The sequence below is a fragment of the Chiroxiphia lanceolata genome, chromosome 3 (assembly GCF_009829145.1).
Source record: "Chiroxiphia lanceolata isolate bChiLan1 chromosome 3, bChiLan1.pri, whole genome shotgun sequence".
Taxonomy (NCBI): domain Eukaryota; kingdom Metazoa; phylum Chordata; class Aves; order Passeriformes; family Pipridae; genus Chiroxiphia; species Chiroxiphia lanceolata.
The window spans coordinates 8,601,210-9,153,569 of NC_045639.1; the positions used below are offsets into that span (position 1 = coordinate 8,601,210).

At 48.2% G+C, this 552,360-nt stretch overlaps 24 protein-coding genes and 3 long non-coding RNA genes across 55 annotated transcripts; 10 read left to right on the top strand and 17 right to left on the bottom strand.

The window, feature by feature from the left end:
• Positions 1-222: 222 nt before the first annotated feature.
• Positions 223-37,542, bottom strand: PTK7 (protein tyrosine kinase 7 (inactive)). The gene is made up of 20 exons (XM_032683606.1): positions 37,487-37,542; positions 13,499-13,792; positions 12,856-12,958; positions 12,160-12,350; positions 11,350-11,497; positions 10,257-10,387; positions 9,730-9,996; positions 9,374-9,507; positions 8,848-8,983; positions 8,594-8,713; positions 8,280-8,429; positions 7,852-8,002; positions 7,371-7,498; positions 6,863-7,066; positions 2,832-2,987; positions 2,407-2,639; positions 1,778-1,858; positions 1,546-1,697; positions 1,290-1,468; positions 223-1,068 (listed from the first exon to the last, which is right to left on the bottom strand). Exons 1-20 carry the CDS (start codon positions 37,515-37,517, stop codon positions 908-910), a joined length of 3,150 nt encoding a protein of 1,049 aa, XP_032539497.1. The 5' UTR covers positions 37,518-37,542; the 3' UTR covers positions 223-907.
• Positions 37,543-39,721: 2,179 nt separating this feature from the next.
• Positions 39,722-44,340, bottom strand: LOC116784973 (heme-binding protein 1-like). Its single transcript, XM_032684059.1, has 5 exons — positions 44,166-44,340; positions 43,964-44,049; positions 41,234-41,375; positions 40,918-41,101; positions 39,722-40,753 (listed from the first exon to the last, which is right to left on the bottom strand). Exons 1-5 carry the CDS (start codon positions 44,323-44,325, stop codon positions 40,579-40,581), a joined length of 747 nt encoding a protein of 248 aa, XP_032539950.1. The 5' UTR covers positions 44,326-44,340; the 3' UTR covers positions 39,722-40,578.
• LOC116784974 lies at positions 41,083-42,746 on the top strand. The gene is made up of 3 exons (XR_004356328.1): positions 41,083-41,131; positions 41,724-42,108; positions 42,253-42,746. It is a non-coding gene; the product is annotated as an uncharacterized LOC116784974 (long non-coding RNA).
• Positions 44,341-44,494: 154 nt separating the features above from the next.
• KLC4 (kinesin light chain 4) lies at positions 44,495-70,199 on the bottom strand. 6 transcript variants are annotated; one of them, XM_032682198.1, is made up of 16 exons: positions 70,057-70,199; positions 59,527-59,793; positions 59,120-59,350; positions 58,668-58,746; positions 58,354-58,579; positions 57,949-58,036; positions 57,544-57,645; positions 57,089-57,262; positions 56,830-56,929; positions 56,252-56,304; positions 53,559-53,626; positions 53,368-53,476; positions 52,441-52,563; positions 45,593-45,717; positions 45,422-45,479; positions 44,495-44,977 (listed from the first exon to the last, which is right to left on the bottom strand). In XM_032682198.1, exons 2-16 carry the CDS (start codon positions 59,773-59,775, stop codon positions 44,888-44,890), a joined length of 1,875 nt encoding a protein of 624 aa, XP_032538089.1. In that variant the 5' UTR covers positions 59,776-59,793; positions 70,057-70,199; the 3' UTR covers positions 44,495-44,887. The 6 variants fall into 6 exon arrangements, with proteins under 6 accessions (XP_032538089.1, XP_032538085.1, XP_032538087.1 ...); XM_032682194.1 differs by having other exon boundaries at positions 52,414-52,563; positions 70,057-70,195; XM_032682196.1 differs by having other exon boundaries at positions 52,414-52,563; positions 70,145-70,166.
• Positions 70,200-70,266: 67 nt separating this feature from the next.
• Positions 70,267-71,888, top strand: MRPL2 (mitochondrial ribosomal protein L2). Its single transcript, XM_032682200.1, has 6 exons — positions 70,267-70,525; positions 70,611-70,752; positions 70,841-70,956; positions 71,046-71,156; positions 71,479-71,552; positions 71,640-71,888. Exons 1-6 carry the CDS (start codon positions 70,282-70,284, stop codon positions 71,850-71,852), a joined length of 900 nt encoding a protein of 299 aa, XP_032538091.1. The 5' UTR covers positions 70,267-70,281; the 3' UTR covers positions 71,853-71,888.
• A 487-nt stretch (positions 71,889-72,375) lies between these two features.
• On the top strand, positions 72,376-87,798 carry LOC116783954 (cullin-9-like). 7 transcript variants are annotated; one of them, XM_032682026.1, is made up of 29 exons: positions 72,376-72,432; positions 73,224-73,832; positions 76,096-76,250; positions 76,615-77,133; positions 77,274-77,409; positions 77,602-77,792; positions 78,259-78,634; positions 78,835-79,036; positions 79,345-79,552; positions 79,656-79,843; positions 79,989-80,206; positions 80,353-80,584; positions 80,967-81,072; positions 81,387-81,614; positions 81,778-82,112; positions 82,301-82,406; positions 82,568-82,663; positions 82,751-82,926; positions 83,439-83,572; positions 83,652-83,828; positions 84,071-84,186; positions 84,651-84,833; positions 85,161-85,321; positions 85,625-85,835; positions 85,930-86,095; positions 86,247-86,392; positions 86,575-86,692; positions 87,147-87,343; positions 87,425-87,798. In XM_032682026.1, the coding sequence occupies exons 2-29, from the start codon at positions 73,238-73,240 to the stop codon at positions 87,707-87,709; spliced, it is 5,961 nt and encodes a 1,986-aa protein (XP_032537917.1). In that variant the 5' UTR covers positions 72,376-72,432; positions 73,224-73,237; the 3' UTR covers positions 87,710-87,798. The 7 variants fall into 7 exon arrangements, with proteins under 7 accessions (XP_032537917.1, XP_032537916.1, XP_032537918.1 ...); XM_032682023.1 differs by lacking the exon at positions 72,376-72,432 and having other exon boundaries at positions 73,059-73,832; positions 81,778-81,868; positions 81,941-82,112; XM_032682025.1 differs by lacking the exon at positions 72,376-72,432 and having other exon boundaries at positions 73,012-73,832; positions 87,614-87,798.
• A 200-nt stretch (positions 87,799-87,998) lies between these two features.
• Positions 87,999-149,392, bottom strand: LOC116783955 (phosphofurin acidic cluster sorting protein 1-like). Of its 2 annotated transcripts, XM_032682028.1 has the most exons (25): positions 149,274-149,392; positions 107,878-107,965; positions 102,809-102,898; positions 102,336-102,461; positions 101,988-102,150; positions 101,744-101,835; positions 99,581-99,661; positions 98,726-98,785; positions 97,929-98,080; positions 94,389-94,482; positions 94,000-94,071; positions 93,585-93,706; positions 93,329-93,461; positions 93,100-93,204; positions 91,649-91,755; positions 91,179-91,333; positions 90,975-91,085; positions 90,785-90,887; positions 90,395-90,427; positions 89,994-90,036; positions 89,849-89,891; positions 89,616-89,757; positions 89,241-89,464; positions 88,937-89,050; positions 87,999-88,836 (listed from the first exon to the last, which is right to left on the bottom strand). In XM_032682028.1, exons 1-25 carry the CDS (start codon positions 149,363-149,365, stop codon positions 88,721-88,723), a joined length of 2,661 nt encoding a protein of 886 aa, XP_032537919.1. In that variant the 5' UTR covers positions 149,366-149,392; the 3' UTR covers positions 87,999-88,720. The 2 variants fall into 2 exon arrangements, with proteins under 2 accessions (XP_032537919.1, XP_032537920.1); XM_032682029.1 differs by lacking the exon at positions 90,395-90,427.
• Positions 149,393-158,350: 8,958 nt separating this feature from the next.
• On the top strand, positions 158,351-161,174 carry LOC116785138 (transmembrane protein 121-like). The gene is given in 3 exon segments (XM_032684380.1): positions 158,351-158,383; positions 158,386-158,420; positions 159,638-161,174. Coding segments are annotated over 3 exon segments (1,005 nt in total). The 3' UTR covers positions 160,575-161,174.
• Positions 161,175-163,586: 2,412 nt separating this feature from the next.
• On the bottom strand, positions 163,587-174,831 carry RRP36 (ribosomal RNA processing 36). The gene is made up of 7 exons (XM_032684382.1): positions 174,615-174,831; positions 169,659-169,797; positions 166,296-166,362; positions 165,402-165,506; positions 165,207-165,281; positions 164,991-165,108; positions 163,587-164,752 (listed from the first exon to the last, which is right to left on the bottom strand). Exons 1-7 carry the CDS (start codon positions 174,802-174,804, stop codon positions 164,613-164,615), a joined length of 834 nt encoding a protein of 277 aa, XP_032540273.1. The 5' UTR covers positions 174,805-174,831; the 3' UTR covers positions 163,587-164,612.
• Positions 174,832-174,859: 28 nt separating this feature from the next.
• Positions 174,860-180,085, bottom strand: NPAS4 (neuronal PAS domain protein 4). Its single transcript, XM_032684371.1, has 8 exons — positions 178,141-180,085; positions 177,419-177,585; positions 177,185-177,321; positions 176,905-177,010; positions 176,513-176,759; positions 176,134-176,243; positions 175,589-175,730; positions 174,860-175,518 (listed from the first exon to the last, which is right to left on the bottom strand). Exons 1-8 carry the CDS (start codon positions 178,239-178,241, stop codon positions 175,152-175,154), a joined length of 1,377 nt encoding a protein of 458 aa, XP_032540262.1. The 5' UTR covers positions 178,242-180,085; the 3' UTR covers positions 174,860-175,151.
• A 107-nt stretch (positions 180,086-180,192) lies between these two features.
• On the bottom strand, positions 180,193-202,834 carry KLHDC3 (kelch domain containing 3). 7 transcript variants are annotated; one of them, XM_032684375.1, is made up of 12 exons: positions 202,400-202,414; positions 197,606-197,723; positions 194,465-194,700; positions 192,041-192,217; positions 189,772-189,887; positions 188,334-188,405; positions 187,895-188,108; positions 187,529-187,615; positions 186,115-186,223; positions 181,508-181,581; positions 181,048-181,126; positions 180,193-180,828 (listed from the first exon to the last, which is right to left on the bottom strand). In XM_032684375.1, the coding sequence occupies exons 3-12, from the start codon at positions 194,616-194,618 to the stop codon at positions 180,762-180,764; spliced, it is 1,149 nt and encodes a 382-aa protein (XP_032540266.1). In that variant the 5' UTR covers positions 194,619-194,700; positions 197,606-197,723; positions 202,400-202,414; the 3' UTR covers positions 180,193-180,761. The 7 variants fall into 7 exon arrangements, with proteins under 7 accessions (XP_032540266.1, XP_032540264.1, XP_032540268.1 ...); XM_032684373.1 differs by lacking the exons at positions 197,606-197,723; positions 202,400-202,414 and adding an exon at positions 202,676-202,834; XM_032684377.1 differs by lacking the exons at positions 197,606-197,723; positions 202,400-202,414 and adding an exon at positions 202,682-202,791.
• Positions 202,835-202,978: 144 nt separating this feature from the next.
• Positions 202,979-204,191, top strand: MEA1 (male-enhanced antigen 1). The gene is made up of 3 exons (XM_032684383.1): positions 202,979-203,238; positions 203,318-203,429; positions 203,496-204,191. Exons 1-3 carry the CDS (start codon positions 203,023-203,025, stop codon positions 203,657-203,659), a joined length of 492 nt encoding a protein of 163 aa, XP_032540274.1. The 5' UTR covers positions 202,979-203,022; the 3' UTR covers positions 203,660-204,191.
• PPP2R5D (protein phosphatase 2 regulatory subunit B'delta) lies at positions 204,064-231,709 on the bottom strand. Its single transcript, XM_032684370.1, is given in 18 exon segments — positions 204,064-206,919; positions 207,271-207,387; positions 208,635-208,672; positions 208,675-208,706; positions 210,893-210,994; positions 213,029-213,156; positions 215,152-215,322; positions 218,115-218,168; positions 219,018-219,126; positions 219,811-219,870; positions 219,982-220,112; positions 220,606-220,698; positions 222,461-222,571; positions 222,971-223,170; positions 224,328-224,535; positions 230,782-230,802; positions 230,804-230,866; positions 231,668-231,709. Coding segments are annotated over 18 exon segments (1,803 nt in total). The 5' UTR covers positions 231,695-231,709; the 3' UTR covers positions 204,064-206,781.
• A 10,798-nt stretch (positions 231,710-242,507) lies between these two features.
• Positions 242,508-277,502, top strand: ABHD12 (abhydrolase domain containing 12, lysophospholipase). Its single transcript, XM_032682502.1, is given in 14 exon segments — positions 242,508-242,713; positions 261,266-261,390; positions 264,545-264,650; positions 266,006-266,009; positions 266,807-266,940; positions 269,552-269,576; positions 272,153-272,198; positions 273,456-273,553; positions 273,555-273,586; positions 275,122-275,159; positions 275,344-275,423; positions 276,235-276,317; positions 277,019-277,097; positions 277,371-277,502. Coding segments are annotated over 14 exon segments (1,137 nt in total). The 5' UTR covers positions 242,508-242,558.
• Positions 277,503-280,557: 3,055 nt separating this feature from the next.
• On the bottom strand, positions 280,558-298,313 carry LOC116784183 (glycogen phosphorylase, brain form). Its single transcript, XM_032682500.1, has 20 exons — positions 297,992-298,313; positions 295,743-295,844; positions 294,130-294,208; positions 293,202-293,305; positions 291,810-291,941; positions 289,294-289,405; positions 288,220-288,302; positions 287,188-287,331; positions 286,751-286,843; positions 286,494-286,640; positions 286,208-286,371; positions 285,772-285,886; positions 284,972-285,073; positions 284,690-284,837; positions 284,046-284,104; positions 283,194-283,335; positions 282,657-282,864; positions 282,102-282,236; positions 281,867-281,933; positions 280,558-281,624 (listed from the first exon to the last, which is right to left on the bottom strand). The coding sequence occupies exons 1-20, from the start codon at positions 298,232-298,234 to the stop codon at positions 281,472-281,474; spliced, it is 2,532 nt and encodes an 843-aa protein (XP_032538391.1). The 5' UTR covers positions 298,235-298,313; the 3' UTR covers positions 280,558-281,471.
• A 268-nt stretch (positions 298,314-298,581) lies between these two features.
• On the bottom strand, positions 298,582-313,297 carry ENTPD6 (ectonucleoside triphosphate diphosphohydrolase 6). Of its 3 annotated transcripts, none has more exons than XM_032682513.1 (14): positions 313,223-313,297; positions 311,493-311,810; positions 310,044-310,120; positions 309,479-309,622; positions 308,294-308,369; positions 307,017-307,052; positions 305,758-305,846; positions 304,322-304,401; positions 303,314-303,378; positions 302,893-302,991; positions 302,258-302,398; positions 301,315-301,371; positions 300,215-300,327; positions 298,582-299,966 (listed from the first exon to the last, which is right to left on the bottom strand). In XM_032682513.1, exons 2-14 carry the CDS (start codon positions 311,749-311,751, stop codon positions 299,877-299,879), a joined length of 1,326 nt encoding a protein of 441 aa, XP_032538404.1. In that variant the 5' UTR covers positions 311,752-311,810; positions 313,223-313,297; the 3' UTR covers positions 298,582-299,876. The 3 variants fall into 3 exon arrangements, with proteins under 3 accessions (XP_032538404.1, XP_032538403.1, XP_032538405.1); XM_032682512.1 differs by lacking the exon at positions 313,223-313,297 and adding an exon at positions 312,071-312,359; XM_032682514.1 differs by lacking the exons at positions 298,582-299,966; positions 300,215-300,327 and adding an exon at positions 300,334-300,448 and having other exon boundaries at positions 313,223-313,280.
• A 16-nt stretch (positions 313,298-313,313) lies between these two features.
• LOC116784194 lies at positions 313,314-338,541 on the top strand. 2 transcript variants are annotated; one of them, XR_004355992.1, is made up of 3 exons: positions 313,314-313,423; positions 315,263-315,412; positions 336,963-338,541. It is a non-coding gene; the product is annotated as an uncharacterized LOC116784194 (long non-coding RNA). The 2 variants fall into 2 exon arrangements; XR_004355991.1 differs by lacking the exon at positions 336,963-338,541 and adding an exon at positions 320,928-321,015.
• A 5,067-nt stretch (positions 338,542-343,608) lies between these two features.
• Positions 343,609-347,677, top strand: VSX1 (visual system homeobox 1). Its single transcript, XM_032682515.1, has 5 exons — positions 343,609-343,978; positions 344,331-344,409; positions 344,645-344,768; positions 345,678-345,858; positions 346,467-347,677. The coding sequence occupies exons 1-5, from the start codon at positions 343,609-343,611 to the stop codon at positions 346,730-346,732; spliced, it is 1,020 nt and encodes a 339-aa protein (XP_032538406.1). The 3' UTR covers positions 346,733-347,677.
• Positions 347,678-351,022: 3,345 nt separating this feature from the next.
• On the top strand, positions 351,023-366,645 carry PEX6 (peroxisomal biogenesis factor 6). Its single transcript, XM_032681311.1, has 17 exons — positions 351,023-351,883; positions 351,960-352,120; positions 352,843-352,926; positions 353,985-354,087; positions 354,283-354,419; positions 354,504-354,615; positions 357,042-357,250; positions 357,837-358,029; positions 358,412-358,488; positions 358,595-358,727; positions 361,050-361,255; positions 361,352-361,413; positions 361,858-361,966; positions 363,286-363,402; positions 364,016-364,093; positions 365,560-365,699; positions 366,016-366,645. The coding sequence occupies exons 1-17, from the start codon at positions 351,023-351,025 to the stop codon at positions 366,150-366,152; spliced, it is 2,919 nt and encodes a 972-aa protein (XP_032537202.1). The 3' UTR covers positions 366,153-366,645.
• Positions 366,646-367,980: 1,335 nt separating this feature from the next.
• On the bottom strand, positions 367,981-370,318 carry GNMT (glycine N-methyltransferase). Its single transcript, XM_032681314.1, has 6 exons — positions 370,002-370,318; positions 369,714-369,841; positions 369,246-369,359; positions 368,627-368,769; positions 368,381-368,502; positions 367,981-368,287 (listed from the first exon to the last, which is right to left on the bottom strand). Exons 1-6 carry the CDS (start codon positions 370,205-370,207, stop codon positions 368,116-368,118), a joined length of 885 nt encoding a protein of 294 aa, XP_032537205.1. The 5' UTR covers positions 370,208-370,318; the 3' UTR covers positions 367,981-368,115.
• A 311-nt stretch (positions 370,319-370,629) lies between these two features.
• CNPY3 (canopy FGF signaling regulator 3) lies at positions 370,630-374,231 on the bottom strand. The gene is made up of 6 exons (XM_032681312.1): positions 374,088-374,231; positions 372,265-372,388; positions 372,047-372,143; positions 371,498-371,620; positions 371,209-371,326; positions 370,630-371,118 (listed from the first exon to the last, which is right to left on the bottom strand). Exons 1-6 carry the CDS (start codon positions 374,191-374,193, stop codon positions 370,910-370,912), a joined length of 777 nt encoding a protein of 258 aa, XP_032537203.1. The 5' UTR covers positions 374,194-374,231; the 3' UTR covers positions 370,630-370,909.
• PTCRA (pre T cell antigen receptor alpha) lies at positions 373,631-375,959 on the bottom strand. 4 transcript variants are annotated; one of them, XM_032681318.1, is made up of 5 exons: positions 375,833-375,959; positions 375,366-375,677; positions 375,090-375,131; positions 374,633-374,770; positions 373,631-373,868 (listed from the first exon to the last, which is right to left on the bottom strand). In XM_032681318.1, exons 1-4 carry the CDS (start codon positions 375,882-375,884, stop codon positions 374,661-374,663), a joined length of 516 nt encoding a protein of 171 aa, XP_032537209.1. In that variant the 5' UTR covers positions 375,885-375,959; the 3' UTR covers positions 373,631-373,868; positions 374,633-374,660. The 4 variants fall into 4 exon arrangements, with proteins under 4 accessions (XP_032537209.1, XP_032537208.1, XP_032537207.1 ...); XM_032681317.1 differs by having other exon boundaries at positions 374,633-374,746; positions 375,366-375,938; XM_032681316.1 differs by lacking the exon at positions 373,631-373,868 and having other exon boundaries at positions 374,675-375,131.
• Positions 375,960-376,726: 767 nt separating this feature from the next.
• POLR1B (RNA polymerase I subunit B) lies at positions 376,727-395,685 on the bottom strand. Its single transcript, XM_032681310.1, has 15 exons — positions 395,576-395,685; positions 395,333-395,501; positions 393,160-393,306; positions 392,191-392,323; positions 391,011-391,147; positions 389,217-389,440; positions 387,448-387,619; positions 385,684-385,855; positions 384,598-384,879; positions 383,894-384,027; positions 383,293-383,463; positions 382,523-382,679; positions 380,962-381,158; positions 380,309-380,562; positions 376,727-378,066 (listed from the first exon to the last, which is right to left on the bottom strand). Exons 3-15 carry the CDS (start codon positions 393,277-393,279, stop codon positions 377,187-377,189), a joined length of 3,033 nt encoding a protein of 1,010 aa, XP_032537201.1. The 5' UTR covers positions 393,280-393,306; positions 395,333-395,501; positions 395,576-395,685; the 3' UTR covers positions 376,727-377,186.
• A 595-nt stretch (positions 395,686-396,280) lies between these two features.
• Positions 396,281-412,273, bottom strand: TTL (tubulin tyrosine ligase). Its single transcript, XM_032682032.1, has 7 exons — positions 411,914-412,273; positions 407,816-407,894; positions 405,890-406,122; positions 403,464-403,599; positions 403,102-403,371; positions 402,016-402,159; positions 396,281-400,172 (listed from the first exon to the last, which is right to left on the bottom strand). Exons 1-7 carry the CDS (start codon positions 412,068-412,070, stop codon positions 400,055-400,057), a joined length of 1,137 nt encoding a protein of 378 aa, XP_032537923.1. The 5' UTR covers positions 412,071-412,273; the 3' UTR covers positions 396,281-400,054.
• A 669-nt stretch (positions 412,274-412,942) lies between these two features.
• SLC22A7 (solute carrier family 22 member 7) lies at positions 412,943-430,130 on the bottom strand. The gene is made up of 10 exons (XM_032682030.1): positions 429,672-430,130; positions 427,100-427,203; positions 422,534-422,688; positions 420,949-421,117; positions 417,854-417,971; positions 415,773-415,882; positions 415,471-415,685; positions 414,886-414,994; positions 413,304-413,510; positions 412,943-413,119 (listed from the first exon to the last, which is right to left on the bottom strand). Exons 1-10 carry the CDS (start codon positions 430,047-430,049, stop codon positions 413,056-413,058), a joined length of 1,629 nt encoding a protein of 542 aa, XP_032537921.1. The 5' UTR covers positions 430,050-430,130; the 3' UTR covers positions 412,943-413,055.
• Positions 430,131-432,142: 2,012 nt separating this feature from the next.
• LOC116784736 lies at positions 432,143-435,568 on the top strand. The gene is made up of 3 exons (XR_004356223.1): positions 432,143-432,188; positions 432,358-432,502; positions 435,467-435,568. It is a non-coding gene; the product is annotated as an uncharacterized LOC116784736 (long non-coding RNA).
• A 4,588-nt stretch (positions 435,569-440,156) lies between these two features.
• Positions 440,157-546,323, bottom strand: TTBK1 (tau tubulin kinase 1). Of its 5 annotated transcripts, none has more exons than XM_032682085.1 (15): positions 546,173-546,323; positions 530,839-530,997; positions 523,159-523,306; positions 510,512-510,585; positions 507,717-507,857; positions 506,351-506,455; positions 492,897-492,962; positions 491,152-491,244; positions 490,307-490,432; positions 485,679-485,833; positions 484,543-484,762; positions 479,749-479,924; positions 476,330-476,888; positions 444,681-446,272; positions 440,157-444,377 (listed from the first exon to the last, which is right to left on the bottom strand). In XM_032682085.1, the coding sequence occupies exons 2-15, from the start codon at positions 530,944-530,946 to the stop codon at positions 443,951-443,953; spliced, it is 3,990 nt and encodes a 1,329-aa protein (XP_032537976.1). In that variant the 5' UTR covers positions 530,947-530,997; positions 546,173-546,323; the 3' UTR covers positions 440,157-443,950. The 5 variants fall into 5 exon arrangements, with proteins under 5 accessions (XP_032537976.1, XP_032537977.1, XP_032537975.1 ...); XM_032682086.1 differs by lacking the exon at positions 546,173-546,323 and adding an exon at positions 545,785-545,870; XM_032682084.1 differs by lacking the exon at positions 546,173-546,323 and adding an exon at positions 531,132-532,782.
• Positions 546,324-552,360: the final 6,037 nt, after the last annotated feature.

The following is a 552,360-nucleotide window of genomic DNA, read 5'->3' on the forward strand; positions in this document are numbered from 1 at the left end:
TTCCTGTTGGAAGGCAACCCACGACTGCCCAGAGAGACAGTAAGCACTGAGGCAAAGTGCTCCCTCAGGGAACACAAAGCTCAAATTCATCTGAGAAGGGGGCTAAAGGGCTAAACACAGGAGACAGATGCCATGCCTGAAGAACTGGCCCCCAACCCTTCCCAGGAGCTATGTGGAAGAAAACAGCTATCTGACAGCATCTTACAAAGACAAAAAAAACCCCCAAAAAAAAGCGCCTTCTTTATTGAGAGCAGCACATAAAAACCCAACAAAACCCAACCCTTCTTGGCTGCAGTACCCTCCACTCAAGCAAACAAACTAACCCACTCTAGGCTGCATTCCAGTAACAGAAATACTATGGTAGGGAGGAGTCAGCGCTCTGGAAGAGGGAGAGGGAGAGAGGGGGCTCTGCCCAGAGTCATAGTACAAAAAAAGGCACAGGGTAACTGGGAAAGGTAGTGAGCTCCTTCATATGCCAGGCACTTTGTGCTCCTGTTGGCTGGCCTGTACCCATAGGGGTGTGGGGAAGTCAGGCATGCCTAGCACAGATGGACGGAGAGAGAGGCCGGGCCAGGCCGGCAGGTATGGACGTGGTGAGCAGGGACACCCCAGCTCTCACTGGATGAGGGGGAGCTGCGCTCCATCCACACCAGCAGCCTAAGGACACTGGGCTGAGCAGGTGGAGAGCAGGAGGCAGCAAGGGCTGTCTTTTGGGACCTGTGGAGGAAGGAGGTGGGGCTGGGGTACACTGGCTTGTGCTTTGAGTCCAGCAGCTGCTGGCACTGAGCTGCTTGCTGGCACATTGGGGTCGGGCTCAGCAAGGGACTGCAGGAGTGCCAGGGGCTCCCCAGGCACATAGAGACCCCCTTCCACCCCGCCACGTCCTTCACCAGCAAGGGCCGGATGCTCAGGCTTTGCTGTCAGCTGAGCTGTCTCCAAGGGTGGTGGCGAGCTCACTGAAGGAGGGCCGATCCTTAGGGCTGGGGGCCCAGCAGCGCTGCATCAGCTTGGCCAGGCGGGAAGGGCAGCCCTCGGGGTGCGGGAGCTTCATCTTTCCTGACTGCAGACCTGGCATGAAAGAAAAGTTCAAAGGGCAATAGGGAAGGGCTGTGATCCTCTCTGTAGAGTTCAAGGAGGGCAGCAATTCTCCATGCAGGCTGGGACAGCCTCCTCAGACAGATTAGCACCATGTCAAGAGGAGGGACATCACACAGCTTGTCTGGCCACCTTTACCATATGAAAAGAAATTAGGCTACAATTTCAGAGACAGCACAAGGTACTCCACATACCTGCTAAGACCTCATCATCTGCCAGTGGAGTGTAGGGCATCTCCCCATGCGTGAAGACCTCCCACATGAGCACCCCAAAGGACCACACGTCTGACTTAGTGGAGAACTCATCTTCCAGCACAGCTTCAGGTGGCATCCAGCGCAGCGGGATCCAGGCCTGGCGGAAGTGGTAGTACTCACTGTGGGCAAGACAGGCAGGCAATGAGATTGGCGCCATTCCACCCCCATTCATTCCCCTGTCAGGCTCCCACTTGACCTGTTGTACACGTCCTTGCTGAGGCTCAGGGATGAGACCTTGACCTGCCGCTGGGCACTGACCAGGCAGTTCCTGGCTGCCAAGTCCCGGTGCACAAACCTGCCATTGGAGAGATGCTCCATCCCCAGGGCCACCTGTGTGCAGAGAGACACCTGACCCCAGAGAGGTGTCAGCACTGGCTGTCCTCCTTTAGGTCCCCAACCCCACAGCACTTCAAAAGCTGCACTGTCACCTTATGTTTGGTAGTGAGAGGCTGTGGCTTCAGAGACTCATCTTTGCTCTTCGAGATCCTCAGGAACTGCTTCAGGTCCCCCTGGGAGACAGAAAGCAATTAAGACACAGCACCTCTACATGCGACCAGTCTCATCAGTCCTTGCAGTGCCTGGATTTGGCAGACCCACAGATCCTCATCTCCTGATCTATGGTCCCTGCCTTGCAGGGCAAGCCAGTATCTTGCTTCTGGGCCTCAACTGGCTACGATCAGGGCAAGCAGGCCTTAAGTCTCCAGGAGGTTTTTCATGCCCCAGATTGATTTCCCTCCTACAAACTCCAGACTGCCTATAGCCCTTAGCATTCACAGCCATTCTGCAGCATGCAGCCCCACAGCTTAGCTTACACAGCTGAGTCCAGGACATAAACCAGGAATCAGGAGGATGTAAAGAACAAAGTCACCTCCAGGTCTTGCAGAAGAACTTCATTCCCCTTGAGACTCCTCCACAGGTTGGGAACAGCAGTAAGCTCAGCCTCATATCCCTACACCTTGCCTGCCCTGTGCTGCCAGCCTGTTGTCACACTTGCAAGCCCCATGCCACTGTTGTCATCCCCCTGCTCCACTGCAGGCACTGCTGATAGGGCCCTTACCAAGTCCACATACTCCAGGACCATGTAGTGTGGCTCTGCCTCACGGCACAGCCCCAACAGCCGCACCACGTTGGAGTGGTTCAGCTTGCCAAACATCTCCGCCTCTCGACGGAAGTCCAGCTGCAGCTGCTCATCCCTTGTCTGCAGGCTCTTCACCAGGACCAGCACTTCCCCCTCACCATCTTCTGCACCTTTGGCCTTGGCCAGGAACACTTCGCCAAACTCACCCCTGCCTGAAAGTGCAGAGAAGCACATGGGAAGAGACCGTGTGTTAGGACAGCATGTGTATTTGACAGTCCAGTACTGTACTGGGGTACTGCAGAGCCCTCAGTACCCCAGTACATTCCATTTTTTGGCTAGGACAGCTGGGGTTTCAGTCAGGTTTCCTGCTGGAGAGGGGTCAGGGCCAGGGTGGCCCAGCGTACCCAGGGTTGTGATCGTCTGCAGGTTGGAACGTGGAAAGTGCATCTTGTCAGTAGCACTGTGCCGCTTGCTGGCCCCGGAGCTGCTGCCCAGGTTGGTCAAGGCTACTTCTTCCTGAATCTCTGCTGTCATCTGCCCATTCTGCAGCAAAGCACCACCTGTGAGGGAAGCACAAACGGCTTCAGCATCCTGCCAGGCTGTGCAGAGAATGTTATATTGGGGCTTAGCCCCTTCTGAGCCTCTGACACTCCAAGCACTCACAACTGGCTCCAAGCACCCCAGCTTGATGTCTAGCCCCAGGCAACAGAGTGGCCTCCATGCAGTTGTTCCCTCTGGGCTCAGTTCCGGCCTCATCTCTGGCAGTCCTGCAGCCACCCTTGAAATCAGATGCTGAGCAATGGCTTTGGTCCCAGAACCAGCCAGCCCCATCTGGCCTTGTCCATCCCATGCCACTCAGTCATTCCAAAGCGGTGGCTACATCCAAACTACCACTGACAAAACTCCGCAGATCAACAGCAGAGGATGAGGCATGACGGAGAGATGGAGCAGAGTGAACCCTGCTCACTATAAGCACAGTCTCGTGATGCCAAAGAGCATCTCAAGTCTATCTGGCCTCAGCTGTTGCAGTCTTGATGTCCCTGCTCCTTACTCACTTCCCAGCAAGCCAGCAATGCTCATGTCTTCGGAAATCTTGAACCTGTAAGACCAGATCAGTCTGGACTTTAACTGGCTTCGTTAAAGCAGTGCTGGGAAGCGCTGTCCTTGCAATCAATCCCAGCAAATTTTCTGCACAGGAACTCCACTAGAAATTTCCTTAGCATAAACAGAAGCCAAAGAACAGGACAAAACATTATTGCCTTGAGAAAGTAGAGAACTCTGCATTTTACAGGCAGCTTGTAGAGGAACAACTGCATAGATAGGAAACCTTGATTTTAAAGGCATTTTGGATCAGTTTGGATCAGACCTGGTACTTTGGAAATGGTACTTTCCATAAGCTGGAGGCAGGAGTTGGAATGTAAAGGAGGGCACAGCTTTGAGCTAAGGTGGCTGACACACCCTCAAGCATCACTCTGTGTACTACTGTGCACACTGCATTTCAGCTAGTCCTGGAACAAGCATTAGGCAAACACTTAGCCATGCAAAAGGAAATCACAAAATTAAGACTTAACCCAACAAAAAATTAACTCCAACAGGAATCCCACTGCCTGTAATTTCCATCAAAGGTTATTGTATAGCAGTGCGTGTACATGCATGCTTACAATGAAGGTGTACAAGAGAGGTACCAGCACATCCTGAGCAGGTTTGGCCACCCTGACAGGGACCATGGCTTTTTCACAGGTAGGACTGCAGCTGTGAACACTGAGTTATGTTGACTTAAGAGCCATGGCTACTGACAGCCGTACACTCTCACATGCTGGAGTAATATTTGCAGAAGACAATAGTGAAAAAACACCACCTATCCTATAAATCAAAGCTTGATGCTCCTTAAACTCTCTCTGTTTTTACACTAATTATCAGCAGGACTGTTTGACTCTGTGCTGTCTGCACTCATGACTGATCATGTCTTAAGACTACAAGCTTCACGCCAAGAAGATAACACAAGAAGACCACTGCAACTGTGCCAAGAAAATCCCAAAGGCTGTAGAGTGAGTGTGCTGCCACTGAGAGACAGCACCAGCAGGCAGCAAGAACAGATGCTTTTGAGAACAGACTGTTTTACAGAGCTTGGAAAAGGCAGTTAATAACAAGGGGACTGCAAAAATAACAGGAATTTAATCTGTGTATCCAGCAGTCCAGAGGCAAACCAAGTGTAAAGAAATGGCCTACTTTGCCCACCTGCCTGCAGCACCTGAAGAAAGAGACAATGCCATCCTGCCCCAGAGACATTAGCACATGCCACCTCAGAAATCAGTCCCCACAGCCATTAGCCTCCCCAGAAGCTATGTCTGTATTCATCAAAAAAAAAAAAGCAGCACAGTCAGACAGAGGGATACTGAGAGCAAGCACCCTTTTTATAGAGGATGTGGCACAACAAGGACATGATCTTGGAAGGTAAACTGACTGGTTAGGAGTGGACTGAGCCATAGGAAATCCATAGGAAGGATCTACTGCACATCCATAGGAAGGTCAAATCTTTCTGGATTCTGAGGGCACTGGACAAGTCAGCTAGTAGTCAGCCAGGGAATACTTGTAGTTACTGAGGTAGGTGCTGAGATACTTCAGCTAAAGAGACCACATCAAAAAGAGGCATAGAGTCAGATCTTTGAAGAGTATGGTGAGTGGGATGACTCCAATGGAGCTGAGAGCAAACACAAACCACTTCTCCAGACAGGCTATGGAGAGGAATGTAGACATCTGGGCAGCTGGATCTGCTTGTAGCAGTGAGGAAGCATCTGTCTGATAACTAAACTGGTTACAGATGAAGGCAATAAGAATAGGCAAACTCTGGCAGAATAAAAATATAATAAAGAGAGGCCAAGATAAAAATCTGAGACCACCTCAAAAAAGATTTTAAAAAAATCCTGTCCCAGGAAGAAGATGTTGGCCAGTGCCCGCTGACACAGGTGAGCTGCCTGTGACCTGTCCACAGAAAGAGTTCACAGTAGTGACAGCAGCAGACCACAAAGCTGCAGAGATGCTCCCACATCCCTGCTCCCAGGGAGTTCCCCACAGCCAGACTTCTCTTCTGGAGGTTTGGCTCTGTTCAAAGTACCAATGCAAGAGGAAAACCAGGAGACAAACCCAGCAGTTATGTTTTGCCAGGCCCTCACAGCAATTCGCATGTGATCAGGTCATGGCTATGTGCTAGAGAATTGGGAGGGGAAACATCTGTACTTATGGGGAGGTATCGGGAGATTCAGGGGATTAAGGACAGCAAATTTGACTGTGCCCCATCACTTACAAGTCCTCACTAGTATCAGTGATGCAAGGACAACCACGTTGTCAGGAGAAAGCTGAAACAGCTTTTGGAAATGAAAATTATGCCCCAGAGATCTCTTGGGTTCATTGAAGGAGTCCTGTAGCTCATGCACAATGGGAACCCAGTTTAATCTATTTGCTGGGTCTCATGGAAACAGCTGTTAAAGAGCAGCTCAGCTGCTACAGGACATGAGGAAACATCCTCCAACGGACACACAGAAGGTAGGAATCATGGCAGTACAACACATTGCCAACATGGATGGGGTACTGCTGGCAGCTGTTTGCCAAAGCTGCCAGTGCAGCTAGCAGCAAAGACAGAGGCCAGCTGTGGCCAGCTGCAGTGACACTGAGAACTGGGAGGTGCAGCCAAAGATGCAATGTGAGGCTCGAGGAAAGCAATGTCTTATCCACAGTGGTGGGCTCAGCCAGCTCTGTCAACAGGGAACGGAAGCCAGGGGCGCAGCTGGGAAGAAGACATAGCACAGCTGTGTCACTCTGCAAGGTGGACGCACCAAATCATGTCTGGGGCTCCCCATCTCAGGAAGGTGACAGCACAACCAGAAAAGGCACACGCAGGAACAACCAGACATACAAAAAAGTTGTGTGTTCCAGTGCAGAGCTGGTAAGCGACAAGCTTGAAAAGCAAAGAGAGAATTTTTAGATAATCTCTTATGCTCCAGAAGTCCTTGTCGGAGAATGCTGTAGATGCTCAAAGCTTGTAAGGGTTTCAGGGATAACAGAGTGAGTTCAGTGAAACAACTTCTCTCCAGCACCAGAAGCTGCTGAGCTGTGATTTGAAGAGGCCAGCAGAGTACTAGTATTTCATTACATTGCAATAGGGATCCTTTCCTCCTCTGGTGTATATGATGCCATGTACAGGTGCTGGGATGCAGGAGCAATACATAACTCAGCAGAAAGAGATGGCCACAATGTCGGGCTGGGACGCAGGTTTCACACCAACTTTCCTATTTCTCACCTGGTAGCAGGTCTCTGCCACCAGCCATAGACAGAACTAAGAGCAAGAGACCAAGGGCAAGGAATGCCCCTCAGACCCTCCAGCAAAGGCATAGGGGGCCAGCAGTGAAATCCCCACCCTCAGGGGTGTCAGCCTCACCATTCAGACACTCCATTTCGGGCTCCTCGCCCTCTGGCTGCTTCTTCAGCCTCTTGGCTTTTCTCCGCTTCTTACAGTAGAACATCAGCCCCAGCACAATAATAATATAGGCAACAGCTGCCCCCACCGAAAGCCCAATGGTCTGGATCATCTTGTAGGGTGTGTGGCTGCCAAGTCCCTCATCCTCTTCTGCTGCTGGCTTATCTGTGGAGCAGAGAGCACCAACCACATGAGGGTGTGGAGAGATCTCCCAAATCCTGCTCAGGAATGTGCTGTAGGAATGAGAAAAGCCCCACCCCCCACCTGCTGCTGTGGCCACCTCCTCATCCAGGCACAGCAAGCTGGGCATATCCCACAGCACACTGTGCTGCATCCCTATGGGGATGATGTTGTGACTACCTGGCAGGCATGACCTGACATGCAGCACCCACATATAAGGCCAGAAGCAAGGCCTAGAATTGCCAGGGATCGCAGGAGGCCACGTCCCAACACTGGGCATCTCCCTTACCTACAACATATAGGAAGGCCTCACGGTGCTTGATGTTGCAGCTGTTGCCAGCGATACAGGTGTATTTTCCAGAGTCCTCGGTGGTAACGTCGTAAATCACCAGAGAGCCATTGGGCATGATCTGAATCCTGCCAATCACACACATAGAGCTCTTTGCAAACACCAGAAGGCAGAGGCAGGCTTGGGGCACCTGAAGCCCCATCTGTCCAGAATGCCTCAGCCCCATGTCCCTAGTGCAATCATCTTCAATCTCAGGCTGTGCAACACTCAAGAACAAATGACTGCAGCTCAATCACAGCTTGGCAGGCTGTGGCAGAAAGAGTAACCCTGGGACCAGGGGAGTCCAGCTCCTGGCACATGGAGACAACTATGTGCCCACCAAGCTGGGAACCCGAGATTGCACTGTTGGCACCCACATACTGAGTAGGCACGGGGAATGTCAGGCTGCACCATATTTCAGCTTGGAATGGAGGCTGTATACCTGGGCAGCAGCTTGCCAGGATCTAAAATCTTGTCCTTTCCTTTCCACTGGATGTGCGGTATGGGGTCCCCCTCTGCCTGGCACTGGAACATGGCTGTGTGCCCCTGGTACACCGTTGTGGGCTCTGGCTCTAGCTTGAAGGTGACGTAAACTGAAGGCAGAGAGACCAACACGAATGCTATCAGTTCCTGGGAATGGTGCTGAGCTCCCACAAGGGCGCAGGGCCAGCACTGGCACAGTGGCACATGCCCTCTGAGGCTGCATGCAAAGCACTGACAAACCAGACACTTGAGTGCCACAGGGCACAGCTTGGGGTCAGGCCAGACATTGCTTTCTCTGCAGGGGCATGCCAGTTGGGTGCCGCCCAGGCAAACCCACTGCAAGGCCAGCTCAGTAGGAAACCCACTTGCCTGCTGCAGAGCCCTCACCTGCTACCACAAGCTGTACGGTGGCACGGATCTCGCCCTGTGGCCTGTTGGAGGCGATGCATGTGTAGTTCCCTGAATCGCTCCTGCTCACCTTATGGAAGGACAAGACGCCAGCATTGTGGCTGACATGGGACGGCAGGCTGCTCCCATCTGCAGGACACAAGAAGATGGATGCACCAGTCATGCATGAAGCAGTGTGCCACATGGCGGCTTCCCAGGCATCTGGCACCACTGCTTCGCCCACACTGGAGGTGGGACAAAGTTCCTGGGGCCCCAGGTCAGAAACAGACATATCACATCCAAGTCTCTCTTACCTGTTTTAGTCCACTGGATGGTGGGTTTTTCCCGGCCAGTGGCTGAGCAGGATACTGTAACCTCTTTATCAAACTCCATGCACTGCAGTGGCTGGGGTGGCGGGGTGAACTTCAGCTTCTCTGCAATAGACAGATGTGCTGTTTTACACCCCCTACAACCACAGGAGGCACTGGAGCCACAGGTATCACACCTGCACCCTGCCAGGCAAAAGAGGTCCCCACAAGGGAAGGAGGTGAGGTGACTGTCAGCATACCTAGCACGTGCACTCGTGCGTACCCCTCGATGCTGCCTGCTGGTGTGCTGCTCACGCACTTGTACGTGGTCCCATCATACACCTCCACATTGTTGATGCGCAGCGTCCCATTGTCGGAAATCTCAAACCGTGAGTCCTGCCCAGAGGGAGGGAAGGAAAGGGGCAGAAATGACACTGTCACCAGCCCTGGGCTCAGCCCTTGCTTGTGGCACTTCTGACACTCCACATGCCCACACCATGCTTCAGACAGACATATCTCTGCTGAGACCCACATGATAACTAAGACAAGCTGCAGTGACCTTTCTCTTGTCACTGCCCCAAAAGCACAGGGTTGACTGGCAGCCAAGTGGTGAGAGACAGCCAGTTGTGTATCAATACATCAGAAGGATGAAGATAGTGCCAGGAACGTGGTCAAAGTGGGGGTGACAGGGATGCTGGGCCTAGGAAAAGGTGAAAAACAACAGCAGCAGGGCAGATGCCCAGCAGAAGTGCCCACAAGCAGCAGGGGCTTGCCCCATCACCTCACCTCAGAAATGGAGACACCGTTGCGGTACCAGGTGACGGTAGGTTTCAGGGAGGCCTTGCTGAGGCAGTGCAGGTATCCTGGCTTACTCTCCTCCAGCTGGCTGTCCTTGGGCATCTCCACCCACTTGGGTACCGCTGGGCACGAAGGCAAGGGGTTACACAGGGCCACTCACTATCCCCCTGACCAGCACCAGTGCAGACCAGACAGGCAGTGTGCAGCCAGACAGGGGGCCCAGCAGCTCAACCATGAGAGAAGTGCCTGTCTGTATCAGAGAGGTGATGCACCATGCTGTCCCAGCTCACTCTAACCCCCATCCAGCCCCTTTTCTGCTCCCCCCTTCTCAGAAAGTTGCCTACTAGCCACAGTGATGCTCAGCTCCTGTTTTTTCTCTCCAGCCTTGTTGGCAGCATGGCACGTGTAGATCCCTGCATCCATCTCAGTGATACTGGTAAAAACAAGCTGCTCTGCCTCTTGGTACACCCTGCCAGCAGTGGGAATTCGTTCCTGGTTCCTCTCCCACCAGACCTGGGGGGTGGGTACACCTCGCGGGGCAGTGCAGGACACGCGATGCCCCTGGTTCGCTGTCAACACCTTCGGGGAGAAGGGTGCCATTTCTTCAATATCTGAGAGGAGCAATAGACAGCAGAGCTCAAACACGGCAGGAAACATGTAGGAAACTCACCAGCATCATCATTCAAATGGAAGGCATCATTCGAGGTAGAGAGTGCACAAGCTATGTTTGCTCCCCTCATCCAGGCAGCAAGGATGGACCATTTCACAGATAAACCAAGCAGTTTTCCATGTACCATCATCACACAGCTCCAGAGTGACACTGGAACTCTGGGACCCGCTGCCCACCCTGTCACCAGCCCCAGGACCTCACCTGCTAGCCGCAGAGTCGCCTTCAATACAAGAGGTTTCCCCCTCTGCCCGTGGCCAACACACTTATAGACACCGGTGCTGCGAGCCCTCACCTGGGTGATCAGCAGGGAACCGTTGGTGAACACGGTGGTCCTGGGCACGTGGGGAGAGAAGGGCTCAGTAGGCATCTCTGCAGGGCATGGGCCAGAGCTACAGCCCTGCAATGTCCCACACGAGCCCATGAAACCAAGAGGGAGACTGCACTGAGCCAAAGCTTCCCAGTGTGGGAGGAGCAGCAGACATATACAAGGAGATGGCGGGATACATTCTTCATGGAGGAAATGAGCTCACAGAAGTCTTTTTCCTAGTGAAGAGCTGGCTCCCATCAAAAGATGCATCACGAAACTGGGCCAGTACCAAGAGAAGGAACAGCCAGGAGAGGGGGCAGGGGGCACAAGGTGGCGCCCGGGAGCTGCCGGGCCAAGGGCATCTGGCACCCGGACAGCACTGCTTGCTTTGCACAGTCCGGTTGAGAGACAGCCGGGCTCCAGGATCACCGTTCCCAGCTCTGCGGACTGACTAGGTGTCTGGGGCTCAGAAAGGTTCCTGGCTCTGGGGATCACCATGCACTTGTATCTGGCAGTGCAAGAGAGCCATGCACCCAGTGATTGCTGTGCAGATGTTGGGGGTTGGGGGTTTGGGGATCACCACGTGTGGGCATCTGGTACTGGGACACGTTCCTGACTGTGAATTGTCCCAGGTCAGTGACTGGAGCTTGAGCAGTCCCTGGCTCCATGAAATCACCACACTCAGACATTTGGGGCTGGGAGACGTCCCCAGCTGTAGGGGCCATCATTCAGGGGCGTCAAGAACTGACAGCCCCATGGACTCATTTGAGGACAAACTACAAAGAGTCCTTTGCAGATAAAGCCATGCGCAAGGACCAAGCCCCTACTAAACCCAAGCCAGCGAAGCTGAGAAACCAATCCCCATGGCCAGCCTGATGCTGCATGCTTGCCTTCATGCACAGACAGGCTTTGGCCTCTTTCTGTCGCTTCCGGAACACAGTGCCCCTCTCCTCCCAGCCCTGCCCACATCACTGAGGTCCCTGTTACTTGGATCTGTTGGTGATGGGGTTGTCTTCAAAGAGCCATTCCTGGGTGGGAGGGGGCACGGCTGCAAACTGGCAGTCAAACATGGCCTCTTCATTCTTGGTCACAATGAGGTCCTGTGGGACGATCACCGCCTGAGGAAAGCTCTCATCTGCAATGGCAGAGACCACGGGAGGGTGAAAGGAACAAAATGGCCTGTGTCCCCTCATCAGTGCTCTGGGGGAAGCTCAAAGAAGAGGTGGATGCACCCTGCAAGCCCAAAGGAGACCGACATGCCAGCAGGGCTGGAGTTATGGAATCAGAGCCCAGGACTGCATGTGGAAGCTGCTCTGGGGAAAACCCCTTCTGCTTCCAGCAAGGCCCTGAGCACCCTGGCTCCTAGCAAACAGATCAAAGTTGTCACTGGACTGCAAATTCCCTTGTCCAGTTCCAAATACCTCTCTAAGGTCAACATTTCCTGCCCTCCTTGGGTCTTGCCTCCAAAGGCCAATGGGCATCTACCCATGTGGCACTAATATTAGCAAAACTAGCAGTACCTACAGCCTCCAGGGTCCAAACCTGGTGCTCCACTACCAGAGACAACAGCATAAACCTGCTCCAGAAAAATACAATGGCAAATTAACACCTGTAGATAGGGCAGGATTCAAATCTGGCCAGGATTTTCCAGGCCCGTCTCTGGCCAGAAGCTTTGCACAGAGAAAGTCACACTAGCCTGACACTTCCTGGCTCCTGGTCCTGTGGGAGAGGGGAGGCTGTTATCAGGGAAGTAAAACAGCTGAGCCTCCAGTCCTAAACAGCTAGGTCACAACTCACCGATGACATTCAGTGTGAAGTTGTTCTGGCTGCAGATGAAGCCGACAGCACTGCGGGCGCAGCAGTAGTAGAGACCGTTGTCATCAGGGCTGGCACTCTGCAGGGTCAGCGTTCGCTCCTTGTTGCTGACAGAATAGGTGCTGCGGCCATCGGGGAGGGGGTTACCATCCCGAAACCACTGCCATGTGGGGCTGCAAAACAGGGACAAGAAGGTGACCAGCTGCATGGCACCGTCAGGGCTCCCCAGAGAGCAGGTGTGCGGAGGAGACAGCCCAGAGATGGCCCGTTTCCCTGGTTCTCCATCCCCGCTGCTGGCCCTGACATAGACACAAAGCCATGAGACGTGCAGCCAAGTGGATGGGACATGACTGGAAAGCAACGGAGAGTGACTGCAGCACACCAAGCAGCTCAGTGACGGAACTCTGACAGCCCATTCTTACTGTGCTCCTCGCTACGCGGCTCTGAGGAAGCCGTTTGCCTTCTCCCACGGTGCTCAGCCACAGGCTCAATCCTGCCTTTCGCCTTTCCTAGACTCTACTGAATTCTTGCAGGAGAGAGGAGGGGAGGTGGGGGAGAAGGAGAGAGAGAAAGGGCAGGGAAGGAAGAGAGAGAGAGAGAGAGAAAGAGGGGAAGAGCACATAGCTAAGGTGCAGGGGGACCCCTGGCAGGGTCCACTCCTCAGGAGGCAACCCTTACCGTGGGTGGCCATCAATGTGACACCGCAGCACCACTGTAGAGGAGGGCTGGATCTCAGCTATGCTGGCCGGCTGCTTCAGCACCACACTGCCTGTCTCAATCCCTGTAGGATCAAAGAATATCAACACAGCTGGCTCTCCAAACCTAATGAGCCCAGGTAATGATTATTGGTGACACACAAATAACCAGAGCAGGCAGCAAGAGCACAAGCATGCTTAGAGACGCATAAGCCCTCAAGCCAGCACAGAGTAAAGGGACACCCACACTGCAAAGGTCCAACTTTGCTCTGTGTAGCTGTTCTCTGAGGGATAAGAGGTGTTCTGAAAAGACCTGCAGTGCCCAGGACACACCTGGTGCAGTAATGTCTCCATTTCATGTAAACAAATGGGAATGACAGCATAAGAAAGCATCTCTAACAGTCTTGGTACACCAGAAGACACAAGAGGTCTAGAGGGTATGACGGACATGTTAGCTGGAGAGGAATCCTACTTGCACAGTCCAAGCTGTCCAACCCCCGCCTAACCCCTACCCCCACAAGCATCAGCAGTGTGGCAAAGCTGTTTCCAGCTTCAGGCCCTCCCCAGAGCGCTTCTCTCTGTCCACAGTGGGCAGCATCAGGCTGTTGCCTTCACCCCACACTCACACTTGATATTGAAAGATGCATTGGCTGTGTGGGCCTCCTCCCCAGTGAGCAAGTTTCTCACTAGACACTGGAAGACCCCAACATCCCGGTGCCGATCGACAGCAGCAAACTGAAGGTTGCTGCCTTCCTTGAAGCGCTGCTCCGTGTCCTGAACGGGAAGCCCATTCTGCAGCCATTCAAACTCCACATCCGCTGGTTCTTTCACCTCACAGCGGAGGATGGCGCTGCGGCCATGCAGGGCATCCTGGGAGTACGGCTCTTTGGTGAAAAGGATTGTTGCCTGAGTCCCCATGGCTGCAAGACAGAAAACGGGGGGGGGGGGGGGGGGGCATGTTCAGAGCAAGGGGAGGAGGAGAAGGGATCAGGTAAGCATGTACTGTTCTCAAGGGTCTCCAGACAGTCAAAACCACTGTGTTAGGAGAAACATATCCCAAAGCACATCTGTCAAAATCAATTCAGAGTTTAATAGACCTATGCTCAGATTCCAGCACAGCTGCTTTAAGCCTGCCTCTCCAGCCATCACTGGAACAGGGCTGCCCGAGCTTGCCAAGACAAGGAGAGCCCTCTGCTCTGGGGCCAGGGGAGTTAAGAGGGAGCTCCCATGATCCACTACTGAGTGTTAGTTACACTTTCAGCCTCAACAGAGAAGTGTCTTGCAGCTGGGAAGTCAGTCACCAAAACACTGGTCAGCAACCAGCTTCCTGGGCAGTTCAGATGTTTCTTTGACCTCTTTTTGGGTCTTCTGGGATGCATCCTAAGTCCCAGCCACGCATCGAGACTGCCCCTGATCAGAAACACCTACAGACTGTTTCTAGGCTTCCCTCAAAGTTTCTCTCCCTGGTATTACATCTCCGTCTCACCTAAACATCCTCAGAAATTACCCAGAAAAACATTTGTCTGGAACAGGGATTGTCTATGTGAATAAACACAGAAGCTGCTGGAGCACAGCTCAGGAGAATGCAGCAGTGACACCCCAAACTTATACTGGTGACTCAGCCCTCTTGCAAGTTGAAGTGGAAACAAGAAATCCAGTAGTTGACCTCAGGGTCTGATGGCAGTCTGAAGGGTTGGAAGCATCTTTCTACCACAATGGAAAACCCAAAGAACCCTCCTTGACACACTAAAGCCTACCCAAGATCTCAGGGTCCCGGGAACAGAGCAGCCAGTGCTTGCCTAGGCAATGACTGACACAGCTGCTGAGGGACGCTAGCACACTCCCAAAGCTGGCTGCTGCCTGCCCACAGCCAGCCCTGCAGGCACTCTGTACAGTTACCAGCTTGCCACAGCAAGGAAAGCAGACAAAGGGCAACTCAGCACATGCTGATGGGCTGCTGGACTCTGTTCCCAGCAGCATGCTCTGCAGGTAAAGGGGTGAAGCCAGGCAGATTTTGAGCATCTCAGAATGAAGATGAGCAAGAAAGTGGTCAAAACAGCACATTCCCAGTGCTGAAAGCAAAACATGGTTGCCTGGACAAGTTACATGAATAAGATCCAAGTCCAGCTGAAAGGCAGTTTCTCTTAGGACACTCAGCCAGATCCTCCTGCGTGGTGTTTGTATACAAGCCTGGTAAAGGGAGACAATTTGACAGGACATCTCAGTCACCCAGAGCTAAGGGTAAGGGATCCTATTCCAAAAGAGGTACTTTGAAGATCATCACATTCCAGAAAGCCTCAAGAGCCCTTCCCATGCTGGAAAGCCTTTGGAGCCTGCTACGCAGTGCAGTGCAAGCACCAAGCGAAGCTGCTCACTGGCATCCCAGTGCCAGCCACACATTTCCAACGTGGCTAGCCTGAGCTCTCCCATTCTCAGCAACAGCAAGGTATAGACGCAGGTGCTTATCCGGTGCTGCTGCTTCCCAGGATGCGGCTCCAATCTCCCAGCTCCAAACACATCAGCCAGGAGTAGGGGCACCTCAGCCCATATCTGCTAAAACCCTCTCCCCATAGTCCAGACAGAAAGAGCAACAAAGTCCTCCCATTGTGAAAATCATAGAAGCCTATTTCCAAAGACACTGGGGCAGAGGAAACAGTAGTCCAGAACTCAGAGGTCTTTCCTGCCTGCAGACTGTGCGAAGTGTGACTGCGAGTACAATTCTAATTTTCAGTCACCCCAAAGAAGCCATTGGGAAGGAGGCAGCAAGGAACTGGGAGGTCACAGGAACAGCAGCGTACAACAACATACTGCAGGGTCTAGATTATGGATCTCATTGCAGCCTGGCTTTCTACCTTCAGCATACAGCTGAGTCACTGACTTTGGTGCACAGGCAACATTCTCAAGGGACTGCCCTCAGTGAGGTTAAGTCCCACAGTTCCTGGGTGGACATCACTTGCCATCTGTCCTCACAGAATTAAAGGTCACCAGGAGTAGCCAAAGACTGACCCTTGTGGCCTGAATGGCAGAGCTGCAGACAAGTGATCGAAGTCCCATCTTTTGGGTCTCCTACTGAGCCAAGTCCCATCAACATGCTGTTCTCCAAAGTCAGCATGTCCAGCGAAGTTTCCATCGCCAGCTACCATGCACCTCCCCTAAAGGTAGGAACTATCCATCAGTCTGTGACACTTGTCCACTTGTCTCATGAACACCACAAGATGAACACATGCCCCAAGGTGACACAACATGTGAGAACATGTTCTTGCACAGGTACACACATCTAGTTCTCTGCACATCAGATCTGTCTCATCAAGAGTACTCAGCAGGGCAGCAACCACCCAACCTCACATAAACACAGCTATGTGCTCAATAGTCCAACAGCTCCAGAGCATCAGGAGCTGAGGTCATGCCAGAACAGGCTGCTTGGAGAGACAGAGAGGATGAAAGGGGAACAGAACAGTCAAATCCACTCGAGTTTGAACCTAGAGGAGCCGGGTCTGTCTGTTTCCACAGATATGCCTCAGGGCACCAAGCACATGACCATCAAACCATATCTGTATGGTACAAAGCATGTGCAAGGTGGCAGGGTGCATTAAGAGAGCTCATGAAGGAAACAGATTTGTTCTCCTCTTGGGGTCTCAGCCTACTGGTCATGTTAGTGATGGAGTTTGTGATGAGGTCCTGCTCTCTGAAAGTATATGCCATTAGGGTATTAAGACATGATATTTTAAATTATAGTGTTTCTAGCATTAAATTAGCAGCATTACCAATATAAGACTAAAGAGCAGCAGAACTGCTTTCACCCCATCAGTGACAGCACAATTGCATTTTCCTCAGTGCTGATCAGCCAAGAGTTTTAGCTGCCTCATTATGCCCCACGTCCAGGCAGGACACGGCTCTGTGGACAGAGGGCATGATGAAGGCTTGGCACAAGTCCCACATGGGAAGCAGGGATTTTACCAGGTGTCAGGAAGCACTAGGATCCAGTTTCCTGGTGAAACAGGAGAAACTATTTATGTCCTTGTTTTCCCTGCTGGAGAAATGGATACAAACATTTCAGCTCTAGCAAGATCCCTGTGATGAACATCTAATGAGCACAGGTGTCAAGGTAAATTGGGATAAATAAGTGTTAAAGTGCAGCAAGAGCCATAAACTTGTGTTTTGTTTTGACGATAGCATCTAAGGTGTCATTAATGAACTGGCTACACATGCTGGAAAACCATTGTCCCAACCATATATCAGGTTTGGACTGCAAGGAAAGACTGACAGCAGCTAGACGTAGTCCAGATGTTTTGGGTGGAAGACATCAGAAGTCCAGAGCTGGACACAGCTTTTCACAGTACTATAATCCAGAGCACCAGGGCCCACTGTTCAGAGATGAGAAGTGCTGCACTTGCCCATAAGAGCTGTACAACCCTGGCCCAGGAAAGGGCTGCAGTAAGCAGGGTTCATGCATCCCCCCTACATCTCACCTGGGCCTTTGGGACAGGGGCTCGAGAAAGCTGTCCAAGGAGAGGGCTACTGTGTGGGATGCCATTACGCCAGAGTTTGGGTAAAACCTGTATAAAGTCAACAATCTCCACCAGTGATGAATAAAGAAGAAAATTACTCTTCTTATTGTACTCACCAGGTGGAGGACCTCCCAGCTTCACTGTGTGGCAGTCAGGGCTGTACACGGCTCAGCCACTGGCAGCTGCAAGAACTGCCCCAGCTGGCAGATGAGAGAACTCTTGTAGCACTGATAGAGAGTAAAGACGACCCCAGCACAATCTGACTGGACACTTTCCCAACAGCATGTTTCTGCTGTGGTTTCATGAGCTCATCTGGGCTGCGGCGCATTGCTGGGAGCTGCTGAAAGAAGCAAAATGACTCTATTCCTTTAATGAGAGCCACCTCAAAAACTACCCAGCAACACCAAGCCAGCTTAGCAAGACCAAGCCAGTGCAGAGCTCTCCCCAGCAAGATGGCTGGGCCAGCCACAGTCCTTGGCCAAAGCCAAGCAGCAGTCCCAAATGTGTACTCTGGCAAACACTTGGCCTCTGCATATGCATGTGACACAAGCCACCTCTGGCTGGGAGAAAAAGAAACCCTCAGCACATGTTTCTGGCTTAAAACCATCTCAGCTGTGGCTACAGAAAGCTTTTCAGGAAAGCTTCAGCCAGATTAGACAAAAATTGTTGAAATGCAGCACACTTGAAAACACTCAGTAGTGTGTTACCCAAAGGATATTTAATTGAAATGCAAACCCCTCCTGTTGGAGCAATAGATAAAGGTTAAGTGAATAGTCCAGGGAAGCTGAACTAGTACCTACAGGTCCTGAGGGTATCATTCCCATACACAGAGCAAATCACCTGAAGGGGACGTGCACCAGTAGGATGCACATGGACAGAGAAATGAGCAGGCTCAGATCACATCCTGGCTCTGAGATCATATGGCAAAGATCTGAACGCAGGAACACAGCATTTTTCATGCAGAAGTATCCCCTGTTCAAAACTAATTTAATTTATTTAAGGAGGCAAATATCAGCTCCCCAGGAAAAACACTCCACTAGATCTGCATTGCCAGTCCAAATTTCTACCAAGCGTATCTCAATTCACTTCTTGGTCTTGGTATGTCGCCAGGACTCAGCCATTGCCAAGTTCCAGCCTGAGCATGTGCAGAGCATTTCAGGGTGACAAATTAAATCATCAAAGCCGTATTCAGGACAAACTTGTGAGGAACTCTATGAAATTAGTCACTGTTGTCTGAAGCTCTACAGAATTGCCAGGAAGCAAAAGGCTCTCCACACATCTGGCAAAGGAGACCCAGCCCCATGGTAGGCAACCCACTCAAAGGCTGCCACAGCATTAATGCAGTGATCTGGCAGCAGACTTTGCAGAGACTGGGAATGTCTTTGGTTTGGGACCATTCTCCAGAGCTAGAAGAGAGAGATATATCAGTACTGCTCTTTTCATCAGCCAGAGCTATAAGAAAACGCACCCAAAAAGTAATAAGGATCCGGGGGACCCATGGCAGAGCCGGGGCCTAGAACAGGGAAGCTGGAGCTGAAATTCTGGGGGATTCCACATCCCTGTTCCCACCTGGGAAGCACCACATTTGGTATATCCCAAACACAGAGACATTGTAGGGCTCTGGGGGAAGATGACAGCAAACTGCCCAGCCCTATGTCTCAATGCTCACCTCTCAGAATGGACACTGTCCTCCCACTCTGTGCCATGGAGATAGCTGGGCAACGGGCTCCAACCTCATGAACTGCAGACCTTTGTAGGATGCTGGTCTTTGTAAGTACAGAGATACAGCCAGAAAATGTGTGGAATGGCAGAACTCAGCCTTGGGAGATCAGCCCTCTCTAAGGCTATATTTAGGGCTGCAGCCAACAAGAGGGTCTATGGTCCTGGCACAACCTGGACAGGCCTGGCAGTAACAGTACCAACCCCACCTTCTGCAAGAGGCCTGAGAGCACCAGGAATGCTGACTGGTGAGTTCCAGCCATGAAACCAAGCCCAAACCTTCATGGTCATCTTACAGGCTGCAAGGGCATGGGGGGCAACATTACAAGCCAGGCCTCAGCCCAAGCTGGGTTTTCCATCCACTGCTTTAATGCATCAGAGTACCAGTCCCACATGAGCACTTGCCTGGGGACTACACTCCAGTAGTCCGACACCATCTGGACACTGCAGAGCAACTGTCTAAGGTTGAGGAGACCAGGCAGCACATCTCCTGCCCTGCTTGAAAGGCCAAGTCATCTACATCTTGAAACAATCCAAAAATCACTGTCTCCTTGCCTGACGACATCGCTTGGGAATGCAGCCTCAACCACAAAGCCCTCAGCTGCTTCACAGCCTCAGATTCCTGCTGAGTCCACAGCCGTCCCCCTCACCTAGAGTCACGGCTGGGGAAGCAACAGGCAAGTCAGCTGGCAGCTGGAAGCACAGTGCAATGCTCCACATCCCCAGCCCCATGGGAGACCCACGGCCTTCATCAATCCCAAGCCACGCACCCTCAGGCATGCCCTGGGCCCAGTTCCTGGGCACCTCCTCCTCACCAAACTAAAAGAGCTCTGAACAGAGGACAGAAAGGGAAAAGGAAAGGATCCATTTCACTTGGTACCCAAGAGCTCACCAATCTCTCGAGACACCACAGGATATGAGTAATCCCAAAGATGTTTGCAACCAAACAAGGAACTAAAAGCATGGGAATGGGATTTGGGAGAGGGCTTTGTGCAAGTTTAAGGTTTCCTGGTTTGGCAAGCAAGCCCAGCACTGTGGGGCTTCTGCAGCTTGTAGCCCAGCTTTACTCTCCAGCCAGGCACCAGGGGTGTTACTCTGCAGACTTGCTTCCAGAAGCACTTCAGCAAAATTCATCCTATGTCAGCTCAGCCAGATGTGCAAGCCTGTTCCTTTAATTCTCTGCATGTGGAATGGCAGATTAGAGGATCTGTAATTCATCTGCAGCACCCAGGACAGCAAAGCCCAGAACATCTAAACTGCATCCATCCTTTCTCCCCAGAGGGGAACCCTCCTCCTCCCCTGCTAGCAGGAGGTCTCAGAGCTGCCCCAGCTGTGGAAGGGGATACTTGGCTTACAGGAAACAAAGACCCAAAAGTACCAGGATGCAATGGAAGAAGCCAGCTGCAAATACTGGCACAGCCAGCTTCACCAAGGAGCTGTTCTGGCAGACAACACAGCTGGCCAACATTTGTCTGGCCTCTCAAAGTAGAGTCGATGTCATGTGCCCTCATGCCAAAGCAAGGGAGCTCACAGCTGTGGAGCCAGCTCTTCACAGGGCTGCACAATGAGCATGCAGGTCTCAGACCTGAGGTGGGAGCTGAATGTATTGACATCACCAGCTCAGCACCCAACAAGACAGAGAGCTTGGTAAAACACTGCTGAACATTTGTTCCCTGCCTGTTTTCAGTAACAGTTAGCAAGGATGTAATGATCCATTAGAAGGCACTGCTGCAGCACACAGGCGGGGAGCCTGCTCCCCCTGGCTCACCAAACTTGCAGGGCCCTTTGCAACACCCAAGGAGCAAAGAGTACAGCCACTCACTTAAGAAAGGCCCTGGGTACCTTGCAGCAACCACACAATGCAGGTTGCTGCAGAAAGGAGGCCAGGGATACAGCTGGGAGAAAGGAGGGTAACCTGGCCAGAGATGCCCTAGTCCTCACCACTAACTTGAGGTGGACAGCCGGAGTAGCCCAAATTCCATTCCCAGGCTGCAGCCCTTCAGCCTAAAACTGAAAGACCAAGATTAAGAGGCACTTTCACCACTTTTTAATCAAGCTACCAACTCTGGGTGTGTCAGCTAATTAACAAACCACAGCAAAGCAAGGTGGCAGCAATAGCTTTCAGCCACCTAGGAGTCCACTGCCAATGCATCGCTACCCCACCATATCCACAGTGACCTCTATGTTTCTGCCACTGCCATTACTCAGACCACTGAAGAAACAAAGCCTCTGCAATTCATCCAGCAGCAATACATGCTATTCCTCTTTGATGAGCAACCACTAAGGGAAACAGAAGATTTGGATGACCTAATGCACTCTGGACTCATATTGCACTGCAGCACTCACTCCCAGCTCCACAAACCCGTAACAAGGCAAGGAAGACACAGGCTCTGAAGCTGTCATTGTATCCCTCAGCAGCATGTTTAGCTGCTCATAAACCTGAGCAAAACCAACAAACCAGATCACAGCTTCAAAAATCACCTGGCTCTCTGCAAGCTCAGAGGCAGAGCTAAGGGTCACAAGAAAGGCAGACCTTGAAGAAAAAGAGAGAAGAGACTGAGAAGCTCACACTCAGGCCCCATGTCCCAAAGGAGCTCAACATGAGGGGGACACAGATAGTCCCAAGCACAGGACTGATTTATTACCATGTTCCCTGAGGAAGACATTGGGCCACAGAAGAAGTCTAGTGTCAAAGGCAACCATATGCACATTTTCAGAAAAGACCATGACCTGTGCTCCATCCCAAGACCACAAAAGGCACAGCAGGGATGGTATTAGGGTTTGCAATCCAGGACTCTTACAGGTTTCAATAATACGCTCCCCAAGAGCGTTATCAAACAAGTCTTTTCTTTAGGAGTAATTTATTAAACATCACTGTCTGCAGGCAGCAATTCCTTCAGTTGCCAAGTTCTCAGGAATGGCTCCAGTACTTAGGCTTTGCTTTTAGTCACTCTTAGATCAAAGAGCAGCAGACTCTGTGTTCAAAGCCCTGGCTTGCTTCCAAAGGCTGGGCAATGAAATCACTGAGCTGGAGCATCCTGAGCTTGCTGGTCCAGAGGACTCACCAAGCCCCCTGTCAGAACAAGGCTCCACTGCCTGCAGGCAGGTTTAACTCCTCATGTACTGGGTGTGCACTTCTCACCAGTAGCTAAGCTCATGCAGGCTTGACAGCAGTTCCTACAGGGGAGCACCAGTCCAGACACTGAAGAGCTGTTAACGCTCAGGACAGCAGCTCTCACCTGACAGCCTTTTCTTCCTGTGGCAGCCAGGCACAGGATGCACAGTCACACTGTCCATAGGATACCTAGGGCCCAATGGGTTTCACACATCTCTCCCGTTCTCTCTCATCCCCATCCACAATCATCATCCTAAGCTGTCAGCAGCACTTCTTTGCCTGCCTGCAGTGCTCAGGCTCCTTCCTACCCAGTCTCCACTCTAGACCAGGGGAGCCCCAAAGAGCAGCACATAGTAAAACCACTCACTCGGCCTCTTCTCCTGCCCTCTCTGCCACCACCGGACCAGCCAAGCACTCAGTATCTTGATCCCATCTCCTTCTCCCCATCCACCGGGGGCCACAGGATATAGACTGCTACAGAGCGAGCAATGCATGCCAGCATCTGCTCTTTGTCCCTGCGAGGCTCTCAGTGAGCACAGGGCCCCATACAGACCTCCCATTCATGGCTCAAGCAATCCATGTGTTTCCTGGCACAGTTCATTATGAACACGCTCCTATAAAAGCAGATTTTTGGCATGCCAGAACTGGAACAACACATGGGTCAGCTTTCCCTTCCCTCCTGATCACAAACACAGAGCCAGGAGGCTCATTTGCACCAGCTGAAGCTGTAGAAGCGGCAAGAGAAATCATGAATGCTTAATAACATGAGTAACCCCCCACCCTGTGGGCTGGTCCCTATAGCCACATAAAGCAGCTGCTCGGAGCATGCCTGCTCCACACACAGCTTATTCCACTGCTCAGCAGATACCGTGGAAACAGCAGCCAAGCCAAACACCCAGAGATATTAGCATCTCCAAATGATTTCCAACCAGCATGTTCCTTTCTGCAAGAGGTTCCAGTTGAGAAAGCCTCTCATATGGATAGAGTTGCAATAAAGCACTCTCTCCCAACAAGCCACATGGAAAGGGTTTCATTCAAGCAAGGAGCTCTGAACATGGCAGACTTGGTCTGACCAAGCCTAACATCTGGAAAGTCTTTGGGCACCCATCATATAAGCCTTTTAAATCTACATTGTTTCCCATTTCCAGTTAAAAGTAAAAACAAAAACTCACTGCACCCAGGAAAACAATCGTGGGTACAAAGCAGCATTTCCAAGAAATGCTCTGCAAGAGCCAAAGCTGACTTTGGCTTCGTGAGCCAGAAGGAACTGGCTCCAGGAGCTTAAGATGATGATGAAATTGGGAAAACATCATCTATATGCCCCAACAGTTGTACCACGCATCTGGATCCAACAGCTCTATTATGAGTGTGGGTCTGCTCAGATGACCACCAAACCTCTCCCTTTCGTGGCAGGTTGCTCCAGATTTGCAGGAGACACGATGCCTGCACACCACCGCTTCATGCCAGTTATCACACCACCACACAGGATGGGAAGAACCATCCTGTTCTTCCCACTTCCTCCACGGACGGCCACATCAAATCAGCCTGTAGCACAGCCATTTGCCTCTGCGAGCAAAATTTCAACTGCAAAGCACCCAGATACATAATCTTCCAGGTGGGATTTACTGATCCGGAGGAAAAACAACCCAGAATCAAAGCAAGCACAGAGACATCCACATCCTCTAACAGCTGCTCATCCCACAGTACTTGCCTGTTTTGCTTGGGTCCCAAATGGAAACTGAGACTGGTCCATTCTTTCCTCAGCTCCATTCCTGTGTGTCAGTTCAAGATTACATCTGCCCAGGCCCCGGACACCCTCATGGACCCCGCCAGGAGCCCTATGACTTATGGCACAAGTAAGCCTTTGTTTGGAAACAACTTGGCTGCTAGCCTACCAACAAGTGACAATTGCTCTGCTGCAGGACTGCAGCCTGAGCTCACTTCAGGTGGTCCACAACACCTCTCTCCACTGCTTTCTAGGTGGAGCACAACCAAGCAAACATTGAGAAGCCAATTCTGCCCTTCAAACCAAGCTTTAGAACTGGGGGGGAAGAAAAAAAGAAAATTAAAAAAAGCTGCAACCACTTAGCACAATTCCCACTAGCCTCCCCGGAACTGTTCAAAGAAGCTCCAAGCCATGGGGGAACCCTGCCATTCCAGGCCCAGGATCCCATACATGGGAATGGCCAGTCCAGCTTCTGAGCAATTATCACAAGAAACCAGAACAAAGCCACTGGGGTTTGAACACTGTAAATCAGTTGCTGGAGCAGACACTAAGGCGGAGCTCACAGTAATGCCTGGGGTACAGCTGGGCCATGGGAAGAGCTTGCTGCCACAGACAGCTCCAGTCCCAAAGCAGGCAGGTCCTACCTCACACACCTGCTGCAGGAGAAAAGACCAGTATAACTGAGAAAAAAAGCTCAGCACAAGGAAAGTGAGCCCAGGTAATCAGCTGCAGACTCCTCCTGATTGTTCCAGCACATGTCAGGATAGACAGAACCTGGTACTGACCTCACTGACCTCGCCCACTCAGTTACTCAAACTAGTTTGGGGCTTCCCTGCCTCTGTTCCTTACATTGCCCATTCTACTTCCTCAGCCCAGATCCTGTGAATCCCAGCCCCCTCCCCAGCCACACATCCCTCCAGCTTCCTTCTTGCAAGACCATTCCAAACCGAGCTTCCTAACTCTGCAGCCCTTAACTTTCATAGCTCCCTGCCTTCACACTCACCAGAAGTGAGCAGAGACCCTGCCTCCCTGTGTGCTCAAAGCCAGGCAGTGGCCACCCCAAAGCAACAGCACATGATGATACCCTCTGCAGTCAGGGACAGGGAGGTAGTGGGGAGCGAGGTCTGGGGCAAGAACTAGCTGCTGCTCTGGCAATGAGCAAGAACAGCAAATAAGGGTGGTACTCTGCAGCCACAGAGTGATGGGAATATTTCGGGAGGTTCCTACTCATTCTCAAGCAGAGCAGGGCTGCTGCCAAGCAATACTCCACTGCAGGCTTAACCAAGCTGGCAGGGCAGACACCATGTTGTGCAGTTTGTCTCCAAGGTTGCTGGATTCATTTGTGGTCTTTATGGAGGATGTGTCTGGGCTGAGCTGCACTTTGCCCTACAGTCTCTCCCAACATCATAGCACCTTGCTCAAACAGGAAAAAGCTGGAGCAAGAGAGGGGAGTCCCCATGGTAGCCAAGCTCCTTGGCTCCCTGAAACAGCTGGGGCTGCTGAACCAGAACAACTGGCCTTGGCACTGCAGGAGCTCCCTGTCTGCCCTAGGAGTAGGTTGGCACCGCTCCGAGCAACAGGGCTACCGCCCGTGCTCCTGGCAACCACTGCAAGAGGAGGCATGGGCATCTCCCCATGGAGACATGTCTGGACCCAGGAAAAGGATGTCATTCTGATGGGCCACTGAGGCCAATGTGTGGTCCCAAACCCCTAAGAAAAGCCCAGGTACCCCTCCTGAGCCCCCAGCCCAGAGAAGCAGCCCAAGCCATGAATGCAGTGCTGTGGTCATGCAGCTGGGAGAGGAACAGGGCAGAGTTGGTAGCTAGACTACCACTTCTCGTGCCCAAGCATTCGGGGCACAGCTGCTGGCAGCTGTCTGCACCACTTGGCTTCTGGCTCATGGAGAAGGAGGCTTGCTTTGGTCAGGCAAGTGGGCCTGTGCCCGCATGCTGAGCAGCACAGGCAGTGGTGGCCATGGGACTCCCAGAAATACCAGGACAACATCTTCATAGCAGATAAACAGAGAGAGAGCAATAAGTGAGACAGGAAGACCTCAAGCCCAGCGCAGGAGATGGGAATCCTGCTGGCTCAATGAAACCATCTTTAATGGTACATCAGCCAAAGGCTCCCTAGCAGACATCGCCAGCTGCATTGCCAAGCCCCAGTGAGAAACACGAATGTTTCAAGGGTGACTCAGCACCACTGCAGGCTTGCTGCACCCACCACTCTTGCCAGCTGACTCTCCCAGGCTTGCTCTGAGCCTTTGAGCAATTCTCTGGCTTCCTCATAAACAGCTGATGATTGCTTCTGGCAGCATGTGGCAGGCTGGAGACACAGTGATCTGAAGGCTAAGCTCTCTGGCCAGCACAGCAAAGGTATTGCACTTTTCTCCCACTACAGGAAACATGGTAGACAGATGCCAAGTGGAGCTAGGACGAACCACACGCTTCCTGAGCAGTGGCCCTGAACGATGATGCTTCCCCCACAATGGGGCATGTGAGAATGCAAAGGTCTTCACCAAGCAAAACTCCTCTGACGGTAGAGGAGAGCCTGGTGGTGTTGAACAGCCAGGCAGGTCCTGCCAGCAGGAAAGAGCTGCAACAGAGCTGGCTCAGCATTCCTTGCCCCAGAGCTGGAGGCGAGGTGAGGCCCTGTGGCAATGAGGCTGCATTGCTGCACCCACAAGGTCTGTGTGGCTCAGAGCTCGTCCCGTGGTAGCTGGGGCCAGCACCTCCTGATCCATCCTCACATCCCTTCCCTTGGGCTGAGGACCAAAGGCTGACGTTGTTCCTGCTATCCCAAGCCCAGCCAAGAGGGATTCCCCCATAACAGCACTGTGTGTGTGGATGGAGCTTCTGGCCAGGGCTTCACGTTTTTCCTGTTCCAGCTGAAACACCATTCCAGATGACAGGAAAAACCAGAAGAAGCTCCATAAAACTGTCTGGCACTTCCCTTCAGCAAACAGGAGCCCCAGCCAGCCACTCCAGAGAATGGAAACTCAGGCTGCAGAGACAAAAGGGCAGGGGGTGGGGGTGGGAAGAGGCCAGGGCAAGGAAAGCAGTGCAAAGAGAAGCAGCATGCACATGGGTCCTGCAAGCCAAGACAGCTGCTTCATCAACACATCATAGGAAAAGACAAAGCTGCTGTCAGAGCCAGGTCCTCTCCATAACAGCACGGTGCCTACTCAGCACCTGAGCCAAGGCTGGACTGGGCATGGCACACTCCTGCCAGCAAGGCCTCTTTGCTCTCCCAGGACTGTCTGTTGAAGAAAGAAGCATATTTGGCACTGAAAGTGTTTGAGTGAGCTGCTTCTTTGCGTGCTGCCACCAAACCCACTGGAAGGATCAAAACCTCCCCAGTACCACCCAAACCCGTGCTGGCCTTTGGATACACTTTGTCCAGATGTCTTGCAGATCATGCTTGCTCAGGGGGCCAAGTGAGAGGGTTACAACCCTACCCAGGCAGACCCCAAGAAACAGTTCACCAACAAACTCCACAAACACCCTGAGTGCAGGGACAGCAGCTGGGGAGGGAGGGGGCAACAAGGGGACAGAAAGCGCAGTGAAGAACTCACATCTACACTAGCGCAAATACCCTCTCCATTTTGCTGTCAGCTACATGTTTACACTATCCATATGGACATCCATGAGCAACTTGCCAGTCCCAAAGAGGACTCCCAGAGCTGGGGACAAAGGGACAGCTGCACTGAGCCTTGCGTGCAGGGAAACAGACAGGGAGCTTATTTATATCCCAAGCTCTGCTCTAGGATAAATATTTTAAATCTCTCTCCAGGTCATGGCAGTATATTTACAGCTAAGTTTCCCTTAGTTATCTGCCTGTAGAGACTCAGATGGATTTGCCATGAAGCCAAGATCCAACTGGCCAAGCTCTCCAGACAGCTTACAGCTCATGGGAGAAATGGTTCATCCAGTACCATAGTCTTGAAAATTACATCCATGCACTGGCAACTGCTGCAGGGATGTGTACCCCCTCATGCTGCTGCCTCTGTATAGCCCACTCACAAGCATGCTCTCAGCCACTCTGCCTTCCCAGGAGCAAGGAGAAGGCAGAGGTTGGGAAATGTAACATACAGCAGTAGATCAGGAGCAATCCTGCCACTGCACTGCCCACAGAGCACAGCTGTGCTGTGGGTCCCACTGGAGGTGAGTGGGTCTCTGGAGCATCCTGCTTTGCCACTTGGTTTACTGAAGGTTTAACCTGTTTGCTCCCCTCCCATAGGAAGAGAAGAAGCTCCCAGGAGAGGTATTCACAACAAATTCACTTGAGCTTTTCCTAGCAGCCACCACAGTGCTGCAAACTAAAAATTGCTACAAAAAGGCACTGAGGAGACACCTCAAATAGGCTTCACTCCACTAGCTGCATTCATGTCTCTCCTCCTGTTTACATGGGCTCTGTACTGTTGAGTTTTGACCTCTGGCTGCCTCTGAAGCTTGAAGAGGATGGACTGGTTGCCTAGGGCTTCCCACTGGGTTTATATGATTTCTGTGTCAACTCTCACGAGTGTTTCAGGAACACTAGTTCATAAATACTGCCGGCATCTATGTGGCACTGACTGCTTCCTGGCTACAAAATATCATCCACAACTCCCCATATCTGTCTCCCACTAAGTCCTAAGGTCTGCAGATTTCTCCTAGATCCTCCTCTTTTCATTCCTGGAAAGCTGAAGATCAGCCTTATTTCACAATCATCATTTACAGTTGTACAGGGAAGCACTGTTGTCCAGGACCTTTCTTCCTGGGAGAAGCATCACCAGGGAGGCTGAACCTGCAGTATCATCTCTGAAAGCAAAGAGGGCACAGAGAAGAACAGCTCCTTGTTTATTTTCATTAAAGCCATTTATAAATCTATATTAAAAGCCATAAATATGGGAAAGCAGACAGAGAAGCTAATATTTCCTCTGCTCATGCAATATTAATTAAAAGGTAGCTTCTCTATGAGACATTGCTACATTATCTCTGCTAAAAATAGAAAAAAGTCACTGAGTGGGAAGAATATGCAAGCAGGACACTTTCTGGAATATTTTACAAATCAATAACCAAGCAGAACACTTGCACTAAATAGATCTAATGCAAAGCTCCAGTGTCAAATTAAAGAAAAGCTTGGCTACAATAGACTCACTGAGACAGAAATTCACGCTAACCAGATCTCCTTGAAAAACAAGTGCTTTCCTCCATTGTGGCAAAAAAGCTAATTTCCAATATATCTGGAGAGCAAATAATTCTTACTGGACAGCTACTAATCTACCAGTGTGAAGAGTACCTGGACATTTGACTAAATGCCAAGGCAGCACACAAACTGTGGCAACAGACAACCAACAACAGGTCCTGGAGAGCAAGAAGTTGTGCTGAAATATCTGCAGGTGCCTGGCTGATCACTGTGGCCACTCAGCAACCCAGGTAAAATGGATTGCTCCATCAAACCCATGACAGGCCTTTGTCTGCAGGAAAGCATCTCCAGCCAGTGAGAGGCAGGGCCAAATCCCAGCAAGGCCAGAGAAACAAAATGTGATGCTGAATGATGCCCAATATGACACTTGTTATTTCCTTGCCAAAATGTTGACCATTCAAATTAGTGGTTTCTGCTTCAGGTCACATGGCTTTGAGATGTTTCTTCAGCTAAGAGAAAGAATTCTTGTCAGAAAAGACTTGATTTCCAAGATCCACCTGAACATCTCAGCAGCCCTGCGCCAGCTCTGCTCTGATTTCTTACTAGCCTGAGCGAACTGGGGGCCTGGCTCAAGGAGACAAAGGCAATCTCAGGATGGAATGAGAAAGTCACAGCCGCACCTGGCAAAACAGCAGTGCCCAGAGGCAGGCATTGGAGAGAAACTAGGCAACAGCAAAGACTGAGAAGGGAGCATGTGGCATGCTATGGTGGGTCTGGATAGAGGAGAGGAATCAGGAAGAAGGGGAGACAGGAGGCACAACTGGAAAAGGAACAGCTGCACTTGGGCCAGAACAAGGCAGCAAGACAGAGGCAGGACCCGGGCAGGAGGGTCAATGCTGGTGAGGGCCCAGCCAGCAGCTCTTCCACTTACACATCCGAAGGCTGTAAGCACACACACAAAACATCAGGGAGAGCCATCAGGAGTGAACTCAGCAGAGAAAAAAAAGCAACAGATGTGTTGCCTTTGGAGCTCAGTTTTAGCTTGGAATATGGTGGATACAGAACTGTTCAAACCTAGCTGGAGGAAAGAGTGATCACAAAACAAGATCTCACTGCCATCTCACTGCTACAGAAGGCGGCCCATCCCAGGAACTGGCCACTCCCACAGCACCTGCCAGGTGCCCAGATGTGTCCCAGGCTCACAGCGTTTACAACAGGCAGTACGGATGGATAGGAACAAAGAACACCAAGTAACTCACAAGAAGCTATCTTCTTTGGTCCAAGACAACTTGCAGAATTCCTGCAACTGCTGAAGGAGACTTCCAGTGTTGGCCCCTCTGCAGAGGTAACTAAATTACTTGTCCTCAGCAGCACAGACCCATCTATGCTCCCATGAAGAGTTAAGGAGCATTGGATGCACTGCCCTGTGTGGCACCCCACAAGACTGTCTGTCTTTATCTTCTCTAGTCCTGTCTGCTGGGAAAGACAAAAGCCACAACCTTTCCTCCCACAAAAGCTTCCCACAGATACAGGCACTGTAGCAACTTCAACAGAGCCAGCACCATGGAGCACCCATCAATCCGTGCCACGCAAGTGATGGGCTGGCCCAGCAGAGGCAGGACACACACCAAAGCACAATGCACGGAGAGCAATAAAGGAACTTGCAAGCCACAGCTTGTCCTGCCTTTAACCATTTGGAGAGCCACTGTATGGTTTGAATCAAAGGCTCCCTTTGTGCTCTTCAAGAAGCCAATGAGCAACCGTAGTGAGGAGAGCATTCATAGTTGGTCTTAAGCAATACCGTGCCTATCTTGTGCATCACTGGACAGCAAGGACAACCCCCTATAGAGCTGCCCAGAGGCATGTAAGCCACCCCTCTGCTGCCAGAACGGTACTCGGCCTTCACATGCCATGGCTCTGGGGACAGACTCCTCTGGCTTTCTGGGGGACGGAGGACAGAGCCAACTTGCCAGTGTGCTCAAATCGACAGCAGTAGGGCGCTGTCTTGGCTGCTCTTCAGGGTGGCCTGAGCTGCATTCAGGTGTAAAATTCTGATGCTGGGACAAACCTCATTTCACAACAGTATCACAGGAGAGGAAAAGTTATAAAGCCTGTCACCTTAGAGCTACTCTGGAAACAAACATCTGCCATTAGCACTGAGGTCCGAGTGCACAGCACTCATGGACTCTGCTGTCTCCTGGGAGATAAGTCACCCAGGAACTGAACAGAGGTTAACCAGGGGCTGAAATACAAGTAGACTTGTAATCCTCACTCACTTAAGCCCTAGCCCCTTTCTGCACTAGCTCCCAGCACACACAGCAACCCCGTGTCATCGCTTTCTCCCAGCATGCAACATCTTGCCTTCCAGAGAGGGAAGGTTCATGCCCTGATCAAATGCGTCACGCCACTTTCCAGACAGAAATCTGCTTGTATCAGTTTTCTTCATTCATCATCCTGCACAATACAAGCATCAATCCAAGACATCCCAACCTCACAGAGGTCCAGACCATCTGACAGTGGTGGATTGAATTCATGCACACTCAGGCGCCCTGTGCACACTGCAATCCACAAACGCTGAACTTCCTGCCTGCTCCCTTCAAATCACAGCTTAATTTGACAAGGAGAAGACAGACCATTGGTATCCCACTGGCAAGCACCATCTCACACAAGGAATCATCAGTTTAAAAACAGTCATGCCTCCTCTCCAGACACACAATCTGCGTGGACCTGCTGTGCAAGGGGACAGGAGTTCAAGAGTACTCCTCACTGCGCTGTTCCATCCTGACTTTTGCAGCTGGACCTGGCTAGCTTTCATTCTGCTCTCTGGGGCATCTGAACACCTCAGCATTCACCTGTTCACTACCAACAGAAATGTTTTAAGTAACGACATAGGCCTTTGCCTGGATGTCACCTATAATTTTTAAGGATTAGAATGGATTTTCAAGAGAAGCCTTTGGAAAACAATTGCAGAGGGTCAAAATCAGAGAATAGAGGATGGATTTTTGAAAGCTAATCAAATAAAATGAGCAGTCCCAGGCAGTAACAGTCTGCAAAGAGTATCAACAAAAGCACCTACCCATCAACTTTCCCAAACTACTCTAAGACAAGCAAGCTCAGGAATGGTCAGAGCTGGGCAGGCACACCCAAACTCCTCATCCCAGGCACACAGAACAGGCTTTCAGAAACTTGCAAACCACTCTGAAGTCCCCCCTTGCCTCTCTCTTTGTTGATCAGAGAGCATGTATTAGTTACTTCTCAGAGCAGAGGGAAGCAGTCTCTGTCTGGTCACAGAACAGACTGCTTCCCTGAAAATGGCAAGGCTTAAATTAAGACTAGAAGTACTGTACGGTTCAACCTTTTAAGATCAGGGAAAACATTTTTGTATTAAATTTAAAAAAGAGCTGGCAAGAGTGAGAAATGGAGCCGGAGCAGCAGTCAATGAAAAGCACATGCGCTGCAGACCCGGCTGCCAACACAAATTGATGCTTTGAAACAAAGACCACTTGTGTTTGGCTTGAAGATCTTCCACAGCTACTCGGCAAGGGCTGCACAGATTAAAAGGAGACGCAGGTAAACACAGAACAGCACTTGTTGCCAAGTATTTCCCTGGAACAAAGGAATAACCAGAAATGGAGTCCTTGCCTTGACGGGTTAGCATGGGTTCATCCTCACCGTGCTGCAACACACCAAAGCAGAGGTAAGAGGAAATACTGGACAAACCTATTCAACCTCTATTCAAGCAGCACCCATATCCACAGCCTGGACACGGAGAACTGCAGCTGCTAAAAACACTGAATGTGTCTCCATCCCTAAGAGCCCACAGGACTACAACCAGCCTTTGCCCACTTCCAGAAGAAACCCCAGACACCTATTCTTCCAGTACTTCACTTCTTGAGACTGCAGACACTCATGTGCCTCCTGCAAAGCTAGATTCTGGTCTAGTTCCCAAACTAACCTATATCCGTATAACAACATACCTTGCAAGCCTCTTTTGCTTTCTACTGCCTGCACAGTGATATATATGTTCAGAAAGCACAGGAAGAGTGAAACAGGAGATGGTTTCATCATTCTTCTCCAGAATGATGATCCTTCAGTCTAGTCCTTTTATAGGGACACCAGCTATAAACCAAACAGCAAGAGCAACAGTTCCCATTGTAGTGCAAAGGTGGACTTGCTGGCCCTGTATAACTTGAGAGGTGACTGGACACTGCTCCCTCACATAGCACCCAACAGCAGTGCAGAAAAGCAGTCTCTGGATCAGATCCCACAGTGTTAGGCGGGGAAAAGGAGAGAGCTGACACCTCATCAACACAACCAGCACAGCAGATCCTGACAGGGTCTGGTAGGATGAAGGAGGTAGAAGTACAGGACTCTGAACTGGCCACATCCTCCAAAATCAATGTGCTTGCTTCCTTGTGCTGTGGTTCAATTGCTTTGGCATTAGAAAGCAAGCAAACAGCCTGAAAATCTGCAGCATCCCTACCTCCTTCCTGTAAGGTCTCTCTCAGAGAACAAATTCTTCCATGTCCAGCAGTGGGATTGCTTATTTCAGGCAATCCAGCACATAAGGTATACTACATTCACAGTACAGCCTTTTAACCCCACTGTGCAATACAACATCTGCTCTTCTAACTAAAAAGCATTTACAAGTAGCTCTTAGATGACACCTCCCAACATCTTCCAAGCAAGGAGCCTGACGTGGAATCAGACCACTCACCTTGGCACCTCTGCCATGCTGAAATGTACACTGAGGACCAATTACCAATATGCTGGTCTTTCTTTCAGTCAGTTGTCAAATCATCATTTCTCCATCTCTCCTTCCTCTCTCCCCCAAGACACAGTTGATTTCTTATAAAGGTAAAAAACACTACAGTTGCCTTTCTCCCACATCAGGCACTATCAGCCTTCTCCAGGAGGTATTTGCCATGCCAAAGGCCCACCTGTGGGCCTGCCTCTTTCACTTACACAGCAAAATCCACTGTGCTGGTTCACAGCCTTCACAAACCCCACCAAACCCAAAGTTAACACCCTGTGCAACTTAAACCTCACCAAGAAGAATGTTCCTGTGCATCTGCCAAACATCTTGTTGGTCTTGCTGCCCTCCAGGCTTCCAAAGAGCTGCCTGTCCCAACCCACGAGACCACGTTAGGAGAACGAGAACTGCTCCTTGTGGTCTGGACAAACAATAACATGTCCCCCAGTCTCAAGGGAATTTCCCTGCAAACACCGCAGCAGCAACTGCCTTCACAAAGAGCACATTTGTACCTAAATTTGTCCGCTGCTAAATAAGCATTTGTTCCAAGTTCCCAAATATCGAAAGTAGTGGAAACACCCACTGCTAATGTGAAATATTTTGCATTCCAGGCATGAGAGGTATGCTTGAAAATGTTCAGAGAGGAAAGAGTGTTTATTCACTGGAAAGAGGTGTACTAGGTCCAGCTATTTACTTAAGTCCACGTTAGCTTGCTGGAATATAGCTTTGATCTTTGTAACTTAAATAGCAGATGAATTGAAATGAAGGCAAGAAAAATATCAGTGTAAAAATCCTCTAGCAAATACCTGTAACCAGGCCTCACAGCCTTCAGATCTTTTTGAAGTGCCTTATCGCTTACAGCCAAACTGGCCCTTGCACTCTTGTCCATTGCCCCAAAGCCAGGCTCTTCTCTTCCTACCCCTTTCCTACCTTCTTTTCTCCATTCCCCTTGAGCTCCATGGCCTTTAGAGAAAGTGCAGCTTGCCCTCCTAGGACACGTGCCTATCTGCTTGGATGCAACATGGACCAGCCCTTGGCCAAACATCTGACCTACTAGCAGATATGAGCTGCCATCCACTTGCCTCCCTTGAGCAAGAGGTATTCAGCAGACTGGGAGGAAATATATTCTCAATCGGCAAGTGTTCATTACCCAGCATGCAACTAAATACAGGGTGCTTGCTGCAGTTTAAACGGCAGCCCATCTGCCTTTAGAAGACGGCTTCATTCCAGATCAATTAAGAGCTCAGAGGACATCTTTAAAGGATGCAGAACATGACAACCCTCTGATCAGTGCCAGCTCACAGTGGTTCAGGACCCCACTGTGCAGACAAAGAAGTGCCTATGGCCACAACTATGGAGCTGCCATGCCTTTGAAGCTCCTGCCACATCAGGGTTCCAGCCCGCCTAGAGCCCCATCTGAACACAGCCAAGTCCCAAGGGGGATCAGATCATTACCGTCTTCAGAAAGTTTCTTCTTTAAGACCAGGCTCGCTAGCAAACATGAGAAAAGTACTGCCATACAGAAACACAGAGCTCACCACAGGACATGGAGGCATTTCCAGAACAAAATCGACCTTTTGGGGATTTTTTCACTTTAAAGAAAAGTTGACTCAGCAAATATTTCCTCTGCTAGCACTTCAACCAGATGTTCCAGCATAAGTCAGCACACATTTGGCATGCTACAGTGCCACTGCCAGAAAGATCACAGCTTCACTGAACAACGGAAATGGAGGAACAAGGACCAGCAGTCCAGGAACCGAGCACTTCTGAAACACATGGCAAAGGACCTGCATGAGCCTCCACACCTCACAGGTCTTTGCCCAGTGCTCTTTCCAAACAGCATCTACAGGCAAAGGGAGACGACGCCTTGCAGCCCACAAAACTTACCACTAGCCTGTAAAAACCTAGATGTCAAACAGTATGTTTCACCATCTGAGATTTTTTAGTGTCTGTGAGCCCAACAGCAGCGTGTTCCTCCCAGTGCTGCTGGACATGGTCTTGCTCAGCAAGAGAAACAAGGAGTAGCGTACACGCTTGGAGCCCCACAGACACTCCAGCAACTGTAGAGCGGAGTGTGCTGGTAGGAAAGGCGACCGACAGCCCTCACAGGCAGGTCTGCACCTCCCAGCTGCCGGTAGTGGCCTGCTGGCAGCTAGGTGAATGCTGTGGCAGGTTCACAGGGCCCTGTGGCTTCAATCCAGGGCCCAAACTAAGCATGCACTCCCTCTCCAGAAACAGCCTTCCCAGAAGGCTGCCAAGACGTTCTGCAATCACGGTGCTAATCAGCTAAGTAAGCGTTGCTTTTCATGCTTATCAGCTGTAAATTGGACAATACTTACCGCCTGGCAGCAGGGCTCAGCTACACCTCCAGATATGGAAGGGCAGAAGCACTATAGATATCTCTCCCTCAGAGGCAGTATCCTACCCAAGTGCTAAACTAAGATTCCTCTTGATTTTGCAGCAGAAACTGGAAAGCAAACTCTACAACTGTGCACAGTGAGACAGAAAGGACTGCAAACGGCTACTAGCAGCACGCAGGACCCTCCCCATCTGCAGGGCTCCAAAGAGAAGAAACAAGGTGCTCTGTTATGGGGCAGCCGTGGGACCTTTCAAAGCCAGGCTGAAAACCAGCTCATAGCCCCTGCGGCTCTCATGCCACAGCCAAGACGTTGGGCTCCTCAGACAAGGGAAACCATGCTAAGAGGCCAGGCCAGCGGGGGAGAAACACCATGGAGCAGAGCGAGGGAAGGTGGGTCTGGGCTTTGTAGTTGGAATTGGACAACGTGAAAAGCAAGCAGCCAGGCAAATGAACGGGCCGCAGAGCTAGGACAGGGCAGGGAGGCTGGCTCACACCCTACACGGTATGGAGGGTGGCACGGGGGGCACGGGAGAGGGCTCATCTAGATGCGCTCAGCAAGGGACAAAACCCCTCCAGTAGCCGGGAGGTCAATCTCCACGGGTGCAACTCCCCCGCGCGCCCACTGATTGTTCTCTAGTTTTGATCTGATCAGATTTCATAGGAAAACCACCTACCACTGCACACAAACAGCCTTCCCAGTCTCAGCTCTCTCCACGGAGCCCTGAGGGGCGCGGGTCGGGGCCAAGCCTCGCTAGAGGGGCCTCCGGGAGCCCTCCCCGGAGCGCGACTGCTCCGGGAGCGCCTGCTCGCCATCTCCCAGACGGCAAATGTCTGGCGCATTTGCATCCCTGTGGATTTAGGCACGACGCTCCCCCATAGGAGCGAGCGAGCGAGCGAGCGAGCGGGCGGGCGGGGCGAGCCGGCGCACGCCGGGGAAGGAGAGCCGGGCGAGGCGCCCCGGTGGCTCCCGGGGCTGCGCGGGGCGGGGGCGCGGCCGCCCCCGGGCTGGAACACACAGGGCCCCACGCAGCCCCTGCTCCGCGCCGGAGCCCCGAGGCCCCCCCCCACCGCCCCTCCCCAACCCGAGGGGGCGCGGACCACCGGAGGCTCGGCCCCGGGGACGGCCGCACCTCCTTCAGCCCCGGAGGCGGTGGCAGCCGCGGAGCCCCCCGCCCCGCCGCCGGCCTCATCGCGGCCCAGCTACGGACGCGAGAGGGGGCGCGAAGCCCCTCCGCCCCCACCCCGCCGCCGGGACCTGCATTCCCGGGGCGGGGGAAGCTGCGGCGGCTGCCCCGGCCCGCACTCACCCAGCACCAGCAGCGCCCGCACCGCCGCCATCCTCCGCACCCCTCGCCGCCGCCGCGCCAGTCAGCGTGCCCGCCAGCCCCCAGCCATGCCGCTGCCGCCCCGCCCGCCGCCGCCGGCGGGAGGGGTTCCGGGGGAGGGGCAGCCACCGGAAACCGGGCGGGGTCGGGAGGAACGGGGTCCCGCGGCCGGTGCCAGGCTCGGCCTCCCCGTGCCTCCATCGCGAGGTGAGGGGCTCGCCGGCGTCATCGTGCAGAGCCTCCCCGGTACCGGGGGCCGTGAGGGCCGCGCCAGGAGCCCCTGCGCTGCGCGACCCCTGCTCCTGCCGAACACGGCGTGCCCGGAGCAGCGAGGAGGCGACAGAGGTCCCTTCCGCCCAGGGGCTCCTCGTAGTCGGGCTGTTAAGTTGATGGCAGAAGCTCCCGGTCTGTACCGCTGTGAGAGACCCTATGAAGGCACTGGGGCAGCAGGGGCCAGGAGCTCCACACCCTGCTAGGGGCAGAGGGCTGGACACAGCACAAGAAGCACAAGAAGCCTGCCCCTTGCTGCTCCTCTGCAGGGCCCAAGCCGAGGCATCAGCTGGTCTGGCCATCTGCATGGCTCAGGCTACAGGCCTCTCTGCCCGACACAATGCCTCCGGTAGAATGTGCTGCAGTCCTGCAACAGGGGCTTTCACAGCTGTAGCTCTGAACGCCAGCTTTCCAGTCGGTTTGTTGAGCCTCCAAAATGCTAGCTGCTTTTGGTACTGCATGGAAATCTCGCCATCAGGCACACAACATCCCCGCAAGCGCTGCTGAATCCATCACAGAGGATGCTGAAGCCTGTGCTCAACAAAACCTGTGGCACAGGATTGGAGCGTGCTGCTGCCCTGTGTGGCAGTGCCACTCTGGTGCTGCACCAGAAGCCTCCATTACCACCTCCTGGAAGACCACGGAGCTGCTCCCACAGGGCATGCAGCCATGGAACTTTGCCAGTAACCACAGACCAGTCCCCTCGTGTAGGGAAGCCATCATCTCCTGCCACCAAAAGCTGTTCTGGTTGTGGTTGGGGACCAAGAAGCCTCAGAGGAAGTGGTACCCTACCCAAAAAGCTCTAGAAAGAAAGTTTTATTTCAACCTGCAAGCTCAAGACAAGCAAAGCAGCTACTGTGTAGTAAGAGAAAGTGTCTCTGTCCCACACACACTGGCAGACTTTCTCTCCCACTGATACTGAGCCACCTGACCTGAGCCTCACATAAGAGCATTGCTGCTTTTTCCCAGGAGTGAGTTCAGCACTGCTGACCCAGGTATCATGACTTGTCTGAGGAGCACTTACCACATCAGCCTCAGAGCTGCAGGCTGTAACTGCATCTCCCCAGTCCATATTGCCTTTAGTGCCCCAGGAACAAGAACTGCACCATAAGATACCCAGGAAACCACTGTCTGCCCTTGCTGTGCTTGCCCAGACTCTGCCTGAAGCTTCCTTGCTTCCTTGCTCCCTTGCAGAGAAGGGTGTAACATGCTCAGCCCCACTCTCCCCACAGCCACCAGCTAGGCAACCAGACTCCTTGCTGCCAGAGGGCAAGCCAGCCTGGAGAGGCCAGTGAACAGCATCTGACTGAAGAAAGGAGTGGCAGAAGCCACCTGTGCTGCTAAAGGCAGTGAGACCAAAGAGCTGGCCCTGGCTTTCCCCCCATTCCTATCCTCCAGCTGCAGTGTAGGGCCAAAGGGCCAGAGCCAGAGTTTGAGCAGCAGGCAGCAAGCCACACAGCACACATTCAGTCACAGCAGGAGGAAACCCCTTGGGAACTGGGTCAGAAGCAGTCACAAGTCCCTTGACACCAAGCCAGTTAAACACATCCCTACAGAAGTACGTGTTTCTGCAGCCAACCAGCATGACGTACAGTCACATTAGAATTCTCACCCCCAAAGATCAGGAGCCCATGTGCAGTACAGCCAAAGGATCCAAATTTTGCATGGAGAAAAATGAGGCTAGAGCAGACCCCATCCAACAGCAAAGCACCTTACCGGCAGGGGAGTGTGCCCACAGTTGTTTGCAGTAGCAACAAAAGCAGCATGTGCAGCAGTGCAGAGGCTGTGCTTGGCTTAACACAGGGTCATAACCTGGGCAAACATTAGAGCCCTTCAAATTAGCCACAGCTTTGCAGCCTGGAGCATCTTCAGGAAGGAGACAGCAAGCCTCCTCCCAAGCCAACCCACGCACCCCACATCCCCACCATCAGTGATCTGTAGCTGCAGTGGTTTGAGCTGGGTTTATTTACTGTTGGCATTGCCAGCTTCCCCCAGGAAAGCATGACGGTATTCATGGATGTGAAACTTACTGATCAATGCACAACACACAGTGGTGCCACGCCTGCTGCTGTCAGCACCTGTCCCTCTCAGCAGCAGGTCTGCAAAACAGCACCCACAATAGATGGACAAAGGCTGCCAGCGCCCCAGTCCTGGCTGACGACTGTTGAGTGACAGCCAGGGAGGCATCCAACAGTCCAAAGAGAGCCACCCCGGCAGGAAACATTCAGGATTCCCACCTGAATTCAAGCCCTTTCCCCCTTCAAACCCCACTGTCCCTGTAGCAGCATTTCAGTGGCTCTGTTTGGGACAGGCAGCCATTCTCACAGGAAGCAGGCCAGAGGCCACACAGAGCCCCACACTTTATACACAGTCATTTGCTTTCTAGACACCATCAGCTTGTGCTTCTGCCAACCACAAGCCCCACTAGCATACTTGGCACAGCTCTGCAAGCCCAGCTCAGAGCTGAGAGGAGCACAGGTCAGGCTAACACATTGCACAAGCCCACATGGTTACTGCCTTAATGACCCCCTACCACATACTTCCCACCAGGAGCTTGCTGCAGAGATTGTCCCTGGTGCCAGCTCCAGCCTCAGCTGGCCCCTGTGGGGGCAGGTGAAGTGCAGACCAGGCAGGATTTCCCCTGACAGGACGCTTGCAGGGGAGGCAGCAAACCCACCCTGCAGTCTCTTGGTCTGTCATTTCGTGGGTGAATAGCGGGTCAGGACGTGGTCCATCTCCTTTGGGTCAGAACTGCCATCTGCACCAGGTCCAGTCACAGGACGGTTTGCGGTCACAGAGGGGACTCACTCTGCTCGGCAGATGAACCAGATTTCATTGCGGCGCTGAGGGATGCTGGGATTTTCATAAGAAGCCACAATGTAGGTTTCCCGGAGCACAGTGTCTGTGGAGCCCAAGAGCTCCCAGAAGAGACTGATCTCCCGCAGAATTGTCTCTTCAGTGGTCATCCCATAGAAAACCCTGCAGCAAAGGAAGCAACATAAGCAACATAAGTAACAGAGCCAGCACATTCCCCCTTCCCACAGCCAGGGCTCCCATCCCTCTGCCCAAGGAACCACAGCAGCCATGCAGGGAGTTCGTACATCTCTGCTGAGCTGAGAAAACATCTCTGGTGCAGGAGTCACCTGGTTATAACCCGGAGCGGTGCCCTCTCAGTGATGTGGATTTCAGGGTCCATGGGAACAGGAGGATTTTGCTGGAACTCTCCTGGGAGATAATAGGCAGTTACGACCTCACGCTCCAGCTCGGTCTCATCGTTGGTCAGGTGGATTTCGTTGAGCACCGGGACTGTCATGCCCAGATAGCAACCTAGAAGGAGGTAGGAAGGCAGTTAGACACGTGGGTCAGAAGTGGCAGCGCTCCTCCCCACTCCATATGGACAGTGGCAAAGCCCTCCCTCTGTGCAGCCTGCCAGCCCCTCCAGCCGTTGCCTGCACACACCTACTGAGTTCTCTTTGCAGATGTAGCGCATGAGCTTCATGAAGCTCATGGAGATGCTCTGCTCATACATGGGCTCCCCCTTGGTGACACACGCCCACTTCCCAGCTGGGTAACGCCGCTCCTCATAGGCTGCTTCCTCGCACTGAAACAGGCCACAGAGAAGCCAAGTCAGAGTTAAGCACGCTGACAACACTGCAGCACTTGGGTGGAAAACCAACACCGACAGGCAAGAAGCGGGCAGACACAACCCTGCCAAAACAAGCCCCTCTGCTAATCAGTTGGCAGAGGAGGACAAAGAAGGCAAGGGGAGCTGGCATGACACACACTTCAGACAAGGATACTTATGAGCACTGGGCAAAAGTCAGCAAAAGGAAAGGCACAGACAAGGGACAGGGTGCAAGGGGGTCTGGAGGCTCCTGGTATGCACAAGGAATGCAGTACATCCTCTGGTCTCTGTCCTGCCTACTCACAAGGATGTTCCTGATTCCAGGCACCCAAAGGCCTCCAGTAAGGCTGATGTTATCCTCAGGTACAGTGCCTTTTCCTTGGAACACTGTATGCACGGAAGATAATGAGCAAAAAGACTCCCACCCAGCAGAGGGGAAAATATGGCAGAAGAGCTCTAGCATCCAGAAGAGCTGTGAAGACTGGAACAAAACTCCTTCTCCCATACCACAAAGTGATAGGAGGAAGAAGAGACATGAACTCAGCTGGTGCAGAGAGGACAACTTTGTGAGATGGGTCAGAATCTCTATTTCCAAGACAGAATGTCCAGTCTTCTGGAGAAAGTCAACACACAAGCAGGGCAAGGGGAGGAGGGAAAATTGCACCTGGATATGCTCATAGTTCAGCTCATGATACGTCTGTGATCACAGGTAACACATAAAGAGATGCTGGGAAGTTGTAACCAGCACCTATCTTCCTTCTGTTCTCTTGTTCTTCAGCCAGATTAAAGTGGTCATGAGACAACCTTGTTCCACAGAGCTTAGGGTATCTTTCCAAACTTTTTGCTTCCACAGCTGTGCTGGCAGTGACCGAGCCAGGAAGCTGTGACCAGACTCAACAGTGAATTGTTGTCCTCCCTGTGCCTCCACCCACATCAAATCTCTGAGAGCCAAACCAAAGGCAGAAGGAAGGCATCTGGCCTACTGTTGTGCATCAGTGGGATGCCAGTAAGACTGCCCCAAAACACTGCAGGCCAGCCTTCTAGCTGAGGCCATGCCAGCTATTGTCCCACCAAGCAAAGCAGAGCAGCGCAAGAGTCTTTTCCAAGCAAGAAACCCACCAGTTCCTCTACTATTTGCAACTCTAATCTGCCACACCATCTGCAAATAAACCTATCAACTCAGCAAGTCACAACAGCAGGGTATGCCACAGCCTGACCCTTATATTAAGCACTACCACTCCAGACAGGAGTTGGCCAAGAGAAATATTGAAGATGCTTCACACAGATCCAGTAGCAACAGGTCCCTGCAATGTGAGCTGGGGAATTTGGCTGAGTATCGACAGAGCACGGCACTGTAGGTGACACAGTAATTCACTTGCCTCTGAGAGAATGAGGTCTTGTAGCACTGATAGCTCAGGAGAAGCAACAAATACTAATGACCTGCCTGAACCTGGGAAATGTGTCCCTAAGAGCCCAGCTCCAAAGTCTCCTCAGCACTAATGCCAGGAAGTGGCTCTTCTCACCCAGCCTCAAACTCCAAGAATCTTCCTCAGGAACAGAGGATCTTCAGGCAACAAAAGATCTTCAGTTCCCACAAAGTCCTGGGCCCCCATTCCTGCCTGGGATCAACACAGGTGGAGAAGAAGCCAGATTAAGTCCCTGGGACCAGAAGAACAGGGAAAGAGAGAGTGTGGTGAAGCCCCAGTTCAGAGCTGCACAACCCACATGCTCAGACATGTTTTACAGGGAGTGCTGGACCTCAGCCCAGAAGAAATTGGTTAACCTCTCCTCATATAGAGGACAACTGACAGATGCCTTGGGTAGCAAGCCCAATGAGGCCTGCAGAGGTACAGGAACCAGTCTGACAAGCAGTTATTTCTCAAAGCTCAGAAGCACCCATATGTGCAAGAGATGAGAAGAAGTGTGCAACTTGACCAGCATGGAGAGGAGATCTTCAGGCAGAAGATACCATGTTTGGATTGGCAGTTGTGACAAGTAACAACACATGCTCAGGTCTGACGACAAGGGCCAGAGGCCCTGCATTCCCCACAGAAGCATATTTATCTTATGCCAGCTGAGATCTCCAGCTCAAACAGTAGCCACATAACCAGCATAAATACAAAGCCAGCAGGGCTTTGAGCTATACAATGAGGAGTTTCGAGCAAGGCAGGGAGCAGACTCTGAACTGAAAATTCACTCTCTCGGATGTGCCCACCCCAGCAGAGAACAGGTTGGTAAAGAAGGCAGCTAGAAGTCAGAAGACCAGAGAAAGCAGCAGGACTAGTCCAATTTTAAAATAAAGGCCGGGAAGTTGAGCACTGCCATTACTCTACAGAGGAGGAGATGCAGGAACACCAGAATACTGCACCGATCCAGAGGTGCCATCCTGGGATGCTTCTGCGGGAACCTCTGTGAGGCTTGTGCGCGCCTGCCGACACGGGGCCACCTTCCCCGCCAGGGAGAGGCTCTTCCTGCTCCCCGGGCTGGCAACAGCACCGGAGCCTGCCTCACCACGGGAGGGCAGCGGGTGAGAACCCGGGTGTGCGGAGAGGGTCCGGCCTCACCTTCCCGTGCTGCGAGAGGGACACGTACGGCACAGGCTCGCGAGCCTGGTTGTGCCGGGCCATCTGGGCGATCGGGCCTGCCATGTCTGCAAGGCAAAGCAACAGGAGAGACAAGGCTCGCCCCGGCCGCAGCGCAGGAGGAGTCCCGGTTCGTGCCGTCAGCTCCGGCGGGCCCGCGCCACCCCCGCGGCCCGGCGCTCACCTCGGGGCAGGCTCACTCGATGCGTGCTGGCCACGGCCTCCCAGTGCGCGAACAGCCGGCCCTGCTCCTCCTGGTCGTCCTCGCTGTCGCCGCCGTCCCCGCCGGCGGCCGCGGGCTCCTCGCCCAGCCGCTCCAGGTCCTCCAGCGTGATCCGCGCCATCGCGTCCGCCGGGAACGGCGCCGGGAGCGGCACCGCCTCGGGGCGGCGCGGCGGGAGCGCCCCCTGGCGCGCCGGCGGACCGCGCGCGGACCGTCGCCGCAATCCCCCCGCCAGGCGGCGCCCGCTCCCCTCCGCCCCTCCTTCCCCCCCGCCTCAGGCCGAGCCGCGGTCGCTTCTAGGGTCGGTTTTATTTAATAAAATAAAGTACAGCGATCACCCGGCGGGGGACCGACGTCCGGGGGCACGGGGCACTTCTGCCACTGCCCCGGCCGGGGGATAGCCCGCCCCCCCTCCCCGGGCTGGCGATTCTACCTGGTGAGCGTGTGCGACCGGTACCGAGCAAGCCGCCACTGGGGCTGCTGAGCCCGATGTGCGGCAGAGGAGCATGCGGGCGGGCTGCGGTGCCCAAACTAGCTAGGGACTCCCGGGGGAGGCCGGGCTGGGCAGGCAGACGGTGGCACGAGAGCCGGTGATGGGGAAAACAGAGCAGGTGGTGTGGGGAGGTGCCGGGTGCTGCCCTGTGCAGCGCGAAGCCAGGGTGCCCAGCAGCAGAGCAGCCAGGTCAGTTGGAGGAGAGCAGGGAGCTGTGGGAGGACAGGTCCATGCTGCTGGCGCTGAGGCCTCTGCTCTCTGCACGGAGGCCTTGGGTGCCCTAGAAAAAATACAGTGCCGGTGAGGTACTTGCAGTCCAACCCCATGCCCCAAAGCTGCTACCCCAACTCCTGCACCCCTTGCCTCACAAGCCAGAGACGCCCTGGTGTTGCTGCTGTCAGACCCATAAAGTGCTGCCTCTGCTCTCATTCTGTGGCTAGATGGGTTGCTGAGCAGGCAGGGAGGTGGGTACTTGGAGGCAACACCTTCAGGTTTGGAGCTATGACCTTGGAAGAGGTCTGCAGCTGCCCAGGGGTGCTATGGGACCACCAGCCTAGGCAGAGTGGCTCCAACACCGCACAGCTGCAGAGTGCACACACTGTGAGGTCTCAGGCACTGCACCTGTGGCCCGCTACTATGCCCCTCACGAGCTGTGACGCAGGCCACAAGGCCGCCACCCCACTGCCCACTCCTGTACCAGCCCCTCCACCCACCCTGTGCTTACCTCAAATGAAGCATCGCTAGACTTGTGCAAGTAATTTAATGATGCAGCTCGTTTCATGCTACAAGAAATCAGAGGAGAGCAGGTTTGACCATGCTGTGTCTGATCAGATCCAGATCCACAAGGTGTCAGGGCCCCCACCTGCCCTGTACCCAGCCTGATCCTTGTACCTACCTGGTGTTCCTGGGCTCCAGGGGACCATTGCCCTGCAGTTTCTTGACCAACATCTCACTGCTCCTCCGTATCACATCCCGGATTTTCCCCAGGGAGCTGCTGCGCTGCAGAGTGCCACTGCCATCCTGGACACAGAGACACAAGCCAGGATGATGGCTGAGTGGCACTGATAAGGTTCTGGCATGCTGCTGATGAGTGGCTGGAATTGGCTCCAAACATCCTCTTGTCTGCCTGCAACTGAGGATTTAGCTCTGGCCCAAAGCAGGCTTAGTGCTGACTACATGGCTCCCCCCCACCCTGGTCCTTCACAGGACATGATGACTATGGAGTCAGGGATCCCCCCATACCATCATCTGGCTCATCCAAACTGATGAGCCTATCTGGTGCAAGCCCAGCACCCAGACAGGTTGCTGACTTGCCCCAGGGCACCAGCACAAATGGTACTGGCGTCCCTGCTCAAACATGACACAGCTTCATCACCTGCAACAGCTCAGGCAGGAGCTGCCAAGGAGGTACCACTGCCCAGGGAAGCAACAAGCCCTGATGAGAGTCTCAAGTTTAGGGATACTTTTGTCAGGCCAGGACACACTGCCAGGACTCTCTCCTCATCTGCCACTGGCTGGAGACTATCTTCCCCCACCCCTTGCCCTTCTTCACCATACCATTACTAGTCCTCCTCTCCATCCAGCATTCATCCCAATGCACACCCTTGTCCTGCAGGCTCACTCACATCAGACAAGACCATTCTACAAGCACACACAACCTTGTCCCGCCTCTAACAGCCCCAAGACAATTAGCTTTGAGCCTCCTGAGCAACTCAGGCAGCTCCACTGGGGACACATTCATTTGGCTGCTGTGTTGCCAAGACTCCTATGCCCCCACTCTTAGCTGTGTCCGGCCACACTAGCTGCCCCAGGGGTGGTACTTAGCAGGGGTTTCTTTATGTCTGCCTGTTTTTTCTGAAGACCAAAACCAGGCAGAAATCTTGTTCCCCAGTCTGTTTCCTCCCATGTGCCTCCAAAAGTCCCCAATACTCAGAAAGGCACTTTCAGCCCTTGACAGGCTCTAGCCCACCTCCTGCACTTAGCTCCATATGCAGGCAAGGCACAGGTTGCCTGCTTGACACCACATCATGCCACTGCGTCATTACGGCACCAAGCTCTTCCCCTGTGGCCTGGCCTGCTCGTTACATAAGGTTATGGCACCACTGCTGATGTGGAATTACTTTTGCTCTGATGACCTGATAACAGCAGTCTTCCCTGCTCCCAATTCCAATAGGCCCTGGCACACACAGGCAGTAGAAACTGAGATAAGGTGATGGCAAAAGCCCTTTGCTCCTTAAGATGTGGGGGAGCCCCTCTGAACCACCCCGAATGACCAAAATGCATTGTGGCTCAGGCTAGCAGCAGCAATTACCCCAAGACTATCCATGCAGTTCTGCAGGTAAGCAGGGTCTCTGCTTTAGGCCAGTCACCCCCTTGTGCTGACCGCTACAGCTTGTGGTCCTAGGAAAGCCTTTTCCAGCACTTCTCCGCCCTGATTACCCAAAGCTGATTCAACCTCTCTAACAGCTGACCAGGACTATTCTTACCAGCAACCCTTTCTCATGGTATTCATTTCATCCCTTCTTGGATAAGCCAAGTGCATTGAATCTCTTCACTTTCTTATTGGAATGAGGGGTTTCCAAGCTGGGAGCCATGTGTTGCTGCTGCAAGGGACTCACTCACCAGAAATGCAGAGCACCAAAAGTAGCAAAGTAAACAATTCATTCCTGCCTGAAGCATCCTGGGCAGGTTTTGGAGGAGATGGACATCAAGCATGTGGCATTAGCAAAGATGGGGTAGGGTGTTTTTTGCCTCCCCAGTAGATTTGCACTGGTCACAATTCTTCCTGCCATGCTAGACACTGTTCCTTTTCCCAGGGCACACAAACCAGTGGTGGAAGAGGGCACACAGCTTGGGAAGGGGAGCAGGACTGTAGTACAAGGGCACCAGGATCTGGCCAGGAAGTATGCTCTTGTGTCAGGGCTGGAGAGGATGGAGCCACGTTTTCCCAGCTGCATTGATGCAGACTGACTGCAGACCAACACCAGAATCAAATGCTGCTGCATACTGGGTTAAAAATAGCCTCTCTTCTCTCCCCACTCCCTTTTCTGCAGGATTATTTTTAACCCAGAACATTTATGGGGTTTGGTTTGCCGCAGAGCCCCCACCCCATTGCACCCACCAGGATGAGAGCATTCAAAGAAAAAGCAGCAGCTCCACCACTGAGCTGCTCTCCCCTGCATGCTCCCACCCTGCCTAACACACAGACGCAGCAGACTTAGGCAGGATTTGGCAGCATGTGGAACTAACTCAGAACTGAGAGACACAAGGGGGTATTTCTTTGGCTAAATAGAAATGTCTCTTGGTGAAGCTTAGATTCCCCAGGGCAGCCTTGCCACACGTGGTTACAGAACTGAGGTTAGCAGCAATCCCAGACTGGAGGACAGGGAGAAGCACAGTGGAGCTGGGTCCTTCATCTCCACTTCTCAGCCTAAGAGAGGTGTCCTGGGGACAGCACATGCCCCTGAACACACACAGACAGACACCAAGCATCCCACACCTGCTGCAGCAGCATTTGCACCCACCACCCCAGGACTGACCGACGCTGGCCTACAGAGCATGGAAAGAAGCACAGGGCAGCAATTTGGGTCTATCTACCTTTAATTAGAGGTATGGTTGTTACAGTACCAGGTCCAAGACATGGCAGAGCACAGGGTCAGGTGGCCCCGATGTCCAAATGCACCCTGCCCTGGGGACTCACAACTATCCAGGAGCGTGGAGCAGCACTAGGAGAGGCAGGGAAGGCACAGCCCTGGAGCACTTGGTCTTGGGCTCCACAGCCCACGGTCCAGAGGACAAGCTTCCTTTCAGCAAGCACAAGCTCCCAGGGGAGCAGCATGCATGTACCCCAAGGCCTTTGCACCACCACAGGAAAGCCAGGCCCAGACAGACACAGGCACATTTAGCATTGTAACCTGCCAGAAGACTAGCACAAGAGAAACAAACTAGCTAAAAAAATAAGGAAGAGTCCTGCGCTGGCCTCTAGGCTCTATCCTGCTGGCTGCAGCCTCCTCAGCTTTCTTCCCAGATAGGAGGGCCAGGGAGGTTCACTTCCCATAGGAGGCAGGATGATTGTGTAAACCCAAGGGTGTGAGACTCAGAACAGTGGTAGTCTGGCTCTGGGAAACATTTCCTTTCCCAGTAGTGACCAGCAGCACCAGATCCTGTGAAGGCCTGAAGTACCAGTCAGAGGCACTGAGCCACCCCCACAGACCCTCAGGGTCAGTACTGTGTTCCTAGCAGTTAACTGGGTTACAGATTTCCCACCCACTTGGCTAGGGACAGACAGACTGCAGTCAGCCCCAGGGACCTATGAGCAATCCAGCCCCTTCCCCCATGGCAACCTCCCTCCAGCCATCCCACCTGCTCAGAGCATCCCCAGCCCCAGCTCCTCCCTTCCTCACATCCTTCTTTGCACCTCCTTTTTCTCCCAACCATTCTGCTCCAAACCAGTCCATTCCCCATCTCAGCCACTTCTAATGGCCTGGGATCTGACCCCTTGCAGGAAAGTTCTTTCCTCCTACCCTTCCTCTGCCTCCAAGGAACAGCGAACAACTTCAGCCCTGCTTCTCCCACCAGTCACACCTAGGAACCCCACAGCAATGGGGAGCTGATTCACCTCAACCCTTAATGCCATCAGGCGAGGAACATGGCTACAGCATCCAGTCAGGAGGTTGCAGCCAAACATGCCTGTGCTGGCAGGTCCCTGTTCCATGCATGGCCTTTGGCTTTCACCCTTTCACCTTGTCTTGGATGTCCAGTAGCTCTATGGGCCGTCCTATACTCCTGTGCCCTGCAGAGAGACCCACATACTGCCCCTGGGTTGCTGAGCTCAGCAGGGAGAAGGGTAGCAAGATAGGGACTGCCCTGTGCTGCAGGAAGAGCCCAGCTCACCATGGACCAGCGCAGGTTTGCTACAGAGCACTAACATCAGCTAAGCCTACAGGGAAGAAAGCAACTGGGCACATGACAGCCCTGCCTGGGCCAGGCCTTGCTGTCCCATAACAGCCACCCATCTTCGTGCTTCTGTAGAGATGGAAGGAATAAGCTAGGAGGGTTGAGGATGTCTAATGACAGCGGAGTCACCATGCCTGGACTGAAGACAAGCCCCTGCAGGCCTGATCCCCAGGGATGTACAAGGGCAGGCTGGGGGTGGGGGCATGCAAGGGGACGGTGGCCCGTCACCCTGGCCTGGGGGAGTGGGCAGCTCCTTGCAGATTCTTCCTGCTCTTGCTGGCCATGGGACTGGAGCTGGGCCACGTGGCCAGGCACTCCTCTGCAGGCATTGCGGTGCCCTCGCACGCCGGGAGGGTTGGGGGACTGGTGTGGAGTTCTCGTCGAGGAAGGAGGGATGGTGTGGAGGAAAAGTCGGAAGATACAACACAAACATCCAGGTGACTGCAGTGGAGGGGAAAGAGGGAGTCTCGGGAGGCATTTAAGCCTAGTGCACAGAGAGGAGAAAGACACAATTTACAAGGCTGTGAGACTGTAGGTCACCTAGGGAACAGGTGGGGCAGGGCCCAGGCTGCATGCAGAGACAATGGGCCACATCTGAGCAGGGAGAGATTCTTGTGAGACAAACCGCAGTCTCACTTCTTTGCCAATGTGTTTAGTAGGCTGGTAGGAACAGCTAGCTCAGGGAGGAACAGCCTGGGCCTCCTGCTCTGGGGGCTCCTTCTCCTGGGCCTTGGGCATGGGGTACCTGCCAAGGCCACTGCACCACTGGGCTGGTGCCATTCCTGCATTCACATCCCAGACCCTGGCTCTCCCAGCCCAACTGCCTGGGCAGCAAGCAGTTGGTTCAGGCCCTGAGGTGCTTCCAGAGCTGCCCATGGGCACAGAGGTTCCTGGCATCCTGGGGGCTCCCATGGCCCTACCTGCAGCACATGACAGCTAAGGGAGGGCAGCAGACACAACTTTAAGGGAGCTCATGTGAGGTCTCCAGACCAACACAGAGAACAACAGGCCGTGACAGACAGGAGCAGCAGGAGCTGCCGCAGTCTTCTTTTCGGGGGAGCTGCAGCACAGTGCAGGGCCGCTGGCTTGGGAGAGGAGACTGGTTATGTGTGCAGCAGGCTGGAAAAGGCATCATGCGGCAGCAACTGTCTCGCCTAGGCCCTCAAATCCTCTATCTACACCTGGCTGGGTCAGGGAAGCTCTGTGAAGACCCTTGTGGAAGGGTCATACGAGCAGGAACTATTCCCCTTGTCTAGGATGGGCTGTGGGAAAGGGTGGCATTGCCTACTTGTCTTGAAATGATCACCTCAGAGATCGTCAGAAAGGTCTTCCCAGACCATCACCAGTGCAAAGAGATGACCCAACACCAACTACAACCAGGAGGAACTGTAGAGATTGAGCAGCCAGCGTAGGTACCAGGCAATTCTAATCCAAACCTTCAGCCCTCCCTCTGTGCTTGTCTAGCCCCATTACTAATGAGGAGTGCAAGGGCCCAGGGTTGGTGCCTTGACAGGGCTAAAACCCTCTTTACACCTTATGCCAAGAGCTGGCACAGAGGAAGCCATGCATCTGGCAGAGGCTGCTGAGTCCTCTCAAAGGTCTGTTCTCCAGATCCACTTCAGCCACCTCCTGTGTACAATCCACAATCAAGAGAGCCAGCAGGCTTCAGGCTTCGGGTGTTGAAGGGCTGTCATGGCAACAGGGAAGAAAAAGGAGGAAGGAAGGGAGCTGATGCAGGTGAGGATAGAGCAGAGCCAGGTAGGGAAAGGTTAGTGACAGCAGATGTGAGGGAGCAGCAAAGGACTCTGTGCTCAGCGTCTTGCCTGTTCCAGGCTGCAACAACCCCTAGGTACCCAGCTACGCTACACTCTCAGCTAGAGTTTGCAGAAGTAACAGTAAGTGTTAAAAGCTCTAGCAACCCTCAAGCCAAGCACCCACCAGCACCATGCTCACTTGTCACCTCTTCTCCAACCTTCTCCTTGCAGGAGACAAAAGGTGTAGTGATCTAGGTCTGGAACAGGCCTTTCTCCAAACTCAGTGCTAGTAACCAAAGTGCCCCTCAGCCTCAGAGCAAACCTAGACAGCCTCAAGTTGGCCTGTCTGTGCCTCAGTTAACACCAGTCTCTTTCTACCATTAGTCAGCTCAGCCTAGCATCCCACAAAGACCTGCCTTTTATCACCTCTGCTTGGCCAGAGCCAGTTGAGGGCATGAGACCAGGAGATGGGGACAGCAAAGACACTGGCTGCACACTATTCCTGTGCCCTGCAGTCACTCACTCACACACACACCAGGCACATCACATGCACACAGCCCTCCCCAGGCTCAGCATTGTCTGTGGCGCAGTGCAGGACAGATAGCCAAATGGCTCTCAGAGGCTGTGTGAGCCTGAGATGGGGCCGATGCTCTCAGCCAGGACCTCAAGAGGGGAGCAGCAGGGAGAGATGTTAATAAGGTTGCAAGCCTAAGATTAAGGGCAGACCAGGACCAGCTCATGCTGTGCACTGCCAGGGCCCAGCAGCTCCCCCGAAGCAGGAGCCCTTAGTTGGGAATATCTGGCCTGTACACCTGAAGCCAGACCCAGACACGCACCTCTGCAGGCTGGTTGGCTCATGCCAAGAAAGAGGGGAAGGAAATGTGCAGGGAATGAATGGAGGCAGACAAGGATGCCACGACAGGCCACGCGGGGACAGCCCTCAGCCAGGTTGTCCCTTCTCTCTGGCAGCCGGCTGAGGCCATTCTTGATGGTGTCTTGTACTTACCCCGCTCCATTCCACGCCCATACTCACTTCCTCGCTACCGTCTGTGGCATTCTCGTACTTGACGCTGCCTCCCAGGCTCCGACGTCTCTCTGTGCCATCACCCTCCTTCAGGATCTCCACCACCTTCGTCTGGTTGATTGGGTCAATGCCCTGCAAGTAGAAAAGGATAAGGAAGAATCATGTTTTGCCCTTCTGTATTCCTTCCCTCTAGAGATCTGCCATGCATCACTGTGCTTGGTTCTATTCCCTCTCTTGGCCATTGCCCCATCACAGCCAAAACATTCCAGCACAAGCAGGATGCAGTCAAATGTCATTTCCTGCACTTAGCAATCTCTGTTTGGATTCCCAGCTCTGTGAGACCCCACAAAGCCATAAACCACCCTGGGGAACAAGGACTTGCTACCCCAAAGCTGACAGCCTTTTTTCTTCACATTCTGGAGTGGGAAGTATTCTGCTATCCTTCAGTCTTTGTGCTAGGTGCTTACAGCTCCTGCTTTATTATTTGAGGATTGAGAGGAGTCTAGGGAGAGAATTACTCTAACAAATTCCAGGTGTGTCCTCTGGACAAAAATTAGTGTGCGGAAAACATCCCAAGTGAGTGCAGTTCTCCTCAGTAGCTGACTAAAGTCCAGTAATCTGCCTTAACTCAGCTGCAGTATTTCTGCACTCAATGAGCCACGCCTTCTTCCTCACACATACACACACTGACATCTACTCCATCCCTGTACACAGGCACATGCACAACCCCATACATGTACACACGTGTGTACCTCTGCACAAATGCAATCCCAACCACCAAGGTGCTCTGGTGTCATGGGAATGTAAACCAAGAACATAAGAGACTGCAAGGCCCAGGAGAATCCCTCACCACACCCAAACCAAACGAAGTGCCACAACCTGCCACCTCAAGGCCTGCAATGCCCCCTCCGCCAGGGAAGGACTCTCTGGGGTTACCTGTCGCCGAGAGCGAACTGCGCACTCCTCCAAGGTCTCCGCTGCCTCCAGCTTGCCCTGGCGCCGGTACAGTGCACCCAGGTTCCTCAGAGTGGTGTTCACAGTCGGGCTGTGGTAACAGATGGAAGGTGAGTGGGAGCCCTGGGGCCACGCCCTTCAGCATCCACAGATGCCCACAGACCACCTCTTACCTGCTAACCTTACAGGCCTTGTACCAGCCACCGTACTCAGCGTAGGGAGCACTGTCTCTGTGCTTGCTCTACAGGAGAGATCAGAGCTGTTAGTCCCACACCTGCTGCCCTCCTCTAGCCTGTGCTCTCCCACTGGATTCCAGGGGCAGGCGCCAGGCTGCACCCCCACACCAGCCTAACCTTTGGAAACACAATATGCAAATACAGTGATGAGGCCCAGCAGGTTCCTGGAGCGAAAGTTAAAGGCCCATTTGCTGCAACACATTTTAGCCACAAGCAAAAGTGATAAGCCAGTACCAGGAAGGAGCATTATCCCATCTCCTTACCCCCTTCCATGGTACCAAAGGCAGCATGGACGACACAGCCTATTCTCATGGCATTCAGGAGGGCGTAACACCCCAACCAACATGCAAAAAGGAGATGAGAAACCCAACGAAACCCCAAAGGCATACCAGGCTGCATGGGCACTAAGCCCCTCAGCCATGGCTAGCAAAGGAATCAGCCAGCCATATCCCAGCCTTCTGCCTACAAGGTCAGGCCTGCCCCACAGAGCTCAGCCCAGTTAGTTGTCTCCTCTCCATGCCCAGCCTTTGCACCCCAAAAGGTGGCTGGCTGGCCCTGTCATACCCAGGTGCAAAGGAGCAGCTGGCCAGAGCAACAGGAGAGAGGGCAGAGCTTGACGCACAAGGAGGAAGATCTGGACAACCCACAATGCAGAGCAGTAGCTGCTAACTCTAACCCTGGGCCAGTAGGGACCGTGGCACCTGCAAGCAGGAATCCACCACTGCTGCAGGAGCAGGGCTGCCTGTCTGCATGCTGTACACCCTAGTGTATGGCAAGCACCTGGGGGTGTGCCACACCCCCGCTCTGCACCCACAGGACACATGGACTGGGCAGGAAGCACCCAGCTCAGCTCTCAGCCCAGGTTGCTCTCACCAAGCAGGTTCAGGGAGCCACTGCTCTACAGAAGGAGTTTCCCCTCTGGAAAGAGTTTTAGCCCAGAAGAAACTGTCTGCACGGGGGACTATTTTTCTTATTCAGTCCCACAGCACTTCTCAACTTTATCACACATGCCAGAGTCTACCTGAGCCACAGGCACATGTGGTTTTCTTTGCACCAGAGCCTCCACAGCCTGGGCAGGCACCAATGACAGAAGAGTTCAGGACTCAATACACCTCTGAAGCTTGAGGCAGCCCTAAAGGGTGTCCAAACCTGATAGGAAAGGTGTCAAATCCTCTAGAGCAGATAAAGCCAGGGCTGCCAGCTGTGCCCAAGGCTTTGCTGTTGGCATGAGCTGGCCTTCCTCTGCTGCCAGGAAAGAGGGGCAAGGGAAAAAAGTAGTGAAGCTCTGCAAGAGGGATTTCATGCATTTTAAAAGAAGATATGGAAACAGCACAAGGCAGAGCACAGCAGCCCCATCTCCTGGGCCAGCAGTACAAGCACGTCTGTGATTACTGCTGCCTGAACAGGAATGCCAACCGTGCTGTGCCATGGGGCACAGGCACAACTGCCCTAAGGACAGGAGCCCCAGGGGCAGGGAAAGAGGCTTGGCCCTTGCCTCAGACTCACATGGAAAATGAACCTCACTCCATCTGTGGGTCCCTGAGCCTGCTGTGGCAAAGCTTGCATTATCTGGAGCATAGCTCCATACTGCAGCTATCTACTTTTGACCTCTTAATTCTCCAAAGATACCATCAGAATAGTCTCAATCCCAGAGGCGGTATGGGGAGTCCGATCTCTACTCCAACTTGGATTTCTCCGGGATGGTGCTGCAGCAAGTACAGATTCCTTGCAGCAACTGGAGCACTGAAAAGCTGAGCACTGCCCTGCACTGCTCAAGAGGGGCAGCAGGGAGAGATGTTCAACAGGAAGACAAAGGATGCTGGTGGGAAGCACCTCCTAGTGCTCTGCTCCCAGGACTCACAGGATGGGACTGATCAGTCACTAAGTCAAGCCTGCCAGCTTGCTGCCTGAGCCCACGCAGGGTTGGGACCTGCTCTGAGGGCAAAGGAAAACGAAGACTGTCTGCTCCCACTGAAGCTAGAGGATTAGACTAAAGCCCTTCACTCTGCTGCTTCACCCACTTGTTAAAAAGCAAGCACTGTCTTAGACTTGGCAAAAGCAGAGACAGGACTTCACTGCATTTATTGGCTGACCATAGAGCAGGGCCTGGGCAACAGGAGCAACAGCAGCTTTGCCTTCCAGCCTAGTTCAAGGCAAGCACAACCCATTTCTATCCTCTTTAAGGGCCCACCCTGTTCAGAGATCTTTTTCAGGTTTGCCTCCATTTCCTACTGCAGTTTCTTCTTGATCTCCATTTTTCCCTAGACAGCCCTACAGGGCTGCTTCAGAAGCCGGTTATGCTCTGAGTACTGGCAGCTCTTTGGAACAGAGTGCCAAGGCGTTGCAGCACAACCCTCTGCCGTCTACCATCTTCTATCATCTGCATGCCCAAGAGGAATCACTAAAGCAAAAAGAGATAGCATGCAGCCATGGCTGAGAAGCTCAACAGTCCTAGGAAAAGCCTCATGCTCTCTGATGGGCCTTCCCTCCTTGTTGTCCTAGGGAGCAGCCATGCTGCATCTCCTCTCTCCAGACACTTCCTGGCCATGGCAGCTCTTTAGACTGCAGCTCCTCCAGGAAGGAGCATGTGGCTGTCACAAGAGAAGATTAAACCTCCTGGAATCACTCACCTTGCTCATCTCCTCTCTCTCCTCTGCATGCATCCAGATTGGCTTGTGTTCATCTGTGTGGGGAAGAATGCAGAACAGGTCCACTCACTACCTCATCCTGTTGCTCTGCCTCCTGCACAACCCAGCATTCTGTCCCCAGAGCCAGCAGCTCCTCAGAAGGAAATGACAAGGTTTCCAGATACTTCTGGTCCCTCAGCCAGAGCCCCAAGAAAGGAAACCAACATTGCAAGGGCAGGACAGGGGAAGGAAAGAACAAGTCCTCTCATGGGGAAGTACATGCGCCAAGTGCACAGGAGAAACTTCAGCCTAAGTCTGGGAATGACTGCGCCATTTGCTATTCCCCCTTTTAACCACAAGTATTTCCAACCCAGTAAAGACTGGGTTGAGACTTCTGAGAGAAGAGGAGGAACAGCTTAACACTACTGCCATAATTAGAATGGCAACATCTCAAGGGCTGCCCAAAGCAGGGACCCTGCAAGTCATCCCATCCCTCTTTCAGGGCAACACCAGAACCAGCTGAGTTTAGGCTGAGAGCCAGGAGACCCTTCCCCAGCCCCAGTGGCTTCTGCTGTACAAACCATCCACAGAGCCAAACTCCTTCACGTGAGCACGGGTAAGGATCTCCTTATACAGCACCTCTGCATCTTTGTATTTTCCTTGCTTCAGGTAACAGGAAGCCTGCAACCAAAACAAAACAGCTCCAGCCCCACTGGGAAACACAGCTGCAAGAGGGGGCAGAGTTAATCTATTTCTCTGCATCTTCTAAGCACCAGGCAATGTTCACCTTTCCCATGGCACCCCTCCCTAACCACACACAGCGTCTCCCCAGGGTCTCACCAGGTTGTTCTTGGTCTTGGCCACATTGGGGTCATCAGGACCCAGGCAGCTCTCATAGATCTCCAGGGCCCGGCAGTAATAGTACTCCACCTCATCATACTTGCCCTGGTTCTGGCACAACAGGGCCAGGTTGTTCAGCTGCTTGGCCACATCAGGATGGTCTTTGCCTAGAACCTGGGTGAACAAAAGAAAAGAAGCCACAAAGACTGCAGTGGACTCCTGGCACATGCCTATCTCAGACAAAAGCTAAGGACTAGGGAGGTAAAGGGTAGAAATTCCAGCTTTCACCTCCTGGCAGGCCTCTCTAAGGCTGCAAACACTGGAGAGACAGGAAAAGTGGTGGCAGAATCAGCAGCTAAAGAGACTAGGTAGGCCCTGAATCTTCCATGTGCATTGAGGTAATGGGAGAAAGGCTTAAGAGAGAGCTGAAAGGAGAAAGTGTGGGAGACTAGTACCTTCTCACGGATCTCCAGGGCTCGCTTACACAGTGGCTCTGCTTCTTTGTACTTCCCTCTCTTGCCATAGAGAACAGCCAGATTGTTCAAAGTTGCTGCCACCTACAGAGACATAAGCTTCTCTGTGAAACAAAGCAAATTCCAGACCAAACAAGGGGTGCAAGCAGCAGTAACAGTGACTGTCCCATTTCCTCCATGCTGCAGAACTGCTGCTTCTAAAGATAAGAAGGTCCAGAGACAGAAGGCTTCCCTGCCTATATGGCAGGATCCAAGAGAAGACAACTCCTGACAGGCCATATCAAACCAGACAGCAGGAAATATTGAAGCAGTAAAACACTGCCAGAACAGTGCCCCAGCAGCACCCAAAGGTGAAGGAAGGGACTGAAAGAGGAGGGAGACACTCACCGCTGGGTGGTCTTTGCCTAGAGTCTTCTCACGGATGGAAAGAGCATCATTCAAAAGGTGTGCTGCCTCTTTGTATTTATTCTGATCCCTGCAGTGCAAAGCCAACCAGTTACTTGGGATTTGGACAACATAGCCCACAGCAGGCAGAGCTACGAAAAATAGTCCTCCTTCCACACAGATCCAGCCCTCACAGCCCTTCCATTTCTCCACTCCTCTCTACTTTAGCCAGTCCCTAACTATATCCGGGAGTCTGGCAAACCAAATACCTCACCTATGCCAAAACCTTTCTGAAAGGGAAACCACTGGAAGCTGGGGGAGCTCCCTGTCACCAGGATGTGCCGTAAAGGTGAACAGGAGATGCAGAAGCCTGTCTTGGCCCAGTCTTGCCCTCCCCACCATGCTCACCTGTACACTAATGCTAGAATGTTGAGCATGGTAGCCACATCAGGGTGATCGTGGCCTGATGTCTTCTCCAGATCCTCCAGCGCCTGCTTGCAGAGCGGCACAGCCACCTCATAGCGCCCCTGTGACGCATACTGGATAACAAGGTTGTGGAGGGTGCGCAAGCGTGCAGGAATCTCATAACCTCCCTGCTGGGCAGCTGCCACGGCACTGCTGTGCTGGTGGGGCACTATGGGCACAGAGAAATAAACATGGCACAGTTGGCACAGCAGGCTTGAACAGAGATAGGCAGCAACCATGCATGAGCAAACACTTACATCCGGGACCATGCTCCTCCTCCTCATTTGGGAACAGATCATCCAGGGAGTCCTTGGTGGAGTCACCCTCCTTCTCCTCCTGAGAGGATGAGAATCACAATACTGTTGCTTCTCAAAGAAGACAACAGCGGCCTGAGCTAAGTCAGTTGCCAAACTCTCCACCTTTCTGCAGCCCACCAACACACTCAACTTCCCCTGTTGTCTCTGCCACCATATTCCCCCCAAAACAAAATGGATAAAAGACTGATTTCCCCAGCACCAGCATCCATGCTACTCTAAGTTCTTCCAGAGACACTGCCCCATGCAGGCCCCCTTTAGTTACAGGCATTGCTGTGCATGGTAGCTGGGAAGGGACAAAACCCAAGGCAATGCCTGGATTACACCCAGGCAGTACTGCTGGTCCAACCTCCCAGACCCACAAAAAGCAGCTGCTCAAAAGGACTCGGGCATACCGAAGGTGAGACATCCTCATCGTACTTCTTCAGCTGATTCATGAACTCAAGGTGTTTCTTCTCCTCCTCCAGCTGAGCCACAGTTTGTTCACTACGCTGCAGCTTCTGCTGGGTGTTGGCAAGCTCATCACGCAGCCACTGGTTCTCCTGGCACAGTCTCCGCACCTGAGCACGCAGCTTCTGCTTCTCTGACTCCACAGCATTCAGATGGTTGGACAACGCCATCATCACCTGGTAAAGAGTCTCAGTCAGTAACAACCACAATCCTGTGTCTCCCTCCACCCCAGGGTCAGGCTGGCCTTCCACACTTAGCCTCCTCCTGTCCCTGCAGCTTATGGGAAATGGCCACATGCCTACCTTCCCCCATCAGTCCTGGGTAACACACAGGGGATCCCCCACCACCTCACCTGAGCTTCTCCAAGCCCTAGTTCAATCATCTCCACTGATTTGCGGAGCAGGTTGGATTTCTCATGCACGAGATTGGCTTCTTCATCTTTCTTCAGGCACTTAATGGTCTCCAGCAAGCTGTGCAAGATGGAGTTGTGTTCATTCTTGAGTGCTTCCAGCCCTTGCATCACCAGCTTGGTGTTGGAAATGATCTCCTCTTGGCTCAGCTTGTCCAGTTTCTCCTCCCTTGGGTACACCATGGTGGACATAGTCCTACTCCTGCAGCCCTGCAGAGACCACAACAAAACCTGAGTGCCTCAGTGCTATTTCAGAGCACCACAACCAGACACAGGTATCATAACCTCCTTTAAGCAGTCAGAGATAGAGTTTAAGTGGTTGCCTACTCTAAGTCCTTTATCTTACCCTCTCCCTTTGGCAGCAGGCAGCTGTCAGGGCATATGCCTCTGCTTTTGTGGTCTGGCATGCTGGCAACCAGTGCAGGTGGCACACGTGGACAGGAGACAAAAAGGCTAGAATCAGTGCTGACCTCCCACACACCCAGCAGGAGGAAAGCTAATTTAGCTTCCATTTAAGAGCAGAGATTTGTGGTTGCAATCTGTACATCTCCTGCCCACAGACCACTGATGCAGAGAGGCTGTCAGAGCTCAACACCTCTTCTGACTGCAGAAGAAAGGGAACAGAAGGTGGAAGGATGCCAGCTCAAAGCTTTCTGCTTCCTCATGGAAAATCTCCTGGAAGAACATCTCATAGACAGGGGGGCAGCAGTGGCATTACTGTGCCAAAATATTGCCTGACCAGAAGAGCATATCCTGACGATCATGGCCCTGGCACAGAACGGCCATTGTGGTAACAAGGGACACAACACCGCCAGCAGGACTGACTCAGCGTGGGGAAGCTTACATACACCGACTGCTACAGTCACACTAGCATAACCCTTGTGTGGGCGTCTGCTTGAAACACTAAGAGCTTTTCCATCTTCATGCGCTCTGCTGCCAGCCCAAGGACTCCTCAGGATGCCATAAGGACTCTGTACTCCTTCCCTGTCCTCCTCCTAGATATACAATGGGAGAATACCAAGCTACTGCCTTGGCACAGGGACACCAACCACTACAACCCACAAGGTTAGTGTGGCTGCAAGATCCCTTCATAGAAAGTCCAGGAGCTAGGGAAACACAACAGGCCAAAGAGTGCAAGGCACAAGAGACAGGCAAGACCCCTTATAGCTGGTTGACAGTACCCTGGCTGCTCCATGAGTCAGTCATCTAACCCGGTCCCAGCCTCCCCCTCCAGCTGGGCCGCCCCAGCAGCCTCCTCGCATTACTCAATAATAAAGCCACCACCCACCTCACTATGGGTCACTCCAAAACAAGCCTCCTGTGATGCCCTGCACAGGCAGCACCTGCCCACCAGCACCTCCTTGCCATCTGGAGCTGGCAGAGGGCTCTGCAACCTGAATGCCCAGGGCCCTGCTGCCAAGAAGCTGGAAAACTGCCCCGGAACTATGCAGGAGGTGGTGAGAGAATTGCTGCCAATGGATTTGCCCTTGCCCTTCTGTAGAAGGCACCTCTGCATGGTTTGAGCTCTTTATTGGGCAGCTGCCTTATGCCTAGTTTACTGAGAGAACAGAAATCCTGCCTCAGGTACAAGAACAGAGAGAGCAGAGCTCCTGGCAGGGCTCCTTTTATCCTCACTTGTGCAGTCTGCCCAGGAAGGTTCAGGGCGATCCCACAGTCCAGCTACCAGGGAGCTACTAGGGAATTGACCCTGAGCAATTGAGGGGCCCAGTTTCTTCCTCATTGCAGCACTGAAAGTAAAGATGACGACCAACACTGGGACAGTTGTTTCAAGCAGCACATCTCATCGTATCCACTAATTTCCTCCTCTTTATCCTCACTCTTTCTTGAGTTATTTTATAGGCCTGAACTCTCCTCTCAACTCTTCTTTGGTTTCTGTTTCAGTGATACAAATCCATCCCTCAGAAAGGGGAGAAAACCCTCAACACACAATGGAGACCTTACTGAACCTCAGCAGGGCAGAAGCACTTCATATCTTTTGAAGACTGCATTCCTGTTCACACCTCTGAACAAAAACTGAGTTGTGCTCCCCCATCTACCCCACTCACAATGCTGACATCACATTTACTTCATGATCCAGCATCAGCAGCAACCATGAGTCAGACTTCACTGTATCCTCCACTTTTGGGTATCTGCCATGCTTCATATGCAGTTAACCCTGTGCACTGGGCACTTTACACCAAAATGGTCTCATCTGGACCACAACTTATGGCAGTTTGCTTTAGAGAAGACCATATGATAAGGATAGCATGAAAAACCTCATTATGGTTAAGATGGAGGGCACAGACTACTGTTTTGAAAGGAAAAATAGGTCTGTTGAGAGTTGGCTGCCACTCTCTTCCGAACTGATCTTCCAGAAACCAGCAGTTAAGTAGACCAGTTGACAGTTAGCCTGGTTATTCTTTTTCCCACCTTTATAACATATCTGGAGCGTGATCAAGTGCTAAAGCAATAAAGGAAGCCTTTCATAAGGCAGACTTCTGCAGGTGAGCACAACTCAGGAAGAAATGTGCAACAATTCCCAGCCTGAAAGAAAGAGGCTGGCAGCCCAAAGGACACTAGTGCTGCCTCATCTGGCCAAGCACTGTTGTCCTGCTCTGAAATAGGTCCAGACAGCTTCCCAGGAAGGCTCAGCAGGCACTTACCTGCTTTCACAGAACCCAAGGGTTCTGCTAAAGGGTTAAATGGCTCCATCACTAGTTTCAACTCATAAGGAAACACAGCCCCAGACTTAGAAACAGGGAAGTAGGAGTTCAGTGGAGCATAGGCAATGCTTGGGACGCAAGAATATACCCAGGAATGGCCTCCTACCCAACATACCACAAAACTAGAACTCTGCTCTAAAGCTGACACAGCTAGGCAGTCCCTCTGGGTACTGGGTCAGCTGTGCAATGATGAGTTTTCATGGCAGCACCACTTATGTCCATATTGAGATCTTGCTGCCATCTTTAAAAAGTACAATACATATGCATTGGGTAGAGGAACATGTTACAGGATAAAAAGCCACCAAAGCTTGCACCTTGCTAAGTAACAGTCAGACAAGACACAAATCCACAGAAAATCAGCCTCAATAGTTCTACTGTACACAGAATCACTCCCTAACTGTGAAATTGCTGTGTGTTAAACCACCAGTGCCTCTACAATAGCAACATTCTTTCTTCAGCCCTTCCAGCAGAAAACATTCAAGCATTTCATAGTCCCTACGATCAACTTGTTTTTTGAAACTGTAAAAATTTCAGACTGAGAAGTGAAAATAGTTAAGACGTCCTGACCCACAGCACATCAGACTCACCCTACCCTGCAACTACATCCTCAGATCCTTCAAGACATACCAATACAGGCTCTTCTCTCACTGGCTGTGCAAACATCTGTACACAACCTTGGCCTCTCTCCCCTAGGATGACATCCTAGAAACACAGCTCTGCTCGATACCAACACGTTTCCAGTGTTCAATGGCTGACAGGGGATTGTTCAGACTGGACAGACCTAAGAACAACACACAGCTGCTCAACAAGAAAACAAACGGGAGACTGCAGAGAAGTCACTCGAATGCTGCTACCTCTTGCACAGCAAAGAAAACCAACAAACACTGGTGGGAGCTGACTTATTATCCTTCTAAAGCAACAATTTTCCCCCACAGAGCCTTATTTCTAGTTCTCCCCAGTGCTGACAGGTCTACACTCAGTGCTCAGCCCTCCAAGGAGGAAACATGCTCTGTGGCATCAATGTCAAGGTCAGGCAGGCTGAGGCTGCTGTATACACGCTCTTCCTACTCCTTTGCATTCAGCATTCAGTGTCCTTTATCCAGGGACAAAACACTCAGAGGTTCCTGAAGAGAGGAGGGGAGACATCATCATTTGCCTTTTGCCGGGTGAGGTTAAACTGGAATAGGAAGAAAGAACGCTTCTCCAAGTAACTCCTTCAGAGATGGACTGCCCAGTTCCCACCTTATTCTTCTGCATTCCTCATGGCTCTGCAGGTGTCACAGCCCAAGTCTCCACCCGCACGTTTCCGCTCTAGTTGGTATGTCTTCCCTATTTACCATGAGCTGCTAGAATAGCCTGGCTTTCCGACAACACCCACCTCATCTCCCCTCTTCTGCTCCCACTTGCAGGAGCGCTGCTGGAAGACAGGGAAGGAATATGCGTGCACTGAGCTTTGTGGCAACTGCAGCAATCAGCCAGGAATCTACCAGCAAGCACATCCTGCCTGGCACAAACCTTCCTCCTGTATTCAAGTGCATAACCGGGAAATCACTGAAACTGCTGATGCAATTTCAGCAGCTCATTTTTCTGCCTCTGAAAACTGCTCCCACATGCAAGAGCTTTAAGAGGAAAGAGCTGGAAGCTTCACTGCTTTTATCTTCAACCCACAACAGCTACAAGGATGTCAGATTAAATGGGTCCAAATGAATCTTGAAGCTCAGGTTATGATGCCTAACGCTAAAAGACTATGGAGAGTGGAAAAAAAAGCACCAGGGAAATCAGGAATCAAATACAACAGGACAGAGATTCAGGTCTCTGTCACACCTCAACAAATTCAGTTCACTGCCTCTCTGCATGTTCCTGGACCTAAGTGAAATGCAGGGTACCATCCCAACTTGAACAAGCAATACTGTCAAGACAATAACTGCAGCTTCCTTCAAATTGCAGAAGGTCTGTCAGCACTTTCTGTATAGAAGTAGGCACAGATTTTTAGCAGCAAATTCCTCTGCAGAAGAAGGTGATCTAAGGATAAGGTAGTTGCAGGAAAACAGCTGGGTTGTGGAAAAAGATTCCTGTGAAGAGTAAGTCTGACCCATAGCAAGAATGAATGACCATTTGGGAGACAGATAGCAACAGTAGCATTTAGAAACAGGAACAGAGGGCTTAGTCTTACTTCACCATAATTATCCCAGTCTCATGCTGTGAGACACCCTTATGCTACCTGGTAAAACAGCAAGGTTATACATTTGGGAAGAAAAACGACTTGACAAAAGCAGGGAGGGGTGGCGCGTAGGGTGTTTTGGTTTTTTCGCTGTTGGACCTCTGCCAGCTCATTACTGCTGAACAACAAAGGGTCTCTGGAAAGACTGGTTGACCTCCAATGAAGCTAGAAGTGAGTTCGCAAATAAGACAGCTGAGTTTTCAACACTGCAACAAAACCATGACCTAATACTTTGGATGCTGAAAAATAAAATAAAAGCAGTAAAAAGCAATCAAAGTGCCAAAGTTGCAACCATCACAGAGGCCATGTCATAAGCACAAGCTTTCTCCTTATTTTGATACCATAGTGTCAGAAAGCAAACAGAGGCTGTAGGAGATTACAGTCAGCTGCACGGAGCCTCTGAGATTTCCACTGAACAGCCAGGACATATTAACACTGCCAGGAAACTTGCACACTGCACACTGCCACACTGCTACAAGAACCACTGCGCTCAGGGTCACCACCCTGGGCCACCTGTAACAGACCGATAGAAAAGGGATGACAAACTGGTGCTGCTGAGCTGTACATCCAACAGTCAGCACTTCCAGAGCTGCTCTAATATGGGTAAAACAAGAAATGCTGAGGTTCATGTGAGGCACGGAGCAGCAACAGTGCTCTGTGATGCTCGCTACCACTGCCAGAAATGCCTGTATGCTCCCCTAGAGCCACTAAGAACACGCAAAGAGAAGATCAGTGATGGGTCAGCACCCTGGGAGTTCATATCCAACAAATCTCTGAGCTGCAATCCCAAAGTCTTTCAGATATTACAAACTCCAACGTGCATGACATTCTCTGTCATCATTTGTTTCTGGCTCAGAAGTTTCTACCCTACTGCCAAAAAAGGGGGCACCTAGAGCTTCATCTGCCACCCAAAGTTCTTTCCCAACACATTTTCCAATAAATTCCTGAATTCCTTAGATAAACTCAATGCATTTGCCTTTGCTAAACACCTTTTCAGGACAAAGGAACAAGGCACAGCACTAGAAACTGATCCAAGGCCTAGAGAGAGGGAATGCAGTGCATGCCTCCTTTCAGCAGGGTCCCACAGGGATCCTTCTCCAAAGCAAGAGAAGCAATGCAATCTACCTCAAGTAACAGAGCAGGCAGTGGAGGCAACAAGCTCTCTCGCTCACATTCTCCTGTGTCCCAAAGCCAGGACTCTCTTTGGCATCCAGGCACCCTCCGCACATAGTTTTGAAGCCAACCTCCAAGACCAGAAAGGCTTCACCCAAGCAGCTTCCACAATCCTTAGAGTGGTGTAACTCAGTACAAGTTGACTGTGCTATTGGAAACAGCATAGCCCTCCCTATCCCCTGGACAGGGATCAAGGCTAGGATTGCTTCTTTTAGCAGCAGCTGACACATGCCAGCACTAGCTGACTGTGAGGGTTTTTTTCTAGATACTGTAAGGCTTGTGTTGGGAATGTCTGTGCTAACCAGCAGGCTGCAAGAGGCCCAGAGGACTAGGACTAAGGACTAGATTTGCGGCTCAAATAGAAGGGTTCTGCAAGGAGATAGGAGGCTCCCTTGATGCTCTTTCCCTTCAGCACCAAACGCTCCTCTCTGTCCCAGAAGCTTCAGCTTCCTACCACCTACCATCTCTAACAGAAAACATACCTTCACATAACCCTCCTGAAACCTAGGGCAACGTGGTGCTAAAGTAGCTTTAAAAGGACTTGGCCACAGTGAGTCAAGTTCAAACCACTACAGAAAGAACATGGAAGCTTCCCATCCCCCTCCCTCTTTCCAGCCTTCAGCTGGAAACGACAAGACAAAAGGTACTAGGGTTTGTTCTGATTGACCAGAGCAAGCAATTTTTGTGTTATCAAAGCATGATCCAATTCCAATATGCATACGTACTCTGAGGAAGACAGAGCAAGTGGTCTGGTTGGCTTTGTATCAGATCACTCATTTCTTTCAAGACCATGAAGGTCTTACTCCCTTCATTGATTACTACTAGAGAATACAGATATTGGAAGCAATAAGAGTTCAAAAACCCCAGCAAAACAACCATCCATAGCAAAAACAAACAAACAGCACCAACCTGTTAGCAGAAAACCACTTTGCTCTGTATTACACTTCATACTGCTTACAACACCAGCTGGCTGGGGTAACATGCACCTTCCAGCAGGCCATTGGAATGAGAACAGCAGTCTTCACCACCCCCACCAGCAAGCTTGTGCTGGCACCTCCAGATCAGCTGATAAGACCTTGTTTTTAAATTCTTGCTTATGTCTGCAGCAGCTCACCAAATCCATTCTGCATCTGCTGCGCCGGAGACTACAGTAGAACACCATCAAAATGTGTTTCCAGGCTAGTGGAGACAAGAGCTAAGCAGTTGGAATTAAGCCAGGACAAGCATCTCTTCCTAGTTTCAGAATCTGATTGGGAGTCTCACTCTATAAAAAACAGAGTGAGAGCCATTACCTTGCCCTGACAGCATGAAGTGGTATTAAAGCAGGCAGAATAATTCCCAGGAGCCAGTGCCTCTGCAGGCATCTGTCTAATGTGAATGCTATGCACTGGATTTGCCTGAGGAGTACAGGAGAAGGCCAGGATGCAGATGGGACCAGCAAGAGCCCTGAAGCCACTGTGTGTGCCCCGAAGGGCTCTGGAGTGCAGAACACTCTCTCCCATGGTGTACCTGGGGCAGCCGCAAACACCAGTCGACTGCAGACTGCAAGACTGCACTATTATTTCCAGAAGCAAACAGGTTTTGTAAACCATAACAAGGCAGCCAAATTCACAGAGACAAACCTCTACCTGCATAACAAGCAAAGGATCCGTTCTACCTCTGGCTCCCCTGTCTAGCTGGAGCTCTTTGAGGAGCTATGTGGCTCTTTCCCAGCAAATTAAGCCTTTATCCAGAAACTCTGCCAAGGTCAGAATCTGGCCATGTGTCCTTTGTGCCCCAAGAGCCATTTTGGAATTTAGGGTTAATATCGTTGTTCCAACCTGGACATTCCTCCAAAACAGCAGATGAAAGAACACATGCTTCCTGCTCCTTCTGCCAATTAAAAGCAAAGCGCAGCCATGTTTATTTACCCTGTGTCTGAGCTGGCTAGATCTTTGACCTATGTGTGCTGAACACCACCCTTTCCCCACACTAAGAGGCAGGGGCGGGTGCTTTCCATATCTCCAAGGTGGCATGGCAGAGAGGAGAGCAAGGGCACTAGGGAGCATGGAACCGCAACGGAATGCCAGATGTCCCTGTGCAAGACACAGGGAAGCCTGCGTTTTCTGGTAAGGTGCTGCTGTCTCCCACCATTGTGCAGATTTCTCCGGCTGCCTGGCCAGAGTGTTCTACTGCAACACCATCACCCAGCTCTTCTTCAGACACCACCTCCCGCATCCTCTCCTGCCCAGAAGCTTACCAGCGATTGCCCCCCCCGCCCACTGCTTTTGGTAGAGCGCACCTCCGCTTCAGAACAGCTTAGGAAGCAGTTAATTGATGGAAGGAAGGTTTGGGAGGAAACAAGGCTCTTTGAGAGCCATCGCTGTACGACCTGCCTCCGTCATCGTTTCTCCGGCTTTGTCTGGCAGGAGTCACGCCCGCTGCGTATCCTTGGAACACGCAAGCCAGAGAAACCCCTTCAACCCACAGAATCACCACAGAGAAATTTTGTGGTCACCTGGCTAAGTGCAAGCTTTGCGAGGAAAAAAAAAAAGTTTTCATCAGCTCTGCCCGACATTGCGCATCAAAGCGGTCCTTTGTTCCAGGGTGCCTGGGCACCCTGCCTGCCTCAGTCACCGGATGGGAATGTCCTCCGCCCCGTGCCGCAGAGGAGCGGTACCTGGTTGCCTGCAGCGGCTTGTCCAGCGCCGGTTCTCCCGGAGGAGGCGAAGGAGCGATGGCCGCGGCACTCCGCAGCTCCCTCTGCCGCGCTGCCCTCGGAGCGAGCAGCGGCGCAGGCACCCGACGCTCGGCAGCCAACCACACTGCGGCAGGGGGAGGGGAGGGATGCGGACAGGCTTCGGGAACAGGACGGTCGGACGCTCTCCTGGGGGCGCAGAAAGCGCCACGCGTGCCAAAGCCCACGGCTCCCTCCTCAGGGATCGACGGGAGCACCAAGGAGCAGGGCCAAGCCCCTGAGATGCCGACAAACTCTGCTCAAGGAGATCTACCCAGCATCGAGCTCCTACTCAGATCGCCAAAGCCCTCTTCCATCCCACCCTCCATCCTGTGGCAAAAGGTTTTACATCCTGTTTGGTATCACCCTCGCCTGCGTCCCACTGCTGACCCCATCCCAGCCCCTAAAGCCGAGCTGGTGTAGCTGCAGAGAACCATCCAGTTGTGTGGTTGCTATCGCTGTGCTCACAGCGATGGCCAGATACAGGAGATGTGGGATGGCTGGAGCCCTACTGTGTACACACTGCACAGGGTGGACTAGGCCAGGCAGTGCTGAGAAGCACTTGTTCAGTCTCTAGATGCTTTACACGGAGAGGGGACAATGACACAGTCTCCAGCTTGGATAGTTGCTACAGTCATTCCATCCACAGTAACACACAACTGTCATGGTGCTCCCTACGATGTTTTGTGAGCCTCATGCTGTCCCCAGTTACCTACATCTGTCTGTCCCAGTGCTTCACTGGTGTTCCTGTCCCTTCCCACAGATTCCCCTGAGGGGGAAGGGCTTCAGGTGTCCCAGGAGGCAGCCCAGCCATGTTGACACGCAGGTTCTCTCTTGCCTCATCTCACAACATATATTTCTTCTCTAAAGCTGTTCTCCCTTCCCTAATTCTGGAGGGCAAACCTGGCTTGCTATGGGGTACACACAGCAATGGCAGAGTTAAAAGTCGCACAAGCTACATAGCAGGAATGCAAACATACATTACATACGTTATTTGTCTTACAGTGAAGGCCATTCCTGGCAGTGAAGGCAAAGACTAATTATAGAGCAGTGAATCCCGCAGTCTGTGCCCGCAGCACCCTGGAAATAGCCATGGCTGGGACTTCGGGCTGACCCGCCGTTGTCACATGCATAGTCTGCTTCTCCCTCGGGGGCTCCTGGCCCCCGCCAGCCGACCCGACCCTGCCCGCGGCGGGGCCAGGACCACCGAGCCCGCGGACCCGGGTGCTGCCCGAGCAGGGCGGGCGCCGGCGAGGCTCCCGAGCCAGCGGCTCTCCCGGTGTCGGCAGGGGCCGGTCCCGCGGGCTGCACCTCCCCGGCTCCAAAGTCCGCAAGGCCGGCGCCCTTCACGCCGCCGACTCGCGGCGTTACCGCGGCCCGCGGGACCCGGGCACGGCGGCCCCAGCCCGAGCCCTGCCCTCGCTCCTCCCGCTGTCCCGGCGAACAGGGCGCGCTGCGGTCCCCGAGCCCCGCCGGTCCCGGGCCCGCCACAGGGACCTCCCCAGCTCCCGGCGGGGATCCCGCCGCGCCCCGCAGCCGGTGGGGTAGGGGCGCCGCCCGGGAAGGCCTGTGCCGCCGAGCCCCACTCATTCTCCCCCCGCTCGGGCCGCAACCGAGCCCCGTAACCCCTCCCGCCCCACCTGCTCGGCGCGACACCTCGATGGCGGTCCCGGTCGCTGCCCCGGTCCCGGCGGGGGCGGGGCGAAACGCACACCCAACACCACCCGCCCTCTCAGCGGCGCAGCCCCTTTAAATCCAAGATGGCCGCCACCTCCGCCCGGCGGCGCGCGCGCCCCCTGCCGGCGGCTCCCCCCACCCCTTAGGCGGCCCCGCCCCGCCCCGCCCGGCGGCCTCCGCGCGCGTCCATGGCGGCGCTGGGGCTGTGCCGCGCCTTCGGGGCGCTCCTGCTCTCGGCGGCCCCGCGTCGCGCCCGGCCCCCCGTGCTGCCGCCTGGGCCCCCGTCCTGGCTTTCGGGGCCGGTGGCTACCGCCTGCCGCGGGCTGGGCGGCTCGGCACCGCGCTGCACCACCGACCCGCTGTGGAAGTGCCGGGTCAAGTACACCGTGCGGCCCATCGGCATGAAGAAGACGGGTGGCCGCGATCACACAGGTGGGCGGGCAGGCGGGGACGGGCGAGCCCCCGGGGCCGGCGGGGCGGTGCGGGTCCCGCCTGCAGCCGCTCCCGTGTCCCGCAGGTCGCATCCGCGTGCGGGGGATCGGCGGAGGGCACAAGCGGCGGTACCGCATGATCGACTTCCAGCGGCTGCGCTACGAGGAGGGGGCCCCGCCGGAGCCCTTCACCGAGAAGGTCATCAAGGTCCGATACGACCCTTGCAGGTGAGTGCGGGGTGCGGGCTCGGCCCGGGGCCTGGGCAGCCGTGCCAGCGGTGACCCCCTGCTCAGCCACCACCGGCTCCCCGTGCAGGTCGGCTGACATCGCCCTGGTGGCTGGCGGCAACCGCAAGCGCTGGATCGTTGCCACGGAGAACATGCAGCCAGGGGACATCATCAAGAACTCCTCTCACATTGGCAGGATGGCAGGTGCATGCCAGGGCCAGGGGCAGCTGCACTGGCCTTGCCAAGGGCTCGTCAGTTGCTCCTTGCCCAACTTGTCAGCTTGTGTCTTCCAGTGTCTGCCAACGAAGGGGATGCGTACCCACTGGGGGCTCTGCCTGTCGGCACGCTAATCTGCAACCTGGAGAGCCACCCTGGGAAGGGAGCACAGTACATCCGGGCAGCTGGTGAGGAGGCCTTGCACTGTTTGTAGTGGTTTGGTTCTGCGCAGATGAAGAGGAGGGCAGGGGGGCACTGCTGTGGGTGGCCAGTGACAGGGAGTTGCTTTCTTCTGCTCTCCCCCTGTTAAGAGTGCAAAACAGCTCTCCAGAGAGGCAGGGACAGCTCTGTCCTGTTGATTTCTCAAGGCCCTGTCTTCAACAAGAAGTGCTGCATGAAGTACAATGGCAGGGTCTTTGGAGAGTTTCCAGCATGGGGTCGTGCTTGCCACAGGGTGGGATACTTTGACCTGCTGCTCAAGGCTGCTACCTCCTCTCTTGCCTGCTGCAGGGACTTGTGGGGTGCTGCTGAGGAAAGTGAACGGGACAGCCATCGTCCAGCTGCCCTCCAAAAGGCATATGCAGGTAAAGGAGCCGTGCTGCCCCTGGCTCGACTACCTTGGCATGCAACTGTGTTCGCAGGGAGGGCTGCAGCTCTTCTCTGTCCTCTAGGTGCTGGAGACCTGCGTGGCTACAGTGGGCCGCGTGTCCAACGTGGATCACAACAAGCGGGTGATTGGGAAAGCGGGCCGGAACCGCTGGCTGGGCAAGCGTCCACACACAGGCCTGTGGCACCGCAAGGGTGGCTGGGCCGGGCGCAAGATCAAGCCTCTCCCACCCATGAAGAGCTATGTCAACCTGCCACGGGTCAGAGCAGCAGAGTGATGCCAGCGGCCAATAAAGCATTCTTCATGCCACTGCTGTCACATTGCTGATGCCTTTTATGCACAAGGCCTTAGGGTCTGGTAGTGGGGTTGCCAGGAGAGATGAGTGTGGGGTTGTGGACTGCCTTGTCTTGAGTTTGAGGTGGGTGGGTCACTCAGTGGGGTCAATGGGCACAGTCGTGCCAAACACAGCTGTAGGACAACTAGGCTCTTCCCCCACCCTCAGCTTGTGGAGCAGTGAAGGGGAACGGGCAGGAAGGTGGCTTCCAGCAAGAGTGACACGCTGCACAGCTGGGAAGCACAGACCTCAATGCCTCCCAGCCCCGTTAACCCCTCACTGCTCCCCAGCCCCGCGCCGGTCGCTGCCGCTCCCTTCCCTCTCCACCTTCCCTGTCCTGCTGCCCTCCGAGTGCCGCACTGTGCCCCGGTGCCTCACACAGCCTCCAGCGCTGCCCCGATCCTGCAGTGTCCCGCCTCCGCCCGTTCCGAGCTCCCGGTGCCGCCCGCCCCGCGCAGCCGCGGTCGGTGCGGGGCCCGCGCAGGCGCCCGCGGGCCGGAGCGGCGCGGGAGCGGTGCCGGAGGTAACGGGGCCACCCCGGCCCGGCCCCGCGGCGGAGGGAGGGCGGCGGGCTGGGCACAGCACGGCCGGCGAGCGCCCCGAGCGGCGCTGTCCCGGGCCCTTTCGGGGAGGCCTCGGTAGCGGCCCCCGGCCAGCCGGGGAGGGGGTGCGACAACCGGAACGGGGCAGGCCGGACGCTGCTCGGTGCCCGGCGAGCTCTCTTTGGCCCGCGTCTGGAAGGAGCTTTGCTGCTGGCGCGGCCTGCCCGTGCGAGCGCTCTCCGCGGTGATGGTAGCGCCGTGCCGCCTGCCTTTAGCGTGTGTGTCCCGGGCACAGGCCTGTCCCTGCACCGTGCTCCCAGTCCCGACGGAGTGAAGTGCAGCGGAGCCCTCCAGTACAGACTTGCACAGGCCCCTGGGTCCAGTATGCATGTTCCAGCTGGCTCGGGGAGCTCCATCAGCACACAGCCAAGGTGTTGCAGCTGAACTCCTGGGGAAAGCTGCCGTTCCTGGGCACTGCTGTCCGTGTTCCTGCCATGCCCATAGCCCATTTGGCAGTCCAAAAATTACTGTGTTCTGCCCTATTGTCTTGTTTCCACACATATGCAGTTTTCCAAAGAGAAAGCAAGCTACATCTCATACTTTACTAGACTTGCTGTATTAGGAACTTGTAACACTGACCATGAGTACAGCCAGTACAAAAGCACATTTTATTGGTTGCACTGCCATGTCATGAGCACTAGATTACAGATCTGTAGCCATAGCATGCCTCAGCCACCTCTCCCCAACTCCTACTTCCCCTCTGTCTCTGCAGGCACATCTGCTGCCATGGTGAATGAGAAGCACAGTGGCAACCTGCTTGTGCAGCTGGGACCCAAACTGCAGGCCTACCCGGAGAAGCTGCTCCGGCAGCGTCGAGGCCACAACGGCCGGACTGAATACCTGATCCAGTGGAGTGTGATTAGCTTGGAAGAGAGAGCAGTGGGAGGCAGCAGTGCCTCCTGTGCAGAGACCAAGCCAGAAAACATCTCGATGTGGATGTCTGCAGAAGAGGTCTGTGCCAGCTGCCCAGCACTGCTGGGCAAGAGGAAGCTGGAAGGGCTGTGGGTGAAAGAGGAGAAGGCACCAAGTCCGTTGGCTGCAGATGTCCCACTGGACGAAGCCTCGCTGCTGGAGATGAAGGCTGATGTCAGGAGCCTGGTGCAGCGAGCCATGCGGCAGGTGGCCGAGGCCGGGACGCCCAAGTGCTCCATCCTGAACACTGTGCACGTGCTGAGCGCCTACGCCGGCATTGGCTCTCTGGCGGGTGCCTTCAGGGAGACGGGAGCCCTGGACGTGCTGACGAAGATGCTGTGCCACCGGGAGAAGCAGATCCGCCACAGTGCCGGCAAGATGCTGCGGACCCTGGCTTCGCAGGATGCAGGTGGGGGCTGCTGCTGCTCAGTGCCTCTGTGGAGGTGCTGCTGGGCAGCTGAGGGGTGACAGTCCTTTTGTGGGGGTGAGATGCCTGGGAAGCAGCATGCCTTGGGGCTTGTTGGCAAAAGGGGAAGAATCAGTCTGGATCTTCCAAACTTCCTCAGTTGTAGTTGTCTGGAGTGCTGTAAGAGTTAAAGACCCGTGACAGGTTTCTGAGCTGGGATGCTATTTAATTGTTAGGAGTGCTAAAGAATATTAGGGGTGGCTGTCTCCTCCAGCAGTCCCAGCACCTCTCCTGCTCTGCCACTAGAGCCTAGCCTGAGGAGTCTGGGGTTCCTCAGCCCGAGGGGTGCAGCTGCCACTTTCCCGTTTGCAGGTTCAACCAGTAGCAAAGCTATCCCAGAGCACAGGCACATGCAGGACACTGACAAGGCTGGGCACGGACAGTGGTGCCGTCTTCAACAGCACGTACTTACGAGACTCACATAAACACAAGCACAGACAGCCATGTCCCCTCCTGCTCTTTGTCCAGCCGAGACAGAAGGTCGCTCCTGCCAGCACACACTGCACTTTCCAGGTTCACAATTACACATACATTCATGGATCCCTTGGGTTCCAGCACGGCCCCTCTGTCTGTCCTGCACCTGTGCCTGGATCCAAGCCCGCCTACCAGCCTCAGGAGTCCCCCTGCTCATCCATTTGTCAAGCTCGATGCTTGCTGACAAACATATAGCACTCAGACACTTGTTCCTCCCACAGTCCACATTTCACAAGTCCCTTGGGACTTCCAGCGCAGACCACCACCTGCCTCATACCTTGGTCTGGACCCAGGACCTCCTACTTTCCAGCTAATCCAGCGTGAAGTTTTGCTAACAAATTAAATGCACACTCCGTGCCCAGCAGGATTGGGGAAGATAGAGATACTCGCCCTTTCCCGCTGGCACCAGGCACTGCAGTCCTGCTTCAGCTGCTGGTGCTGACCTTCCAGTAGCTTGCCTCCCTTCCAGTAGCTGTATTTTGGGACACACACTGTTCGGTCCCCAGTGGCTGATGGCCGAGGACCCTCCCTGCTCCAGTCACTAACACTGAGACCCTTGCACTTGCCCCAGTAGCTGGCACCTCAGACCAGGGACACCTACACCCTGATCAGACTTGAGTAGCTTGTACTGAGTCCACTGTATGCCAGTCTTCCCAGTAGCTGGCTTCAGGCTCAAATCCGTGAGACCCTCCCCAGATCCAGAGGGCAATGGCATTTCCAACTGTCAGTCTCTCCACTTGCTGACTCCACAGGGCTCCCACACCCCCAGTTAGGCTCCAGTTCCTAGTACCAAATGCAATTTGCACAGGTCTCACCAGTAGCTGGCACAGAGTGCTTGCAGTACACACACACACGGGGCAGAGAGAGTTAGAAAAGATTTAATAAGAGGACGTAAAAAAGTAGGACAAACTGTGTCAATGAAGTACAGGGCTGTCAAACAAGTGCGTTGGCTAGCCGTGCTTTAAACACAAACGGTGCCTTTTATATTCCTTTCTGTGCACCTTCTTTTGTGTTCCTTGCCAATTCCAATTACTCAGATAATCTTACTGAAAAATAATCATTCTTAAACTCCAGATGTCCTTACTAATTATTGTGACTGACCAGATTTGTTTCTCCTCACTGCCTCCATTAGCATTTGTCAGTCACGTTTGTGATTCTTTATGTTATCATTTATGGCTTCCTTCTTTCACTTTTTGCAGTGAAAAGGTCCTTGACTAGATACACTTAGAGGAACAGACAGTCTCCTTCCGTATACCCTTGCAATGAAGACTGGTACCAAAGGGCTTGGCCTGGAGGATAGAGGCTAGTTCTCTCATTTAAGAGGAGCTGCCACGACTTGGAAGTGCCTGATGAGGCTTGGGTGCACCTGGAAGGTTGCTGGTTGTGGTGTATCCCACAAGAGATCTGGCTTTCCGTGTCCTAGTGTCTGAGTTCATGCAGCTCTGAAGTGGGGCAGATGAGGGGCTGACTGAGGTTAAAACTTCTTTTCTTCCCTGGGACCCTGATCTGTAGTCAGTTATTTGGGTTGCTGCTTTGGGTGAATCTTGCAGCTTTAGGGGTAGAAAAAATACATTGTGGAGCAAAATGTTGCCACTCCAGATGGAAGGACAGAACATGGTTCAGGTGACAGGGAGCAGCAAAGCTGTTCCTTGCCTGTGGATCTGTCTCTCGCAGGGAGGCTGGGGTGCCGGTTGTCTTTATGGGGCCTGAAGAGTTTTTGTTGCTGTTGCAGAGAGCCGGGCCTATGTCCTGCTGTCCCTGAGCCAGCAGGATGGCATTGAGCAGCACGTGGACTTTGACAGTCGCTGCACCTTGCTGGAGCTGTTTGCTGAGATAACATCCTCTGAAGAGCAGTGCATGTCCTTTGAGGGGATTCACCTTCCACAGGTAGTGGCAGGCCCTGCCAGCCCTGAGCCTGTGGGGCTTTAGGGGCCAGGAGGGGTGGGAGTGGAGGGCCAGGGCGGTGTCCTTGTTTGGGACAAGAAGGTAGTTGGAGTTGGGCAGCTGAGCAGGACTGGCTATTGGGAGAGCTGGCACAGGATCTGGGCCTGGCATGAGGCTGGCAGTGGAGGAGGGGTACATGGAAGCCTTTCTGTGAGCAGGGAGACAAGGGTGGGCTGAGAGGTCTCTGCTGCTGCCAGCTGGTCCAGAGCTCTCCTGGGATCCTGACTGTGGATGAGCTGGTGGCTTGGAGAGAGCTGGGAGCTGGAGGTGCTCTGCAGGCTGAGTCTGACAGCTGTGCTTGTTGCAGATCCCTGGGAAGCTGCTGTTTGTCCTGGTGAAGCGCTACCTGTGTGTCACTTCTCTCCTGGACAAGCTGAGCAGTGGTGTGGAGCAGGGAGAGGAGCAGCAGGGGTGCGCTGTACCCAGCCTGCTCCCTGAGGAGAGGAGCCGTGTGAAGCAGGAGTTTGAGTTCAGCATGGCCATGGCAAACCTCATCTCGGAGCTGGTGCACACGATGGGCTGGAACCACAGCCACAAGCCAGAGCTGTCGCCCCGACAGGAGCTCCGGCCTCGCACCACCCGCTCTGTCTTCCAGCACAAGACTCCAGCCAGCACTGCTGCTGAAGCAGCCCCTGTTTCCCCACCAAAAGAGCCCATCACCTTCAAGACACGCTCAGCCTTCCCGAGCCGCAGCAGCTACGTGGAGTACGTGCAGGCGAACCTCACGTGCGGCATGCGAGTGCGCATGCTGGAGGACTATGAGCAGGTCAGCGCAGGTGACGAGGGCGAATTCCGCCGCAGCAACGATGGCATGCCACCCGTGCAGGTACCCTCTGCTGGGGGCCAGGGGCTGCCAAGGGGCCTGTCTGCTCTGTTGGCTACAGGCTGTTGTGCAGCCTTCCATGGGGACAGTGGGGTTAGGCTTGCCTTTCCTCAGCTGGGGCTCTGTTGGGCTTTCCTCTTCAGGTGTACTGGCAGGCCCTGGGCTGTACATACTGGGTTCACTGGCACATGGTTGAGATGATTGGCCCTTCAGAGCAAAAGGAACTTGAGGGCCAGGAGAAGGTGAACACCCTGACACAAAAACACAGATTGAGAGCAGGTGAGCAGCCTATCAGTCTCCTTCCAGCATGTTCCCCCTCTCCCACTTCCCCTCCCTTTCCCCCAGCAGGCTGGGGATCTCTTCTACCCAGACACTCCACGAATTCTTTCTTTGGGGAATGTAGAGTGTACAGCAGAGGACGGGGGAATTGGCAGAGCTGACAGTGCCCTTCCTTGCTCTGCTCTCCTGCAGTTGCACAGCCATTTTTGTGCAAGCCCTTGGGAGGTCTGTACTCCCTGCCTTACCTGGGGCAGCCACCGACCAAGGCTGCAGAGGCCCTGAGCCGTGCCGAGTGGTGGGAGCTGCTCTTCTTTGTGAAGAAGCTGGAAGCACAGGAGCAGAAAGAGATCACCTTTCTCATCCAGCATGACCAGGGAGAGCAGGTATGGGCCAGTGCCTGCAGTGGGGAAACAGGAGGGAGAGAGCGAGGGAGAGCATTAGGGAAAGGACCAGGACCAGTGGAGATGGCAAACATGAACTATGCAGGGACAGCCTGAATGGGGCGGAAATGGGACAGAAATGGGAGGGTGAGTGGGGATAGCAAAACCATGGGGAGCTTATCCCAGCAAAGCTATGAGGGGAGATGAGAGGAAATGCAGTCTCCCATGACTGGAAGAGTGACTGTCCAGTGAGGTTTGGGTAGGTGAGGCAAGGCCATGGGGTCATTCTGCCAGTTGCAGTTGGGTGGTGAGTGCAGGTGGGAGGTCTGGGCTGGTGGCAGTTGGACTGGGGACAGCCAGGGTGGCACTGGGAAATGGCTCCAGGGACCTCCAGCGGTGCAGCTCCAGGGGGCATGAGGGCTGTGGCGAGTCCAAGATTAACTTGGCCCCATTGGTCTGGCTGTTGGAGGTGGATGAAGAAGCCCTGATCCAGCTGTCGGTACCTGCGGAACTGGCCCAGAAGGTGCTGCAGGTCTTGGAGAAGCGGTGCCAGGGCAGCACTCTGCGTGACCTGCGTGGCTGCTGCGTCTATGCCAGATACTTCCTCAGTAGGGGGGCTGAGCAGGATGGTGCGGGGAGCACTGCAGTGTCCTCAGAGGGCAGTGGCTGCAGGAGCATTGGCCGTGAAGCCACGATGGCCAAGGCAGCAAAGGAAGACCTTTCTGCAGCCACAGTGCTGCCCCAAGCCCCCAGTGTGGCAGTGAAGTCCGATTCCCAGCTGTTCAGCGAGCTCCTTGGGAGTGAAGGGCTGTGCTTCCCAGAGGTGACAGAGGAGCAGATCAAAGGTAATGTCCTGCTACGTGCTGGGGCGCACATGCAGTGCTGGAAGTGGCACCGTTGCCTCAAGAGAGGAAGGTTCTGGGCAGGGCTTGGGGGGCCAGGCAGCTGGTGGGGTGCCTGTGGGTGCTGTTTTTGTGAGTGCATGGCATCCTGGGAACTGCTGGGGGTGTTACTGCCGCCCTGATGCCTCCCTCCCTCTGGCCAGTGTTGGGCAGCTCCAAAGGGGTGAGCGAGAGCGGCTCGCTGGCCGAGATTGCAGCCATGGTGGACGTGATCCAGAGCAGCAGCTCAGCGGTGGGGCTGCGCTTAGCTGGGCTCAAGCAAATCTTGAAGATCCTGGAGGAGGAGCCCAAGTCCGAGCAGCAAGTTGGCACAGCCCAGGGCAGGCTGGGGACCGGGAGCGCTGGGTGAGCCGTGGGGTGCTGCACACCCCTCCTGCTGCCTGGGGAGGGCTGTGTTGGCATGGTGGGGGACAGTACTGGAGCTGGGAGTACAGGAGGTGGCAGTGGGAGTGTGCAGACTGGTATGTCCCTGCATGCTTGGCAAGAGGAAAGTGGATTTTGTGTCCCTTTGTCTCAGGCAGGCTCATTCCTTGGGCTGACCCAGCTGCGGCAGAGCCGTGTGGGCAGAGAGGAGGTGGCTGGCAGGGCCCAAGGTGCTGGTGTGCCAGCGGCAGGGCCAGGAGGCTCCTCCTGAGGTATCCTTTCCCGAGCAGGGAGAAGCTGGTGCAAGTGGCAGTGGAGCTGCTGAGCACTGAGGTGGCAGAGAAGGCGCTGGTGGCAGTGACGCTGCGGCTGCTGGCCGTGCTGATGGCGCAGCACGACTGGCGTGTGCCGTTTGCCACGGAGGGTGGCGTGCGGGCCGTGCTGGCCTGCATGCAGCAGCACAGCTCCTCCGCCCTGGTGCAGCAGGCTGGCCTGGCGGTGAGTGGCAGAGGGGATGCTGTATGTGGGCAGGCAGTGTGCAGGCTCACTCTAGGTGTGGTGGAGATGCCCGCTGCCCTCTGGACCGCTGCTGACTTCGCAGGCCCTGAAGGTGCTGGTGGGAGCTGCAGATGGTGAGCCAGGAGGTGGGAAGTCCTTGTCCTGGAACCATGCTGACGTGCAGATGATGCGGGAGATCTTTGCCAGCATCGGCTCTGCCTCCAGCGAGGGCTCTGCCAGTCTGCTGAGTACTATCCCTGCTGCCCTGAGCATCATGCAGAGGGTCCCAGGGTAGGGGCAGAGTGCGGACAGCAGCTGGGGCTGGCGGGACCCTCCGCAGTGGGGAGGAATGGGCACGGCAGGCAGGCGGCTTGTGGGTTCAGGGGAGGCTCTGTGCCTGGGGGAGGAGAGCGCCCGCATGGCTTCGTCCCTGCAGGGGCTCCTCAGGAGTGCAGAATGGCTTGCTGGTGGTGAACATGCTGATGGATGGGCACCGGGGCCTTGCGGAGCAGCTGGCGAGTTGCGACCTCCCGGCGGTGCTGCAGAGCTGCTGGAGGGGTGGGCAGAGCAGCGGCTGCCCTCATGCGGTGCTGGCCCTCCGCGCCATCAACCGCCTCGCAGAGCACGGGCTGCCCCTGGGCCTGGAGGCAGCAGGTACCACGCTGCCCATCCTCCCCATGCCACGGCTCCATGGGTGCCACAGGCAGGGCTGCCTCGCCTGCCAGGGCAGAGCACCCCGAGAGGCTGCTGCCTCTCAAGCTGGTGCCTGAGCTGGGCCCACATGTCCTTGGTCATGGCAGGCAGAGAAGCCCCACTGGACCTGAAGGGTGTGCAGATGCTTCTGGGCAGCCTGGAGGATGGCGCTTTGTCCAAGGAGGTGGTGGTGGCCCTGGAACGGCAGCTCTGCGGTGAAGGCCCTGTCCCCTCTGGGCAGGTGGCCCAGCTGCTGCAGGACCACAGCTACTTCAGGCTGCTGCTGCGCAGCTTGGAGCTGCTGGGGGTGGAGAAGGCTGTGAGCCTGAGCATCCTCAGGTGGGTGCAGGGGGATTTGGTGGGGGTCTGGGGCCCCCTCAGCAGGCGTGTGAGTGCTGATGGTGATGTTGGGGAGACACGGCACATGTTTGTGGGTCCTGGTGGGGGTGTTCTTCAGCAGGGGCAGGGGCAGGAGCACCTCAACACATAAGCAGGGGCTGATTGGGTTGTCCTGGGTACAGGGCCATGTGGGGACAGAGCAGGATGTGTCTGGGTGCTGGTGGGGACATGCAGGGGCAGCACAGGACGTGCCTGGCTGCTGATGGGGTGTCCAAGGTACAAGGGGAGCCTTGGTTACCAGTTCCTGAGAGGTGCCTTCCAAGTGGGGCAGGGAAGCAGAGCTGCCTCTGGCACTGCTGTCCATGCGCCCTCTGTCGCTCAGGATCCTGAACAAGTTCCTGGACAGTTATCAGGAGGATGTGCTGCCCTGGCACGAGTGTGTGGAGCCCTGTGTGTCCTCCCTGAGCGCCCACAGCAGCAGCTGGGAGGTGAGGGGGCCCTGGGACTCCGGGCAGGCAAGGGCTGTGCTGGCTGTGCTGGCTGTGCCGGCTGTGCTGTGCATTGGCTGGGCTCAGTGTTGGTGAAGCAGGTCCCAGCCTGGCCTTGTTGTGTCTAACGTGCTGGGAGAGGTGGGGAGCAGCTGTCCTGGCCGTGTCCATGTCCTGATGGCCACGTGCCTGGCCAGACTCAGGTGGGCACTGGTGCAGTCGGGGTGGGAGGGATGGAGCTGCAGCACCCGCAGCTGGGGGGGCCAGGGGAGTTCCTGGCACCACCCCTGCTGCTCAGGGCTGTGGCTCAGCAGGTGCTGCAGGAGGTCGTTGGCTTCCTGCACCGCCTGGCCACTGCCAGCAAGGACTGTGTGGTGGTGATGTGCCACGTGGGCACCCACGAGGCTCTGTCCAAAGCCCTGGAAAAGCACAGTGTGGCTCCGTCGCTGGCACCAGCCCTGCTCAACCTGGTGACGGACTGTGAGAAGTACGCCAGCCTCTACAAGAAGCTGACGACCAGAATCTTGGCTGGCTGCATCCAGGTGGGCCTGGGGAGGCCCAGCTGTGCTGGGATTCTGAGTCTTAGGGCCATCAGGCTGTCCTCGGCGCTGAGGGACAGCCTTCTGCTCTCTGCCGGCCGCAGCTCTGCGGTGGGGGAGGGGAGAGGACCCAGGTGCTCCAGTAAGAGCCTCGCCCATCCTGTAGCTGGTCCTGGGGCAGATTGAGGAGCACCGCCGGAGTCACCAGCCCATCACCATACCCTTCTTTGATGTCTTCCTGCAAAACCTGTGCCGAGGTGAGTGCTGGGAGTGGGAACTGACCCCTGTGCTGGCTTGGTGGCTGAAGGCTCTGTGTTCTCTCCCCACAGGCTCCAGCCTGGAGGTGAAGGAAGACAAGTGTTGGGAGAAGGTGCAGGTCTCCTCCAACCCGCACCAGGCCAGCAAGCTCACGGACAGGAACCCCAAGACATACTGGGAGTCAAATGGCAGCACTGGCTCCCACTTCATCACTGTGCACATGCAGTGTGGTGTGGTGATCAGGTGGGGCTGGGCCAGGAAGGCTGAGAGGACTGTGTATGGAGGAGAGGGCTCTGGGGATCTGTGCAAGCCCTGCCACGGTGGCCCCTGTCCTGAGGGTAGCGGGACGTGGACAGCAGTACATGGGACTGTAAGGGGCCAGGGCAGGGAGGTGGGAACTGCTGGGCAGCCCTGTGTTTGCTGTGCTGCAGGGAGATGAGCATGCTGGTGGCCAGTGAGGACTCCAGCTATATGCCATCCCGCGTCGTGGTGCTGGGTGGGGACAGCCCTGCCACCATCAGAACGGAGCTCAACACGGTGAGTCCCCATGGGAGTGGCAGGCTGGTCCTTGCTGTGCCCTGTGGAGGTCTGGCCCTGGTATGAGAGGCTACTGGGGAGTACAGAGGCTGTGACTAAAATGGGGGGGTGGCCATGGGAGGGTGTGGCTGCCTGGCATGCTGAGGGCTCACTGCCTGCAGGTTACCATCCTGCCTTCGGACAGCAGAGTGATCCTGCTGGAGAACATGACCCGCTTCTGGCCCATCATCCAGATCCGGGTGAAGCGGTGCCAGCAGGTAGGGGAGCAGGGGCCACGCCAGTGAGCTGGCAGTGTGGGGTGTCAGGGCTGTGCCTGAGGAACTGAGGGTCATGCTCTCCTGTAGGGTGGCATTGACACACGTGTGCGTGGCATCGAGGTGCTGGGTCCCAAGCCCACTTTCTGGCCTGTCTTCAAGGAGCAGCTGTGCCGGCGGACATTTCTCTCCTGCACTGCTCAGGCTCATGCCTGGGGCCAGGAGATCTGCCGGGACCGGGGGCAACTGCTGCAACTCTTTAGCAAGTGAGTTGTCTCCTGGCTGTGCTATCACAGGTGTCCCAGGGCCCCAGGGGGTGTTGCTGGCAGCTCGTGAGGGGACTGCAGGGCTAGGAAGGGAGCAGCTGGCTGTCCTGCCTGGACAGGGAGGGGCCCTCACTCCTTTCTGGCCACCAGTGCTCCCAGAGGGCCAGGGCCACCTGAGGTCCCCCAGGTTTAAGCTGGGTGTGTGGACTCGGTTAACCCACCAGAGAGGGGTGCTGGTTCCCCACAGGAGCTGGCACATGCTGACATGGCAGAGGTTGGCCAAGCGCAGCAGGATCTCGTGGCCACAGGCACTGCAGAGCCCCCCTGCTTGGCCCAAGGGCCATTGCGAGCAGGTTCCAGGGGCAGCAAGGGGCCCTGGCTGCTGGGGGCGAGTGGGGCCATGAGCTGTCATGCCTGGCAAGGGGCAGAACAGGGAGCAACCACGGCACTCTGCTTTCCCACGGGAGTTCTCCCAGCCATTGGCACCGTGTGCTGCCTGGTTGCTGTTGCAGACTGAACCGGGCGCTGCAACACGAGCAGGGCTTCGCCGACCGCTTCCTTCCTGATGACGAGGCAGCCCGGGCATTGGGCAGGACGTGCTGGGAGGCCCTGGTGAACCCCTTGGTGCAGAGCATCACTAGCCCAGGTACCCTGCGCTCTCCGGGGCCCATCTGTGCTGTGCCCCAGGCAGAGGCAGATGGCTCTGAGTCTGGTTGGCCTTGCAGACCCTGATGGCGTCAGTCCCCTGGCCTGGCTGCTGAGGGAGTACCTGGAGCGTGTGGAGCCGCCCCGCCAGGCCAGGGGACACAGGGCTGCCTTTGGATCCTGTGTGCGGTGCCTGACCCAGCTCCTGGTGCACGTGGACCCTGGTGGCCCAGAGCCGGAGGAGACAAGAGCAGCTGGTGAGCGAGGCACTGCCCTCCCATGGGGCTGGGCTGATGGTGGTCTAGGATGTCAGGCTGTGGCCATGGGGCTCGTCTTGGGAGGGCTCTGTGGCACAGGAGGCTCCTGAGCCAGGAAAGGCTTGTGGTCATGGCCCGGCAGTGGCCATGCCTGCCCAGTGTCCCCTCTGACCTGCTGTGGTCGATCAGTGTGTGGGGCCTGTCCACAGAGCCACACTAACCCCAGGGTCGACCCTTGGCAGGTGGGAAGGCAGGGAAGAACAAGGAGGTGCTGGCCAGGTCTGTGAAGGCAGTGGTGGAGAAGTCGAGCGGCCTGTGGGGAATCTCTCAGTGCTGGCGTGGCGTGGTGCAGCAGCAGGTAGAGCTTGGAGAGGCAGCCGGGAGGGGCGTGTGGGACCCACACTGGGTGGGTGGAGCAGAGAGTGAGGCCTGGCAGTGCCCTGGGAGCATGGGGAGGGCACAGGGCTGTACCAGGCCTCCACAGAGCCCAGAGCAATGTGGGAACAGCTCCGCTGCACTTACCACCCTGGCATGGCTCAGGTGTCAGCCAGGCCCTGCACCCAGGCTGATGCTGCCAGGCCAAGAGAAAGGAACAGTGTCAGACCCCTGATTTCCTGCTGGGCTGCTGCTGTGCCTCTGTCATTCCCTCAGAGACCCTGCCCAGCCCTCTCCACAAGCTCTTGGCAGCCTGCAGCAGCAACAGGGCCCCGAGTTGGCCCCTGGCTGGGACCCAAGGAGTCAGTGTTGGCAGAGCAAGGCTCTGGACATTCCCATGGGCACATCCTGCTGTGGGGCTCACCCCTCTTGCTCTGTGTCCCACAGGTGCAGCAGTTCCTGGAGGCAGCAGGGCAGGTGCCAGACCTTGCGGAACAATACTGCGGGCTGTACCAGCACCTGCGCAGTGCCACAGAGGAGCTCTTTGGGCAGCAGGCCACCTTCATGCTGGCCCTGGGCCAGGGCTTTGCAGGGGCTTTGCTGCAGCTCTCCTTCCTGACTGCCCTGCATGTGAGTCGAGGGAGTGCGGCACCGGCACCGGTGGCCCCAGGCGGGCGCAGGCTGGGGAGCTGCCCTGGCCCATGGCCTTTGGGCGAGCTCTGGGTGGGTGGCGTGCTCGTCCTGCAGCAGCCTGGTCCCCAGCTGCGGGTATGTGGTGCTCATCATGGTGTGGGCCCGGCCCCGGCACACTCGTGCCTTGGGCTGGTGCCTGGGCACCCTCAGCCCCCGCCTGGAGAGTGCCAGAGCTTCCCAGCTGCTCCCCCAGGGGACATTCCCCCAGGCCTGCACTGTGGCCACCCTGTGAGTCCCCTCCACAGCCAGCCCTGTTCCTCACAGGTGAGTGAGCAGTTTGCCCGCTACCTCGATGTGCAGATCCAGGAGCTCCGCAGGGCAGCACAGGGCAGCACAGGGCCGCTGGAGCGGCTGCAGCAGTTCTTGGAGCCCTTTGTCGTCTTCAGTGGCCTGGAGCTCGCCCACAGCTTCGAGCACTTCTACAGGTGAGGGTGCTGTGTCTCCGTGGAACCAGGGGCCTGGTGCAGGGTGGCATGGCGTGGTGGGGGAGCCTGGCCCAGTGTGGCAGTGGTGTTCCCGCTTTGCTTTTCCCGACTCTGGTGTGTGGAGGACCCGTGGGTGCAGCCAGTCTGCAGAGGCACATTCCCTGCACACACATTCCCAGAATGTGTGTGCTGCCAGGCCTGTGTGGCATGGGGTGAGGCCGGGGCTGTGTCTGTCTCCTGGCGGGTGGCTGATGACCACAGGGCTGGGGCCCACCCCTGACCTAATGCTGGTGGCTGTGGCAGGCACTACCTGGGGGACCGGCTCCTGACACAAGGGCTGTCTTGGCTGGAAGGAGGCATCGTGGAGCAGATCGGGCTGTGCTTCCCCAGCCGCTTTCCCCAAGATATGCTGAGCAACTTGGCTGAGTCAGAGGAGCTCCAGCGGCAGTTCTGCCTCTTCCAGCTGCAGGAGCAGGATAAGCGGCTGCTGGAGCTGGACACGGGCCTGGATGAGGTGAGAGGGTGGGGTGGGAAGGTCAGAGACCACTGGCATTCCTCATGGGGATCCTGGAGCCTGAGCTGAGCCACCCTCATGTCCCCATGTCCAGGTGCTGGAGACAGCCTCCGTGGCAGATGTGCCGGAGGTGAAGGTGCTGGCCCTGTCCCCGCGCTGCTGGCCTGTTTCCCCACTCTGTTACATGGATAACCCTCGGAGGTTTTTCTCGGCAACACTGAGCTCCCCCCTAGATGAGTTTGCCCACTTCTGCCAGCAGAGTGAGTGCTGTGGCAGTGGGTGTGCGTGCGGGTCTTGCCAGGGCCCAGACCCTCCCCAGCAGCTCAGCCAGAAGTGGCGGCGTGCTGGCGTGGGCTGGGAGTGCTGGTCAGGGCTGGTCCCTGGCCCTTGTGCTGACACTGTCCCTGGCAGGCCAGAGCCGGCTGGGCTGGGAGTGCACGAAGCCCCAGCGATTGCAGTGGACGTGGCTGGGCCACGCTGAGCTGCAGTTTGGAGACTGTGTCCTCCACGTGTCCACGCTACAGATGTACATCCTGCTGTGCTTCAACAGTGCTGAGGTAGGAGCTGGGGCCACGGTGGGGGGAGGGAGGCAGTGGCTGCCAGAGCCTGGCAGGGCTGTGTCCTCCCTTCCCTTCCAGTGGGGTCTCCAGCAGCGTTTGGGGCACAGGACACCCTTGTTTAGCTGGGCCTGCAGCCAGTAGGTCTTGGCCAGTCATTCACCTCCCATGCCCTGCTGCAGGAGGTGGCTGTGGAGGCCCTGCTGCAGGCTACAGGGCTCCCTGCTGACCTGGTGCACCACGCGCTGACACCGCTGACCCACGGCCAGGGCGTCCTGGTGCAGAGCTGCACACTGGGAGGTGAATGTGGGGCTGGGGCACCCCTGGGGAGGTGCTGCTCTGAGCCCTGAGTAGGTGCTGGGGTTTGGGGTGCACAAACTCGTACGACAAGTGAGTGGGCTGGGGTGGGTCTGTCTGGTGGTTCTGGGGGTGCGAGTCTGTGTGCCAGGTTGGGGCCATTAGGCCAGGTGTAGAGTTGGGAGTGGTGTGTGGGGCTGGGGCTTGGGGCCATGCTTGGGGTGCGGGTCCGTGTGGATGGTTGTGTCTCGGGTCTGTGTGTGGGGTTGGGGACAGGGATGGGGTTGTGTGCATGGCTGTTGCTTGGGGCCACGCGTGGGGGACAGCCCTGTGGCGGCCAACTGTGGGGGCAGCAGGGGGAGGCCCAGGTTGGGTCCAGCAGCCACACATGTGTCCTGGGGCTCCTTCAAGGCCCTGCTGGAGGCTTGGCTGACCCTGGGTTGGGTGCTGGCTCCAGGTGCACTGCGGCTGAACCAGGCAGCCCTGGCCCAGGCCTCTGGCCGCCACCTGAGGCTGCTGCCCCAGCAGAGGTACCTGTGGACAGAGAGGGCTGAGGTGAGCACCCTGGAAAGGAAGAGGAACGTCCTCTGCTGCCTCATCACCCGCATCCTCAAGGTGGAGAAGCAGATCCATGTCGACAACCTGGTGTTCAGGGTATGGAGGTCCTGGGGGGGCAGAGAGGGGCTGCGTGGGTGCTGTGGCACACTGCAGTGTGGGGCTCCCTTTCTGCCATAGGTGATTGATGCCTGTCAAAAGGGTGAACTGGGGCCAGGTGTGCAGTTCCTGAGCTTCTGCTGCCACAGCGTGGACGTGCTGTCCTGTGTCCTGCACCTGTTGAACCAGGGCTATCTCCGGCGCCAGGAGGGGAGGCCTCATGTCTTGGAATACATCTCTGCTGAACCCACAACACCCCCCACTTCCCAGGTCCAGCCACAGGTTGCCTTCCAGACTGTAGAGATCAAGATGGCATCAAGCCTGGCCTCTGCCGAAAAGAGAAAGACGTTTTCCACATTCAGGTAGATGAGGACCTGGTTGGGAGGACTCAGGCTGGGTCTAGTCTGTTTCTTCCTTGTGGGTTCTATTTAAATAAATGAGCCAAGTGCCATCCAGTCCTGGTTCATAGTCTGTCAGAGAGCTCAGCTGGCTCATGGCTGGGAGTGTGGTGAGGCCACGTTTGCTGTGCTCAGGCAGCCCTGACTGCTGTGCTTGCTAGAGTGGGTGTAGTAGCTGCACCCTGCCCACATTTATTCTGCGCCAGCTGTGCTTGGTCATGCCCTCAGACATGGGGACACACACTCACCCCCTGCCATAATGGTACCAGCATTAATTTATTAAAATTAATCCTGAAAAGTAACCGTACAATAAATTTAAAAAAAATAGAATCTTGTAAAAAAAAAAACCCAGGTGCCCTCATGCCACACCTCCAGCTGGCAGCACCCTGGGGTAGGGCTGGTTGGGAAGGGATGGGGGAATGAAGAGGACAGCCTCAGCAGCAGGGTTGCAGGGGGACTGGAAAAGCTGCTGAGGCTCTGCTGCAGAGGGCATGGCCAGGCACAGCAGCATGAGGCTGGCAGTGGGGCTGGCAAGGGGCAGCACAGGGGTTGCGGGCCCTGCTCAGCACCTGCCCCCTGCAGAGCAGTCTGGGTGGCTGCAGCGCTGGGGAACCTGCCTGGGCCCAGCCCAGCTGGGGCCCTGGCTGGCTGCAGGGGTGGCCTGGCAGGTGCATCTGTGGAGAGTGAGGCCCAGAGCCCTTCCTGGGGCCCTGCTGGCTGGTGCCAACCCTTGTCCCAGGCTGCTGTTGGGGGTCATGGGAGGCAGATGGCATGGTGCCCTGGCTGGTGTTGGAGGATGCGTGGACCCAGTCTCACTGGCCTCACCTTCACGGGTCTTGGCCCACAGGGTGGGGGTGTGGTATCCCCCCTCCACAGAGCAGGCAGGGACTGGCCACAGAAGATGGGGACAAGAGCATGTCCATTTCTCTGTCTCTTCTTGCAACCCACTGCAGCTCCATTCCAGGGATGCCCCCATGTATCACACACTCTTCGAGTAGCCAAAGATACCCACAGGGAGGTACTTCACGTGTGTTGGCCACTGTGCTGCCAGCTGGAAAAACTTCACATCGTTCCACTCCACCCCATCTATGGAGACTGAGAGGAGAGGGTGCAGTGAGGCACAGCCCTGCCACAGCCAGCCTCTGCTGCTTGGTCTGCCCCCCTACAGCCCCAAATGGCTTATACCTTCCCTCACCTCGCAACATGGTGTTCTGGTGCTTGGCTGTGCAGATGAGGCGTGTGATCCCTTCGATGACTTGGCTTTTGGGTTCCAAGTCCTTTTCTTTAGGTTTCTTGCTCAGGAACATCACTAGGGGCCAAGGCCAGACAAGACCAATGTTAAGATGTCCCCACCTGGCACTGGATGGGAGCCCCTGCCCCAGGGCTGGCTTATTGACTGGCCCCTCCTGGGCCAGCTCTCAGCCCTGTCCTCCCTCCCACCCTTTTTGCAAGGGACTGTGGCCCCACAGCCAGAGAGCACCCAGAGTGGGCTTGGTTACCTTTCTTGTTTTTCTCCTTGGTGACCACAGTCATGGCCATGGTGCTGGGGGGCACCAGTTCCCCTGTACCAGGGATGCGGCTGACCTGGAGTGAGCGGAAGTTGCTCTTGAGTGTGTTCTTGATACCCGTCTCCCGCTTGTCACCCTCCTTCTTCCTGTCCTGCCCTTGTGTTGTCCAGTAGTCCACCTGCAGGCCCATTACCTCCACACCAGGGCTCAGAGACCTGGGCAAGATGGGCAGCACCATGTAGCACACAGGTGCTGCCCGTGCTCCTCTCCTTCCCAATTGCCCAGCTGCAGCCTGCCCGGGGAGCAGCAATAATACTCCTACCCCAGCCCCTGCTGCCTCAGGCTAAGCATGGCTTGCCTTCTTACCCAGCACCCGAGAGGCCGCTGCTGACGGACGGGGAGGGTGGCGGAGTGCTCACGGTCTCCTTGCCATAGGGAGCTGCTCCACTGGTGGCTGGCGCTGAGCTCAGCAGGGAGGGGGTACAGGCTGTGGCATCATCCGAGTCCACTGTGAAGGAAGAGTGTGGGTTGTGGAGGCTGGGGGACCCTAACAAGGGCCTCCCACAGTGGAGAAGAGAGCTGGGCTCCCAAGGACTCACCAGAGGCACTGAATGACTGCTCCACCAGGCCTACCTTCACCACCTGCAAGGACAGATGAGTCAGAGGACAGCCAGCATCGGTAGGGCTGCGTGCTGCCCCTCTCTCCTCAGCCCCAATGGCCTGCTGGCCCCTCAAAACACTCACCCCCACAAAGGGGACAAACTTCTGGCAGGAGTCCTCGTCGGGGCTGGAGAAGGAAGAGAGGTTGGTCAGGGTTTGGGTGTGCTGAGCACCGAGTGCCATGTGACTATCCTTGTGCCCAGGCACCCCCACACTGGCAGGGGTCAATGATGGCTCACAGCCACTGGCACAGTCTTCTCTGCCCTCCCTCCCATGGGACCCCCTGTCCCCAACATGGCAGCACAGGGCACACTACACAAGGAGGCAAGGAGTTGTCCCCTCCAGTGCTGGGAAAGGGCTTGCATGCGGGAGGGCAGCCCTGCCCCACTTTGGGGTCACGGCTCCTCTGCACAGCAAGAGGGATGGACGCACATGGGGGAAGGTGGGGGGGGCCAGGCAGCGGCACAGCAAGCACAAGCCAATACCTGATATAAAAATCAAAATAGAGACTTCTCTTCCTTGAGTGCCAGAAACCAAGAGAAGGGAGAGGTGAGAGTGCAGCTGGAACACGAGCATCAACCCCCGGGCAGCACAATACCAGCTTGCAGCCCCCACCCAGCCCATCCCAGTCCTGGCAGCTGGTCCCCACTACTGGGACTGTCACAGCCACAGCTGCTGGAGGGGCCGAGCACACCGGGAGGTGGCAGGGAATGGTGCTGCTCTCACTGTGGAACCCCAGCTCCCCTCAGCACCACGCTGCTCATCAGCAGAATGCTGAGCCTCACTCACTTGTCCCATGTCTCACATCCCTGTCCTGAGCACAGCCCAGACTGGGGCCACATGAGGGAGGACAAGTGCCCTGGGGATACACTCACCTCTTCTGCTTGTATGTCAGCATGGCCTCAGAGATGGGAAGCTGGTGAGAGAGGCTGGCTCCAGCGATGAACTGGGCAACACGGCCTGCAATGTCCACAGTGTCTGTGGGCACAAAGAGCCGTGAGGGCCTCAGTGGCAGCTGGGCTCACCATCAGGGCACTGCTAATGCCACCCTGCCCTGCTCCTCACCTGCGGTGGGTGGCTCAGCCCTGCTGAACAGCTCCCGCCATGCTGTGTCCAGGAAGAGAGTGCTGTATTTGTTATCCACTGAGGCCAGGTACTTGGCCAGAGGGTGAGAGCCTGTGGGTAAGAAGGGCAGCATTGGCTCCAGGCAGGGGAATCTGGGGAGGTAGAAGAGGACAGCCCTGGGAGCAGGCTCACAGTGGCTCTCACCCAGTGGCACAAGAAGAAAGCGAAGGTAGTTGAGCCAATCGGGTGTCTTGCTGGCCAGTTGCTCCACAAAGAAACGGAGGACAACACTCAGGTAGCTCTGGTCCCCTGCCACCACCACCTTCACCGGAGGAGGCATATGAGAGTTACAGTTACAGCTGCCAAAGGAAGAAAAAAGGAGACCATGAAGGATGTGTAGTGGCTCAGCAGGCGGGCCAGGGGACATGCCCTGCCAGGCCAGCTGACAGAATCCCATCGCTGAGAATTTCCAGCTTGCTGTGCGCTGCCAGAGGCAAAAGCAGCACTGGGATACTGGGATACCGGGATACCCCACTTTCCCCAGGTCTACACTTGTTTCTACAGTAATGTCCACAACCCCAAAAGGTCCTAATGAGCCCTGGGGAGCCAAGGCCATACTGAGCCCTTCTCTCAATTCATATGGTGCCACCAGGCTGAGCCCAAGCTGTACTCACTATCGCTGGATGCGGGAGACAGTGGTGTTGAAGGCTGCCTGGATGTCCGCCACGGAGCAGGTGGATACGACCAACTGCTTGTGCGCCTGGAGCTGCTCACTCACGTACTGCCAATGCAGAGAGCTCAGGTTAAGGCACCCTGGGGGCATGGCTGTGCTGGCCAGCAACAGTACGTGCCTGCCCTAGCCCCCCCTGCCCTCTGGGATAGAGCTGGGACCCCTGTCCCCACCCATGCCATGTGGGTAGGCTGAAACCATCAGGTCACTCATGACTGCATGCCTGAGCATCCTTGCTCCTCCCAGCTCTGCTCTAGAGGCTGCCTGCCCCAGCCCTCTGCTCTCACCTTTGAGCACAGCAGTCACCACTCTTGCCACGGCAAGGGCAAAACCGTCCCAAGAACCAGGCTGTGCTCCTTTAGATAAGTGGTTTGGTCCAGAGACCCTCTGATTTAAATTCTGCCATCCCACAGCAGGGCCCAGCTATAAGCTCAGTCCACCTCTGCTCATTCCCTCCTTTTGCTCTCCCCCACTGTGGCACTCCAAAATCCTTCTGTGTCTCTTCAGGTGTCTGCATGCAGTTCAACAATTGTAAAACAGGCAGTCATGCTAGACAAGGGGGCTTAGAAGATACCCGATGAGGTCTGGAAGTGGGCATTGATCCTTTTTTCCCTATCCAGGACAAGTGCTAGAGCAGGAATATGTCAAGAATGCACAGCCTGAGTCAAGACTTCACCACCCTTACCGAGAAGCCCTTCCTTCTGCCATAAAATTTTCCATCACTGTTTCTGGATATCAGATGTAGCTGCAGGATCCTGAAGGGGTCTCAGAGGTGTTTTGTCCAACTGTTTGTTCGCATGTTTGCACATACGTACATGTCCCTGCTCACCTTTAGCGGTCAACTCCTCCAGGTATGGGGGAGGCAAGTGCTCATCAGGGGCTGGGCCCAACCTCACATGGACAGTTGGCATGAGGCAGGAAGGCTTCACATGCCTCCATGTCTGGAGACCCCAGCTCTGACAATGAAGTTAATGCTCCCTGGGAATGGCAGACAATGTTCTTCCATCTCTCAGTGGGAAACACCTCTGCTGCTTCCCAGGGCCTGGTGCCCACAGAGGAAGGGAGCCTTTTGCCAGGGCATCCAGCAAAGCTCTGACCCGTGGGGTTCCTGGGAGCCAGGACCAAGCAGTGAGAGCCCAAGGTACCGTCCACTAGCCAGCCTTTCTGGGACTGTGCTGCTATGTGGCATGTGACAGAGGAGACACATGCGACTCTTCTGTATGTGGCTCAGCACTGTGTAAATGTATTGTCTCCCTGAAGGAAGGGCCACGCTGGGGGAGAGGAGGACACAGCTAGTACCATTTTCCCTAGGACACCCTGCCATGGTTGGGAGAATCCTTGAGGACCCTGCTTCCAGCTGCCCCTATGCATCCAGCTCCCATCACGCCTACTCACCTGCCCCTGCCACTCAGCGACATTCACCAGCACGATGCTCTCGGGGAGCTGCTCGTCTGAGACCAGGATCTGGTTCAGCTGATCGTAAACAGACTTTCGGGGCACCTATGACAGCATCACCATGAAGGTTAACCCCAGTCAGCCGCCTTGGACACTCTGCCCATGGCTGAAGACCTGGCAGAGCTCTCAAATGAGAAGCCTCCAGCTGAGACTGTTCCCAGGGCCTCACCTGGGTGCTGTGCCACGAGTCTGGAGAGCTCTCACTGTCCAGGCTGCTGGCACGGCCACCCTGTCCCTTTGAGCTCTGCCGGTCCTTCACAGAGGTGCTGCGGGGACGCCACAATTGCTTGCTCTCTGCCTTGCTGTGAGTGAGAAGCAGGAGAGGCAAAACTGTTGACGAAATCTCATCTCCACCAATCCCCACTCTCTCCAGGGAGTCAGCGTGGGCCCACGCAGCCCCAGCATGGGGCACAGCCCTGCCTTACCTGGGGGACACAGCACTGGGGAGCTCAGCTTTGGTCCCAGGGCCCAGTCTATCCACGCTGCCCTCCCTCGTGGCAGCCTCTGTGGGGGCCAGCCGTGGACATGGCTCCTCTGCAGCCAGCTCCTGAGGGCCACACACAGTCACTTCATACACACTCCTCTCTCTGCTCCTGCAGGGAGCAGCCCTGCACCCATGGATGCCCATCATCCAAGACAGGCCTGGAGAGCCAAGGCTGCAGGGCCTTGAGAGGAGTGGGCTGCATCTCCTGCAGACCCTAACATTCCCTCCACTCTTGTGCTCTCCAGCACAATCTACTTGTCTTCTCAAGCCCTGCTCCCAGGTTGGTGGGCACCCCTGGTACTCCAGAAAACAAGGCGGGGCCTGAGAGAGCTCCACATCTCATAGCCTGTACTCACCACTGCAGGGATCTCCACTCCTGGCTCTTCCTGTGGTCGCTGTGCTCCTGGCTTCCGCTTGTCTGCCTCACCCTAGGGGACAGGGAGTGGGGTCAGAGCAGGATGGAGCATGCTGAGCAGGGAAGGTGCCAGTGACCCATACCTGGCCTCACAGAACACATGCTCCCACAGGGGAGCCCGGCGTCCCCCTGGGACCAGCCCCAGAGGATGCCCCCCATCGCTACCTGTCTGCCTGCGCTGGGAAAAAGAGGAGGAAAGAAGGAAAGGAGCAGCCCTGGGCAGGTGCTGCCAGGAGCTGTGATCTCAGAGTGCAGGCACTGTGGGGGTACTGGGCTGGCTGGGGAGGGAAGGGGGCAAGTGGTGGTGGTGATGGTGGTGGTGTAACTCACAGGGCTGCCCGACTCTTGATCCTGCCCTTTCTGGCTGTGCAGACTGCCGATCTCAGTCTGGGAACCAGAATGAGAGACTCCCTCAAAGAAACGCCTGCAGAGAAACAGACAGACGAACGGACGGACAGACAGACAGACGGGAGAGAAAAAGGCAGGAATAAGAGAGGAACAAAGTCACCATGATCCCAGCACACCCCCACCGGCCTGTCCCAAGCACAGAGCACTGTGGAAAGGCCCCCAGTGGGACGCAGGGCCAGACACCCAAGTGCCTGGGCAACTTACAGCCTAGGAGCAGACCTGCCAGCAGTGCCACCTGCAACCCTGATGAGCTGAAGGAAGCATCCCTATCTCCCAGCCAGCAGTGCTTTCTCCCTCAAGTGATCCCCCACCCCTGCTCTGCAGGTGAGGAACTGCCACCATTTCACTGGAGTATAATCTGTAAAACCACAACTCCAAGATACTGCTGAACCTCTCTGCCTCCTCTGCACCACCACAGCTTCCACAGATTTCTGCTACCTTGCCTTCTGCTTCCCCATTTCCAGGAATGGCTCCTTGACTCTGCCTGCTGCTGCAGCACACTTCTAACCGCATCTTCCAACTTCTCTTTCTGCTTTCCCCTTTCCCAAGGCTCTGAAGATCACAGTATTGCACACAGAACCACACCTCAGCACAGTACTTAAATCTGCCTATTTTTAGTCTCTGAGCTGACCTTTTGGTGGAGCTGCAGGGTGCAACTCCAAGGTCCTGTTTCCAAATCACCATGGTCGACAGAGGAACTCTCTTGGGGCAGCCAGGACAGTCTTTGCTGCTACAGTGTGAGCTTCCACCTTTGCTTACCCTTTTTCCACACATTATTTATTTGCCAAGGACCCCCTTCATATCCTGTGGGCTGCTTGAAGACCAGTCTTTAGGAAACAAGCAGGCTCTATCACTGAATCTCACTTGCCAGTTTTCCCAGGACCCTTACAGCAACCACAGTCCATCTGCAACATGTGACTTTCCTGCAGGAGACTTGAGCTAGATTCCCTCTAAGCTGTGTGTATGTGCTCATTAACTCCCAGGAAATGTTTCTCCTGATTCGCCTAGTGCACAGATGGGGACGTCAAGTTGCAGGTTTGCAGGGATGGCCACAGAGGCATAGAGAAGTTCTTCTGTTAGGACTCTATCAGTTTCTTTCTATTGTTTTCTACTGTCCTCATCTGGACATATCTGCAGCTTTCTGCAGGATTCCTCCTCATTTTACTTTCCTTTTAGCATGCTTCCTCCTTTGTATACAGCATGCCGTAGTGCCAGGCACGACAGTGTTTGTCAGGTTTTACTGCTACTAAAAGGACATTCCATCTCTGTAAATACATGATGGTTCCCACTGCAAAGCAGCTCTTCAGCAGCAGTTTTTATACACTGGTTGGGACAAGTCAAGGCTCGATTTTCCCCTCACTGGCCCAGTGACCGGTTGCTCACGACATGTTTGTTTACCAAAGCTCCAGATTTACAGTCAGAATTGTACTCTGATGGGACATTTTCTCCAGGTCACACTGGGATAAATTATGTCTCCTGTTAATAAAATATATCTTCTCTCTCCTAGCCCTTCTGCACAGCCTCCTTCCATTTTCAGCAAATTTATTCCCCTTCTTCCCCATTCATTTTTTCAGTCATTTATGGAGACATTTGTTCCTTCACCTTTGATCTACAATCAGTTGGTCTGACTATTGAGGACTTACCTAACAGCCTCAGTTCCAGCTCCAGTTTTGCCCCAGTGCAGGAGCAGCCTACAGCTGCGTAGCCTCCCTGGCTGATCAAAAGGATGGCTATCAGCTCCCAACACCACTGGCCCAATCCAGGGCACCGGTAACTGCTCACCATTAAGGACTACCTTAATGCTCTTGCTCCACAGAGACCTTCACAGCGTCTAGCAAGGCTGTCTATGACAATAAATCCAATATGAGGATCACACCTCGAATTTACAGGTTGGGCTGGAAGGTCTCACCAGCTGACAAGGCTATGCAGGAACCATGGGAACCATGAAGTCTACACTAAACACCTTGGCAGTCAGCTTCCACATCTCCTTAGAAAAAGTACAGACACAGTAATGTGAATTCAAGGATACATACAGCACTGCCAGAAACTGAGGTACTAGAGACCAAACCAAGCCAGGGACACTTTGTGAACAGGCTGAAGAACACATCAAAGCCCAATAGGCTGTCCTTCCAGAGTCAGCACCAAACAGCCCAAGAAGACTGTAACAACAGGTACCAGCAGAAACCAGTGCTCACTTTGGGATGCTGTCCCAGTGACCAGATGTTTGCAAGTAGAACCAGGTTGGAGGTCTTACATTTAAATACACTCAACAGACTTCTTACAGTTTCACACAGTTCACATACATAAAGTGTTATCTGACCATCTTCCTTTTTCTCCCACAGCACCTTTGTTTCCTTTGATGAGAGACCATGTGAAACTCCTTTTGGAGTAAAGTAGATCATCTAAGCAGCTCCTTGTCCACGTGTTTGCTCTCTCCTTCACAATGACTTGTGGGTTTGTGAAAACATGACTTCTGTCATGTCCCTGTTTTTTCCCCAGTGCCCCATGGGTTCCAGAATCCAGCAGATTTAATTTCAAACAGTTTGCCTGCAGCAAACCAAGTCTGCTACTCCTGCTAAGTACCTTCAGCAAGGATACCAACTAAGCCAAATTATATTTAAATACTATATATACATATATATATATATAATATATATATTTACATGGCAGGGAGGTTGGAACTAGATGATTTTTAAGGTCTCTTCCAACCCAGGCCATTTTATGATTCTATATATAAAATCTATAGAAAAAACAATGTCAAGTGAGCTTGGCTTGGCTAGAAGAGACCCAATGCACTATGAGGCAGTCAAGTAGAAAGACAGTAAAAGGCGACCTTTTCACAAAAAGACGGCACAAAAGCAGAAGAGCCATGAGCAGAGAGGCCAGGTGATTGCAAATCACATGGGAGCAAAGCCTGGTTTCACTGCATGGTCCACTGGAGACTTCTGTGCCAAGTCAGCAGCACTTGGCAGAGCAAGTTAAGTCACCAGCGCCTGGGGAATGGGATGAGGAACATTGCTGATGGTTGCTAGTCACGTTTCCACAAAGGCTGGGAACACAGCATGCACATCTCACAGGGACATAAAGACTGGCCCAGGCAGTCACTAAGTGCTCATGCTTCAGTGCGGAGAGCCCAGAAAACACCAGGACTGTTGGCAGAAAGATATGAAAGCTGGGAGCAGCCAGGGCTTAGATCAAGTAGGTACTCTTCCAGCAGATCAGTGTCAGATGCTGGGCTGGCAGAAAAATGAGACTAAGTGTGAAAGAAGATGGATTTTATGGGCAGTTTTGAATTTATTAAACAGGATATGCAAGTGAGGAGCTAGAGGTGCCAACAGAAGATGGCAATAGGAGTGGAGACAAGACAATGCCTGCATTAGCCCAAGCAACAGAAAAGTGTCAGAGGGCATTTCTTCACATCCAATAGACTGCTGTTGGCCAGGGACTCCCTTCAACCCTTACCTCAGGGTGGGCTTGGGTGTGCTGTGCACACTCTCATTGTCCTCAATCTCTGGGCCGCTGTCACTGTTGTTGCACTCTTCCAGGCTGTCATAGAGCAAGCCCAGGTCTTCCTCCACCTCCTGGGTCTGGTCTACAGGGTCAGAGTCCAGGACCTGCGGGACCAAACCCAGAGGACAGTGAAGAGATACAGAGTTACCTGCACCCCAGAACAGGCACATAGAAACTGCCTGACAGTCACAAGGCACACCATGGCACCGTTCTCACCTGAGAGAGCCAAATCCAGGCTGTGGACAAATCCAGTGACATTGCCATTAGGCCAAAGGAGGGTGCCATGAGCATGACATCCAAAGGAGTCTCAGACATCCATCAAACTTACTGGCAGTTAAGACACTTAGGAGGACCTTCACTGACTGTGCTGCACACTTAGTGCAGACTCTCAGCCAAGGCAAGCTACCCCCAGGCTGATTTTAGCCTGCTCTCAGTCATGGACAGTATTGCCCCCACAATGCCAGCTCCTGGTGCAGAGTCAGTGTGTGACTGAAGCCTTCTTCCCTGGGCACCTCTCCCCAACAGAAAGGTGCTTTTTGATTTTAGCACAAGGCTCAGAGCTACGTTCTTGAGGCAGAAGGCTTTGGAAAAGCCAAGGCCCAGTCTATGCCATGTCTCACACCACCTTTGGCACACCCCTGAGCATCTACAGCTCATGCCTTGTGCTCCCAGTGAGTGGGAACCAGCACTCTGACATCTACACATCTGCCAGAGACGTTCCCAGGTGAGGCAGCCTTCTTGCTTCTTACCTCTTCTGTCACTTTAAACCTCTTCAGCAAAGCCACAAATTTCTGCTTGAAGTTTGGTTGCTAAAACAAAAGAAGATCAGAAAGAAGATCAGCAAAACTACTAAACCATGTTCCAAGATGACTAACATACAGGCCACAGTTACTGTCTCTAACATGCTGTCAGCTCCTTTCTAGCTCCATAGGTCCAAGGTCAGCTATGATCTCTCTCACTCTTTAAATTTGCTGTAGGATTTGGACTAATTCTGTACTCCACAAGAAGCCACTGTCTGGGCATGAGGGGGGATGAAAGGCTTCATACTTTTTCTGCTACAGGCTGGAATAGCACTCCATTTAAATCTCCTTTCTCCCCAGATCATCTGGCTGAGGAACACTGCCTTCAAGGAAGAAAAGATGGGGAATAAACTCAGGAAGAAGGTGGCCAGACACCTACAGGGCTGAAGTCAACAGGGATGAGAAGAAGCTTGGAGAGCAAGGGGCTGGCAGAGCAGCTCCTCCCTTCTGCGGACAGGGAGGGGAGCTGCTAATCGTTCACCTTTCTTTGTGCCTACCTCCCCTTCCTCAGAAAGGGAAAGAGACCATGTCACAGTAGCAAGTTAAAACTGTGTTGCATACAGATCATCACTGATATGAAGCCAGGCTAAACACAGTACAGACCATGAATTGAGGTACAGCCCTGAGCAACAAGCTAGTTAGCTCATTAACGGCAAGAGGTTTGTTCCTTCTCAGAGCCAAGGGGGCTCTCCCCTGCTTTGCACCAGGGCCATCATTCCCCCTCCCCAATGCCCCTCACTGCCTTCAGGGAGGGGACAAAGTGAATCCCTTCCATCCCTTTGATCACATAAATGCTGATGTTACTCTGGTCATTGATGTGGTTCGGATCATTTTCCTCCTAGCCTTCTTGGTTTTCCTCAAGTCATCCTCTTCATCAAACAGATCCTGCAGGTAAAAAAGTCACAGCACATCAGAGCAACTGAGTTCAGGGAGCAGCACCTCCTAGTTCTCCTGCCCCACACTTGCTCTCCATTTTGAAAAGCTTTGGTCCACTCTGCTCCCAGAGTCTTGCTTCTTATTTCCACTACCTCTCTCCATGGAGCTCCTTCTCCCTCCTTAGCACTGTACCCCAACAGACCTTCTTTCCCAGCACCTGTGCCACCAGGCCTCTCCAGAGATAAATGTACCAGCAAGATTAAGAGGAGAGACAGCAACTTTCTGCAACGGTCCTTATTGCAAGCTAAAACTCTGCTCTCTGCACTCATCAGCCTTCCCCATGAACCATGTCTTGTTCTCCCGCTCTCCCCTCTCCAGAGTTAGTTCAGAGGGTACAGCACACAGAGTCACAAAAAACCATTTTTTCCAGGGATCAGCCTTAACAAAACGCACAACTCCCTGGGACATGGGACCCTGATGTGTTAACTCAGCACACTGGGACGAGTAATCTGGAGGACCCTTGTGAGAGACTGAAATGTTAATCATTAATGATTCAAACAATCAGTCATTTGCAAAAGCAGCAGAGTGTTTTGCCCGGCCAGGTTTGCACCTGAAGGGGAGGACGAGAGTTCCTGGATGTGTGGTGGAGAAACTTCTGATCTGCATAAGAACAGCTCAGGAGCAGAGGGGGTGTAGCACCTGTCACCAGAGAATGACCATGACAAATCAAGCTTCGCTAAGCAACAAACTGGATTTTGAGCCAGATAAGGGAAGAGGCCACTAAAAAGCAAATCCTGCTAGGTGGGATAATGCCAATGTCCCCCCTTACACAACCAGCTCAGCTGTAAAACCCCACCACCCCCCCCACCAAACCCCAGGAAGGTATCAGGACATTCATAGGTAGGCCTGAAGGTATTGATCCTTCTGATGAGGCATCTCACTGATGTGAGAGGCAGCTGTCACGTCTTAGAAGGTATCATAAACCATCAAAGTCCCCCAAAGCCCACCAGACTCATTCCTGAGGCCTTCCACCAGAAGACTGATCCACAGTATTTCAACAGATCCACAGTGTTGCAACAGAGTGTAAAACTGTGTCACTCCCACCTCCCGCCCAGGGAGGTATCTGGGTGTTCACACCTAAACCTAAGCATATATTAACCCATTGAACTCTATGTTGTGGGGGCTTCCCCCACCTCTGACAGATCAAGACTGTGACCATCACTTTGACCAAGCAACAATCAAGTCTCATTGCTGGATCCACAGGTAGTGATATCTTTCCTCTCCACTATCTACTCTTATCCTTCCTTCTTTCCTTTCTTTCTTTTCCCTACATATTTTCTTAAGTGATATCTTTACACTTTTATATTGTTATATTACTATAGATAATAATAACCAAAATGGCTACATTCCTCCTTTCCATTGCAACCAAAGTGTTCTGAAATAAACCTGCCATATATATATATAAACACCAGTCATTCATTGTCACTTCACTCTAATCTGCCCCAAGGGACCTATTAACAAGAGCCTCAGTTACACCTGCCTTCAGGGGTGGGTCATAACAACCCTGAAAAGAGTTTGTCCCCATGCTTGATCAGCATGCTACCACAAGTCCTTCTTTGGCCCCAAATACAGGCAACCACAACAAGAGGACAGCAAACACAGTGACACAGATCATCACAGGGCTGGGATGAGTCAGCCATCTGTGACCATTTTCAGACCTAGACAGTACTTCTCCCTAAAATCTCTGTTCTCTCTCAGAGAGTGAGCAGTCTCTGGTCTGTTAGCACAGGGAGACAGGAGAAACTCATGGTGCCAGACTGAGGAGAGCTCAGCAGTGGTTTTCTGCTGCAGACCCGACACCTCTAAAGACAGATGGTTGAGACCTATGGCTCTCCAAAGTCCCTTGCCTCACCATGGACTTGACAGCAGCCCACAATTCTTTCTGCTGTCAGGTATTATGGCTCTCTGCTCTCTGCCAAATGTTTCATGAGGGAAATGAGAGGGCTCAGGGTGATCAAGATCTTCAACTCCCTAACTCTTGGCCCCAGAAACAGGACCAGGACATAAGCCATTTTGCCAGGCCTCCCTTACCTGACCCTGCACAGCATCATCACTGGCTTCCTGCTCTGAGGAGAAGCTGTCATCCTCTTCTTCAGAGTAGTTATCAATGTCCGGGGAGCGATCTGAAAGCAGACAGTGCAAATGCCCAGCTAAGCATGATGCCTGTCATGGCTCCAGCGAAATGACTGGTACTGCTGGCAGGCACAGGGGTACACACTCTGCTACCCATGTCCTGTCCCAAATGCTCGCCTTCAGGTCTGAGCGCTAAACACACCTGAAGCTTTGATTTTAGGACCTGAGGGGACGCTCCCGTCCTCGTGGTCAATGGGCTGACTAGACAAAGAGTAGATGCTGATTTCAGCCACTCGGATGTTCACATCTTTCATGTTGCTGTGGAGGCCCAGAAGTTGCCCACCATCCGTCGGGTGCTGCATCACCTAGACAGACAGACAAGCTCCCTGACAGGATGACACAGCTGGCAGCCCACCTCCTCTATATTATAACCCACCAACAAGCCAGAGCACTCCCAGCAATGAGGCCCTATCCATCAGCCCAGCTCTGTGCCCAGCGCTGGCACAGGGAAGGCCATGTGAGGCTCCCCTCTGTTCCCAGCTCCCTGTACCTCGGCCATGTTAATGATGCCCACTGCAAGAGTCTTGTAGCCCAGGATTGTGCGGTTCTTGTATCTCTTCCTCCGCTGCAGCATGATCTGTAGTTTGTTGCCATCTCTCTTGAGGAAATGTGGGTACTGGGGAAGGAATGGTAGCATGAGGGCAGGGCTCAGCATGACAAACAGGTAGAAAACTCTTCCTCAGTGCTGATGTACAGCAGGATCTGACCTGCCAAGCTTTGAGGTGCTCCTCAAAGGCCACCTGCACTTATCCATCATTCTCCATATCCCAGTGCCCAGCAAAACAACCCCTGGAGCAACGGAGTACTTGGCCTGTAGCAGGAATCTGTGCTGCTATGGTCTGAGCATGGGCAATCACAAGAGGCCCCTCCCCAGAGACTATGCCTTTCACAGTTAGACCCAGTGTTGTGGTTGCTGAAAAGTGCCAGGCAAGAAAGCCCAAGGGACCAGGCAACACCAAGTACCTGCAGTGAGAAGGTCAGCTCCAGCTCAGTCTCCATCAGGCCTCCAGGTGGGAGGACGTATTCATTTGATCTCAGGACTCGCTTTGAACCCTACAACAAGATTGGCAGACACACACTGTAAGCTAAGCTCAACCACAGACTCCACTGCACCACACACACAAGTCAATGGTGTTCACAGTCCATAAGGAAAGAAGACAGTGCCATGACTCTGTTCTGTTCCACCTCACAGAGCCACCTTACACACACCTATCAATGCTTTGCAAAAGCCTGCAGTTTCTCCTGAGCTGCCAGAGGTCCCTTCTCCTTGCCTGCCTGCCAGGGAGTACTTGCTCTTCACAAACCTGTTTTGCTTAATCTGGCTCTTTACATGGGGAGTGCAAGTCTAATATTGTGCAGGGGACACTACTCGAGCCAGAGGGAGCCATGTAGAGGGAAGGAAAGGGTCCCAACACACTGCCTGGCCAGGAAAGGGAGACATCTCTGCCCTGCAGTAGACAGATCCTGTGCAGACAGATCCCTGTCTAAGCACAGCTGGTAGAATGGCTCTTCTGGGACCAAGTCAGGATGTCCCAGGAGAACAGGGGTCCCCCTCTTCTTGCTCATCTTGTGTCTCAGAAAACTCCTCCTAGTCTTTTCCTCAGGCAACAGTCCTTATGTCTCCACATATAGATATGGGTTTTTTCCCCAGAAGGACAGTAAGAGAGGCACTCTAATTATGTACCCACTCCAACTCTTTCTTTTACTTCTGTCCTATCTTTACTGTCTCTATGTCTTGGCTTCTGACAGAGAAATTGAATGACTTGTGAGATGAAAAATGCTGTCTGCATGCAACAGCCTCTCTTGGCTGCAGGGTGGCACAACTTGCAGACCCTCCCAGAAGTTGTCTGCAATGCTGTTGCCCGAGTCTGTGCCAGGACCAAGGCTTTCCTGTGAAAGGTCTTCCTAAAACTGAAGAGAGGAGGTGGAGCACATCCCCTTCACCATCTGTGAGCATTCCTGGCCAAGAACACACTGACTCTTCCTTCCTGAACCCTTCTTTGATAACAGATGACAGGTAGTCATAACGAGAGTGACCATTTGCTATTTGATGCACAGAGATTATCCACCAAAGATTCATTCTTTCATCAAAACACAAATACTACTGCAATTACTCTTGAAGATGCTATTTTTAGGGAACGAGTTATGGCAAAGAAAAGGTGAGGATACCCTGGGTGGTGTGTCCAGCGAGTGAAGGTTTCATAAACGATGCTGTCCTATGCCTTACTGTCATTTACCACTACATCCAGCCTCAATCCTAGGTGAATCCAGTCCCTCAGTAAAATACCAGTGCACATCTATGTGGCGTTGCAAGGACTGGGACAAAGGCTGCTTCACTATCACAATGCAAGCACAAGAACACAGAAACACTGAGGATTCTCCATCTCTTGAGAAATTCAAACCTCTACTGGACATAGCACTGAGAACCTGATGTACCACAGCTGTTCTGCAATTTGAGTAATGTCAGGCAAGACCAACTTCTCAGCACAACAGTTGAGTATCCCTATGAGTACTACAGGAAAACTTAATATCAGACTGTTATAGTGAAAATCACAGATAACAAAGAGTGTCAAGGAAGTGAAAAGCAATAGAGAGAGGTCATGGCCACAGATCTTCACTACCTAAAAACTGAAAACATACAGGAGCTTTCACTACTATACACAGGCACATGATGCCCAAGTGTGGTCTGCAAGGTACAATTCCCAATTTCAGGTATAAATCTGTCCTGACTGGTCTGGTTTATAACACGGTCAAAACTAGAAGAGCATACCACACCTGGAAAAGGAGAGAGAACTAACATAATATTGGAGACCTGGCCTTAGGCATACAGCAAAGCACTAACCAGAATTCAAGCTAAAGGTGCATTTTGGGAGGGAAAAGACCATTAATATCATCAGCATACTTGGGGTGTAGCTGAAATTACTTGGGTAAGAGTGAAAAACAAGTGGTTGCAAAGAGAATACAAACAAAGCATAAACAGAAAACTCTGCATAGCAAGAAAGAGCAAAAAATCCAAGTTCCTGCAGGAAGCAGGGCTGGAGCAGCAGGCAGGCCTGTCAGAGGCAAATGAACTTCTTAGCCTGGCCTATGGTCTGCTATGTAGTGACTGCCACACTCTGGTCTGCTATGTAGTGACTGCCAATATCATCCCTCTACAGCAGTACCAAGGTTTGAACCTGAGTCACCAGCTGTATCCTGCAAGCAGCCGCAGGAGGATCTGCATTCGCAGCACCTGTCACAGGAGCTGAAAGTTCTAGGAGTGGTGAGGTTTGCTTTCTTCTTTCTTTGATTGTTTTCTCTATTCATGGCTCAATATAGGGTATTTCTGAACTATAGTCTCTCTGTCGAGAGACTGTTTCCCTTCATGACATAATCAGTTATGATACCAAGACAGGTATCTGCACCTTTATGGAGCTGAGCCAGGCACATCCAAATCTCTTAAGGCCATGCTGAACACCACACAGAAGGAAATGCTCTACGACATCTCCAGTCTGTTAAAACAAATAACAAGGGATAAAGGTTTAAAGACCACTCAAATGATACGAGAGTAAATCCCCTTTTTCACATAGTTCAGTTCTCACTCAAGGCCACTGAACATTATATATTGAAATAATCTGAGGGAAATGAGTAAGTCCTGTAGACGTAGAAAGCTCCCTTAGTCCTTTGACAGTGGTGTTTTCAGAAAAAGGAGCAGGTAACAGCACATGGCACAGCTGGAAGCTATCTTTTAAGACCAGAAGGGCATGATCACTGTGAGATCAGGTATTCCAGACAGGCTTATACTGTCCTTTGAGTAACATACATTTTTTGAGCAGACTGCCTCCAGCACTGGGGCTGTTTTCTTGGTGCCAGCACCATTCAGGCACAGTCAGAGTTTTGTTTCCATGCAATCTGCCCTTCAGAGCAGCAACTTCCCAACACGCAACTTTCTGAACCCAACAGAGCTGCTACTGAAATAAGAGAAAATATAGCTCTCCTTTCCTCTAGTCCCCAGCTGCCTCCTTGGGAATTTGCAGGTCCTCCATACATGCATCAGCTGTTTCCATCCAAAAGATGGAAGCAGCAGCATTCACTGGGCAGCCTTCAAACAGCTTCTTACTAGTGTGACTCATCTGTTACCTAGGAGAGGAGCAAAAGGGATGGATCCATCTGAGGCCACACTGTAGGCAGGCTATGCTGAGGCTGCCTACAGCCTCCATCTGCCTTCCAGCAGTCCCAAACCCCGCCAAGGCAGCTGGTCAGGCAGGTGAAAGCAGTCTAAGGAGGCACACAGATCCACCCCACTCCCACAATCAATGTTAAGCCATAGAGTAACGCGGGCAAAAGCATTCTCCTTCAGTTTTCTTCAGCTTTGCAGGGAGTCTACACCATGCAGTCATAGCTATGTGGCCCTGCAGAGAGGAGGTGACCATGTTTAAATCAAGTCCCTCAATTCAGCCTCCATTCCATGGCCTCCATTCATGAGTGAAGAGTCCCTGCGGCTTCAAATTGCTGAGGCCTATTAATTTCTTTTGCCATCAGGGTGCAAGATTGGCCTGTGGCAGGGATGGGGGTGATCTGTTTGAAAGAGCTGGAGTCTCACTGCACAGCCTCTTCCACAGTCTCACATTTGCAGTGCATGAGAGGGGGCAGCTGAGGACCTACACACTCAGCACATATCAGTCCAGGCATAAGGGATGCTGCACAGGAACTCAAAGATCCCCAGTCCCACAAAACACACACAGCTTGGGCCAACAGTGCAGGAGAGAAGTGAGACCAACCTAGCCTTCCCAGTCAGGAGGGACCCACAGCTCCCAGCTCGCTCCCAGCCCCCCAGTCCTGTGCTGCTGCCACCTGTGGCCCAGCCTTGATTGCTTCTGCATTTCCAGGGGCCAGGCACTCTCTGCTGCCCAGGTTGTTTCCTTGCCTGCACCAAAGGGGCACAGGTCTTAGAGGTCCCAGTGCTTTCGGCTCTCCTGAATGACATCATACACACAGTGATGGAAAGATCAGCAAAATGGGACACTGACCAATAATGCATAAACCCCAGTATCCTCCTGCTGTCCTCACTCCAGGCCCCAGGTTTCACGTATTTTGCTTTCTGTTTCTTCTGTGCAAGTGAATCAGGTCTGCCATGAAGACAAACTCCAGCTCCCAGAGCTCCACTAATGCTGCAGCTTCCAGCATTAATCCAGGATTTAGATCCTAATGTGTGCAGCACAAAGAGCTCTGTGGGAGCACAAAGCTGATGAGCTTCTGCCTCGCAGTGCTTTCAATGGGATCAGCAGCTTTCCTGCCAGCTGACAAGAACGAAGGAAGGACACCAGCACCCTAGTTGGGTCAAAGGGGCTGTGGTGAGAACATACACCCAAGACGCATCTTGCTTCCATGCTGTCTCCTTTGGCAGGTGGAAAGGATGTGACTGCACCCATAGGAACCCATCTCTTCTCCACCAGCTGCAGAGAGGGTGGGGGGATTGCACATACCAGCATAGTGGCAAATTCCCAGTCCTCTCTCCCCTCCACTCTGCCTGGTTCAGAGTAGAGGCATCAGGCCTAGCACGGATGCACAGAGAAAGGGAGAGGACAGCAGAGGGAACTGTGAGATCATGCAGGGTACAAATGTCAGCAGAAGTTATGCACAGAGATGATGCTGATCCCTTGCACCCTTCCCACCCTTCACTCCCCAGGGAGTGATCTGGATGGAGGGCATTGCCAGAAACCACCCAGTACTGATCCTTTCTAAAGGGTTGGGAACAGTGGGAAGCCAAAGTCTGAACAGCAGCTTGAGAGGAGGGCCTTGGCTGAGGCGGGCAGGAAGGCATGACACATTCTGTCCCAGTGCCTAACCAAATTCATCCCTGATATAAACCAGCACCATGCAGTTTGCTGCTGTCCCACCGGCCTGAGAGCCAAAATCTCCCCAGGGGTGCTAACCGAGACAGAAGGAGTTGAGTGGCACAAGGCAAGGGACATGCAGACCAGCACTTCACAGAGAGCAAAAGGACAGGCTTGGCCTGCTGCCATTAGGCAGCAACATGGAGAGGAGCCTACCTGAATCTTCACAGCAATAAGCACAGAGCTCAGCTCTTTGTCCAGCTCTTTCAGCACCGTGAGTTTCTTCAGGCGCAGACTGCAGAGCCTGTAAGATAGAGAGAATGGGACACATTCAGGCACCACCATCCCTGGGGCCCTGCCACATGGTACCCGGTGCTCGGAAGGCAGCCTGGATGCTTGGCCCACTTGCAGGCACAAGCTTGGCCGAGGAACACTGGCATTCAGGCACCCCTGAGACAGACCATTGGGAAAAAAGGAAAGAAGAGAAATTAACAGAGCTAAAGCAGGCTTAAGGGATTAGTTGGAGACAGGAAGTCCAGCAGCAGGCCATATGGTAAAGAGATCCCTTCCCAAGCAGGGCTGTTGCCAGCTCTGCTTAAATCTACCTTGGCCACAATGCTGTTTATTTATAAACCAAAGCACTTAAATCCACTCTTATCCTGGACTTAGTTAAGGCAAATGTTCCCATGCTCTTCTCTTGCACGGTACCACACAAAGCTGACTCGGGAAGCAGCCTCACAGGAAGCTTCATACAGCAGCCACCCTGACAACCACAAAAACCTGGGGACTCAGCATGGTAAGTGGCACTTGCAAGAAAAAGCTAGGAAGGAGCCTGAGGCTAAGTGAGAAGAGCGACTTCTGCTGCTCAAAGGATTAGTCAGTGCCTGTGAGATAGCCAGCCACCCCGATCTCCTGCCTAGGAGCCTGCAGCAGAACTCCCACAGAAAGTACCTGCAAGGAACTCTGTGTCAGGGAGCACAGGCCAAACACATCTTTACCAGCAACACCAGCACGCTGATGTTTTGCAAGCCAGCCCCTGTGCTCCATGCTCCACGGCTGCAGACACTGGTACCCAGGACTTTTGTGGATATCAGTATGCTGGACCTGAGATTTAGGCCACCCTTCCTGAAGAACAGATTTGGCTACTACCAAATACATTTCTGTTGACACATTGTGCTCCCTGAAGGACCGAATCTATTCTCTCCTGCTTTTTTTATTTTTAAAGGAAAAAAACCTGCTCTTGCTCTGCTAATGTACAGGAACAGTGTAGAACAGTCCAGAGGTGGAATGACAGTGGAAAGGGAAGGACAAACAGCCAAACTGCAGGACAGGTTTAGGACTTAGCAAGCACTCATTTCCTACCATGTCCCTGCCCTCTCTTCTAAAATAATTTTAGCTTGTGCAGAAGATTTTCTGGACTGTGGCTGCAACCCCGCTGCTCTGTCCTTCACATTTGGGTAGCAGGGCATGGTGGAGACTAGAATTCAGGAAGCTGGGAGTGCAGGTAAGCTCTTGTACACTTGTTTGCCCAATGGTCTGCATTCCTTCAGCCAAAACCCAGGGCTACAGACCCCTAAGCCCTTGTACTCTGTGCACCCCAATCACTCTGATCACTACAATACTCTGATCACTACAATAAGTGATCCCATCTCTGTCCACCCTTCCCCTCTGAGCTTCTGCTTGTAGGAAGGGAGAAACCTTATCATCTGGGGCAGGTTTCTTCCTCCCCAGAAATACTTCAGCAAAGTTAGGAGTGAGCTGAAGGGAGCAAGGCCAAAGACAAAGAGGATGCCTCTTGGGCAGGGAGGGGGGACTAAATGCTCACCAAAAAGATGGAGTACAGCAACTACACCAAATGTACTAAGGGAAAGCTTGCAAAGAGGCTAAGCTTAGCTAACACCATCACTAACCAGTGCTAGCTTTGACTGTCCTTAGTCCCTAGATAAGCCACAAAGAGAAATGAGGCTTGAACATGTCAGGCAAGGACAGGACATCTACTCAAATTTTCCTCACAGCACTGATCTAGTTACCTGCATGGAAAAGTTATCCCCAAAAGATTAAAACTTCCATACAGATATCCAATCTTAATTTGAGGATATCTACCTGGCAGTTGTTCTCACTGTAAAAACACACTCCTCATCCAAACTAATCAATTCATTAGCTCCTCATGCTCTTCTCTGAGGCACTCAGGAGTTCTGTCAGTACCTGGTATTTTTTCTCAGGGAAGAATAAGTGCACACCAATCAGCTTTACTCACTTGGGCAGCTCTTTCACCTCTGATAAGGCAGTCAACAGCTTCTTTCTTCTCTCTCTCCGAAAGCTTCTATCCCTCTCCAGCTTTTAAGATCTCTTACACACAGTGTGAGACACTGTACTCTGCACCTTGTCCTTCTCATACCACATGCAGGAAGGTGGTTACCCCCTCCCACCCTCTGCTTTTCCTCCCCTGCAGCACTCAGAGATCCAACTACCTCAGGTATAGCTTGCAGCCTGCAACTCAAACCCTTCTCAAAACAGTGCTTTCTAAAATACCATTACCCTTCCAATAGGGATTAACATGCATGTTCTGGAGTCTAAATATACTTATTTGCAGCACAAGAGCACATAATTTTTAAAAGGGTGCTCCTTTAGCAACTTGGCTGTCCCTGATGATCCTCTTTTGATCTGTTACCTAACCAACCCCTGCATCACCCAGATTTGTGTCACTGCTGGGTGTTCAGTGCCAGTACTGGGCAGCAGTGGGTCTCACACTAATCCCTGCAGATCTCTACAGGACAGGATCGATCCACAGTGATCAGAATGCTGCTCTGAACACTTCAGCCAAATCCCAGGGCAACTACCCCACGGTTTTGCCCAGAACTGATCAGTGTGTAATACCCCCAAGTGACTAACTTTTTGGTAGATAAATTATAAATCTGGATTTACTTGTTCCTATAATTAAAGACAATAACTAGCAAATGTTCTTGACCTGTGGAACTACTGCAAGGACTTCCTCTATATCCAGTTGTGGTAAACATGACTAACATTCTGACAGCAACAGTGACTGGCAGCAACAAGGAAAATGAGCTCCAACAGGACAGTCTGACAGCCTCCTGGACCTCCAGTACTCCTACACTCCACTACTGGTTGTTTACTGGTGAGGAGTATTTTTCCTGGTATTATCTTAAAAAATGCTGCCTTCTTTTCATCACTAACTTGGATGATCAGTCAGACAAAAATCCTCTTTCCTGATCATGGCTTTTCAAACATGCAACCAAAGAAAGCACCTCCTACTTTTCACTTGTTCCACTCTACCTCTTTATTCAACCCCGTACCCAGCAGGAGCACACATCCCTCCACCGCTACTGCCTGAGGAGGTAACAAGCAGGAGTATGTCTGCACATTCACACACCCAGCACTGCCACCACCCTCACCTAAGATGATGGTAACAAAAAGGAACACGTGCACATATAAACACACACGCATCCCAACAGCCTGGCTAAAGAGCATGTGTGTGTGTGCACCGACACACACACAGACAGACACACAGTGCCTGGATGCACCTCAGCTAAGCAAGCACTGACTTTCAAGTTGGGATTCTGAACTGCAAGCAATTACATCAAAATAAGAACATGGGGAGAGACAAGGGAAAAAAAAAGAGAAAGGGGCAAACAAGGAACTCAATGAGTTAACAACTCATTAAAACCACGAAGATGACATTTCCTGGAGTATGTTTTCAGACACTTAGGTCATACTTTGAAAACGGTCCCAAAAACATCACTCAGCACATTTCTTTTGCTTTTCTTTCACTTTTCTTTCCTGCTCCAGGTTGCAGCGTCCCAGCTGTTTCCTTCCTCTCTAGTTAAATGACAAATTTGGAGCTTTTGCTCTGAAGTCTGATTGAAACACTCATAACACTTTCTTCAAGCTGGCCTGTGAGTTCATCTTGAAAAGCAAAGCTCCTGTAACACATACATTTTGTGAAGTTCAGTGCCAGCAGCAAAGCACTGCCTCCAGCGGTTTTTTGCAAATGCCAAGAGGCGACTGCTGCTCTCAGTGGACACACACACACAGTGGCTAGTTTTTTTAAGGAAACCTTCCTGTCTGAGTGATCCATTCAGGACCACTCTGGGAGTCACACTCCTACCAACGCAGACTTTCATTGCTGGGACCAAAGCCCCTTCGCAGGGGGCAGTTCCATTGGACCCATGGGTGCCCCGACTGGATCCCACCACACACTACACTCATTTAATCACAGGGCAGTAAAACCATAACAGCTTGAGCTAATGCCTCCAGGGTGAATGTAGGAATCTTTGGGCTTTTTTACTCTGTTTTTAGCCTATTACTTACATGCTCTTCACGCCCCTTACATATGCCTCTTGATCCAATGGTGATATTTGGTCTGGGGTCTTCTGCTTCTTTATTTGGGTTCTACAGAGTCTCTGGGTGAACCAGCCACACAGTGCCACAGATGGCAGTGTCCTTTGTTAGGCAACAGGTCAGTGCCAGTTCATGGCTCCTTTCATGGGACACCAAGACATCTCCTGCCATCCAGGGCACAAACCTGCAGCTCACACTGCAGCTGCACACCCAGCTACCTGCACTAGGTGTACTCTTCAACAGCTTTATTGTTGCATTTTCAAGGTCAATGTTTCAGTGAATGCCATATATCCCTAAAGCCCCCGATGTCAGGGGAATATAAACCAGAGGTACGGTTCTTAAGGCTCATAGAAAGCAAAGGAAAACAGGATGAAAATACATCTATGCACAGTACAGGATGTGGTACATTTTTTCTGCTGGCATCCTGGGGCTGTTCAGTGCTTGGCTTACTGACCACTGGTGAGCAGCAGGTCATTCTCTGGAGAGGACTGTTTCGCTGGACATTTGAACTGATTTTTTCAAGTGGCAGCAGCCAGGTTCCTTGGGTTTTCCTGTAGCTCCTTTGCCACCTACAAATGTTAGAACACAGCCACTTCTCCCAGCACTGGCCCTCTGCACTTCCTTGTCAACGCTACAATCCTTATTGGATGCACAGCCATGGACTAAGCCTTCAATAGAGGCAATTTAGTAGCTCTTCAATATTTTTCCTGACTTTGACAGCTCAAGTTTCCCTTTCAAGGTGACATTAAACTCTGAGACTGGGCTTCTGGAGAGATGCCAGATGTTCCATAGGGCTCACAAGGTACGGGACGCTCCTGACAGTCCTGCACCCCTGCTGGAGCAGCACCTATTCCCAGTAAATGTTCCTGCTAGAAGACAGAACGCAGCTGGCCAGGACCAGACATCCTGGGCATGGGGACACCCTGCAGACTGGCTGGTCTTATGGAGTAGCTTGTAAAAGCAGTTTTACTCCCTCTGATCAGAGGGGTGTCCAGCCCTACAGCTCACCTCTGATAGTGGCCAAAGGGAAGGTGTCAAGGAAAGAGCACACCAACAGGGTGAGAGCAGTGAGATACCACCCGGAACGTGCCACAGCTTTCTGAAGTCAAGATACTCCCTGAGCCATAGTGGTATCTATGCATGAGACACCACTGATGCACACAGAGGGGAGGAGAGACCTACTCCACTTTCAGAAAGCAAGTCCCTGTTGCCAGCAAACAGGAGCAATGAACTGGGACAGCAGCAGGTTCATCAGGCTCTGCAGCTCAAGCATCAGGACAGGTAGGTGGGCCAATTACAGACATACTGGGATGAAAGCCAACATCAGCCTGCTTTGAGAGCCTCCCAAGGGAAAGAGAGACAGAACAGTCAGGGCTTGCTAGCACACTCTTGCCACTCTGCCTTCTAGCAACTGTTGCAGCCTGGGAAGGGCAAGTAAAGCGAGCTGCGCTGAAGTGGTGTAACACAATAGGATGCAGAGGCCAAAAGCCATGATAGCACCCTCTTGGGATCTCCGAGGAAAGAGCTAGGGCCAGAATCACCAAACACCTGCTGTGTATCAGGTCCTTTGGCCAAGTTATGCAAGGTGATGTGCAGCACAACAGCCCTAGTGCTGACCAGCAATCCTCTCCTTGCCATGAGAGAGGCATTTTGGCTCCCCTACACCCTGGCTGAGAGCAGCTTGCTACCAATAGCACATGTCTGCCCTGTTGCTGGATCCAGAGCAGAGTTCTATTACTGCAAATTGCAGTAGGTTTGACTTATCCCAATTACCAAGTGATCTTCCCAAAGGAAATCCTAAAGCATGAAAGACAGGAAGACAAAAACTCCCCACATTGTTACATCCTTTCATTTCCTGTAAAGCATTCACAGTTTATGGTTCTGCCTGCCTCACGAAATCCAAGATGTTTTCCCATGTGACTATTCCTCTCCTCTATCATCCCATCTCCTTCCAAGTGCCTCTAGACAGACGAAACCCAAGCCAATGCTCAGGCATCCCAGAGGACCAGCTGACACTCTTCTTCCTTTTGTCTCTGAGGCTTGTAACAGCAAAGGAATGTAAAGCCTGTGCTGAGAAGGGGTTCCTTCTCCTCACAGCAGCATCTTGGTTGCATTGCATGGGAGCAGGACAGGCAAAGGCATGCTGGGAAGGGCAAAGAATTACAGTATCAGTAGGATACACATTAGGAAGAGCAAGATGTCATCCTGAGTCAGGAAAAACGGGAGGCCAAGGGAAGAAAACAATGTCCTGAAAGCAGATACATCCACCTTTCCTTGTCTTCATGGCTGGCTGCCCAGTGTTCCTCACAGCTTTGTGTCCTGGTTAGCATGTGCCCCCTGGGATGGCCATTCAAGATAGACCAAAAAGAGGCCAGTGCAGGCCCTGACAGTGCAGCATATTAAATGGGACCTCAGCACCACTGTATTGAATTGGAGCACCTCTTTTTTTCATTTTCCTATTCTCATGGAAAAGAAAGTCCACACAATCAATGCTGTTATCATCTGACTGGGCAGTCCATTCTTAACTGCATTAAACATCACTGTGCATGCACATTTATCGGGCATGCCCTGCTGCAATCAGCTCTTGGAAGGGTGCCTAACTCTTTATTCTCTGGGTAGATGATTCTGGTTTGGTCAGCAACTTGCCCTTGAGCTTGCTGCACCGGGCTGCTCTATTAAACACTCTGAAGCGTCTTTCCCACTGTAGGGACCACACACAGGTCTGCCCAGGGGCTCTGACTGCCACCCAGAGGCCTCCCAGGAACCGCCTGCTCTCCCATCACAAGCTCTTAGCACTGCTGTGTTCTCAGATATGTATTTCATAGTACTGCAATACCACTGAGACAGCACACAGCCACTCCCAACAGATGCACAGGAAAAGAGCGGGTCACACCCCAAAGAGATGCAACAGTCACGACAAGGCATAACAGACATTCCAGGCTGGGTCAGGTGCACCAATGAGATAAGGAGGCTCAGATAAAAGACAAGAACATCAGACTATGTGCCTGTTTCAGCCAGCAGCAGTAGCTACTAGTGATCACTAGCAACAGCTACCAGAGCTGCTTGCTGCCAGTGTGAAAGCAGCCAGGTGGGAGAGAGGAAAGCACAGATAGGTACTGGATTCACTGATTTGTCTGGAGGATATAAGATTCACTCAGCATTACAGAAGAGATCTGTTGGATTTATTTAGGTGAATATAAAAATCTTTCTAAATACCTAATAAGATGTACAAAATCATCCTCTTCCTCGGGGTTTTCAAAACCGGTATCTGACATCTGTAGCCAAACTGTAGCCAAAACTGTTTCTGGATCAGCCACTGTTTCCTTCACAGGAAGGTTTTAACGGCTTATGGTTTTGAAACACCCTTTTTAAAGATCAGCCAATATGCATTACTGACTGTACACCAGCCCTACACACATGAGGAGAGGCAGACAGACCAGCAGCAGTGCTTGTGCTCAGGGTGCAGAGCACTTCCCTTTCCAAGAATCTACGTCTACTACAGGCTGCTTTTGTGCTGCCAAAATGTTACCATGCCGGCAGTGCACACCAAAAAAGATCTGAACTACTCATAACATTGCATTTCTAATTAAAGAATGGCTGCTTAGGACAAGACCTAACATCAAGATCCCTCTGCTTGTTTGCTGCCCATGGCATAGTGAGGAAGTGGGGGCTGTTGCAAGCAGGAGGGCACTGACGCAGAGATCACAGCATCCCAAACCAGGACAGAGCAGGCCTGGCTGCAATGAAAAAACAGCTCGCAAACAAATGCTTGGCCAAGGCCATACACGAGTATTCCCTGTTCTCCAGTATCCTCACTAAGCACAGACAGCAGTGACACTCTCAAAACAGCAAATTTCCCTGGGATTCTCTCTGGTCAGGCCTGCAGCCAACTGCTCCAGAGCACATGTGCTCTCCCTTCTTGAGGCTGCTGAGCCATCCTCTGGTGTTTGGATGTGCCTCGTCACATAGGCAAGTATATGACAACATCTCTGCAAGCAAATCACTTCTAAAAAAGACAAATGCTGCTTTCTCAGACCACTTCAAATGCAATAGCGGAGGCAAGTCAAAGATAAGCCTGTATTATGAAATGCTCCCTTCCTGTTCTGCGGCAGATTTCTTCAAGCAAACTGTCCTGTGCAGGCTCCATAGCTAGAGACAGGTCCACAGTTTCAGACTCAGTAATACAGGCAGCCTCGAAAAGAAGCAGACCACTTTGGTCTATTAGCTGTGTGTGTTGTGGACTTGTGTCTGTGACACTACACAGCAGACAAAAAGACTGCTAAATATATAACCTAAATGCCACTCCTGACTTGAGGACTGCTTTCTCCCGATCTGCCCTGCTGTGGACTGAGAGATCCCACACGTTTTGCCAGCCTGGAGAGCAAACCACATACATCCTTCCCCTGATCTCAGGGGACATTCCTGCTAATGCAGCTAGTCCCACTGTAGGAGGAAAGAGCAGCTCCTACCATGATGCCAGGCCTACCTAGCACCACAAAATCCCAAACAGGATTAGTACTGCCTGTGTATGCAGCCAGTGCAGAACTGGGCAACATGAAACAGACCACTACAACCTGTCAGCATTGGCAAGGCTATTCCTGCCTCTCCTTTCTAGCAAGTCTCTTCTCTCCAGACAGAATTCAATATAGAGCTCTGCTCAGCCAAGTTGTTTCCCAATAGGTTTATAACCTCTCTGATGCACAGGTCTCTTAATCTACTGATCCAGACCAGTGAGGCCACTGTGTGGACCACACACAACAGACCCTTGTCTGAAAAGTGGGGAAGCCACAAAAGGACAGTTGTTAAAACCATGGAAGAGCAATCATTCTGTATTCAGTGTCATAAACAAGATCGGAGGGTGGAGTGGAAACCCTGAGATCTGCCTAGAAAGACACTGTTGGTCTGCTCCAACCTGTCGCTGTCACAGACATGCCAGAGCTATCTCACATCCCACAGCGAGGAGCTGCAGCTTACCTGGCATTACAGAGCAGCTCTTCTTTTAGCACAGAAGTGCCTGCAAACACTCCAGTGTGCATTGTTTCTCCTCATCAGTCAGCTTCAAAAATAACCCCTCCTGGCAGAGACATCCATCTTGTCACACCACTGCAATCATAGTTTCTGAGCTGTTTCTACCCAACCATGCATGCTTTTTTGAGGCAGAGATGTCACACAACCCATGCAGCTGGAGAGGAAGTGAGAAGGCTGTACATGTTGCTATGGCTCACACTAAATTCCCTAGCTCAGGGGTACTATGGTATTTACCAGAAAATCTCAGCAATAGAAGAGTGCTTTGTGTCCAGGTCCACTATGCCTGTAATATCAAGCTCTCTGAGAGCAGGCATCGAAAATCATGAACCAGCTACACTGCAAAAATAGAGGAGCTGTGTCCAGGGAGCAGCCTGAGCTCCAGTGGGCCACAGTAGAGGCATTTTCTCCTTGGGGCCCTCTCCAGGTGAAGCATGCAGGCAGCTGCCATTCTCAGTCATTCCTGCTCGCTGGCACTCAACCAGCAGGCTGCCAGGCTGTCCAGCAGACTGTCCCTGCTCTCCAAGGTGCTGCAGCTTGGGCTCAGCAGTGTCAAACAGTTATTCGCAGGCCGGCAGAGCCCTGGGGGTCCCAGAAAGCAGCGCACGGACTAAGCAGATGACAGTCCATGCACCTGCAACTGCTCACTTCCAGCCACTGTCCCAGTGGAACAGGACATTCTTTCCAAGGATCACTGTGCCCACTCATCACCTCAGCAAGCTGCAAGCAGAGCCAGGAGCTATTGTGGCAGATGTTTCGTCTAGCTAAAGGGTCCATAAATAACTTGGTGTGACTCTTCACCACAGCCTGTATTGCAGCCACACTGGGCATAGGCAGGCATCCAAAGACACCCTGGCCAAGAAAATTTGAATTTGTAACATATATTAGAAGTTCAACATCCTAACAACCACTTTGTCTCTTTAAAGCACAGTTTTGTAGTGCTCACTGAAGCATCAGAGTGCCTATTGAAGAACTCAGGAAACAGAGGGACAGGTGGTTTATCATACAGTCCCTTCCCACCCACCCATGGGAATCTGTGGCTGAAGGGAAAGGATTTCCCGCACAATAGGTGCACACAAAACCACTTGGTGCAATGGAGGTGTTCCTTTATGCCCATTATATGGGCATATGCTGGCCTATATGTTCAGATGCATCGCCCTTGTTTTCTCTCTAAGTACTCTGAATTTTTATACAGGAGGTCGTTAAGCATTTCTGAAATGAGTCATCCCCAGCTCTTCTATATAGCCTTTTAGAAAAACATTTGCCAGTGCACATATCTTGGGACTGGCCCACAGGAAGCTCTGCACCAGCCAACTAAAGCAGAAGAGACAAAATGTGGCTTTTTTGGTTCACTGATCAAACTGTAAAAGAAGCCTATAAAAGAAATAAAAGCCAGTTCCAGCCCAGAATAATACTGAAAAGTTTTAAAAACAGCCATGAGGGGACAGCTTTGAATTTGACTCTATCTAACAGTGTTTAGTAAGGGCAGGAAATAAGACTGCAAGTGACTGAAATTCCAGCCAATTACAATTTTTAAGAGGACAAAAGTCAAGGGACAACAACATCAGAGAAGAAAAGTTAACTAAAAGCCCAGGATCTGAACATACCAAAAGTGTACCACTTAAGGCAAAAACCTAGTACAGAAATATCTGGCACTTCCTTAACAGAAACACTGCTTGCAGCTATAAATAGGCTGCCGGTTCAAAGGAGAATGCCCTCCTTGGGATAATCCTATACAGAGAAGAGGCAGAGGAAGCTGTTCTCCAGGGAAAGCCAGATACAAAACCACAGGATCTTTTGTTAGCACAATTCCTTGGATGCAATTGCCCTACTCCTCCCTCATGTATAAAAGATCAATCGGAGATTCTACAGATCGTCACCACTGCTCCTTATCATAAGAGGCAGGATCAGCCCAGATGTGGTAGGGAAGATGGAGGCACAGAGGTTGAGGTGAGAAGAGATACCAGTCCACAACACCTGGATATCCAGCAACTATCCAGAATCCTGGAAGCTGCACAGAGTATCTGACATGCTCAGAGCACCTAGCCTCACAATCACAAGCCAGTAGCACGGTCAGCAGTGGCAGAGCCAGGGATGTCCAGTCCAACAGCCTGCAAAGCCTGCACTAGTTTAGGTTTTTTAACATGCACTAAAATCGCATTGGCAAATTTAAATATAGTTTTACAAGAATAACCCTTACTTAAAATTAGAATGTAATTAGAGAAACGTACAGGTCAGTCAAAATTGGATGCACTGCACTTACTCTTGCCCTCATCAAGAACATACACAACCTGCCATCCTTCACACTGCAGCAGCCAAAGCACATGCCCCATACAGACAAGCTATGCCTTAGCTGTGGGATAACTTGCTCCTCAGAAGTAATTCCAACACTGTCACAAGGCACAAGTTGATGTGATCCCACCCTAGTCAAAAGTGAATACTCTGCATGACGAAACCATCCTTGTTCAGTGCTGGATTTTAGTGAGCTGCTTCTGAAGCTTGTTTGCATCTGCACCCAACAGTACCTAATAATCCCACATATCCCAAGTGATCCAACTCATGTTCAGTGTCAAAAGGGCTTTTAGGCAGCATCCAACCTGGTTTGTGTCATCAGAGGAGATAAAAGGACAGTATGGGAACAAACAAACAGCACAATCAAAGTGACCTATCTCAGTAAAATAAAGCAAACTGGCTTTTCCCATCTTGGAAGCAGACCAGCACTTACTGGAAGTAGCAAACTGAATAAATTTCTTTCACACTTGAGGCAGCTATACAACTTGGCACCCAGTTGGCTACTAGCTATGCACATTCACAAAGAAGAAGAGATAGGTTTAGACCTATCTAAATGCTGGTTGCCCTCAGCAATGCAAGGACAGGTTTATCTACTACAACAGAAGAGGCTGCTGTTGTTTAAAAGGTTTTTCCTCCATCAAGCCTTATGAACAGAGTTAGATGTACTTAGGTACAACCATTCTTAAAAGGAAAACATTTTTGTTCTATTGTACCATGGTCAAACAGTACAATGGGACAACAGGATACACTGTTGCCCTCCAAAACTTGTCAGTCCATACCCTACAAATCCAGAAGGCTGTTAAAAAGCTCATCTCTAACGTAGCAAAGCCTCAGACACACAAGAACTACGAAGCCACACTTGCCAATGTCTTCTGCAGGCTGCAAGTCACTGCTTCAGGCAGTGGCACAGGCTAAGCCCCTCCTCGTCCATGTCCACACTTCACTTCCTGCTGTGGCAAGCTCATGCAAAAACATCCTGCAAGCTGCTGCTTCGTATAGCGATGCACAAACACAGCCCATGCAAATGCAAGCATGCCCACAGCCGAGCTCTGCTCTTTCCCTGCCTTTGCCAGACCATCAGCAATGTACGTCCAAAGGCCCTTTGCCAGGCACCACTCTATCTCCAGTACAGTACATGCAGCTATGAGAGCAAGATGGATATGGGAGGGAAGGCCAACTCCCAGGCTGGCCTGGGATGTGCCATTGCTGAGAGAAGACAGATTAGGGTGCAGTGGAAAACATTCTTCCCATCAGAACACCCATCTGAGGGGAGTCCTGCAGCAGCAATTACACATTTTTAAAGACCTGTCAGGTAAGAGGAAAGAGAACCACTAGGAGTAGGCTCAAAACACTCCTACTGGGAGAATTAACTGTGCAAACAAGAGTTACTCAAGCTCACCAGGTTGACAGAACTTGGACAGCAATGCTGAGCTCACATTACACCTGGTCTGAACCAGACTCGGTGTTTCTTTGGCTGACCAAATTTCCTTTCCACTAGTGGAAGATGAGCAACAGCAATACTTACACACATACCACTCTGAGAAGTGTCTGAATCTATACAGCCCCCAGTTTCCTCCCTGGGAGGAAGTAACACTAACACAGAGACTTTTCAGCAGAGAGCTTCCCCAAAACATGCCCAGCTACACCAGACATCCTCTCCATTCCTCCAAGAATTCCTCCCAAGTTCCCACAGGCACATTCAGTTGCTGATGTGCAAAGAGACTGGCACAGCACACCACCCTTTGCAGGACAGCTGGATGAGCACAGGGTCACAGCAGGAGAAAGCCACAGTGCCACTGCTGCAACACTCAGAGTGCTCTGACATGCTGGCCTCTACTGTTGTCAAGAGTCCCCACATTCAGATCCCAGCAGTTTGAGATGGGAGGGGAGAGCCCAGAGTTTGCTTCCTGCAAACAGATTGACACAGCAGAGCCCGTGAGTGTTGCTCCCCTAGCAACCGAGAGGGCAGAGAGAAAGCCTTTTGCAGCTTTCTACCTACCAGTGTCTGCACCAGTAGCTGCATCCCCAGCACACAGGGGAGGCACCACACACAATCCTGGGGACAGAACACCTTTTCTGCAGCCATGCAGAGTGTGAGCAACACTGTTCTTCCTGAAAATTATACAATATACATATATATAATGTTGTTGGACAACTTTAACTGCCCCTCTGAAAACTAATGACTGCACAGTCTGTTTTTCTTTGATAGACAGGTCCTTAAGAGGTATCTGAGCAAGAGCAGCCTGCAGATTTACCCTAGGAGGTGATCTTAGTGAAGGACTCACAGATCAGACAATGGCTCAGAACGACCAGAAGAAGCCCCAAGGAGAACCTGCTCCAAATGACTATTCAGCTCTTGGACTGAAGACACACACAACATGCACAGTTGATGAATGGGTTCTTGGAAAAAGGGTAGGCAGAGTAGACAGTCAGCTGAGCTCAGCAGAAAGAGATGAACTTCCAAGACCTGTTTCCAATGTCCTCTCAAAATACTCTGGTGACCAGTGACCCAGGGGAATGGCGTGAAGCTGTGCCAGGTGAGGTTTAGGCTGCATATTAGGAAAAGGTTCTTCACCCGGAAAGTAGCTGGGCACTGGAACAGCCTCCCCAGGGAAGTGATCATGGCACCAAGCCTGCCAGAGTTCAAGAAGTTTATGGACAATGTTCTCAAGGCACATGGTGTGATTCTTGGGGTTGTCCTGTGCAGGGCCAGGAGGTGGACTCCATGATTCTTGTGGGTCTCTTCTAACTCAAGATATTCTATGATTCTGTGATACTGCGGACAGCTTGAAATCTCAGCATCCTCAGAATATTTAAAAAGCTGCTGGACAGAGATCCAAAGCATCAGAAAATTCACACCTGAGATCTAGCTGCAACTTAGCCAAGAGGCCAGGCACAACCAAACAGATCAGCGTGCTCGTGTCCAAGAAGCTTGAAGTCTGGAAATTCATATTTTGCTCTGGAATAAAAAGTCTTCAGCAGCTGTGAGATGCAGCCACTGTTTCCTTGGCAACAGAGATGGCAGGATATCTCTCCCCACGGCTGCTTTCTCCCTGGAGAGTCACAACCAGGGCAAAGTGCTAAAAGGGCACCCTTGGATCTGGTAATTCCTCAGAAGACACCCACAGCACCCCTCTTCAGTCTAGTACTCTGCTACTGGCAATCAATTGCTTTCAGAGGAGGTCAGCAGCACTGGACTCTTATAACACTTGACAGCTACAAGTCCAGATACCACCTGAAGCTCAAGAACACTGTCAAGATCTCAACATGCTTCTGGGCCTGTAGAAGACTTCCAGGGTCTGCATCCAAAGGGTGAGCAGTTAGAAATAAAAGCAATAATTAAGACTGCAGAATTAAAAAAAAAAACACATTATCCAAATCAGGAGCCACTATTCTTAAAATTAGATATAGGGATCCTTGCTCAAACTGGAACACTACATCCACAGCAAAAACATTCTAGGCAGCCCTAGTCTAGGTGCTGTTTGTCAAAGGGATCCCATCAGAACAGTTATCTTAAGACTTGGACCTTTAACTTAAGCTTTTCATTAGGATGCATGGATATCTTGGGGAGGGTTCAGCCACTCACTGGACCCCATGACTAGTACAGAAATAGCTCAGAGTTATCCCACCGCTGACATCTGTGATCTCTGATTTTCTGTGCCCTGATACATACAAGCAGTGGCAAACAAGTCCTACACTGTTCCCATCACATTAGCACAAACCCTCCACTGCCTCTCCTGCTTGGTTGAGGACCTCTCTGAGGAAAGTCTCAGCAGCACCAGACACCCTTTACCTGAGCCAGGCCATGGCCATACAAACCCCTGATGTTCAGCCTCAGAGACCATCTGTCCCAGATCAAAGAGTAAACATGATCACAGCCAACTGAGATACCAGAAAGAGATTTCTTGCACACAGTTTTGACTAACCACAGCTGGCTATGGAATTTGTTTTAATCCTTACCAGGTGAGGAAACCAGCCCAAACTATTTCTCCTTTTGTGGCTGAGCAAAAGACAGACCTGCTGCCAAAAGCCTACTGCTGCTGAAGATGCAGTTCCTCCAGCACCTCTCCATGCACTACCAGATGATCCTAAATTTGCACTGTGACACAGTAGAAAGGAGTCTTGGTCATGGGTGTCTGACCTACAGAGCTACAGCCAGGGAATTAGAAGGAAGGCTGGCATACACACTGAGGTTTGGCTATTGCATTCTAATGTAAAAAGTAATAAACTCTGAGCATGTAGCTCAAAATTTAAATGAAACCTAAACCAAAGACAGAGTGAGTTTCTTTTGCAGCAATACACCAGTCTAGACTGCTCTTTTCTCTGCAAGCAATAGGATCTGTTACTGAAGCATGAACTGATGTTTGCAAAAACACACTAGTGGCAGCCTTCCACAGCTATTAACCTTTCTTACCCTGCCCGTTTTCGCCTGCCACTTCAACAGTCTGTGTTCACAGAGGCCTAATAGGCTATGATTCTTCCTTCAAACGCTGCTGAAATCCTTATCCTGGGTTTGTCTGGAGGTTTAGACTTACTGGGGACAGGTGCTGATTTTGTCAAGATTGTTCAAAAGAGCCTATTAAGCTTGCACTGGATACCTACAAAGAACAGGCCTGTGGTTCCAGGGAATCCCTTGACTGTGCTCACTGTCGCTTCCTATCATGTTCAGCTAAAAGAAAACAAGCAGGGATGAGGAAAACAATGCGCAGAGCAGTGAGGAATACTAAGTAAGTGCTTTGCTATCAAATTCATGGAGCTGGGAGCTTTCCAGAGGAGATAACACAGCATTGATCTGTTACTGCAGAAAGGGCAGACACAAGGCACTGACACAGCAAGATGCAGCCATATGGGAGCTTACAAGAGCAACGTTTCAAAGGTGGAGTGGAAAATACAACTTCAACTGTCCCAAATCAAGATTTACATTTACCTGGTGAGATAGAAACAGCCTGCTCTCAAAGCAAAGCAAAACTGCATCAAAAGCTGACCTCGAACTATACCAACAGTGCAAAGAGCATCCTGAGGAATAAGAGACAGGACACCATTTATCATCTCCCAGACCCTCCTCTGTCCAACAGTGAGTAAATAAACCAACAAGTAGATAACTATTCCAAGAGAGGACATCTATGGAAGACTGACTTCATGGCAGACACCAGTTGCTTCCAGCACTGTAAGCCAGTCTCACCATCCCAGCAGACACACTGACCAATTCCTCCCACTCAGAATTTGCCTCCAGCCTAGTGATCGTTAAAGTGTTGGCCCCGAGCGCTGGCCTTAAGTGTCTCTTGCACTCTGCTCCAGCTCCAGCACAGGCTGCCATGCTGTAGGAAGGAGGTGGCCAGCAACATTCACATGTCCCTGACAGGCTTATTTCCAGTTGCCAGAGGGCACAGCCACAGCACAATTAGGGTGGTGCTGCCAGTAGGATTTCAGGATGTGCCAGGCAGTAAGGGTGAACAGATTGCTGACACAAGTCACCCACATGCATGATATTCATTCATACAAGCCAATTTCAGGAAGAGTTGAGAAAGTTATTACCATTATTTCTACCTTTGCCTGTTCAATCTCGTTGTCCTAGTTACCAAAGCCCTGGTGACTAAGGCAACCAGCCTGGGCAAGTAAGAGGCAGAATGGAATGAGATGGAATAAAAATATTTAAGATGACTCCCAAAGAGCAAAAGCAGAAACACGTAAAAGCAAATCTATGCCCCCAGAATCACTCCCAGTCCCTTGGTCTACTACATTTCCCATTACCTCCACAGGAGTTTGAGAATGGACACTCAGGTATGCTTGTGACATACCCAGGAGACACAAGGTGGGCTGCAAACCCAACTCAAATGTGCCAGAGCTCCCCTACACACTCCCTCTTCACACAATGAGTTAACTGTACAGACACTAACATGTACAGGATTGTACCCAGCCTGAAGATCAGAACTTGTACTGCCATTCAGGAAACATCTCTTCTCTACTGCTGCCTGTGCAGCATCCAGACTCCACGTTCATAATGTCCTGGAGCATTTCACACAGGCATTTCAAGGCACCTCCATCTAGGAACTGAGTAACATCACACTTCTGTGGTTCTGAGATCACTACCAGTTCTGCAAGAATCCCAGTCCTGATTACATATTTGCTTCTCTCTTATTTTTATCACAGACACACAATACCCAGAACATCTCAGGCTCAAGGCTATGTAAAGCTACGCCAAAAGTTACTTTAAGTGAACTGTGTGACTTGGAAAATATAAAGAGAATAATGACTGCAGTGATCACGTGCCACAAAATTCTCAGACAGGCATGTCCATTGGCAATCATCCAGGCTCAGAAAAATACCTGTATTATAAGAAAGCACCATTTACCAGCACACTTAAACCATGCAAGGGGTTGAGGTGATCTGGCACAAAAAACGTAGTTGAGAGTAAGGATGCTGAGATTAACCTTCTGCTAGAAAAAGATTAACCTGCCACTATTAATTTGAGGTTACGGAACCCTCAGAAGCTGCAGAAAGACTTTGTAATGTCTGTGACCAACACTGGGCTCTATCACCTTCATCTGCTAGGTAAACGGGAAAGTAACCCTGTGTGTCCAGCAGGCATTACACCCTGCTGACTAGCGAAGACATGGAACAAGTTCTGACATAACATCACTGAGAAGCGTGATGGGGAGTAAACAGGCTAAGTCCAAATACCTTCATGCTTCCAGCTTCCCTAAGCCACCAAAAGAAGCTGATATTTCTGCTGTCCACAGTCCAGAACCTTGAACTCTAAACTCTTATGATCCTGACCCAAGAGCATATAAAGCCCAAAGTATAAGCAACTCTTGCTGTCTTGAAACTTCCAAGCAGCATTTCACTAGGCTTAGGCTTCTCTCCACAATTGCTGCTAAACTTAATATATATATAAGAGAAAACTACATGCTTTATACTTTAATCAAAACATCAGTTATGCAGAACCTGTTGGACTGAAAAATAAAAAAAGGAACAGCTTTTGACAAACACTGCATGTTTGGCTAGCCCTGAACCCTAAGTAGTGCTGGGTACCTCACAAGAAACATGAAAACAAGACTATGCTGAAGAGAAGACAAGAAAATTTCAATCAAGATATGCATATAATAACCCGTGATGAATAAAAATAAGGCAGTGTTTAAAAATTGATTTAAAAGAAAAAAAAGATACTTTTATCCCTCTCCAACCCTTAACTTCCCTATATTACACCTGTCTACCATTTAATTAATCAGCTGCTTATCTTTTAAAAAACAGACACATAAAATGGGAAGTTTCATTTTCTCTTGCCACACTCAAAGAGATTTCCACCCAGGACCTTGTAGGCATCCTCATGAGAAGGCATGGAGCTTCAGAAGAAAAATTGCAAGCATGTAGAGCCAACAGGGGACAGTTCTGCACAGACTACACGTTTCAGCGAGGACCTCGGCTGAGAAGCATCAGGTCCTAAGTTACTTTGAAAGTTTGAAAAATTCTGCCTTCAAAGGGCTTAGCTCAAGGCCCTGCTTGAACTACGTTCCACTCAAACAAACTTCAGAGGAAGGAGCTCGCTTGCAGCAAGTACTGTTTTAAGAGCCATGTTTTTGCTTAAGTTATGAATATTTTTTCACCTAAAATGAAAACAGCACAGAGTTTTCAAATCAATCTGACCTAAATGCAATAGGGCCAGGACACAACAACTTTAACCACTTTTAAACTACAACTACTTCAACTATGGCAGGAAAAAGCAAGCAAAGGCAACAGGGAGGTTGCAGAGAGGCAGCAGCTCTCCCTCATCTGTCCAGATGGAGGGAAGGAAGGCAGGCACTGTACTGTAGCTCTGCATGCTGTCTGGGAAGATGGTGCTCTCTGCCCTCACCCTTTCAGAGGCTGCTTAGCTTGTCCAGCAGGCAAAGTGCCCCAAGGCCCAGCCCCCACTCCCCCTCTCCCAAGCAGGATGAATAACAAAGCTTATTGGGAAACCAGAGACCGGGCAGGGGCTTGAGGGAACCTATGCAGGTTGCCACAGCAACTCCACAAATACATGTCACCAGTGACCACCATACTCTGAAAACTCTGACAGCAAAGCCCTTCTAGCACCTGGATGACAGGCAGTTATCCTGCTTTCTGGCAAGAGGATTGCAAGTCTAAGTAAGATCAACCCAGTTCAGTCTTACGAATGGAAGATCTCCAAGGGACACCAGAGCAGCTGGCACATCCAGTGCAGGCCTGGCATCCAGCAAAGCCAAGCTGTGAAGGTATTATAAGGCAGATCGTTGAACTGCCACTATGATTGATTCCCCAAGTTTTTCCATTTCAGAGAATGACACACTGGAGATCTTTGAAGACTACACACAGGAGCTTCAGAGCAGCACATGTGTGATGTGCAACACAAACAGATTTTTCTCTGTTAAAAAGTAGCCTGAGCTGCTTCAGCACAACAGGCATTAAAAACATAAAACTAGACCTACTGGAGTGAGTAATCCTCAGAACTACTTTATAAGGGCTGACAATAATTCAGAGCACAGCAGTCTTCCAGCATTTTCCAAAATTATAGAAATAAAACAGGGCATTTTCCCTTTCTTGTTTACATCATCTCTCAAAGCCTGAACTCAAGTACCTGATATTAAACACCTGGCTTAAGCCTCAGTCAGACAACACTGCCATCCCTCTGGCACGCAGCACTAGCAAGAGTTATAGGCTTGATGCAATTGCTTCTGCCAACCCCTCTGACTGCCTGTAACGACCATGTAGAAAGAACAAATTATTCCAGCAATTGTAGAGATAACCTGAAACAAGAGACTCATCTACCACTTGCATTTCTGCTGCTGTGACTTTTGCCTCTCTCTGGAATATCCCAATTTGACGGCAAGCCCAGCCTCACTTTTGGTGATGCTGTGGAATGCCAAAACTCTACAACTGAACACAGGTGAAATATAATAAATCCAAGATGTGCACACATTTAATTGACAAAGAAAACATAAGATCTATGGCTCAATTCTTCCCGTAAGAAAAGAGATTTAACCCAGCAATGTGAACGGCTATGAAATACAAAGAAAAAATACAGGTGACAACCAAACTCTTAGAACAGAGATCAGGCACACAACTATGAGAAGCTCCTGCATCAGTTACAGCCATGTCTGTTTTCAGGTTTGCTAGCTACATAAAGCACACAGTACCTGTCCCTGGGTCTCCATGAACAGGCTCTGTGTACACACCCTGTGTATGAAACAGCACCCCATGTCTTCAGAGTAATGCTGCTTACTCCTCAAAAGGCAGGCTGGGACAGTCTCCCACAAGCTAGTATTATCTGTTCAAAGACCAGTTGCTCACAGACACCAAAGCACTGGTTTCAGACTCAAGGTCAATTTCCCCTCTGTAAAAAGAAACGTTTAAAGGAAAGATTTCAGTCATAGAACAAAGACTGGGGGGATGGGGTACTTGTTAGCTGCTTCTGGCACTTGTTTCTTGAATTTGCACTGCTTCTGATAAAGCTGCTGAGTGCTATTGACTATCTGTCCAGCACAAGCCCCTGACTGAGAGCTGCACTCCTGATTGAACTGTCTCCAAGCACAAGATTTCAAAGCCCTGTGAATATCCCTGCCACTCACCTGCTGAATGATGTTTGCTTGCAGCCCCAGGTGCACCATGGCAATTTGAGCTTAAAACACCTCTGTGCACAGGAAATTTTGTAACAGTTTCAAACATAACGAGAAAGGATGATTTCTTACGCAACACTACAGCAATGCCCTTGGGAATCCCTATGCTTCAGTGCAACTTCACTGTGCTTTGGTGCTATTGGAAGAGCCTTTCTTACAGTTAAGAGACATATTTCCATCTCTGCAGAGAATTTTTTTCAAGGAGTCACCTGAAAAAGGTGCTAGGGAAGAGAACACTTGATAACATACCCATTAGAACTGGCACTCAGTGAGAAATACCTTATTCATGTTATCCATGCCAAACACTGTTAATTGAAACCAGCACAAAACAAAATGTAAAGAGGACTACCTATTCATGTTAATCAAAGGGAAAAAACCGTATTTGTGAACAAATAAAGAGGAGGGTTTAATCTGTTTACACTAGGGCTAAATTAGAAAGACCTTTTCCTTACACTGCTGCTCTACACTCCTTCCTTCCCCCCCACAGACAAAACAGCACAGTTCCATTTTGTGGACCTTATGCTGCAGGTTGAGCCCATTTGAGAGGGCGCAAAGGGCAGCGTTGAGCAGGCAGATATCTGGGGTGACATCACTGCCCACAACCAGCTTCTCCCAGGATGCCCTCAGGAGTCCAGGCAGTTCACTGCCAGACTAATTTTCAGGTCCTTGTAAAAGATGCTCACAGAAATCAAATATCACCCCAGTTCTTCAGGAACACTGACATCCCTTTCAGAGGGTACAGGCAGAGAAGTTGGTGAACCAAGCCAGCAGTCCCCACCACCAGAAGCTAATGCCATATTCTCCACTCCCTGTCATTCCCCACCACCACTGTGTGTTTGAGTACACGACGAACTGACTCAACCTGTTAATCCAGCAAAGAACAAACCTGAAAAATAATGAGTTGCTTCCTTCCAGGCCAGCACTGAGATAGCTTGCCACATAATCAAGCATGTGCTGGAACTAGTGCCAAGCTGCAAGGCTGGGACTGCCAATTTGTACCATCCCTGGTGTCATGCTGAGTGTAGGTACACTCAGGCCCAGGATTTGGAACTGGACCTGAGAAAGGAATAAAGCTCTCCCACCTTCTTTTGAAATAACCCAATCAAAGCATGAATCACCCACAGGAAGCACTTGTAATGCCAACTATACCTAGCACCCCAGTAGAAAGGCATGTAACTCAGGGAGGCTTCCAGTTAAGACAACGGCAATTAGCCACTTTGGGGTGCCTATCATCTTTCTAGTTCTAAAGCAGCTTCATGAAGGCAGTATTGCTGGCTTTGAGTAGGGTTTTTTCACCTATTTTGTCCTGTGTCAAATCCTGCAACCCGCTCCACAGATTTCTATCGACAATGCTGGCTGTGCTGTGATGAGAGCTCACACAATAACTTTGGGCCATGCATGCCAGCCACTTGCACTGCAGCACACGAAAGATGACAAATCGTTTGAAAAGATACTTATGAGAAAACTATTCAGTGTTAAGAATTAACATGTAGCCCTCTAAAGAGCAGCACCTAAGACTTCCCATTGGGGTAGGGTTCCACATTTTTTAAGATTAGAAGGGCCATAAGTCTTTAGAGCCTGTCTGGCCTGAGCTCCTGTAGAGCATACACAAACAACATATTTGCTCAGGTAAACAGAAAATGGCAACACACCAAAAAGCCACAGCGGAATGGTCCATCTTTTATCAGTGAGTAACAAAACTTGGGCTGGTGTCAAGCCATCTCTGAAATTTATCACCCTTTTTGTGAAGTATGTCAAGAGGGAGATTGATGGACTGGAAGAGAAGCTGGTACACTGCAGAGAGAGGATGGAAGAAGTGGATCTTAAGCTGCGCAGGGAGAAGCTCAGTCCTGAAGGAAGGTATTGACGACCATCTCCTTTCACAGCTGTGGCTGTGCACTTCAGCTACTTGTTGCCCTGCTGTAGTACTGAGCAAGGGCTCTTGAAAGAGTCTAGGGTTCCCTATGATAAGACTCTCTTCCCTCAGCTTGGAGCTTACTTGGGGAATTTGCTGTGTGAGAAGTTCAGTCATACATGGAGACAGCTTTATCTTCTTAGCAGCCTGACTCCAACCTGCACCACAACCAGACAAGCAGTGCCCAAAACTTGCCACTTCATTTGCAGATCTGACTACTGGCCTACTAGGAGACAGCTCTATCAGTCTGGCAAGGTTTTGCTGCACACCGTTGCTGAAGCCTTGCCGAAACTGCATGAGTTCAGTCGGGAGATGTGCAGCAGCTACTACTGCGGGCCAAACCAGGCTGGGATGCAACTGCAGAAGGGGCTGAAGGAAATTATCTGTGCCTGTGTTGCACATGTATCTGGATGTAGGGATGCATTGACACACTGGCTTTTCTTGGGAAAGCTAAGAGGGACAATCCCCCTAAAATCTGCCACTGCCATAGAGGTGGCAACTGTTGGCTTCTAGAGCTGGGATTCAAGTAAGGACTTTGGCCTGGATTTTGTAGCAGACAGAGGCAGAACCTGCTTTCTCTTGAGTGTGAAGCAAGAGATCCTAAGTCTCCCAGATGATTCTCAAATCTCTCAGTTTGTGGACATCCTTTCAGTCACCTGAGATTAGCTCAGTTGGTTGGAGCTTGGTGCTGTTAACACCAAGGTAGCGGGTTCAATCCCCATAGAGACCATTCCCTTAAGAGTTGGACTTGATGATCCTTGTGGGTCCCTTCTAATTCAGAATATTCTGAGAATTAAAAAAGGCTACGCAGCTGAAAAAGTGCCTCTGACATTGGATGCAATTCCTTGTCACAGATAGACAAAGCAGCAGCCTGATCCCAGGAGTAATTCCTCCAGCAACACAGTGTTTAACATTCATTTACAGGAGCTGTAAATGAATTCAACATTTGCAAAGTTGAAATTCAACAACTTCAAAGTTATTGTTGCATTAAACAGCACCAAAATCCTTACACTTAGAAGCAACTTTTTGGAGAGCTCTGATTCCCATCCTGAACAGCTCTGTCTGGATCCAGAGATGGCTCCTCAAGTTGTTGCCTAGAAATCATTTTTCTTTCCCATAACAAAGTATTAAGCAGGAGAAAGTTTCCCTTCCCAACCATAAACTCCTGGTCGGTCTATAAGTCTCTGACACATAGCCAGGGAGTTTCAAGATGTTCTTCAGAAATGGGGACAATTATCACAGAATCATAGACTGGTTTGGGTTGGAAGGGACCCTAAAGATCATCTAAGTCCAACTCCCCTGCCATGGGCAGGGATACCTTCCACTAGACCAGATTGTTCAAATCCCCATCCAACCTGGCCTTGAACACTTCCGGGGATGGAGCATTCAGAACTTCTATGGGCAACCTGTTCCAGTGCATCCCCACCTTCAAAATAAAGAATTTCTCCCTAATATCTATTCTAAATCTACTCTCTTTCAGTTTAAAGCCATTGACCACAACTCTTTGAGTGTGACCATCCAGCCAATTCCTTATCCACCAAGTGGTCCATTGATCAAATCCATGTCTCTCTAGTTCCAAGACAAGGATGTCAAGCAGGACAGTGTCAAATGCCTTGCACAAGTCTGGGTAGATGACATCAGTCACTCTTTTCTCATCCACCAATGCTGTAACTCCATCATAAAAGACCACCACACTTGTTAGGCATGATTTGCCCTTAGTTGGGTATGTTGGCTGTCACCAATCACCTCATTTCTCTTGTGCCTTAGCAGAGTTTCCAGAAGGACTTGCTCCATGATCTTGCCAGGCACAGAGGTGAGACTGACCAGCCTGTATTTCCCTGGATCTTTCTTTTCTTCCTTTTTTAAAAATGGGGTTGTTTCCCCTTTTCAGGTCAATGGACGTTTCACCAGAATGCTACAATTTCTCAAATGTGATAGATAGTGGTTTAGCCAATTCATCCACCAGTTCCCCCAAGATCCGTGGATGCATCTCATCAGGTCCCTTGGACTGTGTACCTTCAGGTGCCTTAGATGGCCTTGAACCTGACCCTCTCCTACAATGGGTGATTCTTCAGTCTCCCAAGCCCTGCCTTTGCCTTCTGCAACTCGGGCAGTGCGGCTGGATCACTTGCTGGTGAAGACAGAGGCAAAAAAGTCACTGAGTACCTCAGCCATCTCCATGTCTCGGGTAACCAGGTCTCCCCTTTCCCTCTGGAGAGGGTCCTCATTTTTCCTTGTCTTCCTTTTATCACCAACGTACCTACAGAAGCTTTTCTTGTTGTCCTTGATGTCCCTGGCCACATTTAATTCTACCCGGGCTTTAGGTCCTTTAACCTGATCCCTGGCTGCTTGGACAACTTCTCTGTATTCCTCCCAGGCTTCTTGCCCCTGCTTCCACCCTCTGTAGGTTTCCTTTTAGTGTTTGAGCTTGTCCAGGAGCTCCTTGTTCATTCACACAGGCCTCCTGCCATTTTTGCCCAGCTTCCTCTCTGTTGGGATGCATCACTCCTGAGCTTGGAGGAGGCGACTCTTGAATATCAACCAGCTTTCTTGGGCCCTTCTTCCCTCAGGGCTTCATCTCATTGTACTCTACCAAGCAGATCCCTGAAGGGGCCAAAGTCTGCTTCAAAGTCTTCAGATCCCTGAAGGCCAGGGCAGCAAGCCTGCTCTGCGCCCTTCTCACTGCCCTAAGGATCTTAAATTCCACAATTTCATGGTCCCTGCACCCAAGGCTGCCCTTGAGCTTCACATTCTCCACCAGCCCCTCCTTGCTGGTGAGCAAAAGGTCTAGCATAGCACTTCTCCTCCTTGGCTCCTCTATCACTTGGAGAAGGAAGTTACTGTCAGCGCATTCCAGAAACCTGGATTGCTTTTGCCCTGCTGTGTTGTCCCTCCAACAGATGCCAGGGTGGTTGAAGTCTTCCATGAGGACCAGGAACTGTGAAGATGTGGCCGCTCCTATCTACAGAAGGTCTTATCAGTTCAGTCTTCCCAGTGGCGTGGCCTGTAGCAGATCCCTACTATAATGTCACCTATCCCTGACATCCCTTTAATCCTGACCCTTAAGCTCTTGGTTGGTTCCTCATCTATTCCCAGGCAGAGATTCATGGACTCTCTCTGGTCACTGACACAGAGGGCAACACTCCCTCCTTATCTCCCCTGCCTGTCTTTCCTCAAGGACCTTTCCTCAAGGACCTGCATCCTTCCAACACTCCAGTCATGAGCTACCTCTCTATGAGGTAAGTTACCATCATCCACCCTCACAACTTCACAGCAGGGCACAATTTCAAGCATCCTGAGTGTGTAACAACATAACCTGCCTGTTCTGCTGCATTTCAAGAAAACAGCAGAGCTTTACTGCACAAGAACATCTGCACAACCTGCCCACAGTCAGTTCACATGTCAAATGCTCAGCTGGTTGGTCATCTAGTGGGCTTTTCCATTCCCTGAGTTCTCCTCCCTGGCATGGGCCTCATCACTGTGTTAACTGAACCCACAGACTCAATACCACATTACATGCTGCAAGGTATTTCCAATTAAAGTTTGAGACTTTTAGGTTGTTCTATATGGAGTAAGGAGTTGGACTTGATGATCCCTGTGGATCCCTTCCAATTTGGGATTCTATGATATTTGAACTGTAAATGTCTCTTCTATCCTAACACACTGTCCTACACCTGAACCATGTGAACCAACAATCCTACAAAGGCCATCAGAGCATCTATAGGATTTGCTTCACACCATGGTCAGCCACGCTTTCAGGCAACTTCCAGAAGGGCTGCAGATAGCTTTTCTTTTCTCCATATACCCAGGCAAGAAGCAACTGAGAGGAAATCAAGGTACTCTGCTTGAGAAAACTTGCTTGTTTTCTAATAAATAAAATTTATAATTACCCAGCCCACTGTTTTTTCTAAAAGCAAACAATGGGAGATAATATGTCTAGTAGATACTTTACAGATAGTCTGCATGCCCCTTCCCATGTCTTCTGGAAAAAAAAGGAGGGAGAGAAGCTGCACTAGAAGATGTTTCTTAGCAGGAAGGAGTAAAGGCAAGGGGTATTGATCCCCAGCAGCCCCACTGTCTGTAAAGCTGGCATTTCTCCCCACCGACCCACCAACTGACAAGCTGCTTTAGAAAAGACTGGAAAGCTGGTAGATTGTCTCCTCACACTGACTAACCCCACCCAGATCCATATAAGAGAAGATGGAAGTCAGCAACCATGGATGAAGAAATCAAAAACATAGCATCCTTCCAGCAGCCAAGTCTGGATTTTCATCAGACACTCTTCTTGCCCTCCAGCAGAGTTGCTGCTACCTCTGAGGAGTTCCAAAAAGGCAATGCTCTTCTACAAAGGGGCAGCCTCTCAGCATGCATACCATATTACTCCATTCTCCTTTGTATTGGTGAGAAGACTAACTCACAAGAGAGAAAACAACTGCCAACTTATTCCCTGCTAGAGATGTCAGCTACTGGGAATTAGTTCTGGATTTGCACTCGAATTCATACTAACCAGGAACGCTGAAGACCATGTCCAGGCAGGCTTTTCATCTGCACTCCCAGGACACAACAGAGTATTTCACACACTGCAGTCATATCACCTTATGCTTGCTGTAATTCTCATGTGTTACTAAATGGCTCACACTACAGGTGATTTAGTAAGGCAGTAAGAGACTGGAAGTCTGCCAAAGGCCATTGAGAAACAGTTTGAAATTCATCTCAAAGGACAGGAGGGAAAATTCAGCCATACACCTCACAGCTCAGTTTTCTCAGTTCTGTAATAAAATAGGTGCCTGAAGAACAACCTAGCACTCAACACGCTTGTTACACTCTGGAGCTGTGGCCTTGGAAGCTGCCTGCAGTTAGGAGCAGGATTTTATATCCAGTTTTGTCACTGGATGCAGCCCAGTAATTCACAGCAGAGAGACAGATCTGATTCTAAAGCATATGCTTTAGGAGCATCTCACCCATTTCATGTAGTAGCTGCAGCCACAAAGAAACATATAGCTTGTCCTGACAGAACATTCCTTATTCAATTAGACACCTTCCTTCAGAGCAAAATCTGCACACATCTTCAAAATTAGATCCTTGCTCTTTAAGGGGAAGCAAGCTGCTAGATTTGCTATTCAGAAGATGACGTTCCCAAAAGCATAACCTCTGCAGGCAAAGTAAAAAGAAACTGAAGCCTGCCTTAAGAATCATAACGTTTTACAAGAAATCTCTTATTATCAATGCAACAGAAATCACATGCCAAATTCTGCTAGGGCAGAGAAGGAAGACAGACAAGGAAGAAATACCCCTGTGGGTCCCAGGCAACTCTAAATACTTTTGTTCTCAGGTGTGTCCACATGGAAAAGAAGGTTGTTTTCCTATTCCATAATATCTCAAGGCCTTCCACTAGAGAAGAAAAAAAAAAAATCATATTTACATCCTATTTGTTGTGTACCTGGATACATACTATACGAGAGCTTGAAAGGTTCACTCCTCAAAGAACAGCAAGTGTAAATCAGAGAAAAGGAAGCATTCAGTTTAGGTGAATTTGCTCTAAGTTTGTCTTCTGTTGAGGCAATTTAATGATAGTAAAAGAGTGGTGAAACTCAGCATAAGCAATAAATCCTTGTGTTTCAGGCTGTGAATCTTAAGACAGCATGTCAAAAACAAAGTCAGGAGATCCTAGATTGGCAGTGGCTGCTCATTCACAGCTTTAAGTGCAACACAGTACAAGACTGAAAAGCTCTTTTGAATCAGTCGTACACAACCTCATACAAATTCCTAAGCCTGAAAAATGTTTGCAATCTTTTTTCACTGGCCTGGTCATTTTACTATCAGGTCACTAGCAGTTGCCACTCCAAACCATCTGTCATTACAAGACCTACTCCAAGAGCAGTTTGTTCAGGATATGCTTTTCTTCCCGAATGTTGAAAGCTGTCCATGCACAAGAACAAGGTCACCAGGCATAAAACAGACTCCTTTCCTTCAACAACACTTCTATCTAATCCCAAACATTAAGGTTTAATCCTTCAAAATATTTGTATAATAGCTGAAATATGGGAAATCTCAAACACAAAACCTGAAAATATAAAGGGAAGAAAATTAACAAGTGCAAACCACTTGGCTTTCACCCAGCCCCACTTGTCCTTTATATAATCTAAATGTTGTAGGAAATAATGAAAAGATTGAGAACTATGGGAACCAGAGAGAGCATAAGCAAACAGCACAGGCTTGTGTTCCTACTGTGCTGACAGTTGTGATACAATTATACAATTAGTGACACAGTTGCACAGTGTCTTCGAGTTCAATAGGAGAAGAACAGAAATTCTCCATTTTTGCCCCCTTTCCCTAGACCTGCACCAGAGACATGGACAACAGCAGCCTGCAACTTGTTTGCTTTAAATGGATTTATTGCTTTTCTAAAAGGTTGAGCACTTCTGTTCCAGGAGAAGGGAGGATGACAAGCAACAGCAGAGCACAGTGCAGGTATAATGTCCAGGACAAGCATGCTGGTGGAGTCAAATATTCTGCACAGACGTGCTTCAAAGGTAGCATTTCAAATAATCTCCATCACCACCCCTCATCACCAGGTATCATTCAGAGGCAGCAACTGTCACTTGCAACCCAATGAGCATCCTACAGGTTGCACACAGCTGGCACTCCGAAAGAGTTCAGAGGCACGGGGAGAAGCGGGAAGGACTAACAGTCACATCACCTCAGCTCAAATTCATAGCGCATGTATTTCCAAAGTGTCCTTGATAAGGGAGATAACTTTTCAGAGAGGTCCAGTTTTTGTCTTTCAGGGGGGCAGCGGGGAGGGTGCGCACATGCACATGTTTCAGTTACATGCCCAAAGAGCAACAGATGTTCTACAGAACAAAGACCACATATTTCGTGGGGAGATTTCCTACTGGAAAATAAGGGAAGAAGAAGTTGTTCAAAAGTCTCCTTTTGGGTAGCCTGATACTTTGTCAACCCCAGAAAAAAACAAGTTACTTACAGCTTGATTTCTCATATCTAGTCAAGAAACAAGAGCCATGACACTCAAAAGGTACCTCTAAAAATCCCTATATTGACACCAAAAAATCTCTTTCTTTTCTTTTTTCTTCTCTTTTCTTTTTTTTCTTTCTTCCTTCCTTCTTTCTACAAGATTCCTGGTTTTTTAGCATTTGTTGTTCTATCTGATGCTTCTGAGAAAGTCCCCCATTTTGCTCTCTGTCCTACTGCTTAGACAGAGAAACCATATCAGATATGAATTCACCTGCACTGTTGACAGGGGATCAGGACTATCAACTCAGGGATACTTCTAGAGAGCTATCAGCAGCAAATGTTTGTTCTGGATAACAGGAACTGAATTCTGAAACTTCACATGCTTTACTTATACAATAAAATATAATTAGTGTTAAATTAGTGTAAAACAACATATAACCCTACACTTGATTTTCATAATCTCTTTTGGAATGCTGTGCTATCACGAGGAAGTTGTTCTGTAGAGCTGGACAGTTGAGGCTGTAACCACCCTGGAATAGATCAACACTGAACACTTCTAACCTCAACAGAAAGTTTGTTTGGCTTGAAATCACACCTACTCTGAAGGAAGAGACCATGGAGCTTCTCTCACACAAATCTTGCCTGCATTTTAAACCGTGATCTATTTAGTTTTACCTTCTTCCCGAAGAGAGTTCCGACATTGTGCATATCTCACAGTCAGCTCTCCTTGAAAAGTCATTTACTCTCATAGTATTAGAAAAAAATAGGCTGTAATTAAGCAGAGTTATTAATCTTTTGTCACCTGGGACCTGAAACCTATTCATATTCATGTCAGTAGAAGTGTTTGCCACTACAATCAGGACTGCACCCAAGTGCCTCATCATTTCTCAGAAGAGAATATAAGAACTTCTGGGGGCCAATAACTGTTCTGCCTTCTGTTCACAGCAGTGTTTAGCTGGGATTTGACCACTTCTGCCAGCCCATCACCAACCATTTTGCTTTTCTGCATCTTGCCCAAAGAACACCATTTCCCTGTCACATGCACAAGCTGCCACAGTCTACAGCCCAGTTTCTTCCATATCTCACAGGTCTGCTAGCTGAGAAATAGAGGAGAAATAACCATGGCTGAAGAGGTAGAGGTGGCGTTTGGAAAATGTTTTTCAAGATTCCTCTTCTCAAGAGCACAGAACTATCAGGATCTGTTCAACAGTCTCCAAAAGACACCTAAATCTTTGAAGGAAGTCTTTCCCTACCTACAGAAATAGACAGGACGCAAATTTTGGGGCCAGTTGTTCTCATGTTCCTTGGACAAACTCCAGGTGCTCATCACAGTTTCTTCAGCTAATGGTTAAGGCACAGGGAGGTTCAATGATTTCCTTTACAGATGCCACATCCCTGTCTGAAAAGGTACAAAACCAAGACTTCTCTCTTCTAAGTGGGGTCCAACAGTGTTAGGATTAAAGTATGGCTGTAATTGGATTGCTTACTGTAGTAACACACAATAATCAGGTTAAGAGATTTCCTTTCCCTCCTCTTGCCTAGGCTTTAAGTAAGCAGAAGTTACAAGGTAGGTGGGCGGCTGTTAAACCTTTCCTCCTCCAATTGCTTAAGAAAGGTGTTTAGGGTTGCTAATTTTGCCTCCTACTCATTGGTTTAAAGGCACATTTACCTAGGCAGGGAGTAAGTGCCCCTTGCTGCACAAACAATGAATGAAACAAACTCCTTCAAATCAATCTCCTAACTCTGCATCCTTTCACATCATATACCCCCATGGACCACTGGAAAGATCACAGCTGAAATGGCATAGCCTGAAAATGTACTGTTCTCTCCCACCCCCATTCCTGCACTTATATTGGCTCTTTCTAGGCTGCCCTCTCTCCTCCTTTCCCCCTCCTGATTCTCAGTACCACCCCACTAAAAAAAACACAACAAACCTTGAGGATGGTTGAGAGTTACCGCCACAGCCCACCCAGGTACACCAGCCAGTAAAGGGGGGATTGGAAGACAGCCAAGTTCTCCATTAAAGGTACCTAACTGGACCACCAATCTCCCTCTAACCATTGATTTCTATGAAACATGGTTCTTTGAGACAGTTGCCCTTGACAAGCCAGTACAAAACTGGGCAAATGGATCAGAAGTTGAGAGAGCTGGACAAACATTGTGTACTTTCCTGTGTAAAGCTACAACTCACTGGTTATGTTGCTCACAATACTCAAACATTGGGGAAGGGGCAACAAAAAAGAAAAAGGAAAAGCAACTGAGGACAAACCATACCAAACAACTGTTGCCCCACCATGTGCTCGGGAGAGTTGCAGTGACACAACTACATGACTTGGGTCCTGCTACAGAGAGACTTCATTGCTCTTGGCAGGAAGCAATTTAGATTCGAGATCCAGGCAGAGAAGCAAGATTTAATCTGTCTCTGCCACATTTGAACTGTTGCATGAATTGCTTCGCCTCTGCTTCCCCCTGACCCACCTTTTATCCAATACACGGAGTGAAACCCCCACCCAACACGCAGCGTTTCATTGTAGCACATCATGTAGCACCTTCCACACAAGGAGATGAGACTGCCATAGCCTCCTGGCACCTCCTATCACACAAGCTGAATTCCAGATAATAAGCCCGTTGTCAAGATGCAGCTCCTGAGGAAGCACTAGGATATACCCGTACAGCCTGTCCCAGCATGCACAGCATGCTACCCAGCCACACAGTCATCAGCCCCTCTCATGTTCCACTGCAAGCTATGCAGATATTAATTGCCTCTAAAAGGAGCAACATCTTTTCTCAGCGGAAAGAGCTCTTAAAACCTCAGCAGCAAGTCCAAATAATTTTCACATACTGTTCCCCAAACCTTAGTCCAGATTCCACCAGTTCCCAGAGGATTCCCAGCTGGCAGATGGGACAGCAAGGAAAACTCTGCTGGGGATCTCGCTCTTAAGTGGTGTCTCTCCAGTTGTCCCTTTACAACTGCACAGTCACCCTAGCACATTCAAGGAGAAGGGAAGACTGCAGCAGGGAAACATGCATGGAAAAAAAGTGGGGAGAGCAAGAACATGAGTCATAGCTGTGGCTTCAGGGAGAATAAGGGTTATTTGAACTAGAAGAGGAGCAAGTAATTTCAGATCCTGGATCTGAATCTAAGCCTCACTTTAGTATCTAAACCGCAAGGTCATCTTTCTGCTCTATTTTCGAACAAGTTACTTGTTTAACAAAGAGCATGTGACCAAATTCATTGCTGATGCATAACAGTCTGCCTAGAAACGTTAAAAAGAGCTTACTAACCAATCCACAGGTCAGTGGTAACATGCTGCAGTGAACTTTTAGAATCATTTTTCCTAGGCAAAGAAAGGGTACATTACTTGGGAAACATCCCATTTTACCTGGTCATGGCTTTACTTAAGATCACTGTGTTAAAACTTCCAGCTATTCACTTGGGATCTACCCAAAAGCCACCTAAGGGCAGAAAGAAAAGAAGTGGAAGTCTGCAGCAGCACATTGAACTTGCTCATTTTAGCCATGCTGAAATTAGGCATCAGCAACAGTATGGCTAATGTCACAGAACTTTCTTCACAAATGTAACAGACTGAAATTTTCGTCTCCATGTGCAGCAGAATTGCTGCACCAGCTGTCCCCAAATCCAAGCCTGCTTTAACAAAAGATGCTGCAGTGCCAGTTTCGCTGAGAGCAGCAGTCAATGGCTGCAAGGTGCAAATGCACCACACCTCCACGGATCCACAGCACTAGCAGTCTGCCATGATACCTGTTGCTAAACAGCTCACTCACTGTGTCTCCAGGCTACAGTAAAATGTGTTAATGAATTAACCACCACAAAAGTGATTACAAAAACACCACTTGCAGCCTTGTCTGCAGAAAGGAAAGCACAAGTGCTTAAGACACAGTGACAAGTACCTTTGAACCAAGTGTGAAAGTGCTAATAGGGATGCAGGACAGGCTACATTCTCACACTCATCACCTGGCAGAGTTTACTGGGTTACACCTCTAAGTCTGCTGGAGATGTGCCAATGTAGCCAAGCTGGGAAAGGCTGGTCAAGCTGGGAAATGAGGTTAAAGGTAGGTCACTGATACACACTAACTTCTTCCATTGTCCAGACTGTCCTGGTAAAGATCTCCACACACACTGACAAAAAGCAAACATGTGCCACACAGCAGCTTTGGTAAAGCACTGTCTAACAATTTTCCTACTAATGATGAACGCAGAGTTTATGTTTCATTACAGCTTGCTACTTCTGAAGTAGTATGGACACAGGACTCTGTCATCCCATCTACTTCCTCTGCTGTTATCTTAAGCTGGCAAGCACCCAGATCTGAATCCCTGCAGGCTCAAGAACATGGTACCATGGTATGTTACATCTGGGAAGAGAGTACAGAGGAGGGACTGAAGTGACACAATAACAGTGATACAGGCCCATGAAAGAGACAGTGCCAAACCAGCATAGGCATCCATTTTTGAGACTTCTTCATAAATGTAAGAAAAACATCAAAAAAAACCCCAACACAACAGTTTAATTCTAAAGAGTTGCACAATTAAGACTCTTCACTCAAAAGAATGATTCTAACCAAAGCTGGCAAATTTGTGCATAGGCTTTTCATCCACTTGCAATATAAGCTGTACAGTGCCTGTACAATGCAGTTCTCTGCTCAGATCCTTGTGGGTGGAGCAGGATCCTGAAACAAGGGTGACTTGTCCACACTTCCACAAATCAGTATGGCAACAGATAAAATTACCTCCAAATATGTATGAACATTTCAGCAATACACAGATGAGATGAACACTCTGTAAATGCACAGTAATGGGAATGTTGTCCTTTTGTCTGACTGGAGATTAGGGAGCACAATAAGCAGGAAAAAAGAGCTTGAAATGTCAAGGGACTTGACAAACTTCAAGGAAAAATTTAATAAATTATTCATACACACAGCATGCTGTGAAATCCAAATGGGACATCCAGAGTCTGTTTCCGACAAAGAAGCACACAAGAAAGGAAAGAATACTTGGAACAAGCAGCCTTGAGGATAAGGTATGAGAAGACTGAAAGAAATGTCAACTTATGCAACTGTATTTCAGGGGTGCACATACAAGACAGTTCAGAAAGTCTAAAAGAAGAAAAAGGCTGACATTCATTAAGAGTGAAAAAAATCTAAAAGCCATTAAAAACAAGCCAAGCACTTCAGAAATATAGTTTGTCTGAAAAATAAAAACTATAAAAGAACAAGATGTGGTCACTACAGCTTCACAAAGAATAGTCTCTAAATTTTGAGAAAAAAAGCAAACTACTTTGAAAAGAGAAAAATAAAGATTCCGAATGAAAAACTGCTCATTTACAGGTATGCAAGTCAAGACAGAAGCATGGAAAAAACCATGAGAACAGTGCCAAAAATATCCACAGGCATGTGCAGGACTTTTGAGGTAAAGGAACAATGAGAAAAAAGTGAATGTATTGATCAGGCAAAAAAAAATAAACACACTACTAGAAGACAGCTGAAAGAACATGGGGGAAAATGCTAAACAAATACAAAAATATAGAATATAAAAATAAATATATAAATAATGTAAATCTAAACAACACATCTAAATAATATGGATTCAGAGACACTACTTGAACTGTTACTGAAAAACGAGACAGCAGAAGAATCAATGAGAGGCACTGAACAGGCTCTTCTCCCTTGGTAGAGAAAAGGTATTAAAGAACAGGAAAAGAGTAGCAGAACCCTTTTCCAGGGAGTTACTCTTACTCTAGCCCTGTTACCATTGCAACAGTACAACACCTAATTGTTAGTGGTTTTCAGTTTTGGAAAGTGGAACTAAAGACATGAGTCCTGCTATCATCCTGAACCGTCTATACTGATGAGAATTTAGTTATCATATATGCAGAAAAACAGTTGAAATACATAGCTGGGCATGGAACCTGGACATTTTTTGTCCAGGAGGTGGTCCCATATGCACTGGCTTTGGATCTCATCCTACTTAAGATATGCTTGCTCTGAAGAATAAGAAACACGATAAGAAGGATCTACAGTGGAAGTTTAAAAACCAGCATGAGTAGGAAAACAAGGAGAACTCAGAAAAACTAGAATAGCAGCCAAAGGACAATAGGAGTTCTTATTTACTAAACAGAATCGCTCACTGAGTTAGACCACTTGATACAGAGCAACAGAAAGAGCATGAGAGATGGCAGTGGACAGCATTATAAAGAAGTGAGCATTGCAACAGGCCAGCAAAAAATGCCAGTGTAATTTTGGGCTGTGTGCACAGAGGCTGAATCACACTGCAGAGCAGGGAGTGGTCTGCCACAGAGCAACCACACGCAATATTTCAGGTGCTTGAACACATTGCATCTCTCCTCCCAGTCCACTGCAATGAGTATATTGAAGTATCCAAACAAAGCCTCATTTATCTAAGAGACTTCTAACTACAAAAGCAGTATCACTTAAGCTGTCTGCTTCACTGAAGGCAGACACGGTTTCCTGCTGCCACATCCCACACAGAGGAGTAAGACACTCTCACTTCTTGTTTCCCAAAACAGTATTCACCAGCTTTGATGTAGTTAAAAAAAAAAACAAAACAATCCAAAACAGAAGCACAGCTTCCCCATAAGCTGGGATGCTGAAAGCACAGATAATAACACAAGGTGTTTGGGAAATAACCTTGTCCATATGCTCATCTGGTATGCTATAAAATGCAGTATGTTTCTCACCTCTGGCTCTCTTTTGGAAATAACTTCTGAAGTTGACTGGAGACATACTTTCAATCCAGAATCATTACACCTTGCAAACAATTACACAAAAGCATCGGCACAGATTTCATCAAAGAACAGATCTGCTACAGGAACCCTGTAGGCTACTGGTGCTCAGCAATTTATTCTTTTGACAGAATAAAGGTCAGGGAATCTCAATCCCAGAGGAGGGTGCACTATACACATCCTATGTGGCTGCCAGTAATCAGTCACAAGTAACTGAGTATGCCAGAGGAAGCGGAATGCACTCATGCTGTACTAGCACAATAAGAACAATGCAAGATTTTTGATAAGCCATCAGACAACTGATGTAACACAGCCTAGCTAATGAATGAAACACTGGAAAGCAAGGCTAGGAGGCAGCATGACAGGTACTTCAAATAAAATTAAGCCCTCAGGGAAGCCACTACTAACATTCTGAAAGGAGCACATCCCCCATCAATCATACTGGCAGCGGACATTTGTCCGGAGTTCTACTAATGAGCAGAAAGGAGTAACAGACAGCCACTCCATTATTGTATGCTCAGAAGGGAAACATAACACTGCCAGAGAAGAAATCCCAAACGTGCTCTGCTGCCACAGAGAGCGACAGATAGCGGACAATACATCAGACTTATTATGGCTGCAGGCCTGTAAGCCAAGTCCACAATATTAAGAATAATAAGCAATCTGATGGCTGTTTAGGACATTTTGTTTTCTACATAGGACTAGAAGGAAATCATAATTCAAACATGGCAAATATCACCAGTTATAAGAGATTGTTTCCTTACAAGAAACTGTGGCCTCTCCCAAGCACTCCAGGTCTGAAGCTACTCTGGTTTGTCATGGCATCATAGTATTTTTTGAAGGAACAATCTGGAATCATTTAACTTTCCCAGAGGTGCAACTCTGTAGCTTATCCAAACAGAAGAGATTTTGCTGAGGTTGGAAGTTTACAATGAAAATGTCTGATTTACCCAGGAAACCACTCAAGAACATCTCAGGAAGATAAATATATGTTATTCCAGCTGGAGTAAGTGTTTCTTAAAGGGACACCCAGTTTAGAGGCTCTTCATCACCAAATCAGCTTCAGAAAAGGAAACTCTTACAGGTTATAGAAAAGACAGGCAATACTCTCTGCTGAGAGTAAACAGACCCCTGAGCCCACAGCAGCCCCTTTGTGAGGCTGCAAGATGCAGCCTCAGGTAGCTGCGCCAGAGAAGAGCATGTTCCTCCAGGCTTTATGGCACATACTGTCACTGCAAGGATTTCTGGACCTCAGGCAAAGGAAACCATGCAACCATCTGCACAAATGAAGTCTTAACCTACTCTCCATGAGTTGTCAGGGTAATGGACACTGCCCAAACAGGAAAATAGGGTTGCAGAGACAAGAACATTGACCTCATGGCACTTCAAAGGATCACCCTAGCTGGCACTTTTGGGATATTTCCAGTAATACTTGCAACAACTGCTCTCATTTCAAGAAGACTATTAGGCTATAACTTTCCAAAACACAAGTTTGCCAAGTTTTAATGATAGGGAATTCAGAGCATCTTCTGAAATTTAATATCCTGAAGGTACACATACAATGTCTCACAAAGTGAGCCCAAACCACATGCATTTCCCTCAGTCAATGCTTTTCTAAATATCATAAGCAGGAGACACTGTGTTCAAGCACAACGTGTGGGTGGCAGCAAGACTTGGAATGTTTGTTTGCTCATGCATTGTACTGAGATATGAAGTACTGCGGATGAAATGGAGTGTATTTGAATCCTTGCAACGCCATTCATAGCATAATCTGTACAGGTACAATCTGCCTGAGCTCAAAATACAGTAGCCAAAATACAACTCTTATCTCTCACCTCTCACTAGAAATACGGCTACTTATCACTGAAATAACATCCACATAACACTGAACACAACAGCTGTGTCATGGAAGAAGTGAACACAATCACACAGTCTTATCTTGTTTCCTAATTAAGAACTCACATTTATGGATGCTCAGATGTTAAAAAAAAAAAAAAAAAAGAGCAGTCCATTATAAGAGGTTGAAAATACCACTGTGGAACTAACAAGACCTCAAGCATGTTGGCTTAAATCCTTTCACACATTTTTTCAAAACATACTGCCTGATCAACACACAAAACAATGAAAACACAGTTAAGACATTACCTTGATGCAGATGGACATTTTACTTTGGCAAACCTCTAGTTCATTTCTTGCAGTCTTCATACAGTGCTACTGTATGAAGTGCTACTACCTTAATACCCTTAATTTTATAGTATTTATTTGCAAGGCATCACAATAAAGACACTCCCACCTCAGAAAACCGCTATGAAGACTTCTGCTAAGAAGTGAGTGGAAGTTAAGGCTAATTGATTGACTATTTTAACCAAAGCATGCTTCACACCCTGCAGCATGAATTAATCAGGCTTACTTTCCTCAAAAGGCATTGTGATGGGAAGCCAATAATCCCTACCCCAATGGGCAGCCTAACTGAAGATGCAAAGTGCATTTTGTTTGGTTTCCAGGTGTTTACTTCCTTCTGCCTCTGCCCAGAAAATTCAGCTCTGCCTTCCCTGAAAACCACTTGAGCCAAAGGCATCTGTATCTAGGCTATGCTCAGTCAGTTCATAGGAAGGTCGTTAATACGTCACAGATCTCTCTCAACTTGAATCTGAAATGAGAAAGACCCTGCAGAAGGGATGATACTTTCATTCTCCAGGTCATTAGCAAAAATAAATGTGGACTTAGTTCAGGGGCATATTCCTGATTCAGCAGGAAAAAACTTCCATTATGGACAACAGTTGATCTTAGAAAGCCAAGACATCAGACATCTTACAGTCATACTACTGGTCTGTTCCATGCACTGGGACTTTTACTTCACAGTGCCTGTTTTTACTGGCCCAGACTGTCTCTGGTATCCTGAAGGCCTGGACACAACCTCTGAACTGTCCCGCATTAACAGCCAAGCACAGAGCAACCCCACAAAAGTTAATCCAGCCTAGTCTCACTCCTGCAACAGCCAGAGCTGCATCTGCAGAAAATGAAACACCTAAGAAGGAGCACAGGGACAGCCAAGAATTGCAATAGAGGGCTCAGAAAAAGAAGTCATGTTCTATAGCATTAAAACCACTGAAAAGTTCTCCTTTCCCCAGATATGCATAAGGATGTAAAAATTGAGACTACCCATGGATAAGAAACAGAGAAGCCCGAGGGAGAAGCATGACTGCCCTTGAATGGATATCATTTTGCCACTGCTACCACCCCCAAAGCACAGTAAGACCAGAGACCACCTGTGCTGGGCACTGAGACAGTACAGCAGAATTTCTGCCTTGAAAAAACAAATGTCAAGACTAAAACATTATACAAGCACATCAGTAGAGGAAGAACATAGACAAACAGTAAGTAAGCACAGTGCACAGACACACCATTAACCCAGCTCAGGTTTGGGGCTTGACCTCCCTTTAGTTTCAGTGACCACAAATATCTGCCTGACAGGTGCCCATCTGTGACCCATTCACTAAGGAAAGCTTGGGCTAGCTCAAGACTGGAAAACACAGAAGCACCAGTCCCACACTGGCCACTGTGGACTGGGACTACAGGCAGAACTTCTCCAGACCTGCTGACTCTACAGACATGGCAGCACAACATGTTAGAGCCACGGTCTCTGAAGGAAGAATCAGCATCAGCTTCTTTCCATTTTAGCAAATGTTGCATTTGAAGATATTCCAGAGACTAGATTTCAGATTAATTTAACAGAAGTTTCCTGCAAGCTGCTGTGTTAGATGGCTGCCCCTCTAGCTACCAGCACACAAAGAAGCTCGTGCATTAGAACAAGCACCTACACAATGCTAATGGAAACTGTCCTTGTGGAAAGATACAGGATTCACTGGCCAAAAACCAGTTCTTCAAACTTTCAGACGGATTACACACCACTTCTTCTCACCCACTGACTTCCTGAATCTGCCCCATAGCTCTCATGAGAAGACCTTCTGATCAGTATTTGATAAGATGAGTGGGTCAAAAGACACCCAGTTTATTAACACATCAGGTACCTCCTGGCTCCAAGAGAGGTGTTTACAGGCACATCTAGCCTGGACTATACCCTTAACCACAGAGTCAGTGATGACATCTATACCACTCAGCTTGTCTCCCAGCTCTGCCAGAGATACAACTCTGAGTTCAGCTGGCAGCAAAATGAATCCTTCTTGCTGTTCCCTGTGGTCTGGAGTGCAGGTGACACACTCCCACAGGCTCAGGGATGCCTGGTGGCCACTGCCTGCCTTCAAGGATCCGGCTGTAAGGCCAACCCGTTCACTTAGGGGGCAAAGAGGCAGCTTCCCAAAGCAGCACGGCCACGATGACACACCCCGTTCTGGGATCCGTGGCCATCGCGGCACAGTCGCCAGAGGCTGCAACATGGAGGCAACGCAGCCGCGGTCCGGTGGTGTCCCACCCTGCCCCGCGGTCCCCGGGGCTGCTCCCGCGGGAAGCACGGCGCGGGCACGGCGGCCGGAGCTCGCCGCGCATCAGTCCTTGCCCGGGGCCGGCACTCCCCGCCGCCGAGGGGGCGCGGCCCGGCGGGGCAGGGATGCTGCAGGGCCACCTCCTCGCCGGTCCCGGCCGTGCCCGGGCTCACCGCAGCCTCCGCGGCTGGGAGGGGCGAGGTTGGCTCACCTGGGCACGCAGCTCGGCGCCGAGCGGTCGATCTCCCACGTGGCGAAGAGATTCATGGGCACCGGCACCGGCCCGGGGCCAGCTACCGCCATCGCAGCCGCCGCCCCGCCGGCCACCGCCGGAGGCCCCGCGGCGGGGCCCGACCCGAGCGCGCCGCCCGCCGCAGCCGCCGCCGCCATCGCCGCCATCCCGCCGCCGCCACCGCCGCTGGCGCTGGGGGGCGGCGCGAGCCCCTCGCCTCAGCGCCGGCCTCCGCCCCGGCGCGCGAGCGCGCGCCCGCCCGCTCGCTCGCTCGCGGCCCGTGGCCAATCAGAGCGCAACCGGGGCTCGGGCACGGTCCAACCGGAGCGGGGAGAAAGGGCGGGGACCGAGGCCGGTGGCGAGCAGCCAATCAGAGCCTCCGGGGAGGGAGGCGGGTACGGAGCGGCCGGTACCCAATCGGAGAGGCCGGTGGGCGGGGCCAGCCAATGGGAGCGGCGTCGCGTCCCCGGAGGGGCGGGGGTAGCGCGCGGCGTCGCTCCCTCTAAAATGCGCCGACCCCACCCTGAGAGAGTGCGCGCAGGGGCGCGGCCGGGCGCGCGCGCGCTCCGGCCCGAGGCTTGTCCCTCCGTCCGTCCCTCTGTCCGTCCCTCCCGCTGGAGATCCGCGGGGCAATGGCGAGCCCGTGGGCCGCCACGGGGAAGGGGTGCCCTCCGTGGGGTAAGCAGCCAGAGGGCGGGCCTGAGGAAGAACAGGGCAGATAGACCCGCGGGCATGGTGGGTTGAAGCTGAAAGGAAACCGAGACCTACAACTGATTGTTTCCTCGAAACCTCGGGAACTCTAAGGGAACCGGCTGCAGGGAGAGACAGAGAAATCCACTTCAATCACAATGAACATCTCTTCAGGGGAAACGCAGCTAAAGGAGGAACCTGGTCAGCCAGAAACTGCAAGTGGCAGCTGGTGATGAGCAAAGGCCATTTGTGCTTTGGGGACCATGCCCAGAGCTTCAACAACTCTGAGAAAGCATCACAGATTGTAGAGCATGGCACAGCTGCAGGGCAGAGCATCCTTAGGGCCAGCATGGTTTGCAGAGACAGAGCTGAGGGCAAGCCTGTGGTACAGCAGCTGGGCAAGTGCATTGCTGTGGTTCTGTTCTGGCAGAAAGCATGAAGGTTGCCCTCCTGGACCTCACCTCCAGCAGGGCCTCAGAAGACGATCTGTCTGAAATGGCTCTGCCTCTCAAAAAATTCGGAAAGCAACATCAGAAAGTCAGAGAAATCGGAAATCATCAGAGGAGAGTGGTGCTGGTTGAGGGCTGATAGGCAGAGATGAACCAAGAGCTGCAGTGCTCCTCATTGAAAACTACCTGAAAGAAATGGCCAAGTCAATAATGTTCAAAACAAAATAAAGAGAAGCCAGCAGTTTCTGAAGGGATCTATGCTGCTCAGTTCACCTAGTAGTGACAGAGTTTTCCGTGGATGCAGTTATTCCTGGCAGACTGTAAAATGTGGCTCATGCCAGCAGAGGAATTAGAATTTGAGAAGTGACAGCAGCACAAACTTGCAAAGCAGCCTAAGACATCCATGGTTTCTACTGTGAATCTTGAGTACAGCAGTGATGTTTTCAAAATGTTCTCAGTAAACATTTCAGGGGCACTTCCCTGAATACTGATGTCTACTTCTTGCTTCCTGCCCACCTTCCTAGCCCATTTCTGCATTTGATGAATGGCACAGATCCCAGCAGTTGCTCAGACCTCCTGACTTGCTCACAAAACAGCTTGATTGCTGCTTTGGTGCATTTTCTTTCCTGTAAGCAAGTCATTAATGTATAAGAGGACCTTTGCTTTCATCCTTGGCAGCCGCGGTTCTCTAAGAACATTTGCTAAGAGATATTAGCAGAGGCCAACTGGAAGTCCAACTGGATCAAGGATCAGCTGCATTTTCATAGCATTCTGCCAGTGAATGTGGGAACCTTGTTTTTGCAGCAGGAGAGAGTACTTACGCGATGGTCATGGCCTTACCTCAGCATTTTCACCATCTAGTTTGACCTCAGCTGCTCAAATGGGTATCACCATGGCCTTTCCCCAAAAGCAGCTGACTACTCCAGAGAACCCTCCTAGATCTGAGGGCTAGAAAACCCATTGCAGTCCCTCCCCAACTGTTTGCTTTAGTCCGTTTCCTTTTCAGTCTGAGTCACCATTCCTGACTATTTGTGTGGTACTTTAATAACATTGAGTGCTCCAGGTTTTCAGGGATGCACTCTGTCATAGGTTTACTTGTTCTAAAAAAACAAGCAGGGAATTTTTCTTTCCCCTGCATCATTGTGAAAGAAAGATGTTGAACGGGGGAGGGTGGTTTGGCTAGAGTGATTCACACACACAAAAGAACTGGCCGACAGCCCACATTCCAGGTTGATAGCCCTCAGGGGAGGGGGAGGTGATTTTTTTTCTCCTCGGAACCGGTTGGTCACTAGACTTTTGTCCTGACTCAGGGAGAGTATGTGTGTGGAGGCATTCCAGGGTTCGTTTTGTTTTTCAGCAGGGTCATCTGGCTGCTTCTGGCCCCGGTTCACCTCTGTTCTTCTGCGCCCTGTTCTGCCCCCAGCCCAGACTTGTTCAGATTTCATCGGAGAGGCTTGGCCCTTCTGCGAAAGAACCTTTGGGGGAGTCCCGGCCGGAGTCAGCCGCCGACAGCGTAAGTCTGTGGAAAGAGCCCTTTTTTTTTTTTTTCCCTTTTCCCCTTCTCGGTGTGGGGGAATCTCCATTTCGGCTCCTCCCGCGCTCCGGGGCCCTCACGCGGCGACCGCCAGAGCCCAACAGCGCCCCCTGCCGGCCACCAGAGAGCAACTGCAGGCTCTGCTCCGCCCGTGATCCAACAGCGCCCCCTGCTGGCCCTGGTTAGAATTGCGCCAAAAGGCGGAAAGTACTGAACGGGGTTTTTCTTGAAGGGGGACTTTGGGTACAGGATTAGTGTTTAGTTGTTTTTGTGTTCTTTTGTTGTTCTGCCAATACGCATATATCCTTTAATAATGGGCTGTTATCTTTTCTTTCTCCATATTTCCTCAATTGCAGCCTCTTAATTTCAGATTTACAATTGCTTAGAGGGAGGAGCTTGGTCTTCCTTATAACTCATCTTCCTTAGCAAAACACTTCAGTCTCATTAAACTGAGACACACTCTCACTTCCAGGAGACCAGAGGCACCTCTCTGCTCAGCCCAGGGCAGCCTGCTGAAGTGATGGCCCTTGAACACAGCCTTCCAGGCAGCTCCCAAGGGCTGGCAGTCCTGCTGCTACCCTTGGCCACTTCTCCCCTGCCTTCCTGAAGGATGCCCATCGTTTCCAGCCACCTCTGCTCTGCCCTGTGGCTGTGCCATGCTTTACAATCTGTGACACTTTAGCAGAGCTGTTGAAGCTGTAGGCATGGTCCCCAGGTCACAAATGGCCTTTGCTCATTGCAGTAACCACTTGCAATTTCAGGCTGATGAGGTTCCTCCTTTGGCTGCATTTCCCTTGGAGAGATGTTCAGCGGAATTCAGATGGATTTCTCTGTCTCTCTCCCTGCAGCCTGTTCCCTTCATTTCTTGCCTTAGTGCAGCTTACTTGTTTATTTTGGCCTTCTGGCTTGTCTACAGATGAATTTATGCATTTGTTCTCAGGCTGTTTCAATTTGCCTTGTTTATCTGGGGGCTTGGCTACACAGCGCACTCTTCATTTTTTCCTGCCTTCATGTTATATTGGCTCTGTGCCTACAGCATGAGCTACCCACAACTGTGCTCTTCCACACATGGTGGCTTTTCCCTGCCTTTGGGGTCAGAATTTTCATGTGTTTGTCATACCAGAGCCTGGTTATCTTTCAGCTTTAAGAGAGATCAGTAGAGTTGCCATCACATTCAACTGTGTCCCCATCTCCTCTTACACTGAGACCTTTCTGCGTGCCAACCACCAGCTGTTTGCTTCATTGTGGATATGATCCTTGAGCACATCAGGGAAAGTACACAAGAACCCTTGTTCTTTAACATCTAGATAACCAGCTTGAAATCTGCCTCCAGAAAAGCCCTTTTACTTATTTTTTTTATGTGTCACTGCTATCCAAATGGACTATGCCCATGAGCATGCCCAGCACTTCAACACTGTTTAGAGACATCATAGCAGCCAGTACCTTTGCTCTGGGCAGACAAGGTGCCACAGTGTGCCTCTCTGTGTTGGTCAAGCCTTCAGAGGACACCTGATCCCTTCAGGCCATCACTTTTCTCAACTACACTGTTCCTGGAAGAGCCACATGTTGTCTTTGCCCCTGAACAAGGTTGAGGTGCAGCAAGACACAGCAGCTGCTCTGGAGTAGAGCATTTCTGTTCAGTACAGACATCGCTGTCGAGCTGTCATGTTTTTAGCTATAATAGCACCTTTTGTGTTCAAAGCCATGTTTTGTCCCTCATCGCCACAACCTACAGGTGCCTTCTGCCAGCAGCCCTAGCCCAGCCCAGAGCAGTGGGAAAGTTGTGCCGTTCTCAGGCACCAGGCCCAGTGCAGGCTCATTCTGCTATGCCCTGGGCTATTTGGGGCTGAGAGTGGCTCATCCTGTGCTGCTGGGGTGCTACGGTGTCTCAGTTTAATGAGACTGAAGTGTTTTGCTAAGGAAGATGAGTTATAAGGAAGACCAAGCTCCTCCCTCTAAGCAATTGTAAATCTGAAATTAAGAGGCTGCAATTGAGGAAATATGGAGAAAGAAAAGATAACAGCCCATTATTAAAGGATATATGCGTATTGGCAGAACAACAAAAGAACACAAAAACAACTAAACACTAATCCTGTACCCAAAGTCCCCCTTCAAGAAAAACCCCGTTCAGTACTTTCCGCCTTTTGGCGCAATTCTAACCAGGGCCAGCAGGGGGCGCTGTTGGATCACGGGCGGAGCAGAGCCTGCAGTTGCTCTCTGGTGGCCGGCAGGGGGCGCTGTTGGGCTCTGGCGGTCGCCGCGTGAGGGCCCCGGAGCGCGGGAGGAGCCGAAATGGAGATTCCCCCACACCGAGAAGGGGAAAAGGGGAAAAAAAAAAAAGGGGGGCTCTTTCCACAGACTTACGCTGTCGGCGGCTGGCTCTGGCTGGGACTCCCCCCCTCCTCGTCGACGGGAACAAGCATGGGAGCAGAGGAGGGAAGGGGTGGCCTCCTCCCCCAAAGGTTCCTTCGCAGAAGGGCCAAGCCTCTCCGATGAAATCTGAACAAGTCCGGGCTGGGGGCAGAACAGGGTGCAGGAGAACGGAGGCGAACCGCGGCTAGAAGCAGCCAGATGACCCAGCCGAAAACAAAACAAACTCGGAGCTTTTACACACACACACACACACACACATTCCCTGAGTCAGGGCAAAAGTGGAGTGCCTGAGGAGAGGAAGAAAACTTACTTTCCGCCCCTCCCCCCCCCAGTCTCCTGAGGGCCATCAGTCTGGAATGCAGGCTGCGGCCAGTTCTTTTGTGTGTGTCAATCACCCCAGCCAAAAAATCACCCTCCCCCTCCCTCCTTCAGCATTCCTCTTTCATGATGATGCAGGGGAAAGAAAAGAAAATTCCCACTTGTTTTTTTTAGAACAAGTAAACCTGTGACATACGACTGGGGCTGGAGGGTGTATGGAGGATATTTGGAGAGGGCTCTGGCCTGGATGGGACAGGCAGATGCTGCTGGTCACACACTGCCCCCCATGCCAACGAGCCAGGAGTGTGTCTTTGTCCTGAGCAGGCTGCGTAGATCTGCACTGGCCTCCGGTAGCGGTGGCCCACATGGCCATTCCCAGGGCTGACCCCACATCCAGCCCAGCCTCCAAGCCCTGGGACAGTGCCACATCACCAGTGCTTGGGCTGCTGGTCCCTGCTCTACCACTCGGGCACTTCACCTTGTGAAGGGCTGAGGTGGCTGCAGGATTTGTGTGCTCTGGATTAAATGCTAAAAGCCTCAATTTTCAAAATCCTTATGAGCCCAGGCTGCCATGATTGCATGTGTTACCAGCTACAGTGTCCCCCTCTAGGTACATCCAGGTGGTCCAGCATGTGTGCTCTACCACAGCTTTGCACTAAGTGCCCCTTAACTTGCTGTTTTTCCATGATAGTCCTTTCTCTCTTCCTCTGAGTTGCTTGCAGCAGAAGTAGCAGCACCCACTCTCTGTACCATCAAGGTGTGTGATGCTGCATGTAGCTGTGTTTGAAATCAAGGTTTTCCAATAGATACCATTTTTTCAGAGGCCCAGCTTGCACCCCATTGCTCTATTCACTCCATTCTGTATTTTTGACGACTAGTTCCCTGAATTGACTCTATATTAATTCCTTTCTTTTCCTACTTGTCATGCCCAATTTCTTTCTTCTCCACTCTGATGTCACCTTCCAACACCTTGCTCACATTAGCCTTTTTTTGTGATAAGACACCTCCTAGCACCCTGTGATCAGCTTACTCACAGGCTGTTCCCCACTTGTTTGGAGGTTTTTTAAATTGCTTTCCTAAACGATGCCCACCAGTTCCAGCCACGTCTTGAACTCTGTGACCAGATTCTGGGGGTCACAAACCTCTTTTGGAGCAGTTGAAGCTCTCAGCATGGTCCCCAGGTCGCTGCCAGCCTTTCCCCATTGCAACCACTGCTTGCTATCCCTTGCTGACAAACTTCCTCTGCTTCCTGCAGTTCCCCTTTAAGGATGTTAACCAGATGAAGGTTGGATTTCTGATGGATTTCTCTGGCTCTCTCCCATCAGCCTTAGACTGCATTGCTGTCACTGCCCTAGAGGGACTCTTCAGTGACAACAGTGGGGTGCAGGTGTCACAGGCAACACAGGGCTAAGCTGAGGATGCTTTTTCACCCAGGTCTGAAGCCAGCAGCAGCCAGGGAGCAGCTATGTGTCTGGGAGCCCTGGTGTACCCCCTTTGGTTTCCTTCAGTTTTGTCTCTGATACAGCTGCTTCCACATATGAACTCTGGCACCCTGGTTCCAGCATCATGTTTTAGAGAAGCACAAGTATCTGCTCTTGCTCTGATTCCTTATTTTTATGTGCCTCCTTAAAGCAGTTCTTCACTGCTTCCCACGCAAATGTTGTCACCTCCCGTCCTAGTCTCTAGTGAAGACTCAGAGGTTTTATGATTCCAGCTCACAGATGAATCATCTTATCTTTAGCCGCACTGCTCGGTAGTGACCTCCAGCACCTCTGTCCTACCTCTGTCACATAGGTACCTCTGTGGTGTCCCACTCCCTCGGCACCTTCATGGACAGCAACCCCTTGAAGCCTGCAAGAGATTGCTCTGATAGCAAGTGAGAGCTGGTGCTTCTGCATCCAGTAGAAAAGAACTAGTTTTTTTCTGTGTCAGCTTGCCCTCTTGTGCCTCACAGAGCTCTCCACTGAGGTTGAGTTGCAAGGTTTCATTTTTGGAGGCAGGTTGTTTAGGCTGCTTTGTTTTCCTGCTCTTTCAGCCCTTCTGGGGATTGCTGCTTATTCTGGGGCTAGGAGAACGATCCCACAGCCAAGCTCTTTACCTTGTTGCACCTCTGTAAGGCAGAGCTCTGCTCCCTTCACAGAGGCCCTCCATCTGCCTGCATCAACTAGTCCACACTCACCATGGGACACGTGAGCTAAGGCTGGATGCTGGTCCAATGTCTCCATTTGCCATGGACACTGCAGATGGGATTCATATGTTCATGGTGCCACTCGAGATGCTCCAGGGCATCAGATACAACAAGGACCTATGGCTAACCTGTCAGGAACTTATGCAAGGTGGGCTGCATTTCCCCTGGCACTCTGTCACTTGCACTTGTCCTCGGTCTCAGGTCTATATCTGGTTTTGCTCTTAGCCCATCTCCAGAGATCCGAGAGCCTCCCCATCTTCCAAAAATACATATATTTACAATGAGCACTTTAAAGCCAGAAATACACTGCTAAACCTTCCCTGTGTAGCTAAGACCTAAATCACTTAGAAGCAAGTTCAGAGTTAAATGCAATAAGCTGCTTAGGCTGATAGAAGAGCATTTGCAGAGAGGTATATCCGCCAAGGTAAGGGAAACCTTTCGCCTTTCCTGGCTTGGTTTATCTGCACACAGGCCCCTGGCTGTGCCAAGCCCAGCTGTACCAGAGTCCTGAGGAACTGGAGCTCCCAGGATCCTGCAGACCAGCATAGCTGGGAGCCAGGTCACGGAGGTGCATGTGTTCCCCTGCCTCCTCCACCAGTGAGGCCCCAGCAAGGAGGGTTCCCGGCCCCAGTCCCTCCTGGAGGGCAGGCAGGACCCTTGTCAGCCCAGGCTTCCCTGTGCGACACAGGTTTTCCTGGGACCACTGCTGAGCTGCGGCCGTGAGTGGTCTGTGTCAGGCCGGGGCAGGGCAGGGCGGAGGGGCAGGAGGAGACCGTGGGGTGGGAGGTTGGCTGGAGGAGGGAGGGGGTGCAGGACGTGGCCCCAGGGCGGGAGCTGATGGGGACGGCAGGAGAGCGGGAGGGAACCCGCCGAGGGGCCCCAACGGCGGCGGGCAGAGAGGAGCAGCAGCAGAAGGAGCGGCGGGCGGTGCCGGGCCCGCCAGTGAGGCGGGGGCCGCCGCAGTCCCCGCCCGCCGCCCACCGGGAGGGGCCAAGCGCCGTCGCCGCAGAGCCACCGCCGCCGGGCCGCGCCGGGCGATGCCGCGCCGGGCCCGGGGCCGCCGCTGCCGCTGCCCTGAGCCCCGGGGAGCCGCCCGAGGTAAGCGGGACCCCGGGAGGCCTGCGGGCCGAGCTGCCGCGGCCGGCGGGCAGCGCCCGCCCCCGACGAGGCCCGGCCGGCGTGGGAAGGGGGCTCTGGACAGGCGGGGTCGGGAGCGCCCGGGCACCCAGAGGGGACATGGCCCGGCGGGGCGGCCCCACTCGGGCCCCGGGGTGGGCGTCTGTGCGGTGAGGCCGTGCTGAGCCGGGGCTTGGGATACCCCCAGTCTCTCCAGAGGCTCGGGAAGGCCGTGGAGTCACAGGCGGGTGAGCCCCAGCCGTGTGGCGCGCTCCAGATGTGCCACATTCATGAGCTCCCCCAAGCTCACCGGCCTCTGATCTCTTCCCCCTGAGAGTCACCTGTGTCTGGCAGCTTCAGGCTTCGCTGCCTCCCACAACATGCAAGGATGCTGCTGGGCCCAGGGATGCACGACTGTGCCGGACACCTGCTCCCTCAGCCAAAAAGCAGGAGTTCAGGTACCTTGTGCTCAGGGCCCTGTGCCATCAGTTTCAGCACCAGGAGCATCCGTGTGCAGAGCTGACCATTAGCTGTGCGGTCTCCATCCTGCTCTCAAGTGCTTGCTCCATGGTCAAATGCCACCCACACACTGCCCACTGGATGACCAGGATGGTGTCCCGGTGCCCCTGCATGGCCCAGGTGTGGCTGAGGCGAGCTCTGCGTGGGCAGCCATCGTGCAGCACTGTGCCACACAGTCATCAGCCCAGCTTCATCCTCCATTTCATCCGGGGGGCTGGCTCCCCTCCAGAGCAGCTGCTGAGTTGTGCCTGGCGAGGCCCCGACTCTGTCCTCCCTCTCTGCCTCTGACAGCAGCTGCCTGCAGCTGTGCTTGGTCAGGGGGAGGGAGTCTGACAGTCCTGGTGCCATACAAGGCACACAGGGTCCTTTTGGGGATGGTGCTTTGCTCCGCCCCAGCCCAGGAAAGCTGAGCATCCTGCCAAAATTGAGGGCCTGTTGCAGAGCTCCTTGTGTCCTGAAGCTGTGGGCTGGTGCTGCTTTTCCTTGCTTTCAGGTCATGGTGGTGGGGCAGGGTAGGCATGGGCAAACAGCTCTAGGCAAAGCTCTTGGGGACCATGAACCTGAAGGAAACTGAATATTGGGCTGATTTCTTCCCTCTCACCCCACAGGATAGCTAGGCTAAAAATAACCCTTCATCTTGTGCTGTGCATGAGAATAAGGAGACTAAAATAACAGTCCTGGATCATAGCAGTTAAGGGCCTGCTTGGGTTAAATGCATAGTTGTGGTCTTATATGCCTTGGGGAGAAAAATATAACCAGTGCCACTGGCGGGGAAGTCCCATGGAAAATAAGGCACATACCCTTCATGGTGGCAGAGACTAGCCAGTGTGATGAGCTACCAGAAGAGGCAGTGGCATTCCAAGTGCTTGAAGTGTGCCAAGTGTCCAGCCTGTCCCACTATGTGCAGCCTAGGACCTGGGCTTCAGACATCATGGGCCACCGGGATGGCCTGGTCAGGAGTCTCAGGAGCACTTTGGCTGGAAGTCTGCAGGTTTGGAACAAACCAGGCACATAGGATGGTTGAAATCTATGAACACCCCCCTCCCTTCTTTCAGCCATCCACAGCTGTTGGGGAGAGGGCAGCAGAAGGGGGCTCAAGGGTGGGGATAGGAAATCTCAGCAACTCCCTGACAACCCTGCTTGTTCCTCTGTGCAGGATGGTTCCCCCACCACCTGTCAGCAAGCCCCACGTGTGCCTCTCCACTGTGCTCATCATGACCAGCCTCGTCCTCATGGATGCCTACCTGGTGGAGCAGAGCCAGGGCTCCAGGAAGTTGGGCATCTGTGTCATGGTGGCAGTGGGTGACTTGTGCTTCCTGCTGGTCCTCCGCTATGTGGCCATCTGGGTCGGGGCAGAGGTAAAGACAGCTAAGCGGGGCTATGCCATGATCCTCTGGTTCCTGTATGTCTTCGTTCTGGAGATCAAAGTCTACTTTGTGTACCAGAATTATAAAGCTGACCGGAAAAGCTTGGACCTCATAGCTCGCAAAGCATTGACCTTGCTGCTCTCCATCTGCATCCCAGCCCTCTACGTGTTGTTGGTGGCCACGGAGCATATGGAGTATGTCAGAACATTCAAGAAGAAGGAAGATCTCCGCAACCGCCTCTTCTGGGTCATTGTGGACATGCTGGATGTGCTGGACATCCAGGCCAACCTGTGGGAGCCACAGAAGAAGGGGCTGCCGCTGTGGGCTGAGGGCATCATGTTCTTCTACTGCTACATCTTGCTCCTGGTCCTCCCCTGCGTGTCCCTGTGTGAGATCAGCATGCAGGGCATTGGCATCGTGCCACACCGGATGATGCTGTACCCCATGCTGAGCATGCTCACTGTAAACATCACCACCATCTTCATCCGAGGCAGCAACATGGTCTTCTTCAGGGACGCCCGGGTCTCCAGCATCTTCATGGGCAAAAACATGCTTGCCATTGGGATGAAGGTCTGTATGTTTGTGCAGTACCAGCGGCACCAGCACCACACGCCTTCGGGGCCAGACCTACAGCACAGTGACCCAGCCCAACTGCCCACAGTAGGGCTGCGCAAGTCCCGGGACCAGCCTGCCTGCCCCGAGGAGCTGGCCCGGGACAACACGTGACAAGCCAGCAGGAGCTACAGCCTGGGCACCACCATGCCTGGCAGTACCTACAAACCAGAGGCCACTGAGCTCCCCACCTGGACAGAGGGCAACGACCCTGCTCCCTCCCTCCCTGGGTGAAGCTGCTCAGGGCCCCAAGGGTCGCATGGTGAGGGCCCCCTGTAGTGGCCTCCATAAGGCTGCAGAGCAGTTTGAGACCTCAGCACCCCACCAAGTGAAACAGGCAGCAGCGTAGAGGAGGAGGCCAGGGTTGCCTGCCAGGTGTTGTGTCTGGCTGGGGCCAGGCAGCCCTATCTTGTGCCAGACTCCCCCACCAGTGCTCCCCATACAGCACTGCTCTCTGGCCAGGCAGGGCACCACACAGGGACACAGCAGGTCACCTGCTTTACTCTTGTGGATGGCCCTGGCTCCAGTGTGGTCCTTGGCAGCAACCTGCTCCCCACTGTGTAAGCCAAGGCCCCCATGCAGGAGGAGCAACGCCTGGACCTTCCCCTGCTGTCACCCCTCTCAGCCAGCTGCAGGCCTGGGGGGACCCAGAAAGGGGTGACTGTCCTTTTTTGTATTATCTCCCTCTTTGCAATAAAAGACCTGAGCCCTGCAGCCTTCTCCTGTCTGTGTCCCTGGCAGCAGGCAGATCCCCCCCACCACTCCTGTGTGTGCGTGTCCCTTGTGTGCCTGTAAGTCCACCTGCAGCGCATGTGCAGAGGCTTGCTCAGTGACTGCCTAGGCCTGGGGAGAGCATCCCAGATACCTGGGTCTGAACATCTGGGAGAGGAGAGGCGGGTCCTTGTGAGAGTCAGGTGGGCTCTGAGGGTGTCACTGGTGGGGTAGGTGTGGTGGCTTTGTCAGTCACCACTGCCTGTGCACAGCTGCAGTTACATCAACTGGTACCAGCCATGCTCAGGGACACCCATAGCAAGTCCCCACGCTTCACCTGCAGGGACACCAGTGCAGGTCTGGAAGGGACACACTGCCCAAATCACCTTAGAAACAAGGAAAATAACCCAACTGCTTGAGGCTGGGAGGCTACAGGAAAGAGCAGCTTCCTGGCAGTAGGAGGCTCCATGGAGATGGTGGAAGCATCTCCTCTTGGAGCTGGTGTTGCCATGCTGCCGCCTGCCCAAATACCCAGTGACACCTCACTACTGGCTGAGTTGGGCAACGCCCAAGGACTTCCCCTGCCGCGGGGTGCTGGGCCCAGGAGCTGGCACGTACAGAGGCCAGCAGGCTCACTCCTCACTACTAACATACTGAGCAGAAGCAGGTGACATCCCAGCGAGGATGCTCTCCTTGCAGGCTGTGCTGGTTTTAAAAACTCAGCGGGGAGAAAAAAAGTTAAGACTCCTCAAGCCACCCCTTCCTTTGGTGGAGGGGGAAAACAAAAAAAGACTGCGAGAGGTTAAAAAACGTTAGTCTCACAATTTTACTGAGGTGAAACTCAAAAATAACACAGCAATACAGAGGAAAAAGAATGGTTTACCCACAAAACCAACAAAGGTAAAAAATTGTTACGTTCCTCCCACACACCTAGGGCAAAACCAAAAGAAATGGTTCCCGTTCCCACTGCGCCGGCCCCACGTGGTCCAGGGGAACAAAGAAAACAATGTGGCAAACGAATCCCCGCGGCCCGACGCCCTCCCCAGCCAGGCAAAAACCACGGGGGAAACACGAACAAAACAGAAACCTGGAAGACGATTTAGTCTGGAAGGAGTTACGCTGCCGAGATGCTGGCGTGGGTCCCGGCGTAGCGGTGACGTGGGCGCAGGGGGGTCTTAGTTCCCTGCTGTGCGCCTGGAAAAAGCGGCGGTGGCAAAAACGCGTCGGCGGCAAAAACGCGTCGGCGGCTTTCAAAAGCGGGAAGCGGCGATCCGCTAAGGGATTGCGCAAACCCCGGGAGCGGCGTGCGGTCCAGGGCCGCCCCCCTCCTTTTGAAGGTGCAGAAACTCCGCTTTCAGTAGCCGCGGTGGCTTCTCTCTGTACTGAGCAGCCACACAGTCTTGGTACCCCCGATCTTACATCCTCTCTCCACAGCCGGGATGTACCCAGGTGGCGGCAGGCTGCAGGGTATCTCGGTGGCTGCGAAAATAGCTCCGGAGCGACTCCAGACCCGTCGGGACGGTGCCTTTCCCTCCCTGTGGAGGAGAAGCAGACGGCATTCCCGGTGGCACCGAGCAGCCATACGGTCTCTGGGATCCTAGACCTGCACCCTTTCTCCTCTGGAGCGCGCCACCACAGCCCTTACTCCTGCTTCCGACGTAGGACCATCTGAACTTAGCAACTGTCTCGGCGTGTTTATGGTGGAAACCACGCTCGCTCGCTGTGACGCGAGTATATTGAATATTCAACACTAAAGCTCCACCCCTTTGCTTTGTAAGCAAAGTAAGGCGTACAGGCCTCAGCAAGAAGATGCCCTTTGGCTCCAGAGGGGCAAGAGGGGAAAGCAAGACCACTTTGGGGGTCCACCAGACTTGCCACCTCCTGTACAGGACCTACAAGCGCCCTACATGGGGACACGTACTCAGAAATGCTGAGGAATGCCACATGGCCCCTCAGCAAGGCTGCGGCAGCAAGTCTCTAGCCAAGCTGGCACATCCCATTTCTACTGCCTTCCCCCATTTACACTAAGACCTGTCAGCACAGCATCACCCACAGGAACTGCAGTGGAGGCAGGTGCTTTAGCAACACCGTCAGGCCAATGAGCTGCTCATTGTTCCATGTTTTGCTTATAGCAATGCCTGTCCCCTGGCCCCACACAACTGTGGCCCACCTGCACACAGCACAGCTGTGCCCAGGCAATGTCCTGTTCTGCAGAGCCAAGGCACTCTCCCAGCACTAGCTCCAACCTGTAAGACAGGGATCATCCAAGTCACCCTCTTATCAGCACAACCACAGCAGACAGGGGTAACCACAGTAAGTAGAAACGAGAGCTGGTGTTCAAACATAATATTGGAGAGAGGCATTAACTCCCCTAAGTTCAAACACTTTTGACTGTAACAGCAACGACACTGGGAATAAAGGAAAACCAGTATTTTATTCATACAGGATCAGCTTCCCAGAAGCACTAACAGCCTTGTGTAACGATGAGAAGCCAAGGAGAGAGGCCAAGCTGCTCTGAAGGAGAGATGAGGAGCGGCAGTAGCTGAGCAGTCAGCAGCATGCCCTGTGAGAGAGGAAGGCCAGCCACAGCTGGGTCTGCATCACTAGGTGCAGCCCATGCAGAGCAGTGTGATCCTCTTCCCTTTACTCAGCCCTTGTGACGCTACATCCAGATACTGCATCCAGGCTGGGCCACCAAAAGACAGATGGTTGTCTGGGCTGACTCCAGTATGTGAAAGTCATCAGAGGCTGAAGCACTGCAAGGAAAGACTGAGGGAACAGGGTTTATTGACCCTTAAGAAGAACAGACTTTGCAGAGACCTTACAGCCCCTCTTCTCCACCCACCCCTCAGACCTGTGACAAGGCTACTGAAAGACAGCCAGGCACTTCAATGAGAACAAGACAATGATATGGATAGCACCAGGCAGATTTCCTGGATGAGGGAACAAAAAGTTCCATCTTGAGAACCTGAAGCAGTAGAGCAGAGGCCAGGAGAGGTGGTGGCATCTATCCTGGGACATTAACAGACCCCACCAATGCATCCCATGGCAACCTGGTCTGAAGTCAGTGCCAGCCCTGCTTTGAACAGGTCTTTTTCCACCTCAGTGGAAGTCTGAGAAAACCTGGAGTAGAGCCAGCAATGCAGGGCAGGACTCATGCTTTCCTTGCTAGAGTTAGAAATGAGCAGGTGCAAGGACAAAAACAGCTGTCAACACTGTAAGCATCTGCATGACACACTTGTCACCACCCATGGTCTAAACCACAAGAGGATATTTCAGCTACAAAAACCCCACTATTTCCTTCAGTTCAGCCTCTGTTCTACTGCCTTACAGCACCACTGTGCAGTGGAAGGCAGATATTGGGAAGAAGGATAGCCATCTTCCAGGTCTGGCCAAGGCAGAATGAGTCCCAGTGCCAGACAACAGCACATCTGTCCAACATCACAAGTTCTTCTGTGAGGGTAGACGGCGCTTGTCTTTGATGGCATTTCTCTTCCTCTTCTTGTTCAGGAAGCTCTCCAGCTTTCCACTCCTCTTCAGCTCTGCATACTTCTCAGCTAGCTCCAATTTCCGCTTCTCAGCTGTAGAGGAGAGGGAAGCACAGTTTTAAACCGAAGCCCAAAACACATCTACAGACTAGCCCGTCCTCAGCTCTCCCTCCCTGGCTCCCAGGCTTAGCTTGCCCATTGAGCACCAGTACTAGAAAAATCCCTCCATGGCTCTGTGGAATAGTATGGACACCTCACTTCAAGTGCTTGAATTCCTGACAGCAGTACTCCCTCTAGGTCTTCCTGCAGCATGTTCACACTGAATACTTACATTTCTTTAGGAAAAAGGGTTTCTTTCCCTGTTTGGCCAATTCCCTCTGTTGTCTCTTCAAAGACAGCTCTCTCTCCCTCAGCTTCTGCTGTTTTTTCTGTGCCTGTTCTTGCTGTGTCTGTACAAAAAAGATGGCCTGTGTCAGCATCGAGGCAGACCTCAGGTCACACATCCTCTCTTCCCGTGCCTCACAGAGGGATGCTGTGCTGAACTCACCATACGGTTCAGAAGCTGCTGAAGTTTCTCCTTCTGCTCCATGTTCCGGCATTTCTTCAGCTGCTTCTGAACCATCTAGAAGAGAGCAGAAAGCGGCATGACTGCCTGTCTGTCACCTCCACTGTGAAAAGCCTTGGAAGAAGTAGCCCCTGCCAAGCAAGGTTCTTCCAGACAAGGACAGGCACAGAGCATCACCTCCTTCTCCTGCTTCTTGATGCTGTCCAGGAAGCTGTATGTCTTCATAAATATTTCAGGCTTATACTCTCCAGACAAGTCATCAAATCGAGGGTCTCTGTGGACCTGATGGCAAGGAAGGCAAAGGCAAGAGCTGTAGCCAGGATTATCCTATTAATAGCCTGCTTACTCTCCTTTCACAAATCAGACCTTGCCATTTTTTTCACCAGCAATATTACACACCCACCATTGAAACATCTGCATTTGGCAAAGACTGACTGCGATGATTAAGGTGGCAGTCCCTCACAAAGTCAAGCCTGCATCCAGTCTACCAAACAACAGACATTTCCATATGCAAGTCTACACCCAGGAGTATCCAATTCAAGGAACAGGAGCAGGAGTGCTACCTCCAAACACTTGCAACTCCCAGACCAAGAGCTTACTTAATATGTGTTGTCAAGGTGATGGATTTGGGAACTCAAACCTATCTAGATTTTCACAGATTAACTGGGTCAGGTCATAAAAAAGGGAGAGATAAAAAGAGATCTCTAACTGCAGAAATCAACATATTCAGATGATCCAGCAATAACAAGTCAAAGTTACATTCAGATTAGAAAGTAGATGGACATTTGAACTTCTGGGATTAGTACTGAACAGTGACTGTGGCTTGCAGTGAAATTGTCATTGGTGGGAGTCATTACATCTTCTAGAAACACTTCGGACACAAACAGTGAAGTTAACCTGCAGCTGCTCCTGCACCCATCCCTTCTTCTCCCCAGGGAAACACTATCACTGTCTGCACTCACCAGTAGTCCAGCCCTGTTCTCTAGAAACAGCCTGTGCCATCTGCAGCAGCCCAATTACGAGCATTGCTATGGGAAGTCAGCTCCTGAACTGGGGAGGGGGAGCACCCACCTTCTTTCTAACGGAGACGACTTGTCGCAGAAAAGGCACAGGCTTCTTGGCAGACATCTCCAATGGCCTGAAAAAGAGAGAAATGTATTTAAGAGGAGCAGATGTCAGAATGAGGCCCAGGCTAATATTTCGGGAGTTAGTCAAACTCTCAGAAGAACATTACTGCACAACAGACTCTCCCAATTCAATCCTCCCTGTACCTGCAGAGAGCAAAGAGGTGACTCAGTTGAGCCACAGAAGGCTAAGGCAACCAAATGTATAAATGTGTAGTTAAAACAACCCTACACAGAACTTGTAACAGCCCCACTGTATCAAGTGAAAACCTACCACCTGCATCAGTAAATGTGCTGTACTCGATTATTTCTCTCATAGTCACAGAATAGTTGGGGGTGGAAGGGACCTTTGGTGATCACCTAGAGACCACCACTCTACTAAAGCAGGTTAACCTAGACAAGGTTACACAGGATTGCGTCCAGGTGGATTTTGAATATCTCCAGAGACAGAGACTCCACAACCTTACTGGGTAGCCTGTTCCAGTGCTCAGCCACTCTCACAGTAAAGTTTTCCCTCATACATGGAACTCCCTATGTTTCAAATTGTGCCTGTTACCCCTTGCCCTTGCTGGGCACCACTGAAAAGAGCTTAGCCCCATCCCCTCGACCCCTGACCTTAACATTGATAAGGTCCCCTCTCAGTCATCTCTTCTCGAGACTGAACAGGCCCATCTGCCTCAATCTGTCCTCAAAAGAAAGATGCTCCAGTCATTTTTTTTGCCCTCCGCTGGACCCACTCCAATAGCTCTGTTGTCTCCCCTGTCCTGAGGAGCCCAGAACTGGACACAGCACTCCTAATGTGGCCTGACCAGGGCTGACTAGCGGGGCAGGACCACCTCCTTTGTCCTGCTGGCAAGGCTTTTCCTGATGCACCCAGGATACCATTGGCCTTGCTGGTCACAAGGGCACACTGCTGGCTCATGGACAGCTTGTTGTCCACCAGGACCCCCCATTCCTTCTCCACAGAGCGGCATTCCAGCAGGACGGCCTCCAGCATCTACTAGTGCTTGGGCTTATTCCTCCCCAGGTGCAGGACCCTGCACTTGTCTTTGTTGAACTTCAGGCAGTTCTTCTCTGTCCGACTCTCCGGCCTGTCCAGTTCTTGCAGAATGGCAGCACAGCCCTCTGGTGTACCAGCCACTCCTCCCAGCTTTGTGTCGTCAGCAAGCTTGCTGAGGGACACTCCTCCCTTCATCCAGGTCACTGATGAATAAGTTGAACAATGCTGGACCCAATACTGACCCCCATGGACACCACTAGTGACAGGCCTCCAACTAGTCTATTGCGTCTCTGATCATGACTCTCTTGAGCTCTGCCATTCAGCTGGTTGTCAATCCACCTCACCATCCACTCATCTAATCCACACTTCCTGAGCTTGCCTATGAGGATGTTAGGGAAGACAGTGTCAAAAGTCTTGCTGAAGTCAAGGTAGACAACATCCACTGCTCTCACCTCAGCCACCCAGCCAGTCATGCCATCACAGAAGGATATTAGATTGGACAAGCAAGATTTCCCCTTGGTGATTTCATACAGACTACTCCCAGAAACCTTCCACATGCTTAGAGATGACCTCCAGAATGAGACTCTCCATCACGTTTCCAAGGATGGAGGTGAGGCTTACTGGTCTGTAGTTTTCCGAGTCCTCCCTTCTTGCCCTTTCTGACACTGGCTTTCCTTCAGACCGCTTGCACCTCTCCTGCTCTCCATGCCCTTTCAAAGATGATGGAGAGTGGGTGAGTGATAACATCTGCCAGCTCCCTCAGCACTCATGGATGCCAAAGGAGGGAATTTCTGCACTGACCTGGAAGTTATGAAGACAGGCCAGGCTCAGCAAGAAAGCACACTGTAACACCAGTAAGGAAAAGGTCAGCCTCAGGATAACGGGCTGCACAGCGTGTGGTACATATCCCAAAAGAGACTTCACAATGAATCAGGATCGTGAGGATTACAGTGACAATCAATTAAGGGAAAAAGTTTTCCTTGCAACACAGGCCTTAGAGCTTGATGCTTCAGGTATATGAGGGGGACGGTATAAGGTGGCAGAACAGGGTATTACTCTCCCTGTATTACTTGGATGCTGCATCCTGTGATTTGTCAGGTAAGGTACCAGAAACATGAAAAACCTGCTGAGAGCACCCACAGCGTGGGCATTGCACCCACAGTCAGCCACAAGTAACATTGGGGCAGGAACATAACCGCCCAGGAGTAAGTTTTCCAAATCCCTCTTAGAGCAGCATTCAGTGTATTTCGTGTCCGCTGATCTGGCTACACCCAGAGTACAATGCTCCGGAGTCACCTTGATACAGCACTGCTGAAGCCAGCTCAGTGCCAGGGGATTTCCTTGATATCCTTTCTTTAAGAAACTCACTTCCATAACAAAAACACAAGAGAAACACCATGTGGGATTTAACAGCAATACATCGCTTAAAGGATTAGGGGAATTAAATAAAAGCAGAATTATGCAAACTGTGTGGCAGAAATTAGAGACACTGTGTGAAGATGCTGCACTACACAAAATCCCCCAGAACCCTGGGTAAAAGGAAAAGCAGAAACATTATTCTAATCAACTGTTTATGGCAGGAGAAACATGTATTAAGCAGAGATTCAGAAACAAATTAGGGAGCACTAGTGTAACAGAGGAAGCCTGTTCAAATCACTTGGATGCAACTCTGAGGACTGAAAATTAGCTAAGTATTGCAAATAAAGGATAAGAGTATTGCTGTTACTAGTGGGGGTCTGTGGAGAACTGTAAAAAGATCTGATAGTTTTTGTTGTGCCAAATACAGGAAAAAGTCTGTGATGTTCTCCCTCTGTAGAGAGGGGAAAAAAGGAAAATGCACACAGACAAGCCACAGATAAGTCAACAGCAGGATGAATGAAATTGCCTGTGACTGTAACTCCAGCCAGTGGAGCCAGGCAGAAGATGCTGATAAGTTGGAAGGGGTTTAGAAACCAGCAGGGTAATTAATTCAGGTCACAGTGGACACTATCATACAGTTTGAAAAGCACACCATGCTGAGGGTTACAAGTGCTTTAACACAGAGGGTATAAAGGCATTGAGTGCCAATTTAACTATCAAGTAACAGGTGGCTGCTGGGGATTTGAACAGGATAGGACATTAAGAGCTCTGAAAACAGCACCAGACCATTCCTAAATGAAACACTATAGTAACAGGCATTATTGTCTAGTACATTAAAGGAGATCTATGCCAGCTCCAAGGCAACACCAGCACTGTGAGGAGTTCCCAGTGTAATTTCTGGAGGCAGAGAGCACACATGCATATTTTTCCGATCACAAAAATGCCTCTTACCCCTTTTTGCCTTGTTGCTGCTTCACCATAGCTTTGGTAGGTTTTGAAGTTTTCTTTCCACTGGTCATCTGTTTGCACACTCTTGTTCTTGCATCGCTCTGCATCTGCAGTAGTTCCTCAAAAGACATGTCAGACTGATCTGGAAGAGAGCACAGGACACACCTAAACTGAACAGCTTCTCAAGGCACTTCTCAATCCCAAATTCCACCAACAAGGATGTCTCAGAGCCTGAGACAGTGACACAAGCACAGTAGTGTCATCCCTGTACAACTGCGTGGCAGAAAGAAGCCTCTGCGTCTCAGCCTTTGATTCCTCTCTCATTAATCACTTCAGTCTTTACCACTGGAATAGTCTCCCCCTCACCCCAATGTGTCTTTGCTTCTCTCTCCACTCAATAGCACGGAAAAGAGCAGTACAAAGGTTCTACCTGGTACAAAGAGCAGTATGAGCTCTGCACTGGGTTATACTTCGGCTGCATTTCAAATTCTGGCCACCTCTCAGTCCCGACTCTCCCACTTCAACAGACTGTTGTTCCATTGCCTTTAAATGGGCATCATCACACCTTTCACAGCACAAAACCAGCCAAGAGGTGAAAGAAAACCACATGGGTTATTCAGTCTGTTAAGATTTGGAGACAAACTCCCCACTGCACATCTGCCATTGCTCTGCTCAGTCAGCGGTGGAGCAGCTCCCACAGTAGACCTTCCTCAACACACCAGGGGCCTGTGAACTACTGAAATCTACACATTCAATCTTCATCACTCACTGCCAACAGAAACAGTTTATAGCCTGATTCACTGGGGAAGAAAAAACCCCACAACACCAAAAAGCAGTTTCATATATTAACCTTGCTGGGAGCTCCCCGGAACATTATTTACATCCTGTGTTTCCTAAAATGTTCCTTCTCTTCTCTGACTGCTGACAGCACAGGAAACAGCAAAACTAATTCTACCCATGGTGGTAATGAATGCACAATATTCTGCTGGAATTGTCTGTTGATAAGTTTCTTTAATATCCCTCAGTGTCAGTAACCTTTAACACTTCTTATAACAGAATGTAAAAATGATTCTTTCTGGATTTACACCGCTGGGTGTTCAGAACTAACAACTGAAACACTTTTTAAGTCAGCACTTGGATACGCTCATTCTGTTCTCTCGTAGGGGCAAGAAGGGGTTTGTACTGGCTCACTTCTAAAAGGTAAAGTCTTGGCAAATTGACTTGAGTGGTGTTTGCCTGCTCAACACCTCTGAGCAGTGACAGGCACATGGCCTTTCTAAGCCTCTGTGATACTAATGCATTTGTCACAGAACACCCCAACCGTGGCCCAGCAGGAACAATCACATCCTGTCTGTGGTACATTGGCCTTGGCTGGGTGCCAAGTGCCCACCAAGCTGCTCTATCACTCCTGTCCTCTGCTAGATAGGGAAGAGAAAATACAACAAAGGCTCATGGGTTGACATAAAGCCAGGAGAGATCACTCACCAATTACTGTCACACGAGCAAAACAAACAGACTGGGACGCAGTTCTTCACGAACTGCTCCAGTGTGGGTCCCTTTCCACAGAGTGGAGTCCTTCAGGAACAGGCTGCTCCAGCGTGGGTCCCCCATGGGGTCACAAGTCCTGCCAGCAAACCTGCTCCAGCTTCTCATGGTGGCACATTCACTCACTTCAGTGTGGGGTCCTCCATGGGCTGCAGAGGCACAGCTGCCTCACCATGGGCTGCACCACAGGCTGCAGGGGTATCTCTGCCCAGCTGCCTGAAGCACCTCCTCCCTCTCCTTCTTCACTGATTTTGGTGTTTGCAGGGCTCTTTCTCTCACATATTCTCACTCCTTTCTACCAGTTGCTGATCAGCAGCAGGGCTTTTCCCCTTCTTAGATGTTACCACAGAGGTGCTACTGCTGTTGCTTATAAAAGCCCCCGGCCACAGCTGAGCTAATGGGACATGTGAGAAGCTTCTGGCATCCTTGTAGCCCACTCGCTACCAAACCCTTGCCACGCAAACCCAAAACACTGCCCCAAGAGCAAGGTTTCTGTGTGCTTTGCCAAATTCAGGAAGCAACATGAGGTCAGTCACATTGGCTCAGAGCATGGACTTACTATTTATTATCCCAGTCATTCTCATCCTGGCAATAACTAAGACCTTCTGTTTCAGAAACTACTCTCATCATTCAGAAAACCTAATGGGCACAGCCATGTGTTGCCTCAGGAAATGTTTTCTTTTTGCTTGTTCTGAACACTCATGAGCTCTGCTCTGTCGATGTCCTTAGTCCTCTGAAGTAGGCTAAGGGAACACTGTACAGCCAGTCTGCCACACAAGGGACAAAAGGAATGTGAATACAGAATGATTTTGTTACACTACTTCCCCAAAACACCCTTCCCCCTTATCTTACTGCAAGTTGACATCCTCTCTTGCTTGGACTCCTGCAAACACCCTTGCCCCTGCCTTCTTAGCGATGACAGCACCATTGCCCTTTCTGGTCTCCACCTTTTCCCTTGTCACTCATGTACAGTCACTTTCTGCCTGCCCAGAATGTGAAATCCCCTTCAGACCAATGAGCTGTGCCTGCACTCAGGCATGAGCAGAGTGCCATGCAGCTCAGCAATTTACATTAATCTCGCTATTGGGGTTCACAGAGACACAAGAAAACCAACAAATTAGTGGACAAGAGAATCTGCCACCACACTGCTCAAATTCAGGAAAAATCTGCGCTAATTATACGAGTTACTGGAGGACAAAGCAATTAACCTCTACATACGGCAATATTTAAGTATCACTCAAAGCATCACTGGGCACACAAATGAAAGACACTGAACAAGGACCAGTGAAAAGGGCAAAGAAAGCATTAAAGGAAAGGAAGAATCATAGAATCAGCTGGGTTGGAAAGGACCTCTGAGATCATCAAGTCCAACCTTTGATCCACTACCACCATGGTTACTAGACCAAGGCACTAAGTGCCACATCCAGTCTCATCTTAAAATCCTCCAGGGACGGAGAATCCACCACTTCCCTGGGCAGCCTGTTCCAATGCCTGATTACCCTCTCAGTAAAGAATTTCTCCCTAATATCTAACCTAAACCTCCCCTGGCAGAGCTTAAGACCATAATGATGTGGAAGATACTCTTAACAGAGGTTGAAGACAGACAAGACACCATCACTTGCACTACAATACTCCACTTAGCTGCAATTCCAAAACAATACTGTTTAAATAGCAAAGACTTACAAGATGTCACTAAAAACAAGACAAAGACACCAAGTAAAAGATACAAAGGATTAGAAAGAGATTTGTATAAACCAAAAAAAGCAAAGGCATGCAGAGCTTCCACTGATAAAATATTTCAATACTGGTACAGGTGACCAGACTTGACTACCCAAAACCTAATGGGGATGATTTCCACACAGTAGTATCAGTCCAAGAAATACACCCCATTTGTAGGAGATTGAATTAGCCACTCACATTCATCAAAACATCACTGGACATAATAAACATGTTTTGGGGTAGAAGTGAATGGTCCTAGCAGATGTTCACTGCTAGGCAGCAGAATTGGCAACTGTGTGTGTGAAAAGGCCCCAGTTAAAAAGACAGGATTAGTTTATTTCCCTTGTTTCTTGCATTCTTTCTTGAGGCCCTAATTCCCCCATTTTTTCATTCATTTTTCCCCCTAGAATATAACTTACCTTTTCTGTTCTGTCTCTGTAGTCAATTTCATTTTTCCCCTCCTACCATTTTTTCCCTTCATCCATTATTTTGTGGATTATTTCCTCTTTTTTGCACCTCTTGATACGCTACTGTTACCTACTGATAACAGGGACATTTCCTGCTCAGGAGCGCAGCCTCCTCGTGTTTCCTATCCTCCCACAGACTCCTGTGACACATGGACACCTTATGCCTTTCTCAGCCTGTAGAGGGCTATACGACCTGCTGAGCACATCAGAGCAAGAACAGATGGCCTAAGAAATGGCTGATATCTGCCCAATTGTTCCCTGCTGAAACAAAATTAGTGTTGGACTAAAATATAACTCCTGCTCCAGACATAAGATTACAGAGGCCTCCAACAGACGGCAAAAGTAAAACTACTGTTCCCATTCACATCCAGCTGTGGAAAGCAAAGGGTGCCTGTCAGTGGTCCTCTCTCTGAGCTTTGCTAAAGCTCACCATTTCCTCACCAGAGGAAACCAAAATGACTAAAACAGATAGTGGGGCACCTTGCCAGTCCCAAAAGTCCACCTTTAGAGGAGATGTGCCTCCCCCATGGCCCCACTCAGACACACCACGGAGACCCCTTTCACAAGGCAATCAGTGACTCCTCACACCTGTATCACGCCATGTGTTTGACACCTCAGTTTTAAGTGCCTTTGCTGTACTTTTCATAAGGTTTTCGTTCTCACCTGGATCATTTTGAGATGAGGAAACCACATTGTGCTCACCGCTGGTGGATGAGAACCACCACCTGCACACCCTGAACCTCAGCCCATGCCGTGCCCACAGCCATGCACCACCTGGTTCTCCCACTCCACCTGTCCTGGTGAGGAGCTCCTCCGCTTCTGAATTTGCAAAGAACAATTGTCCTGGAGATGTGTGAGATCTTCCACAGTAGAAGGTGTCCCTGCCCACGACAGGGGGGTTGGAAGTGGATGATCTTTAAGGTCCCTTCCAACCCAAACCACTCTATAGTTCTGTGATTCCACATACGGGGAAGGCGACTACGGGGAAGAGGCCCCTACACGGCTTTTGTTCCAGGGACCTCTCACGCATCTCCAGCGCACACCCTGCTGTGATCCCGAGCTCATCCTCTGAGCGGAGCAGGTGAGGGAGGGATGCAGGACTTGGAATACGAAATGTGACCAAGCCACTTGCCAACTCGTTTCCTACTGAGCGGGCGGCCGTGACCCCCTCGATGCGCGCTGAGGCCGCCGCCCGTACCGGAGGCGCTGCCGCCGGGACCCCTCTCACCTCTCCCGCCGGGCCCCGCCGCCTCCGCCTCCTCGTCCCCTGAGAGGCTACCGTCGTCGTCGCTGTCGCCATCGCCCTCCACTGCCTCCAGCCTCCCGAGCGGCTGCTCCGCGACCGCATCGTCCTCGCCCTCCGTGGCGGCGGCGGCGGTGACTCGTCCCCGTCCCACCCGCTCCCGGTGAGGCCTCATCGCCCCCGCCCGCGGCCCCGCCCTCCCGGAAGCGGAACCAGGGCACGCCAGAGAGTCACGTGGGGGAGCGGGTTTTATTGGCCTCATTTTTAAGCGAAAATCGTTCCTTTGTGAGGAACAGGTCACGTACGCACTCTGGTGATATCCAGCTAATTCGTCAATAAGTGGTAAAGTGCAAGATCGAGATCCCTCTGCACTGCCGAACTGAGTCATCTTGATGCTGGATTGTATCACAGCCTGACCAAGGTTTCTAACACGAGCACCAACTGTGTAAAATGAAGGTTTGCCATCGCCTTGAATAGCGTCAGCTGAAGGTCTTAGCAGTGACTGTCTGAACGGAGATGGAGTTACACACAGTGGCCTGCATTAGGAGAGATACAGTCAGCACACCAAGGGATGTCAGTGTCTCTGTAGACTTGAGACCTGTGAGGGCACACTTGGAACGTTGCATCCAATTTTCTCACCGCTCCCCAGTTAAAAGGAGAGGGGAGGAACTGGGGAGGGTTCAGTAGAGAGTTCCCAAGACAGTCAGAGGCATCGGCATCGCCTTCCTCGGGAAGGGGCGGGGGTCTTGGCGCGGGCGGGGCAGAGGCGGTCGGCGAGAGGCGGTCGGCGAGGGCGCGGAGCTGCGCGGCGAGACGGCTGAGCTCCGGGCCCGCCGGCGGGGCGGCGGCGCGGGGCTGCCGGGAGCGCAGGTGGGCCGCCTCCTCCTCCCTGCGGGGACAAGGGGTCAGGGGCGGCAGGTGATGCAGCGGTCCCCGCCACTCCCCCGGGGCCCCCTCACCTGAGGCAGGTGCAGGTGCAGGAGATGCAGCGGCCCCCGCCGTCCCGCCTCGCCCACACTCGCAGCCAGGCCCAGGCGCGGTCCCGGCGCAGCACCCGCAGCACCGCGGTCCCCGAGGCGGGCCCGGCGCCGGCCCCGAGCGCTGCGAGCAAGGGAAGAGACTGCGTTAGGCGGCGGCAGGCCGCCTGCACACCCCCTAGGCTGCCCCGATGAGGTCTGCTGGCAGTCACTGCTCTGGCCCCAGCGCCACAGAAGCCACACCGAGCAGAGTCAGGCCGTAGGACTCCTGCCCCCCGAAAGAGCTGGAGCTCAAGGGGGCCTGTCCCTCCTCTGTGCACTGTAGCAAAGCTTCCGAAGCTTGGAAGCTACCTGTGACCTTATAGACAGTGTGTGACCAATTCCCTGCCTCATCCTTTTGGAGCAGGGAGTCTCAGTGGGCAGGACTGAATTCGATTTGCGTCTGCTGTCCTCGATAGACATGTTTCAGGCACAGCCAGACCATGTAGCCAGAGGACAGTACACATGTTCCTGGGTCTGACACTCACCCACGGCCCTGTGCTGGGCAGCTGCCAGATCAGCATCCTCAGGGTGCAGGAGGCTGTACCAGGACTGACCGACTAGCTCCTCCCTGCGGTAGCCAAGGTGGTAGGTGACACTGGGGGAGACAAGGGGAGTGGGGACTGAGTGCCATACAGGGTCCGCACTCTGTCAGCAAGGAGCAGCAGCTGCTTGATGGAGGGGAGAGCAAAACAACAGAGGTACAGAAATAAGTTGTAAAGGAGGGAAGAAGTCTGGGAAGTGTCTGTGAGTCTCAGTGCTCACACAGTATCTAGCCTGCATCCCATACAAGGCTTGGTGAAGGGAAATGATTCTTGCTGCCTGAGATGTACAGCTGGGGCTCTGGTGCAAGCAGGCACACCTCACCTCTCCGTGACATCAATAAATGTCATGTCTAGGATGTGCGTGCTCTGGAATATGTCATCCTGGGAACCAGCTTCGCCATCTGCAGGCGACTGCATGACCGGTGAGCAGAGAGCCAGGAAGGCTGTGGTGGAGGGGGAGGGTGGCCAGCTCAGGGCCACAAAGCGCCCACACACTGTCACGACCCGATTCCCTCCATGCTTCAGCCGGAAGGCCTTGGACGTGCACATCTCACTGACAAAAGTGACTTCTGCAGAGAAACAAACCATTCCGAGTGGGTCAGAGGCTCCCCTGCTCTGCTCTCAGCAGGGCTGGCCCTGGATCTCTGATCACAGCCACTGAGGGCCAGAGCAAGGTGGCAACATCTGCAAGATGCCAGCAGAGGCCTCCCTTACCCCTGCCAGGCTCCGCCTGGGCGAGGAGGAGCTTCTTGTACACATCCTCACATGCTTGCCCATCCAGGATGTCAAAGACCGTGTCCCCCTGGGCGAGCAGCTCCACCTGACAAAAGAGGGGGCTTTCCACAAGAACTGTGCCTGTTTTGGTGAGCCTTGGCTGGCACCATGGGCACACAGACCACTGGAGCTACAACCCAGCATCTGCTGGGGCAGCGTGCTGTGCACACAATAAAGGCACCAGGACAGTGACTACAAATGCCTAGTGAGCAAGCCTTACCACGGAAAGGCCCAGGACCTGAGCCACGTTCTCCGAGATGTAGACCAGCTTTCCACTGGCCGACAGCACAAGCAGAAACCCCGGGAGCAGGGAGAGTAGCTCTGTGCCGAGGGCCGGTTCTGCAGGAAGAGCTGAGCCTGCGGGGGGATCAGGGTGAAGTGCTGTCTTGATGGAGCAGGAGCAGTGCCCCACACAGATGTAAGATAGTATGGGGTACAGCAGTGCCATGGGTACCTGGAGGGAACAGCTGAGCCCCCCGCAGCCGGAGGCACACCAGGGCCATGGTGTGGAGGTAGGAGAGCCGCTCCTTCTCCCGCATGGAAATGGGCAGCAGAGAACGCAATGCCTGCAGCTCTGCATTGATCTGGTCCCTGCGAGCCTTGGAGGCACTCTTGGTTGACCTGCAAAGCCAGCCATCTGGGGAGGTGCATCCGGGGAGGGAAAGGGACAGCATTCCCCGCCTGTCGCTATGAGGAGAATTATGAGCTTGGGGATATGGAGTGGAGATGCTCAGCACCCATGTCAGCTGCTGCCTCTAGGAGAGCAAACCTTGCGTAGCTGTTTCGGTGCAGTGGGTGCAGGCAGAGGTGCTCAAGGCTACCCAAGGGGACATACTGCTGGTGTGGCTGGTGTCTCTCCTGCTGGGGACCAGGTTGGACAATGACCTGTGCTTTGGTGAAGAAGCCCACGTGACACAACCTCGCCACCAAACCCCGCAAGGATGGAAATTGCATCCAGTGCCAGAACATGCACCCCAGTCCACCAGATATTGCCTTTCCTCTTCAACTACCCAAAATCCCTCTGGTCCCACCAAGCTCCTGCACTTCCTCCCCATGTGCCAGCTGACAGCCTCACTGTCTCAGGCTGGTGTAAGCCTCTTGCAAGGGCCATCAGACCTGTCCCAGGGCTCTCAGAGGCCATCACAGCCCTGAAAGTGGAGGTGGGGGGGAGCTCACCTGAATGGCCTTGAGGCCCTGGGCGCCTGCTTGCCCCTCCTGGGCAGGCAGCTCATCTCTGCCTGCAGGGGCTGGTGGCAGTGGCTGCAGAAGATGGTCATACTGCTGGTGCTGCGATGCCTGAAGCCGGCAGGCCTGAACTGCTGCCTCCTTCGCTTCTGGCTGTGGCTGAACCTGCTGACCCCTCTGCTCCTGGCCTCCTTTTGTATCCTCCTGGGGTGCAGAGGCCAAGCCACTCGTGGAGAGAGTTACCTCTTGTGACGCAACTCCAAACAGCTCAGAGCTATTTTTAGAAGGCGGGCTGCTAAAAATAGCCTTGCAGCCGGCTGCAATCTGAGAGGGGAAGTAATAAAAGGAAGCCAGGGTCTTTAAAGCAAACCTGCCACTCAGGAGGGGGCAGTGACGAAGACAGCAGGGATCCCCCTGCATGGCATACATCTGCCCAGCTCCTGGCCCACAGCTGCTGCCACCCCAGCAGAAGGTTCTGCGTCTAGTCTGCCTACCTGGCAGCTACTTCCAGCATCACTGGTGAGCTGGGTACTGTGAGAAGGAGCTAATAAGCCAAGAAAATGCACTGAAGACATCTGGACCAAGACAGTGAGAATTTCCCATGCTCAGGCCTGCAGCAGGGTCCTGACAGAGGGAGTCAGGGCCACAGCACCCCTGAACCCAAGAGAACCCTTCAAGGAGATTGAGGTGTTGGTGACCCCATTCTTTTCTTCCCAGAGAGACCTTTTCCCCACCAAAGGTTTGCTCTCCTAGAGGCAACTGACATGGGGTGCTGAGCCTTTCTAGGGCCTGTTGTCTCCACTTGATGGTGTAGAGATTGTGATTCTTCCCAGACAAGCCCCAGTGACAGCCATTCATGGACAGAATTGAGAGCACCTTGGGGAGCCTCTGCTCAGCACCACATTACCCAGCCCAGCAAGTCTGTGTGGTCTGTGGGTGTTTCCTGGTGCCTGGCATCCTGCAAGGAGAGTAAGCTTGGTGCTTCAGTGCTGGGAGAGGGGATGCCATGGCAAAAAAATCACTATTTCATTTCACAGCTTGAGAGAGAGCCTGTGGCTGAAGCAGTTGATTTGAGGAGTTAGAGCTGCTGCACAACAGAGGGTAGATGTCCACTCAGCCCTCACAAATAATCTGCAGGTGCCAAGGACCACAGAGGAGGAGCCGAGGCTAGGGCTGTTCTCCCTGAGCCAGATGTACTGTCAGCACACCTGTCTCCCTCCAGGCCCCAGGCTGCCACTGCTGCTAATCAACCACCACGGTGAGCTGCCAGTGCATGAAGAACAAGCTCTTGTCACACTTGAGGTGCCTTCTGTTCTCCTGCCACGGGGTTTTCACCACTCTTGTGCCACTCCAGACTGCTCCATTGTGCCCACATTGGCCACCCCCTGCAGGTCAAGGAGCCCAGGCACCCACGCAACCTTGTGCTGCTGGATGAGCAGCACTTGACTCTGGCTGTGTGCCAGCCCTCAGGGCAGGGCGGACAGCCTGAGCCCTCTGCCACCCGTTCCTGGCATGTGGCTGCAATCATCTCAGCTGCCCTGAAAAACATCCCAGGAAACACCCTGAGTGCTTCCCTAGGCTAATGCTGTCCCTGCATTAGCCTCACTACAGTTGCCATGGGAGCTCCTCTTCACATCAGGCACCGCACATCCACAGAAAGGGGCTTGAGCACAGTGCTCTGTGCCACCCGGGAAGACTGTCCCAGGCACCACTCCATCTCCAGCCCTGAAGCAGGAAGCAACAGGGTATCCACCTTTCTGAGGCAGCACAGCCCAGGAGACATACACCACTTTCTTCCCTGTCCTCTTGGCAAGGCAGCTCAGCCCTGGGCAGGAGGCAGGTACACCAGGGCAGTGCTGCTGTGGAGGACCCAGCTTCCCTTCTGCCACCCCAGCCAGGGCTCACACTAGCCACAGCCTGCTGCTGCCACAAGCCACTAGTGGCCTGCAGCTCTGGGGGAAAGCACCTGGTTCAGTCTCTCCTCTCTCACACCCTCTCTCCCCCAGTTCACCTGCTAGGACACACACAGCAGCAGAAACCATGTCTGCCTCAAAATTTATAAAACTGCCCCCGATTGCTGTTTTACAATTGGATCTGGGCAGAGAGTCCAGCTGGGCCCAGCCCTCCACATTGGGCTCAGCTTGGAGCTGGGGCCTGTCATCTAGTGCCAGGAAGTTGGTCAGTGCTGGCAGGAGCAGGTGTAGAGGTTCCTGCTCTCTTGAGGCAATGCAGGAACAGTTCATAGCCTGAGGTCAACCCCAGGGCCATGGCTGGTGGTAAAAGTTGATTCAGGCCCCTGGAAAGTGGCCGGGGACCAGACAGCACAGCTGCAGTTCCACAGGCAAAGGGAAGGAAGACGTTGGAGCCGTCAGCAAGGAGAGGGGTCACAGCTGTGCTGCTGGGGCCAGCCAGTTTTTTTCCCCAGTGGCCAGCTCTGCCTGTACACTCGTGCTGCCCAAAGCATGACAAGGGCAGAGGGAGGCCTGGCTAGGGCAAGACAAACTGAGCTCACACCTTCCTTGCTTGAAAGGGCTAAAAATTCATGCAGGCAGTGGAGCAAGAGGTCAATGTGTGGAGGGGCGAGGGCAGGGTGGTAGAGGGACGAGTCGGCATCAGCCCTGGTTGGAGACGATGGGGCGACTGATGGTGCTGTTTGTTGTCATGGCCGAGAGCTCCCATCTGTAACACACCAAAGGGACACACTAAGAGAAAGCACAAACACAGCGCCCAGGGCTGGAGCAGCTTTGCTTCATATCAGCCTCAGCTGTAGTCTCCAGCCCAGCCTGCCCCAAAGCTGCACAGTGCCAAGGAAGGCCCCAGGCAGACCTCAGCCAGGGCTGGAGCACCCTAAGGACAGAGATTACCCACAAGGTGACCTCCCAGCAAGGCACACCATACCTGATGTCATGGGGAAGGCAGGACTGGTCCAGGCTGTACTGAATCACTGCTAGCTTACAGAGCGTCTTTAGACTGGGGCCTGTGGAAAGAGGCAGTTAGCCACAGCAGTCCTCATCTGGACACCATGGGGGAGTCCAGCATCATGCAATCAGTGCCACAGGAAACAGGGCAGAGCACCCTGGCCATCCCTCTCAGGGACAAGGCAGAATGCATACCAGGGACCATCTGGAGCAGTTTTCTATGCTGCCACAAAGAAGTATGTGTGCAGGAGTGCATGACACACAGCTGCACCTCTGGCTGGTCTGCCTTAAGCCATGTACACTTGTCAGAGACAGCTGTTTGGCTCTGGGATACAGGCACCTGGAGCCACGTAGGGCACAGTATGGTGCTTCACAGCAGGGTCTGCTCACAGGGCACCTTGTGGCAAGAGGTACAGGCTGGGCAGGGAGTGCTCACGTACTGAAGTCGAGGATGTAGAGATCTGAGTGATCCATCAGGTCGAATTCATCACCCATTCCCTCCTCTGGAGATGGGCTGCAGAAACCAAGCACAGTGTGTCAATCAGTGCCAAATTTTTTTTTTTTTTTTACACCAGTTACAGTCCCTTGGGCTCCCCAAGGGCTGAGCAAGTCTCATCCCTCCTGCCCCTCTGATGCCCCCAGCAGCACTCAGTCATCACTTTCACAGTTCCTCACAGAGTAGTCAGAGCTGCACAGAGCCAGAGAGCAAAAACACACACCGTCTCCCCCACAAGCAAGGGATGGGGTTCCTGCCTCCTTCTCACAGATGACCATGATGATTCCAGCTGTGAACCTCCCCCTCACCTTGCCAGCCTCTGTTACTTTGCTGCACCTCCAAACACAGGTCCCACCCTGCAGGGAACAATCCTTTTCCCTTCTTGTACAATTGACCAGCCTCTAACTGGTTTCACTCTCTTCCTTCTCCATGTACCTCTCAAATTGCTCTCCAACAAGTGAGCAGCCCTGGGGCCTTCCCTGGAAAAGTGGCACCCACCCCACAAGACATGAGGAAAGTGATGGCAAACAGCTGCCTCCATAACTGAGGTATTTCAAGGCTCTATTTGCTCAGCAATTTCAGTAGATCCAACCCTCCAAAGAGCTCCACTCAGAGAGGCAGAGCCAATCCCCAAGACAAGGCTGAGAATGATACTGATCAGGCTGGAGAAAGGATGTCACAGCAGCTCCTGAAGGTAGGCACACATGCTTGTACAAGCCTCTGTCCCACTCTTTATGAGATAAACAGGCCCCATGGGCTGCTCCACAGCTGCCAGGGCCAGACAGGCTGGCATCACCTGGAGAATCAGTTCAGTGCTGGAGACTAACCAGCGTCTCAGCTGTGCTGTATCATGGAAGGCTGCCCTAGTAACATGTTAGGAGACACACACAGATCAAACTTTCCAAGCAGGCAGGGTCAGCCCATCCCCACCTGGTCCCAAACACCACATGGGGCAGCATGACACAGCCCACACTGTGCTTTCTACAGACCTCAGGCCAGCTTGGCCTCACAGCCAAGGGAAGGCATGGGAAGCAATGTGAAATACATGGGACAGGCATTTGATCTAGGAAGAATCTGACACTACATACTGACAAAGACCAAAAAGCTGTGCTGGTGTCCCTAATGAGGTAGGAGAGATAAGTTGGAGACCCAAGAGGACTTTCTGCCAAGATCTCTAGTTGCGCATCTGGGCCACAGATGACAGGAACCATGACCTATCCCCAGAGATGGTGACAGCCAGGAAAACATACTATTTTATTAGCTTGTGTTCCTAGGCCAGCCACTGGACTGGTTTTGGGTTCTGCTGCATGAGCTGAAGTTGTGTGGCCAAGCACAACAGCACAAGGTTTAAAACAGATTCTGCCCAGGCACACACTGTCCATCACTCCTCACATAGTTAAGATCTACTGCAAATATTTCAGCTTGGCCATTGAGATGCTGTAAGAAGAGTGTAGAGAAAGCAGATGGGAAACATCTGCATGGCAGGGCAAGCACAGACATTTCTCAGTCTGACTCAGGAATCACTTTGGGCTCCAGCCACAGCTCCCTGGTTGTGCCAAAATGGGGACAGCATTTCAGAGGACTGTAACTGAGCACTGAGCAGTGCAGCAGTCATTTTAAACCAATTCCAATTTGCCAATACTCCCATCTGATGCTGGTCCTGGAATGCTAATGAGAAACTATGACTTCAGGCATTTCTAGGGAACAGACAGTCTCACTTATAGTTTCCTGCCTCCATGGTCTTGATGGAATAGCCAAAGCACCTGAGAAAAAACTGAACATCCCTTAGCACAGAGAGACTGCCTGTGCTGGAACAGTAGCGCCTGGACCAGAGGAAAGCACTCCCGTGGCTGATGGTTGTTTGGAGAATTTAAAAGAAAGAAAAGGTGGTTTAAGTCCTGCTTTTGTTTGTGATGAACCAATTTAGGGTGCCCTCACTGCTTAGCTAGGAATGACCTCATGCAGTGACTTCTTGCCCCAGTGTCACCTGTCCATGACCCACTAAGCTTCACTTCCCACAGGACATGAGGCAGTACCTGCCTCCCCAGGTTCCCATAACCCCAGGCCAAACTGCAGCACACAGCTCCCTGCTGTCAGAGAAGACCTGCTGCTGATGGGACCCATCTGCCCGGATACAGGCAAGAGCCCCTTTAATTCCGCCCCTGTGTGCTTACCACACAACAATCTAATCTCACATCCACGTCACAGGAAACCCTAGACCATCCCTTATCTATCAAAGGAAAGCCAGCAGGCACCACATCTGTGGTTTTAATCACCAAAAGGCAAGTAGCAGGGTAAGCCTGGAGTTCAAGACCAGGAGAGCTGCAATTCCCAGGCAGCAGGGTGCAGGACACGCCTTTGTCAGCAAAATGGATTGTTCCAGCTGCAAAACAATGCTCCCTGCACTAAGCACTCAGTGAGAGCCCCTACTCCCTCACCAGAGCCAGGCATTTCTAAGCCTTGTCAGGGAAAACGCAGCCTCAAGACAAATCTGGATTGGCATCTCTCATCTGTTCAGCAAAACTCTGCTTTATAGCATTCCTTCTCCCTTGTAGATGGTCTCTGCATGCCAAAATGTTGGTGAGTTTGGGAGGAAACCAGACCAGGGCCACAACTGTGACACAGCTGATAGGAACACTTAGCTTCCTGGTCACTTAAACGGGACATAAGTGATAGATTGCTCCTGGGCACAGTGAGAGACCACAGCTGGGGCAAAAAGACCAGGCTCTGGGCAGGACTACAAAAGAAACAAAGCATTTGGATGCCATACGAGCAGGCAGCCTGCAGAAGTGCCTCTTCAACAGTCTACAGGACACGTGAATCCTGTTAAGAGCAGGCAGGACACAAAGGGGTTTTGGCTGCCTACCCCCCAGCATTGCCACCTAGGAAGCTGAGCCTGCGGGCTCACCCTCCAAGGAATCCTGCTGGATCTCCTGCAGTATGCGAGCCCCCTCCCCCTTCCCAGCCAGGAGAGCACAGGTCAGGAGGCAGACCACTGGGAGTTCTCCATTACAATCACTTCCTGGAAAAACTTCTTATCTTGCCAGGCAGCTTCAGAACACACCTGATAACTATTACAGGAAGCGAGCATGGTCCCCACCCCCATCTCCCACTTCCCCCAGACCCTCCCTCCAGTTCAAGCAGGCTGCATTCCTGGCTGCCTGCAGCTCTTCCTACCCCACACTAGTGCTGAGGAACATGCCTGTATTGGTTTTGAGCCTGAATTAAGAAACAAGTTGAATTCTGAAGTGATTCAGTGGAGAAGACAAGGCACTGATGCATTGCCTGGCGAGGGCGGACCAAACTTCAAAAAGCTGGTGTCAAATTCTTTGTGGTTTGCTCACATTTCCTAGGAGTGCCAAGGCTTAACATCAGAGTTCAGCTGGTGCTGTAACACAAATCTACATACACTGCAGCATCTGGGACCATCCAAAACTACCATAAAGTTCTACCAAGCCTTCTTCTGTACTGAGCAGCACCAGTATCACTTGAGGTAACTGGATAAACTCAGCACCTCTGCATACCTCACCTGCACTAAGCACTCCTTCACAGCCACATAGACATCCTACAACTAAGCACCACCCCCCCCCCCCGAATCCCTGGAAGCTGAAGGCCCTTCACCCTATCACACACTGCTATGGTCAGGCCATCAGCAGAACCTGCTCTGTATGGTCCTCTGCCCCAGTCTTCAGAACCATTCTCAAAAAGCTGCTGCCAGAGTCCCAGAGAAAGCCCTAAAGGTTTCTAAACCATGCAGAGGGTTGAAAGCACTTAAACTGTCTCTGCAGGGTGGATAGTGGGAAACAGGCCTGTGCTCTGGAGCTGCAATTTGTCATTCTAGAGGGCATAGAGTGTGTCCTGGTGATGGGCCACTTCCTTTCTTTTAGCAGCTGCTAAGGCTCTTGGCTACATCCAGCTGCCCTGCACCCTGACAGTATCACTTCCAGTGTTTGACAGCTAAATTCGTAACACCAGGTTCCTCTTGTGAATGGAAGTGTTGCTAAGGAACAATGGCAAAAGAAGAAACGTTGTCTTGTCATGTGTATAGGCTCCTCAAACAGCTCCCAGCTGAGCCAACATCCCACTGCAACTTAGCAAAACCCACACTTGCCAATGGAAGAAAGAAACTCTGGTGGGAGAATCAGGGCACCACATAGGCAAGGTTAAGTCAGTGTGAGGTCTGCTACAGCACAGCAGACTAAGACGTGTCCTTCTGATGGCAGGATCTCCTCCCTCATCCCCACTACCTTTTTCACAGAAAGCTTGACCACTGCACAACCCCACCGGAATAGCATGTTACACACTTCTGTCTCTGCGTGTACCAGACAGCTTGTCATCGGGTGCTTTACAAGCTACATGACACCTTCAGTCTCCTCCATGGCTTTTTTCCAGAGGAGCCCCGATGTACACGATTGCTTACACTTGTCAGGTAGACGGACAGTTGCCATGTAACTCTGAAGTCCATCTGACTTTGCATGTGGCAGAGTGTGGAGGGACACTGTGCTGAAGGGAACGGCAAAACCTCTCGCGGAGCCTCGCCACACAACTCACCTGGTGCCTCCAAACAGAATGATTTTGTCCCCCACTCTGCAGCAGCACTGCCGGCGTCGAGGACATGGGCCTTTCCCCTTGGGTTCAATCTTCCTCCAAGAAAGAGAAACTAACCAGAAGAACAGAGTGCACCACCTTGTCACAAGAGCCTGACCAAGATCATGTATATGCAGGTTATGGATTTAAACATCACAGGAAAACCTGTGGCCCACTACCCCCCCCACATCAACTAGCCAATATCCACCTTTTCCCCTTGACCTCCTCACTAGCGGCAAAATGATGCACTTCTATGAGGTTGTTACTAAAGTGTCATTTAAATGCCAGACAGAGTCCTGAAGTTCTGCCTGCTGAGACAGCACTTGCAGGACATGTCATAGAATGGTTTGGGTTGAAAGGGACCTTAAAGATCATTTCATTACAACCCCCCTGCCATGGGCAGGGACACCTCACATTAGACCAAGTTGCTCAAAGCCCAGTCAAGGCCTTTCAGTTGCAAAGGCTCAGCGCCAGGACCGACGGGCTGCCACGGCAGTGGGTCGGACTTCACGGGGAGCTGCACAGGGGTGAGCTGCAGGAGCAGTCAGGCAGCCTCCCTTACCCGGCACCCTGCTGCGGTCCGGATCTGGAGAAGGGAGACCCAGGAACGAGCTCCATCTGCTGGCAGTCTGCGATCACTGAGCATCCTGGCAGAGAGGAGGCTGCTGGGGACAGCTCGGCGGCGGGAGGAGGGAGTGGGGAACTGAATGAGGTGGAGACAGCAGCCTTTGCTGCTTTCTGTGGTAAGGATGCTGGGGGGGTGACTAATGCAGCACTGAAATCTTCACGAGCTCAGACACTAGCTCACGGATCAGTTTGGGGAGCAGCAAGTTGGCTGCTCTCAGTTAACTTTACTATGCAAAGCAATTAGCAAACAAAATCAGTCTAATGACTGCGAAAAGCGCCTGAGGACTGAAGACCCCAAAACAGCTCAGTCGATTGAGATATTCAGTGTGATATTCAGGGTTCTAGCTGAAGAACACCCCTTCTGCAGCACAGTTTGACCTGGTACCAAGAGAGTGTGGTATGATGATCCTGCAGCTCAAGTTGAACAGTTTGCCCAGCTCTCTCCCTCCCCTAACCCCATTGCTTCTTCCTATTTTCTCTTCTGCCAGTATTTCTGCATATTTAAGAACAAGACAAAGTTTTCCAATGAACTATGTCCTTCAGCAATACCCTCTCTTCCACTTTCTAACTGAGATTTGGAAACATCCTGAGGAGGAACAGGGGTCCCAAGCACAGTAGCAAGTTCCTGTCAGTGCTATCAGAAGAGAAATTTCCCCTCAAGCAGTACTCCTTGGAGAGTAAGCTCCTCTGAGCGCTCACTTGCCTAAGGGCCTGGAGCACTATCACTGCAACAAGTTAAAAGCATAAATACCTGGATTGAATTTCCAGAGGTCATGGAAGTGTCTGTTCAGGCGTGCATTGTAGCCACCAAATACATACAGTTCCCCATTGTAGCTGACTGTAGGGAATAAGCACAGACATCAGCATGCCACCCAGCAGGTCTCTGACCCAACATCAAACACAAAGCAAAGTGGTGCTGGTTGTTCACCTTCGCTTACATCACCTTCGTGTGCAGGGTTATGTGCAAGGCTTTTCAGGGGGCAGCAGCTTTCCACAGAAACAGGGCTTAGTGCACCCCTTGCTAACCCACATCTCCATCCAACAGACCAGACAGTTCTTCTAACGCAGGCAGAAATTTCCTTCCACCATCCTCCACCCTCAGCAGACCCACACTCACATGCTGAATGGCTCCGCCGGCCTTCAGGCAGTACAGGAGTTGGAGGAGAGTCCAGCCAGGAGTTTGTTTCTGTATCAAATACTTTAATGCGGTTACAGTAGATCTCATTGTTGGAGTGAAATGGCCCAAAACGATCAGCTCTGCCACCAAATACGTACATCTTTGTTCCAATGATTGTAGCTGAATGGAAGTCTCTCCAGCGAGCTGGAGTACCCTGAAGGGACAGAGTAAAACAGAACAAGAGAAAGAATGCAGATTACCCCAGCAGATGACACATCTTGATGGGGAAGCTGGGTGGCTGCCTTCTCCTGGAGAACTTCCTATCCTGCAGATTCCTGCCACACCAGACAGAAGCTGTGAGACAAGTGTGGGCAGCTACCCCAGAGAACAGCAAATGCAAGACTTCCTCCCCAAACCACAGTGAAAAGCAGACACTGACCTTGGCAGAGATTAAAGTCCACATCATATTTGTGGTGTCCAATTTATGGATATCGTTTGAAAAGCAGTCAGCCTGAAAGACAGCAGAGCAGCCTGGTCACAAAGGGACTGAGAAGTCTGGCCACATCTGGCCCCAGGAAGGATGCTGTTCTATAGACCTGGAACATCTCTTTGGAGTCAGTACCTCCTAAGAGACAAGGTGCTTGCTCCAAAATGTCAGGCAGCATACTTATCACTTAACAAGAGGAAGGCAAAGCCCATTTATTCTCAAAGGTGTCCTGTCTCTTCCTGCAGCTTTCCCATTTATTTGGTGATCAGTTCCTCCCCCAAAGACTGTCCTGCACACAATACATTCACAGCAGAAACCTGCCTCCTCTCCATGTAAGCAACAGAAGAAAAAGGCACTAACAGGACAGGCAAACCGGCTCTGGTAAGGCCACCCAATGAGAAGCAGAAGCTAAGATTACTTCTGGGTAGCTAAACATACAGGAACAAATATACTCTGGGTTCTGAGGTCCCACAAAAGCCATCTGCAGCTAGCTGCCCAGAAGAGACTGCACTCACACAAACAATGTGGACTCCTGCTCTTCCAGGTAGGGGAGAGAGCAGCAAGACAGTCAGAGGCTTATTTGGTCTTGGTTAAAAACAAGCCACATTTGAACTGCTCCTGCTGCTGTAATCAAGATCATGGATTTGGCATGCCACTGTCCTCAGAAAAGGACAAATAACCCAGAAACTGCTGTAACAGAGCCCCAGCTTTCTTCCAAATAAACAGATGTGACTTTGCACAGCTTTTCTGGAGCCTGGTGATAGGTTGAAATGATATTTTCCCATTTCTTAAGATCAGAGGATAAAGATTTGCTCGAAAGATCATTAGACACACTAACAGCTATTGCAGGATGACTCACTCAGGGTATGCTTAACAGGAGGGCAACCAGGTGTTTGCTGGAGGAGATCAACAAGATGCCAGAGCAGGTACGGACTACAGGGAACATGCACCAGACTAAGACAAATCTCACAGCAACACCACGGACACTGGAAAGTGATTTTTCTGGCTCATTTTTTCAGCCAGAAAATTGAAATAAATGTACATCAGTATACATTTATTAAAAATTGTGTATTTATCTATCAAAATTTGGCTGAGAAATGAGCCATAAATATTATATACAAAAATATTTATATTTTTACCTCTTTATGGTAAGTATGTTTTGTGAAAGAAAAAAAAAAATCACCATTTTTTTAGGCTTGCTTTTTTAACCATTTTCTCCACAAAACAATGAGCATAACCTGGGTATTAATGCCATGACTTTGCTAAGTTACAAAATGAAAGCAACTATGAACACAAATATGCCCCCATATCCTGCCTCTACCAGTGTCCTGGGTATCAACACCCTCTTTTCCCAAGGGCTCACCAATTAACAGTTACAGAGACTACTCACCAGCTGTTCATAGCCTCCAAAGATAAACATGCTCTTTGCCAGGACACAAGCTGAGTGCCCATCTCTTGCTCCTGGGACCATTCCAGACACCTTTGGCGTAAACCACTTGTGCGTGTCTGAAACAAAAAAAGAGGCTGAGAAAACACAGTAGGTGTTGGGATGGGATAGCTCTTTACTACTGTTCTTAATTTCTAAGACAGAAATCCTTCTCTCTTTCTCACACAGCATCTGCTCTGCTGGAGAAGCTGCAAGCTTCTTCAGCCAAGGCTACCTGTCTGAGTCTCCACAGAGAGGCACAGTGACAGAGGTCTCAGCCTCTGGGCATGGCCACCTACTGCCTGACCTGATAAAGAGCTCGCATTTTAACTGTGAGTAGTACAGCACTCCTTGAGCAACATTATTTTTACTGAATCTCTCGCAAAGCATACTTGTGAGTCACTTACCAGCTCTGCATTTACAGTTTCAATTACAATGAAGTAATAATAATGCTAAGTGGCTCAACTGAACTCATGGCATGGAGATGCTGACTAATTGACTCAGGAAAAATAGCTCTCAAATGCAGGCAGAAGTCACTTAGCCACAAATTGCTGTGCACATCCCCACCTCTGCAGTGCAGCTCTCCCTATCTTTTCTGCTCCACTTTTTACATTCTCATCCCCTCTCCAAGGGGAGGCTTCCTCACTTTCCACCCTTCACAGTCCTCCTTGTGAGCCTACACCAACCAGATTCAGCCCTTTAGCCTGCATACTCCAAGGGTTGGCTTGATTTAGGGCATGACTTTAAATCCAGCCAGAGCTGTTCTGCATGCCAGGACAATATGGAGCTAAGCCAGCGACAACAGGCACCTGTTCCAAGAGCCCTGAGAGGCACAGATAAGCCTCAAGACAGCAGGAGACATTCCCCCCATCCTCCCTAACTGCTGTTAGCTGTCAAAAGCAGTGCTTATTTCAGGAAGTCGTAACATTGGAGCCAAAGCAACATTCTTCATGAGGATAACTTCTCTGAACTTGGCCTGCAGACACAGCTATCCACCTATACTCCATTTGGAACTACACAAAGGGTCTTGCGAGGTCAACAGAACCCCTGGGCAGCCTCTACTGAGAAAGGTCCAGTGGCTATCAAGTTCCTTTCCTTCATGGAGCTGCTTCCAAGGCCAGTTGTATGATAACAGCAACAGCTCATCCAAGTGCAATATGTCAAATTAGAGATGGAAAAGACCTCGACTTGTGCTCAGCACCTGAGGGACAAAACTGCACTCAAATAGGACTTTATACAGCCCAATGTGACTTTTCAGTGGAACTTACACTACAGACATGGGACTGTGACTGCCACTCTCGCTCTCCAGGAATGGTAGGGCTCAGTGTGTACTGACAGCTGCAGAGGGTTTGGATTAGGACTGAAGTCTGGCCTGTTAATTTTCACATAATGCTAAAGTGCAGGAGTTGGCAGGGAGATCAGGCAGCTCCCACTACAATGCCTCTGTGTAGGCAGAGGTTTACTGATGGCTTCTCAGCTGCATGTGTCATGGGAAGAAGGAAACCCTGTGATCCAAGTTCTAAGATATTTCCTAGTAAAGAAGAGAGCCCATGACCAAGCACTACAGCAAGCAGTTTCCTTCCAAGTCCAGGAAGACATTTACTGGTCACTATTTAGATGGACTTGCCTCCAGAATCCTTTCCTGACACTTATGTCCACCCAGTTTCTGATGGTGCCTTTTCTTCAAAGATGCTCCAGCAATGCTATGGAGAAGCCAACCAGAAGGTTCAAGGAGTTTATTCTTCAGGTTTATCTAACTTGACTCATGCCTTCCCTTACTCTGCCATTCTGTCCCTCACTACTCCTATGTTTTATTCCTTACTCTCCTTCATGCTTTCAGAAAGAAGAACCACACTGGAGAGGAACTGCAATCCTCAAGAGCTCTAGCCCCTTCTTGCTGCAACCTTTGCCACAGTTAAGGAATCACACAGAGAGAACGTTTCAGTTATAGCTACTTTCAGAAAGTGCACACAAAGGTGATAGAAAAATTAAAACTATTTTGACTATTAGACAAGATCAGTAACCTCTGTTCAAAGGCTTTCACAGAGATTCAAGTATGCAGACACAATGGCCACACTGCTTCCCTTCCAGAACTGCTGAAACAGCCTGTGACACCATTTCCTCCAAACTGTCACTGAGGAATGGGAAAAAGCTGGGGAGCAGTGTGGTGTGGCAGAGAGAAGGTCTGATCAAGAACAGTTATGACAAGGAAGAGTGAGAAGCTGGAACTTACTGACATCAAAAGCATAGAGCACATTGCAGGCTCCTTCTGTGTCGTTGCGACCACCCCATATGTAGACAGTGTCATCGATGAGCACTGCTGAGTGCCCATACCTCATGTAGGGCACCTCTCTCACGTGGTCTCGGCTGTTTGTCCACACTGGAGGCAACTTGATCCAGCGCAGAGACACTGAAAACACAAGTTTGAGCCCATGTCAAATGCTAAGCCTGCTACATTGCTCTCAGGTCATAACCCATCCTCATGGAGCTTTTTTTCCCCATGACGAGATGCAGAAGTAGTCAAGTAAACAAGAGAAAGCTGTGTCTGACCCCAATAGTAGCTAATTAAGAAATATAGAAGGAGGTCCTCTGGAGGAGCAGAGGAGTCTATACAGAAATAGGCTCTGTTCTGCAGCACGTCATTGAAAAGGCTCTGGCTCATCCTAGACTGTGAGTGAAGAAACAGCACACACAAAAAAATAGGGAAAGGAAAAAGAAAAAGTGCAGAGATGACAGTGAATGCAGTCAATGCTCCAAGCTAGTGACATTGTTGAAGAGACTCAAAGCTGGAAGAACGAGCAGCACGGGAATAATTCACTGCAGTAACATGCAAGGGAACATACCTGAAGGTATTACTTGGACTTGCAGAAGCGCAGTTCAAGTAAAGCAAGACAGCAGCTTTGCAGGAACAGGGTTTGTTTGCTTTTGTTTTGTTTCTCAAGCTATAGATGAGATAGCTGTCTGTCTCCTATTATACTATATTCTACCTTCTTGTCTATCTATACCCAAGTTCTCCCTGCTAACTTTGTGTTACTAAATCGGACTTCCTTGTAATTACAGGTTCTCCTTACCGGCAGCCTGCGTGTTGTGTTCAGCAGTAGCCAGAGCAGTCAACAGGTATTTATAGGGTTTAATGACAGTGCAGGAGTGACAGCAAGTGTTACGTGGCCATTACATAAGAGCATCAAACATTCTACCTCGCATACAGCCTCTAGGTTTGTTCTCTACGTGGAGCTAACATAAAATATAGTGGAAAATTATAGTTCCTCTGAAATACTAACACAAGGAAAGCCATCTTAAAAGGTAGGCATTTACTCCACTGGCAGAAAGGGCACTGAGGAAGCACATCCAATGCTAAAGTCAAGCTACACGGGATGCTTCCTACCTAAAATACAGTCTTCATCTTTGGAAGACTGAAAGAGACCAATCAAAATCTGGTATTTTGGCTTTAGCACTGGAACCTGACAATGCTAACTGAGCAAGGGCTTGGGAAGCCACTGCCACCTCCCACATGGTGGCTGCAGCATCATGACACTTTAATATTTGGGAGTGGTAAGAAGAGAAAACAATGCAAGAGCATTCCTTTGGACACAGTAATTATGCTTCCCCATAAGAATGATGCTCTATTGGCACATTCTACAAGAAACAACATTCAACTCTGTTGAGTGTGAAAGTCCAGTCTCTCTGGATAGAGAAGAATGTCTTTGTTTACAGGATCCTGAGCTACACTCTCCTCTTGAGCAGGTTACCTTGGCAGCTCTGTGTAACCAATGCCTTTATCCCTGCTGCACACATCAGTTCTAAAGAAGTGAATTCATTGCAAACTACCTTTATCTACACGTGACATGGGTGTTAGCAGAGAATTCAGCATGCTGTTCAGTCTGCAAAACTGGTCATTGGTTCTCTGTTCTTGGCTCTGTTTAGCTGGACCCATCCAAGCACCTCTGCAGTTTTTCAACCACCTGCCTAATTACAGGGAAATATTTCATGGACCATCTCAGTAACCTTTTCAGTTCAAAAAGCACTGAATCAACAAATACAGCCTCTGCCAGGACAGCCATGACTCCAACTCAGCCTCATGACAGGTACTGGCTACCCTACACAAATGCCTCTAGTTCCAGATGCTTTTCTAAGCTATGTTGTGAATCTGCGTGATAGCTGCTACCAAAATGGGAAGGCCTCCATCCCAGCCACGTGCCCCTATGGACTCCGTCATGTTGGCAGCAGTTGTCAGATGCCCCCACAGGGAAACAGCTCAAGAGTCTAAACCTGGAGTCTTAACTGAGTGCACTGGCTCCCACCCTACTCCTTCCACATGAGCTGAGCATGGACCTGGAGGGGGAACCTGAACCAGCTAGATATCACTTCTTTGCACCTGGCATTCACAGAGAACAAGGACAAAACATGGCTATGTGGCTACTTCTAGTGAGTCCTTACCCCAGCAGTCTGCTGAACTACAGCACCTCTGTGCCCTGCCTCTGAAGCAGAAAATACAAGGCTGCACAAGGAAAGAGGCTCCCATCTACTCTGATAATTTTTTTTGAAATTACAGTCAGACAGCATGTTACAGTGTAACACCTTAGGCAGCAGCAGGCAAGAAAACTAATAATTGAGCCCAGCAAGCCAACTCCTTTGCACACCACAAGGACACATTTACCTGCGTTAAAAACGTGGACGTCGATCTGCCGCAGAGTCTCATAGTCTTCTCCAGAACAATATCCGCCAAAGGAATAGACCTTGTGTCCGACAGCCACGGCTGCGTGGTTCACCCTCCGTGGCCCACCTTCCAAGTGCACTGCCCACCGTAGCATTCCTCCCTGCAAGCCAGACGGTCTTCAGGGCCCCCAGTGCCACAGCCACATGCTTCCTGGGCCACCACTATGTCACCTGGCTCTGAGAGAGAATGATAAAATAACGTGATCCATCTTGCTGATTCCTTGAATCCAGCTACAAAGGTTACATTGCTGTATACTCATTCATCTGCATCCCAGCTGGAGACAGTTCTACTCTCACCTCAGAAAGGGGATACAGGGCAGGTATCATAACCTGAGCAAGGCTCAGAGGAGCAGGCAGAGATGCCCTCACATACAAAAAACCCTCAGGGTGGCTGTACAGGCAGCCCAAGCCAAACACCTTGGGTGAAGGCAGCCAAGTGCAGCACGCCTGGCCGTGCTCTGGCCACATCATGTACATGTCAGAACCATTCGTCCGCATGAATGAAAACACACAGCGAGAGCCAACTGTGAAGGTGAAAAGAACAGAGCCAGAGGGAAGAGAGCATGCTCTTTGGATCAGTTGTAAGAAACAACAGAGGAAAATATTAAAACAAAACACCCAACAAAAAACCGTCAAAGAATCACCTCCACATAAAGCAAGCAACTTGCCATTATGGGGGTGGATGATGACATCACCATTTGGCCTCACTGATTGGAGCCCTAGGGTCCAATCTAATCAGACACGAGAGAGCAGAAACCCCCTAATCTAGGTAGAAAGCTCTTTGCTAATGCTCAGAAAAGGCCTTTTTCTCCCACAGCAAATCCAGGCATAACTATGAAAATTCTGTAACATCATATCTCTGTTAAGCAACTGATATGCTTCATTCCTCAAACAGATGGCTTAGATCATATCTTAGAAAAGTCACCACAGTTCATTCTTGCAGAGATTCTCCTTTGGATCTTAGAATCTAGAGCAGAGCCTGGGTGCTTCTGAAAAAGCAGGTCAGTTTGATTTTTAACAGTTTTCTCCCAACTGAAAAACAGCCATTAGAAGATATGTCAGTGTTTCAAACAGCATAAATAAAACTGTCTTTTCTTATTTCTTGGTTCTAGGTTATTGAAAGATGCAGTCAGCACACTCCCACTCCACATCCAGTTTTTGCATTTGCAGAATCCAAAGAAATTTGGGGATGCTTCTGAATAAGTTCTAAAATTCCTACACGTACATAAAATTCCTAAACTCTGCCCCTTTTCTTTTTGGAAAGCAGTGAGCTTTCACAAGGAGAAGTTTCCTCTTTCAAGTTTTCTGAAGTAGCTGAAGGGCAGCAAAAGGGGCAGCGCCCCCAGCCCTTCAGTCAAGTGTAACCACTGCTCACAACCAGGCCCATCAACAGTCTGACCACCACAGCGCCTGGCCCACTCACACACTCCCATTTTATCCCCACCCATGTAAAGAGTCAGAGATGCCACCAACAGGGAGCTCCTGGCATGGGGCAGAGCTCAGGCTTCCAGCTTCATCCACTCATTGTACAGACAGTTCAAAACCACCCAGTAATCAGTCACCTCATTCCAGAACTCGCAAATCTCATAAAAAATTGAGTAGCTTCTTTTTAAAGTTGTTTTCAAAATAGAGACTGCCAGCCAGAGCATGCTCTGTACCTGAAAGTTACAACAAAAGGACATGTGCAAAGCCCAACAGAGAGCATCCTGAAGCCTTCCTGTAACAGATGAGCGCAGACCAAGGAGTCCCTCCCGCAAACCTGCAAACTTCTTCGTGCAGCACCTACCCTAAGCTAAATTGCAGTTAATAACCCAGAAAGTCACATCAAGCTTTTCTCCAGCAGAGGTGCTCCAGAAGGGCCCAGGAACAGCCCTTGTCTCCTACAGGCCGTGCTTCAATTTCAGATCTAGCCAGTTTGGGTTTTGTTTTTCAAGTTACTACTTTTTTAAAGCCAGGCAGCACGCTTGTGTAAGTCCTCTGCAAAGCTACAGAATAGACAAGTTTCCATGGAGCCCACCAAAGTCACCTTTCAAGCTATTCCAAAGGCTTCACATTTCTATATCTGTTTTCTGCCTCAGTCAAAAGTTACTCCTGAAAAATCTAACCAATGTTTTCCTCAAAATCTCTTCTTGGTTAAGTGATTCTGCAAAGGAGCTTAAGTGGACTTTATCACCAGCATCAATATTTTCAACACCCTTCAGACTGAGCTTGATCCAGGAAGACCAAGAGGATGAATCTTACTTCTAAGTTCTCTGCTTCGTTCCTTGTGTGGAGAAGCACAGCTGCCTGGCACAGCAAGCAGGCATCATACCAAGCCCCCTGCTTTTTTTGTCAGAAGGGCTGGGAAAACTCTTCCTCACCCTTGGGAGTTCACTCAAGTCAGGTGAAAGGAGCTCACTGCTGCCAGAGCAGGACGCTGGTCCTGTCACTGCCACAGGAGCCGGCCACCCTCCCCCAACAGTTTCATCACTCAGAGCAGAAGGCAGCACACCCAAGATGGACCACTGAGAAACAGCTCCAGGCCCTGCCTGTGGCACTGCAGGAAAGATGCTGAGCTTATAGCAGTAATGTTGAAACGTTGTTTCCTACAACTACTGAGAAAGTTGTTCCCAAGATAAGCCCTTCCCAGGTGACAGGCAGGTCCAGGGTGGTGGCGAGGCTAACGGGGTTGAAGTTGGCTGTGCTTCTCCTTGGCTTGGGCCAGGGATACCCCTTCAGAGCAAACACAGAGCTCTGCTAGCACAGCCTCCTGCTGCACCTCCTCAGAGCCACGGAATGCAAACACTCATTTGAACACTTCATGAAAAGAGAACAACCAGAAGTGTAAAGCGATCTTTACAGCAGTATATTAAAAGGCATGGGAAAACACAGGATTTAACAAGCTGCCACGGTTTTTCCAAACCCAAGTGCTCTCCTCCACACTGTAATAAAAGCATCAATTCAGACTCCCATCTTCCTCTTCTGCCACTAGCCACAGCCCTACCCCGAAACCGTTGCTCACCCCTTTCCAGCCAGCACAGGTCCTTCTCCCTCTCCTCCCTGCACAGCCCTGTCTTCTAAGGATACCCCCCTACACTCCTACCCATGCTTTCTGCAGCCAACTCCAGACTCTCCGATCCTGCCTTTTTTGGAATTCTTTCATTAGACCAGTCTTCTGCCCAAAGCCAGTTTTCCTCCTGCTAGTCCCCACTGTGCACGATCTGCAAATATGATACACATATTTTGAGAAAAAACTGTTTCCTGTCCTACAATCATGCACACTGTTAAGTTCCATTTCAAGTTTTGATTTCCAATGATAATTTATATGATATAAGTGATGACATAAATATACCACTTTTCAACCTCATTCCTATAAGGACTTCTTAATAGGAGGCATTAATACACTTGACATTAAGCTGTGCATTAGGTTTCTTTAAAGATCACATAGGACACAGCCAGGGAAAGAGGAAAACAGAAAAACTAATAGGAAATAATTTACTAACAATTTCCCCCATTTCTACAACATTACATCATGCAAAATACATCCCGTGATTTCTCATCTAGGACACTAATAACAGGTATGTAGGCTACAAAACACAGAAATATTGGTAAGACAGTGGCAAATTGTATTAGAGAACTGGGAGGGCACTGGCTGCAGGAGGTGGCACGCAGAATCACAGAATGGTTTGGGTTTGGATGGGACCCTAAAGATATCCAGTTCCGACCCCATCGCCATAGGCAGGGATACCTTCCACTAGACCAGGTTGCTCAAAGCCCTATCCAAGCTGGCCTTGAACACTTCCAGGGACAGGGCATCCACAACTTCTTTGGGCAACCTGTTCCAGTGCCTCACCACTCTCACACTAAAGAATCTCTTCCTAACATCTAATCTAAAGCCCTCTTTCAGTTTAAAGCCATTCCCCTCCTTTTTCTGTCACTACATGCCCTTGTGCAAAGTCCCTCTCCAGCTTTCCTATAGGCCCCTTTTAGTCACTGAAAGGCCACCATAAAGGTCACCCTGGAGCCTTCTCTTCTCCAGGATGAACAACCCCAGCTCTCTCAGCCTTTTCCTCACAGGAGAGGTGCTCCAGCCCTCTGATCATTTTCACAGCCCTCCTCTGGACCTGCTCCAACAGTTCCATGCCTTTCTTGTACTGGGGCCTTCAGAGCTGGGTGCAGCACTCCAGGTGGGGTCTCACCAGAGCAGAGCAGAGGGGCAGAATCACCTCCCCTCGACCTGCTGGACACATTGCTTTTGATGCAGCCCAGGGTGTCATTGGCTTTCTGGGCTGTGAGTGCACATTGCTGGGTCATGTCCAGCTTTTCATCTACCAGTTCTGCTAAGTCCTTCTCAGAGCCGCTTTCAATTCCTTCACCCCACAGCCTGTATCAGTACCAGGGGTTGCCCTGGTTTAGCACCTTGCCCTTGACCTTGTTGAACCTCATGAGGTTCCCCAGGGCCCACTTCTTGAGCTTGTTCAGGTCCACCTCAGGCAAACCGGGTGCTTTTTCAAACAAAGCAAAGACACAGTTAGTGACACTAACATGTACCATGGATCAGAGAAAGGGCTTTTGCACCATAGAAAAATTAAGCTGGAATCATTTAAATCACAGAAGTCAGCAGTGAAAGAGAAGGATTGCCTTCTACATGGATTTGTGCAGACACTGAACTAAGCATGTGTCCCTTTTCTGGATCCTGCTGAGCCACTTCTCTCCTCCCCAGAGCTGCACCTCTTTTAGAGCAGCCACCACACTTCATCTCTGCCCACAGTAGAGGCTGGTTGAAGGCCTGAGGCATCTCCTTTGACTGATTCAGCATGACCAGGTGGAATCATGCCCCAATACCCCCAGGAACTGACCATAAATGGAGACCAAAAAGCTCCATCAAAACAAGCACGTGTTTGTTATACAATGAGAGAAGTTTCATTTTCTAGGTGAAACAAAACACAGGAAAGTGCACTCCCACATGCTTTGCTAGCTCAGCATACACTTGCTCACCTTAGGTGAGGAAGCTCCAGCTGCCTCTGTTCCACCAATCTCAACTGGAAAAAGCAACGTACACACACACTCAGGGTCTCCTTCGCAGAAGGGCACACATGCTTCTTTTCAAGCCACTGCTTGCTTCCACTGATACACATCAGCTCCTCACTTCACCTCTCCAAAAACTCTTTGATTTTTGCAGTCATACAGGCAGCAATCATGCAATGTTCACAACTCCTCATTTCCCTGGTCTGCTGTAACCTATCCAGAGATACAGTCAAGCACAGAGAATTTTGAAACCCTGGTAGGTCCTGTCATTAACTCCCAGGAAGAAGAGCATTTTAAAAACGAGGATACACTTCACCTACTGTTGAAGTACCTGATGATGATGGAAATTAAGTGAGCCCAGCAATGAGTTGTTCCTCTACCACAAAGCACATGGAGGCTAAAATTAAAAAGCGGTCAAAATAACCAGGTGTGGTCCCACAGAAATGCCTGGATCCCACCACTGACTATGCACAGCACCACAAGCCCAGGTACACACTTCCAGAGTAAGTGGTGCAACAACAGTCATGGGGTGACCTCAGACTGGCTCTGTTGCTGCAGTCAGGCTGGCACCTGAGCACAAGTAGAAGCTCACACATCCTTAACAGAGAAATGGCTACGGATGTCCTTTAGCATCTCCCTTGTTCCTTGTCAGTGCTGACTTCCGCCATAGGGAGCACAGCAATTCACCTGGAGCACTTCACTGCTAAGCGAGAGAAAAATCAGATTTAAGGCAGCTCTGCATCCTTTGAATACAGCACCTATAGACAACATTCCTAAATCTCTGGCTGTGCTGGTGTCTGAAGATACACTTAATGCCTGAAACAACCTTCATCCCAACTGCTCCAGCTTACACCTCACAAAAGCCTACCAGCACAGCATATAGATGTCTGAGATCACCAGAAAAATCACTCACTAGCTAATTTCTCACTAGCATATCTTCAAAACTGTTGTGGTGACTTGAGCACAGTGGCATAGATAGGAAAAAACTCCAAACAAACGAACAAAAAAACCCAACAAAACCCCAATCCAGTAATCATAGTTTTTAGTCAGATTTTTCACCTGTTTATTCTATTGGCTTTAGACTCACTATTTTCAATACCTACAATCAGTTATGAAAACACTGCATTCAAGATAAAAAGCTACTGAGCATCTCCACAGACAGTAGCCAGGTGATAATTTTAGAACAAAACCATATATGCATGGATCCACTTCTTTGCACAAAGGGAGTTCACATTCCTCTACGCACACAGGAAGAAACCTAGAGCCATTTCTAAAAGCTGCTCAGATTAGCCTTGCTGCTGTCAATTCCCATAGCAAGGGGGGGAAACCCAGCAGAAAGTGGGCTGGATTTTCAAGGACTCGTTCTGTCACCCCCAGAATTACAGCTGCACCCCAAGCAGAGCAGCATACTGACCCTGCAAAGCCACTCCAGAGAGCAAATCCTACCGTGTGGCTGCCTCAGTCCCGTCTCCCAAAAGACACCACCAGCCACAAGGTTTAGTAACACTTAAAATAGCCTAGCCAGCTCACAGCAGTCCATATAGACAGTTCTATTTCAAGCACATCCAACATACTGTTAGAGATAGCACGGGAACAACCCGCTTTCTTCACTCATGCTTGACATTTATCTGATGCTTTGACTATTTATGCTAAGGCAGTGTGAAACTGCAAGCTTGCACATTCAGCAGCTTGGACAGTCACAATGCAATTCCAGCACCAGTAAACTAGACGGTGCTAGAACAGCCCCTGAGCTCGTTAACTGAGACTGATCTGGAAGCTCATGTTAGCCACGGGAATCCCAGACTATGCTGTTCAGGCAGAAACTTATTCCAATGTCCCTCCCTGCAGACAGCCTCATCACTTCCTTATTTCTGACCAAATATTTTGCCCACTGCTGACTTACTTTTGGCCAAAGCCCAGGTGAGATTCTGCACCTATTGAGCTGACTTCTCTTCTTCACCTTGCCTCCCAAAACCCACCGCTGCTTCTCTATGGAGCACGCCTAAACGCCGGAGATATTGCTTGACCCCCTCTCCCCCAGGAATTTGTCTCAGCATGTCAAGCCGTTTCTGCCATGCCAAGGGCAGCCCTTGGGAAGAAGCAGGCTCAGGAAAGCTGAGCTAATAGCTAGTGTGGCATTTTTTGCTTTATGCAGGGCTGCACTCGTTTCCTCCTCTGCACCTGCTGTTCCATCGACACGGATGCCCAGGCAGTGTTCCGCTAGGCTTGGACACACACATGGCAGGCTCACAGGTGACAGCCTTCCGTCTGCCTGGTGCACAGGGCTGGGGAGGACCAGGCACACAGCCCCACACCTGCCAACATGGCCAAGATTGGGTGAAAGGGTAAACAGGCTGAAACCAGATGAGCCCATAGAGATGGAGAGAGAAGGCACTGTGGAGGTTACGCCAGGATGAGAAGCAGAAGGGCAGCCTCCCTGACACGCCAGGGGAGGAGAGGGATGGGTAAGGTCACAGAATCCTTTAAGGTTGGAGAGGACCACCAAGATCACTGAGTCCAGCCATTAAGTCAACATTACCAAGCCCACCACTAAGCCATGTCCTGAAAATGCCACATCTACATGGTTTTTGAACACGTAGAGACGGTGATTCAACTACTTCCCTGGGTAGCCTGTTCCAATGCCTGGCCTTTTCCATGAAGAATTTTGTAAAATATCCAATGTAAGACTTCCCTGGTGCAGCTTGAAGCCATTTCCTCTTGACCTGTCACTTGTTACCTGGGAGATCGTCCCTCACCTGGCTACAACCTCCTTTCAGGGAGTTGTACAGATTGAGAAGGTCTCCCCTGAGCCTCCTTTTCTCCAGGCTGAACGCCCCCAGCTCCCTCAGCCGCTCCTCATAGGACTTACTCTCTAGACCATTCAGCAGCTCCGCTGCCCTTCCCTGGACACGCTCCAGCACCGTTGGCCGCCCCCGCCCGCCCGAGCCCCTCGGGGCCGCCCCGCGCCCCCATGCGCCGCCCGCGGGCCCGGCCGAGGATACCCAGGCAGAGTGGTGGCCCCGCGCCCCCAGCCCTCACAGAGGGGCTCGGCGGCGCCTCTGGCCTCACCCTCACCCGCCCCCAACTCCAGCACAGCCCCACCGCCTCCCTCCGCCTCCGGTCCCGCTCAGCCCCAGCCCCGTACCTGTACCCGTACAAGGCGCCTCGATAGCCCCGCTCCGACGGCTGCGCCCGCCGCTCTCTGGGACTTGTAGTGCGGCGCGGCCCCGCCCGGGACGGCGGGCGCCCTCCCCCGCCGGGGCGGTGCTGCCCCGAGAGGCCCTTCCGCGAGTGCCGGGCCCCGGCTCCGCCGCGCTGCTCCAGCCCCGTCCCGAGCCGAGATGGCGGCGCCCGAAGGCACCGGCGACGCGTGTCCACGGCACAACCCGCCCCGCCCGGGGCACGCGCCGGGACTACAGCGCCCACAGTGCCCCGCGGCGGCCGCGGCGGTTCCGGGCGGTGGCGGCGGCTCCGCGGCGCCGCGCCCTGTGCATGGCCGTGGCGCCGAGCATGGGCCCGGAGCGTGTCTGTCCCCGGGAGCCCGGGCTGCCGGAGGGCCCTGACGGTGCGGCGGGGTGGAGCGGCGACGAGGAGGAGGAGGAGGAGGAGGAGGAGGAAGGTGGCGGAGGGTACTTTTACCAGCCACTGAGCCAGGAACCGGAGCAGGGCCCCGGCGAGGCGGGCCCCGGCCTGCAGGAGCGGCTGCAGGTACCGCCCAGCGCCTCCCGCCGAGACGGGTTTGGGGGCACCCGTGGTCCCGACCCCCGCTGCCCGCTTTTCTCCGCAGATGCTGAGGCTGCACCTGCCCGACCCGCCGACGGACAGCGAGGAGGAGGAGGAGGAGGTGGCGGAAGGCGCCGCGGCTCAGAGCAGCCGCAGTTCCATCCCCATGGATGCAGGTAACGGCGTGTTCGGCAGAGCCCTTTCGGGGCTCCGCCGCGGTCTCACGCCCTCTCTGTTCCCAGAGCATGTCGAGCTGGTGAAGAGGACAATGGCCAGCGTGAAGCTGCCTACCCTGGGCATCCCCGCCTGGGCCAGCCAGATCTCGGAGGAGCAGTGGAAGGACGTGGTGCAGCGCACACTGCAGGCCCGGCAGAGCCTCGGCGGTCCCCGGCCCGACTGGAAGTGAGAGCTGAGCTGCAGCACAGGAGCTGCAAACCCGAGCCCTCCCTCCACCCTGCAGGCACCCGCTGCCTCCAAGCCAGGTGCTGACAGGACTTGCCAGTATCGACCTTCCAGTTTCTCCCACTGACATTGTCTGATTTACCTTCCCACTCCTCTTTCCTGGTTCTGGCTGGTGAATAAGTCAATGTGATGTCCTTGTGTTGGCTTCCTCTGCCTCTGAGGAGCCTGACTGGTTTCTATACCTGTGTGCCTGTGGGGCGAGGGGACTTAGCTGGCTTTGCCCAGATTCCCTCAGGACAAACACTGGACTTGTCCCTGTGCTGACATACCTGAGAAGTCCCTCTCCAGGCTTGGGCCCCTTCTCCCAGGACAGGGTCTGTGTTGGAATATCAGAGGCAGAGCCAGATGTGTCATTCCAAGAGATTGGTTTTATTTAGTTCTGTACATACAGGGACATCTGTACAAAATCCAACACTTTCATACTATGTAATGCTCTACTGAAAATAAAGTACACCATATGTACATATGAACTGTAAGCAGCTTAATACTTGTGTCCAGGGGGTGAATGCAGTAGTTTTGCTTGTTCCCTTGGGAGGAGGGAGCCAGGTGAAGTGGAAGAGGCAGCTCCAGTTCTGTCCATTTGGCTGACATGGGGAAAGGCATAGGCAGAAATGAGCAGCACTGATGCTAGAAACCAAGTATTGAGCAAGGGGCAGCTGTAGTGTGGCAGATACAGATCTGCCTATGAGCAATACATGTGGTGAGAGGGTGAGCACACTCCCCCCTTTCTCACATGGTCCCCTTCTGAGGTGTCCAGGACACTGGAATGAATAGGCAGCAAACAAAGGGTGAAGGTACTAAGCCTAAGTTCCCTGACCCAGAACAAGACACACAAAGCTATGGGAACACTGAAGCTGTACAGCACGTAGTCATGATGCGTTAGAGTCCTATCCCTGCACATGGCAAGACTCCAGCAGCATTCCTCTGGCCAGGCTCAGGGGCTGCCAACAGAGACAGACCATCTGCAGGACAGCGTCAGCCTCTGCACACCACAAGTCTGTTCCTTCTGCAGGCAGAGCAGCCTGCAGCAGGGAAAGGCTGCCCAGCAGCAAGCAGGCTTGAGTGAGGGCACACCATGCTGTAGCAATCTAAAAAATGAGGTGTTGGCTTATAGCACAATGCTAAGAGCCAGTTGGAAAGCCTGCACTGAAAGGAAGAAGCATCCCGCCCAGCCTGAGCCCAGCAGTCCTCATCTCCACTGTGCCACTCCAGTGCACCATCTGGCATCACCTGGTGCACGTCTACATGCTGTGCCAGGCATGAGGTAATTGATTGGCAGCTGATCATAAGCTCGGAGTAATGTTCAGTGTAAGCAATAACCTCCCTGAGGTGTTCTAAAGTCTCCTGATGAACTGGCCTGTTGCGGAGGGGAGGTGGGGTCCTGCATGACTGGGGGGATCTCACACACGCGCTCACCAGCTGCTCCGAAGAGATGGTGGCATCCCTTGTGAGAGCTGAGCTGAGAGAGACCTACACAGGGCAAGGAAGCAGAATACAGAGGTAAAAACAGCCTGGTTGGGGTTGGAGGAAAGATGTGCTGCACACCAACAGCACATATTAGAGAGGATAAACCTCTGACCTGGGAATGGTTTACTACTGAGGACAAGCAGACACACCAGAACCTTCTACAACATTCCACGATGCTGCAAACAGTGTCAGGCTAGCACCGATGCCATAAGCTCCCTGCACTACTGCAAACCCACTTAAGCTTATGTGTCAAGAAAGCAGGTACAGCAGATAAGAAGCAAGGAGGACTCCCTTTTCTATCACAAGCCAGCCTCTGAGGTGGCACCTTGGCCTGGCACTGAATCTGCACCACAAAAAATAGAGGTGAAAGCTGGATCACAGTAGCACCCAAGTGCTGCGCAAGCCCCTGGGCTATCAGCAAGTGTGCTCTAAATGCTAATTTAGCAGAGTCCCTGATGCACCAGTCATAACTAACAAGGGCCTCAGCTCAAGGGCCTCAGCAGGTGCCAAAGTAACAGGGCAAGGTGAACTTTGGTCAGAGCACCCATGGAAGCAATTCAGCAGTAACACTTGGCCATTGATCATGACAAGGAGACAACTAAACACTCAAACTCAGCCACGCCCCATAAGGTGTATCCATTGCTTCTGCTAGCTTGCAGAAATGACTTTAGCAGCACAAGCTTCCTAGAAACCCTGGCCACTGCAGAGCTAAAGGTGGGATACAGAGACAAAGGGAGAGCTGCAGGAGTATTTTAATTGAGCAGGTAGAAGAAGAAAGCAGAATTCAGTGGCTGACACCTGTTACAAAGCGGGAAGTTAATTCTGGGCCCACAATTAACCCAAGACATCAGAATGGAGATGAGTCAGCACAGACCAACACAAATAGCTGAAGGAATCACTTTCCCACAAGAGAGCTTCTAAGGATGTCTGAAAGGGAGGGTAACAGTATGTAGTGCTTGCACCCAGCTTTACTGGGGGTGGTGAAGCGCTGAACCCCCCACTCCACTGACAGAGGAACAAAACAAGAGGCTTGGAAAAAAAGGGTGGAAGCAAACATCTCCTCCACTGTACGTAAGACCCTTCAGCTGTGGAGCTGCACACCAAGGCAGCAAAGCCTCCACAAGCTCTGCTCCTGCCTCAAGCTCAGCCTGACCTCTGAGCACCACAGGGCTCAGCTGCACAAGCAGCACAGGGGCAGGCATGGCAGAGATGGGCACTTGGGGCTTGGAGCAGTATGCTGAGCCACGTATGGTTGTCTCTGGCCAACAGAGAGCCTGAGCAAGTCTCTGGCTTCCAGGCAGAGTAAGAAGAGGTGGCAGCTTGCAATGAAGTGAGTCCTGCCTGGACTGATACAATCAGAGGTCAGGCAGGCTCCCTTCATGCATGCACAGCCAAGGTGAAAAAGCAGGAGGACATGACAGTGGTGAGATACAAGTTATAACGTAAAACCAGATCTACCCTGGAGGTATGCAGATGGAGTGGAGGACAGGCACAGCTCACCATGTTCATTCCTTACTTATACATGAGAACCGAGTGCATTTCCATGACCCCTGGAGAAAAGGGATGGGGCAGAGCTTCTCAGGCCAGCCCCTGAGCCCGTCAGAGAGCCTCCTGGCTTGAGGTGAGAAACTCTTCTGCTCTCTTGTGGGCCTCCAGGGCTTTTATAGTGTAGACGTCCTGTGGAAGCTCAGATTTCCGGCGCAGCAAAACTTTGTCCTTCTTAATGTCTTTCAGCATCTACAGACAAACCGAAGGAGTCAGGGATCAGTAGCAAACCCCTTCACCTCTTCAGCCTCTGACTCCAACCACTCTAGAATATGCTGGGTGACACTGCAGCATGCTGCAGAACAGTCTAAGAGCCAAACACAGACTAAAAGGACAGAGAAAAGTCCCACTCACACTTTTTCCAGAGTGGGAAGGTTAGAGGGAAGATTAGATAAACTCTACTCTTCAGACTACAGGCTGATCTTTTAATGATCAGGGATGAGAGTAGAGTCATTTACCCTCAGAACACTTGGAAAGAGCCAGTTCTGGATGTTGGACCCTGGACTGAGAGCAATTCTGGAAGGACTCTAGTCACCTACGCACCTGCACAGCCTCTGTCTCCACTGTTTTCTTCAGCAGCTGTATATCCTCTGCAGTCGGGGTCTCTGTTTCCATACAGCACACAGAAGGCAAGGGTAGAGGTGCATAATACATGGGGTACTGCAGACAACACAGATAACTGGAGAGTCAGCACTCCATACAACACCAAGCCTTCTCCCTCAGCATCCTAACATGACATGGCACACTTCTAGCTGCCCTCTCTGGCCCCCACAAAGGTAGTAGTAGGTACACAGACAGGAAAGGAGCATCCTCTCCTACCCATTCCTCCAATGCCGTCTGAGTCACAGCACACTGCATGCACAGCTGCAGCTGAGAGCACGGCCCATAAACATGTATGTGCATTACTTAGAGGTCAGCGCTACAGAAGGCCAGGCTGATAAAACACTGTCAACATTCCCAAGACACTGGGTTTTGGGAGGGACAGACCACTGCTGCAGCAGTGTGCACAGGACTGGGATCAGGCGCTAAAGCCTGCTCTCGTGGTCTGAGAAAGCAGGTTAAGACCTCCAGCACATTCTTGTCTCATTCATCCTAGGTTCTGTTGTCACAGAGTCACAGATTACGCTGAGTTGGAAGGGATCCACAAGGATCATTGAGTCCAACTCCTGGCCCTGACAGGACCATCCCCAAGAGTCACATCATGTGCCTGAGAGCATCGTCCAAGTGCTTCTTGAACTCTGGCAGGCTTGGTGCTGTGACCACTTCCCCGGGGAGCCTGTTCCAGCACCCAACCACCCTCTGGGTGAAAGACCTTTTCCTAATATCTAACCTAAACCTTCCCTGACACAGCTTCAGACCATTCCTTCAGGTTCTGTCACTGGTCATCACAGAGAAGAGATCAGTGTCTACCCCTCTTCTTTCCCTCATGAGGAAGTTTTAACTGCAATGAGGTCTCCCCTCAGTCCCCTCTTCTCCAGGCTGAACAGACCAAGTGACCTCAGCTGCTCCTCGTACAGCTTCCACTCAAGGCCTCTCACCATCTTCATTGCCCTCCTTCAGACACTCTAATAGCTTAATATCTTTCTTATATTGCAGTAACAAAAATGCACACAATATTCAGGTGAGGCTGCCCCAGTGCAGAGCAGAGCGGGACAATCACCTCACTTGACCAGCTGGCAATGCCTGATACCCCCAGGACATGGTTGGCCCTCCTGGCTGCCAGGGCACTGCTGACTCATATTCAACTTGCTGTCAAGCAGGACCCCCAGGTCCCTTTCCATGGCACCGCTTTCCAGCATCTCATTCCCCAGTCTGTACCTACATCCCGGGTTGCCCCATCCCAGGTGCAGAATCTGGCACTTTCCCTTAAACTTTTTATGGTTGGTGATTGCCCAGTTGTCACCCACCTGAGGGTTCAGCCGGGCCAGTTCCTCTATTTTCTGCACATTTCTTCTCGTTCCTTCATCCTGAACCTTCCCCTGCAGAGAGAGAGAGAAATCAGGTGTGAACTCCTGGGGAAAGTGCAGCTTTCACTCACTGGATGACAAAAGCAAGAGACAGCAGAAAAATGCAGGCAAGGGGAAGAGCTGCCCTGTCCTTCAGAGACCCCTAATTCTACCTACAGGTGACATGAGGCAAGAAGAAGGGACAAACTGCAATTAGCAGAAGATAGGCAGGCACACTCCTCACTCACCTCAGAGCACATGGTGGCAATAGTGGGCTGCACAGGTACTTTTTCCCTGGCTTGTGCTGCAGGAGTGGACCAGAGTGTCTGGTTTCTGGGGTAAAGCATGACACTAGTCTGGATTTCAAAGACACATTTTCCTGGTGCCCCACAGATGCAGAGGGACAAAATGACATTTACAATAGAGCTGGAGTTCCACTGCCACTGTTACCTCTGTCTCTAGCCATAACACAACCAGAGAGCTGCCCAAACCCTCCAGGCACAGCTCTTGACCTTGGTACAGACTTTGGCACACATTTTAAGTGACCGTTCAGCAAGGCCATTTATAAATCCCAGGGCAGTGAATGTTCCCAGCAAACAGAGGTAAGCATCCACCACCCCTTATTCTCTTCTACATTTTAAACATCTGCACTAAAATCTCAACTTTATTTCTGATTTTAACTATCCAGCTTTCATCCCAGCTAGAAGTCTCTTTAGTGCCCTATCTATCCATGCTAAGGAAGTTCTTTTATTCTGTAATAACATCACAACATTAATACAGAGTTGAGCCTTCTTGTTCTCACCCAGAAAGGCCTTCTTATCTGGATCCCTGTGGCAGGGAAATCCAACTTAGCTGAGGAATTGTATCATGCTCACCACAGTATAACCTCAAATTATGCTGCTGAAAGACATTTTCACATCCTGCACACCAAGCTTTCAATTGATGTTTTACCAGTTTTGGTTATGCAGAACTGCCAAAGGTATATCCTTGATAAAAATCCAACACAAGGTTTTCTGAAGCCTAATTAGGCACAGAGGCACACTAGACCAAAAAAAAAAAAAATCATCTTAACATGAGCAGAAAACAGTGCAGCTCTACCCATCCATTTATTGGACAGCTCTGAGCTGCTTGTTGAGCTTTTCCAGAGCAATCCTCCATCAGCCACACACCAGGGCAGAGAACAGTCACTCTCAGCAGGTCAGCATGAGTAGAAGCTAAACAGGGAGAAAAAGCTCCTAATGGAACCACCAGATAGATCTTGTAGGAAATGTGCTGTCACTGACTGAAAATATATATGCAGATATTTGTGGTCTTCACAAATGCCCTAAAATGGGAAAAAAGAAATCTTGCTTGCTCCCATTTTACATGTTAACAAAATCTTAATTTCTCCATAAGCGGGTTACCCATCCAAAGCTCTGATTCAAAAATTAACTTCATTATTTACTACTATTCCACAAAACAACGAAATGTACCCCAGAGCTCCCCACTCCCAGCAAGGATTAGCCCACCACCAGCTTTGGCTCATTCGGGAATGAGATGCACTATTTTCTGTCACTAAGTCAGAAAAAGACCGTCAAGAAAAGAAAAAATCAGCAAAGTTCCTTCTAGCTTACTGGACTGACTCAGCTCACCAAGGCAGCTATACAAGTACCAAAACCAGCAGAAGGAAGCAGAAAAGTGAAGTTCTTTTCCTCTTTACAGCACCATGGCACAGGTAACTTGCTGAGCTCAGATTTTATCTCCACCATCTGCTCTTTGAAATTGCAGGAATTATTCCATCTTTATCACTGGAAAATTGAAAGCATCCTCTGGTATGAAAGATGCATTATGCCCATTGCTGCAAAACTCTTTAGAGTTTTTTAAAGCAGTAGGATTCCACTGGTATCACTACCACATTTGTGAGCCGGTAAATATTTCCATGGCAGAGCATAAGCATCTCTGCAAAGCTGAGTATCCTCTACATTGCAATCTATTTCCTTATGACTCTGTCACTCTTTTCTAAGCTACCTGGTTCAGCAGGACTGAAAGAATTTCTATCAGGGCACACATTTTATCTCTTCTCATCTCTACTCATAGTTACTGCTGAGGAATCCTACTTTTATACAAAATTACTTGTATCACCTTTCCATTCCCCTCTGCCAACTGGCATCTACCATCTGTTACTGTACCCCAGGAGACTTCAGGATGAGCTCAAGTAACTTGACAAAACCTGTACTCACTTCTGCTTCTCTGCCTTGTATTGCTGCGTGCAGTCATCAAAAAGCTTTTGGTTCATCTCCATGAAGAGCTTCAGTGCATTGTAGATCAGCCCGTGGATTGTTCTGCAAAGAAATGAGGAAAGAACAAGTCATGGTGGGCAGATTCTGAGCCCTGAGTTAGCAGCAACAGCACAGACAAGAGGTAACAGCAGCAGCAGCAACTCATTCTATATCTGTGTGACAAAAGATTTTTACGCATTTCCAGCTCCTACCACAGGAAAACCCCTTCCACAAACAGAGCAGAAACTACACCACAGGGAGAAAGAGATGGAGAAGAAAGAGAAGACCACTGGGGCAGGTCTGCTCTACCACAGTCAGAGTAATGAGTGCAAGACTATGCATTCCTGTATTCATTTCTTGTAGTTAAAAGTGGGAAAGGAAGGATGCTAGGAGCCTGTTCAGGGCTGTTCTCAAGGGGGCTTTAGTGCCTCACACAGTTCACCTCACATATACAAAATTACTTTTTTGGGCTGCCCAGTATTTGGTCATGAGCTTTGTCACTGAGCTGCCCAAAACACAGACAGACAGCAGCCCTGTAGAGATGGGAACTAGCACAAAGAATACCACAGAAGAAAAGTCAACTTTGTGCCAGCGATTTATGGATAGGTTGCACTGTGTGTGAGCTCCCTACAGGACAAAGACTCTCCTGGGGAATAAAAACAAGTGTTGAAGCTGTCTCTGAAAGACCTGACCCAGAGGCTAAAGATGAGACTCAGAAGATTGAGCTCTGTGCCTCCACCAGCTCTACAAATGGAATAAGGAAGAGAGATGTAGCCATGCTGGACTTAAGCAAGCTGTCTGACCAAGGAGATGAACTATGGGAAGGAAGACAGGTATCTGACATACTCAACCTGCCCTGTTTTAGCTATTGCTAAAACAAAGACAAGGAGAAATAAGAAGAAAACACTTTCAGGACTTCTGCCATACCACTGGGAAGCAGACAAGAAGAAAAGACAGAAACAGCAGAATCATGAATCTTGACTGCTGCAAGGACACAGAACTGGTGAAGGGTTTCAGACAAGAACATAAAGTCCTTTTCTGAACTTTGATCAGGAGGGGCAGTAACACTGAATGAGAGAGTGTCTGAGCACATCTGTCTGCATGCACATGTGCACATACATCACACATATGTGTGCATGTATGTGCCTGTCTGCACATGTGTGTGCCTGTTGGTGTCTCTGGGTGTTTGCGTGTGGTCATGTCTGCACATTTGTGCCTATTCCAGACTTTAGAGCACCCTTGACTGGTGGCTCTAGTCTGTGCTTTCTGATAGAATGGAGAGCAGACTAGTGGGGAGCTCTCTGCAAACAAGCTCTACCTCACAACTTTGTCATTGCTACCACAGCATACTACTGAGCTCTGGACTTGCCTAGCCTCCCTAAAATTAATTATTTTGCTTTTTTCCACCCTCTAGAATAGAGGAAGATGGCTTTTTTTTTTTGGCCTTCTTGTGGTTTTTGCTGAAAGACTTTAGGATCTCAGCTGTGGACGAAGTATTTTTAGCTGATTCATTAAAAGGAAGTGTGTTAGATTAATTAGCCAAACTTGAATTAACCAGGTAAGGAATCAAGTGAAGGAGAAGTCAGTAAAAAAGAAGTTAATAAAAGAACCATAAAAACAGAGTAGTATCTAGGAATCAGACACAGGGAGCAATATTTGACATGGACAGCTGCCCACTTAGTTCTGCTTCCTCTGTTCTTCTTGTACTCAAGAAGTCAGGCACCGCATTAGCCAAAGGTCTCTGCTCATGGAGAACATATGGGCTGGACATTAGCTAAAAAGCAGACAGAAGTCAGTGGGAAAACCTACAGCACACCTCGGAGAGACCGGCAACATTACTGACAAGCAGGTATCAAAAGCTACGACTCGATGGCCCCCAAGGCTGGTAATTGCAGGTGCCTCAACTTGTGCAGAAGCAGGCCTCTGTGGTCTGCCGTGGCACTTTTCCATGCTGATATTACTAACAACCCCCCTGCTCAGCACCTGGTGCCACTGAGCGCCATGCAATGTTGCACTGCAGCAGCATGCCCCAAGATTGCCAGTGGGTCAAGCAATCTGGCATGCACAGCAAGTGCCAGGGCATGTGGGAAGACCTACTTGTTCCAGTGACTCTTGGAGTTCTTGTAGAGCGCTGGAAACATGATCGGGAGAATTTTGGCTGCATTATCGCTGATCAGGCTCATGATATATTCGTTGTTCCAATAGTACAGCGCTCGCTCTGCCACCTGCAGTGGGAGAGAAAGCCATCCTTGAAAAGGCTCCTTCCAGTAACACCTGTTGTGCACAGGGAAGCCACCCCCTAGTCGAGGAGCCCACATGCTTCCCCACAGCACAGGCAGCAGGGTTGACCTTCACAGACTTCTACAAGGCCATTCATCCCTGCTTCCCAGCCTTCCTTCTCTGACCCTCCGTCAGACACTTCTCACCTTCCTGGGAAAAACATAATGTTCTTGAATAGACAAGCCTACTGTCGATATACTGATGATCCTAACACCCTTTACACAACACTTGAGGACAGTAATGTCATCTGCTCCAGGTCCCAGTTCAGACTAGCACCAAACCTCCTCCATTTCTTCAAACTGTCTTCTGTAAAGTTCCACTCCTTCCTGGCTTTTCCCACAACAGACTCTCTCAGGGCTTTGAAGCATGCTTCAGTCACTAGTCCCACAATTCAACCCCCTGATTTAGTAAGGGTGAAAATATGGAAAATCTTGGGGCAGCCATCCTGCTCTAACAAGACAAACAAGTTTAACAAGTTTCCACACAGTGACAGACTCAACCACAATTCTTCATATTTACCACAAATCTGGGCAACGCAAGCTAATTTTTGCATTTAGCACTAGCTTGAGAATGGCTTAAAAAACCTAGGAATAGAAACATCCAGAGCTCAGTTTTATATTTCAGATGGAGAACTAACTATATGCCCTTAACATATTGTTCTACATGAGTAAATGAAGGGAAACTCACCTTGCGTTCACTTATCTAGTGTTTGGTTTTCCAAACACTAGATAAGCTTTTGTCTGCTAGATTAACAGACAACCCACTCAGAGAAAACTCACTCACAACAAAGTGTTCAGACTTACTAAGAATTCAGTTCCTAATTTTGCTCTCAGACAAGCTGCAGACATAGAGACTGTTCAGCCTGACTGTATGGGACACCTTTGGGGTAAATTTTCCTAGGCTGTAACGTGTTTGCAACTTCTCCAGGCTTTTCAGTCTTGTTTTTCAAAGAGTTTGGCAGCAGATGATGGCTGCTATCAAGTACAGGATGTCTCTCCCGCAGCCTTTACCTGACTTTATTCAATTTCCTTAGTTTCCTTTGGTAGCTCACTCCATGCCCAAAGGTCACATTAGTCCTTTGGTTCCCATCACCACACCAGTAAGCCATGTCCAGCTGATTTCCTTTACAGGAAATTATCTTTTACATACACATGACCTAGACTGATTTTATTGTTGGGTTGTAAACACATGACTTTGGACCTCCCTATACCAAAAGACAGATTGAAGCCAGTCTGCCTTACTATGCAGTCACATTCATTTGGGAGATGGCTATGTCACTATTTCTTTAACACCCCACCTATACCAGGGTCAACAAGCAAGCTATCTTCTTCCTGGGCGCTCTTCATGGCAATCTAAAACACTGAGCCAAAAACACCTGCTAGGAGCTACTAGCGGGTCCTACCACCCTGTACATTTTAAACCTTAAGACTACTATCCACAGAGATTGTTTCAGCTTCCCTTCAGTGAGAACAAGGAAGAAGCAGACTCCAGCACTTTTTTAGTATACCTCATGCTTTACCACCTATGCCAGAAGAAAACAAAGTACCTTCTCCGCACAGTCTCTTTGGTTGGCCTCCCTCCAATACTGCAGAATGCTTCATTTACTGCAACAGGGGGACACAGGATGGATCTCCTGTCTTTGCTAGCCAAAACAGGAGGTGGTAGAGCACCTGTGCTCCAGCTCCAGCCTGCTGCAATACACAGTGCTGAACAGCACAGAGCAGCAGGAGGGGCTCCACTGATATGCTTTGTTTTCTCTTTGGATGAGCTTGCTCTGTGGTTGTGGTGAGGATTCTCACCACATCACCCCAATACTCACCCTGGTCACACCTCCACGTGCCACTGATCCACAAACACAATACTAAAAGCTGTGGTGTCACCCTCACATGCCAAGTGGCTTACATGTCAGTGCTCTATCCCCTCCCTGCACCGCAACCCACCTGGAAGTGTGGGCTGGAGACACACTTGGCCAACTGCCTGAACAAGGGTTCCATAACTTTCACAAACTCAGATGGCTCAATCACGTCCAGGATCTCCTCCAGCTCATTTAAAAACATCACCTCCTTGGGACTGTGAGTTTTCGGCCAGAACTTCAGCAAGCCCACAATCACCTGAGTGGGGAGGGTACAGAGACAGCGTTAGAGGATGAAAGTTAACACCATCTGCAAAATAAATTTTTAAGGATCCGGTCACAACAGCAGAGGGCAGGAAGTAACAGAACAGATTTTCTCAGAAAGTCAGGGTGGGTTACCGGGGAAGAAAGAAGACAAAAGCCCAAACTCTGCCCAGTGACATTCATGACAGCAGCTCTGCCTAGGCTGATACAATTCCGTACTACAAGCACAAAACTTATAACCACTTTCTTTCCCCAAACACAGCTTAACACAGAAGGCTGAAACTGGATTGGGTAGCAGCTGGCCGACAGTGCAGAGTAACCACAGAAGACCAACTAATAAAATGGGAAATGCTACAGAGAAGGTCTCTGAAGAGTCATTATTCAAAACACCTCAGACCTTGAACACTGGGGAGTAACAAATAAATAATGCAATGGATGGGTTTGGGACAAGGAAAGGAAGTTCTACTTCACACAAAAGTAACCGGATTACGGAACTCATTCTTGCAAAACTTTGTGGAGACTCAAAGTCCAGAAAGACTCAAGAATGTAGCAGACAAGTTTGTGGAGTTTACAACTAATGGTTTTAATTAAATATGACAATGCAATATGACAATACTTCTGGCTAAGTAAACTATTGCTTACAAGATACAAGAAGAACATACTAGAGCAGGGTTAAATTTTATTTATTTTTAATACCGCTTCCTGTCCTACCCATCTGCTTCTAGACACTGTCAAAGGCAGGATCCAAAATCCTGCAGACCTTCACTATGTAGGAGAAAAAATGCTAACTCTGTGGACACTAGAGTCACATGCAGCTGGTAGTAGGAGTTAGTTGCTCTTTCAAACCTGTGTGCTTCAGCTACCTGATCCCAAAGCCAGCACTTGAAAAGAAGTTCACAGCAGCAGAGGAACAGTAGTGGGCAATGCAACAGCAAGATTAGAGACACCTAAGCGTTGTGTTTCTGCCAACACAAGGCTTGAGAAGCCAGCAGTTTGTTATGCTCAGTGTTTGTCATTAGTCATGTCTGCCATTCAGGCAAGAGTTACCTTCAGTGACTCAGAAGTAACTTCTCCTACAGCTAAGGCGGTCTGAGGTGTGTCGATTCCGTCTTTGCTATTACTGAGCACATCTGAGGCTTTGCTCACCTGGCAGTCTTGCAGACTGCTGTTAACACAAGAGCTACTATGTTAAGCCTTGCTGAGCAAGCTTCTGGGAGGCCAACTTGAGATGAGTGTGGACCCAATGAGTAATCTGGCCTCCTTTCAGCACTGCCGATAACATCTCCTAGTGCATTCAGACCCTTGCTGATGCACAAGCCCTGTAATTCTTCCAGACTTCAGCAACCCTAGTCATCTCAGGGGTCTATTCAAAACCTTCACAAGCAGGATGCTTTAACAGGACACAACCTGTGGCAATTTGGCCTTGGTATGTCTGGTTGAGACACAATGCAACACTCACCGAAGGTAATGAAATTGGGTCATCCCACTGCTTTCCACAAGCACCAAACCAGAACTGGGTCTGTAAGCCAAGGGCCACTAACCCGTTATTCAGGAACTAGTGATGAGCTATGGAGCTTTACTATTTGAATAAGCTGCAAAATGAATCCTGGAAATACTGACAGATTTCTATTTCTCTCTTTTCCCTCACCCTAAGAGGTGCATTGGCAGAAGACTGTTGGACTGGATGTCAGCCACAGGAAGTACTCATCATGATCAGGAAGCTACTTTACACAGTTTGTTTCAGGGCAGGCTTTTGGGAACACAGGAAATGGAGGACCCACGTTTAAAGGAAAAGCTAAGAGGTCTGCTTCAGCACTGCTGGTGTCAGAGCTGTGGAGCCAGAAAACTGACAACAGCTGACCAACTTCTATCAAGCACAGTCAGGCTCACCATGAACGCACACATTTAAGCCAGAGAACAGAACGACCTCAGCCAGCCCTACTCATTAAAACGCTCACACTTTCTGGTGCTCCCTGCTACAGTGACACAAGCACACGTTCTTTGCCCATCTGCTGTTTTGAGTCTGTGAAGCTCAGCTCTGTAGAAGACATTTCCTGACCTGAAGTGGGTGGAGAAACATTTGTCTCCTTCTTGCACCCTCTGCCAAGCTGGCATATAGCCTGGTTAGCACTGCAGGTCTGTGCAGCCAGTGACTAGAATATGGGAGGTCTCCACTGCTCACACATTTTAGAACCTGCTGTTTCCCAGCCCTATATCCTGAAGGCAAATGTGTCTAAAAGGTGACTTAACACTATGAAGGTAGCAAACTGATGCTAAAGCTGGAAGGAGAATACTTTCATGAAGGAACAGTGGCTTGCCTAAGTAGATCTTTGTGTCCCAGGTTCCTAACCTCATCTCCACAGTTTTGAAACCAACTCCAACAGTCTGGAGGGGTCTCCACTATTTCACGGCCCCCACAAGCTCACACTGGTTCCATCAGATGGTCATGTGTTTTGTCTCTGCAGCATCTGTCACTAGCTGAGAGCTCTACCCTGAAAGAACAGCTTGGTATAGTGTTCCTTCTGCTACACCAAGATCTGAAGCACTATAAGCATCAAAGACATCAAATAACCTACCTTCATGAAGCTTTCAGGAGAGAATACTAAAGGCTTGTGCATGAGCAGTACAGCCCCTTCTGCCCACAGGGAACCAGGCAAACCCAGTAAACAATACCACTCACTGACTCCCAGCCTCTTTACAGCAAGGGTTAAAAAAAGGGTACTCTAAGGAAGCTGTGAAGCTTTTTGGGGCTTGACTGTCACACAGAAGTTAAGTAAGATTACTCACTGGCTCTGTCAAACTGCTGTCTTTCTCCAAGAACTGTACAACACAGTACGCCAACTGTAGGAAAAAAACATGGCAAGATTAGAGCTTCCTCAAGTGTACCTGAGATTAAAGTGCCACCATCCCCCTAAGCTGGAAGTAACACCATGGCCATTCTGTTGCAGCTCTAAACAAATTCAGTTTTCTTATGGCAAGCAAAGGCTTTAAGCCCAAGCAGGCAGGGCCTGAGCTCCAGATATTCATGCAACATATAGGATAAAACTTGAGCCACCTAGAGCATCCACAGCCAATAGATTCAGATGCAAGCACAGCTGGACACACAGGGAGGAACAAACCGGACTGTCACAAAGTCCTGCCCCATAAAAACAGGGCTGGGAGAACAGATATCACTACTTAGTACCCATACTTCTTGACTTCCTAGCCCAAGTTCTGATCTTCTATATTCTTCTATTATGTCCTCAAAGTCTGAAGAAATTGTTCATTATACCAGTCTAGCAGACCAGCACACCGATTTCTCCACATATCTCAGCAGTGACTAACAGCTGACACACCACATGCACAGCTGGGAATTTTACCTCTCTGGTTCCAGCAGGGCCCAAGTATTTCACAAGCTTCCAGCACAGAAAGACAAAGCAGGCCACAGCATTAAGTCAGCAGGAAATGCCAATGCCTATCAGCCAATGGCACAGGCCCAGGCACCACAAGGAGGGGACAACCACTGCAGTAAGGGACTAGTGCAGAGCCCAAAACACATCACAGCAAGAACTTCGTACAATGCAGCAATGTGGCCTGGTGAATAGCTATAAACAATGATTTTATAAGCTAATATATATATGTATAGTTTATAATAGCTATAAGCTCTTGCAATAATCCCAATCTGCCCTGGGAACTTGAAGTACTTCTCACCTGTGGATGGTAGACACTGAGAGACTTCACTTTGTGCAGTGGTAACAAGACTCTGATGAGGAACATCTTGTGCTCTTCCTTCAGAGGCAAAGCAAACCCATTGATTATACTGAGAAGAAACAAGAGTCTTGTTAGCATCCTTACCCAGGAGAAATACAGTATCTCTCACCTCAAAGACTTGCCCTAGCTCTCAGTCCCTTGAGAAAGCACCCACCAAAAGTGTGGTCACTGTGGCCCTGCCTGCACACCATGCTCAGCGAGAGTCCTTGGCAGGCACCACAGGGAAACACCTCTGATGGGGCTTGGGCTCTGCTCCTTTCTGTGCCAGGCTGAGCCCACACACACTTAGGCAGAACCTCTGGGGAAGGCCAGCACAGAGGCAGATCAGTGCTTGAGCCTCATGCTTTACAGAACAGGAGGATGGTGGCACAAGAGGGCTGCAAACAGAAGGGCAGTTAAGCCACGGTGAAGGCTGCCCACTGGTAAGGCTGCTAAGGCTTCCCACTGCTTCAGGGGAACTATTCTCTTTTACTGCCTGCTGAAGCAAGTGTGACTGGACTCAAACTCAAACAACAGGAGAAAAATCTGGGGAGGAGAAGGCTACCACTGCACTTATCAGCAGGCTGGAGAGTACTTTAACTCTGTGCTCCATCAGATTGAGATTCTCTGGAAGAGAAGCCTCCTGCAAGGACTGCTGAAGGAAGGCACTGCCAGCTCACATAGCACACTGTGCTAATGTCTCACTGAGTCTCACTCGCTGTGGACCCTCTGGGATTTCCAAAAGTGGCCTTACCTTCCTAGGATCTCCAGTAGCTCTGCAATCCCATTGTGGTGTTCTGTTTCATAGATGAACCTAAAGAGAAGGATGAGAGGTCATTGCCAAATGCTGGATATAGTCTGATAAACAAAAGGAAGGAAAAACACTGGAGACAGGGACTCTAAGTGGTACTAAGAAACACCTCACCTGTAAAATATATTATTGATCTGCCTCCTCACATATGCTCGCAGACCCAGGAACTTCCCGTAGATCCTGTGCAGAATAGTCTTTAGGAAGTCTCGTTCTCTGGGGTCTTCACTGTCAAAGAGATCCAGAAGCTGCGGGGAGAGAAATTCTGTCAGACCTGCATACTGCCTGTCTGAAAAAAGCTACCAGCAATGCTGGGCACTGCTCACACGGCAAAAGTGGCACTTTCAGCTGGGTGATGCCCTCAGCACCCTGAGCACAGTGGTCATTTCCCTGAAACATGCAGCCTCCTAGTCACAAGCTGGAACCATCTTCTTTCATCTTCAGGAACACAGTGATGGCCCGCACTTTCTACAAAGCTGCACATCCCCAGATTTCCCCTGCAAGGCTCCTGCACCCCTCTCCACCTGTACAACAAGTTATGAGTTCCAGAGACTACAGCTTGCACACTGTTTTGCCCAGCACAGAAAACTCTGTCTGCTCATCCAAGACAAAGGAATAAAGAAAAGTCACATCATCAAGCACTGCTGTCAAAGCTGGATTGTTTATGTAAAACCTTGACCCAAATCTGCTGCATGTCCTTCATAAAAGTGGTGCACAGTGGCAGGGGAAATAATTACTTACAGACAGTACAAACTTCTGGTCAATGTATTTCTTGGCTACATTTGGTTGGAAGTCAGGCGATTCCAGGAACCGGAGGAAGAACTCATACACCAGCTACGGAGGGAGAAGGAGAGATTACTTAGAAATCCCTCTGTCCTCTCACCAGTGTTTACTTCATATTTTAAAGGTTTTCCTTCTCCTTAAGGATTCAGGGAAAGGCTGGAAAGCCTGAACAGGAGCACAAAACCCAGTGTTTCCCCACTCAATGGGATCAACGCAGCTGCCCTTGCTCTAATGGGCAGGGGTCTGGTGGCACGTAACTGCCCAATCATGAGATCTCCTCGCTTCAGGTCCCCCCAAAGACAACATCCACCTACTCAGATTAAGACACTAGGCCTGGGAAACTCTTCTCACATCTTCAGCACACATCTCTACAGAGAACAGAAACCTTCAGAGATGGCAAAGGCTGAGGCTTCATTGGAAGTCCTTGAGACATGCCAAGGAAGAACAGAAAAGCAGAGAAATGAAACAGACTCCAGGAAAACATGCCGTGTCCTCTGCCTCCTGGGGACTGACTCCAGGTTGGCTTGGCCCCACTAAGCCATGTGAGCTGCATGCTGTGTCCCACTTGGACAACAAAGAGCAGCTTGTTTTAAGAAGGCTGTCAGTGCTGAACTTCTGGTCTCGCTGTCCTCTTAGAGGGATGAGTCCATTCCAGGGCTGACCCTGCCTAGCGCTTCTGAGGGGCCACTAGGCCAAATGACAGTGATACATTCCAAAGGTCTGATTCTGGAGTTGAAGGAATTATAGGGCCATGCATCCAAAGGCAGGGCCCAGCCGCAAAGGACACCGGCACAGAAAAAACTGAGATGATGACCAACAAGCTCAGCACTCAGTTGCCACAAATCCATGCTGGCTGCTGCTGGCTCAATTCTGAGAAACAAATGGTTCCTAGCATCCATTGCACATGATGAGGACACGCTATTTCTATCGACGCTCACGCCCCTACGTCAACTGCAGCAGTGAGAAGCGACTAGCCACTGCTGCAGAACTGCACCTTATTTCTTTGTATTTTCTGCTTCATTCTGCAGTACCTGGCTCATTGTCTGCCTTTGTCTGCTTGACAACACGTCCCTGTGCAAGTGCCTGGGCTTACCTCCTGACTTCCATTGCTGAGCTCTGCTAAACCATACTCACTGTCGCTTTCATAACCTAGTTTGTCTTAAAAGTCTGTTTCCCAGGGAACACAGCCTAATGAAAAGGTCTTTGGTTCCCTTCCCCTCTTCCTCACCCTCCAGCTCCCTATCTTTTCTTGTCAAACATTTGCTCACAGCAAATGCAACTGAATTACATCCAGCCTACAGGAGGCACATTAGCAGGTACCAGCACAGGCTTTGCTTTGGCACCAAGCAGCCCTCTTCTTCCATGTACCTCCCAGGTAGCTGGGCAAGGTGAGGAGCACTGAAGCAGAAGGGGTGCTGTTTCCAATGCTGCTGAAGCCCAGAAGATGCAGGCTCTCAAGTCTTTGTAAGGGACAGTAACACTGCTGGGAACTGCTTCTTACATAGGTAATACAGCACAACTCCTTCACTCCTAGCAAAGTGTTCACTCCCAGCCTACCTGAGGGCCACGTGGGACTACAGGCATCTGCAGGTGAATGTTGCACACAGCCTTCAGCCAGTTCCCAAGACACCCTTGCTGTCTGTACTGCCTAAGAGCCACCTCTGACCCCTGGGTGGCAGGCTTTGTCCTTCCCCAGGAACCCTTGCAGGCTGGTGAAGCAGCCAGTGGCAGGACTGGCAGGCTCCAGCCCTACATGGACTCTTGACTTCCTGGAGATAAATTCACCAGATCTATATTTCCCCTTCCTCCTCACCTGAAGGTGTGGCCAGGCAGCCTCTAATGTAGGCTCATCTTCCTCAGGGTCAAACTCTGCTCCTGTGGGATTGGATGATGGTGGGAGTGTCCGGAAGAGGTTCACTGAAAACTAAGGTGAGTGAAAAGGTGCATGAATGACATCCCCACACCTCATGATGGTCCTCCACATAGCAAATCCTTCACTGCAGAGCAACATATCGTGATTTGCCACAGCTGTACCCACAAACCAATCCCTTCCTGCAGGCTGTAGGGTAATAGTCTGCATAGAAACTCCACAAGTGCAGTCTATGCCCGAAACAAGAGCTTCCACCTCTCCCTACAGCAGGCACTGTCACCATGACATCCCCCCTGCTCCCACTTCTCTTTCTGGAGGTGGGCAGATAATAAGGAATAGGTAGCACTGGGGTCACATTCCTCTCTGATAAATCCCTATCCCCTCCTCCTCCGCACACTTCTGAACAGTCTCTATTTCTTTGGCACGCAAGCACATACTGGCCCCATGCCCTACCATGATAACAGCTTCAGGATAGATAGCCTCAGTGACGACATCACGGTTGTGTGTGATATACTCCACCATCTCATTGAGGCCTGCTCTCTTCACCTCCTTGAACTTCAAGTCGCTGAGAGGGTCAGAGATGAAGTCAAAAAGCACACAACACTGCCGCAGCTTCTGGATGAAAAGCTCTTCTCGTTCGTGTGGAGGAGCATCTGTGAGAGAAAGCAGGGACATCTGTCTTTGAAGATAGGCAGAACATCTTCCTGGTTTCCCCAGATATCATTGTGGTTCGCTCCCAGCGGTTTCCCTCTCCCCTGTCACATCCTCTTTGAACTCATGGGTGGGGAAGATGGAGAGGCAGCATTGCCCCTGCTATGGACATGAGACAGTGGAGGCAGAGGGACTGCAAGGCCTCTGAAGCAACTATCCCATGAGGGGATCTCAAACACAGTAGCAGTTTCTAATCTGATAAGCACTGATCTCTTCCCTGTGCAGCCTCTCCCCCAGCCTGGAAAAGAAACTCAACCAGCTCCCATCACAGACCAGTAACACCCGCGCTCTGAACCGCACAGACACAAAGGGAGCTGGACAGTGCACACTGTAGCCTAACCTTCCGCCCAGAGAGTAGTGCAGAAGAGAGGGGCCAAGGTGGCAGTTCTATATTAACAGAGTCTCTTTTTTTATTCCATACGACTGGAAACTATGCACTGTCTTGGCCAATGACACAAATTTACCTCTTGCTTGCAGAATGCTACTGAGCTGCAAAGCAGCTGCCTTTCCTAAAAGGGCTGCCTGTGTCTGTGACCCACGTCAGCAATGGGTCTGGCTGAGTGACTGCTGAAAACACTTTCTTCTTGTCCACACTTAAATCATATTTAATTGCAACATTATGTTCACTAAGTGTCAATACCAAGTAATTGCCCTAAGGTGGAGAGCTTCAATAGCAGGGCTACAATTTGCAATGGAAACACAATGAGGAGGAGGCCTAGTCCTCCAACAGGAAGAGGTGGCTGTAGGAATCAAGGGCAGTCTGCATCAAGGTCTCTCTGCACTTCATCCTTTCCTGCATAATCTGCTGAAGAATCTGAAGCAGTCTTCAGTACATAAAATCATGAGGGTTTAAACAGTTCAAATGGGAAGGTAAGTACTGAAGTTTGCATTGAGAATCCTCTGATTTTTTTAGGCCATCCATCAATTCTCTACCTGCTGACAAGCCAAGCACTTTTCCCAGAATATCCCTGCTGCACCGCCCGCAAGACTAGCCATACACTGTCAGAGTTCCTTTGGGAAGAGCCCTTACACCACCACACTCTGCCTGGAGAAGGTACAGCTTGTCATGCAGGTCACTCCCATCCCACAGCTTCTTTACCTTTAAGGGCTGGGAGTTTTTGCAGTTCCCGGTTTTTGCTCAGATTGAAGCGAGAAGAGCTGTGCCGGCGCTCCTTCTTTACAATCTGGGGTCCCCCTGAGTACTTGATTTTATTCAGCTGGGTTGGTGGGGGAGCACTGTTACTGGGCCGCTTATTTGATGTTGGCTGCTGCTGTGGTTGCTGTGGCTGCTGCTGAGGCTGCTGGGCCTGACGAGAGACAAAAGAGTAAAACGACTCAGAAGTCTTTTACCTACAGACCTCAGCATCTTCTTAGATTGAAGAAACTGGGCAGGTTTTTCACTGTTGCACTTGCAATTAAGTGCACCTCACCCGTTCCTGCCAGCTCTAGATCTGCTGGTTGCATCTGCAGCAGACCTGCAAAGTAGGCAACAGTTTTACTCATATCTGTGAGGCACCACAAAGACACCATAGCCTCTTGGCACAGCAAGTGCTATGGATATGGAAAGCAAAGTCACATCTTTCAACAGGTTACAGAAGTCTGTTGACAGAAGAAAAAAGCAGAAATAAAAACTTCCTGTGGTCCAAACAGAAATCTCAGTGTGCTGCTGTCACCAATTACATCACTCTGTACAATTTACAGCAAGCAAGTATAGAAAACTAGCAATTTGCTTCTTTGTCCTTGCGCAGGAAAAAAGCAAAAAAAAACAAAAAACAAACAAAAACTGGGGAAAAGCAAAGCAGTGCGTAGTACAGAGCAGACACAATGGCCCTGGAAAGGCAACAGCGAAGACCACTAAAATCATAGACCAGGAGCATCGAGTCTACGAACCACATGGACTGTACATACATACATACATACACAACCTTAGGTTGCAGGTTGTGAGCTCTCTCAACCGACCCTGGTTGCTCCATCCTTTCAAGCTGTCTCCACCTCACTGCTGTCTGAACTTCTGTAGATGTGCTTTTATCACATCGCCCCTTTTAGCCACACAAACTCTGTGACTGCACTTTCCTCTCCCACTTCACGCTTGCTAAACTGCACTTACAGAGGCACTTTCTCATTTTTAATACATAACCAGAAACCGAAGCTGGTTTTTGCTCAGTTCAGCTCTATTCTGACCTTGCTGAAGCTCTGCTGGTTCAAGTCCCACTTGGGTCATAATGACTCAATAACTGACCCTTTCATTTCACACTGACCCAACCTGTGGAAAACTTGACAGAGGAGAGGGCAACATCTTGTCAGCAAGCCTATAGCAGAGGATTCAGCTGGAGACAGCACCCAGCCTACTGCACTGCTGGTACATGAAGCCAAGGATCTGCAGAATTAACCTGTTTAGGATACAAAAGGGATAGCACAATGGATGGGGGGACAGAGGTGGGTGACATCTTTGGACATCACTCCCTTCTTCCCCCATAAACTCCCAACAGCCACTCCCTGTGGAAAACAGCACCCAATACAAAACACCAATTGTTTTGCCAAGCCATTACTTTTTAAAGAGAAATCAGAAATATTGTTGTTCTGGTCTAGCTCTGTTTGAAGGAAATCTTGAGTGGTTCTGTTTCAAGCTCAGCTCCAAGCCAAAGTGGGGGGGGACAACAAGATTTGAACTCTCTTCAATTTACATTTGATCTGATTCCTTTCATGGAGCAGCATTGTCCCATGATGAGAGAAGGAGCGAGATGAGCTCTTGCTTTGTGATGAAAACAGCAGCGGCTGCCAAACAAAGCAGGCCTAGACTACAAACTGGAGGTAACTTATCCTAAACAGTGTTCTCTCCTCAGTTACGTCAGGATAAATCCTTGCTGGCAACCTTCCAAGACTGAGAAGTTCATTCCTCACTCTGAATATTTGGTGAGCCACTCAGATGTTGTCCAGATGCCTTTGGGAAGGCTAGACCTCTACTCTACATCACTCTCCTTCCACAGGGAAGAAGGGCAAAACCCGAATGCTGAGCCATCACAGAGAAAAGATCATACAGAGAGAAATAGAAGATGCATTGGTGGCCTCACAGGTAACACTGAAGGAAGCAAGACACATGGGCCCTCCTATCTGACGAGACATGCCTGTGCACTCCTCACCCACCCAGAAATGCCACAGGCAAATGTTCTGAACATGGCATGTGCACTGCATGTGAACAGGCTGGATCAGGGGGCTAGAAAAGTCCTTGTCACTAGTCTTCAGTAGTCTACAGTCTGCAACAGCTTGCATGAAGAGAGACAAAACATAGCTTCAGGTTTACCTGCTAATTATTTAAGAAACAGTCATACAGGCACAAAAGTCACACGACCAAGATTGCTAGAGAAAACCTAATGATTGGGGAGGTCAAATATACTCCTATGCTGCAATGCTCAGAGGGTTTAGGATGGATTGCTTCTATATGGACTTCCTGGTATCAAGTTGAATACCTGCTTTCAGGAGGTGCTTCCTGTGGCAGGCTTGCTGTTCTGCTGCCTTCAACACCTCCTACGTTGGTCACATGAATCAGAAGCAGCTTATTTTAATTTTCCTAACAATTTCTTCTTTGAAGTTTCCATCCCTGAAAACACAGCAGGCTGCTGAACCTGAAAGCTTTTCTCTTCGTGCACAGGTATCAACCTCACAGACTGTTTCCCCGACACCAACACCAGCTGACATGGCTGCAGGTGCACATCTACCTGATCAGGCTCAGCCCCTCCTGACAGGCAGGGCTCACACCACCACGGCAAAGCTGACAGCCTAGGAGACACTGTTTTGCAGCGGCTGTTACACTGCACATACTGCAGTGACCAGAGAACAGCATAAAGTTGTTCACCCAAGTGTGGTGTGGCAGCCCCACCTTTCCCACTGTGTGGAGCAGCTACTCGTGCCAACAGGACAGGCCAGCCCAACTCCCCCAAGCACAGGTTCCCTGGCTCCATAGCACTTCCTCCCCACCACCTCTCCTCCTTGCTAGGAACTTGTCTACACAAGTCAGTGAGCCCCAGGCCCTAAGCTTGCTCTTCACCCCAGGCTCCCAGGGACAGACATCCTCTTCCCCCAGCCACCCTGAGCTGTGCAAGCTTCTCCTCCACTCCCCCACCCATGCATGACCTCACCTCTGCAGGCACTCCTACTGCAGCTGGGTGCATAGCCACTCGGAAAGCCCTTCTGCCTCACTGGTCCCTTGAGCATCCCCTGCTTGCTAAGCTTCTCAGCCCAGATCTGCTCTCAGCTCCTCCTCCTGTGATGACTCTTTCCTTCCCATCCCTCAAGTCAGTACCTGCTCTCTTTGTCTGCTGTTACACAGCTTCCCTATTAAAATCAGGCTCTCTGCCTCAGAAGTATCATCAGCACACTGTAATGCCTGTCTCTGAATAATGAACTCCAGGTACTGCAGTAACAAGCCCCATGGAGATATCTGCAAAACACGAAAATACAGCAGATCAGTGAAAAGGAGCACCCTCTCCCAGAGCTGCAAATCTCATCAGCAAGACTCCAAGCTGCCCTCAAGGCTGCAGAGCAACTCCTCTCTTTACTGCTGCTGCTGCTAATCCCTGCTCCCACTTCCAGGTCATTAACTCTCTTCCCCACCCAGCTGCCTCTCCCAGTCTTTCTGGCCAGGAGGAGTAACTCTTTCTCATCCTCTCATCCAATGCTACCTTGGTCTCTGACATTATTTCTTTTTTCTCTTTAAATAGCTATGTAGAAATTCTCTGCATTCATATATTCATCATGTTCCAGAGGGAATGAACTAAACAAATCTTTCATTTCCCACTCCTTGCTCTCGTGTTTTACTCCACTGTTTTACTCCTTATCTCTCCCTAAGCAAATTGCCCCCTCCAAAGCCAGGGCCTGGCAAAGCTCTGCTGGCTCTTCACATCAGATAGCTTCATCCCAAGATGAGCATCTAACCCTGTACTTAAAAGGGAACTCAAACACTTGCCTTCCCTTGTGGGGATGCGTCTGCTTTTGAACATATCTGCCTTTCCAGATCAGCTCCACTAAAAGCTCCTTCGCTGCAGAGAACAAAGCACTGCGCTTAGGGGTTATGGACTGACTCCTACCCTCTTTGTCTCCGTCCACAGAGATCCCCATAGGAGCTCCTCTTCCACTGCATTTGCTCAGATCTGTCAAAACAGAGCTGCTCTTCAGCAAGCTTTACTCACTCCACCAGCCAGACAACTTGCCTCCAAAACAAGTCACAACTTTCTGGTACCAGGATAAATTAAAGTTGAGTCCTCCCCTGCTCCATGGTGTGAGAAAGGAAAGCACATACAGGAAGAGAGCTGCCCAAGTGCCGCTCCCCCACCGCAAACCCATTAAGCATCTATTGAGGTACGAAGAAAAAGGAAAAATCTCTCTGGTGCACCCAATTTTCACCCTAGAAAAGGCAACCAATCAACTGTAACTCCATGGATGAATTCACAGGGCATGAAACTCTCCCAATGGCAGCAGAGGTATCCAGGCTGGGCTCAGCCCATCAACCCCACTAGACAATATCACTCCCAGCATTTCACAAGTCAAACCACCTCCTGCTTCTGACACAAGGAAGGAGTCTTGCTCCCAGCACGTTATCTAATTCCTCACAGTCCCCCAGTATGAAAGTCAAAATACCTTTCTGTGCTTCCTGAAGAGCAAGAAATCGCATTCAAGTGGTATACATTTCTTCACATCAAGCAAAGAGTGCTCTTCCATTCTGCAGCAGAGCAGTCCAGAGACAGACAGGAAAGCACCAAGAGAGAACAAACTTCACTGCAGAACCAACAGGGAAAGGGAGAAGAGACCTGTGGCCCTGCACACTGCAGAGGTGTCTCCTTTCTGCTCTGCTCTCTGTTCTTATGATCAAAGGAAACTCAGCTTTCCATCTTAAAGAAGGGCTGGATTATGTCTGGAGTATGAGGAAGTGGCTGGGTATGTTTTGTGGGAGGGGAGGTTAGACGCATCACTTCTAAGTTTCTTCTGCACCCAGGCAGACATTACATGCCATTTCAGGTCACAGAAGAAAGCTTGTAGCCTGTGACATTCTTCTCTCCTTACTGCAACACTTGTAACCAGGAGAGCAGTGCCACAGTCCACTGCTGATTTGGACGGGCACGTCAGAGCGCTCTGCTTTCATGGCTATCCATTACCCTTGCATTGCAAGACCTAGGCTTTCCTTCCTCTTTCCAGAGCTGTGAACGCAGCAAAGAGTGCCAAATAAATAAAAGGTAAGTCTGACCCCATGATGCCAACGCAGGAGTTCTTTCAATTCCTTGGAGTCTTCAGGAATCTCTCCCAGCAAACCGTTTTCAGCTATATACGCAAAATAAAATGGGCAGAGGCAAAGGCCAGGATGAAGGATCTACAAAACTTTGCTACCTGCTCCAAGGCAAACAAAGTCACATTCTGATTCCTTGCTGGCCACACGGTAGGTTAGTCATGAGCACAGCTTAGACCCTGAAACTGAGTGCCTAACAGTGAGGCTCTGCAACACAGATCTATGCCCTGAAGGAGACTCTAAAATCACATTATTTTGACTACAACCACGCCACCGAACTACACATTTCTTCCTAGTCTTCATTAGCCTTACATGCCTCCTATGCCCAGCCCTCCAAATTACAAACGCAACATGTTCCAGACAAGACTTGAGCACACAGGCTTCTACAGATATAGAAGTGGCACAGCTTGCTTGCCAAACTGCAGTATTAAAAAAAAAAAAACCAAAACACACATATACACATGCTTCCTTGGACATGCATACAACACTTTTCTGAGCCAGCCCTTAAACTCCACAACTGCACTAAGTGCCAGACAAATTCAAGACTATCAGAAAAGTTCCAGCGTACACAAATTTCTACTGATTCTAAGCCCACCTTATCATAACATCATATTCTGCTAAGGCCATTCTAACACATCTAACTTGGCAACATCAAAACTGAGAGTGAAAGAGACACTGCACATCTGGGATACAGACTGTGCTTTCTTGTGAGGAATGCTGTGCTCAGGCAACATGGCTGTTATACCAAAGGAGAATCATTTAATCTGTAGCAATTTATCCTTTCAAGTGTTCCTATCCATAACTTCCTAATCTCACTCCTCCAGAAAATGCCTCAGAAGAACAGGTCCTTTTCTATAGCTTCTCAGTACTCTCCCACTCCAACACGAAGTGACAACAGTTTATTGCGCTTTGCTCTGACAGGAGCACGGCAGCTGCTCCCATCTGTCAGACTTCTCCTCCTTGATAACGTGGCTTGTCTGTTTCTGCAGCCACTCTGCCATGCCCTGCCCACCTCTGCGAGCAGCGCTTGCCCTCAGCTTCATGCCAAATCTCTTTTTCCAGGTCTGTAGGGTATGAGACTCATGTCTCTTCCATAGTCATTGTTCCCTTTGGGTCAACTTTCAAGGGGAACTAACTACCACCTTCTCTGATTTCTTAAGATCTTGGTGACATGTTATCTGGAAGAACAGCTTGAAGCAGATAGAATGAAAGATTTCATTCCTCCCCAAAGATGAGCTGTACATGCACACTGCTGTACCGAAGGTGAAAGCCTTACCTCTTCTGAATTCTCTGCCCCCACCATCCTTCCCGCTACTGCTGCTGCCAGGCTTTGTGGTGCTTTTGGTAGACTTCGGAGACTCCTGAAAGGATGAGAACATATTCAGAGAAAATCTCACCTTGTTCAGAGTTTTACCATCTCTCTGCAGAATTCAGGTGTGCACTGACACAGACTACCCCACCTCCACCCCTGCAGTATGCCCCGTTTCAGGCATTTACTCTCAGCCCTCTTCCGCTGGGAAAGGCACCCTGAACGGCCTCCCCTGGTAGCGGACGCCTGGGCGGAGGCCACGGACGCAAGCACAGGAGCGCTGCTGGCACATCCCGTCCCGGTCACCGCAGGCTGACCCCGGCCGGGCACCTGCGGGTGACAGGGCCCCGCGCCCACCCAGCCCGGGCCAGCCCTTCACCGGGGCGCGGCCGCATCTGAGACACAAGGTGTCAGGGCACCCACAGCCTCGGCCCGGTCGCCCCGGGCGGCAGGATCCGGGCCCTCACCCCCGCCAGCGGGCAGCGTAGCGGGGCCAGGACGAGGGTGCGGCCGTACCTCCCCTACCGGGAGCATCCCCGCGGCCCTCGGAGCGCGCGGGGCGGGGCGGACCGGGCCGGGCTCGTGGGGGGGCACCGGCGGCCGCCCCTCCCGCCTTCCCTCACTTTCTCGCTCTCCTGGCCCGGCGCGCGCCCCCGCCGCCCTCCTGCGCCACCCGCCCCGCCCGCTGCGGGCGCGCGCCCCCGCCCCCTGCCGGCCGCAGCCCCGCGCGCGCCCCCGCCCGAGGGCCGCGCCAAGGGAAGGCCGCGGCGGGGAGGGGCGGCGGGAGCGAGCGGCCGGTCACCGCGCCGCGCGCAGGGGCTCCCCCGGCGCCGTCGCTGCTCCGGGGCCGCACCTTCTCCTTCTTCAGCTTGTAGGGCATGGTGAGCGCTGCGCCCCAGCCGCTCCGCGCCCGCCACCGCCGCCGCCGCCTGTGCCCGGGCCCGGCCGCAGCGCCCCGCTCCCATTGGGCCAGCCGCGCCGGCCTGCCTAGCAACAGCCTCCGCCGCCGCCGCGAGCCGCTGACGCAGGGCGGCCGAATTTTCTCATTGGCCACAAGGCGTGTGGGCGCCGGGCACGCCCCCGGAGGCGGGGCGGGGCGGGGCCGGGCGCGAGCGGCTCTTCCGGGGCAGCGGCGCCCGCCGCGCCAGGAGGCGGGCTGGGCTGGGCTGGGCTGGGCTGGGCGGGGCTGGGCTCGGCTCGGCTCGGCTCGGCTCGGCTCGGCTCGGCTCGGCTCGGCTCGGCTCGGCTCGGCTCGGCTCGGCTCGGCTCGGCCGGGCTCGGCTCGGCTCCGCTCCCCTCCTCTCCCCTCCCTTCCCCTCCCCTAGCGGTCTACCCACGGGAGCGACTTCAGGGGCGTGCGAGCAGTAGCAGATCCCCACGGGACACTATAGGCGCCCGGCCACGGCGGGGTGACGCCGAGCTGCCGTGCGGGGCTCCCAGATCTTCGCTGCGTGCAGGTTGTCCCCGCAGAGCGCGGGGAAGAGGAAGCCCAATAGCCTGAGCTGGCTCCACGGGCTGCATCCCCCTTTGCGGGGAAGGTCCTTATTGATAGTCCGAGGCGCAGCTTTGGGGAGGCTACTGGGGGATATAATGGGGTCAATGAAGCTGGTGGATGGATGGGTGGATCCAAGGATGGGTGGAAATGTGTGTGTGTAAGCACTGCGAGGCCCAGCACAGCCAGAGCTTTGCCCCTGCTGATAATGGAAAAGGCCGTTCCTGCGTCATGGGTCCCAGGACACTTCCCTACTCACATGGGGCAGCTTGAACAGCTCATTGGCAGGTGGTCCTGCATCCTTACAGTAGGAAGATGGCCTCCAGCAGCCTGCACACATTTCCCTCACGGTGATGTTCAAGGTGGGGAAAAGCAGCCAGCTGGTAGCAAGCTGTCCTTGAGTTCATGGATCTGAACTGAGCAGGACCTGCTGGCAAAGGGCCACCTCATTAGGGCTAATGATGTCTAGAGTGTCTAAGGTCAGTCCTTATTGTCCTTAAGGTAGTGGCTGCTGCTGTTGAAAGAGGTGCAAGAGCTCCCATTCACTTTAGCCAAGCCAGTGGTAAGGATCTCATGGAATGTGGCACATCAGTGGGGAGAGAAGCAGGGGACTGGGTGATGTCAGTGGTGCTTCAGCAGGAGCACAGTCTTTTCAGTCATCAGGTGAACAAACTTGATGTGGCAGGTGGGGAAAAAAATTCCCTAAGACTGTTGTGAAAGTATCAGTCCATCATTTTATTATTAGCATGCTTATCATCTTTATTGACTGGACAGCCATTGGCACTCAACAAGTTCCCCAGGAGCAGAGCAAGGTCCTTGTTGTTGTTCCCCTCCTGTGTCATGCTCAAATGACCCTGGCCAGAGCACCAGCACAACTATCTGGGTGCTTGCGAGCAGGAAACTGTGCCAGTGTGAGCAGGTAAAAGCCACTTGCTTGAAGAGTTCATGGCTATCACCATTCCCTCTCATCAGCTGTCACATGGAATTTTAGATTGGCTTTCCTTGGTCCTGAAGGAGCTCAGCTTCACCAAACTGGTATTTGGCCCCTGACTTTGTCCTAGTGGCAAGTGGCTGGTGTTTGGGCCTAATTTCCTGACCCTGCCAGCATTCTGCTGCCTCAGCTGCCCCAGCTGCCCAGAAGCTGCCTTTTCCAGCAGGACCCCTGCACAAGCACATGAGCAGTGAGGCCTGCCCTCTGCCAGTCTCGGTTTCCATCCTTCTCTTGATCGTGAAGGATGTGGTTGCCAGACCAGGGAGCATTGCAAAGAGCAAAACTGTAGTTTTCCAAGCTTGCCCAAGAGCTCTTGGAAGGGATTTTACCAGAAAGCCCTTTGCTGGCTCAGCCCAGGACACCTGCAGGGTCCAGCCCCTGCAGCAAAACTGCAATAAGTAAGCTCTGCATCCCCCCTGCCAGTTGGGGCTGCTGGCACCGCTCCCCCCACACCCAGACTGGGAATTCCCTCCTAGTTGCCATCTCCATGGCAGGAGGTCAGTGACAAGGCAAGGGACTGTGATGGTTCCAGGGTGTGGGATCCTCAGCCCAGAGTGGGCAATGTGAAGGCTTGTGCACTGGGGGCTTGCATCTGCTTCTGTGAGAGTGCTCAGCTGCTGTCCTCTCTCGCTGCCTGGGTAATGCTCAGCTGGGGACTTTGGCTCTGCTGCTGCTCCAAGGGCTCTTCTAGGCCATCCCAGATACTTCAGGGGGCCAAACCCTGAGCAGGAGTAGAGGGAGCAGCCAGAGGAGGGCAAGGGTTGCTGGAGGGTGGGAGGAGACAGAGGTCTGAGGGTGCCTGATTCCAGCTGGGGTCCCCCCAGCCTTGTTTGACCATCCCCCAAGCTGTGCCATCCACAGGCATGATGGAGGCACCCCTCCTTCCCCATAGACTGTGCTGGGGAAAATGGGCCTCCCACTGGGGCTGCCGCTAACTCATGGTGTCTACTGGGAGGTATTTGAGGCTGCAGCATCCACTGTAGCACAAGGTGGCCACCAAGGCTGCCCCCAAAAAGAAGGCACTGGAGAAGACCTCAGGAAATTCCTGCCCCATCGGATGCAGGCAGGGTGAACAAGTGGCATTGGCAGGGGGCAGTGGGACGGGCCCCTGAGCATCATGAAGTGCTTCAGGGGAAGGGAGGCACTGAAGGGTCCCTGGGTTTCAGGGGCTAAGGACGGAAGTGGAAGCACCCTTTGGGGAGCGTCATGGGCAGCAGTGCTACTGGATGACTCAGTGGGGCGGGGGCTTTTTTGGGTTCAAATGGTTGGGAGGCAATGGGCAGGGATTCAGAGCGGCAGAGAGCTATTGGAAGCTCCGGGTGGATGGCAGCCCCACTTTGTAGAGAGCTGCCAGGGGTTAGGGAAACAGTGGTGGAAAAAGGGGCAGGGGGTGCAAGGCAAAGGAAAGCCAGTGGAGGGCAGGGCTGTCCCATGCCAAGCCCCTGCGTCCACGGGTCCCGAGGGGCTTGTGCCGCAAGTGCCTCATTACGCTGAACTAAAGCGTGGAGCCGGCTTTTACCTCCCCGTGGAGCCGGCCCCTTCCGGGCGCATCCTGGAGCGGGTGCTTGGCGGATCATGTTCCCCAGCCCAGGTACTGAAGGGCTTCCTAGAAGGCTCTCTTTGTCTCCACATCACTGACTGTCGCACTGCACCCTTACTCTCCCTCCACACCTCTGCTTGCTCCACATCTCCCAGTCCAAGCTCTCCTCCTCCTAGAGGAGCCCTTGGCCCCTCATCTACCCACAGCTCCTTCCTCGACCCCGACCTTCCCTGCCCCACACCTGCCATCTGCCCCTGCCTGCCCACAGCACATGCTGCCACTCCTCTGCAGGACTTAAGCCTGAAAAACATTCTCCTGGACAGTGAGGACAACATGAAGGTCTCCATCTCCAGATTTTTCTAGAAGGGTGGTCCTGCAGGATGTCAGTGGGGAGTCTCTTGGGACCTCTGCACATCCAAAGCTGCCCACCGAGGCAGTGCTGAGCCAGACCTTCTGCCAATCCTATCCTTATGCCTGTCCTGCGATCCTGCAGGAGAAGCCCTGTGACCTCTTCCTGGAAAACACGTGGAGTGCTGAAATCATCCTCTGCACCTTGCTCCAGGACTACATATCTTGTGATGCCACCAACCTGTGGCACGTCCTGCACCAGACCCAGACGTCTCCTGTCTTCCCTCAAAGGTAGTCCTTGCTGCAGACTGGGGCAAGTGGTAAGGGGGCTGGGAGCAGCTGGGGCGGGAGGCATTGGAGAGGCATTGGGGAGCATTGAGGGCATTGGGAGAGGGAGAGCAAAAGATGGAGGTCAGGGGAATGGGCTTTTGGGGGGCACCTAGGAAGCGTCAAGGGGGAGCTAGGGCCATAGAGAGCTTTGAGGGCCATGGGGAGGGGGTCAGAGGGCATTGGGAGGTTGTCTGGGGAGAGCTGGAGGGCACTGCAGGAGTTGCGGGCGCATTAGAGGAGCTAGGGGAGATTGAAGGCAGCTGGGGCACCAGAGGCCAGGGCCAGTAGGGTGGGAGTGTGTAGGGGTCTCCCAGATGATGGGTTTCCCCCAGGCCCCACCTTGCTCCCTGTGTCCTCCCCCACCAGCACCTCTCAGCTGCTGAGCTGCTCCAGATCCACTGGGTCTCTTGGTTCCTGCTCCCAGAGCACCTGCCTTTGGGCACCTAGGCTGCTAAGCAACCATTTTGGTTTTTGGAAGGGATTTTACCAGAAAGCAGTTTTGAGGCCCCCTCAGCTTCAGGGGGCTGCTAATAAAAGCCTTGAACCTTCTCTCGGCTCCTGTTGTCCTGGCAACCCTCCCACAGAAAGCCCCTGCAAGAGACCTCGCCAAATCCATGGTAGCATCACCCTCCAGCCCACAAAGGAGCCTCCCCATCTGGGGACATCTCTCCATTCAAAACTTCTCTGTGACTGCAGGACCTGCCAGGCCCCAGGAATCTGGAGGTTCCTACCAGAAGTAGAGCCACCCCCAGGCCTCTCAGGAGTGTTTCTCCAGTCCCTTCATCATCTTTGCGGTCTTTTGCAGCACTTGCTCCAGTGTGTCCACATCTCTCCTTTGCTGGGCAGCCCAGACCTGGACACGGCACTCTGGGGGTGACCTTGCCAGGGGGGAGGAGAGGGGAAGGATCACCTCCATCCAACTACTGACAACACTCCCACTGATGTAGCCAGGAGGCTTGTGGCCTTGGGTATCCCAAGGGTGCACTGATGCCTCATGTCCAACTTGGTGTTCAACAGGAGGCCTTCAGGGCCTTCTTCCAGTTGGTCAGTCAGACTTCTGCATGTACTGTACCAGATTGTTTCAGCATTATCTCCACTTCATTAAGCCAAACTACTACTCCTGATGGCTGTCTTATCCTCCTTGTGTCTGGAATGGTTTCCAGGATTACTTGCTCACCTTCTCAAGGATAAAGGTGAGGATGGCTGGTCTGTATTCTCCTGCTTGCCCTTCTTGAAGGTGGCAGCAACACCGGCTTTTTATCAGTCCTCAAGAACCTCTCTGCATCACCATGGCTGTATTTACACATGTGATGGGCAGTGGTCTTGGAAGGACTTGAGCCATCTTCTTCTGCACTGCAGGGGCATTGCATCCGCTCCCAGGAACTTGTGTCTGTCCTATTAGTTTAAGTGTTCCTCAAACCAGTCTCTTTTCTGAGTGGAACTCTTCCTCACCCCAGGCACTCCTTCTGGCCTCATGGAGCTGTGATTCCTGAAGGCAATAAAGGCCAAAAAGTTTTGAGGCCATGGCTGGCCAGCTGCCATACCTCCAGCATGTACTGGTGGCTGAGGTTTACCTTCCCCATGAGCAGGACTTTGCATGTCCCTTTGTTTAACTTCATGAGACTCATTTCTCCAGCCTGGGCAGTCACCTCTGAATAGCAACACAACCCTCTTGTCTATCAGTTGCTCCTCCCAGTTTCTGACCATCTGCAAACTCACTGAGCGTGCACTCTGACCCATCATTCAGGTCCTTAATGAAGAGTAGTGATCCACAGAGCAAGTTGCCCAGAAAAACTGTGGGTGCTCCATCATTGGAAGTGTTCCAAGTCAGTCTGGACAAGGCTTAGAGCAACCAGATCAAGTGAAAGATGTTCCATGGCAGAGCAGTCAGACTAGATGATCTTTAAGTCCTTGCCAACCCAAACCACTCTGGGATGCTGTGATTCTGCATGGACTCTTGAAATCCTGGAGATAAGCCACCAGATCTGCAGCATCTGGAGGAAGTTCACAGAAAACTCACATGAGCACAAAAGGATTTGAATGACATACCTCTATCCCATGACCGCCCATCACTGACCACTTCCACAGGTAGGAAAGATAGTCAGCATGGAGAAAACTGTGGAGAGACACCTTTTGGCCACCTTCAGACACACTGGTGAAGAATCACCCAAGCAGTCAGGTGAGTAGAAATGCTTCCCAGATGCTTTACTTCTAACTGACAGTGCTGTACTCTAAAAACCTCATTTCAATATTGGACTTTCAGAAACTGGCTTAGGTACAGTGAAGGGTGAATCGGGAGAGTGGTAGAAGCACCCTAACTTTGCTTGGTTCAGGCCCTGCACGGCAGACTGGAGGACAGCCACAGACTGAGTCTCTGTCCAGTTCTGCTGGCTTCAGTCAGCTCTGTTTACTGTCAACTAGGAAAATCAGCAGGTAGCAGACACAGGGTTGTGATGACTTGGGAACACCAACAAGTGACAACTCCTTGAGCCACTAGGAACATTACATGACAGACCCTTCCAAAGCTGGCTCTACCCTCAGTAGTGTGGATTCTCCTGCCTTCAGGAAGGATGCCTCCAGCATGGAAGGATGGCTCCACAGACCCCTCCATCTGAACTCTCCTCTATATTGTATAAGAAGGGGACAATTGGGTAAGCAGATGAAGAAGCCCATGGTATTGAGGAACAGAAAGCTGTCCTCCTAGCAGGCCTCTCTGCACTTCCAGAGGCTGCCTTTCTCAGCAGGCTGCAGTATCTGCTCTGCTTCGATTTACCTCTCCTTGGCTTTTGTCACCCTTTCAAGTACCATCTCAAGGGAGGTGGCTCTGCCCCTTTTCTGACTTCTCTGCTGCTTTCAATGTCCTTGTGCTCTCCAGAGACTTCTGTCACAGTAGTTTCCTAGCCAGTACTTTCTCCTGGCCTTTCAGGCTTCCTTCAGTGTCTCCTGCTCTGGATTCTGTCCTTTTTGGAGGCTTGTTTGAGCTCAACCACAGCCAAAAACATCTCTCGTTCCTTCTCTTGATAATGTTACTGAGGATCAGTAACAGCAGTGCAGTCCAGCAGGCTGCGTCCTTGCCCCATGGTCTGTTTCCAGACCTCTTCCAGACCATTCCACACATTCCTTGCCCACAGTAATAGTTTCTATTACTGCTCTATTGTAATCTTTGTTCATGCCTTGAGCTAAGAAATCTCAAATTCTTTCCCAATCTTTACTCTGTCTGGATTTTCCTGTTTTTCCTATACATACTTTGTAGAACTATATGGAGTTATTGGCTGCTAAGAAATCCTGTGGCAGCACATTCCCCCAGCTGTTTTTTTGTTCCTCCACTTGTTCAGATGCCATATTTGGTGACCACAGATGGGAGAATTTCACCCTGGTTTGCCCATAACAGCAGCAGAAGTAAGGTTTGTAGCAGACTCTTGCCTCAACAATCTCTCAGGTCCTCCAGAATTCAACCATGGCATTTGGGGTTAATTTGGAATTCAGAATGGATGTTGTACATTGATTTCTGTGTGTGGGTTAATTTCTGAGGCCCACTCACAGAAAGGCCCACTTGTCTCTTTCAGTAGATAAGAAGGGCAAGTACTGATTCCAAATGGGAGAACCTCATCATCTTGGTGGGATGACTCATACAACTGGAGTACTGCAATGAATGTCTATAAACCCTTCAGAAGGGATAGGCAAGGAAGGAGAAGGGGTGGAACAGAAGTCTGATGAGAAGCGGCTGAAGGAGCTGGAGCTGTTTAGCCTGGAGAAAAAGAGGCTCTCTACAGATATCTAAGAGGAGGTCGTAGCGAGGTGAGGGTTGGTCTCTTCTCTCAGGTAACAAGCAATTGGACAAGAGGAAAGAGCCTGAAGTGCCACTGTGCCAGAGGATGTTTAGATTAGGAAAAATTCTTCACTGGAAGAGAGGTCAGGCATTGGAACGGGCTGCCCAGGAAAAGTGGTGGAGTCACCATCCTGGAGTGTTCAAAGAATGTCTAAATGTGGCACTTGGGTTTAGTGGTGAATATAGCAGCACTAGGCTAACAGTTGGACTCAGTGGTCTTGGGGGTCTTTTCCAACCCTAATGATTGTATGATTCTACAGTTCAACATCCTATAAATTACATACCAGCAGCACAGAGGACACTACACTAAAAAAAAAAAAAAAGAATTAAAAAAAGTGGTGATTCCTGAATCTTATAAATTTGATATTATGGGAGAGACCAAACAAGCACCTGTTTATACACCTACATAGTTAAGGAAGCGAAATGTTTAGATATGCTGAGAATAGCTTAAGGCCTCCACAAGAAAATACTTGATTGACTACTTTCTAGCACAGAGAAAAAGCCAACTGGTATTAAGACTTATGCCTTAGTTGTCCTCAGTAATAAACTTCACTTAGAGGCATCTGAGAGGATTTATGGTACTTGAGTATCCCCCTGTATCAAAGCCTGTGGAGCAGCTTCCTCACAGGACTACACTGACACTCCCAAGCAGCCCCACACAGCTTTTGCAGAGCCTGCTTTTGGAGTGACCACCACTCATTACATGTTGTCACCAGACAAAGCTCCTAACAAATCCCCAGTTGCAGAATTTGGTCTTCCAATGAGACGCAGAAAACAAAGAAAATCAGAGGGACAAGAACACTCTCCTTTGCTGTTCAAAGCATGCAACAGTACAACCAGTGCTTCCAAAAGCCTGGATGAAAATTTTAGCAACTGTGATCTGGTCAAGAGAAAATCTCTAAAACAACCCAAATTTTAGAAGAGGCTTCTAGAAACAGGAGAAAGCACATATCAGCTCATTACGCAGTACTTTTTGCTAGCTATCCATAACCATTGAGATAGTTGAGGCTGGTATTTTAACAATTGCCTCCTCTTTTTTGGTTTAGTGCCTTTTCTTTGCTCCTGAGATTAATTAATTCAAGTGTTTCTCTGGAATCTCAGTGTTTCATCAGGTACGGGATCACTCAGCAACAAGTCAGGGAAAATGGATGCAAGACAGGTGAGATCACTTGTCCAAAGAGCCATTTTCCAGAAATTGCTTCACTATTTCACTTCACAGGAATACAGAAGGTATCCCAAGGGGCCAACTCAGCAGCAGCAGTGGGACACAGAACACATGAGCATGGCTCAGTCACCAGCTAGCACTGATACTGGAAGGGATATTTTGTTTTTATTTGCCACGACTGGTTTTGAGTGATTTTTTACAAGAGTGAGTAGTGCTAGGACAAGGGTGAATGGCTTTAAACTGAAAGAGGGCAGGTTTAGATGTTAGGAAGCAATTCTTTACCATGAGGGTGGCAAGGTACTGCCACAGGTTGCCCAGGGCAGCTGTGGTTGCCCCATTCCTGGAAGTGTTCAAGGCCAGACTGGATGGGGCTTTGAGTAACCTGGTCTAGTGGAAGGTGTCCCTGCCCATGGCAGCAGGGTTGGAACTGAATGATCTTTAAGGTCCTTTGCAACCCAAACCATTCTGTGATTCTACAAATGCAGGATCCCCACGTTGTCCATGAAAATTGGATTTGTTACCTGGTGTGCAACAAGCACATAATTACACACTTGAGAGAGATACCGATTATTTATTTCAGAGTTGTGCAAGCCTGGGTACTCAGTGGTATTCCTCAAATCAAGCACACCAACTATGAAAACTTTTTACTACTTACACATTTGGACAAAGAAAGGAAGAGTTCATGGGCTACAAGTTACCTAGTTCTCTTATTAATTAATATTCAATCTACTATTCGTAACGATTGTCTTGCTTCTCATGCTGATTAGTCCACATGCTCAGTCTTTCTCTTCTTTTGGGTTGGTGAGTTTCTTAGGTCAGTGGTCTCCAAGTCAGTGGTTGCGCTCTCCCCTGACAGAATTACCTTTTACCCAGTTGAAGCTGATTTCAGTACAATTGATGAGTTGGTTTTATAGTTTCTTCCTTATCTTGGGAGTTCTACCAGATGTCTTTGTGGCTTATAAATTCTGTGTCCACTACCGGTGGGAATCCTTTTCCAAAGCTTTGTTAACCTCCCCCTAGGTCTGAGATCATTGAAGCATGTCAAGCCCTCAGCTTTAATAAGGCAATGAATTTGTTTTTCTAACATCTTAGAGCTTGCTTGTTAGCTGCCTATCTCTTTCATGGATTAAATCTCCTTTCTTGTTGATTAGGCTTGAAAGTATACAAATATCAAACATCAAAGAACATCCTTTCTTAACAAAATTTGTACATATTCCATATTTTGCAACACCCACACTGGTAGGGGAGGTCTGTAAGTTCCTTGCCTTGCCTATATGCCTCTGTAGGCATAAAGCAGATGAGGACGTGCTTTCCAATGTGGTATGATAACCCCCCACCTTTCTGCTCCGAAAGCTACAGAGCAAATGGGAGTTGGAAATCACACCTGCAAGTTTGATGCTGCTGCCTTCCGCTTCACGGAAAGTTTTAGAAGACAAAACAGTGGAAGGCGATGATCTCTGACAGTTCAGGGACCAAGGCTATGATTATCTGTGTCATCGCGGAGCTTCGTTCCTGCTCCCACTGCCGACCCTAACAACGGGGGCTACGGCTTGCTCTGCCTCTCCGGGCATCCTTGTGTCAGCCGTGCCGTTTCTCCGTGTCCAGGTGCGTACTGCCGCTTGACTCCGAGCCCTGGGTAGGGTCTCACAGCCCCTCCAGGCCCCTGCGGACCAAGTGTAGGGGGATCTTTCACTAGCAGACGCAAGCTCCCGGTGCGAGCAGTGCCGCCCCGCCCCGAGCGGCCTCAGGGGCAGCGGGGCCTGCACCGGCCGACAACGAAATGGCGGCCGGCGCTTTTGCCCGCAGTAGAGATGGCGCCGCGCTCGCTCCGAGGTGGCTGGCAGGCGAGCCCGCGCCGGAGGCGGGGATTGGCGGGGCCGCCGGTGGGGCGTGGCTCGGGGCGCGGCCGGAGGCGGGGATTGGCGGGGCCGCAGGCGGGGGCGTGGCGCGGGGCGTGGCCGCAGGGCCAGGCTGGGCGCGCGGCGCGTGTGCGCGGCACCGGTCCGCTCCCGCCGTCTCCGCCGCCCCGGCTGCCGCCCCCGCCCCGGCATGAGGAAACGCAACGAGTCGGTCACGGTGGAGCATGAGCGCGCCGCCGCCGCCGCTGCTGCTGTGCCCGGGACCCTCGACAAGGGGTGCAGCCTAAGGCACAGCCTGCGCCTGCCTGCCGCCGCCGCCGAGGGCATGAAGCGACCGCTGGGCAGGTGAGCGCCGCCGCCGCCGCCGCGATCCGTCCGCGGGCTTTGTTATCCTCGCGTCACCGTCTGCCCGCTGCCGGCGGGCGCACCGGGAACCTGCCGGGGAGCGGGGCCGCAGCGGGGCTGTGTTTTGTGAAGAGAGTGGAAGGGCTACTGCCCCCCGCCCTCCCGGCCGAGGGGCCCTGCCTGGCGGACAGGTACATGGGCGATCAGGATGTCCCCCACCTCGGTCCGCCTTCCCTGACTGTCGTGTGCCAGGGGAGCAGGTGTCGGCCCCCCGATGCCTTCCAGTTCTCGGTGCAAAGAACTGATCAGAGAGTGGGGCGGCAGCGGGACCTGCGGACCCAGCTCTAGCCAGCAAAGGATGGAAGGGTTTAGTGTTCATACCTGAGCGCTGCTTCGTCCGGCCCCCTTAGGTACAGGCAGGCGTTTTCCTGAAAAAATGGCTAGCACTGAATCCTCTCCCATCAGAGAGCGTATGTGGAACAGCAGGGCCCTGCAGGTAGGATGTCTGTGTTTTTGGAAGAAGCTGGTGGCTGTCAAAGTGATCTCTTTCCTATAAATGAGTCAGATTTAGAGGTCCGTAGGAAAAGCTTATATGGGTGACACCGTTGAAAAGAGTGGCTTTTTGCTAGCTGTGTTAACGTTTTAAACGTTTTGTACGTATTTATGCTGGGAAAATGTTTGTGCACCTCTCTAAAAATTTTGTAACAATAGAAGGTGGTTATCACCTGGAACCTTCATTGTGAAAGATTTTGGGGGGATGCAATACACCATGAAGACCGACCCACATTTGCAGAGGGCTCGTGAGGAAAAGACACAACCGTCTTACTTTCACCTACACCAGTACAGTGCTGATCTTTGTGTTTTGAAAGTGTGAAGAATATATAATGATCAAAATAGCTGTGTGGTTTGGATAGCTGAAGCCAAATTGCTGTGCTTCAGCAATACGGCAGCCTGATTAAAAAAAAAAAGGCGCTTATGGCTAGGTTCTAGGAATAAGGCATTGTGGGTATTTTTCTGGTAAATTTTCTGAGAATTTTTCTGTTCTCTTAGACAAAATTAATGCTTGAAAAGAACTCTTTCCTGTTTGTGACATGGATATTTGTTGTGTCAAAGTCAGAGGCTTTTAAAATGTGATTTCTTTTATTGGGTGATAGCTATTCAATTTTATGCCCTGGAGGTAAACCTTTGGGGTGCTGTCAGCACTCTGTTCATGTTATGACAAGCTTTGGTAATTGAAAATGGTGCTGGGTTGATCTCAGTTTTCATGACTGTGCAATGGATCAGAGTGTGTCAGTGCTCTTTGCTTTTATAACATTAAAATTTAGCATATCTATTCCATTTGTCCAAGTGGATGATTTCTAGACCAGTGGCAATCAAATGATGGCTTGCTAATTTCTTCAGCATTCTGAATGGTATCAAGTACTTTTTACTCAAGTGGAAGTACTGTGTCGGTAAAAAGCATTGAGCAAGCCCTAAGAGAACACAGCGCAGGCTGTCGGCTTGGACTAACGGCAGGTGCCTTGTGGTTACCAGACACAGCGCAGCTGTATTGTGAAGGCCAAGCTAAAAGCAGGGAAAGCGCATCCTATCTGTGAAAAATTTTCTTGTATTTATTTCTCCATTTACGCATTTGAAAGTGGTCAACAGGCAAGTTCTCTTCGTTTTTCTCCATGTTCAGCCTTTGATGCCTGTTTCAGAAATTCCTGCAGTCCTAAATGGGTTTTTCATGGGTTTTGGCCTTTTTTTTTTTTTTTTTAATTATTCTTTCTGGGTCAGATACTTTATTCCACACAAGAGTGTTTCTCAAACTTGCAACATTGCAGGAAAACCTTATTTGTTTGAAACTTGCTTCTCCTTTTGCTTTTCCACATTTTTCTTTCATACTGTCCTGTGTTGTCTCCCTTTCTTACTGACTTTCAGTGGCCTTTTTTGACTTCCTCACTTTGTGAGCCTTCAGAGAGTGGTTTGCAGGCAAGGTGTCTATATCTGCCAATACCTTCCAGTTATGTTTTACAGGATGATAAATGCACTGCTGGACTGGAATCTGAGCATGTAGGGATGTCCAGGCAGAAGAAGGTATGATGCCCAGAGAGAAGGTTCTTGTCCAGAACAACCACCCTGAGTCAGGTCAGACAGCTTTCTAGCTCTGTATCCTACCTTTGGCAGCAGACTGCAGTGAGTGTTAAAGGAAGAACATGAGGAGAGTACAAATACAGTGGGACCTCCCTTGGGGGCTGTCCTGGCTGTGGTCACTTTTATGTGGCCAAGAAGTTACTGTACAACCATCTAGCTCTTCGTATTTTAATATGCAAAGTCATGCTGTTATTGCAGTGTTCCTTATACCGCTGGATATAGACGTAGTGTTTGTTGTTGCTTTCAGTGTGTTACACCAGTTTACTCCCCAGCTTGCAGGAGCTGTAAGGAGGTGAAAACTCTGCTGTGAGGTTGCTGGGATGGTGGAGGTGGCATAATATCTAGCAGACTATTCTTAGCAGCATGCTCCTTGGTGAAATAGTTAAAATCAACACTTCTGGTGGCTGTGAATTCTGTGTTAAAGGGGAATTGGGGCTGTCTACATTTCATGTTGCTGTTCTTTAGTCTCTGCAGACTTGGGGAAAACAGCGCATATATTTGGCTTCAGCATGTGTGTTTCCATCTTTTATTTGTAAGTGATACAAACCACTGGTTAGAAAAGCAAACCGACCCCACAGTAGCGTGAAGTGGCTGTGTAGTTCTGCAGCCAAGGGCTGATCATGTGGCAGATCCCTGAGTTGGAAGCACGGGGGCTGCAGAGGCAGCTGTGTCTGTAACTGCAGCAGTGACCACGGCTGTGGAGCAGCAGCAGAGCTAGAGTCTGCACTTTCCCAGTATGGCTCTTCCTGTTCACATCCAGCTTCTCAACAAAGGCTGAATAGCACCATAACTGTAAACGTAAGTGATGTTTACAGAATACACTATTGGTTTACCAACAGCAGCAGCTTATTCTTGCAAAGTATTTTTGAATTTACCAGCACTGTGTTTGCCCCTCAGTTTCAGTTCGGTCATACCATCACAATGTGCTCATTCATCCAGGAGCTGAAACTCATTCTGAAGAGGTGGCTGTGCGTTGTGACTGGCAACGACTCTGTAACAGAAAGTGTGTGCGCGTGCGCTTCTAAGTGTAATCTGATAAATAACATTTATGGGCTTTGGCTAGTGCATACTGTAGTCAATGTGGCTTTTCTTAAGTGGTTTACAAAAAGAAAGGAAAAATATAGGTATTTCCATTTTTCTTCCATAGATAGCAGTAAAATCTAATATGATGGTTAACTAAGCACTTTACTAGTAGCTCCTTTAAAAGTCTGTGAATGATTTTTTTTTTTTTAAAGGAGCTGTTTTATCTGAAGTTATAAATGCAATAATGCAGCACTAAAGAAGCACCAGGCAGTGCCTGCTGTTCCTGCTATGTGTGTTTTATGTGGATGGCATCCTCTAATATCTTTGTTATGAGGCATTTCCAGGTGGCAGTGTTTAGGTGTTAGATGGTTATTAAGGTGTTTTGGGTACTGCTGTGACTCATTTTTGTGGTTAGTGGCTGTGATGATCTGGGGAAATGTGTTTGAGCAGCTGTAGATATAGAAACCTTTATGTGGGAGCTCAGAGAATAATGGAAATAAGTGAACTTAGTATTGGCATTGATACCAAAGCAAATTCTTCTATCTCATTTCTGCTGAACCCTGATCCTGGTGATAAATGGTCACATGCACGTTACCCTTCATTTCTGTGACCTAGGCCTTATGTGATCCTCATTAATCCCAGTCAATAGTCAAACTATAGATCTGAAGTATGAATTTTGCCATTCCCTATTCTCCTACAAATGCTTGCTACAGATGTTAAAACTTGTTTCTGTCTCTCTCCATGCTGTGAAGAAGTGGAGCGCTGCAAATCTCGTGTATAAGCTGTGTTACTTGATACTTCTGTCTTCTACCTTGCTAGAGAAGCCTGCTGTCCCTCAGGCTCTCTTCAGTTATCCCTGCTACCTTTGCTTCTAGAGGCCTCATGTTGCTGGCACAGGCCCCTGCAAGATGTGTTTTTGGGACCCTTCTGTTGGCTGTCCAGCCTGTATATCCCACAAGCTAGATACTTTTTGACTGACAGTACAATTTGGTGTAGTTTCAGTTACACCATAGTCATCCTTGTTCTTTGTTGTGTGCAGCTTTCTCAGTGCTTTCTCTTGAAAGGCAGAAGGTTGCTTTTACAGTACTGTTTCCTGGGTATTTTATGAAAATACAGGAGGTGCTGAAGACAAGAAGCTGCAGCATCATGCTTGTGTCTCTCCCTCTGATGCAGCTGAATTTTACTGGAACAGTGAGTTGTGCCCAGGCACGTCAAATGCAATGTGTGATGACCCTTGGTGCCATCCTGCCCAGCAGCCAAAGTGCTTCAGTTTTCCCATGTCTCTTTGGCTTTAACTAGCAGTATCTTTCCTCTGACAGGGAACTCAACCATCTCTGTTATGTGTCCCTGTGTCCCCCTGCCACCTTTGCCTTATATCTCCAGGCCTAGCTTTGTTTTTCTGATATTACTTTGTTAGAAGCATTTGCTAGTCTTTATGATTATTCCAGTCTGGTCATTGTAGCAGAGATGACAAATATTTGAACTGATCTCCTGCAAATTTTCATCAATATGTTTCTTAAAGTTTTCTTTTTCTAAGTGAGTTTTGTGCTATTGTCTCTTTGATTGCCGTCTTGTGGTGAACCAGTTACTGTTAGTGCTCTCCAAGGAGGAAGGTGCTGCTTGTATGAGACATTAATCAGTCATGCAGCTTTTTTCACCAATTCCACATTCCTACTGGGTAACTCAGCTATTTCAGTCATTCTGGGTAGTTGTTCTTGAGCAGAGTTCACAAAGGAGCTGTGAAAGTCACTTGCCTGTGCTTTCTTTCATAGTAACTACAGGTTGAATCACATCTCCTGTGGTTAATATATGTAAAGTAGCTTGCTCTGTGTGGGGATTTTTTTTTTTAGTGTGTAGGGTGGTGGTGGATTTATTTTGGTTGGTTTGGTTTTCGTTTTGGTTTTTTTCTTACAGTTCTCTTGAAGAAGATGGACAGTAATATTTTGCTCAGATATGTCAAAGTGGGGTTGTGTAGTTACTTCCACATGTATCTGTCTACCTTTTTTTTTTTCTTGTTTATTCTAATGGTATCTCAGTAGCTGTGCATCCTGGTTTTTCTTGTGTGTTGTCAGCCATTTTGGCAGCTTATGGCTAAGCAAGTGTCTCTGAATTGCTCCCAGGTTATCAGTTTGGGGCATTAGGTGTTCATTCTCTGCATCATCTTCCCGGTTTATTCAGCCTTTGCAGACGTATAATTCTCTAATTCTCTTTCCTTGTGCTCATCTTCTCCCCACTCTTTCTTAAGACATATAATTCATTCAGCAAAAATAGTAATACTACCTGCAATGTGGGGAGTTATAAGTTTTTCTTTATTTTGGATTATTTTTTTAGGACTTATGGATTTGCGAAGTCACCGTGTTGACATGTAGCAGTTCTGTGCCTCAGTGTATTACTGTTAAAGCCTATCTTTTTTTCACCATTTTCATCACTGACTTTGGGGGTGAGGGTTTGGGTTAAAAAGGCATGATTTACTCTCTTAAGCATCTCTTGAAACTCCTAGCACCTGTTTGTATGATCTAAAATTTCTTTCCTTGGATCCAATGTTCCCATGAGCCTCTCTAGATTTTCTGTAATAGAGCACAGCATTTTTTCTGCTGCATCTGATCTATATTACGTCTTCTAGTTTCTGACCAGTTTTCCCAAGTCCTCATATTTCTCATGGAGAACTCTGCTCAAGCAGGCTCGTTGAGGCTGAAGACAGTTTGCCCTCTAGTTTTGAGTTGATCTCCTTGAACTCCTAATTTCATTGCAGTGCCATATTTCTGACATCATGCTTGCCCCTGGGTTCAGTTTTTCTGCTTTGATGGCTTATGTCTGAATTAATAATAACTCTGGTGTTACTGACTGCTACTACTTTGTAATTCTGTAAAGTCCTTTTCTACTTAGGAGCTGTATGAATTGCAGATCTCTGCTTGTTTGAGTATACTAACTCCTGAGACCAACGGGACTTCCTAGTCACATCTGGAGTGAAGATGTCTGTGGAGACGAGGGTCTTCTCAGTGTTGCCACATTCTTTTCTGTCCTTTCTGCTTAAATGGCCACCTCCTTTTACGCTATAAATGACATGCAGTTGCTGAGCCGGGAATCTAGTTCTCTGCAAATGCAGCCACACGTCATCACAGTGAGAGTGTGGGTTTTCTCTAGGATGCAATGTATATTCATTTCTTTCTGGTGAAAACAACATTGTGGTGTTTTCATTAAAACTAATGATAGTGACATCATTTCCTCTCCAGAATCCACTTTGCAGTATTTGCAGAGGCTTGGAATACCCAAGAGGACTTCCCTTGTAGATGAAGAGTACTGCCTGCTGAGTCTGGATTCCTTTGAAGGACCTGCTTAGGAGGCTACAGCTAAGTTACTTAATCTTCCCAGGCCTGAAGGGCAGGTCGATTATTTTGGTAATCGTGCCAGGATGTGAAATTAGCAAATAGGCTTCTACAGCAATTCCCCTACAAACCTCATTTGGAAACTCACTGTGTCATGTTGTTGGTGTTACAGTAGTGGCCAGCTTCTGACATGAGGAGTGAGTTGACTGCAAGCAAGGAAATTCACTAAGGTTGTAATGTGAGACCAATATGTTAATGTAGCTGGTGACTGAATCAGTACCAGAAGAAGATTAAAAGAAAGTACTTCTGCTCTATTAAAGGGTAACAGGAAACCTAGGGGACTTTAAAGGCATTAGCCTGAGGTGGAGTCTGTGCAGTTTAAATTGTACAATTAATTTTGAAATTCAGTGGAAGAAGATTTAGCAGCTAAATTTATACACTAATGAAGTAGATCTGTCCTGTGGAAGGACAACGTAAATGTGACAGGTTTGTCAAGATTATAGCCTGATTGATGAAGTATCAAGAGGTAAATTGTTTCACAAAAGCACTTACTTGACTTTACCCCGTAGTTTGTTATGTTGAAAGGGCTTGTGTTGCTAATGGAGAGCATGTTATCTCTACTGAAAAGTGGCTCAATGGAGAGAGAAACAACTGGGGAGTATTGTGGGATTGATGCTTAGGTTCAAGAATGTATAATTTTGTATATCAACCATCCAAGGATGAGACAGTACTGTTGGTAAAACTGAGAGGAGGAGGGGGTCAGTGAGGGCTGATGAATAGGGCAGCCAGCAGTCTGAGGCAGCTGGTCAAATAGTGAAAAGGTCACCAGGCCCCAGGTTAAATGTAGCTGGACCAAGTCAGGATGGTGGAGGAGAGGATAGGGGTTGTAACTGTGGGACAGGAATGGTGCAAAGGTTTAAGCTGTTCTAGGTAAGTCACCTCTGCAAGCTGTCATGTGTCAATGAGTATCCCCTATTCAAGCAGTAAGGCTGCCATCTAGGCTGTGCACTTTTGTTTTGCTGGTATGCATCTCTCTTTCCTCAAAGCAGTTAAGTGTTGGTGAAACAGTACAACACTAGCTTCAGAAATCAGTCTGGTTCTTACTGAAGGCAATTTAGACTTGCAAGCAAAATCTCTATTAAGTGCCTTGATCATTCACTGAGCTAACAGGAATCAGGACTGTTTGTTTTCCAAATCAAAGTGTTTATTTAACCCAGATTTATTTCAACATTGTAACTCTTACTGAGTAGTAGATCTATAGAAAAGATTGTTAGACTAGAAAATTGACTTCTGAACACAAACACTGGAAATATTTGAGATAAGTCCCACGACTGCCCTCTCCTTGTTCAAAGCATCTGTCAAATACCGAAAGAGGAATTTTAGGTATCAAAAGAGGAAAACCCCAGCATCAAAGTTCCTTCTGAATCTAGCAAATAGCTAAAGCAAACCTTCTAGGGATGGCATGTTTGATTGAGTAGTGTAAGAAGAAAAATCTTCCCTACCAGTTGACTGGCCAGTTAATTTTTTTTTTTTTTTTTAATAACTCCCATGTCGGAATGGCCTTAAGCAGAGATAACAGAATGCAGAATTATTCTTTTAACATCTCTTAAGTCTGGAGTTTTTGCCTCATATCATGGTTGGGAAGAGATAGTGATGTTCGGTTACCTCCCTCTTGTGTTTTATGTACGGGTGATGTGTGAACAGTGAGAGCTGCTGTTCTTTCTCAGTCTCTGAAAAGAAGAACCGATGTGTAGGTCAAATGTGCGCCCTCCCTTCTCTTGTAGTATGCTTCTGGTACATCAGGCATAGAAGGGTAGCTAAGATTTTAAATATTCTTTCCTGTAGCACCTGTGCTGTTCTTCTGAACACAGTTATATTGAAATCAATTTGTACCCACTTAAATGGTTGTTAATTCCTCTTGCAAAAGAGATTAGTGTTGAATAAGGGAAATGAGGTTTTGTGGAGCCTCATCTCCCTTGCTATTAAAGGGTGCAGAACACAAGACTTCAGGTGAGTCCTTTCAGCATAACTGAAAAAATACCTTCTTGGAAGGGTACTCTTCAGTGGGATGTGCAAGCTCAGAGAACAGAAAATGCATTACCCTGTCTAGAGCCTGGTTTCCCTTCCCTGACAGTAAAGCTTCCCCTGGGGTGACTCTTCTGAGACAGAGGAGCCTACACAAATGGGGATGATGTACTGGAGCTTTGGACTCAGGGCCTCCAGGTTGCAGCATCCTTGCTTCTGGAGCAAAGTATGTTTAAGGTGCTTAAGAATGAGAGATTTAAGACTTCCTTGGCATCCTCAGGAAGAAGCCTGGCACTGTTTCTCCCTTAAAAGCAGTCCTATCTCACTTTTTGTAGAGTTTTGGTTTGTTGTCAGAGCAGCTTGAGGAACCAAGAATAAAGCTGACAATGCCAGTTTTATATTGCTGAATATGAAACTCTGACTTGGACACAATCATTGGAAATAGCCCGTTCTCTGTTTTTGCAAATCCAGCAGAAATGCAGTGACTAACCTTTATTTCAGTGCCCCATAGCTTTGTGCTGTCCCTTGTAAAGCATTGTTTTCCTCTTTTGACTGAGTAGGGACTGCATTTCATGTCAAACTTTGTGACAGCTGATGTACAGTCCTGGAAATGTTTCATTTCCTGCCGTTAAGTAAAACTCTACACCTGCTTTTCGCCTTTTGGAGTATATGTTTATGGCTTGACTCTTCAAGGTTTGTAGTATTAGCAAGGCTTTGGTTTTAATTGTCATTATTTTAAGCCTTTGTTATTTGAGTTCTTTCCTGAACAAACTGATAGCCTAAAGCTGGAATCCCTGAATAAATCACAGATGAATGCAGAAAACAGATTAATCTGCCTGACTGTATGCAAATAACCCATGCTAAGGTATGTCAGAGGGCTGACAGGGTTATTGTATCAGTTGTGCAATCCGTTCTTTAACCACGACTGTTGCTTATGGCCATGCTCTGTTGTTAGCCTCCCTTTTTAAACGGGTCACAATTACAGGGGCACTGTGAACTGCCAACTGACGTAACTGTGCTGAGCTAACAGTCAGCATATCTAATGTTTTGGCATTGTTTAATGTTCTTGTTGCGTTGTGTGCTTTAATAGGAAATGTTGGTCTATTGTAATCAAACATGTATGCTAACAATGTGTTCTGAAATCTAAAAGGTGGCAGTATCGCTGCTAACACAAGAGCATTCTTTTTCTTCAGGCTTCGAGAAGGAATGGCTTCTGATCTCTGCAGCAAAAGTAGAGCTTCCCAGCTGAAAGTATAAGATGGCCCATTTTCATATATTTAAAAGGAAAAAGGTCTACATACACAATGAGTCAGATGGTTTAGATGAAAGCCAGAGCCAGAGAGCTGCTAGTATTGATAATTCTGAAGCTGTGTGGCTGGTGGGCTGTCTCACAAAACCTGTTGGTGTGAAAAGATTTCGTGTTCACAGAGTTGTGCAGCTTGGAAATATGGGCCCTGTTCATACATGTGTATCCACAGGAACAAAGGCTGACTCTGGATTCTTCTTGTTGCTGCAAGGTTAACACATGCATGCAAATCTGTCAGATTTACAGCATGTTAAGAAGTTTGTAAGTGTGTAAGGGAACTGGCTCTGCCATACTGTGTGATGCCTCAATTATACTATGCATTCAGCAGGCAAGTGGCTTTACTTCAAATGTGAGTTAGGAATGTGGTAGGGTATTACATGTCTGGACTAGTTCTGCTCTTGAACCTTTGCTTGTGCACCTTCACTACTGTTCCTCATGAAGGCAAGTGTGTAGAAAGAAATGAGTTGGATCACTTCAATAAAATCAGACTTGTCTGGTCTCAAGCTTTTGTTTTGCACTTCTGGTGCTGTTCAGTCTTTTGTGTTTATGTTCTGGTTTTTCCTCTTTCGTTTGCAGACAGCTTTGCATTCTGGCTCATGGAGTAGTGAGAGGGCTGTGCCTTTAATATAACCAGCTGTCAGCTGTGAAATGAGTGGAAACTTAAAAATTTGGTAAACACTGTGGTGGGAGGTACTTGCACCACAGTAGTATCTAATGCCAAGCTCGACTAAAATCTAGTGTGGGTGACTTCAGATTTGATTAGTTCCGCAGTATGCTGGAGAACGTATGTTCTTAGAATTTAAAACATGCAGTTCATACTGGAAGGGTTCTGGCACAAACTAGGCGGCTGTTGCAGAAGATATGTTCAAGAAAGTCAGCAACCTTAAAACCTAATCCCCAAGCCTGCCCTTCTGTCTCAAAAAGTCAGTTGTTCAGTTGCCTAGGGTTTAATTATTCATTGTTTGGTACGTACTTAAAATAACGGTAGCATCTGTTCCTTTCTTTTTAAAATGTAGCTTTCAGGTTAATCTTGTCACACACAATTCACACTAATGCTAATACCGTTTTGTGCAAGCATTGAGAAGTAACAGTAGTTGCTGCTTAGACCTTGCTGCAAGTGTACATTTTAATAAACGATGCTGTGTTGCCAAATGTTCAGCCCATCTTGTCTCCTGGTCCATGACACGTATGTAGATTTCACGCAATTGGAATGTAAGTTATCAAGACTAATGTGCCAAGCTCCTGTCCTTCAAAGGAATTGCCAATGCTTACAGTTATTTAATCAGACAGATGACTTTATTACTGTCCTTTGGGGTAGTCAGCTTAGTTGATGGTTCTGTAGAGGAGAGCCCAAGCATTAGGAAGGTATGGGGTGCTTGATGGGGAAAAAGTTAGATGTCCCATGTCCCTGTCTTGTGGGGTGTGTAAATGCTTGCGTGAGCCTTTCCCTACCTTGTTTCACTTGCTCTGCTTTTTGCAGTGTTTCGTTGACAAAGGCCCATACATTACCTGCACGCTGCTCCATTATTTCTGCTCATTAATGCTGTACACGGACTTGCCTTTCCCTCACTTTATGGGCTTAATTTTTTTTTCTTTTCCTGCTGTGCTCTGAGTCCTGGCATGACCTTCACTGGCATTTCATTGCTATCAACTGACTGATCTGCAGTGCCTTCCACTTACTCTGAATGCTGATGCCACATTTCCCCCACTTGATACACCACGGTCTTGATTCTTGCAGGTCCTACCCAAGATCTTTCCCTCTTCTGCAATCTGTAATGTGGTTATAAAGGTCTCAAAGCTGGAGCTTGATGGCCTCTCCTAAAAACTCGATTAGTTGAGATGCCTTCCTTTACTTTGCTCTCTCTTGGAGACAGACCTGAGTTCTTGCAAATGACTGGCTAGATGGCTTCCTTCTTGCTGTCTGTTGTTTTAAGTTAATGGTTAATCCCTTGATATTAATCAGAAGGAGGCAGAGAAGCAATCTGTGAGAGTCTGGGCTGTAAGAGAGCAAGTAGGTAATGAAGTGGGGGAATTTGGGAGCTTAAAGTTTCAAACCTCATCTGTATTCAGACAGTTGGAACAATACTGCCTGAAGCTCTTACCCCAGCCAAAAGGAGATGCTTTGTAGGCAACAGTGTGTTTTGGGGCTAAAATGAAGCGTCAGGAAGGATCTTGGGAATAGACAGTTTACAAAAAGGGAGGGAAAGGACATTGCTGAAGAGGAATATGTCTAAGGCAGTGGTTGTACAGTCTCTGTAAGCCAATGCCACGGCCAAAAGAAAAGGTCCTGGAGGCTCCTTCTTTTGACAGGCTTTTCTACCACAACTGCTAAGCCATCCCCACAAACTGATCTATTTGAAACCTAATTTTACATGGATTTGCATGTATCTGTTACGATGCAGATACAGGATCAGGTGTTTTCTAGGATGAACTTCCTTTTGTGGCCACATTAACCAATTGCCAGCTGCATAGATGTGACATCTGGCAGTAACAATTTATTCTACTGCTGGGTGTCTGAAAAAATGATGAAGTCTTTTATCCTTCTAAAAGTATGTTCTGCATGGCCCTGTGATATGTAGTATCTTCATTCTTTTGTCTGGAGTATCCGGTATGGAATATCCCTTTGGTCATTTGGGGTCAGCTGTTCCAGCTGTGTCCCCTCCCAGCTTCTTGTGCACCCTTGGCCTCCTCTGTGGTGGGGTAGAAAAGGCCTTGAGGCAGTGCAATCTCAGCAATTACTAAAACATCCTTGTCAACACTCTTTCCAGCACAAATCCAGAATATAGCCCCATACTAGCTATTATGGAAAAAATGAACTCTACTCCAGCCCAGCACAATACTATACTGCAGTTTAGTTTTTGAGAGAGAGACTAGAATATTTTTTCAGAAAGAGCAAAGGTTCAATATTTTAAAGACCTTTTTGTAAGAGATGGCAAAGGAATCTGGTAGAGCTAATTTTCTTACTTTCCAGATCTTTCCAAGAGCAAAAGTTTTTAGGAACTGGGTGAAACAAAAAGTCTCTGAGGATGCAGATTACCATGCAGTTTTTGTACATGATGTTTTAGTTGTTTTATGAAACAAATTTAGGTAAATAAAGAGAGCTATGCCTTCACATTTGTGTCTTGTTTCCAGGATTGTGGTTTATGACTTTTTTTCTTTAGATGTTTGCTTAATCCCTAGAATAGCAAGATGAGTTTGGGGGCTTTGATTTTTCTCTTTGTGTTGTTTTGCAGTGAACTCATCCTATTAAAGGGATCTTAGTGCCAAAGGGAGGGATCAACTGCTCAGATGCTAAGAGTTCTGGCAGATACTACTGTTCCCACTGGCTTTCATGGATCAAGATCTGTTTTCAGGATTGGATGAATTTTCTGTAATTCAGCCTTCCTTCTCTATACAGTACCTCCAGTGAAGCAGAATTAAGGCTTGGCTGCAGATTTTTTCATTGAGGTGAATTCTGTATAGAAGTGCCTGAAATAGCCCAAAATGAATCAAGTGATTGCTGGTTTGCCCATGCAGCTTTGTTCACTGTGCATAGAAACCAGGAGGGGGCAAACCCTTGGACATTATCATCTTCTCAATTTGCATTTTAACTGCACATAAAACAGGTTTTATAGCAAACCAGAAGAGTAAAGAACTCATATTAATCTTGTAGTGGAAAATTACATTGTTGGGTGGCACTGCACAAACTGTCCAAAAACTGAATGGAGAGGAGACACACTGCCTATGAACTCCTGTTCAGGAGCTGAGACTGCCTCTGTACATTCACACAGTTGGAAGACTGACAGGTTTTTTCCCTTTGTCCGGGGAACAAATGAAATAAAATAAAAGATTAATTGGATTGGGTGGCTCAGGTAGCCACCTTCAGGACCTGCAAGAAGGAGGAGCTCTGTGCAACACCACTGTCCAAGCTTTCTGTAGGAAGGGAATATGAGTGCTCTTCAGGATCCTACCTGGGCTAGAAACCATCTCTTGTTTAAAAACAAAGCTAGTAAAGAAGGCTGAAGGGCTTGCCAGGGCCTTGATGTGTGGACTGTCCTGCCCTTTGCATGGCTGCTGTGTTGTTTCTGCATGCCCCTGTGTGCCTTGAGGCTCAGTTGCAGTTTCCAGGTTGTAGAATAGATTGTTTTGGGTACAACTCTGTTTACCCCCCAAAAATTGTCCCAGCCCTTTAAATTTCCTTTGACCCTCATTTTTTTGAATCTTTTGTTTGTGTGTTTATCTACCTCCTGATTGTTATGCCCTTGAACTTTGTCTGAGGGGACAAATGTATTAATTTTATTTAGTTTTTTAAAATGTATTCTGTTAGAAAAGTGGTGGGATATGTTCTTGTTATGCCATTATTCACACTCTTTTACTTTTTCCTCTACTGCTTTTAAAGTGACTTTTGTCACCTGATAATCAGGAGGTACCTTGCTTGACCAAGAATGAAAATGGTCTTGGCTTTCCACATCCCATGTTCTGAATTCCTGCCAGGAGAGCATTGCCAGTTTGCAGTTTGAACAGCTGATGGGGCCACCAGAGCAAGCCAGAGTGACAGCATTTGCTGAACAAACGTAGTTTCATATGCTGGTGTCTGTGCGCATTTTAGTTTTACAGTTGCCCCAGGTAGATCACGTGAGCTATATGTGCATTTGTCTATAGATCTTTTTGGGACTGCAAGTGCAATGTATCTGTGTTTCTCAAATATTATTCTTGATCGACTGCAGCTCTTGTTTCTCTTGTTTCACCCTTGGCCTGCCCTTTCACCCTTGTAGCACAGCCGATAAGGAGATCCTAATGGAAACTCTTCTGGTGTACTTCTGATGCAGAAATGATTTATATATTCTGCAGGGGAAATTATTTTAATCCGAACCTGGATGCAGAATGTGCCACAGGAGTGTGGTGGTTGGACACTTTTCATGAAATCTCCCGAGTTTGCTGGAGAGGAGGGGGGAACACCAGCACCGTGATTTGAAAGATGACCGTAGTAAATTTGCTTGACTCCGTTGCTTTTTGCAGATGGACTGTGATTGTGGACCACAGATAGAAATCCCTGTTGTGTGATGGTGCAGTATTTGAATGTTAGCTTGTGAGTTGTTTTCCATGGTGAGGCAAAGGATGTTTGTACCTGCAGTTCCCTTAGTGCTGATAGACCAAAGACAGCACAGTCAGGAGAAGTGCTCATGAAAGGACTTCCAGCTCCTCATTGCCAGCCAGATACTCATACTGGGCCCAAATGCAAAATAGGCTTGCTCTGAGAGAATATAGAACCTTCATCCAGGTGCAAGTTACCAGAAAAATTTTCTGTTTCTGATGTCACACTTACTGCAAAATCTTCCTTCTGTCAATGTAAGTATGTCTGGAGAGAGAATGTATTTTTTCATGTCCACTTCAGAAACCTGTGTGAAGCAAAAACTACTTCAGATTTTGGCTGTATGTGGGCAGAACCCAGAAGCTGGGCAAAAACCTTTGGTAAATGAAAGGAGGAAAATGTGATGTCAGGGGATTTTGTTTTATTTTGGGGTGACTTGGGGTTGGGTGTTCTGTGTTGTGTGAGGTTATTTGTTTGTTTTGGTTTTATTTAGACATTACTTTTATATCCATTTCTGATATTATAAATTAGCTTCAGTTTGCAGCTGCTTATTTTCTAACTTACTTGTATATCCTAACTAAGACCAGCTGAGTTTTCTGGTGAAAAGTATGTTGCTGCTGCTTTTGCTTGAGCACACCAAAAGCTTCTTTTGCAGGGCATTTATTTCCTCAAATAGGTTTCCTACCAAGCAAAAGCAATTTAATTTAGCTAAATTACTCACTGAAGACTTACCTGATAATTTTATAATGTCTGTACTTCAGCACGTTGTCTTGGATTTATCAGGAGAAAAGAAGTTGTCTGATGGATAGAAGCTTTGCCCTGGTTGCATTTTAAGTAGAAATCTCCCTGGAGATGAGGTGTAAATATCACGTTACCGATTAGCATTTGGCATGGAGCATGAGAGCAAAGAAAGAGATATCTACGTTCAGTCTCCGAAAAAGAGAAACTGGAGTCATTCCTGGACTCTGACAACATTACTTGCATAATGTCGTTTCAGTGTTTTCTGTTCCTGATTCTGACTTGTGGCTGGGTCATGTGAAGTGCTTTGCAACCCAGATATCTGAAGAGCCTCTGTTTTGTTGTGCTCTGGTTGTGCCTGGAGGAGTTTAGATCTGGCTCTGGTATCTTTCTGAGCAAGTGGAGTTTTTATTCTGTAGAACTGAAATCCTGGCATATGCAAAAGTCCCCTGGGAGAGCTCTGTTTGGCTGCAGCAGGATCTAGGCCCCAGGCAGGAAAACTTCTGGAAAGCCCCATCCTGCCTGGCTGCTTACCTGTATTATGGTTCTTAGTGGGAAGGTGGTGATGGCAACCACCTCAAGTGTGAGCTGAGGGGAAATGGCAAGAGTGTACTAATTCTGAGCAACTAGCCAAATGAGACAAAAGGTTTTAACAAAAAGGCACACTTTTCTCATTGAAGATAGCTAAGTTATACACCAATTGCTCAGCAGCTAAATGTCAGCTGCCCTTCGGTGATATCTCCACCCTCTCTCTTCCACAAACCTGTTTCAGCTATGGAAATAAGTGGTAGTTGCTAATGTTGGGGTGGTTGTGGAAAGCTGACTTTAATCTGAGAATAGAGAGCTGTGATCAGCTGTGGTTAGCCCAAACAAAATGCTGTGTGTTTTTTTTCCCCAAAGTTTTGGGGTTTGCATTTGTGTTCAGCTGACCTTACCTCATTTCATGGTGGATTGCTCTGCAGACCCCGGCTCTAGACCACATCTGCTGGGCTCCTCTCAAACACTACAGCTGTAGACAGACTGGGTTGCTTATTACTCACTGCTCTGTACTTGGGACCTCTGCCGCTGCCTCCTCTATTTGCTGCTCTCCATGAGGCAGAGGTAGGTCAGTCTGAGGGTTTGGTACTCACTAACTTTCTTCGAAAGCCCCTGTTTTGTGCTGTTTCTTCTGCAAGTCCTTTGCTGTTTCTGTTTTTATTACTACTTCAGGAAACTGGGCTTGAGGTAGGGAAATGTCATTGAAAGTCTTGATGGCATTCTTTACCTCTTCGTTGTCAAATTTGCTGTGGCAGTTATTAAAATCTGTTGAACTTCTCAATGTGCACTTGTTGCAGCCACAGCTGGTTGACAGCATCTTAGTAATAAATTTTTTTTCCCCTCTTGGAGAATCGCAGTTGCTTTAGCTTGTCAAGAAAAGGGTCTCAGTTTTGATAGTAGATGTTTCTGAAGTCCAGAATGTGGTTCCTGAGTGAGAAGAGGCAGACAGAATACTTGTAGGCAGATAGTAGATGGAGGCAGGTTTTGGATGAATGAGAGGACAGCCTATTCCCTGTGAGCACCCTAGCAATCATGCCAAAAACTTAGCTGGGTGGGAGAGATTGGAATATCTTCTTTTTTGCTGTGCTGGAAACCTGTTCCCGAGAGTCTTGGCTTTAGCCTAGGACTACAAAAGCTATAGAGATTTTGAAAATGTTGGTGCATGATTAAACTATTTCCATCCCAGTTCTTTCTGTAGGCTCACATTTCTTGTAAAAATGTATAAAATGAGGTCTTTAGGCTCTCTATTTGACAGTTTTAACTAGCTGACAACATACAAACCCTCTTAGCACTAGTGTGGAGCAAATTCAGCTGCCAGCAGTTCCTGATACTGAGAACTGGTTGCTCACTGCATGGAACATCATTCTTGCTCAAGACTGTCTGCTGAAAAGCAAAAGAAATTGTGTTGCCTGAAGGTTTTACATCAATTTTAGTTCTTCATTGCAAGGGTAGTTGAGAGCCTCAATGTTTCTGCATGTGAAGTGCTAGTCCACTAGATCATTACAAGTATACCTTTATGTATACGCATGTGCATTTATAGACATATGAGTATGTATTTGATAGTTATTTTGAGGCAATAAAGTATATTCTAAGATATATTGCTTTACTAGCTACTGTGTGATACTTGATTTTTTTGTTTGTTTGTTTTTTTCTTTTTTCGATGTTGGTTTGTGGGGTTTTTTTGTTGGTTTTTTTTTTACAGGGGAGGGTTTTGTTTGTTTGGTTGGTTGGTTTTGGTAGCTTATTTTTCCCAACTCAAGAGAAAATAAAGTTTTGGGCAATTGTTCTAAACTTATTCTGGACTCATAGAGAATAATGCTGTGGATTATGAAATTTATTATGTTCTATAACTTAGAAAGGTTTGCTTTTCAGGGCTTTGAGAGGTACAAACCCTTTTAGCTAGACAAGGGAGAATGTCTGCTCCAGTCCATAGATGAAATCATGTGTAGTTTTATCAGTCTTACTGCATGTAGTTCCTCAAAATATGTGATAAACGAACTGAACAAAATCTTGCCAATAGTGATTTAAATGGGAAGCACAATCAAGCTACATTTTGGAAACAGTCATGTGATATGCATTCTAGAGATCCTGAAATCTGCTAAAAGAGCAGGAAAAAAAAAAAAGGTCTTGTTACAGAGTCCTTTAAAATATAACCAGTACAGAGTTTCTGTTCCCTTTTTCTAAACTGCATATCGTCAGCTGGTAGTTTGGTTACTTCTGCTTGTCTCAAACAACTGAGGCTACATAAACTATTTAAAATTAGGTTTTGTTTAAAGAGTAAATGACCAGATTTTCAAATACACCAAGCACACAGATAATTGTCAAAATTACTCCATAAAATTCTTACTATATTCAGGCCTGTCTTCCTCTCTTTTTTTTTTTCTTTTATACAGGCGATACGGATTATGGTTTCGCTTGCGGAAGTTAATAATCTGGTTGCTGGGAATGTACATAGCCATCCCATTTCTAGTAAAACTTTGCCCTGCTATTCAGGCAAAGCTGGTCTTCCTAAACTTTGGTAAGTGACTCAGTCTGCTGAGGTGGGTGAGGGGAGAAGGGGAGGAGTCTGTCTTCCATTTGTCTGCCTTCACTTTCACCCTGCATATGTACAGCTTGGGAAGGACATGAACTTTCACAAGTTGTAAGTTTTCCAGGCTGCGGTTCGGAAAGCATACTCAGTGGCCCTGGTGGTTGTTGTAGCATGTCTTTGTATAAATATAGTGACCAAACTGAAGCCAACTTTCCAGCCAAAAGGGTATCCTTCAGGAAAACTGTGCAATATGTCAGATGCATGTTTCTGAAGGGTTCAATAAAATTGCATGAATAGACAGCAAGCAAATGAAATGAAATCCAGTGAATTGTTTTCCAGGCAGTGAGTCTTCACATGGAAGCATTTTAAGAGAATATTCTGATTGAAACAGAAGAGACCTGTTGATGCAGTCAGATTGCATGTTTTCCTTATGTCTGTTTAGCCTTTGTATTTGGTTAAATTAGTGATATAGTGGGTCTGGCGAGCTGGCTCAGTTCCCAGGTCACTGAGACAGGCCTAAGCATCCACAGGGTGGACAGTGATGGAACATTGCTGTATGAGAGATACTACTTTACAACCTAAATCTGTCTTTAAACCTGAGTTATGTTGTAACGGAGTTTTGAAAATATCTTCCTTTGACTGTAGTAGCTAGAAGGACTAACTGTAGATACATTGTTTCCGTATAATTTGTGTCATTTTGAGTGCATGCCTTGTATATTCTAACACCTTGTATATTCTAACACATGGTTGCTGTGAAGTGTGCACATGTGTGGGCCAGCTCCTGTGCCTTGATGGTGAGAATTGACAGCTAGGTAACCTGAATAATGCAGGTTTCAATGATGATTTTAATTTGCTCTTGCAGAGCTTTTTTAGATCTCCCTGAAGTTCCTGCCTCTATTCATTCCCAAGTGACTGAAACAATTGTCCTGTAACGCTTTCTAGCAGTGGTATTAGAGCAAGTACTAGTGCAGTGTTGGTCCTCTTCCTTTTATTTGTGACAATAGTCCCATGAAAAACTATTTACCTTAATACAAAGTGCATTCTAACACATGCATTAGAAATACCTTGACATACTGAGTAATTCTTCTGCATTGGAGAATGATGTTTCTCCTTCAGAGGAGTGGTGTAGGGTTTGGCCTGTCATATTTTAATCTTTTGAGTATAAATCACTACTCTTCAACCATCTTTTTTCTCCTCCTGTGTAGTTCGGGATTTGCTTCCAAAACAGTAGCACAGAGCTTCAGCAAAAAGTGCTTCCATTTGTTGAGGTACTAAAGATGAATTGATAACTGTGCTCCCGCTGTTAGCAACAAACCAATGTCTGGATTTGTTCCACTGCGGAGGAACACACCTTGTCAGGTAGCTGGTGTGTAAGCAGGTAGCTGGTTGTGCCCTGGGTGGGGGGAAATGTCAGGAGCCCCCAGCAAGTGGCCATGACCTGGTGTTGACCCTTTGCCTGACAAAGGGCACACAGACCTATGGTGCCTGCCAGGGGGTGGCTGGTCACCAAGAGACTCTGCAGGAGCCAATGAATGAGAAGACCGCAGACCAAATATCACCACTGGAGCAAGTGTACAGACTGTGAAGGTACAGTATCCTGGGGATTCCTTTTTTGGGTGTCCTTCCCTGGATGCACCAGCTCAAGGTGTTATGGTGTCACCACAGTTAAATTACTTTGAGGAACCAGACATGTGGGACTCTGCTACAAGAAACCTGGGGCTGAAGTGGTGAGAGGACTCATCTGGCAGTGAGGTGAGAGTCAAACAGGGCACCTGTGGGTTCACTGGAGCTGCCCACTGTGGGCTTTAGTCCCAATGGTGAAAGTCTGGGGTGGTGGAAGTGTGATTGCAGAGTGGTCCTGAATGGTCAGACAGGAAAGTTTCCTCAACACTAGGTTATGAGACACATGGGCATGTGGGTAGAGATCTCAAGCTGTCTCCTAGAGGTCTTCAGAAAACTGAGATTTCTACAAGCATAAACACAGACTAGGTCAGATTTAGTGTATCATATGATTTATAAATCATGTGATTTTTGTCATTTGATATGTTGTGACTGATGCCAAATACCTCTGCGACTAAAAACATCCTTGATGTGCTAAATCTCCATGGGATGTCTGACTCTGATGATGATCTGTTTGTCTGTGTGTGGAATAGATGGACTATGCCATACATAAAAATTGCCTGTCCCTCTATATTTTTCTCTTGCTTTGAGATAGATACTTCCCTGGCCCCCATGACTAACACTGGTATGTTCCTGTTCATTTCTTCGTCATACAAAATCTAGCAAGAAAGTCATAAGAGATTTTGCAAATGGGAAAATCCAGGCAACAGAGAAGTTGAATAGTTTCCCCAGAGCACTGCTAGAAGTGACTTGCGTGCCTGTCCAGACTTCAACTGCAGAACTTGCCGTCCTCCTGGAGCATCCACTGCCCTTGTGAGAGTGTTGTTGAGTTCTGTGGTGACAGCACAGTCGCCCAACAGATCTCTGGTGGCACGCATGGTTTGTCTGGGACTCTTCCACATGCCTTTGCATATGAGCAAACAGACTTGCATAGGTATAGATTTGCAGTCTGAGGGTCCAGATTTGTCATCTGCTGTCTTCTGCTTCGGTTTTCATGTTTGTGTAAAGTTTAATGATTTTTTTAGACAGTGAAGTGAGATTTGACTGTCACAATTGTCAGTGCTGCTTTTTATGTCAAAAGCACAAAAGCTATGGTATGTTCATTGTTATGCCACTAAGTTTCAAGGAGACAGACTTTCTGGTACTGCTGTAGTGTAGCTCAATTTTATGGGAAAAAACTGAATCATAAGTTTGCCAAATCAGCTAACCCATCCCATTGATGCAAACTGGATGGAGATGATTAAATACATATCAGAGGAAGCTTTGTGTGTCTCTCCCACCTTCTCTTAATTTTAACCTGCTCCTTGTTTTTTGATAGTTGCTTGTGTCTTCTTACCTTGCTTTCTTTGCTATTTATGTTTTAATCACAGCTGTAGCCAGTGCATCCTTTTACACAAAAAGAATAAGATCTTCCCAGCACCATGGACCAGTTTGTAAAACTCTCCAGTGCCTTGGTTAAGCAGTAAGAAAATAAAGGTAAAAATTAAAATTAAAAGGTTTCATATCCTTTTTATCGTTTCAGTGAGGGTCCCATATTTCATTGACTTGAAAAGACCACAGGATCAAGGTCTAAACCATACCTGTAATTATTACCTGCAGCCAGAAGAGGATGTAACCATCGGAGTGTGGTAAGGAAGCCTGTTCTGTGAAGTATGTGCCATGCATCTTTATCCTTCTTTTTGTTCTCAGTCTTGCCTATCCAGTCTTTTTGCCGTGCATGCTGTCATTTGTGGATGTTTGTATTTTCATCTGCCAAGTGACCAGGTTGAAAGGTATGCAGATATCTAGAGCTCATCTGAACTTGGATCAGTAATGCATGAATTACAGTCGGATAACTTCTGCGTTCAGAGAAACTTCATAATTTGGAATCATAAAGGTTACAGGTCTGCATTACTACAAAGATTGTACCTCCATATCAGGCAAGACACAAGGAGTTAGACGTTTTGTCATTCAACTGCTGTTCATATTTTGTTTTGCAAAATAGATGTGGGGGAAGATAGGAAAAGAGGATCAAAGTGTTCAGAGTAGGAGGAAGAATATTCTGTGTATAAAACATATGTAAGATTTGGAGAGTGGGTGAGAGCAGAACACACAGTTTACTCTCTTAACAAAACAAGTGACAGTGTTGGAGTTCACTTGTCATTCCTCTCTCACAAAGATGATTTTCTGGTTCCAGGCAAGGACAATTCTTTTTAGCTCCTTGTTACCCAGGATCATGTCAGGTATGGAGGGAAGGCAGTGTTCCTTAATACAGCCAATGATGTTTGATCTGTAAGCTGTAGGATTTGGAGTTTTTAGTTGTGTGTGTACCTTTGATATGTCCTCTAATGAAGTAGAGATTTTCTCTTCACAGGGTGTATGACCTTTTGAATGGGATAGTGATATCCTACTACATCAAGACAGTTCCTTTCCTATAAGTAAATTTTGATAAAAGACATAGTTAAAACTTGAATACTTCGATCTCTCCAGGGTAGGCTGATAAATAGTGGTTTCATTCTTCGCTTGGACAATTAAAATCCCACCTCCTAAGATGTTAAATAAGTTTGTATTGCAGTCTTGAGATTAGTATTTTATTTTCCTTACAAGCATACTGTGTATCTTTATTTAAACAAAACTTCTGACTTGTGGTGGCAATTCAGAGTTTATGTCATTTGTCTTGATTTTTTTGAGAGGTTTTCAGAAAAGTTTTGAACCTTGCTTTTTAATGCCAGTGTAGGTCTTGTGTTTGGTATACTTCTGAAACAAAGTTCTTAGCCTGCTTTGTTCATAGGCTTTCAAGAGTCTTGGAGCAGAACAGTTGGAGAATTTGTGAGTCCCATAGTTATTGAGGCTTCTTACCTCCTTGAGAACTCAATATCTGCTGACTGCATGCATGCAAGTAGATTTTTTACATTGTTTTCCCCCTGTGTTAGTTTGTCTCTGAGCTTTTTATCTGGGAGGATAGTGTGATAGGTGGGAGCTTGTCTGTCTGTCAAGGAGAAAGGCATGTGAATACTTAAGTTACTTCTGGTAGCTGTAAGCTAGCCCCCTTCTCAACAACTGAGTTGGTTTGGGGCATGTTCTTGCTTTTAATATTTGTATTCTAGAGTAATTATCTAACCTTCTGTTCAGTCTGTCGTTCCTCTTTCGTTCCACCAGTGTTGAATTGTTTCTAGCAGGTTGCCCAGCTACATTATCTACAGAAGAACAGCTGTGAGTTAAAAATTCCTGGCTCTTCTAGATTGTAGCTTTTTCAGCTAAAATGTTATACCTTCAAGAACCTTGTGTCTGAAAACAAACACATGATCTTCCTCATCATACCCTGAGCTCTTCATTTTCCTCAGATTGGCTGTAGAGTCAGATATGCCTCTTACTCACCGAACGTTCTTTCCAAACCCAGCTGACTTTGATTATCTGAACATCTGCTGACCTAACAGTGAATCTTGTTTATGTATACAAGTATGTTTAATTGAAGTAATTAAGTGCATAAAAGCTGAGGAATTGAGATTTCTCCAGAGCAGCAGGAAGTTCGGTAATTGTGCTTTGTGGGGTTACCTGTGAAGTTTGATGCCTTGCACAGACCTCAGTTTTGAAGGCAGTGGTGATGGAGATGAAATATAGAAATAAACGTTAGTCACTGCCTTTTAAATTTGACACATTGTCAGCTAATCATGACAATTTTATGAAAGTGTGTGTGAGGTGTGTATCCTGAGTTAATGAGTTGATCAGAAAAACTCAAAATTCAAGTGGCAAACACCTGAATATTGAGTAGCAGCGGCCAATGTAAATTTCCTTCTGTATACAGGCACACGTCCCTGCAAGCCTTATGGAAGATGCTCGAGGGAAGGACCAGTTGTGGTTGAAGAGGCTTTTGGGCTCGAGCCATCCTGTGATCCTCTACTTGCACGGCAATGCGGGAACAAGGTGAGGCACAAAACAGTTTCATGATGTGTTTTTCCTGGTTTGCCACACCTTCAGCACATTAAGAAGAGGAGAAACCTTCTTAGGGCCATAGCGATAGGACAAGGGATAGTGGGTTTAAACTAAAGAGGGTTGATTTTGATTAGATATACAGGAACAGTGTTTACAATGAGAGTGGTGAAACGCTGGAACAGGTTGCCCAGAAACATGGAAGAGTGTCCCTCCATGGAAGCATTTAAGGTCAGGCTGGATGGAGGTTTGAGCAAACTGATCTAGTTGAAGAAACCCCCTTCTTGGTTTTAGGAGAGTGGGTTGGGTTACGTGGCGTTTAAAGGTCCCTTCCAACCCAAACTATTTTATGATTAAAACCAAAATAAAATCTAAAATCAGTTTGGTGTCTCTCCTTTTAAAAGAAGGTAACTTATGGGGAGGGATCATTTCACAGAACATTTATTGAATATGGATTATTGCAGTTATCAGAGATATTTTGATACTGTATTTACCTTGTATCTCTGCTAGAAGCCAGGAAGCTGTGACCCTCTCTAAATCAGGTAATGAGAAGTACTTTTCAGTATAGTAGTTTCTGAATTGAGACATGGGATAGTATTAGTGCTTCTGTATATGTTACTTGCAAACATTAAATAACATTTCACTTCCTTTTGTGAGTTTATTTTAGTAGTGAACACATTAAGAGGAAGGAAAATCAGAAGGAAAGAGGATGGTCGGGTGGCTGATCTTGTTTCATTATTGCATACGTAAGGACATTTGTCCTGCAACAGGAGCATCTCTAAAATTTGTAATTTGTAGTTGACTGTGTATCAGCTAAGGTAGGTAGGATAGTTTTCTATACTTTGTTGTTGGAATGCTAGAAACCATAAGTGCAGTGTGAAGCTTCTTGGATATTTCTCAGCACAGTGTTCTTACTGCCACATCTCCAATGTGTTAACAGAGCTGTTGTTCATTTATTAGAACGTTGGCTTTTTCCTTACAAATATGCATTTTGCAAAAGAGTATCAACCACCTTCTGAGTTTTGGAGTGCCAGTGCCTGTTCTTTTGAAGCTGGATGTCTGCCCACAGATACTCTACAAGAGCAGAAATGTTGCAGAAAAACAAGTTCCATGATGTAAAGGGAACTCTGTTTTAGCCGTGCTTACAGGTTTAATCAAATTGTAGCATTATTTTTCAAATGCTGCTGAACTTGGTTTTTTGCCTTTATTGGGTGTAACAAATTACACTAATGGAAGCTATTCTGCAGCCTAATGGTGGCAGTTTGGGACCAGTATCTCTGTTGTGTGTGTTTTGATTAGAGTACTTCTTGGCTCCCCAAGTGCTACTGAGATAAAGTACTGAGCTATGAATCAGTAACATATTTCACATTTCGCTTTACTCTGTGTACTGGAGAAGCTGAGGTGCATTGGCGCTGCCATTTCAGATTTAATATCTATTGCTGTGTGTTTCTATGCTGCACATTCCGTCGCTTTACTGGTGCAGGCTGCATTAACCATAAGTAAAAGGCACTACCTTGGCTTTCTAGTTTGCCTGAGTGATCTGGGGCTGTGGCAAAATGTTTTGTTTACTTGGTCTCCTTAGAAAAAATTCCTCTGTTACACTTTGAGCAAAGCATGAAAAGTCACCAATGTGTGCATGTCAAAGGTGACTTTTCAAGCAAGTGGATCATCTTCTTCAGGCTTGTATTATTCAAAATGACTTACAAGCAACTCCTTGCATTTTTGCCCTGAGTGTTTTTGACTGCCTTAGGTATTTTACAGTATAGTTGGAGCTGACAGCTTTTTGGCTGGCAAGTGCATGTGTTTCTTAGAGGAGGTCTGGAGATTTGGCTTTTTGATTTAGAGGCTGTACTGACCAAAACCGTCCTATGTGTGAATGTTTAGAACTTCCATATAATGCAAGAGTAAATTTACTCTTATATCAGTACTAAGTTTGAATGTGGAATAGCCATGTCATTTTGTGCATATATTTTAAAGTATGTAATGGCACATTCACATTCCTTTCCATTTTATTGTCTAGGTTTCAATTTGTTTATATAAACCCCCGAAACTTTAAGCAGATTCTTCTCCTGAACTTATTTACAGTATTCAACTCTGTTTTTCTCTGCTCAGTCTTTTGCACATGTCCCTTCTTTCCCTGTGTTTGGAGCCAGGTGAGAAAATCCAAGGACCAGCTGATTTGGTTAGTGTCATGAGGTCTGCTACCAGCATCACACCTGGGAGAGCAGGGGCTACTGGCTTTGGCAACACTGGTGGCAAGAGCTCAGGGTCTGCAAAGCCAGCAGGAACAGGCTCTTTTGGATGTATTACAGTCTTTGGAAAAGGTAGATAGGAGACTGGGTAGAAAAGTTCATCTTTTCTGCTGTGAGGCAAGGTTTACAGGGAGAAGTTGACTTCAAAATTATGTCCTGCATAGCTCAGCAAAGCCTTGCTGTCTCCTTGAAGCCTGTGACGAAGCAGTTATGGCGTTTCTTGTTTTTGGCATGTTTGTCTTAAATTGCCTGAGGCGAGTGGGAAAATATGTTTCTGGAAACTTAAATGCTCACATGTGGTTGTTTGTTTTGTTTTGTTTTTGTTTTGTTTTTTTTCTCCTCTTCATGAATCACTCCTGCCAGAGGAGGGATCACCGTGTGGAGCTTTACAAGGTAAGTGGCTATGTGTGCTGTCCAAACAGTTGCATTAACACATCAGATATGCCCATAATTGAGACTGCTCTAACAGCCCCCTACCACAAGGCACAGACCTTGGGGCTCTTAGTCTCCTTTAAATAGGAACCTGTATGGGAAAAGGTAACTGTGAGCACACTTCCGCATATTCAAAGATACTTGAAAAGTCTTCTATTTGCTGATGTTAACTGCCAGATCCAACTGAGCTAATCAGGTTCTTTGACAGGATACGTTCACAACATAGTTTATTGGAAAAATTGAAAGTTTTATTATTGCAGCCACAATTTGACTGATTAACGTAGTGTACTAATTAAGATACCATTTAACAGTATTCAGTCTGGTTTTCCTCCTTCCTTATGGCACAGTGCATTGTATGAGTGGTGCCATCTCCAGTGCAGAAGGTTTTGTACAAAACCTAATGAATTTCCAGATGTAGCACTATGGTCTGTTATGCGGAGAACAAGAGTCTCAGTTGCTTTAAGTGTTTTGTCTAGTGACTTTTGGGGTAATGTATTTTATTAAACTCTCTTTTGGCTGAAATTCTCAAACACCATTTCTTGGCCTCGTATGTGTTTCTAAAAGAGCCATAATTCTTTTTGCTGGCTCATTTCAGAGGGGTCTATGTTTTCCTGGGGATTTAGCTATCATTTCCTTCTCTTTATAAATTGTGTCAGTGTTGGCACTTATAAGTTTTATTGCAGTGCAATACAAGATCCCTGCTGCAAAAGTCTTTTTTAAATTCAGATTGGTTAGAAAATACTGTTTGGCAACCCCAAGGAGGCAGGTTCTATTTCCTTAAGAAAAAAGGATGAGCTGATTTGCAGAAAATTGGTTGAGGACGCTGCCATGTATAGTGAGCTCTTTGGTCATTTTCTAGGAGCCAGCCTATGCTGCGATGCATTTTGTGCTGGCCAAGACAGGCAGAGGAATGTTTCTGATTTTGAGGGACACGAGTAGCAGTGCTTCATAATACTCAGTGTGTTTCTGTGTGTACACATACGGAGAACACAGTTTACCAAAACACAAAGTTGCTGTTCCCGCATGTGTATTCTTTGCTCTGAGAACATCCAGACAAGTGCTTAGTTTGTCTTTTTCAGTCAGTTACTCATACGTGAACACACACATCGGCTTACCGGAACCACGCCAGAAACTCCAAATTTGTGCTTATTCAGGCAGAATGAAACAGGCTGGGATGTTGTCATTTTTGCTGGTACTTCTAATATTTTTACTACTCCTTTAGAAGTAACGCTCAGCTTACAAGTGTCATTTCATTTGCACACTGCAATAGTCCCAGTACCACTAGGAGTGTTATTTAGAAAACTGCCACAAACACTAGCCCAGCTGCAATGCTGCAGGTCCAACTCGTTGCGCAATGAACCCTGAAGGTGTAGTGAATGTTGCATGCCAAGCAGGTTAGTCTAACAACCAGGTTTGTTTTACTTTTGGCTGAGCGTCTATATTACATGGGAGAGCCGGAACTTCAATGCAGATAGTAACAGTTCTCACGCAGGTAGTGTTACAGACAACTCAGGTAATGTTTTATGTACCACTCCAGAAACTCCAAAATTCGTCCTTATTCCAGCAGAATGAAACAGGCTTGGATGCTGTCATTTTTGCTGGTGCTTCTAATAATGACAAGAGAGAAACATCCAGTGCATGTCCAAAATATATGAAAATTAGCCCTGGATGGATACATCAGGGAAGAGGGAGAAACCATCACCATCTAGTCCTCTCAGCAAGGGAATGAGCTGCCAACTTATCCGAACATGCCTCTTCTCTACATTAGTTTATTTCCTCTTTTTTTCCCCTGTGGTAATGAGATCTGAATTTGTAACAGTAATTGTTCAGGCTGTTAAGATTTCAGTTACATTAGAAATAAAATGTCGTTTTATATTTAACATAAATAGCATAATACTAAGATGGCTTTTTTTTAATCACGATCATACATAGACCACAAGAGCAACATCATTTAATCCTTTTGTGACTTTTGTTGATTTTTTTTTTTATCTGCCACAGAGCTCTTAGGTCATATCAAGCAACTGGTAGCTTGGAATGCTAGCATTGTTTTTTCCAAGGCACTTTTTCCAAGTAAGTTGATCTAACATTGAGTATTTTTACTTGCTTTTAAACAAGATTTTGTTAGGATTACCTATTCACAGTAGAGCAATTGCACGTTTTGGATCTATACATTTAAGCGTTCTGAAATAGGCTTCTATGTGTTATGCTTACATTTCTGCCAATTTGAGTAATATAATTGAAGCAGTTGTACTGTTTCACTGGAAAACATGAAGGTCTTTGTAGGGGAAACAGTAGGATATCTGCAGATCTTAAAGGCAAAGCTGTTAAAGGGAGAATCAGCATCTTAGGAAGCATGATATGAGGTCCAGGAAACAAATGGAGTAAAACCAGTGGGCTGAGATGATTAGCGTTTGGAAAGCTTTGTGCCTGCTGCACTGAAAAGCTGTAGTTGGCATGTCAATAATGTTGGTCTGACACAAGAGCATGGCTGGTGTAAAAGTCTGTGATGGGTTTTTGCGTGTTTCTCTGCCCTCCAGGTTCTCAGCTCCCTCGGGTACCATGTGGTGACATTTGACTACCGAGGTATGTGGACTTCTTTTATTATGAAACACCTTTAGATGTTTCTTTCTGTACAATCAAGAGAGTTCAGTCTTTTTTTTTTTTAATCTCAGGGAAACTGTTCTTTTATAAAACTTGCTGTCAGCTAATTAGATGTGGTTATTGCTCCTTTTTTTCCCTCTTGGGTATCCAAAGAATTTCCAGAAATTTCATTCCAGTACCTTGTGTAGCACTGCTTTCCAATGTCCAGCTCTCGGTGCACTCTGGCTCCTGTCTGTCCTCATGCACAGGGCTTGTTGATTAGAGAGCTAAGGAGCAGAGGGTGAGGCACCCTCCAGGTGCACATGTGGAATATAATATGCTTACCTAAGTGTATTCCATCGGATATGGTCTGATTGACTTTCATGAGGTCACACAGGGAACTGAACTTGCACTTACTTCCTTTTAAAAGCTCATAGGTGAGATAAGACAGAGTAAATGGTTTGCTAACAATTGGTAACGTACTCAGCAGAAGCCATGACTGTTTTGCAACTCTGCCTCCAGCAGTCAGGCATCTGCTGCTCTTTTTCTACCTTCTTAGTGTTTAAGCCGTGGCTGCAGTGTAATGCCACTGGAGATACAGGAAAGAAATTAATCCACTGCATTTTTATCAAAAAGACATCTGGGAGAGGTTTATTTGTAGGAGCTTGCCCTGTTTTTCAGTCCTGCTGGCAGCTGCTTCTCTGGCTGCTTAATAGATATCAGAAGGGATCTGGGATGCTGGCTGCTTAGCATACAATGTGTAGATGTGCTGCAATAGTGATAGAGCCAAAACACTCTGGAGGGTGGAAAATTGCTTGAAGGCACTGACCGAACAGCATAGACAAACTGATGTCGAAACAGCTTTGTGAGACGTGCTTAGGCTTTGGCCCTAGGCATCCAATTCCTATGCTGTTAGAGACTCCACTTACAAATTGGTTATATGCATGCAAAAGCAGGGAAGGTTAGTAAGCCGGACTGTTGCAGATGGGTACGTGCAACAACACCATTGTAGCGATGTTTGAGATTCAGTCCTTGGTTTTGTTGTTGACTAAATCCACTAAAAACTCCTTGTCAGCCAGCAGTTACCTTGATTAAATGACTACAGATCAGTTAAGGCTTTCAGCCACAAACTGTAGAGGTGCACAGTGAAATGAACAGAAACTCCCTGTGCCCCAGGTCCCTTTGCAGTCACAGATGGGCTGCATGGGAAGAGCTTTGCTGACCAGTTTGTGATTCTTAGCAGGACTATTTGCGTTTCAGGCTGGGGTGATTCAATAGGCAGCCCATCAGAGAGGGGAATGACCTACGATGCCCTTCATGTCTTTGACTGGATAAAAGCACGAAGTGAGGACAACCCTGGTCTATATATGGGGACACTCCCTGGGAACAGGGTAAGTGTCTAATCTCAGTGGAATTGAGCAGCTTCTGAAAAACATTAAACACTGACCTTGGATGAAGGTGCTGTTTGCTGTAATCCCCAGGATGGCTTGGCTTGGCATCTATGCATAATTTCTGCAGGATAGCTTCCCCTTTGTACTCTACAGAGTGAGAAGGGCTACAGTCGATGACTGTGCAGCAATTGATCTTGAACCTTCGTTGCCCAGAGGGTCACACTGGAAAAGACACTTAGAATAATAGAATGCAGAAAGAGAGAAAGTGGAACTGCACTGATCTCTTCCTGTGGTGAACCTGTGTCTGCATGTCCTTCAGAGCAGAACATTCAGAGCAGAACATCAGCAGAAGAGTGTCTCAGACCAGCCACATAACACATGTGACTTGTCCTTATAAAAGGTTTTCCTCCTCTCCTGATAAACATGCTGCGTGTAATCAGTACTTGTGCAGATGCCTGTGTGACTACACTGCTGGCCACCCATGATATTTATGTGGTCATGCCTCGCACAGGGAAGTTCAAAGAGTCAAGTACCTTTGCCATCATGTTTTTAACTTTCCTTTTGTGCTTCCCCCCTTTCCATTGCTGTCTGGAGGTGAGTTGTGTTCAGCCAGCAGCACACGCTCTTACCTCTTTGATTTGCGGGGGAGCGGAGAGCAAACACAAGAGTTACCTTTGAGTTGAGCTCTGTGCAGATAACTGTGAGCCCACAACAGCTTGCCTCACTGTGCAACAAATGCATTGCAGGGACAGGGAGGTAATTCAGGATAGTGTGTCTTCATTGCTGTGACACTAAATATCCTGCTTTGTTTGAGTGAAGGCACACACTTTTCCTTGGGCTCCTCCTCTAAATTTTTTTGCCCAGAGTCCAGGATCCCTTTCTGAGTCCAGAGCTTGCTTGTGGCATTTCCCAGTGCACTGCAATCAGAGTGTCCTGGGACTGTGGTCCCCAGCTGAGTTCCCTGGTGACACACAGCCAGTCTGGAGTTTAAGGTTTGTGAAATGTGCTGTGCTTGGAGGGCGTCAGCAACTTTAGAAATATCTCTGTCCCATTAGGATGATGCATAGGGGGAGACCTTGCTGTTTTCTGACCTAGCTATGGAAACTCTTTGCAGTTGTAGCCCTGGGCCTCTGCACTCGAGCTGCCTAAAACACAACACCCCTCTGCTTATACCCCTGCCTTCCCTCTTTCTTGCTCAGCCTTGTGTGTCTGTGAGTAGAGGCTTGTGTCAACAGCCATGGATATGCTGGAAGCCTGAGAGCCACCTGAAAGGAGGTCCATCCAAGTGTGGCTGCATGATGTGCTGCTTCCTTGGACTTGTTTGCTTACTGAAATGCAGGCACCTGATGTCATTTGAGACAGTTGGGTATGGGAGGCTGGTGGGAACCCAAGTCATTGTGGGCTGGCTGACTAGACTTTGGATAGCGTGAAGGTCAATGTTACGTCAGTTGACTTTTACCTTTGGCACCGACTATCTACAGAGCCTGATGCTTGCAGAGGGCCTGTGCCAATTAAATGCTCATTCTTCTTTCCAGGGTCGCAACAAATCTAGTGAGGCGTCTTTGTGAGAGAGGTAAGTGTGGTGCTTGGATGCTTTTCCCACCCAGCACAGGCCTTGCTGGCGTCCCAGATACGTTTGGGGTTGTGACAAAGCTGTTCTTGGTGCATTGTGGTGGCAGCTGCTCTCATAAGGCAGACCCTGACCTTGTTGGCTATCTGCACCCCTACATTTCAGCACATTGCCTTCGGCTTTTCAGAAACGCCCCCGGATGCCCTGATACTGGAATCTCCATTCACCAACATACGGGAGGAGGCACGAAGTCACCCCTTTTCTGTGGCAAGTACACAGTGACTCTTGCACTAGTGGCATGTAATTAATTGTATGCTTAGAAATTAACCATCAGAAGTGCTGTGGCTGAGCTAACTGCATGGCTTGTGGGGCAGAAGTGATATCAATAAACATCAGGGATAAAGAGCTACACTTAATACAACTCCTGGGAACCCTAGTACAATAAGCAGTACCAGAGCTGTGTATGGAGCCTGCTGAAAGAAAACAGAAACTGGGATCAGAAAGGGCAGTAAATTTAGGGAGGGTTAAGATAGACTCTGCTCTCAGCAGTGAACAGCCCGTTCTTTTTGTGTTGTAGCTTCTCTGTTGCAGGAGGCTATTCTGTGGGTGTGAGCAAAGCAATGACAGAGGTGGGCTTCTCTTGGTCTCTACCCCATCCATGTGGATCCTTTGCACTTATGTGGTTTCCCTGTTGAGTTCACCCTAATGTGGCCACCTCTTCCATCCAGCATGGGAGCAAATTGAGCAGACACCCACTCCAGGTGTGGGATGCAGCCAGGCTGGCTGAGGTGCCCTGGGCTAAAGCTCTTCCAGGAAGACTGTTGCCAGCAGTCCTGCATGATTCCTAGAGATCTTGACCATGCAAGCACCTGAAGTGCCTGCTCCTGAGCAGGCTGGTAAGATGAGCCTGAAACAGTGGAGGAAAAATAATGCTGGTGGAAACTTGGGCCATCTCACTGCAGAGAGCGCAGTCAGCAGGCAAGGGATGTTACCAGGATGGCAATGGCCTGCCCTGTTACTGCCCTGTTACTGCTGTTCATATAACTGTCCTGCCACTAATGCACATTTTTGCTCTCAGATATACAGATACTTCCCTGGGTTTGACTGGTTCTTCCTTGACCCCATCACGACAAGTGGAATTAAATTTGCAAACGATGAGAAGTGAGTTCCTTCTTTGTTGGGGTTTCAGCTGTGGCTGCAGTGAGCTATGGCAAGCACAAGTAGGATAGACAGCAGACTGCCTTTTTTTTTTTTAATGTGTTGCAGCATTACACTTGCTGAAGTGATTTCAGTTACTCTCACAGCCCTGAGAGCAGCACAACTTTGCACTGTGAAGTTCTTTCTTTTTTAATTGTTCTTGATAAGAACAGATGCAACAGAGAGCACAGAGACTACTCGGGGATATGCAGATTTGGTTCATGTGATTTATGCTTTTCAAGAGCATGTTACACATTAAACAGTAGCATTGAACCTGAAAGGTTTGGGAAGATTTCTTTGCTGTGCATTTGCATAAGCCACCTTGCCTGCAATCACATTATCTCTTTTCACTGAGTCTTTGATTGAAGAGTCTGAGCATTTGTGAGTTTCCAGTAGTGAAATGAAAGAAGACCTTGGTGGGGATTATGCTTTACAGTGTCTTGAACCACTTTTCTCTGGTATAAGCAGCAAATAGTTTTTATGAGGATGCCTTTCATTAGTAAATTTTCTACATATCAAATGAATGGTGTGTTTTGAATAAGTGTTTTGAATTGCACTTAACCCACAGAACGTGTTTGTCATTAAAGTTTTCTTAAAAATGCACGTGTTAGTGTTAGAGAACGATGGGATTGCTCTAAGCCTTTGTGACATTGTCTGTTTTACAGTGTGAAATACATTTCCTGTTCGCTGCTCATCCTTCACGCTGAGGATGATCCAGTGGTACCATTTCATCTGGGAAAAAAGGTACACATGTGGCTCTACAAACTGATCTGGTGGGAGGAATGGGTATGGATAGAACGACATCCCAACCAGGCAAAAAGTCAACAATAGAAAGGTGTATGTAGAAACACATAGCCCAAAGGGACTGCAGATTCTGTGCTGTTGGAGGTGGCAAATCAGTAGTGAAATGAAGCTAGAGCTATCAAAGCTGCTCAAGCCAGGGCCCATAACCCAACCCTGAGAGGGATGCAGGTTTGGAGTAACACACAACCCTCACCTGCCTCCCCTTGCATTCAGCTTTACAACATTGCTGCAACATCACGGAGTTTCCGAGACTACAAGGTGCAGTTTGTTCCGTTCCACACAGACCTCGGCTACCGGCACAAGTACATCTACAGGAGTCCAGAGCTACCTCGAATACTGCGGTAACAGCCCGGCTGACCGGGGTCACCCCTGCCTTAGTGGGGGCTGGGGCTTGGGGCTTACGATGATGTGCACCCATGTGTAAGAGAGATGTGTATTGGGCAGCTAGAGGCCCTTTGGCCTCCAGAGTGGGTGAGATACTTGGGCTGGCTTAGCACAGAGTCAGAGCTCTCCACCTCCTTGCAAGGCAGGTTTTGGGAAGGGGAGCCACAGAAATCTGAGAACACTTCCCTGTGGCGTGTCTCTGCTGTAAGCTGGATACTCTGGAGGAGCTCTTTGCAGAGCAGTTGCTTCAGCTTGGCTCTTTTAGTGGGAACCACTGATGGGCCTGAGAGCAAAGCTCGGTGCTGTCCCCTGTGCAGCTCAAGCTGCAAATGCTTGAGCCATAGTATTTGCCAGGGGAATGAGAAAACCTGCAGGGTGTAGCATGCACCAGTATAGGAGAGCTGAGTGTCACTGCTGTGTCATTTTCTTTCCTAGGGAATTCCTGGGAAAATCTGAACATGAGCATCATCATTGAAGAATGGCTGCTTGTCAGCACAGAGATTTCCTTTCTTTCTTCCTTTCTCTCTCTCCTTTTCTTCCCTGCTCCCTGTGGGTCAGTCTGCCATTCTTCCATCCCTGGCATTAGAGAAGGTCAGGGACTTCCACTTCAGTCCTGATGTGTACCCTTGGCAACTCCAGCACCTGTGACGGCAGAGGAAGTTGTTGGCTTCTTTTTTTGACACGGATGGAGGGGTGATAACAACCCAGGAGCCAGTACCAAATCATGAAAAACCTCAGCACAGCAAAGTGTGGCCATTCCAACGTGGTACCACTGAGGACAGATGTTCCTAGGACACTGTGTCATGACCAAGGATATTTGTTTCACTTTTAAACATTGCTGCTGGTTTTGGATCATGTAGAGATTCATTTGTAGGTGAATGGCTTTTGCCACATCTCCATACCACAGTTGTCCTGCTTAGGTTTGAGGTGTTCTCTTTCTAGAAATGTTTTGCCTTTCCTTTTGGTAAGTGGCTGTAATAAAATATGTGGAAGATCCAGGTAGTGAGAGGTATTTTTATTTAGCTCTTCAGTCACAATGTGCTGCAAGTGTTGGGGTAATTGAAGACATTTGGAAATAAAATGAAAGGCTTTTTTTTTTTTGTTATTCCATTTGAAATATCTATTTAATAGGAAAGGTTAGTGCCCCTTTATCTTTCCTATACCCTTTTCCTTCTGAACATCATTTCTGCTCCCATCTTGCAATGCTCTGTGGACCTCCACCCCTTCTTCACATGCACTTCCTGTTAGGATTGAAATGACATGTATATAAATTGCAAACTTGGGTGTTTAAGCCAGAAAGCATGAGATTACTTTTTTGTTTGATCTCCCCTTCCATGAACAGTGTGTGCCCAGGCTGTGGGAATGGATGTCTTCCATTTTTCCTGTACCCACCCAGACAGCCACGTGCTTCCTTTTCTGGTGGGATGGGCAAGGGGTTTTGTTTTGTTTTTTTTTTTCCATCAACTACTTTTTAACTCCTTAGGTCAAGTTTTCTGGTTCCTGGTAGCAATGCTGTTCCACTGTAGTTAAAAGGAGGCAGTGGTATGTAGTTCTTGATGCAAAAATAAATCTGGGGTGTTGCTCCCCATCTCTCCCTTCCCCTCCCTTCTGTGCACTCCCAGTAGCACGTCTCAGCCCCTCTGACAGCCATGGCCGAAGCACATTATCCAGGAGACAGAAGTGGAAATGAGCCTTTCTCATAGGGAGAGGTTCTGGGGATGTCCTTGCCCTGCTTGAGGCTAGAACAGGGGCTGGTTTATGCCACTGAAGAGCTCTGAGATGGGAGAGGGTCATACACTGACTCACTAGGATCTGGCCCTGCCGCCCATCAGTCTATACAGACAGTACCAGGTGCTGTAGGTTTAGTCATTAGTGCTCAGAGTGAATTGTGCTGCCTCAAGGGTCTGTTCAGGGGTGTACAGCATAGTATAAACTGCTCAGCATGCATCCCAGTTATATCTGCAGGCTCATACTAGTTGCAAAAGAGACACTAGCTTGTTCTTGTACCAAGATTATTCTGCCATTAGCGTGGTTGTCCCAGAGGTTTCTGACCCGTGATACTCATAAGCTAGCTGTGTCACTTAAATACAAGTGCATCAAACATAATTTATTGCACTGACAGAAGAGAAACAATTACCTGGCTCTGGAGAGTAACATACACATTCCAGTTAATGCTGCTGCTGGCAGCTGGCTTGGGGCAAAGTGCAGCCTGAGCTGGGGCCTGGCTGGCTGCCTTCCCCCTGTGGGACAGAGCTGGGAGTCCAGCATGAGAACTGCTGGTGTGGGTGATTCCAACACCGCCATTCCTGTTAGTAGGCCAGTGATATGCTTGGAAATTTAAACTGAAATGTTTATCTAAAAGTGGTGTAGTTTTAATAAAGGCATTGACTGCTGATCACTTCAGCTTTACCAGTTTTATCTGGCAGTTTTTGGGACTTCTTCCCCGGTTGAACAGGTCAGTGTTGTCAGGAGCATGGCAAGGCTGCTGTAGGGTTGTGTGTGGGAGGTGAGCTTGCAGCCGGGACTGGGCAAATCTTTGTGGCTGCTGCCAGCTCTGGGAAAATGGCTCTCCTGGAGCCCAGAGGGTCTGTGCTTGTAGTCTGTCTGCAGCTGAGGCTCTGCTTCTCCAGAGGAAATGGGGGAAATGGGAGCTGCCTGTGAGATTTCTAGTACAGGAGCCCTGTGTGCCATTTGCAGGGTAAACCCAACACAGCGACCCCCATCCCAGTGCGTATAGTCAGCATGCCTGGGGTACCAGTAAATAGCTTTGGCTGGAGTTAGCCTAGTGCAGCCACTGGTATCAACTTCTTCCTGCACACCCTGAGCAAGACTGACCACAGGCATGTTGCCCCCACGATGGTGCCAGCACCCCAGCATGCCGTCAGCTGCACGGGACCATATCCCATGAAGCCACAGCTGGGGAAGGACAGCATCAATTCAGGAATCATGGCCTGAACTTGTTGCAACCTGAACCCAGAGGTGTGGAGTAGTCACAAGTCAGTCCAAAGTCAAACCAGCAGGTGTTCAGGTTGTTTTAATGATCTGGTGTCACACAGGGGAGTACTGGTGCACTATGCTGCACTATGGGTGTTAAACTCTGACCCCAGCACTGGGAGGGACACGTGGAACAGCATGACCCTGCTGTGGAGGAATGCCAGAGATGTGATCCATGTCCACCCCCTGGGTAGCACCCAGCCCACAGCTGTACCTGGAGAGCCAAGAACCAGAAAGATCAGCCACCCACCTGGCAGTGGTGGCTCTGGTAGCCCTCTCTATGCAGATATGGAGCCTAAAAATCCTTGGAGTGGCTTGGTTACTGGGCCTTTAGTTAGCAAAGAGGTGTGGCAGGAAACTACGGTAAGCTCTGTGGCAAGGAAGTTGCTGATCCCAGGCTCTCCTTCTTGTGGCAGTGTTTGACATTGGTGACTGCCCTGGGCCCAACTGCTTTAACAGCCAGCCCCACCTTCTGTAGGTGTTACTGGGGAAAGGGTTGGCCTGGGAGGCAGAGTGGTTTCTCCCTCCTCTAGTTTTGGGCCTGGCAGACCCCCAGAGGAGGATGCAAGACAGGCTTTGTTTTGGCTAATCTTGCTTGTGGGGCAGGGTCAAGGAGGCCAGGCCCTTCCAGGCAGGGGCTGAGGGGAGGGTTTAGTTGGAAAGCCCTTGTTAAGCATGGAGCACAGCTTGGAAGACTTATCCATGGTCATCTCACTAAAAGCACTATGCAGCACATGCAGGTTGGATACATGGGTGCAAACACAAGGTCCTTTCTCATGTCCCCCAGCTGTTGTTCCTCAGTCAGGGCTCCTCCTCACAGCATCCATCTGCCCCCTGAGGGAAAGGCCTTGGTTCTGCACAGCTGAGCCCATCTGACTGGTGGTGAGGCCTCCTGGGCTGGGAGCCTATTCCTCCTTCCTTTCCTCTGTGCGTGCATCAATCTCGGGGGAGGTTGGGGGGGGGGATTTTTGTGGCAGATGGCTCCACACCCCAGATTTCCTGGGCATACTCCGTGATGGTCCTGTCACTGGAGAACTTGCCCGAGCACGCAATGTTCCTGATGACTTTCCTAGTCCACTCGCGGGGATCCTGAGGAGAGGCAATGTCAGCAGTCAGTCCCTTACCCAGCTCTGTCCCAGCTCGCAGTGTTCCAGGGCACTGGCTGTGCAGACCTGACTGATTTCAATGCCATGGTGTGGGGCTGCCAAAGCAGCAAAACCTGCCTTGCCCTGCCCAATGCCCACACACTGTGGCGTCTGTGAGAAGGGCTCCCACTCTACTGCCTTGGCCAAAGACCCCATCCCTCCCACGCAGTAGCGGGCATGTCTTACCATGAATAACTGGTCCACTTGACCTTGGCATTTAATGTAGGCCTCATAATCTGCAAACACCTTAAACCTGAAACCCAAAGCAGAGTAGGGCTGGGCTTTGCCTTCTGGGAAGGACAGACATCTTCCTGTGGGCAGGCAAGGCTCAGCCCCTGTGCAGGAGGACCCAGGCCAGCAGAGAAGGAGGCTAAAGCAGGCTGAGCGCAGCCCACCAAAGGGAATACTTCCCAGCGCTCACCTGTCATGGTACATGAGCATGTTCACGACATCCCCGAAGCAACCAGGGTCTCGAGGGGAGAAGAAACCGCTGCTGATCTGGTCGATGGCCTGTCGCAGCTCTGGCAGGCGCTCATAGTACTCCCGGGCGTTGTACCTGTGCCCAGCAGAGACGGGCTGTAGGAACTGATGCTCTTCCTGGGGCCCAGCACCCGGAGAGCAGGACCTGACTTCTCCAGGGGCATGGAGGGCAGGTAAGGATGTTGTATGGCTCCTGAGTGAGGAGACTTGTTCCTGGGTGTGTCCATCAGAGCACCCTGCTAGTGGCTCCTCGACCAGTAGCAGTGCCTGAAACACTTTTTGCCCAGACTTAATGTCCCATTCACAGCCACTGTGCTCTGGACAAGTTGCATCCCTGATGGACCATCCACGACCCAGCCCCAGACAGAGGCTGCCTCCAGTCCCCTGTTTTTTCCTGCTCCAGAGCTGCCCAGGGAGGAAGGTGTCCCTCCCAGAGAACATGGCTCTCCCTGCCAGAGCTGGGACCTGTATCTGAAAAGCCCTGGCATGTACCAACCCTTTACGATCCAGGGCCTCCACATCCTCCACCCGCATGCCAAATATGAAGAGGTTTTCTTCGCCTGCCTCCTCAGCCATCTCCACGTTGGCCCCATCCATGGTCCCAATGGTGAGGGCCCCGTTCACCATGAACTTCATGTTGCCAGTACCTGAGGCCTCTGTGCCAGCTGTGGAGATCTGCTGGGAGAGATCCGCTGCTGGGATCACTGCCGGGTGTGAGAGAGGGAGGAGTTAATCTTTGGTACACTGCAGCTCCCCACAGCCAGGACAAGCCTGGACATCTGCTAGTGGCCCTTCTGACCTCAACCTCAGCCCAAACAGCATGACTTTGGGGCCAGGCTCAGCTTTGCCATGACCCCATGCAGTTGCTGTCACTCGTGCAGAAAGCTGGCTTCCTGACCTTTGTGGAACCCTCAGGCCGTTCCTAGGGGACAGCCAGCTGTCCTGCCATAACAGCCTCTTAGGCCAGCCAGTTCCTGGGCTTAGCTGGGACATGCCCAACTCCTGACATATGCTTACACAAGACCAGACATACCCTTCTCGGCCAAGGATACCCGGTAATTCTCCAGGAAGATGACCTTGAGCTTGTCTCCCACATAGGGATCGTTGTTGATGACATCACCAACGGATGTGATGAGTTTGATGATCATCTTGGCCATGTGGTAGCCAGGAGCCGCCTGAAGAAGAGCAGCCCAGAAATGGTGAAGGCTTATAAAGGAGAGCATGAGAGATACCAGCGTGGGTCCTCACTGCAGGGAGAGTCTGGGCCTGACCTCTGCTGTTCACAGAGAATCATAGAATGGTTTGGGCTGGAAGGGACTTTTAAAGGCCATCTAGTCCAACCCCCCTGCAATAAGCAGGGACATCTTCAACTAGACTAGGTTGCTGAGAGCCTCCTCCAACCTTGAATGTTTCCAGGGTTAGAGCATCTGCCACCTCTGGGCAACATGCTCACATTCATTGTAAAAAATTTACACTTTAGATCTAATGTAAACTGATCCTTCTTCAGTTTAAAACTACTATCCCTCATTGCAACAGGCCCTGCTATAAAGTTTGTCTCCATCTTTGTTAAAAAGCCCCCTTCAAGCACTGAAAGACTGCAATAATGTCTCCCCAGAGCCTTCTCTTCTCCAAACTGAACAATCCTAATTCTCCCAGCCATGATTTAGCAAAAACACCCTCATGGGAGGAGAAGTCCTGAGCCACGGGGAAACAGTGATGGGGCCTTGCTCAATCCAGTTAGTTTGTCGAGGCGTTTCCTGAGGAGCCCAACAGCAGACACACACTGGGTAACCTACAGTGGGCCCCACCAAGCCACAGAAAGGGGACAGTACCTTTCCCACACCCTCACTGAGCCATGCATGCACCGAGTCTGGAACGCATTTACCTTTCCTCCAATCATAATAGTCCTGGGCACACAGGATTTGGATGGATTACTTCTGATGCCTGAAAGAGCAGGGACCTTTCTTCAAAATTTTTCAAATTTGAAAGGTCAATTTTGATCTTAAAAAAAATTAAAAAAATCTTCACAGCTGCATGCATCAGAGGTGGGCCGGGATCTCAGCCCATGTCACAAGGACCCATCAAACTTGCAGGACTCTGAAGCCAACCAGACATCTGCTGGAGCTGTAGTGGGTGAAAATTGGCTGCAGAATCCTTGAAGAACTACTCAAGCTAGCACAATGCAGAGCTCAAATGACTTGCCTCCCTTAAGGAATGGGCAGAGGCCCAAAATATACACTGGGAAGTGGGACTTTAACTTGCATCAGGCCAGTCTCAACACCTGCAGAACAGGTGTAGGGGTTACCTGGGCACCAGCTGGGCTGGAGATGTGGGCTGTGAGCTTTTCCTCAGAGCTCTGTATGACCCTTCAGACATTTTGTATTCCCTCCTGGAGAGAAGCCCTTCATGACAGGAGGGCAGAGGTAGGCGCAGGAGTCCCTGGCCATCAGCTGCCATAGTTTTACATGGGGAGCCTGGCAGTGAGAGGTTGGGGAACGCTCCTTATGTACCAGCCCAGGCAGGACTTACGGTTGTAGAGGGTGATGGCATGCAGGCAGTTCAGTAGTTGCCGCTTGTACTCATGGATTCGCTTGACCTGAACATCAAACATGGATGAAGGGTTGATCTTCACTTTGTACTGCTCCTCCAGGTAGGCTGCAAACTTCAGCTTGTTCTCCTGGTAAAAAAATATGAGAAATAGGCATAGGTTCTCAGGGCTTGCATCAGAAGTGAGTATTTGCTGCTGGGATGTTCCTGGGAGCATGGTGCCTTTAGCCTTCTTCCGCCCACCCCACCTCCAGTGCACATTACCTGTTTGACTTTTGCCACATCCCTGATAAAAGTCTCATTATTGATGAAATCCAGTAGCTTCTTCAGCTGGCTCAGATCTGTGATAAAGCCTTCCCCAATTTTCTAAAAGAACAAACCAAGAGAGGAATGTCCTACCCATGAGGCACTTCACCCCGTCCACAACTGCACCTCCCCAACAGAGATGACACAGTCCCACTGGGAACTGGAAGATGCAGTGTGGCCAGGAAAAGGGGCAAAGTTTTATGATGAGGTTACTTCTCTGTGTCATCAGGGAGCCCAATGGAAATGGGGCACTTGGAAAAACTCAAAGAAGCCTCCTTCTCTTAAAGAGCTTTAGTGGGAGGAAGGAGGATGCATGCACATGTGCTAGGGCCTCCTGGAAGCTGGAGAAACAGATGGGCACGACATGAACATACATTTAATTACAGGATGATATTCAGCCATGGCATGTCGCAGGGTGAAGCAAAAACCTGTGCCAAAGGGCCTGGAAACAGAACTGGGGCTGGGGCTCCAAGGGAGCTCCATGTGCCTATGAAGCTGCACACTTTTGCTGACACCATGACGGTGCATAGTCACTGCAAGGGCAGGGACCAGATCCAAATTTCTGCAGCTTTTTTTCACCAACTCTTCATCATCAATTTTAAAGCCCGGCCAACCTCACACCTACAGTTACCACAGGTGTGCACCTCCCAGGCTGTCCCCACACACACCTGCCAGGTGTCAGCCTTGGGTCTGATCAGACCACAAGAAGAGGTGATCAAACGGATCAGGCTCAGCCTCTCACTTCACATATGACTCACCTCAGCAATAATGTCGGCCAGTCCTGGGTTGCACAGCAGGAGCCAGCGCCTCGGTGTGATCCCATTGGTCTTGTTCTGAAACTTCTCTGGCTCCAGCTCATAGAAATCCTTGAATCTGGAACATCAGGGAGCTCTGAACCACCCACCACCACCCAAATCTTCAGCTGGGCTCCCACTGTGTGTGCTCCTGACTCAGGGCAGACTCTGTTGATCTCCCTGTTACAGGTGTGAACTCTGTTGCCTCTCGCCCCCTTCCTCAGCTGTACTGCCAAGAGTTTCACCAGATCTAAAGGGAGAGAGTCTCCCCAGCCTGCCATATCCAGCAAGGCAGCCAAAACAGACCTGGATACCTAATTGCCCCAGAGAGCTCTCCACAGCTTGCAGGCAAAACCCAGTGAGTGGAGAGGGTGCATGCCTTGAGCGTCCCCCAACTCACACTGAGTTCTTCACGATGTCCGAGTGGATGCGGGCCACGCCGTTGACTGCGTGGGAGCCAATCACGCAGAGGTGCGCCATGTTAATCCGTTTGCAGTCTCCTTCCTCGATCACCGACATCCTCCGGAGACGGTCAATGTCCCCCGGGTAAAGAGCTGCCACACGCTGCAGGCAGGGAAAGGGACGTTAGTGACGCAGCCATAGGACCTAGGAGCATTCCCATCCTAAGGATGGTCAGATCAAGACCCCCTGAGTTCCCACAGCCTGTGACCAGCCCCGTCCCTTACATCGAGATGCATTTGGTTGAGGGCATAAATGATCTCCAGGTGACGCGGCAGCAACTTTTCAAACATGGAGACTGGCCAGCGCTCCAGGGCTTCAGGCAGCACAGTGTGGTTGGTGTAGGCACAGGTCCGTTTTGTGATCTCCCAGGCCTGTGTTACAAACAGCAGGTTAACATACACGTGTCCAGGCCAGGAGGGGAAAGGAAATCCCCTCCTCTTTCCCCTGAAAGGTTCTCCACAGACCTCTTAGCTCTGCTTACCTTGTCCCAGTCCACTTTCTCCACATCCACAAGAATCCTCATGAGCTCTGGTATGGACAAGGCAGGGTGGGTGTCATTTAGCTGAATAGCCACCTGCAACACAGACTTGCTGGTCTCAGTTCTGGCAGTGATAGGACTCTGACAGTGCACAGGTTTGGCATGAGGGTCAGCCCCAAGTCTCTTCTTGTGACACACACCCCCCAGAAACAGCCAGAGCTCTCAGTAATGGAGCTACTCAAACTTTTCAAGTTTTGCTCCAAATTGCAAATTTCCCCTGGGAAAATAGGCCCAGAGTTCATCTGTTTTACAACCCAATTGCCAGGGTGTTTGTATACATGTTTGTATACATGTTTGTATACACTTGGTCCTGAGTGTCCTGCTTTCCCTCATGTAAGGTCTGGCTGGAATGTCCCCCAACCCTCTGACCACAGACTCACCTTGTCTGGGAAGGTTTCAAAGCATGTTCTCACGGGGTCTCGACAACCAAATTTGGAGGACTTAAAGCGGCGGATGATGTCCTGGAGGGTGGCAGCCACCACAAAGTACTCCTGCTTCAGCCGCAGCTCCTTGCCTTCAAAGAACTGCAAAGAACAGCCATTAGTGCTGCAGCTGCCACACCCATACCCACTTGGCAGCCAAACCCCTGGAGATGCTCCTATCCACTCTGATGGGCTTCCCAACAGGCCTCACAAGTTCAGCACCTCATCAGGGCAAATGTGGATGTTTCTCATATGTCTCTGATGGGGACAGCAGCTGCAGGGACTGACAAGGGGCTTGGCATTTCAAACAGCTGCCCCCAGAGAGAGCACCACATCCATGCTACTCCTACAGAGCCAGCGCAGCTCCCTCCCTTGCTGCAACCCTCCTTTGCAGGGTTTTTGGATAAAGGATTTTGGGCTCCCTGCAACAGCCAGGAACTAGGAGTGTGTCTCTGGACACACCAGCTGCCTCTCACATACACTATGCTGGTCTATTTTAAAGCACCAGCATGAATGAAAGAGTGCAGGGTAAAGTGCAGGGGATGATGAGCTTTTCCAGCACAGATGCTAGCCCATGACTAGATAGTGAGGGTTCTTCCCTTTTGGACCCAGTGTCCAGTGAGTGCTTGGCCTGGGACAGACCCTACAGTGAGAAATCCCTTGAACTGAGAATGGAACGAGTCCCCCCTATATAAATTGGCATAGGCCTTCAAGTTGAAGGAGTAATATGTCTTCCTCTTGCAGCAGGGAACAGAGCAGCTACACAATCTGGGCCAGACTCTTAGCTGCTATCAGTTACCAGAGACCCTCTAGAGCCTGCAGAGCATTGTGTGTTCATTGGAAATTACAGGGACAACCTATTGTATTAAACCAAAACAATAAACATCAGGTGGCCATGACCTTCCAGTTGCTTGCAAACAAGGAGATGCAAGGAACCTGCAGGAAAGATGATTCTGAGCAACAGGAAAGAGAGGCAAGAGAGTCACTCACATTATCATTTGGGTACAGGACTCTGGATATGTTTTCTGCCAGGTTTCTGTCCAATACCGCCTCGATGTAGTCACCCATATTGACTGCAGCAAGAGAGAAATACACACAGCACTCCAGCAGCCATAGAGATTCAGGCAGGTAGGTCCCTGACAGTGCACTTTTTGCTCATAGAGAGATTTTGTAACATGACTATTCAGGCTGGAATTAATGGAATATAACGGGAATGTATGTGTGTGAAGGGCACCAGAGTGACAGGAGGAGATGGGACAAGAGAAAGGTACATCTCCATGTGCTTCTCAAGACACACATATCAGGAAGGAGACAGAAACTGAAGTCAGATAGCAGCCAGAGAAGGCAAAAGAAGGAACTGAGCGATCAGCCATCTTGCTTAAGAACTAAGGAGAAATGCGGGCGGGCAAAGAAGCATAAACACCACAGTCACACTCAGCTCCTAAAGGGTATAACAGGCTCATCAAAACCAGCTCACAAAACCAGCTCACAACTGCCGATCAAGAACTGAGGAGACTCAGGAGCTGTTACTCCATGTCCCCCACACAAGTTCTCCTGGCAAGGCTGCTTGGACACACAAATCTCTGCACTTGACAGCATGGAAGAATAAATCAAATCAGTCTAATCTAAAACCTTCCCCTTCTGTAACAGACTAGCACTGACATTTGGTGTGTTAGCTGCCCTATATCTGCTCTTCAGCACTGCAATTAAAGCCTGGAAAATGCACCTAAAGCAAACCAACGGTAAGGTGGGCTGTGCTGCTTTTTTCCATCAGCACTGCACAGAAAATGACCCTACACAGAAAGTTTGCAGCTCATTTGGTGATGTAGGGAATCCAGTAGCAGGTGGACTGGGGGAAGGCATAGGGCAGGTTGTGAGAGCATGGTAAGTGTGATGGAGATGAAAGGAGAAAGGATGGGTGTCCTGGTACATGAGGGCTCTGGAAGTAGTTGGAGATACGGATAAAGCAGGCCAGATGGGTAGTGCTGTGCCAGGTGCCATGCACACAGGAACAACTGTGTCCCAGCCTGGCCAGAAGAGAGGCTGTGGAGGGACAGCACTTACACTCCTGGAGGTTGAAGTCATTGGGCGCCTTCGCAGACCACAGCCTCATGGTGTTCACAGTGTTGTTCTTGTATCCTGGTACTGGTGTGTCGTAAGGCATAGCAAGGACAACCTGCAAAAGGACAGTATCCCCCTCTGGTTAGCAGCACAATAGCCTCGGAGAAGGCAGGAAAGTGGCTGAAACCCCTGCAGGAAGAATCCAGAGGACACAGACAACTGGCTGTGGTAAGAACCTCACCTCACTAAAACACTCCTGCTGAGTTTCACAGACTTTCATGGTGTCATGGGCACCAACTGGAGTTACAAGCCCATCAATGAAATGCCAAAGAGAGTTTCAAGCAGCCTGCTGACCTTCCTATACCATCTGGAGTACCTATTAGTTATTGATCAGAGCAAGCATCCTCAGCTGCCCACTGTGATTCTGTCTGTGCTGGGGTAGAGCCAGGGCAGCTAGGACCTTTGTATTTCCACGTGGGATAAACTCCACAGCCTGAATCCTGCCCATTAGCTTTCTGCAACCTGCCAGCACCATCCCCAGAGTGATTCAGGGTTTGTTGAACCTGCCTGGATAAATTCACTGAGATCTCCAACACCTGAACTGAAAGTGAGTGTGAAACTATTTGTGCAGTTTACAGATGATGCTTAAGCCTGAAGATCCTGTACACATGGCTACAGGGAGTAACACTGGGGCTTCCAGCTCAGATTACACTAGCTAAGCAAGGCATGAGTGTGTTTACAAGCACACTGATGTGCCAACACCTGTGTGCCTCCAGACCTATTGCCAACAAGGTGAGGCACCCTGAACTCAGCCTGGAACAAAGAGGCCAAGGGCTTATGTCAGCAGAGCTGAATGGTACTTGCAGAGCAAGACCCTGATCCTGCAGCATGAAGCCTGGGCCTCCTCTCTGACACTGGCAAAGAGAGCCAGCATCTTCCTAAACAAGTCAATCTAACGGAACACCAGGCAGAGACTGTCCTGAAGATGTGAGAAGCAGCAGAGAACTGCAGAAGCTGCGTTCAGAGAGCAGGGAAAACTCTATTATGGTCCTGAACAGCCTCTTTGTGCTGGCATCAGCAACACTTCTCCTCTGGGATCAGCAAGAGCTCAAGCTGCTATTACCAGCTCTGAACACAGAAGCAGGCAGAGAGCCTGCCCAGAGACTGGAGCACACATCACATGAACTCAGCAATGCTATATTTGGAGACTGTGTCTTCGGGTTTTTTGAGCCTTTCCAACTTGTTCCCTTAACAGCACTATCTGAAAATTCACTTCCTTGTAGGAAGCAATGTTTGGGATCCCTGAAACCCTGGACAACCATTAGGACCAGAAGAGAGAGATGTTGTAATGCAATGGCACTCGGTCCCCAGGTGGATGCCTGCTGCACTCGGGGACCAGAGAGGTCTGGCTCCAAGATGCCTCCAAGATATTCACAGGGCTGTGGTGTTGAACCCTTGCACTATTTGTGCTGGGAGTGGCCTAAGTCACTGCACAGCCTTGGACAACCAGACCCCTGGAAAAAGACCTGGTTTATTTCTCCTCTGAGCAGGCCCAGGTGACTCTGAAACTGAGCTTCAGCTCTTGGCACTGAAGAGAATGGCTGGGCTCTGTGACTGTGAGCTCCTCGGATGAACCAAGCTGGCTCATCAGGCTGAGAGACTGCTGGAACATCACAGGAACAAGGCTAGGTCATATCCGTGAATCCCAGAGAAATTAATCATCCTTCCTTCCTCCATCCTGGGCACTGCTTACACAGGAGAGGCTGAAGCATCTTTGATCCTCTTAATAGACCTGTGCCTCTTCACAGCTTGCCTACCTCAGCTGCGAGATGGGAATGCATCTGTGATGCAGCAGCCTGTGCCCTGAGCAAGCACGTGCTCCTGAAGTACAGCACTACTTCCTCAACTGTGGGAGGCTGAAGGAGCATTTGTGCTCCACAATGCCACAAAACAAGGCCTCCGGGCAGACTGGAGACTAGAAACCACACCTCCAGCCTCCCCTGACAGCACTCTACCACTTGGGCTTGTCTGGGAAAGAGGAACTTGCTCTGATCACAGGAGTTAAACACCCACAATATTGCCCACGCACAGCAGCAGCACTTAGAACCACCTGCAAAACTACTGAGTGTGAGTGAGCAGTGACCAGGAGCAGTGCAGAAGGAATCTAGCAGAGCTGCCAGGGTTCTCCAATTTGTCCTCCAACATAAATCCATTCAAGACTGTGGGGTTTCACCCTGGAGATCAGCAGGGAAGGAGGCCCCAAATGATCGGAAGTTGTTGAGTATCATCCCTCTTTTTTCTCAATTCCTACTGCAACAAATCAACAAAAATTTTTTTTCCTCAAATCATTTAGGCTACAGTGTCACTTTCATAATTGCAAGGGTAGCAGAGAGAGTTTTGCCAATCTGGGAGAGAAGTAAAGCCTGAACCCCTCAGGCAGTCCAGGGTCAGATGCTCCCCCTCCTCACTACCCTGCCTGGTCTCCTCCAGCCCAGCACTGACACAGATGATGGTGGTACCTGGGTGTCGATCCACTTCACACCCTCAGGAGTGTGATCCACACGGCCATAGAAGTGCACAGGGAGCATGTACTCTGGGCGAGCTTTCTCCCAGGGATTGCCATAGCGTAGCCAGTCATCCGCCTCCTCCACCTGCAAGAGGCAAAAGAGGTTCAACAGATGGCTTGTGTCTACAAGTGAAGGCTAAATAAGGCTCTCCGAAGGCAGACCAGTTTAAAAACAAAGCTCTAGTAAGCTGGCTTTAAAAATGGATATGCAGAGGCCTCTAGAGGACAGCTGGGCTTTCCAAAACTTAGATGTCTGCATCCCAACTGGTATAAATAAATCAGCCTCTATGGGCTTTGCAGCACTGTTCAGGTTTAAGCCATCCAAACTGCACAGACCACTGCACTCAGTCTGTCTCCATGCCTTTACATCCAGTTTGATTGTTACACTTGGGATGTGGCACCCATTGGTGCTGTTCCTGGCCACAAGTCACCCTCTGTAATCTAGGTCTGTAACAGGGAGGGTTTTTCCTCTCAGCTGGTAACAGTGGCAATGTAGTCAAAGTGAACCCATCAGAGTCACCAAGGTTGATGTTATCCAGGAACCAGAGGGGCTGAGGCACTTGGAGAGATGCTTTGTGCCTCCAGGCATTTCTCTGCCGGGAAGGGGAGGAGAGAGGGAAGGGCAGCTCTGAGCCACAACCCAGCATGCCACCACCCCCATTCTTTTTTAAGTAACATGAAGTCAAATACAGCAGAAGCTTTCTTCCCTGTTTTTACCATTTATAGGGCCTAGCATTGCAGCTTTTTTGTGGAGAAGGAGGAAGAAACAATCTTCAAACCTCTCACTATTTTAGGGGGGAAAAGGTACTTTATGCTCAGAAGCAAGGCATGTCTCCTCACGGAAACAACTTCCAGATATACACTAAGGAAAACTGCCAGCTGGGGCATTTTAGCTATTTTCACTACAAAATACTATGATCGCTAATGCTACAGGAAAGTCCCTGTTTAAGGCCCTGCTGCCAGTGACCCAGGGAACCCACAGGAGCAGCAGCACCCCAGGCACTTGCCCGTGTTCCATTATGTTCAAATCCATCCTTCACCAGACACCTGCATGAGGTATTTAGGCACATCTCCATCCTTAGTCTGACTCCTTGCCCACTCACTGCCAGGCTGGATGGGACTCTCGAGTTGTTGCAGCTGTGTCATGGAGCCCCAGGCAGGGAGACCTCTGGTCTCAGCCATGCCCTGTGGCTCAAGTTCCACATGATCTTGCCCAGTGATGGACTCATATGCCCAGTTTAGGAGCAGCTCAAGGCACAGCAGTGCCAGGCCTTGTCCACAGGCAGAGGTGGCCACTGCAGTATAAAACAGAGGGAGAAGAGCTGACCTGAGTTTCCCAACGTACCTGCCAACCGTCGACAATCTTCTGATTGAAGATACCGAACTCGTAGCGGATGCCATAACCGTATGCTGCCAGGCCCAGCGTGGCCATGGAGTCCAGGAAACAGGCTGGAAGAGCAGAGCAGGGTCATGCTGCAAGGAACCTCAATCCTCTCTAGCTGCATTTGCTACAGTGTGCTGTGCATGGAGGTGAGGGGCTGCCACAGCCAGTATTGCTGGAAATGTTTATTAGTCAGAGAAAATCTATGTGCAGAAGGGACAGAAGGAGAATGACTGCAGCAGGACCCTATGTACATCCTGCCAAGCCATCATGAACCCCCCCAAACTGTTGGTGGCAAGAAGAGGTCACTAAAACACTAAATCCAGCCTTGTTGCAGTGAGAGCTCTTCTAAACTTGCCTGCGGTGCTAATGCCTTGCTGTAAGCCTGCCTGCCCAGTGAAGCAGGGCTTCTGACCCCAACTCACTGCACCACCAGCTACTTAACTATCATTGTTTCTAAAGAAAACCTTTCCAGCCCTCAGTCCCGGCAGCTCTGGTAAAGATCAGCCCCAGCATTTACTCCACACTGGGGAGCTCTCATCTCCAGCTGTCCCATGGGACAGGCAGACTAAAATAGCAGCCAACAATCTGTCTCTGTGATAGCTGCTGAGTGCCTCTGAGAAGTGAGAAATTTCTCATAGAGGTGAGGAGAAAGGCTCCAACAGCCTCTTTCAGCCGCAGCCCTGCCTTCTGCGCTGCAGAACACACACCTACATCTCCTGGATGCTCTCACTGTGAAGGGGGCTTGTTTCTGGCCAGCCAGGAACAGGCATGAAGGTACCATACTGCTGAAGGCCTGCAGGGCAAAAGGCAGTGGCGAGGGTGTGACAGCTTCCACCCTTGGTCCCCGTGCACTCTGCAAAAGAAGGGGGCTTCCCTCTCCCTGTATTACCTGCCAGGCGGCCCAGGCCTCCGTTTCCCAGCCCAGCATCTTCTTCAATTTCTTCCAGCTCCTCCAAGTCCAAACCCAGCTATTGGAGAGAGCCACAGCAGAACATGTCACCACTCAAAACCCATGTCCTGAGCTGTTCTCCGAGGAGGCCAAACACAGATCCTAAAAACAACCACACTGTGGGAAATTAAGCCCACAGGGTCTTTGCTCCGTCCCCACCACTCCTCACAAAGCATCTCAACAGCTCCTGGTCCTCGGGCAGCCCAGTTAATTGGGAAACAATTTAGCACATCATCAAACACCCCTTTCCTATGAACTAGGTTTCCTTAGAGACTTCAAACAAAACACTCATCCCCTGGCAACCCCCCATGCCAGGAGGCCCTTCAACCAAACTCGCCATTGGAGACAGGATGGTGAATGGTCAAGCTGGTGTGCAAGGGACCCCCAAGTCCAGCAGGGCAGGTCATCTCTCCGCTTGCATCCATCAAGTCCTTGAGAAAGGGCATGACCAGGCTGGCGGTAATTACTCTCTGTGCTTCCCATATCCTGTCCAGCCTGCAGTCGAGCTCCTTGGCCGCAGTCCATTGCTGGAAGTGGTTGCCTGCATCCACTGTTTGTTCTCTGGCCTGGGGGCCACTGCCGGATGAAGGCTAAGCATGCCAGCAGCAAGGACTCTCCAGGAGTCAAGAGATGCTGCCTCCTGGAGGGCAGCAGTATCTCACCTTGGTGCCAGGGGGGACAGCAGGCTGTTAAGCCAACACTGTGGCTGCTCCCCAAACTGTTTTCCCAGACTTCAGTGGTCTGCAACCACAAGATGGGAAAGCCTCATGCACAGGGTGATGGGGACACCAAAAATGAGGCAAATTCTCTCACTGACAGAGTCATGCCGGATAGGACACCTCCCAACACACCTGGGGCCGGGGGGAAGAGGCAGGGATAAATAAAGCCTTTGGGTGAGAAAGCCAAAAAACTCACATTCTGCCAAAAAATGTCACTGAGCTGCTGAGAGATGGCTGCAAGTAACGATATAAGTAACCATGGCCTCACATTTGTGATTGTCTTGGCGATACCAATCTGTGTCTTTTTCCAATTAGAAATCATCTGATTACATTTTACTTCAAGTAAACAATTTCCCTCCTTTCTCCCTTCTCAATGATTAACTTCTCTCTGGCAACTCTGCTGCTGTGCCTTGTAAAATGAAATGTAATTTGGTGTTTTGGTGCTCCAGTTTCCTCTTTTGGCCCAGTTTCTCCTATCAGTCTACATCGCCTGTGGTAAGCAATCTTCTCTCCTGCTAACGGAAAGCTCTTTGCAGCCTGTGACTCCTTAATCATTTGGGATACTGGGTGTTGTTTTCTGTATACACTTCTGGATTTTCCCATTCACTACAGGAAAACAGTGGTTTGAAAAAACCGTACTCTAACTCCAAGGCAACCAAGGGTCCCCACACTGTCTTCTGTAGGGAATGAAAAACACTAAGAGAGAGCCAAGCCTCGTTTTGTACAGTCAAAAGAACACAACCTTAGGGTAAAGCCCTGAGAAATAAAGATACCCATGCCTCTGCATGGAAAAGGTTAGCCAGTACCTCAGGGGGTTACCCCCCAAGACTTTACCTGGTAAATGGCTTCGTCACAAGCATTCTGCAGGCCCAAATTCACCATGGTGTTCTGCAGAGTGCGACCCATGTAGAACTCCAGGGACAGGTAGTAAATGCGCTGGGGAGGCAAAGCAAATCGCTTACACACAGCACAGCACTTTGCTTTCACCAAAGTTGCTTAAAATGAAGAGCAGACCCAAGCATTTTCCAGAGTAGGGATGTCTTCCCAGACTGGCTCTTGGCGCCTGCTCCTGAACACCACGCACCACAGTTGTTTGTCAGAAGAATCTTGCACGGGATGCCGGCCAAGCCTCCGCCACGCATCTCCCTGCCAACAGCCTTCTATAGAAAAATCTCGCTGCCTGTTAAGTGTTTCCCTAATTAACTCAGGGCAAGAATTATCTAGGATCCTGAATAGTATATTTATACACTGTCAGGCTCAGCTGAGGTGATGTTTACGCTGGGCTTTTAAAGTTTTCCCAGGCTAGGCTGAAGCTGATCCAGAGCCTCCCGAAAGCCAGAGTGAGACCCCTGCCCCACACAGGCTGGCTGGGCCCAGGACCAGCACCTTCCTGCTGGCAATTTTCCAGCACTCCTATCACATAGGTCTTCCTGTTCTCCCCACACTGAGTTTCATACGTTTCATCCTGTTGAACAAATAAACTGTCCCAAGGGTGGCAGGGTTCCTGGCACAACTGTGCACGACAGGCTGCTCCATTGTGACCCTCCAAGTTTGAGAGGAGCCACGTCTGTGCCACGAATGCTAACGAAAGCCTGTGTGTGGGATAAGAAACAGGCTGTGCAAACTTTTGCCCTCACTCAGATTTATTGCTGTGGATATTTTCATAAACAAACAGGAATTTTTAACAGAGCAATAACCTGACTTTAAATTGTGCTTTCCCTTGAATCTCCTTCCACTGTAGCTTGGATCCTTCCCTGCTAAGCAGCAGGATTACCCACTCTGCCACCTCTGCTGGGAGTCTGAAAGGGTCTGTCTATTCCCTGGGGCTCATCAGAAAAACCAAAAACATTGCACAATTGCACACATGCTCTGCCCCTTTCAGTCTGCCACAGAAACACATTCCTAATGAAAATCTAAGGGTGGGGGACAGTAAGAAAACTCGCTCCAAGCTCCTCTGAGCCTTTATGGGATCTGTACAATTCCTTCTGTTGCAGCAATACACATCAGGGCACATCTGTGTGAGCAAGGATAAAAGCCCCATGCACCAGTGTAACTTCCAGTGTATGTGCAGCCATTCCGTTGTGAAAGTGCACTTTGCTTTTTGTGTCAAGGCAATATTCATAATATTGGGAAACGAGCTGACTCAGGGAGGCAGCTGCCTGCACAAGGGGAAGGTATGTGCCTTTCCTAGTACCTGCTCTCTGTGGCTCTCCACTCAAATGCTGGATCAGGTCTCAATTTAAATGTCCTGCAGCCCCCAGCTCCTCCAGCATCGCTGTCCTGACTTGACAAGTGGGAAGAAACCCCAGGGTTTGGTTACCTGGGAGAGCTTGTCTGTTTTCACAAGGCAAGAAACTCCTCTCCGGTCTCAAAGCCGAGCTGCCTGCATATTCTGCAGGAGTGAAGTCAGGACACGGCTGTGCTGAGGCATGTGCTGAGACATGGAGGCGACGATGCCCACAGGGGACACCACCGTGGCAGTGCCAGTGCAGGACGTGGCCGCGGTGAAGTGTGCACAAGATTTAGCACCAGCAAGGCCCATGGAAGGGCATGCTCAGAGTGGGATCACAGGGGACATGGCTGCAACAAGGTGTAGGGGATCACAGGTATGGGGGTTTTTGAAGGAGGACAATGCTGCAGCAAGGTTCATTGAGACAAGGCTACAAAAGAGTTTGTGGGGACACAGTTATGGCAAACTGCACAAGGGACACAGCCATGGTGATGTCCATGGCAAGATCTGTGTGAGGGACATGGCTGAGCCAAGGCTCATGGGGACACCGCCACTGTGAAGTGCATTCAAGGGACATGGCCATGCTGCCATGGGGACATGGCCATGGCAATGCCCAGGGGGACACAGCCACAGCAGAGTGTGAGGGATGCAAGCGTGACGATGCTCACAGGGAAGATGGTAGGATGCACGAGCAGCACGGCCATGGTAAGGAGCCATGGTGCACACAAGAGACAAGGCTGAGGGAATGCCCATGGGTCATGCCTGGAGTGACACCCGCCAGGGGGACACGGAGACACACCTGCGAAGAAGGCACAGCCGCCGAGCCCCAGTCCCTTGTCCCCCCGGCGCTCACCTTGGGGTCCCGCTCGTAGTAGTGCTGCTGGGTGCGGATCCAGCGCCCCACCAGGTGGTCGCGCACCGTGTGGGCCAGCGCGAAGTAGTAGTCGCGGGGGGTGGCGACGTTGCGGTCCTTGACGAGGGTGAAGTGGAGGTGGCGGTTGAAGCTCTTGCGCACCTCCGCCACGTCCCCCAGCCCCGCGATGCCCCGCACGCTGATCTGCTTCCGACGGTCCCCGTCGCTCAGCGGCGCCGCCATCCCGCCGCCGCCGCCCCGCCGGCTCCGCCGCTGCCGCTGCCGCAGCCGGGGCCGGGGCAGGTCCGGGGCAGCCGCGCCTGCGCCTCCACCGCCCGCGACGAGGCGGGGCCGCTGCCGGGGCGGGCTGCGACCCGGGGGAGGGCTGATGGGACGGGGATGGCGAGTTGGGACTGGGGTGGCGTAGGGGGCTGGGATGGTGCGTGGGGACAGGGATGGCATGGAGGGACAGGGGTGGCGGCAGGACTGTAATGGCCCGAGGGGTCAGGGGTGGCATCAGGGCATTAATTTCTCAACCCACCCGCTGTGCGGCCTCTGGCGCTAAAAGCCACTCCACCACCAACAACACGTTTTCATTTTAAATTGGGAGTTTATTGTCAGAACGGCGGGGTTCAAGGGTCCCCGGTATGCTCAGCTGCAGAGCCCGCAGCCGTGCGCGCAGCGTGCCTCCATGCCACCACGTATTGCTGCCGTGAGCCCAGGAGTCAGGGCGGGCACTGCTGGCTCTCGGGGAAGCTGAGCTCTTTTGCACCACCAAAAGACTCGAGTCTTCTCTATACATCCATACAAATACATCACAATTCCACAGTTAGGTTACAAACAGCGCAGCATGTCCCTCCAGCTCCTGCTGCCCCTGCCCGCGCACTGGGAGTGCTGCACTGCAGCTACCCTGCCATGGTTCAGTGCAACCACAATACATTCTTTTATCACAGAAGAAGCGGCAGCTTCACAGAAGAAGCGGCACCACACAAATGCATTCACCCCAGGCCCTGCATCAACCTTACCAAGGCACAAAGGTCTGCAACATCCAACAAGCCATGCTCAGGGTTTATTTTTGTGACTGTGTCTTGTTCATCAATGTTACTCCGACTGACTCTAGAACTGTCAAATCCATCGTTATCCCTGTACCCAGTTCCCAGGCCTTGCTTGTCTAGATCCAGCAAATCTGATGTTGTCTCTCCCACGATCCACCTCCCAAAGGCAGGGAATCAACATTAGGCTTTAACGCTACAGGGCATACAGGCTCATGCCTCCAAGTCCATATCCAGTTTCTAGAGTGCTCCTGAGCTTTCCTCCTTCAGCAAGTGGAAAACAGAGCTGCAACGTCCACGTTGCATTTCAAAGCCGCTGCCTGTCAGCATCTGTGTAAATGCACCATTTTGCACACACTCAAGTTCACCTTCAAACACGAGTAGTAACATAAAAATCATCACTGAAAACTGCTGACAAACATGAAAAAACACCCTGAAATCAGGACATTAAAGAGTTCTTTGTGGAGTGACTGTTTCCTACAGCAACTTTAGCATACTGCAAGCTCATAGTACAGGCATATTCCAAAAAGGTGTGTTTTTCTCATAGAGATCATAGATGTCCTGCAGAGTCCTGGTTTCCCTTCCATAATGATCAAGTTTATATCAAGCTGATGCCAGATGCTGTCAAATCAAGGCTTATTTTTTACACACCGCACTCTGCACTGTAAAAAAGAGCTAGTGATGGAGAGGACTTGGCAGGTGGTGGGAGGAAAGGAACCTGTTTCATGGTGACCTTCCAAAAGACTCCAGAAGCCAAAAGCATGTCCTTCAACAGGTTCTCCATGTTGGGCTTCCAAAAAATGGAGATTCCCAAAAGTCACCTTCTAGGAGCTTCAGTACTGCAGTCTATTGAGCGAGTCGATGTAATGGAAAGTGGCTCCCAATGCCCAGCTTGTTTCAACATTGTTAATTTTCCGGGCAAGCTGGAAAAAAAAAAGGCAAAAAAGTTAAAACACAATTCTTTTGGAAAATCTGAAGCATGCAAGGTGAACACAGTGCTGAAGGTTATGACAACCAGATGGTGATACCATCGTGGGGAGAGTGCCGCTTCATCCACAATCACACAGCATGTGTTGTAGCAGGAAGGCAAATCAACTGAACTACCAGCATGATGACTCCTGCCTTGGCACCCTCCTGCCCACTTTCCCCAGGAATCCATTTTGTGCATCACCTTAAAGGCTTGGCTCTTTGGGAAGCCCAGCTCTTGCAGGAGGAAGGTGATGTACGTGAGGTCCATGCAGAGAAAAGGGCTGCTTCCAGGGCTGATTTCCATGGTCTTACAAACTAAGGAGAAAAAAAACGGTGTCTGAATGCACACTGTGGGCTCAGGTGTAGCAACAGCCCAGCTCTGAAAAATCTCGAATCCGTAAAGCACCTCGTCAGTTGAGCTGTGCAGTGATGGAACCTGTCACAATGGGGTTGAAATGACACACACACATTAGGAGAAGCACATAAGCTTTGGAAGGAAGATCCAGACATTCTGTCTCTCCCCTAAGAGTGAGACAGAATTTCTTGTATCTCTCCAGGAAAAGAGCCTCCAACTTCTAATTCAAGGCTTCAAATATATAACCAACTTCAGCTGAGTTATCTTTCTTGAGCACCAGCACTCAACAAATGTTGACAAAACCAAATTAAAAAAACCCAAAACAAAATAAAAGAAACGACAAAATCAAAATAAAACCTTTCTCAGGAGGAATTACACAAATGGTAGTCCAAAAATCAGAACAGCAATTGTTCAGTCATACATAAAGTTTACCAAAAAACCCTATGACAGTTTGATCAAAGCCTGAGTTTGTGGTATTAAGAAAAGAATGTTTACATTAGTAAATCTGTGTAGGGAGTTCTCTCCACAGCTCATGAAGTGAAAAGCTGTGAACCGGTTTTCCCTCTTTTCTGATTAACAATCAAGCAAATGAACAAAAAGAAAAATTAAACCAGATTAGAACATGTTATGCTAACAGGATAAAAGCCACAATTATCTTGAAAGTATGATTTCAGAACACTTGTTAATTGTCAAGTAATTATTTACTAGTAATTCTTGAAAGAGTTTTGAAATATATGTATTATGTGTCTTATGTCAGCTGCAAAAGCAAAAGTTAATATAAAAATAGTTGAGATTTTCAGAAAAAAGCGGAAGTGTTGGTGAGATGCTATGTAGAGGTACTTAATACTTCCTTAAAAACATCAGGCTTCTTAGCATGTCACACATTTGCCACCTGGGAATGAATTTACACACAATAACTAGTAAGTGTTTGATTATATTTTACTCACCATATTTAGCTGCAATTTCGAAGTCACTGACAGTTAAGCTTCCTCCTTTTTCTTTATCTAAAGGAAAAAAAAAACCCAGTCTTTTACAGTCTTCGTATAAAGGCAACTGTAGATTCAAGTCATGAAAGTTGTTTCAAAATCAAATCTTGAGCCACTGAAACCAATGTCAAAATTCAGACTGGTTTTAAAGGTAAAAGAACCTTTAAAAGGTTCTGACTATAGACTGAAAAGTCTTTGTTTATGAAGAACCTTAAGCCTCGTTTCATATAGAAACAGTTTACAGACTCTCTCACCTGATCCCCATGTCTTTGCTGCTCTGCCAGTGGTGCCTGAACACAGTTAACACCTGTGACCAGATCTGACAGAGCACTGGTGCTCTGCAACACATTAAATCTGAAATTATTTGTAAAAAGAAACTGGCCAAGGAGGGGGGGTAGGTTTGTCCAAACTAACTTGAGATGTCATAATCTCCTTTCTACCACTGAACATGACAGCCTTCTGTACACCAGCATACCATGAAAAAGAGATGTGACACATTTTGAATACAAGTGGAAGTATCTGAAAATCTTCATTCCATCTAAAAAGGTCTATGGAGCAAAACACACAGCCCAAATAATTTTTACTGCTTTACTGACTGAGGAATTTGTTTACCATTATGAAGGTTTTTCTATTTTGGATTGTAATCAGACAATAAAACCTCTTCTGAAACAGAAACAGTTTGTTTAAAGACTATTACCAAACGTTGCAGATCCTATTTCACAGCCTCAGTCCCTTCTCTATAGAAATTAATATCCAGTCAAGATCAATGCTTCAATGCTGCACAGCAGTGTAACAACAGACTATATTCCATGACAGCTTAGCAAAGCATCATGATGTCTGCAAGTGTTACCATTTATTTAATAACTTGTCATTTAAAATGAAACAAAACCAGGAGCAGACATACCTATGAGACCAGCCTCTGCTGCACGGTCATAGTAGTAGGAGAAAGTGTAAAAATCCAAGTCCTTCACTTCCTCAGCTTTATGCACTTTTTTGTAGAGCATCTTTGCCACTTTATTAGAACAAGACTCATAAAGAGGCTCACCTAAAAGAAGGCAAAAAACAACCCCCCCAGCATATTTTATATATATATATATATATATATATATATACAGAGTTATATACACATACAATTTACTTAATATCTGCCAAGAAACAGGCTCCTTTTTGCAAAATAGCACTCCATAAGATCTTCACAGAGAGCTGCTTCTTCTTCCAGAGGCAAACACCTACCATCCTCAGGTTGGGACTAAGTATGTGATAGATCAGAGATGGACAACATCATTTGAGACAGAAGAATTTTGAAAAGACCTGTTTGAGGATTGTTCAAGTCCATCTGCATTACTACTAGCAGCTTTACTGACTGGACAGAGACCTCATGGCACAACAGGAAAGAGCTGCATGATCTCTTTAACAGCATGGCAAGAGGAGCCAGACAGAAGAGTAAACAGAATCTGGTATCTTTGCAAGAGGCTGAGAGTTTGATTTCCTCTGCTAATAGCAGCTGCCCTAGATAGAAAGAGTGATAAATCACTATACCTGCCTTCTGTCCTTTAATTTTGTACACTATCTCAGCATGTTGCCATTCAGATTTGAAGCCAGGTGGCAAACAAGGGCTAATCAACTCCTCCCCTTCTGCTGCAGAAGTAAAACAAAGCCACATTAAAAAAAAACATGAAGAGTTAAATTCAGAACCCTCACCCCCAGCAAGGCACCTCCACGGTCCAGACAGGGCTCAAATGTCCCATGCCCGCCTCCCACCCAGGGCTGGCAAGAATCCAAGTCTCCTGGGATCTAGCAATGTCACCTCCTGCATTTGTCTCAAATGCACCCAGCCATAGTGACAGGAGTCCACATGCCATTCGGGAACCTTGAGCCCAGTGGGAAGGGGTCATACAACTCCTCCCCCTACCACCACCCTGTGCTCAGAGACAAGACTTGAGGACTGCCCATAACTTACAGGGTTTTCCCTCAACTCCGCCCAAAATGGCAAGCCTTGCTGACATCAGCCCAAGTCCCAGGTAACTGCAAAGGGATAAAAGCCTCTGTGAACAACAAACATCATTCCTCTGATACTCCACTGACAACCTGGCTGGGACATGCCAGTCTCCTCTACACAGTCATAGCCAAGTGGCTCAAGTGAGCTCATGCACATAAGAGGAACAGTGTGACAACCTGCTCTCAGATTACTCTCACCCAGAATGATAATCGCTCTCTGAAAAGCTCAGGCAATAGCTGACAGCTGTAATCTGGCTCTTGAAGAACTGGCAATGGTATTCCAAAGGCAGTCCAGCCACTAGCCTACAGAACTGACTCCTTTTGAGCCCAAACATACCCCACAGCAAACACAGGTGGGAAGAAGCTGCTTGTCTCTGCCCAAAATACTGGGAGCAAGGGAAGACAACAGCGAGGAAGGAATGACAGAGACAAAGCACTATGAATTGACTCCAACCCTCATTCTCCATTCTCCATTTCTATTTGTATCCACACCAAAATGCTGTATAAAAGAACTGCTGCTCAGTGGTGAAAAGGTAAGAGTTGGGAGTGATGCTGAGCCTGGGAAGGAGGGAGAGGTGGAGGGAAGGTGTTTTTGATTTTATTCTTATTTCTCATTATCTTACTGTTTAATTGGCAATAAATTAAATTAAATTCTCTAAGTCAAGTCTCTTTTGCCCATAACAGCAATTGGTAAGTGACCTCCCTGTACTTATCTTGACCCATGAGTTTTTTGTCATATTTTCTTCCCTCTGTCCTATTAATGGAATGGGAGTGATAAAGTGGCTTGGTGGGCACATGGTGGGCACATGGTGGGCAGCCAAGGTTAATCTACCACAGTCATGTGGCTCAAGTGTCTCCACTTCTTCCCAGTACTCATTGGCAAGGACTCCAGTTCAGAAAAACACCTACATCTCATTGGCTTCACAGAAAGCTTTGATTTTTACAGTGTGCTCTCCTTCCCACAACTAACCTGTAGGAATACAGCTTGTAGGTGTGATTAAACATCTGAAATGAAGTTGTGTGGCCAGCTGGTGATGTCTGGAGAGTTTCCTGAAGGGAGAAAAAGACATCACTGACAGGTTTCTGCCAGCCAGCAGCAAACATCAACAAAATAATCTTCCAAAAGTTAGGAAAAACGTGAAACAATCCTAGCAGGATTTAGAGAGAAATTATGAATTCGCAAGTATTTCAAATTGACCGCTGATATACAAGACAACCACAAAACCTGGATCTAGTAGTGTCTTCACATGACAGGGTCTACACTGGTTATATTTCTATTTGTATCCACACCAAAATGCTGTATAAAAGAATTACTTTCATTAAAAGGAATCCTTATTCCAGCTCTTAACTGCTTTTGTCAAGAGGTTACATCAACTGCCTCTTCACATGATCCCTACTACAGAAAACTGTGAGCAAACTAATACAAAAGCCAGGTATACATTAACTTCCTACTTGAGTGGAATTAATCTGTGAACTTGCACAAGCCAGAGGAAAAGCACATCGCTGTGCTTGCCAAGGAACAGAGTGAGGACCAGTCTGTAGTCTGAAAAAATGAAAGGATAATTATCTAACACACTTTGCAACATGTTCCCCAAATGCACTGGCACTTGCACGTTTGTGGGGAGCAAAGCTCAGGCCACAATGCTGTTCATGCTGCTCATATCTTAACACAATCTCTATGTCCAGAATTTCCACATCCCAGACCCTTCACATCCCTTGTCATTCTGCTGTAGCAATGCATGTCTTGATTATCCCAGGCTGGACACAGCATCCCATCCCTCTGCTTTTGTGCAGCTTTACTAGGAACACTATCTCTGCTCAGGCCATGTCCTTACAACTCTACATTCACAGGGCTTCCAGCTCACAGAACATCTACAGAAATGTCACACTAGGAAGCTCAAATGACATCAGAGTATATTTTTTACTGCATAACAGCAGTTGCTCCTTAGAAAGCATTCATTTGCAACTGAGTGAACTCAGGAAAATCGAAAACCAGGATCAAGGCGGCATCTTACTGTGTTCCTAAAACCCACTGTAGGCCAGATGTTGGACTTGAATTCATTAACAGCACTGCATTTTGAGTTCTTCATTATAAGCTGCACAAACTGAGAGTCAAGGATTAAGACACTCAGGTGAACATGGTATTTTCAAGATAAAGCAGCCCTGGCAGACTCGCCACATGCACCACCAATCCAGAGCGGGACTATGAGGATGGACAAAGAGTTGTGAATGCCTCTGTGACTGACTATAACAAGGCAGATGTGACCAAGTGATCTGGGTTTTTCTGTCACAAGTGTGGCTTCATGTCACACTAACAAACTCTTGCTCTGTTTCCAAGGGAAAGAAATCTGAGCAGTTACTGATTTCTGCACCAGCATTTCCCAACAGTGTGCATGTTCACATTACCTCAGCACGTGGAAGGAAGGTGATCTGTGTTGATCCACCACCCAAATCCAGCATCCCTACACTTCTCTTCTGGGGATCATCTAGCCTACCTGAAATGTGTGACAGAACAGAGAAATCCAAGGTGGGCATTGTGAGAAACCGGGTAGGAACAAAACTAGAAGTACAGTGGTAAAGAAAGGGAATAATCTAATTCCATCTGTCAGCTTACAGACAGCACTAAATTATACTGTTACCTACTGGGCACTGATTCTGGCTTTATCAGACCTGAAAATCTTAAAGTGACAAGAGTTTCTCTTATTTCTCTGGTGGCTGTTCGTGTCCTAATTACAGCAGCTTTGGTTACTGCATTCCTAAACATTTTTCAGTGGACGCAAGGACTGTTTTACAAACTCTACTCTGGTAACCACTTTGTAACACAGAGGAATGTGGTTTTCTTGGCCACCTCTCCCTGATCCCTTAGCAGCATTTTGCAGTTTCCTATGGCCAAAGGGATGACATACTGAAAAGAGCTGGCCTAATAGACTCAGCTCTCTTGGAATTCTTCCTGCTGCCAGCCAAGACCTCTCCTCTCATTTAATTCTAGTTCTTCTCAGTTAGATCCCTCAAATGCACCTTCTTGACAAGGACAGTTTGTGCCAAGCACCTCAGTATGCCTCATGATAGCTGATGTTTGAAGATCGCTAATCTTTCTGATATTTCCTGGGGGCATAAAAGGCTTCAGAGCACACTGCTCCACACACTGTGTGTGCTGAACAGAGCACTTGGATGGCAGACTGCATTACATATTGTCAGAGAAGTCTTTAGCTTAGTTTTTTCTCTACTCTTCAGCTATCCTTTTCTCACCCAGCAGTGTAAACACTTGTGGCACTTCTACGTTATAAATCTGTAAGGAAGTAGCATAGCATTTTCTTTTACTCTGTGCAGCTGCCAAGCACATCTAGAACGTTCACATTAAAAATGTAGCCAGAGTCACAGCAGACTCAGAAAGGAATAAAATGCTCTGGTACCCTACAGGGAATTGAGAGAAAAGTTACATTAAACATCTACGGAAAAAGATTAAACTCCTCACTCTGTCAAGTAAAAGGCCAAAATCCTGATGACTTAAATAGGCCAGGCCAAAAATAACTGCTGACTTATTCTCAGATTCTTCTTTCTCCCATTCCATCCCAATGAATGAGCAAATCCCATGCAGGGGCAGAGAACAGCATGACTTTCACAGCATCCATCGTATCTTTATGCACATGCTCATGTACACATACCTGTTAAAAAGTTTATTGTGATCCAGGCTGAAATACCTAATGAGGAAAAGATTCAGAAGAGGCACTGTTAAATCGTACCATTTCATTTTAACTCACAGCAGTAACAAGTAAATTACATTTCCAGAACTGTCAATGGCTGTCCAAAACCAAGGTAAGATGCCTTGAACAAAGAGAATTACCTTCTCTATCAGAGCTTATGTGATATTTGGGAGAGAAGCCCCATGTATGAAATGCCTGTAGAACTCTGTATTTCACAGGCCAAAAATTAGGCAATAAATTACAAAGGCTTCAGTCCTTAGTTAAAAGACAACAAGATGACTGAGACTCACATTGTTTGTCTTCTAGGAAAACATTCACTTGTAGAATTTTGTTTGATATCAGGCACTCAACTTTCCTTTTGAATACTAAGAATTTTTATCTTTCAGTGTTCTAATTTTTCCTGTTTTCCTCTAAGCAATTTTGTGAGCTATGCTGTTTCTGTCCTCTTTTTGTTTTATAAACCGTTCTCCATAAATTAGGTGAATTAGTGGGCCTTATGTTAACAAATTCAAATATTTATTCATGTGATTAAAACTCAAAGCATTCTAGGGAGCATGGTCCATTTCAACCCTTGGCTGAACCAAGGCTGTCACAGTTATTAATGATTTTAAAACAAAACAAAAAGAAGAATTACAATGTCTTTATTCCATTAAGTAGCAAAAAAAAGAAACTCATAAACAGCTTCACCTATTTTAAAGTTTGATTTCTAAGCAGAATTAAAACACATTTCAACACTCACTTACTTAGAATTTAGATGTTCTGTCCTCAGCATTTTTTGATGAACATCAACTTACTTCAGCATGTTTTCTTCTCTATGTACTTTTATCAGACCGAACTCACAGTTCCACTCATTAGATCAGTTATAATTAACATTATGACCAAATACTTCCAGAAAGCTCTGATAAGCACTGTCAAGAGCACAGTGTGCAAACCTAGTTGTTGAAGACCATCTCAACAAGCAGATATACAGAAACTTTTCTAGAAGTGCTGACTGCACAGTGGCTTCCTGGTGATCCTACAGGAACTGCCAAACACTCAGAGCTTTCAAGATCAGGACAGAGTTCAGGACTTCAAATTGGAAAACGTAGCACAAGATCTCTGGCAGGCGCTGCCTGTGGTAGCATAAAAACTCTGTCAAACCCCCTGCTTGTGGGTTCCCATTACAGTGAGTAGAGGACTTGTCACAGTGCAGCAGGAACCTCCACGACTGCAGAAGGAGTCTCCACAAGACAACCTACCTTCATCGGTTCCATTCATTATCGACACGCAGTCGTCCCTCACAAAGAAGGGAGAGGCCTGAAAAATCTCCTTCACCTGTAGTTCAAATAAAAGCTACATTCAGAGAAATATTTTTTCAGCTGGAAACCAAGTTTTTTAAAATTCCAGTTTTACACTACTGCTCCTCTTCTTGGGCTAAATCCTCCTGACTGCTGCTCATGACTTTGTTTGAAGTTCAAGAGGCCAACAAGCATCATCTTTACATGCGGGCTCTGCAGTTTGGTGCAGAGACAGGAAATGGATGTGTGGGTTTTCAAGGATGAAGGCTGTTCAAAAGTGCCATTAGCAAGGAATACAATGGGTAGGAAAGGGACTCCAGTTTACTTTGCTGCAACTGGTGACCCACAGGGTACTACTATACATACATGTAAAAGGCAGGAGATGGACAGCCTAGCTTTCAGGAATGTCTCAGGGAACTGCATTTCCAACAAGAGCATATTGGCTGATAATGATCCTCTATACCCTATCCTACATGAGGCAGCAGAGCTCTAGCTTTGCAGGGTCCTCTAAAGTTTCAGCTGAAATTCAGTGTGGAAAAGTATTGGCCAGGCTGCAGGCAGCAGAGACTTTGATTTCAACCACCCCCATTTCTTCCTTCCAATTATTGCTTAGAAAAAGAGTACACTCAGTGCACAGTTAATAAACTTTTCCTGCAGTTCAAAGGTCTAGAACACGTTTTGTTTATTTTTGTAATATTTTAAAATATTAAATGTATTTTACATGCCTAAAAATACAATTTACATTGTTTTCAATCAATATAAAGGAGCGACCTTGCAGCAGCAGGTTGACAATGTGGCCAATCAAACAGTAGAGAGCTTTTCTCAAAATAGCACCATCCCTGTCAAACCCGCCGCTAAACATGACCAGTAAGAACAGGCCTGTAGTTACTGCTAGCAGGATGTCACTGCATTTGTTACGTTATCTGTCATCTCCTGGTTTACTTGGAGCTGCCATCATTCCTCTGTGCTTGCAACTCACACAACTTCTCCCCCAAGTGCATTTGAGATCAGGTGGCTCTGCACTGTTTTCGGGGTTAAACAATGGGAATTGATTCATGTACACAAAAAAATACGCACATTACACAGAACCGATCAGAGTTTGCTATAAAATTTCTGGCAAGCAAACGGAAAAACAAGAAATAGTACCTTATCCAGCAACTTTTGAGCTTTCTCTCCTGGGAGCAACCGTAGGCCAGCTGTGGCTTTCAGGACCAGAGGAGTAAACTTCCACAGCTCCATAGGAACTTCCTTCTTTGCCACCTCCAGGAGCTCTTCTATGCCCTGGGCACTCTGTGAGCAAAAAAAGAACAAGAAAAGGCACCTTAAAAACTCTTTTGAAAGGGTAAAAGGGTGATCAGAGACTCAATTCACTGTAAATGTGAAACAGACACAAATTAAAAGCACAAGGGGCCAGGAGAAGGTGTAGGACTCACTGTCTCCTACAGCGTTAAGTCTTAGTGGATATAACAGATATTATCAAGCTACAGGTCAAACCTGAAAGAGTCCCTTTTTCAAACAGTGACATAGAACTCTCTATCACTGAATGTTTTGGCTACAGAGGGCTCAAAAGGCAGTATGACCAATTCCTGGAAAACAAAGGCTTTTGGAGCCAGTAAAACGCTACAAGCTGGGTGTAAGTCTGGCTTAGGGAGTGCCTAAATTCCTGCGAGCTTGAAGGTAAGGGAGACAGAAGAGAAATCACTTAAATTACCTTTTCGACATCATCAGCATATGCAGATAGACCTGGTTTCAGTGCTTTAAACGTCTCATGGGTTAATTTGGGAGTTTCTGTTCAAAAGCAGTATTCCAAAATAAGTAATGGTACAAATAATTTCGCATACACAAAAAGAAAATCATTTAACAAATTACATTACTATGTGCTAATGGAAGTCAGTTGAAGCCTCTGTCTAATGAACTATCAACAGCCACCTGACCTCTAAATACAGCCCTTGCTATGGAATTAGATCCTGAGGAAACCATTTTTAAAGTCATGACTGGTTTTCAGGTGCTGGTGTCCACTATATTCTTTACGCATATCAGACAATGGGTTCAAGTTTTCTTTGAGGCCTTACGCCCACCATGTGCAGCTTTTCAAACTGCACCTGTAACAAAGGCTCCAAATTTCAGCATGCTCTGTTCTGACTAAACTTGGTTCCAGCAAACCCGAGTGGAAGCTTTTACATTTTTTTTCAATGACAGCAGAGGGAGCCAGACTTAAACATATTGCAAACTTGTAGCCCTACATGCACCTGAAATCAAGACAACACGTGCCTGACACATTGTCATCGTCCTCCTGTAGCCAACTACACTCTATAAAGTTTGCTGCAATATATTCTGAAATTATGTTTAAAGAAAAGCAGACAAGGAAGCAGCGAAGACTTGAGAATACACTAAAAGAAGGAAATCAGTGGACTGTTGTTTAACACCTTTGTTGGCTAAGCCTTTCAACAGCCCATTATGCAAACCTACCTTGCTCCCCAGAGGTCAATCACACCATACACCACCACACTGCTAACCCTGAAAACCTTCAGGTCACTTACTAACAGCACTCACACAAGTTTTTTGATCTTTAGGGCTTTTACAAATAGGAGCTGACGACATGTAAACAAATGAAGCTTAGTACTCCAGAGGAAAACTGGAGATTTTTTTGTACACTTCTGTCTCACTTCTGAGTAGTTTCTGTCCAGATGTAATACATAGCAATGTTAATCGAACAATTTGCAATTTTTGTTTTATTTCACAGTTTAAATCCAACACTCAAGACAAGGATGCACTAAACCAGACACTGCAGACAGAAGCAGCTCACTAGCAGGAACTGGAGACAGCCAACAACCTCATGGTGAAAATTTGGGAAAATAAGGCAGTTTGAATTTATAATCTTCTCTTCCACCAGTGTGATGAAAAATTGCCCTTCTTCAAGCCACCACTCTAAAAGTACAGGTGCTATTTAGTTCACATTCTGACATTACAGCATTTTCTTCTTGTTGAATGTTTCGTAATTTCACCCAAGCATATATGCCCTGCATCATAATATAGATGACTCTCTAGAAAGAGCTGAAGCATGTTTGTTCAAGTAATCTCTAGAAAAGAGTCATCAATAATCTGCTCCATAACGTTATGGAAGACTTAATCTCTCATGCAATGAGCAGTAAGTACATACCTCTTGGCTGCTGTGTAAATTTAAATATATGGATGCGAGTTCCTGTGCTTCCTGCATCAAACATAATTCCATAAAAGACTGAGAGATCTGTGGTCACTGCCTGATGGTTCAGTTTATCTCCCCTGCTTTCAGCAATTCCTTCTGTTGCTCCCATGAGCGGTTTGGAATCCAAGCGCCATTTTATGTATGCAACATAAATAGCTATGCATGCCAAAATCCCAAAAGCAAAGAACCGCTTTGACATCTTCATGGCTTCCATCTATCAGATGTTTTGTGTCTTCCCTTTATCACAGAGAACAGGTGGTTCCCACATCACTCCTACATCCAACAGAAGAGAAAAAGTCTGTTTTATTTTCTAAACCCGATTAACGGATCTAAGAGTATGATGCCTACAACACTGAACACTCCCAATTGTTCTAAAGGAACACATCCTCCTTCAGCATGTCATTGAGATCTACAGCTAACTTTGAGGCATGGAGCAGCATAAATCTTCCTTTCCCCCATTGCTACAGAGGCCTTAGAGGCAGAGAAAGGAGAGTTCAGAGAAACTAAATACAGTAACTGAGGTGGGAAGGGACCTCAAGAGGTCTCTCATCCAATCTCCTGCTCACAGCATGGGCAGCTATAGGGCTCCTCCATGTTATCCAACTCATCTTGAAGAAATCTGAGGACGAAGATCCCACAGCTCCACTGGCACTTATCTTTGTTAGTTCCTGGATGGTGAAACAGGTCCCAGAAGACTGGACAAGGACAATTTTTTATAAGGCACGAGGGAGTTGAGTGTTCCTCTCTCCCATGTCCAATACCAAAAAAGAAACCACAGCAAAGCACAATGCAAAAAATCTACAAGCACTCACATGACACCATCCAGATGATTAAAAAACAGTCAGTGATGATTTATGGGGAGCAAAATTACATATTATTTTTCCTTTTTTGTTAAGGAGTAATGAAGAGAGAACAAACCAAACAAGGAAGTTGAGTTAAACGAGGTTTTGACACACGTGTAATCTGCTGGTGATATGAATTCAGGAGGTGTACAGAAGGTGTGAAGGGGAGGAATTTAAAATCAAGGTGATTACAAGCATATTGCCAAAAGTGGGTAAGACAAAATTTCATAAAAATGGAGAAAAGCTAAACCACAGGCACAAATACACATGAAGAACAGATCAGTGTGAGGGAAAGGGAACTGTAGGCTGTCATGACACAGAAATCAGGAAGATGGCATTGAAAAAAAAAAAAAAAAATCTTTCTGGCTTCTACCAGCAGGCAGAGACATGCAGGTGGCAATCGCTGCACGTCTAGGGGATGATCACTCGAAACCTTCTGGTGCCAGAAAGGCCTCAACTGCAGCAACACGAAAGCTAAATGTCACAGGGAGGAGGAATGCCGCAGGGGTTTTGTGTCTTTGAGGAGACACAAGCCCCACCGCAGGAAAGGGGAGACTGGAAGGATGAGGGGGAGGCCTGGAGGCGCAACAGTCTGGAAGCACTACCACCCTACCGCCGTCTGCCTGAAGAGAACTGGGATTGTCCTTTCCCTGCCTTTGTCAGGGGACGCCGAGATTTTCTGCAAGGGAAAGTCTTCCCGCCTGCGCCGCCGAGGATCGGGAGGGCGCGGCCCCCGGGGCGCCCGGGCCCGCGGTGCCCGCGGAGCGCCCCCCGCTCACACACATCCCGCCGCCCTCGCTCCCTCCCTCACTGCCTCCCTCACTCCCTCACGCCCTCACGCACCCGCTCACGCCGCCCCCGCCGGCCCCGCCATGGCGCCGCCGCTGCCCGGCCTGCGGGCGGCCCCGCTCCCAGCGCGCAGGCGCGGGGTGGGCCCCGCGCTCCGTGAGGGGAGGCTGGTTTCGCAGCGGGGGGGACCCCCAGGGATGGGTGCTCCCGGAAAATGTGGTTAAAGGAGGAGCAAAAGGCCGCAAAATCAGAGAGGTATGAGGAACAGTGCTGAAAAATGTGGAATATGTCAGAATTACCGTAAGTCAGGGTGTTATTTGATGTTTGATCTTTGTGTATTAGCAAGAAATGAGACTTAATCAGTGGAACAGACAGCAACAAACAAGCTCTAAGGATGATATACATCCAGACACGAGCTCTAAAGCATGATGTAAATCAAGAAGCTGCTGTATGTCAGTAGAACAGGTGGTAGTTAGCATCCCTCAGTCAAGGGCACCCTGGAGCTAACAAGCTCTAAGGACAAAGTAAATGAAGATGTTGATGTATATATTGTCAACTCGGCAAAAGACTCGAGGTCCATGTATCCTATAGCTGAACTATCTTCATTATAGTACTAAAAATCATGCCTACAGGTGAAAAAGGTCCTCCCCCAGCAAAGACCTTTCCCCTGAGCATGTGTAGAAGTTAGATGGGATTACATAATTTGTATGATAATTACTAATCAATACTAATAGAGGAGCTGTACTTGAGAGGCTACTAACACTAAATTTCTGTGTATAAAGAATGGCGTGGAAAGTCCGGAAGGGTGTCCTTGATTTGTGGAATACCACCGAGCATCCAAACTTGCACAGCTATGAAATAAATAAGCAGTGTCTCTCTTGAGTTTGGTTGAGTTTGGTCTCTCTGGAGCAGCTTTCTGCTCCAGCCCATCTGGAAGAGTGTGTAGAGGCAGTTTGTGAGCGAGACTCTACAACTACATGAAAGGTGGTTGTGGTGAGGTGTGGTTTGGCCTCTTATCCCAGGCAACAGGTCATCATCATCATCACCATCATCATCATCATCATCATCATCATGGCTAGGCTTCGTGAACGAAGATTTGGGAAGGGCTCTACCCACGTTTGTTGCAAGCGCGTTGGTGGCTAAAAAGGCCAATACGAGATAGGCATGTCCGGAACAGATGATAGGACAAGGGGAAATGGCCTCAAGTTGCACCAGGTGAGGTTCAGCTTGGATTAGGAAAAGTGTCTTCACTGAAGGAGTGATAAAGCATTGGAAAAGCTCTTCCAGGGAAGTGGTGAAGTAACCATCTCTGGAAGTATTCAAAAAGGAGCAGACCTGGCCCTTCATGATATGCTTTAGTGGTCATGGTGGTATTCAGTCAAAGGTTGGACTTGATGATCTTGTAGGTCTTTTCCAACCTTAATGATTCTATGTGTGAGAGCACTACAGCAAACACAAGGCATGAAGAGATGGAGACTGATTTGGAAATCAGATGCAGAGCAGAAATCTAAGCCATGATGCTCTTGGTTGCGTGCAAGAGGCTCACACCCTCCCAACAAGTCCCACCATTGCCCCCGCAGCTCCATGTGTATGCAGGTGTCTGTGATGAAAGACCCCACTGGGGAATAAGTGCAGAGTCTCCCAGGGTGTTATTTATTCCAGCAAATGGCTCCCTCATAGCAGTGTTTGGAAAGTAAATTAATTTTGTGGGTTTTTTTTCCCAGCCCTGTGAGTAGCAAGAATTGAGGAATTTCAAATGATGGTTACTGTTCAAAACAAACTCCCTGTTTTACCCAGGTAAATGAAACTGATCTTTCCTACTATTTTTCTAACTTGTTTTAATGGTGCATAATTATTTTTTAAAGGAATCATGCTGTTAATGGGAGAATCTTGCAAAGAAAGATTAAGATGTAAAGAATTAAAGTTTTTTAAGATTTACATCTCCTCTGCATTGTGATTGCAACAGACTGTGTGTTTAGTTTCTATCGTGGTTTGTAAGCAAGACCCTGACAGTGTTGTTTTACCACAAATACCTGTTTTCAGCAGTTTGAGGAAAAAACCAAACAGCTGAGAATGCTCTGGTAATTCCTGTAGGTGGTAATCCCAAAATCACACCGCTGGGACTATGGCAATAGTCCCAAAATGTGGCAGCATTCCTGTCAGTCACAGCATCTCAAGAGCTGCAAACCCAACAGGAAGAAGATAGAGAGGAGAACCTCAGGAAAGATACAGCCTGACTGCTGGGTAAATACCCTTTATCCCTGGGGCTGAGGGGAGGATGACCCTCGAAGCTGGGTTTCTAGTCTTGGTGGGTCTGCAGTATGGCATCACCTTGTTCTGACCCAAAATATGAGATGCTGACAGACTAAAATTTTATGTTTTTTATAGGTGTTGCTGTGCCAGCTGTAGCTCAGTAATAACTAGTGTCAGTGTGAAGGTACAATCAATGCAAATAAGCTGGTTTCCAGTTAGCTTTGATCTGAGTGATCCCTTTTTGATAAAACAACAGAAAAATGGGAATAGGGAGTAAAGATACTACAGGTTTTGGGCCATGGAGCTACTCAGGTCTGGAGCTGTCCTTTAAAGACCAGGGAGCCCCATCTCAAATCCTGTGGTTGTCACTGGGATTTTGGGCTGCTGTGAAAACTCCCACCTAGGAGCAAGTTTCCAGAAACTCAGAACAGGACTTGAGTCGGTTACATTTAGAAATAGACTTGTCACAAGCTCAAGCTTGTCTGAGCTCCTTACTAAGGAGGGCCTGCTGCATGAATAGCCTGTTTCTTCTTTCAGGTTGCAAGAAAATAGGAATACTTCTGAAGGGTTACTGGGGTTAAAGGACTACTTGCATTTTTTCTTCAAGGCAAAAGATTTAAGTGATGTCAGTATTGTTTTCCTTAGCAATGTAATGTTTTTCAAGCCTAAATTAAAGATGCTTCTGCCACCGATTGCTAAGTCAGCAAAACAAGGTGGTCTTTTCACTAGGGAAGACAGAAGATGTCAGGAAGTGAGGCCCTTGTGGAAAAGCAGGTCAGGCCAGCAGAGATCAGTATATTGTCAAGAACAGCATTTCCCCAGGGTCAGGGCAAAATAGTACAGTATTTATTTCTCTTAGTTAAAATATCTTGCATATATGTTCATAAACAGTCCTGCAGTTAGGACTAGAGATTACAAAGAAATGGGAATGTAATGCTGGGTTGTTTTTTTTTTTCCTTTTTTGTGTTCATGGGAACAGTTCTCCAGCTGGGGACCTGGGATGGAGTGTAGGTGGTTTAAAAAGTTTTAGATTTGTTTCTGAGACTTTGTCACACGCAGTACTGTGGTCATTCTTAGAATTAAGCCATATGGTCTGAGATTTGTAACAAATTTTCAATTATGATGTCTATCTGTTATACATATTATTTATATGTGCACATTTAGATTCATAGCTTAGTGTATTATATATATTATACATGAGCTAGAATGCAGGTCATTGGAAACCAGTTTGGGAACCATTTGGGAAATTATCTCTGTCACTCCAATGTTATAAGAACAATTGTGTTGGATATATGAATGAGAATTAATAAACAGGCATCAAATACAAATTGCACAAATAGGAGAATCTGTATAATTAAAAGGCTATTTCACCAATTCGGTCATGACTATTATGAACAGTAACAAGACTATGTTGTAGATAGAAGCACAAGGTCATTATTTTTGGCACAGTGTGCCCACAAACTGCACGTAATCGGCATGTTGTTTTGTGCAGGCCAGGTAGTAACATATGCCAGATGACACTGACTGGTTCATCTCCTCCCATCCTCAGAGGCACGTGGGTGTTCAATCAGCTGACATGTACCCAGCAGTAGAGTTTGGGCTGCTGTATGTGGACCCGATTGCACATGTGCAGTGTGGAAAACCTGCCCTCTGAGAGCTGCACAGTTAATTAAAGCTCCTTATGCAGGGCGTATTTGCCTTGGTGCTCCCACCCCTGCCCTGCCTGGGGACTGGTTCTTCCAGGCAGCAGCGCAAGTTTGTGAAATTCAAAGGGGTGAGGAATCTGTTCCCAGCTTGTGGCTGGTGCCACTGAAGCTGGCGCACGGGTTCTCACACACCAGCCTTCCAACTGCTGTTGCTCTGCATTTCAGTTCCCGGCTGTGTCCTGGGTCCCAAGCGCTCCCCAGCCACTTAACTAGTAATGCTGTTAATAATGCTGCATGTTTAAGGTACAAAGAGCACCTCAGCTAACTCCCTGAGATATTTCATTGGACAATTCTGGAGTTCCTCTGCTCACAGCAGAATAGGAAGCCAGAAGTCCTGTTCCACGGCAAACTGAGTTGGGATTGTCTGAAGAAGAAAAATATTTGGAAATACTAAGGAAAAGTAACAGCAATTATAGCTGAAATTTCCATCCAAGATCCATTTGCTCCCTTCATCTCAAAGACCAAATTATATTAGTGCTGACCTTTAGCAGAAAAGTGTGATGGTCATTGAACCCTGAACATTAAATTTGTTTCCTTGTTGCAAATCACGCTCCTGTAGTGTTTGCTGTGGTGATCTCCAGATCCTCCCCATATCCCTGAGCAGGATAGCTAGATCTGCAGTCCTGTCACTTTTCTGAAACCCCACATGGCACCTGCTGCTCTCTGATGCCCTCCACTGTGGTTCTTCATCATTCCTTCCCAAAATTTCTAGCAAGGCAGGACTTGGCATGTACTGTGGCTTCTCTAGAGCTGCATCTGTGCCTAGTGCAGAGGGCCATGGTCAAGCATACTAGAGTGACACTGAGCTGTCATTTCCTTTCCTATGGAGGAAGCATAAGTAAAATATTTCTCCATCTCCCCTCTGGATACTCACCAGTTTTTGACAAACTCATAGAAATTATACGCCTTTGACATTTATGTTTCTGGCAATTTTGGCCAGTAGTAACTGAGTTCAATAATTTTGGAGGGGCAGTTCTGTGCTTGTATCATAGAGGATGTCTCCCAGGGGGTGTCACTGGTGTTTTTCTTAGTGGTTGTGGCTGTAGTTGGACAAACCAGAAAAACTGAGCAGGTCTCTGCTGGTTCCTCACTGCTGCTCACAAGCCTCATGCAGAAATGAACTGTAACTTTGGAAATGCTGCCTCAGCGTGGTCTTTTTGGTGCCCTACAGGCTGAAGTTCTTCACAAATTTATCATGACCTACATAATTGACCTATATTATGTGTCTGTTTGTTAAATAGATTACACTAATTAGAAACATGAATGGGGATGGCTTAGCAGTTATTTATTTATACTGTGGTGTGTGCCTGTTGTCTGAAATGATGTATGGGAGGATCATTGCCAGACTTTCCCCCTCTGCCTCTTCCATATTTGGCATGTACCATGGATTATTGGAATAAAACATGAATTGTTTCTGCTTTCAGAAAAAAGAAGTAAAATTGTTTTTATTACTCTTTTTCAGGGGGATATATCCACCAGCATGTCTGTATGCAAGAAAATTAAGCATGAGGGAGAAAACAGCAAAATTTGCAAGCCCTTGATTTGTAGGGCAGTGAGTAGAGGCTGAGCGTGCTTTGCACTTTGATCACTTTATTGAGACCTTTCTGGCTGAGAAACAGCATTACTACACCTTGCTGATGTTTGAGCGTTCTGTAATGAAAGGTTTTATTTCTCCTTGCACTTGTGCCACACTTGCAGACTGTTGGAACTATTTGAAAACCCGGGTGCCGGTGAAATGTGGTGAGTTTAATGGAACTGCACCTGCTTCCAGCAAGTACGAATTTTGCTTTTAATGTTTTAAACTGACGTCCAAAGCCTGGCTGATTTGCCTCTAGGGGCAGATTTGGATCAAGGCTTTAAAACAGATGTCCCCTGCTACAGACCCCCTCAGTTGTATTAACAATGCTGTCGGGTGGTTTCCACTGCTGTGTCCTCATTCGTATAGAAGGGTGTGTAGAGTGTAATCTAATTAAGGAGAATTCGCCAGATTTTTTTTCATGTCTGCTATCGTTGTGTTGTTAACTTCTCCAAATTCATTAGAAATGTATCCATCTGTGGGCTGTCACATAGCACTGTGTTGAATATTATCCGTAATTCTTCCAAGAAGCTCGTTTTGGAGAAAAAAATAGGTGGGGAGGATAAGTAAAGTGAAAACAAATTGCTACCATTTTTAACTGTTCACAATTTCAGAAATTGTTCCTTGTGTGTCATGTTAGGGATGCATTTCCAGGCAGTCAAAAATACATATTTTACCAGTAGGTTTGTGGGCAGAATGTTTATTCAAATATGTATATTTTTTGTTTGGTAAAGTGGTTGTCAAGTGGCAGAGGTTTGTCTGGTGGAATAGACAGCCCATGCCTTTAACAGGCTTTTGCTATAATCTTGGAATCAATTGCGAATATTCTGAGGGAGAAGAAAGTAATTTCTCACATTATCATTCTGCTTCCTCTGTAGAAGATTGATCCCAGCCTTTTTTATAGGGCTTTTAAAAGCTATTACTGTCTGATGTATGAAATTAAGGTTCAAAAAACCAGCTTTTGGTAAAAATGCTCTGATTTAAAAAAACTTTTTGAGCATGATATTTGAAACCTAGGATGAATTAGCTTCAAACTGACCTCTTGAGGTTCCCAAGCTCAAACCAGGGCCAAATTTGAAGTTTGATTGAATCGCTCAAAGTGTTGTCCAGCTGAGTGTTTACTGTCTCCAAGGATGGAGGCTCTTGGGGCCCTGTCTCAGGACTGAAGGTGAAATGTGTTGCATGATACCTAGTAGGAAGTTGCCACCTTCCAATTTGTGTCCACCACTTCTCGTGCTGTCACTAGGATCTCTGGAAAAAGCCGGTCTCCATCTTCTCTTCTTCAGGTAGCTGCAGATAGCAATAAGTTCTCCTCTTTGCCTCTCTGTCTCCAAATTGAACAAAAAAGTGTTGAATGGAGAGGTAGGGACTGTTCCCTCTCCTGCTGACTCTCCTTTTGCTGACTCAGCCCAGGGCATGGTTGGCCTTCTTTCCTGCAAGAGGATGCTGCTGATCCTAGTCAGTTTGGCCCCCAGGGGCTTTTCCATGGAGCTGTCATGGGGCAGGACTTACCATGTGCCTTCGCTAGACCCTGTCAGCCCACCTCTCCAGCCTGTCCAGGTCCCTCTGGAAAGCAGCATTGCCCTCCAGCTTGAGCCAGGGTACATTGCATCCTGTCTTTAGGTCGTTAAGACGATCTAGATAGTATCGACCCCTGAAAGATGCTCTTAATATTCAGCTGCTAGTTAGACTGTGACTACAGACAGTAGTTGTGCGATTTCGGCAATGATTTGCCTCTTCACATGATTACTTGTTTTCACACTCTTTATCTTCATGATGAATTTTCTGTGTGAGTCTTATGATATTTTCAAGGACTATCATATAAAGCATGTCAGAAGCAATTTAAAGTTATTACGAAGAACAGAAAACTTTCAGTGTCTGTCTTTTCTTAATATTGATAATATTCTTTTGCTTGATACCTGTAGAAATGGAAATAAGGAAATACAGCTGGCTGCCAAGCCCCTGCTATGGTGTAACTCAAGATGTCCACTTATAAAATTAAATATGGCCTGAAGAGTTACTAGCACCTGTTTCTTCATTGTACAAAAATGTGACTGGAAAGGTGATGTTTTAACAGGTTAAAATATTTTGGTTGCATATCTCTGAATTTACAAAAGCTATTTTTTGTTTCAGCTAACAAACTGCAAATTTCATCAGTTGTAGAATAGTAGTTGAAATGCCCTAAAGGGACCTATTTCTGAAATTTTCTTAGTATTGTCTTTAGTGAATAATTGGTCCATAATTTCCAGGCAGTCTGTATGTTGGGTCTCTGTGCAGAAAGCAGTTGCAAGGAAGCTTGCCCAGAGGAGTAGGCAAGTGTCCTGTGTGCAGCCACGGAGCTGGTCTGAAGAGAACAGGGAGGAATCAGCATTTACACAAAATTTGTAATCAAAACCAGGCATTGGAGAGAGTGGGGTGGGAAACAAGGTAACAGCCTTCATCCTTGCTTATGTGGGCTTGAGGGCTGAGTCTTCAGGATCAAAGAGCAGATAAGACCCAAAGCTTCACCTTTGCTTGTGAAGTTGTGTTCCTCTGACTAATCTGGGAAGCTGAGATAGTGAGGACCGGAACCACTGCGGGTCAGTGACTGGGAAGGGGAAGGAGCAGTGGCTATGTGGCCTAATGAGAATGCAAGAGCTGGGACAATAAAGGGAGAAGCCTTGGAGCTGTGTCCTGCTGACCTGGCTGCACCAGACTGCTCCTGCCCCTCAAGTCCTGTCTGGCCCATCAGAGCTACCAGAGAAGCAAAGCATAGGAAAACTGAGGACTTTCCCAGAGCCAGTAGAGGTTACTTGTGTTAGAGACCATGGAGCCAGAGCAGGAGACTGGCAGAAGTCTGCTCAATAAACATACCCACTGACCTTCTGCAGTCAGCGGGGGGAGCCCTCCTTGAGGGCAGTTCAGCTGTTTGAAGAGCACAGCATCCCAGAGGGATGGGGGAATCAGGTGCTATATTTTCCCTTGTGTTCCTAGAGTAAAGAGAAAGAAAGAAAGCAGTTGACCTGGCACCAGCCGTTTGCCCACCTCCCATGAAAACCACGTCACCTCTGGCTTGTTCTCATGAATAACGGGAGTTTGAATTTACCAAGTGAAGTGATCAGCCCCTCCAGCCCGCTATTCATTTCTCCAATTAACAATCAGTTGCCTGAAAAATGGGCCAGTCTGTTTCTTGGGGAGCTGCATAGAAAAATCCACAAGGCAAGCCAATTAGCATACCAGTCCTCACCGTCTAGGGAATTTAATTTAGTTATTTGGTTGATCTAAGTACTGATATTTTGTTGTTTTGTTATGGAGCATATAATGTTTGTTAAATGGCTGAAATCCCCCGAGGCCCATATGCTGCTGATAGTCTCTGCGTCCTCCTGTGCCGGCAGAGGCAATAAGGCAAAACTGTTTTGTCCCGCACATGGCCCCTGTATTTTCCTGGCACAGCACGGCAGCTGGACGCAGGCAGAACAAACCTTCGCCACCCAGGGTGGGCGGGATAGCTTCCCTCCAAAATAGTTGCACACTTGAGCAAGCCCATTGTCTGTCCAGAAAGCATTTCAACCGCCTCTTACCAGGCAGCCGCCACTACAAAAAGTACGCAGAGCCAGTGTTTGGACAACCTGTCTGCACAGTGTATTGTGCGGGGGCAATTAGTTTGCAAATTGCCCGTTTGCACATCCACGCATGAATTAGTTACATTGCTCCCACAGGATCTGTTTTTCTTATAATTACTGTTAAGGAAGGCCCATGAATAAAAAAGGTAATTTGGACAAACACCTTTCTCCCCACAAGCAGGAAGTTTGAACCTCTTCCTTGAAGAGACCAGGCGATGGATGTAGTCCCTAGGAGGAAAAGAGTGGTTCTCCAGGATATTGCCTCCGTGTCTTTCTAATTCTCTGGGTTGATGCTAGTGTAATGGTGGCATGAGTTGTGAAAGAAAATATATGACAGCTGTCATCTTGTACTGCCATTCCTGGTGCACATGCTCTGTGCTTGGAGATGTGACCCCAGTCCTGTAACTGAACTGCTCTTTCATTTCTGGAGAAATCTCATGTTGGGATTCTAGCAGCCAAAGAAATGCCAGAGCCTGACTGATTTAATGACATTAGTTTTATTCTGGTCTGAATTTGCTGGAGCTGGTGGAGAGTCATGTTGGAAGGAAAACAGTCTAACTGAATGGACAGTCCTTCTCAGCATTCACACCACCTTTAGTTCTCCAGTTCAAAAACACAAGCTGCAGATCACTGCTGCCTAGTCAGCAGAAGGAGAATATAGATTAGGTGTGCCATGGTTGAGGAGCTGTGTCACCGCCAAGTGAAGAAGCTACGGGAAGAAGTGAACGGGCTTCATAGTATTCAGGCGAATGAGCAAGAGAGGGACTGATTATTTTCAGAGATGCTACAGTCTCAAGACTTTTGAGATTCTTGAACCTCTGTTGTAATGGAGAAGCAGGTGGACTCAGAACCCTGCAGGGTAATTAGTCAAAGGACTGTTGCTCAACAGTCTATTTAAGATGAAGACTGGAAGTGGGTCACTACACATACCAGGAGGAAGATTCCTCCTTCTCAAAATTTGACAGGTATGAGTGGTACCTTCTACAACAGGTATGAGGCTCTGAAACTAGAGGGCCAGACAACTGAGTAGATGGGCAAAAGTACTTCTGGGATAGTGGGGCCTCCTAAAACAACACCGCCTGTACCCCACATCAAGATCTCCTCTGCTAAGGGGAAAAGAAGGATAGTTGTACTAGGAGATTCCCTTCTAAGGGGAATGGAGGGCCCAACATGCAGACTAGACCCAACTCACAGGGAAGTCTGCTGTCTCCCAGGGGCTCAGATAAGGGACATTACTGAAAAATCTCCTGTCTGGTGAAGCCCTTGGACTACTACTCACTATTGGTTGTTCAAACTGGCAGCGACGAAATAACAAAGAGAAGTCTGAGGGCAATCAAAAAAGACTTCAGGGCTCTGGGACAATTGGAAGAGGAATCAGGAGCACAGGTAGTGATTTCCTTAGTTCTTCTCGTAATGAGGAAGAGAATCGACAGGAATAGGCAGATTCACGAGATTAATGAGTGGCTCCAAGGTTGGTGTAATGGGAAAAATTTTGGGGTTTTGACCATGGGATGATCTACTCAACACCTGGCCTACTGACACCTGACAGGATGCACCTATCTCAGAGGGGAAAAGAGTTCTAGAACAGGAGCTAGCAGGGCTCATTGACAGAGCTTTAAACTAGCTTGGAAGGGGGGAAGGTACAAAACCAGGCTTGCCAATGATGAGGATGGGATGGCATGCCAAAACTTGAGAAAACCAGCACTAATGGGATCACTCAGTCTGCCTCAAGAGGTTTTGGCTATGATGTACCACACCTGAAATGTTTCTACACCAGTTCCCGCAGCATGAGAAACAAACAAGAGGAGCTCCAAGCCTTGGCCCAGTCCCAGAGATTTGACATCACTGGCATAAGTGAAACCTGGTGGGATGAGTCCTGTGACTGGAGTGCCCTGTTGGTTGGTTACAGACTCTTCAGAAGGGACAAGCAGGGCACAAGAGGTAGAGGGGTGGCACTATATGTAATAGAAGGCTTAGAATGTGTGGAGCTCACAGTTGGCAATAGCACAGTTGAGAGACTCTGGGTGAGAACCAAGGGGCAAACAAATGTTGTCATGGGAGTCTGCTATAGACCTCCCAGCCAGGACGATGATGCCGACAATTATTCTTTGAGGAACTAAGGGACACTTAGTCAACTGCCCTTGTCCTTATGAGGGACTTCAATTTGCCAGAATTAACTGGGACCACCACACAGCTGGTACAACCTGGGCCAGAAGATTCCTAGAAAACCCGGATGACAGCTTCATGGAACAGGTCCTAAGGGAGCCAACTTGGAAAGGTACCCTCCTTGATCTGCTGCTTGTCAACAGAGGGGATCTCTTGAGCGAAGTGGAGATTGGCGGCTGCCTTGGCCACAGTGACCACAAAGTGATCAAGTTTAAAATCTCTGCCAACAGGAGGGAGAGTGCCAGCAAAACCTCAACTCCAGACATGAGGAGAACAGAATTTAGGCTGCTCGGGGAATTAGTAAGTAAGGTCCCCTGGAAAAATGTTTCTGCAGATGCTATGGTCCCTCAGTGCTGGTCACTTTTTAAACATCACCTCCTTAAGGCACAGGAACAGGCAATTCCCAAATGGCAGAAGTCAAGCAGGCGAGGCAGAAGGCCAGTTTGGCTTGAGCAGGCATCTTCTCTTGGAAATAAGGCAAAAAGGAAGGTGTATCCCCAGTGGAAGCAAGGTCAAGTGACATGAGAGGAATATGGAGATGCTGCTTGTCACTGTAGGGAGAAAGATTGTGCAGCCAAAGCTCAACTGGAGTTGAAGCTGGCTAGAAAAATGTAGGGAACAACAAAGGAGTTTTTTCAAATATATTAAGGGCAAGAGGCAGTATAGAAATATCATCGGCCTGTTACAGGATGGGGATGGTCACTTCACAAACAGGGACAGAGACAAGGCAGAGGTGTTTAACACTTTCTTTACCTCTGTCTTCAACACAGATGGCGGAACGAGGGGGGTCTCAGTGCTCTGAGCTGGAGGACCATGACTGCAATAACGATCAACTCCCAGTCAACCATGAAATTGTGTGGGATCTGCTGTTCCAGCTGGATCCCTACAAAACTATGGGGCCTGATGGGATTCATCCAAGAATACTCAAAGAGCTGTCTGATATCATTCCAAAAGCTCTCTTGATGATTTTTGAGTGGCCTTGCAAATCCAGAGAGGTCCCAGCTAACTGGAAGCTGGCAAAGGATGTCCTGATTTTCAAGAAGGGCAAGAAGGAAGACCCTGGAAACTACAGGCCTGTCAGTCTCACTTCAGTGCCTGGTAAAGTTATGGAGAAAATTATTCTGGGAGGTATTTAAAAACACCTGAAGGACAATGCAGTCATTGGTCACAGCCAGCATGGCTTTGTGAGAGGAAAGTCCTGCTTATCAAACCTGATTTCCTTTTATGACAAGGTAACCCACCTAGTTGATCCAGTGGACACCATCTTTTTGGATTTCAGTAAAGCTTTTGATACTGTCTCTCACAGGATCCTTCTGGACAAAATGTCCAGCCCACAGGTGGATAAACACATCCTGTGGTGGGTGAGCAATTGGCTGATGGGTCAAGCACAGAGGGTAATAGTGAATGGGGTAACATCAGACTGGAGACCTGTCACTAGTGGGGTTCCACAGGGATTCATGTCGAGCCCTGTGCTCTTCAACATCTTCATAAATTACTTGGACACAGGACTGGAAGCAATCCTGTGTAAGTCTGCAGATGACACAAAACTGGGAGGAGCTGTTGACTCCCTTGAAGGCAGGGAGGTCCTGCAGAGAGACCTTGATAAATGGGTAATCACCAATCACATGAAGTTCAACAACAGGAAGTGCTGGATTCTGTACCTGGTATGGGGCAACCCGGGCTGTACGTACAGACTGGGGAATGAGCTGGAAAGCAGTGCCTTGGAAAGGGACCTGGGGGTCCTGGTCCATGGCAAGTTGAACATGAGTCAGCAGTGCTTGGCAGCCAGGAGGGCCAACTGTGTCCGGAGGGGGCATCAGGCAAAGCATCGCCAGCTGGTCAAGGGAGGGGATTGTCCTGCTCTGCTCTGCACTGGGGCAGCCTCACCTCGAATATAGAAAAGCAAGTTGTGATCAGGTGATGTGAATGTTCTACATGGACACTTGCTTTTCTTCTGGGAAATCTCAGAGCCTGCTGTGCTAGATGCTCTGTTGCACCTACATCTTTAACTTCAAGCAGTTGATCAGGGTGAAGAAAGAAAACCTAATGCTCTGCAAACACCTTCAACAACTGTAAAGACTTTGAAAAATACTTTTTTAACAAGAATTTCGTCTTGAATTATTTTACATAGTGCATGACTTTCATTAACATTTGTGTATTTACACTGTGTCAGCCACTTTGTTCCTGTCCAGCCTGGCTCTGGTGGCTTGTTCTCCGACAGGTAACTCTGCTCAGTTAACATTGTTGCGCTCATCATTGCCTGTTTATTACAAGAAAAAGACATAAGCAACCCAGAGGCATTGCTGTGCAGATATATGGTGTCTGATTTTCTCAGGTGCTGTGAGCCTCCTCTCTTTGCAGCTTTCAGTGGCAACTGGGTGGAGTGGGACACGTGAAGTCATGTCATGGGTCCATGTAACTAGTCTGTAGTCAGCAGCAAGGCATTCCAGGTTACTTGGTGTTTTCCCAAACAGACAGTACCTTGCTGAGTGAGGCCAGCAAGAGATGACCAAGGCAGTATGACTCCTATGCTGCTTTTGCAGGATTTTTTTTTTTTCACTAGACTATTTGGAAGGCAAAATGCAAGGACTCTTCCTTTCCAATTACAGAAATTTTGAGGGCAAAAGTTGTGTCTTTCCTAACCTTCTCCTCCAGAAATTCAACATGTATTTTCTTGCACACTTATTAGGTGAGTTACCTATGGTAAATCCCTTTCTACATCTCTGTCAGTTAGTTGCCAGTGGCCACACACAACAGCAAAAAAAAAAAAAAGAGAGAGAGAAAAGTATCTCTCTGCCTCGTATCTTTATGCCCTAGTTTCTGATAATGTCTTTTCTGAGGGTGAATAATATTACTGTACCTCATGTACACATGACACCATGTATGAACAGCCAAGTTCATAGTTGGCACAGTTAAGAACAGCCCATTTTTTAGGCTGCTGTAAATAACTTTAGGGAATCTGTGGTTAAAAATACATCCCTTCTTTTTTATCCAAATTCATCTTGCTTCTGAGAAAGAATGTATTCTAACCATGGCATTTTATTCAACCTTTTCTTTAGCTATTTTAGGCATCATCCCAGAGGATCAGTCACCGTCTTTTCCATGAAGATGCAGACAAAAGGCTGTAGCATTTTTGAAAGCAGTAATGTATTTCTGCAGGTGTTTAAATTTGCTTGCACATCTGACCTGACCCTGTGCTATTTAGTGTTCATGTATTAATCCTTTGCAAATGTGATGAAAACTCAGTTACTGAGTTTAATGTTTCTTTGCAGCTCAGTGATTAACTAAATGCCGCTGGGCTGAGGAAAGGCTGGTGTTGATATGAGGATTTAGCAGTTAAATAGATTGAAAACTGTTCAATATGGGCACAGCCAATATTGTATAACACTCATTTCTATTTAAACCAGAATGAAATAAAATTCCTGTGGTATTAGTAGCTGTAGTATTGTTTTAGCTGTAATTTAGCTGTAGTATTATTTTATCAGCATGCTTATTTGAGCCAACTTACAATCTATGGAAAAGGATCATTTGTCTTTTCTGAAACCATAAAAAGCAGGACTTCTCTGATGCTGTGTCAGCTCTCTCAAATTCTTTAAACATTGAGTCATCTACTTTTCCTCCTTGGAAAGGTAAGAAGCTGGTAGTAACGTGCAGCTTTCACCAAAAGATGTGACCACTGCTTCTCTCCTTGTTTGAAACTGCAGAATTTTATTGGCTAAAAGAAAATTATTCTGAACTGTGAATCACATCTTAATAATCAGCATGTTGTAGGAAAGCCAGCTCTTGGTAAACATAGGGACTTCCTTCTTACTTTCTTTGACTCTGTTAGTCACAGTCTATTTCAGAGCTGTCTTCATATTTCGGTATCGGTCCTTGCGAATTCCTGCCTGCTAGTTGGTAGCCATTGGTGGGATGATTTTCTTGGAGCTACTGCAGTTTAAAGCAATTACGCATGTGATCGTAGATCTCATCCCATTGTTGGTCCTCAGATTTGAGGAGCTCAGGCTGTGTATGGGGTAGAAGAGGACCAGGACACAGCTTTCCTGCTACAGACCACTGCTCTTTGATCATAACTGTGGTCCAAATGCTTTGGGGAATGGGTAACTGCTGCATTTTATTAAAGACATGCAACTGAAATAATAATCGGATAAAAGGATCATTTATTGTCAAATGATTATGGAGCTGCATTATGTGATTTCATATCTTTTCCTTCAAAATCTCTGCATCTCAAACCAGCTTGCGGTTTTACTCTGTGCCATTAACACTTTGGTATTACACAGGAGTATATTTCATATGGCAATTCAGTGGAATATGGATTATGTTATCAGGAAATAAATAAAATTTTCTCAAGTTGGCCTAGGCTCTGCTGATGGTAATAGTGAAATTGTTTGTCCTTAAGCTATAGCAGAGGATTGGATTCTTAAAAACTGGATAGGGAAAAATGCTTTTAGAGTGATTTCTTTACAATAAAAACATGATAGTCTTAAAGCTAACTGATAACCATTTTGAGTCCATTCCACATGAAGCAGGGGAGCAAATAGGTTCTCAGCTGATGTAAGTCAACATAGTCCCATTAGCTGACAAAGCTGGGTCAGTCCACAGCAGCTGAGGATCCAGCCCCGTGACTTGGAAAGAATCATCATCTTGCTATCTAAACTGGGGAAAAGACTGTAACAGGATTTTGTGAGGGCAAATAATATTAGAGAGCAAATAAGATGGGCCAGGGACCAAATAGGTTGGCTGTTTAATTTGTCATTTATCAAGATTTTTTTTATTGGAATGTGCACCAATGGGGAGAAGTTGTCTCTTAGAGCCACTGAGGGCTGTTAACCTTTTTTAGTACTGTTTAGTGTCTATCACTGCAGTGGAGCCAGGCGCATGAATAGTACACCTTTAATAACAAAACTCCTAAGTTAATCTCCTCTAGAGGTCTGCGTGACATTACTAGCTATAATCTAACCCTTCCAGGTTATTGTAGATGCACTTACGGGCATAAAACCTTCTTTGGGAGAATTAGGTATTTTCTCATTATGCATGCTAGTAGCTTTTCACTGAATATCACCAAATTTCCATGAAAATCTGAATTTCTCTGGCAAGTTGAAGAGTTTACCAAGTCTATGAAAAAGGATCTTAAGAATTTTCTGATGATTTGTTCTCTAGCTACCTCTGAATTAGTGAGGTGAGATACTCTCTGATGAACTGATGGAAAACGAAAGCAGTTTGTCTTAAGAACAGGCAGATGCAGGATGTGTGTGGGGAAGGAAACACTGAAGCAGAAATCCTTGCTGCATGTGGAGTCATTTTAGGACTGCAGCCTAGTGGTTGAAGGATCCACCCATCTCCATTCCTTCCTCTGCCTGCTGGACCTGTTTGCTGTGTGTTCTAGGAAAATGTGCAGCTGCATGAGCTGACCATTGACCAGCTCCTTAAAAGATGTTTCAGGTTTGCAGGGTTGCATGTAGACATCTAAAGTCTGAGCCCCAGCTTCTAAAGCCTGTATTGGATCTGGTCTTTAACCTCTGTGTCTCAGCTCCTATGGGGAAAATAATGCTTCATTTCTCTGCCCTTGTATATCCAGGTTTAGCAAACTCTCCAGGAAAGAGACCTTCTCTTGCTTTGCTTGTCATGCTAATAATAAACAACTGTAGCACGGAGACTAAGTAACCACAGCAAGAGGAGTTGTGATTGCATCACTAGCAACAGCAGACATCTCCTGCCAAGGTGACCCCTGATTGTGCCACAGATGCTTTATTGATCTTGTCCCCATCTGGGACATTCAGAAATGAATGGGCAGCGTGGTGGGTGTCCAGGTGCCTGTTCTCCACCTCCAGATGCAGGTGCTATCTTGCACTCGTCACAAGGTGGATCTGGGAAATCAGGTCACAGCAGAGACTGGTTGCAGTTTTGCCATCTGCAGAAGAGTGTGTGAGAGTCTGACAGAGTCTGACATGCCTAGTCAGTGGAAGGTGTCCAAGGTGCTGGGAGTATTGGAGGCTCTCAACTCTCCTGGGTTATGAAAGACAAGGAGGACTCTGCTGGCAGATGATGTCTCCAGTCCAGTCTGCAGGGTCTCACCTGCGCTCAGCTACGACTGCAAACCAGCGTTGGTCTTGTGCTCCCCTGATATTGTATTGCTGAAATGTTTGTATTTATAAAAACCTTCATTGATTGCTGAGATGTGATTATGGGCCAAACTCTGCAACACAGTAAATGGAGCAAGGTGGTATATACCCATTTCCCATCGTGGCCTGAGCACAGCTGTGGAGGAGAAGCAAGGTGGAAGATGTTATAGTGTTTAGTACTGTGGGCTGTTTGTGTTGAGACAAGTCGCCTCCACCTTCCCTTTCTGACTAGCTCATCTCAGGTCCTGTATGCCATTCAGCTCTGGAGAGATCCCAGATCGGTCTGTGATACTCTACAGCTAGTTTTGATTTGCTTTAAATTTCATTGCTTTTTCTTTTCAGAAAATTATTCAACAGTGCTTGGCTTGAAGAGGGGCTGAAATGCCATCACACATTCTGTACCTCATGAAAGAAAGTGTAATTAAGCCCCTACCTCTTAAACGCACAGCCCACATTTGAATTATCAGGGAAAGCCACCACAAGGGTTAAACACTTTATTTAGATGGCTTTGTTTGTTACGTGTGTGCTTTGCTTGTTCTGAGAATTAACAGAAGATAAGCTAAAAGTTCATTTATAAGAGTATTAAAGGATAATTATGATGGAGTAAATGCAGCAGGTCAAAAGGCATTATGGTGAACAGAATCATAATATAGGGCTTGGAAAAATAAGCTAAAATGTACAATGCCTAACATCACTCACTGAATGCCACAGAAAGTACTTCCTTGGTGTTTCTCTCTGCTTCTTCATTCCCAGTGTAAATTAAAGTACTCTGCTGTTTCAGCATGAACACATAATGGTGATCAATTGCAGTAACTTAAATTAAACTTTTGGGCAGGCATAAATATGTGACCTTTTAATATCAACGAAATGATAAAAAAGATTTGGTAGGAAATCTGTTTCAATCAGATTAGAGGAGAAGTGGGTAAAGCTGATTACAAGCCCGCTAAACACAGTATTTGGGCGGTATTTGTTCAGAAACAATAGCGTTAATTCTACTTTAACAAGTATTATCTGGAAAATCAATAATTAATGGGAACCCATTATCAACTTGTAATTTAGCACAGAGATTAAGTTGGGGAGAAGTGAAAGCGAGTGGGCAACCTGCTTTTACTTGACCTGTCAGGCTGATGGATTAGTGAATGACAGCAGGGTTTCATATTTTTTTAAAGGAGAGGTGGTAGAAATAAGTCAATTTAGGCCTTTTGCTGTTTGACACCACCTTGCCCTCCTGCTTCCTCACGCTTTGCAGAAAAGCTGCCTTGTGCAGCCAGGTCACTGCAGCCTGGGGGATGATGTCACTTGGTCCTGGGAAAAGCGGGGAAACATCACCCCCAAATCCACATAATGCATGGAGAGGGGTGAAGAGAGGTAACAGAGGAGGGCAGAAGAGTGCTGTTTGTGGGTGGCATGAGCATGTACAGTAACATCACTGTGGCTTGCCTTGTCTTCCTGTAGGGCCATCCCCCTCTGTAATATCTTTATTCACCTCCCAGCTTGTTAAAGTGCCCCCTACCATGTTTCCTCCTCCACAGGGCTTGTAGCAACATGTGTGAATGCATGTGAGCACTCAGATTTTCCTCAGCCAGCTCCCCCCTTCCCCCTACCGCATCAGCTCTATTTGGGGAAACAACCTTATTTGTCCTCTGTGCTGTACTGGGAGACTCAGATGCTGCGTGTGTGCACATGGGTTGGAAGTGGTGTGCGCGACTTGTCTCTCGAGTAGGTCATTGCAACAGATGCCAAACAGATAATGGTTTTGTGAAGACAATATACTTCCCGAGGATACAGATGTTCTGATCAAGGATCTCTATACGCGTGTGTGTGTGTGTGTGTGTGTGTGTGTGCTTGCTTCTCTCAGGGTATCTCTGTGTGTGTTTGCTGAGGCCACAGTAGGCTTTTAGAAGAGGAACATTGCTATTTGTTAAATTTCAGGTGGACAGCAATGGGCCACCATTTCCACCTCACTGCTAGTCTGCCCATTGTCTCCTCCTGGGCAGAGGCTCTTTTTTTCCCAGAGTTGACTTGCCTACCTGATTTTGGGCAGAGTGGGGTGCAGTTTGTGGGCTGTAGTGGTTTGTGAGAGTAAGGGAATAAAAGAAGATGGGTTGAGGACACTGGATCGAGGACACTGGAAAGCAAGCCAGTGCTAGAGGATTTGTGGAGGTTCTGGTGCAGCTGGACGTGGCTACATATTCACCCACGGGTGGGATGCTCTTTGCCTTGCTCAAAGGCAGTGGTCAAAAATGAAATTAAGGAGGTCCCTGCTGACACAAGCAGTGGCCTATAGATAGAGGAGAGGCAAGTGTAAAGGAACATATTGCCTCTTTCAGCAGAGCACTGGCTAGAGCTAGAAATAGTGACAGCTTGGGCTGGCCTCATGTTTCCCACCAAACCCACCCTCACTATCAGTGTGGGTGAGGTACACCATGGCAGGATGAGAAGCCCAAGAGCTTGTCTATGTTTCCACTGGCTGCATTCTCCATCTCTGAGCTGCAGTGATGGTCTGTGTGTTCCTGACAGGGTGACTGAAAGGCTGATGTCTGGACACTGGCTGGACGTAGGCTGTCCCTGCGGCACAGTGTGAAACCTGGGTTGTGATGGGGGGCTCCTTGACAGTCAGCAAGGCGGGATGCTCTCGGCAAGGGAACAGATTGAAGGCAGATTGTGTGGGTGAAGTAGCCCTGCACTACACAGATAGGGAGTGGCTTCAGAAATGGCATTTAATCATTCAACATTAACACAAGACATCTGTCACCACCCTTGGCAGTGACGGTGCTACACAGCAAAACAATATGTTCTGGTGCTCCTAATCACTGGAAAAACACTACTTTTTGCAGAGAGTTCTTTTAGTGCCCGGCACAAATCCTTCTATTTTATTATAGCAATCCCAGCCAAATCCTTCAATAAATGGAGTTTTTATTAATGTGCAGCTGTTGAATGAGAAAAAAATAAAACTCAGAAATAAAAATGAATCCCTGAATAATCAGGCTGATCCCAGGCAGTAAGAACAAACAGGCCAACCACATACTTACAGCTTTTTGGTATTATTTAAAAATATAGACAGGGCTTTACTTTCACTCTTGTTTTATTTTTTGCACAGACCTGATTAGATTTTGCTCAGGAAGATCCAAGCCACTTCTGTGAGCTGGAAGTGCAGCAAGGAATGAGAGGAGCTGGGATGGGTCACATCCATTATGTGTGCCTGATATTTGCCTGCTGCTGTGGTCAGGAATTTGCTCTGACCAGAAAGGAGAGTGGAGGGGTGGCACAGTGCCCAGGGCAGCTGGGGTCCGGCTTTGCAATGACGGATGTGCTTGCTTCTCAGCAAAAGAGAACAGAAGAGAGTGTCAAAAAAAGAGGGTGGAAAAAGCTGAGTGACCAAAGCCCTCTGACCATTACAGCTCTCATCAGAATGACAGTGTGGTTTACTTTAACTCATTGCAGTTCGGTGCTCTTTGCCTTGATTTTGCAGTTAAAAATGAAGGAAAAGTGATCTCATGATGATGTGGTAGGTGAGGCAGGTGCTGAGTTGGGGGAAAAGAGCAATGCTGTCCTGGATTTAGCCCTAGGACCTTTCCCTGTGCACACATAGGTAGGTCCTGGCCTGCCAAGGGATTTGCAACCACTGTGTCACGAGTGGGGAGGTCCACCAGGAATGGAACAAATCTCCTTCCTTTATGCTCGCTATTGCTGCTGAGAAATCTGGTTTGATTGTGCTACACCCATGGCACAGCCAGGCTACTGCACGCATGGTGGAAGCTGGGCTAAACCAGGTCCTAGGCTACAGTCCAGCTGGCAATGCAACGACCACTGAGGACCGGTCCCTGGTGGCTCCAGCCCAAAGGAGAGTGCTGAGTGAGCAGAGATGTAGGAGACCTGCTGGAGCTGCCATCAGATGCTTGTATTCAGGTAACTGAGACCTCAGCCAGCCCCATGAGGGCCCACCTAGAGCTAAACCTCCAACAGGAGGGCAAGAGCAGCCTGGGTAGCACCAAGGCTTTCATCCTGCCTGAGGCACTCAGAGGTTAGCTGTGGCCCTTGGGACAGTGCCTGTCACCAGCAGCCAGACCCTGGTCAGCCGGGGGTGCTGCCTGGCCAGCGTGAGGCAGTAGGGAATGCCCCAAGCAGATAGCACCCTGCCTACAAAATGATGCGACCATCTCCACTATTCTTTCTGATTAAATCTGAGCCAAAGTAAAGCCCTAATTCTTCTGATTAAAGCTTAGAAGTTAAGCTCTTCGGACAGGATGTGTGCCTTGCCCTGTGCTCTCCTAAACCATTTTGTCCACTTGATGACAAGACACTAATAATACACTCCTATGTTTCTTCTCAAACACTCATGATGCCATGTCCATAGGGTATATGATGTGCCTGGGACATCCCACCACTTCTCTCAGAATAGTGGTATTTATATGTGGTCACCCAGCTATTTTCAGAAGCAGGGAAGTAGGGAGGAAATGCTCCAAGCAAAGCAGAGTTCCAGGTCTGCCAGGGTTTATCCTTTACGGCTTGGGCTTTTCCTAGTGGAATTGCCCTAGGAGACATGCCCCAACCCAGGCATTGATCAGACTGTTACACAAATGCTATCTTAACTCAGGTGCTCTACAAGCATGGATCACAAGCACTGTCACAGCCCTGCAGGGAATGGATAAAGGCAACTAACATGATGAGTTAGGACATCAGGGACAGGAGAAGATTTAATTGTCACTGTTTTGTCCTTCATGAATAGGTAGTTTACCCCAGGGTAGCTCTGTTATGAAGCTTCGCTTGAGTGCTCTGTACCCTGCTTGTCTGTTCTGCAGGACATTCTGAAAATGCAGGATAGGATTCTGGATGAGGCTCACCTGCACTGCACTTGACTTAAAGGAGAAGCTCCTGGCACCCACTGGGAAGCCTGTCCTTGGGCAAGACTGGTCTGTGGTTTCAGAAGGGGCCGGAGACACATCCTTAGGGACTCATCCTCCACACATGTTCAGCTTCTTGCAGGGAACCTGGGAAACTTCTGCCTCGAACATCTTGCATGGGGAAGCTCTCCTGTCCCTCCTCCTCTGCACCACGGCCAGCGGCACAGCCTGGTATTGTTTGTCGCAGATCAATGCATTTAGCCATGTGGAAAAATATCATTACCACCAAGGCTCAGCTTTTCTTTCCCCTTGAACCTCTCCTGCTGTGCTGGTGAGGGGCTGGCTAATTGCCTCTTTTCTCAGGTTGCCCCTGGGGATGGCTGCCCCACAGCCTGCCACACAGCTCACGCTGGTGTTCTCAGGGCTTCCCCCAGCCGGACCGTCTGCTTGCCGAACAAATGAACACTCAGCCACCGTGCAGGGCCATGGGGCTCTTTGTTACATCTCCCCTTGTGAGCTAAATGAACAAGGTGGGGTCACTTAAAAAGAGAGGGAAGGGTGGATCATGGGCTCCCAGCTAGGAGTGGACATGCAGGTAACCTGCTTGTGTGTGCTCCAGACAATTATGGTGCTGGGATAGTCCCCAAAATAGGGCTGGCACAGAGGTTTCCTGCCCTGGGCTGTGCAGGGTGACAAGAGCAGAAAGAGTATTCCCCAGGGCTTCTGCTGCCACTGCCACACGATCACTTCTCGGGAGTCCTTGGAGGGCTTTGGCTGACAGAGCACTGCAGGAGCTGCACAGGAATGTGAGCAGAGGGAATGCTGAAGGAAACTGACGACCAGGCCTCTTTTCCCTAGAGAAACTGGAAACTTTCTAGGTACTGAGCAACAGGAAATAAGGCCCTTCACTGCCATTTCCAAATAGGAAGAAAATACCTTATTCCACCTTCAAAATCCAGCGAAAGCTCAAGACAGAAGGGAAGACTGCAGACAATAATCCCACAAAAGAGAAGTTTATTTCTTCCTCTTAATATTTTTCCTCATCTTTTTTTCCCAGAGTGTGACAATACCAATAATATAAGTCATATCTGAGGTGCTTAAACAACTGTTCGTTGTCAGCAACATTCAATCTGTTAATTTTGGACAATATATTCCCTTTTGGCATCAAGGCCCACCTTGACTATTCCTTGGAAGAATCATGTCAAAGCAAAGCCCAAGAGCTGGTAGAAAAGCTGGAGTCCTTTGTGCTAAAATCTGTCCTTTATTATAGGAAAAGTTAGTCCCAAAAGAAATTTTTACAAGTTTTACAACTAGGTGCTTCCAATGAAGGAGAAGAGGGAGAGGAGGAAGGGGAGGGGAGGGAGGGGAAGGGATGGGAGGAAAGGGAAGGGAAGGTCCTTTAGGTGGTCTGTTTGGGGCAAGATAGCTTTAGTAAAGGGTCATTTGCTTGTATGATGTCGGGTGGGATCTGTGAAACAGCCAAATGTCAGTCTTCAGCTAGAAGACCCTAATTTATGTCTCTTAGGAGTCCAGTTGTTAATGGGAGGAAGGAAGAGACTGAAATTCACTAATGAATTATCTGCTCTGTCTGAGAAGAAATGGAGACATTGCTTCAGGTTGGGAAGCCATGCTTCAAAGTCTCTCTGCTGAGCTGCAGAGTGGAGATATCTGGGAATGCCCAAGGTACCAGGCCAGTGCTGGACCTCTTTGCACAGCCAGAACCTTTGAATTCACCTGCAAGCAGAGGTGCCACATTTCAGCACTTCAGGAGAGTTGATCTAGAAAGTGGTATTAAAGGGAAGAGTGAGAGTAGCCGCCTGTGTGTGTGGTGTCCTTCACTTTAATTAGGTTAGTTTCTTTCATGGCAAGTGCTGTCATACCAAGCTGAAAAATCAATACCATATGGCACAGCACTCAGAGAGCAAACTTGGAAATTAATTAAAGACGAAGTACTTCTGTTAGGTCTCATAGCATAGCGCCTATGATTAGGCATGGCTGAACTGGTTTGGAAACACAAAGGCTGGGCAACACCTTCACCCAGAGCTAAGCTGGACACTCTACCACTCCGGGGTCAGAATAAACTGTAATCCCCCTTTCTTTATTCCCAATGGAGATATATTAGAAACATTGAAATCACTGTTTTACATGTTTTCCTGGATTTTCCTGTGTCTCACTTCCAGCTTGCTGCAGGCCAGGGCAGGGAAGGGAATCATTTGTTCTGGGAGGCTTCTGCTTGGCAAGGTGCTGGGTATGAACACAGAGAAGGTGCTTCCTGGGGGGCTTACCATGCTCCTGGGCTTGGAGCTGGCAAAGCCATGGGAGGCAGCAGAAAGAAGAAAATACACATTGGTTCAGGTGTTGTGACAATGAACACTGGATGGACACTTAGAGAAAGAGAAGGGTGATTTGGAGGCTGGGTGGGCAGAGGCGTCTGGGGGACAAAGAAGGCTGTGTGGTGGGGGAGAGGTGAGGCAGGGAAAAAAAATCAGCCTTCAAGTCATCAGAGGAGCAACCAGTTCTCACAGGGACAATTTGCAGCCCAGGCACTTTCCCATCACTCCTTCACCACCTGGGACCAGTGACTTCCAAGCAAACCTAGTTGGCCCTGAGCTTTTCTAACACCCCTTGCAGTCACAGGCTGTAGCTGGGGCTCTTGGAGGGGTGAGGTATGCCCTATTCCCCAGCACATTACTGGGTATCTGAGGACCAGCTACATCAGGCTTTCCTATGGAAGCAAAAGGTGTGTCTGCCACAGACTGGGATATTTTACGATGTTACATCCAAAGTGAGTGCAGAGAAGCAGCAATACCCATGGAACCTTGATAAGTTGCCTGCACTAGGATCCAGCAAAATTTGGCTCCCTGCTCTGCCCCTGTCCTGCTGCCTGGACATGGGCAAGTCCCTTCCTTTCCCTCTGCCCATTCCATATAGTGCACAGAGCAGATACCCATCACTGCTGACATCCCCCAGGCTAAAGCACAGTGAGCTCCCCCACACCTCTGTATCTAGATAGGTACTCTCATGGGACCAAAAAATTTTCTGCTCTCTCAAATGTAAAAGAAACCTGATGTGGTGATAAAATCCTGTTGGAAAGAAGGAAAGGAAAGGAAAGGAAAGGAAAGGAAAGGAAAGGAAAGGAAAGGAAAGGAAAGGAAAGGAAAGGAAAGGAAAGGAAAGGAAAGGAAAGGAAAGGAAAGGAAAGGAAAGGAAAGGAAAGGAAAGGAAAGGAAAGGAAAGGAAAGGAAAGGAAAGGAAAGGAAAGGAAAGGAAAGGAAAGGAAAGGAAAGGAAAGGAAAGGAAAGGAAAGGAAAGGAAAGGAAAGGAAAGGAAAGGAAAGGAAAGGAAAGGAGAAAAGAAAAAAAGAAAAGAGAAAAGAAAAGAAATAGGAAAGGAAATCTGACTCCATCTTTTGGGAAGTTTCATTTCCAGGGCACGGAGCAGAGTGGGACAATGTCTACCCCTCTTTTGGGAGATGCTGATTTAATGAATGTGGCAGCTATTGTGTGTGCTTGGGAGCCTCCCAGACGTTTTTCTTCTGCTGATATTTTCTTTTCTTTTCTGCTTTAATGAGTGTTTCAGTAATTGACTTGATGATTTCTGTTTAATTAGCACATTTTGGAGGAATGATCAAAAAAATAATAAGATAAAGTAATCAGACAAGCATAGTGCAGAGGAATAATAGCTCCTTTGTGGGGCTAATTGGAGTGGACAGTCCATCGGCTAGTTTGGAGCTCCTCACAGTTGGATATTCCCAGCCTAGCTGTGCCTTGTGCCCAGAGATTCCAAGCACCCATATAGACTCAGCTTTGGTAGTCATTTCAATTAGCTTTAATGAGCTGTGAATGAGCACCAAGGAGAACCGAGTCTGGACCTGACCTGTTTTGCCATTGCCCAGATTTTGCGGAAGGCTGTGGAAGCAAACGGAGTTTGCCCAAGACCTATGGCAGGTGCAGGGCCCTGGGTACCACCAGGAAGAGCATCTCCAGGGAGGGCTGTGTCCCAGCTCACACATCCTGTATAGGACAAGAGGGGGTTGCCCACAGGGATGTGAGATGGGCAGGTAAATGGTACTAGAAAGCAACAAGTGTGGGGGAAGCAAAAGGAGTGAAAGCAAAAAGCACCAGCTGAAGGAGTAGCCAGAAATCAGAGCTGCAGCTGTTGTGCCTACTCCATTTGGGTTTCTTCCTGAACACTCTGTCCCTCCTGTTCCCATACACACGTAAGGGTTTACACCTCTGGGACGGGTGGTAGTCTCCTCCCTAGGAGCAGGAACAGGGCTTTCCATGGGCTACATTACCTATAGCTCCTGGAGATACGTGGGGTGAGCTGTCCTTGCTCACCAACCGCCAGTCATACCTTCATTCAAGGTTGTAGGTGTAGCACCTTGATGGCCATTTGTTTGCCCTGTGTTGGCTAGGAATTAATTAGGAGATGGGCTCCAGGCTGCTGTGACAGCTGTCTGCGTGCGGCACTTCCCAGCAGTTTGATTAAATCTGCGACACTCCAGATGTGAGCACCCTGTGCATTGGCACATGGTTTGCTCTTAAACTCCACTTAAACTGTGACTGCTCTTCTGGTTTTAATCAAAGGCAAATGCCTTAAGACAGAAATCTGTGCGGAGGAATTAATAGGGATGTCTCTAGGGCATGCAGAGTGGGACACGGAAAGGGATCCCCCGTGCCAAATTAGGGCTGAAAACACACTTGCAGTAAGCTTGGCTGGCGATGCTACAGAACTAAGCAGGTGGTGTGAATGGCCAGCTGTGGCTGTGCTCACCCTCCAAACCTTTTGCTTCACCCACATTAAGTTGAGCTAGAAATGAAGCACTTCTCACAGCCTGGCAGTATAGCAACCACAGGCTTCCTCATTCATTTAACCTGTCTATGCTGCCTGCCCCTGCAAATCCATCACCCCGAAATGGAGGATACTTGGCAATTAAGTATGTCTCCTCCTAACTGGCCAGAAGTGCACACACAATCCACCACTCAGCCCTGGCAGCAGCCTGAGGAAAGTCTCATTGCCCACATTTTGGGGAGGAAGCACACCTGTAACTCAGAGGTGGGGATTTAGCCTTGCAAAACACGGACATGATTGGCTGCAACACACCTGTCTTTCCTCCCTTCTCCCCTAGTTATGGGCTGTTTCTCAGTTCCTTTTCATCCATGTATCAGAGGCAACATTTTCACAACATCCCCATATACCCAGCAGGACACGGAGGAGGTGGAAGAAAAGCCCTTTTCCTTCTGTCCATGCTTATCAAGGCTCCTACCCCCGCCAAATTGCCTGTGTTGCCATCACCTGGCTGCTTACCCTGCTGCGCTCCACTTCTGGGCCACCCTACACCCATGCAAGGTCCGTCACGGCCACCAGCAGGCTGGCTGAGCTTGCCCTACACAGCAGGCACCCAAGGGCTATGGCTTCAACATCATCCCTGGGGGCTAGGCTCCAACCTGCTCCCGTGCTGGTTTGCCAGGAGCTGATGCAGGTGTGTGGTATGGAGCTGGCAGGGAGCACCGGGCTGTGACTACTGGTGCAGGTCCAATGGACAAGTGTGCAGCAAGAGCTGGGCTTCTGGAGATGGATTCTCCATCCAGCCTGGAGCACAGGAGCCTCTTCCACCCCAAGCTGCCTGAAACTGTCATATGGTCCTTTATTATTGACCTGATTCATATCTAAACCAGGGAGGTGAAAGCTGTCTTATCCCATTACTAATCCCCTAAACCAGGCCCTTCAATACCTTTTCCTTGCTACCCCCTCCTCATTGCTAGAGCAGGTGGTTGCAGTGCCACATCCTTCTGGGGCTTTCCCTGAGCTTCATATCCCTACAAAGACAGGGACTCAAAAAAACCCAGCAGCCGCTGGCTCAGGAGCCATCCTCAGCTGAAGAGGGTCTGCCAAAATGTTGCAAGAACTTGCAAGGCTTGTTTCTCGTATCTGAGGGGGACAGATTCAGGCACCTATCCCATCATATGTGGCATCCATCCCACAGGGTGATACAGGTCATAGCAGGTGTCTGACATGGTGGTGGAGCGGCCACAGGGAGGAGGGGATTGTTCAGGGACTGTCCCACCTCTCTGTGTGCCTAGGACTGCAGGGTGCAGCAGGGATCAGAGAGCAGGGGATGGGGGTGCAGCACCAGCTGCAGGCAGCACTCACCCCTGGGACATGGGAGTGCATCGGGGGTGGGGTGCCGTGGCCTTGGGCTGCTCTGGTAGAGGCCCATGGAGATTCTGGGTGCTGGGGAACCCTCAGGCTGCCGGGCTGGCTGGCACAGGCACCCTGCCCACAGGCAAACCCCAGGGAAATTAGAGCAAGGGGCGATGTTTGATGTTCTGCTCTTTAAGCGATTAATAATCTTTTGGCGTCGGAGAATCAGCTGAAAATCTTCCCTGGAAAATAATGAGCAGAGAAACATTTACTGATTAGTCTAATCCCAGCTAATCCTATCTGATGAGCATATATCAAGATATCCTTTAACTGATTTATTGTCCAAAGGACCAGTGGAGATGCCCCTCTTCACCACGGCTGGGGGAGCCAGTGATGGCAGCAGGTGTGTCCCCCCACCCCATCCCACAGCCCTGTCCCAGGATCTGGTGCATCACCATCCCCTGTGGCACAGCCCTGGTCACCCTTCGCCCCGGGCAGCAGCGCCATATCCAGGCCACCTCGCCAGCGTGGGGAGATTTAATCGCTATTTCCATCTCAGCATCTATCGGCTTTCTCTTGGGTTTGAGCTTTTATGTTTCATAAACTGATTAGGAGCAATTATATGTGCTTTATCCCCAAACTTTCCAAATGCCAAGGCCATATGCATATTTAAGGCTTCATCATCTCTCCCAACAGCTCAGCCTCAATGTAAACTGCTGAAATCAAGCTGATTCTGGGACAACATCAAAAATTAGGGTTTTAACCACTAATATCTGCTTGAACAGGAAATTTGTTGTGGGTGGTGGCCGGATTATGGCTTCTAATTACTGTGGCAGATCCTCCCTGCCTAGCAGTGAAAGTCTCCTATTCCAGCAAAACTGAAGCAAAACCACTCTGGAGAAGTGAAGGTGCCCAAGGGGACCCTGGGGTGCTCTGTGCCTGGGCAGGGAGCAGCCCTGGGTGGCATTGCCTCAAGCATCCCTGCATCCTGAGCACATGGGGACCCCAAACTGGTGGTTTTGGAAGTGTGACAACCCCACACCTCCCATTCCCCGCACACCCATTTGCCTTTCTTTGGTGCCAAGCATGATGGTCTAGAGGGTCCCCCCCGCCAGCCCCCAGCGCCGGCCACGGCAATTATCCTAAATGAAAGTTATTGTTCTACTAATCCCAGGAACAGCTTGCGAGGGGAGATTTGGGTCTTTCTTTAATAATGCAAAGTTAATGCGGAGTCCCCTCGTAATTATCTTTATCAGAAGGACCCTCAGTTAATCTGACCATCCAACGAAGGCCTGGATCAGGCAGCCCGTGTAAGCCGGTTGTAAATCATTTCCATCAACAGATGAAAGGAAGGGGGAAAAAAAATTGCAGCCCAGGTGCAAGAATCTGGGAGCAAAAGGGAGCACAGAGGCCAGGCACCTCGAGGTGGCCCTGGCCCTGGTAACAAGACACCTGGGGTCATGGAGGGTCCTGCTCCATAACCCCTGGTTTTTCCCATCTCTGTCTTTGGGGTGTTGAGCCCGGTGGAATGTCCCATCTGGGAAGTGGGGCTGAAGCGTCATGGTGTGGGATGGGGATACTGGGGACAGCAGTGCCAGGCCTTGGAAGAGGGGATATGAGGACATAGGGACATAGCAGGGGGTTCCTGGAAGAAGACCGGGGGAGGGAACCCATGGGAATGTGAGGGGCATTTATGGGTGACCGGGCCGGGACCCGACAGTCCCTGAGGGGCGTCCCGGGGAGGGACTGAGCGGGACCGCAGGGGACCCGGCCAGGGGATGGCGAGGACCAAGGGGCGGGGGCCGAGGGGAGCGGAGGGAGGGACGGCGGGAGGGGGCGACGGGGGGTCGGGGGAGGGGCGCGGGGCCCGTGCAGGCGGGGAGGGGGCAGGGGCCGTTAATCCGTGGATTGGGAGCGCCCCCCCGCCGGCCCGGGGTGTGATTGGAGCCGGGGCCGGCGGCGGGACGATAAAAAGGGCGGCGGGCGGCGGTGCTCGCTCCGGACCGGGCTAGGCGGCGGCGGCGATGCCGGGCCGAGCGGAGCCGTCGGGGGGACGCGCGGCGGCGGGGCCGGTGGCGGTGCCCGTACCGGTGGCACCCGGGGCGGCGGCGCGGCCGGGAGGCGCAGGGCTGCGGTCCAAGGGCTTCGCCATCACCGACCTGCTGGGGCTGGAAGCCGAGCTGCAGCCGCCCCCCGGGCCCACTCCCGCTGCCACCGCCGGTGGCTACGAGGGCGGCGGGGCGCTGGGGCTGGGGTTAGGGCTGCTCTGTGGCCTGGGGGGGCCGGGCGCCCCGTGCCTGCTGCCCGCCCCTCTGCCGCTTCTGCCCGCCCGCGGCCCCCGCCCGCCCCCCGGGCCACCTCCTGCCGCCCGCCGCCACAAGGAGAACATCTCCGGTGAGCGGGAGCGGGGTCGGGGTCGGGGGTGGCCGCTCAGGCGCGCACGGGGATCCCCGTCCGGAGCCGCTGCCGGGGCTACCTTGCACTGCGGCCGCAGCCAGCATCCTCCCCCCGATCCGCGATCGGCTCCCGTGCTCCCCGTCCCGACCCTCCGGCAAGGATGGGCTCCCACCCCCTGCCCCAAGATGGCATCACCGGTGTGGCGCCCCGGGTTCGGCTGTGGGAGGGGACCCCTCCCTGCCCCGGGCCCACTCCCTGCGGGCGGCTGGAGCCGCGTTTGGGGAGCTGGGTTTGGTCCCTCCGCTCTCGACGGGAACGTGACTCTTCCCCTCCCGCATGCTGCTGCCAGATGAGGACAGCCTGTCTGGGGACGCCAGCGACATGAAGATGTCCACCTCCCAGATCAAGAGGAAGAAACGCCGGCACAGGTAGAGCCCGGGAGCCCGGCTGTTCCCGTTCTCACCTCCTCGCTGCTGCCACCATCCTCCCGCTGTTCCTCTGATCCTCAGGCTAGGGCGGTGGGTATCCCCAAGGGAGGAAAAAGGAGGGCTGCAGCAGAGGTGCGGGGAGGATTTTCTGGAGGAAAACCTCAGCGTAGGGAGGGGGCTGCCAGCCCCACTGCTTGCGTCTGGACTGTGTCACAGGATGCTCTCCCCTCGGCAGGACGGTGTTCACAGCTCACCAGCTGGAGGAGCTGGAGAAGGCTTTCAATGAAGCGCACTACCCTGACGTCTATGCCCGGGAGATGCTGGCCATGAAGACAGAGTTGCCAGAGGACAGGATACAGGTAGGTGGCAGCGATGGTCCTCTCTGTCCCATGAAGTCTGTGGGCTGTCAGCACCTGGCTGTCTCTTCTGCTCTGTGGCAGTGAGTGCAGGTGGTAGAAATGTGGTGGCAATGAAATGCTTCAGGGTGCCTGGGGGGCAGCTCAGCTTCTGCCCACTGGCATTGAACAGCCTCCAAATGGACATACAGAACCAGGGGACTGAGCTGGCCCCAGCAGCTGCTCCCTGCTGGCAGCTTGGCTCTATCCTCCCACTCAGGCAGGAGCTGAGAGCAATTCAGGAGCTGCTTGGCCAAGCTGTGTCCCACTAGCTTGCTCACTAGCTTGTCCCTTTGAGGGACATATGGCATTTCAGGGCCTGATCCTGCTCCACTGTGGAGCAGCTCATTGGCTTAAGAATAGGATGGTGGTCTGGGCAGCAACCCAGTTATATCTGCACCCCTCAAGCCTTCAAACACAGGAAGGGGGTATGGAGAGGGATCTGAGCACCCTCTGTCATCACTGGTCACTACATTATGGAGCCCTTTTCCTGAAGAGGTTGGTGCTCCGTGGATGAGGCAGAGAGGCCCTGTGGGTAGGCACAGCGGAGGGTGACTTTGGCTGGAATCACCCTCCTGTGTCACGATCAGCCTAGTGTTAACATGTGCTCCCTCTCCTCCCCTTCCTCCCCTCTCTGACACCCATGTGTGTGCCCTCCCTCGCACTGTTCCCCATACACCACCCTGGCTGCCCTCCTGGTGCCGCCTGCGTGTCCGCATTCACACACCCAAACCCCTCCATGCACCTCCATGGCTGTCCTTTTGCCCTGGATGCACATTCCCCTGTGCCCACTGGGCCCTGGACACCTGGCCATGGGGACTGTCTCCTCCCCAATCCCACCCCTCCGTGCTCTCCTGGCTATTACCCCTGAAGGTTTGGTTTCAGAACCGAAGAGCCAAGTGGCGGAAACGGGAGAAATGCTGGGGCCGGAGCAGCGTGATGGCCGAGTATGGCCTCTACGGGGCCATGGTGAGGCATTCCATCCCTCTGCCTGAGTCCATCATCAACTCTGCCAAGAGTGGGCTGGTGGGATCCTGCGCCCCGTGGCTGCTGGGTGAGTGGGACCGTGGGGCTGGGGGGGTTAGGGTGCAGCTGTGGAGTGAACAGCCCTTCTTCTTTCATATGGCTGTCTTTGCCTTTTCCCAGAAAAGAACAGAGTCTTGACCCTGAGCTGGACGCTGCCAAGTGTCCTGGGTTTTTCACTCCCTCCTTGCAAAGAACAGCTAGGAAACCCTTTTACTGCTGTGTCAGACAGGTGCCTGCATGTGGCTAGGTATTGCTTTGTAGTGCTAGCAGGCAGCATGGGAGTTGCAAGGTGTCTAAGAAGTCATCATTCCCCCCCAAGCTGAAGATAACGTTAATGCTACCTTAGAGCTATCCTCTGCTCATACACAGTCAAAATCAGGGATGAGCCATTACACCACCCCTCTCCTTGTACTGCAAGGGGAGGTATGGACTAACTTTGCCACATCCATTCTCTTGGGCTGCAGAGAGCAGGTGGCAGGGCTCTGGGTCAGGAAAGGCTGGTAGCTAGAGAGAGTTTTCCCTAGGATGCAAGCGAGAACTTGAAGGAAGCAGCAGGAGTGCAGGAAGTGATGATGAGCAGTCCCAGGCAGAAATAAGCAACCAGCACCCTTGCCTTTGCTCTCTCCCCTCTGCAAGGCATGCACAAAAAATCCATGGAGGTAAGCAGGAAGGCAGAGAGCCAAGAGAAGCTGGCAGATGGCTGGCGAACGGAGCAGGAGGAGGAGGAACTCAAAGAGAAGCAGGCCAGTTCCCAGAGGGGCTCCGACAAGCTTGGCCCTGCAAAAGACTCAGAGGACACAGCCATCGACCTCTCCAGGACAGCCAAGCACGAGAAGAGGGGTGTACTGAGGCAGTGCATCAACGGGACACCCCCCCCCGAGCAGAACGACAGGGACCACTGAGCTTGGGCTGCCCTGGAGGAGGCCAGACCTCACAGAGCCCTGGCAAGATAATAATATTTATTCATTTATTGATATATATATTTTTTCTTAAATAATGGAACTTCTATCTGAATTCAGGGCATTTTAAAACTGAGCACACACATCCCCTTGTCCCCTCACTTTCAAGCTGTTCACTTCTCAGCAGAGCCAGGGTGGAGGGTAGGAGAAGTGTCCCAGCAGGGCCAAGAGCAGTGCGAAAATGGGACTGCATTGTGGTCAGCACGGACTGCTGCTGGAGAAGAGCCACTCTTTCCTTCTGGGCTGTGACCACTTTCCCAGCTAGCCAGGAGCACAAACAGGAGCAACACAATGGGAGTCGCTCCCTCCAACACGGAGGTGCAAAGATGGTGCAGGAGTTTACAGACATCTTCTCCAAGCACAGCGCCCACGTGCCAGTCCTTCCACGTTGAACACGCAATTCTTCCACCTCGAGGATAAGCAGAGTTTTTAAACACTGTAGGGTTCATCCTCAAGCTAGTGTAACCTGAGGATGTATAAACACTCAGGTTTACACTTTCTGAGGATCTGGCCTGCCAATGCAGCCTTATCACTGGATTTACACTGTGTAGCTTCCTTAACTCATATTTGGGAGAAGGGGGTAAAGACATTTTTGTTTATGCAATGATTTTGTACACTCTTGAATGTTACCTGTAACACTATGCATAATAGAACAGACCTTTTTGAAAAGCAAGCCATAGTACCCCAGAGCAATTAAACAATTTTGTGAATTGTCAGAAGAAGATATTTTGTAATTGTCTGTAAAAAATGTTAATGTCAGAGCTGTTTCTTGGTCGCCCCATATTTGTGTCTAAAAGCACTTTAGTGATCTGGATTTTTGAATGTGGCTCTTCTTGTATTGTCCACCATTTATTTATTACACATCCATAAATAAAATTGTGGTGTATCTTTGGTTTTCATTCTCTGCATTGCAATTTATACCTCCCTTTGGCACATCTTGTGGCAGTTACTGAACTGGCCCGTGCACATGCCGTGACAGCTCTCCTGGAAAACCTCCAGTTTCATCTGCCAGCCAAAACATAACGGAAAATTATCAAAAGATTTTATTAAAATCTGAGTAATTCCAATTTGGAAAGTTTCCTAATACAGCTTGGGGTGTGTGGCCACATAATGATGCTGTCACCTGTTCCTGCCTCTGCTGTTGGGCCTGGCTCCCTACACACAAGCTGTGCTGCACAGGGGGAGAGCGGAGGGACAATTGCTGGGAAGAGCAGAGCAATAAGTGGCATGTGCAGATTTCCCACCTTTCACGTCCACTGCTTGGCCAGACCTTACCGGGGTAACATATGCATGGCAAACACAAGCTTTTGCTTCACAGCAAAAAAAATGTTTGCTGGGGGGGCTGTGGGGAGCACGGTTCAGGAAAGGACCAGCCAGGGCTTACTGCAGCAGCAATTAGGCTCACCGAGAGCCGAGACTTAACACATTGGAGGCCTAATCCTGCCTGAGCAGCATCTGCAACCCTTTTATTTGGGCTGTGCCATGCTGGCACTGGATGCTTGCAATTTTTTTTTTTTTTTTTTGCTCTGCCTGTGTGCAGATGGCCTGGCTCTTCGCCTTGTGCTGGGTCCAGTGCAGTGCTGTGAGAGCAAGCATGTCACCACAACAACTGCTACAAGGGGAGACACTATAGTTCCAGCCCTGTGCAGGGTGCGGACAACTCTCCTGGTAGTGCCTTGTAGGCTCCCAGCTCTCACTACACCACATGCTGTGAAGGGGGAGCTAAGGGAACAGCTGCTGGCCCAAGGCACTTTTTCATGTGCTGGGAAGTAACTGTGGGGGTGCACACACTGGTGGATGACAGTGACTGCCCAGGTTCAGTTCCTGCTGGCAAGGCAATACTGGGGACAATCCTTGGAGTAAGTTGTCCCTTGCCTCTTAGCTGCCTGTGCTAAACCTGGCAGGGAAGTGCTCCATATGTCACTGTGGTTGGAGCTGCAACAGGAGTAGGGCAGTATATTCTTGTTGTTGCTTCAGATTTGACCCATGCTGGGGTTACTGGCAGCCAAACCCAGCCACGGCTCTTGCCAGTGCTGGTTCAGACCTGGCCCAGTCATGACAGTGCAACAGAAGAAACCCTGATTTAAGGCAGTGGCTGCCACTTGCACACATCTCCACTGCTGCAGTGGGGTTGCCTATATGAGACCCAGGAGCAGTCTTGGTGACCACATCAGGGCCTGGCTGCCATGAGCGTCCCTCTGTGAGGGGCCCTGGGGGTTCCTCAGCCACAAACGATGGGCTTGTTGAGCCCAAGGTGAGAGATCCTTCCCATGTGGCTCAGGCAAAAGGAGTCAATAAATTCAAAGCCAGTGTTCAGAAGCCAGAGCTGCCGCAGCCTCACCTCAGTTCATCTGGGCTGCCACCTACCCTGGCACATGCAGATTTTTTCACTGCACAAACTAGCCAGGGACTTACAGGATCTGCCAAAACAATCATGGAAGAAGGGATGAGGAAAGGGGAAAAGAAATAAAATGCTACTATTTGGCATCTCTTGGCTTGGAAGCTGACTGTCAGGCATGCACATCTAGGGGTTGCAAGGAGGTGTCCCCTTGATGGACCCAGAACAGAGAAGGCTGCAGGGCTGCCTTTGCGGAAGCATGTTCATGGTGACACTTCTTAGAAGTATTCATTTCTAACTGGCATTTTGTTTTTCCGGATCCTCTCAAATCGCTGGCTGGATTTTCAGGGAGGTTAGGAAGTGAGCACGAACGTTTTGTAAGCGCTCCCTCGTGTGGAGAGGGGCGGTGGGACACGGCGAGCAGCCCAGGAACGCCTAAAGGCTGGCTGCAGCCCTAGAGGCAACTAGAAGAGTCGCTTCTTCCCCTTATTCCCACAGACCCCTGTCTAGCTGTGAGGCGACACATAGGGGTGTCTGGATCCACAGTTAAAGAATCCTGCGGGGTTTGCGTTTCTTTGGTCTTGTATCACCAGCAGACACTTTGTATAACAAGCAGCATCTTACCCAGAGCAAGCTGGATTCTGGCGGAGGGCACAGGCACTGATCAGAGGCTCTGACTTTGTCTCCAGACTGCTCCAGGTATAGGCCAACTGTGTCCTGGGGTGCATCAGGCACAGCATCACCAGCTGGTCGAGGGAGGTGATTGTCTCGTTGTACTCTGCAGTGGTGCGGCCTCACCTCGAGGGCTGTGTGCAGTTTTGGTCACCACAATATAGGAAAGATATTAAAGCCATTAGAGAGCACCCAAAGGAGGGCTACAAAGATTGTGAAGGTTCTAGAGGGAAAGCCATAAAAGGAAGGCTGAGGTCACTTGGTCTGTTCAGCCTGAAGATGAGGAGACTGAGGAGAAACCTCATTGCAATCTGCAGTTTCCTCACAAGGGAAAGCAGAGCGGCAGGCACTGATCTTTTCTCTGTGGTGACCAGTGACAGAACCCGAGGGAACGGTTGTGCATCTATCAGGGGAGGTTTAGGTTGGATATTAGGAAAAGGTTTTCCACCCAGAGGGTGGTTGGGTGCTGAAACAGGCTTCACAGGAGTGGTCCCAGTACTAAGCCTGAGAGAGTTCAAGGAGTGTTTGGACAATGCTCTCAGGCATTCTCTGTAATTACTGGGGTTGTCCTGTGCACGGGCAGAAACAGGACTTTGATGACCTTGATGTGACCCTTCCAACTCAGGATATTCTAGATATTCTATGATTCTATGATTTCCAAGGTTAGTTCAGCACTAGCACCAATACAAATGCATTCTTCTATGATATCCAAGGTTAGTTCAGCACTAGCACCAATACAAATGCATTCTTCTATGATATCCAAGGTTAGTTCAGCACTAGCACCAATACAAGTGCATTCTTCTACGCCAAAGGCACGTATTCAGCCCACAACGTCTCACGAGGCTCGCACTGGCGAGGGCACCCTGCTCTGCCCTGAGCGCCAATTCCCTCCAACTCCACACTGCTGCTGTGAGTCTCGCGGGAGCGGGAAGTGGCGGAGCAGCAAAAGCCTCGCCCGCCTTTTTGGCCCCATTCCCCCTTTCTCCCACCTCCCGCAGCCTGTGGCTGCAGACCTGCTGCAGCCTGGGGAGGACGGGGCCAGCGTCACGGAGTGTCGCTGCCACGGACGCGGCTCGGAGAAGGTGTAGGAGCGGAGCCGCTCGGGCGCGCTGCACAACTCTCAGCCTCCAGAGCCGCTCTGCGCCGCCGCTCTGTGGCCTCGGCGGGGCGGGCGGTCGCCAGGCTCCGCCCCGGCCCGCCCCCGGCTCCGTGCCCGCGGCGCGATGGCGGTGGCGGTGCTGCGGCCGCTGGACGCGCCGCCGGCCGAGCTGGCTCCGGCCACGGCGCTGCTGCTGGCGCCGCCGGCGCTGTGCGCAGCGCTGCGCGGGCGGGGCGGCTCTCTGGTGCTGGCGGTGCGGCCGGCGGGGCGCGGCGGGGCGCAGCCCGTGCTGCTGAGCGCCGTGGCGCTGGAGGCGGGCGGGCGGCGCGGCGCGGAGCTGTGGCTGCGCGGGGCGCTGCTGCGGCGGCTGGGGCTGGCGGCGGGCCTGCGGGTGGCCGTGTGGCCCGTGCGGCGCCCGCCGGCGCTCGCCTGGGTGCTGCTGGGGGCGGCGGGGCGGGCGGGGCGGCCGGCGGGCGGCGCGGTGCTGGCGCGGCGGGGCGAGGCGCTGCCGGGGCCGGGCCCAGGGCCGGGCCCGCTGGTGCTGGAGGCGCGCCCGGCGCTCCAGGGGTTGCTGGGCAGCGGGACGCGCACCGCCCTCGCGCCCCCGCCGCCGCCCGCCCCGCCGGGCACCGCCCGCGGCCGCGCCCCCGCCGCGCCGCCCCTCGTCTCCCGCTTCGCCGCCACCGGCGCCGCCGGCCCGCGGCTGCGGGCGGTGCCCGGCGGGGCGGGCGGCGGCGGCGGGGCCGAGGTGTGGGTGAGCCGGCGGGGGCTGCTGGCGCTGGGGCTGTTCCAGGGCGAGTGGGTGCGGGTGGGCGCCGAGGGGGCGGCCCGCGAGCACCTGGCGGCGCTGCTGGCCCGGCCGCCGCCCTGGGAGTACCCGCGGGCCGCCCGCCGCTGCCCGGCCGACGGCGCCGCGCTGCTGGACCCCGCCCTGGCCTTTAACCTGGGCTGCGACCCCGCTGCTGCCGCCCATCTCCGCCTGCAGGTGAGCCGGAGCCGGGCACCCCGGGGAGCGGGCCGGCGGCAGCGGGGGCTCACGCTTCGGCCCGTCCCCTCTGCAGAGGTACGAAAGGACCGGCGCGGCGGATGGGAAGGGCAGCCGGTCTGTGCTTTCCGTGCCTCCTTTCGCCAAAGAGCTGCACCTAGAGATCATCTGCTCGCCGGCCTACTGCGCCCAGGGAGGCTACAGCCGCGTGCTCTACAGGCACTTCGAAACGCCCCGGTGAGCTCTGTGGGGTGGGCACGTGTGTCTGCTCGTGGGGCATACTCATGAGATACACTCTTGCTGCGTGTTTTTGGCACCCAGATCTGACACACACTGATGATGTGCATCATCAGCATCCTCAGTGCAGGTGCTGTGTAGTTTTAGGATATTACCTTGAACTATCTTCTAATGAGTGTGTTCCACTTGCATGCAACACCTCTTGTCCTGTCCTTCGGAAGTCATCTTCAAGTATCCTCATGATCTACCATCCAGTCCAAGGGCTTGCAAGTGCTGCCCACAAACCTCCATTCTGGGCCATGTTTGTAATCTCGGTTCTCAGCTTTGAATGGAGTAGTCAGGAAGCTGGATATGTTGCCATCTTCTCTCCTGACACCTGCACATGAGTATCATTTGTTTGACTGTCAAGGCTATCTGTTGGAATTATACCTAGCTGTTCCATGGATAAGGAGGATGTTTTGTCTGGATGAGACACTCTAAGGATGTTCATCTTCTATACCATTCCCAGAAGGCTCCCCTTAGTAATCTGGGTGTGCCTGCTCTCATCCAGTGTATGCCAAATCTTTCAGTGGCTATTGATAGCTTTATTTACAGGCAAGGAGTGAGTAGGTATGAATTGGTACATTCTTTTCTGTAAAAACACGTGTGATACAGGGCAGGGAAGACACACAACCAGAAGGATTTACTCTCTTTCACCAGTGAAACTCTGGGGTTTTTTGTAGGCTGGCCCAGGAGAGAGACATCCTGTGTGTTCCAACATTTGGAAATACTGAATTTATAGAAGCAAATGCAGACAAGTTCCTAAGGTAGGTGTCAACAAACTGTGGCTCTACTACATGGTACCAGAAGAGCAAAGACACTTTTCCACTATTGACTCTCTTGAGACAGTTTATTCCATTCTGATCTGTCCCTGGAGTTTAGTGTTTATCTGTCTCTTAATTTACAGGGAAGAGGGAAGTGTTTTTGTTGGATTATGGAGGGCTGCAGCTAAGAGGGAAGCCTCTGTTAGCTCACCCAAATAGTCATGAAGGGAAGAAAGGAGAAAAAGAGGTAGAGAAACTGATGGGGATAAAGAGTGAAGAGGAAGGGGTGATCTGAGGACAGTCAGTGCCACATAAAAGAAAGCTAAGTGGAAGCCGGGCAAACATCAAAATGTGAATATAAGCCCTTAGAGTTCACGTTAGAATAACTTTCTGTTTGCCACCAGTTCTGCCTTTCTTGGTTTTGCTTATATGGCTTTGAAATGGTTCTGTGCTAAATGGGAGAAGGTCACCTTTGCATCAGAATAGAGGTGCTCAAAGTGACATTTGACCGATGTTAATGTAAATGCTTCAGCTGTGTCCCTGAGGGAACTAGCACAGTTAACTGAGGCGTGCAGTGCAAGGAATTGCCTTGGACCATTCATGCAGGATGCGCCAGAGTCATGTTGCAATACTACTCGGTTCCAGTCCAGGGCAGGATGCTTGTAAGGCTCTCACGGTATTTGGGTGAGTCCTAGACTGTGGCCTGCAGAGAAGACTTTCATAGCTGTAAGATTTTATACGCTGCAGATGAATCTGTGGAGTTGTGATGAAGAAAGTGATGACAGAAAAGAGAATATCTTGAGCTCTTAGGTAGATGCAATAAGGTTAGTACAGCTGTACTTGTGCGCTGAAGCCACCAGCAGAAGCTGTATTTGTTGACAGTACTGTTGGTCTGTCTGGCCAGATCCAGCAGGATCCATAAGGTATCCTTGTGGGTTCTGTGAGAAGGCAGAGTATCTCTGCTTACCTGTTCTTTTCAGCTGTCTTCTTCTTGACAACTGTACTGTTCTTGCCTTCAAGATCTTCACTCAGCAATTTAGACTGCTTGTTTTTTCCCTTAGGTGGCCAGAGCTTTATTTCAAAGTGAAGAAGATTTTAGGCATGGTGGAAGGCGAGCAGTCTGAGGGTTACCTGGTGGACACCCAGAATACTTCTCTTTATCTGGTAAGATGTCAGTAGAGAGCAGGGAGGGTGTACAGGAAATAAGGAGGCTGAGACTGCACTATGGATGATGAATGTACCTGGGGAGGCTTATGTCTCCTGCCATTGAAAAATGGCATTTCAGGACAGACTTTGTCGCTTGATACCTGTCTTTACTTGGGTGATGTTCCACAGAGTGCTATTTTTCCTTTCTCACAGGTGGGTTCAACAAACAGTGCTGTCCCATCTGCCCCAACCTATAGCAGCCATGAGTTTTGGAGCAGTTTGTCTCCTGCTGGACTTTCTGATGTTGTGAAGCAGCTCTGTGATGCTCTTCGTCCTCACCTAAACAGTCGGTGAGTTAGAATTCCTTCTAATGAGCCCTGGAAGAGGTGGGACTGTGTTCCCTGGTCACTGGGAAAACTCCCTGTCTGTTACAGGGTAAGTGCTCTGAGCAGCAGCACCAGCATTCTCCTCTCGGGGCCAAGCGGCAGCGGGAAACTGTTGGCTGTCAGAGCTGCATGTAGCTGCCTCAACCTCCACATCTTCAAGGTAATTCCTCCTGTGGGCAGTTGATGGGTGGATTTACAACATACAAAGAGTTATGGAAATGTTCTTTAAGTCAGACATACCAACACCCTTGCTGCAGCCATGACACGAGCCTACCCAGGAGCTGCTTTCATGCATACACACAGACAAAAGGAGTCTGAGTATGCTGAGCTTCGCAGCTCGAGCATAAGCACAAAGAGATGTTTCCTCTGGAGTGTACCCTGCAGTGCTCCAGAATCAGTAATTTAGAGATTTTTTTTGTCCGGGGTGTGCATTTGTACCTTTCTTCACTGACTGTTGCTATTGTTGCTGTCAGGCCGATGTACTTTACAAGTACTGCCATACGCAGTTGTGTTTCAGCAGACTGATATCCTGTCATTTGACAGGGCATTGAGTTGAAACTGTACCCTAGCGGGTGGCAGGAACTAAAATATACTGAGATTGGAGAATTGGAATTGAATTGGAGATGTGATGAGAGCAGGAATTGCAGTGGCATTGGGTGTTTGTTTTCAATTGTTCCTGCATAGATTGGGCAAAATGCACGTTGGAAAGTGAGGCACAGATGATGCTGAGATCTTTTTTATCTGAGTGGGAAGGCTAGAAAAAAAAAGCAGCCATTGGTAAAAGCAGCCCTTGGTTTCATGTCAGCATGTATGCTAGACCTGGTTCAAAATCTCTCAGCCTGTACATGAGCTGCCCTGTAACTGTGTTCACACTGACCACCCTCCCCCCACCCCTGCCAAGAGCAAAAAAGCCCCCAGATTTTCCATAGCAGTGCTTGGTTCTGAAAGGGGAATGACATCAAAATGAGGTTTCTTTAGAAAGAAAGAATCAGACAAGATAAGGAAATGTTGCGTCTGCTGTGGAGGTACGTGAGGGACACTGTGCCACAACACGAGGCCACTGCACAGATTGTATTGAGATGGCCATGAAAAAAATGAATGGAAGACAAAACAGATGAACAGCAGGGAAAGGGCAGTTGCTGAAAACAAGAAGTATTCTTCAAGGGGCACAAAGCTGTAGCTGGTTAGATTGAAGGATCAAATTAGCACACTCTGGGATGACTTCACTACTTGCGAAGAGTATATGTAGTTTTTGCAACAAGAAGTCCTGTTCCGTAAACCTTCAGAAAGTAACTTGACCAATACAGTCTACCTGAGTTTTGAAAATGCTCTTTGGGAAATTGAGGAGTGGAGAGATCTGAGGGATCCAGTACAAGATTGCAGAGATCTCATAGTACCTTCAGATCCATGTGTAGGATGTGTTTGGGAGCACTCTGTCACTGCCCTGTCCTGTCAGATGGCCTCAGGTTCTAGTGGGATGTGTGTGCAAGGCAACAACTCTGGTTTTGGCCTTGTGTGGTGCTTTTAAAGACTAACACACTTACTATTGAAGCTAGAGGTATTTGCTGTCCATTTTATTCTCCTATCCCAGCTTTTACATTCTCCCCTCCCTTTCTCACTGACTGCAATGCTCGTGCTACCATTCTGCCTGCTCTTCCCTTTCTCTGACTGTTCGATCTGCTGTCCTACCAGGACGCAGTAATTCTTCCCCACTCTAATCTCTACCACTTGTTGATCAACAGTTTTTTGTCCTTTCTCTCTGCCTTTCTGTACTTGCATAGAGATACTGCTGCCATATGGCCTGCCATGACCCTAACTCCTGGGTTTTTTCTATAGTATGTGGAGCACAGGAGTTCCTCTGCTCTATGTCCCTATCTTTACCCTTTATGTCTGCTCTTGAGCTATTCTCCCTGCTCCAAGCATCCTTTTTGGGGATGTGGCTCAGGGAATCCCAGAGATGGTTTGGCTCTCCCAGCACAACCTTGCAGCACCAGGAGGCAGCACTGCCTGTTTCCAGCAGTGTTCAGGCTACTGTTCAAGGCTCACCAGTCACCTCTCCGCTTGTATGACTTCATGAAGTGTTTGCTTTGTAAACAGTGTCTGGGCTTCTAGCCACCTATAACTTCCCCCCGACACATACCCTCACCTTCTACCTTCCTCTTGCACTTTGAGCCTGTGCATCACGTGTTGAACAGTTTCCTGAGTCTCTTTCTCTACTCTTTGCACTGTTCCTCCAAGACACCTGTCTTCCACAGCTCTCCCATCCCTTCCAGCTAAGGTTGCTGAGCCGTGACATCCACCATATTGATTTCTCTGATCCCTTTGCCTCACCTTTTTCAGATAAGACTCTCCTGTCCACCCCACCTCTTGCAGAGAAGCAAGAAACAGCCATTTATCCATGCCAGAGAGTCCTGAATGTGTCTATTTTCAATATGACCTGAATGTCCCTCTGGGAAATATCCACTTAGATCTCCTTTGACCTGTGAATTGCCCATGGAAGGCTTTGTGGCAGTGAACATTGTCCTTGGTCCTCCAGCTGTCCATGTTGCAACTTCTGCAAGCTGTGTTGTGTGGTCTCTCTCACAGGTTGATTGCGTTAGTTTGTGCAGTGATACCAGTGCAGCCACAGAAGAGAAAGTACAGATGGCCTTCACCCAGGCCCAGCAGTACCATCCATGTGTGCTCCTGCTGAAAGACATTGAAGTGCTTGGCAGAGACCGAGATGGGCTGAGAGAGGATGCCAGGGTCATTGCTACTCTGAGGCAGCTGCTCCTGGACAGAGACCCAGCACTGAGGTATGGACCCTGCATGTTTGCTGTGGGCATCTGAGTAGTTGTTCGCTTCTGCCATTCCTAGGGCAGCAATCACTGTTACCTCAAGGTAACTCATTGCTAACGTATCCTGTTTTATTTTTAATCCAGTGGAGTCTTTCCCAGACTCGTTTTGTTTACTTCAGAAGTCCCTTGTTTTTCCAGCTTAATGGCAGAGGCAGTCAGGAAGCTTTGTTGTCTGAAGCTGGTTCCTGAGTTGTTCAGATGAGCAAACCATGCGTGTTTGCTGTGAGACATGCCAAGGGTATCAGGGACTCCAGAAGGGAGCTGGATTCCAGGAGAATCTTGAGGCTGATGACAAGTAGCAGGGTGGCAGACATCAAGTGAAGAAATAAGATGTCACTTGAAGGGCCTTGACTTGGAGACAGAGCTCACAAAGTAGTTCGAGGGAAAGCTGGAGGAGAGTGGCTGCAAGACACTTCAGCCAGTATGTGTGTATTTCTTGGAAAAAGGCCTAGCCATTGGACAGTGAGTTGGCATATGTGATGGCAGTGTAATAGGGAAGTTTCCACAGAGCTGAGACCATACACTGTCCCCCTTTTCTCAACAGCCATCCTGTCCTGGTGATTGGCACAACCTGCAAGCCCCAGGATGTTCCTACAGACTTGCAGAGTGCTTTCCTTCACGAGGTGAAAATTGAAGCCCCTTCAGAAGAGCGGAGGAGGTTGATGCTGAGCATGCTGACTGCTAGTCTGTCTCTGGGCAAAGAAGTGAGCCTATCCAAGCTGGCCCGTAAGACTGCCGTGAGTGAAACCACAGCAGCATGTGGAGATGGGCAGGCTTGGAGTGCTGGGCCCATCTCCCACACCTGGCCTTGGAGAAAGGGGCTAATTCCCACAGCCCAGTCAACTTTTTCAGTGGTTAATCCTGGTCCTCAGATATCAGCTTTAAGTGCAGATTTCTAGAGCCTAAGGACTCCACACCATTTGCAGAGGTGCTGTCTGATGTTCAGCTCGGCTACAAGACAGAGCTAATAGAAAAAAAAGAAGCTAGAGCCTTTAACCAGGGCACAGAGGTTCAAAGAACATCTCTGCAAAGAATTTTTCCCCATACACCTTTTATGGCCTAGATGGAGCTGTGGTTCAGCAGTGGCTGAACTGATGGTCTTTGTTTCTGCATTCACAGGGCTTTGTGCTGGGAGATTTCTGTGCCTTGTTGTCCCACAGCAGCCGAGCTGCTTGTACCCGCATCCAAGCCTTGAGGTAGCACAGACAAGAGGGCAGGAGGTGGGGGAGGGCAGGGGCTGCAACCAGCCCGATAATGCCAGGAGTGGGGCAGAGCCTGAGTCCTTCCCTTTTCTTTCCCCAGTTTTCCAGGCGGACTGAGTGAAGAAGTGGAGAGAGATTTTTGCACTGCTGGGTTCCCAGTGCTTGAGGAGGATTTTAGTGTTGCGCTGGACCAGCTGCATGACACCCATTCACAGGCAGTGGGAGCCCCGAAGGTAGGATGCTGGGGCACAGGAAGTGGGTTGGTTCTGCAGAAGCTGTTGGCTCAAGGTGGCTGTGTGCTGGTATGTTGCTTCCTGCTGTGTCCTTCCATGTATTCCCCCAGCTTTGAATGGGAAACAGTCCCCTCTGGGCTTTCCCCCGCTAGTGCTTTTGGCTCTTGGCTTTGAATTTGGCAGGGAAGGCGTTGCCATACTAATTGCAGACCACTCAGCTGGCTGGTACCGTAGGGGTTCTAGCTGTGCAGCTCAGCCTTGCAAGAGGCAAAGGCAGCTGCAGGCCGGCTGCCTTGCTGAGGTCTCCCCAGCCACCTGGCCTCTGGGAACTGAGAGGCTGTGGCACAGGCTGGTGAGGGAGTTTTTCCACATGTGAAAAGCCTTAGACTTGATCCCTGGCCTTGGATGTTGCTTGGACTGGCATGGGCTTTTCTGACAGCCAAGCAGTTTGAAGAGTTTGGGAGTTCTTCAGGTAAAGCGACATGGAGAATCTGAGAAAACCAGCAGAGTCAGCTTTCTCAGGAGGGGTGTGATCCACTTCTGGCAGCTTGGCACCCAGAGAAACAGCATTTGGGGTGACAGTTTTTGCTGGGTAATGTGGTATTAGGACCAAGAAAAGTGATCAGAACCTCTTTTCCACACCCATGAGTGCAAACAGCTGAGCTCTGCACAGGACAGGAAACCTTGGCCTTGGAGCAGTTATTGTGACATGTTCCCCAACTACCCACTTGCAGTCTGCCCTAACAAGAAAACACCTTGCTGATGTCATTGCCCAGGAGCTACTCCAGCACTTAATTAATGCATAAATTTACTAGAAACTGAAGTGAGCTCTGATTTGACGTGTTTGCCAAGTTCACTGTGAGGCAAATAACCATAATTCACACAGCAGTGAGCTGTGTGAATGGGAGCTAATTTTGTTTGTATTTTACATTCCTTTATCAATTTCTTAATAATTGGTTGCAGTTCAGAAAGCCCATTATCAGACCTGGATACTCTCAACATACATTGCCTTCAGTTCCCTGCTTGCATTTCCTGGTTATTCACATATTTGTTTGCAGTTAAAGCTTGAGCCTTCTAGAGGACACTAATTCCAAACCTCCAGTTGCTAGCAGTGTCTGCAACATGTCTTAGACTTACAGGATGCTCCCTTGAAAACAACCTTGCTGCAGTTTTCCAGCTCCTGTGCTGATGTCTGTAGAGCTCTTTCTAGTGAGGCAGTATAAGAAAGAATGCAGAGGAGAGGGCAGCTCTTCCATTCATTGGCACCGCAGAAGGAGTGCCTGTGACCTTTTGCTTTAAAAGGTTTCTTTTCTGGAAATCTTTGTTTTGTTTTACCTGATTTTCCTGGTGGATTTGTTGGACAGCTAGAGAAATAGCATGAGATAACATAATCTCAAGTAGCAAAGGAAGGAGTTCCAAACTGGCTGAGGGGGAAAGAATTTTGCCCTAGCCTATTTTTAAACTCCCCATTTGCGCTGGCAGCTGTTCCCCACCCAGCAAACAGCTGGCAGGAGGTGTTCTGGGGCTTTGCTTTCTCTGCATGTTCCCAGGAGAACTGCTCTGCCTCTCAGGAGGATGTGTCATGCAGACTGTGGCATTCCAGCTATTTCTAAAGCCGTGAGCAGAGCAGCAGTATCCTCCAGGATTGTTTTGCTCAGCACAAAATAACCAAAGTGGCATGGCTTACCCGTCTCAGGTTTGCTGTCTTTCTTCTATTTGCCATGACCCTTGCGTGTCTGCAGCTGACCCTATCCCTATCTATTTCTTGTCAGCATACATGGACTTTGCTCTTGCATCTCCCCTTTCCAAAGCAGCGAGTGTTCCCTACACTGTCCTACAGGATGTCTCTCACATCCTCATTTACATCACAGAGGTCCTGGCAGCCCAGATTCTGCCGCTCTGGAAGGTGTGAAGCCCTTGCACAATCTCATTGCCTTCGTGAGCAGGATGCCCTGAACACAAGTAGCTCATAATTGCTACGTCCAGGTGGTTTTTTTTTTTAATTTTTTGTTCTTTCTTAATTTTTACCTTCCCTCATGCATCATAAGGGCTGTCTGCAGCAGGACTGCCCCCCACAAAGCTGCAGGCAACCCTGCTGGATAATTTCCCTAGGGTATTTTCGCTGACAGATGATATGAGGTGTGATGGAGGATTGGAGATGAGGTGCATGCTGTGAGTGCAGCATGGCTGGGCATGTGTGCAGTTTGTTTTCCCTATTGCAAAGCTCGGAAGTGGAGAAATGTGGATACTGGAGCAAGAGCTGCCCAGGCATGCTCGGGGCTCAGGAAGAGGTGCTGACAAGGATTCTCCCTCTCTTGGTAGATCCCCTCGGTGTCCTGGCAGGATGTTGGTGGGCTACAAGAGGTGAAGAAGGAGATACTGGACACTATCCAGTTGCCTTTGGAGCACCCAGAGCTGCTGTCGCTGGGTCTGTGCCGCTCTGGTCTGCTGCTGTATGGGCCTCCAGGGACAGGGAAGACCTTGCTGGCAAAAGCTGTGGCAACAACATGCACCATGACGTTCCTTAGGTGAAGAGCGGGGGGGGGTGTCACACAATAGGACTGACTTTTCCTGGCAGGGGATGGGCATCCTCTAACTGACTCCCTCTTCTCTCTGCCCCACAGCGTGAAAGGGCCAGAGCTCATCAACATGTATGTCGGGCAAAGCGAAGAGAATGTGCGCAATGGTAAGGATATGCATTCTGCTTCTGCATATGGGAAGACTGGGCTTTTCTGTAGTGCTGAAGGGAAGGACGTAGTGCTTAAACCCCTTTTCTCAACTCCCACCCACAGCTCTCAGCAAGGGCATGTACCCAACTGTCTCCTACACCCAGTCCATTCCCTGCCTCGCTGCTGTTTGCCCTCCTGCTCTCTGCTCCTGTTGCTCTTGTCCCTGGTGTTCCCAACAGGACAGAAGCCTCTCAGAGACACAGCTGAGCCTCGGGGCCCATCCTTCTGGGTGCTGCCTGTCCCTGCTCTACTGAGCCACTCAGGCAGAAGCAGTTGTTGGTGGTGATAGAGTGGGCATCAGGTTTCCATCCACAACTCTTCCCTGCTGGGAGAGTAGCAGGTCCTGTTGCTGTTGACTGCTCCTCCAAGTCTTTTTCACCTTTTGTGCTGTCTCCTTCCAGTGTTTGCCAGAGCCAGGGCAGCTGCTCCCTGTATTATCTTCTTTGATGAACTGGATTCCCTGGCCCCAAGTCGTGGCCGAAGCGGAGATTCAGGGGGTGTCATGGATAGGTAAGTGAGCATCACGTGTCCTTGGGAGAGCAGCATACCTGCCTCAGCTGCGGGGGATGCATAAGATGGCTCTGCAAGGCAGAGTCCATCCCACCTCTCTTTCTCTACTTTTTCCCCTCCCAGCTCCCTTAAGGGAGCATGGCCTGTTTCCTCTCTCTGAACATTAGTACTGGTGTTTGCATTGCTTTAGATTCCCAATTGCCCAATCTTGTTGTGCAAACATTTGGTTAAGACAGTCTCCTCCATGTGCTTTTGTGGCTGCCAAGTGCTCCCTTTGGTCTCTCCAAGGTCATCCTTCACACCCCTGCTGTGCTCTCCTCCTATTAACTCCTGTTTCAGTGCAGTGGGAAACCTTTCAGCTACTTCTGGTAGAAGCAAAGTATATACAGCTTAGAGATAGCCAGAAATAGGGTTATTTCCCCCAAGCCTCTTCTGGTGAGCTGGTAGTCCCATCCAGTCTTTCTCTTTGTCCAAGAGAGGTTCTGCAGAATTTTCCAGTGACATGTGCTCCTGGCATCCAGCTTCACACACAAATATGACCAGCTCTGGAATGGACTGGGTGTGGTGCTCATTGATCCCAGAACCTGGTGGAGATATCCCTGTGCCAGGAGGCCTGTGTAGCACTGGAATACCGTGTTTGCCAGACCAGTTTAAGCCCCGTGGCTGCAGAACTAGATCTGCAACATGTGCTGTTCACTGACCTGAGGATTGGAAGTGTTCAAAGCCAGGTTGGATGGGGCCCTGAGCAACCTGGTCTAGTGCAAGGTGTCCCTGCCCGTGGTGGGGGGATTGGAACTAGTTGATCTTTAGGGTCCCTTCCAACCCAAGCCATTCACTGATTCAGTGACTGTTTGGCAGCATGGCTGGCCTGCCAGCGTGTCCCTGGCATGGACTGCTGGGCAGCTGGACTTGCTGGGCAGTACCACATTGCAAGGACAGCTAGAACTGGCCAGCACATATGAGTGGGAAACTTCAGCCACAACCATACAAGCCTGTCTGTGTTTGGCCTGTGTTGCCAATGTTAGATAGCAAGTATAAGCTTGTGTGGCCATACTGAAAGGGTTCAGAGCTGAGCACAGACCTGAAGGACTGTCTGGGTACCAGGGGTTTGGATTCACTATGGAATGAACCCACATGCTTGCTGTCAGAGAATTCTGGATAGCTTTGTCAGGGCTCTTTAGGGAGGAGAAATAGAAGCTGAAGTCCAAGAAATGGACCTGCCAGTGGACTCGCTTCTTCCTCTTTGCCTTGGTGGCTGAGGGAGACAGTGGGTGACTTGCCAAGGCCTAGTTGTGAGCATCCTGTCTTGCTCCCTGCAGAGTTGTCTCACAGCTCCTGGCAGAGCTTGATGGCCTTCACTCCACCAGAGATGTGTTTGTCATTGGAGCCACGAACAGGCCTGACCTCCTGGATCCAGCTCTGCTCCGGCCAGGCAGGTATGTCACATCCTACCCAGCCTTGCTCCAGGGTAGTTTCCCAGAGCTCTTCAGGCAGGGATGAGCTGGATGGACTGTGTCCCCACCATGCTCCTTCCCCAGAGATTGTTCCTAAAGGTCCCTGGCCCTGGCTTATGAGGGAGATAGGAAGCCAAGAGGAGGTCAGTGCCTGTGGCTGTAGCAGCAGCACAAGATACCACAGCCTGTTCTCCCCACCACTCTGGTTTACTGCCCTAACAGCACAGCAGGGCAATAAGGGACCTGCTGTGACACCAGACTGGTGGAGGAATTGGTCCCCTTGGCCTGTTCTGCAGAATCGTCCCCCAGGTGGTCTTCAAGCCTGTGTCTTGCCCATCTTGGGGCAGAACTGTGTATCAGCTGTTGTTGGACCCTACGTGGTTCCTGTCAGCCCATTTCTCCAGCCTGCCCGTCCTTCTGGAGAGCAGCCCTACTCTCCAGCACATTGACTGCTTCTCCCCAGGCTTTGTATCATCCATGAACTTGGCAGCAAAAGGAGCTGTCTTGGGGCCACCCTTCAGTTACTGGTGCACTGGGCTGAACACAAGGCAGGTTTGCCTTGGCCTGTTTTTGATTGTCCTCTCTTGTCTGACAGGTTTGACAAGCTGGTCTATGTGGGCATAAATGAAGACCGGGAGTTGCAGCTGCAGGTGTTGAGTGCCATCACCAGGAAGTGAGTGACCCTGTGCTCTCCCAGCAGGCTTCCACAACCCTCCAATGGGTCACAGCCTTCCTGGGGTTGATGCTTAGTGTTCTTCAGCTTGGCGTCATGTCAGAGCCCTGGGCAGCACTTGCGGTCACTGACCCACAGCCAGCAGGTAGGGGAAGAGAATAGAGCAACTTCCAGAAGCAGAATTAGGACTGGTTTTCCTACAAGATGGGAGCAGCTCAGCCTGGCTATCCAAGTGGAGCGGTTAGTAGAATTTTCCAGCCACTGTGCCCATATGCTCTTCTTGAGGAGTTCAGCCAAATCTGAACAGTGCCATGAGACTGCAGTACAGCTGCGTGGCAGGAAGCTCCCATTTGCATCCTGCAAGAATTCCCCTGCTGTTTGCAGATCCAAGGGTGAAGGCAGCTCCATTCATCACACTGCCTCTCTTCCTGTGATGCTCAGGGGTGTTCAGCATGTGCTCCATGTGTCTTTCCAATCTCTGATTGTGTGGGATCTTGTTGAGCAGCAGGGTTTGGCTGCTTCCTCAGCTGCTCTGAGCTCTTGAGAGCATTTCTTAAGGGAGAAGAGGCAAGCCCTGCATTTAAGTGCAGATGAACCACCCACCACAGCTTGGTGAGTGGCTGTGACTCTGCCTCTGCAAGGACTCGACTCTGTCATGGATAGCTGTGATTGCTGCTGCCTGTGATAATAAGTTAGTAGGAGAGGCAAGAGCGTGGGCTGGTGGTGAGCAGCTTGTCACACCATGTGTCTTGGCAGCTGTGCCCGCTATCAGTGTGCTGGTCATGCTGAAGGAGGCTCGCTGTCTGCAGCATGGCTCTGATGGGATGGTTTGGTGTTACAGTGGTTTGTACTGTCTGTAATTAAACATGTTGTTACGCAGCCCTGGCTGTAGGCTGTTCCCAGGCATGCAGAGCACTTAATTTATCTAAGTGAGAAGTCAAGCACCAAGTGCATAAACAGATGGTGTTCTAGAGAGTTCATTCTGCACCATGGCTCCAAGACTGCTAACAGCAGTCACAAGTACCCACAACCAGAGAGGCCCAGACAAATTTTGGGTGCCTCATCCTTGGAAGTGTTCAAGGCCAGGATGGATGGGGCTGGTAGCAACCTCATTTAGTGGAAGATGTCTCTGCCCATGACGGGGGGGATTGGAACCAGATGATCTTTAAGGTCCCTTCCAACCCCGACAGACCATGCTGTGCTGTGATGCTGTGATTCAAAGTTGCCTTTGGTTCTGCAGAGAAGACCTTGCTGCAGGGAAATTTCTGAGAGGTGACTATGTTGAAAAAAAACAATAAACTTTGATATTTTTTTTTATTACTTTTTTTTTTAAGCATGCAGAGCACAGTCCAGAAGCAGCTAAACATGAGTACTCTGATTCTTCCTGCCCAGTCACACTGGCTGTCACAGCTTTCCTGGTCTGTTTTTTATGTGGCTTTTACACCTGCATTTTTCTCTCTTGGCAGGTTTAAACTGGATCCTTCTGTGAATCTCACCACCATCCTAGAAAAATGCCCAGCTCAGCTGACAGGAGCAGACATCTATGCGCTGTGCTCAGACGCCATGATGTGCGCTGTCAAACGCAAGGTGGAATGGATTGAGGAAGGTAGGAGCCCTGCCCTTACTTGTTCCATGTGTTGGAGCAGCCCAGCACAGGGGCAGAGCAGAGAGTTACCACTGCTGTGTGAGGGCTGTGTGAGAAGACCCTCATCAGCTTTGAAACCACAATGCTGGGCTCTGGGTTACTGGCTGGCAGGCAGTTTCTACAGATGTGGTCATCACCTCCAGTGGTTGGCCTCAGGGGGAAGGAGTGAGACAGGTTTTCATTGCAGTCTCTGGTGGCTGGAGAGTAGGGCTGTTGGATCTTGCCAGCCACCCCTGCATTTGTCTCTCAGCCCTTTCCTGTTCTTTCTCTCATGCAGGGCTGGATACCGAGAGCTCTGCTCTGATCCTGACAATGGAAGACTTTCTGCAGGCTGCTACGAGGTTGCAGCCATCAGTCTCTGAGCAGGAGCTGCTCAGGTACAGACTCATCCAGCAGAAGTTTGCAGCCTGCTAATGCTCAGCAAAGCTGGGACTAGAGGAGTGATGAGAACAGGCCCAAAAAGACACCCACATGCTCTTCTCTGATGCCTCCTGGGCCCCCTTCTTTTGAGCTTGGGTGGAAATAGTGGCTGTGCAGTTTCCTGAGCCAAAGCCTGATAGAAATGCTGCACTGCTCAGCCAGGAGGGTGGTGGGTCCCTCACATCTGGTGCAGCACATGGTGGCTGCTGGGAGCATGGATGACTTCCTCCTGGGGAGGAAGCTGAATCCCACGGTTATGGGCAGCTGTAGGAGTGTCTCCATGGGTGACAAGGCATTGGTAGGGGAGCAAGACTCAAACTGCATCCAGTTTGTCAGCAAAGCGCAGGGCTGGAGGCAGCTGCTTGTTGGGGTGTCAGCCCCTCCCCAGTGAGGGGTGCTGGCTGGAGGGCAGCAGCACACTGCTGCTCCAGCTGGCCTGGACTTAATGTAGTCTCTGAATAAAATACAGGGGTTTTAGCACTAGGTATTCACTGCCTGACCTCAAGTTGTTGCTTGCTGATGGTGGCTGTAGGCTTGGAAAGGTCCCTGCAAGCCCCTGAGTGGGCTGGATGTTACACTGTCCTGCAGATAAGAGTGGGGAGCACTCTCATTCCACTAGAATGGCTGGAGCTCATGGTAGATGAGGAGAGCTTCAGGGAATGGGGCTTGCTTTGCTGGGAGCTGAGCTCCGTCTGCAGAGGGAGCCCAGTGCTTCCTGGAGGTGCTGGCTGACAGGACATGAAGCAAGGGGGGCAAGTGGCAGCAAGGAAATTCCCAGTGGATAAGAGGAAAAACTTGTCACAGAGCAAGGGAGGGCTTCAGCCTTGGAAATACTCAAACCTTGGCTGGAGCAGGCTGGAGCAGCCCTTTCTGCACTAACTTGTGCTGAGCACCAGTTGGCACAGACCCCCCGCAAGTCCTGTCTCACCTCCCTCTGCAGCCTCACAGCAGCTGCTGGCAGCAGTGTGTATGCCTGGCTTCCCAGCCTTTACCAAGGGTGCCAAACAAATGGCACTTGAGCTGCGTGTGGCCACCAGCTGGCCAGCAGCTGCCACCGCCTGGTCCCTGCAGCTGCTGGTGCAGCCCCGGGGCAGCCTCATGCCCAGCCAGGGTCCCATGTGTGCCCCAGCCCAAGGGGTTGCTGGTGCCGGGCTTTGCCCCGCTGCTGTCGGCACTGAGCCTGCTGGCAGCTGGATCCCTGGGCCAAGGGGTGTGGCTGTGAAGGCCTGCTCCCCACTGAGCTCCTCCACAAAGGACTGGCTCCCTAGCAGCTTGTGGCATTCCACATGTGAAGCTGCAGCTGGTGCATGCCTGGAGCCCTGTTGCTCCAGCTCTGGCAGCTTAGCGTGTTTGGGCAGAGCTGTCCCTGACCGCACTGCACTGTGCTACTGGATCTGAGCACCACATCTTCCCCAGGGTGAAAAGGAGGGAGCTGCAGCCACAGCAAAAGCACTGGTGGAGGCTCCAATGTGGGAGCCCCAGTGTGGGGGGGTGTGTGGTTACCCCCAGGATGGGGCTGAGGGGTGTCAAGCAAAGAAGTCAGCAACTGGTTGAGAGGTGCAGGGGAGAAAACAGGTTGCAGCACACTCCTGTGAGCAGTTCTGCAGTGGGCTCAGCAGGGATGTGTAACCACCTGGGAGCCAGCTCACCCTTGTCTCCACTTCAAGAGGACCCCCAAACCCCACACCACAGGCATGGCTGGCACCTGCAGCTGGGGGCTTGGAGGTGAAACTGTACCTGCACCCCCCCCATGCTTCCCCCAGGCTGTGGCTGTCCCCCTTGCCCCATACCCTGCCCGTACAGGGACACACGGACCATGATCTCCAGTAGCTCTCACAAGTGTTCTTAATTAAGGAGCGGCATCTCCCAGGCAGCTCTCAGCAATGTCCCCACCCCCTGCTTGTCCCCAGAGCTGCTCGCAGCTCTCAGCCACCACAGTCCCATCTCCATGGCCCCCTCAGCCTGTCTTCTTCACGACGTGGATGAAGTAGCAGGGCACATGGGCCTGTCCCGGCGTGTAGGGCTGGAAGTCGCCCAGGACACTGTGCTGGCACTTCCCTTGGAAGGCACCTTTCAGCAGAGCTGTGAAGGCCTCCAGCCGGTGTGGGTAGTATGAGAGCCGAAACTTGCTGCAAGGAGGCAATGCTGGTGAGGCCCGGGGACAGTGGGGCACAGTGCCAGCCACCCCCCATGCCGGGAGCCACCTCTGCAGCCCCTCTCACCTCAGCTCCGGGTCTGCCCCCGCCTCAGTGGGGGGTACCTGCACCGTGTAGTCCAGGGTCACCATGTGTGCCTTGTTGTTTACCAGCAGCACTGAGGTGGTGATGTCCTTGGTCAAGTCACTCTGGGAGACCACAGGAGGACTCAGTGGCCCCCAGCCTGAGCACAGTCCTGCTGCCTGCCCAACCCGGGGCCATGGGGCTGGGGCAGAGGGGATTGGGATGGGGCAGGGTCTGCCAGCCACCCACCTTGTAGTAGATGTTCTTGCCAGGCGGTGCACAGCCCGTGGCCAGGATGTGATCATAGTTGCGGTGGTCAATGACCAGGACACCCCCGGGCCGCACCATGCTGGCAATGTTCCTCAGGGCCAGCTTGTGGTCACTCTGGTCCCCTGTGGAGGAAATGGTGGTGTCTCCATGCACTGGCTGTACCCCATGGCACAGCCCATAAGGCCCCATCTTACCCATGTAGACATACACATATACCCCTTCCCCTACCATCTCACCCCTAGTCTCAGGTTGGAGGACCCACAGCCCCACCCATGGCATCAGCTCAGGCACATTCTCAGCCTCACATGGGGAACCCACCACCCCACTTGTGGCAAAGTCTGGGTGTGCCTCCAGCCTTGCCAGAGCTGTGACATAAATGCACACACCTCCTCCACCGCCACCATGGAACCCAATGAGCCCACTCATGTCACGAACTGGGGCACGTTCTCAGCCTCCCTGGAGATGCACCATGACACAGCAGCTCCACTGTGTGTTATCCCCTGTCCCGCCAATGGCAGGAGTTAGGGCACATTCTCAGCCTGCAGGAGACGGTGTGCACACGTGCACAGGTACTCCCCCTCCCCTCCCTCCAACTCACCTTTGAAGTCAGGCAGGTGTGCAAAGGAGTTGCCGAGGCAGATGACTGCATCAAATCCGTCCCCTGGCTTCTCCAGGTCCTTCTCCAGTGTGAGCCAGTTGGCCTCCTCAATGACTGCAGCACAGGGAAATGGATGAGGGAAGGGACATGCAACAGCCTCCCCTGCCTGCAAGACCCCATCCTGGCACCACCTAGCCCCTCCCTGGCCCCTGCAGGTGCTGGATCTAGTCTGTGGCCAGCAGCCAGGCAGGCAAGAACCATGGCTTGGGTTTGCCGAGCAGCTGGCACCAGCAGGTCCCTGCCTGACCCTGCAACAAGGCCACCCGGCCAGCAGCAACCCCAGACAAGGGGCCTGAGCACTGCGAGGGGCCAGAGACACTACACGAGAGGGGCACAGGGCAGAGTCCCGTGCGCCGGGGTGGGGTGTCAGTGTCCCCACGCCTCTCCCGGTCCCCATGGTCCCCGCACCCCATCGGTCGAAGGGCTCCTCTTTGCGCCGCTCCCAGCGCTCCTTCAGCGCGTACTTGAGCATCTTGTCGCTGGCGTCGACGCTGGTCACCTGGAAGCCCTCCTCGAGCAGCATGATGGAGTCCACCCTGGGGACACGGCTGTCAGCAGGACCGAGCTGAGGGGGCGGGGAGGGCTTCAAGGGACGGGGACATTGGGGATGGCCGAGAGCACCGAGGCCCCGGGTAACCCCGGGTAGCGGGGAGGGACACCCGGCAGGGCAGGCGGGCGCGGGACGCGGTGCCTCACCCAGTGCCGCAGGCCACGTCGAGGACGGAGCGGCAGCGGTGCTGGCGGAGCAGCGCCAGGAGCCAGCTGCGGTACTCGGCCGTGCGACTCCGCGTGTCCCCGATGTACAGCTGCCACACGCGGGCCGCCTGCCCGTCTGCGTACTGGTCCGGCAGCCCCTCCGCCGCCACCCCCAGCGACCGCGTCCGGTACACGCTGTCCACCATCCCGCCGACACCGACACCGACCCGGCCCCGGACACCGACGCGGCCCTCGCGGCCCCGCTGCGCCGCGAGACCCCGCCCCCGCCCGCCCACCAATCGCCGCCGTGTCCGCCCCCGCCCGCCCGCCAATCGCCGCCGTGTCCGCCCCCGCCCGCCCGCCCGCCAATCGCCGATCCGACCGCGCCCCTCCCGAAACCACGCCCCCCCGCCGCAGCCCCGCCAATCCACGCCGCGCCCGCCAATCCCCGCCCCCGGGCCTGCCAATCACCGCTCGCCTGGCGCCCCCCCGCGGCCCCGACCTTCGGCCCGGCAGGGTCAGGGCCCGGCCGCCCCGCGGGACCCCCCGCGGACACCGCTGCTCCCTCCCGCAGCAGGATCTGCGCCCGTCCCGGCACCGCGGGCGAAGCAGGGCCGGCAGCGGCGGCTCTGGGGAAAACGTCTTTATTTACAGTCCCGGCTCGGTGCGAAGAGCCGGCGCCGGGGCAGCACTCGCGGCCTCCCGGAGCTGAAGCCCCCGGCAGGGAAGCACAACAAGGCTGGGTCCGCGGCTCCGTGACACCTAATCGCAGGATGGCACCCAGGCTGACAAGGCAGGACCGGGCGCTCTGGTCTCCCCCGGGTTGCAAGTCCCTTTTCCTTTGGTACCCACAGGCACAGCGGGTTGAAACCCCAGAGCAGGCAGCCGCGGGGGCTGGGGCTGCGTGTCTACAGCTCATCAGCTGGGCTGTGGGTGAGCGGAGCCTTCTCCTGAACCCCCTCCTCCAGGGCCTCCCCTGTGTCCAGGAGGCTGGCAGCTCCCACGCTCTCATCCTTCTGGTCCTTTTTCTTCTTCTTCCCGCTCTTTTTTTTGCTCTGCTTCTCCTCCACACTTGCCAAGTCGCCCTTCTTGCCAGTCCACTTCTCTGCCAGGCAGCCTGGGGAAGAGAGGGGCAGAGTGGGCTCTGAGGGAGAGGCAAGGCTCCCCTGCCCTTCCTGCACGGCCCCTGGCAGCAGCCAGGACTTACTTGTATCCTTTCCTTTTAGCACATGGTTGGCGCAGAGAAACTGGGAGAGATCCTCCGTCTGGTGATGCCTGTACCAGTCCTCGATCACATCTTCATACTCCTCCACCAACACATCACACTAGGCAGAGAGGAGAGCCCAGCTCCAGACACTTGCTGGTGCAGCAGGACCAGGACAGCAGGTCCTGCTAACACCCTGCTTCTGGCAGCGCACCCTTAGACTCTCTCCCCTTCTACTCTGGCCCACTAGGTCACAGAATCCACTGAGGGTCAATCCCACTGGTCTGGGTACCTGCTTTTTGAGGTCAGCCACCTCAGCGGAGGTCTCATTCCACAGTTCATAGGGGATGTCCATCACCACCTTGACGCCCTTGTGCACCAGGTTGTGCAGGGTCTCAAACGTCTCCGACATGCCCTGAAGGAGCAGAGCTGCCTGGTCAGGTGGTGCTCCTCCTGCCAGGCTCCCAGTCTCCCCTCCCAGTATTAGCCACACAACCCTGCCCAGCAATGCAGGAACCTGCAAGCCAGACAAAGTCAAGCCCCTGGGGCATCAGCATTACCAGGAGGGAATTCAAGTGGCAACAAGTCCCTGTCTGCAAACGTGGTTCCAAAACCAACAGGAAGACAGCCTCTGGTTCCCTCCATGCAGGCGAGGGCAGGGGCCTGCCCTCTGCCACCAAGGACAGCACCCCATACCTGACTTGGGGGGCAGCATGGCCTCTGATGCTGGGCACTGGCAGGGGATCCAGAGGATGGGAAGAATGAACGTGATTTGTCACCCTGGCAGTGCAGGATGGGGCAAGGGACATTTGGGAGCAGGGAACTGGAGGACAGCCCTCACCTTCGCGAATCTGTTACTGCCACTCCTCTCCTTGTGCAGGTTGTAATCCAACAGCCGCTTGCAGATGTTCTCTGTCACCTCGATTAACCGTATGTCCCTGCGTGAAGATGAGGGCTAAGGCTTAGCATGGCCCCCCAGGAACAGCCTCTCAAAGCCCTCAGCTCTGCAGACCACAGGCAGCGACAGCAGCAGGAGACCCCCATCCCATTCCTACTTACGACTGGGTGTACTTGACAGCAGAGCCCTTCCCATCCAGGAAGCCGTACTTGGTGTCAATCACCTCCTTGGTCTTGCCAGTCTCCTCAAAAGCAGATTTCAGCTCCACAGCCACGTACTTGCACACTACAGGGAGGAGAGCACAGGCAAGTTAGGGGGTGTCACTGTTCTGATGGGCAGTGGGACAGAGCAGCTGGGACAGCAGCAGGAACTAGCACCAGGAGCCAGGCACACCAAATCTGCTGTGAACACAAAACACACCTTGGCTGCTCAAAGAAATAACCAGGAATGGCTCAACTGCTTCCACTGGAGAACTCCTGAAGCAGGAACACCGAAAACAATGCTTCAGTGTAAGCCAGCCACTATGGCACAGCTGGGAAGTCAGACAAGGCCAGTTCTGCCTGAAGGTTTCCCCTCGAAGCTTCTACCTTCACAACACAAGCTGCTCTCTTCCTCTTGAAGAGGACAGGATCTTTTCACAATGCATGTCCCAGCATGGGTCATAGTTTCTCCTCGTGACCACAGAACATCCCACGTGGTAATGGTTCCCTCAGTGCTCTGGGGACACAGGGACTGTGCTGGGGACCAAGTAGCTGGCAGGGCCCAGTGGGCTGGGTGGCAGGACAAGGTGCTGGCTATGGACTGTGCCACTGCCAGAGAGGCCATGAGCTCCAGCAACACTGCAGCAGAGATCACAGCACCAGCGGCTTTAGAACGCAGTGCATGGTTTCTTTTATAGAACTAAAAAAGAAGCTTTATTTCTTCTGTAAAAAGAGTTCAACAGAGCTACAGAAAAAGAGAGCAGGAGAAATATCTCAGGCATTTATAACTGGAAATGTAGAGGGGTGGAAGCCAGGCATGGTGTGGCCCTTGCTTGCCCAAAACTAGGATTGCAGGAAGCTGGAGAAAGTTTTGTCCTCTGCTGTTTGTTAGGAGCCATCTCTTCTTCAAGCCCCACTTCAGGAGAAGGGCCAAGCCCCAACCAGAGTTGTCTGGCGGCAGCAATGAGACATTGTCCCAGGCAATTATGTGAGCAGAGGGTTGTGCCACAGGCAGGATCTCTTCCGCCTGTGGCAGGAAGCAAGGTGGCTTCTCCAGAGCTCCCATGCATGTGTTGAGAATCCCTGTGTGCACCTCCTGCACGATCTTTGCTGGTACCAGGGGCTGGAGGTGGCTGCAGCCATTTCTCAGGTGGGATGAGCGTTCATTCCTGCAGCCCCTCTGGACTCAGGCCTTGAGGATGTCCCTTTCCACACCATACCTGCTGCAGTGTCTCCACACGTGCCAGGTGTGCTCACTGTTGGATCCAGTTATCCAGGTGCTGCCCGCAGCTATTGCTGCACACTGACACAGGTTCCAAGCCTGGGCAGAAGAGGAGCAGAGTGTGGTCAGTGCTCGCTCTGATGCTTCTCTGAGGATGCAGGTGTCACAGCGGAGCTCGGACATCAGTGTCTCCAGAGCTACTTCCTCAGAAGGGAAAGCTTTGTAAAGAGCTCCATATTTCTTTACTTGCTCTTTGCCGTCCAGCTCCACGTGTCCCTACACAGCAAAGACAGAGGAAGCCGCAGCAAACAGCAAATGTCCGTCACGACCTGCCCCGGATTGCCTGTGAACCAAGGAACTGCTCAGGGAGGAAGCGTCGCGGAGACGAACTGTAAGCAGCAGAAACGAGCAGCCCCAGCTACGAACCGGGGACACCGGTGTCCGCGGGCAGGAGGTGGGCAGAGGGGCACCCCGCAGTGGCGCAGCCCCGCACCAGAACCCCCCGGCTCGAACAGACAGCCGGCGACGGCCGATTCCCCCGGCTCCCTGCGGCCCTGCTTACCCTCGCACTTGCTGGGCAGCCGCACCCAGTCCGAGTCGTCGCCCCTCGCCAGCGCCGCCGCCATCAGCATCACCAGCAGCGCTGCCCCCACCACCGCCGCCGCCATGGCTCCGCTTCCGGGGCGCGCTCCCGCCGCGCCCCACCCGGTAACCATGGCGACCGAGCCGCGCCGGCCAATCACGGCGGCGCGCGTGGCCCTCACGACCAATCCCCGCCCGCCTATCCCAGCGGCGCGCGGCCCCGCCGGGCGGTCCCGCCGAGCGCCCACGTGGCCCCGATGCGAACGGCCGCCCCCGGGGTCCCTCCCTGCTCTGGAATTCTGGGAACCTTCCCCCCGAGGTACCTTGAGCTCCCTTCCCATTCTCCAGGTTAATTCCGGGGCCGCGCCACTCACAGAAACATGGCAGCCTCTCTCTCTTGTCCCCCCCAACACAAGATTCCCACCCAGCATCCCCCCAAATGACACTGTGTTTCTCCCTCCCTCTCCAGTCTCCACAGTATTTTGGGTGCCTTTCACACCCCTAGGCCAAAACAGGGGGACTTACCCCTCAGGGGTAGGCATCTGCCAACCCCTCAGCTCTGGGCGAGGAGGATAGAGGTGAGGAGGGCATCTGAGAGCATGACCTTCAGCAGCACCACCCGAACAGCCATGAGCAGAGCTGCCAAGGCATGGTCCGAGAACACTGCAATGGAAAGGCGGGGGTGACGCCTGCCACAGAAACCCCACTGCCTGCCCCCATATCCTCTCCAGGCCTGCCACAGGGCCAGGTTCAGAGGGATTTGGGAGCCTTACATGTGCCAAAGTCACCTCATGTCACCTTCGTGCTGTCCCTGAGGCAGGCTGGCTCTGACCCACCATCCCCATTCTTCCCACCAAGTGCCTTCACACTGGGAAAACCCATCCCAACCACCACACAGCTGCAGTCAAGCCCCTGCCAGGAGCCCAGCAGGGTTTTCTCCCTGGTAACTGACACTCCCACCACCGTAGGGCCAGAGACTCACCAGCTGTGCTACCAGGACACAGCTCTGCCACCTCCTCGTTGCCTGTGGGATGAAAGAGCAGCTGGGGAGGCGCTGGCAGCCCAGCGCCAGGTGTGTGGCAGGGCTGGCCACAAACCCCTTCCGGTGCCTGCCAGTCGAGGCAGTAACGTTGGCCCACAGGGCCTCACACCTGCTCCCTGAGACCCTGCCCCCCCCCTCCTCAGGGGCCACCGGGGCATCCAACAGGTTAGGCAGCAGTGGGCAAGGCAGGTAGAAGGGGTGGCAGCAGGGTCATACCCGTGATGCGGATGGGGCTGGAGCTGTGGGACGGGGAGGTCCTGTTGGCCCCGACATGGCAGGCGAGTTCTCTCTCAGCCAGGAGGTCGTTGGAAAGGAGGGAGACAGAGCAGACGGTGCCACCATCCTCCTGAGAGGCCCCGTAGGCAAAGGACGGCAGGATGCTGCCATTCCCGCTGGAGATCCAGACAGCATGGCCGGAGCTGGGGGCCAGGTCGCTCACCACACAGACCACCAGCCGCCGACGCTGCCCGGCCACCACCATGTTCAGTGGTGGGGCCAGGGTGGGCAGCGGAATGGCTGCCCTGCCCACTGGGAGAGACAGGGTTTTAGGGGTACTGCATCCCTCACACATCCCACCCAGCACGGCTGCCAGCCCGGCGGTGCTCATTCTTCACACACAGGCTGGTTGGCATCAGGCCCGTCCGCCCCCGGGGCTGTCCTAGGGCTACTTGGAGGGTACTCACGGGGCAGCAGCGGGAGCAGAGCGGCAGCCAGCAGCACCCGGGGCACCTCCATGGCGGCTCCGGCACATGGGGCTGCCGAGGGCTCAGCCCCCAACCGCGGCACCAGCTGCGCCGCCCCTCGCCGGGGCTGGCTCCCCCCGCCGCAGCTAGTACCGTCCCCGCCCCCCGCCGGTGGTACGGCCCGCCCCGCCCCACCGCTCCTTCCCGACCCCGCCATGGAGCGGGTCCCGGTCCCGGCCCCGGCCCCGGCGCCCGCCGCTTCCTTGGCCGAGGTGCTGCGGATGGTGCGGAGCGGGCGGGAGCCGCCGGGCGTGCGACGCCCCCACGCCTCGCCCACGGGGGACACCCCCACCGCCTCCCGCCTGCCGCCGCCCACCAAGCCCTGGGAGCGCCGCCCCGGCCCCGCCGGGCCCTGAGCACCACCCCCGGCCCCAGCACGGCGCTGACGGCAGGTGATGTAGAAACGTACCGAAGAACTCTTGACCAGCTCTGCCTTGCGGCGGGGGGAGGTGGAGGGGAACGGAGGGCGCCTGGGACAGGGCTGGCTGGCAGTGCGGCAGCAGCTGCCGTGCACTGAGGGGGGCACGATGAGCTCCTACCCCATGGTGTCCACGCTGCACGAGCGCGATTCAGGGTCGGAGCCAGGCTGGAAAGGCCTCTGCTTTCTTCTGCTTCAGCCAGAGACAAGCAAACCAGAAAAAAACCCCACCCAACCCCAGCACTGTGGTGCTGCACCAAGACAGATGCTGGGCTTGGCCACACCAAACACTCCCAGGACATGACTGACAGGGCAACCGTGGTTACTTGCAGTCAAGGCTGTGGCTTCCTGCAGCAGAACTTTGTGCCTTCTTCTTCGTGGGTTAAGGCACATGTATGACAATAAAGCAAAACAAAACATGTCCAATCACTTTAACACATAGCCATCATTAAGGCATAGGTTTTTCAAGGATTTTTCTTCAAAAAACTATATCTATTTTTTTGTCATTTTCAGCATCCACATTTCATGCTGTTTTATGACCTCTTCATCTCTGCAGCTTCAGCCAGCACTTAAAGGACAAAGAACCCCACCGCTCTCAACCCAGGAGCCTAGTGGGAGCAGCATATTGCTTGATTTCCATACACCACTTTTTGATAGCTAGTGAGCCTTTAGGAAATGCAGATTAACTTCAACAGAGCCATGTTTCCTCTCCACACAGCTTGGTGACCACCCCATCTCAATACAAATGTCAAATTAATCTTGCAAAAATTTGAAGAACCTGAGAACTGACTGACATAACACTTGAAACTCTCAGGGGCAAGGGCAGGATGACACATGCCTCCTCCAAGCAGCAGCACTGCTGTGCTGAGGACAAAGCTACTCCACCTTGAGCTTTGTTTTTATGTTCATGGCTGCCAGCTCTGCCACAAAGTAACGGAAGACATGGGGCACAGGGACAACTTCAATTGAGTCCACCTCGCTGCAGACTGAGCAGGAGTACCTCCTGCTGCTTGCCACAGAGGAGTAGGGCAGTTTCTCCAGCACAGGAGATGTCATGCTGCCACAGCTTGTGCACACGTAGGCAATGGAGCCATCGGAGCAGTTGAACAGGCGGTCTTGAAGCAGGAAAGATGTGCCATGAGCCAGCAGAGCATCCCGCTCCATCTCACCAAAGCGAATCCCACCTTCCACATTCCTCCCCTTGACAGGCTGGTTGGTGACAGCATCTCGGGGCCCCGTTGTTCTCACCTGGAACTTGTCGGAGACCATGTGGCGCAGGCGCTGATAGTACACCACTCCCACAAAGATCTCTGCCTCCAGCTCCAGGCCGCTGATGCCACTGTACATCTTTTCTGTCCCAAAGAAGTTATAACCTGCGCTCACTAAAGTCTCACCAAAGTATTTCAAAGCGGACTTCTTCTCTGTGAAGGTGAAGGGAGTGGCATCATAGGAGACACCATGCAGTGCTGCCGACTTCCCTGCCATGCTCTCAATCAACATTCCAATGGTCATACGGGAGGGAAAGCCATGAGGGTTGAAGAGGATGTCTGGAACCATCCCATTCTCTGTGAATGGCATATCCTCAACTGGCCAGAGCTGGCTCAGGATACCTTTCTGTCCGTGACGGCTGGCAAATTTGTCTCCAACAGTTGGATTTCGGGGAACCCTCACAGTGATACAAGCCTTCTTGAATTTCCCAGTGCCACGGTCATTACTGCATAACCTGACATTGTCTACAATGCCAACTTCCTTATTCCTGTGTAGGCGGAAAAACAATCACAGCAAAGGTGTCAGGCATCTCAATGATTTTTAGCTAGGAAAGGAAAATTAAGCAAAAAACCTTAACCACTTCATAGTTCTTATAAAATGCCTTAGGACAGCTGGGAAATTATGACCATTCTTCAAAGTACTATGCAGAGGCAAAGGTAATCAGACTGCGTAAGAATTAGGGCAAGAAAGCAATATAAGGGCATCTCACAAATGCCATTCAGCTACCACTTCCAGGTCAGTAGGTCACATGCCACCCATGATTTGAAATAAAGATCATTTAAACCTGCTTCATCTGTATCACACTTTGTATCTGAGAAACTGCATCCCAGTGTCATTTTCTTTGTGTTAAGGCACCCGTCCCTCTTCCTACCTCCAATAAATTGACACTATTTTGATGGAATACCAAAATAAAGAATCGGGTTCAGTTCTTTAGCAGAGACAAAAGTTCAGATCAGAAAGGGAAGGGAAAGTGTGAGCTTTGCCAACAAGTGCCTTGTTCAGGGGTGTGTTCCTTCTCCAGATGAGCCCTCAACCTGATATTCCATGTGCTGGGTGTCTGCTAATTGTTGTTACAGAGCTTTCAGCCCAAACTCTCCACTTATTTTGGAGACAATGGCTAAGGAATACATTTTGTCCCAAGACAAGGCTAATTTTCTCCTCTGAAGTCCTAATGAACACAGTGTTTGTGGAAGGCCTGTACGCAAGTTTAGCTCCTGTTTCAAAGCTATTATTTTGTTGTGTCCATATGCAACCAGCACAAGCCACCACCAAAAAAAAAAAAAAAAAAGAGAAAACTGTGCTTCAAGTTTCCAAAACACAGTCCCATACTAGCCACTGTGAAGAAAATTAACTCTACCCCAGCTAAAACCAGCACAGTAAGCCTCTTCCAAGTTTGTTCAAACTTTTGAAGTCAAAGGCTCTGTCCTCCCAAGCCCACACCTACGGTCCAGCAGCATAAGAGGCACTTAGGACAGCAAAGAGGACAGTAAAGAGAACTCCCTCTTAAGAGGCAAATTGGGAGCAGGAGCCAAGACTGAAAGCTGGGAGCCTCATCTCTCTGTAGAAAACTAAATAATTACCTCATCGGGATTGAGAATGAACAAAAGCTGAATGTTACAGAGGTAAAATGGCTCTCTGGATAAGGAATCTTAACTAAGGCCAGGCTAGCATGAGTGCTGGGGAGCTGGACCATGGGGTAGGAGAACCAGAAGATGAGGCTGAGCTTACAGACCTCCACATGATAATGTGCCGAGTCTCTTAGTCCTGCTCTACGACCAGATTGACTATGAGTCCACAGCAGACTCCCCAATGCAGCCAGGGCAGCATCTGTTACAGAGCAATAAACAATAGCCTTCCCAGTAATTCCAGTTACTGTGTCAGTCAAGTGCTTATCAAACTAATTTGCCTTCACAATGTGAATAATTACACAGCACCATCCCCACTCTGTCAGTGCTGTAGAGGGACACACGGACAACCTGAAGTTGTATGGACAACTGGGAGTGCAGGATGCACTTAAATACATCAGGTTTTGTCAACGTTTTTGCTTTCCTTTCCTGAAAGAATTAAAAGGATTTTAATGAAAGCCCCAGCATCCTCCTTTCTTTCAACTGAAGTTCAGAAATCTTATAAAATTTATCCCCAGAATATTCCAGGGGGAGGGAGGGGTATAGTTGACATATTTTAATATTCTGCAGAACCTGTAATGTTAATAAAAATGCTCTTTGTACCCCTAATCCTGTAACAACTTTCTTACAAGGTTTTCTGGCAAACCTCTGGGATCAGGAACTTTGTTTTTTGGTTTTTTTGTTGTTTTTTTTTTGTTTTGTTTTGTTTTGTTTGTGTTTGTTTGTTTGGTTTTTTGTTTTGGTTTTTTTTGGTGTTTCTTTGGGTTTTTTTTTAGACAGAACATCTTACGCAAATCAATCGACAAAAAGCTACGGAAAGCGACTGTGGCGTAGGCAGAGCAGCAATCCTTGGGAGACAGCAAAACACTTCTGCAAGTGCTTTCTTTTCACCCGCCTCAGATACTCCTCTTGGGATAAGTCAACTCTGCAGCACAAATTGGCTTAGAGAACAGATGTGATGCGTGAGTGGGAGTCGTCTACAGCATGAACTTCATGGTCTCTGTCAAGACACGGACACCAGGAGAAAAGGGAACACCTGGAGAAAAAGGGCCAACTGCTCTCACCACCTGGTGAGCAAAGCCAGGACAGACAAGCTGTACTTACGGATAGTGCACTGTAAAGGTCTCCCCTGTGTTGAGGTTCATGAAGCTGTAGAATGGGTCTCCGGGCTGTAGAATAGACCCAACAAAAGGAAGTCCGTCAGCATCCAGCTTCTCCATAACGTTTGGATCACCAGGCTTGATGCCAAATACTAAATTATCGCCTGCCCTGCTGGCTTTAAGGGAAAGGTCAATGCTCTCCATCTTGATAACACTTCCAAAAGCAAATCCTCTCTGCCAGGAAGATTTATTCACAATCTAAAAAGAAGAAACAAAGGCTTGTTAAAGACTTGCTAGTAACTTCAAAAAAGAAAGCATTTACAAGGTAAGTATCAGATCATTATGGAACACTGCCTTCCTAAACAAAGCCTCCCAGAAAGTCACCATTCCAAAAGGCTCAAGCCTCCTGTAACCCCAGTATTTTTCAATGCTGGAAGCTCGCTGTCTTGCACAAAGGAGCTCTGCTCTACTCCCAGTACCTCCAGCATTACCTGCCATAACAACACTTAACCAGTACGCTCCTGAATCTGCCCAAAAAGTGTGAGGACTAGCAAAGGCAGAAAGCAGGGTCTTCTCAGCTAGGTACCATCCTTCTTCCCAGTCCCTCACATCAAATTCTTTCAGAGAACAGCAGGATTTCTCCTTTTGGTAGCTTACCATTGCATCTTCCATGTCATAGCCGCTGTAGGAGATGACAGCTACGACTGAATTGGTGCCGACTGGGTAGCTGTCCATACCATAATAGTCATACATGCTGGGCCGCACCAGAGGGCTCTGGGGGGTGTGAAGGTGGTACAGCTTGTTATCTGAGCGATCCTTGTAGTTATAAACTGGAAACCCCATGGTTTGCTTTCCTACAAGGAAGGTAGGAAAGGAGGAGGAAAGAAACTTGTATTTATTCAGGATCAATTCAAAATTAATGTACATTTCATCCTCCATGTATCTTGTTAAGAAAAAAGGTGGAAATACTTAAACTTTAGAGGGATTATCAATCTTAAACCCCTTGGAATTTAGTAACTGCCCTAAGCCCAGCTATAAATTTTCTATGAACCACAATACTCAATTCCTTTCATAGCATTTTATAAGGACTATTTTTAATTTTGTTTTATTTTCTGCAATTTCAAAATCCCCACTATAGTTGGTGTGGTGGTTTTGGTTTTGCTTAGTTGGGGATATTTTTTTGTTTGTGGTTTGGTTTGTTTTTTTGAGGGGTGTGTCTGTGTCTTCTCCCCAGGGTTTCCCATAGTGAGGCACATGTTAAATATTTCCAGGTCAAAAAGCATTTGCTCCTGCAGTATAAATATAATGGCGAGGAAAGAGTTTTAAACATAGTCACATTGGTACTTTCAGGAAAGTAAGAGAAACTGGTTGTGTTTTAAGGACATCTTTCTAATATTAGCATTAGAAATTCAATATACTAGAGGTGTTAATGAGGTAAATGAGACCTGCTCTCCTCAAGTCCCTACCCACACACTTTCTCTTAGCCTTTTTTTCAATAAGCTTCTTGCAAATCAGCTGATTGAAACCCCACTACATACCCTACCCCAGCTTCTTTCAGACAACCAAATAAATCCATTTAAATCTTTGTCAAGTAGTTTTCAGAAAACCCCCACTCTGTTGCCACAGTGCTGTATTACTCCCTTGCAACAGATGCCCAGCAAATGTCCTCTCAACAGCTGCGGTGTTGTGACAGCTGTCACTCTTGAGAAAAGGTGACAAGGAAACCTCACCCTAAGTACTGCAGAGCACCTACTGCAGGCACCAGTCAGAAGCAGGCTACCCATCAGCTGTGGGGACAGGAGGACTGTTGGCAGCACAGCTGTCAGACACTAACATCACCAAACAGCTGCTGCAGTACTCTTTGCTTCTCCATATGATCAACAACAACAAAGAAAACGTTTAAGAAAAATAGTCTAAGAATAAACTAAACTAATAGTTTAAGAAAAACTACACAAAACTTACTAAAGGCTTAAGGAAGGCAACATGAGTGCAACAACTTAGGACTACCCACTGGAAGGCAGCTAAGATGACTAACTTGACTTCATTTGCTTTGCTATGAAAAAAATGGCTGTTCATCAACCTTAATCCTGAAACAATGTCTGGGAAGAGCTGTTATTTTGGTATGTGGGAAGACACACTGGAATAGACATGTGAGAGGGTTTTTTTCTACCCTCTTCCTTGCCCAGAGACTTGTGGCAGTGAGTACTATAGCACTTACCCATCTGGCACTGGTACATGTTTCGTGGACTTTGGTTGTGGTCGGAGAAGGGAATGAGGTTGGCCACCACACTCAAAATGCTGTGAGGGAAGAGCTCCTGGTGAGTGGTCACTCCAGGCACCACCTCTGACTCCAGCGAGGCCACGTTCATGAAGATCTGCAAGCATTGAATTGGACAATGGTTGTTCACTTCCTTCTTTTAAAGGGAAGGAAGCAAGACAAAGCTGTCTCCAATGGCTTTTTATCCATTTCATTTTTAGGTGCGGTCGTTGTTTGCACCTTAGTGTATTAGCAGGCGAGAAAAATCAGACAGCTATTAAACTACCGATCAACAATCACAGACTAGATGCAAGGAAAGAAAGACTGGAAATACAGAACTGCAGTAACTTGCCCTCCTTTCTGTCTCCCATATTAAATGTTCCAAATTGGCAAGCTTCCCAGCAATCCCCTGTGTGGCTGCCCATGAGCAATTTGGAGAACACGATGTAACACAAGGTGGCACAGTACACACAAGACAGCAATTCTTCACCTCTAAAGCTTCACAAAATTAATACTGACAGCAAATTTCAAGATCTCAAAACGATCTCTACAGTCCATCCAAGACATTTACCAGAAACCAATTAGCAGAAGGTGACAAAAACCTTTTGCCACCTATTCTAGCCCTTCAACACAAGCTCCCTATGCCCCATCCTCAGCTCCTTTCGTTAATATTTTCCAAACCCATTTTTGATGCCAGAAAACTCTGTAACACAGAAATATGCAAACCTGACCTGTTCCAGAGTACCAATCCATTCATTCTTTCCATAGAACAGGTTTCTGACAGGCCGCACCATCCGGCAAGGGGTAGTAAAAATGAACAATCCAGGATACAGACTGGGTTTTCCCGTCATTGGGATAAGGACCACTTCTGCCCGTCCAGGAAATCTTTTCTCTTGTGTTATCTGAGCAAAGAAATACCAATTTGGAAACACAAACCAGCACTGGTTTAGTTAAACTGCATCCAGCACATTACACTATGAAAATGTCAATCACAGGTGCAGCCACTAATAAAAAACAAGAAAAGACCTTAAAAATACTTTTAGAAAAATCTCCACCAAGAAAAGGACAGAATATGTCTATCTTTTTTTTCCAAGAAAAAATAGTTTGTTTTAAAAATTATGACTTCATAAACCAAGAGATGAAACATATGGATACAGAAAAGCAAAACAGAAAGGCCCACCCCAATACCAATATACAGCCAAAGATAACTTATTGGGTCAGATTAAAAAAAATAAACAAATACATGGAAGACTAAAAAGTTCCAAACATATCTATTTTTGACCACTGCATATTGAGGATGTTTAGCTAAGAAACATTTAAAGCAAGAACAACCTTGAAACGGCGTAAGGTTTCTGCAATCTCAGGAGCCAGCTCTCCCTCTACCCAGCCCACCACAGAGCCATCCAACACAACTCTGTAGCACTCTGCATAAGGCTTGCTTGGAGTTGCATCAATGGGGGTGACACCTGTGAGAAGGGGAGGTTGACAGAAGGAACAGCCAAAAGAGCAAACAAAACACAGAAGTTATTTCAGCACAAAGTCTCAATCTGCGCCAAAAAGCTTTCTGAGACAGCAAAAAATTCAGGACAGAGCTGTAGAGTATTTATTGGAAAATACAAAACATTCACAACTAAGAATGCCATTCTCCTCCCCATTTTCCCAATTGAAATAAGGATTCCCATTATCGTGGCAATCACAGGTGTGCTGCAGTTCAATTCAAGTCACCAGGAGCATCACAAAGCTCCTGCTTAGTCCAGTTTCCTAGACCTTGTACTGTGCAATTCTTTGTGCTTCAATGAAGATCTTCACTCTACAGCACACAGCTAAGAGACACTTATGTTGAACTTTACACTCTCCAAAAGGCTGACAGGCCTACCACTAAGCAAAAGCATGGTAAGTACAGGTTCAACTTGATTTCACCTTCTTAACTGTGTGCTGTGATTCTGTGTGGAGAACCTTTCCCAGACAGGTGTTTGCAGGGCAGTGAGGTAAAAAGGAAGACTACTTAATTAAATGATCAAGCCAGTAAAACATACCTAGGGAACATAACAAAGGTGGAATGTCTGTCACGGGCACCATCTCTGTCACTATTTCACACACAGCTGTCATGTGGTTCATCAGACCACAGGGTTCTCCATCTGGGGTGTCCACAGGGCACAGGAATCCCCAGGATTCGGGCAGCAGCTTGCGCACAGTTGTAGTTCTCATCTGGGAAAACGCTGCCCCTCTGTGTATGCAGCGGAAGTGGGAAAGGTAGCGGATGAAATTCAGCTTGTCCCCCACCACACAGAGACCACTGTCCTGTAACATGCCCAGGCCTTGGGAACAAAGTTGAGATATCTGTCAGAATGTCATCCAGCTTTAACAAATGCAGTATGATATTACAAGGCAGTTTTTTATTTTTCACTGACAAGCCCTAAAGATGCTCACTGTGGATCCTAACAAGAGAGGCACAGGTACACACACAACTAAGTGACCCAAGAGAGACCTAGAGACTTTAAATTCCAAGCTATTGCTTAAAATCCAGTTCCTTTCACAAACATATGAAAGTAATTCCCAGTGAAGCGACCAGGAATTTGCAGCTGGTACATTTTACCAAAATTCTGCAGCCTTTTTTAATCTAATTTCATTTTCTAGTGGCACTCCATTACAAGAGTACAACCTTGTCATACTAGACATTTCAGGGAAGCATCAGATAAATTTGAAATATACTAGTGAAGCAGTTTCTTTCCACTTAAGCTCACATGACTCAGGACGCAGTTCTGGTTAACAAATGCCCCTTCTTTGTCTTACATTGCACCTTCTAAGTTAGAAGAAATAACCTTTGGGGAAACAAATCAAAATACAGTTGCTGTATTAGACAATGCTAAATTTTGTTTCAACTATTTATGTGGATAGAGTTTGCTTTAATAACTAACCTGTTTTTATACCATGCACAATGCCTATGCCTGAGGAGAAATCCTGCTTTTTCCTCAACTGTATCTTTCCTCAAACCCCTTCCACTAATTCAGTTACAGTGTACAATGTCTGCCTACAAGCAGTTAAGAGCTCAGTTTTATGCTGTTCCTCATTCTGTCAATACAGGAAAAAATAAAAAAGGCTTCCTAAGCCTGCAGATTTACCGGTTTTAGATCGTAGATTGCCAGTTGCAAGAAGATATTCAAATGGTTTGGTGAAGTCTGGTGCCAGACTGAATGCCTTCACCAAGCTGTCTGTGTTTAGGCTGATATCTGCTTTTTCCGTTCTTTTCTCCAAAACAAACTTAACAGACTGCAACCAGGTTTCAAGCCTCTCCTAGAGTTTAAAGGGAGAGATTTAAATTTAAAACAGGAAAATAAAGGCTCATATTAGAACCTCATCCTCAGTTGCACACGCTACAGAAGTCCTCTGAAATCAGCCAGAATGGACAACTTTTAAGGAAATGACAGTTTTCCAGCCTTATTTCCCACACTGACTTCATTCTATCAAAACGCTGATGGTACTATGTCAACACAGAACTGCAAGGAAGACACCCACCCAACAGCTTAGTAATCGCTTCCATCCAGACTGGTGATGAGTCTGACAAATGCAGTACAATAACAGAATTCCATAAAGCACAGACAAAATCTGAAAAAGAAACTGTACGTATAACCTGACCACAAGAACAACTCTGCTAAATACAGTGACAAAGCAAAAAAATGTTTAGATGCACAAACTCGAAAGCCGTGGGAATACAATATTTAAATGTTGCTGAGACAATCAGAGACAGTGGACTGGATTTCTATTTTATCTGTAATTTAATCACTACTGTGATTGTAGATAGCAAAGAAATTGGGAAAAATACATGAGACATCCATCAGTGCTTTGAATTCTTGGTGAAAAGCCACTGTATACACTGTACATGGTATAACTTAGACTACTTAGGATCTTTGAATTCAAAAAAGGGGCTGTTAACTCACTCTCCTGCTGATCTGACAGGGCTAGGCAGGAAAGCAACTTTTTCTAGTTCCTGGTGGTTGTTCCATATAGCACTAAAACGCTTCCCCAAACTCACTTTCAAACCACTCAAGTAGTAGAGAGGTTTTAATAGGCTTTCAACAAAACAATGCTAAAGAAAATTTGGGCTAAAGGGGAGAAGAAAGATTAAAGTACAGATATCTAATAACTCAAGGAAGTATCTTTAGCTGGGGATGAGAACTGCTATTCCACAATGAGCTTCATGGGATAATCAAGCTTCTGAACTGGACTGATTTCCTCACTGCATCCTAAAATGACGTATCCCTAGAAATACTCTGAATTCATACTGAATTGGAATAAGTATGTATAGTAATTGTATAGTAATAAGTTAATTGTGTAAGTCAGAAGCATGCTATCAACTTTCTGATCCATAAAATAATTTAAAGATGTGAGAGCAACGATAACATCACGAATAATCACTTTTGAAAGGTGAGGGAGGCTGGGGCTGCTTATTTTCTTGCACATTTGCCATGTGAAAAAGCAGCAATGCTACAAGGCAGATCATAACCACTCCCATATCAACCGATACAACATAAAAATGCTGTTTCAACACACTCTTCAAACACCAGAAGGATGAGTATTCCTCCTTCCTCAGACTCCCCACCCTGAATGGGGCGCTTCAATTTGCTCTGGTATGCTATGAAGCTCTTTATTCCAGGTTTTGTATAGGCTTTTCTTCAGCATATTTAGTACCCCATATCGAGAGAGCCAAGCCTTCCTCAACTGTGCTGCCTGATAACATTACATCCAGAACTGTCTCATCCTTCACAGCATATCCAGGCTCCCTGCTCTTCAGTCTGGCTCCTGCACTTCTCCTGACCCCATGGTCACTGTGGGGTCTGGACTGGATGGCTGCTACATTTACAGGCTTAAATCCTTTAAGACCTTACCTTTAAGAACATAAGGAAAAGCTGTCCTGGGGTAAGAACCTCTTGATTCATGATACTATCTGGATTATCCTCCATGCATTCCCCTTTGGCAAAAGCATACAGCTTCCGGGTCATCATACAGAGCAGGTAGAACTTTTCAGTTCTATTTGTCAGGTGAATGCAGATACACTTGCTGAAGGAAGAGAAAGAAGGAGGACAACTAACATCATCTCTTTATGCTAGCAGTTCTTCAAGTTTCTTCTAAATAATCATAAACCAATTTTTTTTGGATAAAAAGCCTAACAAGGCACAAGCTTCTGCAGTTGCCCTTTGTGAAATGAAAATTCCAATAAATAATAATAAAAATAATAACAACAACCCAGAAACTGAGCTGAAAAATTATCAACTTGTCATTTTAAGGGTCTAGTTTTGTCAAGGATATACCTTAAAAGAAGCTGAACCTTGTGAAAGATTGATTTTACAAGCTCTCATGTTAGACATCCTTATAAGCATACAGTTTATGTAAACAGCTATTTGATTTGGGGCCAGCCAACAAACGAGGTTTGTGTTGTTTTACAGTAGCTATGACACCGATCATACACACACACACATCCACATACATGCACCCCACCCCAAACCTGAGCTGGAAACTAGTAGTAAACCACAAAATATTTCTGTTAACGCTACCAGTGTCCTGCCAAATCTCCACTGTTATCAATCCACACGTGGAAAACTGCCGGCTGAGCAACACTAGCACAAACAAAAAGGAAAGCCACACCTAATTCCCACTAGAGCAGGTCAAATGCTTTCCAAGACACTTAAGGTCACTTGCTCTTCAAGACACAAGTGCAACAGCCTTCCATCAGCACTCATAGGATTTTTTTTTTGGCTTTTCAATTCTGATTGATATTCCCCTTGACCAAAGCCTTCACTTCACAACTTCACTGCAAAGCAAGACAAAACTCAGAAAGCAGGTTCTGTCCAGGTAAGTTACTGTTCTGTCTTATTATACATAGGGTACAACCCAATTCATGGTTTCACTGTTCCTCCTCTTCCATCTCCTCAGCTGAGGTAAATAAGGTGTACAGACCATATCAGAGAAAAAAAAAAAACACCTCAGAGGAAAAACCAAAACCCAAACAAATCACCCAATAGAATATTTACCTATTTACAAGTACTCAAGGACTTGGGTATCCCAAACGATCCTTTTCATGTGCTAAAAAGACTCTCAAAGAGCAAACACCTACTTTACCAGAAAAATATTTAGCTGAACACCTGTCACAGTGACAGTCTCAAAAGCAATTTTTCCATTGCTTTCTAACTTATTTCATGGAAGAAGCAAGATTTTAAAGCACCTATTTTATTCCATTTTAAAAGATAAAAATTATTCATAGCTGAAGGCGATTGTGTGAAACTGATAACAATCTGCAGTATTTCTGTTCAACATATGGAACCTCAAGCAGTCACAGACCTAGCTTTAACCTTCTCTTCCTCAATATTTATGTTTTTCATCACTTACATCAAATAACAACTGATACCCTCTCCTGAAACCATTTTGGGAATACCTGTGTTGATCCATTAAAATACACAATTCTGAACACCACAAATACATGTAGATCATCATAATATCCTGGAATCCCATCAAAAACTGGCCACTGGTTATTGTTTTATAAACACATGTGAAAAATCAAAATAAAGGGTGATGTAACATGGCAGAGTACTCTTACATCTGCCTATAAATTCAATACAGTAACACTGCATCACACACTCCTACACGCATATATAGATACCTCAAAATGAAATCTGCAGCCTGTTCATTGCTGTACCACTCAGGAAGGCTGAGTTTTATTCTGAAGCTCTTTCCCAGGTATTCGAGGACATTTTGCTGTGTCAAACAGCCCGCGTCCACCACTGCTCTCATCATCTCAGTAACGCAGTTCACAAAAAAGGTGTCATCTTCCTTTCCTTTGACCAGCTCTTCAAAAATCTGGTAGTCTGGAAAATTAACTAATGCCTGAAAGAAGTGTATCAGATCAGAAAAATAAGATCACAGCATCTGTCTATAAAATACAGCTGAAGAACTAAGGCACCCCATAATTTAGGGTTTCAGTCCTCTGGAAATGCCCTTCCACAATGCAAACTGAAAAATGCTGTGGAGTTGAGGTGAGTAATGCAGGGGATGTTCATACCCTGATAATGATCACAAGTATTCCCAATACAAGGAGTGGTTATTTAAGGAAAATAATAAAACCTCCAAACTTGCACACTCTAAATTAAAGGTCTTCTTTCGTTTAGGTAATATCTTTACAGAACAAGCTCACTTAGAAACATGAATTTAACTCACCTCTGCCTAAAGCCACTATTTATTCTCATGCGAACCAAAGGGCAATTCAGCCTTTTGATGAAGGCTGTTGGAACCAATCCACTTCATTTTCAGCACTTCATTCACATACTAAAGCTCATATTTAAATCCAACATTCTTGTTTTTATAATGGCTTCCTACTTGTTTTTATACATTAGGGTTAAGCAAATAACCTGTTTCACCAATGACTTCTGTATTTACTGACACATGTGCCTCATCCTCAAGTAAACAATTTGTAGGTAGGGTTCAAAAAGTTCAGGAAAAATTGAAGGCCACATGAAAAAGACACTAAGGCAGATTTCTTTATAAAAGGGGACAATTTAAGCTCAGTTCTGCTGCTTGGTTATCATGATATACACAATTTGGAAGAAGCCAAAGCATATGCTGCCTCTTGTCTAACAGAGAGCACTGGGATGATTATACAGCAAGAAGAAACCAGAATTACAGCTGGAACAGAAGCGTAGTGGAGCCACTTTTGTTGAAATGAAGATAAAATTTGTTGAAAGTTGAAAGAAGATACAAATTCAGTGATGCCATTTTACATGATGCTTCCATCATGTAGTGTCACAGGTCTCTGATTTGCTCTAAGGCTTTGCTGCTGTAGATAAAATACACAGCTGCAGTACTCTGCCTGTGTTACTAGAGAAAGCATGCTTGTAGGGAAGAATTTTAGAAGTCTTGGCTCAAGGAAAACTTCTGCCTGCTATTGAAACAACAGTTTACATCTATCAAAGGTACTCAAATAGATCCTTCCAGATCTTCACTGCTTTCAGTTCCAACCAGAAAAAGCATTTTATTTTTCTTCTTAAAAAAGGAAGCCAGTTCACCGGTTTACTTTTACATGGGACAACCTGACTTTAATGTTGTTCACTCACTGAACATTCAGCTGCCATTCTGTTTTAAAAAGATTCCTGAGATCTGTCACAGTAAGTGGCAAACTTTCCACAAGCTCTCCATCCAGACCATTTATTAGCAAAAAACCATGAAACCCTTGTGTGACTCTCCCCTCCTCACTTGCCCCTGTAGACACTTCCTCTGCTGCAGATGAGTGTTACAATACAGACATAGACTCAGTTTGGACTACTGTTTTCCAATCAGAATATGAAAGAGGACTGAAAATACTTAAAATGGAATTAGCTTCTTCTCATTACTTAAAATAAAAATGCTTTGCATAACTTCTGTATTTATTCAACATAGAAAGCACAAGCATTCAACTGCTTACCTTCAGAGCAAATCCCAAGGGGAGGAAGAACAACTCTTTCTGAAAAATGAAATTCACCATGACACAGCCATTTTCCAAGTAGTGAAGGTTCATATTTATTGCAGTGTGCTCATCTTTAACACAGTGCATCACTACTCCTGCAAAAACAACAAGAGTGAGCTGTACAAAACTGGCTGCATCACTGTGACGTGTCTGAGCAGGTATGAGACAATTCATGGGAGAAACTTTGCTACTTGATGACTGAGACAAGGCAGATCTACACAAGGTAGATCACTCACTTCAGCATCAGTGGGCCAGTTCAAATAAACACACCAGGTCAATTCAGTTCTCAGCAGAGCAGGGTGATGTTTCAGAACAGCCAGCACACTTGCTGAGAGGCTTGGAAGATACACGAAGTTTTTAAAGAAAAGAAAGACCCAAGCCTCAATTATTCTGTCTGTAACCTTTGGCTATAAGATAGAGCAACACACAAGTATTCTCCCTTATTGCACTCTGGGTCATGTTTTCACATCTCTGTGTTTGGGTGGTAGTGCTGAAGCAGTGTTCCCTGGTCCTGTCCCATGCCATTCACCGCAGGACAAAATAAAATAAAACAAAGAGGACCATTTAATCTAGCACTGCCTTCCTTGAAATAAACTAGGGTGGAACTACAGTGTATGTTCAAGCACCACGGTCCAGTCAAATCAGCAGCTGGTAACACCCGAGTTTAAAATCCCATTTAAAATTTTCTGGCTTAATTCTGTTTTAAACTGGTTTTGCTGAGTATACATACCAAAGGTAGGGGACAGCCAAGAACCTAGTTACTCTGCTTCATGTAAACTAAATATGCCACCCCAAAGGACAAATAAACAAAATCAATGAAACAAGTTCAGTGGTTTACACTGACTTGTACTGAAGACAGGGTTTTGGCTGCACCCTCCATGAAACAAAAGGTGACACACACTGCAAGCCCTGGAATATAATCTCCTCATTCTGCATGGGCAGCTCAAACAGCTCCCACAGGGTAAGCACCTGCCTCGTGCTTGTACTGTTTGCCCTTTATTTTTATGTGTAGTAAAAAATATAAACACTATGCAAGAGCTACAACAAAACAAACTACCAAAATTCAGCTATAGATGGTCACTCCTGTTTGTCATCAAGTAGTTATTACCAGGATGCTGCAGGGAACTGTTCAGCTTACCATACTCTGTGAAACCAGGGCCTCTGTTTTTCCATTTGTGTCTTGTCATTGCAAGAGGGAAATTTCGCCTGGTCATAATCAGCATCCTAATAACTTTTTCTAAGCCATTAATTATAAAGTAGCCTCCCATTTCCTGGCAGGAGAAAAAAAATATTTTAATGTCCTTAGAAACTCAGAACTGGTATTTTAAGTAAAAGAAAAAAATGCCTGTATTATACAGTAAAAACAAACATTTCACGTTTTAACCAGGAAACACATAGCAAGACATGTTTCAGCACTACTTTTGGAAAGGCTGCACTCCTTACTAGTGACTTATGCAGTCTAAATGTAGCACAGAGTGCAAGGAAAGGGATGCATGTTCCACAATTTAGAGGAAGAAAAACATCCCAAAAACCCTTGTGGTCAACTGAACATCTTTGAAGAGCTAACATTAATTTTTTAAAATAAATGTTCTGAAGTTCTCATTTTGAGTTTATAAACCAGAGGGATTTTCAGAGCAAAACATCTCTATCTGGTCACCTACAAGCTTATTTTTCTGATTTTTTTTTTGTAGTTTGATCACTCATTTCGTGAGTGCAAAATGGAGCACTAAATAGCAGCAATTACAGACAGCTGACATGCTACTGGGGGGACGAGGAAAAAGGTGCAAAAGACAACTGGGAATGAAAATGTCTTTCAGTGCCTGCTCTCCAAATCTTTGTCTCCACAGAGGCCCCCTCACAGCACCCTCAGTTGCTCGGCAGCAGTTGAGAGGTATCGGCACCGCACAGATCCCTGTATTCAACAACAGCCGTGACTGCAAATTTTTCAAGCTGCTTCATGGAACCACCATAATCAAGGTTCGTACAGAGAAAACAGCACGTCAAACTTGAAACAAAATATAAACGCTCAAGACCTGGGAAGAGAAGCTGGCCTGACAGACTGCTCAGATGAAATACAGATTTTCCTGATCCACAAAATCTTGGTTACCTCTTCCTCCTCATGGTGCTGCATGAGCTCTTGTGGAGAAAGACTATAGAGGTTGCACAATTTGGACTTCACCATGATTGGAATATACCCTAAGGGCTGTTTGATAGTCCCTTGTGGCATGCCATTTACTGACCAGCTGATGTCAGCCTGAAACGATACAACATGAACAGTAAGCAAATTAAGTTGCCCTTTTAATATTTTCTGCCTTATTAATTGTATATTTCATATAACCATAGGTTTCTACCACAGTTTAGCAGACTTCTATCACTGTAAAATGGTAGTAATAATAAAAAGCAGAACTAGTAGACACATGCATAAAGATTACACTCTGGAAAACAGTCAACATGGGTTTACAGAAGAAAATCATACAAGTCTAGAGCTAGGTAAACAAGCTGCTAGGTGAGTAAACAAGGTTGGTATTGTCTACTTTGCCTTTCAGACTCTTCAACACAGCAGCCTAAGTAAAAAAAGGCAGCCATGGGATAGGAAAGGAAACCTCAGAAGTTAACAGTTAAAAGAAGAAAACAGTAAGTGCTCAGTAAAGCACATCCACACTACAACCTGCAGAGACCTTTCTTAAGACTTCTTCACATAGCATGCTCAAGAGTGATCTGAAAAGTGAGAAAGAAAAGCATGTGGGAAAGAAAATTTATTAACAAGATCTGGCAGTGGGTCGGTCTGCAGAAGAACTGTGGGAGCAAACAATCCTAACTTTATATGCAAAATGAGAGGCTTTAAAAGAGGAAAGAAACACTGGCACTGCAATACAAGAACATTGGTTCAACACCTGGCAACAGCTAAAGAGAGTAAATTGAGTCTTAGAAATTACTAGGAAAGGGAAATGAAATGTTACTGTGCCTCTTTAAATCCACGGTGCAGCCTTACAGACAGACTGCTGCACAGTTCCAGTCTGTATCTTAAACAATGACTACAGGTATAAAGTGGCTCCCGTGTAAGTATGAGCAGCTGCTCAGCAGACTATGGCTCACTTCTCACCTTGGGGAGGTGAGAACTGCAGGATGAAACTGAGGAGAGGGATACATGCTTAAAGCAGCACAGTGGAAACAGGGAATGATTACTCACTGCTTGCTGCTGTGTATAGGCAGAGAGTGGGAGAGACCAACCTGTCCCAGCACATGGCAATGTCTTTTCATGCAAGCACAGCAAAACTGTCTGTCCAACTGCTCCAAACATCCCCCAAATGATTAAACAGGTAACAATGGAAACAAAAGACATGGGAAATAATTCAGGGGTGAAAGATAAAAGCATCTCTAGCTCATGAAAATCTAAGATCCACTGGGAATACAGCTGTGAATAACCTGCAACTGCCCCATTTTCATGTTCAAGTAAGATACTGCACTTAAGAGTGGCTTTTAGCATGTAAGGTGTAAGGTTCTGGACAAATTAAAAACCTAAAAAGCTAAGATTCCAAACAAGCATTCCCTTGTACCAGGTGCTTCATGTAAGCAATCAGCTCAGACACAATTACACAATTTTAACAGAAAACAGCAATGTGAAATCTTTTCATAGTGCAAAGGAAAATATCTGCTGGGCATGATTCCTCTCTAGGCAAATTTCAGAGCAATTCAGAAAAACGATGAACATGTGAACAAGAAGATTTATAGGTCTGGACTTCTGTATGGGAGCAACGCTGCTTTTGGAACCTGGATTCGTGCAGAAACAAGATTTGGATGATCAGCCTGGGATGACACGGGTCTCCATCCAAGGTCTTCCGAAATGACAGGCTGCTAGCAAGGTAAATGTGACAACAGCGTGGAGAACTTGGCTAGGGTGACATGGGCTAAGGGCAGCAGGGCCAGGACCACGACAAGCTTGGCGTGTGCGGAAGTTTGTATGGTGAGCCCGCACATCAACACGCCCACGTATCATCAACACCCCAGACCCCACGCGGGGCAGCGCTCTCTGAAACGCTCTCAGCGCTCTCCCCGTGGGACCTGCGAACCGGGAAGGCGCCTTTAACTACAGCACAAGGCTCAACCGGCTCCGCCCTCGGGGGCGTGAGGCCGCCCCGCCGGACGGGGACACGCGTGCTCGCGGCTCACCCGGCTCCGCTCCCCGCCTGTGCCGGACCTGCGGGCGGGACCGGGACACGCGCCGCCGGACGGGGACACGCGTGTGCGGAGCGAGCGGGCGGTGGGACGCGGGCACTTACGGTGATCCTGCCGCGGTAGGTGCTGCGGAGCCCGCGGCACTCGGCGGGGTACACCCTCCTCTCCTGGCAGACCGTCCCGGCCGGCACGGCGGGGGGGGGCGATGGACACGCCGACCAGCGCCAGCAACACCCGGCTGTCCTTCAGCGCGAACTCCACCGGGGGCACATCCTGCAACGGCACCGGGTCAGCGCGGCGGGGGCAGGGCAGGGCGCGGACCAGCCGCCCCCCGCCGCCCCACGAACCTGCACGGCGCGGTACACGCCCTCGCTGACGGCGTAGTTGAAGGACTCGATGTGGGCGGTGGTGAGGTCGCGCCGGGCCCTCCCGCGCCCCGGCGGCCGCAGCCGGTGCGGGTCCCGCGCGGGTCCCGCCATTGCCACCTCAGGGAACCACCCGGGAAGCGGCGCGTGCCAGACCCCGCCGCGAGCTCGGGCCGCCGCGTGCGAGGATCGCACCGCCCCCTGCGCGGGGCGCGCGTGCGCAGAGGCGCGCGGGCCCCGCCCCGCTCGCGCAGCTTCTCGGCGGCGTCACGGGCGCTGCCGGGCGGACACGACTGTGCCTGACCCCCGCCCTCAGCCGTGTCTCAGGGCTGCGTTCCTCCTCCGAACAGGCGCTCCCAGCACCCGCTCGCCAGCAGTCTGCATTCCCCCTGCCGCCCAGCCACGCGCACCCCGGGGGTGGAAAGCCCTGACACCCCGTCACCCCCATCGCTCTCTGCCCTGTCCGCACACCTGGAGACCCACCAAACAGCATCCCCCGCCCACCCCTCAGCTCCCACGGGTGCTGGGACAGCCCTGGAGGTGAGGCCAGCTCGGTCATGCCACGCTGCTGTCTCACCTTTGTCACCTCGAGATGAGGGGTGCGCCAACTGCCGGGAAACACACCACATGCACCCACAGGACATGACTCTCCAGGGACCCACTGCCCCAAGGAAACACCACAGGCTGTGGGGTTTGCATGTTTTAATGATGGTTTAGGAGAGATGTGGATAGAGTCACCGGAGATCCACGGAACTCAGGCACTTGCCAGCCTCACACGCACATGCTGACGTGAGAGCAGCTGGGGACACGATCCAGAGCCTGGCAGGCAGCCAGCTTGGCAGCGCCCCCTGTACCCCACCATCCTCTCAACACCAGGGTTTCCCCAGGGCTGCCACAGCAGACACTGTCAATGGAATATGTTTATGAACCTACACATGGCACAGCATTGCTCTCCTGAGGGAGAGCTGCATGTGGAGAACAACAAATGCTGGGAGCAGGTACATGCAAGCAGTCCTGAAGGGCACTGGCCACAGCCACCTAGATGAAAGCAGCTTTTGAGCCTTTCTTAGACTTGTCCAGCATTCTCTGTGGACTGTGGCCAGCCATCAGATTTCAGCAGAAACACAATACCTGTTGCATGGTAACAATGACTAACTTATATGCAACAAGCCACATCGGAATTATCTGAAACCCAGAGTCCAGCGGGACCAGACCCTGCTGGAAGACACAGCCAGAACATCTGGGCCAGAAATCCTTCATGGATGACATGAAGGGATACATCTAGGACTAGAGACATTCTGCAATATGGTAGATGTCTTCTAGAAACCCAGCACCATCCTGGGTGAAAGCTCAGGAAAGAGAGTAAGACCTTTTCTATTGACCTTTTAGCTGAAATAAGCTAGAAAACATTTATTGTTGTATATTCCTAAAAAAGAAACAAACAAAAGTCTCATAGGGGCTTGTGAGTATCACTTGCAAGGTGCACCCATGGCTGCAATGCTCAGGCCTCAGCCACACACACATCCTCTACTCCACCTCATAGCTAATATTTTGGGCAAAACCTTAGGCACTGTGCTCTCTGTCCTTTATAATTTACGTTCTGTGCTTTACTTTGGGGAGCGCTGAGAGAAGGTGGAAAATACACACATTTTCCTCCAGAGGCTGTTGCTTATTCCTGAAAAATTCAGCAAATGGAAGATTCAAGTTTCCCAAAACACTACCTCCCCCATGCCCAGCCTAAAAGGCAGGGTACGAATAATTGCACTGCCTGTAGTCATGACTCTACTGCCAAGCCGAAGCCCCACTTTCAGATGAACAGCAAAAATGGCCAGCTGTTGATCTGCCACAACCAATCCGGGATGAAAAAGGGGGAAGGAAAGGCCTTGGAATTAGGCAGAAGATCTCCAGTCATTGCTCCTGCTGGTGGTACCAGCTGCTCCAGTGGGGGCCACTGCTTTTGCCTGTATCCAGGCAGCTTTCTCTCTCTTATCCTGCTACATAGCCAGGAACCTCATGTTACTGTGCAGTAAGGGAGTGATTCATCATCATAATTTAACCTCCCCTTCCCTTTTTAGGGGAAAAGAAGGAGGGGTTTAGCACCCCAGAAAACAAGCATTTCTAGTTCATTGCGATGGGGAAAATTTTCTGGTCTAACTTCACGCTCTGCTCATCTGCCCTAGAGCTTGTGAGAGCCCAGCTGTCACCTCAGGCACATCCTGGATGAGACCAATTGCTGTGAGATCTTCTCTTTGCTGGGCAAGATAGTATTATTCTTAAGTTCACATAAGCTAACATGAAAATGTCAATGGAGACATGCTGAACTTTGCAAATTGATTAACAGCCCTTAACAGCCTACATTTTACCTTGACATGTTATCGCTACATTTTACCTGGACTGCAGTGACATTTTTACATCCATGTGCTAAAAACCCAACCACTCCTTCCCCCACACCCCTCTCCCTACTTTATCACCCAGCACTTCCCATCTCATGGAGCAGTGCATTCATAGTCCATCTTCCAAACACCCATGAGGCCCAAATCCAGAGACCAGACCTGGCATTCAGCATCTCGCTAGAAGTAAAGCCACCTGCCAGTACCTGCAGTGCAGGGAAACCAAGCTGCAGCCCCCTTTTCACATAGGTCCTGCTCCCTGTCACTTCTCTGCCTGCACCAGTGCACTCTGAATCCACCACGCACTCCGTAGATGCAGATCCATGCTGGCTTCAGGGCGCTGACAACTTCAGAGGTGTTTGTGTGGTTCTTCGGGATGTGCCCTCTCTGCGATGCTTCCACGGGGTTTTGCTAAGCACTCTGTTCCCTCCTGGATTTGAGTGGCCCTGTGTCAAACAGTGCCACTTGTAGATTCAGAGTGTGTTGCAACGAATGTCAGTCCTGTGATAAAATGCACGATAAAATGTATCACTCCAAGGAGGCATGAATTGCTTCAGTCCTGCCTACAGAAAGGTGCCAGGATGGTCTGCTGGCATGAGATGAGTACACCAAAGCACTAGGATCTTCTGAAGAAGGCAGAAATCCCATTGCTTGATTCACTTCCCATTATATATAGGCAGCTTGTAACCTCCACAATCTCTTCTTGTTTGTTTTGGGCAACACAAACCAGTTAATTTCAGTGCCAACCATCTCTCCCCACCAGAAGCAGCAAAACACAGCTCCCAACACCCCCACCAAAGCTTGCTGCTGCTACAAGTGCCACCGTGCTCTGCAAAGAGCTCTGTCTTAGGAGGGACCTGCTGGGCTCACACTGAAAATTCAGATACACTTCACAGGGTGGGCAATATGCCAGGGATTTAGGTTATACTCAAAGCAGATGTTAGCTCTGAAATTCAGAGACCTCAAGGAATTTAAACTCTCCTTCCCCCCCAAAAACCTGCTTTCCCAGTTGTGTGGCAAACAGGAATCTTTCTCCTGGTCTACAAAAGCTCACCCACTTTCCCCCTAGCTGAGATCAAGTTGTGGACTGTGTTCATGGCAGAAGATTGCAATATTTGTCAAATGGAGGAGAATAAAACTGGCTGGATCAAACAGGATAAAAATCATTTGGGTTGAAAGGTTTCAGGTTCAAGCCTCAAATCATGAAGGTGAAAGTTGAGAGAAGAACCTAAATTCACAGGTTTCTGCTATTTGAAACACAGCACAAAAGTGATGGTAGAAATCCTACAGCTCGCAAGTGAGCTCTCAGGGGCTCTCTCTACCTCTTCTAAACAGAATTAAACTGCATCAGACTGGGATAGACACTGATTCAAATCTCAGTAGGAAAAGGGATAGCTATAAATAAACAAAATCGTCTTCCTTCCTTGGGTTAATTCACCGCCTGCAGTTCAGCACCCTTTTGCCAGCCATTGCCTAGGTGTTCAGCCAACCAGCTTGGAAAATGACCAAAGGAAACTGAATTCTTGGTGTTCCTGGTTTTAGGCACCCTGCAATGCAAGAGAGCTTGCTCCTTTCTATGTAACAGAGCAGGAACAAAGGAAAGGAGTCACCTATTTGGAGCGGAGCTAAGGCACTAATGATGCAATAGGTGAGGAAAGAACAAACACAGCAGGAGGACAACTTCATCGTTCTCTTCGCTCGATTCCCTTAAAAAACCCAATGTTTTCTCTATAGAAAAGGAGGAGCTAATAGAGCATATACAGTATCCCTGTTGGGGTTTCATTTTAAGGTTATTTTGTTGTTCTCCCAGAGAGATTTGTTTCAGATATCAAAGTTACAGAAGCTGTTTCTAAAGTGGATTTTGGTGAATGCAGGCAGAGTTATCTGAGCAGCTCTGGCTAATCACAGCTTTGAGTGGATGCCTGTTTTGTTGTTTTTCCCTGTGGTTTCCAAGAAAATAAGAAGCCTGTCTCTATCACTTTTTGGCATGTTACTGAGATAGGCCACCGAACTGTGCTGACCCCAGAGATGCAGTCTTTCCCTGTTCACAGCAGTGGCAGTCCCGACGTCATCACAGCTTGATGAAGATCGATGATGACTGGCTCATCTTCTGCCCAGTGTCATTGAGGGGGAAAACACTCGAAATGGCTACATCCACAATTCCTTGGCAGAGCTCTGCATACAGCTTCCTAAGAGATGAGAGAGACAGAATCAGACACTCAGGCAGGACAAACCAGCAGACTCCCAGCCAATTTTTATGTAGACATGCATTTTCCTAGCAGGATCTACATGAACCTACTCCCATTACAAGGAGCTGCAGGGTGGCAAACAGGAGGAGGGCAGCATCTCTTCCATCTCCTCCCTGCTTATACCAGCAACCATCTTCTTTTTCAATGGGTGATCCTATTCCCAATATTGCTCCCTGCCAAATGGGACCACAAAACCCATTATCTATGTTTACTGACAGGACAGGCTTCTGAGCAGAGTCTCCACATCCATGATGACTGGGAGCAGACATCTCAGTACCCTCTCAGCCTTCCAACTCAGGGAGTCCTGATTTACTACACCAGACCCCATTCACATGGGGATGTACCCCAGACAGACTGCTCTGATGCATTCGTGGTTTGATGAAATGCTGTGCCGGGGTGAAGTTATTCACATCAGCTTGTGACCAGGTACAGAGGCTTCACAGGACCCTCAGAAGCAAGGGATGTCTTTCACCATGGCACAGATCATACAGAGCAGGATTAGGGAGAAGAGAGACAAGGTGTTTGAGATGAGTTAACAATAGATTAATTTTCTGCTGAAGGAAATACATGTGTAACCTCTCTGGCATGCTGGCATATGGGACATATTTAGTACCAAAGCTGTCTTTCCTAGGATTAAAAATGTCCTTTACTCCATGCCTTTGGGGCTACATGACAGCAAGATATTTTTTCAGCTCCTGGGAATGTTACTACTTTCAGTAGCCAATTTTTTTCTCTTTAAATGGGAACTGTGTGATATGGGTGCTATAAACTAGAATAACCTTGAAAGAAGCCTAATTTGGCTATTAGCCAAAACCTACCTCAGCTGTTTTCAGTATCTTCCAAGTGCCCATAGAGGCAAAAAACAAACAGGGCACTGCTGCAATCCAAATCCACCCAGCAATAGCCAAATTCTTCCCATACAGCAACACAAGGAGGTGCAAGGCAGTATTGCACCACAGTGCACATGGTGAACAGGGCATCGTGCACCAAGAAAGCTTCCCAAGCCCTATCCCTGAAAAGGCTGCTGAACAGGCTGCCTGGTAGGTTTGACCAGCATTTTTTGTCTACTGTGAGTGGTGATCTAATCTAATTTAATCTAATCTACGTCTAATCTGATCAAATTCTAGTGTACTGATGTACAGCCTGTTCTGTTTTGCTGGGGTTTTATATGATACAGATGCTCATTTAGCAAAAGATGTCTAGTCTCCTGCAGTTGTCTCAATCACATAATAGAGCACCTCCCACTGTGCCTATGCAAAGATGTTCATGGCCAGGGCTATTTGGCTGTCCCAGCCTCCCTGTGGCTAGTGGAAGCTTTGACCCAATGTCTGCAGCATCCACTGTGTGCTCTGGAGTCCTGCTGCCTGCAAATTTAGTCACTCACTTCCAGCTGCTGCCCTTAATGCTACTCATTTATTATGTGTTCAGTGGCTCCACAAGAGAGACTGAGAAACGATCTGACTCCCAAAGCATTAAATCTTCAACATAACTTCAGCCCAATAGTAATAAAAATGACCCAAGTTATACTCAAACCCATTTGTTCAAAAACTGAGCTTAGTGCCCCATCTCACATGGGAAAGAAGCCAGGGGATACTAAACACAAAGACAGGAGCAATGAACCCAAATCGACTGGCACTTAGACCAGTGTTCAGTGTGGGTTAGCCTGAAAAACTCCCGTTTAATTCACTTTCTTCCACCTTTTTCACTTGGAGACATAGCCATGTTTTGGGTGCCTCATGTGAATGGTGGCATCACAAGAGTATTATGGGAAGTGATTACTCACTGAGCACACGCTGGGGCCCCATTGACTTCTATTAGCCAGACCTTCAGCTCCTCATCCACCATGAAGTCAAAGCCAAAGAGCTGGAAGCTCTGGTAGTGAAGATGCTTCGTGCTGATTGCAGGCTCTATACACATAAGGCAGCTTCTGTGAAGGGAAAAACAGAAACTCAACATTAAGAGCCCTGTGGACAACTGTTGCACTGCAGCTTCTGAGGGCATGTGTATAGTACAGTTAAGTAAAAGGGATTGCCGTGAAAGTGCCCCAAATTACAAGCTATATACAATACATGCCATGGTAACCAGGTCCCTGCAAGTGAGGTCTTGCAACCATGAAAATACACACGGGGACACCCCTGAATTAACTCCTAAAGAGCTGGAGAGCAGCACCCTCCCTCACTACTGTATCAGGTTAACTGAAAAACATGACACGCAATTAGAGCCTGGAGACACAAAGAGCTGCAGCAGGTCCCCAAGGAACTGCCACTGGACGCTCATTTGCCTCCAAGTCCCTCAAAGATTCTGTCATGTCTTTTTGGTGCAATCACAGCAATGGGGTACTTGCAAAGTAAACTCCTTCATGAAGGATTGCTTTGTCAAGACCTGGATTCTCTAAAGCACCATGATCTCTGTTATCTCTCTGTAGGCACTTTCTGTGCCTAGGAGGGAGCTGGCTCTGTGGACTGAGTATGGTGACCAAGGCCAATGCCATGTGCTGCTGCTTGCTGATGGTGGGAGAAGCATCAGAACCCCGCAGACTCGCCTACAGCTTCATTTCCCCTCTTGCACCTTATACCTTTTCTAATCCCAACCTCTCCTAGCCCTGTCTTTTGACCTGCTGTCTTCCCTTATCACTCCATCCTTCTCCAGCCACAGCTGGTAAAATGCAGATACATTGACACATACCACTGAGGAAACAGCACCTACGGAGGTGCTTTTTCTTTGAGGAGTGACACTGGACTATTTACGGCCTTTTAAATTTAAGCAATTGAAACCCTTCCCTTCTTGGTCTGGCTGCTTCCCCAGCTGTCGGTACACATTCCCTGTCACTGAAGGGTTATGTTTTCCTAAGGAGCAGGCAGTTGGCTACCTTATTATGTGTTTGATTTGCAGTAAGATGCCATTCTCAAGCGTTGTGTTCAGGGCATCCATCAGATACTGGTTGAACTCCTCAAAGAACATTTCATTCCCTTCCTCATACCGCCCATAGTTTTTGGAATATTCCTTCTGAATGCAGTGATTGGTCAAGTGGCAGGTTTTGTCCTGGAAATTAGCACTGTTATATGGTTCGGAAGAGGTCCGCAGGACACCCTCTCTGTAGAGGTAGATATTATATTGATGATCCACGAGAACCCAGCTCCTGCGGGACAAGAGAACAAACTCTAGTCTCAGTGGCTCAAAAAGAAACAGCATGAAAAAGAAAATCAGTATTACAAAAGCAGAGAAGGTTACCTGATGTCAAACTTGCGATGCCCTGGCTCTAAAAGTAGAGGATTCTCCAGGTATTTCTGAATCACGTGCACTTGTCCCTGCTCATCGATGAAGTCCAGAAGCTCTGTAGCCTCTGAAGAAATCAGGATCCCTTCTCCTGACACAGAAAGATGAAGACAAAATTAGGTAGAGGATCATTCTACCTTTGTTGGAGCTTATTTTTAGGCCCCAAGTGGACCATGGCTCATTTGCCCCAAAAGCCATGCAACATGCAAGAACCTATGGATGGCATGGTGGCATGAAGGATAAGCCAGCTCTGCTAAAGTTGTCTAATACTTCTCTGGCACTATGCCCATTCTTCAGACATTTAGTTAACTTTTTGGACTAAACCCGATGACTTAGTCTTAATTTTGTGCTGAGTGTTTTGGAGGAAATACTGTGCAAAAAACCCCACATTTCAAGAGGGTACTGAAGGTATAATACAGGTTTGGAGCACAGGCAGTTTGATAGGATAATCCCATGGAAAATGCTCCTAGATGTGACTTCTGAAGGTCACTGCCAACACAGCCCTGCAGGTACTCTCAATGCTCCATGCTCTGCATACCTGAGTCACAGCTTCTCAGCCCTACTGACCTCCCATTCACCCCAGCATCCTCCACTGAAAGGAAGTCCTGTCACCAAAGTATGTTTCCTCACCCATGCTTTATGCAGAGGCAAGATTTTTTAGTCCCCTGATCACAGCAGAGCCAGGCAGAAACTTGTACTGGCACAACTTCAGGCTGTGCACTGGAGAAAGAAGGGAAGAAATATCCCTGTAAGCCAGTAAAGCCCCTGCAGTATGAAGATCATCAGGCACCCATTCTGCACTGGACAGATGGTGAATCAAGGGGGGGGTTAGCTTAACTGTGCACCTAGTCAGCAATCCAGTGAGGCAACAAAGCAGCTTATGTGGGGCAGCTGTTCCTTCTCTCAAAGAAAAGGCCTAAACCTCTAGCCACAGCTGAAATATCTCGACTTTTAAATCAGGGCATCCAAAACCTTTAATTTTCCTGTTAGTGATGAATGACCAAGCTTCCACTAGACCTGTCCCAAGCCAGGGGCTGTGCCTGAGCTCTATCTGCCTTGGTAATCAACGTCAACAAACTTTCTTCTTCATCAGAAATAATTCCCAGACACTTAAAACTTTCCTCTAAAAGATTAACATGAGAGTCTGCTTTCCACTTTAATTTGCAGCAGCACACTGATGAATACAAAAAGCTACTCTGCTTTAGTGCAGAAAAGATGGGATCACACTTGAACATCAAGTATGTGGAGAATGTAAACTTCCCCATCTTGGAGCAGACCACAGCAATGGCCTTTTCAATTACTCAGATTGACTTTTTTGCCAGACAGTTTACCACACAGAAACATTTTCCATCACTGGCATAGCAAAAGGAGTCATCTCTCCTTCGTTCCTGATGAAAATAAGCATACTCTTCTGATACTTCTCGGTAACAGCCAAGAGAGCAGACCAGCAATGGAAGCCACCTCTGGCTTTCACATTCTCTTTTTGCAAGGCTGCATGAAAAATGACTCTGCAAGTATGAGTAATACAAGTGGGCTTGTTCCCTTTGAAAAGGCCAGACTGGGCTCTGCTGCACACATGGCAAGGTAAGTTTTTAAATGAAGCCACTCTAATAACATGCCCATGATAACACCATAAGTAACAGACAGCACATAGTTATCAAAGCATTGCAACTACAGCTGTGTCCAGCTACCTCATAGCTCATTATTTCTGTAGAGCAAGTGATGTAATGACCCTGGAACAAGGAAGGACACATTATCACTTGGGTATCTACTGCCCTATTCAAATTAAAGGGACATACAGACACTGCATTGCTTGTCTTTGCTCTGGTATCTTCCCTTGAGGCTTGGGTGTAATTTCAATGTACTGAGCTTGTGGCTGCTCAGTTTCTCAGTAGGCCACTGGCACCAGGCATCTGAGCTTGGTTGAAAGACAAGCAAGATTTCCACCCAAGTGAAGCCAGGCTTAGCTGCAGCATGGGGAGCTGCGCTCCTGGCCCTTGATGGCTGCTGTCCTGCCTGCTGACCTCCTCCCCATACCCTCTTCTGCTCCCTCTCACCTCCTGCTCTCCCCATTTCCCCCACCTGGTCCCTACTGCCTTCTTCCTGCAGCACTTTCCCATACTTTGAGGCGCACGTGTAGAAATATGGAGGCCCTTTCACTGCCATGCATGTTCTAGGTAGCATGTGCACGTGACAATGCTTGTCAGGAGCCCCATGCCACCAAGCAGACAAAGGAGAGCCCTGTGCTGGCTTGACTGGCATAGGGTTGGTAGGTGAAGCCCATCATAGACAGACTAGATATCAGCCAAACCCCATGACTCTATGGATCATGTAAAGAGTAAGGAATAACAAGAAATAACTCATGGTGCTGGAGAATGAACCTTTGGCGCCAGCTGAGGACTTGGCAATCCAGACGTTGCCTTCTTTGCCTTCCTGCCGCCTGTTGTAAGCTGCCAAGAAGACTTCCCGCTCATCTGTTCTTGTGTTGTTTATGAGATGGTGAATTCCATTCTGTGCTGGAGCCACGGGGGTCTTCAAGTTTGTTGGGTAAATCACATACGATTCAGGGAACCATGTGCAAGACTCTGATAGCTCAGGGCTTGTCTTGATTAGCCTGGGTGAAGAGAGACAGGCTGTTAATCTCCAGTGTTCCCACCTGCATGGACTCATTTAATAAGAAAAAAAATCATCATTAACTCCGTTTTTTTGCTTGATGAGGATAGGCAATTTTCAGATAGTCTGTGCTAAATTATCGTATTTTCCTTAGACCCTTGAAATAATGGTTTTCCTAAAGATACCACAGCAACCCCAACCCACAGCCAAGCACCACTCTTTGAACCAGAACCTGCACTGGCTTTCATTAAACATTTTATTGATACCATGACACTAACAGCTGAGAAGTTTCCATGTAATTAAAGCCTGTGGTGCATTCCCTGCATCATCTCTGCACAAGGGAATTGAGGAGGTGTGTTTGCTAACACGGATCGAGGCAGGAAGGATGCAGTGATCACAACTGGTAAAAGGGAGGCCAGAGCAGTAACGTTCTCTGTGCTGGTGCTTAGTCCTTGATCTCATTTGTACTGAGATCTGACCAGGTGTCCCAGTTGTGGATGAAGACCATTGAAAGCAAGGACATGGCTACATGTTTCACATCCCAAGGTATCTGGGATCCCCCTTGCACCACACAGTCTCCAATCTCTCTGCCACACCCCTTCTACCAGTAATGTCTGGAGATGCCAGCAAACTCCTGTTAGCAGAGCCCAGGCCTGTTTTCTTTCACCGTCAAGGGAGCTGCCTGTCTTTCTGAACACTTGTGCTTTGCTTGAGGCCAAAAACAGAGCTCATGACACGCTGACTCTCTTTGTGCATTTGTGCTTTTCTGTTGAAATGGCAGTCAGTCAGTGACACCCCAGGAGCCTGAGGAATGTCATCTGTCTTTGGGTTCATAAGTAGCTTGATGCATCATTGATTTGTGCATTTAGAAAGCTCAGCCAAGCTCCAGGTGATAAAAACAGCTGTGCAAGTGCTTTCAGCACTGCCTCTAGATAACAGGCCAAAGAGAAATCCACCTGAGGAGCACCATGGGTGCTTAAAAATACTCTGCCAGTTTAAAAAATACTCTGCCACTTTCTGACACACACCATCACCAATGCCAAAGAAGCAATTGGAAACAGGTTCTTTGCAGGGGAAGGAGAGGCCTTGGATCAGCACACAATCTGCAGGACTGCATCAGTGAGAGGCAGCACAAACTCTCAAGAGCTCTGACATGAAGATGCCCTAATGGTTGCAGAGTTTGCACAGGGATGAGGGTTATCTACCATGAAAGCTCATCCATAGTTCCCCAGGAGACCTTGGCATGGCAGGTCATGCAGAAATAACTCCCAGAGCTCTTCCTGGAAATGTCTCCAAGCACTCGTTTGACCAACAAATCTGATTAGCTAAAAGCATATTACTGTCTCATGTCTGTATGAAACAGAGAATAAAAGCAGTAGGTTTTAATTAAATGTCTACAAGGAAAAAGAGCAGATATGTTTGGGCTTCTTTTTCTTTTGATTTGGTTCTAATCTGATTCAATACGCTCTCTGGTTTCAAGCAGATATAACTCAATGGAAATGGCATTTCCCCTGAAGTTACAAAGATGCCTTTGTGCACAAAGATAGCTCTAGAGACCAGCACAGAAGTCTGAAGACAGCATATGGTAGGACACTCCCAGGGCAGTTGTTCTGTGAAATACCCCCCAAACAGGTCCAACACTCGACAAGAAGAAAAACTGCCAAGCCCATGTAACGTGTCAGTGAATTTCTTACTTCACCAGAGATGCTTTGCGGCACAGCTTGTCTGCTCCCCTGTAGTAATTCACCAGCTGCACAAGTCCAGGTTCATGGCCTAAGAAAGGGAAACAAAGAGGTCAGACAAACTTCTCAAATAATAAAGGGAAAACAGCTGCTTGGTGCAAAGGACCTATGCAGTATGGACAAAAAAAAAAAAAAAAAAAAAGAGGTTGTTTCCTTGCCCTGCATTACAGAAACAGGTTGTAAGCTGGTACTGGCTCCTGTGGTTTCTTTCTTTTAGTTGCAAAAAACCATTCATTTACCCATTTGTTTTTAATCTGACACATCCATATTGCAAAGGAAAATAATTATTTCCTAATTCACATTGGGAACTGGCAGCACCGCCCAAAAATGTTCTCCATTTGCTAGTTTTTAAAAACTAAGATTTCACATACTGTTAAATGCAAGTGGAGGATGCAGGGAAGCACACCATGATACCACATGATATCACATCTTAGCAAAAGGCCTCTTTTCTTTGTCATGTACAGAATTCCCTCTTGAACCTGGTATCACAAAACACTGGGAAACATGTAAAGATTTGGAATCTTCCTTCCCTCTAGCAGTTTGCAGCAAGACCTGTTGGATAGCAGAGGTGGGAAGGAACCTCTGGGAGTCTCTGCTTCAACTTCTTTCTCAGTCAGAGTCTGAGTATCTCTAAGGATGAAGATCGTACTGCCTCTGTAAGTCCTTGTCTCCGTGCTTGGCTGCCATCCTTTGTCCCCTTGACTATCCCAATGGCCCCTGCTAGAGTCAGTCCAGGGTGTCTTAAGCCTTTCTTGCACTGGAAAGTGCCAAATTGGTCCCTGTATCCAGCTGTTGCCTCACCAGTACCACATAGATACCACAGAGTGCCAAACAGATGGGTACTTCCTTACCAATGCTGGACTCCACATCACAGCCTGCCTTCTTTCACCTTCTCACATCACACAAACACTTGTGCTCAGCTGGAAGCTCTCTGGGAAGGACACGATGGCAGCAAGTGTCTGAAGGGTAACACAAATCTGGGTAACACTACACAGCCTCTCCCACACAACCAGTGCAGATGAACATGGATGATGTGCAAGAGGCAAGTGATGCCTGGGGCAATACCTGGGTCACCAGTGACAGCAAATGACAAGAGAATCAATAGGGAAAAGCACAACGGAAAACTGCTCTGGTTTGAAATGACCTTGGACAAGGGGGATCCCCCAAGCATGAGAGTTACTTCCACCTGCACCCTCTTTCCAAAAAAAAAAAAAAAATGCTTGTGGGAGCGGATTGTAACCTTGAAAAAGGATTCAGGGTTTTACTTATTCTCCTTGGTGTTTGCCTGGGAAAAAAGGCCTGGAGTAAACAAGACCAGGCAGCTGCAAGATCACAGAGCGTGAATATCTATTTTCAACCCCAAAGTCATGTCCCTGACCTCGGTGAGTTTTTTATTCACAAATCTTTAAATACAAGACAGCTGAGAACCATCCTGCAGAGAAGATCTGTAACTTCAGGCACTACAATGTTCAGGTACCATGGCCAGGTACTAATTTACTGAAAGAAAACAGTAAAAAACCTCAAATTTTCTTTTGTTTCCAGTTTATCCTGGGGACACACATCCTTATTGGTTTCCTGAGCATCGCCATGGAACAGTGGGCTGCAGTGTAGAGTCTGGTGGCCAGCAAAGAGAGACCACGAGGCAGGAAGGGAAACGTTCTCGGGCATGTTGTGAGGTCTGCACCATGCATTTAGCAGAATTACAAAGCTGCCAAGGCACTGACCAAACTGGTGATCCTCCTGTGGCCAGCAGGGCACAGTCCAGCATCCTCTCCTACATAAGGCCTCTGCAGCCTTTTCCTCCTTTCCCTCCCCTTAGCACAAACTGCTTTTTTTGCTAGATGCAGACACTCACAGATTAAGAGCACAATCCCCCAAGAATTAGGTTATCAGTGAGAGCAACAGAGGTCCCTGCAGCTGGACAGCAGCAGTGATGCACGCTGAGAGTCCCCACTTCTACCCCTCTCCCAGTGACCCAGTTGAGCCCCTGAGTAATGCAAATCCCTACAGTTCCCTGAATTAATTCTGCTTCCACTGAGTAGAGCCCTTAGGAAAACCAAACCAGCTTTGATGCAACAGTTGCTCAGGAAGACAGCTTTAGGACGATGAACTAGAGAAGATACAGCTTTTTGAAAGATGTACCAAAATAACCATGTTATTTTTGCTCTGAATGTATTGATTTCAGGCAACCAGTTCCTGCTATAGGAGGATGGTTTAAAGACAGTGCCAAAGCATGGTGCCTCTCCACAGGTTATAGATGTGTCTCAGCTCTGAGAAATGGTTTGAGTTTTCAGGCATCCTATGGCAACACAAGCTAAAGGGCTCACTGAAGTCCTTCCATCATCCCAGGACACTTTTGGAGGACGGAAAGGGTTAGTAAGAGATGCCCGCAAGCCCACCATGGCTTGATGTGCTGTGCATGCCCACTCACATCAAAGAACTGCACTCATTCTGCAATGAGGCCTGATGCTCATGGGCTCTCCATGCTGGGCACATTAAAGCACAGGTCTGCTTGCTGTGCCTGCTGTCAGCACGTGTGAGCAGCCTCACTGCTTAAGCCTCTCTCAGTGTTTCTCTGCCTGCTGCAGACACCCCAATGCTGGAAGGTGACCAGACGGCATTGCCATGTGATGGGGACTTTCCACTCACAAATGCATGAGGAGACAAGGGAAGAGGTGCTGGAGCTGGTGACTTGCAAATCTGGAAGAGCAGTCAGAGCAGGGTCTCTACTGCAAGGCAAGGGGCTGCAAAGCTGTCCTGCCCCAGAGCTGCTGGAGTGAGGGGGCTCCTCCTGTTTTGATATTACTGCAGCCAGAAACAGTGCTGCAAAATCACCCCAGGAGAAAAAAAATAGGGCCAAGATGACAGTGCATCCCTGCTCCCCGCCACACCCTGCAACACTGCCAGTGCCTGGCTTGGCTCTCCCTGCTTGTGGGCAGTCCATAGCCCTTCCCCTCCCTGCTCCTGGGCTCCGCACCATCCAGTGGGGCAGAGGGCCAGGGTGGCTCTGCTGACAGCCCTGTCTGCCATGGGACAAGCCTGCACAGGGCAGCTTCCAGGGCCCAGCATATTGGCAAGTGTGACAGTGGGGGTCAAGCAGCAGGGGAAAAGGTGGTGGGTCAGGGGGGCGTGGAGCTCTACAACACAAAAAGAGCCTCTGGAATTACCAACATCCTGCTCCAGGCAGAGACTAGTGCTCTCACCCCCACCAAGCCCTGTAGAGGCACATCCCCATCAGCCACAACTCTGGGGTGAGGGTTTGAGTGTGCCTGGTTTAGACCTGTTTTCCCACCTGTCCCAAACACCAGAAACACCCCAATAACACGTAAGCTCAGCACCGCTATGTCCCTGCCCAGCACCAGGCAGGGGAATGCCACTGGCACCACTGCACCCCCCACGAACCCACGCTGTGTGCCTGAAGCCCCCCGCAATGGTGCAAACGGCGCTAAGGGCGTTGCTGCAGGACAAGGAGGGTAGTCCGGGAAGCAGGGCTCCACCCAGGGGGGCCGGGATCCTAAGGTCTGCCAAAAGCCAGATGAGGGGCCTCGGGTGATCCCTGAACACCTCCCAACCCCCTGCTTCGCCACAGCACACCCTTCAAGCTTGGCAGGGGGTGTTCTGCGGGGTACCGGTGAAACCACTCTCCGGGAGGTTGGGAGGGGGATCCTTCGAGTCCTGGCTGGCGCCAGCAGGGCCTGCAGAGAGACATGTGGGGGTCGGGAGGCGGCTGCACGGAGACCCTTCGGTGCCCGCCCTTTGTTTGGGCGACGGAGGCCAGGGTGGTGACCGAGCCCAGGTGACAGGGAGCCCCGCGCGCGGTCACGGCGACAGGACGGTGCCAGGGGCCGGGGAGCACCGCCTCCCAAACCGCGGGGTCTCTGCCGGGAGCGCCCTGCCCGTGCCCGCAGCGGAGGCTGTGGCGAGGACCCCGCCCTGCGGCGGTGGTTCACCGGGGAGGGGAGGGGACAGCGGCAGCCCCGGGCTGCAGGGCGACAGCCGGAGGACGGGCCCTGCTGCCGGCGGGGGCGGCTGGGGTGGGGGGACCCTTACCCAGCCTGCCGAAGGGGAGCCGGTTCCTCTCGCCCAGCATCAGGTTGAAGCGGGGGTTGTCCCTGCGGAGGCGCCGCCACTGCCCGCTGGCCAGCAGCAGCCGGCTCACCTCGGCGTACACGCTGCTGCCCTCGTCCCGCACCACGAAGGTGTACATGGCGATGGGCGGGGGGCTGGGGGGGAAGGGAAGGGGGGCACCCCGCCCTACCCCCGGCGGCTCACGGGGCCCCGCCGCAGCCCAGGCAGGGCCCTGCGCGGCCGGCGCCGCCTGGCCCGGCTCCGCATGGCCGGGACCGCCGCCCCCGCGCACCGCCCGAGGAGCCTTCCCGGGCGGGGACTGACCCGGAACCAGAACCACACTCCGGCTCCTCCCCGCCCCGTGATGCCGCGGAGCCGGTGGGGGCGGGGCCGTGCGCCTCGGGCCCTTGGCCCGGCCCCGCCGCTTTCCGCTGTGCCTGCGGGTGGGATTGATCCTGTCACCCGCTGCTGCCCTCCAGTGCTCAGGGCCCGTCGGGGGTGCTTACTCCCCGTGCGGGTCCCCGCTACTGGGCTCGGACACCCAGCCGTGGTGTCGGTGCTGTGCACTCGTGTCCCGGGGCTGCAGCCCAGCTCCAGGTCGTGCTGCAGGCCATGGGCACTGGCAGGTGGTGGTTGCCCTGTCGCCTCATAGCCTTGTAGGGCTGGTGCGACTCCAGCCTTGGTCTCATCAACCGGAGACACTGCCAGGTCTGGGCTGGCCGTGACCGCACACACGGGCTGCCGTGACCACCCCACGGGTATGGACCTCCTCTGGGAGCCGGGGAGCGGCCAGTGTGCAGAGGACAGGCAGCCCTCCAGCGGGACCCAGACAGGCGGGAGGCAACAGGATGCCCATGAAATTCGGGATGAAGGGGAAAACCAGCAATGACAGAGGCGGGAGCTGGAGGGGGCCCTGCGAGGTCTGGCAGGCACAGCCCTGAGCCCTACGAACAGCTGGGAGGTGGAGGGAAGGGGCTGTTTCCTCAGGGCTCATCAGACTGCATCTCGTACTGTGTTCGAGAAGGATCTTGATAAACCAGAGTGATAAACTGCTGCTGAAAAGATAGCAAGTGAAGAAAGGGCCAGTTGTGCAGTCCTACGTGGTGGCTGTCCCATGGAGTGCCTCACTTCAGCAGAGACTGTAGCGGCATGCCCTCGGGAGCAGTGGTTTCTGGCGGCACTTTTACTCTGGAAGAAAAAAACGCATGTTTGGGCTGAGGGACAGAAAAGCAGGAAGCCTGACAGCCCGGTCACCACCGGGCTGTCCCTTCATCCGCTGCCGCCCAAAGACAGGGAATTGCTGGCAACAGAGAGGTTATGTCCCCTCTGCCTCAGGGGACTCCATGTGCAAGGCAGGATGGGGCTGACTCACTGTTCCTTCTCGACGTCCTCAATACCCTCAGGCAGGCACATGTTGAGCGTCTCTGGGAGCAGAAAGGCCACTGCGCCGCTGCACACTGCTACACTGCAGTATGTCACCTCTGGCAGAGACCTCCACACCTCATCCAGCAGGAACACAAGTGGGGCCAAAGCCCCGCCGAGGCGTGCCACGAAGGAGGTGTACCCCATCCCATTCTGCCTGGAAAGGTATAGACCACCATGAGAAAGAGAGGGGTACTTCTGTCATAACAGATCTTGGGGAAAAGTGCAGAACTCTGCCCCTTCCCCTGCATTTTTCTGTAAGTACTGAGACTTTTTTTGCCCCAGGTATTTCCTCTGACAGTTTTTTCCTAGGGTTTTTTCCTTGTTTCTTCATATCTTCCTACAATCATAGTATTTCCCAGAGAGCAACTGTAGCTGCTGTGAGAAATAGATTTATATCTATTATGAGAAAGAAGCTGCAGTTCCACACTCAAAATATCTGCTGTAAAGTTATTTCCACCTTAAATGTCTAAAACCCTGAGAGCATTTTCTAGTAGTAAGTCCTCTGACCTACTGAAAGCAAACCCAAGTTCCATCTTTTCCCAGGTATTTCTAGGCAGGTGGCATACACTAGAGATATCTGTGAGCACCTTTGGTCCTGTTGTAGTGATGAGCCCAGGAGAACTTGCTGCAGAGACCAAAAATAAGACCTAATTTTGAGGGTATGGGTGGCATTTCAAACCAATGACAAGGATCCTGGGATCTGTTTGTGCATATACAGAACAAGTACTGCAGAAGGAACCAACAGTTATGTCTCTGTCAAGGTCTTTGAGTGAAAAATACAAACCAATCTGAGATGAAAAGTAGCAGATCAGTGTTACAAGTTTGGTTTAAATATGGATCGTTTGCCACATGCAACAGGCCATTGAAAGCTAAAGGACTAAATGGCAAAGAAGGGTACTCTGGGCATGAAGGGACAGAGGTGAGGTAAGTTACAAGGCCTGCTGTGATTCATGAGGGTTTTTTCAGACTTTCACAAAGAAAGCAGTGAGGTGGTTCCTTCCACCAGTCCAGCTGAATCCCAAACTATGCAGATGGTAAATCTGGGTTTTTTTTTGTTACTGTTACCCAGACATTTCAAGTAAATTCTTTTTTTCCTCCTGGAAGGCTAGTTAATCCATGCTTTAATATCATCTGATGTCCAAAAGACTCTCAAACATGTGATAGTATGTGTTCCTTACAAAACTTAATGTTTTAAGTTATTATTTTCAGGGTCTTTTAACAGTTGCTGACAGATTATCACAGGGAAGTAAGATTTTACTAAACACAGATGCCTTATTTTCCCCCACAGAATACTCCTCACCTTTCCATTCGTCTCCCTATCAACATAAACTAACCACACATAACCCAACCGCACATAACCCACAAGAAAAGGTGACTTTCTGCCTCTTTTTTGTGAGTATGTGTAATCCCTAGAACCTGCTATTTCCAGAGGCAAGGGACCAATCTGACCAACAGCACATCCTGCTGTGCTGGTGTCAAATACCCCACCGAGGCTCTGGGTGTGCATTCAGGTGAGTGGCATCTCTTACCTCAGTATGGTAGGGTAGAGCTCAGAGGTGTACAAGAAGACAGTAGTGAACGCAGCTTCTGAGAAGCCTTTGCCCATTATGGCTACTACAGAACGCAAGGAGGTGAAGGCTAGTGGGAAAGAAAAGGCATATGTGACAATGGTCAAAGAGCTGCCTCTAGGAAGAAGCTTCCTGTGGTCTCATGTGTAAGAAGGGAGAGGGTTCAATGCTCCCACAGACAAAACAGGGAGCTTCATAGCCCTGGAGCTGCTGTCTCCAAAGGCTGGATCTGTCAGTTTGTTGTTAGCCCAAATGGGAGCTGAAATGATGAAAGGATAGGTCCTGACATTTCCCATTGTACAACATCTGTAATTAAGATAGGCACTTTACCTTGCCGTCACTGGGCCCTTCACAGTGACTGGAAACCATCTGTTGCCACCAGATATTAGGGCTAGCCCATATTAGTGACCTTGACTCATAGACACCCCTTAGGTGGAGGACTTTTCTATACAGAATTGCCTGTGAACATGATCTATGGTTTTCCTTCTCTAGCACTACGCAGAATGGAAACCTCCCCTTTAGCAAGTACTGCATATAGCATCTCACGCTTGGGAATGGCAACGTTGGCTCCTATGCACAGTCCAGTCAGGATGAGTGTCCACGCCTGACTCTGTCGCCGTCCAACTCGGTTCACCAGCACGTACATGATCATCTTGGCTGGAATCTCAATGACTCCAAACACAAACTGGGAGAGATAGATGTTGAGCCCAAAGCCAGTCAGGTTCATGCTCATGCCATAATAAGAGAAGGAAACACCAAACCTGTGAGGAGTGTGTAGAGATGGGACTTAGGGAAATCCCTCTGGGGAAATGCAGGATGAATGCCCCATGTGAAGTGATACTGCTTACCACACAACCCCAGAACACAGAGAGATCTTCCGCAGGACTGGTGTTTTGAACAAGCTGATGTAGAAGTAACTCCCTGCTGGCTTTTTGTCTGTTGCCATCCTTGTTAGGGCCTGGGAGAGATGGAATGAAGGAAATAGCTCAGCTACTGTATTTTTAGGATCCAGACATGAAACCCGAGACAGGCTGGGGATTTTGCCCTTCCCAGCTTCAGCTCTGCCTTGGATTTGCCGTGCATTCCCATTGCAGAACAATTCTGTGAGCATACATTGTCAGAGGCACGTCTTCCTACAAGTTTACAGATTGCCTACAATTTTAGACCTGTTTTTCTTCTCATGGCCCCTTCTACCCTCTTACCTATATACCCCATGTGGCAGAAAGGGTTGTAGAGAAATGACAGATCATGGTGTTAGCAAGGTCAGTGTTGGTCAGTTCCACCCTATTCACCATGTGGCTGCCTGCTGTTTTATGAGGTCTCAGACAGCATCTAACAGTGAGCTGCATGCTTTATTTTCTGAGTGCATTTATTTAATCATTTGTACATCTGTTTATATAAATACAGAATACATAAAAAAGTCAAGCACAGAGAAGTGAACCCTGCCCATGAGGAAGAAGAGAGTGCTTATTCACAAAGGCTTTTGGCAACTGACTGAGGAGTAAGTACCACTGGAGTTGGTAAGTTCTGCTCACTGGTTGAGATGCAAGAGATTCACACAACCACAGGTCTGCAATGCAGCTATACCTAAGCTGGTTGCCATGGGTTCACTGTGTATTTAATGGAGATCTCCGGCGGAAATGATGGAGTTGTTTTACTCCAGAGGAAACAACCGCATTTGCATTTGGTCAGGAGAATTGCATGCCAGCCCCTGCCAGCTGGTCATTAGATTGCAGTCTAAAGGAGGCTTCAGACAGTAATGATGTGGATACCTACTACTGGGAGAGAATTCTTCTCAACCTCACTTCACCATGTCCAAAAATCATCAGCAAATGCAGGGTAGGACAGTTAAAACAGATAAGGTTATGAAACACAGGAAACCTTGAGAAGAGAGTCTGCTAACTAGTTATATGTACTTTCAAATCAATATCCTCTTCAGAGAAAGCAAAGCCTCAGCCAAAGCTTTTGCATAAATACTTAATCCCAGCCACAGAGCTGCACAGGCCACACCATTTTTCTGTCATAAATCAAAAGGGCTAATCACCTCTTTGACAGATATTAAGAAACTGCTTTTTAAAAATTAAATGCTGTCCATTTGTTAGGGTTCTCCTTCCTCTTCATCTGTTCAGACATCTAGCTGAGCAACTTCATTCTTTACACCTTTGGGGTCAGGCAAAAATGGGTTCAAACCAGTGGATGCATGCGTACTTTGCCCAATGCCTCACTCTTGCCACATCCCTTTAAAAGTGCTGGCAGAACCATGACTGACTTGAAAGCAAAGTTTTAGCCAGGGGAAAAATTTGATTATGCTAAATGTCCTTTACACCCACATTGATCGCTATTGGCACCACTACTGACAATCTTCCAGTTTCATATATACACTAAATACAGCCTAAGGTGAACTAGCTTTTGCATTTTTGGTTTGTAGTATATGAAGTATCTCAAGTGCAATGTGAGAGAAAATATGCTACCTACATGCTATTAATGTGTGTTTGCTTTCTTCCAGCACTGTACCAACACTTGGCAAATACTACAGCGACCAAGAAGGGAAACACTAAGTTGGACGCGTTCCTTGTGCAACTGCACAGTCTCCTGTCTGCTGTGGGAGTGATCCTCTGCCTTCTCTCTCACTGTGTATTTAGTCCAGTGTCCAGTCCACTGAGGCCTCTTGTCATGGCAATAATGAGTGGAAAGACACTCCACCTAATGAAAGGGATTTCTGGTCTTATGGGATCTGGGCTGCTGTTTTATCTTTAGGAGTGAATGTAGCTGCTTTCTAGAATAAAAAAGGAGCATGGCACCCTGTGGACCACAGTGCCCCACAGAACACACTGCAGACTGAGCATTGCTTCAGGTATCAAATGGAAGTAAAATATATAGAGAGAAAGTGGGAAAGGAAGAACATGTGTCTGGATCTTCAGTTTCTTACCTCTGGTGAGAGAGCAAAATCTTTCCTTCTGTTCGTTCTTGCACATCTAAGCAGATGCCTGTGAGCTTGCTTCACTTTGCCTTTGGCTATGAGCCACCGGGCAGACTCTGGGACCCACCTGATGCAAGGAGAGAAGACAGTGTTCCTTCATGTTTTCTACCCCACATTCATGGCTCTGGCATCTTTATGAGACTTCAACCTCAGCTGAAAATAGCAACTATGGTGCATGAGAGTAGGAGTAATGGGACACCCTTTTTACACCTATATGCTCTTCTATCCCTAAAGGAGTGCAGTCTGCTAATTGATGTATGTCTAGCCAAAATTTTAATCATGTGATCTTTGATCAAATCTTGAATTTTCTGAGCTGGTTGAAGTTCCAAACTTTTATCAATTAAAATTGGCCCCAGAGAGTTTACACATTCGTGCTTTTTGTGACTTTTTAAACTTTGAAATTGTGAGATATTAAAAATTACAATGAAGTAGTAAGCTCTATACTTACTTTGTTAGTTGCTTAAATTATTTGTTTTTCACAATAATCAAAGCCGCCTGCACAAGACAGTCAACTGGGTCTAAATCATTGAGGTTGCAGCCCATGCCAGTCACTGAGTGACCAGGGGTGCTATACTGTATAGAGCTAATTAGCAAATCAGGGAGGTCTGCTTAGCAGACCTGTGTAGGATAGGAGTCCTGTGATTCTTATTTTTCTGCCCCAGCAAAAGATCCAGCACTTGTCTTAAACTAGTATCTGCAACTCCCTCTCCTTGGACTTCTCTCTAATCTTGCATCTGCCTGCAATTCATGACTACAAGCCCCAGAGCTTCCCAGGCCACAGTGCAGCCCATGTGGCCTAGGGGGGACATGGTGTTTTGTGGATGCCCATAGTGGTCAGGGTCCAGCAGACGTGAAATAGCCCAAAGTGTCCAAGTCCTGCTAGAGCAGCCAACACCTACCTCCTGTTACCCAAATCTGTACCTGGAGAGAAATAAAAAACAGAAACTGCCATTCTCATGGAGACTTTCAGCTGAGCATTCTCTGCAGCCAGTGGGAAGATTTATAACCCTGAAGAACTGTGGATTTGAGGTCTACTGAGGTCACACAGTTGTCAGAGTCTCTCATTGGAGTCTCCCACTAGAATGTCTGAGACCAGATCTCTGTAAGCTGTTCGTGATTCATGTGCCCTAAATCAGATTAGGACAAAACTAGTGAACAACTGCTGTCACTATTCAAGCAGCAACTGAAAATGACATGCAGAACAAAAACATTTGCAGAACTGGTCTTGTTGAAAGTTTTCATCTCCTTCCCACAAACTTACAACCCAGTGCACCTTGGGAAATATAAAGAAGGAAAGATGGCATTTTGTGCTCATTGCCACTGTCTCTAGGGTGTAATATTATGTCTTTTGGTTGTCTAATGTCTCCACTGGGTTCTGACATTGTGTCAATAGTATCTACAGAGTGCTAAATTAGATTTTAATTCCATACTTCAGGGAGTTTTAATTATCTACCAGTCACTGGCCTTTTGGGTGTTTGAAGTTTGATCAGACTACAGTATAGTTTGTTGGAGAACTAATCTCTGTAAAAGATACAGTAAGAGAAAAAAACCAAACAGCTGTCATGGAAAGGGTGGGTCCAAATGTATCTGTGAATTTCAGCACTTCCAAGGACTCAGGTTTTTTTGTCTGGTTGTCCTAGAAAGCAAGCAAAACAACTCAAACTAAAAAAGTCAGCAGAACACATATTTTAGTTGTGTTGGACTTGATCAGTGAAAGATCAAATGTTACTCTTTGCCAGAAAGCCAGTACATCTTTCTTTAGCCATTGAATAACAACAGCATCAGTTTATATTCCATTTTTAGTAAGGATTATTTGAGATTTTTGTACTAGATCTGTGCAGCTATTTAATCTAGTGCTTCATGCTGAGGGACAGATGCAGTAAGCAAGCAAACCATAGTCTTCAGAAGCATCCTTGATAGCAGCTGAAAGGCACTTCAGCAGTTGGATATCACTCTTTTTGTTCAGTGATTATGCACATAATTTTTGGACCCATGTGTCTAACAATCAGAACTTATTCTGCATGGTTTCCAGCAAGAGCTCCCCATCCCCCTGAGGGACACATCTGTGATTTCTGCAGTGTGATCCAGCACTGTGCCGTTGTCCAAAAGGAACTAAACAACCACCCTAAGGTGAAGGAGACTCACCTCCTCGTTGCTGAATGCTTTCAGTAGGGCAATTGTGGGAATACCTGCTTGCTTATTTGAACACAAGCCTTTTTTTCCATCCAGGAAATGGAGCTGCTTATTCAAAGGACTGTTTTGGATTGTCAGCTAAGTTGATCCAATTCACTTCATATGACAATCACAGTCAGTGAATGAACTCTGTATTCTAGTTTGTATTACTACATGAAAAAAAAAATCAACATTTCTTCTTCTAAATGAACCATGTCTCATTTTAAGCCTTAGGACATGACATATATGTCTTAAATAATGCAACAGGAGGGAAATAGCCCACAGAAAGCAGGTATATTTGGCCCATCCGAGTGGTTACACAGCTGAGAAAAGCCATGGGAAGTACAGAGGTAAATGAACCTGACCTGGCCTGAAGGTGTCATTGGCTCTCATGGAAAAATTGGTGCCAAAAGTATCCTTCCCAGTGAGGTGGGGACAGAGGATGGATAAATTATTTATCTTGAGTTTGCTAAGGATTAAAGCCAGGGATCTCGTCCTGCCTCCCTTTATTGAGATATCTTTTCTTTACTCTGACATGTCTGACAGAGCTTGCAGCACCAAATCCTGCTCCCTTGTGCTGCAACCTGTCATCCAAATGCCTGGCCTCAGCCCCAGCCCTGCCTCCTCCTTGTCCCCAAAGCTGTGATGTGACCTTTGCTCCTTGTTGGAGAGATGAAACCCAGGTTCTGCTGTTTTCAAAAGCTGCCATGCATGGGCAATCCGAGTACAGGACACAGATGAGTCCTGCTCCTCTTGAAGTTGCTGGAGTGAATCTTAGGATCAGTGTTCCGATGTTTGCCACGCTCACAGAGCAGAGGAGGCAAATCACAGCCTGCTCCCGTCCCCACCAGCCACCCTGTCACTTCACTCACCACAGGCAGACAATGCTCAGAAGACAAGGTCCTGTTACAGCTACTAACAGCCAGTGCCATTCCCGCACCAAGTATGCTACCATGGCCAGCAGCATGTTCCCAACGCTCCAGAAGATGCTACTCAGGATCCCGGTGAAGGTGCGGTGCTGTATGTCCACCCACTCCATTGCTGCAAGAGGGGGGCAGCGTTTAGATGGAACACACAGGAGTTCTCCAGGAAGGGGTCTGCAGGGCTTTTTAAGAAGTGCAAAGCAATGTAACATCCCTAGTCTTCTCCTTCACAAGGTTCCACTCTTTGGCCAATATTTGGAACATTTAAAACATTCATCACAATTCTTAACCTCTCTTAAAGCTGTAAGCAACTAAAATCAAACCTTTAAAAAAATAAATACTGGTTATATATTAAGAAACAGTGCTAAAAACACTCTAGGTGATACCTTTTTTTATCCCTGTCAACAGCATTCAAATGGTCTTCTTTGTCAAAAAGATTTTTTTCCCTCCTAACTGTCTTACTTACATGGTTTCCCATTTCTCTGCCCACTCATTATTTCAGATTAAAGAAATATATTGAGATGAATTGTCTCTCACGTGGAATCTACCCAGTGTGAATACTAATGCACATGTAAAGCCAGATGGTGGTCTCTTCGTCTGTGTGTGTGAACTAAAAAAGCCATTTTCCCTCCAAAGATCTGGACATCTTGCTACAACCTTTGACAGTCAGAAATGTCCCTCCCAAGCTCTACTTTGTCTTGCAGGCATCAACCTTTATAATAACAAAAGATATAGCAGTCCTTGTCAGGTCTTATACGGACTTATCTAGTATTGAAGCCATTTTAGCTTGATTTTTTTCTGGATCTGCAAAAATCTTGGAAATTTTTGCTGCATCTGTAATTTGCTCTTGGGTACTAAGACTCTTGCCCAGTATGTCCCAACTGTATCTACAAAATCATCCAGTAGTCTACTGGGTACCCTGAAGTTTGGAGCTTGTTTTTGTTACATAATAGTCTAAATTCTTCAGCTTCAGTTTTGCCTAGCTCTGTATGATTTTGTGTGTGTGTGTGTGTGTGTGTGTGTGTGTGTGTATGTGTGTGTGTGGTTCTTCTCTTTGTAAAATACAAAGATTGGGAACTAAGGAAAACTGCGTGGAAACTCAAGACTAGAGAAGTAGAAATACCCTCTAAATGACACACCATCCTTTTCATGCTGAGGACAGGGCAATGCTGCTGAATTGTCTTAGAAATGTGCACTTGAAGGGTGAGAACTCTGTACCAAAGGAAAGGGGCAGATACTTTGGTCTACAGCTTTTATTGTACTACTGATGATGCTTAACAGGAATTGAGTAGCACGGGTTACAAGCAACGGAAGTGGTTATATTTTGTCTAGATTAAAGTATTAATTAGACAAACAGAAAATTGTAATTCTTGGATCCTTCTGAGGGTGATGTTCTTTTGGCTGCCTGTAATGAAATTGCACACACAGTTTCCAGACTCCTGTTCCTACTAACTCCGTCCTGTCTGGTGTCCTACCCACTGCCTGTCAGGAGTCCCCCGTACAACCAGACACCCACAAATCCCCACATACTTACCTAAAGGCAATACAATCAGGGAGACACCACTCAGGGCCACCCCGGTGAGGGCCCGTGTGATGGCCAGCATGCTGTAGGAGACCGAGGCAGCACTCAGCATTCCAAATACAAGAGAGCACACAAGCGACAGCAGGAGCATAGTTTTCCGTCCGAACCTGCCACAAGCACAAGCTTGGTTACAATGGCTGGAAACCTGTCACAGGAGTATGGTTTGAAGTGGGTAAACCAGGATTTTAGGAGAAAATTAAAATATTGCCCGCTGTGCAAAGAGTGCAAGATGCAACATCCCGGAGAAGAGGAAATGGCTCTGGATATAGGCGGTGCGAGAGTATTGCACTCCCATTCAGAGGGCCAGACTGCCCCATGAGCTTTGGGCATGGGGCTCTCCAGTGGAAAGAGCAACACTGATCAGAACAACAAATCAGGCTCCCCTGGCTAACAACATCATCAAAAGCAGTGATGTCAGCTCAAAATCCCCTGCTGCTGGCACGCCCTGCTCCCTCCAATTGCTGTCCCCATGACTGGCTCAGCATGTCCTTCTCCCATGGCTCACTCAGGACCAGCCACTGTCACCACTCTCAAGGAGGAGAGGGAGTAATGACATTTTGAACCTGCTTGTTGGAAGGAAAACAAAGGAATCCAATTGTCAGCCCACATGTGCAAGTAGCCCTGATATCCTAAGGGGTCTCTGAGGAGGTTGTGCCCCGAGAGTTTTGGAAGTCATTGTATCTTACACCACATCCAGAGTCCTATATGGAGAGTGTGGAGAAACACAGAAAATCAAGTACACACAAATGCACGTGTAAACACAGACACACACATAAGGAAATATTTCTGCATGTATTTCTACACAGCCTAATCAAAATGGAGCAGAAGGTGTCAGTCTCCTGAGGTACATCAGCATAGCATGTTAAGAAAGCTTAGGTTCAAGCTGGAGTAGCAGATTAAGCCTGTCAATAGGTAATGTTCAGTTTACAAGGACTGAAATCCTGCTCTGATTCTGGCATTAGGGCTCTCTTAGTTGCCACCTGAGAAGGATGGCGGCAAGACAAATTGCTTCAGGGGAAAAAGTGGTGTACTGGGACATAATGCCACAATAATTAAATCAGCAGTTGAGTAATTAATCTACTGCTGAAAAAAACAACTTCTGTCTTGGGTGCAGGAAGTTTGCTGTATCTGCTTTGAAATTTAAGCACAGACCAGTTTGCAAAAGACATCATAATGCCCCTGGATCAGAACAGGATACACCCAGAAACACACCAGAGCTAGATCCAGCTTCCAAGAGATAACTGCCTAAGAAGGAAGATACATTTTTTAGATTATTTTTCTTGAAAATGCAGCAAGAAGGATATAAAACCACGAGATTTCCCACAGGACTCAAGACAGCTATTTAAGGACACATTACTAGACTCTCTCAGAAAACACACACCACCTGCTAGGAAAACCAGAGGCGAGCTGGCAGGATTGACCTGTAGGATACAGGGAGGCTACTAAAAATAATGCTGTTAAAATTGTCTTCAAAGAGAGTGGCAGGAAAGCACAACCTCTGAAAGACTAGAAAATACAATAAAAGGAGCAGACTGCACAAGGATAAAATTAATAAAAAAGCCATTTTCATAAAAAAGCCAACAATATGGAATTCTGCCAAGTCATCATAGAACCAATTCAGTACAAGGACAAGGTACAAGAGGAGTCTTCAGAAAAAAGCAGACAAGAACAGAAACAATATGTATTTTTGCATCTATGTGTTCACAGTGAAGGTTGTTGGAGGGTTTACCAGGGTAAAATTCGTGAATAGAATTGTTCTCAGATCCAAATATCTGTCAAGGCTTAGGAAAAAATCAAACCTGAACAGTAGCAAAATGCCAGGACCAGATGATTTTCACCCTGGGGAACAACAGATGAAATCTCTGCCTTGCTGTTAGCACAAAGTAGGCTCTCATCTCTATCAGACAAAAGAAAGGTTGCTAATGGGAAGTCAACTCTAGGTGATAGGGAAGATGTGGGGCATGGCTTCTGATGATAGGGAAGATGTGGGGCATGGCTTCTGATGTTTAACAGATCTGCCAAATTTACTGGGTGTGCTGCCCCCACACTGTGATTACATGGGCTGCAAGAACTTCCTGACAGGCCCTCTAGACCCTGGCCATGTAGCTCAGGTGCACCCTCAGCTCTTCTTCAGTCTGCTCACAAGGGCACAACTGACTGTGAAACTCTTGTTAGCTGCCACTCGAGCAGACTGAAGGGTCCTTGTCTGACCAATTGGAAGGCCATCCATAACTTTGTCTTTTGCTGTTAGCTTCTCCAAACTTTGTCCATTTCTCCTGTATCCTTTTGAGATGGGGAAGAGGCATGGAGGGAGATCAAATCTGCACACAGAATTCAAGATATGGGACCACCATGCATTTATATGTTACTGCATAGTGATATTCTTAATAGTGATATTAATTTTATATTCCTTTCCTAATGATTCTTGATTTTCCACTTGCTTCCCCAGCCAGTACTCACTGCTGTGTGGATGTTTGCCTAGAGAAAACTGTGTTTGTCATAACACCAAAGTCTTCCTACTGAGTAGCTAGGGTCAGCTCAGAGTCTCCTTTTTAAATGAGAAGTTAAAATTATTTCTCTATTTTAGATTAATCTGCCCTGAAATTTTGTCTTCTGATTCTCCCATCCAGTTACAGAGTCCTTCTGCAATTCTCCGCGCTTGGATCTCATCTCTACCACTCAGCATCACCTCCCCACTTGCTCTCTTTCCAGATTATTTACAAATGTGCTGAAAAGCACACAAATCCAAGAACTGGCCCCTCCCTTGTCACTTACACCTCCTTTCTCCTTCCTGGCTTTTAATTGATTATTTAGTCATGCAGAGACATTCCCTCTTATCCTAGGGTGGCTCAATTTCCTAAGAAGCCTTTGGTAAGGAGGCTTCTTGATACAGTGTAGGTGGTCTCCTCTGCTGATATGCCTGTTAGTGCAAGCAAAGAAATCTAATACATTTGTAAGGCATGGATGTTTTGAAAAAAACCAACTGATTCTTTGCTAGTGTGTCCCATGGGGCACTGGCTCAATCTTTCACAGTGGTTTCTGCCAATTTGCCTGGTACAGAGAGATGTCAGACTGCCTGGCATGTAGTTCCTGAGATATTATTTGGAGACCAGTTTAAAACAGATTTGAGATGTGATACCACCCCAGCCCTCTGTTGTGGAGGTCACACAGTGCCAACTGTTCCAGCTTTTCCATCTCAAAGGTGCTGTAAGGCTCTAGGATAACCACTCCCTGCTCCTGCAATTTATCTCGGTCTTCTTCTGTCAGCCTATTTCAAAACTCCAACTCCAACACCTGCCCCTACATATTCTCCCACTGTGAGCACAAACTCATTTATCTCTCACACTATAGTCTTTTTATTTCTAGGTGCTCCTTTCATGCCTTCTTCTTCTACTGGCTCTTTCCCCTCACAATCCATTTGTAAAAGAAATTATTTTTCATTTTGCACTAACAGAGAACTTTTCTTCTGCATTATTTTGTCCTGCTCCTTTTCTTGATTCTGAGTTTCTCTTCCTCCAACTGTGCTATAAAACTATTGTAGATACAAAGCCAAGACACACAGTCTGAAGATCAACTAGGTGTCTTGGATACTTGTAAAAGTATACATATATACTCGTGTGCAAAGACAGGGATGTAAAAATTCCCATCTTGAGCACTATGTGAAGCTGGTTCCCCTCTGCAGTAATTTTGTAACTTGCTGTACACTAATACGTACTTGCTTCCAGACAAAGGAAATAGGGAAGGAGTTTCCTGCACAGGAAACCCAGTTATTAAATCATGACTAGCATACAGTGAATAGCACATCCCAATTGTGTGCCTGGACTATGTATCCTCAGGTGGGTTTCCTGGTTCTGCTGTTTGCAAAAATATTGAATTTCTTAATTGATGCTTTTTCTAGGTTATTACTTGGATTTTCTTTCAGGTCTACATTCCAACATTTGACCAGAGAGAGGAGATTTGTTCCTGTTTTCCTCATTGCTTCAGCTCTTCCTTGAGGAATACCTCTTTGCTTATAAGAATCTTATTTACCCTGATTCTTTAGTAATGAGAGAATCAGGTCTTCCTTGCTGGAGACTCTTCTTTTGAGCTATGGCATGCATTTGCTCTGAGCCACTCACTTGGCTGTCATTAGACAATTTGTCTATAACTTACAAGAGTTAACCCTTTAACCTCCTCTTTTAAGACAGTTTTTTTCTGACTGTGGTCTTGCATACTCGGTTTTTTTTGGTTTTTACTGTTCCTGCAGCAAAGCTGACTGCAGCCAGCAGTGCGTCTGAGTCCTAACCAAGGCCAGAGCTTCTCTGGTGGACTGGTAACTCTCTGATCCGTTAATTATTTACCCCTGCATTGCTTCGTAGTGTGACTTGAATCCCATTTTCAAGTGAGAGGCTGGATTCTCCTTTACAATTTTCTTTTCTCCATTCTCTGCCCCTCTGATTGCCAGTTGTAGGTCACAGATCTGTGAAATTCTTGTCATGAAACTGAGGCCGTGGAGGAACAGCCTGAAAGGGGTCAAACCTGTCAGAGAGGTATCCAAATACCACAGCCCCCATCGTAACGCCGATGAAGAAGAAGGTTGCTGTTGCCTGGTTCAGTCCACGCTGCTCACACACGAGGTCCCACTGAAACACAAGGCAACAAAGATACTTAGTGCCCAGTTCAGTCTCTGTTGCCTTTTCACACCCCTTCACTGCAGCGGGCAGCCATCATGTCTCACAATTTGTATCCACCAAATCTGATTGAGGGGTAGAATCCTGCACTAAACCGCCCATAAGACAGTGCTGGCATCCTGAAAAATGTAAATTTGAGTCTTACAAAAGTCACAGTTATCTATCCTCACTATGACATTGTCCCTGTGAACACTTCATAGAATCATAGAATATGCTGAGTTGAAAGGGACTCATCAGAATCATTAAGTCCGATTCCTGGCCCTCCACAGGACACTCCAAGAATCAAACCATGTGCCTGAGAGCATTTTTAAATGCTTCTTGAACTCAGACAGGTTTGGTGCAGCGACAACTTCCCTGGGGAGCCTGTTCCAGTGCCCAGTCACCCTCTGGGTGAAAACTTTTTCCTGATATCCAACCTAAGCCTCCCCCGACTCAGTTTCATGCCATTTCCTTGAGCCCCCTCACTGGTTGCGAAAGTGAAGAGATCTGTACCTACCCCTTCGCTTCGCCTCGTGAGGATGTTGAAGACCACAATTAAGGTGTCCCATCAGTCTCCTCTTCTCTGGGCTGAACAAACCAAGTGATATCATCTGCTCCTCATAAATTACTTTCTCCCTCTCCTCCAGACCCTTCACTATTGTCTTGGCCCTCTGGATGCTCTAAAGTAGCTTAATATATTTTTTTTATTGTGGCGCCAAAAACTGCACACAGGACTAAAGGTGAGGCTGCTCCAGTGCAGAGTGGAGCAAGAAAATCATGTCTTTTGACCAGCTGGTGATGCTGTGCTTAAGGTACCCCAGGAGAGTGTTAGATATCAGAAAACTTTCCTGAGTACCATGCATGGAGAGTTTCACTTTTCTCTTTTCCTGATCCCTACAGTACTTGCCCAGGTCGATGTCTCCCCCAGATCCTTCTGTCATGTCCCTGAGACTGCCCTGGTGAGATGGGCATTTGCAGGGTGCCCCACTGCAGGGTGCTGTAACACATGCCTCAGCCTGCATTAGGGAATGTTGTGTTGATAACCCACTTTCTGTTGCCCTGACCAGTTTCCTTTGAAGTTTTCTTTGCAGGGAGAAGGAAGGCAGAGGGGAAGTGAGAACAAATACTTGCTCTTAATGTTAGCTTATTGATTTCTTACTGAGAAGTTGGTTTAGACATTCATCCTAATTAAATTAATGAACATAATTTTACTTTCTTGGAGTTTCATATGTCACTAATCATTACAGAATGCTGCAGCCAAGCTGCAGAGTTAATTTCCTATATGTGCAAAACTTAATTTAATCATCAACCCGGACACGAAGCCTCTCTGACAAGGCCAGTGAGACCTTGAGCAACCTTTCCTGCAACAAAAGCAAGAGTCCAGAGAAAGCCCTGGCCCCTTGAACAGGTCCTGAGCCCACTGCACAATGGGAGCAGCCTCACAAGGCTCCATGCTGCAGAGTACCTCCTTCTGCCTTTCCCCCATGACTGCTTTACGTCTCTCTCCCTGAAGCACTGCAGAAAAGAGGTGTAGACCTGGTACACATCTGATCCTCACCTCCATGCCTGATGAAAGCGGGAGTGATTGGGTAGTGGGGAGGAGGCATCAGCTCTAGGCTAACATTTTTCCCTGCTCTCACAGAGATGGTCAGCACTATCAGTTCCAACACAACTGTGCTCCATTTGCCTGACCAAACTGTTCCTCTTCCTAAGACCAGTGTGATTTGGGCCATTTTTCAAGGAAAGTATAGGATTAACACTCAGAGGTATCATTGTTAGACCTGGAAAAGTTTTCAGAAGGCGAGTGGTGACTATTTGATGGGCAGGGACCTTGGGCAGGCTCAAGGTTATGGCTGGCCAACATGCTGCATTTCCTGATATCCAGGGGAGACCCTTGGAGAGCACATCTGATTTGGCAGCAAGAGATATTGGTGGTAAGAGAAAACAGGCAGCACAGCCTTGTGGAGAAGAGGAGGAAGGTGAAGATCAGTGAGGAGGGTTACCAAAGGAATAGAAGTTAAAAAGTGTTTGGAAAACCAAGAAAGGAAGTAATGGGCTCTTATGAAACCCTGACAGGGTGCAATCCTGTGCAATGCCGTGGGGTCCGCACAGAGAAAATCCTATATCTGTGTCTTCCCCCTGCGCTGTTCCTGAATCTCTCAATTGCCTGGAGAAATTAAGATGATTATAACAAGAAATGCTGGCACCAATCTAAGCAAGATGAGATGTTTACAAAATAATTATAATAATAATAAATGTTGTTTTCTCTGATCTTCAGAGAGCTTCCCCCTCCCAGGACATATTCTCCAAACAGTTCATGTCCACTGGTTAAAATGGACAGATTCCCTTATGATACTGTGCACCTGGCAAACACCTGTCCATCTGCTCCTCAAAGCACTGATCTAATTTCAATTTTGGATGCATCACAGGCCAGGCATTACCTGGGTGGAGATCGTGGAGGTCAACTGTGAGTGGTCATAGACCCATCCATGCTGGCAGCGCTGGATGATGGATTTGTTTTCTGATTGCAGAGAAGAGTTGAGCAGCAGGTGAAACTGAGGCTGTGAGAACATCTCACAAGAGCTGAAAGTGCCGTCGGACTCCCGGGGGATACTGATGAGTAGAATTTCCTCCATGGTGAGATTCACAAATGCCTCTTGGTGTGGAATTGCACAGTGATGAGAGGGGGTAGCAGCAATAAAATTGTGCAGCAGAAAATGCATGGGCAGGTTGATTCTTGGGAGGCAAAGCATAACCAAAATCAAAATCTGGAATCTGCCAAAGCCCCCAATTTCCAGCAAGAGATCCTCAAATTTCATAATTCCTGTGGAGTTTTCTCATTCAAAGCAGCTATATACCAAGGAGAAGCAACAAGGGCTTGAAAGGCAGCCTTTGTTCTTGGAGCTCAACTTCCCATGGCTTTTCATACCGCCACTCCATTGGACTTTGAGACCTGGCTGGAAGGTGTCAAAAGTCACAGTGAAACTCCCCATTTGGGGTATAGCCAAAGAATTTATCCTCTGGGCACACAATACCTCAATTTCAAACAAATTCAGCACAAGGCCCTTCTCTTTTTGAAGTCCTTTCTTCCTGCCGTGGTTTTGAGAGGGACATTTACAAAAGGAAGGGAGGCTGTGGGAAGAGTGCTGTGAGAGCACTCTTATTTCTGGTGGGAATGTACCATGCAGCATCCCAGGCACTGCAACAAATGCTGCCTAGTGTGAGCTGATAACCAGCCAGACCCACTGGACCATAAAACAGGCCTCTGGAAGAGCGGGGGTGACCCACTGCGTTGGGACACCCAGGGGCACCAGGCCTGGTTGCTGAGCATCAGCTAAGTGTGTTTTAGTATGGTTTGTGTCAAGTCATGATGCTGGAGCAGGGAGTGTGGAGAGGCTTGAGATGGCACCTGGAAGAGAGATGAGTTTCTGGATGGATGTGAACAGGGGGGTGAGACCTTTGGGGTAAAAGGAAGGGCTGTAGGTGAAGGCTACCCGCTCACCAGTGTCCTCCAAAGAATGGAAAAAGTGAAAATGTTTCCCTACAAGGTCCTTTTCTCCACCTGGAGAAGTGTTTCCCCAGGACACAGGCAAGGAATTGATGAGTATGCAGAGAGGCTGCACTTGCCGTATTGGGGGCTGTGACATCCTCCTACAGGGTCAAGCCCTGTGCTGGTGTGCTGTGAGGATCCATGTGACAGCCAAAGGAGTGAACGTGCAGCCCCTGACAGGGCCACAGGCTCTGCTGTCTGCACTGCATGGACCTGGTGATGAGATTAGGGCAGTTAAATACAAAGCACTGAGAGAAGGGTCTCTACCCTTACTCTGCTGGGGGTCCCTACAGGACCCTTTCCAGTAAGTCCCTTAACACCCTCGCCCCACCCAGGTAGAAGACATGGACCCGCTTCCCTTGCAGCAAGTGCTCTAGACAGAGTGGATCCATGGGGCAGCTCCTGGGGACAACACATCCCAGATGGTTGTGTCCCAAGTTAAGGGGGCAGTGCATCATACAGCAAGCAGAGGCAGAATCCTTTAAAGGCTACAACCCCTTTGCAGGGGTGTATGTGAAGAGGTAGCAACAGTGGTGTTGTTGAGAGCTTGCTATAGGTTATCTCCCACTGCCTTTCCACACTCTGTACCCCTCTCCTAGTAGTCTGCGCTGTCCCTCATCCACTAAGCCTGCAGTCTTGAATGTTGGTGGATACTGATGTGCCATTCCGAACCTTTCTCCAAGCTGTTGCCCCGGGACATGCTCTGCTTTAAAGCAGCTCCAGTTTGACCATCCACCTGGAAAGCAGAGACATTAGTGTTGGGATGCAGGCACATCAAGAGACTGGCACAGGTAAAGTGCAAGTGGTGCTGGATGCCATGTGCTGCTGAGAGTGGCCTGTCACGCTCACAAGGGAAAGGCCACCATGCTGTGTCCTTAGATGATCTTTCCTCTTTTCAGCAGCATTCCTGGTCACCCATGCTTAAATAATGTACTGCCCCAGTCTTTGCTATCAACCATTTTCATGCTCATCCTGAGACCAGCATGAAGGAAGACCACAGAAGTGAAGCAGGGACACCTGTCAGTGCTGTGCTCCAGGGTTACAGTTTAACCTGAAGCTGAACTAAAGGACAAATTATTTTTCTTCACCACTGGTCTTCTAAGAGCAAGGAACAGAAACTCTCATTGATATGCTGCTGCATATTTAAACTGCAAAGCAGCTCCAGCCTCCCCATCAGAAACGAGGATACGGATCACTGCTCTGCAAGTCCTGAGGCTCTACTGTTCATACCACAACTGCTTAAAATGTACATTCCTTTATTTCTCTAATCAAAACGTGTTCCTTTAACCAGTCAGCAGCTTGAGTTAATCACCAACCTGTGTGCAAAAGCTGTGATCAACTATGCCACTTGGTTAAGTAGATGCAGGACCTGACTCAAACAGCTTGAACATGCATGGCAGCAGAGAGAGTGAGCAGACTTTAGAGTATATTGCTGGAAAAAGAAATTTACTTTTTACTTCACATCTGTATTCTTTTGCAATATTTCTTTCTTCTCCTTTTCAGGATGCCAACTACTTATTGAGAGGGTAGATTATTAAATTATTTGGTGACTAATTTAGCTTTTTTGTTTCCAGCAGTAATTTCCTAACACCTTCTATGGAGCTGTAATAGCCTGGATGGTGAAAGGAGAGAAGAAGCTGGTTTGTTCCTTTAGCAATTGCAGCCACTCCACAGGTGTATCAACTGCTGCAGAGTACCTGGAGATCTGATCAGTTCTTGCAGGTTGGTGCTTAAATGATAATTTTCTCCTATAGGAAAGATGCAGATCTCAAAATCCTCCCTTCCCTTTTAAGTTATGCCATGAAAATATGTGTCCATCAGAACCACTGAGCTAGATTCGCTGTCAGAGGGCAGAAATGTCCCCTTCTAACTGCAGCTGAGTGCAGGCCCTGCAGGAAGAAGATGTGACACACACACAGCAGTCTCCATTTTTTCTATTATTTACAAAGGCAGTTTAGACAGGAAAACCCTACAAAGCTGGGAAAGTCAGCACAGGATGCCTGCAGTGTCAGTCTAAGGTGCACTGTGCTGCAGCAGAGTGTCCGGATGGTCTCGGCAGGATGTGTGTGCACCAGATTTTGTAGCTCAGTTGGAGAAAGCAAAGGTGCAGCCAACAAAGAGGTCCTGGGGCTCCTGAAGATCTTTGTTTTGGATTAGAAGAAAGGGACTTCATGCCAATCTGACTTTAACAGATTCCTCTACTTTCCATTACTTGCAGCAGCCTGGTGTGCAGCCATTTTACTTGATTGCACAAACAAATGAAAACTATTTTGTAAGTAAACTGGTCCTGGCCAAAGATTGTTTTCTTGTCCATCATAAATGTGAACACTGATCCTACCTTAGAGTGAAAGGACATCAGCCACTTCCATTTCTTTTGCTGTGTGGGATCACGGGTCCACAGCCAGTGCTTGTATGCTGTCTGCTTCCTAGACAGATCCCCCAGACATGACTAATGCCCCTTCCTACCCCTTCCCCTATCTCATGGAACTAACCAGTGCTGTTGGGAAACTAGCAGGGCAGAGATTCAGCCCAAATTATTAGTATACATTTTGCTGAGGAAGGGGCAAATCCAAACTACTCCTTCAGTCAGAAAAAGAAAGACACAGCAAGAATGGGAAGTCCAGGCAGCATAAAATATTTGCTGGGGTGAAATACCATCTGATTCAATTACTCTCACTTGGACAGGATAATTCTATGTGAAGTAAAACATTGCCAAGGAACTCAGAATATACCCACTGGTTCAGGGAGCAGCATGAGCAGGGGATGATCCAGGAGCTGGGAAGACTCCAGTGCTGGGCATGCCCTCCCCAACAGGCCACAATCTCACAGAGTCTCAGCATGGCTGGCAGAGCTGGGGGGGAGAGTATCAGTCAACAGCCCCAGACACACGGAAAGGATGAACCAGGACCAGAGTCCTTCCAGAGAGCCTGGTCTGGAGCAGGAGAAGGACTGGAGACAAAACTACAAGGTAGGTCCTAGGTCCGTGCAGCAGCCAGGACAGGAGACAGGAACATGTCTAACACAGCTCAGATGGGGATAGGAAACACAGGCCTGAGCATAAATGAAGTCCTGGGTCATAAGCAAGAAGCTGCATGGGTGGCAGGTGAAGGGCAGTTAACAGGCATCCCCCATGGAAGCTCTGGGACAGATCCTAGGAATAGGTTTAGGCTGGTTTGCTTTCACTGCAGGATGAACTCCTGACCTGCTGTTGTGCTCAGTGCCTCTGAGGCTAGGGACACTGGTGCAGCTTCCTCCAGTGGGAGCAACCCTGTGGGAGCCCAGCACTGACCCTGCTCTGAGCTGGGACTTTGACTAGAGATCTCCAGAGGTCTCTTCCAGCCTGAATTATGCTGTGAGCCTGTGGACACTATAACACAGGGGTTTGGACTCTTTTAGCTTGTTATTTTAAATCTGAGGCTTTACCTCATTGTTTTAAATACAAATTGGTGAATTTAAATAGCTGGATTCCTTTGCATTATTTTCTCTTTGAGATTTTTTGTACATAATGAAACCTGTGTAGATGCTGTAAGTGTCTCTTCATCTCTTTGTGCTCTCTGCAACCTGACACATTTTAGCAGTTTCCTTGAAGCTACAGGCTGGAGGTTTATCCTTGGGGTCTACCTATCCTTGGGTCTAGCTGACTCCTGGGCCCCACTGTGAGAGTGCGTCGCAGTTACCCGCTGACATTAGCAGGTAGATGAAGGTAAGGCTAGGAATGACAAGTGTGAGCCACATTTCCTTGCAGTACAGGCTTTCCCTGCAGTTTGAGGCTCTCCTGTGGCTTGCCTTTTCTGTAATGGGGCTTTTCTTATCTCGAAATATCTTGAGGTGATTGCAGAAGAAAGGTCTCTGAGCCCAACAGTCTCTTTGGCTTTTCCAGCTAATAACAAAAGCTGGTCCAAGTAAAGATACCCCCTCCTCCTAAAAACCTGTCTTTTTCATATTTTGTTGAACTGTTCCAGTAAGAGCAGCCTGTTTCAGTTTCGTCCTCCACTCACCTTCTCACTTGATAGAGTGCCTCAGGTAACATTGTACCCAGCACCTTGTACCTGACAAACATGTATCCCAGAGAATGTCCCATTTCACTGTCTACGGGTGGTGACGAAGCCCCTTGGCAAACCCTCCTGCTGGCAGCCAATCCATGAAGTTCTGAAATATTTCTCAATTTCCCAGTTTATGCTGCTCAGCTTTAATTTTCATCTGCCTGATACTGACACAGACTTTAAGGAGCTTCTTGGGTCCCATTGTTTCTTTCTATGATTTTGGATTCTTCACTAGAGTCAAATGTGTTTTCTTTTGGCTATAGGAGAAAGAATAAAACCTATCATCATAGGAAACACCTTTCCAAGGGAGAACTTATTTGACAGATCTCACCTGTGAACTATGCAGCTCAGTTTATAATTGTGGATCAGTGTTTTTTGGATGCTTAGTCAATTGCTGTATATGATTAGCTATGATCAATGTAAAAATAAAAAGCGACCATACTTACCTAACAAAGACAGCTTCCAAAAAATCACATTGACTGGGACAGATTATACTCTTACCCTCTAGGTTTCTTATAATCTGAAATCTCAGAAAAAGCACTTATACTGTGTGTTAGACCATGATGCTAGTTAAGGTATTTTACCATAAACTCAAATGTTTAAAATAGGTATTTCAGTCACAACTGAAATTGTTTTTCCACAGGCGAAGGTAACATTGTTGAGATGGTGACACTGAAGAGCAAGAGGATTCACAGACAAAATCCTCAAAAAAAAAAAAAAAAAAAAAAAGGCAGCAGAGAAAATGAGATGGAAACTAAGCAACAAGAGAATGAGCCTGTTTCAGGGAGCCATGGACACTGACACCCACTTGCCAGCAGATTGTGTACCTGCTGTGTGCCTGCGAGGTGGCCATGAGTTTATGAATCTTTAGCCAAGTAATGAGTTTGAGCCCTGTCCTACCTGTGCCAGGCCACAAAGCATAGCTGTCTGCTTATAAGCTGTATCTCACCCTGCCTGCATCATGCCAAATAAAGGTACCCAAGTGACAGTGGTGAAAGGGTGTGAACTTAAAAATTGATGAAAACAATCCTTCATAGCTTCTGTGTTCCCTCTCCAACTACCCCTTCCCAAAGCTAGATAAGAAACTGCTACATGTGGTCTGCACATGATAGACGTGAGGCAAATTGCACAGTTAAAGGACTGTTGTAAGAGCTGTTGTCCTCAGCTGACATGTCAGATTGTCAGAGAGTATTAAAAGTCAAACCATGCCACATTACTGGTTTTCTTCTGCTCCACTTCCTGCATATTAATGTGCAGGTTCAACTGCAGCCCCAGCTGGTTGGTCTCAGCACAGACAGATAGAGAGATATTGTTATGATCCCAGTGGTGCTCAAATTGCGAAAACCATACAAAACGGAAGAGCAAGAGACTAGTCATGTGAAACACTGTCCCTGGCCAGCTCTGGAGTTCAGTGAAGATCCTCCAGGTAGGTCCCAGTTGGACTGCATGGACCAGCTAGATGTGGGTCCTGCAAACATCTCTACAAATGCTACTTTTAAAATTTTTATTTTAGTTTGGTTCTATTTTGTTAAAAAAGCAGGCTTTGCTCTCTGAAAGATGCTATTTTGGAACTGGATGGCTGAGCCTGCTGCCTGACGTGTGGTTGTGAACAAGATTCATCGTGCAGGAACACGTCTTACATGAATAGCAACAGGCCCACTCTGGTGCATTCCTCCAAGCTGTCCCTCTGATTTTGCCTGCTTGCATGGATCAGAAGGCCCTAGAGAAGAGAGAGCCACTTTTACCACTGTGACACAGGGAAAGGCTGCCAGCAAATCACACAGCTCTGAGCTTTTGCAGTCCTGTTTACATGCACCAGGTAGAAGCTGCATCAGTGCTCATATAGAAACAATGTAATGCTCTTGGTCCTTGCCAGCACGTGTTTTGGGGTTAGTCACAGCCAACGGAGTTGACATGATGTAGTAAAAAAAGAACACACCTTGTGAGGAGATTTTATGACAACCTGGGCATAACTCTGCAGGAGGTTTCAGAGAAGAAAGGGGGGGCAGAGCTGCCGCACAGCTGGAATGAAACCCAAGCACAATTGTAGACAAGGTCCCCTGGCAGCAATTCAGGTGGTATTTCTGCTTCACATGTGGCAACACCAATAAATAGGAGAAGACACCAATGAAAAGGTAGACAGGCTTTTAATGGCATGATCGAGAATCCCCTTTTAATAACAAATCTAATGACAACTGTGTCTGGTATGAACAAGAAATGGCATCATCATTTATTTTTCTTTAAGATGCAATCTGAAATTATGACAAATGCCAGGTGGATCTGTACACAGACAGGGCCTCTGTGATGCATGCCAGATTTTATGGCCAAGAAATTTGCCATGCAGTTGAACCGGATTGTGGTTCCTCAGTCGGAGTCCTACATTCTGTTTGCAGAGTGTAAACATTCTCCAGCTGCTTTCCTAAAGAATGCAAAGAAGATATGTAGAGAGACTTAGCCTTTGGACCCAGTCACATTTCCAGGCAGGCAGTACCAAGGAGCAGAAGTCCTGTCTCCAGAGTGTGCCAGAGGCAAAGGAAAATATCGGTGTGCCAGATACAATGTCTAGTGTAGAATCACATGCTATCGTGTTAAAAGGAGATATATAAAATTATCTGTGTTTCCACCTCCAATTGTCTGGAGAAGAAGCAACCCAGGTCCCAGAGCACAGTAGTGTCGCTGACACCGGTTTTCACACACATGGTTGAGCCTGGACTCCTCCACTAAACCTCCATGTCCTGCAGAGCTCTTCCCCCCTCTGCAGGCAATAGTCCCAGAGCCCATGCCATGCACCTTGGCCTCACCTACCCATGTGCTGAGTAAATGTTAGCCCCTGCCTCTTCCAGTGACTCCATGTCAGACCTTCCTGTGCTCCAGGCAGGGGCAATATGAACAAGGCCAGAGGCAGAGCAGCAACTGAGAAGCCCCACGCTGACACCAGTCCAGCAGTACCCTCACCAAAGCAGAGGTCTCACACCTTCAGGTCCCTCTGGTTTAGGAGCTAAGAGCAGGAGCAGTTATTATCTTGGTCCCTACCAGGAACCCAGTTCTGCATTTGCTTTGGTAGCTCCCTTCCTCCTTTCAGCACAGAGGGCATCGATATTTACTTTAAACCTGCTTTCCAGACATTTGCAGCTTCAGAAATAAAAGGGATGTTCCTCCTTATGACCAAGAGCACTGGCCTGCATGATGCAGGGCATGCTGCATAGGTTGGTGGCCAAGTCTGCCTCAAGCTCTGCAGAATCCAAGAGGGCTTCAATCCCTCAAGCAGAGAGGGGCTGACCTGCAGGGAGTAAATGGTGACTTTGAAGATGAGATTTGCTAGAGGAGATACATTAGGAATGAAGGGACAGGAGAGTGATGGTGTACAAATCACTGTCATTTCATGGGATTTTGGCTATACTCTGGATCATAGCTCACCTCAGGCTGGCAACAACAGATATTCTCTGGCCTCGCAAAGATACCAATGCCAAAGCTCATAGGGAAGTCTTAACATCAGCTGGCTCTGCTGTCGCTGTCAGCATAGTCCCAGACCCTTGGAGTGCAGCAACAGGCTAACAAAGAGCACAATAACTATTTGGGGTTCTGCAGAGGACCTCGGGAACCAGCACAGAGTGAGCCCACAGGCTTCCACCCAGAAGCCCAGTTACAAGCAGGCACCCCAAGAGGAAAGGGCCTGAACAGGAGGCCAAGCTCTCTCCCTCTTGTGGAGCTGTAAGAGCAGCTGGAAAACAGATAGAGCACTGGCATGTTTCAGTTAAGCCAGAAGAAATTCATTTGACACCAGACTCATCATGTCCACAATGGGACTTTTACTGTGTTCACAAGATTAATTTAACTGCAGGTGATTGATGTGTAGGGCAAGGCCTTAGGTGAGCATTGGTGCCTATACATGTAGAATAGTGGTGGGATCATGCCATGGGTCAGTAAACTATACAGAGAAGAAAGAAGTGCACTAAGGGACCACTGAGCTGCTACTGGAGCAGGATCTACACTGAGAAAACACCTCTGTGTTGGAAAGGAGAAACGTGAAAGATTCTCTTGCCCTGATACAACTTGCATTCAATTGAAATGTTTCACCACCAAACTCTCAATGCTTGTGTTAGTCAAGGGCAGCAGTGACACTTCAGATCCTGATCCATGCCCCACAGAGATGTATGTCATTCCGGGAGCTATCACAGGTCACATGGCAAGTATGACAGCTGCCAACCCCCCAAGCTGGGGTGCTTTGGCCCTAGTTCGTGCTCAGGCAAGTGGAGCCTCACAGCTCACATGCACTTTGGTAGGGTGGTAGCCTGTTCCTCCACCCACATTCACTGCACACAGCAGTCAGTCCTGCACGCATTAGAAGTCACAGTATCAGAAGACTTCCTTGAAAATAGCAGGATCCTTTTTAACCTTTAGCCACTATATATAATGGTCACTAGTTATATTATATTGTTATAATAGCATATATATTATAATATTCTTTATTTAGAAAGTCTCCTGCCCCTCGCAGATTCCAAGCACAACTGACTCAGAGACATCTGTTACCAAAACACCTTTTGCACGAAGGTAAGCAGAAGTGTTTTTATGCTGCCAACCAGACAAATCAGTTAAGCAGCTCCATCCATCCGTGTATTTGAGCCTCTCCATGGTATTAGTCTGAGTGGTGGCATTGGTCCTTTTTCTTCTGCTGCTCATACAATCTGTTGTCACACTGGCTCAGCGCTGACAACTCAGTTTGCCACTTGGCACATCCCCCCTGTATCCCTGTTTCTTTGCAATCAACTCCTGACCAGGCAACAGCCACTGACTCTTTTTACCAGCCAGTGTGCCACCTTCTCTCGGCTGGCAGATAAAACCCCTGCAATGTGAAGACTCAGCATGACACCAGGCAGTCCCAAAGACACTTATAGTCCCAACACATATGGGACCCCATAAAGCTCCCCTGAACTAGACCTGTCTGTTCCCACTGCCCATGCCAATGCACACACAGATGGAGGCACAGTGGTAGCTTGTCCCAGGAGTTCCCTCAAAACACACATGGGCACAATTACCTGCAGCTGGCCAGGACAGATCCTGAAGCAAAGACACTGATGGGAACCATGTAGCTTGAGGCTGTTTCTAGAAATTCTCAAAAACATGGGAAAGTTCTGGGAAACCTGCTTCTCTTTCCCTGACCCCACACGTGTTTTTTTATTCTTCCTAGACATTTCCTATGCTCTGGTCAGCTCTGTCTTCTCTTCAATCTTCTCTCCTCTGCAGTGCAGCAAGGACACAGCTACACGCCAACAGCAGTATTTGAGCAGTCCCATGTGTCCTCGAGGCTTGACAGAGTTTGCACAGGACAGTCCCATGTGTCCTCGAGGCTTGACAGAGTTTGCACAGGACTCATTGCAGAGAACAGCAGGGTCTTGCCTCCTCACCTTTCTGGGATATGATAGCCCATCCTGTTCTGTGAGACCAGACTAAATCATCTGGCATTCCTCCACCACTTAACTTCTCCCTAACATCACAGCTTCATTCCCTCTTGTCCCCAGACATGATCTCCTGTGTTTGCTCCAACTATGGCAGGTGCCCTTCCAACTTCCCTGCAGGGAAGTGGAAGAAGAGAGAAGCCAGAGGAGTTGTTAACCCTTTTAGAGGACTGTTTCCCCGTAGTACTAGCAGAGAGTATCCCTGCTGATCCACCTGCCGGAAAATGCCTCTTGAGAGACAAACAAGAGGACTGTGAACTCCTGTAAACAGGGTGTGCTGCTCCCCAGTGATGGGAGTACCCTGGGGTACCACCCCAGAAGACATGACCCGGAGACACCATGCTTTTGATGCACTCTCCTGTTCTGCTCCATGTCAGAGACAGCTGGGAAGCAGGAAGGTGGTGGGGCAGGGAATCTGGTAGCATGACCACAAGGAGAGATGACTAATGCTAGTCCCAGATCTCTGTGGGTTCGGCTGCACCCTCAGCCCAGCCCTGTCAAACAGTGCTGGGAATGGCTGTTATATTTTGTGCTGCTGATCTTTCTCTGGCTTTTTGAAAACTGTGGGACTTGTCTCATGCCTCTCCAGCCTATGACAGCTTTGGCACGAATCCTGGTGGGACCAGGAATCTAGTGCACCACAAGGAGATGATACCTTGGTGTCATCAGCATCTTGCCTGCTACTTGTGGCTGGGTCATGGTAGAAAGACCCCTTAGAATAAAGCTCGGTTTCTTAGAAACCTTTTAGTAAGAAAAAGTCCCCACATTTCTGTAGAAGTTTCACTAGAGGATTGCTTCACAACTAAAAGCTTGCCCAATTTCTTCCTCTGCTGTTCTCAGCTACTCCCTCCTTCATGTGCCAGATGGAAGATCATAGAACCCTAGAATGGTTTGGGTTGGAAAAGACTGTAAAATCATCTGGTTCCAACCCCACTCCCATGGGCAGGGACACCTTCCACAAGAGCAGGCTACTCAGGTCCCTGTCCAACCTGACCTTGTCTCTGCCCTGGAGCTTCCTCCCTGACATGGGTATAGGTGTGCCGCCAAAAACTCTCCTTTAAACTTTCTCTTGAACAAATACTTTGATTGTGCTTTATTGGCTTCCCATGATGAGGCAGGTTTGCTAACCCTGTTAATAGTCCTGTAGTCCTCTTTCCAAGCTCTTTCGGTGTCATTTTTGGCAGGTGCATCTAAGACCTGGATGGAGACCTGGTAAAGGCTTCACGACAAAGTCTTACCATCTGAACACACTAAAATTAATAGCCCTCTGATAAATTAATAGGAGTCCCATTATGATTTATGTTTCTTGGAAGAATCTGTGTTTGTGTTTATTCTGTTTTCTAGTTTCTAAACCTGCAGGACATATTTAGGTTCTATTCTGACCCACACTTCAAACTCATATGACATTATAGTGCCACTAGAAGTGGTCACTCTGTCCTCTCCTTCTTCTGTTGTGTGACCAAATGGTGAACCTGACTGATGAACTGAACCAGATGAAAACCAAACCAGAAAACCAGAGCTGTTGTTTTCATGCTGGATAAGCATTTCCAGCCACTTTAACAAATAACTGCTCCACTGTGAGGTGGTAGAAGTGCAATGAGGCAGCTGGAATTTGGAGGGATGTTGCTTTTGGTGGCAACATCTGCACAGTCCATCAAACCACAGCCTGAGTTCCCTCTGGGTTGCCAATGCTGCTCTGCAAAGATGAGGGCATGTGGTTTTAGAGTGGAAGCTCTGCTGTTTACCCAACCAGGATGAACCATGTCACTGGAAAACATTTTGAACTAGGTGAAATAAATTCTTAGCATTGGCAACTGCCATATAAAGAGGTAACTCCTGTGTCCTGTTTCTAGACATTTCCCTGTTCGGGTGTCCAAGGAGCACCCTTTTCTCCCAGCCACCCTGTCACAGCTCTCATGCTCCTTTCCAGGACAGTTCCTGGAATATCCTGTAGATATGAACAACTTCAGGATTTCTTGGACTCAACAGCCATCAGTGTGACTGCATTCATGTCCAAATGAGTCAAGGTTATTACTGTCCAGACTCCTTTCATCAGGCTTTGTTGTCTGCAAATAGAAAATATTTGCAGGTAGTTGCAGCTGCAAGAATAGGTGTACAGAGCAGCTGTGTTTTTGTTCTGCCTCATGCAGAGCCTCTTTTAGGCATGACAATGGTGTGAAGCCCAAACTATTTGGATCTGGACTATTTTCTCCTGTGAGGTGCAGGAAAAATTTTGTCTACTTCAAGATCTCTTCAAATGCGGCCAGGTCCTCCTCACTTTTGTTTTCAAGCCTTCCTAATTAGTCTGGGGGCTAAAAAGTTGAATGATTTAGTTCTAGCTGAGTGCTAAGCTTCTGCTCTGATAATACTACTTGAAGAGCACAGTCCTTGCTTTTATGTTCACACTGTTAGTGCTGACGCAACATGTGGCAGAGTTGAGCACCAAGAAAAAGACAGAAACCTGACCTCTGCCACTCAACCCACTATACTCTTGGATAGAAATGCACAGGGTATCCACAGCGTGCCAGCAAACCTCTCCTTGCAAAGCAGCATCTTTTGGGTATACTACAGGATAATAATTTCCCGCCCTGCCATGTAGGGGAACTTTTAACCACAGTGCCAAAATTCACAAACACCAAGAGCGTGACAATAAAACACAAGAAATTTAGGTGCAAGGGGCACCAAAGCTAAAGGCATCCAGTGACCATTCACATCTTCATGATGGAGCTGTGTTTGGTGAACTACAGGTTTGCGGCACCAACCACACTCAGGGCCAGAGGGACCACCCTTGTTGGGAGATGTGGTGTCCACAGATCACAGTCTGGTGTTTGAGACAGAAGTGGCTGCAGTGTGCTCCCTTCTACATTAATTAGCAAGACCTCTTGATTTCCCAGCAAGCTGCCAATACATCCCTACTTCCACCTGAGTACCCACCACACAGGTGTCTGCTGAAACAGCAGCAGTGTCAACTGAGCAGCAATGCCAGATGGCATCCTCTGTGGGACATATTGGAGCAGGTAGGAGCATCCAGCAAGAACTGCCTGTCTCCCAATGCCCACCTGTAGAGAGATCTCTGGAAAGAAGAGCCCCCTCCACTTTGCTGCTTCTCTTCTCTCAGCACACAAGGACACATCCCTCCCTCTTGGCTAAACTGGAGGCAATCCCCTGCTAACAGAGATGGCAGGAGGTGAGCCAACATTCAGGTAGATGGCAGCGCTCAAGGCTGGTGTTTTCCCAGCAAGGAGAAAGGAGGGAGCTGCCTGAAGGACAGGAGCCTTCCTCTTTAGCAGGCCTTGCTCTCTTCTCCGCTGCTCCTCTTTCCACAGCTGGGGGCGGTGTTGGAGACTGGTATTGCTAACAGAGAGAGGGGAATCCCTGGGGAGGGAGGAGGGCCAGGCACTGGGCAGGCTGCCTGGGGTCACTGTTTGGTGCTGTGTGCTAGCAAGCGTGAGCTGCGGGCTGGATGTCTCCCTTGAAGAAGGCTCCGTGGCTCAGAGGCTGTCAGGCCCGTGGGAGCTGATTGCAGTGTGGGGTGAGAGTGTGAGTGAAGCATTGAAGTACAGCTACCGCTATACACTCGTGGGTCCAGCATGGAAGGCTGTGCTGCAGCATCTCAAGTGTATACTATATTCAGAAGTTACCCAGTGTGTTGGGCTTGCAGAAGAAGATCATTATCTGGCAGCTGCCTTACTTTCCAGGGACATCTGCTTTCCTTTGGTTGCTGGACTCTGAGTCTGGGTTTTTCCTCTTTGTCGTTTTTTGGCCATGCTAGGAGATGGCAGGGAATCTCCTGTTGGCCCCTGAGCCTGAGCTGAGGGCTGAGGTCGGGGGGAAGGAGGAACTCGCTGAGGAGCAGTCCCTGGCTTATGCTGTCGGCAGGGAGAAGGACTTTCCCTCCGAGGGGGCAGCTGGCTTCTGGGGGACGTACTGGGGTTCCTTGAAGGAAGGACAGGGCTCCGAGGGGATGCACCGCTGGACCTCCGTGAGCTGCTCCGTGGAGGAAGAGAAGTAGAGCTTGGTGAAGAAGGAAGCCGGCTTTGTACCTGCGTTATTCGGCATTCATTTGGGACACCTCCAGCTGGTCTCTGTGTCTGAAGCCTGCACGGGAAGAAAAGAGGGAGGATGAAGGGGAGTTTCTGCAAGGGGCATCTGCTATTAGCAGGATCAGACCAAGTGAAAGAGTTTGTGGAAGGAAAGCCAGGGCAAGTGAAGAGAGGCTTCAAAAAAGAAGACAGAGAGGTGAAAATTACACACACCGCTGAGCTGAAATGACAGTAGGAAACAAGGATGGACCATGCATTCAAGCTGAGTGAAGGGTGAAGTCATGGGAGAAGAGCAGAGCCATGGCTCTGTCTCCTCAAAAAGCCCAACACTTTGCATTTCTCACCGTTTTGATCTTACCTGCAGACAGCAGCTGCATCCTGCGGGGAGTTGCACAGCCCTGCAATTGCGACAGCCACGGAGATCTCTGACCTTGCTGCCTCCAGTGGTGTTTTCACTGGTGTGACGGGACGAGGAATTCTGCTCTTTGTGCTTATGGGTCTCTCTTCTTTCCCCAGGAGCGCAGCCTTCTTCCCTCCCTTCCTTGGGATGGAATCATCAGAGTCATGGGTGTCCTCCTCAGAACCAGTGGCTGACAGGGTTTCTGAGGCTCGCCGTCTCTCGTCGCTGGAGGAGGCTGAGGAGGAGGCCCCAGAGGCCAGCCGGATGAGGCGGTTCTGTCTCTTCTCCATCACCAGGCGAGCCAAGTCAGGTTGCTTTGCCCTCTTATAAAGCCTTTCTTTGGCTGAGAGTGAAGTTGAAAGATCTGAGCCGGTGTCCTCCTCAGAGAACAAAATGGGTATCCGACTTCTATACCTGGAGCCCAGCAGCCTCCTGGGGCCCTGCTGTGGTGTGTCAAGGAGGGTCTCTTCTCGCTTAAGGTGTCCTGCTACTGATGCTGGCTTCTCAAGGCCAGTCTCCCTTGTAACCACCTTGCCAGGCTCTTCCAAATCCAGTGAGAGCACCACTTTGCTGGAGAGCTTCTGCTTGTCCTCAGGAGGCTTTGCTATGCCGTTGGGAAGGGCCAGCTGCTCCCCCACTGTCTCTGAGGTGGTTTCAATGTGATTAGCTGAAAGTGCGCAGCTCTCAGTCTCTGCCCCTTCTAGCCCCGAATGTATGCTTCCATTCTCTACCAGCACCAGGTTGTCCTCCAGCTCTTCTTCAATAATTACTTCCTCAAACTGTCCTGGAGGGCAGTACTCCTCATGCCGCATCAGCTGGCTGCTGGAAGACATGACATTTAAGTGGGTCTTTTCAGCAATATGAACAAATGTGCGCTCAACTTTGGTAAAGGGGGAGGAAGCTGTAGCCACTGCCACGGGAGGCTTTGGTTCAGATTTAAGGACTGAGGACAGGGTCCCTGGCTCAGATACATCCAGTTGGCTACCCATAGGCTGAGGCCGCTCGCTCTGAGGTGTCAGTGCAGCAAGAGTGCCCAGATCAACTTCTGGAGCTAAGTCTGTGGCCACAGGAGACTTTTTCAGATCACCTGGTGAAAACAGCACTAGTGTTTTTGAGCCTTCCTCCAGCTCCACGTCCCCATCAGCAGTGGATGCTCGACCCTTCGATCCCTTCTGGTCATCAGCCAGGAGTGTGGATGGTGCACACTCCTGGCTACGCTCTGTGCTTTTTTGACTCAGGTCGCTGCTGGAACCACTGTGCATGTCAATCTCATTGCTTCCCTCCTCCCCTTCATCCTCCTCATCTTCCTCTTCCTCGTAGTCTTCCTCATCTTCTTCCTCCTCCTCTTTTCCATTCATTTCCAGATAAGGTTCCAGAGGTTTGCAAGGAGCAGTCAAGACAATATTTGAAAAATCAACTTTTTTTATCCGCTGGGATACCTTAGGCTTTTCCCAGTAGTCTGACATGTCTTTTCTGAAGTCTTGATAAGGCAAACTTAAAGGGACTACCTTGGGCAGGCCATTCATTTCAAATGACTTCAGCATATATGCCTGCAAGAAGACAGATGTGACAAAAGAGGGTTAGTTAGTATTCAGACACAACGTTGACACAGAAGGCATCAGGATAAACAGCAGTGGGAAGAATCTGTGGAAAGTATCTAGTCCACCACTCTTCCAAAATACATGCCTGAGCAGTGGTCACTCCATCATTTGATTCATACAAACCTTAAAAAGCAGAGATTCACAGTTACTTACCAGTGAAGGCAAAAAAATGTGCCAGAGAAGTTCATTTGTTAGCGGTCTTGAACCTGGACCAAATAGAACTGTTTTCAAGCAATTCTTTAGGATTTTTTTACATTTCCCAATCTTCTTCAGTATTTCTACATTTATTTCAGTATTTATATATCTACATATTCACTCCTTTACTGGAACCACTCAGCAACTCTCTTTTATGCCCAAGACCATAGTGAACTCAAGAGGCACCTCTGGGCTAGAGGCACCACTAACTTCCTTATCACTTCCCATTGCCATCCACCATTGTCCCTGGGGCAGTAACCCTTGTAGTGTTACTGCATTCTGCTGCTGCACTATCCATCTCCTCTTCTGCTCCTACATCCCTCCAGCAACTCCTCCTTCTGTCTTCTACAGGCTTCTGTGTTCACTAAAATCATCAGCAAGTCATGAAAGCTGGCACATAAAGTGTCATTATCAGACACTCTAGCGTGTCCAACCATGAGAAGCAAAGGGTGGACAGGATAGGTGGTGGCGGCAGTCTTTTTCCAGTCTGTGGCAGAGAGACTGCCTGTAAGGTTCCAGGAACAGGCTGTGAAATGACTGCAAATGATACTGCAGAAAAACAGCAGTTCACACACACATGCACACACCTGACCAAACAAGACCAAAGGACAAAATAAATAGGGAATGCCCACTGAAGCTTGGCCTAATTAACAATTGATTGTAAATGAAAATCACATCAGCACTACTCTGCAGAATGGATTTAAAAACAAATAATTTAGATTATGCTTCTGTTAGGGCTGGAAAACTGTAACCTCTCCATTAACTCAACTGGTCAATAATGCATTACATGTTACCCTTGAAAAGATTTAATCATGAACAGAAGGACTCTAAACATCTGCGTTTTCAAGTGGCATTTGACAGCGTCAGAGGATATTTAGGATACACAAGCCTAACAACCAAACAAGCACCCACTTAACTATGAGAACTCCAGAGCTGCCAACACCTCCCACTTTCACCTGGCTATGGGAACAGATCTTTTTGTCTCCAGGGAGAAGAAAAAGCCCTCAGTGGCTTTTCAGTCCAATGGCACAATTTCAAATTGTGCTGAAAATCTGCATGAGCAACTGCCCTACTATTATACCTCAAAAATGTGAGATTTTTATGCTCATGTACAACAGGAACATTTCAAATAGACTAGTGGGCAGCACTGAGATGTTCTGCATGGTGTTGTTATCCAGTTAATATTTCTTTTTATATCTTATAAATTAAAACACAGGCTGGTTTTGGCAATACCTATGGAGTCCAAAGCTGCTTCTCTTCTTTCATTAAAGCTGAAGCCTGGCCCTGAAGATGGCCCTGTATTAGCCTAATTTGGGTTTTCACTGACTACTCTACCTTCTGTATCAGGATGACACATGTGGAACTTTGAGGCACTTACCACCCCTTGCAAAGGAAGTTACCCACTTGGCTTCTTCCCTCAGCCATTTCTTGGAAATTAGTCCATTAAATAGCCTAAGATTGGATTCTGCCTATTGGCTGGGTTTGGTTTTCCCAAGAAATAGATCCTGAACAAACAAACTCCCACAGTGGGACTGGGACCTGACCTTGCCTTGTGCTGAGCTTCCCATTGGAATGAGTTTCACAACCCCAACAACAGTTCCTCTGCTGCTCTATGGCATCCCATTTTCTAGATGCTGTGGTTGATGATGCAGACAGATGATTGCTGCTTTCTCTTTGCATATTGAAATACCTAGATCTTCAAATCTCCTCCCAGCCCTTAGCTTGTGTCATCTCATCTGCTTTGTGGTCAAGGTGAACTGAATCCACTCCTACAATGCACATCCTATATAGGCCAGAGATTCGGTTTCTGTGCCCCGCAGTCTTGTCCCACCACCAGCTCTGTCTCCAGCAGCCCCTCTTTCCTCAATAGCTCTTTCCCTTGCAAGACATCAGAAGCTTTTCTGAGATGAGATTGCACTAAGCAATAAGATATGACATGAAGTTGGACAGCAGGATGTTGCTGTAAGAAAAAATAATGGCTTTTTATTTCTTGTGCTCTAGTGCCCCTTTGCTGTTGTTGAGTCATGTTGTAGATACTTTTCTAACCTCCATGTACTACCACTTCTACAAATTCCTTGCAGTATTAAGCAAATGGACTGCCCTTCTATCTGTCATTTAAATTTCTCCATGTATTTTCTATTTTCCCTGCATGGACACTGCACCCTAAACACAACAGTGATTGCTTGGCTTCTACCTACCTTTGGGAGACTTGGACTGCTTAACTGTTGCATGCAGAACCCCAAAATTGCCAGAATGCATTCCTTAAAGGAGCTTGAGACAGTGGCTGCTTTGCCACTCTAAATGCACCATAGAGAAAGTCCAAAGAGCATAAATATCCAACTAAAAGAAACTTTGTTTCTCTTGGGCCAAGTATTATTGTAACACATATTTTCTTCACTACTATCATCACCTGAAGCTGTTAAGAAGGGAGACTGTCCTAAGGCATCAGAGTCTGACACTGTCTTCACTGTTGAGTTAATGTGATCAGCAGCCTGCTGCAAGTGGTCACTCTGCTGAACAAGGTGTTCCCAGTTTGAACACCTCACTAGAGAAACTTGGGTCCTGTCTTGACAGTTATTATGTGTCTTTTGTACTAAAGCACACTCAACTGCCCTAGGACTATTCCCTAAAGGCCAGAGAAAAACTTTTCTGCTATGCTGTTCTGATGGGGAGAACTGAGGGAAGATGTCAGAAGATTGGGAGTGGAGAGGCTTAGCCTGGATCTTAAACTTGTAGAATAAAAAAGGTATAAGGAATCTCTGGAGGTCTCTGCTCCAATCACCCCTCAAAGCAGGACCAACTTAGACCTGGCCGCGATGGGCCATGTCCGGCAGAGTTTTGAGTATCTCCAAGGATGTAGATACCACAACCTCTCTGGGACTCCCTCCTAGCATTTGAGGCTCTTCATGGTTAAAGGGGTGGGGGTTTTAATATATTAATTCCTATATCTAACTTTTCTTTAATGCAGCTCATTGTTGCATCTCAACCTTTCACTGTGCACCCCTGAGAAGAGTCTGGCATCTCCCTTCATCAGGCAGTTCAAGGGTGTGGAGCTCACAGCTGGCGATGGCACAGTTGAGAGACTGGGTAAGAATCAAGGGGCAAACAAATAAGGCCAATGTCATCATGGGAGTCTGCTATAGACCTCCCAGCAAGGACGATGACACTGACAAATTATTCTTTGAGGAACTAAGGGACACTTAGTCAACTGCCCTTGTCCTTAAGAGGGACTTCAATTTACCAGAATTAACTGGGAGCACCACACAACTGGTACAGAAGATTCCTAAAATACCTGGATGACAACTTCATGGAACAGATCCTAAGGGAGCTGATTCAGAAAAATGCCCTCCTTGATCTGCTGCTTGTCAACAGAGGGTATTTCTTGAGCACAGTGGAAATTGGTGGCTGCCTCGGTCACAGTGACCACAAAGTGATCAAGTTTAAAATCTCTGCCAACAGGAGGGAGAGTGCCAGCAAAACCTCAACTCCAGACATGAGGAGAATAGAATTTAGGCTGCTCGGGGAATTAGTAAGTAAGGTCCCCTGGAAAAATGTTTCTGTAGATGCTATGGTCCCTCAGTGCTGGTCACTTTTTAAACATCACCTCCTTAGGGCACAGGAACAGGCAATTCCCAAATGGCAGAAGTCAAGCAGGCGAGGCAGAAGGTCAATTTGGCTTTGGCTTGAGCAGGCATCTTCTCTGGGAAATAAGGCAAAAAGGAAGGTGTATCCCCAGTGGAAGCAAGGTCAAGTGACATGAGAGGAATATGGAGATGCTGCTTGTCACTGCAGGGAGAAAGATTGTGCAGCCAAAGCTCAACTGGAGTTGAAGCTGGCTAGAAAAATGTAGGGAACAACAAAGGAGTTTTTTCAAATATATTAAGGGCAAGAGGCAGTATAGAAATATCATCGGCCTGTTACAGGACGGGGATGGTCACCTCACAAACAGGGACAGAGACAAGGCAGAGGTGTTTAACACTTTCTTTACCTCTGTCTTCAATACAGATGACGGAACGAGGGGGTCTCAGTGCTCTGAGCTGGAGGACCATGACTGCAATAACGATCAACTCCCAGTCAACCATGAAATTGTGTGGGATCTGCTGTTCCAGCTGGATCCCTACAAAACTATGGGGCCTGATGGGATTCATCCAAGAATACTCAAAGAGCTGTCTGATATCATTCCAAAAGCTCTTGATGATTTTTGAGTGGCCTTGCAAATCCAGAGAGGTCCCAGCTGACTGGAAGCTGGCAAAGGATGTCCTGATTTTCAAGAAGGGCGAGAAGGAAGACCCTGGAAACTACAGGCCTGTCAGTCTCACTTCAGTGCCTGGTAAAGTTATGGAGAAAATTATTCTGGGAGGTATTTAAAAACACCTGAAGGACAATGCAGTCATTAGTCACAGCCAGCATGGCTTTGTGAGAGGAAAGTCCTGCTTATCAAACCTGATTTCCTTTTATGACAAGGTAACCCACCTAGTTGATCCAGTGGACACCATCTTTTTGGATTTCAGTAAAGCTTTTGATACTGTCTCTCACAGGATCCTTCTGGACAAAATGTCCAGCCCACAGGTGGATAAACACATCATGTGGTGGGTGAGCAATTGGCTGATGGGTCAAGCACAGAGGGTAATAGTGAATGGGGTAACATCAGACTGGAGACCTGTCACTAGTGGGGTTCCACAGGGATTCATGTCGAGCCCTGTGCTCTTCAACATCTTCATAAAGTACTTGGACGCAGGACTGGAAGGAATCCTGTGCAAGTCTGCAGGTGACACAAAACTGGGAGGAGCTGTTGACTCCCTTGAAGGCAGGGAGGCCCTGCAGAGAGACCTTGATAAATGGGTAATCACCAACCACATGAAGTTCAACAACGGGAAGTGCCAGATTCTTCATGTGGGATGGGGCAACCCCAGATGCACATACAGACTGGGGAATGAGTTGCTGGAAAGCAGTGCTGTAGAAAGGGACCTGGGGGTCCTGGTTGACAGCAAGTTGAACACGAGTTAGCGGTGCCCTGGCAGCCAAGAGGGCCAACCAGGGCCAACCATCAGGCAAAGCATTGCCAGCCGGTCGAATGAGGTGATTATCCTGCTCTGCTCTGCACTGGGGCGGCCTCACCTTGCATATTGTGTGCAGTTTTGGTCACTGCAATATAAGAAAGATATTAAGCTATTAGAGTGTCTGAAGGAGGGCAATGAAGATGGTGAGGGGCCTTGAGTGGAAGCTGTATGAGGAGCAGCTGAGGTCACTTGGTCTGTTCAGCCTGGAGAAGAGGGGACTGAGGGGAGACCTCATTGCAGTTACAACTTCCTCATGAGGGGAAGAGGAGGGGTAGACACTGATCTCTTCTCTGTGGTGACCAGTGACAGGACCTGAGGGAATGGCCTGAAGCTGTGTCAGGAGAGGTTTAGGTTGGATATTAGAAAAAGGGTCTTCACCCAGAGGGTGGTTGGGTGCTGGAACAGGCTCCCCAGGGAAGTGGTCACAGCACCAAGCCTGACAGAGTTCAAGAAGCATTTGGATGATACTCTCAGGCACAAGGTGTGGCTCTTTGGGAGGGTCCTGTGCAGGGCTAAGGATTGGACTTAATGATCCTTGTGGGTCCCTTCCAACTTGGCATATTCTGTGATTCTGTGAACAGCACGTGAATGCATTAGAATTGTTAATAAAAGAACTGAGGTTGTGCCAGCAGCTTGGTTCCCTACATCCAACCAACCTTATTCACAGAGAATGGGGATTCAGTGAGCATGGCTCTCCAGGAAATCTATGGCAAAAGGGCCAGAAGAGCTGGACATACCACCGGAGTTAAGCTCCCACTCTTTCAGTAACACCAAAATGAAACACTCTGATTTTGAAAAGGGTTTGCTGTCCCTGGTGCAGGTCGTGAAAAAGGTGGAACAGATAAAAAGAGTGCGATTGATTATGAGGGGACCTTCCCACCTCCTAGATGCAGTTCATAAGGGTACAGTGTCACCTGCAGGCACTGCTCATAAACCTACAGTGGTTTATCTACCTGGGAGGTATCAATGGAATTATGAAAGAATGGTTCAGCACATTTCCCCTCCCAGGGGAAATTCAGAGTGGCAAAGGCTTACATTTCACAGCCATGGTATTTCAAGCTTGGTCCAAAGAGGATGGAACCCAATGGGTATTTTGCATTCCATAATATCCCCAGGCTAATGGTCTTGCTGAACGCTCCAATGGGTTAGTTAACTGATTTTTTAAAACCCGTGAGCCTGGATGGCATCTGTGGCATCTGTGACTGTCTACTGCCATCTATCAGTTATATAATAGATGGAGTGGAAATGGTTGTCTGAAAATTAAGGCCTTCTATGGCTCTGCTTTGATGCAGAAAGAAAGCTGGGGGAACAACCTAATGGCTTCTATGCTGACCAGCCTCTGTCAGTTAAAATGCCTCAAGCTGGGACAGTGACAATGGTATCAACAACCTTGAAAACTCCTTATGCCTGGGAAGCAAGAGGTAGTTCAGAAAAAATATATCGGATCAGTACCGGGTGGATTATACCCTGAATTTAACCTAACCTTTCTGGCTAGCATTTGTCCACTTTTTGCCTTAGCAGGAGAATTGTATCTGGATGAACTGCATGTAGAGTGAAGAACTGCCATATACAGAGCCAGAGTGCCTACGAGGTGGTAGTTTTTGGTGATAGTACATATACTTCTTGATTTCATGATAAATTTGGAAACCGAAATTCCAATTATAATGTAGATAAAGTACTCTTATTTTTACTAGATGGAGGGTCAGGTCTTGCTTCCAATTTTATGCTGCAGTTAATCCAAGCTTTTGGATAAACATAAAATGTTAGTCAAATCACTGCATGTTTATCTTTTCCTCAGTATGCCAACTCACCAGTACCTTGGGAAATATTAACTATGGATTTGGCCAAAACTTGGGAGCTCTTGTGGAAAAAACACAGAAATCTGACTTGGGGAACTGAGGAAGGAAAATATATTTTAAAGTGGATCAACAATAATACAACTATATGAAATTGCAACATCACTAAGCCATCATTAAAATTTGGGACTAATAGTGAAACAATTTACGTGATTTATCCTCCTTCCCAGGACACGTGTACTACTATACCATGAGGAATGCATATTCCAAGGGTATAGGGAGTGCCACACTGTGGTGTCTGGTATTATACGTGACCTACCAACTGGTGCATTAATTGGGAAGGAACAATTGGGTTACCAGATGTTCCCATAGAGGTTGATATTGGTACACAAATTTTAATCTTTCTCACTTGAACAGCCTGAAATATCATAATTGGAAAGTTTATAACTGAAACTCCAACAAAACTGAAATTCAGAGATTGGGCTCTCAGATTAGGTTGTATTCGTCGGAACTCCGGTTGATGGCATTCCAAGATGGAATGATGTTATATAATCTTACTGGACAAATCAAAGCACTGACTAATGCAACTCGCGTGGGACTGAAGGAAGTAAAGGTACAATTACAGGCAACATCCAAAATTGCTGTGCAAAACAGACTAATGTTAAACTTTTACTATTTCCTGAAAATGGAGTGTGTGGATATTTGAGTCTGTCTAATGACACCTGCTGCATTCACATACCAAATGTAACTAAAGATCTTTATAACCAACTAGATCACATGAAGTATGCAAAAGCAAGTAGAGATCTTAGAAGTAGTATGGAAAACAAATGGTTAAACAAGCTTCTTGGTAGGTTAGGATTTTTGTTTATTGGCTGGCTACAAAGCTTATCACAATCTTTGTTATCATTATTTGTTGCACTTATTGTATTTTGTGTATTATTATCATATATGTGATCAACGATAACCCGGGTTATCTGTCAGGTATGCATAAGATTTGTGTGGATGGAAATGAAAAATGTGGAAGAGGAGGACAAGGAATCACCCTAGAGAGATACCCCAAAAGTCAATTATATGAACTTAAATGAACTTATGATATCCCCTCTGATCAAGAAAGAGAAATACACAGCTCGCGATGTCCCTCAATGTGAGATAATACTATAGGTGTTGTTTGCATGACTGTGACCACAGGGTGAATAATGTGATAAATGGTCAGTGACAAATTGATGATGCTGGCTGACAAAATGTGAGCTGGGCCCCGTCACTGACCTTGCACCTGGCTCGAGCAAGGCCAAGCAACAGAATGTTTTCTGCAATGAAGTGGTGGCCTCACAGCCCAACGTTGTTTCAATGAGGCACAGGAAAGCATCTGCACCTCTGTACCAACCATCAGCCACACTTCACTGTCCATAACAAGTTGTATTACAAATCTGGTCCGTTGAGGAGGTCAGGATGTGTTCAAAGATGGTCTGGCAAAGGTCAGGCAGCCCTTACTGCTGCTTCAATGGGTGGAGGAGGACCAAAGTGATTATTTTACCTTTTTTATCAACTTTAAATTCTGATCAAAAGTAGCCAAGACCCTCATTAAGCCTTATTTTCATATTAACTTTCACACTCCTTAGAATGCAAATGAAAAGAGGACATGCCTTACACGTATGACGACAGTTGCCAAAATCCAACCTATGACATGTGATTGTTCCACTCCTTTGGGAAGGGCCAAAATTATTGTATAAAAGAAAGGGGGTTTCAGGGTGAAGAAAAGCAAAAGAAGGAAAAAGAAGAGCAGGGAAAACACCTCTGCTTGCTTAGTAGACAGACTGTGTCTCTCCTCCTCTCATGAAGGGATGCATTTAGGTGAGCTTTGTGCCTCCAACTGTGCTGGAGAAGACCCGGTAATATACATTTATATATATCACTCTCACATGTCTGTCACTATAACTTCTGTCATGACACATATTCACACTCTGTAGTAAGCGCATCTGTAATCTGCAATCCTGAACATGCTCTCCTGTTGCTTCAATGAACCACACTATTTATGAATCTGAATCATGGAAATTCTTATTGAACTTGGCCAGACATATAGTACTGGTAAACTGCGTTGCTTGTGAATCTGCAATCTGTAGTTATCTGTGAACTTGTGATCAAGTTCTTACTCAACATAATCACACCTATTTTGTCAACACCACATTATTTGTGAATCTGTGCTCATGGAAGTTCTTGTTGAGCTCAGCCAGAGTCACAGTGCTGAATTGATAATAGTCAGAAATTAGGCCCAGCCACACCCAGCCACTTGATCTGTGAGGACCAGCTGGAACACAAGGGGGTTTATTTTTGTCAAATTTCTATACGCTTAATGCAACACATGGTACAGAGTGGGCTCAATGACCTCCAGAAAAGCCTGCTCTCCCAAGCAGCTCTGCACCGATTTGGGGCAAAGGTAACAGTTTCCCATGTGAGCCTAGTCAATTTTCCTTTATACTATAGAATTTGGCATTTTTTTCTGTCCCACCTCTTGTAAGCAAAAATTAACCAGGTACAGGAAAAAAAATCACAATATTTACCTAACATAAATCCAGGAAATGCTGCACTTCTATCTACTGTTTCAGACCATGTCTCAGACATGGCATCACTGCACACTTCTTGACAGACCCACACATCTGCCACATGCCAGCGGCCTCACAGGGGCAAACCAAAACACACTTTGAAGCATGGAGAAGACAGGCTTTGGACCTTGCTAAACCAAACTCAGAAGAATCCTGCCTGACTCTCCATACAATTCCCAGGAGAGGAAAGGGACTCACACACTGTACAACCCAAGTCAGAAACCACAGACTAATCCCAGCTCTTCCTCCCAGACCATCACCTGCCTGCACAAACTTCTCTCTGTCTTTGAGGAGCTGGGGTCTTATGATTCTTCTGCATGTGGAAAGTTTCCACCATCCTTTCCACAGGTACCAGAGCTTTTGCATGCACCTACTGCCTGCAGCCTCCCTCTCCAGCCAGTTCACAGAAACACTGATTTAGTAACTATGTACTTCACACCAAAGCAGACAGGGTCTGTTGCTGCATTCCCTGACAGACCAAAAGCAAATGGGGTTGAACCATATGCCACTCTACAGCAGAGGCAGCTTTCAAACAGAAGTCAGGACGAAAGGCAAGTGTGGCTGGATGCACTGAGCAGCCCAGGCAGGAGCACATTACTTGCAGGTCAGCCATAATTTTGCATCCATCTCCCTGGGGTTTTGGGCGGTGGAGGGGCTGGAAGTTCAGATGATCTGAAACAGCTTGTCAAATGTCTGACGGATAACAGCCATCCACCCACCCTATGCTGTTGCGGGTTGACCTTGGCTGGAGGTCAAGGAGGTCAAAACCCAGCCACCTCAACCCATGACATTTGCACACCATGCTGCCTGCCAGGAGAAGATGTCCAGTGTAAGAAACCAAGAGAAACATGATAAACAGGCTCTGACGTGTTTGTAGGCATTGTATTGTACTAGCTTAAGTTTACCCAGTTTGGATGGTGGTAACCATCAAGCCAGAGCTCTAAAGATTTACATAAGTTGGGGCTAGTTGTAATCCGTGGCTGTGATATGGATTCTAGTACCAGCCTAAATTTATGTAAATTAAACTCATACTGCGGCCTTCCCAAAGTACATGAAACACATCCCTAACAGTCACGGAATTTTGCTTCAATTCCCAGATCTGTCTTAACTGCAAGTTTTTAGTGATCACATTCATTAAAAATAACAAAACTCTCACAGTTCTATCAGATCTCCTTCATCTCCCTGCCCAGTGCTCCAATGTACCCAAGGATGAGCAGGGGACACCTTCCCAGAGCTAGGAAGCAAAGGGAGTAGAAAAACAAAGCAAGAAAGGAAACAAAAAATGCAGCCATCACCAAAGAAAGCCAACAAGTAAACAAAGAAACAGTCATCAACAAGGTGCTGCCTTTGATTCTTTAATAAGGTTTTAGTAGTATACAAGCTTTTTTTTGGTTTTTTTTTTTCTTTCTCTTTTTTTCTTTTTTTTTTCCGATTGTCTGGATTAACATACATGGATTTAAAAAAGGCACGAAAACCATTGCACAGCTTCTGTTTCATTTGTTTTTGATGACATTGCCTGTTCATTGTGATTTCAAGTGTAGGATTTTACAGTACTCTGCAGCATTTACAGCATGATCTACATACAGGTAATCAATGCATGCTTTTATACAGGAGACAGAATTCAAATTCTCTCTCAGTATTTCTATATACACAATAATACAGTCTTTTTCTTCTGAAAAAAAAAAGCTTTAAATTTGTCTTGCATGCTTGGTGTACCAGAAGAATTAGTGCAAGCATATATTACAGTGTTATTGCAGTACAAAAAGGGGTTGACCTTAGGCTCTAAAGGGATTAGATACCGGAAGAATAAAAAGACTCAAGGAAAACAAGCGTCGGATCCCTTTAGTCAACTATATCCTTCTAAGTGGATCCCTACGCAGTACTGCTTTAAAGCTACAGCAGGCTGCGTCTCCTCCATCTCCCTGCTGCCTTCCCCCTGAGACAAACTTCCACAGCTTCTGCAAACCTTCTGTCCCTAGCAATCTGTGAGGACTTCTGGCAACTTGATGAATCCCTTCTGCTGTTCCTCTTAATGCTGGAGACACAGCTGAAGGGGACTGTACTGAGATCCACTGCTTCAAGCTAACTCAAGTCTCAGTAGATGAAGTTTCTCAAGCAAACCAGGAAGTACAACAGGTGACCTACGACTTTTGCCTCCTCTCAGTAGCAATGACCACAGAAACCCACATTTACCTCCTACTTGAGTAGCAGTTGGTTAAATATGGTTTGGACTCTCCTGCTTAGCAGCAACAGAAGTCTAACATGTGACACAAGGTAATGCAAAGGAAGGATATGCTGGTCCCTGAGATTCTTCATGGGAGCTGGAAAGTCTGAGAAGCAGAAATCAAGTTCCCAACACAATGTTAATTGTTCCATTGGGAATGGGAAGAGGCCTTAGTCCTGAGAGATGCAGATGGCACACAGACAGCAAGAGCTGTAGTCCAGTCTTCCCTGTAACAGTTTTTATTTGGATACTATCAGGACCTTAGCATATCCTGGAAGTGACATTATCCTCTGCCAACATAGACTAAGCTTAATTGGGACTGGGAGATCTGGAAGGATTGACAACAGTGAGTGGAAAAAACCTAGAATCTGAGTTTCTGAAGCAGCTCTTTCTTCAAACCAGCATCAGATCAGGTAAAAGTAGCAGGAGTCTTAGAGCTGCCACGCTTGCTTGCAGGATCTCCATGTTCCAAGAATCAGCACCATAAACGTCAGAGATGTTCCTCTTTCCAGCATCTTACCATCAAATGCTCCACAGCCTTTTTCTTCATTCTTTTTACCAACGTGAATAGGACAGTCCAGTCCTGTGCTGGATAAGTGCTCTGCTCCTCCCTATTTGTGCTTTCGTATGTTAGGTTTGTGCCAGTTTTCCTAGCGTCTTGGATGGAAGCAAAAGCTCTGTAAAGGTGGTGTGCCTGCCACTTAGCTTCCCCCCTCTGCACCCACCAGTGTCTCCAGCAAGTGTCAATACAGATCTCCCTGTCTGAGCAGACAGAGGGGCCACTTCATTTTTATCACTCATAAGAGACACTGGAAATGGTGAGCAAAGTGGAAGGAAACGACAATTCAAAAATTGTTCTAGTCCCTAACTGAAAAGGCAACTTAATAGCAGCAAGAAAGAAGAAGAATATTCTGAAAGCTAAACATCTTCCTTAGTCATAAAAATAACCAGAAATTAGCAGTGCTGAATAAGAACCTGATCTGGCAGGTTTTCTTTAGGAAGGACCAAGCTGAAGGGGCAAGAGTCCCACAGAAATCCTCCTTATCTGACTTCTTCAGAGGAAATTTGCCATTACTGTGTTTCATGTTGCCAAATTGCACTCATAATTAAACTGAGAAACTTGTTGGAGTTGTTGGAGGAAGCCCTGGGGATTCTTAGGAGGCAAGTGCACTAGATGAGGTAACTCACTTGAAACACTTTGCATATGAAAAAATAAAACCTCCAAACATAAAGCCATTTTCTTTTCAAATACTATAAGACATGCAAGTGAATGTAAAATGAGGATTGCTTCCAATCCCCAGGTTACACAGTTAGCAGCTTGTTCAAAATGTACATTCATCATAACATCATTGTTTCAATGGCAGGTGTGATACAAAGAAGTTGCAATATAGCAAATAATACTTAGAAACATTTCCCAGAAATTAATCTTTGCGCTGTCCCCTGGAACTGCCAATGCAGGTCTGTGTGTTATAGCGACCCGAACACAAAACACGTGGTATAAAAATGCAACAAAAAGGAAGGTAGTAGTGCAATGATCAGCCTTTACATATTTTATTTCATGTTTTAATATTACCCAAAATAGGTGTTTGCATACTATAAATTATGTCCCAAGTGGCAGCACTGTTCTTATTGCCAGAATACTCTGCCACCAGTTTACAGCAAAAAGAGAGACATGTATGTGTGTCACAACACACTGAATTAAGAGAACTGGGCTGGGCCAGGTTGCTGAAATCAGACCTGAAACATGCAAAGGAGGCCAGGTGTGCCACCTGAACCAGACATCGTAAGGATACTTTCTGTAACTGGTTGAGATTTGTTCTTTGCAACTTTTTGCCTTTTGAGCATTTGGGTGTGTGCAAAGTGGCCCATTACTGGCACAGAAACACTTCTGTAAGGCAGGACCACACGTGGCCATTCACACTCCATGTGCAGGTCATGCACACATATAAACATACATACAATCAGAAATGGAAGATCCAGCAAAAAGCAACACAACACCACCCTGGGGACAATAGTGAAATCAGGAAGCACATCTGGCTTACTTTGGTCAGCCTCTCCAGAAATTGTCATCTCCTCCAGTCACTCTGGGGAGGGCTGGCAACTACAGGGGAAGCAGCTCAAGAAGAAGGGTACCCCATGTTCTCCAGCTGAGAAATATCTGGGGTACTTTATTCACAATAAACACTAACAGGATTTTAGGGATTTGCAAATTATCCATAATTTTAAAGGCTTCAGACCTTGTCCGCTATGAAATGCAATTTTAGTTTTTTTCAGCTAGCCTCTTGCAGCCCATCTGTTACTGCCAAGTAGAGCTAGACAAATATATAAGAGCTGTCTATAAATTATTCTTTCCCATTTGTCACCAAAGGGAAACAAGAAAAATAAAAATAAAAATAAAAGCTTCTCTTTTGAATAGATTGGGATAAAAGAGCCCTTATTCAATGTGAAAGTGGCAAAACGGTCTCAGCTCCAGGTAGAGTTCTGATAGTGTCATGAATAAATCTCTAATGACAACCATTAATGAAACGTGTCATTCATCTAACCCAGCAGTTTACAATAAAACTAAATTAGGTCATTGACGCAGTATTATGTGGCTGTAATACAAATGTGACTGGATACCACTCCATGTAGCCTAAGGAAGAGATGCTAGACCCACTGGACAAACATGGTTGGTATCTGTCACCAATCCCTCCAGAAAAGCAGTAGAAAATTTTATATTTTCAAGAATAATCTTGTGTGCCACTGTCAAGCACTTAAAAGTTCCACATATACACATCATGGAAGATTGATGGAGGTGTGACAAGGAAGTATATTAGAAAACAGGAAAAGGACTAAACATATCTTTCCATGATTTCCAATCTTCAGTCTCATAGTGCATCCAATTGTTAAGCTATTTTACAACAGAGGACTAAACTAGCAATGGTTATCTTTTCTTGCCTTAATTTATTTACAAAGGATCACAGCACCAGATTCAAATAGTGCATTTTTACACAAGAGAGCAAGTGAAGTTCCTGGTGATTTGCAGTCAAAGAAATGTCTCAATGATATTCGTTGTATTTGGTATATAGGTCCCACCTCCCGTTCTGACAACTTACAGATCATGAAAAAATATTCTGCCTCCTGAAATTCCCTCTGTGCAATCAAACTCTCATGTCTGGCTTCATCCTGACATGTTCTGAAAAGGCTTTATTTGCTGCTGGCTTCTTCCAGAAATCCTGCATGTCAATAGCAGAGAAGTGACTCACGGGAAAAATAAAGCACTTGGTGATCTTTTGGGTTAAGAGGCCATAGGAAGGTAGGAGTACCATGACTATAAGTGTTGTTTCTGAATAAACTCTGAAAAGGCTAAATTGAGGTGTTTGCTCTGGTTTCCCATCTGACTGCAGAAGGCTTCTAGTACAAAACAAATCATCAAGACTCTCAGAAGAGGCTGCACGCTTTGGGGCAGTGTACCAGTGATAAAGATGGTACCAAAGCCTGGCGATGCTACTGAAACAAAAGACAGATGAGGTAGTTAAACACTCCAAAGTGAAATCTTTGGAAGAAATGTTTGAAGCACGGAGCAGAGAAATGTCGTGGATGACACTTGTTTTGTTTCTCATCTCAAAGTGCTCACAGCCTATGTGAGTTAGAAGAGAAGGTGTATGTTCACTGGCTTTAGAGCACCCCTTGGAAAAGAAACAGCCCAACTATTGAAGTGCCACTCAACTTCTTTGCCCTGTGAGCAGGCTAGGGAAGCACCTTCGCTTATTATGGCTGATCAGTTTGAAATGATAGGCCTCTTTCCAGAGGTCCTCTATCTAAAAAATGTATCACAAAGGAAAAAAGACTGTTGACTGGTTTTAAAAGGCACACTGCCTTCTTGTATAACACTTGGGCCTGACTGCCACAGAAGCAGCTGGGGAGAGCTAAGTGCCAAATGGAACTGTAGAAGAAACAAGGAGCTTGTTTAAAACAATGAGATACTTTGGTGGCCTAATGGCAGTGGCACACGCTTGATAAGGAAAGAACAGTCATTATATGTGCCAAAGTGAAGAATACCAATCCTCAAGAAAACAATCCACCATTCTGTGATACCTCCAGATTAAGATAGGCAACATGAGGAAACACCGGTGTGTTAAAGTTTGCAGTTAATGAAAAAAGTGTCAGCTTTGTTGCACTTACAATTGCCCTGTCTTGGCTGTTTTTAAATACTCTATTTCTATTTGGATTCTCCACACTACCCCAACTCCTAGGCTGGAAAATGGGGCCAGCCAATTTTGCCAGCTTAGAAAACATCCATTTGGAAGAACTTGTACAATTTGCAACTGGAGTCAAGACATTTTCTCACTCACAGAGATCAGGACCAATTTAAATGGAACTTAGAGACGTGCTCATAACGACAGAAGTGGTGTTTAACCAGCTATTTACATGGTTTGCAAATACAGATGATACCTGTGTCTTAAGGTAAAGAGCATTGCTAGTTGTCTAAATTTAGCTGCTGATGCAGACAATAATTTGGGGGAGTCTCCTAAGTACTAAGGATTCCAGGATTTGAAATTTGTGAAGCTGTCCTGAAAATGGAAGGTATCTTCCATTATCATCTTTGAAATCAAGCTGCCTTTAAACAATGCAATCCTCACACAGATTCCATGTAGATCTGAGACTTCTCCAAGTGCCAAAATGTACCTTTTTTTTTTTTCCAATTTCCTCCAAGGAAATCAGGGGGAGGGAAGGCCTCTTGGTTGATCAAAGTGATACAGGAACTGTATAGTGCACTGTGAGCTATGGAACACATAGGAAACTGGTGCAGGAGGCATGTTTTGCAGATTCTTGGGAATGGCAAAGGCAGGAGGTAGTGCAGGTACCCAAGGATACAATGAGAATGTGAGGGATGAGATTCCATTAATGGCAATGGAAGTAAACCACGGGGCAGTTGAATGTGTGGAGTGGGACACAGGCAACCAGGATGGAGCAAAAAGACTGTCATATGGGGAAGAGTTGGGATAGACAAAGGGGAACAAAGAGGCAACTAGATCCAACAGAGCTTCTCAGCAGTTAGGTGAAGATAAGGGGGTTCTGTCTTATCATTGTGTTGTATGTGAAGTCTCCCAGCAGCCTGGGGCTAGAGCCAATTGCTGTTGTTCTTGCATTCAGATTCAGATTTAAACATAGGCTGGGTGGCAGCTGCTCAGCAATTTCTCTGGTTACAGAGCAATGCATGAGATCCTAGAGGAGACAGGTTGCCTTATCTCAATCCAGCCTGGAGGCCAACTGTCCAAGTACAGCTTCTTCATCCCGGGCAAGGGAGGTGTCAGCTGCCAACATCCTTCCTAGCTCAGGCAGTGCCTGCTGCCTCTCAGCACCAGAAGGGAGAAGGTGCACCCAAACTCTTGCCCTCAGCTGAGTACTTAGTAACTGAAAGGCAGCTAAAGCAGCTTCCTACACACTTGAAGAATCACCACAAAAACTACAGGAAAAGAGCTGAAAGAAAAGTCTTGGAGTCAACATCTGTCATGAAGCAAGGAAAGCGCCATCCAGGTTGGACCTCTCTAGGAGCCACAAAGATATTTAGCTCAACAAATACAACTTTTGAATGAGTTTGCCCCTTTCAGAATAACAGTCCTGCAGCAGCCTTGACCGCCTCAATGTCCAGGTTCAGACACACAACATAGAAAAGGAGTGGAAGAACAAGAGCAACTTCAACATGAAGAGGTAGCATAAGGATGGGATTATATCACCCATATGGCTGTTTTATGGGGCATTTCTATCTTACTTTCTATCATAACTCTGACAGAAGATACTTTAAATAGAGTTGATACACCATAACTCTTTCACATGCCTGCCCGTCAGCACTAGTAGAAAGGTATGGGAATGGCAAAGTTAGGCTCACACCAGGGACTCTGTCAACATGGGTATACCTGTGTCAGTGTAACTCATTTTCAGTCAACCGCCTCCCACTAAAACCTCCACTGAAAGTGAATGCTTGCTGGTGTAACTACATTTACCCAATTCATGCTGCTTAACCCAAGCATTTGACAGCAGGCAGCTGGGGAGAGAGTAATAAATTGGAAACATCTCCCATTCTGCATAGAAAGAAAGTGAAAGGAGACAAGAGGCCAAGATATAAAAAAATGGCTTTTGTATGTAACTACAAGTGATGAACATTTGCTTGTTTAAGTAGATCATGAGATCCTAGCAACAGCTATCTGTCCTGATGCTCATGATCTCTGTGATGGAGTGGCAAATGCTCATTTTGAATTTGGATTCTGAGAAGAACAAGTGCTATGTACAATGGGAAGTAAAAAGAAGAGTATCTCTAAGGATGCAAACACTGTTCTTGGACCCTTCTGGTGAACACAATTTCTCTAAGAATCTGATGCCAAAAAGGAATTTTATTTTACTAGTATTGATTTACATTGGCTTATCCCAGTTGAAGAATTTTTAAAAAATCCTGTCAAACATAAAAGGACAAATAACTAGGGCAACTAACTTTTCAGCCCATACCCCATGATCTCTTTTCATGCCAACGGCCTTCTATTAGTTGTTTGTTTGGTTTTTTTTCTCCCTGCTGACCTTGGCTTTCAGTTGTGCAAATGGACAGGGAACCAAAGCAGGAAATGAACAAAAACTGAAAACAACTGTCCTTTTCCCTGTGCAGGTCTGTGTGGTCACACAAACACTGGCACAACAAAAAGGGCTGAAAGGGCAGGGGGGATCTCTTGGAGAACTGACACTTCTGTTCCCCTAACTTGACCATGAAAGTGCAGCCCCCAATGCAAAATGACTGCTTGAGCTTTCTAGCTGTGGGGGTTTTTGCCAACCAATTTTGGACATATTTACATTTATAATTGCAGTCATTATAAATGAAACACAGTAAATAAATGCAATATAAATGTAATCTACAGAAGTGTTTTTAGAATTGCACTGCAACTAGTTTCAATATTAATTTATTACATTTCCATATATATAAAAAAGAGCTATTTTCACATTTATTTAATTTGCCAACTGTTCCTCAGCATGGTAATTATTACAACACTAGAATGAAGATGTTAAAAAAAATTGCAAACTTACTATTTTTAATACTCTTAGCATACTACTTTAACATCAGGATTCCAGCCATTATCACCAATTAGTTTGTTCAGAATTAAGTTGGAAAAGACATATTGATCGTGAAATAAGACTTCCCATAAAAACCAGGCAACAGTAACATGTCCAGTTACTCTGGTATAGAGCCCAAATTTGACAATTTAACAGGACTGGTTTAGAAACCAATATCCCACCTTACAGAGTCTGAACAGCAGAGAATTCAGTGTCTTTTAATAATGTATTTCAGTGTCTTTTAATAATGTATTTCAGTGGTTTTCTACACACCTATGTCTTTAAAATGAGCATCTTGTTTCTAGTTTTACCTCTGCTACTTCACCTTCCAGCACTAATACCAATATCTTTGCCTGTCTTGCTCTCTTCAGGCAGAGGTAGACCTAACAGCAATCATGTCACTTTTTAGTGTTGTCTTTAATGACAGACTGCATTTCTTTCAGCTCATTCTACAAGGCAAGTTTTACAGAATCAAACATTCTTGTATCACTTCTCCTCTTTTAGGTTTTTCTTTTACAAAAATTTACAGAGAAGACTTGAATATGATGTTGAGTAGTGATCTCACCACTACAAAAGATCTCCCCTCTACTCACATCTTCATTTTCCTGCTGCTACATAAAAGAAAAATGTATTTATTCTTTTTTGTTGTAGCAGCATAATGAGAACTTAGATGCAGCTAATTACTGCACCTAACTTCCACCTCATTCTGGGAGACAGCACCTCCCAGGGCACAGTTTCTCCCATTCTGTACATGTGACCTATATTCTTTGTACTCAAAACATGACCTTGCCCCTAGGTGAATGCAAACATTACTTTCAGTGCAAGCAATTTATCAAGCAATCCAGATCCTTCTGCAGAGCTGGCCTGTCAGTAGTATTTTATCAAACCACCCACCTTCTGTCACTACAAACCTGTGATTTCTCTTTTCTTCTTGACAGCCACTAAAGGTGTGGAATAGTGCTGAGCTAAGGGCAGGAGATCAGGAATCCTAATGAGAAACAGCCCCCTCTTGTAAGAGATAGCAACATATTAAACATATTTTGTTTGGTTAGTTGGCTTTCAATTTATTAATAATTTTAACTGGTAGAAAGTTTTACTTGAAGTCTATATAAATAAACCATCTTTATCAATCAGACTTTTGAACTTAGAAGAGCAGTTCTATATATAACCATGATGAGTAGTATTAGGTAGATTACTGACCTTTGAATTTTATGTATAGAGCTAGTCATTGGTTTTGTCTGAATAAAAGGGTTGGATTTTATAAACACCCAGTTATCCTGTTTGTTCCCTTCTCTCACTGGCAAAACTAAAAATTGTTTGATTTTTCTTTAAAAATAGAACAAGAGTAATTTACATTCCTAAAATTGACCCTGAAAAGTGAACATCAGTGTTTTGGAGGCTATGAACAAAAATTATTAACAGTTACTGAGTTTAAGTCTACTTCTTTCACAAATTCCATTTCCTCCAGAATCTGTTGTTCTATTCAACTGTCTACTGGAAATAAATATCAGAGAAGAGCCTACTTAAGGAAATCATCCCTTCTCATCTTACTTTGAGAAGAGTAAAGCCTTGCTCTTTCCAGTATCTTGACAAGAGAACTGTCAAATAGGATTAGGCTACTGGTTAATTCAGCCAAAGTATTCCTGGCAATGCCCAGTCCCTTTTTTAAAAACAAAACTGATGAACAAAATGCAGATAAAAACTTTGGTTGAGCAGTAAATTGTCCTGTTCACACGTGGTCTTGTGGCAAATCAAAGGAAATTGATGTCACTGAATCAAGAATGACTGTGGTGGGAAGAGACTGGTCATAACGGTGCTGAATCTTCTCAAAAAGGGTGTGTTAACTTGCACTTTCCTAAAGCCCTGAGCACTAGCAGTGAGCCCTTCTTCTTCAGCCTTAACATCCATAATGCCTCTTTTCCCAGAAGATTGGACCAAAGGCTCATGCCAATAGAAGACAGTTACTACAATCACTTAATTACAGAAGGTCTTCATACAATCTGGTGTTTTACACTGCAGCTCCACTGAGAAGGGCAATATATTTCTACGAGTACAGGAAATAAGTATACTTATGACAATTTAAATTAACTTTGGTCTCCCTTTTCCTCTGGAATTCAAGTCAGTTTTAGGCAAGGACTCCAGGGTCTCAGTATACCAAGAGCTGAGGCCACTTTATTTCTCAAGTGAGATGTGTTACCATGGGCATTTCCAGGAAAGGCCAAGGAGCAGGACTGCTCTGCCACTGAAAAGCCGCAGGTGTCTAAAACTTCTGGAATTTAGAAACGGTGTAATATACAGCCAGATCAGTAAGAAAATCCTTGCTAACCAACTCTTGACAGTCAGCGCCTCTAGGAGAAGGCAGGAAGATTTAGAGCAGCTTAGGAGTGGAGAGCAGACACACAGTTCCTTTGCCATGTAACAGAGGCAAAGCCAGAGAGACAGAAGTGTGTGGTGACTGTATGGAAACCAAATGTCAACAAAAACAAGGGGATTTCCAAAGCCAAAACAACAAAGAGATACATGATCGTAACTCCACAAGAGGGACAAACCTGAGGTCCTGCCTCAGGTGAGCTTTCAGTGGGAGTCTACCTATATCTAGATGGAGTAAAACTGCTTACAGATTCAGCCCAGTAAGATATCAACAAAGACGCTTGAACCAATTTGCCAAGGAAGGTAACGGTCTCTCCAGTTCAGTCATAATTTGACAATGTTTGTTGCTTGACTGCATGTGTTCAGTGAGGCAGCCCTGCACTTCCTACCCCAAGGCTGCAGGACCCACGAGTGAGCGTTTCAGATGAGCCCTGACATCCATCTCTTTCACACATCACACGTTCACCATCCGCGTTCTCATCTTCGGCCTTGCTGCCGAGGCTTCGGCCTCGCCCAGGCTGCTGGGAGGTTTAGAAAGGCAGATGTTTTCAGTCTCTGTGGGGTCTGGTTGCAGGGGCTTTGGAAGTTACAGTACCTTAGGCCAGTGTTGTCTGGGATTCAATATTGCATTAAGTGGTGACACATTGTGGGCAGGTGGGATCTATTATTGCATTATGGAGGCTGCTGCTTCCCTGAACAGGCTATGTTTTGTGTGTGAAGCGGGCCCACACCTGCTGGAGCTGGGACCTGGAAATGCGGAGGACGGAAGGCATGAGTCTGTGGTTTCCTGCCGTGAGGGGCATGTGCCTGCGGTGGGGCATGCGCACGGGGCTGCTCTCCGCTGAACGGCTGCGCTGTATGAAAGTGCCACCAACGTGAGGGTAGTGTTCTGTCTCCAGGGTTGAGGAGGAGAAAACGGAGGACGCCAGTCTTCTCAGGGGGCTGTACCTCGGGAGGGAGTGCTGAGAAGGCCTGTCCTCCTCCAACTGAAAAAGACCAAGAAGAGTGGAGGAAAAGGTGTCAGGCAAAGACTTGACTCGCCCCTGGTTTGTGATGCGCATGCTGCAGACATCTTCGCCGGTGGATGAAAAATGCTTTTGCTCTACACAGGGCCTTACTTACTGCTCTGTGTCTATCAATTCCCAGGGATGCTATGAGCACCATGGAAGCCTGCCATTACAGGGGGCCTGCCATGCTCTCCCCAGCCACACACGGACGTGAGCGACACCAGCAGTGTCAAGCTCTGCTACGTCAGTCCCCTCCTCTGGCTCTTCGGGCCACATGCCTCACCCCTCTGTTCCATTGGCATTGCTCATCTTGGCATGTCATTAGGCTATTCATACATTTTGCATATAGGTAACACTCAAACTGAACACATTTGGAAACCATGTGTACAAGAAAAGGTGAAACACCTCGTGCTAAAATGATTACGTGTATTTAAAAGCGAGGGATTCTCAGGGGCTACTTCAATGAGTCTCATTAAAACTCGCTCCAGGGATTTGCAAAGGCAACTTTGGGGGCTTTTAGTACACTTTTCTCACACTTACACTGATGGCCTCCTGATACACTTTCATATTGAGTACCTGCAGGGGGAGTGTTAATGCTTCCAGTTCTGGTAAGCAGAGCACAGACAGCAGCTGGAAAGGCAGGCAGAGTATAGTTCTCCTTTCAGTGTGAAATTTGAAACACAAAGCCACAGGAGGACATGAGAAGATGCACTCTTAGGTCCCTTTTCTGCTTCTGTGATCCGGGGATAGCCAGGAGAGGGAGGAAGTACACGCAACAGAGGACAGACAACTTGTGTCAGATTGAGATCACAGTCCCTACCTTCCCTTTACAAACTGACTGGAAGAGAGAAGTATTATGGGAACAACTTCAGATTCTTCACCTTGAAAATGCTAAGCCCTTCCTCCTCTTTCTACCTCTGTTATGAAACTAGCACTTTCACAGGGGTCAGCAACCTCAGTTTCCAACACCAGATCATTTTTTTCAGAATCTCATTTTTCCTTTCAAATCCATTCCCTTCCTTGTGCTGCATTTCTTTTCAGGAAGTCTCCACAGGTTTCAAAATGTATTTGGGAAATGCAAAAATGCAATATTGTATTTTCTTTAAGACAAAACTGCTCTCCATACCTTACTGGAGATGTTGACCTTGCACTAGAAAAAGAGCTGAATGTCATCCAGTCTCATCTCTTTCCTGTCACCGTCAATATCTTTGCAGTGCTTTGAGACAGATATTTTCATAAGCACCTGAGAGCTACTCAGTTCATGGTGGGCATTAAATGTGAAAAGCAATTATTCACAGTCCTAAATGTACTGCATGTCACTGCATAGGTCAGTCTCAGATGATAATAACAATGTAATGCTGTCATACAGGGTACTTGAGATAGACAAAATCCGGACAGCAGAATTAATTTCTCATAAAGACAAGCATCTCTTTTTGCATAGATGGTGTAGAAATTTAGCCCTGGGTGTTTGCAAGCTGCACAACTAAGCATACTGGAATTTTTATTCTTAGTTTTTGCTCCATGTTTGGGTTCATCATATTGTATGATTTCTAGGGTATACATCATCCCAACAAGGTAAAGATTTCTCAGATCAAAAGCTACCAGCTACCCTGATAGACTTCCTTTACAGCACAAGACCAAGGACCTTGCCCAGGCCATGAAGGAGCAAATTATAACACCCCATCAGCAAGTGCACTTTGGTTTTGTTGCCTCTGGGCTGAAGCTGAGGTTACAGACATGCCACTTTTTTTCATTGATGCTGTAATGCTTAAGTTACACAGTCAATGATGAAAGTGCTGCTCCCTTTTGTCCCCTTGCAGTAATCAGGTTGGACCACCTTCCAACAGGCCTATTCTGCTCTGTTTGGACAGGAGCAGTATGACACCTCACATGTGAAGTCTCAGGAAAATGTGATGTTGGTAGAGCTCAGTATATTTTACAGATATAAAATGTAATTAGGAATTTCTGCTGAGCTTAAGGTTTTGATTGCTATTACCTGTAGATAGATAGATAGATAGATAGATAGATAGATAGATAGATAGATAAAGAGCAGAGGTGAACATTACTTCTACTATCACCCTTTTGCTGATCCTTTATTCCTAAAACATGGATGGATAGGGACCCTGAATCTAAAGAGTCTAAGAGGCCAACTCTACATTCATCCTTCTCCATTAGCTGACAAGCTCCTCTTCTCATGAAGGGAAGCTGGAGGAGTTGAATGTCAAAGAATCACATAATCTACAACAAGCACCAAATGCAGCTCAATAGGAATTACACTAAGCAAGGAACAATGAGTCTTCCCCTCTTCTGCAAACGTCCATTTCTCACAGAGAAATCATCCCTCAGGTCCCCTTAGAGCAGCCCATAGACAATGCTGTAGAAGGGAAAGGAAAATAAGACACACAGCACCATTTCATATCTCATTTTTCCTACCGTCTTCTTCCCTCAACCTACCTCTTCTGCCCAGAGTTTTAACACTGAGCCTGTTGTGTTCTGCTTCTACCCACTGCTCAATTATTTCAGCCCAGCTTTTGTTCTTTCTGCCTCAGAGCCAGTGAAGTTGTTTATGTCCTCTTCTCCTACTGTCTATAGGCACCCTGGGAGTGACAAGGATTTCCCTCATCACTGCTCCAGGGTCTGGGGCCACAGAGGCCACTGGGCTTCAAAAAAATATAACCTAGAGAAAGTCCTGCTCGCTTTCAGTCCTCAGTGTAAATCAGAGTTCCTCCAGGTAACAGACCTGGGGCAGCCCACGGTTCTACACAACATGAACCAGAGAGGTAGTACAGCTCACCCAAAATGCTGGAGCCCTCTCCTTATTGTGAGGCAGCCCTCTCCTCTGTCTCTGTGTCCCTTTCTGAGGAACAGTCATCACCAGCTCAAATCAATGGAGGAAGAGGACAGCATCATCCCCTGCCTGGCTGGGCAATGTGCTTCTGACTGCCTGTCAGAATTACCAACCCAGGTCTTCATGCTCAGCATCCGTGTATGATCTCTCAGCAAAGACACCTGCGGTGATCTATAGCTGGGAAGAACTCAAAAGCTCTACAGCTGCTGCTTTCTCAGGCTTGAGACATGGACATCTTTAACTAAGTCTGCTTGTGGCATTCTCCTGGCTGTGAAAGGCTGGCTGGGGGAGAAAAGAGGCCTAATCATCAAGTGAGATGTTTTTGAAGAGTGATTCTAATTACACAGCTGAGCTGGTGAGGAAAAACATCAATGCCTCTTCACACTGGGACCTTTTTTAAAAGATAAACTCTTGGCTCTGGGAGATAAGGACTGTAAGAGAGAAAAGAAAAATGCTCTCTGAACTCTGCAGAATATATCCAAGAATAGGTAAAGAAGAGTTAATATCATCTCCCACTTTCACTTTTTGCTTTTCTTTTGGTTTGTACATGTGACATCATTTGGACATGCATGTTTTAGGCAGGTAAATCTCAAAACATTTTGTACAATGCCAACTGCACTAGCAGCAGAGGAGACAAAGTCAAGAAACACCAATGAGCACAGAACTATGGTCAGAATTAATTTCTAAAACTCATAAATTTAAGAACATTTGTAATTCTCTTTAATGCAGAAGGCAGCAGTAAGTTGCCATCTCTGCCAAGTATCAGTGAATTTACTCAGCATGTTTAAAAACTTGACAGATTTTTAAATTAGATTATGAGATGTGGATTTAAATTATTTCCAACAGTAAGTGCAACCCTGTGTCGGGATTGATATGTAAGCAGAAGTGGAGGTTCAATCCTTTTTTCCAGTCATTTTTAATCTATTTCTATAGCTTTATATGCACATTAGTGCATAAAAATAAGCAGAGACTTATTAGTACATCCCTGAAATGCATACCTTAAAGCAAATCCTAAGAGCTCTGTTAGGCCTGAATAGGACATAGTTTCATGACAGACCTGTTCTTCCTCTATACTAGGACTTCCCATGAGATCTATGCTCCACTGCAGCCATCTTCTTGTTATCTGAAACTGGGAGGTATCTAATATGTGAGAATATTTGGGTCAGAAATTCCCCCAGGCTATTCTGAGCCTCCTCTGTACTTGACTTTCCTAGCAGCAGCATCTGATTATATTATGCTCCCTCTTACACCCACAGAGTTTCACGAGGACAGCACCACCTCTCATACAGACAAAATGATGAAATATAGGCTAGATAAGTAGACAGTGAGTCGGACTGAAAACTGGTTGAGCTCCTGGCCTCAAAGTGTTTAGAGAAAAACCTCCAGCTGGAGGCCGGTCACTAGCGGTGTAGCCATGGGCGGATAAGGCAGCCATCACTGTTTAACAACTTCATTAATGACCTGGATGATGGGACAGAGTGTACCTTCAGCAGATTCACAGGTAATACAATATTGGGAGGAGGGGCTGACACACCAGAGGCTGTGCTGACATTCAGAGGTGCTTGGATAGGCTGGTGAAATGGGCAAAATCACTAAGTTCAACAAAGGGGATTGCAAAGTCCTGTGTGTGAGAAGGAACAGAAAATGCTGGGGGCCACCTGTTTGGAAAAGTGTTTGACAATGAAGTACCTGGAGGTCCTGGTGGCCTCTAAGCTGGACACAAGCCAGCAAGGTGCCTTTGTGGTAGAAAGACCCCAAAGCCTCCCAGGATGCATTAGGAGTGCTGCCAGCAGGATGGGTGACATGGTCCTTCCCCTCTACTCAGCACCTGGAGTGCTGTGTTCCAGTTCTGAGGTGCCCAGTATAAGAGAAACATGGACATACTGGAGGTAGTCCAGAGAAGAGTCACAAAGATGATGAAGGGATTGGGAGACCTTTCACTTGAGGAAAGGCTGTGAGAGCTGGGACCTTTTATTCTGGAGAAGAGAAGGATCAGGGGGGTTCTTACCAACATTTATAAATACCTGATGGGAAAAAGAAGATGGATCCACGCTCTTCTTAATGGTGTCCAGTGAAAGAACAAGAAGAAATGGACATAAATTGAAATACAAGAAATTCCACTTAAACATAAGAAAAAGTTTTTTATCATAACTGTGATTGAACACTGGAACAGGTTGCCCAGAGATGTTGTGGAGTCTCCACCCTCAGAGCTTTCTGACTGGACGCTGTCCTGAGCAACCTGCTCTAGGTGATCCATCCTGGAGCACAGGGTGGGACTAGGTGATCTCTAGAGGTCCCTTCCAGTCTCAGGCATGTTGTGATTCTATGACAATTCAGAAGTCACTGACTTTCTGCCAGTAACGGCTCATATATGGAAGTCAGGTAATGGAGAAACAGAAAAAACATTAGAACAGGGATTACCCAGTTGCTCTCAGTTAGTACTCTATTGACACCAATGGATGATCACCGGTTTTTGGGACACTAAAATGAGGTCACAAATTGGTACAACAAAGCCTATGACATCAATCACAGTAGTTCTGCATTTAGTGAAATTTTTATCTATCCTAAAGGCTCAGTTCATATGCAAAGATAAGGAAGATTTACTAACATGCATGCACACATACATACACAGAGCCTAATCCCAGCCTCAATCAAATCCAGGGAAGCCCAAGCCTGAGCTACAGGAAACGTGTCATTGCTAACAAGGCCATCAGTATCTTCACTAGTTAAATCCTTGGTCAACTTCTTGTTAGTGTCCCTCCTTATTTGCTGTACCTAAGGAGAACGTGTTTCTGCTTTCCTTTAGGCACCAAGTCATTTTTCCTTTGAGAGTTAGCAGTTGGTTTTGTGACAGCAAATGGAAAAATATGAGTATCACTTCAAAGCTGTGTGTATAGAGGCAACTGAAGGATCCAGACATCAAAGGAAGAATAATTAAATCCCAGTCAGCCAAAGAAGTCCAGTGTTGGTCTGTATGCACAAAGCTAGGCCAAGGAGTAAATAGAGGGTATTTCAGAGCATAGGAACAAAAAAATCCAGTCAGCTGGAGAACAAAGCCTGTCTAATATATTAGCAGTAATCACCCACAATCCCATTGATTTACCTTTCTTGCCTGCTTGTTAAGTATCACTGTGCAGTGATAAGCAGCCTTCGTACTGCCCCATACCCAACTCCCTCAGTCATTTCACACAGGGGTGTACATGCTATGGTCAAGAAGGCATCTCTGGCCTTCTTTAGTCACAATAAATATGTCAGTGAAGTGTCCCTGATGTTTTTTACAGCTGATTCTTATCAGCTGGCTCTTATCATGCTCATTGCATCTTGCAGACCCTGCACTGACCAACCCAGTAAGTGTACACACAGAAAAAATTCAGACACAGACCTTTCCAACTCCGCCAATCTTGCCTCATGTAATCTCTAGATATCTGGAGCATTCAACATATTGGCTTTATACAGCAAACACCTCCATTTAGGAACCTTGCAACTGGATGAGTCTCCATGAGTCTCCACGAGAAGCATGTTCGGCTTCTATTCCATGCTCAGCAGGACAGTCCCACTAGTATCTGCTGTCAGCATTTCTACCCTTCCTGTAAGTGCTGCAGCCTGATACACCTTAGCAAGCAACACCTTGCCTGGCAGGCAAGGATTTGCTTTGATTCCTTTTACATAGATTCTTTTATCATTCCCATTTTGCTGCCAAAACTAACAGTCCTTTTTCCCTTGTACCTCTCAAGGATCCAGAGAGGAGAAGAAACTGGGCAAGACCTTAATGGAAGGATGTTCTTTTAACATGCTCCAGTCCAGTGAACACTTCCTTGGAGAAAAAGCTCAAGAGGGAAGGGGAAATGGAGTTACCATCTTCCAGAGAGGAACAAGCAGACTGTACAAATGTCTGTCATAGCAGGGTATAACTGTGTACATTACCCAAAACTCGCCTGCTCTTTGCTGTGCATATGGATCAAACGTGCATGAGAGACCTTCATTAACATATAAATACAAAAAGCTTTCAGGAGAACAATTTGATTGTCTCTTGCACTGAGCACTCTGAGACAGCCTTCTTCTGAGAAAGGAAGATTAGATATGACAGAGGAACTCTGAGCCTAACAGTGTATCATATTTTTCCAGGTAATCTAATAAATTACCTCCCACCAAAAACTGAACTTCTTTATAGCATTAGAGGATCACAGGAAAAAAGCAAAACTGAAAGAAAAAAAGCCCTCTACAACTATCTGGAAAAAACACAGTAGGTAAAGAACATTTCTGTGACTAAATACATGGTAACAACAATGCCTCTCACTGAAGTAAGGCTGATGGGATGTGTGTGCTGGTTACTCTGAGCTTTATATCAGGTATTTAAAAGAAAGTTTAATTTCAGGGAGTTATTTTATGATTTGCATTGCTGCAGGCCTGTGCTGATATGTAATTAGATTAGAGGGCATTTTCTTGCCATACACTGCTGTTGCTGCTGAGAAACTACGTGGAGAAGATTTGCTAGCAACACTTCCATACAACTAAGCAGTTATTAACAAAACACTGTGGGAAAGCATAAGAGAACTGACTAAAGATACCCACAATCACAACTGCGCTCTCCTCTTGTTCCTGTGCCAAAATGGCTGAAAGATCTCCATAACAGTGTGTCCTCAGAAGTGGACTATGTCACTATAGCTATAAGGGAGCACTTCTAAGGTGTTCACAACATTTGCAAGCACTGTCAGAAGAGTTTCACAAGAGCAATCATGCTTGGAATCGAAGACTTCTCCAGCACAGCTGAGGTTTCCTAAGATGATGCTATGCTAGGTAACAAGGTACAGACCCAGGGATCTTACCTGTCTCTGAGGACCAGTAGGTTCAGATTCTCGTCTCCTTTGTCGGAGAGCTGGTGCTGAATGTAAGGGGGAGTGGGCTGGACTTCCTGTCTGCTGTTCATGCCTACTGTCAGATACTGTTTGAGAAGGTCCTTCATGTCTGTGGGAACTGTCCTCCTCAGTCACAGGCTGCATACCCCTACTTCGCCCATCATGCGTCTTCGGCCTGACTGCAGCATCTGCCCCCAAGCGCCTTCTCTCTTCACCATCTTCAATAGGCCTTAGTTCCTCGGGCTCCTCATCCGTGGTTCCAGAGGTGCTTGGCTCAGCACCTGGGTGAAAGTCCTTCAGTTCTGTCTCCTTATCAATGATAACCCACTCCTTGCTATCAAAGTCCTCCTCTTCTGCAAGTGGCACTGAGCGGAAAGCATTGCTGAGGGCTTCGTGTTCCACCGAAGCAGACACATCCATCCTACCACTCGCCTGCCGGTCAGCCTGGCCAGTATCAATGGACAGCATCTGGGCTGGCTGGGAGGAGCATACAAGCCGTGATGGAGAGCCAGGTATATCCATTCGAGACCTAGAGACAGAACATGAAGCCATTAAAAATACATCAGGTTTGTGGTTAAAGACAGGGATGATAAGAGAAAACCCGTATAGTCCTTCTCACCCATTTCTTGGTACGCTTCAGAAAGACAGGCTTAAGCAAAAGTATTTCTCTAGAACCTACAATGGCATAAAGATGTTCCCTAAAGTGCTTCAGTATAACAGCCAATTCAGTATCTCTTTTCCTCCTAGACAGAATCAAAGCCATTTTCCCCCAACAACACCTTTCCCCTTCGGTAAGTTTTACTGGTTCATGAAAAAAATATCAAACCAAAACCAAAACACCCCTAAATCCTAAATCTACTGTCTGACTAACTAGTGTCTCTCCTGGGCTCCTGTAACCAGCTTCACTGTGCTCTCTCTGTGGTGGCCACTGAGGCCTCTAAGGTGGCCACACAAGTTCTTTGAAGACAGCAAGAATCTTTCATCCCATCTGTGGGTTATCCCACACAGATAACCCCAACATATTCTGAAGAAGTACAAAGTAAATATGGCAAGTATCCTTCTACAAAGGGTAGTATAATGTTAGGCTCACAGTCTAAATAGCAGCAGCTTCTGCAGCCATGCAGAAATACCTTTCAAAAAGGCTCTGGAAGCTCCTTGTGCTTCAATAGCTCCGACAGCATCTCAGCTGGAGAAGCCAGTGGCACTCCTGTCTTTCTGCTCCACAGTGTTATGATCCAGGTTTCTCATTTGGCCTGCATCTGCCTCTTACTTTGCTTTTCCACCTGTCTCAGAGGCAAGCAGCTTGTTGCACAAAGCCAAAGTGTCTGCTGCTCAGATTTTTGGACATCTGCAGTGTGTTTTACAAGCGATTTCAAAAAAGATCATCTTGCAGATTCTTCTGGGAAAGCCTTTCAGTTTTTGATGAACAAAGGGGAAGTAGAGAAAGAGGTGAACCAAAGGTTGATGTGGATAAAAGTTGTGAGCAAAAACAAAGATCTCCGCAAAAGCCATGTGATGGATCTGAAAGGCTGTACTTGTTATAGTCTTAAAAATATATTGTTGTGAAGAAGGACCACTTAAGTATGCAAACTAAGAATGAAAAATGGTCTGTAGTGTGTGTATGAAGAACTGGATTTTAAAGAGCTGTTGCTGAAAAAATAAAACTCTGAATTTAGCCAACGTCTTCATCCATTCCCCAGCAGAGGAAAGACACCTTGAGAACAATAATTTACTCCAGAAAGCCAAAAGAATTTGCCAAAGCTGGGAATCAAATCTGTGTTGCAAAAGGATGAAAACAGAATAAAGAGAGATTGTGTGGTAGAATGAGATTGTATTTGCACCATACTTGGTGCACGCTACTTGGAAGATGAAAAAAGATACTGATTTTAAAACCAGAAGCTGAAGAAAGACAGGAGAAAGGGATGCATTTAGCATGATGCTGAGTAGACAAGGAAGAGAGGAAGAAAGAAAGTAAGGAGTTAGAGGCATTTAGTGAATATACAGGACTAGTGTTGCTGACTTTTTATTGCCTTGTTTCCCTTCCTATTTTAAAGAGTCTTTTTTCTGAGCAAGAAGAAAACAAACAGGTAGCAAGTTATTCAAACCCTAAATTATTAATAGCAACACAAACAGTCTTTTCTAAACTACAGAAAAGCATTAGATTACCCCAGTCACTCAATAAAACACTGCCTAATACACTGGGGGTAGTGCTTGGGGCTCTTCCTCTCTCTAGTTCCTTTACATCCTACTTCATTTCCAGCTACCTTCTCCTTGTGACTGTTCTTCTTGGCTGAAGTCTGTCAGATTTTCTCAGAGAAGAATGCCTGTCTCTCCCTTACCTCTTTTAGAGGGGCCATTTCACCACATCCTACACCCACAGTTCATGCCCTGAATTTCAATCAGAAGCAGAAAACAGATGTGAAGGGCATTACCGGTACCAAGGGCTTATGTTTTGTAAATATGTTCTCCAACACAAAATAGTTTAAAAAGCTTCTTTTCATTATTTTTTATTAATCTTGGGGTTTTTTGTTTATTTATTTGCTGTGGATCTGAGAGAAAGTATTCCTAATACCTCAAAATCAAGATGCAAAGTGTACTTTTGACACGCAAACAAGCACAATGCTGTATGCTGAAAAGTGAATACTACTACTCCTATTGATGAAAAATAAGGAAAAATAATAAAATAATGAAACCCACCAGATCAGGATCTGCCAGTTAGCTCCCAGAATACATGCACCTCTACGTGTATGTATCTTAAGAAGATTCATCCTTCCCTCCCACCAGTCAAAAGTTTTCTGACTGTTACTTTATCTCTGATTTGATGCTTTGCTTTTCCTTTGAAAAATGTCCTTCCTTCCACCTGTGGAGTTCTTCCCATCCAGGGACAGGATTGGAATCATAGAATCATAGAATCATAGAATCAGACAGGTTGGAAAGGACCTCTGAGATCATCAAGTCCAACCCTTGATCCACTACCACCACAGTTGCTAGACTATGGCACTAAGTGCCACGTCCAGCCTCATCTTAAAAACCTCCAGGGATGGAGAATCCACCACTTCCCTGGGCAGCCCATTCCAATGGCTGATTACCCTCTCTGTAAAGAATTGCTTTCTAATATCCAACCTAAACCTCCCCTGGCGCAGCTTAAGGCCATGCCCTCTTGTCCTACTGCTGATTGCTTGGGAGAAGAGACCAACCCATCATTCCCACTAACTCTCCTTATTAAGAGACATGAGTTTATATCTCATCAGAAAAATTATAAAGCTGATGAACTCCTCCACCCAGAAATAAACTTCCAGTGCCTGCTGATCTAACAATTAGGTTGGTCTCAGTGGTCAATCATCAAGACACTGCTAGAAACAGTAGGAGGCTACAGAGGGTGAACAAACCTTCTTTCATGTGGATCCCCTTTGCCATCAGCAGTGGAGAGGCGTTCTGACTCCGGGCTGTTCACACGGCGGTATCTGAGGGAGCGTACTTGTGCGGTGGGGGACTCCGGAGGCACTCGGACAGGGGAACTGGGGCAGACACCATTTCTCTGCTCCTCTTCCACCATGCACTGAGTCTGTAGTGGGTAAACACAAAGAACTTAAAAATCTGACCAATCTCATCCATCACTGTTGCTCACTGCTTCCTTCCAGGATACAGTTTCAGCTGCATTTTCACAATCTACGCAAGCAATTTCTGAAGGAATGCAAGGGTCTCTATGCCCTGGCAATTACCAAGTATTAAAATAAGGTGCAGGTCTTAAATAAATTCAAATATTTAAATGTCTTTACAGTAGCCTTTGCATTTCAATTACCCTGAATAGTCGATCCAAAGGAGTTACCATGGGTTAACCTACTGCATACACAAACTAACTGCTTATCCAAGATGTCTAAGAGCCCTTGTTTGCCAACGTTCATCTATGCAGAGTCCACACATTATATTGTGTGGGGAGGAAGGGTTGAAAATGTAAGATTTGGCGAGGAGATAGTGCTATTTTTAGTTGTTTCCGCTCAAGATAACCCTGCAGGTGGGAAGGCAGAAAGGGACCTGGAGGTAGTGATTGACAGCAGGCTGAACATGAGCCAGCAGTGTGCCCAGGTGGCCAAGAAGGCCAATGGCATCCTGGCCTGTATCAGGAACACTGTGGCCAACAGGTCCAGGGAAGTGATTCTTCCCCTGTACTCAGCGCTGGTGAGGCCACACCTCAAGTTCTGTATCCAGTTCTGGGCCCTTCAATTCAGGAAGGACATTGAGGTGCTGGAGCAGGTCCAAAGAAGGGCAATGAGGCTGGTGAAGGGTCTGGAGAACAAGTCCTATGAGAAGCAGCTAAGGGAGCTAAGGTTGTTCAGCCTGGAGAAGAAGAGGCTCAGGGGAGACCTCATCACTCTCTACAACTACCTGAAAGGAGGTCGTAGCCAGGTGGGGGTTGGTCTCTTCTCCCAGGCAACCAGCGATAGGACAAGAGGACACAATCTTAAGCTGCACCAGGGGAGGTTTAGGTTGGATATTAGGAAGAAATTCTTCACAGAAAGAGCTATTGGGCAGTGGAATGGGCTGCCCAGGGAGGTGGTGGAGTCATTGCCCCTAGAAGTGTTTAAGAAAAGCCTGGATGTGGTACTTAGTGCCATGGTCTAGTTGACAAGGTGGTGTTAGGTCATAGGGTTGGACTCTGATTTCAGAGGTCTTCTCCAACCTAGATTATTCTCTGATGCTAAGAATAATTTTTCAGTGTGGGAATTTTCACACGTGTTTCCTTTGGGTTGTTTTCTGTCTGATGAAAGAAATAGAATTCTCTCAAAGAAGATAATAGAATGTTGCTAAATACTTAAAAGCACTCTTTCCCACAGGCTTGGAGGGAAAGGAGATAGGAGAGTTTAGAATTGTAAAAACAGCCTGTTGATGAATTTGCATATGCATCAGGTCTTTAATATGCACAGCAAAGCCCATGCTGGGCTGGCGCTTTTGCCCCTGCTAAGTTTGGACTTAGCAGTGTATGTATGTCTCTGCAACGATGGAATAAATCTATTCTTCATACTTCAGCTGTGAGTCATGCCCATCTTGGTTAACCTGCATCTATCAATTCATACAATTGCAACATACAAACTTTTACATCTGAAGAACTTGATATGACTAAGCCATCTCCTAATTACCAGGGTAGTTCGGGGTTTTTGTTTGTGTTTTGTTTCTTTAAATCATGCTACTCTAAACAAAGTCCTCCAGGACATACATTCAATCACATCTGTAAGAGCTTTCCACAGACCCAAGGTCATGCAAGAACCTGAACATGCTTATAGACATGTACATATTTCCTCACATCCGTACATATTTCCTTTTTCATACGGCCTTATTGAATTTGATTTTTTTTTAATTTAGCAGCAGACAAGGGAGCAAAAGTAGGTGACTAACACAGTTGCCTTCTGCCTTCCAGAGTGTTGGTTCCCCTTGGAAGAGAGGGCCTGCTCAGGCAAAAGCATAGAGGCAGAATGGTCCAAGGGCTACAGTAGCAGTCTAGGATTTGCATTCAAATACTGCTGTGTTGCCAGCCATGCAACATCAGCTACCACACACTGCCTCTGTGCGGGAATGTGTATGGAGGTGCCAGTGCAAGTTCCCAGTGCGGAGAGTGCTTATCCTTCTCTGCTGCATGCCCTACATTCACTTGTCCTCTATTCATGCTAGAGGCTCTGAACATAAGCAGTTTCTCAGTAAAATGCTGCTGATCAAGACAGTTGTCTTTGTGCATGCAATGAGTACACAGCAAGTCAGTCAGTGTCCATAAATTAACAGACCTAAACCACTCAGGCTGGGTTTGGAATGCATAACTAAAGAGCCTTTGCAGCTAGAAAGAGTGGAGGAAAACTTCCAGGCATTAGAGGAAAAGCAGAATAGATGATAATGATTTAATCTGTAATTCATTCATGGCTAGGAGACGGTTAGTGACAAAGGAAGGCCAAATGCATTTGTGAAACGAGAAAAGTGCTGATATAACTGTCGGGTAGCAGGCAACTTGGTAAGATCCAAGAGCAGAGAACTGGGGGATGGTGTGGGAGAACAGTGACAGTAAGCCCTGTCCTTAGCACAGAAATGGGAGAAGTGGGACAGAAGGAGACTAGAATTGTGTGAACAAAGAAATAAGGATGACCTTAGAGAATTATTAGGAAGAAAAAACATGGCAAGATCCACTCATCACCTAAACGCAAAGAGCAAGACAAGGAGAGACAGTTACTTCTAGTGCTACAAGACTGAAAGATGAAGGACAGTGAAGCTGTGAATAGCAGAAGGGTGTTCAACGCACCAGCTGCCCTTGTGGTTCTGAAAGACACAAGGGATGCCTCAGATTACAAGCAGAGGTGAAGATGTGCCCTTAGACATCAAATCTGCAGCATCCTTTTTTTCTTCATATGGTGACTTACTTAAATAAAAAATTATTCTCTCTCAGAGAACACTCAGACTAAAGATAATAGGTCTGGCAAAGCAAGGCAGGCCAAGAGTCAGACTAAAGATAACAACCCCCAGGGAGAGAAAGCTTTGGAGAGCATGATGCCCTGAGGTCTACTGCATAGACTGCTGTGTAGCACAGACTTGTCAGAGCTGAAGTGCTCATTGCCATGCTGACTAACTCTGTAAGCTCCTTTGCCAGTAATCTGACAACAAATAGCATATTCCCTGGTGGGAGAGTCACCTGGTTATGCTGTGGATCTTGTAGAAACCTCTCCTGCCTCTAGCTGCTTTTATGATAGGGCTTGTGAATGACAGCGCTGGGTACCTAAGACATGACATAGAACTAGCACACAGAAAGGACATTTAGGACTCCCCTGTGCACATCTCAGTCTGACTGAAAGCATCAAGGCACCTGGTGGTTAAAAGGAACAGAAAAATACACAGAAGTTACCAGGATTTTTCTGTATGTTGTGTGAACAGAACTGTCCCTCTCTACCAGGCTTTTCTTATTTCATGTGCCTTCAAATGAAAACTTCTGGGAATGCACACAGTTACCAGTGCAAGACGAAGAAGTGATTTGAAGTTGGTTCATAATTCCCAGTGTTGGGGGATGCTGCTGCTAACATTCCATACATATAACATGTTGATCTGAATTATTTGCATTGGAGAATTTTAAGCAAGTTAGATAAGATTATTTCTTGTCCATGCATAATGTTTTTTCTAATAAGACTAAGGATTGCGAAGATATCTACATTGCTGAAATAAGGACTAACTTTTTACTGGTAGAGACTGAAGTGAATTCTGGTCAGACCCAGAAGACTGATAGATTTAACATGCTAGTCCACAAATGTCCACTAAAGACAGGTTTGTGACATGAATCCCATATGCCCTGACAACACTTTAAGACTGATGAACACTTCTCTGCTAACAGATTATATATGTATCTGATGTCCTGCCACAAATACTAACTTACTTACAATATGTAAGCTGATCTAAAAAATAAACTAACTGGTAGATCCTTGTACTTAACATTTACTATAGTATCATCATTCAGTGGGGATGCCTCCAAGAAATTAAGTAAGATTTAAATGAAAGGACTAAGAAACATCTTAGAGATTATGAGGAAAATCAACTGAAGTATACACTTCATGCAAGCTAAAAAGTGTAATATGACTTTGGAATGCAGAAATATGAGAATATTAAGTGATGGTTTCTCTCACTCTTCACAGGGGTGAAACCATCATTAGATGCTCCTTATAGATTGTCCTACCCATAGAAAGGAAAGTTAAAAAAAAGGAAGAGAGAAATCAGTGATGATTCAAGATACAGAAAAATACAGCTTATGAAGACATCTCTGATTAAATTTATTTACGCAAGAGGTTGGGACATAATAAACTTTTGGCTTATAATTTCCAAGCTTGGGGCATTTCTGATATTGTATCAGCTATGCAAGGACTAGAATTCCCTTGCTTGAAGTATCAAAATCCTAGATAATTATATGATTGTAAGAAATATTCACTTTAGCATTAGTGGCCTCCAAAATGTCACTTGCATAAAGATCCAAATTAATCCCAACGGTTTTTACTCTGTGAAAAAATTGTTTGTCATTTCCTCTTTCCACAAGGAAACTCCTCAGTGCTTTTTGGACTGCACTATGTAGCATGTTACATCAGTGGATCTGAGTGGCTTCTAGCAGTCTATGGAACCATTGCCCTAAATCCAACAGCCACAGGAGATCAGAGAATGTTCTTTACTTTGCTGATGCTGATCCTGAGTTTGTTGCGATTCACATCTGTCTCTTCCCAAACTTCACCCTCATTGAAAGCCGTGTTTGGAGTCTGACCAAGACCTTCCACTGGCCGGCCTGACAGGATGGGTGGAGCATTCTCCTGATCACTCAGATGTTCACCCTGTAGGACATCCTCAGTGTTCTCACGAAGCAAGTCCCCAGGTACTGGAGTGACATTAACCACCCTATGGAAGAGACAATATGATACAAATTATCAGTATTATATAAAGAAGGAGGCCTAGCACACTGCCCCACAGGATCTCCTTAGCAGCTTTTAGGGTATGACCAGGTTGAAAAACAGGCAGACCAGCTTTATCCCAGATATGACAGCCTGAATCAGAACATCTAACGTAAAGTCACAAAGACAGTGGGTTGTATCAGCAGAAGCATCTTGGGACCCTTGATACACAGGCTGAAAGCTTCTTCAGAAGTGCCCATCACACAGTATTGAGCTTAGAAGAAACTTCCCCCCTTGCACAAGCAAATGAAGCTTAATAGGCCTTATAGCTTTTATTTTGTGTAATACTACTAGGGATTACTGTTGTCCCCCTGAAAAGCACCGAGACAGACCAGTGAACCAAACCTTATCATTTTTAGTTTGGACTCACCTCCACCTCTGAGCATCAATCTCTGTGTACCTTTGCACCAGCACATGAAACACTCTGTAAAGGCTTAGGAGCTGTGTTAGAGATGTGACCAGTACATGCACTCAGCTGTACTCAGCTCACTGTCAATCACAAACCCACCTCAAAACAGGTGCTCTCACAGAAGCTCCAGGCATGTATGCCATATAATATGCACGATATACAAGCTCCATTGATCCTGCTCAGAGGTCTCCAGACATCCCTTAACGTGACTCCAACCCACACACTCACCCCTAGTAGAAAATAGGGGTAGTAGAAAATGCATTTTCAAGACAACAAGGACCTGAAACTGGGTTCCACCACCTTAGACATATGTTAATATATGAAGTCAAATCAAGTGGTGGCTGCCATGAGGCCCCAACTTCCAAGGATCATAGTGGTCTTGAAATCTTTAGAAAAATGAACTTATTACTGAGCTTGTTGACCATAGTCTGACTGGCACAACTGCAACACTCACCCAAACATGGCTGCTGTTTGCCTGGTGTTTTGCTGTGGTGGAGTTGAGGTGCTAGTGGACAACAAAATATCTGTACCAGCTTTCTCCCAGTCAAAGGCTTCATTTTCAGTGATGCCTCTTTCTTTCATGCTGTTCTCAAAAACGGACATGATTAGCTGGAATAGATTTACAAGAACAATTTATGTTAAGTAGCTGAGGGTGGCTCTCACCAAAAATCTAAAGTATGCACACAAAGACTAAGTGCAGTTTATAATCTCCAGTTTGCCTAAAAAAGGTACTAGGAAATGAAAGATAATGTAATAAAATGGTAATGATTGTTTTTTAGGCTGGTTTTGGCTCAGTAAATGAAATTTCTTCAAAACTATAAAAGAAATGCTTGCAACATTTTGGCACTGATTTGATGAAATCTTGCAGTTGCCTTGTTACTCCAAATCTAAATCCATAACTTCAGCTCAACTTTCCTGTGGATGAGACATGTGCAGAACAGTACATTTGATATGTAGTTCAAGGACTGCCAGAAGAAATAAATACAACAGCAATATGCAGTCCTAGGATGCAAATTCATTGCAGTGTCTGGCTCAAATGCTTGGTCAGGAGCCCTACATTATGCTTCTGCACAAAGTGGCCTGACACATTTGGCTGCATAAGAAAATAAAACTGCAAAAGAGATGATACAATTTGCTTTATAAGATGGCAGGTACAAATGCTCATGTTTATGCGCTTTATGCTTGTTGCTGTCTAAGAACTGATAGTCTTTAAGAGAGAATGAAACTACTATCAATAGTGTTCCATGCAGCAATGCATTACCCAGAGAAATCCGATGTTCTGCTGTCAAAGGGAAACTGGATGCTATAGACCAACAGAGCTGTGAGGTCTTATATTTCTAATAAAATTATTTAGCTAAATAATGCAGAACTGACAGGATTCAGCCTAAAGTCTACAGAGAGCAAGAGTGTGGTGGCAAATACATTTGGCTTATGGTATAGAATTAGCACTAAGTTATGAATAAAAATTACCATGAACAAACACTCTATTTGTATTTATATTCCAGTTCTCTTCATCAGCATGATCGGAAGGACAAGACAGCCTGCCACTTCCTACTACCTTCCACCAAACTGCAGTAAAATGTCTATTTGCAGCTTTCAGATGAGCCATCTTTTTCCTCCTTTTTGTGACCTAGAACCCTAGAATTAGGTGCTCCACTCCAGCAGTGACACAACATTTGATTAAAAGAATTTCCACAGCAGACTGTTGGTCAGACCAAGGCACATGTAACACCTCTCCACTGTGAATATGATGTGATAGTGGTACCAGCTTCTTTGTCTTGAAAGAGATTTTACTGGTGTGACAGTTAAATACAATAGGATTGTGTTTCTGCTTGTTAGCCTCCTGTCACAACAGTGCCATTTCCCCTCTCACCCAGATGAGCATTAATCTGCCTAATTACTTACTGAATAGATAAACTTTCAGACTATACCTATCTTCTGGTGAAGAACACACCAGTTATGTGAACTACCTTCCTTACTCATTCCAACTCGCGTACTGCTAATTTTATTTGACAGTTTCTTATTTTCATATCAGAAGAAGCAGAATACAATAATTTGCCATTCACTTCTTGCCATTCTGCCTTTGATTTTAAAGATGTCACGCACATGTCAGTACTCTTATTTTTTTTCAAAGTGTACTGTCCTATCTAATTAGTCTTTCCATATCTGAATCCATCTTGAGCCTCCTTGCTACCCTTCTCTACGTCTTCTCTGATCTGAAGATATCCTTTTTGATATGCAGGAATGGAACTGCAGACAGTATTTAAGAGTATGCTTCACACAAATCTACATGGTAATACAAGGATATTTTCTGTTTACCCTCTAATGCTACTCTAATTATTCTTAGGATTCTTCTGACTGCTACTTTGGCAATGCTTTGACTGCTACTGTCAAATGTCTTTCCAAAATTAATATCCCCACATCCTCAAAGATGCCTTGCAAGAAGTCCACACATTTGTAGACAGATGCCCTTTTAAAAGCCCTACTGGCTTCTGTTCACTAGATCATCCTCACCCATATGTCCACTAATCCCAGTCTTATCACAGCTTCTGATTCTTTGCGATGGACATGTCAGTGTCAGGGACTGGGATCTTCTGAAGCTATTTAAAAATTAGTACTGCTTCTGCCACCTTCCATTCCTTTGACTGAAGCAGTCTGAAGTAAGAAACCACATGCTAAAATTAGAAGTTCAGCTGTCTTATTCTTAGTGTTCCTTCATGCCATCAAGGACCCACTCAGTCAAAACAACTTTTGATACTTTCTGCTATAACTTATTCTGTAACTCTTGCATTTGACTTTGAAGGCCATTAGGGATTTTACAGCCTTCTTCACAGGCTGAAGGATACTAGTGTCCTAATCTGCCATTATTCTCAAGCCATTCCATGGACTTATTGAGTCTTCTCAGTTTTCTCTGAAACCTTTATACTTCTGATGAAAGGTCAAAACCTTACAAGGAGAAAAGTGGACTGGAAAACTGCACGTAACAGTCCCAGGTGCTCAGGATTCTGTGGCTGAGAGTGAGAAAGAAGCGAGGCACCAGTTTACAGTCATGACCAAGATGTAAGGGGCATTAAATCAGGTTGGCAGGTGGTAAATGTAGAACAAACAGAAGAAAGCAGTTCTTCTCACAGCAAGAACTTAAGCTGTGGTGCCGCCCTGTCACATGGTGGATGCTGAACACAGACAGAGATTGGATAAGTTAGAATCGTAGAATGGTTTGGGTTGGAAGGGACTTTTAAAGGTCATCTAGTCCAAGCCCCCTACCACAGACAAGGACATCTTCAACTAGACCAGGTTGTTCAGAGCCCCTTCCAGCCTGTCTTCAAATGTTTCCAGAGATGGGTCATCTACAACCTCTACCTGTTCCAGTGTTTCATTATCCTCATAGTGAAGAATTTCTTCTTCATATCTAGTTTAAATCTACCCTCCTTCAGTTTAAAACCATTAGCCCTTGTCTTATTGAAACAGGTCCTGCTAAAACATCTGTTCCCATCTTTCTTACAGGACCCCTTTAGCGTATTTGACTGAAGCTGTGAATTGCCTCCTTGTGAAAGATTAAAGTCTTCCACAGTAATACATCCAGATAAATCAACATAAAGACATCTCTGGAACTGAGCTCTTTGGAAAATTTGCTGTCTGGAATAGGTCTCCAAGTCAAGCTAGAAGAATCACTTTAAGTGGCAAGCTGCAGAATTTTGTGGGGAATTTCCTTTTGGAGGCTTCTTGCCCAAGCTGCAACTGCAGGAAACTGAAGGCAAAGAGGTAATTCACAGCTTCAGTCAAATCTCCTACTGTAAAAGAGCTGTTTGTGATTTGTACTACCCTAGAACTGTCTGAAAACATCTCCCTCCATTTCCATCTCAAGGATGGCTTTTCAGTACCATTACGACACAATTATTTTAAACTGGAATAGAATATAGGAGGATGTAGGTTCAAAAAGAGATTCTGAAACCTCTAATCCAACCACCTGCTCAAACCAGAGCTACTGAAAAATGCAGATCAGATTCCTCATCCAGTCAATCTTTGGAAATCCCAAGAATGGAAATTCCACAGTTTCTCTAGGTACCTGTTTCATATTTAAAAACCCACATTCTCATTTTTTCCCCCCCTAGATTTAGTCACAACATCCATTGCTGCCTCTATTCTCCCCACAACTGTCCTTGAGGCAGCAAAAGACAGGAATCAGATCCCCTCTTTGATTTCTCTTTTCCAGGTCAAACAAATCCAGCTCCCTCTGCATCTTCTCAGTCCACCTCCATCCCTCTACAGCTCTTCATCTTAGTGGCAAATGTTATTTTTCCACTGCACTATCTGGAAAGTATTTGCTTTTTTTTTTCTTTTTAATTTTTTAAAAGTGTGTGTTGCTACGCTACAATACGTACATGGCTAAAACATAAAAGCACTGCTGGAGAGAGTTTGCTGGAACACCCTCCTACCACTTTCCCACTCATTTGATGCACTGTCAACAGAAGCAGGCACAGATTTGCTAATAAAATGTTGTTTCCATTACTCTGTCTTAATGTACAGAGAAAACCACCGTGATAAAAAAAAAAGTGACACAGAATCAAGTTGCTCCAGTTATATTGTGTTAGTTGAGCTACCATAACTGATCATATACATGCTGATAGCAAACACTGAATAGGAGGAAAATCCATATGTTAGATGAATATTAAAGAAATAGATAATAATGGCCAAGGCCCATGAGTCTGCAAGAAAACAAAGGGGTTGGTGGGCATGGTTGAGCCGCTGGTATAGGCTATTTGCAGATCTTGGCAAGCTGCGCTAGAATTCTGTCACATTTGGAGTACCTCAAAATTTTTGTGTTTTAATTAAAGCCAGAAGTACTGTGTTGTTTGGGAAGAGGTTTTTGGTGTGGAATACAGGATTATTTTGGACAGGGTGGTGGAAGGAGACGAAAAAACATTTGAGATTTTGGAGAACTGTACAGTTCAGCCTTTTTCTCCTGCTCCTAGGAAAGGTATTTCTCAGCCAGACATAAACACATGTATGGAAATCTTCAAAAAATCCAAATGCCAATCTGCAGTGCCATGCACCACACTGGCAGCAAAGAAAGGTTCCCACCTGATAGTCTGGCTTGGTGAAGTAGTCTAGGCTTGCAATGTGATCCAGAAAAAGGTGGAACTCTGAAGGCATGTGTTTTAGCAGCATTCGGTGTTCATACTTTTCTTTTATCATGCCAACTTGCTCCTGGGGAAAAAAAAAATAATCTCAGAGCCAAGAATCTCTTCTATTGCTTCACATTAATACAGACTTATCTCTCCTGCCACATCACCTAATCTTATTCCTGGAACACAGTCTCTTCCGGCACAGTGTCTATACACTTCTTCTGTTTGCTGTCCCAAGCACAAGAAGGTTGATTACTGCAGGCAGAAGTCAAAGGGGAATCCTGAGTTAGAAACACTCCCCAGAGTCCCTTTAGCAGAGCCTTCTGCACAGGCAATCTACTTCTTTCCAGGGATTTTATTCTCTACCAAAAAGTATTTCCAAGACATCATGAACAGCTAGCTTTATTCTGTCTAACTTTCTGATTTCAAATCCCATTTGGCTTGTTTGGCACAGCAAAGCATTATCCTCCTGTCTTTCTAAAGGCTCTTTTTAATTTGTCAAAAGGACAGCTCAGTCTTTCCATTTTATTTTTTGCTTTGCAAGAACAAAGTAAGCATCACTAGATCAAATATGATTAACAATGTGCATTAAAATAAAGTCTAACAACTCCAAATAAGAGAAGTCCACTCTGTGCATCAGAAAAGCAGGTTAGCATCTTGCAGCAAGATCTGATGAAAAGAAGATTCTGGTTTTACTTTAGAAAAAAGCTGCACAGAGCTGCAGGACAAATAATAGAGAGTCATAATAATTAAAATTATTATGGAACACCCTCTCTTAAGCACAGACACTAAGTTTCCTACCTTATCTTTGATCTTTCGCCATGGAAGCTGACCAACCGCAAACTCCACCAACATGTAAAAGAGGGACCACAGGTCATCATGTCTACCCATCTCCTGAAGAAAAGAGAGACTAAGACTGAGGAGCAAAGTTCCACGCTGCTCAGTAGTCCAGGTGTGCTTTCTAGATGAGCTGACTCATTTAAAAGGCAGGAAGAGAAGTCATACTTCCCATTCAGTGACTAAAGAAGCCAAATTAAAGACTAAAGACACAAACCCAAGCTTTTATTAAACTTGGCAACGTCAATACAGTCACCTAAATAACCTAATTTGTTTTCATTTTGGTGAATATATTAGCAAAGGGTTTTTTATCTATACAAGAAATCACAAGTTTTCCATAGGACTGTCCCTCACTGAATATTCCATGGGAGTGAAATACTTATTAACGGGATGTGGAATAACCTAGATTAAGAAAAAAATCCCAAAATTTGTGTAGGACATATTTTTTATTATTATTTCTAAGCTTAAATATCATTCAAACTCTTTTCACAAGACAATATTTGCTCAAGGGCTTTTGCAAAACACTTGCCATCCTGCATCACAACAATTTACAGATTTATAACACTTCCACATACCACTCTCCTCCTGGGCTAGTGAATGGGAAATTGAAACATGGAGGTTAAGGTTGAAATTGCCAAAGCACACAAATTCATTTTTGGTGCTCAACATCCAATGTCTAGAACATGATTTCTCAGAATAGCCTGCATTATACAGCAATTTTTGTGTCTAAATATACATTCAGCTGATACCAGCTGCAGCTGGCACTATTCAGCTCTTCCAAAAATTATACTTCAGGTTTCTCAGTGTCTCCCAGGAAACAGAGAACTTATGATGGCATTCAACTGCCCTCCCCACATCACACTTTCCACATTTTGCAGACAATAACTTCTCTCCTTAAAAGAACCTGACACTTCCTTATATGTCACAGGTCATTCTACAGACTCAGCACAAGAAAAGCCAGAAACCTGGAGGTAATGCAGGAGGGCTGATAGTTTCCATCTGGCAAGCACTTAGCATAACTTAGAATCATAGAATCATATAATACGGTGAGTTGGAAGGGACCCATTAGGATCATTGAGCCCAACTCCTGGTCTTGCACAGGGCACCCCAAGAATCACACCATAGGCCTGAGAGCATTGTCCAAACTTAATGTTTACCATCTGCAAAGGAACATCACTGAAACAGGACAGCGGAGTGTTTCAAGAAGAATGTTGAATGAGACTTCCAGAAGTGTTTAGAAGGAAACAGGCCAGACACTATGTAAATAATGGCTCTTTTCAAGGAAAAATAACCTAGCCCTAACTAGGTGGCTCTTCAACTGACAGCACGACATTAATATTAAAAATTACAGGTGAAGAATAGATTTTAGGACCTGGCACTTGGTAATTCCCAGCCGAGTTCTGCTAGAAACTAGCAGCAAGCAGCCTGGCACATACCCAGATTTCCCCTTAAGTGTGTGGGGGGTTTGCCCTTAACAATGTCTGATAATGCAATAATTACAATTATTAAGGCTGCCAACTAGAGAGGATCCAATAACAGAATCATAATTTTCATTTTACAACCTTGACCACCTAATGGAAATCATCTGATACACTAACTTCTGTAGATAACAAACCAAAACTCATGCCTCTTACTCCTCTGCTCCTGAAAACAGGTTTCTGAGGGGAAATAATCTTACTCTCAACTCCTTATAACCCAAAAATACTCACTCGGTTTTTGTGTGCATTCACAGAGGCATAGCGGACCGTTCCTCGAAAACCAGCAACATTGCGGGGCTGAAGGGAGACAAGAGAAAATCTCAGAGACAGAGCAGATGACTAAATCCCCTGTGCAGCTAACTCCTGAGAATTTCTTGTCTATACTGTTATTTCATATATACCCAAGAGATACAAAGCTCTTACTGCCTTCTTGTGCTCTAGCAGCCAGCTAAACAGACAGCAGTCTCCAATTCTGCATTTCTAGAAAAGATTATTTTACAGAGAAGGCAAGGTGGTTACAGTGATATGTTAGAACAGTAATAGTCTAGGCATAGAGATAAGAACATTATCCAGGATCATATTTTCGTTTTTAAACTCCAGGTCAAAGGAAAAGCTAGTAAAGAAGTGCAAGTGCAAAACTGAGTCATGAATAACATGAGCTAAGCAAAGCCTGAAGACAGCCTGGTCAGGATGAGAACGGGAATCGCCTACTCTGATACAAGGCAGATGACCATACACATTTACTGACAATGCTTGTCAACATCTTCTGCAAGACTTCAACAAATTAAGAACATCTGACTTCCAGAGTTCTTACTTTTTTCCAGATTCTTCCCAGTATATCTTAGACCATCTATCCTTATTTTCTCTTTCTCTGATTTTCCATTTCCTGTATTTGGAAAGTGAAGGCTCAATACAGTGGCTGTGGAATGGCATTCCAGTGACTATTCCTCTAACCTGGAGGCTTTTTCAAGAGCTGAGCAGCTCTTCCAACTCTTTCTACTGCTGCCTCCACAAGAACATTATCCACGCGAGTTCACTTAATGAAGATGCCATTGTTCTGAAAAACTTGCATTTAAATAATGATATTCACCAAATCCTTTCAGTTGAACTAGAAGCACCAGAGTTAATGCGAGTTAACAGAGTGCTTTCAAATTTCTTGTGGCAAAACCAGGTTCAGGCCCACACTTCTTGCATCTTAAGGTTAAGCTTGGGCAAAAAACTAAACATACTCATAATGAAGATCCTAAGAAAACTGAGCACATTAATAACAAGTCTAATTGAGTAACTTGTCCCATGTAGGTCAGTTGATTCAGGTTTGTTCTTTAAGCTTGCCTATGCTTTCAAAACTGCGCCTAAAACTCTGTACTTTTGTTCCAGGGCACCCTTCTGCCACTTTAAATACGTACAATTCAGCTGCTTCCTTTTGGGTACAGGGAAGTTGCTCTGAATTTAAACATTCTCAGAAAGAATAAAACTTCAAATATTTGTTAAGCAAGTTCATCAACACCATGCCATGAACATGTACACCTGTATGGTGCACAATGCAGCTCTTAAGTTACAGTGACTCCAAGCAAAAAAAGCTGCAAGTCTATCTTACAACTCCTTTATGCTAATCAAATACTCCACAAGGAGAACCTCTATGCACATCCCATGCACTTAATGCAGCATTTAATCTTGCAGTACACCAGCCTGAGCTATAAGATACTTATTTAGAAGCAGGTAATAGCAGAGATATTGCATTGCTGTTCCTCTACCTCATTTCTCTCAAAGCATGCAATTTAGGATTTTCAGTGACAAATGACTGCAAAATATTTTCAGAATTCCAGTGAATTCACTGATGTGAGTTCCGAAAAGCAGAATACTGGCCACTGGAATATATCTGTTGAACCAGCTGTCACCATAAATTTTCTCTACATACTCAAAAGCAAGAGGACATTCCTCTTTTCTATTATGAATGGAAGCTAGGGTGCTTTGATACTTTTCATGAGACATAAGAGTGTGTTGTGAACAATTCTAACATGTAATCCATAATGTTTTCACAACAAATATTATTCAATGTTTGCAGTCCATGGAAGTTGTCTTTCATATTCTTTCCCGACTTCAGTGTCTTCAGTTATCAACTGTGTATGCACTGAACCAAATACCACGTGTGCTGGTTTCAGTACGGTTGGCAATGTCTCTGAAAATCATTTTAGATCAATACTTACTATTTCTGGCAGACAGGCTATCTTTGTATCTTTAATTAGATCTGTTCTGAAACCAATGCTAGGCAGTTTCCAAATGTTATTTCCCTCCTCTTTCAGAAGCAAACCAAAAGCCCAGTCATTTTTTAACTGTGCATCTGTCCCACAGCCAACATGACTGGCTGCTCCCCAAGCCAGCCCTGCTGCTGAACCCTAAGGGCTCTCTCTCTCTAGTCCTCTTTCATGTAGTACCCCAGTGAAGGGTACTGCAACTAAGCAAGACTTTGCAATTGCTTTGACAGGACCTTTAGAGTCCTTTGAACAAAACAGGTAGATGCTAACTGTGTAACAGCATCTTTTTCTCATAAAGGCTGCAGCTCTTGTAACCATGTTTGATTGCTCTGCCAGTCATAAGGCAATCAGTCATGCCTTTTGACTGTGTCACTAATCACTTCAATCAAATATTTCCCAGGCTGTGGAGATACCTTGTTTCTCATCCAAACAAACAGCTCCTGCCTGAGCATTTGTTGTAGCACATGCTGTATACTGTTATTGACTTTTGTTCTGAATTCACCAACATTAATTTTCCAGATGATTTCTTTATGCACTTCATTTCTTCCAGTTAATAAATTTCATCCCACCACAACATTGTCCAGTGGTGGAAAAGAGCCTGGATAAAACATCCTTGTTGTCCAGACCAATCCACATTTGACACATAATAGAAATTGTTACAGTTAGGAGTTTCAGACCATGGCATCCTATAAAACTCAACTGATTTGAATCCCAAAAATGATGAATATATAATAAGGTAGCAAGTTGAAATACAATTTTCAACTATGCATGATTTACTTTTAATTTTTTACTCATTAGTATTACTATCAAAAATGTTATAAAGTATATCTCTTCTCACGTTCATGCTGTGTCTACCACAAAGCTGAAGTACTTTATTACACAGTGCTGTTGGGGAGATGTCACAGATATGAAGTATATTACATTAGAAGCTTGATTTAAAACAAGTTTTAGCTTGGGAGAATGTCTTAGATCACTACCACAGAGCAAAAACTATACTCTGTGTTCCTTTCACTGCATTAGCAATGTAGACTACCTCACAAAGAAAGAACTAGGTAACAAAATCCTATATGAAGTGGATGCACTGTTCCAAGCTGTGCTCTTTTCTACCCATCAGCTTTTCATCATTCTCCAGGTCAAACACTCATGATCATTTGTATTTCAAGTGCCAACAGTGTCTCCCTTGTGATTCATATGAAGTCTGTCTTTCCAGTACACTCCCTTTATTTGAGGAGTGCTTGTATTTCCTTACTAATCTGAACCCCAGCTCCTTATACCATGCTCATTCATAGAGATTAGAATTTTTCCTTTTGCCTCACTGGTCCCTAGACTGATATTCTGAATGTCCCAGTTTTCAACTTCCTTCCCAAAAACTTGTATTTGTATGCCAGTACCTTCCTTCTGCTGTTTCTTAAGACCGTGGTACTCTCATGGAACATGACCACTGGTTCTTCCGCTACTTTCTGGAAGCCTGTGCAAACACCTCATGAGATCCACCACCTTTGCCCCTGGCAAGCCTGCTGTCATCTAGAATCATTAACTCATCTCTCCTGGAACCAGGAAAAGGATTTTCAGCAGTAAGAACATGAAAAGAAAGTTAGCACAGATCGACGAGAAGGTGGTAAGGGGAGAGAGAAAATGCCACAGATCATGGAAGGCATTTGGAGATACATCTTGGATTGAAATAACTTGTTGGAAAGGTTGTGATAAGCAGGAAAAGTGAAAGAAAGCTTTAACTGAATGAAAAGGAAGAATCTCTGTGACTTCTAGGAATCTTCTGCTTCTCCATAGGCTCATGGGGGAAATGCAGGGACACGCATCTCCACCTCTTCTGTTGGGAACAAAATCTGCACTTCTTATATGTGTTTTGATTTGCCAATTTAAACAGCACCACTTTGTAGAATTATTAATGATAGAAACATATTTTATCACAATGGGGAGTCAGAAATGAACAGAGGAAGCTGGACCCAGAAATGTAAGATGAGAGAATTCCCCTCCCCTTGCCTCTGAAACCACTGAAGTGACAAAATCACAGTCTCTGGTACCACCCAAATATCTGCCAGCCCCTCAGACAGAATCCCAATTGTTCTAGGCCTTTGCATCACATTTAGGTAGCTGTCACGATCCTGCTGAAAAACAAGCATATCATGAGGAAAAAAAGGAAAACAAGGTGTAATTTGGACTTCCGTATATAACAAAAGCACAAAACAAAATGAAAACCCAGAAGCATGGTGATGGCTCACTCACAACTCATAGCAGAGATGGTTACGAGCAGCGGATGGGAAGCCAACGCATCAAACACAGCCTCAAAAGAAGAGCCCAAAAGAACTGTAAAACAGAGAGAAACCCAAAGAAAAACATGATAAAAAAACAACAAAATGAGAAAAAAAAATTAAACAGAAATGAATTAAAAAACAATTCAATATTGTATCCCAACAGAAACCTGCGTCTTGTTTAGCTCTTGCCATCTCCCAGCACCCTTCCCAGGGCTGTCGGCCCACACCGTATTTAGCTGAATTTAGACACCAAGCATTGAGTGAGCCTGTGTGGTTTGTGAGTGCTCTGTAAGTGGTGAGAGGAGTCCCTCTAGAGACTACCTTCTCCCTGCTCACATATCACACCTAATAGCGTCAAAACAAAGGTGAGATCAGAAATGCATACAAGCCTTTGCAGGTCAGCTGTATGGTTCTACCGTGATTTTCCTTTCTAAAATTATCTGATGTACACACCTCCCTTCCTCCCCCAAACAAACTGATCTAAAAACCAGCAAGGGGATTTGCTCCTTTTTTATCTCTTGCCCTTTTCATCTAGAGCAAGTTCTAACGTTAGTGCACGGGTTTCTAAAAATGAACAGCTATGTCCCCTTCCCCATTTGAATTGTCATGGGTTCTCACCCAAGGTATTAGTTTTTTTTCTGCAATCACCACCTTGCTTTCTCACCATCGATATCCATACAATCACTGGCTTGTCAACTTTACAGGTTTCACAGCTGCCAAGTTCAGGCATGTTCCCCTTCCCTGATGACTTCTGCAGTGCTCCACCTAGAAACAGCAGGGTCTCCGCTGTCTGTGGGGGGATGCAGAATGGGGGTTTGAGAAAGAGCAGGATGAAAGTCAGTGTTGCTTGTAGGTCACATGAGCTGTCATTATATCTGAGAATGGCACAGTATGGAAATCTGAGGGCCATCCTGATCAGAGGCAAGAGCTAATATTATAATATATTATATAACCTTTAAACTCAATTCAGTGAACTGAGGAAAGACCTCAGCTGACAGATATTAATTCCAACAGAAATCAACTAATCAAAAGCAATCGACACAATGGAGCTTCCTATTTGAGTCTTACTATTCCTCTTTCCTAAAAATGTGCAAATTCTAACAATTCCATACATTTTGCAAGAAATTTAGTTTTGAGAAAGCTATTTAAGTCTCCTACTATTCTTTCCAAAGTAAAAGACCCTAAGGAGATGAATTAAAATGCCACAGTTCCTATTTTACTTTAGGAGAGTTCAAAACTTCCAATGGATTTTAGCATAACTAAAGACAAAGATAATTTTGTCTTTCTAAATAGCATGCACCAACCACTCATCACGCAATTCCTGCACCTGAATTTGTGCTGAGGATAAGAATGCCTTTATCACATTAGAAACAAGGCTAAGAATGAGGTGTTGGGTTTTTTTTTTTCAATGAAAAGCTTATTTCAGTTGTAATCCTATTATTCAGTTATCATGATTTTTAACAAGAGAGTTTTGGCCTCAGAACTGCACTTCTTTCTTACATGCAAGGTCCCATAAGGGAATCAGTAACACAGAATATCTCCACAGGAAGCACGGGGAGTGCTAAGTAAGAAAGATAAATTTTTCATGTGCTGTCACAGAACAGGGGAATTGCTGAAATGGAAATGCTTTGGAGACCATTGTAGAGTGTTAGTCACATCTCATTTGGGATTTACAGCTCCTAACGCTTTCCTGGAGTCAGATGGAGATGATGGTCCTTTTCTATCAAAATGAAGAAGACAAAAGACACTTGTGGCAATCACTGACATGCAGCAGACTTAAGTTCAAATCTCCCCATCCCTTGAATAGACGTGAAAACCACACCTCCCTCCTTCCAGAGTACACCCTCATCCCTAAGCCACAGGGTGCTTTGAGATGCAAGTTTAAGAACATACAGGTTAGAAAGGATATCTTTTGCCCAGAATAACTGAGTAATTATTACCAAGAGAGAGCAAGTGTATGACCTGGCAGCACTTATCTGATGGAGAGACTTGACGTGCAATCCAACTCAACATTCCCGTGCCCAGGGAGCAAAGCCCCTGCTTCCTCACCACCAGCCACAGTAATAGTTTTAAAGTTCCTCTCTGTGTTCTCCATTGGGAAGAATAATCAGAGCTTCCTGTGGAATGGCATCCACCAGAAGGAATGACACATTCAGATGAAATGTAACCCCCCCCACAGCTTGGCAGTAAAGGTACTCAGAAATGGAAAATGGGATCTAAGTCCCCTGTAGGCATATATGGGATTTGAGCCCGAGTTGTCCTTCCTTTTTCCTCACTTCTTTAGCACAAGAGCTCTAACTAGAGAGTGCTACGTAAAATAAAACCAACAATAACCTCAGGTAGATGATCTGAGGTCACCCTCACTGAACCAGGGCTTCCAGGAGAGGAAAGTAGAGAAGCAGGTAGTTGTAACAGGATACAAGAATCCCTGCATGCTAAAAGATTTTCAAATCCATCAGCTAGTCTGCTTTTCATACATCTAATTTCCACTGCACTTGCTGTGATGTTTTAAACCAGAACATGATCTCCCTTCTCAAGTTCAAATTTGCTACTCCGACAATGAAAGTAACGAGAACTTTAACAAAATTTTCATGTTGATCTTTTTTATAACTAATCCATTCCCACAGAAACTGCATTTTTATAATATATTAAATGTGCAATATTTTTTAAGACTGAGGGCCATTCTTTTTCCTTTTCATCTCTGTGTGAACAAATGTGACTATGCTGTGCTTTCAGCCTTTCCTGTGACTATCTTTTTATAACACAAAGTTTGAGACAAAAATTATATCCCCTCCCAAGCTAATATAGTACTACAGTTCCATAAATCTGTTATTCTACTGTAAAACATTCATCTCCTACATAATACTATGGATTTACATGTATTTCAAGTACAAAGTAAGTATAAAACTACTGGGCTTCTATGTTTGAATATTTGAGGTATCAGGATGTAGAAGTTACTATCCTTTGTCTTATTTTATAGCTCATTTTCCAGTGGGGGGAAACTACCTAGTAGAAAAACATAGAAAAATCTCCTCTTCTAATACCTTGCTCGCTGCAGTGAAGTTTATTTTATACACTGTGCACAGACATTTGGAAAATAAATACCCTTTTTCTCAATTAGCCATCACATTTCTGCAGCCTCCCTCATGCTCTTCTAAACAGGCTATGCACTGTCCTGCCTACAACATCTTCTCTCTGCCCACTGACTCACAGATCCGCCCTCGCACATGTACAGTCTCTTCAGCAAGGCACTGAAAACTACTGCAGTGCAGTCTGAGCCACGAGGAGATCGAGATCTAATCAGCTGCAGCTGACTAAGCTAAAATAGTGCTTGCTGAGCAGAACATTCCAGTGCCATATCCTGCAATGGGAGAGAGACTTCAAGAAAAAAATAGCCTCTCCTCTATTATCAAATAATTAGCACCAAGCTGCTAAAGCCTTGAACATTTTCAGTTAATATATGTGGAGCCACAGGGAACACATTTCTGAAGGCAGGGTGTCACAGACAGAGGAAAGGTGTAATGCTTTCTGTACTGCATGTCAGTGACAAAAGCAAAGATCAGTATTGATCAAGGAATTGTGCAAAACCTGACCTACATTAGCACAGAAGACCTTTGTGACTCAGAACATCTCCATTATATAAGCATATGTTGTTCATCATTTGCATAGCAAGGTTTATGTTTATTTCCCCCTTCAAGTTCAAATATTCTTCTCAGCCTTAGCTCTCCATATCAAAGACATTTGCTAGTCCAGCTCTCTGCTATAAAAATTAATGCAAGATGAAAAATTTAACTTGTGTGCTTTCTATAAAAGCTACTTCTGCAAATTAAAAAACAAACCCGCAGTTTTTTCAATTCATTCCCCAGTTGCTCCGTTCTGTTGTCCTAAGATGTGCATTGACACTGACTGCTTACACTGCTTTCATGGCAAAGGTGAGTCACACAACCAGGACATCAGAATGAATAAGATTGCTCATGTCTCTGTCTGAACCATGGAAGAAGGTTGCATCTAGGGGAAATAATAGCTAAATCCCTAGAAAAAGATCTCTGCATGCTGTGGTATCAAATTTGTTATGGAAGGTCTTGGGATTCTCCACAAAATGGACTTTATGGGCAGAGGGGAGTAAGGGAATGGGAAGAAATCAGGAAGAGAAAACTAGACTTGTTTCTCAGAAGAGTATCCCCTGCATCCATAAGCTATTAACTACTATTAATGTATTAACTAGTATTTTACAGACTTTTATAAAATTCCTTTCATTCATCTTCTTGTGCATGTTATAAACACAATCTTTTCAATCCCTCTTCACGCAAGTTTGTCATTACTGTCTTCTAAATACTGATTAGATCTGCAATACCCTCTTTGAAACTGGATGGTTGGTATCTTACACATCATCAACTGTTATCTCATCTAGATTTGTATAAAGGCACTAAAAAAGGTTGTGTAGTTTTCATCATTCTATTCCATATGGACCATAACAATAGCATCCCTGGCTCTATTCATCTCTGGTAACCTGCCTCCAGTCCTAAAGAAGACAATTCTGGATATCCTACAGGTAGGATACATGTAGTGTTTACTCTGGCATGTGAAATATTAATTTTTAAAAGATATCAGTATCTGAGGGGAGGGTGCCAAGAGGATGGAGCCAGGCTCTTCTCGGTGGTGCCGAGCAAGGACAGGAGACAAAGGGCAGAAACCGATGCACCTGAAATTCCAGCTGAATATGAGGAAGAGTTTCCTTACTGTGCAGGTGGACCAAGCGCTGGAACAGACTGTCTCGAGAGATTGTGGAGTCTCCCTCACTGGAGATATTCAAGAACCATCTGGATGCAATCCTGTGTAATGTGCTCTAGGATGACCCTGTCTAAAGAGATGACCCACTGTGCTCTCTTCCAGCTTTACCTGTTCTGTGAATGTGTGTGTGATTCCTCTCTCCAGCATTAGATCACTCACCCAAAGTTTCAAAGTCTAAGGTTCGAAAACTTCCTCTCCTACAGGAGTTTCTGCGTTCTTGACAGCAGAATACCACAAACATCATGTATTTAAGCCACAGGCAGAATGGGAGCAGGCATATTGGAATCCCTCTCATTGAAGCTTTACAGCTGTGCACAAAATTAAGACATATTCCCTAGAAAAGGGACATCAGGAGACTCACAGCCCTGGACATGGCCCTATTTATTGTAACTAAGTAATTTTTCCATTGTCTTTTGTCAGAAAATATACAAGTCTTGAACACCAAAAGATGTTATTAAGCTTAATGGACCAGGAATACTGTGTGAATTTATCACTGACAGTGCTCCCTTAAAAAATGAAAAATTTCAGGTCAAACAGACCCTGCTGAATACAGATGACAGATCTTAATCAGAATTTGCCATCTTCTAAACAGGAGAGAATGGGGCTTGGAGGGCAAAGGAGGAGCAGTAAAGAAATCAGCATCTCCTCTAGCAGTTTTGGCAAGCTGCCTGTCTTTTCCTTCATTTATTTGTCCTTGCAAGCGTTTGAAAACAAAACCCACTGGAAAGATTAGGGGGGGTTTTTTGCATTAGCAATCTGTCCCATTTTTCACAATAGCCAGAGTCCCCTTTGCTAGCCACCGTGTTGACTCTGATCCAAATGCCAGAAATGCTCATGGTAGCCAAAGTAACAACCTTCAGCCAGACCCTAAGCAGCTCCCAGCACACAATGGGCACCAAATGGCTGCATGACTGATGCACATCTGCTCTGTGTGTCCAAAGGAGTAACTATCAAAGACTGACTTCTACAACCCACAGTGAAATATCAACTGAGGAGAATGTTGAGAACAGCTGAGCTTCCCTGATTGCTAACAGAGGGAAAAAATGTTGCTGATGCTTCCTTACATACCTTCTGGCCCCAACCATCTTCTGTCTTTATAGAGCAATGTAAGTTTCTACAGACTTATCCAGGAGACTTTGCAACATCTGGCAATGGGCAAGTGGTAGAGGCTGAGACCGTTCCCATGAAAGCAAATCTGTGCGGCAATAGCTTTTCTCCAAGGAGTAGCATTTGTGCTAATATTAGCATCCCACATAAGGTAGATCAGTTTTGTTTTCCTAGAAGCACAGGATAAATTCAGATTCAGAATAAATTTGGATTTAATTTCACCAAGTGGCCCATAACTTCATAAATGCTGAGCAATCAAGTTGAACTGTCAAGCAGCTGTCCTCTCTACAAACATACAAATCAATACCACTGTAGTGCACAGTGATACAATAGTATAACAGTACTTGTCAGAAGCTCAGTAGAATAACAGCTGTCTAGGTAAAAGCTACTGTGATAGCCCTTAAAAGAAGGCCTGGGAAGCCAGAGTGGTAACAGCTGAGGGTGGAGAAACTAACGCTCAATGAAGACCATGCAGAGTAGAAAGCTTTAATCAATCTCTAGAAAATCAGAATGAGACCTTTTTAGGGACAGACTATGCTATCTGTCTACTAAACAGCTTTTTGCCTTTACATTAAAAAAATGCTGTTTGGCATCAGTTAATTGCACTTAAAATAAATACAGAAAACCAGTGCCAGCACAGATTTCTAGAGGATTTTGCTCCACAGAGTCACTATCTTTTCCCATTTTCAAAATAGAAAAGTGACCAAAAATTGTAAGGTAAGTCATAAGTTAAAAAAATCCCCAAACTCAAACAACAAATGCTAGAGGCCTGGCTCATGATCAGAAGGTAATTCAGTCTTTCTGAAAAGGTGATAAGTAAGACTGAGGCTATGAATTTAAGAGGATATGAAAACAGCTAATACTTTTTATGGTACTATTCATAAAGTATGACAATGCTTCTGAAACTGTAAGAAACTGCATAGAACCTAATTGAGCAGAAAATGTCTGTTAATAATTGAATATGACTGAAAGCAAAATTGAGACATGCTTTCAGAAAAATAAGAAAGCGAGCCCCTTCCCTCACCTATGTTGTGTACTGTACCTCAGAACCAAATCCCCAAAAAACTAGACTCTTGTTACAAACGACCACGTTATAACTCTGGAAATTGTATTCTTCATGGATAAAGGAACAGAAAGAGAATGGAGAAAGAAGAATCTACCTTACTGGATTGAAATAATCGTTTGGTGAAATAATTTATAAAGTTCTTATTTAAAGAAACCAAACAAACAAACACAAAAATCCCACAAAAAACTTCTCATTTCACTTGCCTTCATACCACCCTTCACCTTCATCTCCTTCCTAATCCTCAGTGCATTACTTGGGCAGCAATCATAATCTGCTTCTCCAGACAAATGTCTCGGTCTGCAGGCAGCAGGGACACAAAAGGACTGAACAGCCTGGTGACTATTTTATAAAGTTAAATGGCATTGAAGTGAATATTTATGTGGTTTTTATTGTATCGTTTCTGTCAAAAAGCCTCACCTCCTGAAGTGTGGCATGGGAGAATAAGTACATCAAATATATGAGACTGTACCCCATAAGATCCTCCTATATCCCAAACAAACTGAGACATTTTACCCCTTTCGGCAGAGCATACCCCCAACACTCTGGGGATTGCATGTATCTTTTTAGGAAAAGATTATATGTCATTCAACCTTCTATGAGATCCATCTGTCGCAAGCAAGCAACAACGACCATATTGACCAGAATTACAAACAACCTTCTCCAACCTTCTCTGTATTTTGACGAAGCCCCCCCCTCACCCACACCAACCCAAGCAGGACACAGTTTGCAAGACACTGCTAAAGAATCTTTTGCCCTGGAAAATGCCAAAGCTGGATGTAGAGCTGTTTCCAAAAACAGGGCCTGGGAGGAAAACAAAAGTGAAGTAATTTTAAATTAGAGTGAGAAAGGAAAAAAAAATAGAGGATTCAAAAGAAGATACATCTGAAAAAATTAGTTTCTTTAGCTGTAAAGAAAGAACAGTATTCAAACAATGGACTTGAAATACAGACATAAACCATAGCTGTTTCACTGACACAATTAAGACATTTTGCAGAAAACCAAATGCCAGTTTTAATACATAATGGGCTTGAATTCTGACTGCAGAAAAAGGAAAGGAGTGGGGTTACATTTTGTAAAGGGTAATATGGAGAAGGGTTATCCCCAAACTAAACAGTACTGACATGGAAGACCAGTAGTACATAATGTGTGTCTTTTTAAGGATAAGAGGCAGGTGCAACTCTTGGAGCTGCTCCCATCTACAGGTAAAACGTAAACGCTTGCACGGTCCAACTGAAAAGAAAATAAAAGAAAAATCCCCCAGGTATGTTCATCTACTAAAGACAAAATCTGCTCCTTTGCTTTCTTCCCACTCCCAACCATCCCCTGCACTACAGAGCCTCTGTATTTAGCTCGCACACTGTCAACATTTTCCAGAACAATAATTATCTTGCAGGTGGAAAAGGTATGCAGACCAAAAGGTATAAGTCTAGGATGATAAACAGAGATTGTTTGAGCCTCTCTGCTTGCACTGTACTCTGAAATAAATCTAGGAATTCTCTTACAGATACCTAGACCATCTTGAAGCTTTACATATTTTTATGAGTGACACCAGATGACACAGTGCTGGTAAAAGGACTAATGATAACACCCATGTTACATGGCACAAGTTATGCTCCCTGCCCTTACCTTCACTCCAAGCAGGCACACTGAAATACTCCTGCTAGGAAATCTGGACAGGGGCAATATATACAAAATCAAAACCAGCCAAGGGTGAGAACAGCATACAGGTTGCAATTTACAGTAAGCTCAGCCTCAGAGATCAGGTCAGCCTTTAACTTCTAACACTTTTTTAATAAAAAGTTTTAAGAATACACCAACCTATTTCCCCAGAACACAGAGAACTGGACTAGACCAGTCCCCTGGGACTACATAAGTTACATGGCCAGCATAGGGCTCATTCTCTTTGTCAGTCCATATTTTACTCAGTAAGTATTGCAAGCCTGTGACAAACCTGATCACCCTAAATGAAATAAAAGAAAAAAAAATAAAACCCACATCCCTCTTAAGACAAAAGTAGGCATCCCTTCTTAGATCCTCAACTCAGCTGAAGTCACCTGCTGCTTCTCACCTTGCAGAAAATGCAGTCCAAATATAATGACCAAACTTAACAACCACAAAACAAATAGAACCACAAAACCTTTCCATGCCTAATCAGTTGCAGAAATGGAAAAAAATTCCTTGAAATTTACTTACTGGCCGGACTTCCCCAGTGGTGTTGGTATACTGACGGGCCAGACCAAAGTCTAACATGTAGCACTTTCTGTATGTTGAAGGTAAGCGGCCCATGGCAAAATTGGACTAGACAAAGAAGGAAAGAAAAAAAATCAAATTAATACCAGCAACTTCGGTAAGACTGGCCATTTGTTAACAAAACTTTGTCATATAGCTCCACATGCCTCTGATGAAAACAAGTCAGAGATCAATTTTAAGATGCACCTTAAAAATCATGATTAGAGAATCATCGCCTTGTTAAGAAGTTCACTTTGCAAATAAGAGTCTGTGGAGTCTCAAAATAACTAAAATTCACGTTAGCTTTGCTAAATTTCAGCTGCTCTGAGAAAGAGCTACACTTAACACCACTAGCTCTGCAGTGAGAGCTCCATCACTTGCATAACAGTCTGGAGTTACGGTAGACAAATACTTCTGTTCATGGTTCAGCTTCTAGCATGCGTTATTCTGCCCTAACTCCCAGAATCATCATCCACAGTATTGCATTGCCTGAATCTACCTGAATATTCAGGCATCTAAAAACCACTGGGTTTGCTTCTTAGTGAATAAACCAATACAAGCATATGGAGCAGCTCCTTTTTTTAACCTCCATCCTTAAGTTCTATCCTTTACCATAATGGATGGCTGCTAAAGGATTTGTGGCCAATCACATCAGTGACTGATTTTCAGCTGAATTTGATCATTTAAAAGCAGCTGATTTTAAAAGGAGCAAATGAGTCTGCTGGAAGGAAGGTAGTCTTGGGTATGGTGTAGCAAGAAGTGTTGAGGTCAAGCAGTGAAGAGCTGTAGGAAAAGGACTGGCTTCTACAGAGAAACTTGGAATTAGTGTCCTTCACTTAGGCAGATGACCAACACCGTGAGTGTGTTTCTGACACTAGAAACTGTGCTTCAATTTTTTGGCAATTGCTCAGAAAGGATTAAGAGGATGATTTAGCTATGTCAAATGCATGAAATAGCATTTATTCAAGTGATGGGTCACAGAGCAAGACTTCCTTTCTGAACTCCTTTAACAGTAATAATTCGTTGGGCTCCAAATGACTATTCAGAACTAGATTGCTTCATCACAGGATATTGAGTGGTACAAGTATGACTGACAGCTACCAACCCACCATGGAGCAGCCTCTGCCAATACAAGCTAGTTTGCTATGCACTTAAAGGAAGCACAATACTATATTACTATTCTGTATTTATAGAAAATAGCAAATGTGTCAGTGGCAGTGTGCAAGGAGACCTAAATGTATCTGCTGAGATCTGCCCATACTCAGACTGTCTTTATTGACTCAAGCAGAACAGACATACAACCAAAAGGAAAATTTTCAAAACAACATACAGGCTTGATGTCACGATGCAGGAATCCCACAGAGTGAATGGCTTCTATTGATTCTAGAATCTGTTTGCCTAATCGCAGCGTTGTGCTCAGCGTGAAAGTCCCTCGAGGCTGACTCCTTCTGAGATCTGCAAGATTTCGGCCCTGAAACAATCAATAAAACACCTAAACCATCACATGAAAACACAGCATTTCACAGCTTCAAGTGCTAACATGCAACCCCAAAAAAGCAGATATGCTACTCAGTCAGGTGCTCACCTTACATCTGCTTTATTTCTTGTATAAGATCTTCCAGTACTTCATTTCATCTTTTAAGTGATGTATTTGCTGATAAGTACATACCAGACCGTTATCTTGGGGAATCAGATGATGTACTATTTGTGAAATAGGCATGGCATGGACAGCAGTGCCTCAGACTGCGTGAGACCAGCATCTCCTTATTGTTAAACTCAGACTATGCAGAAGCTGATTTAAGAACAACCTTTGACTGTTCCCTGAGCCTTTTAAAGATTAAAGCAGTACAAATTTGGTAAGCAAGGCATGAAGCCACTATCTATTACAGCTCGCAGAAGCAGTTTCATCAGAAACTCCCTAGCACACACTGTCTGGTCCAAGCTCAAGCCAGCATTGTTATGGCAACATCACAATGGGGAAAGTTGTCTTAAGAAGAGAATCATACCCAAAATCAGGAGAGGAGGATTTTTTCCAGAGACTTTATACTTATTAAAAGAAATTGCTAATTTACCTCCACTTAAATAAATTTCTAGAGAAAACCAAAAAGGCTACCAGCTATGCATGGAAATGAAGACAATTCAGCAAAAGAAAAAAAAAGGAAAAAAGGACAGTGTAAATGCAAGAAAAATCCCAGTGTTCTAGTGATAATAGATGAGTTCAAACAAAATTCCCAACAGAATATATATAAAAGATTCCAAACATCTGATGAGAAAATGGAGATTGCTCTTCAAAGCAGTGATGCCATCTATTCATCCCTCCATTTCCAGTTCTCAAGTTATTTAGAGACATTAAGGTGCTAACTGCAATTGGCTCTTGAAGCTCTAGTCTCTCAAAGTGGTTTGACCCATGTTTCACTTCAGGGCTCTGGACTCTTGAACAACCACACCTGACACAGGTCAGCTAATAGGTACAACCAAGCCACAGCAGCTGGCCCAGGTTTGCTCCTTAACATGAACAAAATAAGACTAAGTCACTTCTCTAGTGCTTAACTTCTTAAATTTCTGTGACAGTTTACTAGAGCCAGCAGAGTTTTGTCATTGTTATCCTGAAACATCCAGGTTATTGAATTGACAACAGATCTTTCCACTGTAAAGCTGTTCCCTGGAGACCAGCTCTCTTAACCAATGGTAACATGGAAAGCAAGGCAGATTTTTTCAGAGCTGCACACTGAAATGTGCAATAAATTTCCCCAGCTGGTTTATGCGAGATGGTCTTAGACATCTGCTCTCCAGAAACAACCCAAGGCATGTGAATATCCAATACAACTACCAGGAAAAGACAGAAAATGAGCATTATTTTCCAAATAAACACCATCAGGCTGGCTATGAAACAGAGCAGATGCAGGGAATTGCAAAGCTTAGAGTGGAAGCCTCAGTCTCAATGACTGAAAAGAAAGGGAGAACTGCAGTACACAGCAGTCAGAGGGACACACAACAAACCAGGTCTCAGCAGGCCTTGAAGCTGAAGAAGAATTTTAGTCTGAAGGGTAAGAGTGCAAAACTAGTTAATGCTTTATGTGTCAATGTCTTCATTTGCAAATAATGAAATTATTTTTAGCTCTATCTACTCTACGTGCTCAGTTACATAGCAAAAGAACAGGCTAGAAAGTAAAAGAATCCATGCAGAGAAGTTTTTTGCCAAGGTAAAGTCCCTTTCATCATGCTTATTAAGGACAGGACTGGGGGGTTAGAAACCTTTTTCTTCCATGAGCTCCAGATTAGCCCTTTCAAGAATCATATTCGCACTCACACTGCAGCAGTACTAATAGCCAGGATTGTTTAGAGAGCAAAAGGACTTTTTCTATCCATAACTGCAGTTGGGATGCCAATGATGCATAAAAGACAAACCCAAGCACCAGGAATTTAGTGGGTTTATACGTTTTATATGCCTTGCAAAGCAGAACTATACTTCAAAAAATTGGAAGTTTATTTTAAAGAAGTACTGGGGTCTGCTGGTATCTGTTTTACTTCCTCTACTGTCTAGCAGTAGAGTCACCATGTGGTAGCTACCCAAGTATTCACCCATACTGACTTCATATCAGCAGTGTTCAAGCAGGAGTAAACACTTCCACAGCAAAAGCCAAGCTACTGCTGTTCTTGAGAGAGACAGGGGAGACAGAGATCATGGCCTTTCATAGAGAAACTGTGCTGTTCGTGTGACACCACTGGCTCTCACCACACTCAGCGCTCTGATACAAGACACGTATTTTGAATGCTGCATCACAGTGCTCAGCAGGAAATATTTCAAACAGCTGCCACTGCTGTACAGTACTCCGGGTTGCTCCTGTGAGCATTCTGAATGGACTGCTTTTCCCAGAAAGTTGTCAGAAAGCCATCTCAAATACAAAAGCAGAGCTATGAAATATTTTAGTACATCTTGTCAACTGGAGCCATTCTGATGGATGTCACAGCAACACCACCCCTTCTCCTTGTCTCCCATTCCACTCTTTTTCTGTGTACAGCAAAGTCTTTAGACTGGTGTTTGGCCTTATTCTCTCATTGCAAATCCTTCGCTGTGATGCCATCTCTATGGGACAGAAGGGAGAGGTGAAGAACAGAACTCACCTGAAGCTGCATAACCACATAATTGAATTTTTCGTTTCTTCCACAGCCAATAAATCTGCAAACATGATCCTTCCCTGAAAAGAAACAGAAACATACAGAATGGAACTAAGACAACAACCCTGTAATCATGATTTTTAGAAAAATGGTTTCTGACCCAGGTCTAGTAACCATAAAGTGGTATCAAATAAGGAGTTTTGCAGAACAGACTGATTATGTTTCTCCTTCCCAGTCTCATAGCTCAGTAGAATACTGACATTTAACAAGAAAGCTGCCTGTGACATGGCCATGGGTGGAAATCAGTGTCAGGGTTCCTCAAATCCTCAAACTGACACAGGCCACAAGTGAGAGTGTGACAAACTGCAGTTTATACCACTGCCACGCGTACGCAACAACTCCACAGCTACCACCATCCCTGAACTAAAGCGTGGGTAACACACATGACCACGTGGTTTCACAAGTTCACTGGTAGCACAGCTCAGCTTTACTCAGTAAATGTTGACTTGTACACACCACCACTACACCTGCCTATTAGCACTGCTTACCCTGAAACAGCTAATCTAATGTTACTTCAACGTGGACAAACCCTAATTTTAATAGTCAGAGACATCTGGAAAAGAAAGATGCCCATGTAAAAAATCCACTGAAACATTCAAGCAATTCCATAACAACAGAAGGAAATAATATAAGTAATTCCGTGTCAAGTTCTGGCATGGTGTTAGAAGTACATACTACATCTATTCAGGCAAAATCAAATGAAATCAGCCACCTCACAACATGCAGCTACTCCTCAGGGAGGGAGCAGAGGCTGTGGTTTCAGACCCTGACCTGTAATGGATTTGTGATGGTTTGCTCTCTGGATTATCAGAAGGGGAAGTATGAGGCATGTGTTCCCCTAAAAGCAGACTACTGATAACAGAGCAAAAGTTGATGCACACCACAATGGTGAACACTTGGCTCCTGGTGAGGTTTCCAAGCAGGGAAGAGGGTGAGAATCACTGCATAGCTTTGCCCTATATGTCTCTGTAGCACTTGAGCAATGGTGATTTTTAAACCAAAGCTTATTGTTTGATACTTCCCAATTTTAAATAAAAACAGGAAAAACATGAACACACACAGTAATCAGTAACTGCACTGCCCTCAGGGCCCTGCTATTGCTGTCATTGCACCATAGGTCTGGGGCATCAGAAACTGCTGGGGACAGCAAGATATGACAGAATAGGGATATGGAGGGCAGCAGGAGACAAAGAAGCAGCTTTCTCACTGGAGAACCAGAGCTTTGACCAGAGTAATAGATACTGCAGTGGAATATGGAGTTTAATCCCAGGACTCCTGGTAAGAGCATCAAGATTCTGCCCTCCGGGGCCCACCAGCATCCCACAACAGAACACCCACACTCTCTCTGCTACCACAGGGAGATAACAGAGCTGCTGGCAACCAAAACTGGAGGGACAGAGACTCCAGCTACTCCTTAATCCCTTCAGAAGAACAGGCTTAAAACAAACAAACCAACCAATCCTAATATCCACCAACATCTGGTTAGATGAGCAGGAAGGTTAAGTGTTTGCAGAGCCTTCATGTCTCTGGCACGGATATTATCCAGTTTCAGGACTGAATGTGCAAGACCATGCTGAAACCATCAAGGAACGTCACAAACCACCATATTTCCGGAAAAGATATTGAGAGATTAGGAGAGTACCCTCTTCAGCATTTGTCAGGGCAGCCTGCACGCTCTTCCCTGATCCTCATTTCTCACATAACAAGCCCATGGCCTGTGTGTGCCCATGGGTACTGGGTGCCACTGGTTTCCTACTATTGGCAACTTCATTGTGAATTCAGTGTTGATTTTGTCATACGGGTTTTTGGTTTTCTGAGGGAACTCCTTGAGACACTGTGTGGAAATACCATGATTCCTGCCCTGGGCATTACCAAGACTCAACTATCCCACATATCTTCCTGCCATGGGTCCCAATATGCTGCTTGCTGACGTGACCCTCAAAGCCAGATTTTGGCTACAAAGTAAACATATCTGAATAACCTCAGAGTGAGTTATATTTCTTTAGGAGTTCATGCTACTACTGTGCTTCAGCAAACTGGCCATCTACACAGATTTCAGACAGGATGGGCAGGTCAGTGCAAGCCCACACTCAATCCAGACATGATTCTCAGATTTGCACAGACCAGCCTGGCTTACTTACAGACATTGTGAGTCCCACTTGGCTTTGTTTGCCTTTCAGAGCACCAGGAGACGGATATTGAGGCAACAGCCAAAACGATAACTGTTTCTAGCTACAGTGCAAGCTATTGTGTGGTTAAAAAGGGTAAAATAGTAATTTTTTACACCCTTTTATTGTTTCAGATGATTGCAGAGCACCGATAGGCAGGACACCATGTGCTTTTTATTGCTGTAAAACTACAGACAACACCACCTCTGACAGGTAGAACCTGGCCATCTAAATCACTAATTTCAGCAAACCAGGAATGATAGTGTCCAATTATATGACTCAATACACATCCTTGCTAATTTGATACTTCCTCTTGTGATTTCAAGTGTATTTCTGAGATCTTCTGATTTTGTTTTTTTGTGGGTTTGTTCTGTGTTTTTTTAATCAGTTTCCTCCATAGTACTATTGTTTTCTGGATCACACAATTTTACCAAAAGAAAAAGCATTTAAGTTTTTAGTTTATTATCTTTGAGAATTGTTTGCATGTTTAGGATGGCAACATGTTTCCACTTTCTATAATTTTTGAAAATGATTAATTGACTGACAGTTCTGGATGACCTGCATCCCAAACTGACTTGATTTTATACTGAATCCTCCTTTCCAGCCTAAAATGGGCTCGGATCTGACCTGTTGGTCTTGGGAATTCAGGCTCTCTCTGGAACAGCTCTCCCATGCACTATTCTGCAACACGAGCAACACCAGGAAAATAAGAAGAAAGGAGGTGAGGGAAAACTGTGCCAATTTCTGCATGAAATAAAAAGAATATAACAAAGTGTAGAGAAAGCAGGCCATATTTAGAAGTCGTGCATATACAGGCAGCTGGTCATATGGATGGGATAAATGCTTACAGCATCAAGCCCTTTGGATTCTGGAAGCTTTTACCCATCTTTCATCTAAAGGAGGCAGCAGATTACAACTGTTTGCTCTCTTTGAACAGTTCATGCCATGCTGAAGTAGCAGATGGAGGCTGACAGTCAGGTGTGACTTAGGGATTCCTGCAGATCAGTCCTGAGGCTGATCAGAACACTGAAGCGCACAAGAACAATCGTGTTAATAACCTCCTGTGCAGCCAGGATGATGGAACTGTCATATTTCCCTTTAAGGCAGCAGGAAATAGCCCCCTCTTCTCATACATGCCCTCCTCAAGCATGGAGATCATAGCACAGAGAGCATTAAAGCATATTTTAACCCAGAAAAGAAAGAAAGGGGTGAAAAAGAAGTTTTTTCAAGGTATGCCCAGTATGGGAATCCTCATAACTATTTTACTGCACTAACTGCTAGATGACACTTGCTCCTTTGCTAGACTATTATGCTCAACAGCTACCCTGATATTACAGAGGATAAGAAGCTATACCACAGAAAATATGCTCTATATCTGTATTTGTTTATTTCTTAAACCATACAAATATCTTCCAACAAAGTAAAGAACAGAGCAACAGATTATAAAGAGTTTTGTCCTGTTAACTAACACTGGAGGAATAAGTCAGCCTGATGCTGACTTGAGAAAAGTTTCAGAGTGTTTTGTTTCACAGGCATTTAGTTAAGGCAAAATTTTAATGTTCAGCCATAGGAAAATATTCTTTCTACAGCTGTCTTTTAACTATAGTGAACATAATAATCTCCCACATAATATTGGGTAAAAATTACAAATATTTCAGTCACCGAAATGGTTTTCACCATCCTTGTTCTGAAGAAACTTAAAAATTACAGTTGATAATTATGTTCTCATGTATAAAAATAACTTCAAGTATTTGGAAAACCTTTCCACCCTATGATAGATACTCATCACCTTGTAGAGATATGATTAAAAGCCCCATTTTAATACTTTAAAGCTTTCATTACATGAAAAACTTTCATTACACAGAACTTAAGAAAACTAAATTACGATCCTTTTTTGAGTCTATTTTTTCACATGGATGAATTTCAAACTGCTGGACACCAATATTCATTCCAATCTTCTACTCCTTTAAGTTCTTAAATATTCTTCACGTAATTTCAATATAGCAATGAAACTAATAAAATAAATACTAGGAAAGAAATATGTGACATTATCATTGCAATTTGAAGTTGGTTTTTTTTTTTTCCCTGTGTTTTCACCTGCAGACAAGCAGTAACCGCTCTTCTCCACAAAGGAATTAAAATTTTTAGTCTTTTTATTTTATGCTAAAATTTTGTGATTCATCGCCATTGATTAGCTGTCTCATTCCTAACAGTCCACCCAAAACACTACAGTAACTTCTACTGCACGGATTATCATAAATCTCAGTGCAATTGTTACTCTTATTACTGTTACCTTACCACTTCCTGCATTTTCTCCTGCACAAGAGCAACACCAACACCGGCATAACAGCAGGAATTCAGCAGTGCCCACCAGAATGGTAGCAGGGAAAGGAGAATGTAATATTAACAAAAAGTATCAGAGCATTGGGTTTGTTCAGCCTTTAGGAAGGCAATAGAAGGGAAACCATCTGCTGGTTGGAGCCACCAAACAGAAGAGTGCTGATAAGATGGAGTCTGACTTTTTCTCAGAGGCTGTCCTGGTTTCAGCTGGGACAGAGTTCATTTCATTCCTAGTAGCTGGTGCAGTGCTTTTGTATTTAGGATGAGAATAATGTTGATAACACAGGGATGTTTTGGCCGTTGCTCAGTAGTGCCTACCCTAAGTCCAGAACTTTTCAGTGTCCCTGCTCTGATGCACAACAAGGCAGGAGGGAGCACAGATGGGACAGCTGACCTGGACAGGCCAAAGGTATGTTCCATACCACAGAATGTCATGTCCAGTATATAAACTGGAGGGAGTTGGCCAGGAGTCACATATTGCTGCTTGGGAATGGGCTGGGCATTGGTCAGAAGGTGGTGTATCTCTTGTTTTTCTTGGGTTTTATTCCTCTTTTTCTTTTGTTATCTCTCTTTCCACTACTACTATTATTGCTATTATTTCAATTAGTAAACTGCTCCCATGTCACCCCACAGGTTTTACATTTTTCCACTTCTCCTCCCCATCCCACCGAAGCAGGGGAGTGGTGAGCAAGCACCTCTGAGGTACTTAGTCGCCAGGTGAATTTAACCCAGAACAGAGGCACACAGAGCGGCACTGGACATGAGCTGCGACATGGGAAGTTCCCACCAGGTGTGATTTGTTTTTCCCCCATGAGGATGGTCAAACCCTGGAACAGGGACTCAGAGAGCCTGTAGGATCTCCATCTTTGGAGATTATCCAAAACTTCACCAGAAAAAGTCCAGAGCAACCAGATCCCTGCCAAACAAAATTTTCCTCTGGATCTATTTGTGTCGCATTCACTTTTTCTTTAAGGCTGCCTCTCACATTAGCAGCAACCTCCGACCTCTCTAATCATAAATGCAGCTGAATTCCAGAATCATCAGTCAAGTTTTGTTTTATTCAGGTAATACATGAAATATCAAAATCAGGGGAATACTGTTGGCCAAAAATAACCACCATGGCACAGTAATCCAGAAGCTCAACCCCACAGATAACTGCCTAGAAAAAGCCCAAGTGCTTAGTGACATAACTTGATACTGTTGGGGTCACTATTATATAGCTGTGGACATGTAGCTATACAATTGCTCTCACTGGCATTTGGAAAGCTGCAGTTGTTTCTCAATTCTCTACATTATAATATACATTTTACAGCATTCTCTTCTTTATTTGCCAGTCAATGTCCATGTCAGCTTATCACAAATTTTGTATTGTGGGGATATTGAATCCACTTCTGCACAAATACTGTAAAGAAAAAGATCTAGCAGGACTAGAAAGTGAAATGTGAGTTATTTTCATCATCTTCTAACTTTACGTGGAAATGGTGTCTGTAGCTTGGCAAAGCTGACTCGCATACAGTTCTTTTCCTTTGGAGTTAGCAAGTTTCATCTCTGGCCAGACAAACAAGCTGACTTCAGGGACTTGTCAACTCAGCTGGACAAAGGAGTTTTTAACATGAAAGAAAACAAATTCTATGCTGGAAGTGAGGCTTAAATAACTACATTATTCAATAGTAATCAGCTAGAATTTAATCAATTGGGTTAACCTTGCTAGTACTTCTGTAATAAATGAATGAACTAATGGATGCAAAACCTAAAAGGCTGATCATCATCTTCCAATCAAATGGTAAAAGGTAAAACTGCCTGACCTTGCATGGCATAATTTTCTCCAGTTGTTCCCCAAGACCACTAACAACTTTAAGATGAGTAACTGATAATAGATCCCACACAGGTAAAGGGACAATAGTGCAGGAGCAAAAATTCAACATAGCCCCCAAAAAAGTGTGTTTTAAATCCTTTTTCATCCATCCCATGACCTTCCCCCATCCCATACTACCATGGTTGACTCAGAAAACATGTGGCCTGAATGCCACATGTTATTCAAACACTCTTCCACATGGAAAAATGCAGTGCTGGGTAAAGAGGATCAAGCTACATCTTGAATCTGCCATCCTGTGATAGCCTAAAAGCCTGCTAAGGGTAATTTACTCCACTTTGTAGTCTTTACAGATATCTTGGTTACATCAATCTAGCAAAATACTGTAGAAACATATAAACCGTGTCTGTAAAAGTAATAGAAACTGAATTACAGAGGGTTAAAGGCACCACTTTAACACAAAACTCTCACATATGCAAAAAGAAAGGAAAAAACCTAGGACTGGCAAATAAGAAAAAACAAGCAAGATCCTTTTTCTTCCATTATTTTGCTAGGAAACTCCTACCTGTCCAACCCCTGGCAATAAAGAGGGAACAAGCAACACAGACTTGTTTCACTATCTGCTGTAATAAAATCCGGTACTCAAAAGCTACAGTGCCTGTGACCAGGCTGCATCTTGCACAGCTACTCAATATGCAGAAGATCTCTGCACTGCAGGATAAAAATAATCAGAGCCCTACGCAATGAGATTGGTTATACTGAAAAGAAGGCATTTAGAAAGAAAACAACACACTGAAGAGAGCTCAGCAATATCTGGCTGCTGAGTGAGGTCAAAAGCAAGTATATGGGGCCTTGTAGCCTCACACTAGGGCAACACTGCCACTGCAGATGAACTGAAAACAGTGCACAGCACCAGAATAATTGGGCCATTTTAAATTACAATCTGCCAGGCTTCTCCAAAGAGAATCCTAGCATAGGAAACCAAATGCTGTGGCTACATCTGTATTTTGGAGAGACTGTGGACCAGAAGGTATAGAACGTGCTGCACTGTCCTGGTATTACAAGCCCCCAGAGTGCTCCCAGAGAGACCTATCAAGAAGTAGGTAAGGACAGGGAAAATATTTTTGAATTCAAAGCATCTGCTTCTGAGCCTCACACAGCCTGAGCTGAGCATCTAGAGAGGACACAATACCTGGTTTGGCATGTAAGATAGCTTCCTCATATCCCTCTCTGCAGCAGCCCACTGGATTTAATCAGGGATACTGGTTTACAATTTCTGCAGTTAAGGCTGCTGTTAGAAAAGCAGACTGAGATAGCCCAAGCCAAGCACTGCAAAACTATGCCAGTGCTGTTCTAACAGAGATGTGACATTTTGATTAACCTCAAAGATGTCATAGATGGGAAACTGAGTCCAGATAGTACTCCACAGATGCTCCTTGGCTAGCTGAATGTTGCTCCACAGCAAACCCAGGGTGAGGAAAAAAGTCACAGAGAGAGCAGGCAGGTTTCTGTCCATTTCTATTTCAAAGGAAATAGAATAAATCAGTATTTCAAAGGGTTAGAAAAGCATTGAAGGGATGGAAAAACATCTGCTCATCTAGAAGTGACAGTACTCTTCCTTCCATATGTTCAATCACAGGAAATCATCCCATTTTTTTTCCTCATGATTCCAAAGAACTGGAACCTCAGAGTCCTAGCTTATAAGAGCAGTAAGGTTTTACAGCAAGTCCCCATACTGCCTTCAATCATCACAACTATTGTGTGCCAGTGTTCAAAGAGTGGCTTTGGGTCATATAAGGTTTTCTGAGCAAATGGACCCAGAAGTTCCATTTCAAGTGTACACCAAATAGTCTCCAAATCCTAAAGCAAACCAACAAATGGTGTCTCAGACAGGGGGGCAGATTAAAACTAACCCAAAGCAAAATTTCCCAAATACATGAAGTTTATAGTGTAAAATCCCCAATATATCTTGTTATCTTTTTTCCTGTTTTTACTTTATTATCCCTACACTTATCAACTACAGGCACACATTTCTTAGTGCTTTCCATCATTAATTTTTCCTATAATTTCCATACTTGCATGTATATAAGAACCTATGACTGCAAAAGTGTATTCTCTAATGTGGTTCCTTGGACTCTTCACAACACCTGGTAGCTGGGAACTGAAGAGTAGCCTTCTTCAAGGAAGGAATATTTTCTGATCCTCCAGGTAAACTTAGTCCTGCATATTCCATCCACAGAAGGGACAGATAGGCCAAAGATAATCATGTCTGACAGCAGTGACAAGCAACTCCTGTAGTTAGGCCAAAAGGGTTGCTCAGGCTGCTGTTGATAAACGGCAGAGGACTTCACCTACAGCAGACAGTGGGTAAACACATGGTGCAGTCTCAAGTAAAAGAGAGATCCAAGTTCATAAGCTGTAGTTGCCTTAATGCCACCACGTGGTGAAGATTTGGAAAGAAAGACTTGTTTTCATGGAAGGGGCCTGGCATCATGGGTGATCCCATCTGCTTGTGTTGCAATGAGGATATCAGTACAATCAGGCACTGGGGAGGGTGCAGCCCTCCTTCAGCAGCAAGGACAGTAGTACACATTGTGATACTGAGGTCAACATTCCTAATGGTACCAAAAAGAATGCAACTTCCCTGTTCCCCGAGCAAGCTCACCAACACAGAGAAAACAGCTTTGGCTCAACAGTGCCAAGCCCCTGTCAGAAGACAAACGTAAGCCAAACAGTGCTTGACAAGGATGAAAATAAAAATGCCATCTTGTGGTGCTCTGATTAGAATTGGCCAGATAGAGTAGCACCAGAGAGAGTGCAAGTCCAGCCTGAACAAGGAAATATTCTACAGCAACTGTGTGGGACCCAAAGGTTTTGATTTTGACTAACACAGTCCATGGAACACAAGAAGAAGACAAAAACTTTGCTAAAAACTTCTTGGGTAAAGGCACAACAGGACAACTGAAAGCTTCAGCTCATCAGATGCTTGAGCAAGAAACTTTCTAAGCTGACTTCTCAATTGTGTTTTACCCAAAGCATAAAAGGGCACCATTGCTGATGTTTCCCACACTCAAGACAGTAAACAGATTTGGAATTTTAGCCAGAAGATGACCTGTGATCCTTGCAATTAACAGTGCAAGTCAGAAAGAATTTTGCCTTTGGGAAACATAATAATATCTAAACACTGAAAGAAAAAGCAACATACAGCTAGAAAAATCAAATCAAGTATGAGCAGAACAGAATGACACTACAGAGCAGTTAAGAGATGACCACACGTGATCTCACATGGCCAAGCACAAGTATCTCAGAATCATTTGTTTTGGAAGGGACCTCTTGAGATCATCTAGCCCACCCCCTTGTCCAAGCAGAGACAGCTAGAGCATCTTGTCCAGGGCCACATGCAGGTGAGTTTTCAATATCTCCAAGGACAGACACAACCATCCCTCTAGGTAACCTGTGCCAGCATTTGACCACCCTCAGAGCAGAAAACTACACACAGTGTTTATTAGAAGGAATAGAGATTCTCTTGAGGAGTCATTATCTGCTTAGTTCCCCAGTTTTTCTGTGTGGACTGCTAGTGCAGACAGGATGCTGTGAGGGGCCTACCTGCAGCTGTGTTCCTTATGTGGCTATTCCACAAAGTGTCCCAGAAAGCCTAACTGTTGGCAACAGCCCGCACTCCACACCGATCAGGAGCTATCGCACTGACAAGTCAGGCTGTACCCAAACCAGGTCCTGAGGTAGGTCTGCAGTATGGGCTAATGGCCAATCTTCTCTATCCCAAACTCTGCCAAGCTCTAGCAACTTGCTAGACTGATTACAAGCTCTGAAAAGAGCAGCAGCTCATTAGTCCTTTAAGGTTGCTGTGACACCTAAATAGAAAACAATAAAGGTTACTATTTAAGAGGGACTGCAACGTTCAGTTCTACTAGAAAAATACAGAGGAATTTTAGACAACACTGTTCCCTTGCTTTTCATCTAGAAACCCATGAAATGACTATATCACCTGTGGTAATACCACCAACTTCCTCCATCCATCAACTGTTGGATAAAGGAAGCATCTCCCTTTCTGAAATGTTTCTCACCTCTTTGCAACACTCTCAGTGAAAACATACACAATACACGATTCCCAACACTCTCAACCCAATTTCTTATTTTAACTTTATCATTTATTTCTGTAAAGCATTTGGGGATTAACCTTGAACCCAAAAAAAGCTAGATTCTTCACAGAACAGCTTGATTTGTAAGAATATGGTTTAAGTAATGTGTCATTCTTAAATGCAGGATAGCTGATGCGTAGCCAAATCTGCTTCTTTGGTCTTTTCTGTCCCTTAATATTTACTAACTGCTTTGCCAGGGGACTTGTCCTAATTCCACACACCACCACTCCCTCTTCCCAATTACAGCATCATGCTGTGTACAAATGTGGGTGTTTTTTCAAGCATTTGGTATTCTCAACTATTTTCCAGAAATAAACACTGGCAGTACACATGTATTAGTCAATGCCTTGCACATTTTCTGATGCTAGTCCTCACTTGGTGATTTCAGGTCACACTTTTCAAGCATTCTCCGCCCTGGCTATAATACATATTGACACTAACTAGCATGATAGCATTATCCCTTGGCACTATAATATCTATCATTCTGCACGGTCATACCTTCAACTCAATTCAGAGCATTCCAAGTGTACAACCAAATTAAAAAATCTCAATCGCTGCCTTGGCTTGCCCTCACTCCACTGTTTTCAGACCTCAAACACCTGCTTTGCTGTTCTTTGGGAGCTTGTGTATCCAAGCCTTTCATATATCAACAGCAAGATTCCTCTAATGACCTGGGTTGATTTCTCCTTTACACAGATCAGCTGCATCTATTACAACACAGTGTATTAAAAAGAGGCCTATCAGTCCTCCTCTTAGATGATCTGAAACGTGGAAAACAATTTGACCTTCAAAAATAATTCAGTGACTTTTACCTAGAGGAAATCTGTCACAAATATTAAGTAACCCATCTCACAAGACCTGCAACAGTCTCACCCTCTAATTCAATCATATCTCTGGAGATTTTGTACAAGAGAAGAGGTATAGACACAAACATAAGGCCACAACACTATCTCTGAAGCATGAGCCCTAGTGATAGGGCTCCTACTCCCTGCTTCAACAGAAGGAGATTCCTCAGACCAAGTGGGAATCCTGCAAAAAGGAACATCCCTTCAGAAGCATATTATACTACAACATAGAAACTGTTCCTGTCTATAGCTGGCCTTCCCTTAACAAGGAAATTATGCAAAATGCACTTCAGCAAACAGCAGTTCTCAGTCCCTCAAAGGCAGATTGGGAAATTCCTTGTTTACATCCTCCCATACCAATCAGTTTTTAGTAGAAGACCCCTTTACTGTTCCTTCAGCCAAGGAACAACTCCAGCAAGACAGCTCCCTTGCACCCTTTGGTGTTAAAATGCATCTCATCACAATTGCAAGAGCCTTTGGGATACTGGCTGGTTTCTTTCACCCTAGACTTTAAAGATCAGCAAATGAAGTTTTAACTTTTAGCCCTATTTATTATAGTTTCATCTCACCAAACAGAAAACAGCACCCTGATATAAAGCAAGTCCCTCTTCAGTGTAGTATCTTCAATGGCAGCAGGGCTGGATATGAGCCAAGGAAGGCTCCCATTTTGCTGCTTCCCAGTGAGTTTGAAATCTGCTTATAAGCTTTGCCAGGTTCAGCTATAGAAATTGATGGCCCCAAGGCTAACTTCCACATCCAAACCAATATAAAGTTGTGTTAGGAAAAATCAAAAATAGACACATCACTTTACACTTTGCCCTCAGAACAGTGAGGTAATGAAAAATTAGCTAATTGTCAGTTTCCCTATACTTTGTCTTATCCACTTTTTGCACTCATCTACTAGTCAACCATTTTCCTTGGAGACTCCATCACGCTTAGAGTGCTCCCGGTCCTCTGTGAGGCAATCAGCTAACCTCATTTCCTAGTCAGATGCTGCTTCCTCTATTTCTTATTTTCTAATCAGTATCACTAGATTGCAGAGATCAGTGTACTAGTAATGCAGTTGAAGTCTACTCATTGTTCTTACAGCCTGGCAGACAAAAGTAGTCCCTGTTGTTGGAACTCACTGGAGTGAGCTGAATGACTTAACATAACATTACATATAGATGAAAGCTGAAGAGAAAATTATAAAAACCATTTGCAACTTCAGATTCTAGTTGTTAACATGCACAGTAACTTAGCGCTTCCAAAGGCCTTTCTGCCTTACCTTGCAGCTTTTTCAGGACAGCCACTTCCATCTTGAGAACTTGCTTGGGCTGCTGGGCTGATTCTACCTTCAAGGCCACGTTCTCACGGGTCAGCAAATCCATTGCCTCATAGATCTCCCCAAAGCCACCACCACCAATCTTCTTCAACTGGAAAAGTGCAAAGAGATTTGGTACAATGTACATGACAGAGAACATCAAACTGGCTCCCACAAAGCCAGACACTAGCTTCTTAACTGTGTAGAGAGAACCAGCTCAGTTCCCAATCTGTGCTGTGGCTGAATCCCTTCACTGCACAGCTAGGCAAAAGTCCAGCTACCCACTTGACTGTGCTATGTATAAATTCTTTGCTGTAACAACAAAGAACAAGCCTAGCAACTAATGACATGTGATACATTTAAAAGAAAAGGATAATGCCTATTATCTCTGTAATGTTCCTGCCAAAATTCAAGGAAAGACACTTCAAGGATGTAGCAGAACCACTATTCACACCATGTTAGATAAAAACTGTCATTCCCTCTCAACAAATACATTTCTGCAGTAAAACATAACCATGGTAGTTGGAACTAAGAAATAAGTTAAATGAAGTTTACATGTCATTCAAAGGATTTTAAACACAGAACAAAACATCCACAGGAATATTTTACAAGATACTTGACCTTCTCTGACAGTGAAGTTGCTTCATTGTCACATTTCAGTGAACTGTCAACTGCATTACCTCAAAACAGTTGCATAAAAGCCACCCATAGAGCTTCATTGTTTCTTATTCTCTTGCTCTATTTATTTAATTTTTAGTTTGAAGCCCAACAAAATTATGCTTTTTGTATCTCTGAGCAAAATTAAAGACTGTTTCACAATAGGATTTCACTATTTCAGCTGACATAAATTCAAAGTTAAAGAAGTCTAAGTTCCAGCATATTTGATATGTACCTACTAGAGATAGATCATCTGCCTGTTCTAGAGTAGCCTCCCACTCAAGAGAGCAAATCGGGATCCTCTGCCTTTCCTGGAAGGTGATTCCTTGATCCTCCTTCTGCTGAGACTTGACAGCATATGTGCATATATTTATATATGAGCATGTATAAGACAGACTTCTAATGTGTTGCAAGTGTCAATGTGCAAGTGCCAGGAAAATTATTTTATATTTGTTTCTCTTGGATAATTTAAAGCATACTGTGCTGTCCAGGAAGAAATTCAAGTTTACAGCAAAGATAGATCAGGGTTCCCTTGATCTGCTTAGCACTTGTTCACTGAACTTAGCTGCAGCCCTTCCCTTCAGCATTTTGTGTTCCCTCTGTGTTAGCAACTGCTCTGGAAGCCCTGAGCGCTGCTTCTTTCCAACAGCAGCAATAACACTTCAAGACAAAAAGATGTTTCAGTCACACAAACATGGATCATACATAATGTTTAATGAGGTTTAGATGATATATTAGTGTCTTCTGTACCACAGAAGGCCTGTCCTGTGCATCTGTCCAGTTTGCTGAACAAAGGGCCCTGCCTACCCAGGGCAGGGTTTTTTCTTCCTAAGGTGACCCAAAATCATTTGCTTTTCTGGCTCGCAGGTCAAGAAAAACAGTTCCACATGAAGAAGGAAATATTTTCCGTATTAAGAGCCTGGCTATTGTCCCTGAAGCTATTTCTTGATAACCCTACGAAAGCTGCTATCCAGAGCCATTCTTCTTTTTGACATTTTTCCTCACAACCTTCCACTGGGCCAAACAGGCATATGCATACAGCCCAATAACTAGGTCACCACATAGTATTCATAAATAATTACAGTGCAGCCCTATTTCTACTTGGAAATTCACACTAAGTTATCTGGCTATTAAAAATCTTTCTATCAAAACAATACTACATTTGGCAAAGCAACAATATGCCAGCTAATACCTCAGGATTCAGTACACAAGATGTTCTGTTGCCTGATGTATTAATGGCACAAGAGAATGGGAAAGGGACAGTGAAAAGCTACAGAAGGCAAAAAGTTTAGTTGGGATCTGGAAGGACTTTGAGAAAGACTGAAAAACTCTCAGTTGGAACATGGGTAACATAACAAGCAAAAGTCAACAGTAATAAATACAGCACAGCATAGCTGGGATGGAGAAGAAATACAGGCTACCCAAACATCTCAGTGGGTACATAATTCAAGAAATGGATCTGGGGAGAAAAATTGCTGAGCCAGCATAGACAAACATAATGATCTTTTTCCATTCATTGGCCCTAAAAGGGACAGCTCTGATGTCCAACACAGTTGTCAAAATGCAGAAGTACTACAGTACAAATGGAACAACACAGTAACATGATTAGGATAGTGGCACTATCAGGATCTGTAGGAAGGTCTAGTCACATACAATGAAAATATTGAACACCTTGCTGCTAGAGGCTCTCACTGAGTTAGAAGCCATTCATTTCAGGAGTAAAAGAATGATCAGGAGTCTGGAAAAACTAAGGACAGACTAGGACTACCACCTCAGAAAAAGCAAAAGAATGTGTGCATCAGAGAAGCAGGTTCAGGAAGAAAAGTACAATATTGAGACTGCACACCTGGGAAAACAGCCAAATCGGAAGAAATGTAAAAGTCTATAGAGAAACAAATGTGAGATGACACAAGATCAAGATCGGAGCTTCTGCTGAATCAGCAAACTGATTTTATACACACATTCCAGCCAATGGAATGCTGTCAAAGCTGCCTTTGCTTCCTCGCGTCCTTTCTTACCCTCTCATGGAAATTATTTTCAGGTATACTTTTCCCAGCACATCAGATGGTTCTATTCAACACTACCAGCACTGCCATCCTCCTTGATTTTTCAGCAACATCCAGAGGCCACCAGCAGCCACTTCCTTTTCTTTGTTGCAAAGGAAGTTGTTGCAACTCAAGGTCTTGGCTGAGGTCAGGGGCTTATGACACAAGCATTTCCTCATTGCTTGGGTATTCTGTGGGAGATCACTAAGGTGAACACAGCACAGCCTTCTGCTGGACACAGAGAAGAGATGGGCATATACCACTCAAAAAACCCAAAACCAATAATGATACCACAAACACAAAGTCAAAAAAGAGAATGAAACATCTAACTAGAATGACCTAAGTTGCAATCACGAGTCATCAGCCTATGCTAAGCCTCACTGGCCCAGGAATATTCTGTTCTAATCGTTTCCTACCTTCCACCAGCCCATTTACTGTTAAGACTCGGATACAGGCTGACAAAACCAGCAGGACTCATTCTACCTAAATGCATAAGCCCCTGTGCATGAGTCGAGTGTCCAGGTTTCCATTACAGGCTGTGAGGTCAAGTGAACAGTTCATCTGATCAAACACAAGTTTGGACTCACACATAGACAATCAGTAGTTACACAGGACACAGATGGCTCCCTTTGAAGTCTCCTTTAAATATTATGAAATATTTTGGATTTATCCTGAAAAAGCCTCTAGTAGCACAATCCTCCAGAGCCTACAAAAATCCAACAACAATAACACACAGCCTTCTCACTAAGCAGAAATCAGTATTCTCAGAGAGACAGTTCAAAAAACCAAGGCAACACACAACTCCAACCAAAAATAGCTTTGAATTACAAATTTAATCTTTTATTTCAGAAGCATATATGACACCACTGCTCTAAACAAAGTCTGCCTTCCAAGGATATTATATAAAGACCAGACCTTCCCAGGATAACCAAGGCAGGAGTGGTTCAGTCTCAGGATCAGTGGCAGGGTCAAGGAACAAGAATGTGTGCTCTGAATCCAAAGCAAAGGACCAAACAAAAAGCCAGTGATCTATAGTGAACTCAGCCACGGTCATGGCTTCAAATCCATAGGCTTCAAATGTTTGACAAGGTCAAACAATGACTACTGTTACTGCCTTTTAGGAGCACTTGCATAGTCAAGCCTGCAACTCCTGTAGCCCAACTCAATGGGCTCCTTGATTCTGAAAAGGCTAGAAGGCCTCATCTAACTTAACAGGTGAGGACGAGTTTAGTTGATCTACATTCATCAAACTCTCAAGAGTCCACTCAACTTGCTCAAAAGGACTGGATCTGATCTCCAGGGAAACGAACTCATGTATAACAGGCTGAGCCATGAACTGAGAAGGCAATCAAGAAGCCAACCAGCCACATTCTAAAACATCTGAAAACCTCTCAAAGCCCACTTAAAGCAATTCAGAGTGAGACCAAAACAGGCCCCAAGACTGAAAAAGAACCTTCCTTGTCCCAAATTCCCTCTTGGAATCATAAATGGCCCTTGTGAGCCAGATAAAGTAAAGAGTTCACAAAAGTGTGTGAGACTTCCAGCAAGGTTTCCAAAATAAACAGGAGAGCTTCAGTTCAAGAACCTCAGAAACCTTAAAGAAAACAAAGCATAGATTGCACCTAGCAAAAGAACATGTACGTGAGTCAACACTTATATTCAAAGCTCAGTGCAGAAGCTGCCAACTCTGTCTTGCTAATAAGTCTCAGTTGTGAATCCCCAATAAAAAGCATTTAGGTGAAACAAAGAGATACATCAATTCAGCTTTAAGGCACCCACATTTATCCCTAGTTCAAAGCAAGCACAAGTTATGTTCGTCTTTGTTCCCTCCACTGAACAAAGCTCTTCACACCATTCAGGGCACATGTGGATCAAGTCACCCTCTGGGACTCAGTAAAAGTCGTGTGGTCCCAGTACTGTCTAAATTTCATCCAGTGAAAGCATCAAAAATATCTGCAAGTAACAAATGATGACTCAAAAGAATACTTCTTCTAAGTCCAAAAGTTTTGATAAAAACCATAAGCACTGCTTGTCCATGTCTTTTTTCATAAATAAGAACAAAAATCTTACTGCTGTCAGACAGCCAAATTTTACTGACTTCAAGTGACAGGAAAATGAACAACCAAGAGGCCAACTGCAGAGAATTAACATCTTCATTTGTCAAAGCTTTGTCAACCAGCATATAGGAAGAGAGGAGGAAAGGAATTCAACGAATACATTACACCAAACTAAAATTAGAAATTGGCTCAATACTGGGAGTATATCAGCACTAAGAGCTACAAGGTTCAAGCAGATGCCCAGTCAGAGACAATCACAATGGGAGGACAAATTACACAAAAAACCTTCTGGCAGCTGCACCCCAGCACCACATAAATATGCCACACACCTGCTTCAGCAGGATCCATCACCCACAGCAAAGCTTGGACCGTACAGCTTGCACACTGTGGGTTAGATTTAGAGAGATCTATGATGCAATGTTACAGCTGTATGCTCACTTTAAGGTGCAGTCCCTTTTTCCTCTGTCGCTTGATCCTATGCTATCCCTTTCCTTGGGCCAAAAGAGGTATTTTCATAGCTTTTCCAGATTACTTCGAGCCCCACACAGCTTGTGGTTCTGACTGGTCCCACACTAACATCAAGCACAGCAAGGGGACAGCACAGAAGGCCTGCCTAAAAGGAATGTGCACCTTGCACTTCTTTGGTGGGGGGGAATGACTGTTCAATGAAGGCTGACAATGCTCAGCTCAGCTAGCACAAGGCCAAATTCCCAGCTCTACTCAGAGGTGGCAATAAGAATTTCTCATTGCTATTTACAGCCTTTAGCAAGGCATGTCATTTCTCAGAGCCTTCAAGTGGGGCAATGACCTTACTGCAGTATTGAAAGCTACTGTGAGCCAATATTACAAAACATAAAAGGCTATTCCTCTAGTTTGAGGTAGTTCTTGACAATACAGCTACACATTTTTATCTTTTCTAAGGCAGAATTAGTGGGTAGACCTTCTAGATGTCCCCAGTCACAGATTCAGGCAACAGTGAAGCACTGAACCCCACATTTAGGGCCTCTACCAACTTTAAAATTAGTTTGAAATGTTCCCCTGTGAGCATAAGTTAGCATATTTTAGACCTTACTTGTAGCTTTAGGTGCTTTTAAGAGTTCTGCTGTTTCCAAGAAAAAAGTTACTTTGTTTAGACCGTGTTTCAAAAATACTGCCGTCATTTACAGAAGTTTTAGCACATCTGTCTATGAAGGAGAAACTCGAAGTTTGATGAATAGGCAATGGTACAAGCCAAAGCTAGCTAGGGTAAAGGAAAACAGAGAATCACAGAATCACAGAATTGTCAGGGTTGGAAGAGACCTCTGGAGATCACTTAGTCCAACCCCCCTGCCAAGGCAGGGTCATTTAGAGTAGGTTACACAGGAACGTGTCCAGGCGGGTTTTGAAGGCATCTAGAGAGGGAGACTCCACAACTTCCCTGGGCAGCCTGTTCAGTGCTCTGCCTTCCTCAGTGTAAAGAAGTTCTTCCTCATGTTGAGGAAGAATGAGTGTTTGCCAGCATGCTCTTAAAGCAAAGGCATCAGGAGAGTGTCTAAATTCAGCTTTGCAAAACACATGAACCAATCTGACCAAATTGTAGGCTCTGGAGAAACTTCCAATTGTGCAGGGAGGGACAGACAAAACCTGCAACCTGTATTTTCTGAGATGTTGGTAAGCACAGAGGATGTTTCAAGTTCTATATGTCAGTTCACCTGCACATGTACCATCCTTCTAAAATGAGTATATGTGCTCCAGACTAGAGCTGCAAGAGTACAGTAAGACTTTCCTTCAGCTGTGCCAGAAAGCTTTGGTATGGGCATAGAGGTTGTCTCCATTTTGGTGTCTAATCACAGAGAAAATTGAGATTCTCCATTTCCTCTCAAGAAGCAAGGACAACGAAGAGCAGTTTGAACTGCTTAAATATAAACAGGCTGTTCAGGGATAGGTCAGACAGAAAAGTGAAGGCTGTGGAGAAAGCAGGAAGCAAAGCGAAGAGAGGCAGGAAATGGGAGAGCAAAAAGAACAGAGCAAGGTTGAACTGTGCAGGTCAACTACATTAAGTCTAATGAAAGGATAATGTACTGTCCGATGTAGGCTGGTGAAAATAACCTAACCACAGCCTGGAACTGAAGTGAATTCAGAGTCCTGAATTTTTTTAGTCCTCTGCTCTTCACATTCCACTGCAAAACTCATAGGGCCACTGTACCACAGCTAGTCAGCACAGAGAACGACTTAGTGCTACTACTACAAATCACCCGTACTTCAAAGTAGCGAGACTTCTGCTGTGAGATTAGGGATTCAGGCAGTGCTGGTATTCCAAGTTAAAAATGGAGACAATGGCACACATGGGATTTAAATTTTTTTTCAGCATCTTAAAAGCCAAGCCCATCCAGCTTGCACAACAGATGAGACAGTTGTCCCATGAAGAAATAAAACTCTTAACAATGATATAATTTTTAAAAGTATCCTAATAAATTTACACAGATGTTGTACCGGCTAGTTAATCATGGAATTTCTGACTTTTGAAGTAGCTGACATTCCAACCCTACACATTCGGACTTATATTATTTTATTGTAATGCATTTTATTTATAGACTTGTCTGCAGTATTCTTTGGCACAGTAACTCAAAATCTAAGTTCTCATTACAAAATTACTCAGCCTGCTGCAACAGTTCAATCCTACCTAAAAATCCTTGGCAAGTTTAGTGTTCTGAAAATATCAGACAGTCTAAAAACCACTAGAGTGATATCAACCTTCTTGCAGTATCTTGCTAACATGTCGAATCATACCACTCCACTGTTGCTTGCCAGAGGCCAGGATTAAGTAGACAAGTTACTGTACTACTACAGGAGGAGGAGGAGGTCTGTTTGAGCCATTAAAGAAGCACAAAGCTGGAGCTACTCACCACTTTCCAACGATCTTTGACCACGTAATTGGCCGGAAGAATGTCGACCTGTTCCCCTCCACCACTCATGTTTGGTTCGTCCTTGATGACTGCTGCTAGGCACTGCATTTGCCAGCCAGAGAGTATTTTAGTAGCTCCCAATTTAAATGAGCCATTTATCTGGGGAAAAAAAGGGGCAGGGGGAACAAATGACAAAATTATTAGAGGTCACAATATAAGTACATGCTACATTTCCACAGGTTTTGCATATGACTAAAAGAGAACCAGTCTCTTAGGAAAGAAAGCGAACTCACCTTGCAAACACCTGAGCTCACTCCATGCCCAACCTGACAGACAGACACAACCATGCTTCAAGTCAGCGACACGCACTAAAAGGGTGACAGTTATCAGCTACACTGTGCTGCAGTCCAGTGCTCTTGGGCCTGACAGTCAACAATGCATAGAGAACCTAATACCAAAATGCTGCAAGGGCTGTTATTGCTACCAGGCAAAAAGGTCTTGCTTTAGCAGAGCAGCTGCTACCTGGGCAGTTTTTATGGTTTTCATTGGATGACATCCAACACAAATTGGAAAGGTTTGCTAGGTATTGCATTCAATAAGCCTAAAAGCATCTGAATAGGGTAGAAGGCCTTTACAGAGCCAGGATTACAGACACATCACTGTAATGAACAGCCAAGCATAGAAGATGGGGATTGTTAGAAAAGGCTGAAGCCATGTATATATTAGTCCTCCTCATAGCATACACATGGTGCTAAAGATGATCAAATTAAAATACAGAGAAATAACTTGTGCCTATGGTGTTTCTCTTCTATCTCATGCCCTTTTTTTCTGCTTTTATATGGAGCTCCAGCTAGCCTATGGTGAAATTAATTTTCTTTTAAGTTTTTTGGTTATGTATCTTCTATAAAAATGACTTTCCAAAACACATTAACTCTGCTTTCCTGGGAAGAAAATGAATTGAGAAAGGACTAATAAAAGATCTTCCTAAGATATTTTACTGGCTTTAGAAGTAGGCTGGATCTTTTACTAAGCATGGATCTTGGCAATTCTATTGTCCTTCCCCCAAAATAGGAAATATCTTCCTTCCTAAAAATGAGTGTTACTGTAGCACTCTGGTTGCAGACTTAAATTAGATTAACAACAGAAATACCAAATTTTAAAAAAGTACTAAACCCTTACACTTCTTTGGGTCTAAAAAAATGAAAAAGTCACCAGGTAATTTTGAGCTCAAGTAGAGAAAAGAACTCATTCCCTACAATAAAAGAACTCAGAGGGAAAGCTAGAAAGTGACCAGCATGTAGTATGCAAAAGGAAGCAGTAGACAGAAGTGCAAAGACATAAACAATGATCAAACAAAACATGAACAAAAGATCTCAAAGAGATCTTGTACAAATCTTCACAAAAGAAGATTTCATTCTAGATATAGAAGATAACTACATGGAAAAAAATAGCAGCAGACTAACTCAGTAAAAGGGCTGCTGAGAAATGTTCATGAAATCCAACATCTGCTAAAGGATAATCAAACTTATAGAAGAGAAATAGGAAAAATCTGAATATTAAAGAGAGTCAGAAGAAAGGTAGTGCAAAATGTTCCAAATTCTCAGTGAAAGAGTCCTGCATCTGTGTGGGGCAGCTGCCCTTTCAATCACCAGGTACTGAAATAAGAAACTGGAAAGAGAAAATACATGCTGTGTTTGGCAGCACAAAATTTGTGTTTCTTCTTCCTAATGACCAAGTCAAATACCATTCCCAGGCTCTTTTATGTTCACCAGAACATCTGAACTGATCTTCCCTAAGCTAGCAGTGTGCTCTGCATACACTGTGCACCCGACCTTCCTGCGCATCACTGCAGGACGTACAGAAGAGAGAATCCCTGCAAAAATCTCCTCTAAGGCTGGCTTTTCTTCTGGTATTTAAAGAAAAGTAATTTAATTATAGACTGCCTAAAACTCTCAACATTATAAAAATATAAAAACTCCCAATATTAACACAAAGGCACGGAGGCAAGTATCCCCTCCCTAACCTTGAAGGTCTCTTCACATCACTTTAGGGATGCATGTGCATAATAAGATTTCAGTCTAGTGACTTGTGGTGGAAAGTAATCCCAAGGAATAATTTTAGAGGAGAGACAGAGCATGAAAGTCCACAAGCACTCAAAGCTAGGCAAGGTTCAACTGCCTTCCCTGGTGCACTATTCCAGTTTCCTTTACCAATGTTTTAATATATGTGTACAAAGATAACATGTTTGTTATTTAAAGGAATAACATGTATCTTCACTGGCTTTGAAACAGAACAGAATTTTCCCAGGCAGTACCATGAATAGCAGCCATTTGGCAATATGGAATTACAGAATTAAGTTTGCAGATATGCTCTGGTATAGCCAGAGTGATGCAGCCAAACAAAATGCCAATTTAATTACAGCCCAAGACAAATTTCAAGCTGTTTTACATCACAGTAGCAGCACAAAGCAGCATGAATCAAAACTTGTTCCTGAAGCAGTACTAATACTGCAGAAACATGCCCAGACCTACAGGCAAAGGGTTTACCAGAGCAACACTGAAGCATTACCTACATCCATAGCAAGGTGTAACACATTAACCTAAAACTCCAGAAGCATCACAAAGAAAGGGTAAAAGAAGGGATGAAGTCACCTTTGTGCAGAAACCATCAGCATATTTAAATTGTGCTTTTAATTTATGCATTATTGTAACGCCTTTCAAATCAATAAAATATAGTGTAAATAGTTTGACCATCATCAGAGCCTGTAGCCAGCTCTGTGCTAGAGCTGAATTTGCTAATAGAAGGGAAGTGGTAAGGGATGGTCAGTGGGGGAATGATAAGGCACTACCTCTCTTCCAGAACACATGGCAGAGAGCATCATTTCTACATATTAAATGTTAAGTGGTGTTACAGGGAACTAGAGGAGAGATTGAAGGATTATATCTCTCTTCAAATTCAGCAAAGCTGGACCAAAGCATATGAACTTTTACATATCTGCACCACTCTTCTTACCTTTAAAATGTGTCAACCATTGAATGCAAAGAGACATAATTTAAAATATAGTGCCTGTGAAAACAAGAACTTTCAGATTGCCTTTTCCTGTAGCAAAAGTACAGGATGTCAAGAAATTTTTGCATTCCTGTCCCATGAACATGCAAGAGAGTTGAGCAACTCTAAGACACTGTAAAACTGCCTTCCTAGAAATAGCAAGTGAAGCAGAAATGAAAGCAGCTGTGAGAAAGAAACCGTGACAACAGCAGGACCAAATCCTTTCTCTTGGCCAACCTCAGCATGAAGAAGTGTGAAATCAGCTCTTGCATACTGCTCTCTCTTTGAGCCAATTAGGGAGAATCTTTACAGTTTTATAAATTTAGTCTTGGCCTATACAATAAAGAAATCCAAAAAACCATGTTCACCAATTCACTGAAGGTTGTAAGAGCATTCTGAGGAGTCACTTTGTATGCTTTCCCTGCTCTTATTCTCTGTCTTAGATATCCATTCTTGGCCAACTTAGGTCAGGATACCGGCCTTAGATGGACCTGTGGTATGACTCAGAACGGTCAGGCTTGTGTTTTGATGAGGTACTTTCAGCAGAAGGAGTGTATATATAATACATATGTCTTTTTTAGCCCTTCAAGGAGGTCAGAGACCAAAAAGTAAATACACATAACCTAATTACCTATCTCACAAGGTTTTATTTCATGCAAGCAAAATTTTAAACAGCTTTATTGGAAAAAATATTTCCTAATTTTACAGGATTACAGCACTCTTAAAACTAAAATTAGAAACAACAAGCACGCCCTGTGGAAATTCCTAATTAATACATGAGATCTTTCCTATGTTAGCTTACTTCAGTCTTGAGGAGTGCTCAAAATACAGCCAAACTCACACAAACATCAAGCTGAAAACTCATCAGATGTGAGGTGGTTATTAAACAGCAGAACAAAGTTATGGAAGTCTGTCTCTCACCACCTAACTAAAGGTCCTGGATAATCTTAATGAATTAATCTCACTGTGGAGGAGTTACAATATCTCACTTTCTTTCAGGACACATCCTTACCTCTCAAAGTCTACAAATCAGAATCATCAGAACAAGTGAAATTTACTTAGACTGCTGTAACCCATAACCCACCATAACCACCTTAGGAGCATGATCCACCCTAAGAGCAGATCCCAATGGTGCTATAGGAAGTTGATGAAAACTACAGCTTTTTTGGGTGAGACAAACTGCACATCTGCAAAAACAAAAGAAGTAACCCCAGTAAACTGCAGTCTAGAAATCATATCAATCTCCCTTTCCAATACCTGCATGGAAGAAACAACAAAAAAATAGTTGTAAATAGAATTTAAGCATAATTTAGGTGTTCCCAACATGAACTTTACTGGCATTAAGCCAAAACAAAACAGATGGGGTGGTGAATAAGACGAGAACATAACAAGTAGGATTGAGAGTGCTTAGAAGTAAGGAAAAAAAAACACTGGAGTTTCCAAGTGCCACTACTCAGCAGCACTGGGGCTTAGTTAATGGCAGCAATAAGTGCATGTACCCAGGGCCCCTCACTGTTTTTCCAATGTCATCTGCTCTAACACACAATACCAACTATAAATATGAAATCACTCACATTGAAGCAAACGAAAAAAACCCTTAAATCTTTGTATAAATAATTTGTACCATGCACTAGCATTCTGTCATTAGGGTAGGAATGCATTTGACAGTACAGGAAAGAAGTTGATTAAAACAAATAATGTGCACTGGACTGACAGCCCCTCAGCCCTGGAATATACTATATCTCCTGCTGAACTTGAAACAGCAATGAAAAACAACTCATACACTGTTAGGGTAGGTCTGACAACAAGAACTTGTAAGATTCTGAATTGTTCCTTGAAGACACATATCTTTCTTCATTGCCTGCCCCTGCTGTAGCAGACCCTGCTTAGAGAGCAAGCTCAACTCCTAGCAGCTGCACCTTGAAGTCTCCTCTGTGACATATTCTTCTCATAGCTATGCAAAGGCAATCAGCCTTAAAAATTCTGGGCTTGCTATTAACAGCATTTCATTTCTGTAAAAAACAAAACACCTGAAAGTGTTTTGTTGCAAGATGCTGGGACTGTTTTTCATCTTTGAAAGGTTTATGACCATTAAGGAGTGATGTAGGAAAAACAAAAACAAAAACAAAGCTGCAATCAGGACAGACAAGTCCAGATTCTGTGCTAACACGAGGCTGCACTGAACAGAACATACATAAAATACATTAAATATTATAACAGATGAACCTTGACAGCATTATTATGACTAGCCAGTTTTACAGCCAGCTGAATGTATTGTTGCCTGCACAGCAAAAGTAACAGCATAGGACCTGAGGAAAACAAACCCCCCAAACACACAATAACATACTCCCAGAGATTGTATTCACATACATTACAGAGCAGTCAGACACACCAGTAATTTCTGTGCCAAACCCACCTATCTACAGGGAGAAACAGCACAGCTAATTGTGACAACAAATCATTAGGAATGCACACCAGATAAGCACGCCTACACTACCAGCAGTTCACGTGATCCTAATCCTCTCCAAATACATCTCAGCAGTAAAGGTAAAAAAGGGGAGGCAGGAAAATTTGAGAGTAAAGTCTATTACCTTCCACCAATATCTTTCACGGAGTTGCTCCAAGTTTTGAAACAAGCAGAACATGAAATGCAAAGTGAGGAAATCCTTCTAATATCATAACCAACTTAACTTCCACTGATTTAACAGGCAAATATTATGGTTTGCTTACAATAAACATTTAACTGCAGCTTAAGTATATGTACCTGCAAAATCAATATAGATCACTACTTGCAAAGCTTGATTAGTCTGCTGGTAGCCAAAACAAATGTATCTGAATAACAGCTAAAACTAAACAGAGGTTATACTTATGATATCAGACTCAATTTACACCTGACACCACCAGAAACACCACACAGAGATAGGTTTTCATCACCTGATCCTGGACCGAAGCATACAACTGATCCTTAGGTAATGCAAAATGTCCCTCTCAAGCAAGTCCTCTCCCTTCTCTCCAAAGGGTGCTTTTGTGAGAAGCCTGTTATTCATCTTTCATCAAACATGGCCATTTCAAGTCACTTTTCATAGCTGAGGTCAACAGTAACCTTCCTTGGAGAACAGTATTTTATCTTGAAAAAACTCAGGCATACAGCAAACTGATAACATCTGTTGCTCAGTGGTCTTGCTATAACCTATTATATTAGGTTATCAAAAAGCCCACAGCCTGAAATCAACAATTTTAAACCTCCATTCCAGAGAAAATGGTGCTCATCATACCTATTCAAAACATTTTATGATACATGCAGTCACCATAATTAAAAAGGATTAAATAAACTTGTCCAAAAGCTATTTAGAGTTTAGAAACATAACAGTAAGTTCCTGATTAGAGATTTGGCAATTTGATTCAAATTCTGGAAGACAGGGTTTTTTGCTGGGAAAATTCACGCCACAGATTTGCCATACAGACTTCATATTACCAAGCACTTTCATAACAAAAACTAGCATAAGTGGGGCAACTGCCACTTGCTGCACTGATATGTCGCATCAGACTAAATAAGACTAAATGGGACAAATTTTTTTTCAGTTTTCAAGCCCAGTGCTGATCACAGCAGAGACTGTTTGTTATTACACAGAAGAGATTTCCTGGGATTGACAAAACCATGACAAATCATGCCAACTGTTAGTCACTTAAAACATCCCTCTACAGCCCTTCTGTAACCATTTTCCCATTTTTGAAAGGAACTCTTCCCCCTAGTTGGAGCATGGTCAGGGGACCAGGTCCAACCTTCCTCTGTCTCTTGCATTTCTACAGTTTCATTCTCTGATCTTCAGTCTCACTCTTTTTTAGTTTGCAGTCAGCTGGCTAAGGAAACTTTCCTGTCTGACCATTCAGGAGCCACTCTGGCCACTCACACCACTGGGCTTTTGTACCCTTACAGGCTGTGTTCCTCTTGTGTTCTTCATGCCCTCTTGGTCAATGGTGATATTTGGTCTGGGGTCTTGTCATGTCTTACCTGGGTTCTACAGAGTTTCTAGATGAACCAGCCACCCAGCGCTGCAGGTCCCCATGCCCTTCGTTTGGCAAAGGGTCGGCACCAATTTGTGGCCCCTTGCTTGGGGCTCCAGACATTTACCCCCACCCTGGGCACAATCTGCAGCTCACACTGAAGCTGCACACCAGCTACTTGCTTTGTTGTGTTCCTCAACAGTCCTCCCTTTCTTTTAATTAAGCATATCTACCAATATAGTAAGAGGAAAAAAGAAACTTTTGAGGCATTTAACCACTGCCCTTCTACATTATTACAAGTAACAAACTTAACAGAATTAAAACTAACAAGATTGCCTAAGGGCAGAGTACAAGGTTATAGATTCCCATGCACAAATACTTAAATTATTCCCAACAGAAAATCATGAAGGATTCTCAGACGTCAGTCATTTATCGACTGGCTGATCATCACTACTTGTTTGATGTGAGAATGGTGTATTCAATTTTCCTTACCTACATCTTTAACAGCAAACTAGGAGCACAGTAAAAGACTACAGGGCCCTTCCCATTTAGGTTCTAATTTGGATTTTCAAGAGAATGCCTTAATTAACACTTCACCTTCAGGCTGCATGCCATGTACCTGTGTTTCAGGTGGTGTGGTTTGATACCACTGACCATACTTACCCTGCTTTTTGAACCCTTTCTGCACATATAAAACATACTGCGTCAAGCGTTCACATCTATCCAATAAGCTGGACTTCACTGGGATGTAAGTCCCTGGCACAGCTAAAAGCCTTCCAAAGAGAGTTTGTGATTCTTTTTATGGTGCTGCATAAATTCCTGAAGCCACCCATACCTTTTGTATTTGGTTAGCTATTGCCTCTGTCCCTCCCATTGGCTTTATCATGAAACCACCAAGCTACAGTTATTAAATATTTCTTGGGCAGAATCAGTTTTCACCCAGTTGTCCCTATTCCATCATCATTTTGGGCTGCTTCCAACTTTTCCCACTGTCTTGTTTCTTCAGTTGAGCAGTCCTTCTCATACACAGTCCTGCAGTCTGTCAAATTTGTCCATTCCCTCTGGTCACTGCCAGAGCCACAACAGCACATTTGTCCCAGAGGCTGCCTGGCTGCAGCCTTTGCAGCTGCACCACCGAGGGCAATTTCTACTGATCCCTGTAGTGCCTCTGGTGTGGGCTGGACAATGCATTACAGCAATTTCTGCAGGTAACTGCAATTCTAGCAAATTGCGTATTTCCTCTCCATTACATACTCTCTTCCCCTGCTGATGTAAAAAATCCCCATTCTTTCCATAAGACTCTTGCTTTTAGTAGTACAAAGGCATACCAAGAGTCCATATAGATGTTAACTTATTTTGCTTTGAAAACTCTTGGTGCAGCGATGCCACAACAGCTCAAGCTGGGGAAGGACCTCCAACAAAGGAATCTCTGGGATATTGTACCATCATAGTCTGTGCACCTGTTTCAATGGTGATATTTAGTCTCTTGCTGTTCACTGGCTCCGGCAGAGTCAGTCTCTGGGTGACCAGCCACCCCCTGGCCAGCACAGCAAGTCCCTGTGCCCTTTGTCAGGCAAAGGGTTGGTGCCAATCCATGGCCCCTTGCCGGGGGCTCCCGTCATTTCCCCTCACGCCAGGTACAACCTGCAGCTCGCACTGCAGCTACAGAACAAAATGCCTGCACTAGGTGTGTTCCTCAACACTGATGACTTGCCAAAAGGTGATACCATCACAGCTGGTTTGCTTTTTCTTCTACCCTTGGGAAATCCCAGTGCATTCTCAACCATACTCAATGGTTCCCTGAGCTTTTTTTCTCAAAGACAAAAGTCCCCAGAGGCATAAAACTTGGTTTTAGACAGGAAGTTCAAATTTCATTGTTATTTGACAATCTACTTTCTAGAGGAATTTGTTCCCTTTGTAGTTAATATTTAAAGACAATATTAAGAAAAAGAACAATAATATCAAGACAGATAACGGCCTTCACCTGCTTCTCTCTATGCCAGAACATCCTAGAAAAACTCTTATATATGCAAGCATGGTCTGTTTAATTTCTTTCTGCACCACTGTGTGATTCAGTTTCCAAGGAGAAGGGGTGTTACTAAGATTATGGGAGCGTTTTACAAGCTGATCTGGACTGCCTCTATATAAGCCATTTCCACATGTGTCAGTGATGCCATCTAGTTCACAACAGTCAGTATCCACTTATACACTCCATGCAAATAATCACTTCCCCTCCATAAGTTTTCTTATCTGTTGAGTTAAGCAGTTCTATGACCTAGGTATGTGTCCTCTTATTCCACAGTTAGATTTTACACCAGCTTGTTGTGTCATGGAAAAAAAACCTAACAAGCAACAAAACCCCCCAGAGCAAATATGCAAACAAAAAACACCCCCAAAAAACCCCCAACAAAACTTTAAAATGTGTTCTTCAGGATAGATCCATTGTAATAAACCATATTTGTACTTTGATACTTAATTTGACAGTGTTATGTCAGGTTTTTACACATTACAGAACACATATGCTCAGAATTTGTTTCTTTGAAAAAACATAATAAATCTTATGCCGTATTTCAATGTGAAAATAATTTTCAACTCATAACTGTAATAAAGTAGTTGAAAACTAAATTTTGTACATGAGTTGGCCAATGGTCATAGCAATTTTTCAAACCTATCTCAACCTGCAGTGAGTAATTGTGCATTCTGTCCTCAGCTTGCCAGAGTAAGCTGGCTACTGCTGGATGCTTCTAATAATAAATACTCCACAGATAGAACAATTACTGGTTCAAGTCCAGCCTGGGATGTTTGGAGGGGGGAAAAACGTATGTAATTTCATCCCAATCAGAAACACAGGTAGCAAGGTTAAAGAAAATCTGTTTTGCAAAAGAAGCAACAAGCACACTAGAAATACCAGCTTCTGAGTTGCCACCAGATTTGAAAATATGCTTCAGGACCTACACATGCCAGATAGCCCTGAGCCCTAGAAACCAAATGCCTCCTGTCATTTCCCTCAGATCAACTGTCACAAGAGTGAGAAACTACTTGACTACCTGCCCTTTGCATTTCCACCTTTTACATTTTCTTTTTTGTCCTGTTAGCTTAATAGACAAAGCCCCATAAACCTCATCTCTGCTTGAGAAGCAACCACTCCTGATTCTTTATGGACATGAAGAACAACAGAAAGAAAAAGTGCATCTTCAACAAAAAGCTTCTTAATACAACCAAACTCATGTTCAGACATCTATGAATAAGTCATACAGGTCATGCATACAGAGCAGAGCATTGCTGCAGAGAGAAGCAGAAAAAGAAGCGAGGCAATTTTGTCCTTGCCTACTGGTGAGAGACAGTAGAGCCCAATAAGAGGCCAGCATCCATGCCTCATGGTCACTAAAAATCATGGAGCTCAGAAAAAGGCTGAAAGGTGCATTCCAGCCACCTGAAAACTAAACTCTTTAAAATGAATGTATCTTAGCCAAAAGAAACACCGAAAAGGCAGGGAATGCAGTGTAGAAGTATTTCCCTATGATGAAAATTTAAGAAACTGAAGGGCTCTGCCATTCTAGCTCATCTTCTGCCAGAAGCTGCAGCCTGACAACTGCAAATTAGTTATTCATGAGTGTTTTCTTTAAGGACAGGACCTAGAACAAGGGAGATGGTGAATTCTAGATCTCTTGCTCTTTTCAGACCAAGGTAGGGCACCTTTAAGAAGGCATGCTTTAGGTACTTCAAACTTTACTAAAAGCAAACAACAACAACAACAACGACAAAACCAAGTCACATTTTAGACACTAATGAACGAAAGCTGAGAATCAATGATAGCACTGTTACACCACATCACCTACATTCCTTCCCTGACAAATCTTACAAACAGACACTGATCCTGGATCCACAACTTCAGGTTCCTGGTTAGTCAAAATAAAAACCCGCCCGTAATGGACAGACAAGAAAGACTGATTAGATAAAAGATAAGAAAGAAGATGCCAAGGATTTTTGCTTGCTGTTTATTTTAAAGAGCTCTGCAGAGGATCTGGAAAATCAGAGTCTTCCACAACAGAAAACTGAAAATTAAAAAGTAAACTGAGTGGCTGGCAGAGGGGAGAAGTCCTGATTTACAGACCTATAAGAAAAGGCTAGGTGCTTTTAGGAAGACTCAACAAGCACCTAGATACGTCCATCTCACTAATAACAATGTTTTTGGACAGGTGTGGTATGAAAACAAAGGCCTTGAAAATTAAGATGTCCCATGATTAATATAAAGTTTCTCTAGAACTAATAAGTAGCTAAAAGAGAGGAAAATACACAGAAATGCAGAGCTAGGCTTCTCAACAGTGCTGTTACCAGTGGAATGACACAGCTTGTGTACATAGAAAATTATTCAGGCCAACAAATAAAAAGGCTGAAAAACTGCAGACTGCAACACCAAGAAGGGTGTAACTAGGGCAAACATGCTGTATGTGTCTTCTTAGCCTTTCCTTAAGCATCATCTCTTGGCCACTGGTAGGGAAAGGACTGGAGCAATCCAGAGTTTTGGCCTGAGCAGTTGAATTTATGATCCTATAATCAAAACCTTTTCACTAGACATCAATGTCTCCTTATCCTTCTGCAGTCTTTTCAGACCCAGCCGGTAGGCCACTGAAACTTTCAACACAGCCTCCCTCCGGGCTGACCGTGAGCCTCAGAACATCCACTGTTGCACGGACAGTGAGGAGTCCACTTCCATCTGTCGTGGCTGACACTAGATCGCTTTCATAAGGCTAGGATGCCCCATCTCTTCAAAGAGGAAAGCTGCACCCACAGGCATTCTCTCTGCTCCCCATTGTACCTATCCGGCTCGTGTCAGCCCATGATCCACAGTTTGTTCCTTTCATATTGTTCACCAAATTAAAGATGACACAGCCTGACACCAAAAGGAAAGCGTTTCCAAACACAGCTTATTTGATTAGATCTACAGTCCATCATGCTGTCAACATCTTCCTTCTCAGCTACAGAAAAGATCCTTTCCCATGTATGCAGCTCTGGAGTAGTAGGAAGGCCTAATGGAAAACAGTGCAGAACTGGGTAAGACCAAAAGGGATTAAGAGATTGTGAAACAGATGAGAAAAGCTACTGTAGCAGTTTTATTTTTCCCCATCAAGTCTATTGCTATATCTGCCGGTCTCCAAAAAACCAGAAGAGGTTATGTGAAAAAAACTGTTGACACATTGAGTTCCAAGTCACATTGTTATTGCTTTATTATTTTCCATATTTTCTGGGATATGTGTCATGGGTCTCAACAGTGTGATACACAGGCTCTATGTGGGCACTGTTGTGGAGAAGACCAAGAGCTGGCCTGAAGAACAAGAAGGTCTGCCACTGTCCAGTTTGTGGCTGGGGAGACTCCTACAAGCAAGGGAATCTCAATTGGCCTTCAGACACATGGTGTAAAAATCCCATTTCCCTCACCTCCCACCTCTCCTTAATGCTTCAATAAATATCCAACAGATTCTCCCATTCTTTTTCTGCCCTAGGGAGGGAGGCCTCATAGCTGGTCTTCCTTATTCCTCCCTCCCAAAGCAATCATAACATGTATTCCAATTGGACAGTGTCCCACGATGTCATGTAAGGGGATTTCATAAAGTTTCAGAGGAATACCCACTTTTTGGTTATTTTTGACAGAAGGAGGGAAGCACTAGTCATGTCCATTCTGTATCTAGTTCAGTAAACTAGCAGAGCTAAAACAGCCTTTTAGCAAATGCTTCCACAATCCCTCCAGCAAATATTGGGCTGTGCCTTCCAGTGTTCAAAGTGGAAGATACCAAGAAAGCCAACACACCCTTAAAAATGAGGGAACAGTTTACAAAGCCCTTGAGGACTTTAAAAGCCCTTATTGCCCTATACGGCCCTATTTTCTGTCCCCTGCTCTGTTTTCAGAGTGAATCGATGTTACTGAAAGGTCACTGTGGAGCTCTGGCAAACAAATCTCATCTGGGAGCTCCCCAGGACAAAGAGCCATTCCCAAAGTGTTTTTCTGGACCCTGCACATGTAACAATTGCTTCCACTGGAGAAGAGCTCTGTGCTGCCTTTTACAGTGTAGAGATACACTTGCCTTCACTAATAAACATCGGGGTTGGAGTGGAGAGGGAAGAGGAAGGAAATTCACACAGCCACCAGCACCACTTCATTAGCATCAACCCTGCAGGCTGATGAAATAGATTTCTTAACACCACAGACACTCCTTTCTGGAGGACCAAGAGCATTGATGGGAATCTGACTTTCCTCTTGATGACTATTCCAAGAAAAAAAGGCTAGGCAGGTGTCCCCAAGACTGATCCCTGATAAAAGTGTCCTACAAAGGAATTCCAGTGTTTTTCTTTGCCAGTCAGAGAAGAGGAATTTTGCCTATTCCTTAAGGAATGAGATTATCATAAAGCACATAAAAGTACACAGAATAGAAAAGTACCAGCAGTGGACACCACATACACCACCCATGAGCATTGCATCTCCAAAATTTCTAATCCCACATACATCAGCATGAGGATGCTCCTTATGAGCTGGATGATCACTGGCACACAAAGGAAAAAAATTAACACATTGTTCCTATTCTACCTCTCGTATACTGAGAGTGGGTCTCAAAAGAAGGTGACACACTGAAATGTGGTGAGTAACTACTAGTGAGACAGTGCTGATGCTCTTTAGTCAGAGCACCTCTACAGGCACAGCACTTACAAGCATTAATGCTGTGGGAGCACTAGCACATCCTGTTGCACACACAACATGAAGTCCTTGGGCTCAAAATCTCTGTTGTGACTCAGAGAAGTTTGTTGCTAAAAGGCAGCATTTCCAGAGACAGTAAAAGGAATGTAAAGAAATCCAATGAAATGGTAAAATTAGAAAGCTTTTCCTTCTATCAGTCAAATTGTCTGTACTCCCTCCTTGCAAGCCTAAGGAAATTCAAAAATATAGGAAAAACATATTAATATAGAGCTGGTTTGGACTGTTCAGAAACATGATACCAACAGGTTTTGAAGTCCCTACCCCCCCAGAAACCACAGTGGGCCTTGAATTTGGCATGCAAATAGCTCAGCAACACTGTCGGAGCAGCAATGTCACTCCATCGCTTCACACAGCATTCTGGTTCCCTGTTAAATACAAGATGCGCTTCAAGGTCATGGTGTTCATCTTGAGAGTTCTCAGTGGGTCCGACCCAGGTTACCGGATACCTCCTCTCCCAGAATGCAGGGAAAGCAGAATGACTAGGGACACATTCAGCAATGCCAACTTGGGCACCTCGAGCAGTGAGGACACAATGGCAGGAGCCTTCGAGCCCCAAAGCTGCAGCAGACACGGAGATTACACACAAGAGCACCACGTCCCGCCTCGCGAGAGAGAAGAAACTCATCCTCCTGCCTCAACCCTGAGCACCAGGGAGTTATCCCAGCGTAACGCGATGGAAACGCTCCGTCCCCAGAGACCTCTACGGAACGGTCTGGCTTTCCACATGCAGCTAACAGGCACCCGGTGGCCCTGGGAAGGATGCTGCGCCAAGCCTCGGGCGGCACGTGGCCCCCCCTCCCGAGGTCGCTGACACCCTCCGTGGGTTTCCCTGGAGCCCGGCCCGGCAGAAGGCCGCGGGTGCCCTCGAAGTCAGCCCCCGCCCGGCACCACCCGGCGGGGCCGCTCCCCCCGGCAGAGCCTCTCAGGGTGCGGGGCGCCCCCGCTCCGGCCCCGCACGGCACAGCGAGGCCACGGCCCGCCCCCACCGTGGGACCCCCGGGCACCGCGGGACCTCTGGCCCGGGCAGGGGGCGGCGGTGAGGGGCGGTGATGAGGGACGGTGATGAGGGACAGCGGTGAGGGGCGGCGGTGAGGGACGGCGGTGAGGGACGGCCACCGCCCGGTACCCCGCCCTGCCCTCACCTCGGGCCATCCCGCCTCCCCCCGCCGAGGAGGTGGCCACGTCCGCCCCTGCACTGCAGCTGCCGGCACACCGCCCCTCTCGACAGATGGTTCGCCCCGCCCTGCCCGCCTTCTCATTGGCGGCACCGGCCCGTCACTCCGCTTCTGGCCCGCCCCGCTCCGCGGGCACGCTGGGAATGCGAGTCCCGCATGTGGGACCCGCTATCTTTGCCAGGAGACGCCGGGTGGGGCGATGAACTACATCTCCCACAGTGCCCCGCGCGCAGCCGCGGCGCGGCCCGGCCCGGTGCGGTCTCGGCCCCGCAGCTCCCCGGCCGCCGGCGGGACGGGCCCTCCCTCCCTCTTCCCCACGCCCGTGCCTGCTGCGGCCTGGCTCGGCCCGGCTCACCTGGCCCCGCCGCCGCCGGCGCCTTCCGCTGCGGCCGGCGCAGGCAGCCCATGCCCCGCGCCCCTCAGTGCGGCTCGTCGGGCGCGGTGCCGCCGGCCCGGTGCGCTGCGGCTGCGGCTGTGGGACGGGCCGGCCCCGGGCGCATCCTCCCCCTCGGAGCCGCGGCAGGCGGCGGGATTCGCCCACAATGCACCGCGCGCCGCACCGACAGCATCAGCCTGACATCACCCGCGGGCCGCCCCCGCCCGGCCGGGCCCGCCCCGGGCCCGCCCCGCCGCCTCCGGCAGCCGGCACCGGGCACCGCGCTGGCGGCACAAGGGGCTGGGCACTGCAGCGCGCCGGGACACCGGGTGCTGGGCAGCGCACCGGTGTGGTACGGGGCTGTGCCCAGCCCTGGGACCGGGAATGGGACCGGCACGGCGCTGCCCCGCCCTAGAATCAGGAACGGCACCGGACCGCCGGCGAGATAACGGGCCCTGCCGGGACGAAGACTAGTGCTCATCTCTGCACTGCTGGGATCAGCACTGGCATCACCAGCGTGCCCCTGGACACTGCACTGCCTGGGGACTGGGACCAGCACTGGCACTGTCTGCACAGGGCCAGGTGACTGCACTTTTGGGACCAAGACCAGAGTCAGCATATCTCCCTGGGGCTGGACTGCATTGCACTGAGACTGGTGGAGTCAGCCCTAGCAGTGCTGGTCTGCAGTTTTTTACCCCAGTGCTCTGGGGCCAGGGCCAGCAAGGGACTGGTGCACTACAGTGCATCACGAATAGCAGGACCACCATGGTCTGGGCTGGACACAGTACTGGGACCAGGACCAGCACTACCAGCATTGGCCCGGACACTGCACCATCAGGATCAGCAGTGTTCCCCATCTGCATTGGGCCTGACCTTGCCCTACCAGGGCTGGGAACAGGCCCAGCAGCTCACAGCTGGGTCCAGCAGTACTGCTACCAAAACTGCACCACACAGAGAAATGGCTCCCACAAGTGAGCCTCTCCCTGCATGCAGCTGAGCAGTATCCCTGTCCCTGTTCCCCCACTTTGAGATGCACAGCTCCAGAGGTGCACCCTGCTCCAGAGATGTGCCATTCTCCATGCTCCAGCTCATTGCCACTCATGGTGTACTTGAAGCATATGCTGTGCCCTGTGCATGGCTGTGCTTTCTTATTCCCTTTCAAGCCATATGTGCATGGCAAATCATCTGTATGCCCAACTGGACCTCATACCTATGCCCCAAATTGTGGATGTGCACGGCCCATGCACAAAACACACTGCAAGGGACACTGCTCCTAGCCCCTCTCTGAAGACTTGCAACACAGCAGTGTTTTTTCCCTGCCCCCACCAGAGTGACCCAACCCGATGCTGATCCGCAGATGAAAGTTCCCATCTGATCTCATGCATGAGATGTCACACCAGCTTCCACAGGGCTGCAGTGCTCCCCAGTACCTTGTAGGACATATCTTCTAGCCAGGACTCTTCCCCTCACCAAAGCAGTCCCTTGTGGCCAGGGTGGTAACCGAGGGGATACGTTGTGAAGATTGACATACCTGTGGGCGTGCTTGAGCAAAGGCAGATCCACCACAACTATGGCCAACCCCAGCCACTCAGACCTGGGAGAACAGGGCTACCAGGGCCCCATGATGTTCCTGCACTGGCCTGGGCCTCCTGCATTGAGGGCTTGCTCAATGGAAGCATTGTGCAGAGACTCCAGGGAATCTCCACCCCTGTAGCAGCTCATCCTCCAGGTCCCAGGGTGTAACACAACCCTTCACTGGCAGCTGCACCCTCATGCCCAGGTGCCTGTCACTCCAGGTGTATGATTGAGAGATAATTGGCAGTTGCCATGTGAGCTCCCTGTGCTGCAAGTCAAGACCCCATCACTCGTATTCCCAAGCACTGGCTCATGCTCCTGGGTTTGAGAAGCAAGGGAAGCAGGCAAAACAAAAGGAGTTACAGGAGCTGTCCTCCCCCAAAAGGCCATCTTACATGCTTCTTGGTGCCCTTCAGACTTCTATGCTGAGAAGCACCAAGAACATACCCAGTAGCAGAGTTGGATTGAGAGATTATCATGGTCCTGAGGGCACTAATAAACCTTAATGGCCCCTACCAGCCTCACCAAGAACTCTGCCCACACCCTACCCAATGGGCTCATGAGCTCCATTTCACTTTAGTCTTCAGTCCCTGCCTGAGAAATGCTGTACTGATCTCCAGCTCAGCCATATCTGTACCTGTCCATGGATTTGGACCTGTGGATAGACATCCTGGATTGATCTTGAAACTGTCTTGTCACTATAGGCCTGTCTAGGAATCACTAAGTGTCTGAGCCAGGCTACCATCACTGGACCTGATCCACTAATTGACTGCTTGGCTTGATCTCACACCTCTCTCATCACCACAAACTTGCCTGTGACTTGAGTTTTTGGTTGAACCTTTCTGCCACCACTGCATCCACCTGGGCCCTGGCTGGAGAAAGCCTTGCCTTGGTGGCATAGCTAACTTCAGAATTAGGACAGGGACTTGTCCAGGCCTGTTTGGAAGACCTCCAGGGGTGAAGAGACTTCACTCTACGCTACCTGTGTCCCTCCACCCCTCTCCTTGGAAAGTGGTTTTTCTTTCAATCACATTTATGTTGCAACCTGTGTCTCTGATCTTAATTGAAATGAGAAGGCAATGCCAGTTTACGAGCTGAAGTGAAGGTCAAGTGATAACTGGAGGTTTCCTAACCTCTTCAGTCGTTTCCACCAGCCCTCCATGAGAAGGTCTCTGACATATGTGAACACTGAGCCCAGAATGTCAGTACCAAGCTGGAGGAGATGGAAAGGTTTGATGCTGGAGCCTTCAGTCCACCCTCAGGTTGAGCAGCCCAAGTACTGCCCAAGAGGAAGCCAGTGTAATGTGATGATTCATCAACAAGGACTTTTTGGAACAAAGCACATAGCAAAACCAGTGCAGACTTCTGGTGCAGGAGCCAATGGGGAGGGAAGTTCAGGGTTGATCAGTATCAGCAACAGCACTGAATCCCCTTGGTTTGAAATCCAAACTTGAGCAGAAAACTCTTGCAAATGGGACAGCTGATGGCCTGACCAGACAAATGAAAGGTACAATGGAGACTATGAGCATTAGCAGAGAAGCATACCTAGCAAAAGCAGTGATCTCTTGCTACTGACCACCATATCATCCCATTGGTGGCAAGGAATCTCCTGAGAAGGAAGCCAACACTGCTCTAGGTATTGGGCTCTAAGCAGTGCCACTGAGGCATCAGTTCTCTGTTGTCAAACATGAAATGATATCTGTGGACTCTGGACAGACAGGCTGGAGTAGCACCGGACACCTCTATGACCAACACTGCGGGGTGCTCCTGCACCATGCAGCACCACTGTGTGTGTGGCAGCCATGCCCTGTGCCATGCACTGCAGCCAGACCTTGCACTCTCCTGCTTCTTGGCGCAGGGCTGGTTCTGCACCTTGGTCCGGAGAGGCACCATGTGCTGCATCTGCCTCTGTGCTCAGCTGAGCACTGGGTCTCCACCAGCCCTATCATGAATTTATATCGTGCATCTTGAAACATTCTTGGAGAAGAAAGGCATTTTTGTTCATTACTTTTTTAACACTTTTAAGTGTTGTTTATACTGTGTACAGCAAATGCAAACCTTGAAGCCAGTTTAAGGGAAACAATGCTCAATCTTGTGAGTTAGATGTTTTCTAGATGGTGCAATAATGCTAGAGTTGGCCAGATGTGAGCAGATCTGGCAAACATTCACATACCAGACTAGCTCAAGTACTCTCCTCCTTCAAAGCTGCTGTAGTTCCTGTTGCTTTCGACCCAAGCCCCATGCTGATCTGTGCCACTGAGTTAAAGTGATACCCAAACAACTGCATTTTAGCTTTATTTCATCCCTGGTTTTCCTCCCTCTGAATTTGCTCTTATGCAGATGGAGCTTAATGGGTTCAGAAACCTGCTGGAACATGGGAACACGTCCAATTTCATCTTCAGGCACAAATGTAGCTAAAAATGATCAAAAGATTTTATTAAAATCTTGGTTAATTGTGACTTGGGAGGATTGCTAACACAGACCTCTGTGTACATAGCTCTATAGTGGTGTTTTTGCCTGACCCTGACTTTCTTTGTGGAGTCAGATATCAACTGTGTGCATACCATGTGGGAAGACTATTGGAAAGAACAGTTAGGACCACAACAGTGATTACCAAGTGGCAGTCATGGATTTCATTACCTTTTTATTCTTTTTAAATCATTAAGGGAAAAATAGGGGGACGAGCAATTGAGAAACATAACTCTTGTCAAATAGAGAGAAACTGATTAAAATATAGAAAGGCAAAGCAAAATGGTCAGAGAGCATCAGTGTGCATGCCCATAGGATAGCTGTGCCTGGCAGAGGGGCACAAGCAGAAATCCCTGAAATTCTCTCTCTGCCCAGTGGCACAGGGCTGGTGCTCTCCAGACTGTCATACCAGAGAGTGCAAGAGGTGTTGTGTGGGATAAATGCAACATGAGCCCACAGATAGTTGGTAGCCAAACTCACCCCCTACTCAAAACGCTACTAACTTTGTTCATCAGTGCCTGCCATGATACCAGCACAGAAAACCCTTAATACAACAGCTGCAGCTATTCAGCAGGTGACCCTGTTATCTGCTAAAATGTTTTGCAGGGCAGTGGGGTTGCCTGGCTGGTCTGGGAGATTGTGCCAGGGGACCTGGCTGCAGCAGGGAATGACTTCTGCCCTGGCAGCCACAAGCCTTTGGGAGCTGCTGTAGCAGGTGGCATTTTCAGATAACAGTAACTGGACTTCTCCAGAGCTGGTACCACCACCATTGATGTTTGGACTCCATAATGCCAGGAGGGCCCTAAGAATGTAGACACAATGAGCACAGGAAGCAATTCTATAACCTGTGTTTTATCCAGCACCAGCCTTTCCTGGCATGCTCAAGCTACAAACTTGAGAATGAGAACTGCTGTAGCACTCTTTGGTTCTCAAGAAGTCAACAGCCTGATGCCAGCTTTCACTGCCAGAAAGCCATAGATAGGATAAGTAGGCATTGCAAAATCTCAAGGATGCGTTTCCCCTCTCCTCAGCTCTTTTGGAGGCAAGAAAGGAGATTTGGGGTTGTGCTTGTTCTGCTCAGCATCCCTGCTGAAAGGGGTGATCAGGTGGCCTCCAGGCTGGATTTGTGTTGCTGCTGGCCATGGCTTGCTTTGAGCAAAAAGTCAAAATTTGAGGGTGGGGGATGTTATGGTGAATCATCAGCAAAATAAAACTTGGTAGTGGAAAAGGAAAATCAGCCTTATGTGGAAGAAAACCAGAGAAGGGCACCATTCCCAGAGGATTTCAAGGTCTGCAAATGAAGCAGCTAGGGTTTAAGGCCAAAGAATTTAAATTCATGCTTTATTTTTTCGAGAACTCGCTTGTTTTGTGAAGAGCTTTCCTCTGAAATCCTGAAAGGAGTGGGATTTGCCTGTAAGTCGTTTTTGACAGAAAACTTTTGAGTAATCCTTAGGCAAACGAAGTGAGAGCTGAAGTGCTCTCCATGCTCCCGTCTGGCACCAGGTGGCACACGTGCTGCTGCTTGGAACTTAAGACTTGCGCAAAGCCAAACTGGTATTCAAAACACAAGGAAGGAATATCGAACTTCAGAAGCAATGCGCTAATGCCAGCTTTACGAGGAAGAGTGCATTTATTCTTGTTTGTTACATATAAAACACAGATGAAAAGTGTAGAAGTGCCAGAAATACAAATCCTGATAAAATCTGTATTATACCTGATAAAGTATCTGGTGATATTTCTAGAACGGCCGGGGGGGGGGGGGAACAGTCATAGAAAACACTATTTGTCTCTACCACTGCCAGAAAAAGCTTTGTGGCATATAGAGTAATTTCAAGTTTTTAATCTTGAAGATGACGTGTTTTGTCTACCCAAACTCTGGGAGTGAGCAGAGCTGGTGCTCAGGAGGTTTGGCACTTCTAAAGAACGCTCAGACCTTGCCCCTCTAATGGGAGTTTGAAAACTCCGTACTGGGAGGCTGGACCAAACTGCCGAAAAGAATTAGCTTCTTCAAGCCAGCAAAGGGCATGTCCCTGCTATGCAGAGAGAATAAGCTCTGTGTTACCTGCTCTAAAACCTTGCTACTCGTTGTTAAGGGTTTCCATCACGAAGTACGGGTTAAACCT

What these genes read in the sequence shown, in the direction of transcription:
- LOC116783955 (XM_032682028.1), bottom strand. Translation starts at nt 149,365, where the DNA reads ATGGCGGTAGCTGGCCCCGGGCCGGTGCCGGTGCCCATGAATCTCTTC. An exon ending in ACACCCAAGCCCACCCTGAG is followed by an intron (nt 94,483 to 97,928) that starts GTAAGGGTTGAA and finishes GTTTCTCTGCAG; the next exon opens with GCGTTTCTTTGAGGGAGTCT. An exon ending in ACTCGTGGCACAGCACCCAG is followed by an intron (nt 93,205 to 93,328) that starts GTGAGGCCCTGG and finishes ATGCTGTCATAG; the next exon opens with GTGCCCCGAAAGTCTGTTTA.
- POLR1B (XM_032681310.1), bottom strand. Translation starts at nt 393,279, where the DNA reads ATGCCACAAGGGACTATCAAACAGCCCTTAGGGTATATTCCAATCATG. An exon ending in TTTTCCTTATGTTCTTAAAG is followed by an intron (nt 385,856 to 387,447) that starts GTAAGGTCTTAA and finishes TTTAAACTCTAG; the next exon opens with GAGAGGCTTGAAACCTGGTT. An exon ending in ATGACATGGAAGATGCAATG is followed by an intron (nt 380,563 to 380,961) that starts GTAAGCTACCAA and finishes TCTTCTTTTTAG; the next exon opens with ATTGTGAATAAATCTTCCTG.
- LOC116784183 (XM_032682500.1), bottom strand. Translation starts at nt 298,234, where the DNA reads ATGGCGGCGCCGCTGAGCGACGGGGACCGTCGGAAGCAGATCAGCGTG. An exon ending in GGTATCCTTGGCCGAGAAGG is followed by an intron (nt 282,865 to 283,193) that starts GTATGTCTGGTC and finishes CACACCCGGCAG; the next exon opens with TGATCCCAGCAGCGGATCTC. An exon ending in AAGTGGACCAGTTATTCATG is followed by an intron (nt 281,625 to 281,866) that starts GTAAGACATGCC and finishes GCCTCTCCTCAG; the next exon opens with GATCCCCGCGAGTGGACTAG.
- MEA1 (XM_032684383.1), top strand. Translation starts at nt 203,023, where the DNA reads ATGGCCGTGGCGCCGAGCATGGGCCCGGAGCGTGTCTGTCCCCGGGAG. An exon ending in GCCTGCAGGAGCGGCTGCAG is followed by an intron (nt 203,239 to 203,317) that starts GTACCGCCCAGC and finishes TTTTCTCCGCAG; the next exon opens with ATGCTGAGGCTGCACCTGCC. An exon ending in TTCCATCCCCATGGATGCAG is followed by an intron (nt 203,430 to 203,495) that starts GTAACGGCGTGT and finishes CTCTGTTCCCAG; the next exon opens with AGCATGTCGAGCTGGTGAAG.
- TTL (XM_032682032.1), bottom strand. Translation starts at nt 412,070, where the DNA reads ATGTACACCTTCGTGGTGCGGGACGAGGGCAGCAGCGTGTACGCCGAG. An exon ending in GTCCTCAGCTGGCGCCAAAG is followed by an intron (nt 403,600 to 405,889) that starts GTTCATTCTCCA and finishes TTTCTGTGTCAG; the next exon opens with GAGAAGGGATCCTGATTTCT. An exon ending in CAAATCAAACACATAATAAG is followed by an intron (nt 402,160 to 403,101) that starts GTAGCCAACTGC and finishes TTCCCTTCACAG; the next exon opens with AAGCTGCCTTATGTGTATAG.
- SLC22A7 (XM_032682030.1), bottom strand. Translation starts at nt 430,049, where the DNA reads ATGAAATTTGAGGATCTCTTGCTGGAAATTGGGGGCTTTGGCAGATTC. An exon ending in CAACGTTGCCATTCCCAAGC is followed by an intron (nt 414,995 to 415,470) that starts GTGAGATGCTAT and finishes CTTTCCCACTAG; the next exon opens with CCTTCACCTCCTTGCGTTCT. An exon ending in GAGGACGTCGAGAAGGAACA is followed by an intron (nt 413,120 to 413,303) that starts GTGAGTCAGCCC and finishes TTTTTCTTCCAG; the next exon opens with AGTAAAAGTGCCGCCAGAAA.
- VSX1 (XM_032682515.1), top strand. Translation starts at nt 343,609, where the DNA reads ATGCCGGGCCGAGCGGAGCCGTCGGGGGGACGCGCGGCGGCGGGGCCG. An exon ending in CCACAAGGAGAACATCTCCG is followed by an intron (nt 343,979 to 344,330) that starts GTGAGCGGGAGC and finishes TGCTGCTGCCAG; the next exon opens with ATGAGGACAGCCTGTCTGGG. An exon ending in TGCCAGAGGACAGGATACAG is followed by an intron (nt 344,769 to 345,677) that starts GTAGGTGGCAGC and finishes TTACCCCTGAAG; the next exon opens with GTTTGGTTTCAGAACCGAAG.
- MRPL2 (XM_032682200.1), top strand. Translation starts at nt 70,282, where the DNA reads ATGGCGGCGCTGGGGCTGTGCCGCGCCTTCGGGGCGCTCCTGCTCTCG. An exon ending in ACAGTACATCCGGGCAGCTG is followed by an intron (nt 71,157 to 71,478) that starts GTGAGGAGGCCT and finishes TGCCTGCTGCAG; the next exon opens with GGACTTGTGGGGTGCTGCTG. An exon ending in CCTCCAAAAGGCATATGCAG is followed by an intron (nt 71,553 to 71,639) that starts GTAAAGGAGCCG and finishes TCTGTCCTCTAG; the next exon opens with GTGCTGGAGACCTGCGTGGC.
- LOC116784973 (XM_032684059.1), bottom strand. Translation starts at nt 44,325, where the DNA reads ATGGCGCGGATCACGCTGGAGGACCTGGAGCGGCTGGGCGAGGAGCCC. An exon ending in CCCTCTCGCAGCACGGGAAG is followed by an intron (nt 41,376 to 43,963) that starts GTGAGGCCGGAC and finishes GGCCTGTTTCAG; the next exon opens with TGCGAGGAAGCAGCCTATGA. An exon ending in CCGCTCCGGGTTATAACCAG is followed by an intron (nt 40,754 to 40,917) that starts GTGACTCCTGCA and finishes CCTTTGCTGCAG; the next exon opens with GGTTTTCTATGGGATGACCA.
- KLC4 (XM_032682194.1), bottom strand. Translation starts at nt 59,775, where the DNA reads ATGTCCACCATGGTGTACCCAAGGGAGGAGAAACTGGACAAGCTGAGC. An exon ending in TAGGCAAAGACCACCCAGCG is followed by an intron (nt 57,646 to 57,948) that starts GTGAGTGTCTCC and finishes ATGTCTCTGTAG; the next exon opens with GTGGCAGCAACTTTGAACAA. An exon ending in CTAGCGATGCTTCATTTGAG is followed by an intron (nt 44,978 to 45,421) that starts GTAAGCACAGGG and finishes TATTTTTTCTAG; the next exon opens with GGCACCCAAGGCCTCCGTGC.
- RRP36 (XM_032684382.1), bottom strand. Translation starts at nt 174,804, where the DNA reads ATGAGGCCTCACCGGGAGCGGGTGGGACGGGGACGAGTCACCGCCGCC. An exon ending in GGCGGGGCCCGGCGGGAGAG is followed by an intron (nt 169,798 to 174,614) that starts GTGAGAGGGGTC and finishes GCTCTCTTCCAG; the next exon opens with ATCAGTCTGACATGTCTTTT. An exon ending in AGCAGCTTCTGAACCGTATG is followed by an intron (nt 165,109 to 165,206) that starts GTGAGTTCAGCA and finishes TTTTTTGTACAG; the next exon opens with ACACAGCAAGAACAGGCACA.
- KLHDC3 (XM_032684373.1), bottom strand. Translation starts at nt 194,618, where the DNA reads ATGCTACGGTGGGCAGTGCACTTGGAAGGTGGGCCACGGAGGGTGAAC. An exon ending in CCGGCGGAGCCATTCAGCAT is followed by an intron (nt 187,616 to 187,894) that starts GTGAGTGTGGGT and finishes TATTCCCTACAG; the next exon opens with TCAGCTACAATGGGGAACTG. An exon ending in CCTCTGGAAATTCAATCCAG is followed by an intron (nt 186,224 to 187,528) that starts GTATTTATGCTT and finishes TCTTCTGGTTAG; the next exon opens with TTTCTCTTTCTTGGAGGAAG.
- PTCRA (XM_032681315.1), bottom strand. Translation starts at nt 375,756, where the DNA reads ATGAGCACCGCCGGGCTGGCAGCCGTGCTGGGTGGGATGTGTGAGGGA. An exon ending in CAGCCCCATCCGCATCACGG is followed by an intron (nt 375,132 to 375,365) that starts GTATGACCCTGC and finishes TTCATCCCACAG; the next exon opens with GCAACGAGGAGGTGGCAGAG.
- LOC116783954 (XM_032682020.1), top strand. Translation starts at nt 73,142, where the DNA reads ATGAGCACTAGATTACAGATCTGTAGCCATAGCATGCCTCAGCCACCT. An exon ending in AGGGGATTCACCTTCCACAG is followed by an intron (nt 76,251 to 76,614) that starts GTAGTGGCAGGC and finishes TGCTTGTTGCAG; the next exon opens with ATCCCTGGGAAGCTGCTGTT. An exon ending in CCTGGGCCTGGAGGCAGCAG is followed by an intron (nt 80,207 to 80,352) that starts GTACCACGCTGC and finishes TGGTCATGGCAG; the next exon opens with GCAGAGAAGCCCCACTGGAC.
- PTK7 (XM_032683606.1), bottom strand. Translation starts at nt 37,517, where the DNA reads ATGGCGGCGGTGCGGGCGCTGCTGGTGCTGG. An exon ending in CGAAATGGAGTGTCTGAATG is followed by an intron (nt 2,988 to 6,862) that starts GTGAGGCTGACA and finishes CTTCCCTCACAG; the next exon opens with GTGGTGCTTTGCTGCAGAAT. An exon ending in CTCTCACTACCAAACATAAG is followed by an intron (nt 1,698 to 1,777) that starts GTGACAGTGCAG and finishes CTCTGGGGTCAG; the next exon opens with GTGTCTCTCTGCACACAGGT.
- TTBK1 (XM_032682084.1), bottom strand. Translation starts at nt 531,185, where the DNA reads ATGGTTGTGTCTGTCTGTCAGGTTGGGCATGGAGTGAGCTCAGGTGTT. An exon ending in TGTCCTGAAAAAGCTGCAAG is followed by an intron (nt 510,586 to 523,158) that starts GTAAGGCAGAAA and finishes GTTTCTTTTCAG; the next exon opens with GGAAGGATCATGTTTGCAGA. An exon ending in GATGCAGCTGCTGTCTGCAG is followed by an intron (nt 444,378 to 444,680) that starts GTAAGATCAAAA and finishes CTTCCCGTGCAG; the next exon opens with GCTTCAGACACAGAGACCAG.
- GNMT (XM_032681314.1), bottom strand. Translation starts at nt 370,207, where the DNA reads ATGGTGGACAGCGTGTACCGGACGCGGTCGCTGGGGGTGGCGGCGGAG. An exon ending in GGAGCCCTTCGACCGATGGG is followed by an intron (nt 369,360 to 369,713) that starts GTGCGGGGACCA and finishes CCTGTGCTGCAG; the next exon opens with TCATTGAGGAGGCCAACTGG. An exon ending in ACACCTGCCTGACTTCAAAG is followed by an intron (nt 368,770 to 369,245) that starts GTGAGTTGGAGG and finishes TTTCCTCCACAG; the next exon opens with GGGACCAGAGTGACCACAAG.
- ENTPD6 (XM_032682513.1), bottom strand. Translation starts at nt 311,751, where the DNA reads ATGGAAGCCATGAAGATGTCAAAGCGGTTCTTTGCTTTTGGGATTTTG. An exon ending in CACAATAAACTTTTTAACAG is followed by an intron (nt 305,847 to 307,016) that starts GTATGTGTACAT and finishes CACACATTTCAG; the next exon opens with GTAGGCTAGATGATCCCCAG. An exon ending in AGCAGAGGCTGGTCTCATAG is followed by an intron (nt 301,372 to 302,257) that starts GTATGTCTGCTC and finishes TTTTTCCTTTAG; the next exon opens with ATAAAGAAAAAGGAGGAAGC.
- PEX6 (XM_032681311.1), top strand. Translation starts at nt 351,023, where the DNA reads ATGGCGGTGGCGGTGCTGCGGCCGCTGGACGCGCCGCCGGCCGAGCTG. An exon ending in AGGCACTTCGAAACGCCCCG is followed by an intron (nt 352,121 to 352,842) that starts GTGAGCTCTGTG and finishes GGTTTTTTGTAG; the next exon opens with GCTGGCCCAGGAGAGAGACA. An exon ending in CGTCCTCACCTAAACAGTCG is followed by an intron (nt 354,420 to 354,503) that starts GTGAGTTAGAAT and finishes TGTCTGTTACAG; the next exon opens with GGTAAGTGCTCTGAGCAGCA.
- NPAS4 (XM_032684371.1), bottom strand. Translation starts at nt 178,241, where the DNA reads ATGACCATCTTCTGCAGCCACTGCCACCAGCCCCTGCAGGCAGAGATG. An exon ending in TTTATTGATGTCACGGAGAG is followed by an intron (nt 176,244 to 176,512) that starts GTGAGGTGTGCC and finishes TGTCTCCCCCAG; the next exon opens with TGTCACCTACCACCTTGGCT. An exon ending in TGCCCAGCACAGGGCCGTGG is followed by an intron (nt 175,731 to 176,133) that starts GTGAGTGTCAGA and finishes CCTTGCTCGCAG; the next exon opens with CGCTCGGGGCCGGCGCCGGG.
- CNPY3 (XM_032681312.1), bottom strand. Translation starts at nt 374,193, where the DNA reads ATGGCGGCGGCGGTGGTGGGGGCAGCGCTGCTGGTGATGCTGATGGCG. An exon ending in TGGCTGACCTCAAAAAGCAG is followed by an intron (nt 371,327 to 371,497) that starts GTACCCAGACCA and finishes CTCTCTGCCTAG; the next exon opens with TGTGATGTGTTGGTGGAGGA. An exon ending in GCTAAAAGGAAAGGATACAA is followed by an intron (nt 371,119 to 371,208) that starts GTAAGTCCTGGC and finishes TCTCTTCCCCAG; the next exon opens with GCTGCCTGGCAGAGAAGTGG.